At 45.6% G+C, this 576,716-nt stretch overlaps 1 protein-coding gene across 12 annotated transcripts; it reads right to left on the bottom strand.

Moving 5' to 3' along the window:
* Positions 1–161,817: 161,817 nt before the first annotated feature.
* Positions 161,818–500,865, bottom strand: EMSY (EMSY transcriptional repressor, BRCA2 interacting). Of its 12 annotated transcripts, none has more exons than XM_086933873.1 (21): positions 500,424–500,811; positions 499,346–499,449; positions 482,770–482,869; positions 482,125–482,199; positions 454,920–455,095; positions 452,898–453,050; positions 403,612–403,871; positions 396,351–396,624; positions 390,178–390,423; positions 336,350–336,499; positions 326,957–327,130; positions 315,825–315,964; positions 306,239–306,412; positions 291,522–291,717; positions 258,107–258,166; positions 257,233–257,397; positions 252,075–252,221; positions 218,318–218,571; positions 199,550–200,095; positions 183,687–184,262; positions 163,586–166,555 (listed from the first exon to the last, which is right to left on the bottom strand). In XM_086933873.1, exons 2-21 carry the CDS (start codon positions 499,413–499,415, stop codon positions 166,370–166,372), a joined length of 4,122 nt encoding a protein of 1,373 aa, XP_086789999.1. In that variant the 5' UTR covers positions 499,416–499,449; positions 500,424–500,811; the 3' UTR covers positions 163,586–166,369. The 12 variants fall into 12 exon arrangements, with proteins under 12 accessions (XP_086790005.1, XP_086789999.1, XP_086790006.1 ...); XM_086933870.1 differs by having other exon boundaries at positions 163,612–166,555; positions 252,075–252,224; positions 452,886–453,050; positions 500,726–500,865; XM_086933871.1 differs by having other exon boundaries at positions 163,612–166,555; positions 452,886–453,050; positions 500,726–500,865.
* Between the last annotated feature and the right edge of the window lie 75,851 nt (positions 500,866–576,716).

Here is a 576,716-nt window from a genome sequence, read left to right as displayed (position 1 = left end):
AAAGGGTAAAACATTCACTCTGAGTTGCCTTCTCCCAGGTAGCAGCAGAAAACGTAATCTATCTTTAGACGAGCATAGTTCATATCATGTTATATAGGTGCTTTGCCGTGCACAACAATCATGAACATGGCCTTTTGGCAATAGGTGGCGCACGTCCTCTACCGAGCAAATAATATCTACAGTTCTGAGATCAAAATCCCCATCTACAGTAGTTTACAAACATGAACATAGGAGCTGAGTGCAGATAAAACAGAGGCCATTCCACAAGTGCACAGAACGAAATTAAATAAAGCAACCAACCGTTGGTATGCAGTGAAACCAAGCTACCTATATCAAATTGTCAGGTATTAATGAAAGATTGTGGAGTGGTTCTCACAGAACAAATCATATTACGTAGAAAATTGTGACGCAAAAATGGCCAACAGTGCAATGCGTGTGGCCTAACACATAAAGCCTGAATTCAATTTAAAAGGTGATGTAGTGTGTCCCACTAGGGTTTGAAAAATCTGAAGTCCTGAATTATCTGTTTCACCAAAGCTCTGAATCAGAACAAATGCAATCTCCTTTAGTGGTTTCGTTGCAGTTAAAATGGCCATTTCATCTCAGATTGTTCAATATGAAGATTCAAATAATATGATTATAAAAAAATATATTAGATTTCAAAATCACCCGAGATGCTGCTATCAGTAATTCCAGTTGTAAAAGCAGCAGTCGTGAGGCCAATTATTTCCGCGATACAATTGTTGCGCATTTACAGATCTTCTGTTGCATGCATGCTGTCAGGAAAAGGCAAGCCTCCTCCCACGTGACGCCACCCTAAAAGATCGAAAACAAATGGGTGTTCGCTCTGATGCTGTCCGTGTCGTCTTCATTCCCCATCAATAATGGTAACATGCGTGACGTGTTGTTTGTATGCCCCTGGGTGTCACCGTTAGAGGGTCGTTGCACTCAGGCGAGAGACTGGTGGGCTATGCTAGTGAACTCAAAACCATCTGTATTGCATCCATGCCCACCGCTCACGTCCTCTCCACAGACCACAGAACGAGCATGGCGTCAGTGATGAAAGAATCTGCACACGGAAAATGAACCAGGGGCAAACAAAACACAAATGCTTCTCACTACAGTGCAGGCTAACATAACAAGAGAACGGCTTGTTACGAAATAAATAAAACAAATGGTGGTGTGACGTGGCTGGTGTGGCGGGGCGGGGGAGCGGAAGGGATTGCTTTGAAAGCAGGGCAGCGAGCGAGTATGAGGGAACGAGCGCATTCCAATGAAGTCTGGTGCGAGGCATAGGGGGCGGGGAGGGGGAGCAGGCATATGGGGTGCGAGTGAGGCCAAGCGTGCGCCTGGCGAAGCTTTACGCTTCATTAGACAACATGCATTGTGAAAAATCCGCTTGGTCAAAGAGATGTTTTCGACCCAATAGGTTCAGAGCATTAAAAATTGCTCGACCTAAAAAACCGCTTCTGGATACAAATTCAGCAACCCGATTGGTGGATTTTTACCTACTTTACAAATGCTGAAATTCACCATGTTTGGCAAAATAGTAGCATTCATAGGTATAGGGTTTAAGTTTAGGTAGGTGTGCAACTAGAACCAAATTCGAGGGGGGGGGCTAACACTTCCAGCAATGGGGAAGAACATGTATTTCCAGAAGTGAGATCAGATCTATCCTCATTGCCAATATAAGAAAAAGAGGTGACAAACTTTGCAATTCAAACATATTGGAACCACCTGTTATTATAACGAATATGTTTTTTGTAGATTTGATACTGTTCCTAGGCTATTAACAGTGTTCTTTAAAAAAGCGGACTGAATGCATTGACAAGACAAGTTTATGCAAACCTATTTCAAGACAGCATCCTTTACGTCAATTCACTGATCTCTTCTGTGCAGGACAATTTGCTTGTTAAATATTTCTCGTTGCAGGTCCAGAAAAATGTCCCCCTCCCCCAATTAATGAACACATGCTACCAATTATGTACAGCATGTCAGAGCCTGCATTCTGCCATGGGTAACATTTCCCATTTGTATGCTGTATGCCGTTAGTGCCCTCATCAATAAGGCAAGAATAACCTCCAGTATGCCAAACCGACAGCAACACTCACACAAATGTGCAAATACACAAACCCATTCTCACACAGACACTCATTCATTCACACACTCACACTCATTCTCATTATATCTCTTGCATTGTTTCGTACATTTGTACTCTGTCATACTCACACAGACACTCAGACACAGACACATGCTGCCACTCACACTCCCATTAGCCACATTTGCTTGTATTGTGTTAGAAAGACTTGCACTGTTGCTGCCCCTGCTATACCCGTCTTGCCTTCTAGTTAAGCTAAGTAAAAATATTTTCTCCATACACTATTCAGAAATCATAACATATGGCCTTGTAAATGCTTGTTAGAAGTATGATGTGAATGAAAAGTGCACTTCCTTAAAATACCTCTAAGGGGTTTATATTTGGTTGCACATGTGAACTAAGCTGCAACACTTAACAAATCCATTTTAAAAAATGAATATCCCAATATTCAACTGATCTTATGAAATGCTTGACTCCTTCGGCAAACATGTTTTTTTTTAAATTCAATAACACTTTGCATGCTGGGATTTTCAGACCCAACTTACAATGTAAAAAAAAGAGGGACCAGTGTGCCTGTGTGAGTGCAGCGTGAGCAGAGAAAGAAAAGGATGAGCTGCAGGAGTGACTGGTGAGTGCCTTTTGAGAGGAGTTAGTGCACAGTGAGTGGTGTGCCCCAATGAGTTCTGGCAGACTACTGTGCCAGTGTACAAGGAGCGTTGGTGCTGAATTGCTACTGAGGTGGTGCTGCACTGGTGTTGAAATGGTGCACTCATGAGGAGGTAGTGGTGTGCTGATGCTGCAATGGTGCTGTGGTGGTTCTCAGGCAATGCAGAGTAATACTGAGGTGCTGCTGCGCTGGTGGTCAGGTGGTGCTGCGCTGGTGATCAGGTGATGCTGAGCTGGTGCTCAGGTGGTGCTTAGGGATGCTGAGATGGTGCTGCGCTAATGCTGAAGTGATGCTGCATTGGTGCTGAATTGCTGCGCTGGTGGTAGTGCACTGATGCATAGTTGGTGCTGTGCTGATATGTTGATGTGCTAATGTTAAGGTGGTGCTGCGGTGGTGCTGAGGTGGTTCTCCACTGATGCTGAGTTGGTTCTGCACTGGTGGTGATGCACTGATGAGGAGTTGGTGCTGGGCTGATGCTGAGATTGTGCTGTGCTGATGAGGTGATGCTGTGCTGATGAGGTGATGCTGTGCTGATGCTGGGATGGTGCTGTGCTGGTGCTGCTCTGGTGCTGCCCGGGTGGTGAAGTGGTGCTGTGTTGGTGCTGAGTTGCTGCTGAGGTGGGGATGCACTCATGCTTAGGTGGGGTTGTGCTGATGGTGATGTTATGTGCATGCTGAGATGGTGCTGCGATGGTGCTGAGGTGGTGTTGCACTGATGAGGAGGTGGCGCTGTGCTGATGCTGAGATGGTGCTGTTCTGATGCTGAGGTGATGCTCAGGTGGTTCTGCGTTGATGCAGAGGTGGTTCTGCGCTGATGCAGAGGTAGTTCTGTGCTGATGCAGAGGTGGTCCTTTGCTGATGCAGAGGTGGTGCTGAGTGATACTGAGGTGGTGGTGAGGTCGTGGTGTGCTTGTGCAGAGATGGTGCTCACATGGTGATGAGTGATGCAGAGGTGGTGCTGATTGATACTTAGGTGGTGTTGAGTTCGTGCTGTGCTGGTGTTGAGATGATTCTGCACTGGTGCGGAGGTGGGGCTGTGCTAATGCTGAAGTGGTGCTGCACTGGTGCTGAGGAGGTGCTGCAATGATGCTGTGGTGGGGCAGCACTGGTGCTGCATTAGTGCTGAGTTGCTGCTGATGTGGTGCTGCACTGGTGCTGAGGTGATGCTGCACTGAAACTGTACGGGGCAGAGCTGGTGCACTGATGCAGAGGTGGTGCTGTGCTGATGCTGAGGATATGCTGTACTCTTGCCAAGCTGGTGGTAGTGGTATACTGGTAGAGTAGGTGATGCTGTGCTAATGTTGAGGTGGTGCTGTGCTGATGCTGTGGTGGAGCTCAGGTGATGCTCAGTAATACTGAGGTGGTGCTGAGTAATACTGAGGTGGTGTTGAATGATGCTGTGCTGGTGCTGATATGATGGTGCTGGGTGAATCCGATTTGGTGCTGTGCTGAGGTAGGGCTGTGCTGGTGGTGAGGTGATGCTGCGCTGGATCTGAGGTGGTGCTGCACTAATGAGGAGGTTGTGCTGATGCTGAGATATTGCTGTGCTGATGCTGAGGTGGTGCTCAGGTGGTTCTGCGCTGACAAAGAGGTGGTTCTGCACGGATGCAGAGGTGGTTCTGTGCTGATGCAGAGGTGGTGCTGTCCTGATACAGAAGCGGTGTTGCACTGAGGCAGAGGTGGTGCTGAGGTGGTGGTGTGCTTGTTTAAAGGTGGTGCTCAGGTGGTGCTGAGTGATGCAGAGGTGGTACTGATTGATAATTAGGTGGTGCTGAGGGTGTGGTGTGCTTGTGCAGAGGTGGTGCTCAGGTGGTGATGAGTGGTGCTGAGGTGGTGCTGAGTGATACTGAGGTGGTGCTGAATGATGATGAGGTGGTGCTCGAATGGTGTTGTGCTGTGCTCAGGTGGTACTGTGCTGGTGCTGAGTTTGTGCTGTACTGGTGCTGAGATGATTCTGCACTGGTGCGGAGGTGGTGCTGCGCTAATGCTGAAGTGGTGCAGCACTCATGCTGCGGTGGAGCTGCACTGGTCCTGCATTGGTGCTGAGTTGCTGCTGATGTGGTGCTGCACTGGTGCTGAGGTGGTGCTGCACTGATGCTGTACTGGGCTGTGCTGGTGCACTGATGCTGAGGTGGTGCTGTGGTGGTGTTCAGTGATGCTGAGGATATGCTGTGATGGTGCTGAGCTGGTGATAGTGGTTCACTGGTAGAGGAGCTGGTGCTGTGCTGATGCTGTGGTGGTGTTCAGGTGATGCTCAGTGATACTGAGGTGGTGCTGAGTGATACTGAGGTGGTGCTGAATGATGCTGTGCTGGTGCTGAGAGGATGGTGCTGGGTTAGGCTGAGTTGGTGCCGTGCTGAGGTGATGTTGAACTGATGCTTAGGCCGTGCTGCACTTGTGCTGAGGTCGTGGTATGCTTGTGCGGAGGTGGTGCTCAGGTGGTGCTGAGTAATTCTGAGAGTGTGCTGAGTGATGCTGTGCTTGTGCCGAGTGATGCTGTAGTGGTGGTGCTAAGCTGGTGCCCAGGTGGTGCTGAGCTCATGTGCAGGTGGTGCTGAGTGATACTGAATTGGTACTGTGCTGAAGTGATGCTGCTCTGTTGCTGAGGTGGTGCTGTTCTGATGCTGAAATGGGGCTGCGCTGGTGCTGAGGTGGGGCTTCGCTGGTGGTGCACTGATGCGGAGGTGGTATTGTGCTGATGCTGACCTGGTACTGTGCTGGTGCTCAGGTGGTGCTGAGTGATGCTGAGGTGGTGCTTAGTGGTGCTGAGGTGGTGCTGAGTTATGCTGTGGTGGTGTTGAGTCATGCTGAGGTGGTGGTGCTGCGCTGGTGCTCAGGTGGTACTGAGTGATGCTGAGTTGGTGATCAGCTGCGATGATGTTGCACTGATGCTCAGGTTGTGCTGCGCTAATGCTGAAGTGGTGCTGCATTGGTGCTAAGTTGCTGCTGAGGTGGGGCTGCACTGGTGCTTAGGTGGGCCTGAGCTAATGGTGGTGCTGTGTGCATGCTGAGATGTTGCTGTGCTGATGTTGAGGTGGTGCTGCGATGGAGCTGAGGAGGTGCTGCACTGATAATGAGATTGTGCTGCAATGATGCCAAGTTGGCGATGCACTAGTGGTGGTGCACTGATGAGGAGGTGGTGCAGTGCTGATGCCGAGATAGTGCTGTGCTGATGCTCAGGTGGTGCTGCAGTGGTGCTGCTGAAGTGGTGCAGAGTGACCCTGACTGGTGCTGGAGTGGTGTTGTGCTGATATTGCACATTACATGTCACGATTGGAGAGCACAAGGAGGCATCCTTTGATAATGGTTTTATTTCACCCATGATTGAAACCTAAAAAAAGCATCAAAAGTTGAAAGCACGCAACTAAAAGCTCCTTCCGTTTTCATAAAACAGAGCAATGACAGCATGTTTACCTCTTTAATCGTATCCAAATAGTCGTATTGTCAAAAGCACAAAGTAAATAGGTTGATCCTACTGTTGTCAGTCTTTTAAAACCACTCTTTCATTAAGTAAATATATTATTTAAGGTTTGGACATTTCAACTAATGAAACCAAAAATATTATAGGATGAAAATTAACATAGCGTCTGGCTGAAAAAATGCTTGTGAAACCAAAAACAGTGGAAAACAAGATAAGGACATGATTTGCAGCCTCGGCTGAGCGCATTTGAGTATACCCTCTGGAAAGTTTGTGGTCTTTGACTCGCACACTCTGAATGCCAAAACAAGCTCAGGCACAAGAAAAAGTAGTGTGCCGAGAGTAACTTAGTGAAGTGATCCATGTAACAGGGGCAGTCTCCAGGGCGTGACCAAAACAATAAAAGGAGGGACAAGTGTGTGCTATTCAACAACAAACACAAAGGAATTTCGAAAGGCACATGAAGGAACTAAATGGATTGGCGTGCTGAAAGCCCATACAGTAGATACAGTAAATACAGCATTTCTCGAAAGACAGCCCATGCGCTGCCTAGGCCAGACTTAAAAATTCTTAGCAAAGGAAACAGGCGATCAGGGATGAACCTGCAAGAAACTGGCTGTAGTGTGTGCCGGAAGAGACACCATTGCTTTTTGGAAAGTTGTCCATTCACCCAGATTTTGGATGATGATGTCCCTGTCAGTTTTGGGGTAGACTTTTGAAAGAATGTGGCACTCCCAGAGGTTGTACAATGACTGATATCAAGGAATCCCCAACTGACATGTTAATGTTCATGGTGTGTGTGAAAACTGCAGCTAGTGAATCTAGTACAACGAATAAGTCACGTCTAACTCAGGTTGAAGGGACCCTACTATGATAGAAGCACTGAGAGTAATACTGAGAAAATCAGTCCTGGCTCATGGAGAATCCATCATCAAACTCATCTTTCACAAAAGAAACAGAAGAGGTCCTAAAAGCTTTCCTTTAAAGACTCATCAGTAAGTATAGGCGGAAACAGACAACAGAACTCTGGCAGATGTGGAATATTGGTTTAGGAGTGGGGCAGGGGCAGTGCTTGCGATACAAACAGTGCTTAAATGTATGTCTCGATAAATAATATGGCAAGATCTGGAAGAGCATTTAGGCATTCATTTAGAGTCGAGGGAAGACCACCTGGGTTACCATGTCAGCAGACGTTCTGACCTTAAGTTTCCTGGCCCTATTTAGAAATTCCATCTACATGGATCGCTAAGCGAACATTTGAGCCAGTGCAGACTATGTAAAATGCTCTTTTGGCCCCCTTTGGCATATCAGGTGTAATACAAACTCCCCTTGGCCTCTACCCTCAAGGAGGTATCTGCCTTAGAGCCATTGAATGGTTGGTATTATTCCTGCATGGTGGTCCCAGATAGGAAAATGTAGTGCTACCATAAGTAGGACTTGAGAACCATCACTATGAACTGATGGCCAAGGGTTTCCCATCCGATGCTCCACTATTAGAAACTAAAGGGTTTGCAAAGTCCTAACTGGGCATCTGAACTGTAAATCTGATGGGTGGGAAATCACAATTTTATTGGTTATTGCCTGTATCTGCCAAATATGGTTGTATGATAGAGGCACACATGGCCAAAGCACGCATGCCTCTACCACACAGCTCGAACCACGAATGCATCTTAACCACACATTCCTTTACCACACATGCCTTTACCATGCAATTTTGTGGTAAAGGCATGAATGGTAAAGGGGTGTGTGTGGCTAAGGTTGCGTCATCCCTACAAACCCCCTACATGCCCCCTGTGATGACTAGATACCCTGATCCCCTCCGATCCCCACACTGTCCCAAACCCTTTATATACACTACCCTGACCCCTCCCACCCCAGCGCTGTCCCTAAAACTACCCCAACCCCTTCCACTGACCTTAGGCCTAATACCCTAACCACTAATTAAAAATACTACACCGTGCCTCCCCAGCCCTGAAAACTACCAAAGGTGCCCCTCCCCAGCCCTGAAAATGGCCCCTAGCCCTGAAAACAACCCAGCCCTCCTTGGCCCTGAAAACAACTTGACCCTCCCAGGCCCTGAAAACAACCCGACCCTCCCCAGCCCTGAAAACAACCCGACCCTCCCCAGCCCTGAAAAGAACCTGACCACCCAACTCTGAAAACGACCCCATATCCCCCAAGCCCGGGAATCGACCCTCGACCCCGCCCCAGTCCTGAAAATGACCCGACCCCCGCCCCCATTCCTGTTGCACAAATACTTTCTGCATTGCCTCTAAGTTAAGCCTGATTGCTCTGTGCTAAGCTACTAGAGAATAGAGCACAGGTTAATTTAGGACTTGCTTGTTTTTTCATCCTGACAAGGGTTGTGGTTGCTGCTTGAGAAGGTTCCAGCTCCTTATGCAGTAACCCACTTTCTTACACTGGTGATCAGCGTTGAGGATTTAGACTTCTGTTTGTGCAGGTCCATGCTGTAATGTTGTGTTACACTACCATCCCACATAAATAATTTGAGACCATTTCGAGTTTTTAAACTCTCCTTGATTAGTTCATTTTGCTTTTCCAGAACTAATGTCATTACTATTACCTGACTCTCAGTAACCATACCTGCAGCAATAGAATTTGAAATAGCCAGCTTGAAAAATTACATTGTGGTTCAGATTAAACAGTGCTGCAAGGAGGGGGTACTCCCCGCCAAGATGGGTACCAAAAGGTTGGAGCTGCAGAACGCTCTGAGGGCCTGGTGGGAGGTTCACTAACAGCAGCAGAGGAGCAGGATGACGAGGGTAAGATAGATTAGCAGGATCAGGACTAAGATATCAGCCTTGTAACACAGGTTTGAGTGGATGAGGATGACCCATCTCCTGAGTTGGAACTCACTGCCAGAGCAGGAAGCAAAGAATCCTCGCATGGCCTGTCCCCATAGGAGTTGGCGGACAGGAAGTTCAGGCTAAAGATGGCCAAGCTAAAAAATAGAGGCAGAGGAGAAGAGAATGCCTCATGAGAGGAGCCTTAAAGAGCTGGAACTTAAGGCAAATCATTCAAATTCCAGCAGCAATGGTGGCAGCATACACTCAGGGCCTTATTTATGAGAAGTGATGCATCGCTGTGTGAAAACAGCGATGCATCCCTTCTCAGTGCACCCTCCTTGCGACATGATGATGGCTGCATCATATTTACTGTATGACGCATCAAGTTGCAAGGATTGACAGATACGTCAGTATGACTGACGTGTCTGTCGGCGCAAAACTGACACATTGCTGAAGTTGTGTTGGAAGCGTGACGCAACTCAAGCACTGTTCCTTTCACATGGGGCAAGCCCCATGTGAAAGGGCTGCGTCAGACTTACGCCTGCCACGAGGCAGGCGTAAGATATTGACACAGTAGCGTTCTAGAAGTGGTGCACTGAAATCTAAAAGATTTCAATAAGCCACTTCTACAAGGCTTGGATGCGGGGGAACTCCCACCCTGCATACATTATACCTGACGCAGGGTGTAGGGGTTTACAAAGTGACGCATCTGCCTAGATGCGTCACGTTGTAAATAGGGCGTAACATGGCGCATTTTTTACGCCGCCGGTGCGTCACAAAAAGTGACGCTCCAGTGGTGCAAAAGTGTCGCAAGGGCACATAAATGAGCCCCTTAGTGTCTGAAGGAAACAAGAAGGTCTGTATACCCAAACACCTGGTGGCTAGTTATGTAATGGGATAAGACATAGATATATTATTTTCAGTTTATCAGGTGACACAGAGTACACACGATCACAGAAGAGCATGGGGGTAGAGGGGCTTGTGGAAGCATACGCCTCCAGTGGGGAGGGACACACTTTTTACCCTAGAAGTAGAGGACCAAACCTGGTAAACCCTCATGAAGGAGGATATGTATGTATAGCGATCTGCAAAAAACGTAAGAAGGAAGGCATGTCTTGTGTTCTTTAGAACAATATTTACAGCGAGCACGGCGCAGTTAGAACAGCTTAAACTCTAGCATAAAGCAGCGCGTAAGGTTTAACTAATGAAGAAAACACTCTGAACACAGAGGGCTAATAGGGACGGATTGTGTTCACGCTGGATGGGAGGGTAAATAATTGGTATTATTAATATGAGAACGAATGATGTTGGATACTTGGATTTATACCCTGTATATAGCAGATCAGGCGCTTGATGACTGAAGTACTAAAATGGTTGACACATGAACACAGAGCATCAGAGAGTCACGTTAAGATTACTGTGATTTAAACTTAACGATGAAATGACGTTGTGAGGTGGCGCTTTTTAGATATAAAGTGTTAATAATGTGTTTTGTATTGTGATTAATTTGTAGTGACCCCCGAAGAAGGGCACATGGAGGCCCGAAATGCATTGGGTTTTTTAACTGCACAATAAACGACTACTTGTGAAGGACTTCTTGCATCTATCGCATTCTTTCAAAGAAGCCTGGATTGGCTCAGTCTGAATGTCAGAAAACTGAAAATTGGTACCTGAACCCGATTGATGGAATGAGGATTAACAATGAACTAAATGTTTAAAAAGGAATTTAAAGATGGACAAAAATGGTTTACAAGTTTAAGGATTGACAAAGAAGAATGAATCTTAAGTGCACGCTAAACAGCGGCACAGAGCTGTGCATTTGGCTTAAGGGCTGTAAAAAGTCCCTCTTCTCACACAACCCCCATGAAAGCCATGCTTCTATCTAAATTTGGACTGACCCCAGAGAAGTACCACCAGAGGTTCAAGGACAGCCACAAACTCCCAAATCAGCCTTGAGTTGATTTCCTGGACTACTCTAGCAAGGCACTGAATTACTGGGTGAGGGGCAGCAAGGCCAATGATTACAATGGACTGCACAATTTGATTCTCAGGGATCACATGCTCAATATTTGTTTTACAGAGCTGTACTAGCACCTAGTGAACAGCAAGTTGACTGACCTCAGGAACTTTACTGAGTTCCAGAGTAAGGCAGAAGGAAAGGGTTTCCAAGCCCATTCTCGGAAACAGGGGGGATGGTCCTGGTAGGCGATGGCCCGTGGGAGTCCTATTTCCAAATCTTCTGATTTGAGTACTCCCAGTGTGAACATAAGTTTGGGAACTCTGTCTAAGCTAAGAAACCTCCCACTGGTGGGGCCTCTACAGGGGTGACCAATGTGGCCTTAGGAGTAAGTAGTCCCCAGGTTATAGGCCATGCAATGATCTCCCTTAGCTGGAGGATAGATGCAGAGGGTGAACTTGTGATCACTTCCACCAGGTGGAAGCGAGTGGGTGCCCTGTCACTACCCTGAGAGACACCAGGGTTAGTACGACCATGATAGTGCAAGGGCTAGTTTCTCCAGAGCAGGTCAGCAGCCAGGTGTGTAGGATAACTCAGACTGATATACAGGACTTTTCCGCCCTATGGACCTGGTAACCTTGGAGTGGGGTGGGGAGGCGACCCAGAGGAGGGTCATAGTTAGTCCCTAAATGCCCATAGACGGCATTCTAGGGAACGAGTTGCCCCCAGTGTCAAGAGAACTAAGAGGGGTGGCTGCCCAGGGTGCCTGGATAGGTCAGTTTTCCGGGGGTGCCACTCCCAAGCATAGGGTATGGGAATCCAGATGGAGGGGCAGAGGGAGGGAGGATTCACCCCTATCCCCTGCTAAGCCTCAGAGTTGAGGTCCAGATCTGAGTGGCTTGTCTCAGAATACACCTCTGGGCTGGTGGGAGGTAGAGTGCCTGTTGTCCCCTACTCTGAGAAAACTCAAAGGTAAGAAAATCTGCAGAAGCCCATAGGGAAATCCTTGCCAGCCCCAAGGCTGGACGAGAGGTCAACCATTGCCCACACTTGGAGCTTCTACCTGGCAGTGGATAGTCTGAGTGCTAGCTCTTGACATTAACAGCTGTCAATAGCCTTGGCTGGTTGCCGTCCTCATAGGCAAAATTTTCCTTGGTTTGGGTACAAAAGTCTGATCCAGTGGGTGAAATGGGCCAAATCTCTTTGTTGACCTTGTGGGTAAAATGTGCCTACCGGAATGCATCCTTAAACAAGTTAAGGTTAGATGAGGGGCATGGCTAGCAGGCCATCATGGCGGACGGAGTCTATTAAAGCTCCGGTGCCGCCGGGAGAATAAAGATCCTGTAGGCCACGTTGAGGGGCCGTTTTCGCCCGCTGACGAACGCATCCTGTAGATAAGGCTCCCCGCCTGCCTCGCTGAAAACCTTGGAGGTCTGGCAGCAGAGGCTCTGGGGCTGCGCCGTGAACGGTCCTGAGGCCTAGCGCCACGCCACAAGCCGGGGCCTCGAGTACGGACTGCGCCCGGAGAGTTGGAGGGGAAGGACTGCGGTGCGGCGAAGCATCCAGCGCCGGAGACAGGCCCCTACAACAGAGGTCCTGCTTCTACACATGTGGGGGAGTGAAGCCCATGAACTGCGGCTCCCGGTGCCCGGAGAGGAAGAGGTGTCTGAGGACGGTCCCGGGCTGCGGACCGGGGCCTCGGACACAGGCGCAGGGGGCCGCTCAAACGCGCCGCCGACAGCAACTGACAGCTGGTGTCCCCCGCCTGCCCCGTTGAACAATTGTCGAGGTCCAGAGGTAAGGAGCCCAGATGAATGACGTGGGAGCCCCTGAGGCCTAGCGCCGCGGTGTGCGCCGGGGCCTCGTGTGTAGCTGATGCCCAGAACATAGGAGGAGACAGGCTGCGGTGCGCGGTGACTCCTGAGCTCAGAGCCGGTTCCTGCTGCGGGGGCCCGATTGCACGGGCGTGGAGGGAAAAGGCTGGAGAGGTGCAGGACTCGGTGCCTGAGGAGGTGGAGGAGCCCGGGGCCTACTTCCACGTCGCGAGCCGGGGCCTCGGATGCAGACCGGGCCCGAGACGCTGCGGGTGACACCCCCGCAACACAAATAATAGAAAAACTGCCGGACAGCCCTCCTCTACCTGCCCGCCCGCCCAATAGTGACTGAGTGGACAATCAAACCGGAGGTCTGTCAATATTGCTGCCGGCCTCTGACCGCCGGAGTGGAACTGTTGGGGGGCACGACCTATCACCCGATGGGGGGCAATACTAGAGAAAGGCTCTGAAACCTGTGTTGCCCGGAGCGGGTGGGAGACGATCCCCGGAGAAGCACTGGGATCCTGAAAGCGACTACTCCCGGGAATAAGAGATACAGGCGGCCAGCAGAGCGAGTACTAGAGGGACAGGTACGCAGCGGGCGACTGAGACTCGCCCCACGACGCGCCCCTGACACCAAACGGGCCTCCGGCGCTTGCCATGGTACGGAAAGGCGTGAAAGCCGCGGAGGGTAAGGATGGGACACTCACGGGACCCAATCTGGATGCGGACCCAGGGGGCTCTACACCACTGACACTGACCTCCACCCTCTCAGATGCCCAGCAAGGTGACAAACTAGATCTCATACTTAAAGAGATCAGGGACTCCAGGGCTGTGATGGAGACGCAGATGGGCACCCTCACCACTAACCTTTCCTTACTTAAAGGTGATCATGAGAAACTGGCGGATAAAGTCAAAGACCAGGGTCTGACGCTGACTGACCTTGCCCCGGCGGTGGCAGAACACACGGACTCCATCCAACTAATCCAACCCCAGGTAAAATCCCTGATGGAAAGCGTAGAGGATGCAGAAGGGCGCAATCGACGCAATAACATCCACGTTATTGGCCTTCCGGAACGAAGTGAGGGGTCCCACGCAACGGAATTCATGGAACAGTGGTTCCGAGATAACGTCGCCTCCGAAGGACTGTCGCCGTTCTTCTGCGTGGAGAGAGCTCATAGGATCCCTACTGGCCGACCAAGACCGGGACAGTCACCGAGACCACTGATTGTCAAAATCCTAAATTACCGAGACAGGGACATCCTACTAAGTCAGGCCAGAATAAAATTGGTCATACAGTGGGAGAACAAACGAGTATCACTGTATCCAGATTATACCACCCAGGTGCAGAAACAGCGGTCCTCGTACTATGAGGTTAAAAAGAGACTCCAGAGGGCAAAACTCTGCTACGCCTTGTTATTCCCTGCGCGCCTGAAGGTGATCCACGACAACAAAACTCATTTTTTTGAAAGCCCAACCGACGTGGAGGAATGGATGGAAGTGATGGAGATTGATGAATATCTGGACCCGACGCAAGGATCTTCGGACAACGGATCTAAAGAAAGCTCTTTCCATGAAGAGAACGGGACCGGCGCCCGACGCAAAGACCCGAAGCAGCGTAAACCTACTGCCCACCAGCAGAAGCAAGGACAGGACGATGCTGTCGCAGCGGTGGGCTCCTTCAGAGAGGAGCGAGAGACAATTAATATGGACACTGAAGACAGCACTATACACTCGGACTCGGACAATAGTATGGTGTTTTTCCCGACTGTGACACCCAGAGCGGCGGACGAACTTATAGACAATGCCCAAGAATAATACCTTCTATGGACAAGGCCTGAAGCTTAAGACAAACCTGGTATCCTTGTCTGTATAAGCTGGAGGTACAGCGGGGCAGTGGGAGGAGAGGGGATATACTTACAAGGTATATATCTGTGTTTGCTTTATTGCTGATGAGCACTTTGTGGCTTCAAATTGGGGAGGGACGAAACTTTTTCTGTATATGGTTCGTAGGGCGAGAACTGTACACCTCCCGTACTCCTAAGATACACGGCTGTAGACTCTTATATGTATAGGGAAATGGCCACCCTTCTTCCCCCCCTCCTCCTTTTTACCCTTTGTTTCCCCCCTCCACAAGACGTGGCTACCTGTACTAGACAGCTTCAAGAGAACTCTCCCGGCGGCGCCGTTGAGCCGGCGGCTTGACCAAGTACGGTTCTTTGGACAAGGCACATGCTTGGCCGACCCCCCACAAGCGTATGCACCGTAATTTGTTTCATTTTGTTTCAAAGTTTATGGTTCGGCACAGCAGAGTTTAGAGGCTGTGCCTCCAAAGTTGGGGTTTGGGATAAGGAGGGAATCGTCTCCTGGTTGACACTGAAGAATTACCTGTTACAACATATAGGGACACTCATTGCGACACCTACATGGGGATATGGCTGACGAAAGAGGAAAGTATAGGCTGGTTACCTGGAATGTGCGAGGGCTGGGGGCGGTCCAGAAGAGACACAGGGTACACGCTTTTTTGATTAGACAAAAGGCACACATAGTATTCCTACAGGAATCACATTTAACGCAATCCGAGGCTCTCCTACTACGGAAGAAATGGAGGGGAACTATATTCTCCACAACATACTCTGCCTTTTCTAGGGGAGCCACGATATTGGTGCGAAACGGTACTCCGTTTGTGGAACTAGAGAGACGAACAGACGAGCAAGGACGCTATATACTGGTGAGGGGCACCCTGGATGGGGAAGTGGTAGTCCTGGGCAGCATTTATGCCCCGAATTTCGATCAGGGTAGATTCCTTGTCGCAATGGACCAGGCATTGGCGGACTGGGTAGATGTCCCCTGGTTGCTGGGTGGTGACTGGAACATGATACTGGATGTGGCCCAAGACAGATCACACCCCCCTTCAGGCGACAGGGATACACAAACTGTCTTAAATCGCTTGGGACATGGCTCCAAGGGTGGAGATTGACTGATATTTGGAGCACACTACATCCAACACACAAAGAATACTCATGCTACTCTCCTGTGCACAACCTGCATACCCGACTGGACAGATTTGTGTGCTCTAACTCCATAACGACTAAATGTGTCACATTGGACTACCTTGCTAAAACATTTTCAGACCATAGACCATTAACACTTGACCTACACTGGGGAAAGGTACCCTAACCAGTCCCTACCTGGAGACTTAACCCCGCACTACTTGAAGACGGCCCGTTCCGAAAACACTTATCCGACACCTTGACTGATTACTGGGACTCTGCGTCCTCGAATTGGATAGTGTGGGATGCAATGAAGGCTGTAGTGAGAGGGGCTGCTATCGGCAGAATAGTGGGAGTCAGACAGGAAATCCACGGTAAACTATGCGAAGTGGAGAATCGCCTGCGGGACCTTGAAACTGAAGTGGGGCAGGACCCCGACCGTAAAGCTGACCTGCAGATGGGTAACATTGAGCACGCTGAACTACTGGAAACCCTAAGGGTAATGGACTATGGGACCTATCTGAAACGCCAACAGGCGGAGGCGGACAGATCCAGTGCCTTACTTGCTCGGCTGGTCCGAGAGACCCCATTGAGCCCTACGATAACGAGCATCCGAGATACAACAGGCAACCAGGTGCACACACAGCTGGAAATTAACGCTGTGTTTAAAACTCACTTGGAGAAACTCTATGCTCCCCCATCTGTAGATGCCAGGGAAGAAATGATGGAATTCCTGGGAGAACTAACAATCCCAGCCTTGACCCAGGAAGTCCAGGCGGCCCTAGATGGACCCATAACGCAGCAGGAAATAAAAGTAGCAATCCACACACTTAACCGGGGCAAGACTCCGGGTATGGATGGACTGCCAGGGGAGTTTTATCAAACATACTCTGACATACTGGCACCTGTCCTGGAGAAAATGTATAAAACTGCTTACGAAGCTGGCCACCTGCCTGCCACAACCATGCAGGCTTTGGTAATTTCTATCCCGAAACCCGGCAGGGATACCTCAGACGTGAGTAATTACAGGCCCCTCTCTATGCTCTCCACAGAGTATTAGATCCTTAGTAAAGCTATTGCCCTGCGGATCCAACGCCATCTCCCTGGCCTGATCCATTCTGATCAGTGTGGCTTCCTCCCGGAGAGGAGCACCTCCCAAAACTCAAGACGACTCCACGCCCTTATGACAACTACCCCCCTGGACTTACCACATGCCGGCTGTATAGCCCTGGACCTCCAACAAGTGTTCGAATCCCAAACAAGGGACTTTATGTTCGAGGACCTACACAACTTTGGTTTTCCAGAGGCCCTCATAAAATGGATTCGCTTGCTATATGCGGGCCCGAGGGCCAGGGCACGCACGGGAAGGCACACATCGGACAGTTATGGCGTCCACAGGGGCACCCGCCAGGGTTGCCCGCTGTCGCCGCTACTGTTCGCGCTGACGCTGGAGCCCTTGGCAATTGCGCTCCGAACTAGAGCTACGGAGGAGGGCATACCAGTTGGAGGCACCAACAACTTGGTCTGTATATATGCCGACGATATCTTGGTGTTTCTCCGGAATCTACGTGGGGACCACTCCAACCTGGCGACTATTTTCGAACGCTTTGAGATCATATCTGGCTTGGCCATAAACCCGGGAAAATCTCTAGGTTTTTTCTTCCGGGAAGGACAGCAGCCTCCCCACATACAGTTCGGTGCCTGTGAGATCCAGGTGGCATCGACCACGTTTAAGTATCTCGGGATAAATGTATACCGGGACCCGGAGGATCAAATTGACGGTAACATCCGTAAGGCAATCACTGGCCTACGAGGTAGTATAAACTTCTGGACATCCCTACCCCTATCAGTAATGGGACGAGTGGCGGTCTCGAAGATGGTCCTACTCCCCCGAATACTGTATTATTTTGTAAATCTGCTGGTGCTACTCCCACAGCAAATTTTTACTACACTAAATACATTATTGATCAACCTTGTTTGAGGTTCGGGGGGAAGACGAATCAGCCTTAGAAAATTACAATTGAACACCAGACAGGGAGGCCTGGGCGTACCGGACCTACGGAGTTATTACTATGCAAGCCAGCTCCAATGGTTGACACGGTGGGTGGCGGGCAGGGATCTACATGAGATCGCTTATACGATGGACAAGCTGGCACGGGGGGATCTGCACTCCCTCCTTCTACCCAATGCCAGGATCCCCAGAGACTGCCACCCCCTCCTGCACGTGGCTCTGACCTGCTGGAGGAAAGCACTGACATACACAGCAGGGGCCACTCCCTATGCGGATAACATCCCCCTCCTGGGACTCCCGACGCCGCAAGGGATCCTGACACTACGCAGACTGCGTCCCTGGACGGAGGCTGGGGTGGATAGAGTGGGAGACCTGTTCGGTGATGACACAATACTGGATCATGCTTCATTTGTACAACTCACGGGAGCCCCGCCGCGCTTATACCTCTTACATGCCTCGGTGACACACTATATACGGCGCGCTTGGGCTCCGCAACGCACAAAACCGGACCAACATGAATTAGTACACCTCCTGCATTATATGGGAACGGGGGGAGACCTGGTGAGATGGATATATATGCAGGTATTAGGGAACATGTGACGTCGCCAATTACCACACATAGGGAGACCTTGACTGCAGACACAGGAGAACCCATAACAGACGGGGAATGGAAAATCATTCTTGGTCATCATAGGAGAGTATCTAGGAATGTTAAGTTCGAATTCATACAGGCCATGATTTTCCATAGAGCCTACCTCACGCCCCAGAGACTCCACAAGAAGTTCCCCGCCACTACACACTGTTGCCCAAGATCTCAAGAAGATGAGGCACACATCCTTCACATGCTATTGACATGCCCGAAGATACAAAATTACTGGGGGACGATCAAAAACACATTACACTCCGTAACAACACTCCAGATCCCTGAGGGGGCATTACCCTGTCTGATAGGGAACAGGAAACGACCCAAAACATGTCAAGCACAACTGAAATTTATGGACCTGGCACTCTTGTTGGCACTCAGGGTACTCACCATGAGGTGGAAATCGCCCAGGTCCCCGCAGGCAGAAATGTGGCGATCTGAATTGCTGAAATGGGGCAAAGCTGAATCTGCGGCGCTGCGGGGGGAGGAGGAAAAGGGTCTGCGCAAATACCCTATAGAACAAGAATGGGACTTAATGCTGATATAAATGGAAGAGATGGACCTGACCATTTTGCAAGACCCGGCGGAGTGACTACACACACATAACAGGGGATGGCCAAGGCACATGAGCGCGACTAAAAGTCACGAGGGATAAACCAGGCTTACGAACTATAATACTTTCTGGATAGACGGAAGCACACAGACCCGTCATGTAGAGTGTATGAAGGAGAACGACCAGGAGACGAGGGGAGGGAGGGCGGGGTGGGAAGGGCAGTTGGGGTTTAGCAAAATATGTAAGTCATGAATAAGATGTTTAAAGGCTGTAACTGGGAAGCATCCGGAGAATTGTAAGACAGAAGAAACATGATTTGGAAAGATATGCTACAAAAAGTTAATGGTAAAGAAAATGGAAAAGACTGATATAAAGTATAATGATGGAATGTAATGTATAACATCTTGTTACAGTCACGAATAAAGAGTTTATAAAAAAAAAAAGTTAAGGTTAGATAAGGTTTCACAGGGAGCAATGGGCTTTCTGCTGTAACTAGCTGAAAGCTCTGTCTCCCAACTATAAGTTGAGGCTTATCCACTTCCAAAGACATGGCTTGGTAGTTCGGGCTGGACTGTTCCCATGAGGCACAGGGTCAAGGCTGATTTGCATATAGCCATTGTCTGACCTAGGGTGGTGTGGAGTGCAAAGAAAAGATGGATTTAGGCCCAAATCTTTGTACTGGGGTGAATGTAAGACATTGTTCTGCATTATGTCCATCAACTGTGTTTTTTGCAATTATCCACTTCAAATACAGATATTATAGACCCCCGTGTCAGCTGTTTCGCCTGGGAATCAGAGAAGATAGCTAATGCTGGAGGTGTGGTTTCACTCCAGCGTGATTCTTACACATGGCATGGAGCTTGTAGGCGAATAGGGTCTGCTTCCTATGGTCATCCCCTTTTTTTGCTGTGATTTCCTGGTTTTTCAACTTTAGACTGGCTGTGGCCATGCTAATCAGGACTACAGCCTAGCTGTTCTCTCTCTAAATTGATACCATGTATTTTAGGTACATACCAGATTGGTTACTGGGTCACCCTTGTGAGTCCCTGTATAGTGTACCATAGGTACCCAGGGCATAGGTGCATCCAAGGCCTACCAGGGGCTGCAGCATGTATTATGCCACCCCTGGTTGGGCCCCTAAACTGACACCACAGGTCTGTTCACACAGCCTGGGTAAGGTGGTGTAATCACCCCTTACTTAGAGAATATACCTATATCTACTTTATATATAGACACATAGTAGCCTATAAGTCACTCCTACGGCAGGCCTTAACAATCCTGAAGGCAGAGTGCTTGGTTTTATGTGAGAGGGTGACCTAGCATGAGCTGAGCCCCTCTGCAGCTTTCGGAACCATCTCGTTATAGCTGTTCTACCATATCCTCTTAAGTGCATTATAATCCTCGCGGTTAATGCTAACTTTGGTTTGGCTTTATCAAAACATATTGTGTAAGGTGTCAGACACTTTGGAAAACTACCCCCTCCCCTTTCCAGTCCTGGCGGTGGGGGTAGCATTCCACCCTTCTAGACGGAGAAGACATGTAGTTACTGCTTTACCCGGTTAAAGTTAAACAGAGCCTCAACATCACAAAATGGATGCTGCTGCCACAGACACGAGTCTGACCTCTTGCTGCTGGACGAAACTCCGGCAAGGGAGGCCTGGACAATAGGATTCCTGTCCAGGGAGGTGCCAGTACCTCCCCAGACAGGGTTTTGTGTATTGGGGCAGGGAGGGCTGCATCAGCAGATGCTTTTCCAGACACTGCCTGGGGCACACAAGGTGCTCCATGCATAGCCGGTTCAAACCAGTTGCTGGGGCACTCCAGCCCTGCTCCGGTGTGAAACTGGACAAAGGGAAAGGAGTGTAACCACCCCCTTCTCAGGTCCACCCATAGGAGGGACCTAGCAGGTAATCCAACCCCTTAACTTAGTATAAGTATAGGAGCTGAGTGCCTAGGATTTTAGATTTGCCTGGACGAAACTTTGAAACATATATCCCGGACGTTTGACGTTCCATATCGAATAGAAGACGGAAGGCATCTCCCTTGTGGTCAAGGAGTGACCACCCTGTGCAAATAGGCACCACCAGTAACTTGCCGGTATGCATTGTCGAGGCTCCCATCGGAACCCGAAGACTCTGCGACACAGGACATGAACTTCCAGACATCTCTGATGCTGCTCGATGATCCCTGCAAAGCTGAGACTCGTGGCGGACAAGAGAGACGGGAGACCGGAACTCCTGGACACCTTGCATTTTGCTAACTGCATCGACTCATGAGGTAACTCGTAGTTGTGCATTGGGGTACGAGAAGCTCCAGACCCGAGCACCATTTGCACCGAAGCTCAGCCCTCCACATACCACTAGTGCCGCATGAGGCCTGCTCTTGCATTTCAGCTCGACACGTCTTCCTGGTTCCTTACCCATTGGCTAGTGAGCCCCCTGAAGACTTCCTTTTAAAAATGAACTGCTTTCCTGGTTACTCCAGGCATGCTCCAACTTCTCCCCCAAGGAGAAGTTCCTCAGACCTTACTGGTCTGCACCAAAGCCAATCTTCACTTCCTGCGTGGGTTGCATTTGCCAAGGTTTGTTGGGTCCAATTCGGATACCCACACCATAGTCAACTAGATCCTTCATGGGACAGCTCAAATCCAGCTCCTGGTTGTCGTCGACGCCTCCTGGTCCTCGTGGCTGCAGAGACAAGCTTCACCTCTTCACCTGAGCTCATCGCGACATTGCCTGGTTCCTTCCCGGTCACTGGCTAGTGACCCAGACTCTGTCCCTCCTGCTTTCAGGTTCTTCAGATCTTCAATCCACCCGGATTTTTTTCCTCTGGTCGCCTGCCGCACTTCTTTGCAGATCTCCATTGAAAACAGTGACGAAACCCGACACCAAAAGGCACCTATGCACCCGTCTTCCGTGGGTGAGGTAACACGATTACTCTGGTGCTCCGGTGGGTCTTGACTCTCAAAGTGTCCTAGTCTAAAGGGGTTTCATCGTAGTCCATCCGGAAGTGTCCTTAAACAGTAACTTTGTAACTTCTTCGTTTCCCATAGAAAGTCAATGGTAACTTGCGGCTGTGTTTAGACATTGTACGAGTCTCCCGTAGGCCTCCTACTTCCTCACCTTTGGTTGTTAAGTGTAGCCCCAGTGATTCCCTAGGCCCTAGGCCTACTTTCTATTTTTGTCGTGGTTCTTATACCACCATTTTAGTATATGGTTTGTGAGGCCCCTAGGGCAAAACTGTATTTGTGCAACTTATCGTATACCAATTAAGAAACTTTTAATGTACTTTTGCATCTGACCTCATAAAGAGTCCAGAGGGGTTGTGTTTAGAATAAATACATATATATTTGATATATACCTTGTGTGGTGTCCTTTCATTTGGTATTAAAGGGATTATATATGGTAAAACAACTTGCTTCACATGCTCTCTGAAGTCTTAGCCTGACGACTGCTGGTCCATGCTACCACTAGGATAGCTTTCTATAAGGTTGACTTTACAACCACCATCAATAAGGGTTGATTAGACTGGTGCAAGGGGCCCACTAGAACTAGTGGACATCATATGCCAGGCTAACTTCTCACATTGGTGTGCAGCGGATGGGATAAGAACTTGCATTTGTTTTACCAAGTAATCTTGAAATATTATTTGAAAGATCACATTAAGGTACCTGTAGGTACATATAAATCAAGTTCTTATAATACATAAGTTCTACTGAACTTATCAGTTGTAGGTGGTAAGGGCCTAGCACATCCTGACTACAACTCCTAGAGAGGTTCTAGTAGGAAACAAGTAGTGTAGGTAGGTGCACACACCACACCTCACTAAACATGTCCTTGGAAGCAGGGCCTAGTGGGCCTCTGCCAGAAGATACCCAGAGGGTACCTTCTAAGTATGACACATTTACTTTTCAAGAATTGAGAGTTCTATGTTCAGTCAGAAAGCTGAGACAAGGACAAAGCCTAACCTTTAATCACCTGGCAGAAATCCTAGTGGCTTATGATACAGAAAATGCAGCAGACCCAGGGAACCGAGGTAGTCAAGAGAGGAGACATCCTTCTACTGAAGGGGATCACAATGGACACCCATTGGACTCTGAGGAAGAGGATTTGAACCAGGCAGAGGTTAGTGAACTGAACCAGGTTAACCTAGAACTACATGGGACTGGAGGTGGAAGACTCCAATCCAGACCTTCAAGTAGAGCTAATAGTGAGCACAGAAGACACAGGTCCTATTCAGAAGGGTCTGTCCATTCTGACTCATCAGCAGAGTCCAATACCTCAGCTCTGAGGAGGATGACTTCCCCTCAGAGAAGAGAGCAAGAGGCAAGAAGTTGCCCTTGCAAAAGAGACCCTGGCTCTTAAAAGAGAGAGGAGATTGTGTGGGCTAGAGCCCACTGGTGGCAGCATAATTCCTAGAGATAGGGAAAGGTCTTATGACCATAGAAACCTGAACAAAATTGTGCCCCCCTATCAGGTAGGGGATGACATCCACAAGTGGATCACTGCTTTGGAGAGGGCCTGCAAAGTACAGCAGGTACCCCAGAGTCAGTGGGCATCAATTTTATGGCTCTCCTTTGCAGACAAAGGCAGAGATAAGCTCCTGACAGTAAGTGAACAGAGTGCTGACAACTACACTGTCCTGAAGAGTGCTCTGATAGATGGGTTTGGCTTAATCACTGAGCAGTAAAGGTTACTGTTCAGAGACACCTAGAAGACACAGACTCAGGACTGGACTGACTTTGTAGATTGTGCTGCTAAGGCTCTTGAAGGCTGGTTACTGGGCAGTAAAGTAAGTGACTATACAGGACTGTATAACCTTATAATGAGAGAATAGATTCTTAATAATTGTCATAACCAGTTATTGCATCAGCACTTGGTTGACTCTGATCTGACCTCTCCCCAAGAATTGGGTAAGAAGGCAGACACATGGGTCAGAACCAGGGTGAAGCAGGAGGTACAGAACCAAGGTGGTGTTCAGAAGAAGCAAGACCGAAAGGGTGGGGAGAAAGCAAAAGACCAGAAGTCTTCTCAAGGTCCCCAAAAAGCTTCTAATGGTGGGGGTTCCCAACAATCCGAAAGGAAAGAAGGTCCTAAGAAACCATGGTGCAAAACATGTAAAGTTAATACTCACTGGTCCAGTGAATGCACCAGAAATGAGGCAGCTCCAGCCACCATAGCCCCTAAGGCAACTGTTCCCGCTAGTACAGCTCCAAGTGGTGGTTCTCAACAGAAAGGTGTAGTAGGGTTAACCCTGGGAACTGAGATGGACTCTGGCCTAGTCAGAGTACCCACTCAAGCTGTTTTGATCTGTGATGGGGACATAGCAATGTCCTCTACTGTGAGTCCCAATAATTTGGGCAAGTAAAGAGAAACTCCTTTGATTAATAAAAGAGTGGCTCGGGCCTACATGGACACATGTGCCAGTGTCACTATGGTGACACCTGACTTTGTGGCCCCTGGACACATCATGCTAGGTGAAAATTACCTAGTGACCAATACTAGCAATGTCACTACCACACTCAGTGTGGCAGTTGTTAATTTCTCCTGGGGAGGGGTAACTGGCCTCAAGAAGGTTGTTGTTAGCTCAGACCTCCCTGTAGAATGTTTGCTTGGCAATCACCTGGAGACTTCAAATTAGGCTGAAGTGGAGTATAGGACACATGCAGAAATGTTAGGCATCTCAGCACATGTGTTTGCTGTGACTAGGTCACAGGCCAAAGATTGCAACACTGAACAGGTACTGGATTCTGGAATAATGGACCAGTTACCTACCAGGACAAGGAGCAGTAGGGTTAAGGCTTTGCCTTCCTCCTTGCCTCAGGATGAGGATCAGCCTTCTGAGGATGCTGATTGTGAGACCCAAGAAGGAACTGTCGTAGAAGAGCTTGAACCTGATCAGGTTGAGTTTCTTAGTACAGGGGAACCTTCCAGGACAGATCTGAGGCAGGCGCAGTTGGACTGCCGTTCTCTTGAACCCCTCAGACAACAAGCTGTTGCTGAGGCTGCAGGGAATGCTAATGGAACCCATAGAGTGTATTATGATTAAGGGCTCCTGTATTCAGAGGCTAGAGACCCCAAGTCTGGTGCTTCCAGGAGGTTGGTCATACATTTGGCATTCAGGGGCTTCCTTCTTACATTAGCCCATGATATTCCCCTTGCATGGCATCTTGGCCAGAACAAGACTTGGGACAGGCTTGTCCCTCACTTTCACTGGCCTCACATGTCAGAGGATACCAAGGAGTTTTGTTGCTCCTGTGTCACCTGCCAAGCCAGTGGCAAATCAAGTGGCACCAAAAAGGCCCCCCTTATACCACTACCTGTGGTGGGGGTTCCCTTTGAACGTGTAGGGATTGACATTGTTGGACCAGTGGATCCCCAAACAGCATCTGGGCACAGGTTTATTCTGGTGGTAGTGGATCATGCCGCCAGATACCCAGACGTCATCCCACTTAGGACCAGAACAGCACCTGTTGTGTCAAGAACCCTTTTGGGAGTTTTCTCAAGAGTGGGCATCCTTAAGGATGTTGTATCAGACAGAGGTGCAAACTTCATGTCTAGTTACCTGACTGCAATGTGGAAGGAGTGTGGAGTGAACTACAAGTTCACCACACCCTATCATCCACAGTGCAATGGTCTAGTTAAAAGATTCAACAAGACCGTAAAGGGCATGATTAAGGGTATCCCTGAAAAGCTCAGGCGGAGATGGGATATCCTACTGCCCTGCCTTTTGTTTGCTTATAGAGAAGTCCCACAGAAGGGGGTTGGCTACAGCCCTTTTGAACTTTTGTTTGGACATCCTGTAAGAGGACCCCTTTGTCTGGTGAAGGAAGGATGGGAGTTACCTCTCAAAATTCCCAAACAAGACATTGTGGACTATGTACTTGGTCTCCGCTTCAGGATGGCTGAGTACATGAAAAAGGTATCCAAAAACCTTGAGGCTAGCCAGAATTACAAAGAGCCTGGCATGACCAAAAGGCTGTGCTGACTGTTTACCAGCCAGGGCAGAAAGTATGGGTGTTGGAGCCAGTGGCCCCAGCAGCTCTCCAAGACAAATGGTCTGGACCCCACACTATTGTTGAGCAGATGGGAGAAGTCACCTATTTGGTTGATCTTGGAACTCCCAGGAGCCCCCATAGGATGCTTTATGTCAACAGATTGAAACCTTATGTTGACAATGCGGAAACATGGGCTTGCTCATGGCCACTGATGAAGGACAGGAGGAAGAGAGTGACCCTCTCCCAGCCCTGCTTTCTCAGAACCCTGATGATGGGTCAGTTGATGGTGTAGTCTTGGTAGACAGCCTCACTGACCAACAGCAGCATGACTGCAGACAGGTTCTGCAGGCCTACAGACATATGTTTTCACTGACTCCAAGTCAGACTACCTGGTGCACTCATGAAGTGGACACTGGGGACAGTCTGTCTGTTAAAAGTAAGATTTACAGGCAACCTGACCATGTCAAGGACTGTATCATGAGAGAGGTCCAAAAGATGTTGGAGTTAGGAGTCATTGATCCCTCAGAGAGCCCTTGGGCCAGTCCTGTAGTCCTTGTGCCTAAACCTCACACCCAAGATGGTAAGAGAGAAATGGTTTTGCGTGGATTACAGAGGTCTCAATGCTGTCACTAGGACAGATGCCCACCCAAAACCCAGGGCAGACGAACTCATTGACAGATTGGCATCTGCCAAGTTTTTGAGTACATTTGACCTGACAGCTGGCTACTGGCAGATTAGACTAGCTGATTCTGCAAAGCCAAAGACACCATTTTTAACCCCTGGTGGGCACTATCAATTGGTGGTAATGCCCTTTAGTTTGAAGAATGCACCTGCCACTTTCCAAAGGTTGGTGAACCAAGTCCTCACAGGTCGGGATGACTACTGTGCAGCGTATCTAGATGATATTGCTGTCTTTAGCACCACCTGGGAAGATCACCTGCTCCACCTGAAGAAAGTTTTGGAGGCCCTGCAAAAGGTAGGCCTAACTATCAAGGCTACCAAGTGCCAGATAGGGCAGAGCCAGGTTGTATACCTGGGCCACCTTGTAGGTGGAGGCCAGGTTCAACCATTGGAGAGCAAGATTCAGGCCATAAAGGACTGGGCTGCTCCCACCACCCAGACACAGGTCAGAGCTTTCTGGGGCCTATCTGGTTACTACAGGAATTTTGTCAAGGGGTTTGGTTCCATTGTGACACCCCTGAATGACTTAACCTTCAAGAAAATGCCAAAGCAAGTTCAGTGGACAGTCAGCTGTCAAAAGGCATTTGTTGACCTGAAGCAGGACATGTGTTCTGCACCTATTCTGCAAAGTCCAGACTACTCCAAGGAATTCATTGTTCAAACAGATGATTCTGAGTTGGGTGTAGGTGCTGTGCTTTCACAAGTGACTAAAGATGGTCAAGACTAGCCAGTATCTTTTATTAGCAGAAGGCTGACCCCTAGAGATAAACTTTGGTCAGCTATTGAGAGGGAGGCCTTTGCTGTGGTTTGGGCCCTGAAGAAGCTGAGGCCATACTTCTTTGGTACTCACTTCAAAATTCAGACAGACCATAAGCCCCTCTTGTGGCTAAATCAGATGAAGGGTGAAAATCCCAAACTGTTCAGGTGGTCAATTTCCGTACAGGGGATGGTCTTTACAGTGGAACATAGACCTGGGAGTGACCATGCCAATGCAGATGGACTCTCCAGATATTTCCACTTAGAACATGAAGACTCAACTGGTCAAGGTTAGTTTAATGTCCCTGCGTTTGGGGGGTGGGGTGGTTGTGTAGGAGAGTAGGGTCTGCTTCCTATGGTCACCCCCACTTTTTGCTGTCATTTTCTGGTTTTTCACTTTAGACTGGCTGTGGCCCTGCTTATCAGGACCACAGCCTAGCTGTTCTCTCTCTAAATTGATACCATGTACTTTAGGTACATACCAGATTGGTTACTGGGTCACCCTTGTGAGTCCCTGTATAGTGTCAACAAATAATGTTATCCTGAGCACTCTGTGAACTTTTTCAACAATATTTGCTTTAAATTTCCTGGTGGGTGCCCTCGTCGTCGCACGTAGCCTGGACGTGCCTTGAGTATGCGTGGGTGTTATGACTCACTTAACACTGCCATTGACTTGTGACCAGCTCCTGTTTCCCTTAACATGTGTCAATATGCAATGAGCAATTTTGCATGCAGTAACGTTTGACCATTCATATCCGTTATGTTTCATTTTATTTTATTTTATTTTATTTGAGTTCCCATCTGTATTGTACCACATGTCACAACTTATTCTCAGCGCTAACTGTGTGGTTGTAGATTCAGCTTCGATACAATTTCACTATTGCATCTTTATTTTGAAGCCAGTACACTCCACTCACGTGACCACGGTTCCGCAACGCGATTGGTTGCAACCGCGATCACGTGATACACGCTTTATCCTATGTGAATGACGATAGTTGGCTAGTTGCAAACTTGCTGAAGTCCATGGAAGCGCGAACGCGAGTATAAGCTTGTAAGTTTTCAGACCTTTGTTTCATACTCTTGTCTCGTAATGCTGGCGTTTTTGAGTTAGAGGCAGCTGCTAGCGCTATGATTTTCCCACAGCACGAAGGTGGAGCATTCTTCTGCTCATCAATGCATTCTTAAGCCAGGCGCTATGTATCTTTGATCTGGTGCATTTGGGTTCTTGTTAGATCACGACTTTTCCATTTTTTTCGTTTTTCTTTCTCATGCAGTGAGATTAAGAGCGAAGTGACATGGTATATTTTTAGACTGTTGGTTATTGTGTCGGGTGACTAATTTGGTCCTGTTTGACTTCCTTTCTCTAGACCCCTGACGAAGGGTCATGGCTGTTGTTTGACCCGAAATGCATTGGGTATTTTGAAAACATCGATTAAAATAATGATGTATAACACAACATAAGAGTTCTATTATGTTGGCAAGAACAATAAATACCACGTTTAAATGAACAGATTTGAAGTGTTCGAAATGGAATAAACTTGAATAATCTAATGAGAAAACTTCGTTTTCGTTATTATTGGAGAGCCCAGTCCAGAGGCGAGCGTCCCTAACCTCAACATTCGCTTGATTTTCAAAGGCACCTCCAGGCTACGTGCGACGACGAGGGCACCCACCAGGAAATTTAAAGCAAATATTGTTGAAAAAGTTCACAGAGTGCTCAGGATAACATTATTTGTTGTCACAGTATTACAGCCTCACATATCCTTGAGCACCAATTTTGAAAAATGCAATTGGATGATATAGCACTCTCTACTACTAACAGAGCTGAAACGTTAGTCTACACAACTGAAGCCGCCAAGGAAATATATGGACTCATCCAGGAGACCAGACGCATCACCCCTCAAAAAACCACCACTGCGCAAATTCTCAGGCAATTTGAATACATAAGCAAAAAGGAAATAAATCGACGGTTGCATGCAACCACTTTAATACACTACCACAGAAACCAAAGGATCCCTAGGGGACTCAGGATAGCGCTCAAGCCAATGCTTTGCTCCAACAACAAAAAATTCTTGGAAAAGTGGTATCAAATTCTGAACAAGTGTTCCCTTGACCTGATACTGCTGATAGTCGAGGAACTGTCAAAAGTGTTGTTAGAAATAGAAGAAGAGATCAAAACTGTGAAAGAGGAACTGAATAAAATTCCTGACTTAGACAAACTATTGGAGGAGGTCAACTTGAAACTTGATAGATACGCGAAGGAGGTGAACGAAAGGAAAATTCGAAAGTATCGTCGCGATACGTTAGACTATAAATTGGAAGAGGTTTACTCTTGGGCTGAAATATACAACAAAAGGAAATGGCAACCACAACCCCAACAAAAACAATCAGCAACCACATCCTCACAAGAAAGCGTAGTATCCGATACAGATATTGTGCAGAACAGACCACCGTTAACAAAAACCAGCAAACAAACAGAGGTACCATCAACCAGTCAATTAAACGTTCAACAACCGACTTTTTTAGATATAAGTCCAGCAGCAAACGCTCCGCCTATCACATCGCAACAAGAAGGGCAAAAAGGAAAAGAAACAGCAGAGGAAATCGCAAAGCGAACACGGAGTCAAGTACAGAAAACAACTTAGTGATTAACATCTCGGAGAAACCATTAACTCCCATGCAGCTGGCAGTACTAAACAAAGGAACCACGTTTGTACCTACGTATAGGTCTAACATTGGAGAGACGGAAATTTCGCTATTCAAGTTCTTCAGAAACCTGAAATTGAAGTATTTCTTTAAGGACACAAGTCAAACCGACCCCATCCCGACTTGGGATCAAGAGTTCAAACCACCGAGCACTTTCTGTGCTCCAACCACGCACAAAACTATAGAAGCATTTGAAAGATCTGTTATGTCTGAAATCCAAAAAATTGCTTTCAGCAAACCCAGGAGACCCAATTTAAACATCACGGAATGGAACACTCTAAAAAACCTCAGTAAAGACAAAGACCTCACCTTCCAAAAAGCCGACAAGGGTGGCGCCCTGATAGTAATGGACACAGAATTTTACATATCCAGTGTCAACAATCATGTTCAGAATCAGGATATCTATTTACCACTAACTACAGATCCTACAGTAGAGTATCAAAAAATCTTATATCAGATTGTAGATCACGCTTTGACCATGAAATGGATAAGCCAGAAAACACATGCTTTCTTTCACCTCAAATATCCAAGGAGACCGCAACTTTACATGTTGCCCAAGATACATAAGGACCCCATTAGACCACCATTCAGACCCATCGTCTCGGCCTGTGGATCTATCTCAGAACCCATTGGTAAGTTTGTCGACAAATTCCTACAACCGCTTGTCCAGAAAAGTGATACATACATTAAGGATACCACATCCTTTTTGAATATGCTTAACAGTGTGAAACTGTCACACAATGAAACATATTGGTTATGCACGATTGACGTCGTGGCATTGTACACTTCTATCCCACACAAAGAGGGCATTGAGGCTCTTGAATGGAGCTTATTGCACAGTGATCTAGAAGAACATCAGAGAGTTTTTGTTTTGGAACTGATGCAGTATGCACTGTATCACAGTTATTTCGAATGGAATGGAGAATTCTATAATCAATCCAATGGAACATCAATGGGCTTTGGGGGGGCCCCCTCATACGCTAATATTTTTATGCAAAAATTCGAAAGAGATCATATACTTGGCAATCGTACATGGACGGAAGGTCTCACCATGTTTAAGAGATTCATTGATGATATTTTTTTGATTTGGTGCGGTTCTAGAGAAAGATTGGAAGACAATATCAAGACACTCAATGGTCAAAATGACAGGATTAAATTCACACACACCATATCCAAAGACTCGATATCTTTCCTTGATGTACAAATTAACATTGCCAATCAGGAGATCAGCACCAAAGTGTTCCAGAAACCTACTGATAGAAACTCAAGTCTGCTCTTTCAAAGTTTCCATCCGGAGCCATTGAAAAAACACTTGCCTTTTTCGCAATACACACGACTGAAGAGAATAACATCGGATGGAGAACAAGCCAAAAAATCAATCTTGCAACAAACTGTTAAGTATAAACTAAGAGGGTATCCGGATGATATTCTAATACAAGCAATAGCTAAAGTCGACAAAATCAAGAGGATTGATTTATTGACACCTAAAATCAAACCTACTACCCAAAAAACTGTATGTGTACTTAAATACTCATCAGATTCAGAGAAAATCAAAAGAATTATCAATAAACATTGGCACCTGGTACAAAATGAACATGATTTGAAAGACATATATAATGATCATGTGACCTTCGCATATCAAAGAACGAAAAATTTGAAAGAAGTGCTGAACACTCCAAGTAAAGAGAAAAAAACATGGAAAGGAATGTCCAAATGTTTCAATTGCATCCATTGCAATAACGTCATCTGTGGAAACATTATGATGCATCCAACCAAAGGCTTCCCCATTGAATTGGAGTATTCTGGTAATTGCGATACAGCAAATTGTATATATTTGATAAAGTGCCCATGTGGCAAGGTATACGTCGGGCAAACTGAACGTAAAGTGAAAATCCGCATCACGGAACATAAAAGCAATATTAGACTCAGCAATCTCAAGTCAGCAATAGCGCGCCATTGGAAAGAAATGAATCACCAAATATCACAGTTAAAATTCATGGTGATCGAGGTTATCCATCAGCGCCCAGACATGGATCCCATGAAACAAAGACTTAAAGCAGAGTTCCAATGGATCAAAAAACTGAACTCTGCCCAGCCCATGGGTTTGAACGATCGCATTGAGTATGCGTGGGTGTTATGACTCACTTAACACTGCCATTGACTTGTGCCCAGCTCCTGTTTCCCTTAACATGTGTCAATATGCAATGAGCAATTTTGCATGCAGTAACGTTTGACCATTCATATCCGTTATGTTTCATTTTATTTTATTTTATTTTATTTGAGTTCCCATCTGTATTGTACCACATGTCACAACTTATTCTCAGCGCTAACTGTGTGGTTGTAGATTCAGCTTCGATACAATTTCACTATTGCATCTTTATTTTGAAGCCAGTACACTCCACTCACGTGACCACGGTTCCGCAACGCGATTGGTTGCAACCGCGATCACGTGATACACGCTTTATCCTATGTGAATGACGATAGTTGGCTAGTTGCAAACTTGCTGAAGTCCATGGAAGCGCGAACGCGAGTATAAGCTTGTAAGTTTTCAGACCTTTGTTTCATACTCTTGTCTCGTAATGCTGGCGTTTTTGAGTTAGAGGCAGCTGCTAGCGCTATGATTTTCCCACAGCACGAAGGTGGAGCATTCTTCTGCTCATCAATGCATTCTTAAGCCAGGCGCTATGTATCTTTGATCTGGTGCATTTGGGTTCTTGTTAGATCACGACTTTTCCATTTTTTTCGTTTTTCTTTCTCATGCAGTGAGATTAAGAGCGAAGTGACATGGTATATTTTTAGACTGTTGGTTATTGTGTCGGGTGACTAATTTGGTCCTGTTTGACTTCCTTTCTCTAGACCCCTGACGAAGGGTCATGGCTGTTGTTTGACCCGAAATGCATTGGGTATTTTGAAAACATCGATTAAAATAATGATGTATAACACAACATAAGAGTTCTATTATGTTGGCAAGAACAATAAATACCACGTTTAAATGAACAGATTTGAAGTGTGTGAAATGGAATAAACTTGAATAATCTAATGAGAAAACTTTGTTTTCGTTATTATTGGAGAGCCCAGTCCAGAGGCTAGCGTCCCTAACCTCAACATTCCCTGTATAGTGTACCATAGGTGCCCAGGGCATAGGTGCATCCCAGGCCTATCAAGGGCTGCAGCATGTATTATGCCACCCTTGGTAGAGGCCCCTAAATTGACACCACAGGTCTATTCACACAGCCTGGGTAAGGTGGTGTAATCGCCCCTTACTTCGATATAGTATACCTTATATATAGACACATAGTAGCCTATAAGTCACTCCTACGGCAGGCCTTAACAATCCTGAAGGCAGAGTGCTTGGTTTTATGTGAGAGGGGCCCTAGCATGAGCTGAGCCCCTCTGCAGCTTTCGGAACCATCTCCTTATAGCTGTTCTATGATATAGCCATACCATATACTCTTAAGTGCATTATAATCCTCGCAGTTAATGCTAACGTTGGTTTGGCTTTATCAAAACATGTTGTGTAAGGTGTCAAACACTTTGGAATACTACCCCCCCCCCCACCAGTCCTGGCGGCGGGGGTATCATTCCACCCATCTAGAGGGAGAAGACATGTAGTTACTGCTTTACCCAGTTAAAGTTAAACAGAGCCTCAGCATCACAAAATGGATGCTGCTGCCACAGACATGAGTCTGACCTCTGCTGCTGGACGAAAACTCCGGCAGGGGAGGCCTGGACAATAGGTTTCCTGTCCAGGGAGGTGCCAGTACCTCCCCAGACAGGATTTTGTGTATTGAGGCAGGGAGGGCTGCATCAGCAGATGCTTTTCCAGACACTGCCTGGGGTACACAAGGTGCTCCATGCATAGCCCGGTTCAAACCAGTTGCTGGGGCACTCCCGCCCTGCACTGGCATGAAACTGGACAAAGGGAAAGGGGTGTAACCACCCCCTTCTCAGGTCCACCCATAGGAGGGACCTAGTAGCTAATCCAACCCCTTAACTTAGTATAAGTATAGGCGCTAAGTCCCTAGGATTTTAGATTTGCCTGGACGAAACTTTGAAACATATATCCTGGACCTTCGACTTTCCATATCGACTGGAAGACGGAATACATCTCCCTTGTGGTCAAGGAGTGACCACCCTGTGCAAACAGGCACCACCAGTAACTTGCCGGTCTGTATTGTCGAGGCTCCCGCCGGAACCCGAAGACTCTGCGACCCAGGACATGGACTTCCAGACATCTCTGACGCTGCTCAAAGATCCCAGCAAAGCTGAGACCCGTGGCAGACACTAGAGATGTGGGACTGGAACTCCTGGACATCCTGCATTTTGCTAACTGCATCACCTCCTGAGGTAACTCGCAGTTGTGCATTGGGGTACGAGAAGCCCCAGACCCGAGCACCATTTGCACCGAAGCTCAGCCCTCCACACTCCACGAGTGCCGCGTGGGGCCTGCTCTTGCATTATAGCTCGACGCATCTTCCCGGTTCCTTGCCCGTTGGCTAGTGAGCCCACTGAAGACTTCCTTTTGAAACTGAACTGGTTCCTGGTTGCTCCAGGCTTGCTCCAACTTCTCCCCAAAGGAGAAGTTCCTCAAACCTTGCTGGTCTGCACCAAAGCCAATCTTCACTTCCTGCGTGGGTTGCGTTTGCCAAGGCTTGTTGTGTCCAATCCAGATACCGACACCACAGTCAACTATATCCTTTGTGGGACAGCTCGAATCCAGCTCCTGGTTGTCATTGACGCCTCCTGGTCCTTGTGCCAGCAGAGACAAGCTTCACCTCTTCACCTGACCTTATCGCGACATCACCTGGTTCCTTCCTGGTCACTGGCTAGTGACCCAGACTCTGTTCCTTCTGCTTTCAGGTTCTTCAGATCTTCGATCCACCCTTGGATCCACCCGGACACTTTTCCTCTGGTCGCCTGCAGCACTTCTTTTCAGATCTCCATTGAAAACATCGACAAAACCCGACACTAAAAGGCACCTATGCATCCGGCTTCCCTGAGTGAGGTAACATGAGTACTCCGGTGCTCCCGTGGGTCTTGACTCTCGAAGTTTCCTAGTCTAAAGGGGTTTCATCGTAGTCCATCTGGAAGTGTCCTTAAACAGAACGTCTCCCGTGGGCCTCCTACTTCCTAACCTTTGGTTGTTTAGTGTAGCCCCAGCGATTCCCTAGGCCCTAGGCCTACTTTCTATTTCTGTCGTGGTTCTTACACCACTATTTTAGTATATGGTTTGTGAGGCCCCTATGGCAAAATTGTATTTATGCAACTTGTCGTATGCCAATTAAGGAACTTGTAATGTACTTTTGCCTCTAACCTCATAAAGAGTCCAGAGGGGTTGTGTTTAGAATAAATACATATATATTTGATATATACCTTGTGTGGTGCAAGGTGCCCACTAGAACTAGTGGACATCATAAGCCAGGCTAACTTCTCACAGAGCTGCCCTTGTGTGTCCACATATTGGACGGACATTTTTGACGAAATACACGCTATAAAAGATGCTCCCTCTGATCCAGATCCTCTCATAGGTTTGTTGGGATATGTTAAAAATAAAGCGGCAGCTACGCGTAAATTACATGCAATATTGTTATTACTTGCTAAGCGTGGAGTGGCGATGGCCTGGGGTAAGAAGAGGGCTCCCACATGGAGAGCCTGGGTACAGGACGTAACTTTCAATCATACCCAGTTGACAGCATTTTGGGAGCTGATGCCTACTGTGTCGAGACATAGGGACATCTGGGCTCCATTTCTGGAATGGGCCCGGGAACTACAAGAGGGGGAAGAGGTTCCTTCAGGTCCCGGTGAGCATGTAGATGTGTAACTACTTGCGCATGGGTGTCAGAGCGAGATGTGTTAGGAAATTCTTGATACATATCATAGACCGAGGGATCCAACTGAGTTCAGAGAGGTATAGAACTGACAAGTGCTCGGCATAGCAGGTCCTTTGTCAATATCCTACTGCCTAAGCTGGGAAGCTTGTGAAGTTATCGATTAGTCCATCCTGGCTTTTGGCAGCACTGGGATTAGATTGGACGTGGCCTTTTCTGCAGGATCAGCTCCAAACAGTTTGCCTTAACTCCTACTATTTTTGCTCAATTTGTTTTTGTCGGCCTTCGGACTCTGTGCACTTTACCACTGATAACCAGTGCTAGAGTGCCTGTGCTCACTCCTTAAAACATGGTAAGATTGGCCTATCCCCAACTTGCATATTTAATTTACTTATGAGTCCCTAGTAAAATGGTACTAAGTGTATCCACGGCCTGCAAATTAAATGCTACCAGTGGGCCTCCAGCACGGATTGTGCCACCTGGGAAACGGCCTTAACAACGCAGGGTGAGCCACGCGTGCAGTTTCCCCGCAAGCCATACAACACTTGCCTTAACTATGCATGTGCCTTAACTACGCAAATGCATGTTTAAGGCAAAGTGCTGTCTAGTTGCCTTATGAAAGGGGAAGAAAGGTAGAGGAAGACCCGGGCTCTAAAGAATCTTGAGAGGACACAGTGAGATAAGTAGGGCTGTGGCTTGGGCTTAGGGGTGGAAGGGTTAGTTTTTCAGGGTGGGTGTAGGTTTTAGGACTAAGGAGGGGGTTGGGTTGTTTTTAGGGTTGGAAACAGTTTTTAGGGCTAAAGACGGGGGATAAAGGGACAGTTTGCAGGGCAGGGAGCAGGGTCGGGGTAGTGTGGGGATGTAGGGTATAGTTTCTTTTAGCTTAGAGAAAGGGGGCTAGGGTCGGGTCGATTTTGAGGTGTGGGTTTATTTTTTAGGGATCAGGGCAGGTGGAAAAGGGACAGTTTACACAGCAGTGAGCAGGGTTGGGTAGTATAGGAATATAGGGGATAGTTTTTAGGGCTCAGGGCAGGGAGGCTGGATGGACATAGTTTATTGGGCATCGGCTTAATTGTTTGGGACCAGGGTGAAAGGTACAGTTCACAGGGCAGGTTTGGGGTAGTTTAGGAATGTAGTATTTATATATTTAGGGTTCAGGGCAGGGGGGCTAGGGTCGGGTTTCGTTTTTGGAGTGTGGGCTTAAAATGTTTAGGGCTCAGGGCAGGGGGAGAAGGGACAGTTTAAAGGGCAGGGTCGGGGTAAGTTAGGTATGCATTGATAGTTTAGGGCTCAAGGCAGAGGGGCTGTGGTCGGGGAAGTTTTTGGAGTGTGGGTTTATTTTTTAGGGCTCAGGGCAGTTGGAAAAGGGACCGTTTACTGGGCAGGGACCAGGGTCGGGGGTAGTTTAGGGATGTAGGGGTAGTTTTGGGGCTCAAGAGAAGGGGGCTGGGTCAGGGTAGTTTTGGGGACAGGGGCTTAATTTTTAGGGTTCAGGGCAGGGGGAGAAGGGACAGTTTACAGGGCAGGGTCGGGGTAATTTAGGGATGTAGGGGTTTGTTTAGAACACAGGGCAGGTGGAACTGGGGTCGGGGTATTTTTGGGGTGTGGGTTTAATTTTTAGGGGGCAGAGGAGAGAGAAAAGGAGCTGTTTACAAGGCAAGCAGCAGGGGTATGATCTTGTTACAGGATAATGCCTCGAGTGCAACCTCACATCATAGAGGGGCAGCAGAACAACGAAAGGCTAGATATTAGTTCTGCACTACATCTCCCAGGAGGCCTTGCGCCTTGCAGTGACGAGGCGGGGCTGCCCATAAAATCACGTGAGCAACCAGGAAGGGCGTCGGAAATTCATCCCACCAGTTCTTTGCTTTTTCTTAGCTTCCTGCAGTTGGTCTCTTGGACGGGTTTACGGAGGTAAGCCCGAATCCTTGATTCTTGGACTCTATTGCATTGGGAAGACCGGACCGCGCGGCTGCGCTCCAGCGGTCTTTCCTTTATTCTTCGTTCGTCCTCCGTTGGTGAGCCCTCTGTTCAGGCGCTCGTGCGGAGGACGTTTAGAGACATCAGACTGCATTGTCGGCCGCCACGTAAATCGGTGTCCTCTGTTGGCGAATTCTGGGACCAGAGTTCATGCAGAGGACGGTCCATAGTCGTTTGAAGCAGCTCTTTATTTTGTGTCCTCCGTTGGAGGAGCTGCGTTCATGCGGAGGACGTTTTGAGTCATTGGACGGCATTGTTGGCCGCCACTTAGCACAGTGACCTCTGTTGGCGAACTCTGGGACCAGAGTTCATGCAGAGGACGGTCTAGAACAGGGGTCTCCAAACCGGTCCTAGAGACCCGGATCCATACCAGATTTTTAAAATTACTACATGTATCTCAATGGGGATATCCAAAAAAGCTGGAATGGATCCGGCCCTCCAGGGCCGGTTTGGAGACCCCTGTTCTAGACCGTCCTCTCCATGAGCATACTTACTCCGGGAGCTGTAAACTGGCTATACGCCTATCTACAGGTACCATTTAGTCCTGTCAGGCACCTGTTTTCCCTAACAGGAACTTTCCTTTGATGCCTTCCTGATTTTGCTTTCTCCACAAGAGGAAAGATATTACGAGCAGTGAGAGTTGTGGTTAGCTTAACTTGGGTGCTTGGATACCGTGATTGCATTTTCTACTTTACAGTTATTACGGGGTATGTAGCTCAACTTGACATAATAGAAGTCTACCCATGAATTATTCACTGTCTAGTGTAAGGTGCATTTATCGAGTCCTTGTTTCTTTCCACTGCAATACATCCATCCATGCTACGGCACCCAGAGGGCACAACAATCCTCACTGCTAGTATTATACCAGGCCTATGTTATTTTCCTTTACAGGTATTATTACAGGGTTTAGCATAGCTACATTGATATTGCATAGCGGTTGTTACAAAGTAAGTGATCACTGTGTTTTGTCATTTCAAATATCCCCCCTCGCAGTTCCCTTCCTTTCCTTCCCTCACTTGATCCTCCTAGTGACCTGTGCCATAACGGCTATCAGGCTGTGGTAGATCAAGAGGTGGACCCTTTTTGCATCAGACGATCCTGAGGACTTACGAAGTAACAGATCTTTAGACTGCATTCCCCTTTACCCATCATGTCTTTACAAGGAAATTGCGTGGTAAAGGCATTCGTGCTAAAGACGCAGTCAGGGTAGAGACCCCGTGGCACAGGCATGCGTGGTTTAGGCATGCATTGTACCATCATACAACTGTGCCACCCACTTAAGTAGTCCTTTAAACATGTCTCTGGCCTGCCACTGCAGCCTGTGTGTGCAGTTTCAAACTGCCATTCTGTCCTGGCAAAATAAACCTTTTGCCAGGTCCAACCCTTCCTTTTGTAATACATATAAGCCACCCCTAGGGTAGGCCCTGAACAGCCCAGGGGGTATGGTGCAGTGTATTTAAATGGTTGGACACATAGTGAAAAACTCTTTAATGTGTTTTTCACTACTACAAGGCCTGCCTCTCCCATAGGATAACATTGGGGTTACCTTATTACATTTAATAAGCTGTAATTTTTGATTAGGAACAGATGATAAGTTCATGTTTTGTGTCATTGGAATTCTAATGAAAAATCCTATTGCATGATAAAGTCGGATTTTGAATTGCAATTTTGAAAGTGCCACTTTTAGAAAGTTGGCATTTTCTTGCCTTAGCCATTTGGTGCCTGTGGCCTGTCTCTGGGTCACATGATTGAGTGTAACTGACAGTTGGGCTATGGGTATTCCTTTTAGACAGCCACACACAGAGAGCTTAGGTGTGGCTGCATGGGCCATCACTGGCAGGATGGGAGGGTGCAGCTGGGCACAGCCCTACTTAAGATTGAATAGGTTGAGTCCTGCTTCCACACAAAGGCAGCAAACCCCCTATAGTTAGTTTGAAGCCAGGGCAGGGAAGACTGGAAGACTGTGGACTTCAAACCTCTAGAAGTTTCTCCCACTTCAAAGGAAGAACCTGGTATAAATATTGGACATCGGACATCAACTCTTCACTACACTTCTGGACCTGTGGAGACACTGCCAGGAAGAGGTACTGCAGTGATACTGAAAGGACATCTCTCTGCTGGACTGCTTTCCAGTTGGACTACTGCCTTGTGGTACTGCTGCCTTACTGGATTGCTGTCCTGCAGCCCTCCTGCCTGAGTCAAACAGATTTGGACATTAACCCACGACTCCCAGAGTGACACTTCCAAATCTAATCTCATTACTAAAACCAGTGATTTACAACAAGAGGCTGGGGCAAAGCACCCAGCACCTATACCTCAAGCAGGAAATGTATAAAAAAATTATTTCTTAAGTGAACAAGTCAGAAGGGCAAAGTTTCCTAACCCTCCACACAAGAGAAAACTCCTTACAAAATAAATCAAGCTTTTGACTCGGCAGAGTTGATTTTTATCACTATTGGTAATTAATCGAACAGTCCAAAGAAATATCTTGCTATATAAAACACTGCACAGACTCCGTCTTCTTTATGTTTATAAATATTTTGTTTATTGATTTTTTATTTTATTTAATCATCTTCTTGTCTCCAGTCATAGCCAACGTGTTCTGTCCATACGGACTTCTTCAGGGCTTTATGATCTACTCCTAAATGCATAAGTTGAATGCGAAGTCATCCAAGTGTCCTATCACAGATATCACACCCTTGAAAGAATACAGTAAATAGGCTTTGGTGTATGGTAGGGACAAAGACGTGATGGACAGCCTAAAATAAATAAAGCAAGCAAATGTGAGTTACAAAGCCAGTGGTAAGCAATGGGCGAAATGCATTTCCAGGGAAGCCTTCAGATTGTCCCCAAACCGCCTTTTACAGCCAGACAGTTGTGCTGTCTGGTAGGCGTCAACCAAAAAATGGTGGCATTCATTCAAAAGTAAAGTCTAGTATGTTTTGCCAAAAACATGCTGTAACATCTTGGGTAGTGGCTGTGGAGCCACACCCCAAATGAACCTCCAGCCATGGGAGGAGTTCTAAATTTCAAGGTGCAGAATGGGGATAATGTGGTAATGCTGGGTGTTTGACACCTCTCTGAAATGAGAAACCCAGAATATTGCATTTTGTTCCCTACGACAATTCTGAAAAGTTTTACCTGACGAAAATCATGGGAGGAAAAATATACAAAGTCTGCTAATTATTACAGACCTTGTAATTCTGATTAAAGTGATGGCCATAGTGTTTTCACATGTGTACACAGCCAAAGTCGTGGCCAGATATCAACTACAGAAATATCTGTGAAGAAAACACTGCAGGATATCATGTGGTTTCACCTCTCTGTGGGCCAAAAACTAATTGTAGTCCTTATTTTGGTAGATACAATTGTAATTGGATGGTAACACCACTCTGGTTAAGACCAATACAGGCTTTAATGGCATAGCATCTTAAGGTTGACAAGCCAGAATGATAAGAAAAATAAAGATCAGGTACAGATTTACAACGATGTTCCGTAAAGCAGCGCTGAAAACAAAGTTGCTGTGCTACGTTGCTTGAAAGGGAAAGAGCAGGAAGGCAACATATCTACTAAGATCTGGTAGTACTCTACTCTCTCCCTAGTGCTATAGCAGTAGTAGTAGTAGTAGTAGTATTAATCTTTATTCGGTAAAAAATTTCACCATAAAAGAATACATTTTATACAATTATACATTACTATTTGGTTAAAAGAAAAAGGGAAATGAAGAACATTATATAAAACCTAGCACAGAAAATTTCCTTCGTAAAATGAAACCTGCGCATTATACAGTACGTTGGATGGTTTTTATGAGGCCCCCACCAGCATTCTCATCAGTACACTGTTGCATAATGGTTGGAATGACTTCAAGAGCCGTACTAATCTCAGCATATCGTCCAACCAATAGGGGCCAGCTAACTGTTTGGCGGGGGAGAGTGTTGCTTCATCCTCCTAATACGAGTCAACCATGCACTGCTCAGGAATTTGGCCACCCCGCATACCATGGCAGAGGAAGACGGGTCAGTGGTGAGGACACGTAAGGCCATTCTATGGCACCTCAAACCCAACTTCATACATACTGGTTTCAGCCAAACCTTCCTAGCAACTTTGTAAGCGGGGCAGGCAAAAAGTAAATGCACCACAGACTCCTTTGGAGCCGCGCACCCGGGGCAGGGGCGCGAAGAGCCACCAGCGTTGGACCACCCCGCGGTGAACTTGTGCACCGGAAGAGTCCCATACCTGAGTTTTAAATAAAGGGCTCTATCCAGGGGCTTGGCTATGAGATTGAGGAAGGGTTCCAGCTTCCTAGACCATTTAAACTCTAAGAACCGCTCTGTGAGTAAACCCCCAACCCCACTGTGTGTTGCCTCTGCCTGAACCCAGTCCCAGTATAACTTCTTAATCACTGGTTTGGGAGGTGGCTTTTGACTCGCCCACGCATCCCTCAGGCCCAGTTGCACCACCAGCTGCCTCACATTGCTCAACCACCCGATCTTATTACCGATGTCCAGCAGAATTAGTTCATCCAGCACGGCAGCATAGTTGGCGAGCTCCCCAGTCCTTCGCAGCCGAACCCAAAACAGTAGGGGGCGCAGCCGCACTAGATCTTTAAAGGATTGCCTGCCCAGATCTAGCCGCAAAGGAATTAGCGGGGTGGAGACAGGGAGAGCCACCAAGTCCCTCAGAAACTTGTTTTCCGCTGCAACTAGCTCTGCAACATTTTCCAACCCCCACAGCTCCGAGCCATACAGTGCAGCCGGGAGGATCTGACCCTCATAGAGTGCCATGACCGGTGCCACGGGTTTACTCGTTGACTCCCGATGCTCTCTCAGAGTCGCCCCTGACACTCTTTTATGGCTGAGCAACATTTTAGCCAGGTGGTCCTTCCAGTTCATCCGACTATTTACCCGCATCCCCAAATAGTCGAATGAATGAACCAACTCCAGGGGTGCCCCATTGAGCGTGAAGTTCTTTCTAAATCTATAGCACATTCAGGCTGCTTGACGCCAAAAACACACCATTGCACCACAGTGCAAAGGCGTTTATGTCATGTCTAGGACAGAGTTTGTACTGGAAGGGTACTCTTCAAGTACAAAATACTGTACCAAGACATACTTTTAAACTTTTCCAACTTTCGATGTGGGCTGTATAGTGCAGCACACGTGTTATTTCAGACATATTTAGAGAAATAAAAGCATTTCTCCCAGTTAAGGACAGTCTCAAATAGACGTTATTTTTTGGTGCAAAACCCTGTCTGCTGTTGTTAGCAGATAGGGATTTGCATCAAAAACCATAGGTGGGTTCATGAGAATGTCCATGTACCACCCATGGAATGCCCTCCCATGCAAAGAAGTGCATAGCACTGCTTTACATTACTTTCAAACAACTTTCAAACGCAGAACTTTTCCACTGTAAATTAAATTACAAATAAATATTTTGCTCCGGGTTTGTGGTGAAAAACATTTGTTAATCTGCCCCTAGGTCTATTGGTTCCAGTATTGCATTGCCTGTTTCGCTGCTCTACTGGGATACCAAACATTCACCATGAACCTGGCTACACCGCCCAAGGTTTTTTCTATGTAATGTGTATGCTCTCCTAGTACACATCTTTCATTAAATTTGATGTCAGCAAGTCATTGACGTCACTATGGTCCTTGTTTCCTGTGTATGACAACTGGAGACTGATCACTTGATCGGCCAAGTATTTGCCCCTTCATACTTCAATACATAAAATATCTCTTAGTCTTGGGATGCTCCCCTTAAACTCTGATACACTGCCAACAAACCACTACTTAAAATTAACCCCTTCGCCGCGGGGCTAATTCCCCCGCGCGGCACCGCGGTTCTCGTGAAGAGCTCAGCTCGTCACGCTGCGCGGTGGCGCTGTGCTCATGACGAGCTTAGCTCGTCATGACCACCCCCGTTTTCTTAGAACACTCAGCACAGCAGGGTAATTATCCCCGCGTGGGAGCGCCACGGCAGTCATGACGAGCTCAGCTCGTCATGAGCACAGCGCCACTGTGCCTCATGACGAGCTGAGCTCGTCATGAGAACCCAAGGGGTTAAGTAAATGTAGTCCCAGTGATCCTGGTAGACTGCTCACCTATCTCAGGCCTCCCATTTGCCCTTGAATCAAAGGTTAAGGACCAACTCCACTCTTAAATCAAACCACCTGGGTTATTCAGTATTCCCAATCAGCGTTTTGCCAGCACTACACCATAACTCTCTTCACTGCGATCCACCTGCAACTCCAAGAACCCACCTTCCTCTTTTATCACGTGTTGACTATATTGTTGCCTTTGACCATGTACTGCGATCCACTGTCTTTTGACTATGTTTATGCTATATAAATGCTACATAGATACATACAAGTCATCTTCACAGGTAAGCTCCTGTTGAGCCAGGTATCCCTATTGGGGGGAAAGGATGTGGCATCCTGCTGATGCAGTTACACCTGTGAGAGAGCAGAAGAAAAAATAGATGCATTTTGGTTCAAATGTTACCCTTTCTCAGGGCGTCACCATTTTCTTCCATCCCGTTCACTGTGGTGAAATAATTTGATTGCAACCCAAGAGTGCGTTTCTGGAGACTTTGGCTGTGCGGAGCCGAATATATACCTATATATAATCACATAAATTACTAGCGCATCCTGTAATAATACTTGGAGGACTCAATGTGCTCCGATGGCTCCAGATTTACAAAAAATGTCCTTCCTTTCTTATTAATATCAGCGTGCAGACTTGTACTAAGATCCACGCATAGGGCACTGCAATGGCTAGGACCACGATCGGTGTAGTCCCGAGACGGACTTTGGTGCTCCCGACTGGAGCCGGCACTGGTATTGGAATGATTAAGCTCAGTAACAGATGACAAATATTCTTGTAAAAAACATAACAGATAAGGATTGCCATTTCAAAGCTTCATACAAAGATTTAATAAGCAGTTCACAAATAACCTGCGATAAGTAAATTTAGGAGCAAAGCATACAGATCCTAGGTACGGAGAACTGTTACAGTTCTGAATGAAATCCAGCATACATTTGCCTTCTAGAAGTGAGGGATGGTGTCTCTCCCCATATTGAAATCTACATGTAATTTAATAGGACTTTAGACAAAGGCTTTCATACATTCATATATGAGTATGCGGTTCTCAGGTGGCACACCAACAGGGAATTAGCAAGAAGAAACATTTTACCACTAAATACATTTGGAGTTTCTCTCATGGTAGTAATCCATTGGCTTTGAGTTTACTCAATCAATTCCATTAATACATTGTCTGGTAATAGCCTGGGACAGGGGCAATGTCCTAGGTTAGGTACAGTGGGAGAAGGATTATGGGAACATTCTCTGTTTACTGGTACGAGTGTCGAAATTATTTATTTAGAACGGGGCGAACAGCAACAGTTAACACATGACAGGCGAGGACGTTTCTGCAAGGTGAAGGACAGTGTAAAAACAACCTTGATTAGCATATTGTATTGCATTGTAATTGCATTTATATAGTGCTTACTACCCCTGACAAGGCGTTGAATTGCTTTTTTTGCCGGTAGCATGCCACTCCGGAACCCATAAAGGATTGATTAATGGTGAATTAGTATAGTGAAATATGAAAGTAATTTAAGTGGTGGATACGTTGGTTAGTTATTTGGATTGAGAAGGATAGTGGAGGGATGGAAGAGGGGAAACAGGTTGCCATTTATATAGACCCACTATGTGATGTGTTTACTATGCAGGAAAACAACTCCCACATTAATTTCACCCACTGAATCGTATCGGGTCCCTTGTGAGCCAGCACAGGAGTGTGGTGCGGTCTGAGTATCCCCAGATCTCAAATTTGTCTCAGTTTCAGCAGAGTTTGCTTTTCCTTATTCAATTGAGGATGCAGTCTAGGCACTTGTCAATTCTTGCATGGCTTTCCCAGTCACCAATCATAAATGCATTTAGCCGTTTCCAGCATAATTTTGTAAAAATACATTGTATTTGCTTCAACAAAAGTGGCTATTATTCATAAAGAGATCATCATAGCGTTGGTATCAAAGTAAGGCTCTAAAAAAGATGTTACTTTCATTATATGCAGTGGTACTCCTTTTAACGACCTTGGTTGATTGATAAACTGTATCATGCGATTTTAACAAATAGTTACCCACTAACTTTGCAGTAGGCCTACTAACCTTCTGATTTCCCAGTTTAGGGTGAAATTACTTTTTTGAACTATCCAGAGACAAAATGTTGGCATACGCGTTGTTTCTTACAACCTGCTGCGTCAATCCTTCTGAGCAACCGTTGTTTGGTTTCCACTAACGTGAAAACATGGCTGGGCTTCACTTCTCACCACACGCAGAGACATCTCTACGAAGCGGTAATTACAAATCTCCCATCAGACATTTTAGTATACATGGCCTCGTCCAAGTCCTCCCTGGAAAGAGATAGCACATGAGTGGGTGTTAGAATAGTGATATTAAGTAATACATCTCTAGGAATGTTTCGACTTCAAAGGCGGGATAAACTGTACACACCTTGTTCATCCCAAAAATGTGGACCACCTGCTAAACACGTTTACTCCAAGCACACAAGCTCCCACCACATTCCTCCTTCGTGGAAGAAGAGCTGGGCAGACCAATGCAATCGAGCACAGATGCATAGTACCAAGAAAAACGATACACACTCCGCCTCATAGTAGCAGTTTTTGCGTTTCTTTATTACAGGGCGAACTCGACCCGAATGTATCGGAGCGCTTTACACGAGCTCACATTCATGTTTTTGGAGGCACAGGTGGGCTTACCGATTTGCTGACACTCGAACTTGGTTCCCCAGTTTCCAAGTAGCCAGACCTGGCAGCTACGCCACCTCCTCTTACCATCCCATCCCGAGAACCTCATAAGCAGAAAGAGCAAGACCGGCGGGAGATAAAACGGGTTCCCGGTCTAGGCGGGATTTCTGCAGCCGTGCCTCTTGTCTCTGCGCACATAATAAAAGAGATAGCCATCGGTGTGCAGCACCGCAGTCTGCCAGAATCCGGGGTAGCGGTCCAAGCAGCGAGCGCTGCGTAAGCACATCTGGAGGGTCTGAGTGAAAGCAGACCAGGACTTTTATTTAACCCCCGTGTTTACTTTGCAGCTTTCACTTGCGCCCAAAACAAACACAGAAGACGGCATCTCTGTCTCAAACGACCGTTTTCCATTTCCCGAATTTTATCATTTTTGTTTGTTTTAATAAAGGCTCCATTTCTCTTGTTTCTGAAGGGTCAAACGTCATTTACTGCAACAGTGTCTCGGGCCTGGTGTGAGAGACAGTAAGAGTGGCTGGTGGGGGAACCCTCCATACGGAGACCAAAGTTTACTGACGTAAAGCAGATGCGCTCTGTCTGACCCCGAGTGGGACTGTTAAAGCTCATCAGAGTTCTAAGTTGGACACGTGAGTAGACTGATCTGGAGTGTCGAGCTGCCATTCGCCCTCTGCTGGCGACTTTGGGGATAACGTCCATGCTCGTATCATATAGAGCAGTGGTTCCCAAACTTTTGACTCCTGAGGACCCCCATTGAGTCGCCACTGGAAGCCGGGGACCCCCAAGCAGCTTTTTTTCGTTTCATTTTCTAAGAGCAGGCAGAGGTCCCTGGGACCACTGCCTGCCCTTAAAAAATAATTTTGCATGCATTTGCAAAGGGGAAGGGGTCCCCGGAGGACCCCTTCCCATTTGCAAATGCATTACCATCTACTTGAAGTAGGTGCTAATTTCGATTGTTTTGCGACCGCAAAACATTTGTACATGGTTTTGAGACTCGCTATTTGGAAGGAAATGCCCCTTCCAAATACCAAGTTGCAAAACGTATTTAGCGAGTCGCAAACAAATTGAGACTCGCAAAATAGGCAATGTGCATGGCCCAATAGGTTTTTGCATGCGCAAACGGTTCGTGAACCGGTTCGCACATGTAAAAACTGATCATACATCTGGCCCTTAGTATTTTATATTGAAGTAATAGCCCCTCTGTCACATGCATTTCATTTGTTTTATAGCATCTCTCATACCATTGTAGGATGCCAGAGCACTTTACATCACACACATAAGGAGACATTTAATCATACATGTAAATCAGTGTGTATATAAAATGTTTAAAGAGTGCTTGGTCAGGAAAAGCACAAACTCAGGATTCAGAACATAACACGGTGGCTAGCACTGACTTTAACATTAAAAATGTATTTCCACCCAAATAAACTTTTTTAGCAGCATCAGGATAATGAATAACTGGGAAAAAGCTTAAGATACTAACTGGTACCATGCATTTTACAAGCAGCTCTTTGACGACAGTTTACAGGTCCCTCTGCTACATTGCAATTGTCACTTGTGAAGTGCACAGTAACGAAAGAATCTCTGTGACAAAAGCAGTAACCACGAACCTATGAACATAAAATACTGCGTTTCAAAATGCATGTTACACGTTCTCTACAGTAGGCACATTAACCCTCTGTGCTACATTAGTTAAGTCAAAGCTGCCACTGAACAAAACTCTCCTCACGCTCCAGCAGGCACATTAATCACTGACATGATCTTGACACTTTTATTGTTGCTGGAAAGCTGCTAATTATACAAGAAAGGTTTCTGTGCTTTTAAAACTGTTGCCTACGGACCCCCAGAGAATGTGTCACGGACCCCTGGGGGTCCGCGGACCCCAGTTTGGGAAACACTGATATAGAGTATTTGCATGGGAGTCTTTCTAAAGACGGAGACAAAACATTTGGAGAAAAAAATATATATATATTAATGAGAAAGACCTATATCAAGTAGGAAATCAGAACTATTACTATGATGTTCTCAGCTGAACTACGTGCATTCATCAGTGACACCACAGATAGTTCAACCCTAAGAGACGGGTCTGTATAGACACCGGTTCATAGTTTGGAAATGGATTATACAACTTTAAGGCAAACGCTACACAATCCACAAAATAGTACAATATGAAGTAAAAAAACGCAAATGTCTTTTTTTTCTTTCTGTTCGATGGTTTATTTTAGGCCAATTGGCCCCTTCTCTTCAGCCCTTTTTAGGTCTCGCCTGTCGATGCGCATGCGCATCGAGCAAGCGAGACTATGGGGGCTTATCCACTCTTTATCCACTGCAAGGAATCGTGGCGATTCCTTGCAGTGCCCGTGACTTTCAAGCTCAATGCGCATGCGCATTGAGCTTAAAAGCGCGTGCACGTCCGTCTTGTTTTACCCGCTCCGCCCCCTCCCCTTCCCGCTGTGTCGCATTTCTCATCCCCCCTCCCCTCTCCTCCGTCCGTCTTGTTTGTTTAATTTAACCCGCTCCGCCCCCTCCCCTTCCCGCCGTGTCGCATTTCTCCTCCCCCCTCCCCTCTCTTCCCTCCGTCTCGTTTGTTTATTTTACCCGCTCCGCCCCCTCCCCTGCCCGCAGTGTCACATTTTTTTTTAAATCCCCACTTCCCCCCTACCCCCCATCAATGCCAACACTGACGCCGTGCTAAAGCCCGCTCTCCCTCCATTTACTGGCCTTTAGCAGCCTGTGGCAGCAGAGGACATGTAAAAGCAAGGGCAAGTATAATAAAGCTTAACTTAGTATTGTAATGTTGTCCGTGTGATCTCTTACCCTGCATTCCAGTCACTACATCTAGCTTACCTTTTACTGCCACTAGTTCTTCTGCATGGATTGTATAGTCATACGGCGTATTGAGCTGGCAAACAGAGAAACCATGCCATGACATAGTATCATCTGATACAAAGAGCGCGTTAGGAGGTGGAATTTTGATGACAAAATACCATCACAGCTTTACTCTCGGTCTCTCACCTCGGCCAATGTCACCATACTTGGGAAATGTATACTCTGAAATATCATGTACTATAATGTTACGGTCTCACCCATCCCTCAACAAATAATAATTTTACCGTCGTCAGATGTACACAACACATTAAAGAACAGGGCGGGGTCAAGGTGTTATCAGAAATAGAGCGCCCTAGGGCAGAAAAGAACACCCTTTCAACCCAATGTCCGTAACCCTGCTCCAAATAGCATAGAGTATCCCTCCCGCCGATTGGTTCAGTCACCCGCCCGTCAAGTTTAGCTCTCCTCACCCGAAAGCCCCGCGGCCCACTACCCGGATCCGCTCGTACTTCTCCATTTCTAGGAACAAACTTCCATCGTCTCCTTGGTAACGCTTCCGGGCTAGAGATTGCCGTCATAGACACAAAAGACAGACTCACATGAACCATGGAGCGAGGTGCCGTGGTCAGAGAAGAGAGACTTTCTTTAGAGTAGCGATCGAATGGCGTTTTTATTTATTTATTTAATGCGACTTTTATAGCGCGAACATTACCCTCAACCCCTCACTCACCCTCACTCTCACTCATCCTCACTCACCCTCAACCCCTCACCCTCACTCACCCTCACCCTCACTCACCCTCAAACCCTCACCCACTCACCCTCAACCCCTCACCCTCAACCCCTCACTCACCCTCACTCTCACTCACCCTCACTCAGCCTCAACTACTCCCCCTCACCCTCACTCACCCAAAACCCCTCACCCTCACTCACCCTCACCCTCACTCACCCTCAACACCTCACTCACCCTCACTCACCCTCACCCTCACTCACCCTCAACACCTCACCCTCAACACCTCACCCTCAACCCCTCACCCTCACTCACCCTCACTCACCCTCACTCACCCTCACTCACCCTCACTCACCCTCACTCACCCTCAACCCCTCACCCTCACTCACCCTCACCCTCACTCACCCTCACTCACACTCACCCTCACCCTCACACAGTGCAATAGTTCTCAGACCATTTCAGTTAGAGCTTTTAGAAATGTTTATGGCTTTTTTTATTTGTAATACTTTAGCATTGGCTACAGGAAACAAAAATGCTAAACATTTACAAAAAAAACCCATAAACAATTCTAAAAGCACTAACTCTAATGGTTCGAGACCTATTGCATTTCCAATGCTTGTTATGCCTTTCGTCGTCTTAGGGTATACTCAGCTCTAAGTGAGATGAAAAAACTGGAGGGTCTCTCAAAGGGATGTGGCCAATGTAATTAAGGGCGTGTCTTCAAAACACGTAAGCTAAAAATCCTGTGCTTAGCAAAGTGTGTGCCGTCCAACTTCTATTTTGCTGTTTGTCATTGCATCCAGATATATGCTACAACAAGTAACATCATACCTACAACAAGTCAGGAATGTTGGATTTGCCAATGGTTGTTAGTTGCATAAGATAAATAAGCAGCAACTATGGCTTGTATATAATATTGAAAAAGCTTCCACTAAAAGTCCTGGCTACACCACGACAATGTTGCTGCTCCTGAGTTTCAAAAAGAGAAGGGAAATTCAGAGAGAAAATTACCCTCTTTAACCGTTTGGCCTCGGCGGTAATTCCGCCGCGATGCAGGGAGGAGGGGGGCCGCGCGGCGCCGCCATGCTCGTGACGGAACCACTCCGCCACGAGCCACAGGCGTATTGTGCTTGTAACGGAGTGGTTCCATCACGGCCCCCCGCCGGAGAAATCACTGCCGCGCAGGCGGGGCAGCAGGGCCGTGATGGAACCACTCCGTCATTAGCACAGCCCGTCCGTGGCTCGGGACGGAGAGGTTCCGTCATGAGCATGGAAGGGGTTAAAGGATTTCCCTTCCCCTACAACGCTCACCTGGCATGACGTCATGCCGTAACTTCTGCAGTAGTGAGAAGTGAGCAGTGTGAGCAGCGTACATGATGTGCCTGCTGTCACTGCAGTCCGGAAAAAAACAGACCGCCTGTGCCAGGGCACAAAACAGAGACCGATAGAGACCTGTTTCAAGGCCTCCTTTGAAAAAACTGCCGGTGCTCAGCACAGTAAGACCCAGCCCACTTAAAGCCTTGGGTATACCCCTATGACTTCATCGGGCCGTCTTGCTTCAAAAATTTTTTATGGCCATTCCTCAACTTCCGGTTGTAATTCTGACCCGGAGTAACCTGATTCATAATACACTGTTCCAATCGATATCGCATGTGTGTTCAAATAACAAAAATAGAACAAACTCGGTCCGCTTTAAATCTTTCACGGCCCGCATTCAAAATCTTTTAGGAAATTGGGATACTCCTCCGCTGGTAGTGATCAAGCTGCGCCCGAGCGAGTGTGCTCCAACCATGGCTCCATATGGAGTGAAACAGCCCTGTTTGTGCATTCACTCCAGCCACTCACACTAAGGAAGCTGAGGTGTGCTCTACATATTCTGATGAGCCATCCTGGCCTAGAGTGGTGGGAGGTCTTGGCCCTAGCACCTGACTAGGCTGTGGCTGCCCTGCACAATGCTGCCCCACCCCCTGGAGTGTGACTGGACAAGGGAGGACAGAAGCACAAGTTACTACTTGTGTAACAATATATCTGTAAGAGACATTAGTTAGTGATAGATTCCTTACCTTAGAATATCCCCAGGCGTCAGACTGGATCAGGAAACTTTTGCGTAGCAATACCCCTGCGCGTCGGTAGGCGTCGTCCTCGGCGCTGCATCTGTCTTCGGCGTCGTTAGCGCCGGAATGACGTTGTCAGAGTATTTAGACGCCGCCCTAGCGCGCTGACATCAGCTCTGATACACAGCTTTTCCGCGCCAGATACACAGAGCCATGATAGAACCAACACTGGTGCCATGACACTAGGGCCCTGAAAGGGGATGACCTTAACCCTAGATATCGGTTCACAGAATGGGGAGGATGGGTGGGTCGGTAAGGAATCTATCACTAACTAATGTCTCTTACAGATATATCGTTACACAAGTAGTAACTTGTGCATCTGAAAGAGACACGTTAGTGATAGATTCCTTACCTTAGAATAGATACCCCAGCAATACCAACCCCGGCGGTGGGTCTGCGAACCAATAATCAGACCAGAAAGTCCTGGAGGACGAAACGGCCAAAGAAGCCATCCCTCCAGACTTGGCTGTCCAGGCAGTAGTGTCTCGCGAACGTGTGCAGTGAGGCCCACGTATCTGCCTGACAAATGTCCTGCAAGGGGACTACCCGGCCCAGGGCAGTAGTAGTCGCCGTGGCCCGAGTGGAGTTGGCCCTTAGCCCAACAGGAGGTTCCTTCTTAGCCAAGGAGTAACACGCTTGGATGCACAACACGATCCACTGAGAGATGGTCCGCTTGTGCACAGCGCGTCCTTTCTTAGCACCCACGTAACCAACAAAGAGTTGGTCATCCACCCGGAACTGGCGTGTGCGATCCAGATAGTAAGAGCGCGCACGTTTTGGGTCCAGACGGTGGAGCCTCTCTTCCTCTTTCGAGGGATGCAGAGGCGGAAAGAAGGTGGGCAAGGTGATGGACTGCCCGATGTGGAAGGCTGTGACTACCTTGGGCAGGAAAGAGGGTTTTGTACGCAACACAACCTTGTCCGGAGGGACAGAAAGGAAGAGAGGTTTAGATGAAAGAGCCTGGAGCTCACTCACTCTCCTGGCTGAGGTGATGGCAAACAGGAAAGCAGCCTTAAGTGTAAGAAGACAAAGAGGACAGTTATGAAGCGGCTCAAAGGGAGCGCACATCAAGTAAGTTAGAACCAGGTTCAAGTCCCTCTGGGGCATCACAAAAGGAACAGGAGGGAACATATGAGTGATGCCCTTTAAGAATCTGTTTACAATGAGGGACTTGAACAAAGAAGGCTGATCAGGAAGCCTCAAGAAGGCTGAAAGGGCAGAAAGGTAGCCCTTGATAGTGCCCAGAGCAGCGCCCTGCTGGGCAAGAGAAAGAAGGAAGAGAAGAACCTCAGAAAGAGGGGCATTGAGAGGATCCACAGCCTTTGCTGTGCACCATGCCACAAATCTGTTCCACCTGCAGGTGTATACCAACTTTGTGGAGGGACGCCTGGCTGCCAGAATGACATTACAGACTTCAGGAGGCAAGTCAAATGGCCTCAACTGTCGCTGCTCAATCTCCAAGCATGGAGGTGGAGACTGGACAGGTTCGGGTGGAGGACCGTCCCCTGCTGCTGCGACAGAAGGTCCTACTGAAGAGGCAGACAAACCGGGGGATTGACTGACATACTGAGTAGCTCGGGATACCAGTACCTTCGCGCCCTGTCCAGAGCCACAAGGATGACTTGGGCCCGGTCGCGCTTGAGTTTCTTCAGCACTCTGGGCAGAAGTGGTATAGGCGGAAAGGCGTACAACAGACCGCAACTCCACTCGCGACGAAAAGCGTCCCGAGCGAGTGCTGCCTTGGAAATTCCAATGCGCAGAACTGATGACATTGTGCATTCTCTTCGGTGGCGAATAGATCTAACCAAGGCTTTCCCCACTGCAGAAAGAGGCCTTGCGCCACGTCCGAGTTCAGACGCCAATTGTGATCCATCATGCACCATCGGCTGAGCTCGTCTGCCCTGGCGTTCAGAGAACCTGCCAGGTGTTGAACCACCAGGGTCACGGCCTGACGTTCCAGCCACAGCCAGAGACGCAGAGCCTCCTGGCATAGGGTCCACGACCCCACCCGCCCTGTTTGTTGCAGTACCTCATGGCGGTGGTGTTGTCCGTGAACACCTGCACTACACTCCCCCGGACAGAGGGGAGGAATGCCTTCAGTGCTAGACGAATTGCCCGCAGCTCCAGAAGGTTGATATGGAGCTGGGACTCCGCCGGAGACCAGATGCCTCTGATTTCCACCTCTCCCATGTGGCCTCCCCAGCCCTGGAGGGACGCGTCCGTCACAACTACGTGCTCCGGTTGGGGAAGGGAGAGGGATCTGCCGCTGACCCAATCCCGGTCCGTGAGCCACCACTGCAGCTGTCTCGCAGTGCCCTCCGAGATCATGACATAGTCGAACAGGTTGCCCTGATGCTGGGCCCACTGAAACTTCAGGTCCCACTGCAGAGCCCACATCTGCCACCTGGCGTGATGCACCAGAAGGATGCAGGAGGCCATCAGCCCCAGAAGACGCAGCGTCAACCTGACAGAGACCCGGTATAAAGGCTGAAAGATTGGAATCAGAGCCTGAATATCCCGGACTCGCTGTTCGGGAGGATAAACCCGAAACCGCGCCGAGTCGAGGACCGCTCCGATGAAGAGGAGCTTCTGAGAGGGGCACAGGTGTGACTTCGGCACATTGATGGAGAACCCCAGCTGGTGCAGGATGTCTGCCGTTGTCTGGAGGTGGCTGACGACTGTCTGGGGCGAGCCCGCCTTTGACAACCAGTCGTCGAGGTAGGGGAAGACTGAAACCCCTAACCTGCGCAAATGAGCTGCGACCACTGCCATCACCTTCGTGAACACCCGTTGGGCGCTGGTAAGGCCGAAGGGGAGCACGGTAAACTGAAAGTGCTCACGGCCTACCGTGAACCGCAGGTAGCGCCAGTGGGCCGGCAGGACGGGGATGTGGAAATAGGCGTCCTGCAAGTCCAACACTTCCATCCAGTCTCCTGGGTCCAGGGCAGCTAAGACCTGAGCCAATGTCAGCATTTAGAACTTTCCTTCCGGAGGAAGCCGTTGACGTTCCGGAGGTCCAAGATTGGGCGTAGGCCCCCTTTGCCCTTCTTGGGAACCAGAAAGTAGTGGGAGTAACAACCACACCCTACTTCTGGCCCAGAAACGCGCTCGATGGCCCCCTTGGCCAAGAGGCCGTAACTTCCTCTTGCAGAAGTTGCAAATGATCCCCCGACACGCAGTGGCATTGTGATGGCATGGCTGGAGGGGTCGTCTCGAAGGGGAGTAGCCCCTCTGGACAATTTGCAGCAGCCACACGTCCGACGTGACAGTGCGCCAGTGGAAGTGGTGATGGCGAACTCTGCCCCCCACGGGCGTCACATGGGCCTGAAAGCGTGGACTGGGAGGGTTTTGAGGTGGAAGCTGCAGGGGAAGGTGTGGACTGGCCACGCCGTTGTCCCCGACGACCGCCAGAGCGGTTTTCACGGCCGCCACCGCGCTGTGTATTAGTCTGCGGCGCGTGGCTGGCAGCATGTGTGGGAGCGCCCCTTCCTTGGCCACGAAGGGAGCGAAAGGCACCAGTTTGCTGGCGTGGGGCCGAGAGGCCCAAGGACTTGGCCGTAGCCCTGGAGTCCTTAAAACACTCAAGCGCATGGTCTGCCTTGTCGCCAAAGAGGCGACGGCCATGAAACGGCATGTCCAGAAGTGTGGCCTGGACATCAGCCGAAAAGTTGGCGGTCCTCAACCAGGCGTGGCGTCGAACAGTCACCGTCATTGCCATCGCTCTGCCCAGTGAGTCCGTGGTATCCAGCCCACACCGGATGGAGTAGCGTGCCGCATCTCGACCCTCCGCAAGGGCTTGGGCGAGTTTAACCTGGACCTCCTCCGGACATTGTGGCAGCACGTCCGCGACCGTGTCCCACAGAGTGTGGGTGTAGCGGCCCAAGAGGCATGCGGTGTTGACTGACCACAGTCCTAAACACAGAGATGAGAACACCTTCTTACCGAACTGTTCATACCTCTTGGTTTCCTGATCGGGCGGAGCTGTTGGGAATGCGGTCTGGGAAGTAGAGGCCTGGATAACCAGGCTCTCGGGGGTGGGGTGGGTGGACAAGAAGCAAGGGCCGCCTGGAGCCGGGCGGTAGCGTTTGGCCACGTTCCTATCCACAGGTGGACTTGTAGCGGGCCTGGACCAGGTGCCCAAAAGAACGTCATATAAGGCCTCATTAGACGGCAGCAGAGGCTCAGCCGAGCTTGACTGCGGTTTAAGGACCTCAGTGAGGAGATTAGTCCTCACGGCCGCGACGGGGAGCTCCAGGCTCAAGGCCTTGGACGCCCGCGTCACCACTACACTGTAGGCAGCCCCCTCCTCCGTAGCCACGGTTGGAGGGGAGACAAAACCAGTGTCTGGCGAAGTGTCCAGTTCACTGGCATCCCCAAGCTCACATGTCCAGTCCTGTTGAGACTGGCACTCCTGTGCCAGAGGGTCTACAGACCCCTCCCAATCTCCCTCGTCACCCATCACCTGAAATTCAGGTTCAAAGGATGGGGCCGGTTCATGGAAATAAAATTCTCCAAACGATGTCGAGAGCGGCGCCCAGCGGCGCCGCTCCGGTGCCGGAACCGAATCGAGGGTAGGATTGGGGATGGAGTTGCCCATAGGCGGCACCATGGGTGACACCCTAGGGGCCGGCGTCGGTGAGGTCGTGAGGTCGACCGGCGACGACCCGGATCCAGAAGCAGGGCCCCCCCAGCCGGGACCGCTGGGCCCGAAGGCGCCGCAGAACCCGGCGGAAGAGGGAGGGACCTCATGGCCATGAGGTACCGCTCGACTTCCTCAGGCGTTCCATTGTGCCCAGGGACCGGAAGTTGTGGTGCAGGATGTGGCGCCCGTGACTCCGTCGGAGCCGTGTGGGTGGTGTTACCCGAACCCCTGGCCGTGTTGCGCGAGCGTCGGGGTGGGTCAGAAGAGCGATGACGCCTTTCCGACCTCTCATGCCTCTTACCTGAGGATCTTGATCCCGAAGACCGATGCCGACTCTTGGAGCTACGAGGGCTCCGACCCCGAAACCGGTCCCTCAACCTCCTGTGGGACCGGGACCTTGAACGGCGCGGGGCCGACTGCCGGAGCTCAAGTTGCTTGCGGGACCGCTCCCGCCTAGCCTTGAACGTCATGGCCCGGAAGTCGGAGCAGGTTCGGTCGTCATGGTCGAGGCCTAGACACTGAAGACACCGGTGATGGGGGTCGGTAACCAACATCAATCCGCTACACTTGGAGCAGGGTTTGAACCCGGGCATCCCTTCTGGCACCGTAGGAGTCGAATGACTCAAGAAAAAACAGATCAAAAGATCAAAAAAGTTTAGTCAAAAAGTGACTAAGGGGTAGAGCTTCTCCGGATCTGCGCAAATTGGCGCGGAAAGAAGAAGAACTGACGTCAGCTCGAGAGGGCGGCGTCTAAGTACTCCGACAACGTTATTCCGGCGCTAACGACGCTGATGACGGACGCGGAGCCGCGGACGACCCCTACCGACGCGCAGGGCTATTGCTACGCAAAAGTTTCCGGATCCAGTCTGATGCCTGGGGATATTCTAAGGTAAGGAATCTATCACTAACGTGTCTCTTTCAGATCTGGTTTTACAGAGCAAGAGCGACTTTCTGACAAAGACTTCAAAGGGAAAAAGGGGTATCAGTATTAGACCTAGAACCCCAGAAATTTAGACTACTTCTGGATCAAAAGGACCCTCTGCCAAGGAGAAGGGCTGCAGAGCTGTTAGGAGGAGTACTGCCTCTTTGCTGTGTGTTGCTTTTGCTGGGTTGGCCTGCAGGGTATAGATTCAGAATATCGAGTTTCAAATGTCGACTTGCACTTTGAAATCTCGAGGAACAGAAATATCGACAGCAAGAATATTGGGGTCCAGAATATTGAGTTTAAGGTAAGAAATATAGTTTTTTTAAATATCGTAGTCATTAATACAGTTTGTAAAAATATTGTTAAAAACATTGTTATTTTAGTTAGTGTTATGTATTTTACTATGTATTTTAAATATTGGGGTCTGTTTAGTATTGCTTTTGTTTTTTAATATATGTGTTAATTTTTTAGTAGTTATTAATTTTATTTTAATTACGTTTTGCGTTTAAGTTCCATAGCGGGTTGTGGGTTTATAGGGTAATAGGGTGGGAAGTAATTCAATTATAATACATGTATTATTAATTTGTATTTATTAATATTTATGTAATAGTTTATATTGTTAATTGTGGAAATTATTGTATTATTATGTATTAATTGGTTGTTAATTATTATTAATTAATTGATACTTATGTTAATTGTGTCTTTTTTTAGGAGCAAGTTGTGGGTTTTTAGGGGAGGAGGATGGGAAGTAGTTTAATTATAATTAATTTATTAATATATTTCATTCATTAATATTTATTTATTTTATATTTTATATTGTTAATTGTGGGAATTAATTATTTATTTTTTGGCTGTTATTAATTAATTGGTAATTATGTTAATTGTGTTTTATAGGAGCAGGTTGTGGGTTGATAAGGGAGTATGGTGGGAAGTAATTACATTTTAAAGTATTTAATAATATTTAAGATAATATTTAATACATTTTATTGTATAGTGGTAATTGTGTGAAATAATTTTGTAATAATTATTTATATTTTGCTTGTTAATTTGTATTAAGAAAAAATTCATTGTTAAATAATTATGTTAAATGTGTCATGTTTTACTAAATTGGTGGTGGCATTTTTAGGTGAATAGGGTGGGGGTTTATTTATTTATAATCAAATAATTATTTGTTAATTAATGCTGATTCATTAATATTTAAATATGCCATTTGTGTAATAATTTTGATGTGTGAGTTATGGGGTTTATAGTGGTAAATGTTGGTAAGTAATTAAAAAAATCATGATTTGTTGTTAATTGATATTCATTCATTAATGAAAAAATTATTATGGAAATTGTGTAAATATTTTTAGGTGTGTGTTTGTGTGTTTAATGGGGTACAGGGTGGAAAGTTATTTTGTTCAAAATATTTAATCATTATCTTTCCATTAAGAATCATTTATTAATTGATAAATATTTTTGGTAATTGTTTAGTTTTTATTTTGTTTGGAGATTTAGGTTCCATAGCTGTAACTTTTTTTGGTTTGTACATACATTTTTACATTTTTAAATATATTTTAAAGTTATTAATATTTGTTTAATTGATAATTGTGTAAATTATAGAGGTATACTTTGTTGTTTAATTTAGATTTGTTTTGTACATTGTGTGGTGTTATAGGGTAGGAAAATAAATATTACATTTATGTTGTTTTTATTTTCTGGATTAAGAGTAATTTTTATTACAAAATATTTATTAGTTCGTAAATTGTTTGTTAAATTTACTAAATTAATATTTTTATGTTAATGTTAGATTTTTGCTACATTAAAGTAGTTTTATATGTTTATCTGATATTTTGTTTGTTTTTAAATTTGAATTTTGTTCTGTGGGAAAGTCTAATTTATATCCCTATGCTATCCAATACTTTTCCTACTGTTGGACTACCTGGAGTGGGAATAGTAATTTATCCCCTTTGCTATCCAACACTTTCCCTACTGTTGGACTCATTGGAGTGGGAATAGTAAATTATTCCCCTCCACTATCCAACACTTTCCCTACTGTTGCACCAGCTGGAGTGGGAATAGTAAATTATTCCCCTCCGCTATCCATCACTTTCCCTACTGTTGCACTCGCTGGATTGGGAATAGTAATTGTATCCACTACGCTATACAGCACTTCCCCTACTGTTGTACTCAATGTACTGCATAATGTAGGTGTTAGAACTGGGGGTCTCTAGTTGGCAGAGGTAAGTACCTTAGACCAAGTAGGGACCCTTGCTTCTAGTCAGGGTGAAGGAATAACCCTCTGAGATAACCCCTGCTCACCCTCTAGGTAGCATGGCGCGAGCAGTCTAGGCTAAACAGAGGCAATGTGGATAACATTTGCACTTAACACAACAATAATCCCCAATCCACCACAAACTGAGACCACACAGGTAAGTATATTTTATAAAAATATATAACTTTATCTAGTTTCAGCAAGGTTAATCAAGCAGTTGCACGATTATTAACTTCATTATGAAAATGTTGCACTTAATTCTTTAATGGTTGCATGTATGTAGGAAGTCTCTCAATAAAAATGTAGTCTCCAGTCTCTTGTGAACCAGTATTAACCAATATCACTTTGCCCTTATCTCAATTCAGCTCTCATCAACGAGTAAACTAAAATATGCCACTACCGTTGCTTGCAATATTCATCCCACCCGGTAATGGCCCCCAAGCGCGGGATCCGCGCCTCACCAGTTCCACGGGGGACTCCTTGTGCTCAGTCCGCGTGTCCTTGCGCCTCAGCCCCGGCCGGTCCCCTCTTCTCTCACGCCCGCTCTCGACAATCCAATGAGCGGCGGGGGAGAGGGGTGAGCACACCTGGGGGGACGACCGGCCAGAGATGCAGGACTCACTCTTGGACTCCCTCGGCGAGGACGGGTCGCACGGCTGTCGGCTCCTCGCTGGGGTTCTCGTCGGTCACGGTTCTCAGCGGTTCCTGCAAAGGTCCCGAGGACGGGGACCAATCGGGTCGCGGCGTCTGGGGCAAGCCTCTGGCACACCCGGGAGTCAGCCAATGGTAGTGCGGCTCCCGGGACAGGCAAGCGATGACGCTCCGCTCCTTAGGCCAATCACGGCCCAGCACCACTGATGACGCTGCGCCGCATGGGCCTATCCCGTCGCGGCGTTAGTGAGGGGGCTCGGCTCCCTCAACCAACGGCAGCTTCGTTCTTCGTCGCTTCAGCTCCCCAACGATCGGCAATCTTCTGGGGGTATTCCTGGCCCCGGGCCGCGATGGTGATTTGGCGGCAAAGGGTTTTTGAGGGCGCTGGTCACGAATAGACCCCCCTCTCGGCCTCACAACCACTTGGGAGCGGATTTCACGAGGGGAGGCACCACAAGCCTCCGACCCTCGCTGGGAATGTGCCGATGAGCACACCGATCCCTTCCTCACGCTCCCCAGTCGAGTACCACACGTCCCAGGTCACCACAGCACGATCTGGCAGCTGCTTTTGGCAAAGCTTTAGGAACCTTTAACCCTGGGTTCCCAACAGGAGGCCAGCTCTTCTCAGGCCCTTGGAGATTCAAGTTGCAGACACAGCACACAGCAAAGTCTTGGCAGTTTCAAGCAGGCACGGTCCCAGCACACAGCAAAGTCCCTTTCTCCTCCTCAGCTTCCAGTTAGACAGCAGAACAGGTCAGCCCTTAGAGCACACAGCAAGGCAATCTTCCTTCAGTTCTCCAGCAGTCCTTCTTCCAGCCGAGGTTCCTTCTTGCTTGTAGGATCTTAGAATCTAATCTTCCGTAGTCAGGGGTCCTTCCCTTATACCCCAAAAAGCCTTTGAAGCCCTTTGAAGTCTTTGTGCAAGGGGGCCCTGAGCACTGGAATGTTTCTGGTGTTCTTCTTCCTGACAGCCTCAGGGCCAGAGGTGACAGTGGGCCGGCAGGGGAGTTAGCCAGCACGGTGGTCAGGCAGACACAGCCCAGCACTATCAGGCGCTTCTTCCTCCCCCTCCCATGGCAACAGATGTTGCCTTTCACCCCTGGGCTGACTCCGACCCCCTCCGGGGCCCTGCAGCCCCTGTCACACAGGCAATCCACACACAGGCCCAGGCACACAGAAAGGTTTGGACAAGAGAACAGCCACTTTCTAAAAGTACTATTCTCAAACACCGAATTCAAAAATAACCCTTCCTGAAAGATGTGTTATTAAATTCTGAGTTCAGGGATATCTTTCACTGATGTTCCATCTTGTTCCTATAGGAAGATAGGCTGGGATCCAATGGGACCAGCCTCCCCCATGTTACTCTATGGAGCCTACAGCCCTACAGCAGTGAGCACACAAAATGGCTGCCGCTCTCTACCAGAGCATGTTACCTGCACTAGTACATGCTCTACCCTATCCATACACTGCACCCTGCCCAGGGGGGTACCTTGAGCCTTCCATAGGGGTGGCTGATGTGCACAGACAGGGGAGGGTTAAGCCCAGCCAGTGGGGACACTGGCCAGGCGGACATGGCAGTCCACTGACTGCACACAGGCCCTGCGCTGGCAGGCCTGAGACACCATTTTAGAGCTACTCATGTGGGTGGCGCAATCTGCGCTGCAGGCCCACTAGTAGCATCTGTCATCACCAGCCCTGGCACACACAGTGCACTTTACTAGGGACTTCATGGTGATACAAATATGCCAATCAGGTATACCCAATCAATATGACAATTTACAGAGGGAGCACTTACCCTCTGTCACTGATCAGCATTGGCAGAGGGTCCAAAGCATCTAAACCAGCAAAAACGAAATCCAGCACAGCATCAAAAATACATGAGTCAGAGGCAAAAAGATGGGGGAAAAACCACGCCAAGGATGTCAGGTCTAACAGTAGGTTTAAAAAATATTAAATAATTCAATATTTTAATTTACAATAAAAAAATAATTTATTGATTTTATGTTACAAGTGTATGTATATTTATATTGTATAATTTTTTATATATTTATAACATTTTAAAATGAATTAAAATTATTATTTATTAATTGTTTTTAAGTAAATATATATGTATTACTTTTTTTTAGTTTAGAAAAATTTTATTGAAAGAATATGATCAAAGTTTACAAAATAAGACAAAGAAATAACAGGCTAAAATATATATCAAGATAAGGAATGGCAATGATACAAGCTATAAAAAGAAATAACATAAATTGAGAATAATTATAAGCAAAAACTGTCAACTGGTATGATACAAAGCAATGAAAGAGATATACACTGTAGTTATAAGAAAAGTTAAAATAGGAGTATTATGTTTAACAAAGTATAGGAAGTCATGGAGGCTTAGGAATTTCTTGTTGTAAGACAGAGAACTATGAGCACTTAAACAAAAAAACAATGTAACTGGATTCCACAATTCTCTTCCTTTAGTAGCTAAAATCAAGGGGTAAACAAAAGTCGTGTCTAACCTGTGATTGTAGCAAACAGCATACCACCAGGCTTGATAAGATAGTTTGGTAAAATCTTTCCAATTCCTAGTTATTTGCTGAAATGCTACTGCCAACAGTAAATCAATTATTCGAACCCTGAAAGTGCAATTATCCCAAATGGGGGAGATACTCCCTAAAAAAATGTGAGAAAAAGAAAAGGAGTGATTGGAGGAAAAAATCTTGTTAATTAGAGACCACACCTGCAACCAAAAACTATGAACAAGGGGACAACTGAAAAGCAAATGAAATAGATCTGCACATGGTATAGAGCAAGACCAACATTTGTCAGAGGCACCTGGGAAGTGTTTACTGAGAGTTAGTGGTGAAAACAATAAACGATTGTAAATAAAAAATAGTGTCTGAGTAGTATTGGCAGCTCTGGAAGATCTACGAATCTTCAACCACACTTTGTCCCATAACTCAATAGGCCAAGAAGCTTCTAGGTCCTTTTCCCAGGTTTCTTCTATCACGGTTTTGGCGCGAGGTGGGGATAGAGTTTGAAGAAAAGCGTAGATTTTTTAAGCTTTCGAGTGTTTAAGGAGTAAGGAATTCAGTGAAGTCGTGTCAGAGGGCGCGTGGTTTGATGAAGGAGATGTAGCAAGATAAGCATCGTAAGCATGTTGCAATGCATCTGTCAATAACGAATATTTGCCACGGAAAGTAGGAGGTAGATTGAAAGAAATAGCGGCTAATGTAAATGAAATAGTCTGATTATGTCGAAAAAGTTGACGCACCCAAATAAGGCCACGTGACCTCCATGATTTCCAAAAAATCGGCTTATCATTAATTAAAATAGATGTGTTATGCCAAATAGGTTGATCGAAAAAGGATGAAGCAGGTAAGCAAGGAAGGATTTTGGAAGTATACTTAAGAATGGGAGTAGATAAAGACTGAGGTCTACGAGAAAACATAAGGTATTCTTTGAAGGAAAAAGGAAATATAAAAGACTGTTCCAAGGTCAACCAGAGGGAAGAGGATGATGGCGAATTATCAATCCAATGTGAGACTTGATTCAATAGAAAGGATTTATGATATAAGGAAAAATTCGGAAAGTTCACCCCACCCTCTCTTTTAGAACGCATAAGTTTAGATAAGGACATACAAGACTTTTTACGCCCCCACAAAAAGGAAGATAAAATAGAATTAATTTTCTTGAAATATTTCAAGGGAATAGCAAGAGGTATGTTGGATATTATAAATAAAACAATGGGAGAGAGCATCATCTTGATTGTATCCAATCTTCCCCACCACGACAGATATAAAGGATTCCATTTGTTAGTGAGAGTAGTTAGTTTTTGTATACAATCATCCATACACTTATTGATTGTACCCGAAAGAGAAGGTTGAAAATTAAGGCCTAAATATTTATTAGACTTAGGGCTCCAAGTAAAACCTAAAGCAGAGAAATCATCCTTGAGAGTTATTTTAGTAAGTGGTAACATTTCACACTTATCTTTATTTAATTTGTATCCAGACACTTGAGAAAAAGAATGAACTTCGTCTAAAAATGCTGGAAGGGAAGTACCAGGTTGGGAGAGAAATAATAATACATCGTCGGTATATGCTGCCATCTTAATATCAGATTTGTGGAAGATAAACCATGTATATTATCATTTTGACGAATTCTCAAAAGGAAGGGTTCTAAAGCCAGATTAAATAAAAAAAGGAGAAAGTGCGCATCCCTGTCTGACCCCTCTATTTAGGGAGAAATGAGAAGATAAGCCACCATTCGCCGAAATTGCTGCTCTAGGACGAGAATATAGGAATAAAATCAGGGAGGAAATTTTTTGACCAAACCCGAACCACTTCAGAGTATTAAACAAATGCGGCCACTCAACCCGATCAAAAGCTTTCTCCGCATCCAAAGCTATGGCAGCAAGAGAATGAGAATAATGTGAGGACTTAGAGAGAATATCAAAGAACAGCCTAGTATTATCCGACAACAATCTACCTTTAACAAAGCCGGTTTGTTCTTTCCCTAGAAGCTCAGGTAGAATTGATTCTAAACGCAAAGCTAATGCCTTTGAAAAGATTTTATAATCGATATTTACTAAAGAAATAGGGCGGTAATTTTTACAATGCTGCGGATCTTTACCCGGTTTTGGGATAATGCAAATAAGGGCATCAGAAAAAGATACAGAAGCGGAGCCAGTTTGAAGAAAAGTAGAGAGAAGAGTGTGTAATTTGGGAATAAGTAGTTTTGAGAAATAGGAAAAGAATTCAACAGTAAAGCCGTCAGGGCCCGGAGCTTTGCCATGTTTGAGAGAGTTAAGAGCCTGAAGGAGATCTTTTTGTGTAAGGTCAGATTCCAAAGAGGAGAGGTCCGGAGGAGTGTCAAAAGGAGAAGATATTTTGGACAGAAATTGGGAAATGGATTGTTCAGACAAAGATGATTCGGAGGAATATAATGTTTCATAAAAGTGTAAAAATTCCTGCAGGATATCGTCACTCTTGTGTTTCAGTGACCCGTCACGATCGTAAATAGATTCAATGTTGATTTTGTTTTGTTTTACCTTAAGATAATTAGCCAATAGTTTCCCATCCTTATTCTGCCCACCATAAAACTTGGCGCTAGATTTTAAGAGAAAGTTGGAGGCATTATACGTGGAATCTTTATTAAACGGAAGTTTGGTCGCAATGAGGTCATTCAAGCAATCTTTTGATTTGGAAGTGTAATAGAAGTGCTCTAATTGTTTAATTTTGGAAAGGAGGTCATTAGTATCTTGTTGGGCTTTCTTCCGCTTGCAAGAAACATAACTAATGATGAAATCTCTAGCTGATGCCTTGAAAGCGTCCCAAACTACAGGGAATTGAACTTCATCCGAATGATTAAACAAAAAATATTCGTGGAAAAAGGATGTAAATGAAGAAGCAAATTGAGCATCAAGTAGGAGAGTGTTAGAACTGGCTATTTCTGGTAGGCTAAGGCGGACGCCAAAGCCAGGCAGAAACCACCATTCTAGTCTCAGGGCAAGGAAGTCACACGCCAAGATAACCTCTGCTCACCCCCTTGGTAGCTTGGCACAAGCAGTAAGGCTAAACTCGGAGGCAATGTGTAAAGCATTTGCGCCAACGCACAACAGCAACAACATACTAGGCACACCACAAAAGAGACTCCACAAAAGGTTATTATAAAAATTACTTTTGTATTGTAAAAACACATCAGATAAAATCACACATATACATGATGTCAACTGGCACGGGTAATATTCACATGGGATTATGTACACAAGACAGGGCCACATGGGCGCCTGTCAGAATCAGATATAGTACTTCTAGATAAAATGTAGAATATAAAATCACTTCTAGAATAAAGAATAAATGTAACATAAAATAATAATCAAAGATAACAACCAGTAACCACTGGCAACAGGAACCAGGACCTTACTAGGACCACCTGTACTAAAAAAAGAAGAACCACCTAGGTATCACACAGCATTTAGGAGTCTAAGAAAGAATACATTACTCATGATGCAATAAACCTCCATTCAGAGGAGTAGAAAAGACAACCACCTAAGTATCACACAGCGTTTAGGGGTCTAAGAAAGAACACATTACTCATGATGCACCAACCTACATTCAGAGGAGTAATAAGGGAAAGAAAAGACACATGATGCAATAACACATTCAGAGGTGCATGATAAATCAATAGCGCAAAAACTCACATTAGCACTAACTATTAAAAAGCATAGAAATCACATTGCGCCAACACTACATAAGCCACTACCTGTGGCAGTCCCTCGGCCAACTGGCCTTGTGGGGCAAAGATGCCCTGAGTCCAAAGTCAGGGTGCAGCGCCAGTTTCAAAATACAAAAAGCCTAAACGTGGCAGCTGCCCACAAAGTGCTGGGCAGCTGTGTACATCACAGGAAGGCCTAAACGGTGCAGCTGCCCACTAATTGCTGGGCAGCTGGGATGCAGAACTGCGGCAGGGCTCTCACTAGCCCTCAGGCGCAAACTGCGCCACGCTGGAGCCACACAGGCTCTGGACACCACATGTCCCCAAACGGTGGAGCTCTCAGGCTCTAAACAAAATATGGCCCCTCTGAGCCACACAGGCTCTCTCACCAAGCACTGTGGCCAAACGTTGGAGCCACACAGGCTCTGCAGACAATGTCCCCTCGAGCCCTCTCATGGCTCTGGACAACGTTGGGGCGACCCGCTGCCAACCGGGGCTGCCATTAACTGCACCAAAGTAAAATATGCCACTACGAGCCTCTCGGGGCTCGTGAAACAAGATGAGGCCCCTTGAGCCTCTCTGGGCTCACAACGTTGGGGCGACCCACTGCCAACCGGGGCCGCCCTGACTCTGCCTCCATTGGCACCGCCAGCAACATCACGGAGCCCCCCCAGCCCTCTTAACTCACCGGGCTGTTCTCGGCGGGGGCTCCTCTTCGCCCGGTCTCCCTCCCTGGGACCGGGTCACTTCACCGGCAACGGGCGGGGCTCTCTCTGCAGCGCGGGAGCCTCGCGGACACCACCAGCTGGCGGCCTGGATTCGCGGCGGGGGCGGGCACCGACCATGTGCCCCGCGCCCCCACCACACTGCTCCGCTCCTTCTTCTAGCTGCCGGTACGGATTTGCAGTGGGGGCGGGCACCGACAATGTGCCCTGCGCCCCCTCTGCTCCTCCCTCGTCAGGCTCCTCTCCGGTCTCCCTCCAGGCATGGGAGACCGGCAACACCGGCAAAGGCTTCCCCCAGGCAGGGGGAAGCGGCAAACACCTCCTCTCTTCCCGGGCTGCGGGGGCTGGCACTTCCGGCCGGCCGCGCTCGGATTGGCCAGCCGGCCAGTCACTTCCAGGTCGCTACGGGCAGCGCGGCGGCCCTCTCTAGACAGGCAGGCGGGCAGGCAAAGTTTCCCGAGGAGTGGGCTCCCTCTTGGAAAGTAAAATATTGCGGCAAGGTCCCTGGCAGGGTAGGCACCTGCCAGAGGGCAAACTAATCAAAAATAAGCGAGGTGGGCACTCGCAGAATAAATAATCAAATAAGCGGGGTGGCACCCGCCAATCCTCACGCAAAATGCGTGCAACAAAATGCTCGAAATGCAGCCAGGAGCACTCTCAAGCGCTAGGATCACAGCACAGCGCTCCCAGCGCTATAGCAAAGAAGAAGCATTTCAAGGTGCTTGGGGGGCAGAAAGTCCAGTAAAGTCCCCCCCTCAGCCCAGGCAAGGCAGAGGGGTCCCCCCAGAAGTCCTCCAGGCATCCAGGGGCTGGGCAGCGCCCGCCCCTGGTAGATTCAAGTCAGAAACAAGAACATTTTGGAAGGGGACACAGCCCCTTCTTATACACAGAAAAGTCTTTGAAGTCCTTTGAAGTCCTTTGAAGCAGGCAGTGTGAGAACCAGCTAGAACTGGTTATAGGGAAGTCCCTTTAGTATCAGGGACAGAGGTGACAGTCGCCCAGCGGGAGGTGGAGCCAGCTTTGTAGTTAGGCAGGCACAGCCCTTCACTATCAGGTGCCATCTCCTAAAACAATGTTAACAAACTTCCCTGCTCTTGCTAGAGCCTGGGCTGAGTTGTTGCTAAAACACAAATCCAATGCTTCCCTGCAGTGTCTCAATGTCTTTTCCCGAAAAACTGGAGCCAGTAAGCGGCGACGATCTATGGCAAAGTGTGGAAAGCAACATAGCAAGTGAAGCCAGGACTAAAAAACAGTTGAGGAACAATTATGAGAAAGAAAAACATTTAAGGCATGTAAGTATGTTGATAAAAAATACCAAAAGTAAACGAGAATAAGTTCATGAAAAACATCAAAGTAAAATTCAATTATATGATGAATAAAAAGAGTGAGAAGAAACAAGAAAAGGCATAATGAGAAAGTAAGCGAAAAAGAAGGAGAATAAGAAAACTGAATCAATAAGGAGATACAGAGAAGAAGATAAACAGTAAAATAGCCAAAGGAGAGTTGAGAGCCTGAGGAACACGAAGAAGAGAAAGAGCGAAATATGAGAACAATGTAGCAATATGAGAAGAACAAAAAACGTACGTATTGTTCAATACAAACAAAGGGGAGGGAGGATGGAGGCCACATAGAACAATGACAGGTCTTAAGCTCCAAAGGGAAGGCAAGGAAGGAAGACGACCGCAACGGACTCCGAGGACATGAGGATGGGTGATAACGTGGAGGAAGAAATCTGCGCAGAGGGGTAAAAAAGGATAAAGTTGAACGATAAGAATGTAAAAGTCAATGTAAACAAGCAACTGGAAAAAACTGACTGAGCATAGCAATCATGTAGAACAATATAGAACACAACAGAAATGCAGTAATGCGAGATAGGCATGCGAAAAACAATTAATGAGAGCTAAATGAAGCAGCAGTATCCATTTTCTTTTCACTATGGGAGTACAGAAAACTCTTTAGTTTCAACGGATCATCATAAGTAGTAGTTTTGTTGTTGAATGTCACCTTGAAAAGGCATGGATGAAAAAGCCCATATCTCGCTCCCATAGAACGCAGCTGTGGTCTGAGTGAAAGAAATTCCTTACGCCTGTCAGCAGTGGATTTTGCATAATTCTGCGAGAAGAATAACTGGTTTCCAGACCAGGTGATTCGAGGGAGAGCTTTGGCCGCTGATAAAACTGTAAGTAAGTCTGTATATTCGAGGAAGTAGATGATGACCCCTCTCGGCCTTTTAACAATAAAAGTAGGGATCCCAGAAGGGGGGGGGGGCTAAGCGATGAGCTCTCTGTATGTTAAGGTTGGTGCTATCCGGTAGCTGAAGAACTTTCCGTAGGAATGATTTGAAAAAAGTAAGGGCATCAGACCCTTCCAAATTTTCCGTAAGACCATAGATGCGGAGATTGTTTCTCCTATTCCTGTTTTCCAAAGTTTCAATTTGTTTATGGAGTGCAGAAACTTGTACACATAGCGGATCAACTTTGGCAACGGAAGATGCAAGATTATCAACATTTTGTTCCAGAAGGGATACACGCTCATCAATAGTCGACCACTTGTCAGATAAAAACTGAAGAGTAGATTTTGTTTCCTCAAGAGTAGTTTTAGTTTCTTCAATAAAAGGGCGCAAAGCCCTAATTTCCTCCAAAAGAATGTCCATTGTTACTGATGAAGCTTGTTTGGGAGGAGAAGGTGGGTCCTTTTTCAATCTTTTAATTGAACCTTTTGTAGTACCACTCGTTTGTGGAGCCGAAGAAGAGGAGGAACCTTTAGAAGAGGGATCGAGGGAGTGATCCATCTCGAGACACTGGTACCTAGAACTCGTATGAAGGTGAAATTTACGTGGAGTTGGCTTATGAAGTTCCTTAGATAACCTACCCATAGATTAAATGACACATGCAACTAGAATACATTAGAATACATTAGAGCAGGTGTGTGAGTAAGTAAATCTGCCTGCTATGTATGAAAAATCAGGCATGAGTAAAACATGACCACAAACAATTATATTGAGGAATTAAGGCAAACGCGTCATTCAAAACAGCTAGTGAATTAAAAAACAAAAACAAAAAAAAAAAGAGAAATGTGCCAGCTCATAAAAGTCAAAGAGAAGCAAAGAAAATCCTTAAAATGAAGAACAGAATCGCAAATATTCAAGCACAATAAACTTAATACTGTAAACTAGAATTGGTACTGAATGAACCATACATGAAGGGCAGTTAAAGAAAGGCCAGCTGACAAGAAAATGAAAAGCACTTCATCAGATGAGTATGTAATAGAGCAAGTTGTTTCATGAGGCGCACAAAAACATTAGTGTATAGACATGTATATATTCTTCATTAAACCTCAACATGCATTATAGTATATCACAATTCTGACCATCATGAAAAGAGAAAAAGTAACTTATAGGCACAAAAAACCCTGATAGTACTTGAAAAATAAATGTGTAACAATACGAGCGCTATCAATGAGGAGCAGATAGAAAGCAAGAGCTAATTTCGTGAGATGGTGTAATATCAAAGAAGTTCGATGAGAAACTACGTCAGCTTGAAGAAGAAAATGACTGCAGCAACTTTATACAGTGGCATCCATAAGCATGAGGATGGCAATAGAACCAATAAAGTCAACAATAGTGGCGCATTTGAATAAATGCGGCAAGTCAATGCCCAAATTGGAGTAATAGGTGGCATTAAATAGGTGGATAAAACTTCCTTACATTGTAAAACTGCTAGGAGTAAAAGCTCCGTCGGCAGAATTACAAAATGGCGGGTGCAATTGCATAACTCAGTGTCGCAATCTTTTATGAAGGGAAAGTAATCTTCAGTCCGAGACCAGGTGACCATCCAATGCTTATCTGTGAGGAAGGGTGGTTGCAATAGAACTGAACTTTTAGGCTGCGTCAGCGCTGTGGCAGGAACACATCAGCTTGTGAGGAAAAGCAATTCAAAGCGTTCGAAAAACGCATTAAAAGGAGCCTATTTGCTTCAAAGAGGCAAGTGGGCAAAAGAAGATGACTTGCAGAAGGGTGGCCAAAGCAGTGTGCAAACAGAACTGCAAAGTCCAAAATCAGCAGGTAGCCGCCAGGAGCAAAGCTCCGTCAGCGGTGCTGCAAAATGGCGACCGTGGTGCCGGGGATCAGCGCTGCACACACTTGCATGAGGAAAGCTTGAAAACATCACAGCCAGCGACCAGAATCATCCTGCTTGATCTCCTCATCATCCACCGACGAATTCCATGGCTTCCGAGGTCAAAGACAGTGAAGGGAGTCACGTTGGGCTCCTCGTTCTCCGCGCCGCCCAGAGAGCTACAGAGAAGCCGCCATCGTCGTTGGGCGCTAGCCACGCCCCCCATATGTATTACATTTCATATATGTATGTTTAATGTTTTTTTAATTACATTTGTTTATTATAATTGTTAACATTTGCAAATAAATCTAAATAATGTTTTTTAAGTTAAATTAATTATTTACTTTATTTTACATGATTTTTTATATATACAAAAAAACAAGGAACAGTTAAAGGGTCACATTCCATCTAAATCCTTTTCTCCTGCAAGAGCGAGCTGCTAAATTGGCAGTTCCCATCAGTACCCCAGCCATCCCCTTAGCTTTATTGCCTTGTTCCACTCTCCTCCTGTGTTGTGATGCTATTCCCATCACTTCTGCCCTCTTCCTGCTTTACTTGATATGCCTGCCGCTTTGTAAATGCAAATGAAGGGGGTTACCAGAGGTACCCCCCGTGTGCACCCCCCTACTCTCCTTCACTCTGGGGGCCCGCACAGGGCCCCCAGAGTGATGTCCGCCTGCCTTTCTGTGGCGGCATTGCCGCCACAGAAAGGCATTGCCAAAAGCCCATCATAATATGGCTGGCGGTGTCTGATAGACACCGCCACCATATTATTCCTTTTCCGCCCCGGACGCAAGGCGACCGGAGTGGAAAAGTGGCGGGCGGTGTTTTTCTCCGCTGCGGCCCTCCCGCCATTGTAATATGGCGGGGGGGAATTCAGGGAAGGATGGTGGGCGGATTGCCCCCGCCAGGCTGGCTGTGGCTACCGCCAGCCTGGCGGGGGCAATCCGCCCACCATCATAATGGGTCCCTAGATGTTTTTAAGTACCCGGTTTGTCAGGATGTTAGGAGTACCCTTTGACACAGCCAAAGAGCCCAGGACCATAGGAATAGTGATTGGAGTTAAGACTCACTCCAGGGCAAGCCATGATCAGGGTCCAGGGCAGGTCTAGCTGGAACTGGTCAGCTTGACTCTTTAGGAAAAGGCTTCTTGAAGCCTGTGTTGGCCCTGTAGCTCAAAAGGAGGTTACCCAACTGACCCTTGGAGTCTACCTCTTTGTTCTGGGTGCAAGTGGGAGCAGTGCAGCCCTCAGGTTTCCTCACAGGCCCCAAACAGCAGATGCAGTTCTTCTTCTGTTCTTTCACATGTCCAGAGTGTTCTGAAGAGGGTGCTGGAGAGACCAAATTAATGCCTGCCATCAGCTCGTGGGTGCGGGGTGACTCCCGGCTCCTCCCTATCCAGTGTGGTAAACGTTTCCTGGGGTGATACTCCCTACTTTTACTGCATTTCGTGTGTGCCCTACTGAAAACAATCCCACAGTGCCCCTTTGTGCCTAATTCCAAAATGGTGAAACACTTCTCCCCTTGTGCATTTCTAAGCAGAATCCCAATTCTGCCATAGAACGTTTTTAGGTGACTATAAGTTGCTTCTATATATAACAGTCTTATTCCTTTGAATAATAAGACTAACACTGCATGAATAATCAAATTATTGTGAGTGACACATGAGCTGCCTGAACTAGATGTTCTTCCCACACATTAAACTCCAGAAATAAGCCAAGATTGTTCAACCAATATAAGTCATGAAAGTCAAAGCCTAAAACGTAAGTGCTTGGCATTCAGTTCGCTCACAATAGTATCTGGTTTCTATATTTCCCAGGACGGCGGCAACATATTTTACAAGGATTTCCTATCTGCCATTGACTTGTGAAGGCAGCAGGGAACTGGCTTGATAATATGTAATAATAATCTGTCCTATAAATATGGAATACTTTAAAATGTAATTTAATGGGAATTATGTATATTATCAGCGATTGTCTTAAAATCCAGCATGGGCGAATCTCTAACTTTATGGCCGCTCATGGTAGATCAATCCCCATTTTGTGGGAATGTCAATCATCCCTAAACCTGGCTTGAACCCCAGGTCTGTGCCTTATATAGGCCTTTAGTTCTATGCTAAAATCATCCTAGCCTGTAGGCTTGAGAACCTCTTTACAAACTTAACCCACATGGGCCAGATAGGCTTTATTGTTATTAGACAAATACATGATGATATAAGTTGGATACTTTCCCTGGTTGAGAAAGCAGAAAAGAAAGAGGTTCTGGATTATTATGGTGTCCCTAGATGCTGACAAAGCCTTTGACCCAATGGACTGAGCCTTTCTTTCTTTAACCGTGAAGGCAATGGGCTTCAAAGTATGCTACATAGTAAGGAGTATGGAGTATGGTGATTTACTCACAACAATCCGCAAAGAATTCACTCAGCATGCTTCCGCTCCCATTCGTTTCTAATACACAGATGCACCCAAAAGAGATGTCCTCTATCCCCTTTACTTTTTGCCTTAAGAATGGAGTCATTCCAATACCAGGACAGTAAAATAGCGTCCATGCATGAAATATCCTTCAGCTCAGAGAAGTGTAAAAATGCCCTCTCTGCAGAAAATGTACTTCTGACCCCGAGAAATCCCATCTCCATTCTTGCTGTGCCAGTTAGGCAAATCGAGAAATATATTTTAGTAGCAGGATATAAGATTACCATGGACCAACCTGAGGTCATGAACCTTTCTTTCTCCAGGTGGTATAGGAACTGAGGCCTCAATTCCTTTTCTGATGGGCTAATAAACATATCAGGTACCTGGTTGCCAATATTACCTCACATTGAGCAGAGTTATATAGATCCAGTTTACCTCTGCTATTTTAGGAAATAAAAAGAGACCTAAGCAAATGGGCCCCTTTATGGATCTCATGGACTGATCGAATGAACTCGGTTAGGATAGACATCTTGCTGAGGAAATATATATTCCAAAATATAATGATTGGAGTGGGTAATGGTTTCTTTGTACATCTTCAAAATAAGGCCCCAGATTTACAAAGGACTAGTGTCGCTGTTGTGTCACACAGGGCGACGCCAGCCCATAACCCCTTCGCTGCTGCGGCTATTCTGCCGCAGCGCTAAGGGGGTGGGGCGGCCGCGCTGCGGTTTCGTGCTTGTGACGGAACCGCTCCGTCACGGCTCGCGGGTGAGCTGTGCTTGTGACGGAACGGTTCCGTCACGAACCCGCCCGCCCATTATTTCGTCAGCGCAGGCGCGGAATTCACGCCGCGCAGGCGCGGCGAGCGGGCCGTGACGGAACCGTTCCGTCACAAGCACAGCTCACCCGTGGCTTGTGACGGAACAGTTCTGTCACAAGCATGCAACGGGTTGAATCAGATTTACTAAGCCATGCACAGCCACCTTGTGTGGCTCTGTGTGACTTATAACATCTGGAGTAATGCAAGGCAGCGCAAGTCGCTGCCCTGCGTTACTCTGCATCGGGAAGGCGTTCCATCGGTGGAGCGTGGGCGTTCCAATGCATCCACCCATGGTTTTTGAAGACAAGTAACCTGGGAATGCGTCACAATGGTACTCCATTCCAACAGAGGCGTAACAAGGAGAAATATTTGCATTTCTCCTTGTTATTTCTTCTTTCTATCTGTGCTGCATTAAGCAGCACAGATAGAAAGAGGAAAATGTCTCTGAAGATTATTTTTGTGCAGGAAGGTGTGGCTTCCTGCACAAAACCAATCCTACCTGTAACACAGGCCCCCTTGCACCATGTTGTATGGGTGCTTGCCTTTGGCCATAGTGCGCCAGCACAGAGAGGTAGCAGGGATGCACCATATATCAGTAAATTTGGCACATTCCTGGTCTCTCCATTTGACACAGTGCAGCAAGGTGCCTTGCTGCGTTCCATTGCTCCAAATTGTAGTAAATGTGGGCCAGAGTGTCCAGATTTGTTTAAGTAGTGGTTGACAAAGTCCCACTGCACTTTTTACAACAAATTAGGTTGAAAGGCCTTGCCAGACTTCATAAAATACTACACTGCAACACACCTACAGACTATAATGGTTCAAATGATAAAGGATAAGATTTGACCCTTTGTGGACCGCGCAATGATAGGAAAACCATTGAGGAACCTCTGGCTACGTAAGCATGATACAAGCAAATGCTTACCTTAGAACTCCAGTTGCCACACCTTTGCAGTTGTGGGATGCTATGGGACTGATCACCCTCCTCTCGGCGCACACCCCTAACCCAGCACTACTGCCTGGTCCGCACAATTGGTGGAGGAAGGGGAGTTGTCAGCTGGTCTTGGATCTCTTCCAGGGTGAATCTGTTAAATCCCTTCTGCTGTGTAATTCTGGATTTCTTCTGGAGTAGACAGAGACTTCCTTGCAAGTGCAACTATGCCAATAGGCACTCCACCCCTGTCAGCTGCTACCACTAGGAAGAAAATCGGCTTTGAGAAAGCAATCAGAGCACTTACAGGATTTGGGCAGGCAGTATCCCAATGATGTGCAGTGCTGCTGGCTGACCTCCCAGTGGAGACTTAGGTTTGTGTAAATAAGTGGAAGAAATCTCAGACAGAGAAATTAGCCCTGAGAATGGGAACCATTGAGGGCGGTTGCCCTCGGGGGTGCCACATACTTTATTAACTGGAAAACACATCATAAGGTTATTATAATTAGGAGTTCACACCACACCTTAAAATTGGAGAAGTGTGGCTCACTGGTTAGAGCAGGCAGACCCTGAAGCAGAGGTCAGACCCGGGACCAGGGTTCAATTCCCGACGCGGCAGGGTCTTGAGCTCAAATGTCCACGGACTCGATAATTCTCGCTTCGGTGCCTGACCTAATCATGGGTTCACACTCTGCAACTCTGGGCAATAGCTTGCTTAATCTCCACAACGGCCCCCCGCGGCGGGATGCCTGGCTTTCACCTTGGGGATACCCGTTAGGGGCTATCTCACAGGGAAAAGCCAGGACGGGTTCCCAAGGCAAGCGCCGAGATGCCTCCGGGTAGTCGAGCGCTATATAAGAACATACAAAAAAAAAAAAAAAAAAAAAATTCATCTTCCCTGCTGCCTACAGGTTATGGTTTAGACAAAGTGGCGCGCTATATAAAACTTTATAAATAAATAAATAAACATGGAGGCTACCCTACATATTTGGTGGAGTTACTTGGGTTGCTCCAAATATTGAGGGAGGGGCCCGGGACCCTGAGGGAGATACTTGGTTAGCATGTACCTTCTGATCAAAGTGAGTTTGTACAGAGCTTGAGACCGATGACATCACATCTGGAGGTCTCTCAAAATGTGAATGGAATCTGTTGCTTCAATATTTTGGGGCTGAGAAGTGCGACCCTGAATTTCAGTGAAGAAAGGAAGGCCCACCCTCGATGTCCCACTGATTCCAAAGATCGCGATTGACCTTGGCCATGGGAAGATTTTCTTGCAATCTTGAAGTGCACCACATTCATTTTAACAGCTACCAGGAACCACTACTCGATCATCTGTCGAGTTGCGGCTCGATGATGCGCCTTCTCCTACCTGGCCGCCAAGACCTGGAACTCCCTCCCGACCGACCTGCGCCTGACCCAAGACCACCTCTCCTTCAGGAAGAAGCTGAAGACCTGGCTGTTCGAGCAGTAGCGGCACCCCCCCAGCGCCTTGAGACCCTACGGGTATGTAGCGCGCTTTATAAGTGTCACTGATTGATGATGGCGCTTCCCACTTTTGTGAAGACACTTGGGATTTTTTCAAAGAGTCCAGACTTGATGGAGTATGAATACAGAGCACAATGGAAGATAGGGATAGTTATGAGTTCCACTGGCTGTGTAGAGATTCTGATACCTTAATAGTATTTGGGGCTCTGTGGCGGAGGAGGGTGGGAAAGGTAGATAAAGTGCAGGGGGCATGCTGGCAGGAGAGGTGTTTCTGTTCGGTATGACCCTATAGATCTCACATTTCAGGTGCTCTACCTGCTGTTGAGCTGAGATCAATTGGTTATTGTATGTAATAAAACATAATAAATATCAAGGCTTTTGAGAAAATATAATCTGGCATGGACATAGCACGCCTGATCCTAAGTGGGGCATCCCTGGAGCTCTGAAGACTGAAGGGAAGCTTGCAAATGGATACCAAGGGAGCTCTAAAAGACTGAGGCCATTATTCCAAACTGGGCCCCAATGCAGAATTTGAGTACCAGTGTTTTCACGCCCACTTCCCACTTTATATCGACATTGCGCTCACGTCAAAGTTTTGTGCGTGGATTTTCATTCAGGGCAAAACAGGGGGAAGTTGCACCGGCACAACTCTGTAACACACATCTCGAAGACACACAAATGGTTGCGAAGACCAGTTTTGTTCCTTATTCCACAAAAGTTGTGAGTGGGCGTAAAACCTGAGCCAGAATCGTAGCCAGGCTGTATGTGACCAAGTGTTTCATTGTGCCCGCTACTACGGTGGCACTCGGAGGGAAGCCACTAACCAGAGACATTATAAAGGAACAGAACCTGGTAAAAAAAAAAAGCTGGTGTTAAGGAGTGCAAACAAAGTGGATTCATTTAATCATAAACCAAAGCAGTGTCTTAGATGTGTAATACTAAAGTAGAGACCCCAATAAAATGAGTTTATTCATAATTTGACACAGATTATATTCTCTCATTCAACATTCCTCTAATGTGAGCTGTTGGTTTATTCCATTTTACACTGGACCCTGGCTGATTTTGTGAGTAATCTGGACCGCATGAATCGTTCGTCACTGGCCCACAAATAAAGCCATATATTTAGGGATGCAGCTGGTTTTACTTTGAATACATCAGCCGGGCCAATGTGGTTTGAGATGGTCTCCCACCCCACAGGAAGGCGTGGAAGTGTTAGTGTAAATCTTCCATTTACACACTTTTGTCAGACATGGGGGTCTATGGGATAAAATAATACATTCCAGGGATAACATTCCATTTCAGCATCCCCTGGCGACCTGCCCAGGTAGGAGGCATATGTCTCATCAGGAAAGGTTTGCACATATTTCAGGAGTAATCCTGCCATATAATAACTCTCTTCCTGGTCAATTTGCATAGCATTACTCGTTCTAAATAAATACATGTTACCAATATGTCTACAGGGCTTCCTGTAGTTTTAGTCATTTCATTATGATGTATTACTTGAGATTTACTGTACAACCTCTATGAGATGCAGGCACCTGCACGGCAACACATCACAGAGTAGGGAGGACATCATCATTTCTAATGGCACAATTACCTATCTCCAACATATTCGTTACTGGTCTCCAAAAAACCTAAATACAGGTTGTTGCCAGTTCAGATTCTGGAAACCAGATAAAGCTGCAACAGGCAAAGATGTGACCACGTTAATGAAGTTTTAAAATAACTCCACCGGCTCAAGGAGGGTACAATTCAAATCCATATGTACAATGAAAAAACATTTAGGAGCAAGGGGCGTTATCAATTTGACGCCCACATACCAGACCGTCAGAACCCGCACGACGCAAAGTGGTACATGCTTGAAGCAAACCTCTGAACCATTTTTGTAGGCACGCAAAGAGACTTTGCGCGGCTTTGAATGGATACAAAAATATGGAATAATGCCACACAGCACAAATCGCTGCATATTTGCATTACTCTGTGTTAGGGAGGCATTCCATGGGCGTCATGGTGGGTGCTCCCATGCAACTCCCATGGTTTTTGACACATTCCCAGATTTACCAAACCTGGTTAACCTGAGAATGCACCAAAATGATACGCCTCCCCAGGAGAGGCATTCCGGTGCCAAAGATATTGGCCCAAAAACAATTTTTGTTAATAAAGACAAGGTCCTACTCCTAACTATAACTATCTACTGGTGACTGCCAATAGGATATATATACATATATATATATATATATATATATATATATATATATATATATAATCCAACGCGTTGCCGGCGGCAGCCGGCAGCCGGCATACAGGTACACAGACTCCTTGAATAATCACCGCAAGCCAGACTTCAATTCGAAAAGTTATTTATTCCAACAAATGGTGATGGTGGTGCCAGTCATCAGACGCGTTTCGGACTTGCGTCCTTGCTCACTGATGAGCGGGTGAAGTGGAGGTCATGTATATATACAAAGTAGGTACACATTTAAATTTCGCGCCTTAACAAATACTAGACATAGATGGTGGACTAACATAGAAAGTCACATCCCAAACCCAATGTGTGGGCGCCATTTTGTAATGGTAAAAGGTGGAATATAATTGTGTACCATAACCATCTCACATATAAAACAAATACACTGCATCAAATTAAATCAAATTAAATTAAATCACATCCCAAATAAATCGTAGTGCTACGTTTTTAAATAAATGGAAATTTACACCAAATATCCAAACATTGTTATGACGTTTGTAACATTGTGCATTCGTGTACGATTATAGTCAGTACAAATACTTGAAATGTATACACGATAAGCTAATTCAATGCATGACTGCAAAGTACACTAAAGCATTATGGTACTTGGTGATGTGAACAAGAAAGGTGAAAACAAATTCATTTTCCGACATCCTATCACTGATGAGCATGATGCAGTCTGTGTATATAATATAGATTATGATGTGATTAAATAGTGTATTATAGTGAGTGGGCAAATATCCGTACAAATACGTCAACAACATGATGCAAGTTTAGATTTCCCATTAAAAACTTTTGTGTTTATTATAAAGGGAATAAAAAAACTCAATGTTTGAATGATCAGTGATCGGGTTATTTCCATTAATATACTGTACCATATATATATATATATATATATATATGAGGTATGTCCGAGTTCCTAGAGTAGGTAGCGCAGCGCGTACAGCCACACCGACAAACAGGAACCAGCGAGACCCAGGAAGATGCAAATTTTTCTTTTTATTTAATTATTAGCCCAGCACCAGTCCGCCATGACGCCTTTCGGCTAAGGATAGCCTTGATCACATGACAACGTCACGAGGGCTGACCACCCATTTAAAGTGCAAAAGTGCTATCACATGTTATGGAAAGCAAGAAAATACTACACTTTCCAAGATGTTACAAACATCGTATTGCAGCATAAATGCGAGTATTGCACAAACAAAATACAAGTAGTTAGCATGTCTTTCAAAATTGCAGTAAAATACTTTTTGACAATTACAACTTGTAAAACCTCAGTAATCAAATGAAATTGTACAAATTCATGGCAACGGCTAAAAGAACTTCTTAAAAAAGTACAAAAGTTAAAAGCCCATAAATAATTATAAATAATTATATTGCCATTAAAATTCCATCAAGACACTACTCCTTGTGCAAGATGAATCAAACAACTGTTTTGTTGAGAGTGCAAGTGAGTAACATAAAATCCCTGTTGTCATGGATTCAAATATGTTAGAGAGCATAATGCCCGAGTGGGTTGTACAACAGTACTGAGGTAAAGAAGTACTAATTTCATTGTGCAAATACACAAAATTAGTGCAAAACATGTCAAATGGCTATAAAGTGCTACCGTGAAAATGTGAAATAGTGCGAAAATGTTAAATCATTCATCTTATTATAAATTATATACAGATAGGTCATAAAGAGGGTCCAGGATGCATGTTATACTTTCTATTTTCTAGTTCAGATTAATATTTACAGGATAGTCACAGTACCGAGGAAAAAAGTGCAATGTGCATATAGCAAGGTAAACAGATTACTATAAATAGGTGTGGCAATCCTCCCCCATATTAAGCCCTTGCGGTGCCTTAGTATCAAGTGATATGATGTAACGGGTCTCCAATTTTCGAAGTTGGGACTCTCTATCACCTCCTCTCCTCTGGGGGGGAACACAATCTATCACAAAGTATTTCAGAACGGAGGCATCTTTCCCATGTGTTTTCTCAAAATGCCTGGCAACTGGATATGCCGCATCTGCATTGGTAATAGCACGCAGATGCTGCAGAATTCGCTTGCGGACTTGTGGCCTGGTACTTCCCACATATCTAAGCCCACACGGGCATTCCAAAACATAGACTGCAAATTCTGATTTGCAATTCAATTTTTGTTTGATTTTGATTGGGAAAGGTGAAAGTGGTGTATGGACCTCCGACTTGCTAATACCATGCTTACAGGCTTTGCAGGTAGAGCATTTCAAAAATCCCTTGCTATCATCTAACCACGAGCCTGTGATCACCTCTGGGCTACTAGAAACCAGGCTGTCTTGCATAGACCGGGCTTTGCGATAGGTAATGCTAGGGTATTTAGGCATTGAAGGGCCAATAACAATATATATATATATTTTTTTCTTCTTTTTTTTTTCCATGAACCATTCGATAGGGCTCCAAACGGAATGTTAGGGGGCCTTACGAATTAACGGCACCAATAAGATAAGCGATCAGTAATATGTGAAATAATATTACTCATGCTATTACAGAAGCTGCATATAAATTGATTCTCAAATATATAAAAATATTGAGTATAAGAATGCCTAACGAATATAATGAAATGTTTCAATGTTATATTTTGTGATTCATTACACATATTATTTAACCACTATAAGATGGCTGCCATGAATAATGTCTAAATTACATGAATTGTGCAGTTTTTTATGTTTTTGTTTTATGCACGTGACAGGAAGTCACAATGAATTTTATTTAAATCACTCCTAAAAAAACATGCAGGTTTACACTGATGAAGGCGGCAATGCCGAAACGTGTTTGTAACCTTGTCAAAACTGCAAAGAGACTGTAAATAAATCTTGGCGAACCACGCGAGAGAGGCTCAGAGTGCTCTTTTTTGGAAAACTAGTCCAGAGGATCGAGGGACTTGGTGTTGGGAAAATTTTACGCACACCACCGTGCGGCAAGAGGCACCCGTGGACGAAGTGGAGCGGCGGTGGGTGGAACTGGCGTTTGGAAAACTTAATTACCGACTGACACCCCGGAAAAGCGTGCGAGAGAATTACATCGAAACGCGCTACCAAATTGAGCGGAATACACAGCGGAACTCAAACCCTGGACGGATGATCGGTCCCGTGGAAACTCGGAGATTGGGAAAATCCGGAACGGGTGAGTGACCGACGCTTTTATTTTGAACATTCCGGCAGACCACGTTAAGCCTAAAGCGAGGGTTGAAAGCCACTCACAGAGCATTGACTTTGCAGTAAGAAATGTTCACGGACAGTGAAAGGGAGAAAGAGGCAGATACGCTGTTTGTACCCCAAACAGGAACTAAAAAGAAGGATATCCTATCGGAGAAAACAACAGCACCCAGCTCACTAACAAAGCTCTTCTCCACCCTTGAAAAGACATATGAGAGAGAAATTTGCAAATGGTGGGAGGCCACCAGCCTACAGAAATATTTGGAAGTGGGACGTGTCCCTAGAGGACTTAGAATTCTACTAGTCTCTTCATATGAGAATCCAAATAATGAACTGTTGCGCGAATGGTCAGAATTTATGACGGATGTGATGCAGGGCATGCTGAAACTGTTAGTCAAACATGCATGGAATGACAGAGTGAAGTTACAGGAAGAGTTCAAGGACATAGAAGAAAAAATCAGTAGCGACAAAGACATTAAAAAATGTGAAGAATTGCGCGAACTGATGGAAAAGAGACTTATTGACTATGAAAATACAATTAAATTGCGCAAACAGACCAAGTTCATCCGCGATGAAAAAGATTATGCAAATGGTAGAATCTTAACATTTGCCAAAAAGTACGACGCTCCAAGAAAGACCTTACAACAGGGGAAATGGAAAAATAGAACCCCCGTAAGTACCGAAGAATCAGAAGTATCGGAGAACAATTCATCTCGGGCGAAAAACACTGGTGAGGAAAGAGGAGCCGAAGGCGGCGGACGCCGCAGAGAAACAGGGGCAGAACCCTCCATATCTGCTGCAGAATTGGAACCTTTTTTCGAGGAGTATGAAGTAATAAGAGGACTGAGACAATGACCGGCAGCAACAACACATCCTCCAAGGGCAGCAAGAGGAAAACGAGGAGGGGCAGGAGGGGCCGCTCCAGGAAGGTCCACCCCATTAGTGACGAGGAGCACCCGAGGCAAGAATTGGAAATGAACGCAATAATTCCAGCGCAAAACACCATAGTCAACCTATCTGACAGGAAACTGACAGAAAAGGAAGAAAAGATTTTACAACTTGGTCTAACGTTCTGTCCCACTCCTGTCTTTGACTATACGCAGAAACGAATAGATTTGTTCAGATTTATCAGAAAGATCAAACTACAGAAGATACATACAATGCATCCGAAAAATACTGATACATTGGAAATAGAGGCAACTGATCCTCTTGAGACACTAATAGGAAATGATCTAAATGCCATTGCAACAGCACAAACCCTAATCGGAACAAGCAGTACACAGGATTGGTAAACATTACCCACACAGATGTTAGAAGAAAGTGGGATTATCCAACAAAGTTGCAAAAGTATCATGATGATCAGATCAAAAACCAATCCAAGAACTCCACATGATGGTATTGACACCTTTCAGGAAATTGTAATTGAGGAGTTGAAGAAACTACAGGAAGAGAAATTCAACTGGAGAAGAAAGAATTTGAAAAAAGATGAATGGGCAATAATCAAAAGTCTCAAAGAAGATGAGAATATCATAATCAAACCCAGTGACAAAGGCGGAAATATCGTCATCTTGAAACGCAGCCAATATGAGGATGAAGCTTTATCTCAATTGAGGAATAAAGAACACTATACTCAAATAAAAAGAGAAAAATATGTGGAAAGTACTGTGGCCTTCAACAAACTGATTACTAAATGGAAGGATGAGGGTATTTTGGATCTTAAAGACTGGAAAAATCTGAAATGTGAACTTCCCCAAATAGCCACGTTCTACCACCTACCTAAGGTGCACAAGAGTAAAGTGTGGCCACCAGGAAGACCTATCGTGTCAACAAAGGATAGCTTGTTAGAGAATACCTCTACTTATATTGACAGTTTTATTTCTCCATTTGTCAAAGACCTCAGCTCATATTTAAAAGACACAAAAGATTTTTGGAGAATCATCCAGGGTGTGAAATGGGAAGAGGATATGATCCTAATCACACTAGACATTGCAAGTCTATATACCTCAATCAGGCATGAAGACGGACTATTGGCAATGAAAAGTTTCCTAGATAAGAGACCTCTCAAATTTCAAAGTCATAATAAGATGCTGTTAAAATTAACAAATTTCTGCTTGAGAAATAACATCTTTTTATTCTCAGGACAGCTCTATCTACAACTCCAGGGGACCGCTATGGGCACGTGCTTTGCCCCCAGTTACGCGAACCTTTTCGTGGGCTGGTGGGAGAAGCACGTGGCCGGGGCGGGAGAGAATAACCGATGGATGAGTAACATCATGTTGTGGACCCGCTATATCGATGACTTGTTCTTGGTATGGTGGGGAACACAAAGTGAGGCTGAAGAATACATAAAAGATCTTAATAATAACAGTCTAAATCTCAGCTTCACCAGCAGCATGAGTAAGAATGAAGTCTTCTACTTGGACCTTCGAGTCTATGTCGAAGATGACACCATTCAAACTGCAGTCTATCGCAAACCCACTGCGGGCAACACAATTTTACACTCGGGAAGTTATCATCCACGGAGTGTAATTAACAACATCCCACTGGGGGAGTTTTTGCGCATGAAACGCAATTTCTCAACACATGAAGAATTTGAGAAAGCAAGAGGAGAATCTAGGAAAAGATTCAGACAAAGGGCATACTGTAAAGGAATCCTTGATCAAGCTGAGAAAAAGAGTGACACAGTGGGGAGGAATGACCTACTGATAGATAAACCTAAAGTAGGCAAGTCAGAAATCAGAATGATCACAGGATATTCAGAGAAGTCACCAGAGGTCTTCAATATTATGAAAAGAAATTGGAAAATTTTGAAGACTGACTCTGTGATAGGGAAATCACTGTCCAGCTATCCGCTTATCTCCTATAGAAAAGGGAACTCATTCAAGGACCATCTAGTCACTAGCCATTACGAGTGCGGAAATAGGAGGAAATCAACAGTTTGGGGCTTTTTTCCCTGCATGAAATGTAAGGCATGTAAGAACTCACATAAGGTCAAGGAATATCTAGTACCAGGGAAAAAGAACAAAACTAAGATTACGAAATTACTCAATTGTAATTCAGAATACACAGTATATTGCTTAATATGCCCCTGTGGAAAGAAATATATAGGGAGCACGGTCAAACAAACTAAACTCAGGGTTTTAGAGCACATGAGGGCCATCACCTCAAAAGACCAAAGCTACCCTGTAGCCCGACATTTTGAGGTGATGCATAACAGCAAAAGCAATCTACTTACCTATTTCGCACTGGACCAACTGACTAGAACTGAGAGAGGAGGGAACTGGGAGAAAAAATTACGAACCTTAGAATCTAGGTTCATTATTCAGCTCCAGACTAAGACCCCGGGAGGGATGAACAACGAAGAAGAGATGTGGACACACATCTGAATAGTTGCCATCTATGACTCTTTGAACAGAGGTTTAGACATTTTGAGAAGAAGAGTTTATTCCCAAAATTCCTGTATCTGCCCACCCAAAGTATGAACGAAACAATTAGACCTTGTAAATATATAAATGTGATAACAAAACATGCTGAATGTTGTGGATTAAGCCCATTCAGGGCTAGACTGGAAAAACCACAAGCAGTAAAATAAATAATATGTCACTAATCCGTGAACCATTCGATAGGGCTCCAAACGGAATGTTAGGGGGCCTTACGAATTAACGGCACCAATAAGATAAGCGACCAGTAATATGTGAAATAATATTACTCATGCTATTACAGAAGCTGCATATAAATTGATTTTCAAATATATAAAAATATTGAGTATAATGCCTAACGAATATAATGAAATGTTTCAATGTTATATTTTGTGATTCATTACACATATTATTTAACAGCTATAAGATGGTCGCCATGAATAATGTCTAAATTACGTGAATTGTGCCGTTTTTTATGTTTTTGTTTTATGCACGTGACAGGAAGTCACAATGAATTTTATTTAAATCACTCCTAAAAAAACATGCGGGTTTACACTGATGAAGGCGGCAACGCCGAAACGCGTTTGTAACCTTGTCAAAACTGCAAAGAGACTGTAAATAAATCTTGGCGAACCACGCGAGAGAGGCTCAGAGTGCTCTTTTTTGGAAAACTAGTCCTGAGGATCGAGGGACTTGATGTTGGGAAAATATATATATATATATATATATATATATATATATATATGTGTGTGTGTGTGTGTATATATATTTATGTATATATATATATATGTATATTTATACTAAGAAATCAACATTTAAAAAACCTTAGATATTCACTGAAAAAACCACATGTTACTGGATCGTTATAGTTAGGCTGACATTTCAATCGTACAAAACCAGATAAATTCAGCCGCTACAGTTAGCTGAGCTAACTATAGCTTGCACCGCCGCAATGCACTGCTGATGATGTCACATATTACATCACTGATGACATGGTCCGTGACATCACTGATGACATCATCCAGGAACTGAGTGTTTCTAAAATGTTTAAGAATGTAACATATATATACATACATATATATATATATGTATATACACACGCTAAGGTGTATTGAAGAATGAGTGGGTGTTTGAGTGTCTGTATGGATGATTTAGTGGGAGCGTGACTGTATAAGTGAGTGATTAAATGCATCTTCAGTTGCTGTGTAAGTGGCTGCATGAGTTGGTGAGTAGCTATATGAGTGTCTATAAGGGTTATTGATTAGTTGACTAAGTACCTGTATGGGTGCATGAGTGTCTGTGTAGGTGTGTGAAGGGGTGTGTGACTCACTGCATGGATGTGTGAGTGGGTGAATACCTGGATGTATGGGTTCATGAGTGCATCTGCTAGGGACTGAATGGGCAAGTGAGTGTGTGTATGGCTGTGTCGGTGAGTAAATGGATGTCTCAGTGGTATATGGGTGAGTAACTGCATATGTGAAATACATTATATGTGAGTGTTGGAATATATAAGTGACTGCATGTGTGAGTGAGTGAGTATGACAGTGGCTGTGTGAGAGTGATGGTGAGAGTGGCTGTATGGGTGAGCGTGTGCTTGTGCTTGTGTCAGCGGCTGTATAGAAGAGTAAGTATTTGTTAGTATCTATACAAGTAGTGAGAGTGGGTGTTTCTGTATGGGTGAGTAAGTAGCTGTGTGATTGAGAGTTTGGGTGAGTGTTAGATCTGGGGGTCTCTAGTTGGCAATGGTATTCACCTTTGTCCGAATAGGCACCCTTACTTCTAAGTCAGGATAAGGGGATTACACTCCTTAATAACCCCTGCTCACCCCCTTGGTAGCTTGGCACGAGCATTTGTGAATATACACAGTAATACAGTGAAAATACTACAGATGGACACAACACAGGTTTTTATAAAAATAAGTATTCTTTATATAGACTTAAGCACAAGACCACAAACAACAAAAATCCACAATACTACACTTAAGGTTACTTAAAAGATGATTAAAGTCTCTTAGTTCAAGTTGATGGTAGATGCGACAAAGTTCTCAACAAAGTACCTGGATGCGTAAGGCAAAGAATGCAAAAGGGCTCGCAGAAGGGGTGATGCGTCGGTTCCGTGACCCGGGGGAACGGACGCGTCCTTCCTCAATGCTTGCGCAGAGTAGGGGACTCGTCGTGAGCCTTACTGGTGCAGAGGTGATGCGTAGATTCTCGGCCTGCAGGCCGGATGTGGTGCGCAAGATGGCGCCTTGATGTGATGCGATGATCCGGTTGCGATGCAAGAAGATGGCGCCCTTGATGCGGCGATGCGATGATGCAATGACAATGACTCAATGACAATGACGCCCTGGCAGCCTTGTACTTTGAAGTCGCGACAGGCCCTGCGACACGCTTCTTCGGTGATGCAATGGTAACTCTCTCGATGACGTCACGCTTTTCCGGTGATGCGACAGCAGACAGCTTCGATGAACACACGCTTCCAGGGAGATGCGGCGAAGGCTTGTTTCTACCGGGGTTGTGATGATTTCAGCTGCGGCGGCGACACGCTTCTTCTCGATGCGTCGCGCTTCCAGCTCCCAGCGGCACGCAAGTGACTGGAGTCAGAATTCCCAGTAAGGAGATTCAGGAGGGAGCTGGAGGTGAAGTCTTTTGGCCCTGAGACTTCAGCAGGAGGCAAGCACAGTTCAAGCCCTTGGAGAATATTCTGTAGATAAATTAAAGTCCTTAAAAGTTCCTTCTCCTTTCACTTGGCAATGAAGCAACAATTGCAGGCCAACCCAGCAAACAGCCCACTGGCAGAGGGGCAGTCTAACTCATGCAGCTTCCTTGGTTCTTCTCCTTGGCAGAAAGGTTTCTTGTTCCAGAAGTGATCTAAAGTCTGTGGGACTGGGTCCCAATATTTATACCCCACAATTCCTTTGTTGTCTGAAGGCAGAGAGGCCTCTGCCTAGTTCAAACCAGTTCCTGAGCACTTTGTTGACATGACTCTTCTTCCTTTCACTGTGCAGGGCAAAGACATCAGCCGCCCCACAGGAGGTGGAGCCAGCACAAGGGAGGGAAGATACAGCTCTGGAGTACTCTGTTGACATGATTCCTCCTCTCCTTTCACAGTGCAGGGCAGAGACATCAGACAAGTCACAGGGGTTGGAGCCAGCATTGTAGAGGGAAGGCCCAGCCCTATTCAGGTCCCAGGTGCGACTCCTCCCTCCCACCTAGATGCAGATCTCTATTCACCACCGGGCTGCCCCAGCCTGTCTCCTGGAATTCCCCTGCCCTGTCACACACAAACCCAGACAAGGAATACACAACCCAGCAGAGGCAGGCTCAAATTGTTAGGCAAGCAAATACCTGCTTTTCTAAAAGTGGTATTTGCAAACACAGAATATTAAAATAAACTTTACTAAAATATGTACTTTATTATTCTGAGTTCAGGCATACTAAATTCGAATTTCTACCATGTTCCCTGAGTCAGTTAGGATTATAAGAATGTAATAATCTAACTGCCCATTCTGGCCTATGAGAACAAGTAGCCTTCAATAGTGAAAAACGAAAATGGCTGTAATTCACTATTAGAACATGCTACACACATCAGAGCATGTCCTACCTTATACTTACAATGCACCCTGCCCTTGGGGTGTCTAATATGAAGCAAAGGGAAGGTTTAGGGACTGGCAAGTGGGAGCACTTGGCCAAGTCGACATGGCAGTGATAGACTGCACATAGGCCTTGTAATGGCAGGCCTGAGACACATTTTAATAGCTGCTTCTGTGGGTGGCACAACCAGTGCTGCAATCCCACTAGCAGCATTTGATTTACAAGCCATGGGCACACATGGTGCACTGTACTAGGGGCTGACAGTAAATCAAATAATCCAATCATGGAATACCCAATTAGTACATCAATTTAACATAGGGAGCACTTGCACTGTGGCACTGATTAGCAGTGGCACAGTGCCCAAAAAATATAACCAGCAAAAACATATCAAATCAGAGGAGGTAATCCATCAAAAATGGAAGGGAGACTCACGCCAATGATGTCAGGTCTAACAGTGAGATTGTGTGAGTAGCTCTATGGGTGACTGATAGTGTATGAGTGGATATATCAGCAGCTTTATTGGTGAGTGACTGGCTCCATGAGTGCCTGTATGGGTGAGTGAGTGGATGTGTATGTAGACCTATGAATCAGCGAGTGGGTATGTAAGTACTGGTATTGGTGTGTCAATGGTTTCAAGAATGGTAGTCTGAAATTTGGAGTGGGTGTATGATAGGTTATATTGGGGTGTGAGTAGGTGCATCAGAGATTATGTGGATGATGTTATCAGTGATGTCATTTGAGACATCAGTGTTGTCATCAGCGATGTCACTGACCATTTCATGAATGATGTAATATGTGATGTCATCAGCAGTGTATTGCAGGAGCACTATAACGGCTGACTTTCTCTGGTTTTGAACGAGTGAAATGATAGCCTAACTAGAACGGTCCTGTGATCTGGGGTTTTTCAGTGAATATCCAAGGTTTTTTAAATGCTATTTTCTAACTATAACGTCCCTGAAACCTGTGTTTTTTTGGCAAATTTCCATGTTGTTTTTTAAATGATAATTTCTAACTATAACGTTCTTGAAACCTGTGTTTTTTTCTGTGAATTTCAATGTTTTTTTAACTAGCAATTCCGTTTGCAGAGTGGTGGAAAAGGGGGCTGGACCTCCAACCAGCGCTCAGCAATTCAGCTGCGTAGGATTTACAGGAGGTGCCAGGAGGGATTATTGGACCTCAAAGGCCCCCATGAGTAAAGTGGCCTCCATCTCCCAACCAGTAGTGCGCCACAAGACGCGTTTGCAGAGAGGTGGAGAAAGGGGCGTGTGGCCTCTAAAACCCTCTTAGCAACCCCATAGGGTGGGCACCCCGGGACATTGCTGGAGCTGGCCCTGGGAGGGTGGCAGTCCCCAGAGCCATAGAGGGTTCCTGGAGGGGGGTTGTGTAGCCCCCTTCCCTTCATCCGGGGAGATTGTAGTCCCCAGGACCGGGGTCCGCAACGGACACCCGCGTTTAAATAATTGGTGCCCTTGGGAGGTGGTGGTCCCTGGGCTCTTAACATTTTAAAGAAAGCCCCGGGAAAGTAGCGGTCCCTGGGGCTGTAGGGGGCCACGTGGCCCCCACGTATTTAATGCATTTAGCCCCGGGGAGATGGCGGTCCCCAGTCCTGCGTTGGAGGGGCACAAGCCCCCCCGCACATTTTTTCAAAAAAGCCCCGGGGAGGTAGCGGCCCTGAGACTGCTGGGCCCCGTGGGCCCCACATCATAATCTTGAATCGAACCCGGGACCTGGCCCACCCAGGCGCTTAAAAGAAATGAAGCGCCGGTTACTTACCTTTATTATTTATTTTACATTTTCGGCGTGATTACCACATGCAGCGCAAATCCTGTGATAAAAAAAAGTAAATGCTTTTCTTGGCCCCCTGAGCAGGCCTAGGGGGTCAGGGCATTTCCACCCTGACCCCTTTTCTTGTTTTGTCATTGTTTTTCAACCTTTTTTCTTGTGACTCGGTTCAACCAAGTCATAAGACGGCTGCCAACACTTCCTGGTTGGAACTGTTGGCAACCAATCAGATTGCAGGCTCGAAATCAGGAGGGTTCGATGATCCTCAGCTGATATATTTCTATATCTGAAAAATGTTTCAATATTTCAGGAAATACAGAAAGGATTTACACCATTTACATAAAGAGGGCTTTCTGAACCAAGAGCTACCTGTTTGCCAAATTTGGTGCAATTCCGTTCAGCATTTCAGACTGTGACCGTGTCTAAAGTGATCTATTGAAATTTGCATGGAGAAAACGCTTTTTGGCACCCCCCCCTTTTTCTCAGCCCCCAGTTGACGAATCACCCCGAAATGTTTAACACAACAGCTGAAGTGAACGGGCCATTAGTATTGAAAATTACACGAAGATTCTTCAAGCGGCACCAAAGATTTTGGCAAAAGAAAAAAACGCTTTTTGAATAGAAACAATGTCCTAACTATAACTACCTACTGACAAGTGCCAGTAGGTAACATGCATGTATGTATGTATGTATGTATATATATATATATATATATATATATATATATATATATATATATATCTCCTGACACAAGGGAGCACTCACTCTAAGTCAAAGTAGTATAGTTTTTGTCTGGACAAAGCTATACATCTCTGACAAGCTGTAATAAGAGTCAAACACGTGCCAGGGGTTGCTTTTATTCATTCCAAGTTGCCTTTGATGCTATTTCAGCAATCTAAAGCTGTAATACTGTGCCTGGAATTGTAAAAGGCTTTATTCTTTTTCTCAGCTCTGCATGAATTGCACTACCTGATCCTGTGCTTAAAGACTTTGGCAAAATGCTTTGTAACTTTTCTAGCTTAGCGTTGAAAGTACTGTTACTCCTATGCCTACCAAAGAAATGAGATACACCCTTCAAAACAAGGGGTCATGGTACTTCAAACCAAAAGACTGCGCTCTGGTGGCAGAATGAGCTACCAAACGTCACACACTCATCAATCAAAGCATTTTTTTGTATTTTCTCTTTTTTATTAATATTTTTACATTTAAAAATCTCATTTGTAGGGGCGTGGCTAACAGCCGGGCAAGATGGCTGTGTAGTCAAAGAGCTCTGAGGACGGCGTAGTCTTTAACATAAATCCGACCAGAAATCCGCTACAATACAGGGCTCCAGGGGCCTGCACTGAGGTCCGGGACTGGGCGGCACCGATCGGTGCACAGTTGAGACAAATCCGTCCACCGGAACAGACAGGAATCGAGTGGGCCTGGATGCGGCCTAACATCGGGTCAAAAGCCAGGGCCTAAATTAGTTCTCAGGCCGGAGAGCGAGGCGAGGAGGCCGCGGAGCGTGCCAGGAGGAGGTCCGACGGCAGGAGCTGAAGTATGAGTCAGCTCGAGGAATGACACAGTGAGCAGCAACTACGCGGTGAGGCCCACAGAGTGCACAGCAGCCAGGGACTCGAGTGGTGGCAGACAGTGAGTGAGATCGGTTTGGGGGCAGTGAGGGAGTACATCCTCTGAGCAATACAGGACTTTGGGGGCGCGGGACGATACATTGGCAGTCACCCTAAACTATGGTTCAATTACTGCCGATTTCCTCCTCCCTCCCCCCTCCAACCCCCGCAAGAAGTGAGTGCTGACACGGTGCGAGGCAGGGAGCCCACACCGGAACCTAACAGCCCCTGTGCATAATTCCGAAGTGATAGGAGAAGACAACGTAGGCTACAGGGCGAGATCCACAGGCACGAGAGTGACAGTGAGGCCGACCACAAAAGCAGACTCCAGAGAGCCAGGAGCCGGGCGGCAGTGGCGCGCTAGCCCGTTACGACCTCGTTCGGCTCATTGAGGCCTGTGACAGACCCCGGATTCGGCGACTGGCGGGGCACACCACCAGAGAGACAAGGAATGCCTCGTCGTGCAAAAGTATAACCCCCACTGGTGAAGGCAACATGTCGGGCAGGGGCCCACGAAACCAGAGCACACAGGCAAAGCTGGATAAATATGCTTATGATAAAGGATTCCCGCCACTCCCTGAGGGGCACGCCTCATCGGGCAAAGGGTCGGAAGGAGATGGGGTGAAAAAGGTGACACTAGAGGACATTATGGCGGCCCTCTCAAGTGTACAGACCACAGTGGGGACTATCTCTACGGATGTCAGCTTACTCCGCGCAGATTTCCAGAAAATGGCGGACAGGGTTAAGGAGGTGGAGATTGTCACAAAATCCTTGGTGACAGATACAAATGAGTTGCAGACGGCCATGTCCCGACTTGAGGCAGAAAATAAACAACTGGCGGAGAAGGTCGACGACCAGGAAGGACGCTCCCGCTGAAACAATATACGCATTCTTGGTATTCCGGAAAGCGAAGGGACTCAAGCAATGGACCTATATGTGGAGGAACTGGTGAAAACAAGACTGCAACCGAAGGGCCTATCAAGTTTCTTCTTGGTGGAACGCGCCCACAGGGTCCCGGGCGGACGGCCGAACCCGGAGCTCCTCCTAGGCCGGTACTCACCAGACTATTTAACTTTCGAGATAGGGATGTCATCCTACAAACAGCGAGAATCTCTCCAGCAATTCGAATCCACAATTCGACAATTGCCTTCTTCCCAGATTACACAGTGGCAGTCTCCCGGCATCGACAAAGCTTTATGGAGGTGAAAAAAGCTCTACGGGCACAGGAAATTCCCTACTCGATGTTATTCCCAGGACAGCTTAAAGTGGGGGCGGAAGACAAGACGTGGTTCTTCGAAACGCCAGAGGCGGCCTATGATTGGCTCGAAGGATGGCAGAGAGTAGAAAAGCAGCGTCGAGGGCATAGAAGCCAGCAACGCCAGGAGGAAGAGAAAGACACCAGCAGCCAAGGTTCACGACGCCTTGACCCGGAACATTCGCCTCGATCAGAAGAAGAAGAAGTCGTCCAAGAATGACTTTGCTACCCCGACTGTACCAGCGAGAGAAATCTCATGCAATGTGCCATGAGCGTGCCGCTCTTGGATACCGGACTGAGGCAGGCCCTGGAGAGGAAAGAGGACTGATGCTTTCTTTGGACTCTTTACCCCTGTCAAGCAAGTACTATGGTTGGGTTTGGGAATAAGCACTCTGCTAAGTTGGGGTGGCGGGCGGTTTCAAGTCCGTTCAGCAGGGAGGCAGGGAGGTGGGAGGACCGATGGGGGGGGTGAGGGGGGGGAGTTCGGAATTGTTTTTTGGTTTTGTTCTATTTTCCAATGCAGTTGACGGTAAGGCAGAGAATCAAGCCAGAGGCAGACCCTTGAATGTGTATGTCAGGCAGCAATTCCAGTTATATGTACACCACACGCATGGCAGGGGGCTCACAACCTGATAATGTCCAGACGACAGCGCAGGACACCCACAAGACGTCTCTTAAGCTAGTTACTTGGAATGTCCGCAGACTGGGCGATAAGATAAAGAGGGGATTAGTACTGCAAGCACTGAAGTGCCAAGGCCCCACATTGGCACTACTGCATGAGACACACCTCACTGGGACGGCATGCAAAGCATTGGATAGATGGGGATATAAAATGGCAGTACACTCCGAGTTTTCATTGGGATCCAGGGGTACGGGAATACTAGTGAAAAAGAACTCTCCCTTCATAGTGCTCCAAACTAAAACGGATGACCAGGGGCGGTTTGCAGCATTACAGGGTCAATGGGAAGGCAAACTCCTCAATGTGGTGTCAGTATATATCCCACCGGCGCTACACGCGGTGGCACTCCTGGCGCTTAGTGGATTCATCCTGGCCATGACAGAAGGTGACCTTATTGTGGGAGGAGACTTCAACGCTATAATGGACGCCTCCATAGATAAATACCCGCCCAGATCACCATCGACTGGCACGTCTCGCCTCCAGGGCTTCACGAGGCCATAGGCCTAATAGATGCCTGGAGACATGCACATCCCACGACACAGCACTACACGTATCATTCAACGGTACATAATAGTCTGTCTAGGATAGACTAATTCCTGATGTTAAACATGACCCTACACAAGGTTACAGAGGTAGACATCAGACCCAGGGGTATCTCGGATACCTCTCCGGTAATGCGGACGTTCTCCAGCCGACGGAGGTCTCGCCGGAGGATATACCCGGCACGAATAGCACAAGCAAAATTATGCAAAAGCTGGTATGACGGCGGGATAGCTCTCCCTGACCTACAGTTGTATTATTGGGCGGCGCACCTTAAGGTCATCAACCAGTGAATCCACACACCTCAGGACGATCCAGTATTTAGGGCAGATAGAGCCCAACTGGGCACGAATAATATGTTGACGGTCTTGTATAAAAAAGGGCAGGCAATGACACTAGAGGGCCCCACAAAACACACGGCCACATTATGGCACACAGCACAGACCCGGTTGGGATGGAGAGGGGTCATCACTAAGCTTACTCCACTGTGGGACACAAAAAAACTGGGACAGTTGAGAAAAAGCAGTGGTTTTGACCAGTGGGACAATATTGGCATCTCTAAAATAGGTGACCTATGGGAGCAGGGGACCGTCATACTATTTACACAACTACAACTACAATTCGACCTGGCCCCACCGAGAATTATAGATACCTGCAAATAAGACACGCATTACTAGCGGTGATACTGCAAGATACCGAGGTTCCAGATTCAGCCCCGCTGGAGGACCGTCTGCTTACTGACTACTTGCAAAAGAGGGCCACGTCCTTCACATACAGAAAGCTAATAATCTGCTGGACCCGACAACCACACTACGGGTAGATGGGTAACAGAGGTAGGGGACATTGATGACTCAGAATGGCAGGAAGCTCTGGCATCGCCTATAGAGGTGGGGATCTCTGCAAGGCTCCGGTTGGTACAACTTAAAATCCTGCACCGAGTATATTACACTAGGACTACATTACACAAAATACACAGGGCGCAAGATCCATACTGTCTTAGAGGATGCAGGAAAGAGGGTTCTTTTATACACACTATGTGGGAATGTGCAGCAATAACAGACTACTGGCGCAAGGTGCTGCGTACTATCTCACAGGCTAAAGGGGTGTCGCTCCTGCCTGAACCGTGCAGGTGCCTGCTCAACATATGGGAGCCAAATGACCTTACACGGCACGGGCAAACATGGGTCACGTTGGGACTCATGGTCGCAAAACGGAATATTGTGCAGAAATGGGGGGCAGTGGAAGTACCGACATAAGCGTCCTGGTGTCGAGACATGGATCTGAACATGGTCACAGAACGAACAGTGTATACCAATCGGAAGAGCCCCCGCAAATGGTCTAAAATATGGGTGGCCTGGAATGCCTATCGAGGGGACATTTGTGACCAGATACCAGAATCTGAGGGCGATGACACAGACGAGGACGGAATGAGGGGGTTGAGGGGATGGGCACTGTTGAATGGGTCACTACGGAAAGTATGGTTGGCTATTGCTTACATAACGGTATTGTATATGAATGTTCATAACCTGAGCATACTATATGCTTCTCTGTATATTGTCATAACTGCGGATGGATTGTATGAAGATAATAAAAACTGTTTAAAAAAAAAAATTCTTGTTTGTGTAAAAAAACACAAATACACCAGCATGAAAGAACGCACAAAAAAGGAGAAATTCCTAGATGGTCTTATTCGTCTTTTACAATAGATGCACTCCTGCTATTTGTGTCACTAGATATTACTAGGTACATTCAATAACATATGAACATCATCCAAGCACTGTAGGTCATGCTGTTAAGTGTCGTTGACGCGTTTCGATGGCCCCAACATGTATATGCCACCTTCTTCAGGACTAAAGCATATGTTTTTCCTCTCAACGATATCTATGAAAATCATATAATGCAAATCTTTAAATATAAAAACATATGGCAAGTGTAATGTAAAATGTATTTTAGCTATCTTCACTGCTATCATAAAATGTTTATTACATTAAAAAATACCTTGCTAATAAACCTCACTTTTAAAATCAAATTGAGAACCAAATTAAAACCGAACACATCATCCCAATGTGCCGTGGTATTCCATAACATTCAAAGATCATTCAAATTTCCCATCAATGTTGGACGCCACTCCTTTTTACTGAACTCTCCTTCCATCACTTAACCTCTAAAGAGGCTTTCCCTAATACCTAGTCATGTGTGGTAACCATTACCTCATCCACAACTATTCAGGGACCCACATATCACACCTTGTTATCTCTTTGTCCAGTCAATTTTCTCAATGGTTGTAGATGTTTCCTCAATATTAGTGTTATAAATCACTGTGATGAATTAGTTCTCAAACTATACAGTCCTTAAACCCTGTGAAATTATCGGTATAGGGTACCTTGGCTCTGTAAAATTGATAAGGTAAATAAAGGGCACATGGCTCATCACAAGTTGTTTGCAGAGGCCACACATTACCCTTCCTTTCGTTCCCAAAGTCCACCCAACAACTGATGGAGCACCATTTCTCCATTTTGCAGCAGGAAGTGCAAGCCCTTTTGGCTAAAAGGTTGGGTAAGAGGGTGCCGGTGTCAGAAGTAGGTAATGTACCTATTCCTGCTACTTTCTGGTGTTCAAGAAGGATGGAGGCCTTTGTCCTATCCTCAACCTGCACCCTCTCAATTTCTTCCTCAGGACGAAGTTCAAAATGCTCAAGCTCGCTCAAGTCTGGTTTTGCAGGGCACATACTTCCACACGACCTGCTTGCCACAGGCATTACCTGCGGTTCACGATGGGCCACAAGCACTTTCAGTTCGCTGGGTTCCTTTTTGGCCTCACCAGCGCCCCTCTGGTGTTCACCAAGGTAATTGCGGTGGTTGCAGCTCATCTGAGGAGATCAGGGGTGCCAGTCATCTCCTATCTCACCGACTAGTTGTTGAAGGTTGACTCACCCCAGGCTGTTGATTTCCACCCCCAGACTACAACGGATCTCCTGCATTTGCTGGGGGTTCACTATCAAATTGCCGAAATCACACCTGACTCCTTCTCAGACTCTCTTTCATAAGAGCGGTTTGGACCCGGTGCAGTTCTTGATCTATCCTCCAGAATGGTGAGTCCAGGAAATTAAGGCTATCATACCGATGTTTCAGCCTCTATCCTGGATTTCAGTGAGACTGATCCGGCCTCTTGCTGGTGAAACGGGCCCGGTGGCATATGAAGGCTCTGCAGTGGGACCTGAAGTTCCAGTGGGCGCAGCATCAGGGAAATCTCTCGGCATGAAATAGATCTTGGAGGGAACTGCAACAGATCAGCAGTGGTGGTTAACAAACTGTGATTAGCTCAATGGCAGACCCCGCTCCCTTCCCCAACCAGATCCGACAGTGGTGACAGATGTGTCACTCCTGGGAATGGGCGGCATCTGGGAGAGGTGGAGATCAGAGGCCTACGGTCTCTGTCTGAATGAAGACTCCATATCAACCTTCTGGAGCTTCGGGCGATCCGGCTACCACTAAAAGCCTTACTAGGGAAGGCTAGTGCAGGTGTTCATGGACAACATCACTGCCATGAGAGATCGGGCTGGACAACCAACTCTTCGTGGGGAATGTCGGAGCAAAGAAGGGAAAGGCTGTGCAGAATCAGACCATCTCCAGATGAATCGTGTTCTGCATTAAAATCCATGCATTGGCCAAGAAGCAACCCCCTGAGGGCTTGCATGCTTATTCCACCAGAGCCAAGGCTGCCACCACTGTGTTAGCATGTGAAGTCCTGTTCCTGGACATCTTTCAAGCAGCAACATGGGCTTCCTAGAACATGACACATAACTTTGGGGCGACGTTTCACCCCATCCAGTCACACAGCTTACTTGTGCCAATCTAGGCAATTAATTCAAAAACGTACTCCATTTTCATCTTTCTACTCACTAATCGTACTCATTGTTCTTAGTTATATTATGCTTTAATTCCACAGGCAGAGTGATCATGCAATTTTCTGCGTTTCTAGTGCTCCCACTGTGCCCATCCGGACCTCTTGGAAAGAACACGACATAAGCATTTCTTCATTCAGGGCAGTATTTATTCATTCATTCATGGGTTTTGATGAAATAAATAATGCCCTGAATGAAGAAATGCTTATGTTGTGTTCTTTCCATACAGAGGCATTTGCGTCCTCCTCTGAATACAACTACAGACCTCCGGATGCAGCCTGCTAACCCTACAATTTGAAGACCTATGGTATGTTATATATACCCAATAAACAAATGGAGAGAGTAAAGGGATTTTATCCACCGGAGTGGACAGAAAAGTACTCCTGATCCCCTAGGCTAGGTATCTATATAACAGAAAAGAGGAGTACCACCAGAAAAAGGCTCAAAAAGCGATTTTGGTGGGATGGTTTTCTAATGAGAAAAAGAAGAAAGTCCTTCTTTGGTTTTTAATAAACCCCTCACTCACCGACCTAGTCGGTGACATGCTACATCATCGGGGCCACCTTGACAGCCGAGTGCCATCAAGGTGTGCTGCGACACCTGGAATACAGTGGAGCTGGTATATGAGTGATGAGTGCAAGAAAAAAAGTAAGTGTGTTAAAAATTGTCCTGGTATGGCTTATAGGTGAAAATTGTATTCTTAAGACTACTGGACAATATTAAAAACGTATATATAGATACAATAATAGGTTTAATTATGACCAAGTGTATCTGTAATATAAGTGGAAGGTCTACATGTTTCAAACCGTGATGGAAAGTGCCGGTTTGTCTTCAGGACCAAGAAAGGAAATGGGTGGTCAGGGTACACTAACGCCCTGCCATACCTGCATTCCTTTGTTCCCTAGTAACAAAAATGGTTACAGGGCGAAAAAAGCTGTAACCCGGGGGTGGTTACGCTAGGAATAAAAAAGACCTGTAAAGAGAAAGAGTATAAGTCACAAGAAAACTCGTTACGTGCCTGTAACGTAGTGAAGTGACGAAAACAGCTGTCTCTGTGAGTCATCCCACACTGAGTTAATGCGGACTATTTAAGTGCGTTGTGCTGCTCAAATACATGACAATTAGGGTATTGGCGCAATGCAGCCAGTTTGGCTTCTTTCACACCTATCAATGGTTGTGTGCTTGGTGAAAAACGATCCGTGATTCTTTTATCACTCGCATCCATTAATTATAGGTGCGTGGCAATGCAACAATCATATCCTTATAAGTGAAAGGAATACCGACGTGCTATTGCTTCATCATGATCCAAACAAGACAGTACAAAACAAACACGACATGTAACACACAGTCTATTTAAGAAGTGCTTACTCCTAATTAAGGGTCATTAGGCTGCACGGGATTAGAGGGAAGGGAGGCCACTGTTGGTAAACCTATTCTGCAATGGACAGGGAGAAAAGGCTAAGTACCGGGTTGTATACTCAAGGGTACTGGAAAGGTTCGGAAAAAGAAACAGAAGGGTTCGCGTTTCACCCGGGGACAGCAGAGTTCTACTTACAGTTTCCGAGTGGCTAGTCAAGCGGTATACCTAGTTTGCCCCCTCCATGTGATGGAGCAAGGATTCGCACGTAAAGCGACTTGTTCCTACTCAAGAACCTCGCCTAACTTGTAATCATATTAATTCAACCTGTTCGTCATTTATTTTACCTTTTTTCCCAACACACGGGTGTCCCTAGGAGGCTTGCCTATGTGTCTTTTCATCCTAACCATGCTTGCACTAAGGAAATGGCCGCTTCGCAGAAATCCAGTCTGCGCATGCGTCGGTCATACCCACGTGATGTGACGCACTCGCATTTTGGAGGGATATAGTTGCTCATGCGCATTGTCGCTTAAAATGGCCGCTTATCTTTAACCATGCTCTCTGCCAGCTCCTGCTGCTTTTGCATATCTGTCTTTTTGCACTAACCTTTAAAGCTATAAATATTATAAAGTAAGGGGTGCAGTGAAGCTTTTTACGGTATACAGTGTATTCATTTTTTCCGTATGATTCTAATTTGTTCTCGCTTACTTTTCATGTATTACGCATCCATGGGCCTGGGTCGGGAGATTGAATCCATTTTGAAGCCTGTAAACTCCCCGCACACGTGATGAGGGAAAATCCCAACTGCGCAGAAGCAGAACTCAGCCAGCTGGCTCCTGAAGCAAGATGCGCCTGGGAACCTACCTAGGTCATGGGAGAAGATGCTGATATCTACCTACAGCTTGCAACAATGTTTCTATATTCTGTATTCTCTCATTGTTTTCTATATTCCTATGCCTGGGAACTGACACGTAAGGGGTGGGTACTGTCACTTGCATACTAATGATGGGAACACTAAATTTTAGGAGGTGACAATGACATAACCTCCTCGCTTGACCAATCATAAGTTGGGACCTTGTCACTTGCAACATTTGTGGGTGGTCCAGGGGTCCAAGAAAAGTATAACTAGTCTAGCCTAGCATAGAAAATTTGTCCGACTTGTCCGAGTAGCAGACCTGTCACAGACCCTACGAACTCTATAGGTGATTGATACAGAGCACTGCGGAGTACTCTGCCCGTACTTTTCCACAAAACTCCAAGGGGTGGAAATAGTCTTAAGTGCTGGCGAAGCACTTTGCTGGGAGATTCGAAAACCCAATCGGGGTTGTTGGCGGATTCCGTGCAGAGGAGGGGGTAACGCAGGCGTTGCATCCGAAGCTGTAAGGGGTTGGTCGTGCCCTTTGGTGAACCCAGTCCTGACCTGAAACCTGAGGGGTATCCTGTCCTGATTATTCCCGAATGGTACCGGCTCGCTTTCTGGTATTCCAATCCTTGAGGGTCCTTGTCCCCGTCCTTCCAACTGACCCGTGGCCAGGGTTAGTCCTCATTCTTGCCTTAGGTAAATATTAAACCGTGGGTGTACGTCTTTCTATCACTCTTTCCTTCTTTTCTTAATAAAGCACTCTTGCCTGTGATATTTTCGTATTACCTCTGAAGAGAATTTTCATGCAATTGTTTATTAGTAATGTTCCATTTTTCCCCTTACCTATAGGATATGTTTACTGACTGTTTTATTCAGCTTGTTCCCTTATTCTCTTCCCTTTAGTGTGGTTGGCCTTAAGATTAGTAAGAATAGCATAGGGATAGTAATAGGCTTGATTTTGAACACATACTAGGTCCTTCGCACATTCCCTGCCTTAGTTTAAACTTGCACTAAATTGCAGTGTTCCCGAATGTCCATACCCTGTAGAGTTCCCCATTACTCTAATAGTACTTGCCCTAATCCATAGTTATATTGTGGCATTTAATATTAATAATTGATGTACTGATTTGTATATGCCTTATAATCTTGGCATATTCCTTTTGAACTTTTCTTATATAAAACTTTCAAAACCCATCAGGTGTCTGTGGTCATTATACATCACCAAATGTTATTAAAGGTACTATATGTGTAAGGTATTCTGTTCTGTTTAGAAATCTTGTCACCTGTCCACTGTAATGTGCCTGTGGTAAGTCAGGTACATGAATAGCAAGTGGTGAGAAAGTCGCCCTCCGAATTACTCATAGTAGCGTGTAAGAATCACCCGGTTCACGCACAACACAGTCATCATATGCACGCCAGGGCCCAGTGCGTGGAAATTGGTAAATTAGTGACCCGGGTGAACTGCGCGCTCTATCAGTAATTTTCTGGTAGCAGAGTTATGGTTAGGACTAGTTAAGATAGGTAGACAAGATAGTTAAATACATAAACCGTGAAAATAAAATGTGCTGCTAAAAATTTTATATTGATTGCATTGTCTCAAATATTGCGCAAATGTTTATATATGTAAATGATTTTGTATTGCTGCTATAAGTATTATATGTAATATTAACAAAGTTGTCTGTGAGCGTTCAGTGTAGTCCGAATCCCCGGGGAAGTCTATAGCTAACGGTGAGCAGAATCCGGTTAGCTGATGAGGTCGCTTGTCGTGAGTTATTAGTGCATGGTTAGGAAAGACTGGAAGCACTAATTAGGAACTTTTTGTATCTGAATAAATGATAGCCACGGGTCCTTTAGTAAAACTTCCATTGTGATATCACCTAGTAAGGGTCACATGCGGAAGGAATAATAGGGTCTCGGAAGCTTGGATGGTAAGCAAAGTAGTCCGCTGGTGAAAGCCTGACTTAGTATATATCCCGGAAAGAAGTGGATGAGTCAGAAGAGTAGCAGGTTCTATATTGCTAGTGTGGGAGGTTAGACAGAGAAGTCTATCCGGAGTGAATGAAAAGTAGACAGAAGTGGTTTACTTGTAGTGAGAGAAAATTTTTCTTTCTATTTAGAACACTCAGACACAGCGGCGAACGTTGTATATTGTTAACTAAACTTTGTACTCTCACTTTAGGGAAAATTCAAAGTTTCCGTTACCTTGTGAAGAAGGGAGTCAGTCGGAAGACTGCCCTGACGTCACTCCGTGCCGCGCTGGTATTGGTCGAGACAGCGGGTGCATAGTGGAGCTGAAATTGTAAGGGAGGGGTGAGTGCCGGAGCGTGAGACCTTGTCTCACGAAAGGCCGCGCACCCATTGGACAAGGATTTTTGTAGTCAAAGAGTTGATTGGTTGCTGCGAGATAGAAGTTGCGCTAGCATTGGAAGCACTAAAGTAAACAAAATTAATCAAGCCGAGTTAGAAGCCAGTTTGGAAAGGTGTATGTGGTATCCTGAGTTTATACCTAATCCACAGTACTTAGGCTTTCATAAGGAACAGATTCTACGAGGTAGACCGCACATAATGTACGGCGTAAAGAGAAAAATGTCATTTGCCGATAAAATAAAGAATTTTTTTTAAACCGACAAACCCATTAGAACGAGGGAGGGTGTGATCATTCCCCCACCAAATACTCCTGCCTCCTTCATGATGTTTGAAAAAGGGTATCATACCTGTGTCTGGTTAGAAAACTGGGTAAAGTATACCGCAGATGACGGAGTCTTAGCATTTCCTATTGATGGTACTTTTAATGGCAGAATCCTGTTTAACTTAAGAACCCGAATGAATGAATTACATCCCAGACCCAGATTAACCCAGTATGAAGCACTAGAAGAATGGGAGATTGAAGCCCTAGAAAGAGATAGACCCCGGATGGACAAGGGAGTAAGCAAATGGTATCCAAGGGTCCAAAAAGAAACCAAAGAGCAGAAAATGAAACAGTGGAGACAGAATATGATGGTTGAGGGGTTGTTTCCTATGATGGGAGTACTGGAACAAAGGAAAGGAAAATGTACTGAGAAAACCCGCCACTTAATGGCTATGGGAGACTCGGAAGATGAACACCTAGAAGACTTGTTGACGAAAAACCCACCTCCCTATGTAGCAGAGTCAGAGCCTTTGAGTTCACCAAACCCGTTTTCTAAATATCCTAGATGTAGGAGGGATAGTGAGACAGATGGAATGGGTACGGATAGTAAAACCAGTGATGGGGATGGGTTTTGCAGACCTCGTTCCACCGTCCCGAATTACCGTCCTTTTGGAGAAGACCCACCTCGGTTGGTTACTCCGACAGCCCCGAATATTTACCCTACCTTGGTACTCCAAGTATTGCATGACAATTCTGCAGAGCGGGTTCTGCGAGAAAGAGAAAAGGAAGCCCTGATGAAACAGCGCGATAACTTAATACAGACCATAGCCCAGATACATCCCCATCCAGATTCACTGACTATCCCAGTAACTATCGGTCCAGCTATTCCTCTTTACGGGGATAGACTGGCCAGTCCAAGACCTCCTGTTATAACCCCAATTATACCAACCCCAAGTATTCCACCCCCGAGAAGAGAGCCGCTCATAGATGATGATCAAGAAAGTGAATGTGAGTCGGTGGTCTTGATGGATCTGCCCATAGGGGAAACTGGAACCAGTGTACCAAGGACAAGAAATCAGAGTAGGGCAAAAGAGGTTTTGATTGAAAGCACATCTGGGGTCAGAAGTGCCACGGTAGTATCTCCAGAGGAATTGGACAGATGGACCAAAGAGTTAGAGAAAGAGACCACACCCCAACCGAAACCCTTAGAAATTTATAGGCTGAGGATAGAAATAGAAGAACTATTGGCCGGAAATGTAGGATTAGACAGGTTAAACTCCTTTAGTGAAGACGAGTTACTGTTCATCAGCAAGAACCTTACCCGAAACACTAGATTACTGCATGAGAGATTAATGGACACAGCTGCTGACATGGGAATCGATGTTAGTCGATCCAAAATCCTTCAGAAACCCTACAGAGCAGATTTTTCAGACAAAGATTTAGAGAACATGAATGTGACAGGAAAACAAACTCAGATAAAGGACTTACTGAAAATCCTACAGAAATGGGGGAATGTAGAGAAATGGAAAACCCGGTGGGCGAAAAAGAAAGAAGAGAGTAGGGCTAATCCTAAGGATTCAGAATACGTACTGAAAGAGGTAGGACCTGCAGAAAAATTGTGTCCCATGAGGGAGGTACCGGGGGGGAAATATGTCCATGTCCCTTGGTCCCGACAAGATATTGTGTCATTTACAAATGACTTTCCAAAATTGCGGGAGAAACCAGTCGATTGGTACAGACAGGTCGAACGCTTCATAAAAGTTCAGAAATGCCTTCTGAAAGACCTGGATGGGTTTTTCGACATTGTGGTGCCTGTAGATTTATGGACTGAGTGCAAAATTGAAATTGATTGGCCCAATGAGGAATATGCGAGAGACGACAAAACTGGAGCTCCCTCACCTGAAGTAATGAGGAAATATGATCAAGTCATACAATATCTAAGGAAAAAGGTGCCCGCAAAGGAAACTGATTGGACCCGAATAGATAGGACTACACAAGAGCGAGATGAAACCGTCCACTCTTTTTATGAAAGGTTACTACAGGTGTTCAAAATGTACAGTGGCATTGATAATGTGGACATGAAAGACATGACTCATTTCAGCTATCGATTTGTGTTAGGATTAAGGCCTGAAATATCCCAGTGGATTCGAGATAATAAGATCAGTTGGCAGGGCAAGCCCATAGATGATGTCCTCAAGTATGCCAAGTACTGTGAGGATGAAATAGAAAACAAGAAGAAAGCCCTCAAGGAGAAGGTTATGTGGGCACAAGTGAAATTGGCTGAGCAGCAAGAAAAACAGTTAAGTAAATTGAATAATACTAATAATGCCCAAAATCCCAATGCGGGGGGGGGAGGGAAACCCTGGGTAAAAATGAGTCGGGAGGAGGCTATGAAGAAGTTCCCCTGCCACGGGTGCGGTCAGATAGGGCACTGGAGAGACGAGTGTCCACATCTACAGGCTGGTAATGCCCCTGTAAATGGTTTAAATCCACAGGTGCAGAAAGAGGGGACAAGAAAGAACCAGCAACAGGTAAAGCTGCCTCCAGTGCCTCGCGCTCCTAGACCGAATTATAAGAATCAGGGTCAGCAGAATGAAAGGGCCGAGGTATGGGAAGGAGAGAATGAGAGAAATGCAACAATTCTGCAGTATTTGTTAAATGATTCTTTCCTCTGTGATGAACAAGATTGACGGGGCCTGAGGGGGGAGGACAAGGAGTGCGTACTTGGCGCCTCCTTACCGGTAGACCAGACTGGACCATACATCGAAGGAAAGGTTGAAGGAAAAGACGTCACCTTTCTGTTGGACACTGGTGCTACCCGTTCTACTGTGAGAACAGTGGATGTTCCTAACCTACCCCTCTCGGGAGAAGCAATCCAAGTAGTGGGTGTTTCAAATCAAATAATCAGTACTCCAGTAACTGAACCCATGGAGATTTCCATAGGAAATTTCAAGGAAATGCACAGATTTGTGGTCTGTGATTCCAGTCCCGTGAACCTGTTAGGACGAGATTTGTTGTGCAAAATGAACTGTACCATCTTTTGCACACCAAATGGTGTCGAGATTCAGACCCCAGATGAAGATGGCCTGTACAAATTGATGTTAGTAAGGCCTGACACAGAAGTTAGACCCCTGTCCATTGAAGACCTTCCTGAAGAATTGCAGTCAAAAGTGGTACCTGAAGTATGGGATTTCACAGGAAGAGATGTAGGCTTAATGGCAAATGTAGATCCAGTTAAAATAGCCATAAAAACAAATGCTGTGTACCCAAGAACCAGACAGTATAAAATGAATGCAGAAGTGAAGGCTGGAGTCGCAATTGAAATAAACAGATTACTTGAAGCAAACATCATACAGGAAGTAATGAGCAGTCCCTGTAATTCGCCCATAATTGGAATTAAAAAGCCTAGCGGAAAGTACCGGGTAGTGCAGGATCTGCGCAAGGTAAACCAAATTGTTGTACCTTGCTGTCCCATTGTGCCTAACCCCGCAGTGATACTGTATCAGATTCCTTGGAATGCGGAATGGTTCACTGTCATTGACCTGTGCCATGCATTCTTCTCCATTCCATTGCATCCTGAAAGCAAGTTCCTTTTTAGTTTTGAATTTGACAGACATGTCTATGTCTGGAATCGTGTTCCCCAAGGGTACACCGAAAGTCCATCGATTTTCAACCAGATCCTAAAAAGATGCCTTGAATCTTTAGTACTGCCAAGAAAGTCTGTTCTGGTACAGTACATAGACGACCTTCTGGTGGCGTCTAAAAGTCAAACTGACTGTGTCACTGATACCATTGCCTTGCTGAATCACTTAGGAAAGGGAAGACATAAAGTATCACCAGACAAATTACAGTTCTGTAGGAGCTCAGTGAAATATCTGGGGCACCAGATAGAGAAAGGGATCCGAAAAGTTACTACAGAAAGGATCAAGATAATTCAAAATATGGACCTGCCCAGAACCCAGAAAGAAGTAAGAATGTTCCTAGGAGTTGTAGGATACTGCAGGCAATGGATTGTAGGATTCGCAGCACTAGCAAAACCCCTGATAAAAATGACCAAGAAAGGAGTGGAAGACCCAGTCAGTTGGGACGAAGAAAGCATGTCCGCATGGGTAAAATTGCGAAATTGTCTGTGCTCAGCTCCTGCATTAGGAATGCCTGATTATTCCAAGAACTTCGAACTGTTCTGTGACACAAGAGACAATTGCGCGCTCTCAGTCTTAACACAGGAGCATGGGCTGGTCAGGCGTCCAGTGGCATATTTTTCGGCCACTTTAGATCCAGTGGCTGCTGGATTACCCGGATGCCTGAAGGCAGTAGCTGCTACTTGCGCCAGTCTGGAACAGAGTGAAAATATTGTCATGGGACATCCTGTCACTGTGTATGTTCCACATTCTGTTGTTATCTTACTGACCCGAACCAAAACCCAATATCTCACCCCTAGTCGGCTGACTAAGTATGAGAGAATTCTAATAGGTGCTGAAAATGTAATTATTTCCCGGTGCAATGTCTTGAATCCTGCAACTCTGTTGCCCATTCCTCTAGATGTAGAAGCAGAGGACGAAATGGAGCATAACTGCATAGACTTGACAGAATTCAGCACTAAGCCACGTCCGGATATCAGAGAAATAGCCTTACTTGATGAGGATATTAAGATGTTTGTGGAAGGCTCATGTTTGAGACATGAAGATGGAGGTTTAAGTGCTGCCTATGCTGTAGTCACATTGGTGACAACCTTGGAAGCATCTTACCTTTGCGAAGTAAAATCTGCACAAGTGGCAGAACTAATCGCATTGACAAGAGCTTGTAAGGGGGGGAAAAACAAAAGAGTAACGGTTTACACCGACAGCCAGTACTGTTATGGGGTTGTTCATGACTTCGGCCAACTATGGTTACAAAGAGAATTCATGACTTCCTCAGGTACCCCTATCAGAAATGGAAAGGTGGTACAGAACTTGCTGGAAGCAATCCAATTGCCCAAAGAATTGGCTGTGGTCAAGTGTGCGGCTCACAGGTCTGGAAATGATGATGTGACAGCCGGAAATCGATACGCTGACCAAATTGCCCAGTTTTGTGCCCGACACAAAATGTCCCTCCAAATTGGATTATGGGGTGGTGGAAACAGCTGCCAACTTATGTTGTTTGAGAGTATATCTACATGGGAGGAATTGAAAGAGCTACAACAGGCAACAGACAGGGAGGAAAAAGTCAGATGGAGGACGAACGAATGCAGAATCAGGAATGATGGTGTGGTGATTAACCAAACTGGTGTGCCTGTACTGCCAAACAGCCTGGTAGACCCAATGGTCAGAATGATACATGAACCCACACATATGGGGAGGGATGCAATGTGTTGTGTGTTTGAAAAGGTATTCTACAATTCAAAATTCAGGAACCAAGCGGAAAAACTTTGCCAGAGTTGTCTAGTGTGCCAGCAATTCAACGCAGGAAAGAGGACAGTAGTGGAACAAAGTACAATTGGAAAGGCAGAAGGTCCCTTTGTCAGGATGCAGGCGGACTTTATCCAGTTGCCCATGTGCAAAGGATACAGATACGTCCTAGTCATAGTTTGCCTATTTTCTAGATGGGTGGAGGCCTACCCAGCAAAGAAAAATGATGCCCTAACTGTAGCCAAACTATTACTCAGGGAATTGATACCTAGATATGGAATTCCAGAGACTATTGAAACAGACCAAGGTGGGCACTTTGCCAACGATGTCCTAAAGGAACTCTGTAGAGCATTTAAAATGGAGCAAAGGCTGCACTGTGCATATCATCCAGAGGCTTCTGGAATAGTCGAACAAATAAATGGCACTATAAAGGCCAGGCTGGCGAAAATGTGTGACTCAACCAAAATGAGCTGGATAGAAGCTTTGCCCCTTGTGCTGATGAGTTTGAGAAGTATTCCAAACCGAAAAACAGGCCTGAGCCCCCATGAAGTGCTAATGGGGAGAGTGATGCGACAGGCATGGGTACCTGGACACAAACTGCTAAGTATTTCTGATGATTTGGTACTAGAATACTGCAAGCAGCTGGGTGACCAAGTGCGTTCTATCTCTCACCAGATTGGAGAGACAGCTGACGACTGGCCCAAGACTCCAGCACATAAACTGAAACCAGGTGATTGGGTGGTGTTAAAGAAACACACCCGGAAGAGTTGCCTTGGACCAAAGTGGGGAAAGCCAAGACAAGTGATCCTTGTCACCACAACTTCTGTAAAGTGTGCTGGCGTACCGAAGTGGATCCATGCCAGCCACACGAAGCGGGTAACCGGAGAAAACGCGACTGAAGCTGAAGGTAGTCCAGCTGAGGAGACTCCCGAAGAGGGGCCAGATCTCGCTGACATCGAACTACCGAGCACAAGTCAAGACGTTGATTGGTTCCCTGCCGACGACCAGGTTCTTGATCTAATACGAACCAGAAAATATTCCTACCTAGATAGTGAGTGGGATAGTGCAGGTGAGACAGAATTAGAGGACAAAGGTCAGGTCATCGAGTCTCACATCAAACCTGATCAGGAAATAGGCCAAGTAGGGACAGATCAAGTCATTGACACTCCTCCTGAAACTCCAGAATCTGGAAAGGGTCAGATAGTGGTTAAAGTCGAAGTTCATGCGGAAGAAAATCAAGGGATCGAAGTGCATGAACAGGAACAGATAGATATAGACGAACGTGTTCAGGAAGCAGAATCCAGTTCGCCTGAAAGTAAAGAACAAATACAATTCCAACCTGAACAAGGCCAGCCTAGAAACCAGGCAGAAGAAATAGATGAAAGACCTGGAACTAGTCAGACAGGAAGGGAAATAGACACTGCCGAAATAAAAGTGCCACAACGAAGTGAAATCAAGAGAAATCACGAGGAAGAACAAGTTTCCTCAACCACTGAAAGCCACAAGAATAAGGGTGAACCCCGATACATCAAGAGACTGAGACTGAGAATAAAAACAGTTGAAGAAAAACTAAAAGATCGAAAAAGGGCTGAAAGTGAAAGAAAAGAAGCCCGCGGCAAGTCTCTCAGAAAAGGCGACAGAGTAAAGAAACAGAACAGGTTGTATCGGAGCCCTGAATGGACTTACTTGGTGTTGGAAGAAATTAATGAGCCCAACCACAGTGGCAAAAGTGACGAAGAGTCCATTGCTGATCCGAGTTCTGACGAAGACCCTCCTTGAGACAGGCCTAAGTGAGCCTCTGGTATAAAGAAACAAAGAGGGGTCGAAAAAGAACCACCTGTAAGCTATAATGTCTGATTCAAGTGTCAATGGAAGATCCAGATTTAGTTGTTGCAAAACCTGCTGTAAAATATGCTTATGTAGTGTAGCAATGTTGATAGTGATATGGATAGGACTAACAGTCTTTATACCCTTTATGATAAGTAAAGATCCTAACGTGTACCCTACTGAACCAGTGACGTTAGACTCAGAAGTTGTACAGACTGAAGAAACACCACGAAGTTTAGAAAAACGTGACAATACAGTTAGCCTGAGACACACACGACTTAACTTAGAAGCATCAGATGAGGGTGGACCACATTTTCACAGCATGAAAAACAGGACACACTTAAATGTTTTTGCTAATCTTTTAGTGCACTATGTAGAAGCAATGGAAATAGAAGATTGTTATGTCTGCATGAAGCTACCTACTTCTGTAGCGGAAGGTGTGACCTATCACCATTTGCCCCTGACCTATGGAATTTCCTGTAGTATATTAGCAAGCTTGTTTTATAGAAGCACTTTACAGTATTATTATTCAAATGCTGACGTAATCTTTTCTGAACTTCCTATTAGAGGACACCTGAACCTTGTACATGTCAGAAGCGAGGTAACCCGTTATATGGGAGAATATTTCCTGACTATAGGTGACATAGACTTAAATGAAGCAAGACAAGCTAATCTGACCTGTTCCTTGCAAGAGCAGGAAAAGATGTTTATAAAAATGGCAGACATAAGGAGGGAAAAGTTTCAGAAAAAGGCAAATGACGAAAAGGATAGAATCCCTAGATGGGCAGAACACATGGAAAACACCTCACAAGGCGAAGCTACTCCTGCATTGTTGCTGGATTTTGAACGGAAAGGGAAACTTTGTCTCCATAGGGAAAAGACAGATTATTATAACAATGTATTCATCGGTTCCAGCGAGTGTGAACATAATTATAAGGTAATTGGAGGATGGGGTTTCAAAAATGGGTCAGAGCCTGTGTTTCCCGGAATATATTATATATGTGGGAACAAGGCATCTTTCAAATTGCCGGATCACTGGTATGGAAGCTGCTACTTTGGCATTGTTTTTCCAAAAATATACCATGTGAACAACGCTGCTGGAAGCAATGACGAAACTAATGGCTTAGCGCGTAGTAAACGTGAAAGTGTAGGAGAAATTGTAGGTGATATTTTTAGTGCACTGATACCTGGAATGGGGGTAGTTCTAAATACTCACAGAATCTGCAAATTGTCTACAGTAGTGGATCGGTTATCAACTGACACTGCTGCTGGATTCCTGCTGGTCAATACTGAAATGGTTGCGATCAGATCAATGGTTTTACAGAATCGCCTTGCTCTTGACACCTTATTGGCAAAAGAGGGCGGAGTCTGCAGGATGCTGAAGACGCAACATTGTTGCACCTACATACCTGACAAAAGTATCGAACTTAAGAAATATGTAAGGAACATAACTAATTTGGAAAAAGAACTCAAACCATTAGAGGTTGACAGTGCCTGGAAGAGACTGACTGATGGTCTCTCCTCTGTAGGTAGTTGGTTCTCTAACTTAGGGAAGAACCTTTTGTGGAAAATACTGATGCCAATAGCTGGAATAGGTGTGGTTGTATTGATCATATTTATCTGTTGTAAATGCCAAAAATGCAAGAAGGGAAAGTATACTGTGAATAAGAGGAGTGAAACGTAATGTTGATGAGCTGGAATTAGAAGAGTTAAGAAACCAAATTTATAAAAAAGCTAAGAATCACCACTCTCATAGAGAAGCTGAAAGAAAGCTCAACAATAAGTCAGTTGAAATAGAAATGAGCGAAATGGAAGATTGAAGTTGGCATCTGTTTCCTGTATAGTGATGATAGTAAATATCATCAAAGAGGGGATTGATGGAGCAAGGATTCGCACGTAAAGCGACTTGTTCCTACTCAAGAACCTCGCCTAACTTGTAATCATATTAATTCAACCTGTTCGTCATTTATTTTACCTTTTTTCCCAACACACGGGTGTCCCTAGGAGGCTTGCCTATGTGTCTTTTCATCCTAACCATGCTTGCACTAAGGAAATGGCCGCTTCGCAGAAATCCAGTCTGCGCATGCGTCGGTCATACCCACGTGATGTGACGCACTCGCATTTTGGAGGGATATAGTTGCTCATGCGCATTGTCGCTTAAAATGGCCGCTTATCTTTAACCATGCTCTCTGCCAGCTCCTGCTGCTTTTGCATATCTGTCTTTTTGCACTATCCTTTAAAGCTATAAATATTATAAAGTAAGGGGTGCAGTGAAGCTTTTTACGGTATACAGTGTATTCATTTTTTCCGTATGATTCTAATTTGTTCTCGCTTACTTTTCATGTATTACGCATCCATGGGCCTGGGTCGGGAGATTGAATCCATTTTGAAGCCTGTAAACTCCCCGCACACGTGATGAGGGAAAATCCCAACTGCGCAGAAGCAGAACTCAGCCAGCTGGCTCCTGAAGTAAGATGCGCCTGGGAACCTACCTAGGTCATGGGAGAAGATGCTGATATCTACCTACAGCTTGCAACAATGTTTCTATATTCTGTATTCTCTCATTGTTTTCTATATTCCTATGCCTGGGAACTGACACGTAAGGGGTGGGTACTGTCACTTGCATACTAATGATGGGAACACTAAATTTTAGGAGGTGACAATGACATAACCTCCTCGCTTGACCAATCATAAGTTGGGACCTTGTCACTTGCAACATTTGTGGGTGGTCCAGGGGTCCAAGAAAAGTATAACTAGTCTAGCCTAGCATAGAAAATTTGTCCGACTTGTCCGAGTAGCAGACCTGTCACAGACCCTACGAACTCTATAGGTGATTGATACAGAGCACTGCGGAGTACTCTGCCCGTACTTTTCCACAAAACTCCAAGGGGTGGAAATAGTCTTAAGTGCTGGCGAAGCACTTTGCTGGGAGATTCGAAGACCCAATCAGGGTTGTTGGCGGATTCCGTGCAGAGGAGGGGGTAACGCAGGCGTTGCATCCGAAGCTGTAAGGGGTTGGTTGTGCCCTTTGGTGAACCCAGTCCTGACCTGAAACCTGAGGGGTATCCTGTCCTGATTATTCCCGAGCGGTACCGGCTCGCTTTCTGGTATTCCAATCCTTGAGGGTCCTTGTCCCCGTCCTTCCAACTGACCCGTGGCCAGGGTTAGTCCTCATTCTTGCCTTAGGTAAATATTAAACCGTGGGTGTACGTCTTTCTATCACTCTTTCCTTCTTTTCTTAATAAAGCACTCTTGCCTGTGATATTTTCGTATTACCTCTGAAGAGAATTTTCATGCAATTGTTTATTAGTAATGTTCCATTTTTCCCCTTACCTATAGGATATGTTTACTGACTGTTTTATTCAGCTTGTTCCCTTATTCCCTTCCCTTTAGTGTGGTTGGCCTTAAGATTAGTAAGAATAGCATAGGGATAGTAATAAGCTTGATTTTGAACACATACTAGGTCCTTCGCACATTCCCTGCCTTAGTTTAAACTTGCACTAAATTGCAGTGTTCCCGAATGTCCATACCCTGTAGAGTTCCCCATTACTCTAATGGTACTTGCCCTAATCCATAGTTATATTGTGGCATTTAATATTAATAATTGATGTACTGATTTGTATATGCCTTATAATCTTGGCATATTCCTTTTGAACTTTTCTTATATAAAACTTTCAAAACCCATCAGGTGTCTGTGGTCATTATACATCACCAAATGTTATTAAAGGTACTATATGTGTAAGGTATTCTATTCTGTTTAGAAATCTTGTCACCTGTCCACTGCTAGCTCCTGATCCCTCGGGAGTAATGTGCCTGTGGTAAGTCAGGTACATGAATAGCAAGTGGTGAGAAAGTCGGCCTCCGAATTACTCATAGTAGCGTGTAAGAATCACCCGGTTCACGCAAAACACAGTCATCATATGCACGCCAGGGCCCAGTGCGTGGAAATTGGTAAATTAGTGACCCGGGTGAACTGCGCGCTCTAACACATGCGCCCGTGGTGAGAGCGAGTGGGAAGTCGGGTTAGGACTGCCGCCATCACGGTCGGGGTGGGCGTGTTCACCTCAGCGTGATGACGTCACGCGCTTCCCGAAGCCTTGGTACGGAAGCCTATGAGGCACACGCGGGGGTGTTACTATGGAGACGCTGCCGTGTTTGGTAAAACAGTTGAAGGCAGGAAACATTACGATAGGGACTGGTACTACATTATAGGACGCAACGGAGCAGTGAAGCGCTAGTTATTGGTGATATGTGTGACCACCCATTTCCTTTCTTGGTCCTGACGAAAAACCGGCACTTTCCATCACGGTTTGAAACATGTAGACCTTCCACTTATATTACAGATACACTTGGTCATAATTAAACCTATTATTGTATCTATATACACGTTTTTAATATTGTCCAGTAGTCTTAAGAATAACATTTTTCACCTATAAGCCATACCAGGACAATTTTTAACACACTTACTTTTTTTCTTGCACTCATCACTCATATACCAGCTCCACTGTATTCCAGGTGTCGTAGCACACCTTGATGGCACTCGGCTGTCAAGGTGGCCCCGATAATGAAGCATGTCACCGACTAGGTCGGTGAGAGGGGTTTATTAAAAACCAAAGAAGGACTTTCTTCTTTTTCTCATTAGAAAACCATCCCACCAAAATCGCTTTTTGAGCCTTTTTCTGGTGGTACTCCTCTTTTCTGTTATATAGATACCTAGCCTAGGGGATCAGGAGTACTTTTCCGTCCACTCCGGTGGATAAAATCCCTTTACTCTCTCCATTTGTTTATTGTATATCTTGGCAGCGCACAGCTGCGAGAGTTTTGTCCTTCTTTGATCCTTTGACATTCTTAACACTCCACCTAACACACAGTAGACAACATGGGAGAAAATCAAGGCCTTTCATATTCTACAGAAGAGATTGACGCCATCATGGGCGAAATCTCAGGATTTGCAGATGCAAGTATTTCACAAACGATATCGCAGACAGGCGATTGGGAAAAGTTGACAGAGATGAAGAGGGATCGTATAAGAACTATACTACATGGTACCATCCTAAAGGAGTATGTAACAAACAACATGGCCCAGAAGGGCCTCTTGGTGAGGAATGCACCACAGATTTTTCTGAATGATCCCACATTCAGAAAAGATTGGGCCCTAATAGCGTGGCACTGCACGCATGATTGGATTGTGTTAATTCTAAAAACTGCTCTGAGACTGTCAGAGGCTATCCAGATTGAAATCCAAAAAACTGAAACACATATCAAGACCAGCATCACTGGGTACAAAAGGAAACTTGACGAAATAAATAAGGAGATAAACGAATACAGAGAACCTGACTCAACAAAAAGTCACGAAATTCCAGAAGGATCTGAAAAGGTTCTCCTTTATAAAAAACCTTTCCTTATTCAGACCCAGATTTTAAACCACCTGAGAAGCCCGCATCTGATTCTGATGTCTCAAGCAACTCATCGAACAGTAGCAATGGGTCAAATACCAGCAGTAACAAACAGCGAGGCAGAGGTGGTAGAAGAGGACAACATTTTTGGCCTAATTTCAATCCGCCAATGTTTCAAGACCCCTATAACCAATCACCACATTTTCCAATGTATGGATGGCAACCCCCTTTTCAACCACATTTCCAACCACCCCCATTTCAACAAAACCAATTTCGGCCTCCTTTTTTTCACAGGGGCCGACGGGGAAGAGGAAAAAACAGACAACCCAATCAGGTACACTGGGAGGAGGATGATCCAGTGAGCAACCGAACCAAGAGCAAGGCAGGGCCCAGCAATGCGAAACCCTAGTTACCAACCTATCTTCTAGACCACTATCAACTACAGAGAAAAGTGTCTTGAATAAGGGACTTGGTTTTGTCCCCACAGCCCGTTTGGACAAATTCCAATTACATTACGAATTGGCAGGTTTTTTCAGAAAACTAAGACTGAAAGCTTTTTTTGAGAAGCAGGGCCCTCCAAGAGAAAACGAAGTTGAAAATGAAAGTGGATTAAGAGTCAAATCTACCTTCATGCCATCCCCACATACTACACCGGTGGAACTGATCGCTTTCGAACAGGCCGTATATAATGATGTTGAAAAAATGCAGGTCTCCACCCAAATTCAAAATAAGAGTAGAGCCGAGAACACAGCACTAACTGAACTACGCGCCTGTGATACCATCATAATAAAACCTGCCGACAAAGGTGGAGGCTTGGTGGTTATGGATATAACTACATATCGCGAGGAATGCACACGACTCCTCAGTGACACCAGAAATTACCAGATTCTGGATTCAGATCCCACCAATGAACTGAAAACAGAAATTCAACAACTAGTGGAAACCGCAGAAGCTTCTGGCAGGATTTCGAAACAGGAAGCGGATTACCTATGTACCACAGAAGGGAAAATCCCATATTTCTATATCTTGCCTAAAATGCATAAAGGCAGGTTACCTCCTCCAGGACGCCCAATTGTTTCAGGCATTGGCTCTTTATTAGAACTTCTGTCTAGGTTTTGTGATTTCTTCTTAAAGACTATTGTCCAAAATACGGCTACTTACAAGACACTAAGAGTCTATTGAACCTATTGCTAAATTTAGTGGTAGATGAAAACACTGTCCTACTAAGTTTTGACATTGAAAGTCTTTATACAAGCATACCTCAAGATGACACCATTCAAGTACTTGAAAACACCTTGGAAAACACAGATTGGTCTTTCAATACACCTAGAGCATTCATTTGGAAAGGGAAGACCACTCGGTCCCCCCGAACGTATGGATGGGTGCCCCGATCCCCCCGGGAAGCCATTTTGGGCGGGGGCGTGGTTCGGCTGGTATGCCCAAAGCGGCGTAGCCGGAGCACGCCCTTCCCGCCCAGAAGGGGTTGTCCTACACACCCGCCCGGAAGACCGCTCCCAGATGGGCGTACCCGAGGAGGGACCCCGCCCTCCCGCAGACGGATAAATAGAGCGGGAATCCAAGGAAGCGCCCTCTTGTTCCAGTGCTCTGAAGGCTGCACCACTAGTTGCTCGTGAGCCCTCGACGGAACAAGCAGCAATTTTGAGAACTTGTAATCTTTGTTGTTTCTCTTTCAGTATCAGGCATGTGTAGGATCTAGGACCTCGTCGATCAAGTTGAACGGAGTGAATGAAGTCATGTCCGGCAAAAAAGCGGGAAAGAGCTCCGAGTTGGAGAAGATACTACGCACTTTGTCGAACCGAATGGCGGTGATGGATCGAAAACTGGGTAAAGTGGATTCGATCGGTCGGGGCTTAGCAGAGGTTAAAAAGCAGATAGCAGCCCAGAACAACCTCTCGGGGCGGCCTAAGAAGGTGATAGGACTGGCCTTGCCGGGAGTCGCCCCAGAGGGTAGGGGGAAACGTAGTAAGACGAGGGCAGGTTCCGGGGAGGGCCCAGTCCCGGAGGTACCCCCAGCAGGCCCAGTCACACCGGTGGACAGCCCGGTACCAAGTCCGGATGTGGGTTTGCCAATCCCCGTTGTAATAACTCCGGTTGAGGATGATCAGAGGCCCCCAGAACTGGCCCTTCAGTTAGCGGCAGTGTTACCCTGGCTTAAGAAGAAAACAGGGGGGGCAGTGGCTGCGGGGGATCCGGCCGAGGAAGCCAGATTAATAATCGAGCAGTTACGGCAGTCAAGAGAAGCCGGGACGGCGAATGTTCCTTCTATTCCCCCACAGGTGGCACCGGGAGTGACGGCGGTTGGCCGAGAAAAGACAGCAGACACGGTGGTTGAACCCGGTAAGAACCCGTTGCCAATGGTAGGGGAGAGTTCAGTGCCTTCGAGGCGCGAAAGGTTGGCCCAACACATCCCGGCGGCCACGAAGGAAATGATATGGGGGACAAATATGTTAATATGTTTTCACTGTTGACCGACCATCGTGAGATAGAGTACGCAAAGACCCAGAAAGATCTATGGCACCCCAGCGCATGGTGGGCCAAGATGGCGGAATTTAGGGTCGACGAGACCATAGCGAACTGGGTGAAGGCCCTCTCTATATTTACGGCAGTAATGGGGGAACGTAAACCTGAAGTGTTGCCCGATCTATCATGTTACCAGAACAGGATCATGGATTTTTATACAATGTACGGGGGGAATGAATGGAAAGGTTATGATGTTCACTTTCGAAAATCTAAAGAGTTTGATGTAACTTTAACGTGGGATTGTCTCGACACTGTGTCATGGTACAAACAGCTCTTGCCTGGATCGGCGGGTACGTCCTCGCCGGGCGGGAGCGGGTCTGGGACAGTTCAACAAAGGCCGGCGCAGCCCTTTCGAGCAAGTGCCGGTGGGGAATCACAGCCCAAGACCGGCGGGAATGGGGGCAAGCGTGGGGTTTGTTGGGGTTTCAACAGAGGTAACTGTAACAGGCCCCAGGGAACATGTAGGTTCCGGCATGCTTGTGCGGGCTGTGGGAACTCCTCACACCCGGAAAGTAGCTGTAGGTCCAAGAGCGGTAGTTCGGGGGAAAAGGGGGGATCCAAGCAGGATTGATGTGATGCTTGGGAAGCAATCATCTTCACCCATCGACATCATGGCTTTGATTCCCTGGCTGAACAAATACCCTGATCATGTATCCGCCGGGATTTTGAGGAATGGTTTCCTGTATGGCTTCAACATCCCGGCGGGGAATTTTCGGGGGAGCCCCTTTTGTAAGAATCAGCTATCTGTTCAACACAACCCTGCAGTGGCAGCCAAGAAAATTACCAAAGAGGTCAGCTTGGGACGGGTAGCAGGACCTTTTCCTTGCCCGCCAGTGGCGGATTTTGTGTGTTCACCTCTAGGAGTGGTTCCGAAGAAAGACCCGGGGGAGTATAGACTCATTCACAATCTGTCGGCCCTGAGGGGGGCCTCGGTGAATGAAGCCATTGACCCGGAAGTCTGTTCAGTTCGATACGCATCGTTCGACGATGCCGTTGACCTACTGAATCACCTGGGCTCCGGTGCTCTGATGGCGAAATCAGACATCGAATCAGGATTCAGGTTGCACCCGGTACACCCGCGGGACCAGCGCTTGCTAGGATTTACGTTCCAAGGGAAGTATTACATGTATAAATGCATGCCCATGGGCTGCTCAATTTCTTGTGCTTATTTTGAAATGTTCAGCTGTTTTTTAGAATGGGCCACTGGGCATAGACACGTGATGCACTATTTAGACGACTTCCTGTTCTTAGGGCCGGCAGGCACTACGAAATGTGCACAGGCACTGCAGGACTTCTGCATTCTCATGCAGGAGTTTGGGGTCCCATTGGCACCAGGTAAGACAGTGGGGCCATCTACTTCACTGGAGTTTCTGGGAATTGAGCTCGATTCTGTGGAGGGATGCTTCCGTCTGCCAATGGAGAAGGTGGACAAGTTCAGGGCTTCCTTAATACAATGCCTGGGCAAAGAAAAAGTGACCCTGCACCAGTTACAACAAACAGTGGGCTAGCTTAACTTTGCCTTGAGAGTAATACCGATGGCTTTCCCCTTCTCACGTTCCATTGCACAGGCTATGGCCGGCCTCAAGGAGGGACACCACCGCACGAGACTGTCGACAGAGGTTCGCCAGGATATGCGCATTTGGTTGGCATTCCTGGCGGACTTCAACGGTCGGGTGGCGTGGAACAAAACCCCAGCATCGTCGGATGAATTGGGTCTATGGACCGACTCAGCTGGGAGCGTGGGATTTGGCGCTATCTTGGGTAACCAATGGTCGGCGCAATTATGGCCGAGGTGGTGGCACTCCAGTGGCCTAACAGGTAACATTGGGTTCTTGGAGCTATTTCCCATTTGGGTGGCTCTGTTGGCATGGCCAGAAGATTTTAGGGACCGCTCAGTAGTGTTTTGGTCTGACAATATGACAGTGGTCGAGTGCATTAATCAGCAGGCAGCACGCTGCAAGTGGATCTTGAGACTGTTGAAAGAAATTGTATTACGTTGCATGAGATTGAATGTACAGTTCAGGGCAAAACATGTGCCGGGTGTACTGAATGATGCAGCTGATGCACTCTCTCGTTCACACATGCAGGCTTTCAGGGGCTATCTACCTACAGCGGATCTAGTGGTGGCACCGTTCCCCGAAGCACTATTGCTGATCGGTGCCCCGGATTACAGGACCTCGTGGCAGCCAGCTTAGCGCCCAGGACGAGGAAAGCCTATGAGGGAGCGTTTCGTTCTTACTGCGCCTTTTTAGGGCCGGCAGGGAGACATAGCTGGGGGCAGGAGGAATCCTTCCTGGGGTTCTTGGTGGCGCTTCATAGAGAAGGCCGATCAGCCACAACTGCCAACAGACATAGGGCAACCATATCATTCATGGCACAGCTCCACGGCATACGGGACCCGACGGGTTCCTTTTTAGGTCGAGCTATTCGATGCGCATGCGCATCGAGCTTGCGAGCATATAGGGCTTTAAACAGACTTTAACTGACTGGCGATTTGATGCTGTGCCCGTGTGCTTTTAGGCCAATGCGCAAGCGCATTGACCTAAAATGCGCGTGCACAGCATCAAATGGTCAGCCATCTGTTGCCCAGCTTGGTGCCGCTCCACCCCCTGCAACATCAAAGGCTTTCACGGCCGGCCGGCCGTGCTTTCAGTTTCACGGCCGGCCGGCCGTGTGAAGTGCGGCCGTGTCGCATTTCTCCTCCCCCCTACCCACAGAAATGCCCTCCGTCTTCCCGTACTTTTTGCTCACAACTGCCTGAGCACTCGATCCTCTCGAAAGTTTCAGCGCACTCCCCCATGTCATCAGCCATTTCCCTCACACGCCTCACAACAGCGGCCATCTTATGTAAGCTCTCCTTCCAGTGTGCCTTTTCAAGGTATTCTACAGTTACCTCTACAACGCATGTCTACACGATGACACGCACACCCTTCAGCGTGTGATCAACATCAATAACAGCCATCTCATGTGAGATTGCTTCTCCACGCCAGTGTGCTGCCTTTCCGTGGTACAGCGAAAAATTCCTTAGTGAATGTTGCATGGTGATGTGCACACCTTTCAGCTGGTCATCTGTTTCTGTACCACCTTTGTGTCTCCACAGTGATACACACACTTTTACTGCTTTGCAAATCGTTACTTGGAAGTTTTTTTTAATCTCGCAGCAAACCACAGTGATACGGACACTATCACCCTTCACCTCTGCGTGTCAACAGTGATATGCACACTTAATACAGCGCATCTAAGCACAAGTTAATGCACCCTTTATCGGAATTTAACCCTATTCAAGTGTATCTTGCGGTGATAAGCACACCTTTACTATTAGTGCTTATTCTGTGAATCCTTCAGTGGTGACCTACGTATCTGCACCCCTCTGTGCGTGCACACTTAAGTAGTACTCTATACATTGCATTTCTTTGCGCCGTATTTTGTGGTCATCAGCAACGTGTGTGCACAAACATTTTCATTGACACCATCTATTCCTTTTCTCCCTAAACCTGGCGAACCAGCAATGAAATGGTCAGACTGGAAAAGTTTTTTTTTAAATTACTTATCTGATATAGAATAAGGTAGTGATGAATTTACTAGTAACTGGAAGAAAAAGATTCTATTGCACAGTCACGCCCCAGAGGGTTTAACAGTGTACAATGAGATAGTAAAAAAAACCTAGAGATGCTCAGGATGAGTAGGTTTTCAAGCATGCCCTAGAAAACCTAGAAAGTTATTACCAACCTGTAATACGTGCAGCCATTGACAGATTTTTTCAGTGGAAGCAAAATAAGAAACTGTAGAGTATTATGTTTCTGCCCTCAAAAAACTTGCAATCAATTGAAAATTTGGCACCCTACATAACAAATGTATATGTGATCAGTTAATAATGCATTCTGTTAATACTAGTGTACAAGAGAAGTTATGGGTGTGTGGGTATGCATCTCTCAATGAGATTATTGCTATTGTTAAAAAAGCGGAAATATCTAAAAGGTGTGCCATGTCTGCTAAGAAAGATAATGAGATTACAGATTCTGTATGCAAAGTTTTAGATAAGCAAGCAGTTTCTAGTAACAAGAACATACATTCTGGGAACAAAGGAGGCAGTAAAGTGGTTAGAAGTACTTCAGCACATAGCAGGTCACACACTGACAAACGTCCTTGCTATTTTAGATGTGGTAGTCATGGACACATGGCTAAAGACAGGAATTGTCCTGCCATAAGGTCCAAATGCACCTATTGCGACCTTGTTGTACATTTCGTTAAGGTATGCAGGAAAAGGTCTAGCAATGCCACAGTCAAGTGAGTATTGCATGAAGAAAACACTGATGCAGAAGGTGAACATGAGTTTGAGAATGAGGATTGCTTTCTATGCATTGAAGAACCTGTCATTGTCACCCACCCTCACACACCCGCACCCTCTCACCATCACCCCCCTCACCCTCACACACCCTTACCCTCATCCCCTCACCCTCACACCCTCAGTCACCCTCACACCCCCTAACCCTCACCCCCTCACCCTCACCCCCTCACACACCCTCACTCACCCTCACACACCCTCACCCCCTCACACACCCTCACCCTCACCCTCACACCCCCTCACTCACCCTCACCCTCACACACCCACTCACCCTCACCCTCCCTCACCCTCACACCCCTCACACCACTCAGTGCTACAACACATATTGTGTTACAATAGGTGTCACATTTGCGAAAGATAAAACTATTGGCATTGTAAATAACAAAGCTATTAATTTCGCTATTTTCAAAACAAGCACATAAATAAAAAAAGTGTCCTTTACAATACCAATAGCTCAAACTTTCCTAATGCGAGACCTATTGCATTGCTGTGCTTCTCTCCCCTGCTGCACTCTCCTGCTCTCTAGAGATGTGGCCTAACGACCAGAGTTGCCATCTAAGTCACGTAAATACAAAACATGTTGCATTCCAAATGCTATAGGTGTCACATTCGCGAAAGTTATAACTATTGGCATTGTAAATGACAAAGCTATCAATTTAGCTATTTTAAAAAGCAACAAATAAATAAAATATTTGTCATTTACAAGACCAATAGCTCCAACTTTTCTAATGCGAGACCTATTGCATTTCCAATGCTTGTTAGTCAGGGAGGCGCTCCGCGGTTGGCAACGCCTGGAGGGTCGCAGACAAGATACAAGGCACCCGATTGGTTTAGAGAGATTGTCTCTGCTACTAGCAAAACTTGATGAGACATGCTCCTCCCCTTCCGAGGTAGTTCTGTTTCGAGCGGCTTTCGCCTTGGCATTCCATGGGGCCATGCGGGTAAGCGAACTCGTGGCGAGGAACAAGAAGGATATGGAGGTAGGCCTATGCAGGGATCACGTTCAAATACGGGGTGATTCTATGCTAATCTCGATAGCCAGGTCCAAAACAGACCAGGAAGCTTTAGGGAGTAGTGTTGTTGTGCAGCGCGCTCGAGGGAGCCCCAGTTGTCCGATAAGGTATTTAGAGGACTACCTGGCACAGAGGCCGGCGACATGGGGAGGGAGCCTGCTTAGACACAAGGATGGCACCCCGTTGACGAAATTTCAGTTTCAGAGGGTGCTGGCACTTACGATTGCTGCGGCGGGCTTGAACCCGTGTGATTTTGGGACCCACTCATTCAGAATAGGGGCCGCTACTGAGGCTACGGCTCGGGGTCTGGGTGCGGAAGAAGTAAAACAGTTAGGCCGTTGGTCCTCGAACTGTTTCAAGAGGTATGTGCGACTGCACATGTTGTAAAAGACTGATGAAATGCACTCACGCTTGTTGTCTTTTGTTTGAATTACAGTTTCGCAAGCCTGTGACGCGGGGCGGAATTTGGGATCAACCCATCACCAGAGGACCAGCGGTCGAGGATCACCGACTGGAGAGCAAGTGGTATGGGTCGTGGGCCACTCATACGTGAGGCGCGCCGGGGACGTATTCATGGCAGGTGACGCAACTCACGCATCTGGGGAATACGGATTCAGAGTAACCTTCCATGGGAAGGGAGGCCTCTGTTTTGACCAATTTCAATCGTTTGTGGAGGGTCTCTTAGGGCGGCAAAGGTCACCGCCTTCTGTAATCATAGTGCACTTGGGGGGCAATGACTTGGTAAGACTGGGAAGACGAGTGTTAGTGGAACACATATTGTAGGCAGTCAGCTGGTTGGCTAGGAGGCTCCCGGGGTGCACAATTGCCTGGTCCCACATGATCCCCAGGAGAGTTTGGCGGGGGGGTTTCTCTGTGACGGCGTTGAACCACTCGATAAAGAGGGTCAACAATAAAATTGGGAAATTGTTTCGCTCCGCGCATTTGCAAAGCATTCCCCATGGGTGTATTCGGGGTGATCACTTTTACTTGAATGATGGGGTTCACCTGTCCAGGGCGGGGAATGATTTACTCATAGGAGACTTCATAGCATGGCTAGTGGGAATGAGGAGGCATGACCTTTAGGAGGTGTGGGGGGGCCGGATAGTCGGTCAACTATCCGGCCTGTGGCGGTATGGTCATGATCGGTGAGCAGTAATTTCAAGGTCCCTAGGGGGGGCGCCGCCCAGTATCGATGGGAGCGCCCGGGGGGAGGCGGCCATTGGCCCCTACCACGGGGAGGCGGCACCCACTACGGATGGGTCGCCTAGGGGGAGACGGCCATAGGCCCCTCCCAAGGGGGAGATGGCTATATGCCCCTCCTACGAATTTCCCGGGGGCCGGATATCCGCTCCGGCGGAAGAGAGTGTGGGGAAGGGGGGGGGGAGGGGGAGTCCAAGCTGTCCTTCTTACAGATACCTCACACGGGAACTCGGACGACCTTTAAAATGGCGTTGAGTGAAAGGGGGCCCCCACGACAAGGGAAGTTACAGTTGGCAACGAGGGTAAAGTCCTCTGCGCATGCGCCACTCACACCGTGAGGGCGGGAGTTTGGTAGTAGGGATCTGACACCGGTTAAGACCTTGCCTTTGGCCCTTAATGCTAGGATGTACAATTTTATTTTAGAATGTATGCATTTTCAGGATGCTAGACTCGGCTAGGAAACCTTTGTATTAGAGATCTGTTAAGGCTAGCCAAAGAACATGTCTTCATCAAAATGAAATGAAAGTAAAATTGTACATAATTTATGAAACATTTTTAATTTAAAGTTTTAAATTTTGTTTCATATTTTAATAAACACGGCCGGGGGGGTAACTCCCCCCCGCCTTCCAAAAGCTCAAACTTGTTTTTGTCTCCTCCCATGGGGAATTGGTGTTGGAAGGGGGTGGCGGGCATCCCGGCCATACTGGAATGTGCTAAGATGGCATTGAAATGCAACTACTTTGAATTTGAAGGTACCCTCTATTTACAAACGGGGGGTACATCAATGGGAAGCGTTTTAGCCCCCAGCGTGGCCGGGTTGTATGTATACGACTTCGAAAAAAAGTTTATCTTGAATGATGCTAATCCCTTTTGCAAAAATTTGACATTCTGGAAACATTATATCGACGACGTCCTAGCAATTTGGCAAGGACCTGTCGAGCAATTGGACCAATTCATAACCTGGATAAATACCTGCGATGACAACCTCAGATTCACTAACTGCTATGACAAAGAAAAGATTGTGTTCCTGGATGTGGTCATCAGTAAGGAGAACAACCGGCTAGAGACAAGAACTCACTATAAACCAACTGCAAAAAACAATTTGTTGAGGTTTGAGAGTTTCCACCCTCGCCCACTCAGGGAAAACCTGCCGTATGGACAATTTCTTAGATTGCGCAGAAACTGTTGTAAACTTTCTGAATACAAAGAACAAGCCAATGACCTATCCGACAAACTACTAAAGCGTGGATACCCAAATAAAATTGTAAACAAGTGTCAAAAGAGGGCCAGAAATCAGCCCAGAGAGGCGCTCCTTGAAGAGAGAACTACCACCAACAACTCTATACCCTTGATATGCGTGAACACGTTTAACGCAGTATCAAATCAAGTGACTAGGAGTATAAATAAACACTGGGCGATCATAAACACTGGAAATTTACATTGGGAGAAACCCCTTTTTTTCATTCAAAAAGTCTCACAGTTTAAAGGACACTCTGGTCAACACCAGGCCTAAAACAAGGATAGTTCCTGCTAATCAATCCATCACCAAAACTTGGGGCCTCTCTGATGTCACTGGACACTACCGCTGCGGAAACTGCAGCGTATGCCATCTGACGAGAAACACAACAACATTGGACCTTGAAGCAGGAAAAGTATGGAGACAAGTTTCCCATACCAACTGCAATAGCAGTAACGTGATCTACTTAATTGAATGTACATGCAAAAAACAGTACATAGGAATGACTACCCGCAAGGTAAAGCAACAAATTTGTGAACACCGCAGCACCATCCGCTGCAGGAAAAGTGCGACCAGGCTAACAGACCACTTCATAGAGAACAATCATACACCAAACGACATGGTATGGACAATCATTGAACAGGTATCTTCTGGACCCAACTTACAGAAACGTTTGTATGAAAAGGAACAAAGATGGGTCTACAGACTATCTACACATATCAATGGACTAAATGATAGCATACCATGGTCGAATGTTCTATAAAACCTGCACCTCAAAAAATGTTGTGGCACTTAATCTTTACCAATTTATACCCAGCACTCTATCCCATGGGCTTTTGTCCAAAAAACTCTGCAACTCCACATACCCCCTTTTTTTCCCCTGTCTGGCCCATTTTCACATAATAAGCCGCACCCCCGGCTTATTGACTTTGTTGACCTACTGTCTGAGTTAACACCTCTATACTGAATAAGCTAGAGTTACTATACCCAACCCTTCTTGTAGTCATTAAACGAGGGAACGTGATTTTTTTCAAAAACCCTCCACTCGTGTTAAATTATCAATCTTTCCATGAAAGACATATCACCAATAACTAGCGCTTCACTGCTCCGTTGCGTCCTATAATGTAGTACCAGTCCCTATCGTAATGTTTCCTGCCTTCAACTGTTTTACCAAACACGGCAGCATCTCCATAGTAACACCCCCGCGTGTGCCTCATAGGCTTCCGTACCAAGGCTTCGGGAAGCGCCTGACGTCATCACCCTGAGGTGAACACGCCCACCCCGACCGCGATGGCTGCAGTCTTAACCCGACTTACCACTCGCTCTCACCACAGGCGCATGGAGGGGGCAAACTAGGTATACCGCTTGACTAGCCACTAGGAAACTGTAAGTAGAACTCTGCTGTCCCCGGGTAAAACGCGAACCCTTCCGTTTCTTTTTCTGAACCTTTCCAGTACCATTGAGTATACAACCCGGTACTTAGCCTTTTCTCCTTTTTCCATTACAGAATATGTTTACCAACAGTGGCCTCCCTTCCCTCTAATCCCGTGCAGCCTAATGACCCTTAATTAGGAGTAAGCACTTCTTAAATAGACTGTGTGTTACATGTCGTGTTTGTTTTGTACTGTCTTGTTTGGATCATGATGAAGCAATAGCACGTCTGTATTCCTTTCACTTATAAGGATATGACTGTTGCATTGCCACGCACCTATAATTAATGGATGCGAGTGACAAAAGAATCACGGATCGTTTTTCACCAAGCACACAACCATTGATAGGTGTGAAAGAAGCCAAACTGGCTGCATTGCGCCAATACCCTAATTGTCATGTATTTCAGCAGCACAACGCACTTAAATAGTCCGCATTAACTCAGTGTGGGATGACTCACAGAGACAGCTGATTTCGTCACTTCACTACGTTACAGGCACGTAACGAGTTTTCTTGTGACTTATACTCTTTCTCTTTACAGGTCTTTTTTATTCCTAGCGTAACCACCCCCGGGTTCCAGCTTTTTTCGCCCTGTAACCATTTTTGTTACTAGGGAACAAAGGAATGCAGGTATGGCAGGGCGTTAGTGTACCCTGACCACCCATTTCCTTTCTTGGTCCTGAAGAAAAAACCGTCACTTTCCATCACTGTTTGAAACATGTAGACCTTCCACTTATATTACAGATACACTTGGTCATAATTAAACCTATTATTGTATCTATATACACGTTTTTAATATTGTCCAGTAGTCTTAAGAATAACATTTTTCACCTATAAGCCATACCAGGACAACTTTTAACACACTTACTTTTTTTCTTGCACTCATCACTCATATACCAGCTCCACTGTATTCCAGGTGTCGCAGCACACCTTGATGGCACTCGGCTGTCAAGATGGCCCCGATAATGAAGCATGTCACCGACTAGGTCGGTGAGTGAGGGGTTTATTAAAAACCAAAGAAGGACTTTCTTCTTTTTCTCATTAGAAAACCATCCCACCAAAATCGCTTTTTGAGCCTTTTTCTGGTGGTACTCCTCTTTTCTGTTATATAGATGTTATATATACACCACCTACTGCCGATCGCGAGTGGGTAGTTATAGTTAGGGTGTAGTTTCCATAGAACTTTGGGTATCATTTGACGTATCTTTGCAACATTTTCAAAACAAACTCGCCAGTCATATCAGCTGTTGTCTTGAAACGTTTGTGGTGATCCGTCAAGCAGGGGCCAAGAAAAAAGGAGTCTCAAAAGGCTTTTTCTCCATGTTAATTTTCATAGGAATATCTAAGGTTTTTTAAATACTAATTTCTAACTAACGTCCCTGAAACCTGTGGTTTTACAGTCAATATAAATGAAAATTCATCAAACACCACCAAAGATATGGGCAAAATAAGAAACGTTTTTAGAATAAAAAACACGGTCCTAAATATATAGGGCCGGCTCCAGCAATGGTGCCCACCCCAGGACACTGTAGTTTGCTATTTCTTGATGGGAGCACCGATCCTGCCAAGCCATAGCAAACAATTTAAAAAAGGGGGTGGTGATGAACAGAGTGTCTGAATTAGGCAGACCACTCTTACAGGAACAGACTAATTTGCATATAGCCAGGTTCTGAGCTGAGATGGTGCAGTGAGCTAAAAAACGGATTTGGATCTAGCCCTGATCTCTTGACTGGGTGAGAGTATTCTGCTTAATTCAGAAACTCTGTCCATCACCATCCCTTGTTGTTAAATATTTTGTCCAACCTAAGCGTGGAAGGGTATACTCAGATGTGAGTCCCTTGCTCATAGCACCATCAGGATTCAAGCAAACCGGGCCGACGACGGCTGAAATGCCAGAAACCGGTCCCCGGGAGCTTGTTTCCTTCCCAGTGTAAGAATTGGCTTGGTAGTTTGGTTTGCCCTGTTCCCCTCATGCACTGGGACAGGAACAGACTAATTTGCATATAGCCAGGTTCTGAGCTGGGATGGTGCAGTGAGCTAAAAAACGGTGTTGGATCTAGCCCTGATCTCTTGACTGGGTGAGAGTATTCTGCTTAATTCAGAAACTCTGTCCATCACCATCCCTTGTTGTTAAATATTTTGTCCACCCTAAGCGTGGAAGGGTATACTCAGATGTGAGTCCCTTGCTCATTGCACCAACAGGATTCAAGCAACCGGGCGGACGACGGCTGAAATGCCAGAAACCGGTCCCCGGGAGCTTGTTTCCTTCCCAGTGTAAGAATTGGCTTGGTAGTTTAGTTTGCCCTGTTCCCTTCATGCACTGGGACAGGAACAGACTAATTTGCATATAGCCAGGTTCTGAGCTGGGATGGTGCAGTGAGCTAAAAAACGGTGTTGGATCTAGCCCTGATCTCTTGACTGGGTGAGAGTATTCTGCTTAATTCAGAAACTCTGTCCATCACCATCCCTTGTTGTTAAATATTTTGTCCACCCTAAGCGTGGAAGGGTATACTCAGATGTGAGTCCCTTGCTCATTGCACCATCAGGATTCAAGCAAACCGGGCCGACGACGGCTGAAATGCCAGAAACCGGTCCCCAGGAGCTTGTTTCCTTCCCAGTGTAAGAATTGGCTTGGTAGTTTGGTTTGCCCTCTTCCCATTATACACTGGGACAGGAACAGACTACTTTGCATATAGCCAGGTTCTGAGCTGGGATGGTGCAGTGAGCTAAAAAACGGTGTTGGATCTAGCCCTGATCTCTTGACTGGGTGAGAGTATTCTGCTTAATTCAGAAACCCTGTCCATCACCATCCCTTGTTGTTAAATATTTTGTCCAGCCTAAGCGTGGAAGGGTATACTCAGATGTGAGTCCCTTGCTCATTGCACCATCAGGATTCAAGCAAACCGGGCCGACGACGGCTCAAATGCCAGAAACCGGTCCCCGGGAGCTTGTTTCCTTCCCAGTGTAAGAATTGGCTTGGTAGTTTGGTTTGCCCTGTTCCCATCATGCACTGGGACAGGAACAGACTAATTTGCAAATAGCCAGGTTCTGAGCTGGGATGGTGCAGTGAGCTAAAAAACTGTGTTGGATCTAGCCCTGATCTCTTGACTGGGTGAGATTATTCTGCTTAATTCAGAAACTCTGTCCATCACCATCCCTTGTTGTTAAATAAGCCATAGCAAACAAGCGCTCTGGTTTCAGCAAGTGAGACCAGAAAATGCTATCCCTTGCTGAAAGAACAGCACATGTGCTTCCCTACCCACTGTGAAGCCAGCTGGAAAAACAGACCCTTTCCTTTGGGATCCAAGGAGCTGCATGTTAGCAGCTCCCTGGGTGTGAAAGCAATGCCAGCTCCCGCAGGAGGCGAGGAGCCAGCTGGGACAGCAGGGGCATTCAGGCTCCCTCGCAGTCCCCAATGTTTTAAATGTGGGTGCTCTGGATGGGGCAAGTGCACTCACACTACAGGATATATGTGTGTTGATCTATGAATCAGTGAGTGGCTGTGTAAGCCCTAGTATGGGTGTGTGAATGGGTTTAAAAATAGTAGTGAAATACTACCGAAAAAGAGGGCTCTAACAGCAGAATGGACAGGTTGAGGACTGGGTTGAGACTGGTGTTCTGACTTCTTTGAACCATTTTGAGCCACCTACGGATGGAGATTTTTAATCGAATTGCCTTGGGTGTGTCATCTGGCTCCCCTGTAGACCATGTCCCACATACAATCTGGAAGGAACTGGGTTCTGAACTTTTCCCCGCTCTCCTGCAGATTTGTAATAGCTCCTTGACTTCCGGATCTGCACCAGCTTGTTGGAAACAGGCTGTGGATACTCCACTTTTGAAAAAAGGGACACTTGATCCCACCTGTGCAAGTAACTACAGAACTATTTCTCTTTTACCCTATCCGGTTAAGATCATCGAGCGACTGGTCAGCAGGACTTTGTCTCAGTTACTAAAATTCAACACCAGGCTAGATGATGTGCAGTTTGGTTTTCATCCTGGACATGGAAATGAGACTGCACCGGTGACCATGTTGGATGATCTCCGATTGCAAGATGACAGGGGAAATTCTAGCATTCTTATTTTGCTCGACCTGTTTGCCACTTTTGACACGGTTAACCATGGAATCCTGCTGACCAGACTCAGAGAGACTGGAGCTTCGGGCACGGCCCTCGACTGGTTCCGGTCTTACCTATCTGACAGAGGTTAGGCGGTCTTGCTCCCTCTTTTTTAATCAGAGTTCCCCAATATTCACCATGGTATCCCTCAAGGATCGGCAATCAGTCCAATACTGTTTAATATCTATATGAAACCATTAATAGATATTATAAAGACGCATGGTGTAAAATTGGTGAACTATGCTGATGATACGCAGCTTTTCTTCTCCATGGAGGGCAGCCAGTCCATATCCCTGGAGACTTTCCGTGCTTGTATGCAGGATACTGCACGCTGGTTAAAAGCGAACTCCCTATAATTCAATTCAGATAAGTCTGAAGTCTTATATTGTGCTGCTGGGAAAGCCCCCTCCCCATTTCCTGTCAATTTTTGCCCTCTGTCAACAACCCCCGCCCCTGCTCCCGCTAAGTCAGTACGTAATTTGGGAGTTTTAATTGAATTTAGAAGGACAGGTACATAAAATGGTGCAGAGTTGCTTTTCTCTCATTAGAGTACTGAGGAAGATCCACCCGCTGCTGCCGGTCACAGCCAGAGCCCTGGTAGTTGGAAGCATTATCTTAAGTAGGCTAGATTATTGCAATGTCTTACTATTGGAGTCTCCAATGTTCTTGATTGAACGTTTTCAAAGAGTGCAAACCTTCACGGCCAAACAAACAAGTTACTTACCTTCGGTAACGATATATCCGTAAGAAACATTAGTTAGTATTAGATTCCTTACCTTAGAATATCCCCAGGCGTCAGACTGGATCCGGAAATTTTCGCGTAGCAATACCCCTGCGCGTCAGTAGGTGTCGTCTCCGGCTCCGCGTCCGTCGTCGGCGCCAGGATGACGTCGTCGGAGTACTTAGACGCCGCCTAAGCACGCTGACGTCAGTTCTTAGCCACAGCTTCTCCGCGCCAGATACGCAGAGCCATGGTAGAACCAACACTGGTGCCAAGAAACTAGGGCCCTGAAAGGGGAAGAACCTTAACCCTAGGTATCAGTTCGCAGAACGGGGAGGATGGGTGGGGCGGTAAGGAATCTAATACTAACTAATGTTTCTTACAGATATATCGTTACCGAAGGAAAGTAACTTGTTCATCTGAAAGAAACACGTTAGTATTAGATTCCTTACCTTAGAATAGATACCCCAGCAATACCAACCCCGGTGGTGGGTCTGCGAACCAATACTCACACCAGGAAGTCCTGGAGGACGGAACGGCCAAAGAAGCCATCCCTCCGGACTTGACTGTCCAGGCAGTAGTGCCTCGCAAAGGTGTGCAGCGAGGCCCACGTTGCCGCCTGGCAAATGTCCTGCAGGGGGACTCCCCGACCCAGGGCAGTAGTAGCTGCCGTGGCCCGAGTGGAATGGGCCCTCAGCCCAACTGGTGGCTCCTTCCTAGCCAAGGAGTAGCACGCCTTGATGCATAAGACAACCCCCTGAGAGATGGTCCGCTTATGCACCGCCCGTCCCTTCTTCGCACCCACGTAGCCAACAAAGAGTTGGTCGTCCACCCGGAACTGGCGTGTGCGATCCACATAGAATGAAAGCGCACGTTTTGGATCCAGACGATGGAGGCGCTCCTCATCCTTTGAGGGATGCGGAGGCGGGAAGAAGGAGGGTAAGGTGATGGACTGCCCGATGTGGAAAGCAGAGACTACTTTGGGCAGGAAAGATGGTTTTGTACGCAATACCACTTTGTCCGGATGCACAGACAAAAAAGGGAGGTTTGCAAGATAGAGCCTGGAGCTCACTCACCCTTCTGGCAGAGGTGATGGCAACCAGGAAAGCAGTCTTTAAGGTAAGAAGACGGAGAGGACAAGAGTGAAGTGGCTCAAAGGGAGCGCACATCAGGAAGGTAAGAACGAGGTTCAAGTCCCACTGAGGCATCACAAAAGAGACAGAGGGAAACGTGTGTGATGCCTTTCAGAAAGCGGGTTACTATAGGGGACTTGAACAAGGAAGGCTGATCAGGGAGCCTCAGGAAGGCTGAAAGGGCAGAAAGGTAGCCCTTGAGAGTGCCCAGAGCAGAGCCCTGCTGGGCAAGAGAAAGAAGGAAGAGAAGAACCTCAGAAAGAGGGGCAGAAAGGGGATCCACAGCCTTTGCTGTGCACCATGCCACAAATTTGTTCCACCGGCAGGCGTATACCGACTTAGTGGAGGGACGCCTGGCTGCCAGAATAACATCACAAACTTCAGGAGGCAAGTCAAATGGCCTCAACTGCCGCCGCTCAATCTCCAAGCATGGAGGTGGAGACTGGACAGGTTCGGGTGGAGGACCGTCCCCTGCTGCTGCGACAGAAGGTCCTCCTGAAGAGGCAGACGGATCGGGGGACCGACCGACATGTTGAGTAGCTCGGGATACCAGTACCTTCGAGCCCAGTCCGGAGCCACAAGGATTACCTGGGTCCGGTCGCGCCTGATCCTCTTCAGCACTCTGGGTAGAAGTGGTATAGGCGGAAAGGCGTATAACAGACCGCAACTCCACTCGCGACGAAATGCGTCGCCGAGCGAGTGCCGCCTTGGAAATTCCAATGCGCAGAACTGATGACATTGCACGTTCTTTTCGGTGGCGAATAGATCTAACCAAGGCTCTCCCCAGTGCTGAAAGATTCCTTGCGCCACGTCCGAGTTCAGACGCCATTCGTGATCCATCGAGCACCGTCGCTGAGTTCGTCCGCCCTGGCGTTCAGAGAACCTGCCAGGTGTTGAACCACCAGGGTCACGCCCTGATGTTCCAGCCACTGCCAGAGACGCAGAACCTCTTGACAGAGGGTCCAGGACCCCACACCGCCCTGCTTGTTGCAGTACCACATGGCGGTAGTGTTGTCTGTGAACACCTGCACTACACTCCCCCGAACAAAGGGGAGGAATGCTTTCAGTGCCAGATGAATCGCCCTCAGCTCCAGAAGGTTGATATGGAGCTGGGACTCCGCTGGAGACCACAAGCCTCTGATCTCCGCCTCTCCCAAGTGGCCTCCCCAGCCCTGGAGGGACGCGTCCGTCACAACCACGTGCTCCGGTTGGGGAAGGGAAAGGGATCTGCCGTTGACCCAATCGCGGTCCGTGAGCCACCACTGCAACTGTCTCGCAGTGCCCTCCGAGAGCCGGACATGGTCGGACAGGTTGCCCTGATGCTGGGCCCACTGAAACTTCAGGTCCCACTGCAGAGCCCGCATTCGCCACCGGGCGTGATGCACCAGAAGGATGCAGGAAGCCATCAGCCCCAGGAGCCGCAGCGTCAACCTGACCGAAACCCGGGCCAGCGGCTGGAAGATGGGAATTAAAGCCTGAATATCCCGGACTCGCTGCTCGGGAGGATAAACCCGAAACTGTGCCGAGTCCAGAACAGCTCCGATGAAGAGGAGCCTCTGAGAGGGGCACAGGTGTGATTTCGGCACGTTGATGGAAAACCCCAGCAGGTGCAGGAGATCCGCCGTAATCTGGAGGTGGCTGACGACTGTCTGGGGCGAGCCCGCTTTCAACAACCAGTCGTCGAGGTAGGGGAAGACTGAGACCCCCAACCTGCGCAGATGAGCTGCGACCACCGCCATCACTTTCGTGAACACCCGTGGGGCGCTTGTGAGGCCAAAGGGGAGCACGGTGAATTGAAAATGCTCGAGGCCTACCGTGAACCGCAGGTAACGTCGGTGGGCCGGCAGGACGGGGATGTGAAAGTAGGCGTCCTGCAAGTCCAACGCCACCATCCAGTCTTGCGGGTCTAGGGCAGTCAAGACTTGAGCTAAAGTCAACATCTTGAACTTCTCCTTTCGGAGGAAGCCGTTGACGCTGCTTAGGTCCAAGATAGGGCGTAGGCCCCCTTTGCCCTTCTTGGGGACCAGAAAGTAGTGGGAGTAGCAACCACACCCTACTTCTGGCCCAGGAACGCGCTCGATGGCCCCCTTGGCCAAGAGGGCCGAAACTTCCTCTTGTAGAAGTTGCAAGTGGTCCCCCGACACGCGGTGGTACTGCGGTGGCATGGCTGGAGGGGTCGCCTCGAAGGGGAGGGAGTAGCCCCTTCGGACGATTTGCAGCACCCACTTGTCCGATGTGACTGTGCGCCAGTGGAAGAGGTGATGGCGGACCCTGCCTCCCACCGGCGTCACATGGGCCTGAAAACTCTGACTAGGAAGGTTTTGAAGCGGGCGCTGCGGGAGCGGGTGCGGACTGGCCTCGCCTGGGACCCCGACCGCCTCCCCGGCGGTTCCCACGGCCGCCACCGCACTGGACATGCAGCTGCGGCGTGTGGCTGACGGTCCGTGTGGGGCGCCCCTTCCTTGGCCACGAAAGGAGCGAAAGGCACCCATTTGCTGGCGCGGGGCCGACAGGCCCAAGGACTTGGCCGTAGCCCTGGAGTCCTGAAAGCGCTCAAGCGCGTGGTCTGCCTGGTCGACAAACAGGCGACGGCCATCAAACGGCATGTCCAGAAGCGTGGCCTGGACATCGGCCAAAAAATTGGCGCACCGCAGCCAGGCGTGGCGTCTGACCGCCACTGTCGTGGCCATCGCTCTGCCTAGTGTATCGGTGGTATCCAGTCCGCACCGGATAGAGTACCGTGCCGCATCTCGACCCTCCGCCAGGGCTTGGGTGAGTTTAGTCCTGACCTCCTCAGAGCATTGTGGCAGCACGTCCGCAACCGTGTCCCACAGGGTGTGGGTGTAGCGGCCCAAGAGGCATGCGGTGTTGACGGACCGCAGTCCCAGACTAAGGGACGAGAACACCTTCTTGCCAAACTGTTCAAACCTCTTGGATTCCCTGTTGGGAGGTGCCGACGGGAATGCGGTCTGGGAGTTAGAGGCCTGGATAACCAGGCTCTCAGGGGTTGGGTGGGTCGACAGGAAACTTGGGTCACCCGGAGCCGGGCGGTAGCGTCTGGCCATGTTCCTGTCCACAGGCTGTCCTGAGGCGGGCTTAGACCAGGTGCCCAGCAGAACGTCACATAAGGCCTCATTGAACGGCAGAAGAGGCTCGACCGAGCTTGACTGCGGTTTGAGGACCTCGGTAAGGAGATTAGTCCTCACGGCCGTTGAGGGGAGCGTAAGGTTTAAGGCCTTAGCTGCCCGCATCAGAACTACGCTATAGGCTGCCCCTCCTCCGTAGCCACGGTTGGAGGGGAGACAAAACCAGTGTCTGTAGAAAGATCCAGGCCGCTGGCTTCCCCAAGCTCCCCTGTCCAGTCCGTTTGGTCCTGACATTCCTTTGTCAGAGGGTCCTCCGACCCCTCCCAGTCCTCATCATCACCCAATGCCTGGTAGCCAGGATCAACAATTGGGGCCCGTTCATTAAAGTAGAATGTACCCAGGGCCGTCTCGTACGGCGCCCAACGGGGCCGTGTCGACGGCTGAACGGGATTGTTCGAAGAACTGGGGCCGGCGTCGACCGAACTCGCGGCGGTGGTGACACCCTTGGGGACGGCGCCGGCGAGGTCATGAGGTCGACCAGCGTCGACCCGGATCCGGAGCCGGATCCGGCCGGGGCCTGCGGTGCCGGGACCGAAGTCGCTGGCGGCGCCGAGGCCGAAGCCGTCAGCGGCGTCGGTGCCGGAGCACTCGACCCGCTAGGCCCTGGAGCCGGACCCACTGGGCCCGAAGGCGCCGTGGGGTCCGGTGAAAAATAGAGCCACCTCATGGCCATGAGGTACCGCTCGATCTCCTCCAGCGCCGCACCCTGTTCAGGGACCAGAAGGTATGGGGCAGGATGCGGCGCTAGCGACTGCGGAGCCGCGTGGGGGGTGCCACCCAAAACCCCGGCCGCGTCGGGCGAGCGTCGGGGCGGTCGGAGGAGCGATGACGCCGCTCCGACCTCATATGCCTCTTACCTGAGGAACCAGAAGACCGATGCCGACTTCCGGAGCTGCGAGGGCTCCGTCCCCACGACCGATCCCTCGATCTCCTATGGGACCGGGACCTCGAATGGCGCGGGGCCGACTGCCGGAGCTCGAGGCGCTTGCGGGACCGCTCCCGCCTAGCCTTCGACGTCAGAGCTCGACAGTCGGAGCAGGAACGGTCGTCGTGGTCGAGGCCTAGGCACTGCAGACAACGGCGATGGGGGTCGGTACTCGACTACACCTCGAGCAGGGTTTGAACCCGGGCATCCCTACCGGCACCTGAGGAGTCGAGCGACTCGAAGAAGATCAAAAGTGATCAAAAAGTTTTAGTCAAAAAGTGACTAAGGGGTAGAGCTTCTCCGGATCTGCGCTAGCTGGCGCAGAAAAAAGAAGAACTGACGTCAGCGCGCTTAGGCGGCGTCTAAGTACTCCGACGACATCATCCCGGCGCAGACGACGTCGACGATGGACGCGGAGCCGGAGACGACGCCTAACGACGCGCAGGGGTATTGCTACGCAAACATTTCCGGATCCAGTCTGACGCCTGGGGATATTCTAAGGTAAGGAATCTAATACTAATGTGTTTCTTTCAGATTGGCCTTGATGAAGCCACGTTGCTCATCGGGTTCTTTGGCCCTTGCAGAGCTGCACTGGCTGTCAATACTACAAAGAATTCAGTTTAAATCCCTTTGTATAGTGTTCAAAGCCCTTCATGGTTCAGGGCGTAAGCCCCTACAGGAGAAATTCACCTGGTACATTCCAACGAGGTGTCTTCGTTCGTCTTCTGCCCACCTGGTGCGAGTTTCTAGATTTCGAAGAGTGAAGTCAGGCAGCAGAGCATTCAGCACTTCCACCGCAAGTCTCTGGAATAAACTTCCATTAGAAATGAGACAGTCTCAGGACCACCTGCAGTTCAGAAAGAAGGTTAAAACGTGTCTGTTTCCCAGATTTTACTCCTGCGGTTGGGAGAACACTCATCGCAAATCCACCTCTTTCCATCTCGGGGTGTTGATGTCACGTATGCTAGCACCAAGGTACCTGTTGGGTGAAAGTAGCGCTCTATAAATTTGCTATACAATACAATAGAATACAGTTGGGAGTGAGTGTAAGAAAGGTTATTTGGGGGTGTGAGTGATCATGCCAGATTCTGTGGAAGATGTAATTTGTGATGTCACTGATCAGGTCATCACAAACTATAATGGCTGAATTTTTCTGGTGTTTTGTACGAGTACAATCTCAGTCTAACGCACAAGTTACTTACCTTCGGTAACGATATATCTGTAAGAAACAGTAGTTAGTATTAGATTCCTTACCTTAGAATATCCCCAGGCGTCAGACTGGATCCGGAAACTTTTGGGTAGCAGTACCCTTGCACTTCGGTAGGCGTCGTCTGTGGCTCCGCATCCGTCGTCGGCGCCAGATTGACGTCGCTGGAGTACTTAGACGCCGCCCTCGCGCGCTGACGTCAGTTCTTATACACAGCTTTTCCGCGCCAGAAACGCAGAGCCATGATAAAAACCAACACTGGTGCCATGAAACTAGGGCCCTGAAAGGGGATGACCTTAACCTTAGATATCGATTCGCAGAATGGGGAGGATGGGTGGGGCGGTAAGGAATCTAATACTAACTACTGTTTCTTACAGATATATCGTTACCGAAGGGAAGTAACTTGTGCATCTGAAAGAAACAGGTTAGTATTAGATTCCTTACCTTAGAATAGATATCCCAGCAATACCAACCCCGTTGGTGGTGGGTCTGCGAACCAATGAGCACACCAGAAAGTCCTGGAGAACGGAACGGCCAAAAAATCCATCTCTCCGGACTTGGCTGTCCAGGCAGTAGTGTCTTGCGAACGTGTGCAGCGAGGCCCACGTAGCTGCCTGACAGATGTCCTGCAAGGGGACTCCCCAACCCAGGGCAGTGGCAGCCGCCTTGGCTTGAGTGGAATGAGCACGTAGCCCCACAGGAAGCTCCTTTCTAACCAGAGAGTAACAAGCCTTGATGCACAAGACTACCCATCGAGAAATGGTCCGCTTGTGCACCGCCCGACCCTTCTTAGTGGCCACGTAACCAACAAAGAGTTGGTCATCCACCCGGAACTGGCGTGTGCGATCCAGATAGAATGAGAGCGTACGTTTTGGGTCCAGAAGGTGGAGCCTCTCTTCCTCTTTCGAGGAATGCGGAGGCGGGAAGAAAGTGGGCAAGGTGATGGACTGCCCGATGTGGAAGGCTGTGACTACCTTGGGCAGGAAAGAGGGTCGCATCCGCAACCTTGTCCGGATGGACAAAAAGGAAAGGTGGTTTAGAAGAAAGACCCTGGATCTCACTCACTCTCCTGGCAGAGGTGATGGCAACCAGGAATGCAGTCTTGAGAGTAAGAAGACGAAGAGGACAATTATGAAGTGGCTCGAAGAGAACGCACACAGGGGCGTAACAAACACCCCCGCAGCCCCCGCAGTGCGGGGGGGCCCCACTCTCTACAGATAATTAAGGGGGCCCCCCTCAGCTCTTCAGTGAGAGAGGCTTGCGCTGAAGCAAGCTTCTCTCCCTCTAAAACAGGTGCAGGCTCTGAGCCCCTCCCGCTGACTGAAGAGAAAGAATGTATCAAGTTAAATTGTTTCTCTTCAGTCAGAACGCTCGAGGGCGGAAAGAGGATGGGGTAGGGGCCCCGGAGAGCAGGAGGCACTGGGAAAGAGGGCTTCCAGAGACCTGCCTGCATGTATCTTCCCATAACCAGTTTGTGGTTAAACGGTAGCTGCGGTTAAACGCTAGTTGTGTGGCTAATTAAGGGTGCGCACCTTTTATTCTTCCAAACAAACCAGTAGTATAGTATTTGAAAAACATGGGATAGTAAGACGCCTAGCTCTGATTGGTCCTCATGAAATGACAAAGCACACACAGGAAACGGACAAGAGCACTCCCTCTCCCAGATCTATTATGAATCAGTATTCAGTATAGCGGCTAGGAGATTAAAGAAAGATAAGTCAGCTGCTAAAGTGCCTGCTGCAGAGTTCCATGCCTAACCCTTGTAAGTGACAGTTTCGAGTGAAGTCGGTAAAACGACCACCTCTGACTTGCAGAATCATCACATATCAGTGAGGCACCGCAGATAATTCAATATGCGCTCTATTTGGTATGTAGATAGTAGTTGTACCCGTCCAGGAGGGGATGACTTTCTTCTCTAGCCCTCTCTCCCCAGAGGGAGGAGTCAGTCCCTCTCCCTGCGGCGGATGATGTCATGCAAACCGTATTAAAACACCTCCTTTTGGTTTGGAGCTGTCATTTCTGCGTGGAACACACTGGGACATCCCCCCTTCACCCGCCCCTTGGACTGTCACTGGCACATCCCTCACTCCTGAGTGCCTGTTTGTACTTTCACCTAAGGTACTCACTCCAATCAGAGAGTAATGCAGGCTTTATCGCCAGCTCTTCAGTGCAATGGATCCCCCCCACACACACATCCCTCAGGAACTTGATTCAATTCCGCCGCCACTGGCAGGCAACTACTTTGACTGTATTCTCAGTCAGATATAGTCATTAATTTGCGATTTTATACCGTGGACTTAACGCAGCGAGTGTCAGAGCGCTTTTAAAAGAGAGGAAAATGTATGCTGAATATACAAAGGCATTACAATCCGCATTAATTGTATGAATTGTACAAAAAGTATATATATAACTGGCAAGAAAAGCTATTTATATACAGAAATGCAGAGTGTTCCTCCCAACAGATGTAGTACCTATAGAAAAAGTACATTGTGGAAAGAACCCGTAATTTTGAAACGGGTCCCCAGAGGAAGTGACGTTGGAACAGAAAAGATTTCAACTCTCTTTTAAAGGTCAGGACTTGTTTTAGGTCCGTGCGACCAGTGCGGCCGCCCTGGGCGCCAACCTGGAAGGTGGGACGCTGTGTTTGGCAATATCTTAGGATGTAAAAGCATTTGATGCAGAGTTCCTTTTGCGACCAGATTTCAGGCAGCAATAAAAATGTCGGGAAAATGGTGCAAGGTAGAAAAGGGTGCAAGGCAGGGGTGGAGTAGGGTGCAAGGCAGGGGTGGAGTAGGGTGCAAGGCAGGGGTGGAGTAGGGTGCAAGGCAGGGGTGGAGTAGGGTGCAAGGCAGGGGTGGAGTAGGGTGCAAGGCAGGGTGGAGTAGGGTGCAAGGCAGGGTGGAGTAGGGTGCAAGGCAGGGGTGGAGTAGGGTGCAAGGCAGGGGTGGAGTAGGGTGCAAGGCAGGGGTGGAGTAGGGTGCAAGGCAGGGGTGGAGTAGGGTACAAGGCAGGGGTGGAGTAGGGTGCAAGGCAGGGGTGGAGTAGGGTGCAGGGCAGAGGGGAGAAGGGTGCAGGGCAGAGGGGAGAAGGGTGCGAGGCAGAGGGGAGAAGGGTGCAAGGCAGAGAGGAGAAGGGTGCAAGGCAGTGGGGAGAAGGGTGCGAGGCAGAGGAGAAGGGTGCAAGGTAGAGAGGAGAAGGGTGGAAGGCAGTGGGGAGAAGGGCGCAAGGCAGAGGAGAGAAGGGCGCAAGGCAGAGGAGAGAAGGGTGCAAGGCAGAGAGGAGAAGAGTGCAAGGCAGAGAGGAGAAGAGTGCAAGGCAGAGAGGAGAAGAGTGCAAGGCAGAGAGGAGAAGAGTGCAAGGCAGAGGGGAGAAGAGTGCAAGGCAGAGGGGAGAAGGATGCAAGGCAGAGGGGAGAAGGATGCAAGGCAGAGGGGAGAAGGGTGCAAGGCAGAGGGGAGAAGGGTGCAAGGCAGAGGGGAGAAGGGTGCAAGGTAGAGGGGAGAATGGTGCAAGGCAGAGGAGAGAATGGTGCAAGGTAGAAAAGGGTGCAAGGCGGAGGGGGAGAAGGGTGCAAGGCGGAGGGGGAGAAGGGTGCAAGGCGGAGGGGGAGAAGGGTGCAAGGCGGAGGGGGAGAAGGGTGCAAGGGAGAGGGCGAGAAGGGTGCAAGGGAGAGGGCGAGAAGGGTGCAAGGGAGAGGGCGAGAAGGGTGCAAGGGAGAGGGAAGACGGGTTCAAGGGGGATGGTGATGAAGTTAAAAATGTGCTGCCCCTGAAAACATTTCTGCGGACTCCCATGGCAACGCACACTACTTTGTGAGAGTGGGAGAAAGTGGACAGAGTGGAGTGAGAGAGAGAGTGGAGAAAGAGTAGAGAGAGAGCCAGTGGAGAGAGAGAGTAGAGAGAGAGAGTAGAGAGAGAGAGTAGAGAGAAAGAGGGTGGAGAGAGAGAGTGGAGACAGAGACAGTGGAGAGAGAGGGGAGAGAGAGTGGAGAGAGAGAGTGGAGGGAGACAGTGGAGAGAGCGTGGAGAGAGAGAGAGGAGAGAGAGGAGAGAGAGAGAGGAGAGAGAGTAGATAGAGAGTGGAGAGAGAGTGGAGAGAGAGTGGAGAGAGTGAAGAGAGAGTGGAGGGAGAGAGAGAGTGGAGAGAGAGAGTGGAGAGGGACAGTGGAGAGAGTGGAGAGGGACAGTGGAGAGAGTGGAGAGAGTGGAGAGAGAGTGGAGAGAGAGTGGAGAGAGACACTGGAGAGAGAGAGTGGAGAGAGAGTGGAGAGAGAGAGTGGAGAGAGAGAGTGGAGAGAGAGAGTGGAGAGAGAGTGGAGATAGACAGTGGAGATAGTGGAGAGAGAGTGGAGATAGACAGTGGAGAGAGTGGAGTGAGCGTGGAGAGACAGTGGAGAGAGTGAGCGAGAGAGAGTGAGCGAGAGAGAGTGGAGGGAGAGAGAGAGAGGAGAGAGAGAGAGAGTGGCGAGAGTGGAGAGAGAGTAGAGAGAGAGAGAGAGAGTGGAGAGAGAGAGAGAGAGAGAGAAGAGAGTGGAGAGAGAGAGAGTGGAGAGAGAGAGAGTGGAGGGAGAGAGAGTGAGGAGAGAGTGAGAAGCGAGAGTGGAGTGAGAGTGGAGAGAGAAGGGAGAAAGAGAGAAGAGAGAGAGTGGAGGGAGACAGAGGAGAGAGAGAGGAGAGAGTAGAGAGAGAGAAAGTGGAGAGAGAGACAGTGGAGAGAGAGACATTGGAGAGAGAGACAGTGGAGAGAGAGACAGTGGAGAGAGAGACAGTGGAGAGAGAGACAGTGGAGAGAGAGACAGTGGAGAGAGAGACAGCGGAGAGAGAGTGGAGAGAGAGACAGTGGAGAGAGAGTGGGCAGAGTTTAGTGCTAGAATGGAGAGAGAGATAAGAGTGGAGAGAGAGTAGGGACTGACTGACTCAGAGACTGAATACTGACTGACCGAGAGACTGACTGGCTGAGAAACTGACTGAGAGAGAGACTGACTGATTGAGAGAGAGAGACTGACTGAATGACAGTGACAGAGAGAGAGAGAGACTGACTCACTGAGAGAGAGAGAGCGAGAGACTGACTCACTGAGAGAGAGAGAGAGAGAGAGAGAGAGAGAGAGAGAGAGAGAGAGAGAGAGAGAGAGAGAGAGAGAGAGAGAGAGAGAGAGAGAGAGAGAGAGAGAGAGAGAGAGAATGTGATGGAATTGGGGTCACAGTGTGTATGAAGCTATGCAATGCCTCTTAAGATTGCTATTGTCTACTAGCAAAAATGTATTATCAAAATGTGCTCTTTGTAGTTACATCTGCTTTTGAAATACTGCATTGTAGCATTGTCTAATGTTTTAAAACGGAAACAAGAAGGAGCAGTGGATGCACTTTTGTCAAAACTGAACGGTGAGTGGGCCCGATGTTGTATATCATGACAGGAGTCTGCATCAGGAAACCCACCTAAAATTGGGCAAACTTCCCCGACGTACTGATGGCAGGGACCCTGTAATCAATGGACCACCACCTATGATAGCCTGCTGGCAGACTAAACCCAACCTTTAACTCCACCATCCAGTGTTACTTATAACAGCTGGATTAGTTACAGTGGTGTAACAATAGCCCCGCATCCCCCGCAGAATGGCGGGTCGCTGGCCTGAGAGCTCTAGACTGGCACGGAGAATGGGAGGGGGGCCCCTTCCGTGTAGTTTGCAGGGGGCCCCCTCAAGTTTCGTTACGCCACTGAACGCACATATGATAAGTCAGAACAAGGTTCAAGTCCCACTGAGGCATCACGAAAGGAACAGGAGGGAACATATGAGTGATGCCCTTCACAACTGGGGACTTGAACAAAGAGGGCTGATCAGGGAGCCTTAAAAGGGCGGAAATGGCAGAGAGGTAGCCCTTCAGATTGCCCAGAGCAGAGCCCTGCTGGACAAGAGAAAGAAGAAAGAGGAGAACCTCTGAAAGAGGGGCAGAAAGGGGATCCACAGCCTTTGCTGTGCACCATGCCACAAATTTGTTCCACCTGCAGGCGTATACCGATTTTGTGGAGGGACGCCTGGCTGCCAGAATCACATTACAGACTTCAGGAGGCAAGTCAAATGGCCTCAACTGCCGCCGCTCAATCTCCACGCATGTAAGTGGAGACTGGACAGGTTCGGGTGGAGGACCATCCCCTGCTGCTGCAACAGAAGGTCCTCCCGAAGAGGCAGACGAATCGGGGTATCGACAGACATGCTGAGTAGCTCGGGATATCAGTATCTTCGTGCCCAGTACGGAGCCACAAGGATGACTTGGGCCCGGTCGTGCCTGATCTTCTTCAGCACTCTGGGCAGAAGTGGTCTAGGCAGAAAGGCGTATAACAGACCGCAGCTCCACTCGCGACGAAAAGCGTCTCAGAGCGAGTGCCGCCTTGGAAATTCCAATGCGCAGAACTGATGACATTGCGCGTTCTCTTCTGTGGAGAATAGATCTAGCTAAGGCTCTCCCGACTGCTGAAAGAGGCCTTGCGCCAAGTCAGAGTGCAGACGCCATTCGTGATCCATCATGCACCGACGGCTGAGTTAATCCGCCCTGGCGTTCAGAGAACCTGCCAGGTGTTGAACCACGAGGGTCACGCTCTGATGTTCCAGCCTCTGCCAGAGGCGCAGAGCCTCCTGTCATAGGGTCCACGACCCAACCCCGCCCTGTTTGTTGCAGTACCACATGGCGGTGGTGTTGTCCGTGAACACCTGCACTACTCTCCCCCAGACAGAGGGGAGGAATGCCTTCAGTGCAAGCCGGATCGCCCGCAGCTCCTGAAGGTTGATGTGGAGCCGGGACTCTGCCGGAGACCAGAGGCCTCTGATCTCCGCCTCTCCCATGTGACCCCCCCCAGCCCTGGAGGGACGCGTCCATCAAAACTATGTGCTCCAGTTGGGGTAGGGAGAGGGATCTGCGTCTGACCCAATCGCGGTCCGTGAGCCACCACTGCAACTGTCTTGCAGTGCCCTCCAAGATCAAGACATGGTCGGACAAGTTGCCCTGATGCTGGGCCCACTGAAACTTCAGGTCCCATTGCAGAGCCCGCATCCGCCACCTGGCGTGATGCACCAGAAAGATGCAGGAGGCCATCAGCCCCAGAAGACGCAGCGTCAACCTGACCGAGACTCGGGATAACGGCTGAAAGATCGGAATCAGAGCCTGAATATACCAAATCCGCTGTTCGGGAGGATAAACCCGAAATTGCGCCGAGTCTAGAACCGCTCCGATGAAGAGGAGCTTCTGAGAAGGACACAGGTGTGACTTCAGCACATTGATGGAGAACCCCAGCAGGGGCAGGAGGTCGGCCGTAGTCTGTAGGCGGCTGACAACTGTCTGGGGTGAGCCCGCCTTCAACAACCAGTCGTCAAGGTAGGGGAAGACTAAAACCCCTAACCTGCGCAGATGAGCTGCGACCACCGCCATCACTTTCGTGAACACCCGTGGGGCGCTGGTAAGGCCGAAGCGGAGCACAGTAAACTGAAAGTGCTCATGGCTTACTATGAATCGCAGGTAGTGCCAGTGGCCCGGCAGGACGGGAAGTGAAAATAAGCGTCCTGCAAGTCCAAAGCTACCATCCAGTCTCCCGAGTCCAGGGCAGCTAAGACCTGAGCCAGTGTCAGCATCTTGAACTTCTCCTTCCGGAGGAGCAGTTGACATTCCGCAGGTCCAAGATAGGGCGTAGGCCCCCTTTGCCCTTCTTGGGAACAAGAAAGTAGTGGGAGTAGCAACCACACCCTACTTCTGGCCCAGGAACGCGCTCGATGGCCGTAACTTCCTCTCCCAGAAGATTCAAGTGATCCCCCGCACACAGTGGTACTGCGGTGACATGGCTGGAGGGGTCGCCTCGAAGGGGAGGGAGTAGCCCCTTCGGACGATTTGCAGCACCCACCTGTCCGACGTGACAGTGTGCCAGTGGAGGAGGTGATGGCGAACCCTGGCGCCCACTGGCGTCACATGGGCCTGAAAGCTCTGACTAGGAGGGCTTTGAGGCGGATGATGCGGGGGTGGATATGGACTGGCCTCGCCGTTGTCCCCGGGCACCGCAACGGCGGTTACCACGTCCGCTACCGCGCTGGATGTTAGTCTGCGGCCCGTGGCTGGCAGGACGTGTGGGGGCGCCCCTTCCTTGGCCACGAAAGGAGCGAAAGGCAGCAGCCTGCAGGTGCAGGCCAACAGGCCCAAGGACTTGGCCGTAGCCGTGGAGTCCTTAAAGCACTCAAGCGTGCCAAAGAGGCGACGGCCATCAAACATCATGTACATAAGGGTGTTTTGGACATCAGCCGAAAAGTTGGCGGACCACTGTCGTTGCCATCGCCCTACCTAGCGAGTCCGTTGTATCCAGTCCACACCGGATGGAATACCATGCCCCAACTCGACCCTCCGCAAGGGCTTGGGCGAGTTTAGTCCAGGCCTCCTCCGGACATTGTGGCAGCACGTCCACAACAGTGTCCCACAGAGAGTGGGAATAACGGCCCAAGAGGTACGCGGTATTCACTGACCGCAATCCCAAACTCAGTGAGGAGAACATCTTCTTACCATACTGTTCGTACCTCTTGGATTCCCAATCGGGGGGAGCTGTCGAGAATACGGTCTGGGAGTTAGAGGCCTGTATGACCAAGCTCTCGGGAGTGGGGTGGGTGAATAGGAAGCAAGGGTCGCCCGGAGCCGGGCGGTGGCGTCTGGCCACGTTCCTATCTACAGGGGGACCTGTAGCAGGCCAGGACCAAGTGCCCAGAAGAACGTCAGACAAGGCCTCATTAAACGGCAACAGAGGCTCCTAAGAGCTTGCTTGCGGTTTAAGGACCTCAGTGAGGAGGTTAGTCCTCACGGCTGTGATGGGGAGTTCAAGGGATAAGGCTTTGGCCGCCCACGTCAACACTACATTCTAGGCAGCCCCCTCCTCCGTAGCCACGGTAGGAGGGGAGACAAAACCATTGTCTGCGAAGTGTCCAAACCACTGGCATCCCCTAGCTCACCTCTCCAGTCCTGAAAAGACTGGCACTCATGTGCCAGAGGGTCCTCAGACCCCTCCAAATCTGCCTTGCCACCCATCTCCTGGTACTCAGGGTCAAATGATGGGGCCGGATCATAGAAGAAAAATTCTTCTCTCGACGTCGAATGCGGCGTCAAGTGGCGCCGCTCCGGTGTCGGAACCGGGTCGGGGGGGGGGGGGGGGGGGGGGGACCGGGGATGTCGTCGTCCGGGAACGGTATCGGGGGCGACACCCTAGGGGCCGACGCCGGCGGGATCGTAAGGTCGACCGGCGACAACCCGGATCCGGATCCAGCGGGGCCCTGCGGCGCCGGGACCGGAGTCGCCGATGGTGCGGGGGCCGAAGCACCGGACGGCGCCGGGGCCGAAGCAACCGGCCCGCTTGGGCTACCAGTCAGGACCACGGGGCCCGAAGGTGCCGCAGAACTAGACGGAGGAGTGAGCGACCTCATGGCCGTGAGGAAGGCATCGATCTCCTCCGGCGTCGCGTTCTGCCTAGGGATCGGCGGGTATGGAGCAGGCCGCGACGCCTGCAGCTCCGGCGAAGCCGAGTGGGTGGTGTAGCCCGAACCCCCGGCTGCGTCGCGCGAGCGTCGGGGGGTGGGGGGAGTAGAGCGATGTCGCTTTTTTGACTTCTTGTGCCTCTTACCTGAGGACTTGGAGTCCGAGGAGTGGTGTTGACTCTCCGAGCTGTGATGACTTCGCCCCACGACCGATCCCTCGACCTCCTTCCGGACCAGGACCTGGAACGGCACAGGGCCAACTGCCGGAGCTCGAGGCGCTTGCGGGACCGCTCCCGCCTAGCCTTCGACGTCAAGGCCCGGCAGTCGGGGCACGACTTGTCATCGTGGTCGGGCCCCAGGCAATGTAGACACTGGCGATGGGGGTCGGTAACCGACATCAGTCGGCTGCAGTTGACGCATGTCTGGAACCCAGGCATCCCTACCGGCACTGTTGGAGTCGTTCGACTTCGAAGAAAGATCAAAAATGATTGATAAAGTTTAGTCAAAAATTGACTAAGGATACCACTTTCCCAGATCGGCACTTGCTGGTGCGGAAAAAAGAACTGATGTCAGCGCGTGAGGGCGGTGCCAAAAGTACTCTGGCAACGTCATCCCGGCACCAACGACGCCGGAAGCGGAGCCGCAGACGACGCCTACCGACGCGCAAGGGTACTGCTAAGCAAACGTTTCCAGATCCAGTCGGATGCCTGGGGATATTCTAAGGTAAGGAATCTAATGCTAACCAGTTTCTTTCAGAATATAACGCCATTGTAACCATTTGTATTTCAGTGAAAATATGTGTGTGTATATATATATATATACACACACACACGTATACTCACACAGTTACTAGTTATGCATGGAACAGGTGTGGTGCAGCAGCCAGGCCAGGGTGGCTGTCTCCAGAACACAGGGGCTCATGGTTCGATCCCTGGCACCCGCGGCAGGTTAGCCCAGCACCAGGTTAGCTCAGCACCTTGTGACTCTGGGCAATAGCTCGCTTAGTATCCCAAAAGACCCCCAGCACCAGGACACCTCTCCGGAGGTAGCTATGCGCTTTACAATTGCTAGTATTTCATATTATTTATTTCATTATATGAATTGTATGTAAGCCTGCAAGATTGTCCAATGAGTTAAACATTTGATTGTATCTATTTACGTCTGTAATTTAAGAATCTAAATTTAATCTATGAATAAATTACCAATATTTATATAGCGCACAGCTACTCTATCCGAGTGTCCCAGCACTGACAGTTCACATATGCATACCCCGTCAGGGCGTAGTTTTGAAAATACCAGGTTTTGAGATTTTTTTTAAAGTGGGAGGGAACTGTTGATGCTCTCAGTGCTGCCGGCAGTTTATTCCAGGTGTGGGCTCTCAGGAAGCCGAAAGATCTGCTGTCTATGCGTGCCAGATGAGCTTTGGGGATGCAGGCCATGTTGGCAGAGGACGATCTGAATGTCCCGGTAGGAACGTAACAGCTGACTCATTTTCTAAGGTAGGCGGCGCCTGTGCCATGGAAGGCTTTGAAAAATAAAATTACCAGAGCCTTACATTTTATCCTTTCCCTTACTGGGAGCCAGTGTAGGGACTTCAAAGGGGGGGGGGGGTCATATGTGATCTGGGTTTCAATTTGAGAATCACCCTTGCTGCTGAATTTTGCACTACCTGGAGGTGCTGGAGAAGGTAGTCCGGCAGTCTCAGATAGAGGATATTAGCATAGTCCAGTCTGTACGTGATCAATGCCTGAACCACTGTTCTCTTGGAATACACAGCGGAGAAGCGGCAGAAATTTCTTCAGCATCCGCAGTACTCCAAAACAGGTTCCTACTAGGGCTTGAACTTGGGACTACATCGAGAGCTCGTTGTCGATTTAGATACCCAGGGTTTTCTCTGTTGATTGGACAGTGCTGAGGGGAGAGAGATCTGCGGGCCACCACCAACTCCAATTGTCCTCCACTGGTTGGCCAAGGAATATGATCTCGGTTTTGTCAGGATTGCACTTGAGCTGGTTCTGCGTCAGTCATATAAAAACATTGGTGAGGCAGGATCTAATTGCATCCCCATTGAAATACCCCCTTTCTTGCATGTAAAAATCAGCTGTGTATCATCAGCATGCAAGACAATTTTTTGCGCCATGAGCCTCTGCTAATGATGCTAGTTGTGACATGCACAGGTTGAACAGAGTAGGACTTAGAGAGGAGCCCTGCGGGACTCCCACCTTTATGCTTAGCACTGTGGCTGAAAATGGAGGAGTCCAGATGATCTGTTCCCTGTTTTTCAAAAAGGATGTAATCCATGCAAATGCTTTCCCTTCTGTGGCCACGTTGTTTAATCGGTCTAAGAGCATCCTATGGGGCACCGTATCAAATGCCGCCAACAGATCTAGCAAGATAAGCACTGCTCTTCCCCCACCATCCAGCTGATCTCTGAGGTGTTCAGTCACTTCCAGCAGGGCAGACTCGGTGCTGTAGTTAGCCCTAAATCCAGATTGCATGGGGTGCAGCAGGTTGTGTTCCTCTGCGTACTCCATAAGAACTTTGTTGACATGTTTCTCCACTACTTTGGCAAAAGAAGGGAGATTGTTCTATAATTAGTGTTGGGGTCCGCGTTTGGTTTCTTTAGGAGCGGTAGGATTTTCGCATGCTTCCAGATAGATGTTACAGCAATGCCAATGTGCAACATTCCGTTCATCATCTTGTGTGTTTTGCTGTTTGCCCTATGTGGGAAGGGTATGCCCAGACGTGGGTCCCGTGCTCACTACGCCACTGGAGTCAAGCTATCCTGGCTGATGACGGCTGATAGCCAGAAACCGGTCCTAGGATGCTAGATTCCAGTCCAAAGAAGACCTGGTTTGGCAGTTCCTGCTGGACTGTTCCCATGAGGCACAGGGTCAAGACTGATTTACATATGGCCACGTCTGAACTGGGGTGGCATAGTGAGCAAAATAACAATGGATTAAACCCAGATCTGTGACTGGGGGGTGAATGTTTTGCCAATTTGCAACATTCTGTCCATCATCTTATGTGTTTTGCTGTTCGTCCAGATAGGTGGCATGATGCCCGTTACCAGCGAGGAATTGAGTACCTTATTGACATGCGCTTTTAAGGTAACTGCTGGTGCCGGTATCAGTTTAGCAGGGCACGCATCTGTAGGTGATCCAGACTTGAGACCCAAGAGATAAGTAAGTGAGTCTTCAAGTTTGATGGCAGGAATTTGTGACAGTGGCGGCCTTTGTGAGAGTACCACCAAGGAGGAGGGTGGAAAGACGCATCCAACCTGAGAATAAGGGGAGATTATGACTTCGTCCACCTCCATGGAAAATAACTGTTAGATCGCCTTTATGTTATCATGAAAGGAGCAGGCCACCTCCTTCGCCCAATCGGCTGATGGGGTGCTTCTTTGTTCTCTGCTTTCGGGGCCGTGGAAGATTTAACGATTTTAAAGATACCCGTGCCTCTATTGTTAGTATTTGCAATTCTACTTCCCAAATAACTCATTTTGGCCGTCCTTGTCAGTTTGTAGTATGCTTTCAGAGCTGGCTTATAAATATTTCTGTCCTCTACAAGATACTGCCTACGCCATTTCCTTTCTGATCTTTTGCATTTACTTTTGCTGGTTCTCAGAGATTCATCAAACCATGGTGCCTGAATGGTCAGTTCTCTTAGAGGTATGTTTGGTCATTGGAGCAACTGCCTCAATGTTTGTCCTCAGCCAATCTTCTAAACAGTGATCATCCATTTTCGGGATTGCCCACCAGAGAGGGGGCAGAGGTGTCGAGCGCATGCTGAAGGGAAGGTAAATCCATTTTATGGAGAGCTCTATAAGTGAGCTCTGACTTTGCCTCCAATGGTGGGTTGACCTTCCCTATGACTGGTATTCAAAAGTTTACCAGGAAGTGGTCTGACCAAATTAGCTGTATTGGAGAATCCACCACCACCTATAAGTCACAAAAAATGTGGTCTAAGGTGTGCCCAAATTTGTGGGTGGGACCTCCAAGTAGCATTAAGCTTTGAGTAGCATTAAGCTGGGCAGTGGTGACTCTGGTTATTTACATCGCATTCATATTTAAGACGTTCTAAGCAAAAAGTTATTTTATTAATACTTCGCACATTAAAAACTTAAATTGTACGATTTGTTTTGTTACTCCGGTCTTAATGTTATTGCTTTTTAAATTAGCATGACAATTGTATTATAAATATAATCTTATAAACACTTATTATTTCTCTTTTTTAAATGCAATATATAGCTGGGGTTGCATTTTACAGGAGTAGTTTCTATTGTCATAACAGTTCATTCTAAGAGCTAAAATCCAGCCATCAACTACCTACTGTGTGAGTGTATATTAGGTTGGTATGCTAAATACCCATTACACTGGCAAGTCTCACATTATTGCCACCAGTATAAATTTTTAGAATTTCTATTTTTTTTTTTAGTTTGCCCCACCCTTCTGTGGCGGTTTTGTGCCTTCCCCCAGTTTGTCCCAAAGTCAAACTTTGCAAAACAGCTATGAGAATTTTATTCTCAAAACGTAATCTGACCATTAATTTACTCTACTGTTAACTATTATATGTAGTCTTAAAAAACAAATAATCACTGTTCACTAACCACAAAAACTACTGAACTTAGTCACAAATTTTCACAACACGTTTATTTTAGAGCTGGAGAATACTTAATAGTGCGAGGATAACCGCCTTAAAGAAACTTAAATATGGAAGAGGTGTGGCGCAGCGGCCAGGGCGACGGACGCTGGGGATCACGGTTCAATCCCCGGCTCCAGCGGCAAGGGTCTGCCCAGCACCATGTGACTCTGGGCAATAGCTCACTTAATCTTCCCGACAGCCCCCAGCGCCTTGACACCTTTGGGTAATTGTTCGCGCTTTACAAATACTGGACATTACACATGTATGTTTGTTATGAGACTATAACTAAGGCATTGTGAAATGTATACAGACTTTATACTGGCCATCAACACACATGCTGGAGCTCTTGCTTTGCCCTTAAGCATGCAGCATGCATGTAATTGACAAAAGCTAATTACCTTCAGTAACACTCTGGTAGAAACTATCTAGTAGCAGATTCCTTTTGAATATTTCCCAACCATCAGACTGGATCCAGAAACTTTTCAGTGCTACTTTGCTGCGCCGTCAGGTGGTGCCGTGTGGTTCCGAAATAAGACAGTTCACTCCGGAATATTCGTGCTGGGCCCACCCCTGCGCACGGACGTCAGTTGTTTTAGAGGCTGTTCGCACCTCCAGACACAGAACCTCAAGAGGAAATTGGTTGTGATCAGTGAGCAGATTCCTAGACTTGGGATCTTATTAATGGATAGAGTCCAATCACAGAAAAGGGCTTATCGGTTAGGAATCTGTGGTTAGATAGTCTCTACCAGAACAAGTATTACCGAAGGAAGTAATTTTTTCTTCTGATGGAATTAATCTAGCCGCACATTCCACACCTTTTGAATAGATACCAAGGCAGTATCAATTGGAGGCGTATATGCAAATGGTCTCAAACCAGAAAGTTCTGCTGGACCGAGCAGGCATAGTGCCCCTCTCATTGAACTAGACTGTCCAAACAAAAGTGCTATGTAAATGTATGGAGGGACGCCCTCAAATCTGCCTGGCATAGGTCTAGAATGGATACTCTGCGTGCTAGCTTTGGGTCTAGTAGAATGAGCACATAGTTCTTCCGGATGATTCTTTCTGTCCAGTGCATAGCAGATCTTAATGCGGAGCACGATCCAGCAAGAGAGTTCTTTTCTGCATTGCTTTGTCTTTTTTCACTCCAATGAATCCAACAAAGAGCTGATCGTCCAACCGCTGTTCTTTGGTATGATCTGTATAGAAGCTCATACCACTCTTGGGTTCCAAACGATGGGGTCTCCTCTTCCAATGGTGAGCTGGTGCATAGAATGCCAGCCGGGTGATGGTTTGACCAAATCAGAACGGGGTCACAACCTTTGGCAGAAAGAATTCCTGAGTCTGCAGAAGCAGTTTGCCAGGGAAGAAGATGGTATATGGTGTATTAACACAAAGAGCATGAAGCTCACCGACATAGTCTTGATAGTAAGAAGCAGGAAAGGCAACTGAGAAGTGGTTCAGACGGAGTACACATCAAGGATGTAAGTAGCAGATTAAGGTCCCAGTGGGGCGTCCCACAAGGGGGAAACATGTTGCAGCCTTTTCAAAAACTGCATTGCACCTGGTGACTGAAACAAAGAAGGCTGATCTGGCAACCGTATAAAGGCTGACAACTAATCTTTAACCTCGTGCAAAGCAAACCATTGTCAAACAAGAGACAAAACAAATGAGAACGTCAGATAATTAGACACAGAGGGGGATCAACCCGGTGTGTGCTGCACCAGACCACAAATGTGTCCCAACAACAGTCATACGTTTTTGTTGCGAGACGCCTTTGCTGCCAAGATGACATCAACCACCTCTGGAGGAAGGTTGATGGTTTTCAGTTGTTGTCGCTCAATCTCCAAGTACAACAGTGGAGATTGCATAGGCTTTGATGCAAAACCCTGCCCTGCTGCTGCGACAGCAGGTCCTCCCAAAGGGGAAGTCTGATCGGAGGACTGATGCTGAAGCCCAGGACTTCTGGGTACTAAACTCTTCGAGCCCAATCTGGAGCCAGTAGGATGATATGGGCTCGACCATTCCTAATCATCTTGAGAACTCGGGGTAGTAGTGGTATTGGCGGAAATGAAAGCAAGAGTCCAAAGTTCCACTTAAGACGAAACAAGTCTCTGAGCGAGAGTCTCCTTGGCAACTCCAACATGCACAGAAGTTCTTTCATTGCACGTTCTCGATGGTGGCAAACAGATCTAACCAAGTTTCTCTCCATTCGAGAAGAGATCTCTCACCCCCTCGTATAAAACAGTCACTAGTGATCCTCTAGGCGACAACAGCTGAGTTCATCCACTCTGGCATGCTGAGATCCTGCCGGGTAGTTACCCAGCAGAAAAATTTCTGGCACAGGGCCTGTGACCCCACCCGGCCTGCATCTTGCAGCACCTGAACCAATCTCCTCCTGATGGATGGGAGGAAGGCTTTTAGCACCTCAGCTCCAGAAGGCTGATAGGAAACTGGGGCTCTGCCAGAAACCAAAGGACTTTGATCTCTACCTCACACAGATTTCCACCCCCATCCCAGAAGCAATGTATCAGTCACCACAGTCAGCTCCGGGTAGGGAAGGGAGAGGGGTATGTTACTGACCCAACTGTGATTCAGGAACCACGACTTCAGATCTTTGCAGTCTTCTCCAAAATCTGAACATGGTTCAAGAAGTCCCCTTGACATTGTGTCCACTGGGATTTCAGATCCCACTGAAATCCAGGACCGAGGCTGGAAGATCAGATTCATAGTCTGAATGTCCTGAAATAGGAGTGTCTGAAAAGCAGTCAGGTGTGATTTTGTCATGTTTATAGTGTACCCCAAAGAAAAGAGGTAGTTGAAGTCTGCCTGGGACGAGACCCCTTCAACAGCCAGTCATGAAGGCATGGCAAGACTGCAACCCCTGCCCTTCGAACATGTCTGCCACCATCGCCATCACTTTCGTGAACACCAGAGGGATGCTGGTGAGACTAAAGGCAAGCACCACAAACTGAAAATGCTCCTCTCCCACCATGAACCGCAGGCAGGCGCTGATGGGCTGGCATAACAGGAATATGAAAATAAGTGTCCTGCAGGTCCAACACTACCTTCCAGTCTCCAGGGTCAATGGCAGACAAGACGTGGTCCAGGGTGAGTATTTTACATTTCTCTTTGTAGCTGACTCCGGAGCGTGGGGCTCATGGTTCGATCCCTGGCGCCGGTGGCAGCTCAGAATCATGTGAATCAGGGCAATAATTCACTTAATCTTCCCGACGGCCCCCAGGGCTTTGAGACCCTTAGGGGTGATTCGTTTGCGCTTTACAAATGCTGGAGGAAGGCGCTGAAAAGGCGCAAATCTAGAACAGGCCAAAGACCTCCATCCTTCTTGGGAACCAGAAAGTAGCAGTAATAACAACCATAACCTACTTCTGGCACCGGCACTCTCTCAACCAACTCTTTGGCCATAAGGGCTTGCACTTCCTGCCGTAAAATGGGGATATAGTCCTCCATCAATCATTGGGTGGACAGTGGAAAGTGTAGTGGGAATGAAAGAAGGGTAATGTGTGGCCTTTGTGAACAAGTTGTCGGACCCACCTGTCTGACGTGATCACTTGCCAACCTGGATAGAAGTGGTGGATTCTGCCTCCCACCTTGTAGCTGTGATCCCCTAAGGGTAAACAAAAGAGGTTCGGCAGGTGGCATTGTGGGTGTAGGGTACCGAGCGGAACACAGACCTTGGCTGCATGGGCAGTGGGCATCTCTGCCACTCCCGCAAAATGAGTGGGCCCTTTGAGGACGCAGGACAGACTGGCGGTAAGGGACGCCAGCCTTCGAACCAACAAAAGGAGCATTGGGACTGGTGCAGGTAGCGAGGAGGGCGGAAAGGCTCAGAGATTGAACGTCTATTGTCCTTGAAAAGTTTGAGGGCAGAGTCAGCCTTGTCAATGAACAGATGCGCCGGGACACTCTTGAGTACCTGTTGCGCACTATAAAAATAAATAACATAACATAACTAATCCTGTCAAAGGGAATGCATATCAGAAAGGACTGGACATCGCCAGAGAACTCGGGTGAACATAGCCAAATGCCTATTGCACGTTCAGTGGAATTGATGATGTTGAAGCCACAACGAATTGTGAACTTGGCACCATCACGACCATCACCTGAGATAGTACTGCGTGAAGGTCTTCCAACATACAAGGAAAGACTTGTTGTACCGAATCCCAAAGGAAGTGACTATAACGGCCCAACTGTCGGGAGGCACTTACAGAAGGCAGGGCCAAAGTAGTGGACCAAAAGAGGCGCTTTTCAATCACTCCACTCACATCAATTCCCTATTGGGGTAGTAGGAAAAGTATTCGGATTGGCATGGCCGGTAGAAGCCAGCACCAAGAGACTCATAGGGAAGAGGTGTTGGGACAAGAAAGCCAGGTCGCCTGGATCAGGACGATGGTGCCTGGCGATTTGTTCATTAACTAGCGGGCCAGAGCAGGGTTTGGCCCAAGTTTCCAAAAGGGTGTCCATGACAGCCTAAATGAAAGGCAGGAAAGATTTGTAAGAAATCTGGCCTGGCTGAAGGACCTCAGTAAGAACATTAGTTTTGATCTCTAGGACGGGGAGCTGGAGATCAAGTACTTCAGCCGCCCAGCGCATGACAATCACGTAGGATGCAGTTCTTCCGTGGCTGGTCTGGAGGATAAAAAAGTGCTCTAAGGGGAGGTGTCTAGCCCACTAGTCTCCTGAAAGTTCTCATACTAATAGGGCTGAGTGAACTCATCACCCAGGTCACAATTACGGTCCGAGTCCGAAAAGGGAATGCAAAGAATGCTGCCTGCCTTGTGGTAACTCAAGAGCATAAATGAGCACCTCAGTTGTACTTGACAGAAACGTTGGTCAAAAATGGACCGGTGTTGATTCGGCATCGGGGAGAACAATTTGGGTGACCAATTTGGGTCATCTTTTCAGGTGGTGAGGTTGGCGTACCCGGGTCCCACATGGTTTTGGATGCAGGACGTGGCGTTGAACAGGTGCCAGAGGCAAGAGTGACTCAGCTTGTGCTGAGGGCCAGAGGGAATCATTAAGGAATCGAAGAGCCAGATCATAGCTGTGCAGAAGTCTTTGATCTGAGGCAGTGCGGCTTCAGGTCCTAGAAACTCAGGTTGTGCGAGAACCAGTTGCGCAATCGCATCAAAGTTGGATGACTTTGACAGCGTGCACAAGACGGTTGGCGTGGCTCATGCACTCCCTCAGAGGACTGTGAGCGGTGCAAAAGAGTGGAACTCTGCTCCAATTTCTTGCGTTTACCTGAAGACTTGAAGCACGACAAAGATCAACCTCTGGTCCCACTCCATCGACTCCGGAAAAGGGAGCGGGACCAGACCTTCAACACAGAACTTGGAGCTGTCCCTGCTCTGGTTTTTCTTCTGCTTGGCGACAAAGCTACGCCTTGCATTCCCTGATGGCCTTCGGGTTCATCAATGCATAGTGTCCGCAGGTCTTGAGGTCATGGATTAACCTCAGACACCACAAGCACACCTGATGGGAATTCATCACGGTCATCTATTTGCCACATTCCCTAAAGTGTTCAAAACCTGTAGTTTCACGGGAGGACATCCATTGCACACAGTAGTAGAATTTGGAGAAAAATTTAGATAAAGTGTCACTGAGAGACGAGAGGAAGCTCCAGTTCTGCATCTGCAGGCATTTAAAGAAAATAACTGACTCCAGCATGAAGGAGCAGTAGCTATATAGGCCCCACAAGTAATTTCTGGTTCAGAATGGTGTCAGTGCAGAGCCGCAAGGCTCTTCCAGCACACAACGTACTTCTGAAAAGTGTCCCGATCCAGTGTGATGACTGGGGAATATTTATAAGGTGAGGAATCTGCAGCTAGAAGTTTCCATCAGAAATACTAAAATAGGGACACCATAGGACCATCCAAAACAGCTGATAAAATTTGAGTCACCAATGGCATGGGAGTAAAGGCCAAACTGCCAGCTGCCATTTACTGATCTTAGAGCAAGATTCGTGTCAGAGAAAATTCTCTACCTTAAAGTCTCAATTCTTTTGGACTCCTGGATCGGGAGGCATGGTGGAAAAGGCATTGGAAATAATCCTTCAAGGGAATCCTTCGTCACCAGACTTTCCGGGGTAGAATCGCCAGCTGCCGGCTGGTGGTGACGTGCCTAATAATGGGGGAACCTGAAAAGGGCTTAACACAGGTGCCCAAAAGGATGTCAGTAAGTGCCTCATTAAAGAAAAACTAGTTTGAGACTGTACAGGTTGCAACACCTCAGTTAAGACATTAGTCTAAACTCAGCAGCCCTTTGCATCACAAAGCAAAAGAAGAACTTTCCTCTGTGGCAGGATTAAGGGGAGACATAAGGCTACTCTCAGGCAAAGTGTCAAGCCCACTAGCAAGTTCCTCATACTAATTGTCCTCATTACACTGGGGAATGCATTAGCCCTCTTCTTCAAAGTGGTCTTCAGAATCCATACCAAATAAGATGTGGACAGTATGGGCCTACATTATGTTGAAGCCAAGGTATTAGAGTCAGATGGGTTTCCTAGAGATAGTGTGCGGGTGAGAGCTGGGTGCAACTTCAGGCGATGTTAAGGCAGGCCCATTTTGGAGTGCGCACACTGAGCTGTACATCCTCATCAGGCATCAATGCAAGCAGGACCAGTACAGCAATGTCACTGTGGCAATAACTGGAGTTCGTGCTGAACAAAAACAGGTCCAAGGGACGCAGACAGCGCAGAGGGCAGACACACTATCAGTAGATTGACTGAACACCCCTGCAGATCTTTGGGTCCCAAAGGCACGCCTGGAGAGAGACAGTAAAGTGCAGAAAATACACAACATAGCATCAATGAAGGCTTCTTCTTGCTGTAATGTTGTCAACGGTCAAGGAAATTCATGCTAAACTCGGGATCAGCACCAACAGAGACTGGGAGCGAGACAAAGGCACGTTGATGCCCTCACATCCTCTTTGGAGTCAGAGAGCGGCAGAAAGGAGTCATTTCCCGCTTAGACATCTTGTGTTCTTCCTTGACCTTGAAGATGATTGGTTGCGGGAACGGCTTTAAGAGGAGGATCGGGACTATTCCTTCAACTTCAATCACTCATGGCGCAGTCTCCTTAAGTTTGGCTTCTTAAGAGTTTGGCTTCTCATTCCAAAATAGCTTTTGAGTTCATCTAGGATCAGTTGCCGCAAACAAAGTCAAGGCAGGAACCCAGACAGCACCAATATACTTTGTGAGGGTCAGACACACATCTGTTTGTGACAGTCCCTACATGGTTTAAACTATATGGCTCAGGAAAACTGAAAAGTTTCAATACCCAATCTGATGCCTGGAGATTATTCACACCGTGTGGAATCCACATTTAGATGTATCCATCAAAAATCAAGGATTCACCAGAGTAGCATAAGTACAAGAACAGCAAACAATAATGGAATCTGGTGTACCTTATCACCATTTTATAGTTTAAGCGTTGCAAATAAAACACAATAAATGGAGTAAACTTTGACAGCATTTTATTGATCTCAACTTTTTAAAGTTGTTAAAAATGGATCTGAAATACTTTCATAAAGTATCAAAATGAAATATGTAGAGCTCTACTGCAATATTAATCCTCTTGCAATGTTTCGCATTACAATTTCAAAACTTGAATGACTAAATTGCAGTGCTCCTTTGTTATGAAGTTCAAAAACACAACTATACAGACAATTTAAATAACTGACAAAAACAGACTCAGTCTTGGACTGAGTTTGTAAGGACTGTACATTGCCCACCCAGACAAACGGGCACATGGCATTTTGTTTAACTTAAACATATACATATTTATATATACATTAAAAAACGTCATTTCATTTATGCCCCTTAAACCAAAGTTCCTATACAAATTTGGAAAATGTATCAATATCCATCCCATCCTTTCTTGTGACAAACATCTTTGGTAAGTAGGGCCTACTCAAAAACATTCTGGAAGGTGAAAACAGTTATTACACACAATTAATTCAAATTTGGAAAGTTAAAAAAACATTAGCAAAATATGTACACAATGTACATTGTCTGATAAGATTATGGTTCCACATATTGGGCAGCAAAAAAGATAATTTATTGAAGGGTCTCATTGTAGGAAAATAGCCACTTCTTCAGTGAAGTTCTTTTCTATTATGGTAAACAGAAATTCAGGTTATAACACTTATGAAGTTTCTAATCTTAAAATGAAAATGAAGTAACTTGAGAAGTCTAATGGTCGATACAGAACGGAGCCAACTCGTGAGCAGCCCTCCTACATTGCAGACACTTATAACAGTTCACTTTTTATTTTAACCAGGATGCAAACTTCAGAAAACTTTACCCAGGTGCAAATTCATATGCAATAATGTGAACAGTATTGAAAAAGGAAAATAACGTTTACACTGAGGTACCACTGGAGACATCTTACGAGTCCAGGTTAACCCAAAATCAGCACCAAATTCCAAACAGGCAGTGAGTTTTGTTAAACTTACAAACATATTTACACATATGTAGAAGATCGGCACAAAATCCTACTAACATTTACAAAGAGAAAGAATTGTATAATGGGTATCTGAATAGCCTTTAGGAAGTTATTTTCTGGCGCATTCAGTAAACAAGCCTTTAACATTAGACAAGGACAAATATGGTGTAGTCCGTGAACACTAGCATGAGCCCTCATACGTATTTAAATTGTTGGCGAGGACGGCAAAATAAAACCCTGCATGTCTTTCACCAATCAGCCTATAAGTGTAAGAGCAACTGCCCTGGATTTCAGATGGTTTAGACTGCTTGATCTAGATCTCAGAGAAAAACCTGGCCCGTGATATTTTCTACTCTTCATCAGTAGTCAGTAGAAATGCACCTTTCTAGAACCTTCCCTTTAGCTTCTTGGGTCAAGTGAGATCACTCAACTATGCAAGTCTCATTGCAGAAGCTCTCAATGCCACACTTCACTGCAAGAAAAACTTACCAAAGATCTTTTTGTGTGAGCCACCTATTTAATTGCACAATTTGAAAGAAGCAGAGAAGTTCACAGACTTCCTTGATGACTTACAACATTAGATGACTGCTGTACAAGAGGGGCTTAGCTTAGGTAGAAGGATACAGTTTCAGAGAAGCATTTCACTCTGGAAACATGTACTATGACTTATTTGTATCTAGAGGGACAACAATAAGTGGACTGTGGAATGAATGTTGAACTAGAAAAAACTGCAGTCTGATAATCAGCAGGTGTTTTGGTGGACTTGGTCCTGTTTTTCAGTTTCTTTTTTTTTTTTTTTTATAAAGAAAGACCAGTGCTTTGAAAATTGTGCTAGATACTGCACCCATATCAGGAGCCACACTCAATTATTAAGGAGTGGGAGAGGTTACCCTTAAGTACATTAGAATACTAAGGTTCAAAACAAGACTGTTGGACAGATATAAGTATCATAAATGTTATACATTTAATATGGAGATTAAGTCTTAGAACATATGCAAAGAATGCAGGGGCACAAGACATCCAGGAATTTTTAGTTGATTAATATCTTCAAAATTAATACTTTTTTTTTTAAGTAATGCAGAATTCCATTGTCAGTGGAAAATTAATTCAGAGTCCTCTTGTGTGGGGAATAACTCAATAGGAATGTATGAATTGTAACCGTGAAATTCAGAGTAGCTTGAGGATTGACTTTACAGGTGCGTAATTTCCTACACTAACCTAATACGAAAGAACACACATTTTAACGATTTATATCCATGTCTGGTTCATGAATTCTAACTGTAACCTTCAGCCACAACCAAATGTAGATTGCGGATTTAGAAATGGAAACCAATCAGCTTATTTGTAGCCCATCACATTCACAATTTAACAGAAGTCAAATGTTCTACCACGAGGCGGAGTAACTGAATTTAGAAACTAGACAAAGAATCAAAAGGAAAAACGATTAGATGCACAATTAGCCAGTCATGTATGTCACTTAGTAAGGTTGTGAGTTACACTAGAAAACAATAAAAGAACTTGGAACCAGGCTGTGTTGTAATTCAGTATTAGAAAGAAAGTCCTGCCCTATTTGTGGAACAGAAAATCCAAAAGCAAAACCTGTGATGGCAAGACTGCATCTACATACCTCAAGGAGCTGTCTGGACTCAGGAAATCACTGATCAACAATTTGAAGAACGTATACAAGAGTGCGTCCATTCCTTCTTAAAATCAAGCAACCTGTACCAGCAGGTCTGACAAGAAAGCAGCCCATGAATCGTGGCTGTGGGCACTAGAGACTTCCAAATCAATTTGAAGGTGACTGAAATGTACAAGATTAGCTGAAACACTAAGGGAAGAGTCATGTGTCTGACAAGTATGGCCACCACAGTCTTTGGCTCGACAAAACAAACTGCATCAAGCAAAAATCGTTCATGCAGGTTTCTGTTTGCCGTTGTAACCGTTCAAAATGAGCGCCTCCTTATTAGAACCATAGCTTCGAAAGACTGCAGTGCTGGTAAAACAGCCCTTTTTTCTTGACTATCTTAATGATGTTTGTATTGTTTTGTTCTGAAAGATGACACAGTTGGGCAGAAATATAGGCTTTAACACAATTATGGGTTCCAGTGTCCACTAAAATCCTTAAACCCAATGTACTCAGACTAGCTTGGAAATATGCCGCTGCTCTAAAGGATTCCAACTTTCTCAGTAAGGGCACAGCTGCAAGCAGCTCTCCAAACCTGGCCTGGTGCGATGCATAAAGCCTCTGAACAAAGGGTAGAATGTAACAGTCATTTATTAGGTGAATATTTCGAACGAGCTGGATACGCTGACTTGTCACAGTTATGATCAGTCAATCTCCCAAGCAGAGATGAGAACAAGCTGCAGGCCTATGCTCTCTTTGGCTAAGCTATGGTGGCAATTATTAGGTCAATGTTCGAACCTAAAGGGTCGTAGTTTAGAAATACTGGCATGAAAACACATGTTAGTAAGATGCGTGTATCAGTTTACTGGGTATGTTTTTCGCTACTACATACTCTGTTGACTAGTGTTTTAGAGTTTGTTGGCCAGAGATTAACCAAAAGCACTGCCAGCAGACATAGTTAATAAAATGGAGAGTTAAAATGTTTGTGCAACAAACCTTCAGTGTTATTTATCACCAGTCAATCAAAAAATCTGGGAAAATGTTCTACTGCCTAAATTGAGAAAATAAAACGTGTGACAGCATGACATGTATTCAAAAGAAATCAGATATAACTTTTAATCTCTTGCTACTGCGCAGGAAAACTGGCTGTAGTAAACTGGGCATGAACACTTACTAACAAGAAGAAAACCTTCAATATAATGAATAAACCTAAAACTATGAAGGAATCCCTAACTGATGCACTAGGTCAGATACTAAAAATCACTTGTACCAACAGCAGAAGTTACATTGTGTCCATGCTTACAGCTCTGAATTCATTAGGGCGGGCTCTAGCTAGGAGAGTGTAACTTATTTAGCTTCAGTCCAACAAACGGGAGGACCTCTGAAAAACAACTCCGTATAAAAAAGTACCCAAGGAAAAATACCTTCAAACTGTGCAAACAACATACAATCCAACTATGGACATCTCAAAGGCAGATGTGGTGTCACCCATATCATGAACACATTCATGTCAATGGAACTCATGCCAAACTTTAAGAGAATCAATTTCCTCTTATGTTTAACAGGAAATAATCCACTCGTGTGACAAAATTGGAACAGAAAAAAAGCAAAATCCAAGTAGAAACTCCTACTTAACTTTCAACGCTGACCTACTGTGGCTAAGGTTATAAAAAATAAACTTTTTTTTATTACATTTGCAAAATATGTACTACTTGTTCAGCTACTGGGACCCAACTGCAGAGTTGCAGGAGACGACGATGCCAGTTGTGTGAGGTTTCTGAGGAGGTTTTCTTTGTGTAACACTGCCTTGTTGGAACGCTGGCCCATTAGTCTCAGATGAACAGTCTGCAATGAAAATATAGGACTTAAACTTCACTGGGGTGTGCATTCGGGACCCTGAGCCATGTCAAAAAATCCTTCAATGTCTTGGTAGCTTAATGTTATGCTGATGTTTGCGATGGGCTGCTCTCTATGCCCTCCTCAGTGCTGCTGTCCACATCTTGCTCCATTGCAGTCTCTTCATCAGCAATACGCTGGCTGGTAAAGTTATTGAGCTCCAACAGTCCACTTGGCTCCACTACCACGTTGGAGCTGGAGTGGCAAGGGATGGAATACTGAGGGATGGTCTGGAAAAAAAACAGATTTGCACATTTATCTCATATGCACAAGGATTGGGTGTGTACTAAAAAACATTGCATGCTATGAGTACTGTCTAGAGAACAGAGAAAGCTATAGAAAGTGGTATTTGACCTTTGAGTTCAACAACGAAGCCTTACATTTATGTAAAGTAACCGGTGTTTACCTTACATTCCCCTAAGAGGCAAATAAAGCTCATCTGTTCGACTTTTTTTAAATACACATTTTAAACAGAGCAATAAATTGAAAAAGCGCAATCGCAGACAGTGTAATTACCGTAAAGCGTGGGGGGGGAGGTTGGGGGGGGGGGGGGGGAGTTGCAGCAGGGAGTGGAAGGGTTAGACAGCAGCCATGATTCAATGTTAGGATTTTGTTAGAGATTTTTCTTTGACCTTAGCTGCAAAGAAGGCTTTTGGGTGAAATGCAACTGATGATAATGTACTTTGATAAAATTACGTAGGGTGGAGTTAAGCAGTTAAAAGTAATTTGGTTTCAGAAGAGGAGGCTGGTAAACCACTGGCAGCCCGTGTGCCTGGCTCCGCTTCCACTGCCAAGCCTCACACACCTTAGGTTAGGTTGTTACTACTGCAATGGAACTATAAAAAAACTAAACAGCAAATTACAGGGTGGGCCACTAGTCCTTGATTTTCCATCTCCTGCCAGATGTATAAAGAGATGAGTTACAAATTGCATCAACTTTTTGCGATGGTCTCTCATTTTGCAATATAACCTATGTATTACTAGGGTGCACCACAACTTTCCCATCGGGGGTGGGTGGGAGAGGGGGGATTCACGAAACGACCTGCCTAATTAGTATTAATTGGGCACCCCGTTGTGATTCGCTACATACATATGGAAAGTGCGCACTGCTATGAACAGCAGACCACCAACCCTGCACTTGCATGTCAAAACGGGAAACTTTTATTTGTTTTTCTTATAAAGAAGTCAGAGTTCCTTGAAAGAACACATGGTGCTTTTAAGTTAAAAAAAAAAAATCCAGACCGGAAAAACTTCAGGAGGAAGATATCACCCAGCACAAATCCGTTCAATTCAATTAAATTCATTAGCACCTGGCTACCCGACGGGTTTCCCAGCTCTGAGAAGGTTAAGCTCAGATGAGGAGTTCTAAATAAATAGGCATGTTTTCAGTTGTTTTCTAAAGCTGAAAATGTTGTTATTTGAACTGAGGGAGAGAGGCAGACCCTTCCAGAGCTTTGGGGCAATAAAAGCAAAGGAACGCCCTTCACATCGGATCTTTTTCACCCCATGGATACATAGCTGGTGCAGGTTGGTTGATCTGAGTGCTCTATTTGGCTAAGGACTAATCGGTTGGTGGAGGATGCGTGGGCCGCCCTTGTTATTTGTGCAAGGAGTGATACACAATACTTAGTCCTCTTGCTGATGGGTAGCCAGTGCAATGCGATGCGATGAGTTCTCTGAAGGCCGACTGAGACTTGGGAATACCCAAAAGGATACGGGCAACAGTGCTCGAAGTTACCTCTAGGTTCTTAACCCCTTCCACGCTGATGACGAGCTGGGCTCGTCATGGCGTAGCCTCCTCGCACGCTGATGACGAGCCCAGCTCGTCACGTAACATGCGTTTTAGAAAATCTCAGCGTGCGAGCGGAATTCCGCTAGCGCGCATGAGGTTAATGACTGACCGTGGACTCCATAGGTAAAGGGAGTTCCCATAATCAAGGCAAGATCATATCAGGCCTTGAATCACCACCCTCCAAATTGTGACAGGTAGCCATTTAAGTGTCTTCCTGAGAGCTTGCAGTAGGCCAACGCAGCTGAGGATAGCTCCTTGGGCTGGGCACCAATGGTGAGTTTGCTATCAAGTATAACTCTCAGGCTCCTTCCTTCCGCCTTGGGAGGTGGGTGGTCGCCCAAGGAGGGGCCAGCTGAGTTGCTCCCAGAAAGATGAGTATATACCAATCCCCCAACCTCCATTCTGTCACTGTTGAGATTTAAACAGCTCTCAGCCATCCAGTCAACAACTTACTGTAAACATGCACTACGCTGTTTTGCGACTATTGCTGTATTTGGAGTAAATGAAACAATTATCTGCATGTCATCAGCATAAAACACTGTGGCGAAATCCAAGGAGCAGATTATATTTGATAGAGGACGGTACATTTTAAACAGCATCGGGCTCAGTGAGGAGCCTTGAGGAACGCTGCTGATCCCCTTTGAAGCCTATTTATTTTGCACAATGTGCATAACATGTTTTATCTACCTTCCCATCCCGATCCATGCCTTGCCATGCTTTTCCCCTTAATTACAGAATGTTACAGTGTATACCCTTTAAAAGCCACATATGAATACCAAACGACCTCTCTAATCCCGAGTTGGCATGTGCCTACTTGCAATCTATGCTCAGCCAACAACAACCTCCAAGCTACAACCAAACCTCCATGAGCAACAACATTTAGGTTCTGTTCCTTTCAGTAACCGGGGCAACTAAACAGGAACGCTTCTTCCAGAAGAGTACTGCCAAATTAAAACGAGTGCTGCTCAAAAAGGTTTTAAGGAGGAGAAAGATAGAGTACAAAATATTTTTAAAATGGGACATACAAGTCTATTGCAGAGAATATGTTCGTACTGTCTCCAGTCAACTCAAAGAGTGATGTCATCAAAACAGGTAGAGGACTGCAAACTATGTAGTCCATTGTATAACCAATAGACTTAATTGCTCCGTAGGACAATGCATTGCATTTTTTTTAACAATTGTGGATCGTAAAAGACCTATTTTTAAATTAGAATAAAATAGGGCTCAAGAGCTGTATTGATCTGTTTTTATGTCACACCTCCCCAAAAGTATGTAGAACAGAATGCACTACTACTGCTATAAAAAATGATTTGGCAACCTAAACCCAGAGAGCATGATATAACTGCATGACATCTATGCGAAACCCGGGATTTCTTTTGACAAGGATTACATATTAGACAGTGCGCTCCCACCCTTTTGTATGTTATTAGGCTCCTCCTGGTGCTGTGGCTGATGAGTCATGGCATTGCATCTGGAGGAGTGGAAGCTGACCTGAGAAACAGCCAGCAGCATATCAAGCACCCCAAAAACTACAGGGCTACTTCTGCTGACGAACGGCACCTGCCAATTTAGAATATAGTGGGAGGATTCTTTTTGAGATAACATGCAATCTGAGGATGCAACACTGTAGACAGATACAACACAATCTGCATAGGAGTTAGTGCACTGCATTGTAGCATCTTTAAAGCCATTACTAACCATATGTGGATGCTTAAAAACTTCTCTCTAGGACAATATACTACACAATGTGAGTGCACGGTTGAAGTGCGTTGTCTTTGCTTGAGGCCTATGTGGGAAGTGCTTTCCTGTAGTTCGTGATGACCACTGAGGTGGGGGTTATCGTGCTATGGGATGTGGCATTTGGTGGTGTTATGCATAAAGAAGTTTAAGAGATAGGAATGTATTAGTGTTTGTGATATGTTGGCAGCTCGTTATTGAGTTGGTAGATTTTCTTTACGTTTCAAATCCCATTTCTGTGGCTGGTTTTGACAGAAAGTCATCCACTCAGTGATCTTACAGATCTGTGGGGAGTTAGCAGGTGCGGAAAAGGAGAGAGAAGGAATCCGATAGCTGTCCCTAAAGGACTGCATTACAATTCTTTATATGATTGATATTGTGACAAGCCAACTAAAGAGATTTGACAAAATGCGTTGTCTTACAAGGAACAGGATTCTTACCCTATAAGCATCTGTTCGTGGCACATGAATAATCCTGCCGTCTAGTCTTGGGCTTAGATGTGTGCAACTAGTTTTCCTTCAATAGAAGTCTTCCAGGCACATGGTATTGTGACTCCACCTATTGCTGGTAATAGGCAGGGTCATCAGCTCCAATATTAGATTGATTCCCCGCACGGCGGGTGAGGATGTGAATGGAGCGTAGAAATACAGAATGAAATGACCATGCAAGAAATACAAAAAGAAGAGGCTCTGCAACGACCAAAGGCTTCCGCGGAGGCGGCTGTTCACATGTGAATCTACCAGAACTACATGCCACAGAACAGGTGCTTGCAGGGTAACATTTTTCATTTGTGGCATGTGTAGCTGTAGATACACATGCTGTGCATAGTCTGTAAAGCAATCCTCTAAGTGGTGGCCAGCCAGAGAATGATGCAAAGGACTGAAAAAGTGTATGGAGTACACAGCTTGGCCAACACTAGCATGGTTGCCTGCTAAGACATCCACCCAGTAGTGTTTGGTGAAAGTGCGTGGAGTGGATCAGGTAGATGCTTTGCAGAGGTCAATTAGGATTTTACCCAAGAAAGCCACAGAGGCTCCTGTCTTACGAGTGGAGTGGGGCCTGGGAGGTATATGTAACGACCTTTCAGCTTTAGCGTAACATGTCTCGATACATTTGACCAGCCAACGTGCCCTTCCTGCTTTGAAGACAGCATGATATTTATGCGGGCTTCAGAAAGAGAATAAGAGTTGTTGTATCTTGAGGAAAGAGCCTGTGCGCTCCATGTAATACACGAGGGTCCTTTTTACATCTAGTGTGTAGAGAGCCCTCTCCGCCAAGATTTCTGGATGTGGAAAGAGCATGAGGAGCTCTAAGGCCTGATTAGAGGGGAAAGAAGAGACCACCTTGGGGAGAAATTTAAAGTTTGTCCTAAAGACTGACCTAGCTCTACGAACTTGGAAGAAGGTGCCTGAAGTTCAGTGACGCGCCTGAGGGAGATGATGGCACCTAGGAAGGCTACCTTCCAGGACACATATTGTAAAGGGCATGAGTGAAGTTGTTCGAAAGGAGTGTCTATCAGCCTGATAAAGACTAGATTAAGATTCCACAAGAGGGAAGGTGGCACTCTGGGGGAAAATACTCTTTTTAGTCTCAACATGAAGGCCTTAGTGTCTGGAACTTTAAAAAGTGAGCGGTGTTCTCTGTTATGAAGACAGGCAGCAACGGTGGCCAGGTGAAGTCTAATAAATGTATAAGCAGGGCCTACCTTTTGCAGGTGAAGCAAGTAAAACAATATCTTGAACTGCTGCTGCAAGTGGGTTGATGTTCCTGGGAGTGCAGTAGTGGACAAAACGTTTCCATTTAGCCGCATAGCAGGCTCTTGTGGTAGATCTGCGTGCTTCCTTAAGAGTAGTCATACACTCCTGAGGTAAGTTGAGGTAACGACATTTTAAGACCTTAAGAGCTAGATCGCAAGATTTAGCTGCTTGGGGTTTGGGTGCCAGTTGGACAGCTTCTTGTGAGGTACCAAGGAGAGGTCGTGAAGAGTGGTGACCCAGGGCCTTCTTGGGCCAAGTCAGCACCACTAGGATGAGAGTTACAAATGTTTGCCGAAGCCTCCAAACCATGAACAGAAGAAGTGGGAGAGACAAACAAGCGGAGGCAAATATCCCTTCATCCACAATGCACCGCCGATGATCTGTGGGTGTGGATACCTAGAGACTAAGCTGGGGAATTTTTAGTTTTTGGCAATTGCAAAGAGGTCAACTTCAGGAACCCCCCCACCACCGGAAATACAAGCCCACAAGTGGAGTTCCAGCTTGTGGAATTATTGCTGCATACTGCCTAGCAGGTCTGCAAGGTCGTTGTTCACTCCCGACATGTATTCTGCTAGGAGGTGACTCTGTGATGGATCGCCCATCACCAAATGTTCTGAGGTAATGCAGACAAGTGTGATGAATGAGTTGAGCAATGCTTCCGTAAATAGCACATGGCAGGTATGTTTCCTGTTTGAATGAGGATCCCTCTGCGCTGAAAATGAACGAAGAACAACAGGAGTGGGTCAGATGGTTAATTTGGAGATCCTGTTGATCGGGTGTCCGCGTGCTCTACACTGTCAAGTCTTTGAGGTGTGCCACTCCCCCACTTGGTAAGGGAAGCATCTGTTGTGATGGTCACCTGCGTTACTGGGTCGAGAAAGGGCCTGAATTAAGAGGTTAGTCGTGTCCCACCACTGCAGAGAGTGATGAGTGCAGCCCCAGATAAACACTAGATACTCCCAGCGACCCTCAGCTTGTGACCACCGTGCTGCTAGGCACTCTTGCAACAGGAGCATGTGCAATCTGCCGTGAGGTACTATGGCAATGCAGCACACCATCACGCCAACGAGATGCATAATAGTCTGCATCATTAGTTGGTGGTCTGGCTGAAAAAGAAGAGTGAGCAATATGGATTAGTTGCTTACCTGTAATCCTAGTTCTCTTCCAGGGGTATACTCATCAAAGTCATAAGCACTGAATAGTCCCGCCCTCGTGCGGGATCCCGGAGCAATAGCCAATAATATGCATATATCTACATATATATATATATATATATATATATATATGCATACATATAAATACACATATAATAACTATATATATATAGATAATATGCATTATACATATGCAGCCTAAAATAACCATACTAGGCTCAAAAAACTGCCCCCAAAAGCCTGAAACAATTCTTTACATTTGTTAAATAAAGACATATAAAATACATTATATGAAAATGCAAAGAAGAAAGCACTGCCTTTGTTGTCTTTGAAACACACAACCTTTATTTGCAAAGGTAAAACAGGCAGGACCATAGAGGCAGCTTTAGCCTAGATAGGCTGCATTGTAACAATAGGAAAAAAAACTGGCGCCGTGCCTTTAAGACCTCCAGGAACCCCCAGGCTCCCATCATGCACCACAGGTGACAGTTAGGTCAGTTCTTTTTGGACGGCGTATAACAGTGTAAACACAGCATGGGTAATGCGTAAAATAATCAGCTCTGGTATTCGTCCGGGGAGGAGGGTGGGTGTGCTTATGACTTTGATGAGTATACCCCTGGAAGAGAACTAGGATTACAGGTAAGTAACTAATCCTTCTCTTCCAGGGGATACTCATCAACAGTCATAAGCACTGAATAGAGTAGCAAGCCCATCCCATACCCTGCGGACGAACACCAGACCCTCTAGACAGCACACTATTATGTGAATTACCCAAACAAATTTCTCAGTGATGCCTGACCAACTTGGGCATCAGCTTGAGCATCAGAATCAAGGCAGTAATGGCGGGCAAATGTGTGAACCGACCGCCACGTAGCTGCCTTACAAATTTCATGCACAGGAACATTTTTAAGCATCGCTATAGTAGCAGCCTTCCCTCTAGTGGAATGAGCTCTAGGTCTACCCGTGAGCTGCTTTCGTGCCAACTGATAACATAACAGAACGCATGACACAATCCATCTAGAAATGGACCTCTTAGTAGCAGGAAAACCCGTATTTAGAGGACCGTAGTTCACAAACAGGTGATCAGCTTTTCTGACACTCTTAGTTTTATCAAGGTAAAACTTCAGAACTCTTTTCAAATCCAAAGAGTGCAGAGCTCTTTCTGCTGCAGAGCTCGGAGTAGCAAAAAACGTAGGTAGTGTCACTGATTGATTTATGTGAAAATCCGAGATTACTTTAGGGAGAAATCTCGGATGAGTCCGAAGTACCACTCTATTCTCATGGAAAACGAGATAGGGTTCTGTTGCACAAAACGCCTGAATCTCGCTCACCCTGCGCGCAGAAGTGACAGCTACAAGGAAAGACACCTTCCACGACAGATGTTGAAGAGAAGCTTTATGTATAGGTTCGAATGGGGGACCCATCAGTTTAGATAAAACCACATTAAGCTCCCAAGGAGGTGAGGGTGCCCTCACGGGAGGATATACCTTCCTGAGACCCTCCAGGAAATCCTTTACAACTGGCATTTGAAAGAAAGAACCCTGAGAAGGAGACTTTCGATAAGCTGTTATTGCTGCCAGATGTACCTTAATAGATGAATACTGCAAACCTGCTTTGGCCAAAGAAAGTAAGTATGGTAACAGTACCTGTTCCTGACCTCGAATCGGATCATGACCTTCAGCTGCACACCATGTGAAAAATCGCTTCCACTTGAAAGAATATGTTTTTCTTGTAGAAGCTCTTCTTGCTTCCTTTAAGATGTACATACAATCCTGAGAGAGACCTAGGTGACCATACTGGACGAACTCAGGTACCATACTGCTAGCTTCAGGGACGGCAGGTTGGGATGGAACACCCTGCCGTTCTCTCTCGTCAGCAGATCCGGACAGCAAGGAAGCCTCTTGTGCGGCACTTTGGATAGATACAGGAGATCCGGGTACCACCATTGGCGAGGCCAATCCGGAGCCACCAGAATCATGTCTGTCTTGTACTTGTACAGCTTCTTGATCACCAAGGGAATGAGTGGAATCGGTGGAAAGGCGTAGAGTAATGCCTCTGTCCAGTCTATCCACAGAGCATTCCCCTTGGATCCTTGTTGTGGGTACCTGGATGCGAAGACGCGGCATTTTGCGTTTTCTGCGTCTGCAAAGAGATCGATTTCTGGTAACCCCCAGGTTTGAAAGACGTCTTTTATTACTTCGTCTTTTAAGACCCAGTTGTGCGCTTCTGCGAAGTGTCTGCTTAGTTCGTCCGCTTGGACGTTGAGGACACCTGGCAGATGAACAGCTGAAATTTTCATACCCCGAGCCAGAAGCCACCTCCATATTGCTTGCGCTTCCAGCGTCAGAGGTCTGGCTCTCGTTCCGCCCTGCTTGTTCAGATAGTACATTGTCGTTATATTGTCCGTCTGAACAAGCAGAGAGGATGTCTTGAGCACAGGAAAGAAAGCCTTCAGAGCTAGATGGACAGCTCTGAGCTCCAACATGTTGATGTGATACAGCTTTTCTTTCTACGACCACACTCCTTGAACTTGAAGTGACTCTAGATGAGCGCCCCAACCCTGCAGGGACGCATCTGTCACCAGGGATCGTTTGGGCATGTCCTCCTGAAAAGGTACTCCCACAACCAGATGATTCCGCTGCATCCACCATTGAATGGAGATTCGCACCGACAGAGACAGTGACAGTTTGTCTTCCCATCGGTTTGAAAACTGGGACCACTGATCCTCTAGTGACTGGCGTTTGGAACAAGGAAAATGCAAGACGCCATGGATCCCAGCAGAGACGAGATCTGTCTGGCCGTTGGTCGAAGAGTCCTTAACATTGTTTGGCACTTGAGGAGAATGGATGATAGTCTCTCCTCCGAAGGATACGCTTTTGTGTCCTTTGAATCCAGAAGTGCGCCCAGATAGTGGATCCTCTGTGTGGGATTGAGGATAGACTTCTTGAAATTCACGTGCAGACCTAGTCTTCGCAGCTGATGAATACAGAACGTGAGATTTTGTTGAAGTAGAACTGGAGATGCACTCTTTAGCAGCCAATCGTCTAGATAGGGATAGACGAAAATATGCCTCTTTCTTAGGAAAGCCGCTACGACTGCCATGCACTTTGAAAAGGTGCGAGGAGCTGACTTTAGCCCGAAGGGCAAGACTGCGAACTGGTAATGATTGGTTTGTATGCAGAACCTCAGAAACTTCCGATGTTTTGGGGCAATGGGGATGTGAAAATACGCATCTTGAAGGTCTATGGAGCACATCCAGTCTTTTTGATGCAGAAGTGGGGTTATTTGATGTAACGCCAGCATCCTGAATTTTTCTCTTCGGATAAACTGATTGAGGCGCCTGAGATCTAGTATGGGCCTGTACTCCCTGCTTGGACCTTTCTTTTGGACTAGAAAGTAACGGGAGTAAATTCCTTTTCGACATTGTGTCCTTGGGACCTCCTCGATGGCTTTCTTTTGGAGTAACACCGACACTTCCTTTTTCAAAAGGTGAAGACGATGGAATACAGTCTTTTGAGGAAGAATTGAGGGTGGTGGAAACTTGAACCTGATTGCATATCCATTTTGCACAATATTCAGCACCCATGCGTCGTTTGTGATGTTTTTCCACTCCTCCAGGTAAAAACGCACACTTCCCCCCACCGGAGTGGTCAACGGGCTCAGGGGAAGCAAACACTCACTGCTTTTGCTGTTGCTGCTTGTTTCCAGGAGCAGACTGTCTTGAAATACCGCCTCTTCCTCTACCAGGACGATGCTGGGAGAACTGGGATCTTCCTTGATTTTGTTGTGAAGACCATTGAGGGGTTTGAACCCTCTGCTGGCCCTGCCTCCGATCATAAGGACGGTATTTTTTCTTAAAATTGTCCTTTCTCTTTTCGAGGCCTACAGCTCTCACAGTATCCAGCTCTGTCTTCATTTTTGACATTTCGTCGTCAGCATGAGTCCCAAAGAGCGTTTTCCCATTAAAAGGCAGGTTCAAAATGCGGTGCTGGGCTTCAGGTTTAAGTCCCGTGAGTCTTAGCCAAGCTGAACGCCTCGCGCAAAGACCATGAGCATATCCATGCGTGGATAGATCGGAAGCATCCGCAGCTGCGCTAATCACCTGATTAGACACTAGCCCACCTTCATGAAGGATTTCCAAGAAGTCATTCTTGTCTTCTTTGGGAAGTTTTTCGGCGAACCGGGATAAGGAATCCCAAAGAGAGCGGTCATAGCGAGCCAACAATGCGGAGGCGCTGGCAACCTTCATGTAGGAAGCAGAAGTTGCACACATTTTCTTTCCTACAGAATCCATAGTCTTGCTGTCCTTGTCTGGGGGAACAGAAGAGGATGTAGATCCGTTCTGATTTTTACGTGCCGCTGAGACGATGACCGAATCAGGTTGCGGCTCTGCTCTTAAAAATAACGGATCAATGTCCGGAGCCTTGTACTTCTTAGCGATCCGTGAAGGAACCGCTCCCAAAGAAGCCGGTGTCAAGAACTTATGTTCAGCAGGCTCCAAGAGACCTGGAACTAGAGGAAGTAAAGGTCTCGATGATAATCTTTGATGCAATGTTTCGAAGATAACCGTAGTCTTCGTAGTAGAGACAGGCATCTCTATATGAAATTTCGCTGCTCCACGGCAAAGAACCTCATTGAATGTGATCACGTCATCAATCGGCGATATCCTGCTTGGAGGAGTTGATGATAACGTCGGTGAGTAATATCTCTTTGAACTCGTAGATCTCGTTGAGGATCTCGTATCACGTCTCTTGGACGATCGGTGATGTGAAGACCTCGGAGAAGGTGAAGCCCGCCTTCTCACAGGTGGAGACTTCCTCTGCGGAGTACGCTGCCGCTTTCCAGGAGAATTGATCACTCGCAAAAGAGGTGACCTTGATCTTGACGCGGGTCTTTCCGACACCGGTGACCTGGATCTAGACTTTGGAAGGTTGATTCTTCTTATCTTCCAGTCTCTGAGTTCTCCCAGCCACCGTGGAGAGATGTTAGCCCCTGTAGGAGATGGCGCTCTTGAAGGCTCTGGAGAGATTTGTACTATATTCAGCCCAGGGGATGAAGATGTAATCCCAGAAACAGCCACAGAAACCTGAGATCGGTCTTTAGAAACCGTTCTAGGCCGTTTCGCTGCAGGCGACGTGCGACGTGGTCTCCTCGACGTCGATCTTTCCAAAGGTGACCTTCTCGACGGCGACCCCCTCGGCGGCGTCCTCCTCGGCGGCGTCCTCCTCGGCGGCGTCCTCCTCGGCGGCGTCCTCTTCGGCGGCGTCCTCTTCGGCGATGTCCTCTTCGGCGTCGACTTTCTCGGCGTCGACTTTCTCGGCGTCGACTTTCTCGGCATCGAATTTCTCGACGGCGATCTCGAGTGTGACGACGACGCTTTTCTCGGCGTCGTGTGCCTCGACGCTCTCTGACCTGGGCTCTTCGACGTCGAAGCCTCCAATGCCCGGTTCGACGTCGGTGTCACAGCGCCTCTTGACGGCGGTCTTGACTGGTCTTTCGAGCCTCTCGACGGTGAACGTCGACGTTGATGATACGACGTCGAGTCCCGTGCTCTCGAAGTCATGGCGTCTCTCACCTTTCTTCGACGGCGAATCCTTCTTCGACGGCGACCTCGACGTCGACGGAAGCCGTGACGCTGATTTCGATGATTTCGAACATACCGGAACTCTAGAAGAAGATCTGTCCCTCGAACTTGAAGGGGAACGATGTTTTCTCTTCTCCCCTCTTTCCTTATGTTCTTTTCGCTGAGAAGAAGGTTTCCTGGAGTGAAGTTCTTCTCTTCCACTCACGGTTTCACCTCTGTCATGCAGGAACTGAAGCCTGCTCTTCTCCCTCTCTCTTAAAGTTCTGTTTGATAACTTGCTGCAATGGTAGCAAAGTTCTGGCTTGTGAGTAGATGGAAGACAAGCCACACAGACCGAATGAGGGTCTGATTTGGACATTTTTTTTCCACAGGCCGGGCACTTAATAAATAAGGCAGGCATTGTGACTGGAAAAAAGGTCAAAAAAACCACAAAAATTGTTGAGTTAGTCAGATATTGACTAAAGATGTCGAGTAAAGACAAAAAAATGAAGGAACTACCAGAAAAAAAGTGAAATAATATCACCAACTGGCGAGCTCAATGCTCCAGGATCCTCACAGAAGGAGCCGGAAAAAAGAACTGACCTAACTGTCACCTGTGGTGCATGATGGGAGCCTGGGGGTTCCTGGAGGTCTTAAAGGCACGGCGCCAGTTTTTTTTCCTATTGTTACAATGCAGCCTATCTAGGCTAAAGCTGCCTCTATGGTCCTGCCTGTTTTACCTTTGCAAATAAAGGTTGTGTGTTTCAAAGACAACAAAGGCAGTGCTTTCTTCTTTGCATTTTCATATAATGTATTTTATATGTCTTTATTTAACAAATGTAAAGAATTGTTTCAGGCTTTTGGGGTCAGTTTTTTGAGCCTAGTATGGTTATTTTAGGCTGCATATGTATAATGCATATTATCTATATATATATAGTTATTATATGTGTATTTATATGTATGTATGTATATATATATATATATATATATATATATATATATATATATATATATATATGTATATATATATATATATATATATATATATATATGTAGATATATGCATATTATTGGCTATTGCTCCGGGATCCCGCACGAGGGCGGGACTATTCAGTGCTTATGACTTTGATGAGTATCCCCTTGAAGAGAATTAGAAAATATGGATGCGTGCCGGCCTGGGGCAGACTTTCCCAGTGATTGAGTAGAGGATTGCTCCCAAAAAATTCTGGATTTGGAGGGGCTGGAGGTAGGATTTGCCTTCTATTAATGGTGGAACCCAGATCGTGCAGAAGGTTGATGGTGTATGGAGTGTGCGCCAGACACTACTGATGGGTTGCACTCTTGATCAGCAAGTCGTGCAAATAAGTGAAGAAGTGGACGCTGTTCTTCCAAACGTGACTGGCGATCATGGCCAGACATTTTAACGACACCCTGGGAGCGATGGTTACCCTGAAGTGCAACACTCTGAACTGCTAATGCTGACCGCTTACCACAAACCGGAGCTACTGGTGATATGCAGGGTGGATCGGGATGTGGAAATAGGCGTCCTTCAGGTTGAGGGAAGTCATGAAGTTGCCTTGAAGCAGCAAATGGATGACATCCTAGAGTGTCACCATGAGGAAGTGCTCTGACATGTATTCGTTGAAGAGCATGAGAGACCCATACTTCTTCAGGATGAGAAATTCACGGAGTGCATCCCTTTGCTGAGCTAGTGGACTCTGGTTCTATGGCCCCTTTTTGAATGAGTGGAACCGCTACTTCCGCCTGGAGGAGGCGTTGGTGTTCGGGGGCGAGAGAGTACGTCTGCGGGGAGGGATGTTTGGTGGGGTTGAGGTGAGTTCTAGGCATTAACAATGCTTCATGACAGACAGAACCCACTTATCAGAGATGATCCCGCACCAACAGCCGAGAAATCCAGCGGCGGTGTTGGTGAAGTCACTAGTGGTGGCAGCTGACTTAGCCGCAGCATCTCTACCTCTGTCTCTAGAATATTTGTTTTTGTAACATCTCCTAGTGAAACCCAGAGAGGGTGTCTGTTGGTTCTGCTGCCACTGGTAAGAGGTAGATGCCTCGGGGCAGTGGTTTTGGAGCCCCCTCTATAGCTGGGCCTTTGAAAGGTCCCGTGTGGAGAAGGCCTCTCAAGGGCTCCCATTGCCTTCACAGTGCTAATGTAATCAGAAAAACTATAGTTACAGTCCACCATGTTGCGATCAGAGGTAGGGTGGGTTGATACTTTGATCCACGTGCTGCTGGTATTTGAATAGTGAGATAATAACCCTGGGGTAACTCATCTGCCTGTCAAACTGAAGGCGATTTATACCTAGGGAAGCTATCTGCTTAGTTCATCTATTGGGGGGCTGTGTGCAGGGTAGCTAAACTTCTACAGCCCAATAGGGTGTAGCCAAAAAGGGAAATTAGTCGGGGGAGGTAATTAATTAGAACCCAATATCAGTAATTCTCACCCTGCTGTAGTGTCTGGGGGTTTCTAACCAGGTGTGCTAATCCCCTACAGCCCAATATCAGCCCAATATTGGTGGCAGCTGCTTACCCGGTGGTCTGAAGGTAGGCAGAATTTCTAATCTAAGCCCTTTCCAGGCCCTAATTGGCAGCAACCTTTCCCCCTTTACTGGTCACTTTATCTGCCACCTGGCTGGATGGCTAAATTATCTGTTAAGTAGGAGGGAATGCCCTAGCAGTCAGGTGACTGAGATCCAATGGGAGCCCCAGTGTTAAAATCAGGTAACCTGGATCGAAAAGCAGCCCTAGGAGTCAGACTGAGCGTCCTAAAGCTAAACTAAATTTGAACCAAGTACATATTTACCAAGTGGAGCCCCAATGCCAAGCAAGACTATTGGCTTGGAAGAGCAGGGAGAGAATGGGGCAAGGACACATTGAAAAACATTTTAAGGAGAATACCATCAAATATAAGCTATTTTTGGTGGAAATAAACTCAACATTGTTTAACTCCAACACTAGGCAGCACTGTGAAATAAACCTTGTTTATGGCATACCTGCTTTCTCAGGATTGGGCTGGTAAATTATGTAGATTAGTCCTCTGCAGCAAAACACCACTCAAAAATGAAACCTGCAAGGATTAAAGTTTCGAGCTGCCTGTAGTGGTGGGTGGTCCCAAATGATTATGTGATCTGGATCCAATGACTTCCCTGGGAGTCACAGACTCGGTGGCCTAAAGTTGGCACAATTTGACTCCAAAACGTATTTTTACCAAGTTGAACCCTTCCATGTCAATAGTGTTTTAGGAAACACTATTGACATGGAAGTGGCTGGAAGAAAAGTGGCTGAATTAAGTGGATCCACATTTTCACCAAAAGAGCAGAAACACATTTTAAACATAATGCAATAAAAATAATTTTTTTGTTGCAATCAACTTCATATTGTTTAACAAAAAACTCCTAGGTGGCTCTATAAATTAAAGCTAGTTTGTGGGGTACCTGCTTTTCAGGATCTGAAAGGCAAAGCCTGCAGATTAGTCTTCTGCAGCACAACAGCACTCCATCCATGGATGGCGAGTGCATGTTTAATCTCTGTAAATGTGGAAGGTTGAGCGTGGATCATGAGCAATGTGTTTCAGTGACTGAGAACAGCAAGCCATCTTGTAACTCTAGTGTGTCGCCTGCTTTTGTACTTTGGTGGATTGAGGAAAGCCTTGCAACATTACAGTCTAGACTTCAATGGCAAACATTTTTCTTGAGAGTTTCTAAAAATACAAAATACTGCACAGATCGCATGCACCTGGAGAACTGGTGCTGGTATGCAGGCTGTTTGATCCCACCCCTTTGTATAAGGATTATAAGTCTGCGTTGAGGGTCATGAAAACAAATATAGCAGCCGGTAACAACATTGCCAAACTCACTGCCTACAGCTAACTGCATGAAGAGAGACCAGTCTACAATTTAATGTTCCAAATTACATTTTCCTACATTTTTCAAATGTGAAAGAGGAGGCGAACTTGAGAGAAGAAACAATGTAATGTTTTTATTACTTAAGTAGAAAAAATAACGTAAAATCAGTTTGCACATTTTTTTTTAGGGGATTCATGTTAGTGATGCAAAGTGTGTAAAATCAGTTTGTGATTGTTTCTTGTCACTCCCTGCCCATCAACAGAACTACCGTAGGGTTTTATTAGGACTCACCCACTAGGGTTACTAGTGACATGCTTCATCATAGAGACTTCGTTCAGACACCTAGTGCATCTGGACGAAGTCAACTTTGAGACCCAAGGGAGCTCTTTCAAAGTTACAGGGCATCCTAAAATTAAAATTGTCCAAGATGCTCAAAAGTTTGTTTCATTTCAAGATGCGGGGAAAGAAGGAGCAAGGTCGGCGAAGACCTTTGACAAAAGTGTGAGAACAAGGTCCATATGCCTCTTTGAGCTGTGAGGTAGACAGTCCTAGAGGAATCAAAACATAGGTACTAGAATAGGTTGGTATGTATTGCATGCTTGATGTTTGGATAAGCAATCACAATTGATTCTTTCACAAAGAATGAATGAAACACTGGAAGATAAGAACCCGAATGAGATCAGTAGGTCCTGAGGAAAGCCAAAAAATCTGTGGTGGTGTTGGTGTGTTGGCTGAAGTATGTTGACCCTGGGACACAAGAGGTAATAACCCTCAATAAGTGTCTCCACCAGTTGTAAACCCTGTACTAGTGGGAGACAGAGGAGTGTCGCCGCACTGTTCTGCGAGCAGTGTAAAAAGGAAAATGAGAACTAACATTATTATCGTTTTAGTTTTCCTTCCTGCTCGCTTGCGGGGCAGGTAGACTGGGATGGCCAGTGCAGGGGAGGAGTGTAAAGCACACGCTAAAGTGTGCATGACAGTTTGATCGGCCCTCAAACCATCACGCGCATTTTGCGTCTTCCCAACCAGCCTGCATTACACAGCCTTGTGGGGAACATGCAAAGCCTACAAGCTCCTAGCTGAGCGCCGATCCACGTTGCTCAGACCAATCACCCCCTTAAACACTTTACTTCCCTCAGTAGGATAGACGGTATTTGCTTCATGTTTTGCGCTCTGAAAAATGTTGGCTTGGGGTAAATATTGTTTGATCTTTATTAAGTTTACTAACAGTAAAAATTATGACTTTTTTTTATCCACCAGTGCAAACCTCCTATCATGCCTCTGCAGTTTTAGGATACAGACGAGTTGCCTGAACAGACCATCTATCTTATGAAAATCTTATATTACATTTTTCTTCCCCATTCAGTCTTTTCCGTTATTTCTCAAAACCTTTTTAAGGTTTTAACCCTAATCTTGCTCTGATGCCTCGGAATGCTCTTAGTACTATTCAGAGAAAATAAACCCACACTCATTGAAGTTCAGCATCTTTCCTTACCTGAATGATAATTTCAGTTGGCATCTCTTCGGCTTTCTTCTGGGCGAGATTCTGAATATGTATAAACTGGCTAGCTGCAGGAACTGGCTGAACCTCTATTTTCCTTGTGAGCGGGGGCGGGGGTGGAAGAGGAGAAGATGAGGAAACAGATACAACTGAGGGGCTTGCAAAAGTCTTGCATTTGAGTTGTGGCAGGACAGGTGTAGTCTGCATTCCAGCCATGGCTACCCTTGGCAATGGGGTAGGTGGCAAGGGTAATGGGGTTGGCGGTAAGGGCAAGGGGGTTGGCGGTAAGGGCAACTCTACTTCGCTGGGTAGTTTTTTAGCAGGTACTCCCTTGCCCTCTACAGTCATGGTGTCCACATTTGTGTCAATTTCAGCTTCCATCATGGACATCTTGAGGATATCCGAAACAGAAGGTTTATCAGGCGAAGGTGCAGGGAATATTGTTGTAACCGATGGTGCCAGCTTTGGCATGCAGTCCACAACAGCCGCCTTTGATACTGTAGGGGGCTGATGCCCCTCAAATGTTATTTTTGTAACAGATGATCCCTGGGATATAACAGGCTGCTGCACCTGAAAAGCAAACATTATGTATTGTTACAGATGGACTTACGTTTCTCATACTACTTCATGTGGATTGTTAGCATATTGTCTATGCCAAAATACAATACACTTTGAAAAGAAGCCTGGACGTACGCTGTAGTGTTTCTCAACACATTAAGCATTAACTTGTTTTAATAAAGTCGACCATAAAACAGGTTTGGTTTTGTATGGGGAATGAAAGAAATGGAGAAAGAGTGAGGAACTCCCACTATTCTGTCTGTCATATTTACCAGCTACATTATCCCTACCAACAAAAAAAACACGAGATAAGGGACTATTAATACTTCTCCATAGGCCTCATACTAGCTCTCTAAAGTGAAGAGTACTTAACATATCTCCTTACTGAGGGTTAGAAAATGTAAAAAATACCACAAAATCTTTTAGAAAAAACTCTTACAGCAAAATAATAGACGGAACACGTCATATCTAGAAAAATTACATTAAAGGCTGTCATGCCTTTTTTAGGACTTAGACCAAAAGTGACTTAATTTATGTAAACAAAATGAATTTCTTGCTAGAATGGCGGAAACGTAAAGTCAATGCTGTTGAGCAGCTCTAGGATTTAAATGGGAATCAACATTACAAAGCACCAAAGTAAAATGCCATACACAACTTTATAGCAAAGTGACTCAGAAGACATCCCACACATTATTTGTTGGGTGTGGCTTTCTCATATAAAGCTCAACCCGGTAAAAAACTAATTCATGTTCTACTTTGTACTTAACAGCAAAATGCATTACAAGCAGACCAGTCACCACACCTAGTTTCAAGTAAAAATCCAGAGATTCATCTTTGAGAAAGGACTTTCACACTATTATTCAGGTTGTGCTATAGCTGAGTGGATTGCAGTAACACCTTCTACATGGAAACTTGGCTTCAGCAAGATGCGGGACCCAGAATGGTTACATTTCACATTGCGCCAGACTGAATCGGCCTGCACTGAGTGCCTAAAGTACAACGCCATCCACTCCCACAATCAACAATCCCAGTTACACAAAATATTACATAGGGCTTACATCTCGTGCACCACAATGGTAAAGATGGGTAAGTGATGAGTGGGATACATGGAGTGGCGCTGCCGCTATCGGCAAAGTGGTGTCTGCTAAATGTGTGGGTGGCTACGGACTTGAGGAGAGAAGATCAGGACAGGGTAACCCTAGGCGTGATGATTGTAAAACGTAACCTAGCATGCCAATGGGTGGGGGGGAGGGGGTGCAAAGCTATACAATCTCTCCATGAGTGGATGAGGGACAAGGATTGGTGTATGGTAGCTAAAAAAACAGTATGAAAGCAGAGGTTACCCACGAAAATGGGGAAGGGTATGGATTAGATGGAATGAGTACAGGGGTTTCCCATGTACCAACCCTGGGGCCCAAGCGCTACATCCCTTGGCTAATGAAGACAACAAATAAATGGAGATCTGTACTGTAATAGGATGGAAGGATAAGGAGAAAAGTATTCTCTGGTGTTGTTTTGATATATAACTGTATGATACAAAATAGTGGTGTATTGCAATGTTTTAACTGCTTTTCATCAATGAAACGATATTATAAAAAACAATCCCAGTTACACTGCAGGATCCCCCACTCAAGAATCCCATGGTGTGACCAACAAGGGTGAACTATGCCCGAAAACCCTCCTCTTTAAGAGCCTACAATCTTTTAGAAGAAATCTCTGGACTTGCTACAAGCACCGGGTACTATCAGACTAGAGCTCTGCTTTGCCACATCCCTCGTGTCAATTCTTGAGCACACCACTTCATTAAATGCCTCATGATGGTAATCGAAGATTAATCACGAACACCCTGGTCCTGCCAACAGTGCAGCAATAGCGACATGCCAGAGTGCAAGAAATGAACCCTGTTCTAAAAAGAGTTAAGCGCAACTGTTATAAGTATCCTTTCCAATATTATTCTTATGCCGCTTTCCTACAAGATTGCATAAACGCTCTCAGTTTCTGCATTGCTCCCACTCTCTAGCATGAGTAAGCTGAAGCCCAACACGCCACTGGATAGGGTTTGTATCACACACTACACTGCTCCCGTCTTTGTACCATCCAAATACTCAACACATAGCAACCAATGTTTGCCAGCTCAAAGCAGAATCCCCCTGTATAGCATGCAGGTATAAAAAAAACTGGCTAATTACACACTAAAGCTCCCTTTTTCATGGACTCTGGTTTCTCTCACACATACAGGACAGGTACAACACAGGTAGCTAAAACACCAAAGAGAGAGTGAGAGGAATTAAGGGACTGTAGTACACGCTCTGTAAATAGGCATACAAAATACAAAAAGTACAAATCCCCTGAAATAAACATCCAAAGCCTCTTATGTAATAACCAAATATTCATGTACAGATACAGGATGATGAACACTTTTCTAGTGTGGTATGCTTCATCAGTTCCACTATTAGCACTGGGAAGCATCTAAGAGCACTACTGTTAGCTGGAGGTACCGTCACCTACATATGGGCCCCCTAGTATGGGTGGGGTTAATATTTATAATTACCCTTTTGTTAAACTGCTAGACCTGTAATACAATTTAGTGGGTGGGCAAAAATGTTTTTTTAGTGGCATCTCCATTCCAGAAGATTAAAACAGGAGGATCAAGCACATTCAATATATCCTTTCTTTTTATTGACAAGATGTGTCAACGACAATGGGTTTGTCCATTATTTGTAGAACAGGTACCCTTTGGGCAGAAACAGAACAATCTTCACTCGTTCAAAGGACAGGTAAGGCAGCAGCAATGCAAGCTTTTCTTCCTCATAGAATGGGGACAGCATGGCAGTAGGAAAGCACGCTTCCCTATTTCACAGCAGGCAGCAAGTGTCCTGCCGAACAGATCCAGAATCAGCAGGGCAGACGAGTACAAACTTTCATCACACACAGAACATGTATACATAAAGCATGGTTGACATATAGGTTACAGGCAAATAGCTGGAGTGGGTGCTTAGCTCACTAAGAGAAACGTGGGTGAGTGAGTCAATCATAAGCTCTGACACAATTGTCACTTAGGTAATATTCTAAGCCAGTGTCCTGAAAGTTCTGCTATATAACTCAGAGAACTGCTGTTTGCATTGATTATTTGGTTTTCAAAGTTTTAAGAAGTAGCCATTACCAAGGTCGCTGATATTTTGAGCAGCCCTGCCGCAGCCTCAGTAAATAAGCTTGAGACAGGCACACAGGTGCCAACCTCTTTCAAAAGGTAAAACATGCACATGACCACTAGGTCTTGTGCTGTCCCAGCCTTGGTGCTGCACCTGTATTGTGAAAGATCTTTAGAGAAAAGTGTTAGAAATGACCATCTTTTGTATAGTATTCCCCCAAATAGTGCCGTGACTGTTTTTGTTGGCCATAGGACTCTGCGCTGTACCCCTGCTAACCGTAGGTAAAATGCTTGTGCTCCCTCTAGTCGTCCCTAAGGAAAGTTGCATAGTATTTAAAAGTATGAGATGTAGAAGTTTAATATTACACATGTCCTTACAGTGATGAGGGGACACCCAAAAGTAGCGTAATATTCCACCATTACATTTCAAGCAATTGGCGCACTGTGCAATGAGACACTAGCTCGTTGTTGAGAAGTCAAAAGAGTAGTGTAGTGTCCTCCTTTAGAGCATTTGGTACAATATAAACCAAAAGAAGAAGGAAAAGGTTGAAACTCAGATTACGTAAAGATAGGGAGGACCAACTTTGGATACAACTGAGGGAGGCAACCTTTCATGGCCAAGCAAGAACATTTTGGTCCTTAATAGGTAGGGGCTGTGGTGCAAGGATGATGCCCTCTCCCATCTCCATAGAGGAATGTGTCTGGGTTGATTATATAAAAAATCTTTATGCAAGTAATGGCGTTTCTGTTCCCGTTGGAAGTTTCAAGGCGGCTCTTTTGTCCGCAGAGGAATCTCCATCTGAAAAGTCTATAGAACAGGCAATAATGGAAATGCGCGCATCTGGAGCCATGGGTCCAGACGAGCTGCCTATTTCTGCTCTAAAGCAGAGCAGTTTAAAATGGAGTAAAATTCTCTATCCCGTATTTGCATACTGCTTTTTAAGCAGGTCAGTCCTTCCATCGTGGAAAGGGAGTATCTTGGTCCCCCTTTTCAAGAAGGGCGATCGACTTTCTCCCCAAAATTATCGCCAGATTGCTCTCCTGGACGCCATTGGCAAAGTCTTTGCTAAATGCCTGTTAAGATTATTGAACGAATGGGTGGATCGATGCGACATATTACCTCTTGAGCAAACTGGCTTCCGTAAAGGCCACGGTACCCTGGATAATCTAACAGCTTTACAGGTGATTATGGATAAATATATCACGGTCCGGGGGGGAAAAGTATACGCAGCCTTTATAGATTTCTCCACAGCATTCGATAAAGTTGACCGCCCTCTGCTGTGGAGGAAACTATCAGCCTTAGGCATGTCACCTATACTGCTGGATTTAATACAGGATCTCCACACGGATACGTGGTGCTGTATAATGATGGGAGGGGAAAGAGGTTTGTCGCACCCCATCCCTTCCACCAATGGTCTTAAACAAGGATGCCTACTGGCCCCTTTACTATTCTCCCTCTATGTGTATGATCTCCCTCAAGCTTTGTCCCCGAGTAGTGGTATTGCCCCGGTTTTGGGAGAAAAAGCTATTGCATGTCTAATGTATGCCGACGATATTTTGTTATTAGATCTGACACCGAAAGGTTTACAAAATCGTCTGCATGAATTACAGGTGTTTGCAGAGTTGCATTTTTTACAGATTAACATCTCCAAAAGCAAGGTTATGTGTTTAACCGGAAAGAAAAGATATTCTCATGGGAATTTCACATGGTCAATAGGTGGCCAAAAGTTAGAAATTGTGAAATCCTATATGTTTTTGGGGAAATTAATATGTGGTAATATGAGCAATAAGGCTCATATTGAGAATAACATGCGCAAGGCTCTGATGCAGGGTAAGGGCCTAAATACACTCTATAAAGCCACAGGAAAACGGCATTTTCCCTATTTGCTTGAAGCTTTCCGCGCAAAAATCCCGGCTTCCATGCTTTATGGCACTGAACTTATTGACGTGAGTAGCTGGGGATTTCTTCACACTATTGAAGGTAGACTCCTGCGTCAACTAACCTCTGTTAATACCGCCTGCTCTGTAGCCTCTCTTAGGCTTCAGTATGGCATGAGAAGTAGTTGGGTTCAGGGCCTAGCTGGAATAGTTAGATGGATCTTTCACCTAGCTAAATGTGATCCATCTTCATTAAGACATCTTATCCAAAAGGAATTATTAGGTCCTTTAAAGGAGTTTTCACCAATTGTAAAAAATTTCAGAAAGGCGGTCATGCTATTGCAATTGGAGGAATCTACCTTTTTTTCTCTATCCCTTTATCAGTTAAAAGCTTCCTTAAAATTTGCTACGTGGAAGCTAAGTTTCTCGTTGGATAGAGACCAGATAAGGACAAAGAAAGGTGATTTGCCTGTTATTAATTCCTTTAATCTTAAAACTATGCAACCCTACACTACCTGGAATCTCCCTCACGGCATTCGCCGTTTCTGGTTCTTATTAAGGCAAGATATGCTACCACTGAATAACCTTTTAGCCAAGTGGAATGGTTCCTCTAACAAATGTACCTTGTGCAATGTCTCGTTCCAAGATCTCACCCATGTTTTATTCATATGTCCGGCTTTGATAAAACCCCGTCGTAAATGGGTGAGACCAATTTGTTTAGAACTTGGAATTTTATCTGCTAGTGCCTTTTCTGATGCCATTCTTTCGCCCCCTAATGAAATATTCTGTTCTAGAATTTTTAACTTTTTTAAATGCTTCTTAGATTTGTATTAACTATGTGTGTCATTTTCTCTTTTTGTATACCATTGGATCGTTATTGTGTATGTAAATTTTATGTGGACCTCTTACGAGTTCCAAAACATAAATAAAATAAACTTGTACCAAACTTGTACAATATAAACAAAGAGCAAAAACCATTCAAAGATGGATGCTGCTCAAGTGAGAGGTGCAATTTCCATTTGGAATCCTGTACAGTTGATTTATAAGCACTCTTTCAAATGAGAGGAAAAACAGTCTAAAACGGTCTAATCAGGGGGAAAGATGCAAGTCCTATGTTTATTCTCCCTGCCCCAACTTCAACCGCCATCTTGAGAAGGAGAAAAAGCCAATCCAAAATTGTCTGCTCATGGGTAAAGTTGTAAAGGTGTAAAACCTATGTTTATTTTTACCACCCCAACTTTGGCTGCCAAATTGAGTAGAAGATTCCGTAAGGAGGAAAAAATTAGAAAGCACAACATAAAATGGAAGAACAAGAAATTTCCAAAACAAAAGGGGCAAAACAGGCCCAAGCCACGACCCCCCCAAAAGCGAAAGCAATAGTCAATTGTCAAGGGGGGAGGCAAAAGAATTCACATGATGCAGCTGTTACAGGTTGGTGGCAGCTCCTGTTTCCCATTGGGGGCATTGCGATTACAAGGGGCAGAATTTCTGTTACATTTGGTCTGTGCAGCTGATGACACGCCGGCGCTCTGCAGGATTAGATGCAGGCGCTTTACTTTTTAATCTATTTGCATCCAGCACATTGGAGCCTTGTTTTTTAAAATTTCACAACCTCTGTGCAATTATTTACCTGTTGTGTGGCCTCCCCTGCCCCGGTCCATCGCGGCTCTCCTTGCCGATTGTGTGGAGGGCGGCTCTCCCACCGCGGCTATTCGTGCCAGTTGGTTGGAGAGCGGGCGCCATCTTGGGGGTAGCCTGAAGGGCGCTTAGACCGGAGTCAGCGGTCTAGCTGTTCGAGGCTGATCGCCATAAAGCGGCAGAATTCGCTGGGCTCCCTGTGGGTGTTACAGGTTGGTGGCAGCTCCTGTTTCCCATTGGGGGCATTGCGATTACAAGGGGCAGAATTTCTGTTACAGTTGGTCTGTGCAGCTGATGACAAGCCGGCGCTCTGCATGATTAGATGCAGGCGCTTTACTTTTTAATCTATTTGCATCCAGCACATCTGTGCTTTGTTTTTTAAAATTTTACGACCTCTGTGCAATTATTCACCTGTTGTGTGGCCTCTCCTGCCCCGGTCCATCGCGGCTCTCCATGCCGATTGTGTGGAGGGCAGCTCTCCCACCGCGGCTCTTCGTGCCGGTTGGGTGGAGAGCGGGCGCCATCTTGGGGGTAGCCTGAAGGGCGCTCAGACCGGAGTCAGCGGTCTAGCGGCTCGAGGCTGCTCGCCATAAAGCGCACATGTGTCCTCGTGCGTGCAGCGGACCAGCGCAGCGGGCGCGCCTCTTGCGCGCCGAAGGTAAGCCCGTCTGCGCCCGCCCGCGGCCGGTCGGGGCCCGGGGCTCCTCACCATGCCCCTCTTATCACCTATTCCTTTGAACTCCTCTGCTCCTACCAAGGCCCCTGGAAGCTTAACCCCGCAACTCTGGCTCATATCGCAAACAATGGCCTTGTTCGAGCCAACCCCACGCCTTCTTTTCCTTTTAACAGGCCTTCTTTACTCTACCCCCGCACTACTGACACAGGCCCCTCCCCCTCAGCTGTCCTTTCGCCCACCATTTCAGCTTTTCTGTTGAACACTAGACCCGCAGTCAAACATCAACTTGATTTATTTATTTTTTTGGACACATACAAACCGGATCTTCTGTTCCTCACAGAAACTTGGTTCTGCCCTGACTCCCTACATAACTTATTAGCTGCTCTCCCGTTTCCTACTATGCCTTACGCGCCGACCGGCCTGCAGGGAAGGCGGGGTTGCCTTGATTATCCGCTCTGGTCTCCACTTCCAGTTATTACCTTCCCCATCTATCATGTCGGTAGACTGCTTGGTGGTGCGATCTGCCTCCTTTCAAGTCCCTGTCACTTGTGTTTTAATATATCGTCCCCCCCAACAAATGCCTCACTTCCTCCCGGCCATCCAGGAGCTGCTAGCTACTCTAGCAGTAAACAATTCCTCTGTCCTGGTGCTCGGGGACTTCAACTTTTGGCCTTCTGACCCGGCGGAGGATGCTATGTCCAAAGAATTCACTGAACTTCTTCTTAATCTGAACTTTCTATCCCATGTTCATATTCCTACCCATACCCAAGGTCACATTTTGAACCAACATTTGGTCACTCAACATTCCCGTCCCCGCCCCCTATTGTCACTCCCTGCCTCTGGTCTGACCACTATTTGATTTCTTTTTTTCTTGACCTAAGTTTAGCAGAAAAACCCTCTTTTCCCAGGAACACCTGGGCCCGCAAATGGAGCAAAGTAGATATCCCTTCTCTCTGCTCCTCCCTTTTAGCATCCTGCCCTGCACTTGAGGAATTAACTCATCCCAAGCAGACCTTATCAATAAATGGCTGTCCAGTGCCTGCGATCAAGTGGCCCCCTTAGGCGCGTCAGAATTAGACGCGCCCATGATGCTAATAAATGGTTCAGCACTGACCTCAAAGCGAAAAAACTGGCTGTCCGCCGAGCAGAGCGCGCCTGGAGACGCGTCTACTGCCCAATGCTAAAATCACAGTATATTACCACCTTAAATGATCATAAAAAGGCCATCCTCAACGCCAAGACCAGCTATTTCTCTGGCAAAATTCTTTCGGCCGAAAATCAACCCAGGGAAATCTTTGCCACAGTTTATGAGTTGGCCTCTTAAGACAGAGTCACGCTCAAGCCTTCCCCCTCCCAATGCCTATGCGATTCTCTTAATGATTTTTTTATTGACAAAATCACGGCCATTAAGGCCAACATATCCTCCCCCTCCCCTGTATTCTTGAACCCCTACCCGCCTCCCCATAATTCCCAGTTAGATCAGATTGCCCCTCTGACGAGGGAAATCTTTTTGTCTCTGCTCCCTCGAGTGAAGTCAGGATCCCCCGCCGACATTTGCCCGGCTCATATTTTGAGAGAGATCTTCTCGGTGTGCCCCCTCCCTCTCCTGACATTTCTTAACGACTCTCTCAAGCAAGGTGTGGTCCCTCCCTCTCATAAATCTGCCACCATTATCCCCATTCTGATGAAGCCTGGCGCTGACCCCACATCTCTTACCAACTATCGCCCCATCTCCATCCTCCCTTTTCTGGGCAAAGTCCCAAAAAGCAACGCCAATAAAGTCCTCAGTTCTTTTATTGAGGACAGCGGCTGCCTTGCACCGTGCCAGGCGAGTTTCGCCCACTACATTCCACCGAAAAAGTGGTCATCTCGGTCCTAGACACGCTTAGAGAGGGGATGGATGTCAACTCACCCCAGGCCCTCGTTCTCCTTGATTTGTCCGCCGCCTTTGACGCGGTGGACCATACCATCCTTCTCTCACGTGTCGAGGCGGCGGGAATCGGGGGCTCGGCTCTGGCTTGGATCACCTCCTTTCTGAAGGACCGAACACAAGCCGTCCACTTGGTCGACTTTTCTGCCCCCTTACACAAGGTGCAGTGTGGCGTTCCGCAGGGTTCTTCTCTCTCCCCTCTCTTGTTTAATTTATATATTTTTCCTCTAATTTTTGCTTTACAGTCGATGGAGGTCACGGTGTTCAACTACGCCGATGACCTCCAGCTTATCTTTAATCTCTCGGATTCCCCCCACTCCATTCACAATTTTCAATCTGTTATGACTTTTATCAGGTTTTGGATGAACTTTAACCACCTTAAACTCAACCCTGATAAAACCGAGCTGGTTCTCACAGGTGGCAGCTCCAGCCCCTGGTCCCCTGCTTTCTGGGCCCTGTCCCTTGGTCCTCCCCCTTCACCTTCACTCTCCGTTAAAACACTAGGGATTACACTCAATCAACACCTCACCTTACATTCCCAGATCAGCACGGTGGTCTCCCCTTGTTTCTTTGCCCTACGTACTATTCAAAAGATTTCTCGTTTTTTTTCCTTTTCAGCTCTTAAACTTATTCTTATGGCCATGGTCTTTTCACGTTTGGACTATGGCAACATTTTGTATAATGGGGTCCCCGCTTACACCCTACGGCGTCTCCAACTTGTCCAAAATCAAGCCGCCCATTTAGCCTATGGTCTCTCTAAATCACATCATGTCACTCCGCTTCTTAGATCCCTCCACTGGCTCCCCATTAGAGAACGCGCCCTCTTTAAGATGGGATGCATGACCTTCCAGGCTCTTGCTGGGACGGCTCCAGCCTTCATCAACTCCAAAGTCAAGGCTTACATTCCCAGCAGACAATTGCACTCCTCTTCCCTATCTCTCCTGTCGGTCCCCCGGTTTAGGAAGATCAAATCGGGGGGCGCGAATTTCTCAGTCCTTGCCCCCGCCTTCTGGAACTCCCTTCCTCTTACCATTAGGTCAACAGTGACTTATTTGGAGTTCCGAAGAGTGCTCAAAGCTTTCCTGTTTCTAAAGGCTTTCTCACCCTAGCTTCCTTCCTTCTTCCTTCTTCCCTCTTTGTGGCCTACCCCCGAGCGCCAAGAAACTGCCTGGTAATCGTGCGCTCAATAAATACTTTCAAATTCAAATTCAAAACAGGGCTTCTGTGGGCAGAGTTCAGGGGGGAGGTACGAGAGGCACCAGATGCAGCCTGTCGGGAAAATCAGGGCTTCAATGGGTGGAGCAGCGAATTAGAACACCAACTCACCACACCGTTGTGAAGCCGTAGGAGTTCAATATAAGCGAGGGAGACAACGACGTCAAAAGATAATAAACCCTATGACTCTATACATGGAAAGATCTCAAATGTGGGGGGCACATGCAAAGGTAAATTACATCCCTTCCACAATGATAACCAGGGCTCGAAAATCATTTAATTTTTACTAGACCTGCAGGTCCAGTAATCTAAAAAATGTACTCGACCTAACTGAAATGCACTTGACCTCAGTTTCTGGAAGCAGAGCAAATGTGACAAATTAACAAGAATTAAAGGCCTTTTTATTGCTTGAGAGCAATAAAGATGCCTTTAAATCTTGCTATCTTGTCACATTTCCTCTGCTTTCAGAGACAGAGGTTAAAAGTCACTTTGTCTTCCTACTCGCCAAAAAGGGCGAGTAGGACCTAACAATAGCTCGCCCTAATTGAATCTGGTTCGCAAATGCGAGTGGATTTTTTGAGCCCTGATAACTATAACCACATTTGAAATTGGGGTATGATATGCCCAATCAAAAGGTTTGGCATACAGACCAAACGGGATGGAAGTCATGGCACTTTCACTGCTGCTGAAGGGGATCCTCACACGACTGATGAATGAAATTCTCACAGGATTGGCTCTTGCACCAACAACAAATGAGGCAATAACAACCATGGCAAAAAAACACACATACAGAACCATATCTTTCCTGAATTTGGATGGCAAGCTCTTTTCGAAAACCCTAGCAATGTGCGACTGGAGGACATGCACCCTGATCTGAGGCACCAAAATCAGTTGGGGTTTATTAGGGGAAAGGAAACTGGATAGCGCCAAAAAGATTCTACCCAATATAGTAATATAGTAAAAGTTAGAGAAATTGTTCTCCCTTCAAAAGACCCCTAAAAAGGGGTTCAACAGCGGACAAAGCTTTTAAGGTTAAGGTCTTGGGTAGGTAGGTCTTGTGGACCAAATTATAAAGGGGTGTTAGCGAATTATCATCCAGAGAGTACAACCAGTGTTAATTGTTAACCTAGGGGGAAGATCTCCATAGGAAGAGGCACATGAGTAGACTGCCCCTCTATCTCCGCTCATTTCTGCATTGGAGCTGGAGACCTTCCGCAACAAATAGAGAGAATGCAGATATTCGAAGCGGTGACTGGTGGTGTTTAAACTAGAATATGGTAACTTAAATTAACAGCCTTTGAGGTTGATATAATTTTTTCCTCAGAAGTCCTCTAACCTCGAAATCGGTCTAAATGTTGGAACACCAATGCTGCTGGAACGCTCAAGGCTGAACCTCTTAACTTGTTTAAGTCTTACTGATTAAATATCATGGCTAGTGACCCTACAGTTTGAGATTTTATAGAATTGTCTACCCCCAAGAGGTGGACAATGAGGAAGAAAGACAACCACTAACACCCTGGGCAAAAATGTGACTAGAGTGACTTGTGCAGTTAGGTCAGATTTGCTTATTTGGAGCAATCACAAAATATCTTGGGTGGAGCACATAGCAATGGTGATAATGCAGGGATGTTGAATTCCTACAGCCCGACACCGAGGACATATTGTGTGGGGTCAAGGGCAACAAGATTTCATATGTATTTTGTCCTTGGGAAAAGTAGGCCCAACCCGTGTAGAAAAACCCTTTGGCTGTCAGTTTGCAGTACCACATTATGGATCAGGGAAGGACACTGTCTGCAGTTAAGGTAATATTTTTTGCCCATATGTTAATGCTGTTCAAACTTGTATTTATGGTTTATTAATTGAAAGCCTTTATTATTAGGATGAGCGCTCCAAGTAAATGTAAGCTCCGACTTCACCACTGACAGTGGTTCCAGTATATGTGTACAAACGTTTACAAAGTTTAGCAATATGAGGCTATGTATAATGCTCCCAGAATGCTCTGATTTAATGCAAATATTTGCAGATACTTGAAAGCAAGATTGATGGTTTTTGCTTTCAAAATAAAATGTTCCTAAAAAAATGAATGCAGGAAAAACCTTTTTCTAAAACTACTGTAAAATTCCAAGTACCATTTCTGTGCAGCATCATTTAGTAACGTGTTGATGCATGCTAGCATTTCCCAAAAATATTCATAATAGAAAATCAGTGTAACCAGTATCAATAATGTTACGAGAAACAAAAACAAACAAGCATTGGCAAAGCCAGTGGGGCCTGAAATTGGTGGTCAGCTCTTTAGTTTTGTCAAGGTGGGACATGTTTTGGCATGCTTTTGTAAAACCTTATTGGTGTGGGAGCTGCCGGGCCCTCACCATTATAACAAACATTTGCAAAAGCAAAAATAGTTTTTTTGGTCTCAAAAAGCACACACTGACACAGTAGTTACTGGCTCTGAACGAAACTACTTTGTGTGCCAATATGCTTCTTGTGAAAGACCGGAATGCTGTCACTCACAGGGAAGCCAGCTGATACACAGCAAGAGACAGAATTTTAATAAACACAAAAGGTTACGGTCAACGCCAGACCAAATTAGCGGCCCAATTATTAACCCCTTCGCAGCGGGGCAAATTCCATCGCGGAGCAGGGGGGGGGCTGAGCGCGGCGCTCCGGTACTAATGACGGCTCCACGCGTGATGCAGTCATGAGCACGCATGAGGTTAAAGAAAGTCTCAAAAGTGCACCCAAGGTATTATGTCCTTGAATTAAGTGCAGCTAAACGGCTTTCGTGAATTCCCAAGAACTTAGATAAGTAGGACAAGAAATAGAACTCCTAGAAGATATTTGTGCACTACATTTTTGCATGAGCAAATATGCATGTGTAGATTTGCTCATGCGAAAATCTTGAGTGTTTGCAAATTCACTTTCCCTCCAACCACTTTTTTCCCCAACTCTTGAAACACAGTATGAAAACAACATATGTCTGTTGAATGTTCACGGTAGACATCAGAGTAGAATGAAAATAAAGTTTTTAAAAAATTATGAGACCGAACATGTTAAGGTCAAAGAACCCTAACACATATACTCTTATCTTGCCCGAAACTACAAGCATACTGAAATGCGCTATTGCAGGATATCGAGCAGGCTATCTTAAAGGTAGAGCCAGCAAAACGCCCACTGCCAGGAGACGCTTTTGAAGCTGTATACCCACTTCATTGCCCTAAAGTCAAATGCATCTCCTGTTTGCTATTACTGGGAAAACTGCTTGAACTACACTTTGGCTGAAGTCCCATGGTACAACATGTGACTTACAAAAGTGTGGATTTTGTTGGAGTCAGCGAACTTAACATAAGAAATGTTGAGCGAAAATGTATTGAAAAAATGTGGGGATCAGTCCTCCTCTTTCTGGATAGAGAATGCAATGCTTGGACAGGTTCCCAGCACCAGCAGACTTAGCAGAGATAGAGCAAAGACAGGCTGACGGAAATAGAGTTGTTGGGGAAGCATTTAGAGGGCAAGGCATCAAACCACATAAATAAATAGTGAATACACGGATTAAAAACACTATGACATGACTATGACCAACTGTCTGACATATACCACTCCTCACTACTCCGTGATGTGGTGTGCTGTGCTAAAAATTGCAATAAAATTACTTTAAAAAAAACACAGAAATCAACTGAAAGGTAAGACAGAAGATACCTGCAAATGTATACAGGTTATGTGAATTTGTGGATATGGTATTAATTCCAGCCACATGAGGTATGATGAGACACAGACTTGGAAATACAAAAGCAAGATCTTGACCAAAATCCCTTCTTTCATGCAAGTCAAATGATGGCTCTTGCCACTTACGATTTCAAAGCAGTAAAGGATTCAAATCATCAAAATAACAAGAACATACAAATTAACAATTTGCAGATAGCAGCTCATAAAGTTCCATGCACTGTAATGTTCAGCCCTGCCTGAAACGCTACTTGTTTCCATCATTCAGGAATTTACTTTAAACCTTTACTACCTCGGCTCTAATAAAATCACAAGAGGAGTTTTATGCTGTACTATACCTTAGGCTGACTTACTGCTTCAGTGCTCAACCGGAGAATCAATACCCTAGACTATGAGGCTCGAACTGAAAATCTCAAACATAAGCGGTCATTGTAATTTTTTTTGTTACTGCATAAAGAAAACAGCAAGGGATATATTCTTCCTCCTAGCAAATATTTTTTACATGGGTCTACAAAATTCTAGTGATAAATGTGGTAGTGCCATGTAAATAAAAATTGGTTTTGCAAATTATAATAAATATAATGTAGGTCACATAAATTAAGCAGCTAGGGGCACATTTTGTCAGTTCCAAAAGTACACAGACGATTCAATGTTAAGGCGACTCATTCCAAGTCTCCCAAAGCATGAATTAATTACTGCTGGATGTTTCTGTGAATTCCCAATTTGATCACAGTCTGTCAGGCTATATATTATGTTGGACTATTTTAAATGATTTATCTTCTAAATTGCATTTTTCTTTTAATTTATTGGAAGTCCAAAATGCACATTTCACTTTTAATCTGCATCATACTCTTGAAATTAGAAAAACACTTTGTGAACTCATATACTTTATCCTCGACTTTTGCCTTAACTTCCCCCCTTAAACCTATCGGAATTTTGTCAGATGGTAATTTTGCCTATGGAGTAAGCACTGTTCATATAGGTTTACTTTTTAGAACAAATGAAAATATTATGACTTTTTTCGTTCGAGAGTTTTTCAGTGTGAATTGTAAAATAAGAAAAAACATGAAATGCTACCAATATGTGATTACCTGAATTGCAGATTGTTTCTCAGATGAGGCAGACACCTGCACTTGAGTTTGCGAAGGTTGGGACTGTACGTATATTTTCTGAGGAGTTGCCACCTGCTGCAGCTTGGGAAGGTGCTGAGTAGTTTTTACAGCCAAGACCTGCACAACTGTTTGTTGTGGTGGGGTCACCACAGAAGAAACGTGCTGCCGCTCTTTGACCAGCAGGTGGTGTTGCGTGTGCTGCTGCGATTGATCCTGCGCAAGTGGAGTAAACTTCTGTTGTCGAAGGGCGAACTGTGCTGTTTGCTGGATCTTGTGCTGGAACTGGTCCGGATGGAGTTGTATGATCTGCTTTTGTTTAGTTTGCAATGACTGCACAGCTTTTAACTGCAAGTGTGTTCCTTCCTGATGCACCTGTAGGTGCTTCTGCTGTCTTTGCGCCTGCGTTAGTGCAGACTTGTAAAACAAGCCAGTCTGGGGGTCTAAAGTGTCCATCTCCTCCACTTCGCCCTCCTCAGTCACAATCTCTTCACTGTGCTTCGTAAAGGCAGCATGACTACTTAATGCCTGAAATTATATGAACATAAAAACATTCGATTTTTTTTTTAAACCAGACTCAAAGCCCCAGTTTTTCTGAAACAGTAAGGTAAATAAGCAGTAGGCTGATGGAAGTCACAACTGATATAGGATGTGCAGCAAACAATGTGAACAAATGAGTGCAAACATAATGGCAAGCACGCTTAGAACATTAACCTCATCACTGATAATCCAAGGACATCAAATCATTTAATGAAATGGAAGAATAAGCGGGCATGTACTGTTCCAACTCAAGCAAAGATTTGGCATCTAACATCTCCTTTTCTGCCATCTAAATGAATACAACTCGTATTTAGGGAGATATTTGAACAAAGAAATGGTGGGATATTTATTTGAAAGACTGACTTGGAGAGGCAATAGGGTGGGTAGAACAAGTTACTTACCTTTGGTAATGCCTTACCTGGTAGAGAATATCTAGAAGCAGATTCCTTACTTTGAATTTCGCCAGGCGTCAGACTGGATTTGGAAGATTTCTTGAGAGCAGTACCCTTGGGCGCCAGTAGGTGGCGTTGGTCGGCTCCATGGGGTGTCATCATCATGCCAGAGAAGTGATGTCTGCGTCATCTATTTAGGCTACCTCGGCCCGCTGATCTCAATTACTTTTCCAGACTTTTCACATGCGGAGCCATGAAATGCACTGACACTGGTGTGTCCAAACTGGGGTCCTAAAAGGGATCAGTGATGACCCTAGAGATCTGTCCGCAGAGTGGGGAGAATGGGTGGGTTGGTAAGGTTCATCTGATAAAGACTTCTAGCTTCATATCCCTTACGTTTGAGTATATGATACCGGAGCAATATCAGCCCCGGTGGTGGGCCTGTGAACACATTTAAACTAGGAAGTCATGCAGGACCGAACAGGCGAAATGCCCGGCCCTGAGGACCCAACTGTTCAGGCAGTAATGCTTGGTAAACGTGTGCAGGGAAGCCCACGATGCTGCCTGGCAGATGTCAGGGACTGGGAAAGAACGTGCTAATGCAGTGGTCGCAGCTTTATCTTTAACGGAATGAGCCCGTAAGTCTTCAGGAGGCTGCTTCTTTGCCAGTACGTAGCAGATCTTGATAAAGAGAATGACCCATCGAGAGATGGTCAGTTTCTGCACCAACAGACCTTTCTTCTCACCAACACACCCCACTAAGAGTTGGTTGTCTACCTGGGACTCTTGTGTACGATCAATGTAGAACGAAGACGCTCTAATTGGGTCAGTTGGGTGGATTCGCTCCTCTTCCTTAGAGGGATGAGGAGGAGCATAGAAGGTGGCAAGGTGACAGACTGGCCCACAAGAAATGGTGTTACGACTTTTTCCAGGAAAGAGGCCATAGTGCAAAGCACCAGTTTGTCCAGATAAAATGAGAAGAATGGAAGCTTGGAAGATAAAGCCTGGAGCTAACTCAACCTCCGAGCCGATGTAATTGCCACAAGAAAGGCTGTTTTGATGGCGAGCAGCTTGAGGGGACAATTTAATATGGCACGTCAACAATATGAGAACCAAGTTAAGGTCCCAATGAAGCATAATGAAAGGAAAAGGGGAAAACAAATGTACAAGACCCTTCAAATACCTATTTACAATAGGGGACTTCAAAGGGGAGGGTTGGTCTGGCAGCCGCGAAATGGCAGAAGGAGCAGAAATATCGCCCTCGAGATTGCCCAGATCAGAGCCCTTTTCGGCAAGAGAAAGAATGAATAACAGCACCTCAGAAAGAAGGGCAGAAAAGGGATCCATTTATTTGGAAGAACACCATGCCACAAAGTTTTCCAATGGCAGGTGTATGGCTACAAGAATAACGTTACAGACAACAGGAGGAAGGCCGAAAGCTGTCAACTGCCACTGCTCAATCTCTACACAAGACTAGACTGGTTCGGGTGAAGGACCCTCCCGTGCTGCTGCATCAGACCTTCCTCCCCAAGGGGCAGCCTGATCAGAAGATCGATGGTCATGCTCAGTAGCTGGGCATACTAGACTCTCAGTGCCCAGTCTGGAGCCAGAAGGATGACTTGGGCCCAGTTGTTCCTGATCTTCTTAAGAACTCTGGGTAGGGGTGGAATGGGCGGAAAGGTATACAGGGCGCCTGAGCTCCACTTGAGATGAAAAGCATCTCCGAGCAAGAGCCTCCTTGGACACGCCATCATGCAAACCTGCTGACATTGCGCGTTCTCAGCAGAGGCGAATACATCTAACCAAAGGTCTCCCCACAGTTGGAAGAGACCTTGCCCCACCTTCAGGTGGAGACGACATTTGATATCCATTTAGGCATCGACAACTGAATTTGTTGGCCCTGACGGTCAGGGAACCTGGCAGGTGTTGAACCATTAGGGATATTACCCTCTGTTCCAGCCATGTTCAGAGGATCAGGGCTTCTTGACGAATGGACCATGACCCACCCAGCGCTGTTTGTTGCAGTACTGTTGTCCGTGAACACCTGCACTAGCCTTCCCTTGATGGGAGGATAGAAAGGCTTTTAATGCCAGTCGGATCACACAGAGCTCCAGCAAGTTGATGTGGAGTCAGAATTCCGTCAGAGACCAAAGCACTCTGATTTCCACCTCTCCCAGGTGGCCGCCCCATCCCAGGGGTGGCACATCTGTCACAACTGTGAGATCTGGTTGGGGAAGGGAGAGGGGTCTGTCTCTGACCCAATCGTGGTTCATCAGCCACCACTGCAGGTCCTTTGCCGTTCCCTCAGAGATCTTGACTATGTCAGAGAGATTCCCCTGATGCTGCGGCCAAGGGAACTTCAGGTCTTACTGCAGAGCACGCATGTGCCATCTGGCATGTGCCTCCAGCAGGATGCAGGAGGCCATGTGGCCAAGCAGCAACAGAGTCAGTCTCACCAAAACCCAGGATAGAGGGTAAAACATCGATATCATAGCCTGAATATCTCTGGGAGAGTTTTGTTGGGTTGTGTGGAGGTTTTTTTTTCCTTTTTTTTCTTTTTTTTTCTTTCTTATAGAAAAGCAGGTGTGAAATGTTACTTCATAACTGGTCGTATATGGTTGACCACAGGACCCAGGCTCATCGTTAAGTTAAAAATTGCCGCCCGACCCCCGGGTTGTGGGCTGAATGGCCGTGTAACAGTACTACCTCAACTTCGGTGCTACCATCACCGATTGCATTATTGTTGACCGATGTACAACTGTGAATTTTATCTGCAATAAAAATATATTTAAAAAAAATAATAAAATCATAGCCTGAATATCCTGGACTCACCGCTAGGAAGGATAGCCCGAAACTGCACTGTGTTCACAGAACAGTTCCAATGAAAGTTGGCGCTTCAGAGGGAGTCATGTGGGACTTCGGCATGTTGATAGTAAACCCGAGCGATTGCAGGAGGTTTGCCATAGTCTGGAGCTGGGAGAAGACAGCCTGGGGCGAGTCCACCTTCAGCAGCCAGTCGTCGAGATAGCTGTGGTTACTGCCAGTCTTCCCCCATCACCTTGGTGAACACCTAAGGGGTGCAGGTACGGCCAAAAGGGAGCACAGTGAACTAAAATTGCTGGTAGCCTACCCTAAACCGCAGGTAGCACATACAGGCAGGCAGGACAGGGATGTAAAAATAGGCACCCTGGAAGTCCAATGCTACCATCTAGTCTCCTGGGTCCACGGCAGAAAAGACCTGAGCCAATGTGAGCATCTTGAACTTCTCCTTTTTGAGGAAATAGTTGAGGGTTCAGAGATCTAGGATAGGACGAAGACCCTTGTCATTTCTGGGGACCAGTAAGCAGCAGGAATAGCAACCACAGCCTACTTCTGGCACCAGAACTCTCTTTATGGCTTTCTTGGCAAAGAAAGCCATGACTTCCTCATGGAGCAGGGATAAGTGATCCTTTGTATGCCAGTTGTAAGATGGTGGCATGGAGGGAGGGGTAGTCTTGAAGGAGAAAGAATAGCCCCTTCAGACTATCTGCAAAACCCATCTAACCGATGTTATGGACTGCCAGTGGTAGAGGTGATGGCGGATCCTGCCACCAACTGGACGCCCATGATCTAAAAGGGCAGGATTAGGAAGGTTTGGAGGCTACAGCTACCGGGGGTGGTGGGTGGACCAGACTGCTACCTGGCCCACTAGTCTGTTAGGAATAGCACCATTGTCCACGCAGAGCCTGGGAAGCTTGTGTGGCTCAGTGGCTGGGACAGGTATGGCGAGGTTAACAGACCCAGACTGGGGATGACATGGGCCAGCTGAAAGGCCCATGGACTAGGCCGTAGCCCGCGAGTCTTTAAAGCACTCCAGCATTGAGTCTGCCTAGTCTCCGAAGAAACAGGTGCAATCGAAGGGCATGTCCATAAGGGAAGCTTGGACATCCCCTAAAAAGCCAGATGTTCTCAGCCAGGTGTGGTGTCTGAGGGCCACTGTTGAAAAAAACGCTCTGCCCAGTGAGTCAGTCCTGTCCAATCCACAGTGAATAGTGAACTTTGCTGCACCCTTCTCATCTGTGACTGCTTGGGAGAAAATGATCCGGGCCTATTCTGGGACCTGTGGCAGCACTTGCGCAACAGTTTCACACAGCCTGTTGGATTAACAGCCCAATAAGCATGCAGTGTTAACTGACTACAATGAAATGCTGGTGGAAGAACAACTGTTTCTTTCCCTAGCTGTCCGACCTCTTAGATTCCCTGTCCGGGGGAGCGGCAGGCAACGTGCCATGGGAATTAGAGGCTTGGACCTCCAAGCTCTGTGGTGTAGTGTGATAGTTGAGAAGATTTGAGGCCCCTGGATAGGGGCAGTGGCATCGGGCAATCTTATTATTCACAGGAGCCCCTGTGCAGGGTTTGGACCCGGTCCCAGAAGCACCTCAGTGAGGCATCATTGAACACGAGTAGGGGTTCAGAGGAGGAGACTCCAGGTTGCAGCATCTCTGTCAAGATGTTGATCTTGATTGCCACCAAGGGCAACTGAAGGTCGAGGACATCAGCCGCCCTCCGCACCACCATTGCATATGTAGGCCCCTCCTCTGTTGCCATGGTAGAGGGAGAAATAATGCTGGCATCTGCTGGCATCACCCAATTCCTCACACCAGTCCACATTCGGATCATAAGGCAGGTATTCTAAAGGGTCCAGCGACCCCTCCTATTCCTCCCTCAGACCTAGCCCTTCGGAATAGGGCTTGTGCTCGGACCTAGGACATGAGGGTCATTTAGGTGCCGGAATTGGCATTGGTGGATTTGGGGATCACTATGGGGCTGGGAGCATCGGCATCAGCGCTAGGGAAAGTTGAAATGGTACGACCGGTGCCGGTTCGGATCCAGGAGAGGATCCATGGTGGCCCATCGGAGTCAGGGCCAGAGCTTCCGGTGCGGAACCAGATGGGCCCTCTCTGACCCAGAGGGCCCAAAGGTTTGCCGGAGGCTTCGGCTGCTGAATTATGAGAAGCATGACCTCATAATACTCTTTAATTAGAGATGGGGTCGCTCCAGCTCGAGGAAAACTGGGGAGGTGTTGGGTTAGCCCAAGCACGGGTTCCAAGGAACCAGGTCTCGAACACTGATATTCCTTTGTCACGTCGGCCAATGGACGAGGAGAAGCCAAAGTGCGCCTTGACTTCTCGTGTTTTTTGGCTCTTACATAAGAGCCCAGAAGATTTCAAATGGGACGAAGAGGACTTCAGACTCCTGGAACAGTCCTGGGACCTTCCTCTTGACCGGGACCGTGACTTCCGCAGTCGCATGCCAGGTGGCTGGCTGCTTAATGGACAGCTCCCTCAAAGCCTTCGGCACCACGGCACGGAAATTGGAGCACAATTTGAAGTTGTGGTCGCGCTCCAGACACCACAACCAACCAAGGTGGAAGGGTCAGTCACCGACATGGCGCAGTGACTAGCGGCACAGGGTTTGAAACCTGTTTTCCTCCATGACATTCTCGACACACCAGGAGGAAAAAAAAACGTAACCCCCCCATCTCCCCCCAAAGTATCACAAAAAATCTGCAAAAAGCTGACAGTGGGGATAGCTCTTCTATCGAACCAGCTCTGGCCAGCGTGGAATAAAAAAGTGAAGTCAGTGTGCTGAGGTGGCGCCTATGTAGGTGGCGTGGACGTCACTTTTGGTGCAGACATCACCGCCGCGTAGAGTGGACTGACGCCACCTACAGGTATGCAGGGGTACTGCTCACAAAAAATCATCCGGATCCAGTCTGATGCCTGGGGAAATTCAAAGGTAAAGTCTGTCCGGCTAGAAGTCTCTATCAGATACTGGTATTACTAAAAGGCCCCAGCTACTTCAGTGCAATATAAGGAATCACTGCCTGACAGCCTGAATGTCTAGAGGTGATCAGGATAATTTTTCAGCAAAACCTCTGTAAACTGGGCATAAGCTCAAAATGCCCAACACAATGTTTCCAGAAGAAGTCTCTCAAAGTACAGATTGCACCTTTGTAGATAACAAATATGGTGGTACATCTGGAATGCCGAAGAAAAAACTACTAGCTTGAAGCAGCTTGAAGAGTTTCTAGATTCACGTGCTGTGTATAATTCTGTCATCTAGTGGTTTTCTCTGGAAGTGTTTGTGTAAAAGCTTTTTCTACATTTGGTGAAAATCAACATAGTCGGAGCCAGAGTAGGACATCGACTATAAACCCACAATGTCCCAGTATGTGACCACAATTTTTTTTGTGTGTTCTTTATTGCTACCCTTCATTGGGGAAGTAGGAGAGTCACAGGTTAGAACATATTCAAGCCGCAAAACAATAATTACTGATAAGCAGTGGAGTTATTTCACGTGTGAATGTGTGGGGGGTTCTGAAGAGGAGTTAAATTAGAATAAATGTTTAGTTATGGATTGCAATAGCGTCATTTCTTTGTGATTGTTAATAGCAGCACATTAGTGTTTTGGGAAGGGGCGTTCTGACAAACATGTAGCTGCTTTGTAGATCTTGCACAGATACATGGTCATGCATGCGGTAATGACTCCTTTTCTTCCTAACAGAACAAGCTCTTGGTTTTGCCTGTAATTTTTTATTGTCCAAGACATAGTTAATGCTCAATTGTATCTGTTATCCACCTTGCGATACAGTTATTGGTTACCTCTGTGCACAGCACATGTGTAGTAGATGAGCCAAGAATGATTGTGTAGACCTGGTTTCTGTTGTTTCTTGAATACACTTTGTTGTCAACCTCATTACATATACTCATTGTTTGGCTCATTATGCAGCACTAGTAGGATTTTGAAAGAAGGTAGGTTGCATAATAGTTTGGTTGACATGAAACTGTGGCACCACCTTTGATAAGAACTTTGGGTTTGCTCTTATGATGACCTTACCCTTGCAATTAGTTATGCAAGGTTCTGGTACAGTGAGTGTTTTAATTCACTTACTCCCCCGAGTAATGTGTTTACTACAAAGAATACTATTTTTGAAGTATAAAAAAAAAAAAAAAAGAAGAAAGCAAAGTCTTGCATATTGGTTCAAAGAGTGGCTCAGTGAGCCCTTCTAGTACCAGCGTATGGGGGGGAAAGAGCGTTTTTGCTTACGCCATAAATCTTTTCATTTAGGGGAACAGCAAAAATGTATCTTGTTTGAGCGCCTCTAATGCATGATGCAATAGTGGACAGTTTTACTCTTAGTGATGCATATGCTATGCAGTTCCCAAAGTGTGTGAGGTACCAGGTGCTGTTTTCTCCACTAATTGTGGAAGAACTTTTCAACTTTAAGGCATTGCATTTCCCTACTGGAAGGCCAACGTATTTTTAAAATAATCTGAAATGGTTTTTCTTATAGCTCTAGATGTCCAAACTCAGCTATTTCAGGGCCTATGCCTTTCGTTGTGGTTGTGCCTGGTTTGAGTGGACAGTGGTTAGGAAAAACATGGTGTTTCTGCAGTTTAGGTGGTTCTACTTCCTGTCTCAGTCCTTATGCCTAGAGGAACAGGGTCCTTATATTGCTGCACAGATTATTTGAAGGCCCTTTTTTTGGGGACTAGAAACTTTATTTCTGCATCCTGGGCTCTTATCTTCCTCTCCAAGTCCCTGGTGCTGGAGGCTTTCTTGTCCCCCTGGGAGTTGTCTTTGGCGGGGTGTGTTCTTTGTTCCCTATAGTTCGCTCATACTCTTAGGGCAAGTCGTTCCATTGGCAACCCCTTATCAGTGGTTCTCTCTTGAGAGACACTAAGAAGGAAGTCTCTCATGCACCTTTGACTGCAAGCTTTTTCAGAGTCGAGGGCTTGTGTTTTGACAGCTGTTTTGACAACACTTTTTCACTCGAAGGCCTTCACTTCAGCATTTTCACAAACAATTTGGATGACTCGTCTTTCAACAGCTCTGTTTTTTTTGGGTGTTAGGCACTGAAGAAGCTGCATTTCTACTATGGAGAGAATTTTCAACCACTTGCTAGATACCTTTGGCCCAGATCCTCCTGGTGTCTGCCTGAGCCTCTTCGGCCTCAACGTTGTCTTTGGAAAAGCACATTGCCTCCATTGACGTAACATTCTTCCTCTGCTACTCAGGCTCAGTTAGCCCTGCCATGTCTGCAGCTGCCCCATGGGCAAGATGTACCTTGCCTTTATGAATGAGAGTGTTTGGCTTGAAAAGAGAACGCGCGTACCCATTGTCGGACTTCCAGTTCCTTGGCAGACCGACAATGCACACTGGATGTTTTCCATTAAAGGCAAATTTTCTATGGCAGTTAGGGCAGAACTTCAAAATTGAGCTCATGCTCCAAGATGGTGCTGAGGAATATTAGAGATTCCACCTACTACCAATACCATTCTCCAACTACGTCTAAGTTTGCTAAACAAAAAAAACTTAGATCTAGCATTAATATGTGGCAAATCCATAGAAGTCTTTCAGCATTCTCAGGAGCTCCCTCTGTGCACTTCCGATCCAACGTCCGAAAAAAAGAATAAAAAATGGTGGCCACCTACTACTTCATTTTGGGCTTATAGTCAACATCATACTGAGGCTCCATCTATGTCGATACCCACCAAACAGAGAAAGGTTTTATGCAGTAGCACTGCTGACCCAATCACTAGATGGTAGAATTATACACAGAATCTAAAAGATACTTTACGATGAAAAAAGAGAACTGAGCCTAACTGCATAAGCATGGATGCCAGAAAGTGAAAGAAGATCCTGAAGTAATCAAAAAGTGAAGGCAACAATCCAACATGCAAGAGAGACCGTAGCTGGTTCTTTGCTAGGGTTTGATTTAACATGGTTAAGTAAAATTGTACATTATTCAGATAAAAATTAACAGTACAAACAACCTGATTATAGAGTTGATTTGAGCGATAAGCAGGAGAATTGCGAAAAAAACTGGAATATAAATCCTCTAGTTTACATATTAGTAAAGGGAAATCAAATGCTTGTAGTTAGGTTATTTAGCGCAGAAGAATTGAACCTGTGAGGTGATGATCCGGAGATGCATGGGGAGGCTGTTCCAGGTCTTTGTTGTGATGTGGGAGAAGGAGCGTCCTCATTTCTGGAGGGGGTGGGTGCGGGTCCGAGGTCACCAGGAATCATTTCATGTGTTGCTGATGATGCCAAAGATCGGTACTTCTGTCCTGTCTGAGTTCAGCTGCAGGCATCCAGTCGGCGACGTTTGTCATGCATCTGTAGAAGTTGGTGGTGGTGGTGGTGGGGTCGTTGGTGAGTGAAAGGATGAGTTGGGCCTCGTCTATGTAGGAAATTTATGTTGAGACAGTGGGATCTGACGAGGTCAGCCAGTAGGGTCATATAAGCGTTGAAGAGCATGGGGTGGAGCGATGAGCCCTGGGGAACACCGCAGGTGACTTCCCTGGGTTCAGAGGTGAAAGGTAGGAGGTCGATCCTCAAGTTTTTTCCTGTGAGGAAGGAAGTGATCCATCTCAGTGCGTTCCCTTGGATGCCAATGTGGTGGAGTCTTCGAATCAGCATGTGGTGGGATACAGTGTCAAAGGCTGCCGAGACTGGCCCAAAATCACCACACCGGTACCGACTGCTCTGCCCAGTCAGTGATGTCCGGCCCAAAGTGGATAACCTAATGTGTTGCGTAAACAGATCTTGAATCGCCTAAGCCAAATTGGCCCTGAAATCTTCTGGGAATGAAGGCACAATTTCAGCCACAGAGCCCCATAATCCATGGGAAGAGCATGCCGATTAGCAGCTGCATTTGTCAGAACTAGGGGCTAGGGGCTAGGCTGGCCAAATGAAACATCTTCCTCCTGAAAGCGTCCGTTCTTTTCAACTACCTAACTGGAGGGGCCAGAGGGAAGCAACTGTGATTGAAGGTCTATACCACCACACTCTCTGGAGTACAGTGCTGCATTAGAAATGGAGTGGTAACAGAAGATGGTCCATTTCAACGCCACTTGTCTATTCCCTGGTGGGCATCAACAAGGTTTTGCCCAAATGCCCATGAGGGTAATAAGTGCCTTGTTGAACAGCATCAAAGGTTCTGAGGAAAACTGTCCAGGTTGTAGGACATCTGTGATTACTTTAGTCTTTACTTCAATTGATTGTAGTTGCAGATCAAGGACGTCTACTGCCCTTCTATTTATCACGGCGACTCTTCTGCACAAGCATAGGTGGGGGTATGCGGCTCTTGTAAGGCCATATAGGAGTTATCACTGTTTTGCTAAGAAAATTTATCCCCACAATCATCACTTGCAAAACCAAAAGCATAGTCTTCTGGACAATGCGACATAAGACCATGGCTTGTGCTGGGCCTCGACTGTCCTTAAATCGTTCCAGCACCATATCAGTCTTCTACCCAAACAATCTAGAGACATAAAAGTGCATATCCGTAAAGGACACCTGGACGTCCCACGTAAACTTCGTTCCTCGCATCCAAGTGTACTTACTAAGCACTACGCTGACAGTATGTGGTGCTCAAATAAGCATGCTACACATTCGCCTGTCCATGAATATTTTGAGCCATCAATACCCAGAGGACTTCCGGTAAGTGCAGCAAAATTTAAATTGTCTCAAAATATGCGAGTACCTGCCTAGAAGGCACACCATGTTCAACGGGTTTAAGGCCAAACTGGCCAAAGAGACCAATTATGTTTTGACTCAAACTAGAAAATTGGCCAGAAAGGCATTATGAGTGACTTTACTAGTCAACGCTTTTACCAATAGGCTTCAAGGCATAGGGAGCCTTGTCAGAAAATCCAGACCACTGGGGATCCGCTTAGGTTGTCTGATAAAAGGACAACTGATTGAAGGGCTCCAGCACACCAGAAACCAAGTAGCCTAGCCAGTAGTGCCTGTAAGAGCCTTTATTTATTTTTAAATTACATTTTTCAAAAACCTTTATTGAACAGTTGGTATGTTACACACATTGTTTTGATTGAGGACAGCGACACACTCTGCAATGAACATATAGCCCAATAGTTATACATAAAATATCAATAGTGCACGCTATTGCCCAGTCGAGCAGGTGAAGAGGGAAGGGCGTCAGAAGAGGCATTTGTGCTTATGGGGTTTGCGACTGCAATGTGTTCGGGGCTGCAAGTGTTGGGATTAGCGTTATTGTCATGATCGAAAGCCAGGGGTGGTCCTACAGGAGGTGTGTCTGGGTTAGCAAGGCAATGAAGGTAGGGTATGAGGGGGGCCCCATATGTCACAGGGTCTATTTGCAGCTGGCATCAGGTACCAGAATTACCCCAGGAGTGTCTGGCAGTGCGCGGAGTCGTCAAGCCAATGTTTACTCAGAGGTGCAGGTTTACGTCCCCAGTGAATCGCCACCCGCCTCTTGGCGAGCACTAGCAGCATTGCTACAAGCTTACGATTGACAGCAGAGATATCTTTTACATGACTTCGGAGGCACAGCAGGGGATCCGGTGCGATGTGCTCCTGAGTGATGTCGCTGATCGTGGAGCGCACCTCCAGCCAAAAGTTGGAGACCTTATGGCATGTCCAGGAGAGATGCACGGAATCTGCGTCGGGAGCATCTCTTGCATCTATTATTATCTATCAGTCCCATTCTGTGGAGTGCGGCAGGGGTATGGTACGAACAACGCAAATATTTCAAATGGATAAGCCGTATATGGTAGTTGGGGAGAGGCGTTTGGTTTGGTTACAGCAATACTGCCACTGTGCGGGTGTGAGGGCGCAGGCCAGATCTGCAGCACATGCAAGCTCGATCGGTGTTAATTGGTGATGCCGCTAGGGTGAGTGCGTATAACCTGGTGACTAATTTGCACAGAGAGGTGGAGGAGTGAACATATTCTAGCGCTGCGCTGGTGAGGGGGGCAATGGAAAGGTCGGGTTGGGGTCTTTGCAGGTGGCTCTAACCCGATAGTAAAGCAGCTTATCTAGTGATGCAGCATCTTCCGGCAACGCAAAAAGGCGTTATTGGGATATATGTCGGCATTGGTGTGAATACTTAAATCTGCGGCTCGGCGGACCATGCCAGCTGTTTGCAGTGGGGGAATGAGGGGCTGCGTGCAAGCGGCATGGAGGGTGCGAAAAGTGTGCTCGAGCAAATGTACCTACGTAGCCTATCCCAAGATCAGTGCACGCATTCCACAGTGTCCATCTCTCCCCTGGTAATTTTGTGCGGTAGAAATAGCACCGTTTGCAGGGGTCAGGGGGAAGCCTGGTCAGTTTCGACCAAGAAGTGTGGCTGGAAAGGCGTAGGGTGAATCCAGAAATGGAGAAAGCTGGCTTGGGCACACAGTGCGTAAAGCCTGAGATCAGGGGCTCCCATTCTGCCACTCGTTAGGGGGTAATGTTACGATATCTTAGGCGATGCGTGGTTGGCGCCCCGCCCAGATCAAGGCAATAACATTAGATTTCAGTTTTTTTTTTCAATTTTAAGTTCAGTGGGATTGGGATGTTTGTGCATAGGTACAGAAATTTTGGAAGCACAAACATTTTTTTTGTGATGGCTATGCGCCCGCCAGTGAGAGTGGGAGTTTTTGCCATACTTGTATTTTACCCAACAGCCAGTCCATTGCTTTACCAAAATTTGCTCTCCATAGCTCCTCCAAATCTCTGGATAACCAGTTGCCCAGGTACCTCGTAGGGCCGGTCGCCCAAACAAAAGGTTAGTCAATGGGGAATGTTTTAGTGGCGTCTGTAAGGGGGAAAAGAACCGACTTGCCCCAGTTAACCCGAACACCGGATAAGCAGCTAAAACAGACAACTTCCCTGGTCATGGGGGCCAAATTCTCTAGTGGGTCACATATGTAGAGCGTGACATCATCAGCATACATGGATGCGACCAGGGTGCGGGACGAAAAACCGATGCTGTGCAAAGTGTGGTGCTGGCGCAGGCGTGCCGCCAGAGGCTCCATGGCAATGGTAAATAACATGGGCAACAGTGGACAGCCCTGACAAGTGCCCATGTCTGTAAGAGCCTTATGAATGGCAGTAATGACTTAAAAGTCAGACCTGGCTCAAGAATGTCAGTTAGCAAGTTTGCATTGTTTTCATCACTGGGAAACTATAAATGAAGCACTTGAGCGGCACTTTGCACAACCACTGCAAAAGAAATTTCGTCTGTCATAATTATCATGTTTTTTCTCTTCTAGGTATCCCTCTTCTTAAATTCTTGTTTATTATCATTCAATAAAGGGCTTGGTTTCACAGAATGAAATTAAGTAAAATGGAATTAGGGCTTTAAGAAATTGTATAATTGGTAGAAGGGAATGGAAACCCCTCTCAGGAAACAACCACAATCCTCGTCAGGCTGAATCACAAAAAAACCCACTAAATTAATCTGTGCTTAACCTTCTGGTAGCCTGGCACACAAACAGTCAGGTTTAACTTAGAGGCAATGTGTAAAGTATTTATGGATCACACAAACAGTAATTAAGTGAACACACAACACAAGAAAAAAAAAACAATTTAGAAAAATAAAGAGTCAATTTATGAATAAAATGACACAAAATGAATTAAATCTAATCAGTAAAATTAGAGTCATGAATCTTTAAAGTTTTTAGTAAAATCTAGCACCTAAAAAAGCAAATCGCCAAGCTCGGGTATCTGGTCGTGCGAGACCAAGTCAAAGTCAAAAGTTAAGGCGACTATGAAGGAGGGTGTGTCGGATACAAGGGGTGGATTGGGCCAAGTCTCGGCTTAACTTCAGACTTTAAACTTTTTTTAAAAAATCTGCAAAGTCCCTGGAGGACGTAGATCCTGCAGCACAGCAAGGCAGAAGACTGCGTCCAAGGAGGAGGCATGGTCATCTGGGAACCGCTGAACTAAGTCGCAGTGAAGATATTTACCTTTGGAATTAGAATATATTGGAATGCTCTGGTAGGATGAGGCTGCAGGCTGTAGCCAAAGAGGGCTCCACAAGACTGAACAGGATTTGCTGCTGTGGAGAAGAACATAGTGGAAGCTACCACAGAGTCAGAACAACAGGTGAAGTACCTTGGAGAGATCGGTAGGTGGGTAGCTTCCAGTCCAGAAAGTTCAACGGGTAGTTAAAAAAATGTTTTAAGTCCCAGATTTTAGGGTTAGACAGCAGCAGTACTACCTAAACCACATTTAATGGTGAGCAACACTTGGGCGGGGTGGTGGGGGCAGGGGGGTAGGACTTACTCCAGCAGAGGCTAGCAGAGAGGCCAACAGCAGAGAGAAGCCCTCAGGAGCGTATTATGTCCCTGTAGCTCACCCAGGACAGTCAACTATCCCCTGGAGTCAATCTGGCGGTCCTGGATTCACGTGTAGACCTTCTTCAGACAGCAGTGAAGCAAAGCAGTCATTTTAGCAGTAGGGCAGTGCTTCTGGCAACAGCACAGCAGGAGGTCCTTCTGAATCTTCCACAGGTCAGGTGTGTACTGAAGAGTGGTTCTGAGGGTCTGACATTTCTACTTGATGCCAGCCTGTATGTGTGGGAGGACATCTTGTCCTACCACTACATCTGGTTCTGGAAAGTAATTCCCTTCCCGTGACAAGGCTCTGAACTGTCTATGGTGACAAAAGGTTGGTGGCAGGTTCCTTTGTGTGTGCTAGAGGCAAGCCCTTTGAAGTATAAGTGTGGCAAGGCACAGCTCCATTCCAGCCATCGTAGCAGGATGGCCATTCTGCACACATCTAGTCCCCTTTGTGTCGCAGTCTGAGAAAAAATACACAAACCCCAACAGCAGACCCATTCACAGACTTGTGACCCAGGACACTGGCAGAAGGCACACATGGGTTAGGACATGAAAATTCAAACTTTTTGAAAGTGGAATGTTCAGAATTGGAGCTTATAAATGGACATCACCATTGGAGAGTATTTAAATTACAATGTGTTTGAGTCTAAACAGCACATCTTTCTCTGCTCCAAAGTTAGCACGTATTAAATGTAATAAGGTAACCCAGTGTTACAACTTTAGGGGTTTCCCTCCCAGGACATGTAATTCTTACCCCCCACATTTCCTGCTTCTATGACCCTCCAGGGCCTACCTTAGGGGAAACTTAAGTATTAAAATAAAAGAAGGTTTAAACCTGGCAAAAACATTATTTTTCCAGGTCGAAATTGCAGTTTTAAAACTGCACTACAGGCTTCATGGCATGCCTAAGATGTTTTAAAGCGCTACCTCGGTGGGTAGCACAATGAGTGCTGCTGCCCACTAACAACTTAATTTACAGGCCCTGGGTACAAGCATTACCATATTATAGGAACTTACAAGTAAGTTAAAAGTGCCAATCAGGTGTAGGCCAGTTTTACCATGTTTAGGGAGAGAGCACGTTAGCACTACTTAGCAGCGGTAAAATGCACAAAGTCCTAAACCCCCCCACCAAAACAATAAAAAAAAACAAGAGGGGTGCAGGCGAACAGTGTGGAGTGACCCTGGGGCGGGGGGCAGGTCCAACAAGGGCTTTTCTAGGTCGATTGTTCATTCTAGCAGATTGAACATTGGCCACCTAAGGTTTTATAAGGTGAGAACAGAGTGAGATAGGAACTTCATGCCAGAAGATAGACAAGACACGCCCAATCAGAATTGCATCACCTTCTTTTCCTGAAGGCTAACGGGAGGTGCACTTTTCTTGCAGAGGTTATCTACCCGCTTTCAATGCAGACATAAATAGCAGAAAATGCTATCATACTGAACAATAAAGTCATTGTTCAAAACAGGTATGAGGTTGTGACTCATCTTTGAAACCGAATTAAGCTAGTGTTTTGATGTTGAGTTTAGCATAGTAAGCGCAAGATATCATGGTTGGGATTGATATAAAGTTATACAGCCAATATGTTGCAGTATGTTGTGCTGTTCACACTTCTAAAACATTGCAGCTGTTATCCTGTTTGTTTTTTATCATAGTTACTACTCATATTGTGTGCAATAGGATACGTTTTTTGATTGTAAAATAATTCCATTGTTTCTTAGAGTTCTTGAGTGTTTCCATCTATTATGAAAAAGGATTTGGGCGGCACTAATAATCCATGTGATATATTTGATAAAATTGATCATTACCTGAACTGCATCTTACTCAAGCACACCTCAGTGGGTTGCGGTTGGACTGGCTTTCTGTCTTGTGTTTACAAATTGACAAAGTCTTTAGTGCCAAGGGGGTCAAGAAAGACTATTTCAGGCATGTTCTGGAAAATCTAGAAAACGATTCACTTCTATTGGTGGCCAATGTGGTGAATCCATCTCAGCCTCTGGAGATGTATCTAGCCTAATAGCATTTTGTAAATGAAGGCATAGTCTATCAGCAAGGAGGAGCAGGTTCTCAGCCTACTCTCCATCATCAGTGTCATGTGAAACATTTTGCACACCTGAACCATGTAAAAGTCAAATTCAAATACACCCTACAGCCTTTGATAGTACTGGCAGTGAGGCAGATGTTGGGTATTAGAGTCTAGTTGAAAATTGATTAGTTGTGCCTTTGTGATGTTATAGTGCCACGTAGGGCTGGAGTGCACAAACAATAGGTCAGATACCGGCATCTGGATTGTCTTGGGCTGGCAAGGAATATACTGGAGTGAACACTGAGGCTTGAGTGAAAGCATGAACTAGCATTGGAATGGGCACGGGTCCCATGGGGTCAGTTGGTTGCACAGGAGGGCCCGCCAGCAGAAGTCCAACTGGAGCCTCTTGCGGCTCCATAGGGCCCAAAGTAGCATCCGAGGGAGACGGAAGGGTCAGAAAAACCATCAACATGGCCTCCTTCAAGATCGCACTTTGTAGCACTACTGACAACGGCTTGGGGAATTTGAGGACCAGATCAGTTATTGCCCTCACGCTGTTCTGCCTGGTTTCATGTGGCAGAATAGGGTCAGGTCCTTTCTGGCCTCCTTGCGTTTATGTCGTGTCTGACTTACTGGAAGAATTTGAGCAGGAATGCCACTTCCTGTGGGGAGGTTTCTTTAATGGGACACAAAAGTCTTCTGTGACTTGAGCTGGATCTACTTTTCAACCGTTACCTCTTCTTATGTTAGGCGACAAAGTTTTGTCTCTCATACCCAGATCGAGTGCATGAGGAAGCATTAATTCTGCAACCTAAGAGATGAGAATGGAGCTCAAACACTAAAGGCACAAGTCATGCGGGTACCTGATTAACATTTGCTTCCTACAGTAACAGTATTGCTTTAATCCTGCCATTACCAAGCGAGACCTTGCCCCTTGGTGCACTGCCTCGTAGTGTACTTTTTGAGACGTCCTCAGAAAACTCACTCAGTTGGGAGAGGAGCTCTGGATCCACATTGAATCACCAGCAAAAAGAGAAACTATCACCCTCTATTAGGGGTGCCGCCTTTATGCAGCTCTGTTCCATCCCTTTCGGGGCTGTATAGAGTCAGTGCAGTCGCATGGCTCCACCTATCAGTGCTGAGAAATTTCTCCTTATCCAGTCTGACACTTTATTCTAAAAGTCTGGCATCTTCTGTTAAAAGTATCCATCCGATTTTCTCATGCTTGAAAACAAAGGGGTGCCCAACTTTAGTGAGCATGGAAGGTGGTGGAACTGGAGTTAGTTATTTCAAACCTATCTGCACCCTCATGTCTTCATCAAAGACTACAATCAAGGTCCGGGGGAAGGTACAAGCAGAAACAGGCAGAGCCGGTGGCACAGATTACAGGCGCAAGAAATGGATTCAAGACAGAGCAGGTGGATTTGGAGGATTAGAGCTTTAAAAAATGATCATACTAACTGAAGGCTTTGTTTCAGGTTCATCACACAACAACTTAAAAAGGTATACTCATGTGAAGCGAAAAAAAAAACTGGAAAAAAAGTTATATCTGTATGCAATGCAGGTAATAGCTGTCTAAACTAAGTTTCAATCACTGCATGCATTAAAAATAAGACATGTGCATGAAAGAAAGAAAAAAAAAAAGACTCCTACCTGCTGCATGATATGGGTGATTGTGCTGGCTGAAGATGCTGGGATGGACTTCACAACCACAGATGTCTGGGCTGCAGTTTGTGACTGTGACACATGCTGCACAAGGGTCCGCTGGGCCGGAGATGTCTGCAGTGGGACATGGTGGTGATGATGCTGGTTGGGTTGTGATGATTGGCTAACTGAGAGCAAGGAGGTCAATGGCACTTCTCCAGAACTGACTGTAGTTGTTGAAGCGATTTGCCTTGCTGTTTTTCCTAGTGTGATAATATAAGCAAAATAAAGATTTGCACATGAGCATGTTGATTTTTTTATACTAGTATTTTGATACAAAGTTTCATTAAAGAAGTAGACCTCATTCGTACACAAAAAAACACATCTATTGGAGAAATTTCTACATTGAAAGCCTGGTTTTTAAAAAATAAACATGTACAATCATCTCAATGTACAAATTAAAATTCTAGAAAAAAACTTAGAGTTTCACATGAATGAAAGATACACATTTCTGAATCCATTAAATGTTTTATATAGGATAATCTAATAAATGTTCCAGTGTAACTAACAATGCTCAAGCATACATACATAGAATGCCAAGGAATTCTAACACATATAAGCCTATACTCAAGGGACCGTTGGTCATCGCTTTCACTCAGGCATTCAAGTAATCATGCATGATTATAAGTAACTATGTTGCGTTGAAGATCCCATCTATCTTACCTGAATCCTTAAAGATTTCTAGTACCGGGGTTGGGGTCAGCTGAACCACAGAATTCATGCTCCAATACTGCAGCTGCTCAGACGTCATTTAATTGATGAACTGCTTTATTGCCCTTTAAGGGAAGACAACTCTATAGAGGAACTTCCTGCTCCTCAGCAGAGTATAACCTCATAGCTGTACAACCCAGCTCAAAAGTATCTAGCAATGCCAACATTGTTGCATGGTGTATAAGGGAACAATCTTAGCTGCTTTTACCCACAGCGGTCCATACTGAGGAGACATAATGACTTCTTAAGTTTCCTGTATTTGTAGTTTCCTGTATTTGTCCTCTTCCAGACATCACCTACTCTTTTTGTTAGGGAGTTCTTATTATTGGGAGCTCAAACTCACAATTTTTCTTCATCCTCACTGGCCTTAATGATGTTATGGACAAACATAATTATGGGACCTGATCTAATCAAACTAGAGGGACTAAGTGAAGGGGATAGTTTAGATCTGGATTAAGCATGGAAAAAGTACACGGGAGACTGGCCCTGAAGAATTCTAAACTGGGGAAAGAGGACTAGTATTCCCATGCTCTAAGATGGCAGAGCTAACTTTGGTTGCTGCAATTACCATTCCATCAAAAGAAAGATTAAATACTATTCTGAGATTAATAAATAAAATACCTGATACAAGAGAGACACCGGACTACAATCAACTTTTGGGCAAAATGTGCTTCAGTTTTTAATCACAGGGTGTAGCCGGACTACAGTACATCTCTTTTAGCCACTAGTTTTTCAATAAACTTACTCTTCTAATCTGCTTTCACCTTGATCAACAGTGTCTGCTTATCCCACATTAGTTACTTATGGAAATATGGAAAGTAAATTGTGTTGCAGGAGTACAATGGCTGAGCCAAGGTAAATCTTTTTCACTAAGGTATCCATACATGTAGCCTGTCAGTAGAGGCAGTGTAAGCGACAGTGAAAACCTTCATATTGAAGTTGCTGTTAGCACATAGGGAAGGGGGTGGGGATGGGGAGCTAAAACACAGGATGACCGTTGTTTTTTTTTTTTTTACCACAAATACATTTTCCAGTTTCTCTTGTAATGGATGCCATTGTTCCTGGATCTGTATCAAAGTGTTTGTTTCTGCCTATTAGAAAGAACTGGTACAGTGAAACGGTATGTCCTAAACTGTTCAAAACACTTCCCCAGGAGGAATACAAAAAAATCCTGCAGGAAATCAAGTTTTCCCTCAGCAGAAATTCATAATCTCAGAATCTCTTTGACCTAGCTGGGTTATGGATTTCTGTGGCATGGAAATGGAACTGGTGGATCAGAAGTGTGGTCTAGGACAAAAGGCCTTTTAAAAACTGAGCCAACCATGAATAACTAAGAATATCAACCATAAGGACTATGGTTGAGTGGCTAGCATTGTGTGATCCACATTTATGAAAGAGAAACTTATATTGTCACTATTTGCATTGACTGAGCAAATGCAGTAGGGTGATCAGTCATGTGTTATGGTATATGCCCTACCTGTGTCAGGTATGGATGTGGGACCACGGTTTTAAATGAGTCACAGAACCCGAACTATACCCTCAAACATGAGGACTAAGGAGGCTGAACCGGACTTGGTGGCCTATATTCACAGCTGTTGGGTACTTGGCCTGGCATTGGACTCGCCAGTTCCCAGTGATGCTAGATCCAGAATAATTTGAGTTTCACATTGGGGAGAAAACCTATTAAATCATGATTCTTCTCAAAGATCTTCATTCTGAAGTCAAAAACCTTTGTGGAGGTAACATCTTCCTCCCCTATTTCCTGAAATTTTGAGGGGGAAAAAAAGCAGCTAGAGAAAGGCAGTTTCTCTGATAATCGAAACAACAACTCCCCTAATACAGTGTGCAGCATTACTATTGTCTTTAGTCACAGGCGCACTAAGGTACTGACCAAATGCTGAAGCACAAATGTAACATATTCGAGGTAAATGCACACGGTCTAACACTGGAGTTTCTAATTAGCAGAGGCTATAGGTACTGCATTAAAAAAATTTGCAGATTACAGGTTCTGTTAACCATCGGCATGGATTGGTCTAGTGTCCTTGCACATTTCATGCCGCCAAACTTTTGCTCAAAGAAATAAAACAGCTTTCTTCTACAGCCTGTATTCTCTGAATTGTAGACGGGGTTCTATGTTCTGAGCGATTTACTCTGATATTCTCACTCATCACTCGGTAACTGTCTGGTTTAATTAAATCGCTCCTTGGGCTGCAACTAGCTCTCCTCAATAGCCGACCTCTATCTGGGTGCTTTACATGATTACAGAAGTATAAACATCTGAATGCTCAAAACCGGACTAGAATTAAATTGGGGCAGAACTCATGTTTTAAACATCTTCTTGGTTTCTGACTCCTAAAAAAGTTTTCCCTTTCCACAACTTGCAAAAAGTCGAGCTATTCAAGGAGTACTGAGTTCCTTATCAAAATTCTTGCCCGCTAATTGGTAAACGGCTAAGCTTCTGCAGGATGTTTTTCATGGTTGCTCTTTGACTAGCCTCTCTATCTTTCCTGATGAGGTTATGTGTTGTTTTCTCATAGATGGAATTCTCCTTGCATCACTTTTCGTGCTTCCCATTAGTAACATAATAGTAAATTATTTTTATTTTTATATTTTTTCTCTAGGATCTTGAATCTGTGGTCTCTTGGGGAAACTCAGAGTCACAAACATACATACAGGTCCATCCTAGAGCAGATTTGTTATAAATATTCAGACATTCCATATTCCCAAACTATAGCATCACCTTTTTTTTGCTGATTCTTTATTACTGCAGATGAATACATGCAATTCCTTCCTACAGTTTCATTCAAAGAATGTCTTCTTTTCACTTCAAGTATGAAAGGTTCAAAAGGTAGTTTTATGCATTTAGCGATCCAAGGAACACATATCTGACAATTATGGAGGCTATCTCACCAATAAAAGTACATGGTTTGCATTTCCAGTCTACAATTCTATTTGGAAGACCAAAACACTTTCAACAAATCTCAAAATTTGACTGCATTGTCACTTTAATTGTATACACATGTAGTGTTGGGCAGAGATACAATTACACCTATGTCTTTAAAAGCACATTGGGAGTTACGCGTGCAACATTCATGTTGGCAAAATACCTTATTTTTTAAAGATACTTTCCAAAATTATTTTTTGTTTCAATTGATAAAATAAATTTTCATTAATACAATACGGTGGTCAAATAAAAGATTTAGAAAAGAAATGTTACCTGAAATCCCAGTTCTTTTTACAGTTAAATCATTATAAAAGTCAACATATAACGTTTCAGCAGAAATTAAGTGCCTTAAAGATTAGCTTTCAAAGCCTATCTTTAGGCTAAATTGATACATTTTTTATTTATTTTACTTTTAAAAACTGCGCAATTCTAGTAAGGATTAGTTACTTACCTGTAATCCTAGTTCTCATCCAGGGGTATACTCATCAAAGTCATAATCTATGAATAATCCCCGCCCATGTGCGGGATCCCGGAGCATATAGAAAATACATATAAATATATATGTATAAATATGTGAAACATATAATTGCAGCCTAAAAAACATTTTCTAACTGGCAAAAGTGCCGCAAAATTACATAAATTAGCATACATACAGTAGTACTCTTCCAAACCCTAAGGAAGAAAGAGAGCAGAAAACATTTGTATACAATAATGCTTTATTGCCATAGGAAAACCTGTAATTGCAGGCATTTGCCAGTAGGCTGCAGTAGAGTATAAAGCAAACAGAGAAAACTGACACCTTGCCTTTAAGGCATTAGAGTAGGGGTACCGTGCCTTTAAGACCTGAAGGCAACCCCCTGCTCCCATGGTGCACCACAGGTGACAGTTGGGTCAGTTCTTTTTGGAGGTGAATAACACCTGAGGAGATCCATAATAAAACATCTCATAACTTTGTAACTCTGCTCGTCCGGGGAGGTGGGCGGGAGCTTATGACTTTGATGAGTATACCCCTGGATGAGAACTAGGATTACAGGTAAGTAACTAATCCTTCTCATCCAGGGGATACTCATCAATAGTCATAATCTATGAATAGATTAGCAAGCTCATACCCAAAGTCTCGCGGACGAGCAAGAAGTGTAAAAACTTCACAGAAAAGCTAAGACATATATTGACAATACATCTTAAGCAAACAAGTTCCTTAGAGGCCTGCCCTACTCTGGCATCGGCCTGAGTCCAGGCAATAATGGCGGGTAAAGGTATGGACAGACCGCCAAGTTGCCGCTTTACAAATTTCAGAAATAGGAACATTACGAAGGAGAGGTGTAGTGGAAGCTTTCCCTCTGGTAGAATGTGCATGTGGTCTACCCTGCAAGGTTTTGTTAGCTAGTTGATAAGCAAAAGCTATGCAGGAGACAATCCAGCGAGAAATTGACCGTTTGGAAGCTGACAGACCGTTTGGAAGCTGACAGACCAGTATTAGTACTGCCATAGTTAACAAAAAGCCGGTCAGACTTTCTCAGAGGCAGGGTTTTTGACAAGTAAAACTTCAGGACCCTCTGGAGATCAAGGGCGTGTAATGACCTCTCCGGGGGAGTGGAAGGATTAGGAAAAAAGGTAGGTAAGGTAATAGACTGGTTGATATGAAAGTCTGAAACCACCCTAGGCAGGAAACTTGGGTGTGTTCTTAAAACCACCCTATTGGCATGAAAAACTGTGTAAGGTTCCTTGCAACACAAGGCCTGGATTTCGCTGACCCTACGGGCAGAGGTAATCGCCACTAAAAAAGCAGATTTCCAGGTCAAGGGCTGCAAAGAGGCCTTATGGATAGGCTCGAAAGGAGCACTCATCAGCTTAGTCAGTACAATATTTTGCTCCCAGGCATGAGAGGGAGACCTCACCGGTGGGAAGACTTTTTTCAGGCCTTCTAGGAAATCTTTAACTACAGGCATAAGGAAGAAAGATGTCTGACTGGGAGACTTCCTATATGCTGTGATGGCAGCTAAATGAACCCTGATGGAGGGGTATTTCAAGCCTGATTTCGCTAAATGCAGTAAATATGGAAGAATCACCTGCTCTTGGCCATGTACCGGGTCAAGAGAGTGCTCACGAACCTCTTCCACTTGAAAGCGTAGCACTTCCTAGTGGAGGGTCGCTTCGATTCCTTAAGAATATTCATGCTGTCTGCTGGGAGGTCTAGATGTCCATACTGGATGACCTCAGGAGCCATGCCGTCAAGCGAAGGGAAGGAAGATTGGGGTGCAACACCTTCCCCTGGTCTTTGGTCAGCAAGTCTGGACGGCATGGTAGTCGCCGGTGAGGAACCTCCGACATCTTTAGAAGATCGGGGTACCACCACTGGCGTGGCCACTCTAGTGCTATCAGAATCATTCTGGTGTTGGTCCTGTAGAACTTCTGGATCACCGCCGGGATCAGAGGCAGGGGAGGAAAGGCGTAGAGTAACGTCTGAGACCAGCTGATCAAAAGGCCTTTCCCCAGTGATCCCTGTTGGGGGAACCTGGAGGCGAAGACGGGGCATTTTGTGTTGGCCGCGTCTGCAACAGGTCTACGTCCGGTACGCCCCAACACCGAAAAACCTCTTGAGCCACTTCCTCGTTGAGCACCCAATCGTGCGCTTCTACGAAGATTCTGCTGAGGCAGTCTGCTTGGACGTTTTGAATTCCTGGTAGATGAACTGCCACGATGGATAGGCCTCTTGCTAGGAGCCAATGTCAGATCGCTTGTGCTTCCAGAGACAAGACTCTTGACCTCGTGCCTCCCTGCTTGTTCAGATAGAACATAGTTGTTGTGTTGTCCGTCTGAACCTGGAGGTGGTTGGTGCGCAGAGCAGGATAAAGAGACTCGAGAGCAAGATGAACTGCTCGAAGCTCCAGGAAGTTGATATGGTAGCCTTGCTCTACCTCGGACCAAAGGCCTTGAACTTGGAGTTGGTCCATATGAGCACCCCAGCCTTGAAGAGAGGCATCGGTGACAATTGACTGAGATGGAGGAGGACGATGGAATGGCACTCCTCGGAGAAGATTGGATCGTTTCAACCACCATCTGATCGAGTCCCTGGCTCCTTGAGGAAGCAAGACTCGGTCTTCCCACTGGTCCGATCTCTGAGACCACTGATCTTCCAGGGCTTGTTGTAGCGGTCTTATGTGAAGGCGAGCATTGGGCACAATGTAAATGCATGAAGCCATCGATCCCAGCAGAGAAGACACTTGTCTGGCTGTGGGGGCCCGATTGTCCAGAAGAAGGCGACCTTTCAGGAGCATAGATGACAACCTCTCTTCTGAAGGACACACGCTTGCCTGAAGTGAGTCCAGAGAAGCACCCAGGTAGTGGATCCGCTGGGAGGGGTTGAGAACTGATTTCTTCAGATTGACCTGAAGTCCCAACGACTCCATTAGTTTGAGGCAGAACGACAGATTGTTCTGAAGCAGCGACGGGGTGGAGCTCTTCAACAACCAATCGTCTAGATATGGATAGACGGAGAAAAGCAGCCACCACCGCCATGCATTTTGAGAATGTCCGAGGTGCAGATTTCAGGCCAAACGGCAGCACTCGATATTGGTAGTGACGACGTCCGATCTGAAACCTTAGAAACTTCCGGTGTTTGATTGACACTGGTATGTGGAAGTAGGCGTCCTGCAAGTCGATGGCGCACATCCAGTCTCCCTGATGAAGATGTGGGAAGATCTGGTGCAGGGCAAGCATACAGAACTTTTCTTTTCGTATGAACTTGTTTAGCCTTCGAAGGTCTAGAATGGGCCTGTATTCTTTGACAGATCCCCGTTTTTGAACCAGGAAATATCGGGAGTACACTCCTTGATTTCTTTGAGTTGCGGGAACCTCCTCTATGGCCCTTTTTTCTAGAAGGATGGAGACTTCTTCTCGTAGCAATTGAGTCTTGTAACGTGGAAGATGCTGCAATTGGGGGAATACCTGCGGAGGAGGAGACTTGAACCTCAGCAAGTAGCCATGCTGCACAATACTCAGCACCCATTTGTCTTTTGTTATGGATTCCCACTCTGTCAGATGTTGAGAAACACTCCCTCCCACCGGAGTAGTGAACAGACGTGGAGGAAGCAATGGCTCAGGGCTTAGGAGGTTGCTTTGAGGAAGACTGCTGCCTGTTATTGCCACCTCTTCCTCTTCCAGGACGACGCTGCTGGAACTGCGTCTTCTGCTGAGACTGGGATTGCCACTGAGGGGTTTGAACCCTTCGTTGGAAGGCCTTCCTGTCTCCTTGACGAAAACGCTTCTTGAACTCCTTGCGTTTTTCCAATCCCACAGCTTTGACGGTGTCCATTTCTGCTTTCATTTTGGACATTTCTTCGTCTGTGTGTGGACCAAACAGAGATTTCCCATTGAAGGGCAAATTCAAAATCTTCTTCTGGGCGTCTGGTTTGAGTCCCGTCAGGCGGAGCTAGGCCGAACGGCGGGAACAAATACCGCTTGAGTAGCCATGAGCTGCAAGGTCAGAGGCATCCACTGCGGCGCTAATAACTTGATTGGCTACCAAGCCTCCCTCCTGTAAAGTGTCCAGAAAATCTTGGCGATCTTCCTTGGGGAGCTTGTCAGTAAAGCGAGTCAGAGAATCCCAAAGGGACCTGTCGTACCTTCCAAGCAAGGCAGAGTCACTAGCCACCTTCATAAAGGAGGAGGAGGTGTTGCACACCTTCCTACCAAAAGAGTCCATAAGCTTGCTATCTTTTTCAGGTGGTACTGAGGAAGAAGTAGATCCTGCATGGGACTTCATGGCAGCCGCCACAATGATGGAGTCCGCAGGGGGATCCGATCTGAGGAACAAAGGATCCTCTGGAGGGGCCTTGTACTTTTTGGCTATTCGAGACGGAACAGATCCCACCACTCCTGGTGTGAGAAAAGTAGCCATAGCTGGTTCCAGGAGACCGGGAACCAGAGGTAGTAGAGGCCTGGGCGCTGTACGATGACGGAGGGTATCAAAAATCACAGAAGTGGGAACCACTGGAGTGTTCAGCGTGATATTCAGCTTTTTTGCTCCCCTGACCAGTACATCGGAAAAAGTCGCGAGGTCATCAATTGGAGAGACTCGGGAAGGAGGCGTTGAGGAGTAGGTCGGAGAATAACCTCGGTAAGAGGACCTAGTCGAAGACGATCTTGTAGAGGATCTTGTACGCCGCTTCCTATGGGGCCTGTCACGATGCCTGCTGTGACTGCCCCTGGACCTAGAACGATGACTTGATGGAGACCTCGTTCTTGGCCGGATTGGAGATTTTGGTCTGACAGGTGTCCTTGACCGCACTGGGGAACGTGATCTGACTCTAGATCTAGGCCTGGGTGAAATCCTGGGATTCCGAGGAGATCTAGCTGGTCTGGCTGGAGTCTTTGCCTTCGAAGGGGAATATGTACGGGAGTAATCCGAGCCCGGACTACTCTGTCCAGATACAACCCCTTGAGGATGAGTCAAGCTGCCCGCAGATCTGAGCGAAGATTCTGGGGAGACCTGTACAATATTCAAGCCAGGAGAAGATGATTTTCCTGAAGTCTTAGAACCAGGAGACTCCACCTCTGCTGTCACTTTATCCCTCGACTGCGAAATCCTCGACGTCGAAGAAGTCTGGGTGACCAGCGGCGTCGAGCGGTGCCTTGAAGCTCTCGATGGTGATAGACTACGTCGTGGAAAGCTCGGCTGTGAACCTCGACGTCGATCCGGAGACCTCGACGTCGATCTTCCTCGACGTCGATCAGGTGGAGGTATATCATGACGTCGAGTCGACGACGATTCTTGATGTCGTCTTGAAGATGATCTTCCTCGACTTCGCGTCGACGGCGACCTTTCCTGGCGTCGCCTCGGCATCGACCTCCTTGACGTCGAAGGATGGGATCTAGCAGAACCTCTCGACGGCGGCCCGCTAGCCAGCGGCGACCTAGATGCCGTCCTAGCTCTCGACGCCGATCCCTTCCGGGGTGGCGGAGAGTGTCTCGACGTCGACGGAAGCCTCGACGTCAACGGAGACTTAGATGCAGCAGCAGCCATGGACTTCGAGCCCGAAGCATGGTGCCTCGACGCCGACTTACTTGATTGCGGCGGAGATCTTCGACGTCATGAAGATGATCTGGGCCTTTTCGACGGCGACCTCGACGGAGTTCTTCGATCTTCATTCCTCTTTTTGGAGACAGGAGAGGTGGAATGACGCCGTTTTTGGCTGTGCTTGCTTGTAGGAGATGATCTAGGGGCTGTAGAAGCACCCACCTGGTGACTCTTGTCCATCTCCTGCATGGCATGAAGTCGAATCCTCTCCCTGTCACGAAGAGTCCGACTTTTACATTTTTTACAATGATGGCACTGATCAGGAATGTGTGAAGATGGAAGGCACACAATACAAACAGAATGTGGGTCATTCAGAGCCATCTTCTTGTCACAGGAAGGACATTTCCGAAAAAGAGCAGGCATTCTGACAGGAAATTTTTGTGGGTTACCACAGAAAAATAAACCAGAAGCCTTATTTAATCAAAAAATGTCGAAATATTTGAGAAAACTCTCTCAAAAAACCAATTTCAGTTGAAAACTGAAGAGCTCAAGCTCCAGGATCCTCACAGAAGGAGCCGGAAAAAAGAACTGACCCAACTGTCACCTGTGGTACACCATGGGAGCAGGGGGTTGCCTTCAGGTCCTAAAGGCACGGTACCCCTACTCTAATGCCTTAAAGGCAAGGTGTCAGTTTTCTCTGTTTGCTTTATACTCTACTGCAGCCTACTGGCAAATGCCTGCAATTACAGGTTTTCCTATGGCAATAAAGCATTGTTGTATACAAATGTTTTCTGCTCTTTCTTCCTTAGGGTTTGGAAGAGTACTACTGTATGTATGCTAATTTATGTAATTTTGCGGCACTTTTGCCAGTTAGAAAATGTTTTTTAGGCTGCAATTATATGTTTCACATATTTATACATATATATTTATATGTATTTTCTATATGCTCCGGGATCCCGCACATGGGTGGGGATTATTCATAGATTATGACTATTGATGAGTATCCCCTGGATGAGAAATTAAGGTTTTTTTTCATTTATCTGTGTGGCACCCCAATAAAGGTTTATGTTGAATAACTACTGAATAAGAATGGATGTCAATGATTCCGCAAACCCTCCAGATCTTGCGCTGAGATATGATGTGCAGTCATTTTGGGACTCTGCTTCAGCCAAGTCACAGAAAAAGGGGAAAAAAAAAGAAAACAATGGGGGAAGGGTAGGAATACCCTGACCCATTAGCTTTCGTGCTGGGGTTCCTGTGCTTGTTTTGGAAAAAGCCCCCAGGTGGCAGAGGTCCCAGGGGCATTGTTTAAATAAAGGAGAAGTGCATAGGCCCCCACATTCCTGGGGCTTTATTTATAATTTAAAAATAAAATTTAAAGCAGGGGGCGCACTAGTCCGCCTCCTGAGGCTCTATAAGCCCTTAGGACCACCAATTTCCTGGGGGCAAAAACAACAGTGATGGGGTGGGCCACGCAGACCCCTACCAACCACCTAACTAGGGCTAATTAATAGCTAATGAGGGGGCCCAGGGACCACCACCTCCCTTGGGCTAAATATTTTCTAAAATATGGGAAAGAGCAGCGCAGCTCCCTTCCCGGGCCTCACAGGGCCAAAGGGACCACCAATTTTCCATGGCGGCCAGTAAACAAGAAAGGGGCATGGGGGAGTGGACCCCTCCTGGAGCCATACACTGCCCTGGTGACCGCTCCCCTCCAGGGCCGGCTCCTGCTACATCCCAGGGGTCCCACCCCCAGGACATAGCTGTTTGTTATTGTTTGGCAGCAGCTCACAGATCCCGCCAAGCAAAAGCAAACACTCCGCTTCCAACAGTTAAGAGCTGTCAAAGTACTCCCATTCGCTGGATGCAGAGGTTTCATCTCTTTCCCTGCCCGCAGTCATGTAGGCAGTGAAAAAGATTAAACTATTGCTCTTACACATAGGGATCTGCATTTCCAGCAGCTCCCCTACAGCAATAGCAATGCCTGCTCCTGCATGAGGAGGGGAGTCGTGCAGAAATTGGTCCTTTTGATTATAAATATATTAAGGCAAGGCCCTTGGAGATGGGGGCCAAAATCGGCCCACGGAGGGGGGCCGCACAGCCGCCATCACATTTTGCCCAGGGATGGACTCTCTGGGGCTGAAATCGGACAGGGGAAGGGGGGATGTGCGGCCACCTCCACTTTTGATTATAAATAGATTAAGATCGGGCCTCTGGATGGGGTCCCCAGGGCCGAAATCAGTCTGGGGATAAGGGGCGAGCAGCTCCTCTCCCCTATTCAATTAAGACTGGGTCCTAGAGAATGAGGTCCCCACGGTCAAAATCGGACTGGGGAGGTGGGAGTCCCCTGTGCAGAGGAGGAAAGAAAAACGAGCAGAAAAGGCAAAAGGGAGGGCAGAAAAAAAAGAGCAGAAAGGGCAAAACAAGAGGCATAAAAAAGAGCATGAAAACGAAAACAGAGGGTAGATAAACAAGCAGAAAGGCAAAACAGAGGGCAGAAAAATGAACAGGAAAGGCAAAACAGAGCAGAAGAGGGCAAAGCAGAACGCTTAGACACTCAGAAACCCAGTCAGAGAATCATGCACCCACTCACAGGCCCACAAAGACACTCGCACACCCACTCCCAGACCAACACACACACTCACAGATCCACTCAAGACTCACAACCCCACTCACAGAGCAGCTAAGAGAATAACATATCCACTCACAGACCCACTGAGCGAGTCACACACCCACTCACAGATCCAGTCAAACTCATGGACCTATTCAGACCCTCATGCACCCACTCACAGATCCACTCAGTGACACACACTCACAGACCCACTCAAGAGACTCATGCACCCACTCACAGATCCACTGAGACACTCATACACCCACTCAGGAACTTATGCACTCACTCACAGAACCACTGAGGCACTCATGCACTCACTCATTCTTATAGGTTACAGTTAGGAAAAAAAACGTTTAAAAAAACTCAGAAATGTACTTAAAAACCAAAGGTTACAGGGACATTGCAGTTTGAAAATAGAATTGACACTTTTTTTAAATCACTGGAAAAAAAGAAAAAGTTTACAGGGACATTATAGTTAGGCTCAGATTTCACTCATACAAAACCATAGAAATTCAGCAGTTCTAGTTACCTGAGCTAACTAGAACTTACCTTTCCATACGCCCACCCACACAACCACTCACCTACCAATGTAAGTGCTCACACAACAACTCACTTCTCCATAGTCACACACATGTGCACATACTCACTCACCCATACAGTTACTCATAAAACCAGTTACTCACTCAAATAGCCGGTCACATAGCCACTCACCAACCCATACAGCTAGTCACACACCCACTCAATCACCCATACAGCCTCTCAACACTGCCACTCACTCCCCATACAAACACTCACACTCACTCACACACACATCCATACAACTACTCACACACCCACTCACCCATACAGCCACTCTGACATTCACTCTCCAATATAGCCACTCACACATCCAGTCACTCACTTACACAGCCATTCAGACAAACACTCATTTCACCAATAGTCACTTAGACATCCATTTACCCACCCAGAGTCACTCACACCGCAAATCACACCCACACAGCTACTCACAGTCCTACTTACACACTCATACAGTCACCCAAACACCCATACAGCCACTCAAGACACCCACTCACATACGGATACACAAAGACATAGCGACTCACATAATATATGTTAGAAGTATTATCACTCATCAGTAGTGCAGCCAGTATACTAATTTAAATTTTGTAGGTTAGTATATATGTTTAGCAATAAAACTCTTAGAATATGACGGACAATTGCCTGCAGCTCAATGCAGGCAAGACGGAGGTGCTGCTTGTCGGGAGGAATACCAGCTATTGGAACGAGCACTGGTGGCCCTCTTCTTTGGGCGCCATTCCACCGCCTAAGTCCTTAGTCAAAAACCTGGGAGTCTGGATAGACTCCTCGCTTAGTTTCCAGACCCACTCAAAAAGAGTGGCAGCTACCTGTGTGGGCCTGCTGAGGAGTCTTAACCCGATACTCAAATTTTTTGACTCTACAGTCCGGCAACTCATTGTACAATCCACAATCCTCTCTCGTTTGGACTATGCCAGTGTTTTATTTTTGGGCGCCAACAAAGCGGAGATAGCGCGATTGCAACGAGTTCAGAACTTACAGCCATATTCATGAACCTAAATTGCGCTCACAAATGGCCAGATTCTGAGAATCTGGCCAGATTCTGAGAATCTGGCCGTTTGCGAGTGCGATTTTAGCATTTGGGATTCATCATCCCAAATGCAAAAATCGCTATTACCGAAATCGCATATTTGCGAGGAATTGGATTTAAGGAATCTCTAATAGAAATTCCTTAAATCCAATTCATCACCCATTTTGAAATTGCGAATTCGCAATATTTGGTCGCAATTTACCACGAAATCTGACTTCGTGGTAAATTGCGAAAAAAGAGTAAAAGGCACTTTAGTGCATTTTTTTCTTTTGCATGTTACACACACATGTCCTCTGGACATGTGTGTGCGCAACACCTGTTCAAATGTGCGTTTGAGGGGTGCTACAGGGTGTCCTTTGGACACCCCTGGCACCCTTCAAATCGCAATCTTATTTGGGATTAGCAAATTGCTAATCGCAAAAAAGGAATACTCCCCATTCATTCCTTATTTGCGATTAGCAATTTGCTAATCGCAAATAAGGAATCAGTAGGAATCGCAATAAATTTTGCTAATCCTACATGAATCCCGTTTTGCGAGTCCTTAATAGCGAATCGCTATAATTCGCTATTAGGGCCTCGCAAAACGGGAGATTGATGAATATGGCTATTGGTGGCAAGATCCTTGGTGGGCCTTCCCCGCAGATGCTCTGTCAGAGCTACCATTCGAAAGCTGCATTGCCTTCCCATTAAATCTCGTATTCAATTTAAAACCCTCACCCTGGCATTCAAGATCCTCAAATCCAGATGCCCAGAACTCCTGCGCCCGCTTCTAACACCTTATGTGCCACAGCGCAGTCTGCGCTCATTAGGCCAACACCTAGTGATAGTACCTCGCACAAAGCTCTGCCGTATTGGCGGTCGCTTCTTTAGGGTTCTGGGAGCTAAGCTCTGGAACTCCTTGCCATTGAATATTCGTTCCTTGGAAAACCTGTCTACCTTCCGGATAGACGTTCAGACTCATCTGTTCCCCTCTCCTTAGGATTTCCTGTCTCAGCTCTCTCTTTGCTATTGGTATGGTACTTGTGGATCCTCAGCGCCGGGACGCCTCTTTGCTGGGGCAGCTGGTGCGCTTAATCAAAATGTTAACATAACATAACATATACTTACACAAACTAGATATTATCAGTGATATCATTTACGATGTCAACAGTGACATCGTCAGAGATGTCACTGACCATGAAAAAACAAAGTAAGGAGAGGAGAAGGGTGTGACACTGTACATCCCTTCACTATAAACACAAAATAGGCACGGTGGCGGCTTATGAGGAAACTGTGTAGTGTACTCTATGCTTCTATTAGATTAGTCAGATAAATGTCTACAGATTATCCTGAGAAGAAAAACTCAACCACAAGTGGGTCCTACCAGATATTAGTTGAGTAGGAGCTTGATACCCTAGGTTTTAGGGGGAAACTGGCATCGCAGTCACGGAGAGGGTGGAATCCTTTGTAGTGACACATTCATCAAGAGGTACACCGCAGTGACCAAGATGCCGGTTTCCCCTAAAGCCTAGGGTATCAAACTCCAACTCATCTCATATCGGATAGAAACCACTTGAGTGAATTAATAAGATAGTATTCCTCTCAAGTACATTTAGTGTTATCCAGGAACACAATAATTTAAACAGCCAACAGTGATCCACATGCCCTGAAAAATGCCCCAGACCGTCTAGGCGTATATAGATAGGAAGAAACATGTTGGCAGATAGGTAATTGGGTGTGAGTCATTGATCTCCATGTACCCATTTATTTTTGGTTTTAATCATACCTAGGGTCCCGTTGAATAAACTTATTGCCCATGGAACACTAAGGTATTTTGAATTTCATTCAGGATCCCCCTTCTAGTCGGTGTTGTCTAGTAAGATGTATTTAACAACTCCCTCCTTCTGTTTCAATCTTCAAGTAGGTTGAGAAGGCTTTGGTGGCACTGCACTACTGGGGTGGGAAGAGGATTCATATGATGAAGCATGACACAGTTAAGTATGTGAGGTTTCCTCTTCCATTAAGGATGACTTTTCCTAGCTAAAAAACTCAGGTGAAGTAATATGTGAGGTCATAACTGCTGAAATTCTATGGTTTTGTACAAGTGAAATTTGAGCTTTGTTTTTTTGTGAATATATAGATATATAGATATATATTTATAGAAAGAGAGAAAGCGAGAGAGAGAGATATCACCATACATCCATCTATATTAATATATATATATATATATATGTATATATATTTTTTTTTTACCTATACCTATACCTATCTGTATGTATATCTTTCTATCTCTATCAATGTCTCTATCTATATGACCACTGTTGGCCTATGACAACAAACATTAGCATTAGTTATCCAGACATCAATACACTTGAGAACTCAGAGAGGACTTTCCCACTGAGTGTGAGGCCGTGTAGTTGTGTATGTGGAGTTGTGTGGAGGGGTGTGCTTGGCCTTGTGTGCATGTGAATGTGTGGTTTTGTGAGTGTGTGTGAGATTGTATGGGTGTGTGTGTGGTTGTGTGAGAATGTGTAAGGGTGGTGTGTTATGTGTGGTGGTTTTGTGGGTATGCATGAATGTGGTTAATGTGTGGAGTGTGTCTGTGTGAGTATAAGTGTGTGTCTGAGTTTCTGTGGGTGTGTAAATGAGCTTGTGTGTGAGAGAGTGAAGGGGTTGTCTGTATGAGTGTGTGTTAGGACGGGTTATTGTGGGTGTGTGTTAGGTTGTGGGGTTGAGCCTGTGAGTGGGTTTGTGTGTGTGTGCGCATCAGTATGGAGTTGTGGTCCAGATTGAGTGTATGAGTTTGCACGTGTGTATGCAACTGTGTGTAAATGAGTGATTGTGTAGGTATGTGTGCTTGGGGTTGTGTGTTTGTGTGTATGGGTGGTATTGTGTGGGTGTGTATGGGTAATAATGTGTGGGTGTGTGGGGGGTTGTATGCGTATTTGTATTAGTGTGTGGGATTGTGTGTGTTCGTGTGGGTTGAGGTTATTTTCGTGTGGGTTGAGGTTATTTTTGGGTATGGTTGTGTGCAGGGCTGTGAGTGTTATTGTGGGGTTGTGTGTCAGTATGTTACAATGGGGTTTTGGGGGAGTTTGGTAGGGGAGTGAGGGGTTGTATGGGTGGTTGTGGGGGTTGTGTGGGTGTGTGTCAGTATGTGTGCGTGTGAGACTGTATGTTTGTTAGGATTAGGTTTTGTGAGTGTGTGTGGAGTTGTGTGGCTGTATGTGTGCATGGGAGGGGTTATGTAGCTATGAGCGTGTGGGGGGTTGTGTGAGTGTGTGGTCTTGTGTGTGGGGGTGTTGTGAGTGTGTGTATCCGTGTGGAGCTGTGTGTATCTGTGTGGAGCTGTGTGAGTCAGTGTGGAGCTGTGTGAGGATGTAAGAGTACGTTAGTGACTGTATGTAAATGAGTGATGGTTTATCTATACCTGAAGAGGGAAAAGACATATTAGACTATAATAACGTTCAGCCCAAATCTCTAACTCTGTAAGATATATGCAAACGTTTCAGCAACCATACCTACTTTACAAACATAGGTAAGTAAGCAATAATTCAAGACAAGTCATAGTTAAAAAGACCAAGTTGCTGAAATGACCAACAATTACCATGGTGCTAGAAGCAAAAAAAAGGCTTCTTAAAAACTATCTCGGGTCTTTTGGTTGGCTGTTCTCTTTAGATTCAAGGTGAGAAGTTAATTGGTATAGTGGAATATGGCAACCACTTCAATGAAGTGTCTTCTCAAAGCTTCCAACCCTATCAAGGAACAAGAAAGGGTTGTACCGTTTCCCTTTGTTGTTTTTACTTGTCTCCTTATCTCTATCAGGGAGCCTGGAAACATATATGCCATTCCATTTGGATCTGACCCATGATAGTGCCTCAGACCACTATCTAAAGGAAAAAAACTATTACCGTTCAACAATGTTGGCAATTGTCTCTTGTGGAACATAAGGTCTAAGACGGGAGCCTCTAGAATTAAGCAATTTAAATACCTAGTTATCTGGTTCGAAAAAAAGTAAAATTAACTCTGTAGGATATAATGAGAAAGTGATACCAAATAACATACTAGACTCGGGGACTCCCAGGTATATTACTTAGTGGGACAGGATTGAACCCGTAAAAATGATAATCTCCCCATCCCTAACTTCTTGATAAGTACACTCCTTGAATAATTATCTGACAACTTTTTTAGGATACTAGATACCCTTACCCGAGACTTTATATGGAACCCCAAGGGCAGAATCTTTTAACTTAAGAGTGTCCCCAAAAATGTGGGAAGACTCAATCTGCATTCTTAGGTAAACAGGGTAAGCATTGGTTCAACCAAAACATCTAAAAAAAAAAAACCTCTTCCCTTGCTTAAAAGTGAGTGCTTGATTTAAACAATCATCATGAAACAAACCAACTGGTACACTACACAAACATAATCAACTGTAAAGTGATGGCATTACATAAGTGGGAAAACAAATCAATGCAACAAAATGAGGGATTCGTCATAATAGCATCATCAGCAAGAGAAAATAGATGGGGAAACCCTATATGAGAAGACTGAGCCGTAAGTGATCCATCTTTTCAGAAGCTAGGCTCTAAAGGCGACCCTTTACCATTCCATGCATTATAATCTGTATGTCTACTAAACATAATTGGCCTCTATAAATTTCTAAAAGGAAAAGCTATCCTTTTGAAATATAGGCCCACGCATGTCCCTCCATGACTCAGATGAAAAAGTTACTTACCTCTAATCCTAGTTCTCTTACGGGGAATCTTCATCATGGTCATAAGCACGGAATAGTTCTGCCTATGTGCGGGGATCCTGGGGCATTTTAAAACATCTACAGCTCTACATGCCAAGATAAAATGCTTACAGTGTGACATAATCGGTTCAAGGCATGTGTGCTGTAGCTACACATGCTTTGCATAGATTGTTAAGCAGTATCCTCCCAAATGGGTGGCTAACCAGTGGGTGTTACAGTTGTTTAAAAAAGTAATATGCACATTTTGTAGACATGCTATATATTATACATACATATACACACACATCAATAACAGTTTGAAACCCCATAGAAGAATATAAATACAGCATAGCAAATGGGCATAAACAACGTAAGCAGATGGTGGTAACAGTAAAATAGCTCACCTTCATTGATAGAGATGTTGAACGGTTTGTCCCACTGCTGAGTCTCTGAGGACGTCTGAATCCACCAAGTAATGTTGCGTAAAGGTGTGTGCACTTTTACAGGTTGCTGCCCAGCAGATATCTGGCAACAACACCACCACAAACAATGCCATGTATGTGGAAATGGCTCTTGTGGAACAAGCCTATACTTAGAGTTCAAAGGCCGTCCGGCATTTTGATGCCAAAAAAGAATATTTTTTTATATCAATCTAGATATGCACTGCTTGGTTAGCGGAAGACCTTTCCTTGGTGCGCTGAAGGAGACAAAGAGCTGGTTGGTTTTTCTGAAAGATTTAGTTTTTGCCCAAGTAAAACTTCAGGCACATTTTGATGTCTAGCGAGTGAAGCGCTCACTCAGCCACTGTTAGAGGATTTGGAAAGAATGATTTTAGAAATACAGGTTCACTGATGTGAAAGTCTGAAGTGACCGTAGGAATGAATTTTGGGTTAGTACTTAGGATAACTATCTTTTCTGAGCTGAAGAAATACCTCTCGGATGGTAAAAGGTTGAATCTCACTTACTAAATGTGTAGAGGTTAGAGCAAGAAGGAGGGCTACCTTCCAGGAGAGGTATTTAATGTCCGCTTTATGTATTGGCTCAAAAGGAGATTTCATTAATGCCCCAATACTGTGTTGGGATGCCAATCTGAAGGAGGCGGTCAAAATGGTGGATATGCCCTGAACACAGCAAGATGCACCTTAATAGAGGCATGAGCTAGGCCGGATTGTGCAATGTGTTAAGGTACGGTAAAATCTGTTCAGGAGAAGATAAGATGGGATGAAAGTTAGCACTTCGACACCAAATGCAGTAGGTTTTATTTGTACTGTACACCCTTCCTTTAGCAAGTATTCTTCTGCAGTCAGTCGGAGGGAATGTTCACAGGCCAAATTCTCAGAACTCAAGAGTCAAGCTAACAATTTGACTGATCTGGGATCCGGATGGAGCACTTGTTCCTGGCTCATTGTTATCAGTGAGGGAATCGTTTTGAGCCAAATGGGGGGACTCACTGAGAGTAGGAGCAGCTCTGTGTGACGTAGTCACGCAGGGGATTTCAGGATGATCTGACGGGGCTGGGCCTTCATCTTCCTGAGTACCTTTGGAATGAGGGGAATCGGTGGAAAGGTTTAGGCAAATATGCCCTACCATGCAACTAAAAAGGCATTCCCCAAGACCCCTGTTGGAGTTGCCAACTTGTGAAGAACTGGCAATTGGTATTGGGGGGAAAGGGGGGGGGGGGAGGGATCACAAAGAGATCAAGCTTTGGTTTGCCCCACTAGAGAAACGTGAGATCCAGAATGTGTTGGTCCAGTTCCCACTTGTGGCAGGAAGTTTTGAGCCTGCTTAAAGTGTCTGCTATGGTGTTTAGTATTCCTGGTACAGGCTCCGCAGTTAAGTGCACCTTGTATTGGATGCATCATTGCCAGATTAGTTGCATTAACTGGGACAGCAAGCAAGATCTGGTGCCTCCTTGTAGTACATTGCTGAGGTGCTGCCCGTCCGCACGTGCACTGGTGATTACCGAATTCTGGGAAGGAAGGCTTGCAGAGCAAGGAATACTGTTCTTAGTTCGAGCAGATTGATGTACAGGCTGTGATGTAAAGTTGGCCATTTGCTTCTGACCTGAAGGTCTTGGAGGTAAGCTCCTCACCCATCCAAGGAGGTGCCTGCTGTAATTACCACCGGAGATGGCTGGGGAAGAAACAGGACACCTGCAGAGAGATTTGTTGGTTGAGTTCACCAGTCGAGCAACTTAATCATGATCAATGTGAATGATATATTCAAATTATCCTGTCGCTGGGGACCACTGGGTATCCAATGCTTCCTGAAATGGACGTACATATAGACAGCAGTACGGTATGAGGTGAATGCACGAGGACATCATACCAAGGAAAGACTTGTAGAGGTGAACTGTAAATGAACTCTTTTGTCTTGATCGTGGCAGGTTGAGCATTTCCTGTTGCCTCTCAGTGGTTTGGTATGCCATATTGGTGTATGTGCCAAGTATGGCTCCTAGGAATATTATCCGGTGTGAAGGCTGGAGTATTGATTTGTCCGGGTTGAGATGAGTCCAAACTCGTTAAATAAGCGTAAGCAGGCTTTGGTGGATGCCTTCACCGACTGGTGTGTATGTGCTTTGACCAACCAGTCGTCGAGCTATGGGAAGACCTGATGGCGCTGCTGAGATAAAGTGCGACAGTTTGACAGTTTGTAAAAATGTAGGGGGCCGATCTGAGACCAAATGGTAACACCCGGAATTGAAAGTGGCTACCGGCAACTGTGAATCTGAGGAAGTTTCTGAGTTTGGGATGGTTAGGTACATGAAAGTAGGAGTCTTTGAAATCAAGGGAGGACATGTAATCTCTGTTGTTGAGGAGCTGAAATATGTCTTAGAGCATAACCATGCAAAAGGATTGTTTCTTGAAGAATTTGTTGACCTCCCTCAAATCGAGTATTGATGTGATGTAAGCAGTGAGGACACCTTACTTGGGGAGGTAAGTGATAGTGTAATCAGTTTTAAAAACTTTTTTAACCTGAATCATTGACAATGTTATTGACGATGAAAGAGGCAATGTAGACAGTGTGTTGATTGTCGACAGTGGAATCGTCAGCAGGTAAGGCTCTGTAGACGGGAAGGCACCAGTGTTCAGAGGATCCGTCATCAGTTTCTGCGTCGTCGACAGTGACGTCGTCAAGCGCTCCGTCAATGGAGGTCCAACCGTCAACGAAATCAATAAGTTCGCCATTAACATCGCTGGAGCCATTGACAAAATAATCGTTGCCGCCGCCACGGACACTTTGATGGGGTTAACTGTAGACATCATTGAAGACGATGATGAAGGCGTTGTCAATGTCTTAGTTGATGGAGATGCCATCGATGAGCCATCCGTCGGCGCTGCTAATGCTGTTTTTTTTTAAAAAGTGTGCTGCACTACAGGCGGAGGCGTTAGGGGCTCTAAAGTAGACTTCTGAAGTGATTTTGAAGAGAAGTCTGGCCTCTCTTCTTTTTAGATGGAAGTAAAGCACTTTTGTGAGGCGATTTGGAAGGGCTTCTGTGCTTATGGGCACCCTCAGAAGTCTTTTTGACGCCTTTGTGGGCGGTTCTAGAGAGACATGAGCTAATGTATCCTCTCTAGCTCTTTTAACAGGTGTATTAGAAGATGACAGAGGAGGTGTGGCTTCTTGCTTCAGAGAGAGGGGTGTCTATGGATTTAAGTTTTAGCAGCCAGAGAAGAGACGTCATTTTCTATTCTTTAAGGTCTTGTTAGAAAATGTGTGACATACCTTACATTCACAGGTTTTGTGCTCTGGATAGAGGCAGTAGATACAGTCTTTATGAGGGTCCTGAGTGTAGAGCCTCTTCTTCCTAAATGTTACACAGGATCGGAGGAGTCCCTTTTTTGGTGTCTCTGGCATGGTGGAAACCAGTTTGAAGCACCAAAAGACCAAGAGTAGGCAGTTGTGGAGGGAAACCACTGATGTAAAGTAGAAAACGCTGTGAAAATCTTCTTTAGATAGTTGTGACTGAAGACGTAAGAAAACTGAGCTGAGCTCAGTGAAGACTCCCAAGCACAACGTGCGTCAAAAAATCTGATGCACTGCAGCTTCTTTCAGGAAGGTTCCAAAGGGTGGTATCGTATCATCTGATCGGTTATTTTAAGTTTGCTTCTTTTTTGTTAAGGACAGTGACATGTTGTTAAACAAAAGGCCTTAGGCCTCTATGTTCTATGTCTATTGTACTATTGCTTCTATAGACTACTATGGACTCCCATCTCGATGACCGGGAATTATTCAAGCGTGTGAATCTATGAAAGTTTGAATACTGGAGAAAATTCAAATTCCTTCCTGGGATGTTGGGACCTTTTTCACAGCTTGCTTCTCTAGGAGAATCTTGTTATCCCAAAGTAATTCTCCTAGATGGCTTTGAAAAAATTTCTTTGGTGTAATCACTGGTATAGGTGATTAATTTGAGCAAAGAGAAAACAAATCAGCAGACTGAGTACAATGTTTAGCACCCATATGCTTTGAGGTGTGGCCCCTAAGGGAGAAGCTGAAGGATAAAGGGAATCAGAGAAAACCCCGCCCCTACCCCACCCCTCTCCTCCAGCACAAGTGAGTAACCCTCTTCCTCTATTTGATCATCTCTGTTGCAAAGATTCCCTCTGTTGTTGTAGAGTATAATATTGCAGCCTGTGAAGGGATTGAAATGCCACTCTTGTGAGACTGGCTCTCTTTTTTAGTCCTACCACTTCAGTTTTCATAGACAGTTTCCAATTAAAGTAAGGTGGTAAAATAGCAAATTAGAAATACAATTTTGGGCTTCTGAATTCAAACCTGTGAATCAGCTGACCGCCTCAAGGTACGACCATGGTGTCACACTTTACCTTGGCACAACTACATATGCTTGCTCGAAGTGGTACATACTTCCGATTTCTGCTTTTTAGGTCTCGCCTGTCGATGCGCATGCGCATCGAGCAAGCAAGACTATGGGGGCTTATCCACTCTTTTTCCAACTTGCAAGGAATCGTGGCGATTCCTTGCAGTGCCCGTGACTTTTAAGCTCAATGCGCATGCGCATTGAGCTTAAAAGCGCGTGCACATGCCCCCAGCCGCCTGCCTTGCCTACTCTCCCGCCCCCTCACTTCTTGATTGCACGGCAACTAGGCCGTGCCTCCCCTACTCTCCTCCTCCTACTCTCCTCCCCTCGCCGTCTGTTCCCGCACTCCTCCCACACCCCCGCTCCGCCCCCTCCCCTGCCTGCCATGTCGCGTTTCTCCTCCCCCCTCCCCCAGCACGCGACGCCTTCCTCTTCTCCGCGGTGATTGCACAGCCCCTTGTGTTCAGGGGTTGCTTTGCTTGTTTAGTCAAGGTGCAATTACAAAATGATCGGGTATCCGAAGGTGCGGGTGTTTTCATGCCTGCTGGGTGAGCGCCCTCTGCACGAATCAATGCTGAACCTCCCCAACGTGACCACTGCCATACGTCAGCTGAGCGCCATCGGCCAATCCACAATATATGCTTCATTATGGAGAAAGCTTTCAGAATAGGCCAAATAACGACACAGTAATTATGTTATCTGTGCGAGTTGCTGGCTTTGCTATCACCATAAAAATTCAGCCAGCAAGAGAACACCATCTTCTGACCTCGCTGATAAAGGTCAGAATGCAATATTGAATAATAAATGAGACCTCATGACCTAAATCTGAATATCTTTTTGGACTCCTTGTCATTCAGGCAGTATTTATACAACCTTTGCACGTAGCAGGATTTTTTTTGTAAGCAGTCGTGATTCCTACAATACAACAACACTCTTATTTTTTCAGTAATGAAACAGACCAGTACAGCACCCGCATCTTACCAGAGAACAGGCTGCCGCTCATTAAGGCGCGCGATCATCCATGGTTAGCATGCACTTTGACATACATCATTTACAAAGATTTAATGCGGGGGTGAGAAATTGTATTTTTGATTAGTCAGTCAAAGCTAAGCGTCCTGTTTACCTATCATTGTGTAAAGGTCATTATCGTTCTGTCTGATTACAGAAATCGTTAATGAGAACAGCTGATGGCAAATTGTGCTCACAAGCAATCACAATTCAGTGGGTTGTATTCGAATCATGTGGTCGAATACGTGTCAGGGCAGACCGCGAGGCCTGCTCCTGTCACGCGCCCATTCTTCCTACTGCCTCTCGCCCTCCTCCTGGCTGACCGGTTTTAGCTCTCCTGCTGACCCATACCGCCCCGCCTCCCCCCCCCCACCACGCCCCTCTAACCCAGCTGAATGCGGTAAGAGAGGCTGCTGAACCCGAATCCGAGAGGTCAGGCTACATCACTGCCTCAGCGAGGACGAGCAGTGGGAGGACAGAGCGTGCAGATCACAAGAAGCGTCTGCAAGCCACGCTTGAAATACAAGCGGCATAGGTGCATGGATAACCAGAACCCGGTAAGGTGCACCACCTGTAAAAAAAAAAATTAAATAACACATCCTAACCACAAATGGTACCCTCTAATGCTTAATGTTAGGTTCTGGAACACCCGGGAGACAAACATCGAATAAGTATTCCCATTTCCCGCTCAACCTATCAAAATTAATGTGTGGAATATATCCAACATTGTCACTGGCCCAAATGGGTTCCCCCAAATATATATATATATATATATATATATATATATATATATATATATATATATATATATATATATATATATATATATATATATATATATATATATATATATATATATATATATATATATATATATATATATATATATATATATATATATATATATATATATATATATATATATATATATATATATATATATATATATATATATATATATATATATATATATATATATATATATATATATATATATATATATATATATATATATATATATATATATATATATATATATATATATATATATATATATATATATATATACCAAACAATTTCCACCACTTCCGACGTGCGGCGAGGAAGGAACACAGACCACCACAGCGAGTCAGGCAAGATGCAGATTTTATTTGCGTTTCTTTTCCAGCCTGCAACGACGCGTTTCGGGCTTCAAGAGCCCTTGATCACATTGTCACTGGCCCAAATGGGTTCCCCCAATTATATGTGTGTGTGTATATATGTGTATATATGTATGTATATATATATATATATATATATATATATATATATATATATATATATTTATATATATTTATATATATATATATATATATATGTAATTTTTTTACCGCATTATCCAAAAAGGTTTTTTTAAACCTACAAAAATGCCATGCGGAGACCCCAGATCAAGGCGCAATAATGGAAGACTAAACGTGAACAGGCCTAATTTTTGGGCCAAATTGAAAAAAAAAACTTCTTTACGGGCTTCCTGGGAGAGTGTATGTCATGAGAATGCATGTAGCATGGAATGAGTGACGGCGATTCAAGAGGGGTGGTGAGTTTTTATATTGATTTATAGCAATGATTTAATGTTTGTGCTGTACTGTCTGTTTGACCAACGAATTCAATGTTGATCGCATTCTATGAATCATAAGAATACAAGGATGTACAAATAATCAAAGATATGTTGTTGTAAGTCAAACAATGAACAAAAAAATCCTTTAAGAAAAGAAAATGTGGTAAAAACAAAATATATATAATTTACGGGAACGCATTTGGGACAGTTAATGGATATATTCCACGTATTAATGTAGTTAAGTTTAGCAGCAATATTTATTTCTCGTTTGAAATAACACCTGCACCCTGAACCCCTCACCCTCACCCTCACTCACCCTCACTCACCCTCAACCCCTCACCCTCAACCCCTCACCCTCACTCACTCACCCTCACTCACCCTCAACCCCTCACTCACCCTCACCCTCACTCACACTCACCCTCACCATCACTCACCCTCACCCTCACTCACCCTCGCTCACCCTCAACCCCTCACCCTCACTCACCCTCAACCCCTCACCCTCACTCACCCTCAACCCCTCACCCTAACTCACCCTCACCCTCACTCACCCTCAACCCCTCACTCACCCTCACCCTCACTCACCCTCAACCTCAACCCCTCACCCTCACTCACCCTCACTCACCCTCACTCTCACTCACCCTCAACCCCTCACCCTCACTCACCCTCAACCCCTCACCCTCACTCACCCTCACCCTCACCCACCCTCACCCTCACCCTCACACAGTGAAATAGGTCTCAGACCATTTCAGTTAGAGTTTTTAGAAATGTGTATGGCTTTTTTTATTTGTAATTCTTTAGCATTGGCTACAGGAAACAACAATGCTAAAGATTTACAAACAAAAAACCATAAACAATTCTAAAAGCACTAACTCTAATGATGCGAGACCTATTGCATTTCCAATGCTTGTTCCCATTGTCTTCTTCCAAATTTTCTCCATGGGTGTTGTTAACTATACATAAGATGACATGTATTCTTTGCACACCAATAAATGTAATCGGGCATGTATTTTGAAGCCCTGATGATGATCCTGCATTAATCATAGATTGAAACGTCTTTGACTTTAAACACCCTGACCCTTTAAATATGTGTATAAGACTTCTGGGTGCAGTAGTGTTCTCCTTGACGTAAATGAGAGACCCTTATTGTGGATACAACATATGGTCATTTAATGTCTCGTGCCTGTTTGTTTCCATATTTTTAACACCCTTTGAGGATGGCCCCAGTGGAGTTAATCTTCCACACATGGATATGTATTACACCTTTAATCACACATATATTTTTGATTACTCCTGGACATTATTCTCGTCTCCAGAGCATTGATATCTATTCAATAACTGTAGGGATATTTGTTCCTGAAACTATTTATACAACAGATGGCATGATCTCTCTAGTGGGTGAATGGAACCCTGAAAACTCAGAACAGGCATGGTCTTAAACTTCTTCAGCCACTCTGCCAACAGATGCAGAAAAGAAGAGTTTAGTATTTACACCTTTACCTGCTTCTCTTGACTGCTTCTTTGTACAGCGCTCTGGTACCCTGGTAGATCATGTTCGCGCTATATAAAACTTTTCAAATAAATACATTAATATCTTCAAGCGTCCTCTTATTCCAGAATTTATTTGAAGTGCTGCAGTAATACCTTTCAGAGTAATCCTCATTGGACCATGACTGAAATCATTCAGGCATATTGCAAAAGCAATATATAGCCTGCGGATGCCCCAGTCCTGGCCGGTGAGAAAAAACCTACCCTCCTCTTTGCAGACGACACCCTATTGTTGTCTAAAACTCCCTCCTGTCTCCACAGGCTAATAGACAGATTTAGTCTGTTTTGTGATGAGTGGGGGCTCACTGTAAGCACCTCCAAAACCATACTGATGGTGTTATCTACAACTAAAAAAGCTAGGAGAATAAATATCACCCTTAATGGGTCCCCGCTAGAGGTGGTGGAGGAGTTTGACTACTTGGGGGTCAGGATTAACAACAGAATGAAATGGGACTCCCATGTGGCCAAAATGCTACTAAACCTCAAGAGAGTCTCTGGGGTTATTCTGAGAAACCAGCGCTTGTCCATCAGTAGGCCAGTAGCCCCAGCTTTGACAGTTTACGACGGTAAGGCCTTGGCCTCAGCTGTATATGGTTCAGAGCTGTGGGGCGGTGAGAACACCCTGGACCTGGTAAGAGCGGAGAATAAGTTTATGAGGGATCTAGTTGCCCTTCCGATCTCGACCCCCTTAAAACCCCTTTTTGCAGACATGGGCAAACATTCAATTGCAGATATAGTGCGCCTCTGACCATTGCTGTTCTGGGTGCGCCTTAGAAGGACACCAGAACTGGCAAATTACGCCTTGGTATTGGATGAGCTGATCACTATGAATAGTGCAAATAAGATCCAGTGGCTAAACAAACTGAGACAGCTGGTCTTGGATTTGGGTTTGGGAGAATGCTGGACCTCCCAGCCCCCTCCCCATAAGCAAATTATCAAAAAAAATTACTGGGAGTGGGTGCAAGCGGAGGAATTGAAAAGCACAAAGTGGGGGGTTCTAACTAGCCAATTTATGGAACATAAACCCACTAGGATGCTCGAACCCTTCCTAGACTTCATCCAAATCCCAAGAGATAGGTCCCTATTCCTGAAAATGAGATATGGGATACTCCCTCTTAATAAATTTACGGAGGGTTGGAAAGGAATGAGGGCTCATCAGCATTCTTGCCCTGGGTGTCCGTGCACGAGTGAATCCCTACCATACTTCTTGTTCGCTTGCATAGCATACAAAAGACCTAGAACAAGATGGTTAAAACTTGTGTGTAGGGAGCTGGGAGTGAGAGACTTTAGGATTGCCCTGCGTATTTTCTCATCGGATACTACATCTCTGTTCCTTGTATGCGGGGTACCTAAGTATTTAGCAAGTGCATGGCGTATACGCACAAGGTTGGTAATCTCTGATAAAAGTTAGGCTATTACAGCTAATCTGTTATATAAACCCCTTCACTGTATATGCACTTTATGTCTGTTTTTTGTATAAATGGTTGTTTTAAATGTATTTTTATCTTATGAATTAAAATGAATATAATATTTTAAATATCTGTTTTTATGTGTAATTTGTTTGTACTTTTATGATATATGTATATATCGAATAAAGTATTACAACAATATATGGCCATGAGCCAACTAGTTAAGTTTTAAGTCTTCTTCACTTCTCAAGAGATCTTCCAACAGGCGATACAGAAGGACTATTGAATATGACCATAATTGAGCTTAAAACATGATGGCTATGATAATACCTCTATTTGTAACACGAAGTTCTACATGTAACCAAAGTACAGGCATAGATTTAGGGAGGCTGTAGATTTGCCTCAGGAAAACGTTTTGTGAAAAACATATGGGCTTCAAATTAGAGCTACTCGATAACTCCACTCCATAGGGAGCACCCACCACTGTGTTTTCTCTAAAAACATTGAGTGATGTAGACAGGAGTCAATTTCCCTGCTAAGACCCAACTGCTGCTGCCACATTAAACATATTACTCATAAGATGAGCACTTCTCTGAATCAAAGCATCCTATATTCCCTTCTGGCTGAATCTCAGAACAAGATAATCAAAGTCATTCAACAACTGAAAAGATGAAAACCAAAAAAGTGGTGTTCCAGGATTAAAAAGAAATTATAAAAATATGTTCACTGTTCTTCTTTATCAACTTCTTTCTGCAAATTTCAACAACATTTCCAGCACCATTCACTAACAACATTTTTCTGACCAACGTTTTTTAGGTCTCGCGACCTATCAATGCAAGCAAGCGCATTGAGCGGAGCGAGAATTCATGTCCTCAAAACGCTTGTGAAACCAAGGGTTTCGTTCGTGCGGTTTTGTTTAAGTTCACGTGAATCACGTGACCAAACAAGCACGCTCATCAGCCTCCCTCCCTCCTATTGGCCGTACTTTCAGTTTCCCAGCCGCTCATCTTCGCAGCACATCAAAGGGCTTCGCCCAGCGTGCGCTCTGCGGCTTCTCGGCTTCTCCTCCCCTAATTATTCTTGGATGGCCGGCCGTATTTTCAGTTTCCCGGTGCTTCAACTCTGGAATTCTCCTCCCCCTCCTCAGCCAGCTTCACCCAGGCCATCTGTTCCCCAGCTCCAGCACTTCCCCTCTCTCCCCGCACACAGCCTTCCTTGGATTTCTCCTCCCCCTCCCCAGCCAGCTTCCCCCAGGCCGTGTTCCCGAACTTCTACTGTAAGTAGGTTGTTTTACTTTACTTTATTTGGCTCTCAACGTCTGGTTAGTCTTTACACATTTGCTGTTAACCACACTGCTTTAATTAATAGTCAAATCAGCCACTGAGACTTTTCATGCGCAGCACTCTCCTCAATGCGTGACTTCAAAAGAACAGCGCGCAGCTCGCTCCGCTTCCCCTTTCACTTGCGTGCTGTTCGCTCTGTCCCGTTACTCTCCAGCACTTAAGGCATCAAGTCTTTTCTCACACTGCACTCTCCTTACAGCGTGACATAAAATAACTCCTCACTGCTCAATCTGGCTCGTTATCCACTTGCACTTGTTTTCTAGGGAAGTGACACAGGGACGTAAATTGGAGGTAGTGTCCAGGATCCTGTTTGTTCCCATCAAACATCCATACCAACTCATCCCTTTCTCTGATCCGTTGCTGCCCACACTTACTTTGCATGCACAAGCCATCGGTGCAGTTTTTAGACTGCAGGGCTGGGCCGTCGCAGTCTTTCCCGCCGTTTTTAGGTGAGGGGTTGGTGCAATCCCTAGTCAAGGGTTCCATGGTTTGCTATCGGTACTCGCCATTTCTCATAGGACAAGTGCAGTAGGACGCCATTTTCTTATGCGGCGTGCAGTAACATTTCATTAGATCACATCTTGGTGTTTAGATGATGACTCAGGCGCGTTTGTTTCTGGTGAAACGAGGGGTCGGGCTCGTCCACAGCGGTGCATGCTTCTCAAAATGCTCCCAAACTCCTCAGGAAGGCGTAAAATGGAGCTCAAACTTCATGCTCATTCAGTCATTGGCCTCTCTGCTGACACTGCTAAGAGTCGTGCTAATTTTGATCATGGTACTTTGGTAAATACATTATTAAAAGTGGTACATATTAATAGCTAGACCGTACAGCAGGGTATAGAGATCAGAGAAATCGCCCGGGCCCTTCACAGAAGTCTTCGATCAAACCAAGTCAACAGCGCCCGTCACTCTTGTTTTTTCGAGAGACCCACCCCTCTCGGTCCTCATCCCTTTCTCTGATCCGTTGCTGCCCAGACTTACTTTGCATGCACAAGCCACCGGTGCAGTTTTTAGACTGCGGGGCTGGGCCGTCGCAGTCTTTCCCGCCGTTTTTAGGTGAGGGGTTGGTGTAATCCCTCTTGCGCCAGTGCGTGCACTCAGTCCCACAAGTCGACCACTTGTTTAATTGGATATTGTGCCATTATCACAGCAAAGAGCGGCGGTGGGCCCCCTACAGTGGAACTGGTGTGCTCGCTTACAGAGTTGCTGCATACCTCTTCTCAGGAAGCTGGCCCACTTTACAACCATATGCAATAACATGGTCACAATCTTTCTTACAGTAATCGCCGTGGTGCGCAATATCACACTTTTTAACACACGTTTTCAGATTTTTATAACATGATGACTTAGTTTTCCCTGATGCACACTTAGAGGTGTGAACAGATACTTGCTGCCTCCATCTCAGTCTCGTTGACAATTAAAGCTGAAACCTGTTCATCTAGCAGATAATCTGTAGCTAAACATATTTTTACATCTTTGATTACAGTTCTTTCGTAGAATGTTTTGCTCGTCCACATTAGTTTGTTGTAACTTGGGAACTGGTTTATATTCTAGTGCAAATACTGTACTTTCTACCAGCTTAATAGTTACCACCTCGTAGTAGTATAAATGCATCAAACACTGACTCCCAGCACATTCACTCAACCACACTACACCATCAAGCACATACATATCCCACTGACAACCTGTTTATGTAGGCTAGCACACAAAGGCACTAGACTGCACCATCAGCACAGAACACCACACCGCCACCCAGCTGGTGCTAGCAACACACATAGGCACCAAACTGTAGCATCAAGCACAGACACAAAAAACTAACACCCAGTTCGTGCAGCTGGCACACAAAGGCACCATCAAGCACAAACAAACCACACCTCCACCCAGCTTATGCAGAGTCAGACACAGACATCAACAAAAACAGACATAAGAATCAGGCACACACATCAGAATCAGACAGACATCAGAATCAGACTTCAGAAACAGGCACAGACGTCAGATCCAGAAAGCATACAAACATCAGAGTTAAACATCAGACCCAGACATCAAACTTTGACACATAAATTACACACATACACCAGAGACAGACACAGACACATACCATAATCACTCAGGCACCAACGTCAGACATCGCACAGCTTGTCCACACATCCTCCATCTAAGGCACTGTACCCAATGAAGGCATGATGACGTCCCTCCCCTAATCCGGGCTGTGGCCCACCTGGTTGGGCTTGGAAAGTCTGTCACTGTTTGGTATCGGCTCTGTCACTGCCTGGGGTTTGATTTCCAGCAGAAGGCCGGGGCTGTTATACAAAAATAACACTTGAAATAAGTACTTCTTAATGCAGTTCTATATTATGCCTATGTTTTCTTCTGTGGCGTTGCCAATAGGTCTCGCAGTAGGAAAGTTGGAGCTATTGGTTTTGTAAATGACATTTTATATTTATATATTATTATTGACAATGCCAATAACGATATATAAATATAAAATGTCATTTACAAAACCAATAGCTCCAACTTTCCTACTGCGAGACCTATTGGCAACGCCAGTGCTTGTTCTAATAGTGATGGCTCCAAGCCCTAGGTAGACAAAAGAATGGCATTGGTCTATCAGAGGTTAACATTACTCAAAGTGAAACAAGCAAGGAATGGAATATTGGAAGGAATGCAGTCTCATAATCTAGTTTTAAATCGATAGTTATGCCTTTAATAAAGCAGAAAAGGACCTAAGAACCGAAATGGTTCAGAAAGCAACCCATTTAAACTTTTTTTAATTGAAACAGTATATTAGCTAAAGAAAGAAAAACGAAGAAGAAAATGGTGTAGAGAGCTAGCAAGGCCTGTGTGTGGGTGGAAGTATCTACGTGTAAGATTTTCTAAGTTGTATGCGCCTGATCCTGGATTATCCAATGACATCAGTAGTCCCATAAGTAAGGCAGACAGAGCTGGAGGCCTGGCACGTATAGGTGCAACACAACACTATATACAGTGAAAATAGTAGCTTCCTAAATGATACACTCAAAGGTTTCTTTTGAGATAATTGACTAAGGTTAAAGAATTTGTTTGAAAATGAAATGGTTTGATATGAAAACTAAAAAAAAAACAAATAATAAATATTTGTAAAACTGACAATGACTTAAGAGTTTTTTATGTGTTCCCAAGCTACAAATAGAAAGTGAGTGGTAGGGAGATATCAAATTTTCCCCATCAGATGGTGTGTCAAGTGGTTGAGGCAAAATGTAAATTTAAGATTAAATCCAGAGCTTCAACATCAAGATCACACCTTCTCATGAGTTAGCAGTACTAATATTCTAAACACGAAGAGTATTGTGCCTACTATAAACAATGCAAATGAAGCCCCTTACCTGCAGTGACATAATCAGCCACAACCTCTTGTTCGACCACCGCAATAGACATGCTTTCAGAAGACTGGTGCTTTTCTTGTGTCATCTGGATGGGAACTGCCATTTGGCTGAGGTCAATGGTGGATGATCTAGGCTTCGACTCTTTGACTGCTTTGAATATTGAACAAAAGGACCTTCTTGAGTATCAAGTTTGAATGAGTTAAACAATAATAATTAAAGAAAGAAAATGTATGAACTTCCAAGATGTGACATGTTGGCTGGAAACCATTCGATGAAACTGGAACATAAATCTCCATTACAGAAATTAAGAAGGGATTTCATACTCAAAAATGGATTAGATGTTTTGCTTCAGAATGAAGGAGGAAGAACTGATGTTTAATAGATTTTTTAAATAAAAGTTTCAAAATCACTCTCCTGCACTTAAAACGGCAACGGACTGATTCATTTCAGCAAAGGCAACACTAAGATAAGCGATCATGCACATGTGCTTTTGATCAACAATGTGATTCAATACCGGTGGTGCAACATTTTTCACACAGAAACCACTATGAGCATGTTATTGCTGCTAAAGCTGCTGCATGTTACTAGTTCAGTATCCTAGCAAAAGGGCAACCTAATCGTCTGACAGCTTGTTAAAATTATGATTACTTACCAGCTATCTTCATGGCTATAGTTTTACCCTTCCTCTGTACTTGCTAAACAGGTAGTTTGGGACAAAATGTAAAAATGTTATTTCAGACCAGCTCCCTTAATGTCTTTATTATTTATGATCTAAATATACCTCCCCTCCTCCAGGACTGTGCACCTAGATCCCTGTTGTACTGGAGTTAGTGAATAATGTAAAGCTAATTGAACAAATGGCACAAAAGAGGAAAAAGGTCTCCAAGGGATCTTTCAGCAATAAGTGTCCAACTAGAATGAATACCTTTAAGACGACCCTGTTGCTCTTAGAACAGAAGCTCTATACCAGCGGTGCTCAACCTGGGGGCATGACACCTTCTTAGGGGTCTGCGAAGGCTTAAAAAATTAAGTTATATGAGAAGGTTAAAAAGATGTATACACCTAAAAAGAAAAATGTAAAACCCTCAAATACGAAGGAGTTTGAAATTAGAGGCAACAAATTAAATTGATTCAGGGGGGCATTGCAAGTACAGCAATTTGAATCTAATATGGATGGTTAGTAGCCTCAATTAAAGGGCTGGTATGCAGTAACAAAAAGAGAGCATGCATTAGATGCAAAAATGGCAAAGTAATATTCTAGAGTTAGCATATTGGTTTGTCTTTTAAATATAAAACACATCTGTGTTTGCCTAAGAATAGAAAAAAAATATCTGCATTAGGGATCCAGACAACAATACAGCTGGGCGCTCAGAGCAGGGCCACATATCTTTTAAAATGAAGGGGACTTTCCTTTCCCAACAATGTCCCACTTATTTCTCTGCTTAAACAAGCAATTGAAAAGCCAATAGATCTGGCTTCAAAATGAAAGTACTTCTTCGCTAACTGGCGAGCTTGTCAGTGTTTAGAAGAATGCATGGATGAGTGAGTGATTGAGTGCATGAATTGATGGATGTATAGATGGTGCAATGAAAAAGGAATGCATGAGTAGATGGATGGATGGGTGGGAGTGCAAAGATGGAGGAATGAGTATATGAGGTATCAGGAACAAATAATCCTGATATTTACAATCTAGTCACATCAATCCATTGTATTGCTAACATCCGAGGTCCTAATTACAAATTCTTACCATGAAGAAGTGGGGCTGAGGGATAGATAATATTGTGATAGATGGCCATAACTGTAGACTCCTCCAACTCATCTAACTATAGGGGATAGAGCAAGCAAGATCCAAGAACCTAGGCACGGAAGTCAGGGAAAAAGATAACCCAGAAAGAGGAAGCATAGTACAGTCTCTCGGACACTGACCAGTTCATAAACTGCTCGGAACCAAGGATGGTGAGATAACCATGGAAGACAAAATACCAAGACAAGGTGACTGCTATCTTGAAAAGGTGCAACTGTTGCTTGAGCACCAACCGAGCCGGACCTGCAAAAACCAAGCCTTGAATACCAGTCCAGCATTAAAAAGGCAGGGAGCACATAGCCACACTAGTAATTATATGCCATGGTATTTACATTAAAACGTGTTTTAATCTTGAGGCATCTCTTCCTAATCTTAAAGGAAAGTGCATTACCCTCTAAACCTGAAGGCACCGGTTACTTTCTAACACCCATCTTCTCTTCTCCTCATTATGTGAAACCGTATATCATCGTAGGCAGTTTTAATTCAGAATAAACAAAAGTTAACTGACTCCATTGTAAGTCTAGTGGATTCAAGAACGATTCCCTCACTCAAATCTGTCAGCTGAGCAGTGACGACATACTGCAGATTTTTTCAGACAACCATCTCAACAACGAGTTGAGAAAACGGCTTTTCTACTTTGCTGCCAATTGCAGTACTAGTATGAACTTTGAAATAAAGTAAAACCATAGCAAGCTGCATTTGCCCTAATACAGATTCCTGACTGACCATGTGAACAAGACACCATACTCCTAGGATGCGCCCAGGAAAGATCTGGCAGACAAAGGTGAGAGGGTGTTGCAGTTAACGTAACTTTGACATGTTCTGGCTCTTTCTCTTGGGGATGATTTCATCAGCACTGAAAACTGAAAAGGCAACACATGCACTATAAGCCTAGGTGAACAAGTTTTCAAGAACCTCCTGACCAAAATGTGTACAGTACCAGGAGGAAACTTTTAGATCTCTGTATCGGTAGAATCCCTGTATGGAGCACACTTAGCTGACTGGTTTTGATCTCAGACTAGTACATGGCTTACGAATATAAGAAAAACAACCCTAGCTGTGATGAAGTGTATCTGAAGACTGCATGGAGGGTTTGTCATGTGTAGAGTGCACCACTGTAGAACAATTAAGAGATCCATCTGCTAATGGTAGCCTTAACAACAGCTCAATCATCATCATTGCCACCAACATTAAAATGAATGCAGAACCCTGGCTCTGCCCATATAAAAATGTAACATGCATATGAATTTCATGTTGAGCAGGACCTACTCAGATAAGGAGGCATGGGAAAAAACCACCTTGTGTCAATAGCACATAGTGTATATTTACAGAGTCAGTAGAACTGTGTGCGCTTTGATGGATATAAAGCCAACAAGAAGGAAGTGATCCATGATATATGTTTACTATCACTTAAGGCTCTCAAAGGCTTTGCACATTACGCTGGCAAGGACCAGTTCCATATCCCCAAGAGATATGTGGTGTGCCTGATCAGAGAAAAAAGTGGCTTCATTAAGTTAAGTGTCTATCTGGCATCTAAGTAGATTTTGCTGATGTCTTCCTGCACCCTGGATTAGACCAGATATCTAGGACAGGTTAACAGACAACCAGTCAGTGAGTAGGTTGACTATTATCTAAAAGTCTAGTGTGAAAATCTAAGCAATGACTTCCGCATTGTGTTCTGATGGAGTCCATCCTAGTAGCCATTAGGAAATCCAGGTTTTTAAAAGAGGCCAATATGGATGCAGGCTAGCTCCTCATTGATCAGAGATTAATAGAACAGAGGTACAACACCATTCTCCACAGAAATAGAAGATGCTAACTCAGAGGAAACGAGATGTACTACTTCTAGAATAAATAGAGAAAGCCTGGAAACAGGGCTTGGAAGGGCCAAAACTGATTCACCAGCATAGCCATACACTTTGGGCTACACCTGATCTTCCGTAGTTCTCTCTAGAGCCAGATGAAAGTACTTAAGAAAGTTCCTCTCCAATATTAGCATTCAACCTAGGGATTTGGAACTAATGCCTATCCTGGGGGATTGTTTGTTCGCTTGACCACTCTAAGTCCAGGTGCACCCCCTGGTTTTAAAAGATTTAATTGAGGACTTATTGGTGAATCTCCCATTCGCTAGGAGAATGGATATTCCTGCTCAGGTTATCTGCCCTTTAGCTGCTGAAATCTGTAATGACTATAATGGCAGGAAAATATCTACAGCTCCAATGTCAGTGGAAAAGATGCATAAAAAAATCCCTTTTGCATTTGGACACAGTAGAGGGACATGGTACTATCATTGTGTACCAATGCCTCTCTGGATTTCACCACTAGAACGCAAGCTTTCAGGGCCAAGTAAATTCCTTTATGTATAATCTTAGCCTCTAGCGCATGCCAATATAAAATGTGTAAAGTCCATTCAGATATGTTGAAATTGTACAGTAAATATTGTGTCTATTTTTTGTTGAGCGCTGTTTCAAGTCTACTGATCACCCGCAAGAGAGCATACATTTCTTTATGATCCAACATATTTGTTCAGCAGAATTAATTAGGCCTGTACCATAAAACAGTGAAAGAGTAACACACATAGTGAGCTCAAGACCAGATCTCTAAAGAATCAGATATAACGTAAGCTGAAATTGTGGCAGGCACAAGGGACATAGCACTAAAGTTGGGAGTGTACGCTCACAATTTACTGGATTTCCCCCGGGATGAGTGGACAGGTTTGAACAAACTAACATGCAACTGATCCCAGTACTCTGCCAGGTGGAGCAGCAACAGTATATGGTACTTAGTATGGGGGAACAATCCTAATGCAGGATGCTTGCAACCCCATATGACTCTCAAACCGCCAGGGGATGGCCAACTTACTGTCCAAGAAGTTGTCCAGGGTCTGGACATTAGTATGTGTTCTGGCTGATGGACTTTTTGAAACCAAAGTCCAGGAATGAAGTGAAAAATAAGTACGTAAGCTCAAACATTTCAGGTGGAAGGCTTGCTCTAGGGCATCACACCCAGGCTAGCCTTTGCAGTTATGAGCACACTGATCAGGGAATACTTCTTACAGTAAAACAGCCCCAAGTTACAATATTCAATAATGATGGATTGGCAACTGATTCGAAGAGTGAATACAGGGACCAGAGTATAGCCAGACATGAGCAATCCCCATTGGCTTGCTAGAAATGACAGTACACAAAACTGCATAATTCCAAATCTATTTTTACCAGGCTTTTAACATTAGGAGTGCAACATTCTTTGCCTGGGGTTTTCAAACAACTGGTTTACCAAGTAAAAATATTGAGGTATTCATTTGGGACTGGTTATTTCTGCATATAATTCACCCACTTCTTCCCAGACACATACCTGCTGTCTGCTGCAACTCCAGTAGAGCTTTAATGGTTGAAGCAGCAGACTGGGATTCACCAGAGAGGTCCTGGTAAATTATGGTAGGGCTCGAGTCCATGGCAATTTCATGTTCTGACCAATCCTGACTTCTGGAAGCGATCACATGGACTACAGGCTGGGAATCTGCCACGTCAGTAAACACACACATTGAAAAAACTGTTAATCAGCTTTACTAAAACTGTAAACATAAATATGTTATTGAATGACTGGTAAAAAGTAATCAGGAATACAATTCTTTAAAGCGTGGCTCTCTTCAGGTTTGGGGGGAGGAGGATTCTGCTTACTATGAGAAAAGCCAGAGGCAAATTCTAGGTGTCATTTCTCAGCTTTAGAGGTTTTAAATATTTAATTATGTTTTCATTTTAAGCACACACTTACAACCCTCTAAACCCATCATGATTAGCACCCATGTCAAAATCACAGTATCCTGCAACTAGCCCAGTAAGCCTGACCATTTTTTAGTTGGGATCTTGCCATAAGATACCACTGGGTTTTCAAATTAAGTATGAACAACATACTTCGCTCAACCTCTTCACATGTTAGATTTACAGATGATGGAAAAATATATAAATGGCTAATGTCTGACCTAGAACATCAATATGATGAAGAGGAAGGCCAGCGCTGATGAGAACCATGCTTTAAGAGTCAATGCTTCTGTCTCTTGAGTAAATGATCCCCCTCTGTCAAATGAAACATTTGGTGTTAAAGCATCTGAGGCGTGCACTGTACTTCATCTCTTTCACCACCTTGTGATCTTACAGTTGGATGTGTTATGGCCAAATGAAAAAAAAATCTACCGCAATTTTCTGCTTTCACAGATAACCTCACTGACCTTTGGAGGCGTTTACTGTGCGGTACCAAGGATTATCCAGAAAATTTGACTTTGGAGGGACTGGGATCCAGAAAAAAAAGACAAAAAAACTTAACATGTAAACATTTCTTTGTTAAGCGATAAATTTCAATATTTTGAATGATGTGTAATGGGATCATCCTACAATGTAATCATGTGCATATGAATCAAAGTATAAATTTTTCTTAGGACATATTTCATTGAACCTTCCAAAGCATACAAAGGAGGATATTTATGCTGCACACATTACTTCCATCAACATCAGTATCCAGCTGTCTGTTACAAATGACTATCACAACGTTTAGGTGAGTTTGCTAATGTATGAATTAAAATAAAAATTATGCTTACGGGTTACATTCCTGATGTAAAAGAAAAACACACTGTCCAAATGCAGCACAGAAACCTAAACAGTCAAACCCAGAGGTCAACACCACCTATGGTAACCGTGATCTGTAACCATTAACCCTCACTGTAAGAGTCCTCTTAAAATGAATCCATATTGTATAGTGATGGGGTAGAATAAACAACTTTGCAGCATATGAAAGGGAAACATCAAACCTGATACACAATAAGCATGAATAACAGGTGGCTTGTATGTAGATTATGTACTGGAAATGTGTAGCGAAATATAGGTTCTCAATGATTGCTGGTTTATGTCACATACAGTACTATACATTCCAAAAGGTAGAATATAACATGATTTCTATTCTGTCTTGCTCAAGCCCACAAGTCTGTGGCTGAACTACTTGGACATGCTGAATTTTTTATTTAATGGGAACTTTTTTTCCCAACTTTTTCCCATTTAATTAAACTCATGAGTTCCTACACAAAACGAATAGAACCTTTTTGTTCAACACAATGGTGGTTATTGAAATAAAAAGTTTGCATCTAAACTTTCTCAACCCTTCTACAATCAATCACATTTGTTTTAGGAAAACAAAAAAATGTAACGTGATTTACAGGAGTTGCAATATCCTTTTTGTGATTTTAAACAGCAGAGATTCAAAATATTCAACCCTTTCAAGTCCACCCATTAACTATTTTAAAGGGTTATACCTATAAAAATACTGAATGGATTTACCCCAACCAGTGAAAGCACGATTTCAGAGTAAAGCTCAACTTACATGCTAAGTTTGGCATGAATGTTTTTTGCTGTAGGTGTGAACAAAAATTTCTATGGGGCTTAAAATGGGAAAATAAGACTTTCCCCTACACCGCCTTATTTTTTTTTTATCCTTGCACCGATCTTCTCCACAATTGACAAGCCACACCTAAGCTGACAGGGCCAATACCCAGCCAATTTTGATGCATTCAGGCATTCCTGCAGTGCTGAGGTCAAAGTCCAGTTTATTACCATAGTAAAGCAAAACTGAGATGAAAAACATAATTTCCTGTGCAACAGATTACATTTAAGAATTACTTTGTTTACACAGTGAATAAATGCTCTTTATATTCTCAAAGCCCTCTTCAGTGGGTGTTTGCCCTAGTTTATATTATTTAACCTTGTGTACTGGCTTGGTTTAAGTACATTTTGTTAGAACACAGACATGGTACAAATTCAGTGGAATAAACCATATATACAGATGTTCAGAATCAAATATGCTATCTATCACCATTATTGAGGGAGGAGAGGGGCAACATGACCCACTTGAGGCTTCAACTCTCGGGAGTTGTGCCCTCTCCTCACTCTAAACAAAGTACTACATAGTATATTACACTTTATGCATCTGCATAGACAACACACAAACCATTAAAAAATATAATTTAACTACTGTAAAGTTCACAGTGCAAAAGCCCATATATACAAAGCACTAACAGTGGGCAGCTGCACAACCATAACTCATGCCCCCGCCATACGCTTTTCATGACTTAGTGCTTGACATTAATGTCATGGCTTGACTCAAATGGCATTAACTCGCCTTAAATTTTGCTGCAATCCCTAAACTTTTGCAAGGTCCTGGACATGTCCTCAAATCAACATAATCCATTGCACAATGCCATTGATAATGTGCATTTGCGTATTTCTTTTGTTCTTTTTTTTTTACATGCTCAATAACCCCCAAACACCATGAGTGTGCAGTGTGGGTTGGCTGGTCTTAGGATGCAGTCTTTGTCTAGGTCCTCTGCAAACCTTCTTCTCACTAAACCAGTTACTCTGAACCTGCCGCTGTGAGCAGCCCTCTCTGGGAACAGAGACTGGCACCTGTCCAACCTAACAATCTGTACACACCAGGATTATTTTTTCAGGTTTCGCAGATAGATTTGGTCAACGAATCGGACACAACATGCTAATGGGCTAATAGGTAACATTTAAAATGGAATTGACATATTGGAGTTCCGATTCCGTTTTTCAAACCATTTGGCCTCATAATTTATCCCAAGAGAGCAAAAAAAAGAACATATTATACAACTTAACTGTTGCATGTTACATGTTTGCTTTGGGGCAATTAGGAGTAAAACAATGCTTTTTTTGAAAATAGACAAAGGTTTGTTGAAAACAGAACATAAATACTTGGCCAGAACATTTATTTTTTGCAGTAAAAACAGAGAAAGTTATTTAATGGACAAGTTACCTACCTTCGGTAACAATATATCTGTAAGAGGCATACATTAGTTATAGATACCTTACCCTAGAATTAACCCCAGGCGTCAGACTGGATCCGGAGAATTGTTTTCATAGCTGCACCCCTGCACGTCGGTAGGTGGCGTCGGCCGACTCCACGTTCGTCGTCGGCGTTGTGATCGCCAGCATGACATAACAGAATTTACTTAGACGCCACCCTTGCGCGCAGACGTCGGTTCTTTACATGACATTCCACGCCAGAAGCGCAGAGCCATGCAAGATACTGACCACTGATGCACAAAACTAGGGCCCTGAAAGGGAGTCCCTTACCCTAGAAGTCAGTTCGCAGAACGGGGAGGATGGGCGGGCGGTAAGTAATCTGTAACTAATATATGTCTCTTACAGCTATATCGTTACCGAAGGTAAGTAACTTGTTCATCTGAAAGAGACAATTAGTTATAGATTCCTTACCTTAGGATAGATACTCCAGCAAAACCAACCCTGGAGGTGGGTCTGCGAACTAAGTTCACACCAGAAAGTCCTGGAGAACTGAACGGCCAAAGAAGCAGTCTCTCCAGACTTGGCTGTCCAGGAAGTAGTGTTTAGTGAACATGTGCAGGGACGCCCACGTGCCAGCCTGGCAGATGTCACTGAGGGGGACTCCATGTCCCAAAGCAGTAGTGGCTGCCATCGCCATGGTGGAATGGACGCACAGTCCTACCGGAAGTTCCTTCTTTGCCAAGGAATAACAAATGTTGATGCAGAGAACGACCCACCGGGAGACAGTCTGTTTTTGCATGGCCTGACCTTTCTTGGCACCCACATAGCCAACAAAGAGTTAATCTTCCACCTGGAATTGTTTTGTGCGATTTAGATCCAGACGGTGGAGCCTCTCTTCCTTCTGTGAAGAATGCGGAGGTGGGAAAAAGGTGGGCAAAGTGATGGTCTGGCCAATGTGGAAAGAGGTAACCACTTCGGGGAGAAAGGAAGGCAGAGTTCGACAGAACAACCTTGTCCAGGTGAACAGCCTGGAGTTCACTCACCCTGCGAGCAGAGGTGATGGCAATCAGAAAAGCAGTTTTTAAAGTTAAAAGCCTGAAAGGACAATTATATAGTGGCTCGAAAGAAGCGCACGTAAGTTATGTCCAAACCAGATTCAAGACCCACTGGGGCATCACGAAAGGAACAGGAGGAAAGAGATGAGTAATGCCCTTAAAAGGAAAATGCTACTTACCAGTATGCATCTGTTCTTGGCATGTAGAGCTGCAGAGTTACACACTATGCATAGATGGCCACCTAGTGTTGGGCCCGGATGTTTGCAGTTTGTTTTGTTTTAGAAAAGTATTTCGGATTCACGGGATAGGCGACTCCTCCTTAGGATGATACTGCGCATGGGCATCGGCTCCATCCCCAGATTGTTTTTCGCCATTAGGGAAGTGATGGAGCTGTACAAGAAGTTGTGATGTCCATGTGATTTGTATCTAATTAAGATAATACTAGAACAGATAAAAGGTAGCCGGGGAGGCGGGTGGGCGTGTGTAACTCTGCAGCTCTACATGCCAAGAACAGATGCATACTGGTAAGTAGCATTTTCCGTTCGAGGCATATGAGCTGCAGATTACACACTATGCATAGATTGTATAGCAGTACCCACACCTAGCGCGACCACCCGTACCTGTTGCAGTTGTTTGAAACAGTGTTTTTAATACAGCCTGGCCCACAGTGGCTTGTTGTTTAGTTTGCACATCTACACAATAATGCTTTGTGAATGTGTGCGGCGTAAGCCATGTAGCTGCTCTGCATACGTCATCTAAGGGGATATTCCCTAAGAATGCCATTGAAGCCCCTATCTTTCTTGTTGAGTGGGCTTTTGGAGGAATTGTTAACGTGCGTTTTGCTTTTAGGTAACAAATTTGTATGCATTTAACTATCCACCTGGCGATACCTGATTTTGATATAGGGTTGCCTTTATGTGGCGGCGAGAAAGACACAAAAATTTGTTTTGTTTTACGAAACGATTGTGTTCTTTCTATATAGTACAGCAGAGCTCTTTTAACGTCTAAGGTGTGTAGAGCTCTTTCTGCGACTGTTTGAGGCTGCGAGAAGAATACGGGCAGCTCAACGGATTGATTTAGATGGAATGGTGAAATGACTTTAGGCAGGAATTTTGGATTAGTAAGAAGAACCACTTTATTGTGATGCATTTGCAAAAAGGGTTCTTGAATGGTAAATGCTTGTAGTTCACTAACCCTTCTAAGAGAAGTGATTGCTACCAGGAAAGCTACTTTCCAAGTTAGGAATTGCAATTCACATTTATGTAATGGTTCAAATGGAGGACCCATTAACCTTGTGAGAACAATGTTCAGGTTCCACACTGGTGCTGGTGGCGTTCTGGGAAGAATTATTCTTTTGAGTCGGTACTCTAAAAAGAGACAGATGTTGTCTGTTTTGTAAGTATGCTGCAATGGCAGCAAGGTGCAGTCTGATAGACGTATAGGCTAAGTTAAATTTTTGAAGGTGTAATAGATATCCTAGGATGTGTTGGATAGGTTGGATAGGTGAAGTAGTGTGGCTCACTGGTTAGAGGCGGCAGACCCGAGAGCAGAGGACGGCCCGGGACCAGGGTTCGATTCCCGGCGCGGCAGGTTTCTGGACCAGGGTCAGCGGACTCGATAATTCTCTCGCCTCGGTGCCCACTCTGATCAGCGATCACACTCGGCAACTCTGGGCATTAGCTTGCCTCATCTTCACTAACGGCCCCACCAGACCGCTGGGGATGCCTGGTCTCACCCTGGAGATACCCATTAAGGGACCATCTCTCAGGGAAGCCAGGAAGGGTTTCGCAGCGGTCGAAGCGCCTTGGGACCCTACGGGTAAGTAGTGCGCTATATAAATGCCAATACATACAATACATAGACACCTCTAAGGGATCTATTTGGTTGTTTTGGCAGTATATGACAAAGCGTTTCCACTTAGCAGCATAACATGCTCTGGTAGTGGGAAGTCTAGCTTCTTCAATGATGTTCATGCATTCTGGAGGAAGGTTTAGGTTACCAAACTCTATGACCTCAGGAGCCAGATCGCTAGGTTGAGCTGAGCTGGGTCCGGGTGTCTGATCTCTCCATGGTTGTGCGTCAGTAGGCGAGGAGATAGATTTAGTTTTTGATGTGGCACGACAGACATTTGCAGCAGCGTGGTGTATCATGGTTGTCTGGCACAAGTTGGAGCAACTAGAATGAGTGTCAGGGAATGTTGTTGTAGTTATGGCACCACTAACGGAAGTAGTGGGAGAGGAGGAAAAGCGTACGCAAATAGTCTTGACCAGTTCATCCATATCGCATTGCCCTTGGACAATGGGTGTGGGTATCTGGCGGAAAAGTTTGGGCATTTTGCGTTTTCGTGGGTGGCAGAGGTCTATCTGATGTTGTCCCCACTTTTGGAAGAACGGATGAAGAACTTGCGGATGAAGTTCCCACTCGTGGATCTGCTGTGTTTGTCGACTTAGCAGATCTGCGATAGTGTTTTGTACTCCTGGGACGTGTTGGGCTAAGAGGAAGATTTTTAGCGGTATAGCCCATCTCCATATCTGCTGTGCTAACTGAGAGAGCGGCAGAGACTGTGTCCCCCCCTTGTTTGTTTATGTAGTACATAGCTGTCCTATTGTCTGTGCGGACTAAGACAGCTTTGCCTGACACTTGGGTTTGAAATGCTTTCAGAGCTAGAAACACAGCTAGCAACTCCAAATGATTGATATGGAGTAACTTTTGTTGCGGTGTCCACCTGCCCTGCATGGTGTGATACAGTAGATGGGCTCCCCAGCCGGAGAGGGATGCGTCCGCTCTCATGACTACTTGGGGAACTAGAAACGGTTGTCCTTGGATACGTTTTTGGTGTTCCACCATTGCAGAGAACGATGAGTCCGACCATCTACCAACACTAAGTCTGTTAAGTGACCTTGAGCCTGATTCCATTGGCGTGCAAGGCAATCTCTTGAAGTGGACGCATTTGCAATCTTGCGTGAGGTACTACGGATATGCAAGATGCCATCATTCCTATGAGTTGCATAGACACTCGAGCTGGTAGCGAGTGTTGTGGTTTGAATTTTGTTAGGAGATTTTGTACACTTGTTATTCTGGCTGGAGAGGGATAAGCTAGTGTTAATTGGGTGTTTACTGTAGCGCCAAGATATTGTTGTATGTGCGAGGGGTGCAGATGCGATTTAACGTGATTTACTGTGAATCCCAAGTTGTGAAGCAGTTGAATAGTAACTTGAGTGTTTTGCACACACTGTCTGTATGAGCTGGCTTTTATAAGCCAGTCGTCCAGATATGGGAAGACGTGAATGTGCTGTCTTCTTAGATGTGCTGCTACTACTGCTAGGCATTTGGTAAACACCCGTGGCGCTGATGTGACCCCGAATGGGAACACTTTGAACTGGTAGTGTTGTCCCTCTAGCACAAATCTGAGATATTTTCTGTGTGCTGCGTGGATGGGAATATGGAAGTAGGTGTCCTTGAGATCTAGAGTGACAAGGAAGTCGTTTAGTACCAGTAATGGGAGGACCTGTTGTAGTGTGACCATATGAAAATGATCAGACTGTATGTAAAGGTTTAGAGGTCTGAGGACTAGGATGGGTCTTAGAGATCCGTCCTTCTTTGGTATTAGGAAATATAGGGAATATACTGCTCTGTTTTTCTGATGCTCTGGAACTATTTCTATTGCATTTTTCTGCAGGAGAGATATTGCCTCCTGTCTGAGCAATGCTAAGTTTTCCAGTGACATTGGAGATTGCCTGAGTGGCATGTTTGGGGGAGTAGAAGTTAGTTCCAGACAATACCCTGATTGAATTATTTGGAGCACCCACCTGTCTGATGTTTTCCCAGGCTGGCAGGTACTGTTGAAGTCTTCCCCCGACAGGAGTGGAATGAGGCGGGGGAAGGGGAAGGGAGTCATTGGGCAGGGGTAGAGGCAGAGCGTGATTTGTTATTTTTGCTTTTGCCTTTGTTATTGTTACCCCTGTACCCACCCCTTTGGTAGCCTTTACTATAGGTAGACTGTGTAGGGGCTTTGTACGAGGTAGCAGCGGTGTCTGAAGTGTATCCCCTGGTGACACCTTGATAGTTTGAGCGACAAAATGAACGTCTGGGAGCCTGAGACTTCAGGGCTCCCATAGATTTGGCGGTGTCGAACAAGTTACTTACCTTCGGTAACGATATATCTGTAAGAAACATTAGTTAGTGTTAGATTCCTTACCTTAGAATATCCCCAGGCGTCAGTCTGGATCCGGAAACTTTTGCGTAGCAGTACCCCTGCGAGTCGGTAGGCGTCGTCTGCAGGCGTCCCCTGCGGCTCCGCGTCCGTCGTTGGCGTCGTGCGCCGTGATGACGTCGCTGGAGTATATAGACGCCGCCTCCGCGCGCTGACGTCAGTTCTTTGTACACAGCTTTTCCGCGCCAGAAAACGCAGAGCCATGTGAGAACCAACACTGGTGCCATTTGAAACTAGGGCCCTGAAAGGGATGTCCTTAACCCTAGGTATCAGTTCGCAGAACGGGGAGGATGGGTGGGTTCGGTAAGGAATCTAACACTAACTAATGTTTCTTACAGATATATCGTTACCAAAGGTAAGTAACTTGTTCATCTGAAAGAAACACGTTAGTGTTAGATTCCTTACCTTAGAATAGATACCCCAGCAATACCAACCCCGGTGGTGGGTCTGCAAACCAATACATTCCTACACCAGAAAGTCCTGGAGGACAGAACGGCCAAAGAAGCCATCCCTCCGGACTTGACTGTCCAGGCAGTAGTGCCTCGCAAAGGTGTGCAGCGAGGCCCACGTAGCCGCTTGGCAAATGTCCTGCAAAGGGACTCCCCGGCCCAGGGCAGTAGTAGCCGCCGTGGCCCGAGTGGAATGGGCCCTCAGCCCAACAGGGGTCTCCTTCCGAGCCAAAGAGTAGCACGCTTTGATGCACAGAACGACCCACCGAGAGATGGTACGTTTACACACCGCCCGTCCCTTCTTCGCACCCACGTAGCCAACAAACAGTTGGTCATCCACCCGGAACTGGCGTGTGCGATCCATATAAAATGAAAGCGCACGTTTTGGGTCCAGACGGTGGAGCCGCTCTTCATCCTTCGAAGGATGCGGAGGCGGGAAGAAGGAGGGGAGGGTAATGGACTGCCCGATGTGAAAAGCAGAAACTACTTTGGGCAGGAAAGAAGGTCTAGTTCTGAGAACCACCTTGTCTGGATGAATGGACAGGAAAGGAGGTTGGACAGAAAGAGCCTGGAGCTCACTCACTCTCCTGGCAGAGGTGATGGCAACCAGGAAAGCCGTCTTTAAAGTCAGGAGACGGAGAGGACAAGAATGAAGGGGCTCAAAGGGAGCACACATCAAAAAGGTTAGAACCAGGTTCAAGTCCCACTGAGGCATCACAAACGGAACAGGTGGATACATGTGTGTGATGCCCTTCAAGAATCTCGTTACAATTGGGGACTTGAACAAAGAAGGCTGATCAGGAAGCCTTAGAAAGGCCGAAAGGGCCGAAAGGTAGCCCTTGATAGTGCCCAGAGCAGAGCGCTGCTGGGCAAGAGAGAGAAGAAACAGAAGAACCTCGGAAAGAGGGGCAGAAAGAGGATCCACAGCCTTTGCTGTGCACCATGCCACAAATCTGTTCCACCGACAGGCGTATACCAACTTTGTGGAGGGACGCCTGGCTGCCAGAATTACATCACAGACTTCAGGAGGCAAGTCAAATGGCCTCAACTGCCGCCGCTCAATCTCCAAGCATGGAGGTGGAGACTGGACAGGTTCGGGTGGAGGACCGTCCCCTGCTGCTGCAACAGAAGGTCCTCCTGAAGGGGCAGGCGGATCGGGGGACCGACTGACATGCTGAGTAGCTCGGGATACCAGTACCTTCGAGCCCAGTCCGGAGCCACAAGGATAACTTGGGCCCGGTCGCGCCTGATCAGCACTCTGGGCAGAAGTGGTATAGGCGGAAAGGCGTATAACAGACCGCAACTCCACTCGCGCCGAAAGGCGTCGCAGTGCGAGTGCCGTCTTGGAAACTCCAACGCGCAGAACTGATGACATTGCGCGTTCTCTTCTGTGGCGAATAGATCTAACCAAGGCTCTCCCCATCGCAGAAAGAGGCATTGCGCCACGTCCGAGTTCAGACGCCATTCGTGATCCATCGAGCACCGACGGCTGAGTTCGTCCGCCCTGGCGTTCATAGAACCTGCCAGGTGTTGAACCGCCAAGGTCACGCCCTGACGTTCCAGCCACTGCCAGAGGCGCAGAGCCTCCTGGCAAAGGGTCCACGACCCCACTCCGCCCTGTTTGTTGCAGTACCACATGGCGGTGGTGTTGTCGGTGAACACCTGCACCACACTCCCGTTGACAAAGGGGAGGAATGCCTTCAGTGCTAGACGAATCGCCCGCAGCTCCAACAGGTTGATATGGAGCCGGGACTCCGCCGGAGACCAGATGCCTCTGATCTCTGCCTCTCCCAAGTGGCCACCCCAGCCCTGGAGGGACGCGTCCGTCACGACAACGTGCTCCGGTTGGGGAAGGGAGAGGGATCTGCCTCTGACCCAATCGCGGTCCGTAAGCCACCACTGCAGTTGTCTCGCAGTGCCCTCCGAGATCAAGACGTGGTCGGACAAGTTGCCCTGATGCTGGGCCCACTGAAACTTCAGGTCCCACTGCAGAGCCCGCATCCGCCACCGGGCGTGATGCACCAGAAGGATGCAGGAGGCCATCAGCCCCAGCAGCCGCAGCGTCAACCTGACCGAAACCCGGGATAGCGACTGAAAGATGGGAATCAAAGCCTGTATATCCCGGACCCGCCGTTCCGGAGGATAAACCCGAAACTGCGCCGAGTCCAGAACTGCTCCGATGAAAAGGAGCTTTTGAGAGGGACACAGGTGTGATTTCGGCACATTGATGGAGAACCCCAGGTCGTGCAAGAGGTCTGCCGTCATCTGAAGGTGGTGGACGACTGTCTGGGGCGAACCCGCCTTCAACAACCAGTCGTCTAGGTAGGGGAAGACTGAAACCCCTAACCTGCGCAGATGGGCTGCGACCACCGCCATCACCTTTGTGAAAACCCGTGGGGCGCTGGTAAGGCCGAAGGGGAGCACGATAAACTGAAAGTGCTCCTGGCCTACCGTGAACCGCAGGTAACGCCGGTGGGCCGGCAGGACGGGGATGTGAAAATACGCATCCTGCAAGTCCAACGCTACCATCCAGTCTTGTGGGTCTAGAGCAGCCAAGACCTGAGCCAATGTCAACATCTTGAACTTCTCCTTCCGGAGGAAGCCGTTGACGTTCCGTAGATCCAAGATAGGACGTAGGCCCCCCTTGTCCTTCTTGGGTACCAGAAAGTAGTGGGAATAGCAACCACGCCCTACTTCTGGCCCAGGAACGCGCTCGATGGCCCCTTTGGCCAAGAGGGCCGTAACTTCCTCCTGCAGAAGCGTCAAGTGGTCCCCCGACACACGGTGGTTCTGCGGTGGCATGGCTGGAGGAGTGGTCTCGAAGGGGAGGGAGTAGCCCCTTCGGACGATTTGCAGCACCCACCTGTCCGATGTAATTGTGCGCCAGTGAGCGTGGTGATGGCGAACCCTGCCACCCACCGGCGTCACATGGGGCCGAAAGCACGGACTAGGAGGACTTTGAGGCAGATGCTGCGGGGGGAGGTGTGGCCTGACCCCGCCGCTGTCCCCGACCGCCGCCTCGGCGGTTTCCACGGCCGCCACCGCGTTGAAAGGATTGTTGCGGCGCGTGGCTGGCAGCACGTGTGGGGACGCCCCTTCCTTGGCCACGAAAGGAGCGAAACGAACCCGTCTGCTGGCGCTGGGTCGAGAGACCCAAGGACTTGGCCGTGACCCTGGAGTCCTTGAAGCGTTCCAGCGCGTGGTCCGCCTTGTCGCCAAACAGGCGACAGCCATCGAACGGCATGTCCATCAATGCAGACTGGACATCTGCCGAGAAGTTGGCGGATCTCAGCCAGGCGCGGCGACGAATCGCCACCGTCGTTGACATAGCTCTGCCTAGCGAGTCGGTCGTATCAAGACCACACCGTATAGAATATTTAGCTGCGTCTCGGCCCTCAGCCACAGCCTTGCCGAGCTTTGCCCTCACCTCCATGGGGCATTCAGGCAGCAGGTCCGCGACCGTATCCCACACAGAGTGGGTGTAGCGGCCCAAGAGGCAAGCGGTGTTGCAAGACCGCAGTCCCAAACTCAGGGACGAGAAGACCTTCTTGCCATACTGGTCATACCTCTTGGATTCCCGATCGGGCGGGGCCGACGGGAATGCGTTCTGGGAGGTAGAGGCCTGGATCACCAGACTCTCGGGGGTGGGATGGGTGGACAGGAATTTGGGGTCGTCCGGACAAGGGCGGTGGCGTCTGGCCACGTTCCGATCAACAGGCGAACCTGAAGCGGGCCTGGACCACGTGCCCAACAGAACGTCTGACAAGGCTTCGTTAAACGGCAGCAGTGGCTCCTGTGGGCATGACTGCGGTTTGAAGACCTCGGTGAGGATGTTAGGCTTCACGGCCGCGACGGGGAGCTCAAGGTGTAAGGCCTTGGCAGCCCTCATCAGCACCACTGAATATGCAGCTCCCTCCTCCGACGCCACGGAAGGAGGAGAGACAAAGCCAGGGTTAGGAGAGTCGTCCAGACCACTGGCGTCCCCCAAATCACCTGTCCAGTCCGGGTCATACTGGCACTCACGTGACAGAGGGTCCTCAGACCCCTCCCAACCTTCTCCGTACTCTTCATCATCTCCATACTCGGAGTCAACGATGTAGACCGGCTCCTCGGGGTTCACAGGCCCCATCGGCGTCGAGCGACGTCGGTTCGACTCCGCGTCGGGGAAGGAATGGGGACGCGCCGGCCGGAGCCGGCGCAGGAGAATCGGCGCCGCGCGGGGGCGGCGTCGGGGGTAACCCCGATGGGATCGGCGCCGGGGCGGCGGGCAGACCACCCGGCGTCGACCCTGAAGGCCCTAGCGGCGCCGTCGGCGGCACCGGGCCCGGAGCACCCGATGGCGTCGAGCCAGGGACACCCGAGCCGCCAGGGCCCCCAGACGGGTTCACCGGGCCCGAAGGCGCCGGAAGCCCCGTCGGGGAAGTGAGCGACCTCATGGCCATGAGGAACGCCTCAATCTCCTCAGGCGTCGCACCTTGCCCAGGGACCGGAGGGTATGGAGCAGGCCTCGCCGGTGACTCTCGCGGAGCCGCGGGGTTGGGGTCACCCGAACCCCCGGCCGCGTCGCGCGGGAGTCGGGGGTACGATGACGTCGCCCCGACTTCTTGTGTTTCTTACCTGAAGAGCCCGACGAGTGGTGACGACTTCCGGAGCGCTCGGCGCGGCTCCGCGACCGCTCCCCCGAACGCTCCCTGGACCTCCGGCCGGACCGGGACCGCTCCCGACGCGGGGCCGACACCCGGAGCTCAAGCAGCTTGCGGGACCGCTCCCGTCTAGCCTTGCTAGTGAGAGCCCGGCAGTCGACGCAGGCGTCCACGTCGTGGTCGGGGCCCAGGCACCGGAGACAGAGTCGGTGATGGTCCGTGACCGACATCGTGCGGTCACAACAGTCACAATTCTTGAAACCGGGCATCCTACCAGGCACCAAAAAGAGATTAGAAGTTAAACAAAGTTGGTCAAAAGACCGGAGTACTGCTCTTCGGATCTGCGCTTACTGGCGCGGAAAAAAGAAGAACTGACGTCAGCGCGCGGAGGCGGCATCTATATACTCCAGCGACGTCATCACGGCGCACGACGCCAACGACGGACGCGGAGCCGCAGGGGACGCCTGCAGACGACGCCTACCGACACGCAGGGGTACTGCTACGCAAAAGTTTCCGGATCCAGACTGACGCCTGGGGATATTCTAAGGTAAGGAATCTAACACTAACGTGTTTCTTTCAGATTGCATCTTTCTTCATTTTCTCTAATGATACATCTACCTCGGGTCCAAATAGGTGTTGTTCGTCAAAGGGTTGGTTAAGAATGGCACTTTGTACCTCGGGTTTCAACCCTGATATGCGCAGCCAGGCATGTCTGCATAGCAGGACGCTGGTGTTAACTGCCCTAACGGCCGTGTCCGCTGCATCAAGGGCAAACTGAATAGAGGCGTTTGTGATTTTCTTTCCCTCCTGGATGAGCTAGTCTGCTCTATCCTTGTATGAATGAATGAAATGATCTTTATTCGGATTCTGAAAAATCCATAAAAGTACATACAGGATGAATCTTTTTAAAATACATAAAAACATATACAAAAGTTAAAAAATAGAAATTGTTAAAATACATCCCAAACAGACATGAGCAGCATAAATGACATAAAGTGCATATTACATGAAATGGTATCATAAACAGTTTAGAAAAACATTCGTAAATTTCTGTTTAGATAATACTGGTAACAATGTTTCCATGCAGGTAATAAAATCTCTATACAATTTATATTTAGAGTTTAAAGTGCGTTATACATCCGAAGATCGTTATGCATGTTCCATACTTGCCCTCGATTTTACACAGGCTTTTATGAAGCAGCTTATGGTGAATATAACATCATCGGTTGGTAGCATTTGCAAGAATTTCAATGCCAATTTAAAGTCTCTTAGATTGTATTTTCTGAAAATTGGCAATAGGTAGTGACGGATGTACAATTTATAGTGGCCACAAAAGATAAAATAATGCAGTAAACTTTGCTTCCCACCGACAGAACACGGGCATTCAAGCTCTTCTAGATTCTTATTATAGCCGAGTGGAAAGCTCAGTAAGTTTACAATACTTCCATCACGGAACCTAAATAAGAGGCTCCGGTTCCATCTTCCTATCGGTAGAGACAGATATCTACAGGGTTTGTAAAGTTCATTTAAAACAGCATTACTAGTCACAGTTAGTGGAAGATATTTGATAATAGCTGGTTTCATTAATTCAATTCTCATGCGTTCCTCTTTGTATGACTCATACAATGCCCGTTTTACAATATTCTTATGGGCGGGCACAATGGTGTTTGGCGAGCTAAACAGGGAACCATGTCCAACACTAATTAGGCTATTCTTGACCGCGTTTAGCCAAGGTATGAGGTTGGATCGTTCATGGGATAAACAATCTAAAATTATGTTACGGGTCAAGGATGCCGCTGGATTTGCCCATGTTTTTAACCAAAAAAGCGTTGGCCTTGACCTTATAAAATCAGCTATATATGGCAACTTAAGTTCTTGGTGACAGATGAAGATGGGCGTGCAAGGAATGCCACCCAATACCTTCCTGCAAAATCTATTTTCCTCTAGCTGCAGGGGCAGACTATTACAATAACCCCACACTTCGGATCCATACGTCCCAGTTGGCAGACATTGGGTACGATAAATATTTAGCAAGGGGGTGATCACATCAGCCGTTCTCGGTTGGCGAAGAGATAAGATTGAGTTGATTGATTTGCCAATCTTATTTCTTGCGTGAGCGGTGTGATGTTGCCACGAGCCAGTATTGGAGAATAATAACCCTAAATAGGGGAAAGTGCTTGTGCATTTTAATTCATTTTCACCACTTTTAATTGAAAGAATGTTGTATCTTTTTAAACCACAATTCATGATAAATGATTTTTTAAAATTGGTATTTAAACCTAAGTCAGACATAAAAACAACAAACCCTCTGATTAATGAGCGCAACGCATTTGGGGTACGCCCCATCAATACAGCGTCATCCGCATAAAGTAAGGTAGTGATAGGGGAACCATTAATAATTGGAACATCCTTGGTGTTCTTGCTCAGGGCAGGGCTCAGTCCATTAATATATAAAATAAAAAGTAGAGGGGCGAGTACACAGCCCTGCCGAACTCCTCTTTGGATGGAAATGTCACCAGATAATTCACCTTCATTGTTGATGCGTACTTTTGCCTTAAGATCCCTGTGTAAATATGAAAGAAAATATACTAATGAATCGTCTAAACCATATTCCAGCAATTTTGACCATAACCTAGAACGGTTAACGAAATCAAAAGCGGAACTCAGATCCATAAAACCTAAATAAAGTGGGGACTTTTTGACAATAATATATTTGGCCATGATTAGGTTCAGGTTGAGACACTGCTCAACCGTACCCACGTGACTTCTAAACCCCAATTGGCTGCAGTGTAACACATTATTGTCCTCGGCCCAATCCCTTATTCTCTTAAATAGTACCCTACCAAGGACTTTTAATGTATTGTCGATCAGCGAGATCGGACGGTAACAGGCCGGATCGGCCCTGTCACCTTTCTTAAATATTGGTACGATAACGCTGTTCGACCAGGTTTCGGGGATGGAGCTGTCGGTCAAGTGATTAAATAAGTTACATAATAGGGGGGCCCAGAAATTAGTTTCCGATTTGATCTGGTCAATAGATAGACCATCAGGGCCAGGGGCTTTATTGCTGGCGCTGTCAGAAATTGCATCCTCCACCTCAGATATTGCGAAGTTCAATTGATCAGCATTATTTAAGGACAATATAGGATCTATGCTAGGGGCAGCTGTGTTATAAATTTTGGAGAAGTGCTCCTCCCAGTCCTCTCCATTTATGTTACAGTTAATTGGTCGGATGTTAGAACCAAGGGACCTGAGTGATTTGACTTCTCTCCAGAACCCCGCGGTGTCTTTTAATGAGACAGTCCGCGTTAGTGACTCCCAATGATCAACCACTAGAGCCTCAGTTCTTGTCCGTAGGGCGCGTTTATATTTAGCTCTTAAGTCTCTCACTAGGTTGGAATCCCTAGGCTTTAGTTGTAATGCCGCCCTCAGTTCCCTATTGGCTTTAGAACACGCGGAATCAAACCAGCGTGGGCTGTGATCTGTATTGGGCCTAGATGGTTTGGAGGATTCCCTTCTCACTGCCCCACAGATATTGCCAAATGCCCCAATCAATACTTCATCAGTACTCTCAAGAGACAGACAGATGTCTATTAACATTGGATGCTTTCTGATTACCTTGGCTAGAATAGCTTTGTTATCCGCCCCTTTCCATATTAGTCTAAGTCTATCAGTAGACAATACCAAATTTTGTGGCCCACTCTCAGCCTTTGATGCAGCCTTTCTTGTCTGAGGATGGTCTAGATGTATTCTAAGTGGATAGTGGTCACTGTATGTGCTACAAATAACCTCAGCTTTTCGAATTATATTACACAGAGATGGACAGAGAAATATATAATCAATCGTGGAGGCGCAGCCTTGGCCTATATAGGTGGGAGCAAATTTAGTTTCAGCACTAGTTCCAGCGATTTCCATAGCGTTCACTAGGTCACGTGAGGCTAGTATATTCTTCAATTCCTCGCCATTTTGACATGGAGCACTGGTGCGATACATATGAGCATTAAAATCTCCCCCTATGCAGATACCATCGTAATGACCATACTTCAAACCTTCAACGATATCATCAATAAAGCTAAACAAAGACAAAAAGTTTCCGTTGGGATGGTTAACAAAATCATTATTATAAAAGTTAATTATACATAAAATCATCCTATTAATGTATTTTACAGCCATAAAACATTTGCCTGGTGTAGGGATCAATTTGGTTTGTACCCCCGGTTTTATCTTGGACCAAATAGATAGCCCCCCGCTTGGCCGTCCCATGGATGAGGCTAAGGCCTTTGAGTTATAACAGCAGAAGCCCTCCATTGTGGGGTCAGTTAAACACCAAGTTTCCTGGAGCAACAATAAGTCACAATTAGTATTCACCCAGTCAAGCCATTCTTTGATTTTCAATTTGGAATTAAGACCCGCTATATTCCAACTCACAACAGAAAATACAAAATCCGAGGACTTATGATTCATAGATTGGCCTCTTCCAGGAGTCCCTATCAGGGAATTTAAATCTACCTGGTTTCCGTTGGTAACAGATGATAAGGAGACAACTGAGTTGGCTGGCTTAATTAGAGGGGGTCAATCCAACATGTCCAAACCTGACAAGGGTGCAAATCTATTGAATGTATTAAAAGGGAAAGCAACTGGCTGGAAATGCATAGCTGGTGGCTGAGGGTACCTAGGTGGAGGGTAGAAATGCATGAATGGCGGTTGGAATTGCATAGGTGGCTGTCTGTAAAAATAGCTTAAAGGTAGCATGGTTGCGACCGTGGGAATGGTTGAGCAGTTACCACTTATATTAAGCAAATGCCTTACAGTTCCAGGATTTTTGAAATTAAGAACTATGCAATCTCCGTCCTTGTCTTTAGGTAGTGGTCCAATCCAAGGCACCCTACGGGCTGATATTATTTCTCTTGATATGTCATATCCGACCCCTTTGTGTTTAGTTAGCCAGTCTATACATTTGTTTCGTAGTTGAACCCAGGTTTCCCCCTGATCCTCCCTCAGCACTGGTACTCCCGCCAAAATCAGAACAAACGGGCAGGCGTCCGGTGGTAAGTGTAGAGGACGCGCCGGCCCTTCATTTTTGCGGGGCTTATTTGGCCTTACTTGGGTAGAACCTATGTTATCGTTTGCAGCTGATGTTGTTGCATTAATAGGTTGGGTAGGGCGGTCGTCCTTGGTGGTTACGCTTTTATTAGTAGTGGCGGCCAAAGGAGTAGATTTCCTTGGTGCAGGGGTAGGGATGGTTTTGGCAGCTGTACTAGATTTTGCACACTTAACCCCTGAATTAACAGTTCGCGGTTGGATTAGAGGTTGTGTAATGGGCGATGATGATAACGATTCCAGATTTTTCATTCCCTTATTCAATGTAATGCAAGCAGCCTGTGTTTTGGGTGGAAGAGTGTTGCTTAAGGATTCAAGGTCCTTTAAAAGACGGTCGGCTCTAATTTGGTCCAGACTAATAGACCCCTTCCTTTTGGCTTCAACGTTTTTGACCAGGTTGTCTAATCTGTCCAATCTTTTAAAAACATTATTAAATTGATTGATCATAAGTTTCTCCACTCGGTTAAAAATAGTGTCTACTATAGTTTCGATAAGGTTTCCGTTCTGTTTGGAAAAATTATAATTGTCTCCCATCAGTGTTGTTTGGGTCCAAACAGTATTACAGTTCCCACCAGGGTGAGTTATGGGCGAAAAAGAAGTGCTATCTATATCCACTGAGTCTTTTTCCTCCATGGGTACAGTTGCCACCCCCAAAGATTTTTGTTTGTTCCATAGGCTTTGGGGAGTAGGTTGACTCTTGTTTAGTGAGGGTTGTTTTCTTTTATTATCACTTTGCTTAATGATACCTCTTTTCCTTTTTCCCCTTCCTGGTTTGTTACTGCAGGGCTCCGTAACATCCAGGGTGATGACATCCCCATGGGAAACAGGTGTGCAAATGGGGATGGTTTCTTTAGACAGAGGTGCCAGTTGGCTAACAGCCGCAGTTCTTAAGAGGGCAGAATCTGTAGCTATGTATGTGACAGTGTTTTCATCTTCCAACACAGTAGGCACAGCTACAGGTGGAAGTGGTGGCTTGACCACTGTGATCTCGGGGGTAATATGGATGTTTCCAGGGGCACTCGATATGTTGTTGGTAATATAAGAGCCCATTGAGAACCTCCTCTCCGTCTCTACAATTTCATTGAAAGCAGTTTCAATTAGTGTTTCAAAAGATGTGATAAGGGAGACTGAGGCAGAGGTATCAGCATCCTGGGAGGAAATATCGATGTGGGTGTTTACAGTAGTGGGATCACCCATGTTTGTGCTTGAGTATGACACTTACGGTTGAGGTGTTCTTAGGGGGGTGGCCCGCCCGACCACAGTCGTCCACGGACGGCCACAGACGGCCCGCCCTCTGCCCGGGCTCCGCCCGGCGCCGTCCGCGCGCGTCCGCGACGCGGAGGTAGCTCCTCGCTTTTGAGCACCTCCTGGTGCGCGGGACAGGAAGTGGCGGTGGTATCCGGCCGCTAGGGATGCTGGGAACCGTAGTTCCTCCCCTCGGCAGCCAAGATGGTGTGAGGCGCCGTCAACGGGGATCACAAACGGCGTCAGGAGCCCAGCACCCGGCAGCAGCAAACACAAAGAATCAGCAGTGCCCAAGGGTAGGTGTAGACACGCTTCAAGCAAAAGGTCCCCGCTCCCCCGAGGGAGCTCCTCGCTTTTGAGCACCTCCTGGTGCGCGGGACAGGAAGTGGCGGTGGTATCCGGCCGCTAGGGATGCTGGGAACCGTAGTTCCTCCCCTCGGCAGCCAAGATGGTGTGAGGCGCCGTCAACGGGGATCACAAACGGCGTCAGGAGCCCAGCACCCGGCAGCAGCAAACACAAAGAATCAGCAGTGCCCAAGGGTAGGTGTAGACACGCTTCAAGCAAAAGGTCCCCGCTCCCCCGAGGGAGCTCCTCGCTTTTGAGCACCTCCTGGTGCGCGGGACAGGAAGTGGCGGTGGTATCCGGCCGCTAGGGATGCTGGGAACCGTAGTTCCTCCCCTCGGCAGCCAAGATGGTGTGAGGCGCCGTCAACGGGGATCACAAACGGCGTCAGGAGCCCAGCACCCGGCAGCAGCAAACACAAAGAATCAGCAGTGCCCAAGGGTAGGTGTAGACACGCTTCAAGCAAAAGGTCTATCCTTGTACTTGTCAGGGAGGTGTCTCATAAGTGACTCTAGCTCATCGTAATGTGCCCTGTCATATCTGGCTAACAGTGCCTGTGCATTGGCGATACGCCACATGTTTGGTGCTTGGGACGCTGTTCTTTTGCCTGGTGTGTCAAGTAGCTTAGACTCTTTGTCTGATGGTGCAGCCTCACCGGATGTTTGTGAGTTTGCTCTCTTGCATGCGTTGGAAACTACAAGTGAGTCTAGTGGTACTGGGCCTTTAATATATGCTGGGTCTGATAGGGCAGCTTTATATTTTTTCTCGATCCGAGGGTTAATGACCCGAGTTCTGACTGGGTCTTTGAAGACTTCAGGAGCATGCTTGATCACTCCTTTGAGCATGGGCAAGATGGATGAAGACCTTTGTGCATTATCGAATGTATCCATCAGGAAGTCTTCCTCAACAGGGTCTGTATAAATATCCACCCCATGACAATGTGCAGCCCTGTGAATTCATCCATTAAACCCTATTGTGTCTTCTGGTGGGGAAGGCCTGAGGGACATTTGGGACATCTGGGGTGGTATAATTGTCCCACGGGTCTGGGGATCCTGTGGGCGTTGTTGGATCAGGTGTGTTACCCCCCATATCGTCAGAGCTATCATCCCTGTGTGGTGTGATAGGGGATGCTGGAGAATGCTGTGGTGGTGATGGCACAGGCAAGGGAGAAGGGGAAGGCGGTCTTAAGGGAGAGGTAGCCATGTCCTTCTTTGAATGCGGAGCTGGAGCTGGTGTGTCCAGTGGGCGCTTTTTTGGAGCCAAAACTAAGTGTCCAGTGTCTGGGTCCTTCGCCAGAGTCTTATGAGCAGGGTCTGGGCAGGATAAATCCACAGCAGGGGGTTGATCTTTAGGTGCGGAGGGAGTCTTGTGCACCGAGATAGCCAGTTTTGGTTTCTTGGCAATGTCTTTCACTGGGGAGGCAGCCCTCTTTTTCGGCTCCGAAGCTTTTTTCGGTTCCGAGTGTTTTTTCGGTTCTGGCACGGTTTTCGGATCCGATGATTTTTTCGGTTCCGGTGGGGTCTTGGAATCCGAAGCGGGCTTCCTTGGTTCCAGTCTGGGTTTCGGTGCCGAAGGAGTAGTGTTGTGCTTTGGCGCCAATGGCTTGGCTTTCAAGGCTGTTGTTTTTCTCAGTGCCGGTGTGTGCGTGCCGGCACCGTGTGAAGGTCGACTCGAGCTCTAGTCGCCTGAAGGATTGGTTAGCTTCTTAGCCGGGCCCGAAGGTGGGGCAGTAGATTCAGTTTGCCGGTGTGCACCCGAGTTTCAGGGCCAGGGTGTGACCGGGGCCTTCTGTGTCGAGGAGGGGTCGGTGTTGACTGTTTTACTTACGACCCGATGTGCTGGAGTGATGTCTTCGACATCAGAATCTTCTGCCTCGGAGCTGCTGTCGACATCGTGCTGTTCTGGGACATTGACGCCTTCCTCAAAGATGTCATCCGGAATCAGAGCTGAAGATCTTTGAGCCATTGTTCTCCTCGCTCTTTGGTCCCAGATAGTCTTTTTGGAGCGGAAAGAGGCATAAGCTGAACAGTCTTTCGCCTCGTGCTACGGAGAGAGACAGAGGTTACACACCTTATGCAGGTCGGTGTGGGGAAACTTCTACCCACATTGAGGACACTTCTTAAAGGGCGTCCTTTCCATGAGCTGGAGTTGAGGCCTAGGTAGGCCCAAAGGCCGTCGACGACGACTGGAATCGAGATCCTCCATGTTTGAAGATTAGCGTCGACTGGAAAGTGTTCGAAACTACGTTTTGTAGTTTGGTGAGGATTGCGCGCCGAAGGAAATCGGTTCCAACACGGAGCGCTAGAAACACATCCGAGCCTGGTGGCGGAAAAAAATAATCTGGGGATGGAGCCGATGCCCATGCGCAGTATCATCCTAAGGAGGAGTCACCTATCCCGTGACTCCGAAAGACTTTTCTACAACAAAACAAACTGCAAACATCCGGGCCCCACACTAGGTAGCCATCTATGCATAGTGTGGAATTTGCAGTTCATGCCTCGAACATCTATTTCCAATAGGGGACTCGAAAAGAGAAGGCTGATCAGGAAGCCGCAGAAAGGCTGTAATAGCCGATAGATAGATAGCCCTTAAGGGTGCCCAGAGCCGAGCCCTGCTGGGCCAAAGAAAGGAGGAACAAAAGAACCTCAAAGAGGAGCAGAAAGGGGATCCACAGCCTTTGCTGTGCATCATGCCACAAATGTATTCCATCTACAGGTGTATACTGTTTTAGTGGAGGTACGCCTGGCTGCCAAGATAACATTACAGACTGCAGGAGGAAGGTCAAAAGCTGTCAACTGTCGCCGCTCAATCTCCATGCAAGGAGGTGGAGGCTGGATAGGTTCGGGAGCAGGACCGCCCCATGCTGCTGCAACAGAAGATCCTCCTGAAGAGGCAGTCTGATCGGAGGACCGATGGCAATGTGTAAGAGCTGGGGATACCAGGCTCGTTGTGCCCAATCCGGAGCCACAAGAATGACTTGGGCCCAGACACACCTGATCTTCTTCTGCACTTTGAGCAGAAGTGGTATAGGTAGGAAGGCGTATAGAAGACCGCAACTCCACTTGCGATGAAAAGCGTCACTGAGCGAGTGCCGCCTTGCAAATTCTAACACGCAGAACTGCTGATATTGCGCGTTCTCTTCGGTGGCGAATAGATCTAATCAAGGCTCTCCCCACTGCTGAAAGATGCCTTGCACCACATCCGAGTTGAGACGCAATTCGTAATCCCTCATGCACCTGTGTCTGAGTTCGTCCGCCCTGGTGTTCAGAGAACCTGCCAGGTGTTGAACCACCAGAGACATTCCCTGATGTTCCAGCCATGTCCAAAGGCGGAGAGCCTCTTGACATAGGGTCCACGACCCCACCCAGCCGTTTGTTGCAGTACCACATGGCGGTGGTGTTGTTTGTGAACAACTGCATTAATCTTCCCCAGACAGAGGGAAGGAATGCCTTCAGTGCAAGACGAATCGCCCAGAGCTCCAGAAGGTTGATGTGGAGCCCGGACATCGTCGGAGACCAGAGGCCTCTGACCTCCGCCTCTCCCATGTGGCCGCCCCACCACAGAAGTGATGCATCTGTCACCACTGTAAACTCTGGTTGGGGAAGGGACAGAGATCTGCCATTGACCCAATCCCCGTTTGTGAGCCACCACTGTAATTGGTGTGCAGTGCCCAACGAGATCTGGACGCAATCGGAAAGATTCCCTTGATGCTGTGCCCACTGAAACTACAGGTCCTACTGCAGAGCCCACATAGGCCACCAGGCATGATCCACCAGCAGGATGCAGGAGGCCATGAGACCCAGCAGCCTGAGGGTCATTCTGACCGAAACCCGGGATAGGGGCTGAAACGTCGGTATCATAGCCGAAATAACTCCGACTCACTGCTTGGGAGGATAGGCCCGAAACTGTGCTGTGTCCAGAACCGCTTCGATGAAAAGGAGCTTCTGAGAGGGAATCCGGTGCAACTTCCGCACATTGTTAGTGAACCCCAGCGAATGCAGGAGGTCCACCGTAGTCTGGAGGTGGGAAACAACAGCCTGGGGCGAACCCGCCTTCAACAGCCAGTCGAGATAAGGGAAGACTGGAACCCTTGATCTGCGCAGATGTGCTGCGAACCTCGCCATCACTTTTGTGAACACCCGAGGGGTGCTGGTAAGGCCGAAGGGGAGTACGGAAAACTGAGAGTGCTCGTGGCCTACCTTGAACCGTAGGATGTGGAAATAGGCTTTTAGCAAGTCCAACGCTACCATCCAGTCTCCAGGGTTGAGGGCAGACAAGACTTGAGCCAAAGTCAACATTTGAAACTTCTCCATCCGGAGGAAGCAGTTGACGTTCCTGGGATCCAAGATAGGACACAGGCCTTTGTCCTTCTTGGGCTCCAGAAAGTAGTGGGATTAACCGCCAGAACCACCTTCTGGGGCAGGAACTCACTCGATAGCCCCCTTGGCCAAGAGGGCCCTAACTTCCTGATGGAGAACGGCCAAGTAATCCTAGTTCAAGTTCAAGTTCGGGCATTTGTATAGCGCACTGCTCACCCAGAGGGTCTAAAGGCGCTTGGGGAAGGGGATCATTATTTGTCGAATAGCCAGGTTTTAAGTTCTTTTCTGATACCAGGCAGCCAGAGCGAGCGCTGCGAAGTGGGGTCAGGGTGGAATTGTGGTGCCATGGATGGAGGGGGAGTAGCCCCTTCAGACTATCTGCAACACCCACCTGTCCGACGTGATGATTTGCCAGTGGGGGAGGTGAAGCCGGATCCTGCCGCCCACTGGCAACTGGTGGCCCTGAAAGGACAGTCTAGGAGGGTTTGGAGGCTGCTGCAGAGCGGGCGCTGGTGGACTGGCCTGCCTAGTGGCCCACTGACCCACAACGCTGGGTCCCACGTGTCCGAATACATAGAGGCTGAACAGTTTGAGCAGGCCTGTGGCTCTGGGGAGAATGTTGCGGGGCACCCCTTCCGTAACCACGAAAGGGGCAAAAAGCAGGCTGCGCGGGCGAGAGTGGTAGTGAAGCCCAAGGATCTGTCTGTAGCCCTAGAATCCTTAAAACGCTTGAGTGTGTTATCCGCTTTGTCGCTAAACATGCGACGGCCATCAAAGGGCATGTCCAAAAAAGAGTCGATTGGACATCTTCTGAAAAGCCAGTGGACTTCAATCAGGCGTAGCGTTGCAGGGCTACCGACCTTGAAATTGTTCTACCTAGCGAGTTGGCGGTGCCCGGCCCACACCGAATGGCAAACTTCGCTGCATCTCTGCCCTCAGCGACTGCACGGGAGAGAGTGGCCCGGGTCTCCTCTGGACACAGTGGCAGCAACTGCGTAACTGTATCCCCAACAGAGAGAGAATAAAGGCCTTGAAGACATGCTGTGTTTACTGACGCTGTCCCAAGCTGGCATAAGAAAACATCTTCTTCCCAAGATGGTCCAACTTCTTGTATTCCCTATCTGGGGAAGCAGTAGGGAATGCGCCCTTAGCAGTAGAGGTTTGGACTACCAATCTCTCAGGGGTAGGTTGTTGGGAGAGAAAAAGTGGGTATCCCGGGCCCGGGCGGTAGCGTCGGGCAATCATCCTATCCACAGGAGCCCCTGTGCTGGGCTTGGACCTGGTGCCCAGAACGATGTCACTAAGGGCCTCATTGAACAGCAGTAGGGGCTCCGAAGAGGCCGCTGCTGGTTGAAGCACCTCGGTCAGGAGGTTGGTCCTGACCGCCACCGTAGGTTCAAGGTTCAAGGCCTCACCTGTCCGAAGCAACACCACTGCATATCAGGCTCCCTCCTCTGTAGCCGTGGTAGGGGAGAAAGCATACAGGGGTCTGGTGAGGTATCCAGATCACTGGCATCACCCAAATCCTCTCTCCAGTTCAGTTCACACAACTGGTCAGCTAAAGGGTCATCAGACCCCTCCCAGTCCTCCTCATCCTCTTCTGGCTGCCACTGAGGGCGTAAAGGAACTCCAGGACAGAACAATGGCACAAAAGTACCGCTCTGCGCCAGAGCAGGCGTCAGTCGACGTCGGTCCGGCTCCGTGTCCAGGTCAGGATGGAGGCCGGTGTTGAGGTCGGCTGGGGACACAACGGGCGTCGGAAGGGGCGGAGGCGTCGTCAGTGGATTTGACGCCAGAGGTGTCATAAGGTCGACCGGCGCCAATCCGGATCCAGGCCTGGATGCCTGGCGGACCGGGTTCGAAGGCCTAGAACCCCCAGCCGAGTCCCCGGGACCCTAAGGCGCGTGGGCGGAGTCGAGCTGTCGAAAGATCGAGTGAAGGGAGTTGTAAAAACTACAAAGTTGGGCAGGGGTAGCCCCGGCTTGCAGAAAAGGAGGAAAGCACGGAGCCGAGCCAGCAGGCTCTGCAGGACGATCACCATCCGCATCACGTTGGCTGGCGGACGGGGAGAACGTGAAGAGCGACAATGCTTTTCGCCTTCATTTTGTGCTTCGACTTACCCAAAGATGAAGACTTCGACGATGAATGGTGGTGATGATGGCTCCGCTAACGGTCCCAGGAACTCCCTCTCGACCGAGACCTCCAGCGGCGCGGACCTGACTGCCGGGCATCGAGAAGTTTTTGGGAATGCTCCTGCAAAGATTTTGGGTTCAGGGCTCGGCAGTAAGAGCATGACTTTGGGTCGTGGTCGCGCTCCAAACACCAAAGGCACACGAGGTGTGGGTCCGTAACCGACATCAACTTGCGACAGGAGTCGCAAACCTTGAAGACGGTTCGAGGAGGAGACATCCCTACGTGTACCAGTAGTCGAACGACTCGAAAAGAAGTCAACAAAAGTCGAAAAATAGTAGTCAAAAAGAGACAAGAGGTATCGCTCTGGCCGGATTAGAACTGGCTGGCACGGAAGAACAAGTTACTTACCTTCGGTAACGCTTTTTCTGGTAGATACTATATCTGCCTGTGGATTCCTCACCTTGTGAATATCCCCCTTGCGTCAGCAACGTTCGGAAATTTTCTTCGTAGCACGCCGTCGTGGGCGACGTCACAGGAGCACGGCATCGCGCGCGACTCCGTCTGACGTCACCGACCCCATAATAGGCCCACGCCGGCGTGATGACGTCAGTTCCGCCCTTTTTTCCGTGCCTTCGAGGCACACGGACGGACCAACGATAGCAAATATGCAAATATACAGTGTACACAGTACAAATAGAACCAAATCAATACAACAGTATTAAAATCATATATACAGAAAGACCAGGTATAGCAGAGTAGACAAACGGGGAGGCGGGTGGGTCAGTGAGGAATCCACAGGCAGATATAGTATCTACCAGAAAAAGCGTTACCGAAGGTAAGTAACTTGTTCTTCTGATAGATACATCTGCCGTGTGGATTCCTCACCTTGTGAATAGATTCCCACAGCAGTCCCCACTCCCGGAGGAGGGTGTCTACTCTGCTAAACCAGGAAGTCTTGGAGGACAGAACGCGCGAAGTGGCCATCCCTCCTCACCTCGGTATCTAAGCAGTAATGCTTCGCGAAAGTGTGGAGGGAGGCCCAAGTCGCGGCCCTGCAAATATCCTCAACAGGCACACCCCTAGACAAAGCAGATGTTGCAGACTTTGCTCTAGTTGAATGAGCTCTAATACCCTCAGGAGGGTCCTTACCCGCAAGGGAGTAGCAGATCTTGATGCACAGGATTATCCATCTGGAAAGAGTGCGCTTGTGCACCGCTCTGCCCTTCTTGCAGCCAGCAAAGCCAACAAACAGCTGGTCGTCCATCCGGAAGTCCTTAGTCCTGTCCAGATAGAAGGACACCACCCGCTTAGGGTCCAGGCGATGCAGTCTCTCTTCCTCCTTAGACGGGTGAGGGGGAGGATAGAAGGTAGGAAGGGTAATGGACTGCCCAAGATGGAAAGGAGTCACCACCTTAGGCAGAAAAGCAGCCCTGGTCCTAAGAACCATCCTTTCTGCATGAATGGTCAGGAACGGGGGTTTGGAACTTAGAGCTTGAAGCTCACTTACCCTCCTTGCCGAGGTGATTGCAACGAGGAAAATAGTCTTAAAAGAGAGAAGCCTCAATGGACATTTGTGCAAGGGTTCGAAGGGAGAACCCATCAAAAAGGTCAGCACAAGATTCAAATCCCACTGAGGAATAATAAAAGGGGTAGGAGGAAACATATTCACAAGACCCCTCAAGAATCTCACAACCACCGGAGACTTAAAGAGAGAAGGCTGATCCGGCAAACATAGAAACGCCGATAAGGCCGAAAGATAGCCCTTGACCGTGGCCACAGCCAAACCTTGCCGCGCCAGATAAAGGGCAAACTGTAAAATATTAGACAAATGAGCCTTCAAAGGGTCAATATCCCTCTCCCTGCACCAAGAAACAAATTTTGTCCACCTATAGGAGTAAATGGACTTAGTGGTGTCACGCCTGGCAGAGAGAATGACATCCACCACCTCGTGCGGGAGAGAAAAAGAACTCAAGTTGCCCCGTTCAATCTCCAGGCATGAAGGTGTAATGTCTGGAGGTGGGGGTGTAGAACCTGCCCCTCCAACTGAGAGAGGAGGTCTGCCCTGTGAGGGAGACGGAGCGGCTGGTGAGAGGATAGGTGGAGTAGGTCCGAATACCACACCCTTCTCGGCCAATCCGGGACGACCAAAATGACTTGGGCCCGGTCTTGACGAATCTTCCTCAGAACCCGAGGAATCAAAGGTATGGGGGGAAACGCGTAAAGGAGTCGACCTCCCCAACTCAACTGAAACGCGTCCCCCAATGCTCCTTGCATCGGATACTGGAGACTGCAGAATGAAGGGCAGTGGGCATTCTCGCGAGTGGCGAAAAGATCCACCCGAGGAGTCCCCCACATCCGAAAGATGTTGCGAACAACCTCCGGGTGAAGCCTCCACTCGTGGTCGGCAGAAAACTGCCGACTGAGACTGTCCGCACGCACGTTCAGAACCCCGGCCAGATGATTTGCCACCAGACAAATCTGATGGTCCTGAACCCAGGACCAGAGACGCAGAGCCTCTCTGCAGAGACACTGCGACCCTACTCCTCCCTGCTTGTTGATGTACCACATCGCAGTCGTGTTGTCCGTTAGGACCTGGACCGAACGACCGCGAAGGGAAGGGAGGAAGGCCTTGAGCGCCAAACGTATCGCCCTCAATTCCAGAAGGTTGATGTGAAACAACCTTTCTTCCGGAGACCAAAGACCCTTGACCTCCAGGTCTCCCAGATGAGCACCCCACCCGAGAGTGGATGCATCCGATATCACTGTGGCCACTGATGGAGGCAGCTGAAAAGGCTTTCCTTGTGACAGATTGCCTTCCACGCCCCACCAGGACAGGTCCGCTGCAGTTTCTCTGGAGATCCTCACAGACTCCCTGAGATCTCCGTTGTGCTGATACCACTGCCTGCGGAGGCCCCACTGGAGCGCCCTCATGTGCCAGCGTGCATGACTGACCAACAGAATGCAAGAAGCCATCAGACCGAGCAGACGAAGGACCTTCAGGACTGGAACGACCGCTCCAGGGTAAAACAAAGGAATCATTTCCTGTATGTCGCGAATCCTTTGAGGTGGAGGGAATGCACGACATACAGAAGTGTCCAGTACTGCACCTATGAACAGGTTGCGCTGGGAGGGCACCAGGTGAGATTTGGGTACGTTTATCGAAAAACCCAACCTGTGTAACAACTGAGTTGTCTCCTGCAGATGATGGAGCACCATCTCCGGCGACTCTGCTTTGATCAGCCAATCGTCTAGATAAGGGAATACAGGAATCCCTGACCTCCTGAGATGCGCCGCCACCACTGCCATCACCTTGGTGAAAACTCGAGGCGCAGTAGTAAGTCCAAACGGGAGGACCGCAAACTGATAGTGCTGCGACCCCACCGTAAAACGGAGATACTTCCTGTGCGACTTCAGGATTGGGATGTGAAAATACGCATCCTGCAAGTCGATCGACACCATCCAGTCTTCTTCCATCAGCGCCAGAAGAACCTGAGCAAGGGTGAGCATTTTGAACTTCTCCTGTTTGAGATAGAGGTTCAAAACCCTGAGATCCAGGATAGGCCGAAGCCTGCCATCCTTCTTGGGAATCAAGAAATACCGGGAGTAGCACCCTTGACCCCTCTCCTGCTCTGGAACCACCTCTATCGCTCCCTTTCGAAACAGAGCCAGGACTTCCTCCTGCAGGAGAAGCAGGTGGTCCTCCGAGCAAAAACCTTGGCAAGGAGGGTAATTGGGAGGGAACTCCTGAAAAGGAAGTGCATACCCATTCTCTACGAGATTGAGAACCCAAAGATCTGATGTAACCGATTCCCAATCTCGTAGAAAGTGAGTAAGCCGACCCCCTACTGGCCCTACATGATCCAGAATGGTGGATCTAGGGCTGCTTTGCTGATGCGGGTGGGGGTTGGGCATTATTGGAGGAAGTGGAGGAAGAGGAGACTTGACGTCCACGACCACGACCCCTCTGTCTACCTCTATAGGACTTGTATAGAGGGTTCTGCTGCTGCTGCTGTTGTTGGCCCTGCTTGAAGGGACGAAAAGAAGATTTTCCAAAACCCTTGAATTTTCTAGCTGCAGACCCTCTCATCTGCAGACCCAACGATCTTGCAGTGGCACGGCTGTCTTTAAACCTTTCCAAGGCCACATCTGCCTTCTTACCAAAAAGGCCAGATCCTTCAAAGGGTAAGTCCTACAAAGTAGATTGTACATCCGCTGAGAAGCCAGATGACTTTAACCATGCGGCTCTCCTAGTTGCAATGGATGAGCCCATAATTCTGGCAACTGAATCCACAGTGTCCATGCCGCTTTGGATGACCATGCGGGCCGCAGCCTGAGTGTCAGAGATGACTTCATTAAAGTTCTTTCTATCCTCCTCAGGAAGTTTTGGTGACAGCTGCTTCACTGAGTCCATCAGCGCGTGCACATATCTACCCAGAAGGCAAGTGGCATTTGACGACTTTAGAGCCATGCTCCCAGAAGAGAAAGTCTTCTTCGCAGCCTGATCCACTTTTTTAGACTCTTTGTCAGCAGGCACTTGAGGGAAGGAGCCTGCCGCCCTATTAGAACAAGCCGCCTGAACCACAAGACTTTCCGGAGACGGATGCGTAGAAAGAAATGCAGGGTCATCAGGAGCCACCCTATAGCGCCTTGCAATAACCCTTGAAACTGCAGGAGCAGACAACGGCCTCTTCCAAATTTCCTTAATTGGATCTGACAAGGCATCAGTAAACGGCAAAGTTGGCTCCACAATTGAGGATGGAGAATGTAGGACTTCCGTGAGAATGTTGGGCTTGTACTCCACCGTGGGCAGCTTTAAGTTAAGAAGCTCAGCAGCCTTCCTAATAACCACGTGATAAGGAGCCACGTCCCTTGATGGTGCATCAGAAGTCGAAGGCAGACCCCACTCGGGAGAGAGTTCCAGACCACTAGCATCCCGAAGCTCTTCGAAGTCATCACCCTGATCAGGAAGCTCGCCTTCCTCCACATCTGAACTCTCATCATCCTTTTGCTCGAGGAGACGCTGAGCTCTTCGCCTCGACCACTCCATTCGAATCGAAGTCGACGGATCCGGTAACGACTCCGACGGAGCCGGTTCCGACGTCGCTCGAGGAACCGAAGCAGGAGGACGAGAGTCAAGAACAGGTGTGGCACCTCGATCTCGACTGCGAGGTCGATCCGGAGTCGGCGAAGCCGCATGCGGAGTCGTGGACCTCGGTGGAGCCGTACCGAGCCAAGGTGAAACAGGCGCCGGCATGAAAGGCATAAATGGAGCAGGGGCATACGACTGAGGAATACCCAGGTTGTACGATAACGGACCCATGGGGCCACCAGGCGCTCCAGCGGGGTACATCGCCCTAGAATACACTCCAAACATCGCATTGAGAAAATGCGAGGGATCCTGCCCAGGACCAGGGAAGGAAGGGTACGGACCTACCGGATGTTGCAATGGAGGCCGACCCGACACATCCTCACCCTGACCTTCTGGATTCACAGGAGTCTCCGCCGAAGCCGGTTCTTGAGTCACCTCCTCTTCTTCATGCTCCGAGGAAACCGGCTCCGGGTCCGGCTCCGGCTCCGGCGCCGGAGAACCCACTCTTGACAAAGCAGGTGAAGGAGAGACAAAGTCCTTACGGTGCTTGTGAGACTTTCTCTTCGAGTCAGAGGAATCCTTCCCCGAATGATGTCTCGAACTGTGCTTCCTCCTCTTATGTTTTCTCCTCGAAGAGCTCGAAGCATGCCCGGAAGCCGACTTAGACCTAGACCTAGATCTTTCTCTGGACTTCGACTTCGCCTTGGACCTCGAGTCGTCTCCAGACCTCGAACCTGCTCTGGACCTCGACGCCGATCTCGACCTCGACCGAGACCTCTGCTTCGACTTCGATCTCCGTGACGTAGATCTCGAAAGCCGCCCAGAGTCCTTTTTCACCTTCGCCAAGAGCAACTTTGCTTCACGCTCCCGAAGCGCCTTCGGATTCATCTTGAAACAGGACTCGCAGTTCTTGACGTCGTGGCCCGATCCAAGACACCACAAACAATCCTTATGCGGGTCCGTGATAGACATCATGCGGGCACAAGACCTACATGGCTTAAAGCCTGTTTTCCTCGACGACATCTCCAGAGAGGAACAAAGTCGCAAGAGAGAAACAGTGACAAATATTAGTTAGAAAGATACTAGGTATCGCTGAAGATCCCGAAAACCGTTAGCGTCGGAGACGCGGAAAAAAGGGAACTGACGTCATCACGCCGGCGTGGGCCTATTATGGGGTCGGTGACGTCAGACGGAGTCGCGCGCGATGCCGTGCTCCTGTGACGTCGCCCACGACGGCGTGCTACGAAGAAAATTTCCGAACGTTGCTGACGCAAGGGGGATATTCACAAGGTGAGGAATCCACACGGCAGATGTATCTATCAGAAAAAGAAAACTGACATCAGGGCAATGTCTGAGTGGATACCGTGACGTCACCCTGGCGATCACGACGCAGACGACGAACATGGTGTTGACCGATGCCACCTACCGACACACAGGGGTACTGCTACGAAAAAAATTCTCCGGATCCAGTCTGACACCTGGGGGTAATTCTAAGGTAAGGAACCTATTACTAATTGTCTCTTTAAGATTACATAGTTAAGAACAGAGTTTCAAATAATAAAGGCTTTAGTTTCTTGAAGACATGGATTGACGATCAAAATTAGGTTGTTGAAGTTACTTCCAGCAATGAGAATGCTCATCATTCATGAACAGACTTTCCCATCTGTCTGGAAAAAAAGTCACGAAGACGGCTCAGAAGGTTTGGATTGTGCTGAAAGCAATGTAAACAACCATGCTTCGTACACTGTGATGTGCTTTTACAGAATACAGTTCATTCTTAGAAGAGGACTGCATTGGGAAAGTTGTTCCTACGTCGATTTGTAGAGTACTGGACGCAAAATGGGGACAGGGCAATTTCAAGCAAACCCTGGTGCTTACCTTATTCTGCGGAACCATTCAAACAAATCTTTACACACAGACATCTACTTTGCAGTTCGTACATCCTACTGTGCTAGCAGCCCAGGCAACTAAAATTGTTTGAATCAGATAGTGTGTATCAAATAGGTTACTGCAAGTTTCAAATGTTGTCAAATGTAGACGTACATTTCAGGGGCTTTAACTATTTTGAAAGTGTTGCTGGGTGATCACCCTCCATATTATAAATGTGCTCTCATGGTCTCAGGATCACTTCCTGCTTCAAACATATATGTAATTAGTACCTCTGAGTCTCTACACAAGTCCTAACTTACATATATGTTAAACATATTTGACCCTACACCAAGATGAGGCTTATCAAACAATGTACCTTGGGAACTCTGTGAGGATTCAGTGGACGAACTGCTGTCTGCATAGCCCTGTACGTCTTCCTTAACTTCTTGGATGGATGTGGTGTTAGCCTCAACCACCCTGGAGGCTTGCTGCAGGGTTTCGGTCACAAGTTGGCGGGTGTGCTCACTCATCATGGTAGTCTGGAATGTCACAGGTTTTGGCTTTATCAGAACCTAAAAAAAAAGAAGAAAGATGCCTTTAAACAGGAGATTAATGCATGTAAGAAAACAAGTTACTTACCTGTTACTGTAGTTCTCCAGTATTTGAAAGCTTTCATAGATTCACATACCTGAATCATTTCCCAGTCGTCGAGACAGGAGTCTACGGTACATAAAAAAGCAATGGTTAGCAGTATAGCTAACTGAAAAAAGACCTAGGCCCATTTCCCTTTTGCAACCCATAACCTTTGTTATGTAAAAAGGGACCAAACTTTTCCCCTAGCCAATCAGAGCCACTCACCCTCTAGAACCCTCCTTAGAGAACCTTTTGCACCTCAGACTTTCGGGCACTTGTGCTATAATACTTTTTGTGCCAAATCCGAGGTGAGCCTCTCAGGGGAGGAAGGTGGGGGTATGTGAATCTATGAAAGCTTCCAATACTGGAGAACTACAGTTACAGGTAAGTAACTTGTTTTCTTACTCCAGTACTGAAGCTTTCATAGATTCACATACCTGAATCAGAATAGCAAGCAGTAAATTATAGCACATTTGTTTTTTGTCACCTTCCTTTCAGCAATACGCAACCCATGATAGATGCACATAGTAGTAATCGTATCAATATATACATAGACATACAATCAACAATAAAATGTGCTTACCAAACAAAGGAAGGAGGGATGAGAAAGAGGCTCACCGTTATTGGAAAAGGTTCCGCAGTACTCCTTGTCCCACTGCTGCATCGCATCTTGCATGAGCATCTAGGCAGTAATGCCTGGTGAAAGTATGCATACTCCTCCAGGTGGCTGCTCTGCAGATATGCTGAATGGAGACGCCTGAAAATAGAGCAGTTGAGGTTGATACTGCTCTTGTGGAATGCGCACGAACACGTGCTGTCAATGGCTTTCCCGCTGCTTGATGACAGAACTGGATTGCACTTGAGATCCATTGTGCGATTCCCCGTTTTGATAACGGGAAACCCTTCCTTGGGGCACTAAAAACCACAAACAATTGTGTAGACTTCCTAAAAGGTCTTGTCCTTTGCAAATAAAACTTTAGGCAACCCTGAACATCTAGAGTGTGGAGAGTCCTTTTCGCCGCCGTCGATGGTTGAGGAAAGAATCTTTTTAGGATTAAGGGCTCATTTAAATGGAAGTCTGTTGGTACTTTCGGGATGAATCTTGGATTCGTTCTGAGCACTAATCGGTCTTCTCTGAATTGGCGAAAAGACTCTTGCGTCATAAGGGCTTGTAATTCTCCCATCCTTCTGGCTGATGTTAGAGCTATTAATAGAGCCACCTTCCAGGATAGGAATTTCAGATCAGCTTTGTGTATTGGCTCAAATGGTGGTTTTATCAGTTGTGATAAGACAATGTTCAGTTGCCATAAAGGTGGTGGAGGCCGGATGGGTGGGTAAGCTCGAAACAGCCCCTTCATGAATTGTTTCCCAATTCTTTCCGACCATCGAGAAGGACGGGCTGAATTTCTCCTGTATCTTGAAATCGCTGCCAAATGCACTTTAATAGGGGCATAGGCTAATCCAGATTTCGCCAGCTTAAGTAAATATGGGATGATCTGATGCGCCTCTGCCCGCAGAGGATGCAAGTCATTCTCCTGACACCAGAAGCAGAATCTTTTCCATTTCATCCTGTATGTCCTATCAGTGCTTTCTGCTCTTGCCTTCGCCAGGATTTCTCTGCATTCTGCTGGAATTTTCAAGTGATGAAATTCTCCGTAGTCAGGAGCCAGGCCGCTAATTGCAATGATGTCGGGTCTGGATGCCGCACTTGTCCCTTCTCCATAGTCAGTAGTGCTGGTATTGGCCGAAGACGTATTGGCTCAGTCTCTGATAAAAGGAGCAGCTCTGTGAACCAATGCTGTCTGGGCCGCCAAGGGGCTATCAGTATTATCCTGCACGGTTCTTTCTTCATTTTCGTGAGCACTCGTGGCAGGAGGGGAATCGGCGGAAAGGCGTAAGCAAAGACACCTGACCATGCCATCGAAAGCGCATTCCCCCATGATCCCCTTTGGTGACGCAAGCTTGCATAGAATCAGCATTTTTTGTTCTGGGCTGTGGCAAACAGATCCACCGTTGGTTTTCCCCATTTGGCAAAGATGGTCATCAGCTTGCCCTGATCCAGCTCCCACTCGTGACAGGTCGTTTTCCGCCTGCTGAGGGTGTCCGCTGTTGTATTTTGATCCCCTGGAAGATGTATGGCCTTCAGAGTGACACCGTGATCTATCGCCCATTTCCATATTTTCTGAGCTTCTCTTGATAGAGAGAGAGAGAGATCTTGTGCCTCCCTGTTTGTTTATGTAGTGCATTGCAGTTGTGTTGTCCGTCTGCACTAATACTGATCTTCCTTCCACTCTTGGCCGGAAGGCCAACAATACCAATCCTATTGTACTTAATTCCAATAGGTTTATGTGAAGGCGTTCCTTTTTTGTTCCATCGGCTGCTGACCTGTAACTCCTGTAGGAATGCTCCTCATCCTTCGAGAGAGGCATCCATGGTAACTACCAACGGAGCTGGTTCGATCAGGTAGGAAAGACCCACGAGATGTTCTTCCTGTGAGTCCACCATTTTGCTGCCTGAAACATTGGATGCGTGATTTTTATCTTGTCCTCGAAGGATCCCTTTGCTTGGCACCACTGAAGGTCTAGCTCTTCCTGTAATGGTCGCATCCGTAAGCGACATAGGGGAATGAGTGGTATGCATGAGGACATTGTCCCCAGTAGCGATTTGTATCTTCGGACTGACAGACTTTATTTTGCTGAATTCCTTGGCTAGAGAAACGAGTCCCAATTGTCTTTCTATGGATGGGAATGCTTTGTTTTGTGATGTATCCAGGATTGCACCTAGAAACTTGATCGTCCTGGATGGCTGTAGAGATGATTTTTCCACATTTAAGGTCAGGCCCAGGTCCGCAAATAACTCCAAGCAAGCTGCAATTGAAGCTTGAGCTGCCTCCTGCGATGGTGCCTTTACCGACTAGTTGTCCAGGTATTGAAATATTTGGTGTTTTTGTCTTCTTAGATAGGCTGCCACTGGCGCCAGACATTTTGTAAATATTCTCGGTGCAGATTTCAGGCCGAATGGTAGCATGAATTGAATTGGTAATGGCCTTTGGCCACTGTAAAACAAAGGAATTTTCTGTGTGATGGATGGATGGGGATATGAAAATATGCATCCTGGAAATCTAGGGAGGTCATCTGATCTCCTGGGTTTAAGAGCAGCAGAATATCTTGCAGGGTCACCATTCTGAATGACTGTTTATTGAGAGAGGAATTTGGGGACCTTAGGTCCAAGATTGGACGCCACCTGAAAGCATCTTTTCTGATCAAGAAGAAACGGGAATAAAATCCTCATCCTCTTTGGGAGTTCGGCACCGGTTCTATTGTTCCCTTTCGGAGCACTGCCCGAATCGCCCGACGCATTTGAGATAGGTGTTTGCTTCTTGATATGTAGGTAACGTGGGAGGAGAAAGTAGAGGAATTCCAATGTTTGTTCAAATTGTATTATGTGGAGGACCCATTTGTCCGATGTTATCTTCTGCCACTTTGGTAAATAATAAGTCACTCTTCCACCCAGGGGAACATTTGACAAGATAGAAGGGGAAGGAACTGCAATCTGTAGGTTGTCATTGTCTTTTATTATTATCTTTTCCAGAACAAGCTCCTCGTCCTCTGGGAGTGGACTTAGAGTAGCCCCAGAATGCTTCTGTCCATATTGCTGCCGATAGGGCTGCGAAGAGGAAGAGTAGGATGAGTATCGTCCCTGCTGGTAGCCACCTCTATACGAGGGTTGTCCACTTCCATGGGCGCCTCGAAAAGGTGTTTTCCGGAACTGTAACGCACCCAAGGATTTCGCTGTATCCGTGTCTTTTTTAGGTCTCGCCTGTCGATGCGCATGCGCATCGAGCTTGCGAGACTATGGGGGCTTATCCACTCTTGAACCAACTTGCAAGGAATCGTGGCGATTCCTTGCAGTGCCCGTGACTTTTAAGCTCAATTCGCATGCGCATTGAGCTTAAAAGCGCGTGCACATCAGTTCCCTCATCCGCACGTCGCATTTCTCCTCCCCCCTCCCCTTCTCTCTTCCCTCCGTCTTGTTTATTTTTTTTTTACCCGCTCCGCCCCCTCCCCTGCCCGCCGTGTCGCATTTCTCCTCCCCCCTCCCCTTCTCTCTCTTCCCTCCGTCTTGTTTATTTATTTTTTTACCCGCTCCGCCCCCTCCCCTGCCCGCCGTGTCGCATTTCTCCTCAACCCTCGCCTTCTCTCTCTTCCCTCCGTCCATTGGTCACCTCTCTGCTGTCAAGGTAAATTACATCTGTATACCGGTTTATTTTTACGTTGGCGCAATCGTTCTCTTTCTTCCTTAACCCAAGCATAATACGTGTGGCCCAGGGCCCCTTACATCCTTCAAATGTCCGTGCTCAGCAGCCCCGCATGCCTTCCCCAGCAGCACCGCACACACGCCCCTCCCCCGCTGTCCCCGGAGCAGCGCGCAGACACCCGCCCCCTCCCCCGGTGACATGTCTCTCGCTGCCTCTGTTTGTGTTGGTGCAGCGAGAAATGTTCTGTCACAATCCCGGGAAATATCACCACCTCCGGGGATTATTTATTGACAAGCGAGCTCCTGCCCCGCCTCTCTCCTCTCCTCATTCGATCTCTCTCATTCGGCTTCTTCTGCTGCTCTCCCCTCCTCTCCTTTCCCACGCTCTCCTCCTGAAAGTCGTTTTCGTTTTGTCTCACAGCTCTCCGTTTACTTTCCTGCCTCCCCCTCTTTCACCCCTTTCTATTTTATATCTCCAATTTTCTCCTTTTTAGTTTTATTTATTCCAGTTCGTGTGTCGCCTCTTACTTCCTTTGCCCATCCAACCTCCGTTTTTGTTCTTCCTTTTTCGTTACATCTCCTGCTCCCTTTCCAGCTCGTGTTCTTCCTTCCCCTCCCTTGTTCCTCCCCTCCTTCTCGCGTGCACCATGCAGTACTTCCGCGTCTCACCTCTTTCCCCACTTTTCGACCTGCTAATCTTATAACCATCCTCTCCACTTTGCTGTCTCTTTCTCCACGTGGTCTGTCTCATTTCCCTCGTTCTCTGACTGCCTTTGTCCCAGTGCATCCTGATGCACACCACTACACATGGATGTCACTCTCTTGACACCTCTGCGCAGTCTCTCGTGCTCCTTCTTTCCTTCCGCTACGCCACACCCCCTCACTATATCATGCCATTGCACCTACTCCTCTACCCCCATCTCTGCCTACGTCTCACTTCTTCCACGTCATCACTTCCCCAGCCCTCCCTTTGCCCCTTCTCACCACCTTAAAGCATCTTCAGATCAGATGCACACTCTAAAGTGTGCACACACCCTTTTCATGCCCTGTCCTCCCTCTCCTCGTGTACCCTCTAGAGCGGCACTCTCTTTTAATGCTCTTTCTTTCTTCTCATCACTTCTCTTTGCCCCCCCCCATTTCTTACAATATCCCACCCTTGAGCCCCCTCCCTCACTTTCTTTTCTTCCCTTCTTACGCATCCACATTTCATTCTTTTCTCTCTTCCCTCTGCGCCTTACGGCCTTCCTCTTCTCCCCTCCACTATTAATTCTCTCGGAAGCCTTTTCTCTCCTTTTTCCTATGCTCGCTCCCCACCCTTCTCCCGCACTTCACTTCTCCAGCCTCCGTCTCATCCTCTCATCCTTATCTTATTGTTTTCGTCCCCTCCGCCAACGTCTCATCTGTATCTCGTTCTCTTCTCCGCTCTCGCCTCATTTTCTTCATTTTCCCTCCCTCTGCGTACCCGTCCTCATCTCCTTCTATTCTCCCCACCCCTCTTTCTTATCTTTTTTTTACAAACGTTTAAGCTATTGCCATTTATAAATTACAATAAATTTTCTTTAAGTATTAATTATTTACAAAATTAAAAGCCATTGTTATTTGCAATATCAATACATCTAAGTCACGTAAAGACAACACACATTGCATTACAAATGCTATAGGTGTCACATTTGCGAAAGTTAAAACTATTGACATTGTAACTGACAAAGCTATTACTTTTGCTATTTTCAAAACCAACACATAAATAAAAAAAGTGTCATTTACAATACCAATCGCTCAAACTTTCCTAATGCGAGACCTATTGCATTTCCAATGCTTGTTAATAGTTTGAAGGGTCTCATCCACCAGGCGCCCAAAAAGATCCTTCCCATTAAAGGGTAGGTCCAGAATTTTATTTTGGACTTCTGGCCTAAAGGAAGTGGCCCTCAGCCAACCTTGGTGCCTCAAAACTGCTGCTTCTCCGAGGGAACGAAAGGCTGTGGTAGCTATGTTCATAGCGCAATCAATAACTTCAGCCGAAGTTCTCTCTCCTTCCTGCAGAACTTTCTTCACCTCCTGCTTAGAGTGTTCCGGGAGGAGGTTGATATAGGGTGCTATATAGCTCCACATTTGTCTGTCATATCTGCCCAGGATGGCAAGGGCATTTGCAGTTCTGACCAGGAGTGCTGACATGATGGAGAATCGTTTACCTGCGTTATCTAAACGCCGGCCTTTCCTGTCCGGAGGTGCTGCGATTGGTGCTGCTGGATTCTTTGATTTTTGCTGCGCTGCCTGCGAGATTATTGAATCCGTTTTAGGATGGCCCAGTAAACACTCCTGGGCGTCCCCTGGCTCCTTATACTTTTTGTCCAGTCTCGCCAGTACCGGTGTAACGGTTGCTGGAGTGGTCATGACCTGTAATCCTTCTTTCCATATGTGGTCAATAATTGGTATAGACCTGACTGATTTTTGATAGGGCTCCTTAAAGTCATATATGGTAGTTGAAATCTTTTTGCCGCTCTCTCCATTAAGTTGTGGAATCCACCAATCTCCGCTGGTGGAGAATCCGCCGGTACTTGGGTGGGTGATGGTGGAGCTGGGATCATGTAATCATCCCATTCCCTGTGAGGTTCCGTTAGCTCCCCTTCTTCGCGGTCCTCATCAAATGTGGTCCCAGGATCATCTTGCTGTAGGATCTGAGGTGTCAGCGGAGTAGTGTCTAACAGACTTTCCCTACTGCGGACTGAAGTGGCCGGAATTTAACATGGACGTGAAGGTGGAACGTCCTGAGGAACCTCTGATGGAGGAAATCTCTTTTTATAATCCGCCAACATGGATTACAAATCCATCAACATGGATGATGGCATTGCTACCATCTCTTCTTGAGGCTCTTGTTGGTAGCAGCGGTATGAGATGCTGTGATACTCTTCACACCCTTCTTCTTCATCTTCTTCTTGACATTTTACATGGAGCTCAGATGGGCTTGTGGCATACCCAAAAGGCCCATCATCCTCCTCATCATCTGACTTTTCCTCCTCCAAAAGGTGCTACAGGACCAATGGAGTACTGTTACTTGGGGAAGTCACTGCTGGTGTGATCTCCTTCCTATTCTTTTCCGGAGTAGGTCTCGAGATAGTCGTCGATAACACCGTTGGCGAAGCTGTTGTCAGTGTAGTGGGTCTATTCTTCGCCGACGACATAGTAATCGTCGTCGATGTTCCCTTCGACGACCTCATTGTCATTCTCACCGCCGTCGACTACGTCGTCGTCAGACGCCTCCGCCGTCAGACGCCTCCGCCGTCAGACGCCTCCGCCGTCAGACGCCTCAGTCGTCGACGCTCCAGTCGTCGACGCTCCAGTCGTCGACGCTCCTGTCGAGGCTGGCTCCAATACAGTTAATGGTAGCTCTTGTACCTTGGTCGTCTCCGTAGACTATGATTTCTTCGTTGACGCTCCCGTCGACGATGTAGATTTTTTCACCTTCTCCTCAGGAATACTAGAGGATGGCTACTTGAATGATGCAGGAGCCGACGGTGGTGTTGAAGGCTCAGAAGAGGCTCTTTTGGATTCTTTTTCTTTCAAATTGAGTCCTTTGCTCTCCTTTGTCTTTTTCTCAGGAGATTTTGAAGGACTACGCCCAGAAGACCCTTGGCTGGTCTTTTTTAGGGCCTTCTCAGGACAGTCCCCTGAGGAATGAGCCTGAGGAGATCTTGATCTTTTTTGAGATCTCCTGGTTGAAGAGGAGGATTCCTGGTCACTGTCACTAGAAACAACCTCCTTTCTGGCCTTGATCTTCTGAAGCCAAATCAAAAGGCGTCCCTCACGATCTCTAAGGGTCTTACTATAGAAAGTGTGACATACCTTGCAATCCTTTGCTTGGTGATCCGGATAAAGACAGTATATACAGTCTTCATGTGGGTCTTCGGTGTAGAGTCTCTCTTTAGAGCAGGTGGCACAGGCTCTAAAAAGACCATTTTTAGGTCTCGCCTGTCGATGCGCATGCGCATCGAGCTTGCGAGACTATGGGGGCTTAACCACTCTTTAACAGACTTGCAAGGAATCGTGGCGATTCCTTGCAGTGCCCGTGACTTTTAAGCTCAATGCGCATGCGCATTGAGCTTAAAAGCGCGTGCACATCAGTTCCCTCAGCCGCACTCCAGGCCCCCGCTCCGCCCCCTCCCCTGCCCGCCGTGTCGCATTTCTCCTCCCCCCTCCCCTTATCTGCCTTCCCTCCGTCTGTTCCCTCTCCCCGCTCCGCCCCCTCCCCTGCCCGCCGTGTCGCATTTCTCCTCCCCCCTCCCCTTCTCTCTCTTCCCTCCGTCTGTTCCCTCTCCCCGCTCCGCCCCCTCCCCTGCCCGCCGTGTCGCATTTCTCCTCCCCCCTCCCCTTCTCTCTCTTCCCTACGTCTGTTCCCTCTCCCCGCTCCGCCCCCTCCCCTGCCCGCCGTGTCGCATTTCTCCTCCCCCCTCCCCTTCTCTCTCTTCCCTCCGTCTTGTTTTTTTAGTAGTTAAATTGAACCAGAATTCAGACAGTTACAACTCTATGCTGACACCAGTGAAAGCGCTGCGCCAGTTCGCCACGTTCAACTGTACGGCGCTTTCAAACGAAGACACATTTGCATGTTAAAACTAGGTGGGCACTGTACACTTTTGACACACGTAAGATGGCGTCTTTGCCCACCCCGCTGCTGTGCAGCATTTTAATGTTCCGACGTGGTCCCGTCGCCGAGCGCTTCATGATTCCGGAGCTGGCTTTGACGTGGCAGCCTGGATGGAAGAGCTCAGCTGAGCCTCAAGCTATCGTATGGACAGAAGGGGGCAGCAGAGCCGACTGTACCTGTGAGTACCTAGTTTCATGCCAAGTATAAATCACCCCATGCCACTTCTTTTCAACAGGACAAGAGGCGCTATAGCCTAAGGACAAGACGATCCTCTCAGTCCCGGCCCCACCTTGACACCAAGTGTACTCCTTTGCCACTTTTCTAGCTTTCATGATGCTTTACTCCTGGATGGACCCTTGTAGAGCAGAATCTTAACTTTGCACTTTAAAAAGAAAGCGTTTATAGTGTTTAATACTAATTGCTCTGAGAAATCTATCCCCAAATTGGAAAGGTTCTTTTTTCTAACGTTATTTTAATTTGCGTCCCCGTCCAAATTTTAAATGTTTCAATTTTGAGTCCGATAAAAAAAATTGTTGCCACTCCCATTCAAAATGTACCAATTATAGATTTTGACTATGCTCATTATTTTCTCAATATTATGACGGTCGTAAAAGGGGATCGAATTGCTGGGTCGTAATTTCATCTTTTGACGCGTAATTCTGGTATACGCAAACCAGTTAGAGAACTCTCTTCTTTGTCTCCACTATAATTGGCCTGTCATATGTTCTATCCAGTTTCAACATTTTTGCACAAGTCATGATTTTTAACACCACGTTCATGACTATTGCAAAAAAATCACAATGGGATAACTAGATGCTGCTTGATCATTGAACATAATTTAAAAAAAAATAATAATACTTACTTTTTGTAACGCTTCATACTATACTTTTGCTGTTTCCGAGCACTGCAAATAACTGGCTTTACTACAACTCAGTTTAATGGTACTAAAATTACCCACACTTGTAGGCTAAGTTGGCTTTTCATGTATTCTAACTCATGACTACACTAATAGTGCTCGCCTTCAAAACACATGCACGCTCGAAAATTCTGAAAGTCATATTTCACTGACGCATACTTCGAACCGTACATGCTACCTATGGCTTGTAACCAGTCATGGGCAAGAAATACATATCCTCCATGCAGCCAATTAGTACAGGCATGCTCAGCACCGAGAACTAGAGGCACCTATAACCTCATCCGAAATCAAAGATGCGAAATGCTAACTTGCCAAGGCAAAAATCTGACTCCCGCTGGAACTTTACCAAGCATATGCTGACTTCCTAGTCCCAAAACTGGATAAACTGTACAGTCAGCAGCAACTGAAGTCACCCGACTGCCCACCCTTAGGGAGGCACTTTTGGTCTCGATCCCCAAGCTTGGCAAAGACACTACTGATCCCTCGTTTTACAGACCATTAGCAATCTTACTCTCGGATTACAAAATTATGAGCTGAATTCTCGCAGATCTCATGCTACCATTGATTTCTCACTTCTGCAAACTAATTTGGTGCAATGGTTGCCACAGAGCGGCACTAGCTAAACTTGAATGCCCCACTGATGAAGGCAGCCTGGGAATAACAAACTTTGAGCACTATTACTTTGCATAGCAGCTACAATGGGTTTGCCGCTGGTGTCACTCATCTCAACAATAAGGACACAGCACCAGCGGCATAGTAAGTGGAAATAGTATTGCACCACTTCTGTCAGTTTGTACATTCTGTCCCTCCTTGCTACGGCTTAATAGGAGTGCTACACATGTTTTCATAGACGTTTACATATCACTGCACAGACCCGCTTCCTATGCACGACCATCCTACTTCAGAGCAAATTAAACCCTGAAACTGTCTAAACCGCAGCTAACCTGAAGCAGTGGCACTGTGCAGGTTTAGTGACTGTGGTTGGCGTGTTTCACTATGAACATCTTTTGTCCTTTCATTCGATTATGGACCAATCCAACATCCACAGAGGTGAATTCTTAACCTACAACACTTTGACTCGCAATCTTCAATCTAAATGGAATACTGTACTTGATGAACAGCAAACACATGTGGTCATACAAAAGTGTTCATACTATGGGCTCTGGCCGACGTCTCCGCTAGGTGACCAAGGCGCTTGGTGCTCACATAGATCACCTTGGAATGGCTCCAAGACAAATGAAAAACAGAGTTGGGGAGGGCTTTAAATAACACAGAATGAGAGAACACTGGCGTACCCAGCAACAGTTTCCAGAAACACAACATTCAAACGTGTACAGTTCTTTGTAATGCACAGAGCCCATTTTGCTGCTGGGAAAATACATATTTTTTTCCCTCTGAATAAATGCCCACTGCCGATTTCAGACATGTTGGACATGCTATGGTCATGTCCCTCTCAATCAAATTTCTGACTGAAAGTCACCTCTGACCTAGAACAGATAACAGGACATACCACTTAGCATACCTGGGAAGTTTGCGTTCTAGGCATATTAATCAATTGAATTGGGCATTTGCTTAGTATTTTCTTTAGTCTTCAACATGACTGGAGCAAATCTTCCATCCAAGCCCTAACAAATATAGATTTTTGTAATGTATTAAAATGTATGACATTTTGCTTGTTTCTGAACAGTAAGAGATTTTTCATTCTTTGCCTACAAAACAATAACGTTGGCATTTTCCCGGCTTACCTCCCTGCCCGTATTATATCCATTGGTGCATAACCATCCATTTAACCACTTTTCTTAGGTTATAGCTCCTCTGCCTGAAAACTGGAAGCCAGTTTTCTGTGTTTTTAGCAGCAAGGAAGGTATTTAGACAACAGTCCATCAGTAAAGTCAGTCAAAGACTAGGGGGCACCACCACCACATCCACCACATCCACCGCATCCACCACCACATCCACCACCGCATCCACCACTTCCACCGCATCCACCACTTCCACCGCATCCACCACCACCGCATCCACCACTTCCACCGCATCCACCACTTCCACCGCATCCACCACCACCACATCCACCACTTACACCGCATCCACCACCACCACATCCACAACCACCACCACCATATCCACCACCACCATATCCACCACCACTTTCACCACATCCACCACCACCACATCCACCACATCACATTTGTATTTGTTAGATGAATACATCTAAGTCACGTACATACAAAACATGTTGCATTACAAATGGTATAGGTGTCACATTTGAAAAAGTTTAAAGTATTGGCATTGTAAATGACAAAGCTATTAATTTGGTTATTTTCAAGACCAACACATAAAAAAAAAATGTATTTACAAAACCAATAGCTCCAACTTTTCTAATGCGAGACCTATTGCATTTCCAATGCTTGTTCTCCTTTCCAGCCATTCTCAAGGATGTAGATGAGAAATAGATTATAAACGTCTCAAATCTTCATGAAATAGACTGATAATGAAGCTTCTATCCAGTTGGAAATCCAGAGTTTGGGCAGAGCTCAAAGGAGACTCCCTAGCACAACGTGCCGGTAGAAAACCTGAGGGGCAAAATGTTCTCTCAGGAGGGTTCTAGAGGGTGAGTGGCTCTGATTGGCTAGGGGAAAAGTTTGGTCCTTTTTTACACAACAATGGTTATGGGTTGCAAAAAGGAAATGGGCCTAGGCCTTTTTTCAGTTAACTATACTGCTAACCATTGCTTTTTTATGTACTGGAGACTCCCGTCTTGACGACGGGGAAATGATTCAGGTATGTGAATCTATGAAAGCTCCAATACTGGAGTAATGGAAGTACCATGTAAAACCCCACTTCTACTCTTAAGAAACTGTGACGTGATGTTTAGGCACTGTCTCAAATCACAAAATGCTAGACAACAACAGAGTTTCTAAAGTCTATCAGACAGACTGCTACGATTGTTGGCACAGACAAATAAATTCTGGTCTTTCTGAAAAAGAATCACAAATACTCCAGTTATGTACATCTGGCTCCTGCAGTACACGTTATTCATCGAAAGTGTGCATCTGGAGAAGAGAGGGAGGACTGCATTATGGACCATCCCATCGGTAACTCCCTGAGAAGGCCAACATGTTGGATCACCAGTGGCTGCTGTTCAGCAGATGTTCTTTCTTGTAAAAAAAAAAATTGTGGTGCACTAAAAGGACTTCTGGCACTGACCCTGACCAACACCTGCTCAAATTAAGCACCAGTATCAGCAATCCTGAAACAGTATTCCCTGCACTAAAAATAGCTTTGAAAGATAGTGCCTTGAACCTTCATCTTTGGAAAAAATAAACATACTTAGTGACTTTATTTTTATGTGCTGTGCCTGTCATAGTCACTTTAACAAGTTTGACAGTTAAGTACCAGGCTTTTTTGGGGTTCAATTTTAAAAATGCAGTTGACCTGGTGTAGAGGGTGCCAAACCTGAATACAGATGTGAGCAAGCACATTTCGAAAGCAGGAGTATGTTTAAAGACTCCACTAGCTTAATAATAAAGAGTGCAATATTGTTGGAAGATGTAATGTTTCTACCTGGTAACAGAGAATCGTAACGTGTATCCACTTTGTATTTTGAGAGCAAGAATGGTGCTAATGAGCATTTCCTCTGCCTAGAATACTAGGGTCTACTGCGAGTTGAGGATCTGTAGATATAACAGGGACCGGAGTATGTAAAAAACAATTACCATACAACTGACTTGCTGTTTTTGCTGGTCATAAAAAGTGGAGGGTATCTGATGTTTTTCGACATATCAGCTCAACTAAACTAAAGCTGTCCCAACACTTCTTCAGAAGTAAACTATGTTTTTTTTTTCAGAGCCCCGTATAAGAGGAGGTAAGCAGCAGGCACCAAACTGACGACGCAGTAATATTAATAGCGTGTTGACAACCTTACAAACAACAAGTCTTGGCACCTCCAAGATTGTTAAAAACAGAGATGGAGTTGTGCCCATAAAATGGTGGTAGAAAAACAGGTTCCTGACCTGAGGCTACATAAGGGTCTTGATAAACAGAGGCATGAGGAGAAAACTTGAGAATAAGTAGTAAAAAACCACTCAAGGCCCCATTTGTTAAGAAATCTGCACTCTATGAGTAACAACATATCATTAGTGTAGATTTACTATTTCAAGAATTCACAAAAAACATTTCTAGGTGAGACCTGGAAACCTTATCTACTTGTAGGTTAAAGGCATAATGCTTGAAAGGTGTATTGAATTGCATGAAACAAAGAATACAATTGTATGCAAAAACACTGGAAAGTACAAATGCATTTGCTAACATCCACCATCCCATTCAAACCGTGAAGTAGACCACAAACTCTCCAGGATTGGATGGGGTCAGAAAAGGGTTTCGTGAAAACACATAAAAGTGTCTGTTTGTCCAAGAAGACAAACCTGCAGGAATTTCTTAATTTGAGAAGTAGATTTGCATTCACATAGAACTATTTGCGCTTTTAGGACTAACTCGCACATGCACTACCTTCAAGAACGAGGGCATCAATTTCTAAAGAACCCCAACACTCAAGCAGAACATCAGTAAGAAAATGTATTTTTGACTACTAAGAAAAAACACAAAACTACCATTGAAATATGAGGGACTGTTAAAGTGTAGCACTTACCTGAGTTTTTCCTTGCTGCCCATAGACTATTTTAGTAGGGATGATTTTGGTTGCTGGCTGAACCGCTGACCCCATCCCTTTTGGCTGAGTGACAATCATTTTAGTGATTGGCCTTGTAGCAGTGATGATTGCAGGCTTTGTTCCTGTTGACATTCCCTGGAGCGTCTTTTCCCCCTGTAATGTAGGCAAATGGAGAATTCTTAGCCTCCTAAAATTTTGCATGAATATATTGCCAAAGCAAGTTTAAGAAATGAACAGCTGAGTAGGTTAATGAGATGAAAATTACAACATTTCACCCATCATCATCCGGCATGGGTCCCACGATTTGCCATAACAAGGAACAGATAAGCGAATGTTACTTACACAAAGGGCAACGTTTGGGGTTAAGTGACAATGCAGACAGCTACTATTCTGAAAATACCTATACTTTACAAATCACTAATGAAAAAAATACAGCCTTTTTAGCTCCCACATTTCAACCACTAAAAATTCTATATTAACATTAATGATGAATTAACACCTTCATTGCATGTGTGGATGAAGTTTCCCTAGTGCAGGTAACCTACTGTGCTAATACAAACAAGACCCCCTTGCTAAGCCAATAAAATATTAGTTAACTAGGGTTACAAAGTAGCCGTAATGAATTATATTTTGAGGGGCTAAGAGTGGTTATTGTTTATTAACCCCTCCGCTGCGCTGAACGATCCGCGCTGGTGCGGAACGTTCTATTGCGCGGGCGGGGCCACGACGTTCAGCGGACGTGCTCAGCACTACCGAGGTAGAGCACGCGACGTCCACTGAACGTGTGCCGCACTTAACGGGTTAATCTCGGAGGAGAAGATGCTGAGTAAGCTAGCGGGGTCCTTGAATGTTAGACCTTCAAGTTACAAAGAGATTATGGCATTAGCCCTCAAGTAATCACCAAGCCAGTGCCACATTTTCAGAACTTCCTTCACATATAGAAAATGATAAAAATGTAAGTAAATTAAAAACTGGTTTTGGCCTTCAGAAGGGTCATGAATGATCTGCAGCATATAGGCTATGGACCCAAAGATGACAGAATTTCAGTAATCTTAAGCAATCGCTCTGAACTCCTGTTTTCATGAGGATCCTGCTTTTTGCCATTTTGAATTCAAAAGAGTAGTACCAAATAAGCAACACAGTCTGCGTTTGCAGTTTTTAAATGCACCTTTTTTGCACCTTCCGCAAACAAACACTCATCAGTTGAACGGAAATGTTCCTTACCCTGTAACCATTGGTTCGTAGCATATAGTGCTGTAGGTTCACATGCTCTCATTCTCCTGCGATCCAGTGTTGGTCCAAGACCTTTGCAACTTGTTTCTCTTCAAAGAAGTTCGAGACATAGGACCGGATTTAAATCAACTGTCCGCCCACAATGCAACAGCACATTGGCTTCACTTCAGATTGCTTTCTCACCAAACAGAGCAGTAGTGTATGTGAAGTACAAAGTCGAAGACAGTGTGGAGTGCATACTTTGATGAATTTTATATATACATTGGAAAAAACAGAACATCTGTGATCATCTGCACATTTCGCAGTGGAGGATGTGCGAGCATGTGAATCTACAGCACTACACACTACAAACAAATGGTTACTGGGTAAGTAATATTTTCTGTTCATAGCATGCATGACTGCAGTTACAAATGCTCTGCATCGACCATACAGCAGTCTCTCCTCAAAGCAGTAGCCAGGAAGTAGATGATGTAGATGCTTGAAAGAGGGTTCTTAAGACCGTTTTGCCAACTAAAGCTTGCTGACGCAGGAGGAGCAAAACAGACAAATGGTTAGTAAATGCATGTGGCGTTGACAAAGTAGCAGCCTTGCATATATAAATTAAAGAGATGTTACCCAAAAAGGCTAATGTGACCCACTTTTTGTTCGTAGAATAAGCTCTAGGGGAAACTGGAAGTGTACCTTTAGATAGTAAGTCTGGAGACATGTAACTATCCACCTGGCAAAGCCCGCTTCACAAATAGCAAAACCTTGGCAAAGGCCACAAAAAGTTAAGTAGACTTCCTAAATGATTTTGTTCTATCAATGTAAAACATGAGTTTCCTTTTGGCATCCCGAGTCTAAGGGTTCCTTCTGCCACTGACTGATTGAGAAAGAACACAGACAATTCATATGAAAGGGAGAAACCACTTTAAGCAGAAAACTGAAGTTGGTACGTAAACAACCCTGTCTCTATGAACCTGAATAAAGGGCTGCTGTACTGTGAGAGCTTGTAGCTCAGTAACTCCCATAGGTGAAGTGTGATTAGAAGGGCAACTTTCCAAGAGAAACTGCAGTTGACACAAGTGTAGAGGTTTGACAGGAGGATCCATGAGTCTTATAAGAGGAATATTAAGGTTCCATCCTAGTGCTGGAGGTACTACCCTCTTTAATACTCCATAAAGTCTTTAAGCACTGGAATTTTAAACACTGAAGCCTGCTGTCGGTTTTGAAATTAAGCTTCAACGGTTGCTGGGTGCAGCTGTATAAAAGAGCTGGTAAGACCTGCTTTATAGAGGTGCAGGAGATATGAAACAAAGTCCTGCACAAAGATATTAAGAGTTAGTTGATAGCTTGAGTTCCAGACAGATCATGTGGCACTTTTGTATGTGCGGAGTATGCATTCACTGAATCTTTTCTTCACGGAAAGCTTCTCTCCCATGGAAGACGAGTCTGTGGGGATGGTCATTTGCTGAAGGGGTTCAGTGTAAAGTCTGACAAGCAGCATATTGTTGCTGTTCCACCAAAGCAGTGAATGCAGAGCCTTGGTACTTACCAACACTAAATCCTCCCAAAGCCCTTCTACTTGAGCACACTGCACTGTTAGACGTTCCCGATCTGGATGCCTGTGCCATCTGGCATACGCCACAATTGTTATGCCTTAGGCCACCATTCCCAAAAACTTCATGGCAATTGAAACTGTAACAGGACTTTGTGTCTGATAAGAAACAGCAGCTGTTGGAATGTCATCACCCTTGCCTGTTAGCATAATGACTGATTATAGAAAGGGCTAAATTGGCTGCTGCTGTAGATCCAATTTCTTCGCATTCGTGGTGAAAACTGTGGAGTAAAGAGACTACATCTTGATCATTGTCTCTTGATGCGGCTCGTGATCAGCCTGTCATCTAGATATGGAAAGACGTGAAAAGCATTTCTACACAGGTGCGCTGTTAACACCACCAAACAGTTTGTCAATACCCTTGGAGGATGTGTAGTGACTCCAAGGGGTAGCTCCTACTGGTCCATGTACACAAGCTGCAAGTATTCTGTTCTACTCTGAGAAGTTGTAAAGCGCATAGCTACCTGAGATATGCCTCCCCAATTCTGGAACATAGTTCAAGGCCCACCTCAGTCAAATTAGACAAATAGACAGGATTTCAGCTGTTTCCTAAATCTCAGTTTGTCTTTCATAACCCGATAAGTAGAGAATCCCATAACTTAGAGAAAAGATAAGAGAAGGAGTGCCCATCGCTTCTGACTTTCTGCACTATTGGAGTCAAAGTCAGATGAGAGATTGAGGATCTCAAGGTTCTAGTAGGCATATAGGATCGTATCAAGTGATGTAATAGCAAAGGGCCCTTTTTTGACAAATTTGATCAGCAATACAGAGAGCTTTGAACTGGATCCTTGTTATAGATAGCCAGCGCAAAGAGGCCAATGAACTAGAAAAAGGGTGATGCTTCGGTATCCTTAAAAGAAGACAGGCTGGTACATTTTGCACCATCTGCAATCTCATTAATACATAGTGTTTGCATTATAGATCAAAAGAATTACTGTAGTCCAAGCGTAAAAAAACTAAAGCCTGGACCATGATCCTCCATATAGAAGAACGTACAAAATCTATGAACTGTCTGAGCATTCTCAGAATGCCATAACAGGTAACCACTTATTCCATAACTGTGATCCAAAAGGGAACTTGTTGTCTAGCCAAATGCCTAGATTTTTTTGTGTCACTTTCGACACGAGATAGCTACCTAAGGAATCAAGACAGCAAACCGTGGCCCATCAGTTAAATTCACTGTCGATCACACTCAGTATTGGTAGAATGCTGGGTGTATCATGGATCTGAAAGCCCCTTGGGGCATGTATGTGCACAAAATGATCACGCATGCATATTTCAGGGGTGAAACAGGGTGTCCTTCTGGCACCCTTGCAACCCTGAAATTGCATTCTCAATTTGCGATTCTCTAATCGCAAATTGCGACTGTCTTTCCATTCATTCCTATGGGCCTCCTAGCCCATAGGAATGAATGGGAAGGTATTCCTTATTTGGAAAATTCAATTTGCGATTCGCAAATAAGGAATATGTTGGATTCGCAAACTTTTTTCCAAATCCTACATACATTGCATTTTGCGATTCGCTAAAAATCGCAATTTGAGAATCGCAAAACTCTTTTTTGATACATATGGCCCTAAGTGATTTGCCTAGAATCACTGGATGTTGAGCGGACGCTGAGACTGGAACATGGATCCCCAGCTCCAAAGTCGGCAATTCTGGCCTTAGAGATACCCCCTGAACCTTTCAAGCCCTCTAGTGCTAGCTGACTGGTCCATTGCAGCCTGCCACCACAGTCGTGTTTCTGACCCCTGAGGAGGTGAGAGCAATGCTCTCAGAAGTCAGAAAGAATGCTTGCTCTGTCGGGAGGTGTTTACACCTCTTCCTCCAGCTACGCTAGTACATCAGTGTATCAAGGCAGGAGGCTTAAAAGGCCTCTGCCACCTTTGATATGTGACTCAAGGCTTCCCCAGACAGGGGAAATGCCAACCGCCTGCCCTGGGACCATTTGACACCAGGACAGGTGGGAAAATGAGCTAGTCAGGAGATTGTTAACCTTCAGGCTAGTACCACCCCTAAAGTGGGCTACCTAATGTGCTCATGGCTAGAGACATTCCACTATCTTGGTTTTTGTTGGAATTAGGTCCTCTGGGTCCGGTTAATACCCACTTCCCACAGGAAGTGGTCATATAGAGGGCGTAGTCACCCTAAAGGTCAGTAGGCCATTGGCTACCACCCAATACTTCCTGTAACACCCCTAAATACAGCATTTAGGTGGAACCCCTGATACCAGGACCTATGATTTCAAAGGACACAAAGAAGGAGTGGAGAAATCTGACCAGAGAACAAAGGAGCAATGACTGACTTGGCGCAAACCCCGCCAGCCTGCCTGCTGCACCTGACCCTTGTGGAGAAACCGATCTGTCCTGCCACTGTGCAGACTCTAAGACTCTAAGGGCTGCCAGTGCTTCGCCAACTGCCAAAGAAACTCCCTTGGAGTAGAGAAGCTACTCCCCAGCAGCCGCAAGCACCAAAGAAGCAATGTCTGATACACCGACCTGCCGCTGACTAAGACTACCAATGCAGCAGCCACCCAGAAAGAGGTTGTCATGTTCCTACAGGTCAGATCCATCCTCCCTGTAAGTGAGATGACACCAAGACCGACCAATGCCACACAACACCAATACCTGGGGTACTGGACCCCTTGCAACAACAGAGTCTTTTTGTGTCCAGTCCGGACACCAATGCCAAGGAAGACCGACCTGCAGGCTGAGGGACTTCAGAGACAGTGAGACCCACACGGAGAGTGGCCGAGCTGACCGGTTTGTTGCTTTTCTGCAAAACTAAAAGCAAAGAGCGAGTGGCCGACCGCTGCCACCTGACACCTCAAAGCACCTCTACACCCACACCCCAGAACCCTGCTTCTGATCGAGGTGAAGGTGCCCACAGGTTCCTGAGACCGACAAGAGCTGAGCCATCCTTGGGTCTGACCAGACTGGAGTTCCAGTCGCCACCTGCAGCCTCCTTCTGCAGGCCCGCACACTCCCTCTAAGTGTTTCCTGTACAGACACAACAGCAAAAAAAACACAGCACCAGTCCTCCACAGCCTGAGAAGTGGACCACCGGTGTCACTAAGTAACTGATCATCTAAAGGACTAAGCTCTCCTGTGGGTCCTCCCAGACTGGCCCCACAGTAGAGCACGCAGCGTCTTTCCGACTGGACTGTATCCCATTGAAGTGAGCGGAGCACCCAAAACCGAAATACCTCTACACCCAGCCGCCCCAGAGTCGCCCGAGTTAACCTGTTGGTGTTGTCTTAGACCTTGCCTCATAATCACATTAAGTCCAGGAGAACAGTACCATACGTTGCTGACAAGTGCCCAAATGCAGCACGTTTTCCTCCCATATGTTAACATTACCGCTTCAGAAACTGCAGTGTCAACATTCGAAACCTGTGTAAATTCAAATCTCGAAAAGTACATACCTGATTCCGATGGTCTTGGTATCTAAATTCATATACAAATAAGTGTTATTTTTTATAAAATGGTGCTGGATTCCTTTATTCAGGGCGTTTCTCACTTACTGCATATGTGTGTGTAATACATGCTTAGCACTACCCTCTGATATGCCTGATTGCTCGCCCACACCAACACAAAAGAGCATTTGGATTATCATTATGCCTCTAAAAGCCCACTGGTTTTTGGCTGGACTCTGACAGTGTTCCTCTTTTTGGTGTACGATTTAAAGAGCCAGCTTCCTACAGTGACCATATGAAAAGGTTCTAAATGTATGAACCCATTTAGTGGCCGAAGGTCTAGGATCGGTCTGAGTGTGCCATACTTTCTGGGAATCACAAAGTACAGGGACCTGGTCATGTTGATAGTAGCTGTATTGCTCCCTTTTGCAACATCGCTAGAACCTCTTGTAAAACCTGAAGATGGACTGATCAGAGTAAGAGGTGGTATGTTCTGGTTGGAATAAAAAAAGTCGACGCAATAGCCTTCCCATAGAACGCAAAGTAGCCATTGACCGGCAGTAATGTCTTCCCAGTAAGGTCGGAGTGGCTCAACCTTCCCCCAACAGGTGTTGCGTAATTATTGGGAAAAGAAGAGGAGTCACTGCTTTGGAAAAGAGGAGCCCCTAAAAGGTAGCTCCTCTGCCATGCTCATTGCCCAAGTATGCACCACTTTGAGGGGATGTGGGCTGCTCTGGGTCCTGAAACGACTTTGGGTATGTCTAGTCTTCGATGACAGCATCCTGGCTTGGACACCCCTCTTAATTGCTGCTTTCTTTAAAGTTGCCTTGGGACAGAGGTACTGCAGGGCTCTCAGACTTAGCCAGGTCTGTACCCTTCTTAATATTCAAACATCTGCTTCACCTGAGGATGAACAAATACTCAACATTGAAGAGTTCATTTAGGAGGGGCTGTTGCACCTAAAACTTGTTACCCCAGGCCATGCAGACCTCAGGGTGCCCTTAGTGAATGAGCAGACCAGTGTTAATGCCCCTGGCTGCTGTGTCCGTGGCATCAAGTGGAGACCTGATATTAAAACTGCTAATAATCTCATTCCCCTCTTGCAGTAGGGTCTATGGTAGGTATTTTAACAGCTTCTTCGTCTCCTCCCAGTGATAACCATCATACATGTAGAGGAGATCACCTGGTTAACAAAACGTAATTGTGTGGCTGTTCCAAATGCTACCCGCTTGCTAGTCTAATCAATTCTCTTGGATTCCTCATAAGGCAGGGAAGCCTCTCCCATACACTGAGCAGAACCCCTCTCACCCCTTCGAGGGCCTAAAGGAGCAAGTCCAGAAATATCTGCCCCCTAAAATAAGCTGTGACATCTGGAGCTGGCATGTATTTTTTCTGACTCTTGGTGTGACCACCCTGTCCTTTACTAGCTCCTTAAAGTTTTCTGTGGCTAATCACAAAATGCTGTTTTTGACAAAGTTTTCACATAAAAGCAGTACTCATACCCCACAGTACGAAGCATGTCCTGATAGTGATGCACTGCCCTCTGAATTACGCCATGGTATGCAGAACGGTAATCAAGCGGAGATGGTTTGAGTGGGTATGGCTCAAAATCTTGAACTACTGTGCTTTCACATAGATAACACCAATACTGACAGAGTGCTTGGACATCCAATGTTGTGACATATGATGGTCATTTGACATCAATGGGGTTCTCGTTAATGATGGGTCAGTTTCTATCTTGATGTAGTGCTCAGTGCAATATAGGTTTTTGAAGGAAAGCACTTGGGAGTCCATCAACCATCACAGTTTCTTCTGCCACCTAATCGTACTTGTTCTCCTTCTTACCCAACTGATTGGGGGAGTCTTTGGAGGAAGACTGATGCAGTTGAAGGAACCCCTACACTGGTCACTCTTTCTTCTACCTGTACCTCAGTTTGAGGTCAACCTCCAGTCTTCCTCTCAGCAAACACTTTAATGACTTCGGGATCCTTCTGGACTTCTGACAGAGAGTACATTTTACACAGTGGGGGAATTTAGCAAACAAACAGCATCAAGAGCACACCAGGCATTCACAGCATTTTTTCATCAACAAATCATATTACAAACAGTAGGCGTTGCTGCCACTAAATATCGGGAAAATGGTGCAAAAGGCAGCAAAAGAAATGCGTTACTTACCTGTAACTGCAGTTATCCAGCATTGGTGTCTTTCATAGATTCACATGCCTGAATCATTCCCCGTCGTCGGGATGGGAGGGACTCCCATCCCGACGACGGGGAATGATTCAGGCATGTGAATCTATGAAAGACACCCCTAATACTGGATAAGAAATGTGTTACTTACCTGTAACTGCAGTTATCCAGTATTGGTGTCTTTCATAGATTCACATGCCTGAATCATTCCCCGTCGTCGGGATGGGAGAATCTACGAAAGACACCCCTAATACTGCATAATATAACAAATCTCTCAAGTCTGTGAAAGTTGTTGAATGAGATGTGACCAAAAATGAGCATAAGGAGAAAGCAGACATTCAGTAAAAAATAGGTTTAACAACCCCAAGCAGTATTAGAGGATCCTTCTCTCATGAAGTGACAAAAGGACAGGAGCCTTAAACGAACTGCGGGTACAAAGCATGCGGACTAAATCGGGAGCTCTCCAGCCACAATACTGTCCTGAGGAGGGCCCGAGGACCTTGGGCCCCCCTCACCGCAGGGGCCTATGTTACGCCACTGAATGTATGATAAGAAGAGGAAGCAGTTGGCTCAGTAATGTCCTATGTTCAGCTTTCCATTGCTGCTGTCTATCTGGCTGTATTTCTAATGATTTATTACAGTTTTTTCCTAAGGACTTCAGGGCATCAATGTAATGCTGCAAGATGGTCGTGGGTTTCACTTATTGATACCTGAGCATTACTTTTAAAAGGAAAGCACTTGAAAATCAGCTAATGTAGCCTGATACAGGTTGTAGTCTATGTGTAAGCAATTAAAATGTATGCATTCTAACATTTATTTTGATAGGTGTGTAAGTGGCTTAAAGTGGTCTAGGATCCCATGCACGGGTAGGACAACTCTAATGTGTACAACTGACAAAGATTCTTTGATGCAGAATTGGTTTAACCATCATTAAGTGAAATAAGTGTTTAATGGATCCACACTTTGGACACAAAATGTTTCAATTCAATGAGGTAATCAAGTTCTACTCAATGTTGGGATGTTTCTAGAGTCCCAGATGAAGTGCAATGAATAGTTTAAAGACTGACAACCAAAAGAGAATCAATGAGACTACAAAACATTATAACAAATCCTCACTGCACAACTGTACTTACGCTGGCATTTAGCAATGTTGTTACAACATTTTTGCCTTGAATGCCTTGAAAAGTAGTTGTCCCTTTTCCAGTCGTCTTTTGCACAACAATGACATTCGGCTTAGATGTCATGGGGATAGTTGTTATTTTCGTAGTGGTTCCTTTAAATCAACAAAAAAAACAGTAGGGCTCGGGTTAAACTGAATAGTGCAAACATTTGTTGCTTAGATTGAATTCCATTAAGAAAGCCAGTCTCACATTTCCAAAACAACTTCTGTAACAAATTCTCTGGGGTGTCATCCTAGCTGCCCTTTTTACCTTCACAAATTCTTTACAGCACATGCACCCACCAGGGACTCATAATTTTTTAAAGGGGTCATATTTCATCAGATTGCTCATCTTAAGATATGGCACAATAAATGAGACAGCTGAAAGGGGCATGAAAACAAAATGATGTGTTACAGAGTAAGACAACAAGCAGATTTTATACTAATGGTATACTTAAATCAGTTGCATGCAGGTCTATCGTATATCAGTTCTGAAGACATTAATGTGTGATCTTTGCTTGTGCCCATCTTTAGCTGCTCTGCAGTGATGGATGCATATGGGCTAAGCAAGTCTTCACTCTAAATTCCCGACTTTTGCAAGAGGAAAACAGAACTGGCATTCTATCTCTTCAATACAGTACCAAGACATTCCAATAAAATAAAAGGAAATTCAAAAACTGTACGTTGGCGAATGTTGATTCTGATGTAGGCTGTGTGCCATCTCTGCAGATTACGAATATGCTACTTACCAGTATGCATCTGTTGTTGGCTTGTAGGGCTGCTGACATTCATATCTGTGCATAGATCGCCGCCTAGTGTTGGGTCCGGATGATTGCACATTGTTGTCCTGGAAGAGTCTTCGAAGTATCACGAGATAGGTGGCTCCTCCCCTGGACTACAGTGCGCATGGGCATCCTCTCCATCCTCAGATTGTTTTTCGCCATTGTGGCAGAGATGGAGTGTAGTACAGTAAGTGATGACCATGCGAAGAGTAATTCTGAGTGCTGCAGCCGCTACAGGCGCCGGGGAGGAGGGCGGGCGATATGAATGTCAGCAGCCCTACATGCCAAGAACAGATGCATACTGGTAAGTAGCATATTCGGTTCGAGGCATGTGGGCTGCTGAATTCATATCTGTGCATAGAATATATAGCAGTCCCTCTATTAGCGGCGGCTGCTCGTGCCAGCTGCAGCAGTCTGAAAAAGTGTTTTTAGAACAGCCTGTCCTACAGCTGCCTGCTGTTTGGAGTGCACATCTACGCAGTAGTGTTTGGTAAATGTGTGTATGGTAGACCATGTGGCTGCTCTACAGATTTCCTCTAAAGGAATGTTTCCAAGGAAAGCCATGGATGCCCCTAACTTTCGTGTTGAGTGGGCTCTTGGGGGAGCCGTTAATGTGCGCTTAGCCTTTTCATAGCAAATCTGTATGCATTTAACGATCCACCTGGCTATACCTGCCTTTGAAATGGGGTTGCCTTTGTGTTGTGGTGAAAAGGCAACAAACAGTTGTTTTGACTTCCTGAAATATTTTGTCCTATCTATGTAGTACATTAGAGCTCTTTTGACGTCTAGTGTGTGGAGCATTCTCTCTGCCACTGAATCTGGATTCTGGAAGAACACTGGCAGTTCTATAGTTTGATTCATATGGAACTGTGAAACTACTTTAGGCAGAAACTTAGGGTTAGTGCGTAGGACCACCCTGTTGGGAGTGAATCTGTATGAATGGCTCTTGGATAGTTAGTGCTTGAAGTTCACGAACTCGTCGTAGCGATGTGATTGCTATTAGGAAAGCCACTTTCCACGTTAAGAATTGTATCTCGCATGAGTGTAGAGGCTCAAAAGGTGGGCCCATCAGCCTGGTAAGGACCACATTGAGGTTCCATACAGGTGCCGGTGGGTGTCTGGGAGGAATAACTTATTTGAGCCCTTCCAGAAAAGCTTTGATGGCAGGCACTCTGAAAAGTGAGAGATGCTGCCTGTTTTGGAGATAAGCTGCTATTGCGGATAAATGTATACTTATGGAAGCATAGGCCAGATTGCAGTTGTATAGATGTAATAGATAACACATGATGTTGTGAGTAGATGCATCTAGCGGATTAATGTCGTTGGTTGGCACAATAAATGACAAATCGCTTCCATTTTGCCGCATAACATGCTCTAGTTGTGGGCCTTCTTGCCTCTCTTAGGATATCCATACAGTCAGGAGGCAGGTTGAGGTAGCCAAATTCCAAGAACTCAGGAGCCAGATCGCCAGGTTGAGCTGTTGCGTATTTGGATGCTGAATGTCACCATGGCTCTGCGTCAAAAGCCTGGGTGTGAGGTGCAGCCTTTGATGCAGTACCACGGAGAGTTCTAGAAACGTGGTGTACCATGGTTGACGTGCCCACGTTGGAGCAACCAGGATGAGAGTCATCGAGTGTTGCCTCAGTTTGCGTGCCACTAGCGGTATTAGCGGTGCTGGGGGAAAAGCGTACGCAAATATGCCTGACCAGTTCATCCATATCGCATTCCCCTGCGACTGTGGGTGTGGGAACCTGGTGGCAAAGCTTTGGCATTTTGCGTTTTCCCTTGTGGCGAATAGGTCTATCTCTGGATGACCCCACTGCTGGAAGTACGGTTGGAGTACTGATGGATGTATCTCCCACTCGTGCATCTGGTGGCTGTGCCTGCTGGGCAGGTCCGCCATCGGATTGTCCTTGCCTGGGAGGTGTTCTGCCATGAGGAAGATGTTTCTCTGAATGGCCCACTTCCACATGCTCTGAGCCAGATGAGACAACTGTGGAGAGTGTGTACCTCCCTGTTTCTGTATGTAGTACATGGCCGTCATGTTGTCCGTCCAGATCAACACTACCTTGTTGCACAAATGTACTTTGAATGCTTTCATTGCCATGAAGATAGCCATCAGTTCCAGAAGTGCATCTTTTTCTGCTGTGCCGTCTATAGTCCCTGCACTGTGTAGTGGAGTACATGAGCTCCCCATCCCTGGAGAGATGCGTCCGTCGTCAGTATAATCTGTGGCACAGGCTCCTGGAACGGTCGGCCCTGCAAAGGTTTTGTGGGTTCCACCAATGCAGAGCGTTGTATGCGCGACCGGTCACCAACACTAGGTCTTTCAATTGTCCGTGAGCCTGATTCCACTGACTTGCTAAGCACTCCTGAAGCGGACGCATGTGTTGTCTCGCGTGCCAGACTATGAAAATGCAGGAGGCCATCATGCCTATCAACTGCATGAACACTCGTGCTGGAAGAGAGAGTTGTGGTTTGAATTTCCGTATCAGCAATTGCATGCTGTTGATCCTCACTGAATTTGGCTGTGCTTTGGCTGCCAGAGTGTCCATTGTCGCGCCCAAGTACTGCCGTAGGCTGAAGGTGGGACTTTGGATAATTCAGTGAAAACCCCAGATCGTGAAGAAGGTGAATGGTGTGGGACAAGTGGGCGGCCCATTGCTGGGCCGACCTTGCTTGGATAAGCCAGTCGTCCAGATAAGGGTAGACGTGAACGTTCTGTCTCCGTAGGTGTGCAGCCCCTGTCGCTAGGCACTTAGTAAACACCCTGGGTGCTGTTGTTACTCCGAAAGGGAGGACCTTGAACTGATAATGCTGATCCTGAATGGTAAATCGGAGATATTTTCTGTGTGACGGGTGTACCGGTATATGGAAATATGCATCCTTTAGATCTAGTGTTGCGAGTAAATCTCCCTGACTGAGTAACAGTAGAACCTGCTGTAATGTGAGCATGTGAAAATGTTCTGACAGGATGTACTGGTTTAGGGGCCTGAGGTCCAGTATGGGTCTGAGGGACCCGTCCTTTTTTGGGATCAAGAAGTACAGCGAGTACACCCCTGTACCTTTTTGTTCCACAGGCACGAGCTCTATGGCTCCTTTTTGCAGCATGCTGACTACCTCTTGCTGCAATAACTGTATATGCTCTGAGGACATAGGACGGTGTCTTGGGGGTATGTTGGGTGGAGTGGATGTTAACTCCAGACAATAACCGTACTGGATAAGCTGCCTCATCCACCTGTCTGTAGTGATGGATTTCCAGACCGGCAGGAACTGTTGTAGTCTCCCCCGACCGGTGTCATATGGTCGAGGGGTAGTGACAAGACGTCACTGTTTGTTAGTGGGAGGATCGGGAGTTGTTGTTTCCACGACCTCTGCCCTTGGTGCTGTTTCCACGATAGCCACCCCTATTGTTTTTGTTGTAGGTGTCTGCGTGCCTCGTTTACTGTACTGTGTCTGTTGGGACACCTGGCCTCTGGATGCTCCTCTATTGTTGGAGCGACAAAAAGAACCACCCCTAAACTGCTGCGACCATAGAGCCCCCATAGACTTTGCAGTCTCTGTGTCCTTTTTAATTTTTTCTAAGGTGGTGTCCACTTCTGGGCCAAATAAGTAATCAGGGTTAACTGGCTGATTGAGTATGGTGGTTTGTATCTCAGGCTTGAAGCCGGAGATTCTCAGCCAGGCATGTCTTCGTAACATAGCGCTTGTAATAATATCCCTGGCTGCAGTGTCTGCTGCGTCTAGCGCACACTTAATAGACGCGTTGGATATAAGTTTCCCTTCTTGTATTAGCATTTCTGCTGTCTCCTTATACTCATCAGGCAAGTGTTGTAACAGGGTCTCAAGTGTATCATAATGAGCCCCGTCATATCTGGCTAAGAGTGCCTGTGTGTTGGAGATTCGCCAGACATTGGCCGCTTGAGCTGCCACCCTTTTCCCTGAGGCTTCTAGCACTTTAGATTCCTTGTCAGAGGGAGGAGCATCACCCGTGGCCTGTGAGTTCGCTCTTTTACGAGCATTATAAACAACCAGAGAGTCCGATGGCAACTGTACCCTGATATACGTAGGGTCTACAGGTGCCGGTTTGTATTTTTTTCAATCCTGGGGTTTACCACTCTTGCCCTTGTGGTCTCTTTAAAGATGTCTCCAGCGTGTTTCAGGACACCTTTTAGCATGGGTAGAATCTTGACAGTTCTCTCTGAGGTTGAGAAGGTGTCAAATAAAATGTTCTCTTCAATAGGGTCAGCATGGAGCTGGACATCATGATTTTTTGCTGCCCTCTCAATAAGTGCGTTAAACGCAGTCGTGTCATCTTCAGGTGAGGTTTTAACAGCATAGATATGACCGTCCTGGGCATTTTGTGGCTCCCCTGGGTCAACAGTGTCTGTCCAGGGTTCAGTGTGGTCTTCTGGATCAGTGTCTACAGGATAACTGTAATCCTCATTGCCACCATCCCCTGCATCCACATCTGAATGTGTGGGTGAAAAAGGAGCAGGTTCTTGTCCATATTGTTGTAGAGGTTCACAAAGAAGAGGTGATGTCGCAGAATCTCTTTTTCTTTAATGGAATTTTACACGACTCCATAGGCTGTTCTGGGGCGATCTTTCGCTTGAAAATGGAAAGTCTACCAGTCTCAGCGTCGATGAATTGCCTCGACTGATCTTCCTGCAGAGGCTGTCGATGCTTGGTGGCCCCTTCAGTAGTTGTAGGCTTTGGCCCCATGGACACCTTCTTGGCCGCTTCGATGCCCGTCTTAGGGGCGAACGCCTTAGGTGCCACTGGCGGCGGCAGTGTAAACTTAATCGGTGCCGACGACTTCGGAGGTTTACTGACGGTCTTTGGGGGTTGAGTGGCCTTCGGTCCGACAGCAATAGCCTTCTCCTTAATGCGCTGCAGCGAGTCCGACACCTGCTTCGAAAAAGAGGCGGATGGTTGTGTTGACTAGACGGGGGTCCTTAGAGCCACTGCTTGTTTTGGACTCGAGGTCTTTACTGACCTTTACTAAGTCGAGTCGACGTTTAGGATCGAGAACGTTCTGTGTTTCGAGTCCTTTGTTTGTGTCTACGGTCTTCGGCGCCGACGTCCTTGACCTTGTTCTTCGGTGCCCCGGCTTTCGGCTCGACACCCTTTAGCGACCTCTCCGGGTCGATAACACTCTTTTGTTTCGTCGGAGCCGATGGCTCAGAAGCCTTCGATCCGACCAAAGTAATGTGTACTTTCGATTTGGTTTCCGGTGCTTTCGGTTTTGTAGCCACCGATGTTTTTGGTTTCGATTTTGATCGATCAACCGATGGCTCTTTGGAATTGTCCGTAGCCGGGCCTTGAAGCGAGGCTGTAGAACTAAGCGTTTGATCTTGGGTAAGGCCATGTGGCGATCCCTCAGCCTGAGCCTTATAGAGTGTTCTAGTCTCGGCCCCCATACCAACCGTTGGGCCTAGCTTCGCGCTCGAGCTATCTTGTACGGCCCCAAGGGCCTCATCGCCGTCTCCTACCTCGTCGAGGACGTCTTCATTTTCTACCATTTCCTCATCTGCGTCATAACTGGAGTCAATCTCTGATGCAGGATCAGACAGGTTCCCTTGAACTTCCTGCTCGACTCCCTCATCTTCCTCGGCATCGAAGATGTTCACCAGGACAGGTGCCGTCTGCTGGGCTTCCTTCCGCGCCACGCGTCGAAGGCGAATTGTTTTCTTGGATCGGAACCGAGAACAAGCCATACAGCTGGCTTCATCGTGATCCGGAGACAGGCACTTGTTGCACACCGGGTGGACATCGATGTGAGGATACTTGGAGTTGCAAACGGGACATCTCTTGAACGGGCTCCATTCCATAATGGATCGTTGATAAGGCCTCTGGCGTCGACTGGGCCTTTAGTGCTGCATAGCCACGTGGCTCTTCTTGACGTCCGGCTCGAGGATAGAGCTGGAACGAGTACTGGGCACCAATCGCAAAGACAATACCAACGATAACTAGAGGCCTTTTGGCCAAATATAAAGTTTTTTATCGATTCCGAACTTGAGTTAACAAATATACATCCGAACCCAATGGCGGAAAAAAACAATCTGAGGATGGAGAGGATGCCCATGCGCACTGTAGTCCAGGGGAGGACCTATCTCGTGATACTTCGAAGACTCTTCCAGGACAACAATGTGCAATCATCCGGACCCAACACTAGGCGGCGATCTATGCACAGACATGAATTCAGCAGCCCACATGCCTCCAACTTTATTTTTCCTTTTATTTAATTATCTTACAGACTGCGACTCAGGGAGAATAGAACAATCCAGCACAGCACAGACTGGATCTGAGCACCCTCTGACATAGGTAGCACCTTACATATCTTATTCCCTCAGTTCCAAGAATTTGAGCACATCAGGTGATGTAAAGGGACAGGCATGCAATATCAATACATAAAGAGAACACAGTTTCCAAAACTTGACATTACTTAAGATGAGCAACAATTTCTCAAAGATTTTTTTATCTTTGAAAGGTTTGCAATAATGACCCAACACTTTTAGATGAGGGAAATCCTAATATCAAGAACAATCTAAGCTATCCAAATTACAATGAACCAGCAACCTCCCCAAAAAGAAGCTGTCTTTGTAACTCATTCAATTGGTGAACAAACGCACACGAGAAGTGACTACTGAAAATGTACCATGAACAAGAAAGAAGCAGTGGTAAATCAACTCCTGAAAGCATGTGCAATTATTTCCCCAGGTGGAAGTACTGATGACTGGGTCATAGGATGTTTTTATGCCAGAAGCTTGCAATCTTTAAATGTTCTTTGTTTATAAGAAATAAATTAGTTACCTGCCAGTAGAGTTCTTTAGCATTGGTACCTTTGATAGACTGACATTCCTTAATCATTACCCGTTGTCTGGATGGAAGTCCCTGGTATTTTAAATGAGTGACAAACGGTGATAAAATTATGATAAGCCCAAAACATAGTGTTTTAGTAGTACATTCACCTCACTGAAAAACACTATAACCTCCGCAAATGAAGTAAAGTTGCTGAATACGCCCAGTCCCCTTAAACACACCACCTAGCACAGTTTTTCAGGGCATATACGTAGAATGTAACAATCAATGGGCTCTGACGGGGAAGAGGTATAGTTGGCAATCTGGAAATGCTGGGAAAGCTAGCAGATATTCATATATAAAGGAAGTGGGTACATTATACTGCAGTGCTTGATTTGTAAAAAATATAAGTGCATGGCCCTCCTCAAGAGGCCATTGGAGCTGGTGACACCTGTTGCCCCAACAGCACTGCCAAATAGAGCACCAATACAACTACCAACCATAACACCTTGGAAACTGTGACAATTCAAACGATTACAGGCCCCCAAAGCTATAAGAATGGCTTGGGTGGCATGTTTTAATCATTTTTAATACATATTGAATTACTAAACAACTGATATTGTGCTAATCTCTAAATTAGACAAACAGCGCCACTGTGTGCAGGTGTTGACAATTCAGTGCCGGTGTTGTGCACCAGAAACCACAAGCTCAAATTAAGCACTGGCGTACTGAACAGGTTACACAGAAAAGGCTGTCCCACATAGGTTCTGCTGCTGTATTCATATGCAGCTAGTGGGGCTTGATGTATGTGCCCTTATTAGTTCAGGTTGCTGCAAAGAAGAGGTCATGAGGTAGCACTCCAGCATACCAAGCCAACGTTGAGGATACCTCTGGTGGAGTACACCATCACTCTTATACCAAAGGGGTTGGTTTGCGTTGTCCAACAGCAGTAGATGAAGATTAATAGCCAACATACTAGGCATTGCTTAGAGAGGGGGTGTCCAAAGTTGCTCAATTTCTTTTAAAATTCTTTAATAAGTAACATTTCGGTAACCTTCACATATCTAGAGAGTGCTAGGCTACCTCCACAGTTAGTGAAGAGTTTGAAAAGAAGGAGGGAAGGACTACTGGTATGTTGAGATGGAAGTCAGATGATGCTTTGGGTGCACACTTTGGGGTTGTATGAAACACCACTTTATCCTTAAAGAACCAGAAAAATAAATTCTTGACAGTCAAGTCCTATAAATTAATCACTCATCTGAATGAAGTCAAAACAAGCAGCAGTATAGTTTTTCAGGAGAGGAATTTAAAATCAGTTTGGTGGATTATTTGAAAGGGTGTATCATGAGCTGGCAGAGAACTGTGTTCCGTTCTCAAGGAACTGACTGCCACCTTAGTACAAGGAAAGCACTAAACAGTCCTTTCATGTACTCTTTGATCACTTTTTGCAAGAAGAACAAATGCCTTAGAGAAGAGTGTCAGTATTTGGAGCTGGTCACCAGGTGAACGTTTTCAGAGGCATGGTTGAGGCCAGATGTAAAACGTATGACATTATCTGATGGGGGTCTACTGCGGTGGCTGAATAACTTTACTTGCACAACAGAGGCAGAAATGTTTCCACATTGTGTTTTGGAAAGGAATGGAACAGGGGCTAAGGTAAGACATCTCTGCAACCATCTAAGTGTTTGTACTTTAACTCATCAAGCGCAAGACTCTGAGATTCAGCGATTTGTGTTCTTGATAAACACGTTGGCGCTGATGCAAGGTCAGAAGTGTTGGACTGACTCAGTGAACAGTGGAGTGCTTGAGAGCCGTGGTAGACTGACGTAGCAGTACTGTGGCTGACTTGTAATAGAGATAAGCACTAGTTTGGAGAGTTCTTCTTTGCCTGGTGCAGTTAAGCACACATTCACTTTCAAAGTCATGGACTTCTAGACAAGAGATGGGGATAAATGTGCGATCCATAGAAATTCCATAGGTCTGGAGTAAAAATTCTGCTTAAATTAAATCAGTTCCTCAGAAGAGCATAGTCGAAAACAAACTCTAGGGGCGATTGCATCCACACCACATTAACAAGTAAAATTTCCAGCACCCACAGAGGTTCCTCTTGACGGATGTTGGTATATAGTGCTTCTAGAATCAGAGTCATTAGCATTTCCAATGTTGGGGCAAATGTGATCTCTTCAAGAAAGATGAGCATATCCTTTGTGTCTCGTATTTATGAAGGTATGGCTTTAACTATTGGTCTCTGAGCCAGGGACACGATCAGTTGTCCAGAAGTGGGTGGGGATAATTCCCCGTATGAACATTTGGTAATCGCAGAAGCATGGTACCATGGCTTTTTTTCTGATATGAGCTCTGCCTTCAGTCTGGTGATCCTGTTGTTTACCCTTGCTAGTCCCACCATGGGGTGTGACAACTGCTCTTATGTCAGATGCTGTACACAACCATGTTTGTGTTAGAATACCAAGTCCACCAAACTCTAAATATCCCACTTAATGCTAATCAATATGTGAAAAATCTTCTTAATCTAGACTTGATGTTAGCCCAACAAAAATTCCTCATCATTAGTGGGCAACTGTTTCCCTCTAGTGGAGGGCTTAATTGGAGTTATGAATAGGTGTGTTACCTTACAGAGGCCCATCTACGAGGTAGGGAAGCTTGCATGACCATGACAATATTTAGAGCCTATGGTTGTCAAAATATTATCCTATGTAATGTCTTGTAAGTACAGCTGATGAAGGGCTATAGTGCGCCCAGTTTTGTAGTTGGTGAGGCCAGTGGGTGCTAAGATAAGTTCAGGGCCGGACTGGCCGTAGCGGGCACCGGCCATTTACCCGGTGGACTGCCAGGGAGGGGGCTGGATTTGGGCTCCTTGGGGGCGGTCTTTGTTACAGGGCCGTTTATGCAGCATAGACCCCTGTAACAAAATCAGCCGAAACCAGCCCTGGCTAACAGCTCGGCCGCAACCATCCCCGATGTTCACTCTCCAACTCCTTGTAGTTGAAGTTCTTCAGAAAGTAAGCTTCCTTTATATAAAAAAATTCTTTTTTCTTGGTGGGAGCTCTTTTCCCTCGACATCAGCCCTCTATCATTTAAATACCTCCAGGATTCTCAACGTCACGATCCTTTGATGAAAACTCAAAACATTCTCGGATATCCTCTGTGTTCCTGTATGTTTCCTGCTCCAAAGGCGGAAAAAGGGAATCTGAAGTTGTTGACCATGCAAAGGGGCTTCCGGGGGAGGTCCCTGACATCGAAGAGATGGTCAGACACCCAATTGTTATTGCTGCCCAGGTTAAAACATTTTTTTTTTTTTAAAAGACCACAAAGGCAATTACGGGCTCAAACACTACATGTTGTAGATGCGTTGCTCTAACATTACATCCCCTAATCATCCTCGCTCACAAGAAAAAGCCACACTAAGACATGACCTGTACAAAGAAAAAGCACAGTTATCTAAAAGCTGAACAAAACACCATAATGGAGTAGAATATCCACTACAAATTCAAAAACCTACCAGAAACAATATTGCTGCTGATTATCTTGCCTCCCAGAGAAGTCAAGGATTTGGGTACTACAGTAATAATGCTCCCACTGGTTGTTTTGACGTAGGTGGCACCTCCTGGTGTAGATGCCATCCGAGCCCCAAGAGTAGAGGTGACTGCTGGCCGAGTGTAAGTCGTCTGGGTACCTATTTATAATAAAGAAATATTAAACACCGCCGATATTGCAATGAGTATGAAATGAAAATGTACACAAATATGACCGATGCATGTATGATTATAAGAAAGGTTATTTGTATGGGGGAATGTGATGCTCTGGGTATGGAAAAAGTAACTTCCAAAAATGGCTTTTTCAAAATAAGTATAACAAATTGGACTTCGCAGTGAACTTGGCTTGTGATCAATATTTTAAAAAGTCCAAGAATTAATGTTGCAGCTGTTACTTAGCTGGAGATAACAATATTGAATGTAATAATGTATGCCAATGCTCTCCTATGTAACAGCTAACCACAGCTAACCCCACTACAGTGAAACCCTTCTACAGTGTCGGGAAGACCGAGCAATAAATTAAGATGCTTTTAAATTCTTTGTTTATCTTGTCACATTTACAGGTGCGTTAAAGACAGAGTTCAAATGTCAGACTATCTTCTGACAAATTGCATGGGGATTGGTGATGTTCTTTCTCTAAGGAGTTTTTAAATTACGTGACAATCTTGCTTGAGAACTGGGAGTGTGAAAGGAAAGTCTGTAGGATGTTTTTTTGTGTTTGCAACACATCAAAATGTAAACATCTGTTAATGAACTGTACGCATTCAGAAGCTAGGAAAACTAGCACATTTGAAATGTGCTGGAAACATTTTTGTGGGATCAAAACAAATCAAAACACTTCATTTAGAGATGCACACATGATAAATATTCACTGAAACGCGATTTTCACTTATCATTTGTGTGTTATATAGTTTCATCAGTAAAACTGTATGTTAATGCAAATTTAGTGACCATTCAAATGGAAAAGTTGTTGGCAGTAAATGACAATGGGCTACCACACTAAGTTTTAGTTGGCTAAAAAAAAAAACATTGTCCCACCTAATGTCTATCAGGTGGGTCGAGAACGTTTGTCATTCTGAAAATTCAGCGGGTACGTTTTGGAAGCCCTGTTCTCGAAGAGCAACAGTATCTCCCTTGTCACCATCTCCAAATCAGTTCTGATGGCATGATACAGATAGATCTACACACTTAGCTCGTTTCCTCTGCAATGACAGCAACTATATGCTTCTCTTCATGGTAAGAACACTGTTGTTATCCACCAAATAATATTTGTATTATTATACTAAGGACTACATCGACTCTTACATTGCAGATTTTGGCAAATAAGGGAAATGGGTGTACCGGTGACACAAATTAACTAACACAGAGCAACGATCTGTACTTATAAACAGCCTGCAAAATCTAGGAAGGAAAGGATGGTGCCTCTATTAACAATCCACCTTTCATGCAACACTCATATCTCTCACAAGTGTGTCTGACATCAATGTCTTAAATCATTTAAAAATAATAAGTATTAACAGCCAAACACAATAGTGAATTGTTATGATGTGTTTAATCCTTTTAGCTGCACCATTGAATGTGGTAGGAGGCTGTATTCTGGTTTCCATGCAGACATTATTGGTGCTAGACAACATAGAAAACAAGCATTGGCATAGCCAATAGGCCTCGCCTTCGGGACCTTGTAAGTGTTTCACGATGCAGTACATTATTCTGGGTGCTACAACATCTATTGTTGCTACTTATCTTTTGTCTTCAAATCTGTCAAGTCTCCTATGACCCATAGCTCTGTACTGAGAGCATCTTTAAGGGACATGTGGAGATTCCTCGCCCCCATCCCATGCTGTGAATTGAGGATATGAAACTAATTGACACGGAAAGAGGAAAATCTTTGGAGGTGGGCTCGTAATTGGGGGGGGGGGGTTGATGACATGCTGCTCCATCGAGGCTTATTAACAAGTGGTCTAAGGCACACAGGCAGTCACACACAAAAACTTGGCGCCATACAAACACCGCAGACTCTGGGCATAAGCAGACAAACTGACCCAGGTGCAGAAAAACAAAACTGAGTGCACAACAAAAAAGCAGCCAAAACACACAGCAGGTACAGGGTGAAGACAAACAGTGTATGGAGGCTGATCGATAGAGGTGCCGGGCACTTTCTGCTCACAAAGCAGTGTATGAGGAGGGACGGAGGGCAAAAGAGGTGCCAGGAATAGTGTGCATGCTCGGAGACACAAGAGAGGAACTAGGGGTGCCAGCGAACAGTGTGTCCAACAAGAGTGGCAAGGGGAAGGGGAGCTTGGAGAGTTAGCACATACTGAGTGGGTACATGCAAAAGGTCAAAAGGGAGGAGAACCGACAGGTTCCAGGTTCTGTGAGCGTGCAGAGAGATACAGGGGAGGTAGGGAATATGGATGGCAGGCAGTGTGTGCATAGCTGGACAAAGGAGACCACCGGCCTAGAGAAAGACGGGCACTGAATTGTCACATGGAGGGATGAGGAGGGAAGAAGGGGTGGGTGCAGCCCATAAATGCTTCAAGCTGCTATTGCCAGGGTGCCAGGCACTGAGGGCCCTCACAGGAACGCGGGGTGCGTGCTGCCTCGCCTTGAGTGTACGAATGGAGGGAATGTAGTATGTAAAGAGGTGCTGGACAACAAGTTGTGATGCATAGGTCGACCGGTAGAGAGAGGGCCAGAGAAGGGGGAGACTTATTTCTTTGCAGGCACTCACTATTGTACTGGTAAGGTACAGTGGATTCATGGGGAAAGGGACGCGAGAAGTGCAATACGAGGCACTTTGTGTTCACATAGTCTACAGAAAGGTTTCAGCAATAGAGTGTGCGCATGTAGGGAGGGGTGGTACCCATTACCTGAAGTAGGTGCCAGGCAAGTCTGTGTTCTAAGCACAATCCAAGGTAATTATGAGCCGTCTACCCGGGCTGTTTGCATGCTTGTGAGAGAGCAGTGATCCGTTCCTGCCGAGGCTCTTTCTGAGCAGCACAAAGGCTTCCAGGGAAGGGCAAGGGGAGGGGGAAGAGGAAGAAGAGGAAGCGGAGGAGAGCCGGAGCACTCTCGTCTTTCAGGGCTGGTATCCCTTAGGGGATGAGAGCAGAGTGCAGTTTCAATCAAGTGCTGGTGGAACCTGCGGGAGGTAGCAGGAAACCTGAATATGCAATTTAAAAGTTAGGCGTCGAACTGGTGGCAGTGCCAACATAACAATGGTTTCTGGGGACTGGGAGGACATGCATGCAGGGCGGAAGAGATGCCAGGGAGGGGGGTGGTACAAATGAAGCAGGTGGGGTATTAAGGGTAAGCGTGGCCTAGGAACACAAGCCACAAGGGGTACTATAGACATTTTGAAAACAAGAAGGCTAGCGCAGTGTTAAAAAATGAAGCGCTGCGCCAGTTTCACTAAAAGTTAGACGTGTGTCCGCCATAGAGAAACCTGAAGCGTGGCGGCTGTGAAGTGGATGCAATGCTGATAAGCTGCATTAAAATACAGGTGCCAAAGTTGAACACAAGCCGATAGTGTAACACCAACAGGAAAGAAAACAAGAAGGAAAGAAAGAGACGAACGCTTGCATACAGTGCTATTTCAGATTTTGAAAAAAGTTTGTAAACCGGTAACTATAATGGGAAAAGTGGAATACCACATGTAATGGGGGTGATCTATTGTAAGGAACAAACAACGAAAAAGGTAGGGCACAAAGCAAACATTATCCAATTAGAAGCAAAGTATTTTAAGGAACACTGACAAAATCCAATCAAATGCTGGAGGCAGGCTGTAAGCCCACAAAGTGAATACAGCGTGTCTCTAAAGAAGGCGCATGCGCTACCTAGGCTCGACCTAAAAATCAAAGCGCTGAAAACAGGTTTTATTTAAGAGAACATGTTACAAAACAGAAAACACTTTATAAACAATAAGCGACTGTGTAAAAGTTCAGTATCCGTGAAAACTATGTAGAATGCATCAATATTACTTCTGACCCGCCACCATATTACACAATATATAAATAAAACAGGTTGCTCATGTCGTGTAAATAGTACGTTATAAAGTCTTGAAATTGTCATTTTCAAATGTACAGTATTCTTTCCACTTAACCTTATTTTTCTTTTTGAGCATTTGCATTTCACCTTTTACTCCCTGTTATACATGCAGATCATTAAAGAGGTGCAAAAGCAACCCAGTTCGTTTCATGTAATCAATCATCTATCTAATCGTTCACGTGGTTTCAATCACTTTTAGTACGAAAGAAAAAAGAGAGAATGGTCCTATGGCTCCCTCCTGTGGTAACGTATAAGAACTGTGGTTTTGGAAATACAAAGAAATTCTACAGAGAGAGAACCGGGTTTATTCCCAAGGCCACGGTGGGCATTTACGGTGGACATTTACGGTTATTGCAGAGCATTGAGAGCAAGACTGGTTGACCTACCAGCAAAAGTGTGCAGCTAGCCAAAGAGAAAACGCAAGTTACCAGCCTGTACTATAAAGCTAAATTACATGTAACCAAACAAAGGCTATCCAGAATTGGCATCTTTCATAGTCACATATTTTAAACATCCACTATCAGGTAAAAATCTTCAGTACATTTTATAGAGTAGTCTCCTACATTCTGTTGCCCCTCTTCGTCGCCCAGATCTTTTTTGCCTTAATCAGAAAGACAGAAAGCCCTAGGACAAGGGTGCCTACAAGCTGTAGCTTGATGGCCTTGGTACAGAGACATGAGGTTTTCTCGACACTGAGAGAACGGACAGTGCTTTGACTGGGTCCAGATAGACCCCAGGAACCAATGTGCAGCCCACACGCTAGAAGGGAGTCTAATCAGAAGACACTATGCTTGGGAATCAACCGCTTAGCGAAATAATAAAGGTACGGCTCAGTGGTCAATATTCTTAGCTCGAGGGTGATTGCATTGCTCTTTCTGCTATGTGTTTTGCCTTTTTATTTGTGTTTGTCTATGCATAAAATGCACGCCTCTGAAAGAGGTGGCAAAATGAGCCTTTGGATGGCCGTGATGGTGGCCACTGACATCTGGAATGAATCTTAGTGGGCCAGGGCCATTGCGTCAAGAATGGGGATCTTCAGGTAGCCAGTGGATTTTCACATGGGAAGAGTTAGGGCACAGCCAGATCGGGGGATACCTCGCAAGCTGTGGAGCTGAAGTGCAATGGCTGATTGTACTGAGTGCCCTTGGAGTACATTTTACTTATTCTATTTTCTTTTTCTCCCACCAAATAGTTGCGGATCGGGTTAGCAAACACCTTGGCGGTTTCCTTAGAGAATGTGCCCAGAGAGCAGCGCTTGCAAATATCCCACAGCATGGGCGGCACTGCTGTCCTACAAATGGCGCAGTGGAACAGGTCTTTGGAATAGCGCAATATTGCTTTTGCTCTTCATGAAGTTCTTATGGAGTCTTACCTGGTCTAATAGTGTAATATTTAGAAACACACAAAAAAGCCTCCGAACAATGGGTATTTTAGTTATCCGAGGGAGCCTGGAGAAAGGCTGGGTCACTTTACAAAGTCTACAAAATACTTAGGGGGGTTTTCCTTTTGAGATTCAGAGATTTAGAGTCTTCAGTGTCTCTTAGTCGAGGACATATGGATTACAGCCTGAAAAGTAGGAAGGATCATCTTGATTTACACGAGCATCAGAAATGAAGGAAGGAAACATCTGAAGGACAAATTTGTCTTCTGCGATTTTAATTACAGACACACACAAATCAACCAACTGTCCTACTTGATCTCTCAAATCTTATTGTCCCTTTCCCCACCGCTCCCTATTTTGGCCAAAAACCTACCTGACTTACTAAAACCATGAAACGGGACTTCCTGAAGTTGTGGTTCAGACTAGATAGACCCGGATTGGGAGAGGTTTCCCTCTAACAGAAACACCAGTAAAACAATGAGACACATGTTAAATGAAATAAAATGAAATGAAAATGAGTTTTGTAAAGCACACGTAGCTGCCCTGAGGCGTCCAAGTGCTGAGACTAATACAGAGGTGCAGCTAGATGAAAATGATGTCCCAGTGAGAGTTCTACTTATTGAACAAAAACGTTTTTAATTGCTTGCGAAAAGAGGTGAGTTCTGGATTAGACCATAGATATTGGGGGAGAGCATTCCACATCTTGGCCACGTTATAGGAAAAAGAGCTGCCACCCGTTCTAGTTCTCTTTATTTTAGGTACCATGGCCAGAGTGGCATAGGCTGAACGCAACTGTCTGGCAGGATGGTACGGGGTGACGAGGGATAAATTAATTGCTGGACCAGTAGCCCAAAAAGCCTGATGAGCGAGGCAAAGGGACTTAAAACTGATTCTCTCCCTAACGGGGAGCCAGTGTAGGCTTTTTAGCCCAGACTTAACGGATGACCTGCGGGGGATTTGCAATAGTGTCCGGGCAGCACAGTTTTGGATTGTTTGTAGTTTCCGCAGGGTAAAACCAGACGCTCCCAGATACAGGGCATTCCCAAAGTCCAAACGAGATTGGATCAGGCCCTGTATCACGGTTTGCTTTGCATGAAAAGGTAGCAGAGGAAGGATCTTTCTAATAATTCTGAGGAGGCCAAAGCAGGTGGCAGATAATCTGGTTGCCTGATAGCCGAATGACAAAGACCTATCTAACCAGATACCAAGGCTCTTAATGGTGTCCTTTGGTGCCGGTGGTGGGCCCAGACAGGGTGGCCAGATCGAATCGATGGAAGCAGGAGCAAGCCGACCCAGTAACATGAGCTCCGTCTTGTCTCCATTGAGTTTGAGACAAGACTTGGTCATCCAGCTCTTGACCCTCTCTAGACAGCCCGCCAGATCGACCCCGGCTGAGGAGCCACACTCTTGGGCCAGAGAGACCACCAGCTGAGTATCATCCGCATAGGTAATGATCTTAATCCCAAATGGGCGGATGATCTCAGCTAGCGGTCTCATATAGACGTTGAATAACGTCGGGCTCAACGAAGAACCTTGAGGGACTCCACAGCCCAGATGTTTGCTGGAGGAAATGGCATTGTGTTCGTAGACCTGGAATGTTCTATTGTTCAGATAAGATTTGAACCATTCCAGAGCTCTGCCAGATAATCCAATGTCCGCGAGACGCCGCAGAAGGATACCGTGATTAATGGTATCAAATGCAGCGCTCAGATCGAGGAGGATGACTGCCACCGATCCTCCTCGATCTAAGATGTTTCTGGATTCCTCAGTAACCGCCAGCAGAGCAGTCTCCGTCCCATGTTTTGGTCGGAAACCCGTCTGTGAGGGGTCTAGCAACTGATTATCCTCAAGAAAGGATGTCAATAAGCCATTTATATATTTCTCCAAGCTTTTACCAGCCCAGGGAAGCAAGGAGATCGGGCGGAAATTATTGAAATTCTTAGTATCCAAATTGGGTTTTTTGACAAGGGGCCAGACCATGGCCTGTTTCCATGCCAGTGGGACTATGCTTGTGGAAATGGTAGTGTTGAGTACTTTTAGCAGAGTAGGAAGAATGGTATGGGTAATAGTGACCAAGACACGGCGAGGGGCGGGATCACTGGGTGAGCCCGAGTTCACCTGCGACATTAAGGAGGTGAGTATTTCCGCGCTCAACAAGGGGAATTTATCTAGTGAAGATGAACGGTTGCACTTCGCTTCCTGTAGAGGAAGGAGAGGTGAGTCCTCCGAAATGATCAGGTCTGTGGGAGGAAAGGAGGAATATATGAGATCAATTTTATGGAAGAAAAATTCCACCAACTCCTCACACCGAAGCTGGGGATCGTGATCAATTAATGGCGGTGGTGGAAGCTTCGTGAGGCTTTTCACGATCTGATAGATCTCTTTGGAGTTGGAGCCAGCTTCGGCGATTTTATGTGTATAATATCTGGATTGGGCAGTTTTGATATCATTTTTATAGGCCCTAATGGCCTCTATGTAGATAATTTTGTCCGACTCGGCATACCCCAAGCGCCATTTCCTCTTGAGTCTTTTGCATTGGCACTTTTTCTCCCGGAGCTCAGCTGAGTACCAGGAGGCAGAAATACTATATCGCTTTAGAGCAGTTTTCTTGATGGGAAGAATGGCATAAAGGGAACTATTTATCCATTTATTGAATATGTCATTAGCTGATGACGGATCCTGATCAATTGATGGTGTTGATGTTACTAACTCATGTGACCATTGGTCCAACGAGAGTTTTGACCAGTTGCGAGCTTCTCATACTGCAGATGTTAGGGCTGGAGTTTTACAAGTCTCCCATACTAGGGGAATTAACAAATGATCTGTCCAGGGAAGTGCTATTGGGGAAAATGCCTTCAGATTAGAGCAGTTGCTGAACACCGGATCTAACAGGTGACCTTTAGTAGGTGTTTGAGATAAGACAAGCTGGGTCAACTGCAGAGCAGAGAAATCTTCAGTTAACTCTCTGGCGATGTGGTCAGTCATATCATCAAAATGGATATTTAGGTCACCTAATAAGGTGTACTTGGACGGGGAAGAGGCAAGATCTGCAACCTTCGGTGACAATGATTCATGGAACTGTTTGGCTGGGCTGGGGGGACGATAAAAGAGCGGTCCAGTGAAACGTATGTTAGGAAAAAACTCAAGACAGAAGGACATGCTTTCACAATCAGTGAAGGGGTTGGAGAGGCAACGGCAGGCATAATGATCACTAAATATAATTGCCAGGCTGCCTCCTTTCTCATTGGGTCGGTCCTGTCTTACTATTTGATACCCCTGCCCCAGGGTTGTTCATGTCACAACTAAAGCATTACCTACCTCTTACATTCCCCTCTGGCACTTGCTGTCTTCCAAAAGAGAGCTTGAACACTCTGGGCTTTATTTAGCATCATATGAATTATTTTACAACATGCACAATGCTGGAGATTTACGGGCGGAACCATACGATCTGCACAACAAAAAATGCACACGGTCATTTTCAAATAATCTCACAAAATTTCAGAAACCACACACGACAGATGTAAAATTCTGTTGTTTACCCACCTAGCTCAACCTTCATTTATCTCAGTGGAAAATGAACAGCAATATGTTTTTGCGCAACCACTGTGCTAGTTCCCGCTCTCAAAAATTAGGTACATCAACTTAACCTATGTACTTTGTGTCCATATTTATAGCTTGAGGATACCAGTACTTCAGATCTGTATTTAATTTCCTATTACTCGTTCTGAAGTAGAATTGCCTCAAAATATACGATATTGTAGTTTCCAGATTTCCAATGGGAATCACTGCATCCCTTTAACGTATGAGCTTGTTGATTTTTTTGGTAAATCACTTGCTTCAATTTTTGTCTAAAAAAAGCCTTTGTTTGGCATCCAGGAAACATCTACTCACAGAGGATATCATGCCAAGAGACAAAAGTAACTTTGCTTACCACTGGGAGTCGTTACCAGCTTAGTGGTCATTAGCGTTCCGTTGCTGCTCACTACCATGATGGGTGCATTGCTGCTGCTGGGGAGGCTGCCTGCCATCGGCTTGGGAAGAATCTTACTTGGTTGCACCTGCTGAGTGATGATCTTAACACCTGCAAGGAAACAAAAGCATTAACCACAATAATGAAATAGTTGAACGACAAGTGAATTAGTGGTTATACCAGAACTGTAGATTTATTTTCAGAACGAAACCAAATCAATACAATGACCAAATTGGCAATAATGACTGTCTCACAGCAGATTGTGACAATAAAAGGAAAGACAAGCCTTTGGATTTTGGGAGTCTGTCTACACATGCATGGCTTCTCTGATGTACAGTTTTATCCGTGTTTTCCCTTGAGAGAATACGGTGCTCTCATTGGGGCTCAGTGCTAAACTATGAAAACAGCCACCATTTGCAGATACAGATCAGTCATGGTGAGAACCCGTGAACAATCAATCCCGATCATTTTCAGACAGACCGTGTCCCTTTTCAGGGGTCCTCTTTAACCACAAAGATCGCCTTAACTTCAATACCAGCCACTTGCACTGACCGTAGAGTTGTAATTTAACTATTCAAGTAGGAGAAATGGAAACACTAGCTTCATGGTGGTTAAGACAAGCTCCAGCTCTGCCTTCTTCACAACTAGTAGGGGATATCTGAGGCAGCAAGCAGTTTTGGGAAAACTATTCTTAACTTATGCGGTCAAAGTGAAAATCGGAAGTAGATCCCAGATCACCCACAGCGGTGACCACATGCAATTACCACTCCAACTTGTTTCCTGATCTTGTTCCAGTGGCCTTTCTCCGTGCTTATGACATGAACGACTGAAGCAGAAAATGTATTTAGTGAGGATGGTAGGGTAGAGATTGTGATGGAGGTCGAGCTAAGACTAGAATTATTTCCTCAGGAAGGCGATTTAAGGCAAGATGAGAGGCACGCATTCTGCTCATCCCCTCTTTAACAGACAACAGCACGAAACTACACATTAACATGAAACTTTATAAATGAAGTCTCTTACGTGTAATCCTAGTTTTCTTCAAGGGAAATCCTCATCAAAGTCATAAGCACTGAATTGTCCCTCCCACGTACGGGATCCCAGAGCACTCTAAAATAATCCTCTATGTGTTGCCAGCTCTTTTAAAAGAGAGACTTTGCAGTCTAAAAAGCATATAAATGGCAAACTCACATTTAGGTTTCATTTAAAAAAATATCTCCAATTGTAGTCATACAGTCCCTGAATTTAAAGTGACTATAAATATCAGTAACAGACCACATTTTTTTCAAAAAGGTTAAATAAAGGAACGTAGGGCAATGCTAGCATGTAGGCTGCACATCTAGAGCATTAAAACTGGCTATTAGGACAGAAAAGTCCTTTGCCTGGTAACATGTATGCACCCATGCCCTGAGCGCCCAACTGTTCTGATGTCTGGATCCCTAATGCTGATCTTTATTGTGATAGGCAAACATAGATCATGTGTGTGGCCATGACGGAATCCTGTCTCAAGAACTGCAGTCTTGGTTGACCTAGAGGGGCACCCAAAGCACTCTCCTCTTAGTGGTAGTAAGTCACTGCCTTTACGACCAGCACGAGGATGGTTTGGCAGCATAACATGCAGCGAACTATAGGAGTGAACAGGTCCTCTTTAACCTGTGTCACATGGGTGAGGGACGCATGCTCATTAATTCACAGTTCTGCTGCTGTGTGCTCAAGTCACCCCATGGCCTACTTTGGTTTTAAGTGGAGTGCTGCACAGCACTACAGTGGTAGATCGGCTCTGAATGTGCGTATACTGGGGGCATGAGTATCTGTGAATGGTACAATAGATGGCAAACTATGGGTTCCATTTTTAATCAATGAGGATTTGTAAAGCACAGCTGCTTCACTATTGTGGGTCTCGAGTCACTATCGAATCATGCTGCCTGTTCTCTTATTGATCGAAAATCTAAAGGGGAGTGGCAAGCAACAAGGCGCAGGGGGGGTGGGGGGGGGGGGGGGGAAGAGCACACTGAGGAGTGCGCGACGGGTGAAATATTGGAACACACTGCGGAAGCTCCGAAAATTAAATGAGTGACGCTGAACTGGACCAGCAGTCCAACATGGCGGCGTCCCGTGGCAGATCCCACCTGCAGTAGAGAGGTGAGCCAGGGGATGCAACATCTATGCGGCCCAATCAGGAGTGAAAGTGGTGCCACAGAGATGAGCATTGCACCCTACCAAGCTGCCCCCCCTGAGGGCCCAAATTTGCTCCTCGGCCACCACAGAGACTGAAATTGCTATCACTGGTCCGCACAGGCGATAGAGGCAGAGCCGCCAAATGTGGGCCAAGAGAACAGGGTACCTCCAAAGATCCCAACAGTGTACCGCAGGCAGAAGGGGCCATACTCCTGGGATGCTCAGGGAGGAAGACAGCGTACATTTGCAGCAGTGCTGAGCAAGGCATGGCCCCAGTGTACAAATGGAGAGACACCATGCAGACTAAGTGGGAGAGCGACAAAGGAATACAAGGCAGGAGATACAAATATGAACCGAGAGGGACTCGGAATTGGAGACCACGGTCCACCGAGGCAATATTTGAGGCCGATCCCACCAGCAGTGCAGGGGCGAGTAGGAGGATCCAACACACGTGTGACATCCTAAGGTGTGGCAGTGTCGGTTGCAGTAAAGAGATGGGCATCTTGCCCTTCAAAGAGGCCTACTTTCCACCCCCGTGGTTGCTTCTCAGCCACAGCAGAGAGACTGTTGGTGCCGTCACGGGTCCGCGCAAGTGAGCAGAGCTGCGCGGCCACTTGTGGGCTGAGATAGCAGGACCACCGAGGATCCATGGGGGGCTCCGCAGGAGAAAGGGGCAGCACAACTGAGACACCCGAGTAAGACAACTGCGTCCATCTGGACCTGTGCTGGGTAGCGTTAATGCCCCAACACATGGACGAAGACATCCTGCCAGTCAAGTGAGTGAGGCGACCTAGACTCCAACAGAGGTAGCCGGGTAGAGAACGGCTGTGTCTGTGATGATCTGATGGCCCATAAGTGGAAAGCAGCAGGTACACCTGGACCCTGTGGGGTGACTGGCAGAGTGTCTCTGTGGCTGACCCCGGGGGCTCTTTTCTCTGACCCCTTCCTCACACGAAGGTCCTGGGGTGCAATAAAGTTGTAGATACACAGTGAGAGGCCCCTGACACTGGCGTTTTGAGGCCTCTCATTCGGCTTGACAGATACCGGGGGCTGGGCCCTGTAGGGGACCTGGAGGAGTGACCCTAATGCTACGAGCCAGACACCTAAATACAAGGGAATCACCCAGGGCCCTGCTGCCGAACTGAGCCAGGATACCACCGGAGCTTATGAAAAGACACAGGAACCACTAAGAGGTGCAAGGGACTGAGCTCAGGCGAGAACTTGAGACCTGAGTGACGACGCCCCCACCAATAGGTGAGGAGAGATGGGCGGGGGGGGGGGGGCACGCCTGAGAACCACTGCAATACATCCGAAACACAGAGTCCTTAAGTGACAGCGATACCTGTGGGGAAGAAAAGGGTCCTGGGCTGGGTCATGGAGGAAGGAGACATACCGCTGGGAGGCTGATGCTGACAGGGCCCGGGCTGTGATCTGCACTTACCCCAGAAGCCCCACAAAGAAACCCAATCTACAAGTAGCCTCCCTGAGTCCTGCCCCATAAACGTGAGAGACCACAGAACTGTACATAATCTGAACACTCTCACAATTAGACAAGTGGGCTGAAGCCTGAAATAGCATTACCAAACCATACACTACTCACTCGTATAACCACCACGAATTGGCGCCTCGACATAGGCACCATCAATCAAGTCAAGTCAAGTCAAGTCAAGTTAGAATTTGTATAGCGCACTACTCACCCAGAGGGTCTCAAGGCGCTTGAGGGGGGGGGGGGGGGGGGGGGTCTAGGGGGGGTGAAGCGTTACTTATCGAATATCCAAGATTTGAGTTGTTTTCTGAAGGAGAGGTGGTTCTGTGTCAGGCGGAGGTGGGTGGGGAGAGAGTTCCAGGTCTTGGCCGCTAAGTAGGAGAAGGATCTTCCTCCCATGGTGGATCTTTGGATGCGTGGAATCGCGGCGAGGGCTTAATTGGACGATCGCAGTTGGCGGGTGGGGGTGTAGAAGGTCAGGCGCGTGTTGAGGTATTTGGGTCCTAGGTCGTAGAGGGCTTTGTGTGCGTGGGTGAGTAGACGGAACGTTATTCTCTTGTTGACGGGGAGCCAGTGGAGGTCTTTCAGGTGACCGGATATGTGAGCTTGGCGGGGGATGTCTAGGATAAGTCTGGCTGAGGCGTTCTGAATGCGTTGGAGTTTTTTCTGTAATTTGGCTGTTGTTCCGGCGTAAAGGGTGTTTCCGTAGTCCAGTCGGCCTGTGACAAGTACTTGGGTGGTCTTTCTTGTTTCGGTGGGGATCCAGCGGAAGATTTTTTTGAGCGTACTTAGGATGTTAAAGCGTGATGATGCGATGGCGTTGACTTGTCTGGTCATCGAGAGGGAGGAGTCTAGGATGAAGCCCAGGTTACGTGCGTGGTCCGTTGGTTTGGGTGCGATGCCCAGGGCCGGTGGCCACCATGAGTCGTCCCAAGCGGAGGGGGATGATCCTAAGATGAGGACTTCCGTTTTGTCTGAATTCAGTTTTAAACGGCTGTTCTTCATCCACTCTGCTACTTCTTGCATCCCTTCGTGTAGGTTGGTTTTGGCAGTGTTTGGGTCTTTGGTGAGGGAGAGGATCAGCTGGGTCTCGTCTGCATAGGAGATGATGTTGAGGTTGTGTTGGCGCGCGATGGATGCGAGGGAACTCATGTATACGTTGAAGAGGGTGGGACTGAGTGAAGATCCTTGTGGTACGCCGCAGATGACTTCAGTGGTCTCTGATCTGAAAGGGGGGAGGCGGACTTTCTGGGTTCTTCCGGCGAGGAATGAGATGATCCAGTCCAGTGCTTTTCCTTGTATCCCGACGTTGCTGAGGTGTTGTATCAGGGTGCTATGGCAGACTGTGTCGAAGGCTGCGGAGAGGTCCAGTAGGATGAGGGCAGCTGTTTCTCCGTTGTCAAGTAGTGTTCGAATGTCGTCTGTGGCTGCGATGAGGGCAGTGTTTGGCTCGGAAGCCGGACTGTGATGGGTCGAGGGAGCCGTTAGATTCGAGGAAGGCGGCGAGCTGATTGTTGACGGTTTTCTCAATGACTTTGGCAGGGAATGGGAGGAGCGAAATGGGGCGGTAGTTCTTAAGTTCGGTGGGGTCTGCTGTGGGTTTCTTCAGGAGAGCGCTGAGTTCAGCATGTTTCCAGCTTTCCGGGAAGGTAGCAGTGTTGAGGGAGCAGTTGATTAAATCTCGGAGATGGGGTGCGATGATGGAGTCTGCTTTGTTGAAGATGTGGTGGGGACATGGGTCGGTTGGCGATCCGGAGTTGGTGGTGTTCATCAAGCGGATGGTGTCTTTGTCATATGGATACTTCATTACATATATTGCGTTAAGTTAGCATGAGTGTATTACATGTTTAAACAGCCGGTTTGCCTTCGGCTTCAGTTTTGCACACGACACATACTTGTTGTTGTAGCTTTCACCCTAGAAGCGGTGAGGTGGTTTATTTGAGAATAATATGTTATTTCTATGCTATCAGCTTTGCCTGGTACACTTGGTACAACTGTCTGCACACTGAGAGCTGCACACTCTAAGATTAACCTAACACAAGGTTGCTGAGAGGCCTGATCCTCGCACCACATTAGACATAACACAAATAATGTTGATGCCAACATTTTGGGCTCTACGCGGGTTTAAGATAGAGTTACACGGAATGAACGTAGACACTTGATGCTGCGCATGGAGAGAGCTGGTAGCTGTTGATGTGAACTGCTCCTACTGACATTGAGAGGTATGGGGCCGCCCTGCTAAAGCCCGAATGAGACCTTCTTAGATATAAAATAATATGCTAGATAGGGTGCGCGAAATATAGGTGATATCGATTTCTATAGGTTTTGCATTATAACATGCTAGCACCTTTTGCTTACTATGGATTAGTGACTATGCTGCTGACTCTGATTTTTATAATCTGCATTTTGGTATTATACAAGATACTGCGTTTGAGAACTTTGCATTGAATAATAAATATTTCAAACTTGCACTTGTGTTCTTTGACTCCCAGTTTTGGTTTGAAATGATTATATAACGAAAGAGTGTTCATGTGTTCCACGATTCCTGAGGTATTCTAAAGATCATGTTCTGGTTTGTCTAAGACATGGTTCATTCCATAATGATCCATGAGACACTGTAGCTAGCTAGGTAAGGAGATTTCTGACACTGAGATGAGTTTTGGATCATCCTAACTCACTGAGGTTCTAGATCTCTATGCACAGTTCTGTGGGAGAACGGAAACCCTGCTACATGGCGCCCAACGGATTGGTTGGCCGTATTTCATGACACTCGAGTAGTATATCATTCAAACCTTAACACCTTCATTCCCGTTTCCGGTAAACGGTGGTGTCGGAAAAACCTACCTATTTTTGAAATAGGTCTTTTCAAGCTTGAATTCTACTTTAAACGGTTTCTTTGAATTACTACCCAGTTGTGCTACAAAGTGTTCTTTGTCTTTTTTTCACTTCCGGTGCTACCATGGCCGTGGACATAGCGCAGCATAGCCGCGTCGCGGTTCGCGACCACTTGCGGGCATATAATGTCCCGGCGGAAGGTTTGGCTGTGGTTCTAGTGGTGAGTGCGGAACACGCGTACCCGTACGAATTGTTTTATTCCTGGGTGACGTTTCCGGAAGTAAACGCTAATTCGGGCGTCTACCATTCATACACTGCCTCGGCTGTACCGGCGGCTTATGCTCCGTACAGGGCACTGGAAGTACCTATCGATGCTTGGCAGCACGGAGTTTGGTTTGGTGGCGTCCTACCCCACTCTTTAACGGCTCCGAGGTTAGGTCCGTTGTCCATTCCGGGCACAGCCTGGCCCGCCTTGGGCGGATTTACTCCTCATCCTAATCGCGCCACTTGTAATGTGGGTGATTTGCGGCGTCTGCATGATGTCGCGGTTGACGTGATTAGAGCGCTTGTTCATTACATTGGTCGTAATATACATGGCGCAGCCCCCGCAGGTGCGCAGCTTCGAGCGGAGCAGGCTGGTTTGAAAATCAGTCCTGTCTTGGTGAATTCCGTAATGGGCAGAAAGCCAGACAATAAGGATGATTTTCCTTACTGGCTTGCCGAGAAATTCGACCAGCTAGAGGCTGTGTTTCCTAATACGACTCCGGGTGAAAAACACCGGATTCTTACGCTTAGTTTACCGAAGGATTTAGCCCCTGAACTTGCTGACTGTGAAACATGGGGTAAGACTTTTGCAGCGGTTTACTCGAGGTGCTTTGGCACACCGACAGTGTCGAACCTGTCTGCGATCCTCAAACGTGTTCAGGATGATCACGGACCTGAGTCGGCGGTTGAGTTGGGTATGCGCCTGAACGGTTCATTTGAGACAGTTTGCGGTATTATCCTTGCCAATGTAAAAGGGGATGCTGTGAACTTTCAAGTGGCCAATGGTCTGGCGTTAATTCCCGATGCCGAGAAACCCCGTCAGCTGGCAAAAATTATTGTGGCGGCTTATAAAACGGTTGGCCGCAATTCTAAGGGTGCAAAGGTTTTTCTTGAAAAAGAAAAGAAGCAGCCCCAGGGACAGTCTTCGGAAACAGGTGGACAGCCCAGGTCCAAAAAACAAAATTGGCCTAAAAAGCAGAATCAGGGTAAGCAACAACAACAACAGACACAGGTTTCGAGTCCGGCGCCTTCACAACCTGCGCAGTCCGAGCGAGTTTATGAATTGCGCGATTGCGCTACGATTAAATCGCCTGAGAGATATCAGGCATCTGACCAACGCTCTCCTCGTTCCTTTCAGGACTCATCGGCTCCGTCAACCGGTGGTGGAGGGGGCGGCAGGGGCAGGGGTGGCCAGCAAGGACGTGGCCAGCCCCGCACACGAAGTGAAGGGGATCAGCGGGACGACTCTACGCCAAAGAGACCGCAGTTTGCCAAGAAGAAAGTCGCTGCCTTAACGGCGCATCGATATGCCCCAGATAGTGAGAACGCGGCTTCGGAATCTGACGTGGGCTCTGACCTTGCTGGACAGCGCGGCGGAGATTACCATAGTGAGAGAGGCCCTCCGTCCACTGTTGAAGGTGACAGCGACTGAGACTTTTATTGTGATTGAAACAGCAGATACACATGTTGCTCCCCCTGAAAGACTTTTTGAAATTGTCCTGTTAATTGAAGGTGACATGCAGCGAACTGTAAAAGGGGTATTTTGGGAAAATCTTTCGGATACGTATGACATTTTGCTTTCGGAGGCTGACTGGCCCCCACCTTTTGTTCTCGCAGCTCCGCGAGGGGAGGAGGTAATCCTCCCCAGTTTCGCGCACACTGTGCCGAGAGTGGAAGCGCTGCATTTTGCAGAAGAGTGGGCTCTGGCGCTTGCGCCGGCTGTGTACCGGAATCAGTGTGGCTGGGATAAATTGTCCCCTAGCCATGAGATTCCGTTACGGTCACAGCCGCAGCCACAACCCCAATATCCCATACGGCGAGAAGCTAAAGCTTCGGTCGCGGCTATCCTTGAACAATTGGAATATCAAGGTGTAATTGAAACGTGTGTGTCACCGATGAATAATCCCCTTTTTACTGTCAACAAGCCGGACGGATCGTATCGTCTGGTTTTGGATTACCGGCATTTGAACTCGCATTGCCGTAACTGTGCAGTACAGAATACTCACGGCTCTGCCCTGGTGAATAGTCTTGAGCGTAAACGGTTCAAAACCACGCTTGACATTTCCAATGGTTTTTATGCACATAGATTAGATGGTCTAAGTTCCCAATGGACCAGTTTTACGTGCGGTGGCGTACAAAAAAAGTTTAATCGACTCCCAATGGGATATAAAAATAGTCCTGGAGTGTTTTCCGCCCGCATAGTCTCTCTTTTAGAGAGTTTCGATCCAGTTGCATGTTCATATGTGGATGATATTTATCTCACAGACGACGAGCTTTGGGTGCATCTGTGTCGAGTAAACAGCATAATTTGTAACTTTGCAGACATGGGTTACAAGTTTAACTTTGCAAAATCGCACATTGCGGAGTACACAGTGTTGTTTCTAGGTTATGAACTTAACCATGAAGGAAAGGGATTGGCTCCTCAGTTCCTGGAGAAGTGCGCGCAGTTGCGCTCTCCGACAACGCTGAAAAAATTACAGTCTTTGCTGGGTTTTTTAAATTTCGGGAGGACATACATTCCGGAATATGCCCAGCGTATCAAGCCTTTATATGCCTTGGTACAACCATCTTTTTCCAAATCATGCTGGCTGCCTGAGCATTCAGCCATTCTGCAGTCCTTGCAGGCTGATATGCTAGCTTCTGACTACTTACAGACTCGTGATAACCAGACCAACCTGGTGATAAGAATTATCCCTGGGACGGTGGGTTTCACGTACCTGACTTTTAATGAAGGGGATACTGTACCTATTGCTTACAAGTCACACTTGTACACTTCGGCTGAACTGCGTTTTTCCACTGTGGAGAAAGTTTTAACGGCTGTGCAGATGGCAATTCTTAAGGAACGTGCCCTGTCGCAGGGAAAGCGCATGTTGGTTGTCACCCCGTGTCCAGCCTTGGAGGCGGTCACGAAAGCCAGTGTACCGAATTCTAAAGCTTTGCACCCTCGGTGGATTCAGTGGGCTACATCCTTGACATCTCAGGATGTCACGTTTATTTTTGACGCCGCCTTACGGTCGCAGGAGTATTTACAGTATGAATTTGTTCATCCTGCTCCTTTAGCAATGCGGCCGTTGGAGGATTTCCATTGTATCATTTACACGGATGGTTCGGCGCAGGTTGCGCATGGCTCTAAACACGCCTACGTTTCCGCTTGCGCCATTGTGGTCGGTGCCATGGTGAACGATGAGTTCAAGTCCAGTGTTGTGCACACGCAAACGCTAGGGGACTGCACCGCACAGTTGGCAGAGCTTTGTGCTCTTATGCTTGCATTGGAGTACGCTGATCCTTGTGTGACGACTTTAATCGTAAGTGATTCTTACTACTGTGTCCAGTCTTACAATGAGAACTTGTTCTTTTGGATTCAGAATGATTTTCGTGATTCCAAGGGTAGCACAATAAAACATAAAATGATCTGGGTCCGAGTGGCGGAACTTAAAGAGAAACTGCCGCTCGTGTTTGTGATTCATACTCTCGGCCACCAGCGCGTGGGGGTCCACGCTGTTGGCAACTCGCTTGCTGATGAAGCAGCGAAGTCAGCGGTATCAAAATACTTAGTTGCAGCAGTCACGAGGTCCAAAAGCAAAATAGATGATGACATCTTGGCGGCTGTTGCTGCCACAGCGAAGGGAGGTAAATATCCTGCGGGGTTCCCTTCGAAGTACACATACCACTTAAGTCCCGATAAGGTTCCTTATGTGAAAATTCCTGAAGTTGGAGAGCGTTTAGTTCCCAACTCGGATCGCAGAGCTTCTCTGATTACAGCGGCTCATGAAGGTGTGGCGTCTGCGCATGCGGGCGTCTCAGCCACTGTATCTCAGCTACAACAGAGGTTCTGGTGGCGGGGACTGTACAAACAGACGCGCGATTATGTCCTTATGTGTGACATTTGTCAGCAGATCAAGCCTTCTACTGCTGCGCGTCCGCCTCAGACACAGTTGTACATCTCTAATAAACCACTTGGATGTGTTTATTTGGATCACTGCGGTCCTTTTTCTTCTGATACTGCGTATAAATACATCTTAGTAGCAGTTGACTCATGCACACGCTTTGTATGGGTATGGCTGCATCGAAGCGCTGATTCGCGAACTGTCATTAAGGATTTGCGTGTCTTTGTGGGAATCTTTGCTTGTGGTACTTTCCATTCGGACCAGGGTCCGGCTTTCGCCTCTAAGGCGTATAAGGATGCTATGGTTTCGTTGGGAGTACAGGTGAAGTTTTCAAGCCCCTACAGGCCTGAGGGCAATTCTGTAGTAGAAAGAATGAACCGCGACTTAAAGCAATCTTTGACAGCCCGTGTTATAGGCACTGGTAGAAACTGGCTGACCCACCTCTATGGCGTGCAGCGTGCGCTTAATAATCTCCCTAGAAGGTCTCTGGGTGGGCGGACCCCATACGAAATGCTCTTTGGTATCAAGATGTACGTCCCTGACCTTGATGGTGCAGACTGCCAGGCCCAGGCCGCGGCCTTTGACGTAGATGAACATTGCAATGTTTTACAGGATCTACAAAAGACCAGAGACAGTCTTGCAAAGGAACACTTGCCCTCCACATCGGATGATGCGTTGCAGATCCCGGTAGTTGGCTGGCTACCCCAAGTTGGAGAACTGGTTCGAGAGAAGATCGATAACAAGAAAGAGTTTGGTCCCTCATATCGACCGCCGGTTCGAGTCCTTGGAGTGAAGGGCACAAGAACAGTCATTTTACCACCACTTCCAGGTCGTAAAGAAAACAGATTTATTTCTATTGACAATGTCAAGACACACAGGGTGGCCGATTCTTCATAGCATGACACCGGCTGCATCCTGTCCTTCCATGGTGAGGAACTCTGTGCTGGCTATTACATCTGGTACAGATCAGGAGGTGTCCCTCGAGATGCCTGCTTTATCCAGTCCTTTATTAAATACTATTCCTCTTGCTAACATTGATGAGCTGACCTATGCAGATCCGGCTGATTTATCTATGTCCGACCTACATGCCCGTTTGGCTAACCAGTCCAGATTCTCTTTTGACTCTGATTCGGAACTTTCAAAGAAACCATCGACTATTGCAAAATATGCCACGTTGTTTAAAAAACATTTTCTAATTCCACCTTGGACATACGTTTGGCTGATACTATTTTCATTTTATCTTTTTATGTCAATTGGTTTTGTGTTTTATTTTTTCCGCTTGATCGATGGCCATTATGTGATAGAAAGAACAGGAATTAGGTACCTTAATGGAACATTGGCCCCTCTGTCCTCCTCACATTCAGTACACAGACTAAAGAGAGACTTACATTCAGTACAGATTACTGCTTGGCCAGTCCTTGATGGGATTGTGTGGGATGCGGTTAGGTTTCAGATACATGGCCCCACAGAAGTTATTAATGTTCCTAATGTGCTTAGAGTAAACATGGGAGATGTGATTAAGCAAAATGTTCGTTCTGATGACTGGGATCTTCAGGCTGTAGAAGCATTGTTCTCTGATTTAAAATATTATGCGGCCTTTGATGCTGAGGATTTGTACTTAGATTCTGTCAATTATGGTGATTTGTTTTGTTATCAACATTATGGGAATCATTTCTTACACAAGACAAGTTCCAGGAGGGTTCCTGTGAATTACACTCAGTGGGAACATTGCCCTACTCCCTTACAGGGGAGCTCAAGTACATTTCTGGGAAAATACTCTTATTTTACAGATTTTAATCAATCAAATCCTGAATCGTTTTATTTTAAAGTGAACCAGAAATTCATACCCAAAGTTAGACTTACAGATACAAAATTGCTGTATTCAAAGTCCTTTTTAGATAGGTTATCTGTGGATGGCTATGAGTTATGGAAGGATGCTATTGACCTTAAATCGGTTTGGGGTACCAAAGATTGGCAGGTACAAGGCACTGAGGCTTTGCATCGTGCATGTCTCATCCCGAATCACATGTTGTTTTTAAATTCAACTGTTTCTCAAACAACGTGTTTTGGATTGGCTACATCTAAAAAATTAAATACCCCTACTATCCCTGACTTAGAAGAATATTCAGGTTGGAGTAATTTCACTACAATATCCATCAATGGGATACAAGCACTTTTGCAGAATTCCTCCTTTAATATTTCCCATTTTGATCCGGAGGGGTGGCTTTTGTGGCAAAGAAGCACTGATGCTTGCCAACGTAGGTTTTTGGGTTTGTCTGAAGGTTTTACACACATCAGGCCGGATCCCAGGTTTGAAACGGATCACACTGTTACTACTTATTCAGTAGGCAAATTGTGTCAGAACTGGTTACAACATTCCACTTTGGCTGCAGTTAAGCTGCATCTGTCCCAGTTGAATGAAAATATTGACCTAAATGATTTTATAAAAGGCCCAGCTAGGGGTAGATCTAAACGCTTTCTTTATGCTATATACAATGAGATTTGGAAATTTTCACAAGTTGAGGCAGCTAAACGCCTGAGGGCTATTGATCAAGCAAATTTGGAAAAGGTGCTTGCAGTGGTCGATAACAGTATTAACATGCTTTCTTCCAGAATTTACACATTGGATAATATTGTTTCTTCTGTTGTTGATATTGTACATGATGAAGTGTCCACGTTATACCATGGTCAAAATCAATTGCGTTCTGTAATGCAGTTTGCCTGGACTCTACAGACGATTAAGGCTGGTCGAGTTCCCTGGACCTCATTGAACGTTTCATCCCTTTTCGCCCCTTTTAATCTTACTGAAAAACAGCGCATGCTTTCAATGCGTGATGCATCATTTTCTATGTTACATATTGAGAAGCTAGAATCCTTGCCTTTTTCTGTTGCTGAAACCACTACTGCCACGTGGCTTATTCATGGTTTAATTACATTACCATTTCCTTTATATAAATTTACTAACTGTATGCGGTATATTGCTATAGGACGATATGAACCACTAGGCAATGCATTCCTACATGAGGCATGGTCATTACCATACACATACAGATGTCTGAAGGATGGGAAAGAAGTGAATCTTAATGGTGAGGAATGCACACAGTCACCTGACCATTCATTAATATGCAGACACATTCAGTTACACGGTTCTTGTAATCAGGACCGTCCAAATTTAGCATGTGTTTTAAAAGGCACGCCAGTTCCAGCAGTGGTTCCCACATTTACATTATTAGCTAATGGTAGTTATTTGCTTTTAAACAACGAATTATGTTGTGGTTTATTAATTGGTGTGGCATATGTGGTAACTGTATCAGAGCGTGTAGTGTGCTGCAAGAATGTTCTATACCCACCCACGCATGGTTCTTCAGATGTCTCCATCTGGCCACGGATTCCAACCTTGGAAGCAAAATTCAATGGTTTAAGCAGAATAAGGGCCCTTTTGTCTCAAAAACAAGTGACCCTGAGTTCGGCCCGGGAAACTTATGTCCTTCACATAGCCAACACCCGCACAGAGGTGCAGGCGCTTTTAAATACTGATTTGCCGTTTCATTTCTGCGAGCTGGTACACCAGATATTTAATGCTTCTTCAACGACTGGGCTGGCACATTTTTTCAAGTTAGTCAGCAGTGGCCTCGTGACTACGTTTGAAAAGGTTTTTGGTATCATTCCCACGTTTTTCCACACTATTTTTTCGAGTTTGTTTGGTGGACTACCTGTGTTACTGGCTGTAGCCGCAGGCATTCTGTTGGTGTTTTTCTTCATAAAACATGGATGCCCATCCTGCGCAAGACGCCGTTCAACGCCTCCTGACACTGTGCCGTAATCGGATGCTCAATTACTATGGAACATTGCCGCTTGCAGCGTTAAGCACGGCCTATAGATTGTCATTTCGGTTCACCGACTTCACGTGTGTCCAACCTGTGTTTCACTGCCTGAGCTGCGAGTTCGATTGGGCCATTGATTTGTGCCTATGCTTGAGAACTGCTCCTGACGTCGATTTTGATCAGCTAATGCATCCAGTGGTGGCTCACGAGCTGATCTGTTCTGGGGAGAGAGTTATGGCCTTGGCAGCGATAAATGGAGTTCTGGGCCAATGGGAGATTTCTGCAGCGGCGGATGCCTTTCTGACACACAGCGATCTGGTGAACCCACCGAGTTGTCCTCTGACGTTACAGGAGGATCCGATGCTGGAGGAGCACGTATGTTCTTTCCCATTGCTAAATTGGATTGCTGAACTATTTTCGGATGATGGCAGTGATTTCATGCTGGAGGCTGTGGCAACTTTCTTTGCATATACTTTCCAATCGTGAGATGCCTGGGAGGAATGCTTTGTTGTGAAATATGACTTTCCCCTCGCTGGATTGGAGGGATGGACTATGTTCAGCTGATGGAGAGTACAATCATGTGATGTCGCTGGGGATAACGTCAATGTGGCACATGACTTTGGAAATCGGATACGTGCCTTGTTTTTTCTCTTCCAAACATTTGAATTGATGAAACCTGGTCCTACGTTTCATATTTTTGAGACCTGGTGGATTACTTTTGGTTCAAAAGTTTTGTTTTTATTTTTAGACTTGAGGCCACTGTAGGCATTCATACATATTCATTCATACATATTTTTAGCTTATTTTAGCTCAAGATTATTGAACTTTGCTTTCAATTGTTGTGTCTGATTTAGTATTGCCTTTTCCCTTATGTTTGACGGTGCTCGGACCAATGGGGGGGTGTCATATGGATACTTCATTACATATATTGCGTTAAGTTAGCATGAGTGTATTACATGTTTAAACAGCCGGTTTGCCTTCGGCTTCAGTTTTGCACACGACACATACTTGTTGTTGTAGCTTTCACCCTAGAAGCGGTGAGGTGGTTTATTTGAGAATAATATGTTATTTCTATGCTATCAGCTTTGCCTGGTACACTTGGTACAACTGTCTGCACACTGAGAGCTGCACACTCTAAGATTAACCTAACACAAGGTTGCTGAGAGGCCTGATCCTCGCACCACATTAGACATAACACAAATAATGTTGATGCCAACATTTTGGGCTCTACGCGGGTTTAAGATAGAGTTACACGGAATGAACGTAGACACTTGATGCTGCGCATGGAGAGAGCTGGTAGCTGTTGATGTGAACTGCTCCTACTGACATTGAGAGGTATGGGGCCGCCCTGCTAAAGCCCGAATGAGACCTTCTTAGATATAAAATAATATGCTAGATAGGGTGCGCGAAATATAGGTGATATCGATTTCTATAGGTTTTGCATTATAACATGCTAGCACCTTTTGCTTACTATGGATTAGTGACTATGCTGCTGACTCTGATTTTTATAATCTGCATTTTGGTATTATACAAGATACTGCGTTTGAGAACTTTGCATTGAATAATAAATATTTCAAACTTGCACTTGTGTTCTTTGACTCCCAGTTTTGGTTTGAAATGATTATAAAACGAAAGAGTGTTCATGTGTTCCACGATTCCTGAGGTATTCTAAAGATCATGTTCTGGTTTGTCTAAGACATGGTTCATTCCATAATGATCCATGAGACACTGTAGCTAGCTAGGTAAGGAGATTTCTGACACTGAGATGAGTTTTGGATCATCCTAACTCACTGAGGTTCTAGATCTCTATGCACAGTTCTGTGGGAGAACGGAAACCCTGCTACATCTTCAGTGCTGATTGGGTTCCAGGCGCAAAGGATGTTGGAGGGGGGGCTTTGGTTTGGAGCTGAGGGGGGTGGACTGGTCGCCAAAGCTGTTATGCATGTCAGCGATTTTGTTGTGGAAGAATGAGGATAGAGAGTCGCAGAGGTCTTGAGATGGAGTGATGTCGTTGGTGTCGGCGGTGGGGTTGGTAAATTCTTTGACGATGTTGAATAGTTTTTCTTGGTGGATCGGATCAGCTGTTGGTGTTTGCGGGTGGCGTTCTTGAAGGTGGTCATGTTGTCAGTGGTTGGGTTTTTTCGCCAGGCTTTCTCGAGGGTGCGGCAGATCTTTTTGGATTTCTTAAGGTCGTCATTGAACCAGGGGGCTTTTTTGCTACCTTGCTTGGTTAGATGGTTTTTCAAGGGTGCTAATTCGTCTGCGCAGTGAGTGATCCATTGTGTGAGGTTGATGGCTGCTTGATTTGGGTCCAATGATCTGGCGGAAGGGTTTTGGTAAAGCGAAGTGAAGAGCTGGCCGGTGGTAATTTTGTTCCAGTTTCTGCGGGGGATTGGTTGTGGGTGGTGGTGGGTCGTGTTTTTTTTGTAGTTGAAGTGAACGCAGCTGTGGTCCGTCCAATGGAGTCCTGTGGCGTGATTGAAGGAGATGTACTTGCTGGAGGAGAAGATAGGGTCGAGCGTGTGTCCGGCGTAGTGGGTGGGGGTGTTTACCAGTTGTTTGAGTCTGAGATTGGCGAGGTTGTCTAGAAGGGTGGTGGTGTTGCTGTCGTTGTTCTTTTCTAGGTGGAAGTTGAGGTCTCCAAGTAGAATGTAGTCCTCGGAGGGGAGGGCGTGTGGGCTGATGAAGTCTGCGATGTCTTCGCTGAATTGTGTGCGGGGTCCTGGGGGTCTGTAGATGAGGGTGCCTCTGAGTGTGGTCTTAGGGTCGGTGTGAATCTGGAAGTGAAGGTGTTCGGCGGTTGCGAGGTTGTCGTCGGAACTGGTCGTGATGCGGATGGTGTTTTTATGGACGATGGCGATGCCTCCTCCTGTTTGGTTGGTGCGGTCCTTTCGGATGATCTTGTAGCTGTCCGGGATGGCTATGGCGATGTCGGGCGCTGATGAGGCGTTCATCCAGGTTTCTGTGAGAAAGGCGACGTTCGGCGATGCGGTGTCTAGTAAGTTCCATAGTTCAGTGGCGTGTTTGTGGACCGAGCGGGTGTTGAGCAGGATGCACTTCAGGTGGTTAGTGTCGGAGTTCTGTTTGACATTTGTGGATTTGGTGTGGGTCCTGATGCAGTCTAGATTGCAGGAGTGGCAGGTGAAGGGTCCATGGGTGTGTCCTGGGGGGGCTTGGTAGCAGTCTGGGAGACGTCCTGTGTTGAGTGCAGAGAGGGTTGCGGCGTCGTACGTTATGCGGGTGGAGTGGATTGTGCGCGGACCAGGGGGGTCTGGCGCTGGGTGCGGTCCGGGCGCGGACGGGTGTAGACGGGCTTACCTTTGGCGCGCATAGGGCGCGTCCGCTGCGCGCAAATGCATCTGTCATAAGTGGAGAGTGGAGGGGGGATGTAACCCTCCTACGTCAGGATCTACGAAATGTATCCTAAAGGGTGACACAGGCGTAACTGAGGTTGAGGATGTATACCACACCCTACGCAAGGAAGTCACGAGCCTCACAACCTCGTTGAAGGAGATCACCTGGAAGGCAGATGATGCAGAAAACTGAGCGTGCAGGAATAGCCTGCACTTTTTTGGCTTCCTGGAGAAACTTGAGGGATCAGCTGTGGGAGCTTTCCTGGATAAATGGCTCAGAGACTCCCCCCCAACAGGTGGACACTCCTCTTCAATCTCATTGGGGGCCGGAGGAAACGTCCCAAACCTCTGATACAGATGCTGGACTGATGTTGACAAAGAACAGGAGTAAACAATCCAAGAGCAGAGGTAGAGGATGAACCTCCTCAGATCGATCAGAACGGGAACACTCGGCAGAAACAGACAGCAATCACCTCCTCCTGCAAAAGATTACCCGCATGGTGGGACGAAGTTTGGACATTGCAGCCCTAGACTCCTCCAACAGCGAATACAAACAAGCATTGGAAATGCAATAGGTCTCGCATTAGGAAAGTTTGAGCGATTGGTATTGTAAATGACACTTTTTTTTATTTATGTTAGTTTTAAAAATAGCAAAATTAATAGCTTTGTCAGTTACAATGTCAATAGTTTGAACTTTCGCAAATGGGACACCTATAGCATTTGTAATGCAATGTGTGTTGTATTTACGTGACTTAGATGTATTGATATTACAAATAACAATGGCTTTCAATTTTGTAAATAATTAATACTTAAATAAAAGTTATTGTAATTTATAATGGCAATAGCTTAAACGTTTGTAAATAACTTTTGTGAAGATTATGTTCAGTGTATTTTATTGTGACGAAAATCCAAGAACATTGCATTTGCACCTACACACACACAGAGCCACACACACACATATAGATGTGGTGATGGTGGATCTGGGGGATGTGGTGGTGGTGGATGTGTTGGTGGTGGTGGTGATTGTGGATGTGGTGGGGATGGTGGTGGATGTGTTGGTGGTGGTGGTGATTGTGGATGTGGTGGGGATGGTGGTGGATGTGGTGGAGGTGGTGGATGTGGTGGAGGTGGTGGATGTGGAGGTGGTGGATGTGGAGGTGGTGGTGGATGTGGAGGTGGTGGTGGATGTGGAGGTGGTGGTGGATGTGGAGGTGGTGGTGGATGTGGAGGTGGTGGTGGATGTGGTGGTGGATGTGGAGGTGGTGGTGGATGTGGTGGTGGTTGTGGTGGATGTGGAGGTGGTGGTGGATGTGGAGGTGGTGGTGGATGTGGAGGTGGTGGTGGATGTGGAGGTGGTGGTGGATGTGGAGGTGGTGGTGGATGTGGAGGTGGTGGTGGATGTGGATGTGGTGGTGGATGTGGAGGTGGTGGTGGATGTGGTGGAGGTGGTGGATGTGGAGGTGGTGGATGTGGAGGTGGTGGATGTGGAGGTGGTGGTGGATGTGTTGGTGGTGGTGGTGGATGTGGTGGTGGTGGTGGATGTGGTGGTGGTGGAGGTGGTGGTGGATGTGGAGGTGGTGGTGGTTGTGGAGGTAGTGGATGTGGTGGATGTGGAGGTAGTGGATGTGGTGGATGTGGTGGTGGATGTGGTGGTGGATGTGGAGGTGGTGGTGGATGTGGAGGTGGTGGTGGATGTGGAGGTGGTGGTGGATGTGGAGGTGGTGGTGGATGTGGAGGTGGTGGTGGATGTGGAGGTGGTGGTGGATGTGGAGGTGGTGGTGGATGTGGAGGTGGTGGATGTGGAGGTGGTGGATGTGGAGGTGGTGGATGTGGAGGTGGTGGATGTGGAGGTGGTGGATGTGGAGGTGGTGGTGGTGGTGGTGGATGTGGAGGTGGTGGATGTGGAGGTGGTGGATGTGGAAGTGGTGGATGTGGAGGTGGTGGATGTGGAGGTGGTGGATGTGGAGGTGGTGGATGTGGTGATGGTGGATGTGGTGGTGGTGGTGGATGTGGTGGTGGTGGTGGTGGATGTGGTGGTGGTGGTGGATGTGGTGGTGGTGTATGTGGTGGTGGTGGATGTGGAGGTGGTGGTGGATGTGGAGGTGGTGGTGGATGTGGAGGTGGTGGTGGATGTGGAGGTGGTGGTGGATGTGGAGGTGGTGGATGTGGAGGTGGTGGATGTGGAGGTGGTGGATGTGGAGGTAGTGGATGTGGTGGATGTGGTGGTGGATGTGGTGGATGTGGTGGTGGATGTGGTGGATGTGGTGGTGGATGTGGTGGATGTGGTGGTGGATGTGGAGGAAGTGAAGGTGGTGGATGTGGAGGTGGTGGATGTGGAGGTGGTGGATGTGGTGGTGGTGGTGGATGTGGAGGTGGTGGATGTGGAGGTGGTGGATGTGGATGTGGTGGATGTGGATGTGGTGGTGGATGTGGTGGTGGTGGTGAATGCGGTGGTGGTGGATGTGGTGAATGCGGTGGTGGTGGATGTGGTGGATGTTGTGGATGCGGTGGTGGTGGATGTGTTGGATGTGGTGGTGGATGTGTTGGATGTGGTGGTGGATGTGTTGGATGTGGTGGTGGATGTGGTGTTGGTGGGTGTGGATGGATGTGGGTGTGGATGGATGTGATGGTGGATGGATGTGGTGGTGGATGGATGTGATGGTGGATGGATGTGGTGGTGGGTGGATGGATGTGGTGGTGGATGGATGGGGTGGTGGGTGGATGGATGTGGTGGTGGATGGATGGATGTGGTGGTGGATGTAGGTGGTGGATGTGTGTGGTGGTGGTGGTGGATGTGGTGGTGGTGGATGCGGTGGTGGATGCGATGGTGGATGAGGTGGTGGATGAGGTGGTGGATGCGATGGTGGATGAGGTGGTGGATGAGGTGGTGGATGAGGTGGTGGATGCGATGGTGGATGAGGTGGTGGATGCGATGGTGGATGAGGTGGTGGATGAGGTGGTGGATGAGGTGGTGGATGAGGTGGTGGATGAGGTGGTGGATGAGGTGGTGGATGAGGTGGTGGATGAGGTGGTGGTGGAGGTGGTGGTGGATGTGGAGGTGGTGGTGGTTGTGGAGGTAGTGGATGTGGTGGATGTGGAGGTAGTGGATGTGGTGGATGTGGTGGTGGATGTGGTGGTGGATGTGGAGGTGGTGGTGGATGTGGAGGTGGTGGTGGATGTGGAGGTGGTGGTGGATGTGGAGGTGGTGGTGGATGTGGAGGTGGTGGATGTGGAGGTGGTGGATGTGGAGGTGGTGGATGTGGAGGTGGTGGATGTGGAGGTGGTGGATGTGGAGGTGGTGGATGTGGAGGTGGTGGTGGTGGTGGTGGATGTGGAGGTGGTGGATGTGGAGGTGGTGGATGTGGAAGTGGTGGATGTGGAGGTGGTGGATGTGGAGGTGGTGGATGTGGAGGTGGTGGATGTGGTGATGGTGGATGTGGTGGTGGTGGTGGATGTGGTGGTGGTGGTGGTGGATGTGGTGGTGGTGGTGGATGTGGTGGTGGTGTATGTGGTGGTGGTGGATGTGGAGGTGGTGGTGGATGTGGAGGTGGTGGTGGATGTGGAGGTGGTGGTGGATGTGGAGGTGGTGGATGTGGAGGTGGTGGATGTGGAGGTAGTGGATGTGGTGGATGTGGTGGTGGATGTGGTGGATGTGGTGGTGGATGTGGTGGATGTGGTGGTGGATGTGGTGGATGTGGTGGTGGATGTGGTGGATGTGGTGGTGGATGTGGAGGAAGTGAAGGTGGTGGATGTGGAGGTGGTGGATGTGGAGGTGGTGGATGTGGTGGTGGTGGTGGATGTGGAGGTGGTGGATGTGGTGGTGGTGGATGTGGTGGATGTGGATGTGGTGGTGGATGTGGTGGTGGTGGTGAATGCGGTGGTGGTGGATGTGGTGGATGTGGTGGATGCGGTGGTGGATGTTGTGGATGCGGTGTTGGTGGTGGATGCGGTGGTGGTGGATGTGTTGGATGTGGTGGTGGATGTGGTGTTGGTGGGTGTGGATGGATGTGGGTGTGGATGGATGTGGTGGTGGATGGATGTGGTGGTGGATGGATGTGATGGTGGATGGATGTGGTGGTGGATGGATGTGGTGGTGGATGGATGTGGTGGTGGATGGATGTGATGGTGGATGGATGTGGTGGTGGGTGGATGGATGTGGTGGTGGATGGATGGATGTGGTGGTGGATGGATGGATGTGGTGGTGGATGTAGGTGGTGGATGTGTGTGGTGGTGGTGGTGGATGTGGTGGTGGTGGATGCGGTGGTGGATGCGATGGTGGATGAGGTGGTGGATGAGGTGGTGGATGCGATGGTGGATGAGGTGGTGGATGCGATGGTGGATGAGGTGGTGGATGCGATGGTGGATGAGGTGGTGGATGAGGTGGTGGATGAGGTGGTGGATGAGGTGGTGGATGAGGTGGTGGATGAGGTGGTGGATGAGGTGGTGGATGAGGTGGTGGATGAGGTGGTGGATGTGGTGGTGGATGTAGGTGGTGGATGTAGGTGGTGGATGTAGGTGGTGGATGTGTGTGGTGGTGGTGGTGGATGTGGTGGTGGTGGATGCGGTGGTGGATGCGATGGTGGATGAGGTGGTGGATGAGGTGGTGGATGCGATGGTGGATGCGGTGGTGGATGCGGTGGTGGATGAGGTGGTGGATGCGATGGTGGATGAGGTGGTGGATGAGGTGGTGGATGAGGTGGTGGATGTGGTGCATGCGCACAGCAGGCGAGCCCTAAAAATATATATGTGCTCAGAAGTCACTGCGACTAAAAAAAATTGATTGTGTTCCTCTGTGTTACGTGTTTGGAATAGTGTCTAATTAAATGCAGGTAATTACATTCATTTATTTATTAATGCTGACCCCCTCTGATCCCTCTAGTTATGGAATGATTCATGGAAGCTTTCAGCAAAACAGGAAGGTGGGTGGACACATCATCGCTAATTACGCATTAGGAGAGTTTCTAATATTTATTTTGGAGCATTTGTTGGGCTCCAGGTGAGCAGAATATGTAATCGAACTGAGTCTACCGAGCTGTGAAACTAACTTCCAAGCGCGCAGTGGGATTGTTGCACTTGTCATTTAGCTGTACAATTATTAATTGCTCCTCCTGTCATCGTTGCAAATCTTCCACAGGAAGCCGCCGAGAAGCTTCCGCTCGGTTCCGGCCGTTGATTGGCTCCCCAGTCGTTCTCTGTTGCTGGACGGGGTGTCCTTGCGCCAGTTTTAAGCAGGATGTGTGTGATTTCTTCCACAGCTGGACCGGCACATTCCATGTAGGCCCAGAGGGGACGCTGCCCGCTAAGCGGTTTCTAAACTGGCGATTTTAGTAATGGTAACGCCCGGAACCTCCGCCGTCTAGCCCCCAGAGGGTAGGAATTATCCGGTGATAAATATACCCAAAGCTCCACAAAGCCAGTTTCTTTTTGTAGAGCCAGGACACTTTCACTGAGGGAAAGCGAGTGCCAGCGTAAAGTAATTCAAAGTATCCCATTAATGCCGGGTGCCGGCTGTGTCTGCTGCCATCAATCAAAGAACAATGTGTGAGAAGGGTTGCATTACAGCGCTTCTAAATGTACGCTAGGAGTCTGGGAGCTGGCAGCCGGCCACTGCGGCCTATGTGTGCACTATCTGAGCTCCTGATTCTCAGGGCTTCTCGTGCACGTGGAGAGGGTTTGCCTCCTGGCAGGGGCCGCCTGCTTGGATGTTTGTAAATTGTGGTCCTTTGCACACGTGGTCCAGAGGTAAATGGCCCGATGCCTCTAGGGAAGGCAAAATATGTGTATTCAATTGTGGTGGTGGTGGATGTGTTGGTGGTGGTGGTGATTGTGGATGTGGTGGGGATGGTGGTGGATGTGTTGGTGGTGGAGGTGGTGGTGGATGTGGAGGTGGTGGTGGATGTGGAGGTGGTGGTGGATGTGGAGGTGGTGGTGGATGTGGAGGTGGTGGTGGATGTGGTGGTGGATGTGGAGGTGGTGGTGGATGTGGTGGTGGTGGTGGTGGATGTGGAGGTGGTGGTGGATGTGGAGGTGGTGGTGGATGTGGAGGTGGTGGTGGATGTGGAGGTGGTGGTGGATGTGGAGGTGGTGGTGGATGTGGATGTGGTGGTGGATGTGGAGGTGGTGGTGGATGTGGTGGAGGTGGTGGATGTGGAGGTGGTGGATGTGGAGGTGGTGGATGTGGAGGTGGTGGTGGATGTGTTGGTGGTGGTGGTGGATGTGGTGGTGGTGGTGGTGGATGTGGTGGTGGTGGAGGTGGTGGTGGATGTGGAGGTGGTGGTGGTTGTGGAGGTAGTGGATGTGGTGGATGTGGAGGTAGTGGATGTGGTGGATGTGGTGGTGGATGTGGTGGTGGATGTGGAGGTGGTGGTGGATGTGGAGGTGGTGGTGGATGTGGAGGTGGTGGTGGATGTGGAGGTGGTGGTGGATGTGGAGGTGGTGGTGGATGTGGAGGTGGTGGTGGATGTGGAGGTGGTGGATGTGGAGGTGGATGTGGAGGTGGTGGATGTGGAGGTGGTGGATGTGGAGGTGGTGGATGTGGAGGTGGTGGATGTGGAGGTGGTGGATGTGGAGGTGGTGGTGGTGGTGGTGGATGTGGAGGTGGTGGATGTGGAGGTGGTGGATGTGGAAGTGGTGGATGTGGAGGTGGTGGATGTGGAGGTGGTGGATGTGGTGGTGGTGGTGGATGTGGTGGTGGTGGATGTGGAGGTGGTGGTGGATGTGGAGGTGGTGGTGGATGTGGAGGTGGTGGTGGATGTGGAGGTGGTGGTGGATGTGGAGGTGGTGGATGTGGAGGTGGTGGATGTGGAGGTGGTGGATGTGGAGGTAGTGGATGTGGTGGATGTGGTGGTGGATGTGGTGGATGTGGTGGTGGATGTGGTGGATGTGGTGGTGGATGTGGTGGATGTGGTGGTGGATGTGGTGGATGTGGTGGATGTGGTGGTGGATGTGGAGGAAGTGAAGGTGGTGGATGTGGAGGTGGTGGATGTGGAGGTGGTGGATGTGGAGGTGGTGGATGTGGAGGTGGTGGATGTGGAGGTGGTGGATGTGGTGGTGGTGGTGGATGTGGAGGTGGTGGATGTGGTGGTGGTGGATGTGGTGGATGTGGATGTGGTGGTGGATGTGGTGGTGGTGGTGAATGCGGTGGTGGTGGATGTGGTGAATGCGGTGGTGGTGGATGTGGTGGATGTTGTGGATGCGGTGGTGGTGGATGTGTTGGATGTGGTGGTGGATGTGTTGGATGTGGTGGTGGATGTGTTGGATGTGGTGGTGGATGTGGTGTTGGTGGGTGTGGATGGATGTGGGTGTGGATGGATGTGATGGTGGATGGATGTGGTGGTGGATGGATGTGATGGTGGATGGATGTGGTGGTGGGTGGATGGATGTGGTGGTGGATGGATGGGGTGGTGGGTGGATGGATGTGGTGGTGGATGGATGGATGTGGTGGTGGATGTAGGTGGTGGATGTGTGTGGTGGTGGTGGTGGATGTGGTGGTGGTGGATGCGGTGGTGGATGCGATGGTGGATGAGGTGGTGGATGAGGTGGTGGATGCGATGGTGGATGAGGTGGTGGATGCGATGGTGGATGAGGTGGTGGATGCGATGGTGGATGAGGTGGTGGATGAGGTGGTGGATGAGGTGGTGGATGAGGTGGTGGATGAGGTGGTGGATGAGGTGGTGGATGAGGTGGTGGATGAGGTGGTGGTGGAGGTGGTGGTGGTTGTGGAGGTAGTGGATGTGGTGGATGTGGAGGTAGTGGATGTGGTGGATGTGGTGGTGGATGTGGTGGTGGATGTGGAGGTGGTGGTGGATGTGGAGGTGGTGGTGGATGTGGAGGTGGTGGTGGATGTGGAGGTGGTGGTGGATGTGGAGGTGGTGGTGGATGTGGAGGTGGTGGATGTGGAGGTGGTGGATGTGGAGGTGGTGGATGTGGAGGTGGTGGATGTGGAGGTGGTGGATGTGGAGGTGGTGGATGTGGAGGTGGTGGTGGTGGTGGTGGATGTGGAGGTGGTGGATGTGGAGGTGGTGGATGTGGAAGTGGTGGATGTGGAGGTGGTGGATGTGGAGGTGGTGGATGTGGAGGTGGTGGATGTGGTGATGGTGGATGTGGTGGTGGTGGTGGATGTGGTGGTGGTGGTGGTGGATGTGGTGGTGGTGGTGGATGTGGTGGTGGTGTATGTGGTGGTGGTGGATGTGGAGGTGGTGGTGGATGTGGAGGTGGTGGTGGATGTGGAGGTGGTGGATGTGGAGGTGGTGGATGTGGAGGTAGTGGATGTGGTGGATGTGGTGGTGGATGTGGTGGATGTGGTGGTGGATGTGGTGGATGTGGTGGTGGATGTGGTGGATGTGGTGGTGGATGTGGTGGATGTGGTGGTGGATGTGGAGGAAGTGAAGGTGGTGGATGTGGAGGTGGTGGATGTGGAGGTGGTGGATGTGGAGGTGGTGGATGTGGAGGTGGTGGATGTGGTGGTGGTGGTGGATGTGGAGGTGGTGGATGTGGTGGTGGTGGATGTGGTGGATGTGGATGTGGTGGTGGATGTGGTGGTGGTGGTGAATGCGGTGGTGGTGGATGTGGTGGATGCGGTGGTGGATGTTGTGGATGCGGTGTTGGTGGTGGATGCGGTGGTGGTGGATGTGTTGGATGTGGTGGTGGATGTGTTGGATGTGGTGGTGGATGTGGTGTTGGTGGGTGTGGATGGATGTGGGTGTGGATGGATGTGGTGGTGGATGGATGTGGTGGTGGATGGATGTGATGGTGGATGGATGTGGTGGTGGATGGATGTGATGGTGGATGGATGTGGTGGTGGGTGGATGGATGTGGTGGTGGATGGATGGATGTGGTGGTGGATGTAGGTGGTGGATGTGTGTGGTGGTGGTGGTGGATGTGGTGGTGGTGGATGCGGTGGTGGATGCGATGGTGGATGAGGTGGTGGATGAGGTGGTGGATGCGATGGTGGATGAGGTGGTGGATGCGATGGTGGATGAGGTGGTGGATGCGATGGTGGATGAGGTGGTGGATGAGGTGGTGGATGAGGTGGTGGATGAGGTGGTGGATGAGGTGGTGGATGAGGTGGTGGATGAGGTGGTGGATGAGGTGGTGGATGAGGTGGTGGATGAGGTGGTGGATGTGGTGGTGGATGTAGGTGGTGGATGTAGGTGGTGGATGTAGGTGGTGGATGTGTGTGGTGGTGGTGGTGGATGTGGTGGTGGTGGATGCGGTGGTGGATGCGATGGTGGATGAGGTGGTGGATGAGGTGGTGGATGCGATGGTGGATGCGGTGGTGGATGCGGTGGTGGATGAGGTGGTGGATGCGATGGTGGATGAGGTGGTGGATGAGGTGGTGGATGAGGTGGTGGATGTGGTGCATGCGCACAGCAGGCGAGCCCTAAAAATATATATGTGCTCAGAAGTCACTGCGACTAAAAAAAATTGATTGTGTTCCTCTGTGTTACGTGTTTGGAATAGTGTCTAATTAAATGCAGGTAATTACATTCATTTATTTATTAATGCTGACCCCCTCTGATCCCTCTAGTTATGGAATGATTCATGGAAGCTTTCAGCAAAACAGGAAGGTGGGTGGACACATCATCGCTAATTACGCATTAGGAGAGTTTCTAATATTTATTTTGGAGCATTTGTTGGGCTCCAGGTGAGCAGAATATGTAATCGAACTGAGTCTACCGAGCTGTGAAACTAACTTCCAAGCGCGCAGTGGGATTGTTGCTCTTGTCATTTAGCTGTACAATTATTAATTGCTCCTCCTGTCATCGTTGCAAATCTTCCACAGGAAGCCGCCGAGAAGCTTCCGCTCGGTTCCGGCCGTTGATTGGCTCCCCAGTCGTTCTCTGTTGCTGGACGGGGTGTCCTTGCGCCAGTTTTAAGCAGGATGTGTGTGATTTCTTCCACAGCTGGACCGGCACATTCCATGTAGGCCCAGAGGGGACGCTGCCCGCTAAGCGGTTTCTAAACTGGCGATTTTAGTAATGGTAACGCCCGGAACCTCCGCCGTCTAGCCCCCAGAGGGTAGGAATTATCCGGTGATAAATATACCCAAAGCTCCACAAAGCCAGTTTCTTTTTGTAGAGCCAGGACACTTTCACTGAGGGAAAGCGAGTGCCAGCGTAAAGTAATTCAAAGTATCCCATTAATGCCGGGTGCCGGCTGTGTCTGCTGCCATCAATCAAAGAACAATGTGTGAGAAGGGTTGCATTACAGCGCTTCTAAATGTACGCTAGGAGTCTGGGAGCTGGCAGCCGGCCACTGCGGCCTATGTGTGCACTATCTGAGCTCCTGATTCTCAGGGCTTCTCGTGCACGTGGAGAGGGTTTGCCTCCTGGCAGGGGCCGCCTGCTTGGATGTTTGTAAATTGTGGTCCTTTGCACACGTGGTCCAGAGGTAAATGGCCCGATGCCTCTAGGGAAGGCAAAATATGTGTATTCAATTGTACTGCTATTTGCATTTCAGAAGAGCCAACACGTGTATTTCTCACTTTATTTTCGCCTGGTCGTTAAAACAGCTATGGGTTTAAATTAATTATATTAGTTGTGTTTGTCCCGTAAGGTATCAAGGGTATCTACAAGGTTAACCAATTCTGAACGGCCTGCGTCCGTCTAAGTGAATGTACGGCCGGCGGAGGGCATTGCTGTGGGGAGGGGGGAGGAGAAATGCGACACGGCGGGCAGGGGAGGGGGCGGAGCGGGGAGAGCGGCATGAGGGTGTGAAGCAGCAGGGGAGGAGTGCTGCTGGCGATTGACTGGTGATTTGATGATGTGCACGCGCATTTTAGGTCAATGCGCTTGCGCATTGACCTAAAAGCCACGGGCACAGCACCAGCGCTGCGAGGCCCCAGGGCGGTTATGCGCTATACAAATGCAATTTTTCATTTCATTTCATTTCATTTCAAATCGCCCAGTTAGTTTAACTCTGGTTAAAGCCCTATATGCTCGCAAGCTCGATGCGCATGCGCATCGAATAGCGAGACCTAAAAAGGAGCGAGGAAGGGTGAGATGTACGGGCCTGTCAAAGGATGAAAAGACAGGATGACGGCACTAGGTGTCCTTTGAGACTTCCACACCACACCCAGTAGTGGTCAAGTTATGGCGTTCAGTACACACCTGTTTTCTTTGTTGGATTTCTTTTAAGAGGAGGGTTTTGGGGGAGGGGGGGGATACAGACCTCTCAAGCTTAATCTGCAACACAGGTGGCATGTTGACAGTTGAGGGAAAGTGCGTGGGCAGTGGAGGAGAGTGGGGAGGGAAGGGTGGGAGAGGGTTCAAGAGCCTAAAGGCTACACATTGGGAGATTAGTTTATGTCTTGAAACTGAATGAAGACACATTGGAGCTAAATGTAGAGAAGGTAATCCATATTTCTGGCACTATGTAGGCATGAGACATTATAGGAACTTTACACACGCACAGGGTGAGGGAGAATAATCCATAATGACATGGAATGTCAACGGTCTTGGACACAAGATAAAAAGGTGGGTTGGTGGCTAAATATCTTAGGAGATTAAACCAGATATAGTCCTCCTCCAAGAAACACCCCTCTGCAGTATTCACTGTGCCTAGAGGTACATACACAACTCTCGCACATGCCGGATTCTCCCCGGGATCCAGAGGGGTCGCAATTCTCATTAGAAAGACGTCTCCCTTCCATACTCACTAAACCTGGATAGGCCCTCATGGCAGGTTTGTTGCAGTACATGGGATAAGGGGTCGAAGGGAACTCACCTTAGTCAGTGTTTACGCGTCTCTATGATTGTAACTAGGGTGAGGAAGCAAAAGACACACAATTGATGGACCGAATGCAGAACAAATCAAAACATTCACTCCCAGTCAAGAGATCTGGGCCAAATCCATCATTCTTTTGCTCACCATGCCACCCCATTTTAGACCTGGCCATATGCATCGGGGGGGAGTGTCTGAAAAGTTTCAGCGCTCCGTCCATCATCTCCTTGTGTTTCTATGATTGCAACAGCAAACGATTGACAAGGTGAAGGATATATTGTTGGAAGCAGACTCCTCGACACATATATTTGTAGGGGTATTTAATGAAGTAGGAGATCCTTAAATAGACCACAGAAGCACAATGCCCGGACAACGGGAGGTCACGCCTTTGGCTTGGTTCATACATGCACTGGGTTAGACCGACCTCTTATGCCAACACCACCCTACTGACCAAACATACTCCTACTTTAAAATGCCCATAAGGTGTTCTCCAGGCTGGTTTATCTGCTCGCCCCGGTGGGAGAAATATGGACAGTTGACAAAGCAGAATACCAGTTGAGGGGCCTATCAGATGACTCCCCCTTGTGGCTTACAGTAGGAGGACAAACTTGCAGAGCACAGACTGGGTGGAGGCTCAAAGCGTGGGATTTATGAGACACGGAAGTTGACCACAAAATCATAATTATACTTCCACGAAAACAAGGGCTCGGTGTCCTCAGCAGTGGTCTTCTGGGAGGCATATAAAACCGTACTATGGACCAGGGCACAAAACAGAATACGACATAAAAGGAGGAAAGAGGTTCGGGAGATTGAAGCACTGGAGGGCAAGCTGGAGAGGGGTGTGGGCCCGGGTGTTGACCAGCTCGTAGTACGACAGATTGCAGTCACTCACAAGGAATATCAAGCACTACCTCGCCAGGAGGCAAGGGCACAACACCGCCTCTATGAGGCAGAGGATAGCGCAGGAGGCTTTTAGCCTGTTTGGGCAGGAAAGAGAGGGAAACCAGGAGGGTGAGCTCTATCCAAAAAGAGGGTGTCCGGTCTACAACAGCGCAGAGTATAGCAGATACCTTTGCGAGTTATTATGAGGATTTCTACAAGGCTAGGAAGCTACAGATGATTCCCAAATTCACAATTACCTACATACTATTGATATCCCCAACTTATCTTCAGATGACCAAGAAACCCTAAAAAAATTACTTACCCTGGAGGAAGTCATGACAGCAATAGGTAAACAAAAATAGAGGAAAACCCCAGGCCCCAATGGACAGCCAGTAGAATTCTTTAAGGCGAACACTGGCCTTTCGAGTCCATACCTATTGAAGATGTATCTAGAGAGGGAACACTCCCAACTAGATCTCCACAATGCCACTGTTGTAGTTATTCACAAACCAGGGAAGCCGCTATGGATTGTGGGACCTACCGGCTGATTTCATTACTAAATGTTGAAACCAAAATATTGGTCACCATTCTGGGCAAGCGGCTGTTACCGGTAATCACCTCCATCATAACCAGTCTGGATTCATGCCGAAAAGGTTGATGAGATTTAATCTTAATCGGCTACCTAATTGCTTAGATACAATAAAAGACAGAGCTGACCAAGAAGGCATTTGATTAGAAACAGCCCGTAGATCTAACGGGAGATTGTTCCAAGCAGTAGCACACAGGAAAGCCAATGGTCTACCTCCTTTTTTAATCTTCATTATTCTGGGAACCGTTGCAAACAGTTTATTAGCAGATCTCAGATTTCAGGTGGGAGAATAGAAGCTCAACCTGGCACTAAGGTACACAGCTCCCGCCAGGTAAAGAGCCTCAAGTGTCAACACCGGCACCTTGAACACAATTAGTTTCCTAATCGGAAGCCAATGCAGATCTCGAAAATGAGGGACATGTGCACTCTCACAGGCAGTTTCAAAAGGAGGCAGGCTGCCGCATTTTGCACCACCTGACTGAGAGTGTGCGAGTGTCTGTCCTGAGGCGGAAGCCGGGACTGGTGTGCTGTTATTGAATTTACGCCGCATTTTAAAACTGCACCCTTATTTCTTTGTTTTGCACTAAAAACTGTATTTTAAAACGACAATTGCTGGTAATGGATTGCTACGCACTTAGCCCATGCCCTAACCCACTGCAGCCGATTAAACACTGCGTGGATCTGCCTTATCTTCTTGGCGACCGCCATCTTGGTAGGGAATCGGGGCGAGCGGTCTAGTGCTCGGCCCCTCACGCATCAGTTAGTATAAAAACATTGCTAAAATCACTCGTATTCCTGACTGAGAGTGTGCGAGTGTCTGTCCTGAGGCGGAAGCCGGAACTGGTGTGCTGTTATTGAATTTACGCCGCATTTTAAAACTGCACCCTTATTTCTTTGTTTTGCACTAAAAACTGTATTTTAAAATGACAATTGCTGGTAATTGATTGCTATGCACTTAGCCCATGCCCTAACCCACTACAGCCGATTAAACGCTGCGTGGATCTGCCTCGTCTTCTTGGCGACCGCCATCTTGGTAGGGAATCGGGGCGAGCGGTCTAGTGCTCGGCCCCTCACGCATCCGTTAGTATAAAATGGCCCCCCCATTCAGGGAGCGCAGCGGACGGGTGCAGCGGGCACGCCGGCTGCGCGCCGAAGGCGCGCTTAAGGCAAGCCCGTCTGCGCCCGTCCGCGCCAGTACGGGGCAAGGGGCACGGCACTCTGTGCCTCTATTGAAATACACCGCTACAGATGTATGCAACCTGCATGGAGTACACCATCGGTTAGACAAAATCACCAGGAACTGTCTTGATAGTCTAGGACTCCTGCAACAACGTGACACATTCCCGGAAATACGAGGTATCCAAAGGAACCACAAGGTAACCACTGCCCCCAATTATACAACTTTCAGGGTGTTCTATTTAAACACACGCTCCCTAGTCAAACACCAACTGGAAATCTTCACCTTACTCTCCTCTGATTTACCTGATATCCTGTTTCTGACCGAAACATGGATAACCCCTGACTCTGCCCCTGATATACTAGCAGCACTCCCGACCGACTATTACATACTACACACTGACCGGCCTTCAGGAAAAGCCGGAGGAGGAGTGGCTGCCATTATTCATCGTAAACATGACTTTAGATCTATCGACTCCCTCAATCTGGCTAGCGTAGACAACCTAGTGATTAAACTTGACTCGGATCATACATCTCTGATATGTGTAGTTGTTTATAGACCTCCTCAGCCTATGCCGCTCTTTCCCATTACTCTGAGCGAACAGATAGCCAATATAGCAACCAAGTACTCCAATATCTTGCTGATTGGCGATTTCAACTACTGGTTTGGGGACCAAACCGGTGGACCTCACTCCCTGGAATTTACTAACCTTTTGACAAATTTTAATCTCACACAACATATCCTCAGGCCAACACACAATAAGGGCCACATATTGGACCAAGTCTGGACAACAAATCCCATCATCTCTGCTATGAAGGTACACCCATGTATATGGTCTGACCATTTTCTGGTCACGTTTGACCTCACCCTGGCCATGAGAACTAAATCCCCCTTAGTCGAGGGTGGAACTGCTAGATGCTGGAAATCTGTGGACTTGTCTGAATTCACAACCTTCTTGGCCGGATCTACTCCTAGTCCAGCCCAGAATGTGGATCTCTTTGACATACAGATCGCTGACTGGTTAAAAACAGCAAGCGATCACTTTGCCCCCCCTAAAAAGATCAAAATAAACCGGAAAGCAGAAGCCCATAAATGGTTCTCTCCCGAATTAAAGGATATGAAACTATTACTTCGTCAAAAAGAGAGGAAATGGAGAGCTTGCTATGACCCTGAAGATAAGCTCCTTTATAAACAAGAACAAGCAAAATACAACAAAGCCATTAAGGTAGCCAAGATTGAATATTTCTCCTCCAAATTTTAACATCCACTAACAAATCGAGAGAGATCTTCTCAATTGTGGATGAACTTTCCAACCCTGATAGAGTTTCACCTAAACCAACTCCCACTCAGGAACTATGTGATAAACTTAACACGTTCTTCCTAGAAAAAAATCACAGCTATTAAAGCCAGCATTACGTGCTCACCGTCAGCTGTGATTCCTCCTGACTCTGTCAGGAATACCCATACTATGGACAGTTTCCCTACAATCGACACAGATTCACTCACCTCCTTGATGTCCAAGGTCAAATCTGGATCCCCCCGGGATTGCTGCCCCCCACATATTATGAGAGAAGTTTTTTCCATTATTCCTCAACCTGCTCTGTCCCTTTTAAATTCATCACTCACTCAAGGCTGTGTCCCAAAATCATTTAAGGATGCCACTGTGGTCCCCCTGATAAAAAAGGTCGGCGCTGATTTATCAGAGCCATCTAACTATCGCCCCATCTCCTTGCTTACTTACTTAGCTAAGGTTTTGGAGGCACATGTTGCAAAATCTTTGCCTGCCTTTATAGAACAGACCGAAGAACATCTAGACCCTCATCAAGCTGGCTTTCGCCCAGGGCATTCGACTGAGATGGTCATCTTGGCAGTCCTGGACGAGCTCCGCAGGGAGGCTGACATCGGTACCCCCCAGGCTTTGGTTCTCCTGGATCTGTCTGCCGCGTTCGACACGGTGGACCTTAAGATCTTGTTGGACCGTGTCGAGCGCGCAGGCATCCAGGGTAGGGCCCTAAGTTGGATCACCTCCTTCCTGGAGGACCGTACACAGGCTGTTCGCCTGGCAAATTTTACAGCGCCAGGGCTGAATATCACATGTGGGGTTCCCCAGGGCTCCTCCCTATCCCCACATTTGTTTAACATCTATTTACTCCCCCTAATTAAAGCCTTAAAACAGAGGAAAGTAACGACCTTCAACTACGCAGACGACCTGCAGCTTTCCTTTACCATAGACAATTCCACTGAATCCATCTCCAATTTTCAGGACACCATGGTGTTCATCCGTAACTGGATGGATTACAACCACCTAAAATTGAACCCCGGAAAGACTGAGGTACTGCTGATAGGAGATAGTTGCATCTCCTGGGGCCCTCACTATTGGCCAGCAGAACTAGGGACGTTCCCTAAACCCTCCTCTTCCGTAAAAAGCCTAGGGGTGACCATTGACAAAGATCTGTCCCTAAACACTCAAGTGGGCACGGTTGTCTCTAAATGTTTTTTCCAGCTGCGGAAGATCCAAAAGATACACCACTTACTATCCCAGGCAGCACTGATACAAGTTGTGATTGGCCTAGTCTTATCCCACCTAGACTATGCAAACTCAATCTATCTAGGCCTCCCCTCCTATCAGATCAAGAGGCTCCAGCTTGTACAGAACCAGGCAGCTAGATTGATCTATCAGCAGCCTAAGTGGCAATCGGCCAGAGCTCTGATAAAAAACTCCTCCCACTGCTTCAGCGGGCCACCTTCAAAACCGCCTGCCTCACATTTAAATCCCTAAATTGTTATAGCCCAATTTTTATTAACAAACTGATACTGAGGTATGTTCCAACCCGTGATCTCTGTTCCAAACATCAAAATTTGCTGGTGAGCACAAAATTCAAACGCAAACGACATGGTGGGTGTCGATTTGGATTTTTGGCACCACAACTATGGAACTCACTCCCATGGGAGATCCGTTCTTGCCCCGATCTACTTCGGTTCAGAAAGCAGCTTAAGACATGGCTGTTCATACAGGCACATGAGTAAACCGTCCCTTCGGAAGTCATGTCAGAACAGTCAACTCATAACTGCTCAAAACAGCGCCATGAAACCTTGGTCAAAGTGCGCTTTACAAATTGGTTATAACATAACATAAAATAACCTGCAATTTCGCTAGAAGATATTCCGCCAGGCCCAGGTAAAAAGTGTTACCATCATCTGTAATCTAGTCTTGACGTCATGAGAGCATGGATAGATATCTTCGCAGAGGGAGACAATAAGTATAAAAATAAATTCTGTTTTTTCAGTGAGAGCAAAACCCCGAAGCATGTAAACACAACAGATTATATTTGTGACTTAAATGACAGATGGATATCAACTTTCAGCCCCTTGTTCCTCACAATACCGTGCTGAGGACATGGGGGAGGTCTTTTCAAGCCAGAAGGCCTACCAACTGTGTAGTGGGATGTCACAGAAAAAGATACTCGTTCTTCTACATGTTACACTTAAGGGGATGTATTGCCAGCCACTGGAAAACAGCTGTTGGACAGATGCTAATCAAGGGGAGCTCATCACCCATGCCACACGGGAACAACTGCTGGGTATCATCAGCATATGATATAAGTTTGGCACCTAGGGATACCGCTAACTGAGCAAGAGGGGCAAGATAAACATTAAATAATGTAGGTCTCAGAGCAGAACCCTGGGGCACTCCCACTGTCAAGTCACGAGATACTGATGAATAAGGTGGAATCCAGATCTGCTGATTGCGTCCCTTTAAAAAAGGAGAGCCAGTTCAGGGCCTTACCCTTTATTCCAACTAACTGCAAATGCTCTAGGAGGCTGGAGTGTGGAACCGTATCAAAGGCTGCTGATAAGTCAAGCATTATCAGCACTGCTTTTACCCCTCCATCCAATATGCCTTTGATATATTCGCTAACCTCCAAGAGAGCAGTCTCAGAACTATAATGGGCACTAAACCCTGATTGGCTGGGATGAACCAGATTATTGATATTTCAGATTTCAGGAGAGTTGAAGATTAACATGCTTCTCCAAATCTTGGGAAAAAAACAACAGGTGATGGACAGAATGCAGAACAATGTCATACATTCACCCCAGTACAGAGGTCTGGGCCTAAATCCATCATTTTTTTGCTCACCATGCCATTCCAGTTTGAACCCAGCCATATGCAAATCAGTCTTGACCCTGTACCTCATGGGAACAGTCCAGCCCGAACTGCCAAGCCAGGTCCTCCCTGGACTGGAAACAAGCATCCAAAGACCGGAGGGGCTTTCAGAACTCATTAGCCTCAATAGCTTGATTCCAGTGGCATGGAGAGCACGGGACTCACGAATGAGCATACCCGTCTCACTCGGGGTGACAAATGCAAAAAACAACAGGTGATGGACAGAATGCAGAACAATGTATCGCTTTCTCCAAATCTTGGAGCATGCTGGGAACAGAGCTATTGGTCTGAAAGAAATCAAATATCAGGCAAAAAAAGGGGGGTGACCATGTCAAAAAGGGGCACTTTCCACCGGTACCCAACACAAAATCACATCATGTATTCAGAGGTGTGGCAATCCTCCTCAATAGGGAACTCTCAATAGGGATCGCGAGGATCACTATGTGGGGATACGCGCCAAGCTAGGTACTACAGAGACAACCATAATCTCGGTCTATGGGCTCACTGAAGAAAGAGTTCTATTCTGACTTTTTCCAGAGGATATGCCACTTCTCAGTGGGGGGACATTGTTGTGGGCTGCAACCTTAGTACTCATCTGGACCCAGGGTTGGATCGCTTTCACTCTCAGCAAGGTGAACACCGCCCTCCCACTGTCCTGAACCAGGGCATCCAGGATCAGACACTGGTGGATGCCTGGAGTCACCACCACCCTTGTAAATGGAACTATACATTCTACTCCAAAGTTCAGCTATTCACGGCTAGACTACTTCCTGGCCACACAGTCCTTGCTGCCCAGGCTCACAGACTCCAAAGATTGCCTCATCCCTGATTATGCCTCGGTGTGGCTGGTAGTAGGGGCCGCTCACCTGCAGAGACCATTTCCGAGGCCGTGGGTAGTGAATAAGGTGGCGCTCCAAGACCTGACTCTATGAGACTCAAAGACATTATAGAACACTACTTTGGTGAGAAGGACAAATGGGACGTGTCCCCACAACCCTTTGAGATGTGGGTAAGGCAGTCTTCCGAATGAAACTCATCTCCCACACAGCAGCATCTGAGCATGCGGGAGAAGCTCCGATATCTCAGGCGAAGGCCCAGCACAATTGGGGGGGTTGGGGCAGGAGAGAGGAGAGAGGTAGGGGGATGGAGGCTCACTCAGGGCCCTACCGGACCTCTGCAAGCTTCAGGGAGAGCTTGAACAGGTACTAATGAAGGAGGCAGCCAAGAAGCTATTCTACGTCAATCAAACGTATTCCAAATTGGGGGGAAATGGCAGATATACTTTTGGCCCACAAGCTATGCATGCTACCGATGTGTAACCACATCGGCAGGTCAGGGACGAGGAGGGCCAGCTAAATCGAGAGACAGTAGAGATTCTTGCTGTCTTGCAGCAATTCTTCTACTCTACAGCACACCCAGAACTTAGATAGGCAACTTCCAGATGACTATCTTCATGATTATAAGCTCCTAAACAAGGTAGGCTGAGTTGTGCCTGCTAGAGGAAAACTTTTTGAAAACAACAACAGTCCCATGCAGCACAGGATAAATCATACAAATGAATACAGACACAATGGATTCTGCATTTAAGTGACTTGTCTAGCCGGACAGTGGTCAGCAAGTATATTTACTTTATAGCACAAATTACAGAGAGAATATCCTTCAACAATCTCACGGTGTGGGGCACAAGCCTGTACCTCAATTACACATAGACACTTTAGTACACTCAAAGTGAACAGGAAAGGGCTTTTAGGCAAAAAGCTTAAATTGTGTTCTTTAAATCATAGTGTGAACAAATATTCTTAGATGCGCCATTACATCAACATAGTACATGGTATACACACTGTATATGGCACATGAATTGGTCGACGGCGTTTCGATCCCACATTTAAATCACAGGGATCATCATCAGGACATTTCATAAATGCCTAATAGTTACAAGCCACTAAAACCTAAAAAGGAGAAGTGGGAAAAGGAGATGTACAAGAGATTATGAACTGAACAAGGGTGATTTAAATCAGTTTCAACGTGATGGTCGGTGCTTAAAGGGTGTGTATTTAAAAAGCAAGTTGATGCACAAACCATGAAGATTACCGCCGTGATCGTGGGGAACGAGGGACTGTGTTTGAAACAATGATAGGATCGACATTGGCTTTCTGTGACTAACAGTAGTACTCGTGGGTGGGAGTCTACTGCCGTGAAGAGGTTGTGGTGAAAAATTGTCAATTTCACGTGTTCGAGGAACTGGCGTGAGCATGGTTGTAGCAATTTCAATTGGTAGTGCCCGCAGTGAAATGGAGATTTGCCGCGGTCTTAACCGGTGGTCAAGGTAGTCAATTGGTAGGGTAATTGCCAACAATTAAATTCGTGCCGAAGCGCGAGGTGGTGACGTTCTAAAATTACGGCGCGGTGAAGAAAGGTAACGGCGCAGTGGGGGAACTGGGCTTACCATGTCAATTCCATGGCTTGATTCCGTATGGGAATTAAAATACGGAAGTCACCTAGAAAATACCAAAGGTTGCATTAGGATAGGAAAACAGCACACTGGATGAGGTCCAGGCAGCAATTAAAAACCTCCTATATCGAAAACCCCTGGGCCAAGGTGGGTGTCTTGCCTCCTTTTACAAAGCCTAAGCCTTCCTAATGATAGACACCCTCACTAAGATTTTCAACTTTTTATGTTTAATTTTGAGGACATAATGCTAGGATCCCACTGTTATGTTTCATAGGGTACCCCAATCTAGGTTCAAGTATTATCCTAATCTTTCACATACATTTACTGTACAATGACACTACATAACGGGTTTTGGTATTGGCCTTTTAACTAGTTAAGCGCTGCATAAAATGTTGTGTGGTTTCCTCTGAAAACTAGCATCATTAATTATGCATGAAGATTCTCAGACTCACAGCAGGATTATCATCTCCTGCATAACAACTTTGTATAAGGGTCATCCCTTCCGTCATACTCTACCAACATGACACAGCAAGGTAGAATCCCCTGAGGGTACCTTTTGGGTATATATACACCACTGTTTTGCCCAGGAAGGGAGAGAAAAAAGACTTCAATGCTGACACAATGACACAAGACGCTGAGGCTCCTGCACACAGACACTCCAGCCCGCAGTGGTCTGACATCCCTCGCGGGGTGTCCATCTCGAGACAAAGGCGGGTCACACAGTCTCTAATTTCAGGTAATGGGGTTAGCTTCAGCCTAGGGGGATTCTGGGCTCTACACCTACATATATGCTAGGTACACTTAGGTACATCTAATTAGGGTTGCATCGTAGGAGTACGATTTATTACGGTCATGTAATTCTATACCAGCCTGTATCCATTGTTTTAGCACTATGGTAGGAATCTACCATCCTTTTACTCTGTTGGTGAATATAATTATTTATTTCTGGTTTTGTCTAATTGGTTTTTCAGTACACCTATTTACCCTAGAATGAAGCTGGTTCAAAAAATGCTTGTTGAAAAACTACCCACCGTTTATTCTGTGTATCTCTCTTTGAGAAAAAGTGAGCACGAGTGACTGAGCGAAAAGTACTGTACTTTTTCCATGATCCCTGAAGGGACAGGGCTGTCATGTTCGATAGTTGCCAAGAACTATTCTCTTCCTGGTAAGAGGAGATTACAGTGGCACTGTGAGCTGTGAGCTAGCTGGTATACAGGCGGACATACCCAGTGGGAGTGTTTGGAATCAGTCTGGACACCAATCCCACAGTCTATGTTGTCTAAAAGAGCAGATCCTATATAGGTTTATAGGAACTACACAACACCACCTTACCCTCCTTCTGAAACCTGGCAAGCCTCCAATGCTATGCTCCTCTAATAGGCTACCTGCGTAACGAATAGCAATGTAAAACATTTTGCATCGATACTCAGGCCCGATTGGAACCTATTTGGCCCACTCTTATTGCTCCCCAGCAATGAGGCTTCATCCACAATAAGCAGTCGAATGGCATCAGGAGACTAGCTTTGGTACTCATGGAGGAGGGCAGAATGCTGTTGGCAACCTGGACGCAGAGAAGTAGTTCAAAAGAGTAGATTGAGCATGCCTGTTGAGGGCACTCGATAGATTCTACTTGGGCCCAAAGATGAAAACTTTCATCCAGGCAAATTTCAAAAGGCAGTCAGACAAACTCAAAATTAACACTACCTTTGCACCAGACATACCACTGACTAAGGTCATGAGACAAGGGTAACCCTTGCCCCCCCCCCCTAATTTTTACCCTAACCATGGAACCCCTGGGGGCTCAGATACAGAACAATCTTGCAATCTACAGCAGGATGGTGAACGGCAAAGAGCACAAAATGACACTCTTCCCCATGATAACTTATGCTGGGTCACTGATCATGTAAAAACGATTCCAGCACAATTGGGAGAACTAGACCGCTTAACGAAGTATTGGGCTTCAAATGCAACTACTCCAAATCACAGGGACTGGGGTTAACAGGCCCACAGGGCATTCTTTGGGATCCCATCCAGAGGGGGATTCATATTGGCCCCAACATTCATCTTACAACGTGCAAGACTATGTATGACAGCAACATTCCTGCTTTGCCCTTTTCAAAGACCTTTATAGGTGGGGTAAGTTTGAGATCTCCAGGATGGATCAGCCTTAAAATTTCATACCCCAGGCTCCTATATGTCCTACAAACCCTCCCCCCTGATCATCCCCGAAACAACCCAGGTGACGACGCTTAAATAAATTCATAACTTTGTATGCCAGGGTAAAGGTAAACATAGTTTACCACGATTGCGAAACCACGCATGCCATTACAACGCAAGTCGGAACACCGGCTTGCGGTAGGGGGCAAAAAATCCAACACCTTCCCTACAGTTGCACAGACTGGAGTTGGAATAGTAAATTATATTATTCCAAAATCCAGCGCTCCACCTACAGCAAGTTGTTGTTCAGACTTGTAAAAGTATGCGAGGTGACATCGGTCGTTGTAAGGGCTTGTTGTAATGGCATGTGTGGTAAACGCATGCGAACTAACGTGGCATTCTTTAGGGTAAATCATCCCTATTCCAATACACGTCGGTGGGAGGGCCTGGGCTTCCAAAATAGGACTACAGACATGGTGGTCGCTCAACTTCGCCCTTCCCTCGAATGGAACCAAGAGCCCGAAGGTAAGCCTAGGGCACAAGTGGAACAAGCCTTCTCTCAAGTCTCTCTTGGCAGGCTTTTGTGGCTGCCAGCCATGACCTGGGCAGGTACCCCCCCTCGTCCACCACCACCGCTGGAAATGAAATGAAATGAAAAATTACATTTATAGAGCGCACAAACTACTTGTAGGCCTCGCAGCGCTTTTAACTGAAAAAACAAGGCAGCAGCTAGGAGGATTAACAGGTGTTGCTGAACAAGTGAGTCTTTAAAAGCTTCCTGAATGCCATCCAGTTGTTTTTTTCTCTGAGGGCAAGCGGGAGAGAATTCCACACTCTTGCAGCGTTATGCGAGAATGAGCGGCCGCCGCAGCGGGCCCTGTTTATCTTGGTTGTAGTGGCTAATTGCAGTGACCTTGAGCGCAGAGCTAGGGGGTAGCTAAAGGATGTATTATGGCTGGACCCGTTCTGCGTATTGCTTTTTGAACAATGCACATCGTCCTAAATTGTACCCTTGCTGCCACATGGAGCCAATGTAACTTTTTGTTTTTTATTTCAAATCGTTTTTATTGAAGTAACAAACCAAAAGTAAAGACAGTACAATAATTCTTCCGTTACAAAGTGATTCGATACAGGTATTGTTAGACAAGTACAGAAACCACAAATAATAAGAAAGAAGGAGAAAAATCAATTCTTGCTTGTCTCATTGATATAGATTAACATGCCGAACACTCAATGTGTGGATGTAACGGGTAGGACACTAACATATGAACGCAGATGTACACTCATATATCACAGGTTACTATAACAAGAACACTCTGCATCAAGGTGGATCATAATGGAAGGAAGACATGTCTAACGATTTCCACAACTTCTTATTGGATGGACCCCACGTAGAAGACTGTAATGCCTGATTAGTAGCACCTCTTAGAAAAGACAGCCATTCCTGCCAGATCTTGAAGTTTACCTCCTTGGTACATTTCCACTTGCATAAAACTACCTTACACGCCAATGTTAACATTAAATCCAAAAGCTGGCGATCTTGCTCATTTATTATTATTATTATTATTATTATTTATTTTTATAAAGCGCGTAGTCACCCGGAGGTATCCCAGCGCTAAGAACAGAACCTATCTCCTAAGTACAGTGGGAAGGGGAGAAGGAAGAAAAAAGGGCGGGAAAGGGAGGAACAGCAGATCAGGATGGGGGCCTAGAGTGATTCACTGTGGGAAGAGGTGAGTTTTGAGCTGTTTCCTAAAACGGAGGTATTGAGGTTCGAGGCGCAATGCTCGGGGGAGTGTGTTCCAGAGTCGTGCAGTGTGGACTGAGAAACGCCTTCCTCCGGATCGGGCTCTCTTGAATTTGGGGGCCACAATAAGGTTTTCTGTGTCAGAGCGGAGGGGTCTTGAGGATTTGTAAGGTGTGATGAATTTCTTGAGAGCAGGGGGGCCTTGATTTTGTCGAAGTTTGTGGGTCAGGCACAAGGCCTTGAATTTGACCCGCTCTCTTATAGGGAGCCAGTGAAGAAGTTTTAGGGCTGGTTTGGCCGATGCTCTGGCGGGGGTGTTAGTGAGAATCCGAGCCGCAGTATTCTGAATTCTCTGAAGCTTATTCAGAGTCGCCTCTGGGGCGCCCAAGTATATCACGTTGCTATAGTCAAGCCTCGAGATTATTAGGCCCTGAATTAGCAACTTTTGGGAGTCAGTGGGCAAGAGAGGCAGAACTTTCCTCAATGATTTTAACAATCCAAAGCAGTTCCCGGCCACTTTCTTGGCCTGCACAGTGAACGAGAGGTCGGTGTCAAGCCACACACCCAGACTCTTTACTTCCTCTCTGGGTTCAGGAAGGGGGCCCAGACAGGCTGGCCAGATGTTCGGGGGCAGTGTGAGTCCTTTTGGGCCTAGGAGCAGAACCTCCGTTTTTGCCCCATTTAGTTTTAGGGCAGAAGAGTTCATCCAATGATGGACCTGTACAAGGCAATTAAATAGGTCTGCTGGTTGTTGTTTGGGATGGGACAATGACACAACCAATTGTGTGTCGTCGGCGTAGCTGACGACCCTCACTCCGAAAGGGATGATGACCTCCTCCAATGTGGACATATAGATATTAAATAGTGTGGGGCTCAGGGAGGAGCCCTGAGGCACCCCACATTGGAGGGGAATTTCGGAGGAGCGGGCGTTATTCTCCCAAATTTGATAGGTCCGTCGAGCCAGGAAAGATGTCAGCCAGGCTAAAGCGGAGCCTTCTACACCGACTCCCTTGAGTCTTTTAATGAGAAGTCGGTGGTCCACGGTATCGAAGGCCGCGCTTAGGTCGAGGAGGATCACTGCCACTGATCCTCCTCCGTCCAATAGCGTTCTGGCCTCCTCAACCGCTGCTAGGAGGGCGATATCTGTGCCCTGCCCTGGGCGAAAGCCCGTCTGGGAGCTTTTTAGTATGTTGTTAGCTTCCAGGAACTGGGAAAGTTTTCTGTTAACCAATTTTTCAGCAATTTTGCTGATTCCTGGGAGTAAGGAGATGGGCCTATAATTCGCCAGGTTTTCGGGGTCAAGGGAGGGTTTTTTTAGCAGGGCTTTCACGACCGCTGCCTTCCAACTTAGGGGTACAACTCCCTGTTGGAGTGAGGTGTTAATTAGGTGGGTCACAGTGGGGATGATCGTGGGGGCAACCTTTTTAAGAATTCGGAGAGGGGCTGGATCCTTCGGGGAGCCGCTTTTTATGGATGTTAGCGTTTTCTCCACTTCTTCAGTCGTAACTTGATCCCAAGAAGAGAGGCGGCAGAAAGTTGAAGATTCCGGGGGATCGGGTTCCTTGCTCAGAGTTGCAACGGGGATAGACTCAAGGATTTTTTGGATTTTCCCGTGAAAGAAATCCGCTAATTGTTGACATTTGGTCTGGTCAGCTGTGGGGTCAATGGGGTATTTAGGTCCAGGTGCTGGGGTTTTCAGAAGGTCTTTTAGTATGGCATAGGATTCCTTGCTGGAACATACTGCTTTCTCTATTCTCTCCTGGAAGAACGTGATTTTGGTTTTACGGATGGTGGTTTTGTAGTTCAGGAGAGAAGCAGAGTAGGTCTCTTTATTTATTTCAGATTTGACTTTCCTCCAGGAACGTTCCGACCTCTTGCACTCTTGGCGCAGGGCTTTAAGCTCTGATGTGTACCATGGGGCCGAGGCTACTCTTTTGGGGTGTTTAAGGGAGAGGGTTGTAGGAATGAGTGCATCAAGAGAGGAGGTTATCCAATCATTGACTTGCTTGTCGGCGGTAGCAAGGTCACTGGAGAGCTCAGGGGTGGATTCTGCCAATGCGGCTGCCCATTCCCCAGGTGCAAGTTTGTGCCATCGTCTGTCAGTGGTCTGAATTTTAGAGGATTGGGGTTTGGTGGGGGGTGTTTCCCAGGAGATTGGGACAAGGAAGTGGTCCGTCCAGGGGAGGATCAGGGGATGCTCCGTGTTGATGGTTGTCGCATTAGAAAGGACGGGGTCCAATAAGTGTCCCTTCTCGTGGGTGGGTTCATTGTTTATCAGTCGGATGTTAAATGATGATAGGTCTTGAAGAAGGTCAGCGGCTAACCTGTCTGTAGGGTCTTTAAAATGTAGGTTAAGATCGCCTAGAATGAGGCAATTCCCGGTAGAAGATGCTAGCTGAGCGACTGATTCCATGAAGGCGTCAAGGAATTTTCCCGGGGAGCCCGGGGGGCGGTAGATCAATAGCCCCGACAGAGAGTGGGCAGGGGAGGGTTGAATGGAGAATTGGCAGCTTTCGCAGTCTTTGATTTGGGCGTCAAAAATTCTGCAGGTAAGATGCTCCTTAAAGATTATGGCTACCCCCCCTCCCCTCCCTTTGGGTCTGTGTAGTGCTTGACAGAGGTACCCTGAGGGTAAGGCCGTGACTATATCTGAGTCGGTGCTGTCTGTTAGCCACGTTTCCGTAAGGAAAAGCAAATCGAAGTCATGGTCTAGGATGAGCAAATTTGTTTCAATTGCATGTTTAGGGAGGGAGCGACAGTTGAGAAGTCCAATCTTAAGTCCGGGTTTAGTGGATACAGTGGGGGAAGGAGCGCAGCGCGTACAGTAATAGAAGGGTTTACCTTCGATATGCCTGTGGTGGCAGGCCAAGGTTGTTCTTGGTTGCAAGGCGCGGAGCATGTCTCCAGTATATATCACACGCTCACATGAAATGTCCGGCAGCATTTCTGGGCCTGGGTCCGTCTGGGCCCGGACGGGCCCAGACGGGCTTGCCTTTGGCACGCCTTCGGCGCGCTGACGGCGCGCCCGCTGCGCCCGTCCGCTGCGCGTACGTGGGGCGCACATGATTATGTAGGCAAGTGGGCGTGGCCGCTAGCGAGTGGGCGTGGCCAAAGACCGGCTCACAGGCTGCTGGCGCTGGCGCTTGCTAATTAGGGCGTTGGGTGGGTCTCAAGACGATCGTGGTCTCCCTGGGTCCGTCAGGAGAGAGCCTGGGTGTCAGGGCAAGTTGTGCAACACGCACTTTTAAAAGACAACACACAAAATCAAATCAGTTTAAAATTAGCGCTCCCGGCTGTGCCTCAGGAGAAGAAGAAGGTTCTGATCAGAGCAAGAACGCCGCTCTGTTTATGTAGGCAAGTGGGCGTGGCCGCTAGCGAGTGGGCGTGGCCAAAGACCGGCTCACAGGCTGCTGGCGCTGGCGCTTGCTAATTAGGGCGTTGGGTGGGTCTCAAGACGATCGTGGTCTCCCTGGGTCCGTCAGGAGAGAGCCTGGGTGTCAGGGCAAGTTGTGCAACACGCACTTTTAAAAGACAACACACAAAATCAAATCAGTTTAAAATTAGCGCTCCCGGCTGTGCCTCAGGAGAAGAAGAAGGTTCTGATCAGAGCATGAACGCCGCTCTGTTTATGTAGGCAAGTGGGCGTGGCCGCTAGCGAGTGGGCGTGGCCAAAGACCGGCTCACAGGCTGCTGGCGCTGGCGCTTGCTAATTAGGGCGTTGGGTGGGTCTCAAGACGATCGTGGTCTCCCTGGGTCCGTCAGGAGAGAGCCTGGGTGTCAGGGCAAGTTGTGCAACACGCACTTTTAAAAGACAACACACAAAATCAAATCAGTTTGACAATCGTGGTTCCAACCCCCCTAGCACAACATACACAAAGTCCTGTACAGGTTTTATCTTAAATACGTGATGAATGCAGTCAAATATTTCCCCCAGTATTCTTTTAGTAAGGGACAATTGAATAGCATGTGAGCAAGATCACCAGACCCTGATTGGCAATTCCAGCATGTCGGAGAGTCACATAATTTGCATTTAAATAGCTTTTCTGGAGTCCAGAACGACCTATTTATGAGCATATACTTAGTTTGGAACAGGATGGGTGACACTTTGTGGGCAAGTGCAGACTTATGAATCAAGTCCCAGTCAAAATTTATTCCTGTGGAATTCAGTTCAGCTTCCCATCTCGCTTCCACATTTTTGTGAGTTTTCTTGGGCAACGGTAGCAGTAGTTTATACACCTTAGAAACGAAGTGACCTGCGTGCATAAGGCGTGGGAGATGCGTTGTCAGCCATGGAGTGTAGTGTGAGAAGTTGCGGTTAGTTAGTGCCGCTTTGATTTTTAGAAAATTATAGAAATCTATCGGAGTAAGATCAAACTTCTGCTGTAAGCTTGAGAACGGAATTGGGTCTCTATCGTCATACAAATCTCCCGCTAGGTTAATACCCCTTTTGGACCATGACTCCCAGAAGAGTTCCATACCCGCATGTTTAAGGTAGGGATTTCTCCATAGAGACATACATGATGATTTAGAAAACGTCAACTTGGTTTTGTGTGTTTGGTCAAGTCTAAGTAGGGCCCTTCTGGCGTTTAGCATTATATATCTGGAGTGTGGCAGGTGCGACAGGTCCATGGTGAGCAAGGACTCAAGAGGAGCATGGCCCACTATTGACCTTTCAATATCAATCCATACAGGAGCATAGATTGGGAATTTTATTAACCATTGGGCACCTTGTTTACAAAGAAAGGCTGTCTGATAGTTCCTGAACGAAGGTAGACCCAGGCCGCCTTTATCTTTCGCCAATTGTAGCTTCTTCAGAGATATCCTGGCTTTCTTGCCTCGCCACAGGAAGTTACCAAACAGCTGGTCTACTTTAAAATCAAAATTATTCGAGAACGTCATAGGGAGCATGCTGGCCAGGTAGTTAACTAAGGGAGTCGACATAATTTTGAGTGTTTCAGCCCTGCCCCACCAAGACAGGAATTTTGGAGACCAACCTTCTAGTAGTGTAGATATTTTTTTCAGAGTCAATTCTTCATTTATTTTCAGAGTGGAGACTAAATCTTTTTCGAAGTCCAACCCCAGGTATTTAAAGCATTTGGGCTGCCATGTAAGACCAGAGTCCCCTATGATCCCCTTATCACCTATATTGTTCAGTAGTTTGACCTCCGTTTTGTCTTTATTGAGCTTGTAGCCAAAGACCTTTGAGAATTCTTCAATGTCTGACATGAGTGCAGATATTGCCTCCTCAGCTCGCTCAGAAAGAACAAGCACATCGTCTGCATATGCTGTTAATTTGACCGTGCAGTCTCCAAATGGTATGCCTGCGATTTTAGGGTCTTTCCTTATATGGTATAAGAACGGTTCGATAGCCAGTAAAAATAACGAAGGCGATAGGGGGCACCCCTGCCTCGTACCTTGCTTTAAGCAAAATGAGGAGGAAAACGATCCACCCGCCCTAACTCTTGCCGAAGGGGAGCAGTATAGGGACATTTCTAGTCGTGTAAATGTTTCCCCCAAGTTAAATTTATTAAGGACTGCTTCAAGGAAGGACCAGTCAACCTTGTCAAAGGCCTTTTCGGCATCCAACGTTATCGCCACTGTAGGGGTGTCTAGAAATTTAGCTTTTTCTAGCACATGTGCCAAGATCCTTGTATTGTCACTGGACAACCTATTTTTAAGAAAGCCCGCTTGAGATGGGTGGACTAGCTGTGGAAGTACCTTCTGAAGACGGGCGGAAAGTATCATTGCCAGGATCTTACAGTCTATATTAATTAGTGAAATAGGCCTGTAATTTTTTGGGAGCGACGGGTCTTTCCCTTCCTTAGGAAGTACTGCTATTGTTGCCTCTGCTAGAGTACCTCTGACTTCACCAGAGCTATTTATCTCCTGGAATAGATTTAGTAGGGGTCCAGTTAATAGAGTGGGGAACGTTTTGTAGAATTTTGCTGTAAAGCCATCCGGGCCTGGTGCCTTCCCTGTTTTCAGTTTTTTTATTGCGCTTTCCACTTCTAGAGCACTGATCGGGCCATTTAGACCAACCTGATCCTCGGTAGACAGCTGTGGAAGATCACACTCACCCAAGTAATTCTTAATCTTGTCCTCCTCCACCTTTGAATTCTTTGCATAAAGGTCTTCATAGAATACCCTGAACACCTCAGCTATCTTTTCTGACTCTGAATGTGAGGTCCCAAAGGCATCTTTAAGGACGCTAATAGAATTCTTTTGAACCTTAAATTTCAAATACGAAGCTAGGCTTTTACCAGCTTTATTGGATTCACAAAGTTTAAATCTCCGTCCTTTGTCAAGCTCAGCGTGCTAGATGATCCCTCAGAGTGATCTAATGAGACCACCAACTGAGTGTTGTCTGCGTAGGTGATAATACGGACGCCAAATGGGTGGACTATCTCCGCTAGGGGCCTCATGTAGATTTTAAAAAGTGTGGGGCTCAGGGCCGAGCCCTGAGGAACCCCACACTTGAGTGGCTGTTTGGTGGATACAGCCTCGCCCTCAAATATCTGGAAGAAGCGTTCGTCCAGGAAGGAAGGAAGCCTTGCCAGGGCCGCGCCCGACACTCCCATGACCTTCAGACGATGTAATAAGGTAGCATGGTTAACCGTGTCGAACGCGGCACTGAGGTCTAATAGTATGATGGCCGCTTTCCCTCCCTGGTCCAACACCGTTCGTGTTTCTTCAGTTACTGCTAGCAAGGCTGTCTCAGTCCCGTGTTGGGGACGGAATCCTGTCTGAGAGACACTTAGCAGACTATTGGATTCCAGGTAGTCTACTAGGATGTTGTTGATATGCTTTTCTAGCAGTTTACTCGTCCAGGGTAGCAGGGAGATGGGGCGGAAGTTGGCTAGGTTGTTTTGGTCAAGCGTTTTTTTTTTTAAAGGGCCCTGACCATTGCACACTTCCATCCCGTCGGCACTATGCTCGTAGCAATTGAGGTGTTAAGCACGTCGAGAAGAACTGGTCGAATGACATTCAAGGCCAAAGTAAGGAATTGAGGGGGTGCTGGGTCACTGGGGGATCCTGATGTAACTTTAGAGATTATTTTATCTATGGAAGTAGAGTCCAAAGGGGAGAAATTTTCCAACACACAGGGAGTTGGAATGATGGGGCAGGCTGTGGTGGCAGCTTCTGATTCAATTCCCTCAGTGGAAAAGGAAGAGTAGATGGTCTGAATCTTCTGATGAAAGAAGGTAGCCAAATTATTACAGCGAGTTAATGTCCCATCAGGTGACATTCGCTCGGGAGGAAGGGAAATCAGCGATTTGGCTATTTTAAAGATTTCTCTAGGAGCATTGGCTGCTAGATTAATTTTTGAATCATAAAACTGGGCTTGGGTGGATTTAATTTCTTTTTATATAGCCTAATTACAGATCGATAATCTGATTTCCTGATCTGGGAGCGATCTTGTCTCCATGCTCTCTCGAGTTTGCGACAGGATAGTTTCATTTCTCTCAATCTAGGAGTGTACCAGGGGGCTACTTTTTGTCTCTATATGGAGTGCAGAGGTACTTTCGGGAGTACTAAATTAAGAGAATTAGTAATCCAGTTGTTAAAGCTGGTGCTGGCTAGATTAGGATTAGTGGCCTCTGGGGGTTTAGATTCAGCAAGAGCGGATTCCCATTTGGGGAGGGTAAGTGTAGCCCACTTCCTACCCCAGTGTTTTTTTGGGTCTTGTGTAGGGGGAGGGGGGGGGGGGGGGGATTAATAGTAGTCCATGAAAATGGTATTAAAAAATTATCAGTCCAGGGCAATGGACGAGGAGAGTCAGTATGAAGGTCATTAAGGGTACTGTAAATATGATCTAATAGATGACCTTTGTTGTGCGTAGGAAGGAATCCCTTTTGTGCTGAGTCGGACAGGTCATCTAAGTGAAGATTTAGGTTGCTGAGCACCGTGAAATTAGCTGAGGTAATCACTAGGTTGGCGGCTAGATCAGTTATATTTGAGACAAACTGGCCGATCGTTCCAGGAGGTCGATAGACCAGGAGGCCTGAAAAGGTGTTAGTAGGGTATAGTTCCAAGGTGAACATTAACACCTTGGCTGCTTTGAGTTTTCCCCTCCTATGCTGAGCTTTGATGTTTCCCCATTGTTTATGACGAGCTCAGCTCGTCATAAGCACAGCTCAACCGTGCCTCACGACGAGATGAGCTCGTCATGAGCAGCGAAGGGGTTAAGATCTCGCAGGCTGATGTGGTAGAGGGGGTGGTACGGCACCTATATTGTTCTTTGTAAATGATGGCTAACCCTCCTCCTTTACCCGTGTTGCGATCGGATCTCTTCTTAGTATAACCCTGTGGAGTAGCCCAGACTGTAGTGGGGTCGGCCTCCAACTGGAGCCAGGTCTCCGTTAGGAAAAGGGCATCGGATTTAAGATCTTCTATTAACATGGCCAGCTCTGTGTGGTGTTTAGGCACTGATCTGCAATTAAGAAGGAACAGCTTCCAGCAGTGATCGGTAGCATTATTCCCCAAGGTTTTAGGGGATGCTTTCCAGTCGCAGTGCTTACAACAGATCTTGCTCCCTATAAGACGTACTGAGTGCAGACAATTGGGATTAGTAGATGATCTTAGGGCATGTAAACATTGGGAATTATAAGTGAACGGAATGCCCACCATAATTCCAGGGGATGTGGGAGCGGATGGACGCGGACTGGCGCAGACTGGCTTCTCTTAGGCACCTCTTCGGCGCTTCTATGGCGCTCCCGCTGCGCGTAACCGCTGCGCGATAAGGACTATGGGTTAAGTAGATTGGGCTGAGGGAAGACTAGAGCGTCACCCTACTAAGATGTCTGCCCGCAATGGCACCACCAGGAAGTGAAGGCGCTATGTTCTCCCTCCACAACAAACAGCATGAATTGCTGCGGTGGACCGGGGAGTCAGCGCACGATATGCTAGGAACACAACAGTTTTAAAATGCAACAAAGTTAAAAAGGTTACTCGCAGCAATGACAGTATTCACCCAGTGCTAGCGCAGTGATGTTACAATCAATTAAGCCAAATTCCTGCCCCACTTGCAAAATGTGAGGAGAAAACAGGCATTCCTAGTCTATCCCTTTATCCTGACTCTCCTGGCCAACACCTAGACTTAAGTCTGGGTGTATTAGTCCTAGGTTCCTTTTCTTGGGACCAAGGACAGTAACCTTCTCAGAAGGATTTTTACAGCAACAATGACCTAAGAACGAGAGGGGACCTCATGGAGAAATATGCAGTTATTGATGTGACATCTGTAGACTCACTCAGGCATTACAATGGACGGGGAGGGATTCTCCTCGTAGAGTCATGCAGAGGGAGGCATCACCAATCGAATCCCTTTACATCAATAACATCCATCATAAAGGCATATCATCGTTCTACCGCAACATCTTAAATCTAATCCCCCTCGCCCTACCCCCCCAAAAAAAAACATGCACGCGTGTCCCAATGGGAGAGTGAAATGGCTATGTACATCTCTGATGAGACTCAGGCAGAGGGCTTCCAAGACCTCCATCTACCTAAGCTACAAGGAGAATGCCTACAAAATATAGTCACGCTGGTACCTCACACCCGTGCTTTTCCATAAGTCGTTTGGGGGTTCAAAGTAGTGTTGGAAGGCTTGTGGGTATATAATTACCTTCTTGCACACGTGGTGAACTTGCCAGCAGATTCAGAATTTTTAGGACACAGTTGTTATCACGATAAACTCCATCACTTATGTCTCACTGACGCACAACCCACTATTGCTTCTCCTGTGGGACCCTGGGAAGGATAGACTTTACCCCACGATGACTCCTCAGGGGAGGTTGCTCCCTTACTTCCTTCTGGCCACATGGCTGAGTATGGATCAGATGTGGAAGCAGCCAAAGGTAACCTCGCTCAACATGTGGTGGAGGAAGGTATTGTCTGTCTATGCCATGGAAAAACTCACTGCACTTATACGTGATAGGGTTACAAAAAATTACTCTACATGGTACCCTTTTACAACTTACATGAAGAGACGGCAGAGCAAAGGGGGATACACCTGACAATGTCCAAGACATTGCGAGCTACCGATGTAAGTGATATGGCTCCTATTGAAGCAGAAAGTGGGATGTCACATATTGAACATTAGGACTAGACAACATGTCCCTATGTGTCTCACAAGATTGAAAGGTGGGGGTGTTTCTCCAAGGACTTTATCGGAAAGTGTGTAAAGATACTTCCGCCTGGATCTACTGAATTGTGCACTTCTAAAATGTCAACCATTACTTTTGTTTATGACAAAGCTGTAATGTGTGTTTATTACAAAATATAAAATACTATTTTTTTTATTTATTCAAATTTAGCAACAGAAGAGATCATCAAGTTGTTTTGCTGAAATTATTTTCTCCAATTTCAGGGCCCCCTCTATAGTTGATACCCCATGTAGATCCTTTCAGACCTACTGCTGTTGTTCCTTCTGCAGCGACTCTGCACAACATTGTGCAATGCTTTTCAGCTAAATCTAAAATCTGCAAAGTATTTCAATTTGCTTACTTTGTCTTTTGCCTTAGAAACCCATCTGATTTAATCTCTATAAAAGTACTGTCTGATGTTCCATGTAGCTTGGCTGATACTTAGGAACATAAATGTATGCATTTCCATAGAATGCTAACAGTATACATATAACTCGGTGGGTCTGTCGACACCTTCAAGTTCAGTGCACAGACATTAAGGATTACAAGTATCATATGCAATAGTCGTGTGAAAGTGATACGGATACACTAAAGCCTTATGCAGGTAGAAGATGAGCCTCATCACAATCTGAATTACTAACCACTAATCATTGAAACTGGTTATCTGGCTGTTGACTTCGTTACATATTGAAACTGTGCAAAACATTCTACAGTTTAACCCAATTATCTGTTGCTAGACTATTTCCTATACTGTAAGGTCACTGATGTAATCAATGGATTCAAGCATCGGAAGGATGTGTTTTTAATGTAAGTAAGTAAACAAACTGTGGCACACTATTTTACCAATTCCATCAATTAAATTATTGTTTGCCTTCTAATTGCATAGAGATACAAATCACAAAAGTGCACAACTGCAATCCATGTACTTACCAGATTCCTGCTTGATCTGTATGGTGGGTTTGATGGTGGTTGACATCTGTGACTGCTGCTGAAGAGTAACCGGAGAGGTTTGAGTTATCTGTTGTGGCGAGTGTTGCGTAATCTGAGGCAATGTTTGTCTTGGAGACTGTGGGTACTGCTTTGGAAAATGCGCCAGAATCTGTGTAGGGGAGCCCACCAAGGATTTGGGGGATGGTAGTCTGGCAGAAGCCACTTTAATAGTGGATGTAGGAGTACCTAGGTAAGAAAGAGAAATCTTACATGCTATTTACAAACTACTATATGTTCTGAGTGCAAATATTCACGGCTATTTCCATTAAAAGGTCACATTTTGGCAGTTTAAACAGAAGACTATATAGCTGATCCAATACACACTGTCTGCACAGTTTGAAATGTCACAGAATCACAAAATGATATGGTCCGAGACATAAATGGCCACAGCTAGTCCAAACCACGCCCTTTCCCAAGATATACTAAAACACAAGCCCCTACAAAATGACAGAAAACTAAACAGTGGTCTTCTGTGACCACATAATTTATGGTTATAGTCCAAAAGCAACATTAGTTCTTGCATACAATTGGCTAAATAAAAACAAAAAGAAAACTCCCAGTGGTAAAGAAGAGCATTGGAGCCAGCTATCAAGTCATGGGTGACTGAGCGATTAACTAAAGATGCAAAGACAGGCAATTCCTCACCCTTACCATAGATTTCAGGCCTTGAGAAATATATTCACCCTTTGCTGTGGCGATTCAGTGTATCAGTACAAGCTATTTTTAGGGCTTATTGGCCCAATCTGGCAAGAGAGTTTGAGCTTGCAGAAAGTGAATTAACAATAAAGATGACTTTAAATCTTGTTTTCATTTTGTTTAATGTGCTGTGTGTTAAAGGACAGAGGTCAAATGTCAGCTTATGTCTTCTAACAAATTGCTGCTTATAGAAGCCTGTAGATTGCTGTTTACTTTGCTTTCTCTAGCTGTAAAGTTAGAGTATTTTTTAATGTTAACTATCAGACAATCGTGCTGTATACACAACTTTTAAATAACTTGTAAATGAACTGTACACATATTTAAAAATATATTTCAGTAGTTAGGAAAATACTTTAAAAAAAAAATGTAAGCGAGATGAACTAAGATTTTAATAGGATCAAAACAAATTTGAATACTTTACTTGGTGATGTGCAAATGAAATATTTCCTGAAACCAGACTTCCACAGATTACAGTTGTACACTGTATAGTTTTATCAGTAAAACTACAATTGAGTGGGAAAGTTGGGGGCCATTTCAATGAAAAATGTCTGTAAATGACAGTGCGCTACCATATGAGGCTTTAGTAATATAATTTTTAATATTGAGAGTTTTCAAATATGAACTGAGAAACATTCCTGCCCCAGCCCTGATGGCAATTCTATTAGGAACTAAAAGGCACGTGAGGGGTCAAGTGTACCCTATATGTGGGCTAGATTTTTATTATTATAAGTGCAGCAATCATTTAGTCTATTAGAGTACAGCAGACCTGCAGAACACACATACTTAAAGGTTTATTCGCATGCGATAATAAAGAAAAAGAGGACTAGGTGAAATAAAAAAGATTTGCCTAAGATCACACAATTTGAGAAAAGTTTATGGGTCAAGCGCATTACAGTTATGTCGATTAGAGTATTCAATCTAGACCTGCAAATCTGATTCAATTTCAGGCCTGGAATTGAATAAGTGAGCCCGTGAATCATTCAAGCAATGAACACCGGTCTGAGATGCTTTTCCACAACTAGAAACCCACTACACACTTGACTGAGCAAATTGATCACTTGCAGTACAAATCTTACTGCTGATAAGAACATCAAGGGCTATTCACTGTTTTACATGTCCAGCATGGTAACCTTCAGAACTTAACCCCTTCGAAGCTAATGACGAGCTGGGCTCGTCATGGCGCTTACCTGCCGTGCGCGGATGACAAGGCCAGCTCGTCATGAATTATGGTGATTTTGGAGCTTCAGCGCAGGACGGGAAAACCCACAGCAGCTAAGGTGTTAAAAAAACTAAGGGGGGTGGGGGGAGTTATTACAGGAATTAACAACATTAAGTGAGTGTTATGAGACTTCTCTAAGCACATATAAGTGACTTGTTCCTGCCTTTCTACAGATGCCTCTGAAGCACAACTGAGAAACACATTTCAAAATCTATTCTTGCTCCCAGTGGCTTGATAACAATATCTTCATTAATTACATTTCAACTTAACATTTATTAATGTTAACAGTCTGTTGTTAGATGCAATCCCCTGCACAGGTAGTTAAACTATCACCAGTTGCGTAGAATAAGTGAATTTGTGTCAACTGCTTCTGTAGAAGGGCACAAGTTAGCAAGCAACATTTTCAACAGGGAGGTCAAGTCAAGTCAATACAAGCTTTATTCGGTTAAAATTTTAAAACCATCAAAGCACAGTACAACACAAAATTCCATGGCATTAAAATTCACTACATATATAAGATGAATATAATTAACAGTATACAAATATACATATTTTGTAATTAATGCAAAAGACCATTTAAATTAGCCTAGCCCCACAAGAAAAATGCTTAGAGTTCAAATAAATAATTAAAAAAAGAGGTTGTCACCCATTGAGTATACTTCCTAAAATTCCCTGATAATATAATAAAATTTCATATCAATAAAAAGTTTTTCCTTATTCATAGAGTCACTATATGTACAAAGGTGGGAAGATCTCACAATAACTGCATCTTGTTTCTTCGTCTAATTGCCCCCGTGATATAGCTAGCCACTCCAAAACATACCAACGGGGACCTCAGGCATTGCAAGTATATCAAGGCTGGCCTAACCTGTTCAAAATACAGCCCTTTAACAATGGCAATATGAATTTCTTGCGTATATAAACATAAAAATCGCAAAAGAAAATCATATGTATGGTATTCTGTTCTGAAAAATTATCTCAGGGGCAGGGGCCAAGAAGCCCCTCCTTGGAAAAACCTTTTGAAAAAGATAATAGCCATTGGAGCATATTATACTTAAATCTTGTCAATACAAACAAATTGAATGGCTTGTTTATATACGTCAAGTATGGCTGAAATCCTCTTCCTACTCAGCATAACAAAGCTCCTTACTGAAGGTTTAACCAGCTCCCTTTCTTCCCTCATAGACATGAACCTGTATAGAAACTGAGACTTTATGGCTTTAATGGCCACCTTGCTCAGTGCCCTCGGGTTTGTAAACAGGTCGGGACTGCCCAGGATGTCCATTTGTGTTTTAATATATCTGAGCCACGGGATATCGAGGGCTCTATTTAGGGACATACAGTCCTGGATTATTGATTGATTTAGGCGATTGCTGCGCCCAAATTCTTAGCCAACCTAATAATGGGGCCACAGCAATCTGAATTTGAATGTAGCCAACACCCACGTCCTCATGTGTATTAAAATTAGCAGCAGATGCTGGAAGCGAAAGCAATTTTCGAAAAAAAAATATTTTCTGCTACTTCTCTAGCGTCTGTGTAGCCCCATACCTCGCTCCCGTATAACACCATGGGGACACATTTTGCATTATATATTTTCATAAGGGCTGGGAGTGGCTTTGAACCTATCCGCTTAGCAAAACCCAGGACAGCCCCTGTGGACCTAGCTAGGCTGTTCATTTTTAAGGTACGCTGCGTCACCCATGACCTTCTTTCGTCAAATACTATCCTTAAATATGGGAAGGTTAATACTTTAGTCAGTTCCAAGCCTTTGCAGAAAAATCTTGCCTTTTTCGCCCACTTCCCACCTATTGTCATTGAATGGGACTTCTTGAAATGAGTTATTAAATCAAGAGAGTCCATAAAACGAATAAAACTATCTAAAAGCAATTGCAACCCTCTTGCTGTTCTAGCCACCAAAACAGCATAGTCTGTGTAAAACAGTGCTGGAATCTTTTTTAGACCTACCCTTGGGATATCTTTGCAAGATGATTTTAATGCATCTCCCAGATTATTTATATAGAGTGAAAACAGCAGGGGGGGGAAGGATACATCCTTGCCTTACTCCACATTTAACAGCCTACGCTTCAGTTAAACTCCCATTTTCATTATAACGGACCGCAGAAGTATTATTTTCATGTATATCAGCCAGGAAGGATACTAAAGTTGGTTCCAGCCCGATGTCAGAAAGAGAGGCCCATAGCTTTTGCCTATTTACAAGGTCGAAAGCAGTGGAAAAATCCATAAAAGCTAAATGCATATCCCCCTGCTTTGCGACCGTGTACTTTTCTATGACCAAATGTAAGTTCAATGGTCCTAAACATAGAAGGAATGGTCGAAGAGTTATTTATAGACTTCAGTCAGTACTATAAAGTTGATTCAAATGTCCAGCCGGACATGGAATATTTATTGAATTGATATTTAGATATTCAAAAAATGTAAACACAAACAAATACAGAGGGGCACAAGCCTGTACACAACATGAGGGGGAAAAATTATATAGGAAAGGGTAGAAAGTGAAAAGAATATCAGGCAATAACTTTGGAGCCAGTAGTGGCTTGCACTTTATTACATAGTATTGCAAGCTCAATCAAACAGTGACCACAACCAATAAACACAATGGTCAAATTGTCCTAAGGCAGAAATCCGAACACTAGACAATAAACGAAAGGTAGGAGGTGCACTCAAAACGATCAAGGAGGAAATGTTATTATATAACTTCGTCAAGGCATAGATTCAAAACTTCAAAAAAAGGCCCATAGAAACCCAGTGTGTGGAAGATCATACACGTAAGGTTTTCAAATCCCAAATGTCATGTGCAGGATTAGCAGCAAGACATACTTAAGAAAATCCTAGTCCACTGAAGAGTAACAACGATGTAGCATCGGTATCTGTTTTGTGAGTACTGCTTATCTATGTAGTTAATCTCCTATCGCTAGGCCCCAAGTAGCGGATAATTTCAAAGGACTCCAAGGTTTTATATAGCACCTTCTAATTGTAAGAGGCATCCAGAATTTCGTCACGGCATTAGCGTCCCTGCATGATAACGGGGATAACCCTGCACATGACATTTGGGATTTGAAAACCTTACGTGTAAAACCATTTGGCTGCCAATTTGCAGTATCACAGTGTGTATGCCTGAAAGAGGATTGCGCATACCCATCTCCATAAACTGTTGACATTAGCACACATTTTTCATTAATCAAAATATTTACAATTAGAGCAAGCACTCCAAGGAAAAGCAGTGGCCTAAACTTGCACTTCTCTGAGGTAACAGTTTTAAAATATGTACTCTCGCTTGCAAAACAGAACACTTAAGAGGCTAGTTATAGTGCTTCCGGAATACTCCCTAATTATTTGCAAATACATCCTAAGCACAAAAACTAATTTTGTGTTTGTTTGCTTTCAAAATAAAATGTACCCAAAAAACTGTGTCTTGGTAAAATGCTTAGCTAAGCCATTATGCCACTTTAAATACCATTTCTCTGAGGCATCATTTAGTAAAACGTGTTTCATGCATGCCAAAACTTAATAACAAAAATAATAATAATGATAATAAGAAAAATAATATCAGTGTTTAACTATTATGGGCAACATGAAAATAAATGAGCCGATTCTTAAGGTATATGCCCTTGCAGTAGTGCTGATTTAAGACTTTCAGAAATTCTTATGAGGCCTGGAAACCTTGCTTCTAGCAAATTTTTGTGAATTCTATTTATGCAAGAAAAAATATATTTCAAAATCTGCTCAGTGATTATAAATTCATGTTAGGTAACCCCTCATTTTTCCCCACTAGGGAAACGTTTTACTCCTGCCCTTGTCACAAGTAAATTTCCAACCTTTATCAGTTAAGGAAGAGATTAGAAAGGAATTGGTGATATCCACAAAAATATTAGTCTGTGGGTGTGCACCGACTCAAGGCATTCTAATCCTTGAAATACCAATTCTTGACACATTGCTGCCTCTGTATTAGTATGTAAGAGGAAAAAGTAGGAACATTTGTCTTGCTAGAATCCAAAACCTGATATCATAGCCCCCTAACCTAATAATTGAAGCTACTATCATCTCTTATATAAGACATTGCCATAAATTGTCACCTCCCTGAATGCATCAAAAGGGATAGGTACATGTTTAGCCCCTTAGACACGTAGATATTATAAAAAATATCATACCTCTGCATAAGTGTGATTAGTTTTCTTACCTTGTGATATAGTGGACATGACCGCGGATGGACTAGAGGTCACCATTGTGGTGATTGCTACTGAACAGGGGCTGGGCGAAGAGTTGCTGCCAGTGGTAGTTGTGCTGCTGGTGACAAGGCTAGACTGAGAGGCTGTGGCCACTGCAGGTTGCTTCTGCGTGGTTGAGGCTATGACCGACGTGGGGATGAGCTTTGTGACAGCAGCATAGCTATGGGACTTGGATAGAATATTGGGTACAAATGTTGAGCTCGGTGATGTAGTGACAATTATCACCTGAAATGAAATAAAAAAGGTTTCACATCATGTTGATTTGACGTTTGAGCATGTACAGTTTTGATAGAAGATAATGATAAGAATTAATGCCAGAACAGCTTTATCGAAACATTATCCCAAAAAGTGCCTCCTCAAATAAGATCTACACTGGTTACCTTTCTACAATAGCTTGGGTAGGTGCAAGTGTATTCTTTATTATACAGTTAATTACAACCATAGTATACAAACATATCAATGCATAATGAAATATAAAATGTAAAATATAAAAGTCCTAATCAGTTTCTAATGCTAAACATTTTGCAATGCGGTTCAAATAATGTTAACAAACTTCCCTGCTCTTGCTAGAGCCTGGGCTGAGTTGTTGCTAAAACACAAATCAGATGCTTCCCTGCAGTGTCTCAATGTCTTTTCACGAAAAACTGGAGCCAGTAAGCGGCAACGGTCTATGGCAAAGTGTGGAAAGCAACATAGCAGGTGAAGCCAGGACTCATGTAGATAATTACAGAGCCTGCATGAAGACTGCTCATTCCACCGGGCCCACAACGGATTAAAATCAAAAATTGGTAGAGCTAACAGCCTAATGTACAGTATTTTATTACGAGTATGAGAGTGAAGAGAGTAGTTAAATACGGTTGAGGTTTCCCTTTGAAATACGAATCATTCAGAGCTGTGAAGAGTGCGTTTTTAGAAAGCCCGGCAACGTCTGTCTGGAATGATACTAGAGTGATTTGACTTTTTATTGTTTTTTTCCACATTGACAGGGGAATGGTTGGATTAGTGAGGGAGGTGGCTTCGATCTTTAATGTGGAAATAGCGAGATGCAACTGTTTGTGCCAAGGAGAAAGTTCATCCGTGAACACAGCTTGCAATTGTTCTTTCATAGATTGTGCTGGAGCTCATACAGTGTGAATGCAGAATTTAATCAAGTCTCCCAGACAGTGAAGGTCTGCGCTTGCCAGGCCCAGCTCGAGTCTCAGCCTCGACCTCCTTGCGTGCTGCGGAACAGAAAATATTTTCTTGTAGGCTTTTATTTGTAGATTTGCTAAGAATGCATCCATTTTTCCAGGGAAGGCTAAATGGCCATAAGACACTGCTGGTAGTAGTTTGGCCCGTAGCACCCTGAGAATTGGCTCGGCTGTAGGCCTGTGCAAATGATGGTTCAGGCGCCTCAGGCTATGTATAATCCCCATGCCCTTAGGCCTTAGATGTCTAAGGTGAGATGCTTGATTTGCGTTTCGTTGAACCAAACTAAATAGTTATAGCTGGTACAGGTCGCTATATGTAGTCCCCCTGCTCGCCAAGAAAGATTTTTCTTTTTTTTGTATTTCCCAAAGGTCATAACTTTGGTTTTTGATTCGTTCATCAGAAGATGGTTCTTTATGTTGTACATATTAAGGGCAATGAGCGATCTTTGTAATCCAATTTTTGTATGGTCCATAATAGTGATATCATCAGCATATTGCATTATCTGTAGAGGTGTCCCACTCAATTTTGGGGCGACCAAGGCTGCACCTGCCAGTTCTTTAGGTAAATCGGCGGTGTAAAGATTAAATAATAATGGAGCTAATACGCAGCCTTGTTTTAGACCGTTTTTAGTTGCAATTTTTGTGGATAGTGTTTTTGCACTTGTTTTGATCCTCACCCAAGTTTTATGGTGCAAAGATATCAGAGCTGAAAGAAGTGGAGATGGTATCTCCCAAGAATTTAATTTGCACCATAGCGTCCCTCGGTTGACTTTGACGAATGCTACGCTGTAGTCCACAAAGCAGCAAAATAGAGGTAGCTGGTTGGCCAAAGTGTCTCTCCACGACCAATAGGACAGCGCTGTTATGTTGTCCGTCGTGGAGCAGCCAGGTCCAAGTGAAAGAGAAGTCTTCTTTTAAATAAAATCTTTTCCTACTCTGAATTTAAGAAAAGCAGTGAGTGGCTCTAGGTCATGACTGCCAAATAAGAAAAGTGTTCATTCATTACCCATTTCTATGTTAGATAGCATTTATGTTAAAAAAAAAAACAATTTGATCCCAGACCCTCACGGAAGAAAAATAAAAAGCAAAGGACTGTGGACCACAATACAACTCGGTTTGGGGCTGGAAAGGGGGTGAGAGCATTTGGAAACTAAGCTATGGAAAGGTGGTAATAAAACTAGAACTAAAGTAGAGAGACTAAAACAGAGGGAGTGGAGTATAAGTAAAAGAGAGCAACATCATTCGGGGGACCGAAGCACATGAGTAAGAGAACAACACAGAGCCCAATGTTATGATATTTGTAAAGTGCACTTTCTCCCAGGCGGCTATCCTGGTGCGGATCCCATGTGTGCATAGGCCTGACAATGGATGGTTGGTTATTTCAGACGCCAGGTATTCAGCTTCTTGCGGAATTCAAGAAGAGAGGAGGAGGCGCCAATGTATAGTGGGAGATGCAAAAACAACAGTTGATGGACAGAATGCAGAACAATGTCATACATTCACCCCAGTACAGAGATCTGGACCTTAATCCATCGTTTTTTGCTCCCCATGCCATTCCAGTTTGGACCCAGCCATATGCAAATCAGTCTTGACCCTGTGCCCCATGGGAACAGTCCAGTCCGAACTGCCAAGCCAGGTCGGGCTGGACTGTTCCCATGAGGCACAGGGTCAAGACTGATTTGCATATGGTCATCTATGAACTGGGGTGGCGTGGTGAGCAAAGTAACAATGGATTAAACCCAGATATGTGACTGGGGGTGAATGTTTTGCCAATGTGCAACATTCCGTCCATCATCTTGTGTGTTTTGCTGTTCGCCCTATGTAGGAAGGGTATGCCCAGACGTGGGTCCCGTGCTTACCACGCCGCTGGAGTCAAGCTATCCTCGCTGATGACGGCTGATAGCCAGAAACCGGTCCTAGGATGCTTGATTCCGGTCCAGGGAAGATATGGCTTGGCAGTTTGGGCTGGACTGTTCCCATGAGGCGCAGGGTCAAGAGTGATTTGCATATGGCCATGTCTGCACTGGGGTGGCGTGGTGAGCAAAATAACGATGGATTAAACCCAGATCTGTGACTGGGGGTGGATGTTTTGCCAATGTGCAACATTCTGTCCATCATCTTGTGTTTTTTAATGTATAGTTGGAGGACAGTCCATGATTTAGGAGTGATGTAAGAGAACGCCTGTCGTCCTGACTCGATTCTGTTAATGTGTGGGATGTGTGCAAAGGAGTCCTGCAGAGCGGCTGTGGCTAGTGGAAGGAGATGCGACTGTTCAGAGGTAGTTGTGTAGTGCCTTGATTTTATGTGTAGAATCTGAAATGAGCGTGTTTGTGTATCGGGAGCCAGTGGAGCTCACTCGGATGTAGTGTGATGAGAGTTGAATGGGAAGTTGAGAATGAGTCTTGTTGCAGAGTTCTGGATGATCTGTAGTCTTCTGGTGAGTTGCTTGATGATTCTAGCAAACAGGTTGTTCCTGTAGTCCAACCTGTTGGTGAGTTAGTGTGTGAATGACAGCTTATTTTGCTTGGGAGTCATTTGAAGATGTTCCTCAGCATCTTCAAGGTGTGGAAACAGGTTGCAGTGACGGTATTGACTTGTGCAGTTTGCTTTCAAAGATGTTTTCAAGGTTCCTGGCCTGGGTGCAGGTCAGAGTCACCAGTTGGAGGCCCATGGTGAGGTGTTCTTGCCAAAGACTTCCGTCTTGACAGTGTTGAGCTTGAGACAGCTGGTTTTCATCCAGTTAGTGACTTCAGTCATGTAGGTGGTGAACTTGTTTCTTGTGTTGGAAGACTTGTCCAAGAGGGAGGGTATGAGCTGCAAGTCATTAGCATGAGAAAGAATGGTGATGAATTGTGAATGGATTACGTTGGCCAGAAGGTAGAGGAATCCGGTCCGCATTGAAGAGGGTGGGACTGAGCAATGAACCTTGAGGCACTCCACAGAGGAGTTTGGGGGCTTCCGAGGTGTAATGTGCCTGGTTGACAGCTTGTGTTCTATCCTTGGAAGCTAATCTCATGCAGACGTCTGATGAGGATGGGATGTGAGACCGTGTCAAATGCTGCAGTGAGGTTCAGGAGTATGACAGCTGGGGTGTCTCTCTGTAAAGGTCACACGGATATAGTCTGTGGAGGCAAGGAGTACTGTTTATGTATTGTGGTTGGGCCTGAATCCAGACTGGGTGGTGTTGAGGAGTTAGTGGTTGCTGTAGGGGTCAGTGAGGCATCGGTTGATTAATTTCCCCAAGATCTTTGACGTGTATGGTAGGAGGGAGATAGGTCTGCCTGGGTCGGAGGGTGGTTTCTTGAGCAGGGGTGTGATGGTGGCATGTTTCCAGGTGTCCGGAAATGTGGCTAAGTTGATGGAGGTGTTGAGGACTGGTACCAGTGTTTCGCCTATTGAATGAAGCCTTTTGAAGGTGTGGGGGTGGGGTGTTGACGGCGGTGAAGGCAAGGCACAAGGTCAGGATTCATTCTTCAGCAATGATGGAAAGTTGAATTGTGACGGTGACCGGGTCGAGTTGAGGAGCGAAGCAGCCATATATGGAGGTGATTTTGTTACAGAAGGATTCCAAGAGCTTGTTGCAAAGGTCCTGCAAGGTGGCAATGTTGCTGGAGATGGTAGGAGGTTGCGGTGAAATGTTTGGTGATAGTGAAGGAGTGCTAAACCAAAAAGAAAAAGTAGTTCCCTAAAAAGGAGTAGTGGAAAGCTACAAGTCAGCCAATCAAAAGGACTGTAAAGAGAGCATGCTTCAGCGGTGGGACAAATACAAGTTGAGAGTGACAATAAAGCCAACCAATGGTAAGCAGTGCACCAGTGGTAAGCACACTAAGTTGGCAATACATATTTTGGTGCAATGTAAGCCCAAAAATGTGTGTGAGGTAGGCAGAGATGTGAGGGGGGAGCAGCATATAGGGAAGGAAGCAAAAAAAACACATGCACTACCATAAAGCAAAAGAAACAAACAATAGCAATGGGAAAAGGTGCCTGACAGGCCTATTGACTATGCAAATGACTTTTGGTGATGCTGTACACCACTAAGAAGAGAAAAAAAATGTGTGATGCTGTGTAGTGTTGATCAAAAAAAAAAAAAGGCACAACAATGCAGTTGAATCGTTTCATATGCGCATGCATATAGGATGACGAATGCACATGCATGTATAACCACTCAAGTGTGCCTGCAAAAGGACACAGACTCTTAAACTGAGTAGAATAAAACAGTTTTTATGTAAGGTGGAAGAATCTGCAGACCTACTAGACAAAATTGTGCAGCTGAGTGTAGTTCACTGTAAACACCAACATCAGACAAAGTTACATTTTGGTTAAACTATTTTTGAGTTACATCAGTGAGGTGCTGATGGCATCATATTTTTAGAGACAAATCAAGAAGTTGGTAAGGAAGCTTAGCCCCTATCTATCAGGAGCTTTTTGCAAATTCCCTGCATCTTGGGATAGTAGCCCCTGCTTGGAAAATGGCCAACGCCGTTCCCCCCCCTTTTTTTTTTAAACCTAAGGTGGACTGAAAAATACTTTCTAACTTCAGACCTATCTCTCCTGGGTCTCAAAGATTATCGAAAAAAATGATAACACCCACTTAGCCTATGTCTTTTCTGGAAACCTTAAAACTCCTCCATCCATCCATCTCAGTCCGGATTTCGGGCCCTACATATTACGGAGACAGTACTTATGAAGCTTATGGACTCCATTAAGTTCGCACTGGAGGCTGGTCTTCCTAGACCTTTAGCCCGCATTTGACATGATTTTGCATGAATGAGATCCTGCTACACCTTCTTGTACATATTGGGTAGGAGGGAAAGGTGTTGGCTTGGCTAGGTTCCTTCTTAGAACATAGGGAACAAGCTGTCTAGTTTAATCCATTCTTCTCTGACGCTAAACTCATTAGGAATGGAGTGCCGAGTGGCTCAGCCCTGAGCCCCACACTTTTTAACATATATTTGACCCCACTAGCGTATCTCATTGAATCCTTTGACATTCAGGTGGTCTCCTATGCAGATGATACCCAACTGCTAGCGACCTATAAAATCATGAGCCCGAGGCCAAAAATACATTTACAGCCTATATAACAGCAGTTATGGGATGGCTCAAACTAATTCCTTACTATGCAATCCAGGAAAAACTGAGATACTGCTATTCAAAGTCGACCTTCTGCCAGGATGGTTAGAAGCATAGCCAGCCAGCTGTACTCCTTCTCCACCCCCTACTGAGCTGGCCAGAAACTTAAAGGTTCTTATTTACACTAGCCTATCGCGCTAATCCCAGATCGCAGCCATGGTTAAATATACATGCTGGATTTTAAGGATGCTGATGAAGTTTCTCAAATTCCTGCCATGGGAGGCCCAGAAAACGGTGGCACAGGCACTAATCCTGTCAAGACTGGACTATGCCAATGTCTTATACATAGGACTTCCGTATTACCTTATCCACAGATTACAAAAGATTCAGAACATGGCAATCAGCCTTCTATTCAATCTTCATAAGTATGCCTCGATCACTCTGTACCGCAACCAGCTACACTAGTTACCAGTAAAGAAAAGGTTCATGTTTAAAGGCTGACTATATCACACATGATTTTCTATAAAACTGGTACCTCATACTTGCATAAAAGGCTAACCTTGTATTACCCTCAAAGATCCATACAATATCAGTCAGACCATCTTCTGTCCATCCCCTTCACCAAAAGGACGCAATGGGGTGGCTCTGCCTGCTTGGTTCTAGTAGCCAAATACTAAAGTTTCCTTCCTCTTCCCCCAGATGCATTCCAGAGAAAAAAATATTTCTGAAACGATTGAAAACCCATCTGTTTAATCATTAACCGATGCCTTTCCTTTTCAGTACAGCGCCGGGACACTCTAGTAGTAGCTGTGAGCTTTACAAGACACCTCATTCATTCATAATGCTCAGATCTGAACCAAACTCCTGAATATGTGTCTATATACAGAGGTAGGATAAACAAAAAGAAGTGCACAGCGTTAGCACTCTTCTAGAATAAAATGACGATCCATACCTTCTGAGTGCTTGTATTGGTAGTCTGGGTGGAGGGTTTGGTGAATGTGATCTTTACTGGAGACATATGTGGTGGGAGAGAGTTGGCGATGCTCTGCATGATGTTACTCATTTTAGGGCTGCCGGTGACTGGCACCGCTATAGTCTTTGAGACAGGTGTGACTACTTTCGGAACTTCCTTGAGGACAACTGGAGAGGATTCATTGGAGTTGGTCCGTCGCCGTTTACGAGGTTTTTCATCCTCATCTGAACAGCTGACACCTAAAAAACAAGCAATTTGATAGATCTTAAAGGATAATCCCAAGCACTACACATTTGTAAGAGAGTCAAAATAAAAATAAACATTTGTAAATAAAATAGCTGTGACATTTTCACTTAAGTCACCTTTCTTAGAATTTAAAAACTAAGCCTAACAAATGTTTTAGTAATTCTATGTAGCTTGCTATATCAAAAAAAGAATACACAATGGGACTTCTCCCAAATGTTTGTCATTTGTTTTTGGACTAGTCCTTGGGCGTTTTTTCTATTAACCTTCATATTACCTAGGGCAAGTCCATGCCAAGGAGATGTAGGAGTAGCAGTAAGACCAGTACGATCTGCTGACGACCTACGAAGACACTTAAAAAGACACTCTTGAACCATGGCTGCTCCGTCCATATTGAACGTCTAACATAGTTGTATATAACCAAGATATTATCACCGCATGTACGTTTTTACAGCGTTTGAACTACTTATGAAAATACTAAGAAGAACTGTGACAGATATTTTTCATGATCGCCTTTCTGATACTTCCTGCTAGTGCCCTGAAGAAGCCCTGTTTGTAGGGCAAAATGCCTTGGCTGTAGCTACACAATATAGAATAATTTGGAATAAAAGAATTTCTGGTTCAGACTTGGAACTGTGGATTGAAATTATTAGAATTCTGACTCTCTCATATGTGATCGAATTGCCTTTCATTGTTCTGTTATGTTTTATTTGATTAATGACTGTGTGGCAGCTGGTCATTTAAGGTGGGCAGTATCAAAGTTTGTGACTTAGTGATGACTATACTGGGTAGTGCAGTAAGTTGTGCCTTGCTGCAATTCCATGCCTATCATTTACTGCTCTCCATATACCTATTCTTTCGCTAGAGTTAATGTCCAAGCTAAAGTGATATTAAAAAAAAGTTAAACATTCAACTCTCCTGTGCACGTATGTTATCTGACTAGAGATTCCATCATGAGATTATGATTTATAATAGTAACTAGATTCCTGTAAATCCAGTGTGTAGGAAGCAAGCTCCTTACATGGCATATCAGATTTTTGATATATCACATAAAGAGTCCAGGGGTTCCCTTATGAGTGGACAGGGGCTTGCAGTGGCAATCCCAAAGTGCTCTGTTAGAGGGTAGTGTGGTCAAGCGGCCTTGTGCCTAAGGCAGAGGAGTGATAAACATCTGAAAATACACACAATGGTCAATAAATGAGACATACGACTCAAAAAAGGAGAGCCACACCAATTTATAAAAATAGCAAGTATGTTTATATATGTTTAGGTATCAGAAGAAAATTGTTCAGATAAGTACGCTTTTAAATAAGAATATTTTTCAGTTCAAAAAGGTGACACGTTGCAAATTATCCTATGGGAGGAAAATCATATGAGGATTATCGGTTCTGGTCAGCAGCTTAAGGGAACCTTCTACAGGAGTTAAGGTGAGTTGTGGGCAAGGTCCAAGGCAGCATCAGCAGAACACCACTAGCGACATTAGGGCAGCATTGGGTGCCCAATGTTATCAAATGTAAAATAGTTATGGCAGAAAGAAACTGCAGGAGGGGACTGTGTGACCAGTCCAGTGAAATCAAAGGATGGACCGAAGCCTTGATGAGATGTTGGGGGACATGGGGACACCTTTGGTCCTCTTCTCAACAGGACAGGGAGTCCAGGCGCAGAGGGTCTTTGGGGTGTCAGGGAGACTGCAGGTGACGTCGGGGAGGTCACAAGCTGTCACTCCACAGTGGCTAAGTACGTTGAGGGTTTGGAGACCACACTGACACCGTTGCCCACTTCGACATGGGCAGGGGGGGGGGGGGGGGGGAGGCGGCTCGGGTGCAGTGGCGATTGTCGGCTGCATTCTAGTTTTGAGGGGCTGGAGTCCTCCTGGTTTTTCTTTGGCTGTTGCAGGATGCAGGGGACAGTTCCACTGTCCCTCAGGAGGTCTTGGTTGAAGGCAGGCAGGCCTCCAAGATTTTGGAGACTGAGCAGCTGCAGGACAAGTTAACTTTTGGTGCAATAGGCAAAGACAGAAGGCAGGCAGGGTTGGCGACAAGTCAGTTGCTGGGTATTCGGTTCTTTCTGTTCGACTCTTCTCGTCTGTCTTCTTTCTTCAGGTCGTTAGGGTCTGCTCTTCTGGTGCCAGGGCTGCCCTAAATACTCAATTTAGGGGTGTTGGGGATGTGTAGGTCAGTAGCCAATAGGCTACTGACCCTGGGGTCCCTATGCCCCCTATATGACCACTTCCAGGGTGAAGAGGGCATAACCCTGTTCCAAAATTCCTAAGTATGCCATCACAAGGATGGCTACTTCTGAAAAATGCCCCCTATATGACCACTTCCAGGGTGAAGAGGGCATAACCCTGTTCCAAAATTCCTAAGTATGCCATCACAAAGATGGCTACTTCTGAAAAATGGTGTCCACCTCAGTTAAGCCCACCTTAGGTGCGATACTACGCTGGGGTTTGCACGCCTACTAGACTCATTTTTACACCTGTCCAGGTGCCAAAGCGGGCTCCGGACAAGGGACTCTGCTTCCTCTCCTGTGAGAGGAAGCCAGACTCACATTTCAAAGGCGTCAGTTTGCCGGCCTAGGAAGGCTAATCAACAGGTCTTCCTATGGGAGGGGGTGTTACACCCCCTTTCTGGACAGGCTTTTGTTCTGGACATCCTGAGAGCAGAAGCTCTCACCCTAAGAGGTCAGAACAGGGTCTCAGTGGCAGGCTGGCAGAAAGCAGTCAGGGAGCACACCAGAGGCTGGTAGGTTTTCAGGGAACACCTCTAAAATGCACTCTGGGTGCATGTATTGGCAAATCCATTACTGGATTCATTGTGAGTTTAACGATACAATAAGTCCGATACCAAACATCTCTATTTTCAGGGAAGCCATCATGTAGCTTGGGGACTCGTTCTCACCTTTTTCAAGCAAGTTTTAAAATGGCTTTCCTGGCCATCTGCACTGCTGTAATAGAACTGACGAACACTGGGGCATATCTGCTCATGTAGCCATGCCCTCGCATCTAATATTCAGCAACATGCATTTGGGCTGTCAGGCCTGCTGCAGGGGTGGCTTACAAATATTACATGCAGTGTTAGGGGACATGGCACACAGGGACGTGCAACGTGTGTTTTCACATTTGTCTGCACCAAGACACGCAGCCTGCAATGGCAGCCATGCATGTGCTTGGTGAGGGGTCCATTAGGGTGGCACAACATGTGCTGCTGCCCTTAGGGACCATTTGTAGTTTCTCAGGCTCTTTGAATCCATTTTCTAGGGATTTACAGAGAATGCTTAAGGTTTTGCCAATTGGGGAAACAATTGTTAAGTTTTGGGAAAGAGCTCTGACACTGGGAACCTGGTTTGCAGGAACCCAATGTACTTGCAGTCGAAATCACATTATATAACAGACAAAAACAGGGGACGACCATGTCAAAAAAGGCCACTTTCCCACACAGTGTGATACTGGTAATTCACTGAAACAATTGAGTTATGTTTCTGGGTCAAATGTGCAAATCCATTGAAAAGTGCCAGTAACAGTAGGCAACTTACACATTGCCTGGTGTCCGGGCTGAAGGAGCGGAATCCAAACGTTTGTGCAGTTTCTTGCTAAACTCTGGGCTCCTGCAGGATTGGTGCTCTGCTTTCATCTAAAGCAGTTTTTGGGCTTAAGAAGGACCTTGGAGCGCCAACAATGTGAGTGGCATTGACTAGATTTTCTTTCCTTATGTTACCACGTGATGCATCTCTAGCTCAAGGAACTCTACCTCCTCCGTACCAGAGCCCTTTGAGAAGATTGCCTCCAGACTTCCTTCTCCTTGAACCACCCAAATGTCAGAAGGCCTGGCATCTTCCTCAATGCCTGGCTTGCTTTTGGGTGCAAAAATGGAGGGTATCTCCAACGAGGCGTGCCTTTGCATTAGGTCCCGGGCCCTTTTTCTTTTCCGCCCGGCACCTTAGACTTTTTTTGCAAAGGAAAGAAAGACAGGCTTCGCAAGAAGCCTTTACATTTTCTGAGCAGAGGTAGAGATTGCAGACTTTGTGATGGTTGCACCAAGGGTACTTTTGCGCTACACTTAGGGCAGAAGTGGAAGGGATCATGTTCTAAAACTCTGCCCTAGATGCATTCTTGAAGAACTTTTGAGGAATCAAGAATATGGCAGCTTGAGACCGAAATGCCTTGACGTGCCCTGACATTTGACCGCCTGATCTGAAGACCCAATGTCGTGAGTGGAGGCAGTTGTTGGCGCAGTGGTGCTGTTTTCATTGCAGGATTCACGCAAAAACAAGAAAGAAGACCCTGAATGTCCAAGCTCAACTGCAGAAGAAAACTATTTGGAGGTGGAGCCAGTGTGCTGGTGCATTGTGGACCAAGAGGGGAGTCACAACAGATTTGGTGACTCAGACTTCTTCAAAAATAGTGCAAGTGGTTTTTTATCTAATGTATGTAATGTACGTAATGCTCTCCCTATGCAACAGAGTCTGTGTAAGGAAATGCCTCTTTTTGTATGGTCTCGACTGATGCTGCTGGTTGTTAAACTCAGAGTGCACTGGGCATGCTAATCAGACCTCAGTGACAGTGCCCTGATCCTTAAGTGTATGTCGTATTGGCTATACCCAATTGGAAATGGCTAACTTACCTGTAAAAGTCCCAAGTATATGGTCCCCTGGTCATGTACTTTAGAGGTGTACCCCAGGGCTTGCAGCACAGGTTGTGGCACCCTGGAGGTCCTGCATGTAAAATCAATCCTCCAGTTTGCCACTGTAGACGGGCAGACCAGTCATGCTCTCCTTGCCGACTTAGCCACTGAAAGCAATGACAAAGCCACTACCTTCGCATGTACATCTGTGTTGGCCACCACTTTGTCAGGCCTGCAGAGTCCTAAGGCTGGGTGCAACATGGCAGTAAACACACAAAAACGGTTTTACTATGAAAAGACTTGCCACGCCGCCCTTTATCTCCCCCACACTGAAAACTCAGCTGTGCCAACCCTTGAACTATGCAACCAAAGTGGGCACCCTTAGGTATCAAACAATTTGTTACAGTATGCCAGTCTTGTATTTCAAGCCAAAATTAATTTAACTTGTTGCAGTGTGCAGCTTTTACAAAGCTGCCACCTTGTTGCCTTTAAAACTCCTATTCCTTCCTGGGGACACATGGTGCCTGTTCCACAAGACCAATTTCTGTCCTCCTGAAGAGAAGAGCTAGTGACTCTCAGGAAGGAGAACACATTGAGGGACTGGAGACCAGGCTGGTGTTACCTCCCTCCTGTAAGAAGCCACTTGAGTTTTAGACCTGAAAGGCAGTCTTCATAGGATAAATCACCTGTGAAGGCCAGCGTGTCCCACTAGGGAGGAGGGCTGCCCCATAGTTTAGGCAGACAGGCTGGCTTGGGGAGGGTAACTAGCTGTCAAACGGGTTTCTCCAGGGTAATGTAGCCTTGAAGTGGGCTAGGGAGGTCTGAACCCATGAGAGGGGTCTCGCCATCTTGAGAGTGGGTAGGATGGCGCAGCCTGGAATAGCCAGATGCCACCCCGCAGGAAGTGGTCACTAGGTGAGAGAGAACTTGGTAGCCCATTGGCTACCAACCGCATCTTGCCACAAGGGCATTTCCCAAGCATTAAAGGGGGCACCCCTGCCACTCAGACCTCAGATCTCTATCGACTGGTGGAAAGACCGAAGGAAGATTGCCCTGTTGCAACGATGGATCAGAAAAAAGAGGCTGCACCGAAGAAGACTGCACCCGCTTGCTACAAAAGGAAGGGGTTGTGCCCGACGTGTCCTGCTCAAGGAGAAGCTGTCTGCAGAACCCAGCAAACCCAAAAGACTCCAAGAACCAGCTGAGTGGCCTCCTGTTCGCAGCACATGGACACAACAGCTGAAGAGGCCTGCTAGGCAGGTTGTAGCCCAAAGTCTTGAAGCCACTACCCCCGCCGCCGTGCAGCAAGCACCTGGTACCAACATCAGACGTACATAGTTGCACTAGCATTTGCTGAACCCAGGAGTGCTGTCAGAGAGCTGCTGGGACCCTCAGAATGCAAGTTCTCATCCCAAGAAGGACTGGCCTGTGACCGCGACTGGACTTCAGCCAGGAACCTGTGTGACCTTCGGCCCTTCTTTGTGGACCGAGGAGTGCCTGAAGAAAGGTCCCCCGTCAAAATCATCACATCCACAGCATCATCAGCATTCTTCATCCCTTGCATCAGGACCACTCCATAGGAAACCAAATTAACGCAGATACAGTGCCTGGAACTGCAGGAGGACTGTTTTTTCTGCAGAGGTAACTGTTTCTAAGACCTTGCTTTCGCCCCTGACTAGCTCCCTGCCGGAGCTGTTCACCCTAAGTACTTAGACCCAACTGCATTGACACTTTTTCAAGGAAAATTGTACATGTTTAAATAAGCTTTTGTCGCTAAAATCTCTTCAGTCAAGGAACCAGTTTATGCAACCAATTTATTATATCAGCAAACTAAACAACTCCCACTATTCCCAACATCAATAACACTTATTTTCTGCCCACTTCTGAAGAACGCCAAATGAAGATTCTCAAAGATCCAAACCAAAGTTTATATTGCATTATCACCACCAATCCAGTCACATTTTCCAGAACTGATAAAAAGAAGTTATATTACTCCTTTGCTATAAAAATCCTCAGGATGATCCAAACCAAATCAACAATTATAAACCCATTACTAACAACTGTCGTTTTGTAAAATAACTAAAAGAAATGTGTGGCTGCTCAACTTAATACCACTACTGAAAACAGGACAGTTGCATCATATCAACCGGATATCCAAAAAGAAAATAACATAGAAACTGCCATAAGAAAAGGATTTGAGGACTTCCACTGTGTTTAGACAGTGGTAGCACCTGGTTTCTCACACCGTCTGACCTCAGCGACTTTGATACATTAGTCCATGAAATGCTTGTCCACATTTTAGAGACACATATGAGTGAGGCTCAGCTAGCTCCTTCCACACAAACCACACACGGCTATTAGGATGTGGACTTAGTTCTTGGATTCTGACCTGGTCATTCACAGAAACCCCTAAGGGTTCCACTCTAGGACTCACTCTGTTTAATTTTTAGTTGAAGCCCCTGAGCTTTTTTGATGTCGAAGTCTCCAGTGAGCAAACAATACTGAAAACGACTTTAGAAATCCCCTCATTTGAATAGCTGAACAAATTACAAAGCCGTTTATCAGGCCAATTTGAGACTCAACCTAAAAAAGATCAAATGCCTCCTTATTTCTAAGCAACATGATTGGATCCTTAACAAAACTTGACTCTCACAACTAGACAGATGGATTCACTTTGCATCAGTCTTCTGAAGTGAAATATCTGAGAATTTGGATTGGCTATGCATGAGCTCACCTACTAAACACCAAGTTAAAAAATGGGCACAAAATCTTTCTGAACAGCAAAAGACTCCCTCAATAGAACAATCAGTGGTGTTGCACCCCCACCCCTCCACCTCCCTTCAGATTACAGAAATGCCACCCTGGACAGCGTTCCAAAAACCTCCTCATCACTCCCTTCCAACTGTGACTACAATCTGGTAAAAACAAGTTCAATCATATTACAGTTATCTCACTCATGTAGCCGCTGCGTATGTGACTAATTTCTCTCTTGTCCTTGCACCATTCTTACGTCAATTAAGTTTCCTGACATTGTGTACTGCTTTCTAATTGCTACTTTGGCAAATGTCAATTATGATTTGGTCCATCTTTCACCAATATCCACCCCTTTTCATCTTTATGGCGTTATGGTAAGCATTTATCTTACGTGTTTAGTATTTATGATAAGTTCATTGTAAAGAGTAAAACCTTTCCTTGATCATTCTTTTGCAAAGCAAACAGACACACACAGAGCAGTTTAATAAAGTAATATAAATTTGTTTTTCACAATATGTTTCTTCAATTAGGGAGCCTCCTATTACACAAGAACTCAATGCCAAACTTGCTAGGTAGGAACGAGATGCTAATGGGGCAACTCTGGTTCTTCATGGGCCATGGCAGAACAGCGTGACGCAGGGAGAGACAGACACATAAAAAATGTAAGACTTCTCTAAGGGTGATCCATCATGAGCCATTATTGTCTATGCAGAGTGATTACACATATTTCAAGAACTGGTCTGCAGCGCTACGGATTGATATACCTGGGTATCTTGTGGAAAAGGGCAGCCAAATCCCTTATTTGCAAGCAGTACAAGGAAAGTGTGAGAAAGTGGCTCTATATATACTGGACTAGAATGAAGTACAGTGTGTATAGAGTCCACCAACCCCAGAGGTATAACAGAGGTTAAAGTCAGAACTGCCCTCCAAAGTGGTAGCTTGGTCGAGCAGTAAGGCAGTACCAGAGGACAGTGTAAAGCATTTGTTGTACACACTCAGTCAGCAAAAGGTTTCACACACTCAAGGACTGAACTCCAGGCCAATTGTTTTTATATCCACAGATATAGTTGTTTTATTTTTAGAACCAACAGTCATAGAAATATACTTTTCTGGTTATGAGTGCTCTCATGTAAATACTTTGCAAAGGGGCAATAAAGGTTGTGCACACAATGATTACAGTATTGATAGTAAACAACACAGCCCTGAAACCACTTTAGCATTGAGCTCAATGGGTTTTCAACATATAAGTACAGTTGATTACTTTATGGATTACTTTGGGAGTTCCAGGACTAGCTCTTAGATTCAGTCCTGGGGTCTAAGCTGAAACCAGATTAGTAAAAACGTTTTAGTTACTGTAGGAAATGTTCATGAATATAAAGCTGTTTTAAAAGTTCACACAGACTTTTCAATGTAAATCTCACAATGTTATTCAATGGGAGGAAATTCAGGTTGCAGGTAAAGTACGATCGTGTTACTTTTTTAACCCAGCACTGGTCTCCTAGGGCCAGCTCTGGGGTCTTAACTCAAAACAGGTAGGTAATTGGGTTTCAGTATTTCATATGATTTTTAAAGAATATTTGCAGTTTTCAAAAGTAGACACTTGGAAGAAATTTCATAGAAAAGCAGAAAATGGGTTACTATGGAAAAAACACAGATTACTAGTAACCCCGCTAGGGATTACTTTTGCGGTTCAGTACTGGGCTGAAAGGTACAGTACTGGCTTCTCCCCGGAACCCAGGTGAGTACTTCGGAATTCGGACTTTGGCTGATTTTATAGGAATATTTTCAGTTTTCAAAACTTCACACTTCGAAAATTTTCGAGTCAAAATGAGTCAATGTTATCCAATGGCAGGTAAGTGAATTACCGGTTTCCAGGTGAGTACTTGGTTGTTGACGGAATATGCTACTTACCAGTATGCATCTGTTCTTGGCATGTAGGGCTGCTGACATTCATATCTGTGCATAGATCGCCGCCTAGTGTTAGGTCCGGATGATTGCACATTGCTGTCCTGGAAGAGTCTTCGAAGTATCACGAGATAGGTGGCTCCTCCCCTGGACTACAGTGGGCATGGGCATCCCCTCCATCCTCAGATTGTTTTTCACCATTGTGGCAGAAATGGAGTATGATACAGTAAGTGATGTCCATGCTAGAAAGTAGTAGTGAATGCTACAGCTGCAACAGGCACCAGGGAGGAGGGTGGGCGATATGAATGTCAGCAGCCCTACATACCAAGAACAGATGCATACTGGTAAGTAGCATATATCGTTCGAGGCATGTGGGCTGCTGAATTCATATCTGTGCATAGAATGTATAGCAGTCTCTCCCCTAGCGGTGGTTCCCCATGCCAGCTGCAGCAGTCTGAAAAAGAGTTTTGAGAACAGCTTGTCCTACAGCTGCTTGCTGCTTGGAGTGTACATCTACGCAGTACTGTTAGGTAAATGTATGTATGGTAGACCATGTGGCTGCTCTACATATCTCCTCTAGAGGAATGTTTCCTAGGAAAGCCATGGATGCCCCCATTTTGCGTGTGGAATGCGCTCTTGGGGGAACTGTTAAAGTGCGTTTAGCTTTAATGTAACATATTTGGATGCACCCAACTATCATTCTAGCTAAACCATTTTTGGAAATGGGGTTGCCTTTGTGCTGTGGTGAAAAGGCAGCAAACAACTGTTTTGTCTTCCTGAAATCTTTTGTCCTGTCTATGTAATATAGGAGAGCATAACAGGTAAACACACAACAATAGAACTGGAAAGGTATAAACACAATTTATTAAAATGCCTCCCTGTCAGGGTTACAATCTAAATAAAATCCAATAAAATATTCACGAAAGTGAAATAAATCTAAAAAAAGGTCAAAGAACAAAGGTCGACGCTGCGTTTTGGTGTTCGTTTATATTGTTAACACCTTCTTCAGGACACTTTGACAGTTCAACATTAATCTGATATTTATGAAGTTTCTTTTTTGACCATTAAGGAGACTTCTAAACAAACGGATATCTGTGAATCCTCATTTCCATCAATTTGCACTGTGACCCGTTTTCAATTCAAGGTACAGAGTAAAGGAACAACGGAGGGGCCACCGGACTTCTCTCTCAGTTCGAGTCTATTTGATGCAGACTTGGGTCTTTTTCTGAATTTAAGATCCCACAGCTATATATCCTTTTTCAAACGCTGTGTTAGTTTGGTTGATGGTGCTTCATCATCTGGTGGTGCTTGGTCTGCCTCCCTGCTCCTCCGTGTTCTGTGTCATTCAAATTTATTTATTTGAATGACCTTGTTTACCTGTTATACTTTGATTACTAATTACAATGTCTTGTGGAGATATATATTTAGACAGTGCTTGATATTCACATTTTCTACTTTATCATGTTGTGATTATTTAAGGACCTTTCGAAATTAGCTTTGCCCTATTATAGTTTAGTTCCTGTCAGTATTACTCACCCTATTGAGTTCACTACAAACCACAGGTCTTTCCTTTTTTCGCAGTACTCTACCCCTACCTGTGTCTAATTACCAGGGGAACCTTCCATATATTTTGTTGTTTCTGGGAGGTGTTCCGCCATGAGAAAAAAGTTTCTTTGAATGGCCCACTTCCACACGCTCTGAGCTAGATGTGACAGCTGTGGAGAGTGTGTTCCTCCCTGTTTCTGTAGGTAGTACATTGCAGTCATGTTGTCCATCCGGATCAACACGGTCTTGTACTTTGAACGCTTTCATTGCCATAAAAATTGCCATCAGCTCCAGTAGGTTGATGTGCATTTTCATTTGCTGTGTGGTCCATAAGCCCTGCACTGTGGGGTGGAGGACATGGGCTCCCCACCCTATCAGGGATGCGTCCGTCGTCAACACCATTTGTGGTACAGGCTCTTGGAACAGTCGTCCCTTGCAAAGGTTTTGTGGATTCCACCAATGCAGAGAGTTGTATGCACGACTGGTCACCAACACTAGGTCGTTCAATTGTCCTTGAGCCTGGTTCCACTGACGTGCTAGGCACTCCTGCAGCGGACGCATGTGCAGTCTTGCGTGAGGGACTATGTAAATGCATAAGGCCATCATGCCTATCAGTTGCATAAACACTCGGGCTCGGAGCGAGTGTTGGGGCCTGAACCTTTGGATTAGCGTCTGAATGCTGTTTATTCTGGCAGAATTTGGCTGTGCTTTTGCTGCCTGAGTGTCTATTGTTGCTCCCAGGTACTGTTGTACATGGGCAGGCTGAAGATGGGACTTTTGGTAGTTCAGCGAGAAACCTAAAGTGTGCAGGAGGTGAATAGTGCGTGACATGTGGCTGGCACATTGCTGGGCTGACTGTGCTTGTATTAGCCAGTCGTCCAGATATGGATAGACATGAATATACTGTCTTCTCAGATGTGCAGCTACGGTCGCTAGGTACTTGGTGAACACCCTTGGGGCTGTTGTCACCCCAAAAGGAAGTACTTTGAATTGGTAGTGCTGATTTTGTATTGTAAACCTGAGATATTTCCTGTGTGCCGGGTGTATCGGTATATGGAAATATGCGTCTTTGAGGTCTAGTGTTGCGAGGAAGTCTCCTTGACGCAACAGTGGTAATACCTGCTGTAGAGTGAGCATGTGGAAATGCTCTGATAAGATGTATTGGTTTAGGGGCCTGAGGTCCAAAATTGGTCTGAGAGACCCGTCCTTCTTGGGGATTAGGAAGTACAGTGAGTACACCCCTGTACCCTGGTGTTCTAAGAGTACTAGTTCTATGGCCCCTTTTTGTAGCATGCTGATGACTTCTTGCGGCAATAAGTGTAGGTGTTCTGCGGACATAGGACGGTGTCTTGGTAGGTATGTTGGGTGGTGTGGAGGTTAATTCTAGGCAATAGCCATGCTGGATAATTTGCCTCACCCACTTGTCTGTAGTTATGTTTTCCCAGACTGGCAGGAACTGCTGTAATCTTCCCCTGACCGGTGTTACATGGTCTGGGGGTAGTGACAAGAAGTCACTGTTTGGTATTGGTAGAGGATCTGGTGGTGTTATTCCCTCGTCCTCTACCCTTGTTGTTATTGCCACGGTATCCACCTCTACTGTTTTTGTTGTAGGTGTTTTGCGTGTTCCCTTTGTTGTATGAGGTTTGCTGTGTTGAGCCTCCTCTTGCAGCTCCTCTGTTGCCGGAGCGACGAAAGGAGCCACCTCTGTATTGTTGACTGCAAGGCTCCCATAGACTTGGCTGTCTCGATATCCTTCTTCATTTTGTCTAATATTGTGTCCACATCAGGACCAAATAAATAATCAGGGTTTACAGGTTGATTGAGTAATGTGCTTTGAACCTCATTCTTAAACCCAGAGATGCGGAGCCACGCATGTCTTCTGAGCATGACACTGGTATTGATAGCGCTGGCTGCTGTGTCTGCCGCATCTAGTGCACATTTGATGGAGGCGTTAGATATTAGCTTTCCCTCTTGTATTAGGAACTCTGCCTCTTCCTTATAAAGGTCAGGTAGATGCTGGAGAATTTGCTCTAGTGTGCCCTGTCATACCTGGCTAACAGGGCTTGTGTGTTTGAAATTCTCCATATGTTAGCCGCTTGAGCAGCTACCCTTTTGCCTGAAGCCTCCAGAATCTTAGACTCCTTGTCTGGAGGTGGAGCCTCGCCAGTAGTCTGAGAATTAGCACGTTTACGAGCATTGGATACTACCAAAGAGTCTAAAGGCAGCTGTCCCTTAATGTATGTAGGGTCCACTGGTGCTGGCCTATATTTCCTTTCTATTCTGGGGTTAATGACCCATGCCCTGGTTGTTTCCTTAAACATGTCCCCTGCGTGTTTAAGCACCCCTTTTAACATTGGCAATGTTTTGACTGATCTTTCAGAAGTGTTGAAAGTGTCAAAGAGGAAGTCTTCCTGAATGGGGTCTGCATGCATCTCCACGTGGTGATTGTATGCTGCTCTTTCTATCAATGCATTGAAAGCAGCTGTGTCCTCTGTAGGCGGAGTCTTAACAGGGTATGCAGTATTGTCTGGAATGGGCTGAGAGTCTCCAGGATCCACAGGGTCAGACCATGGTTGATTCTGGTTGTCCTGGTCATTGTTCACCGGATAATTGTACTGTTCATTATCCTCATAGTCCACATCCTCATCTGTGCGTGTGGGAGAATATGTATAAGTCTCTTGCACATGTGGTCTGAAAGGCTCAAAGAGAATTGGAGATGTAGAAGTGTCTCTTTTCTTTTTGAGTGGTATCTTATAGGTCTCAGCGTAAGTGTCTGGTCTGATTCTCCTCTTATATAGGGTAACTCTACCAGTATCGGGGTCAACATACAGTTTTGACTGTTGATCTGTTGAGGGTTCTTGCTCTTCCGGTGCTTTAGCTCCTTTCCCGGTTATCGCCTTTTTTGTCTGTGTCGGTTCGATTCCGGTTGTTGGTTCGACCGCTCTTGGATTCACGTGTGTTGGAAGTCCGAATTTTATCGGTCCGAGGGACTTCCGTGTTTCAACAGTCTCTTTTATCTGTATGAACTTTTTCGGAGCCGTAATTGTTATCAATCCGACTGTTCTTGTCTGTACGATAACCACTTTTTGGCCTTGTGTCGTCTTCAGAGCTTGCTGCTTCGGAGCGATGTTTTGCTGCCTCAGCTCGACGGACCCCTACGGTTCAATCCATGCCTTCGGCTCGAGGTCTTTGTGTGCACCGGCCTTGGTTTGTCGACTCTGTTTCAGTTCGACAACCGTCTTCCGTTCGAGTCCCTTGTTTGTGTTGCTTGGTGTCGACATCGATCTCGTCGGTTCGACAGCCTTTAGCTTAGGCGTGGACATGGGTGTACAGGCTCTCGGCTCGACAACCCTTATATGCGACCCAGCCGGGTCGACGACCATTTTCTTTTTGGTCGATTCGGAGGGATCCACACCTTTCGGTCCGAAGACTGTAAAGTCTACCAGTTTCGGTTTCTGTTTTGGTTCCATCACTTTCGGTTATGATTTTACCAAGCTATGGTAATGTTGCACCGATGGCTCTTGTCTTATATTCTTAGCCGGGCTGAATTGCGGGGCTATAGAATCGATGTCATGATCTTGGCTAAGGCCTTCCGGTGATGCCTCGAACTGAGCCTCTGGAAGCGTATCAGTAAATGCACTGGGCTCCGTACTCACGGTTGGCCCAGTGTTCTCGACTGAGTCGTCCTCAACGGCTCCGATGCCTGGATCGTCGTCCCCTACCTCGACGATGTCTTCTCCTTCGTCGACGTAGTAGTTGGAGTAATGTTCTGACCCCTGCTCCGACTGCTGATCTGAGTCTTCAGCTCCGACGACCTCTTCGTCGTCTTCAAAGATATTTTCCGGGTCAGGCGCTGGCTTCTGCATCGTCTGCCTCGCTGCTCGTCGAATCCGAAGTGTCTTCTTTGATCGAAATTGTGCACAAGCTAAGCAGTCGGCTTCATTGTGTTCTGGAGATAAACACTTGTTACACACAGGGTGTTTATCTATGTGTGGATATTTCGAGTTACATTTGGGGCATCTTTTGAATGGACTTCGTTCCATTGACAATCGGTCCCTTGGTGTCGAAAAGGCCACGCGGCCCGATTCGACGTCCTGAGTAGAAAACAACAGGAATAAAGTTGTTGGCACCGATCGAATAACAATACCGACGACCCCGAAGGCCTTTTGGCCTTTTAGAAAGTTTTTAATCGATTCCGAACTCAGAGTTAAGAAATTACATCCGAACCCAATGGCGGAAAAAAACAATCTGAGTATGGAGGGGATGCCCATGCGCACTGTAGTCCAGGGGAGGAGCCACCTATCTCGTGATACTTCGAAGACTTCCAGGACAACAATGTGCAATCATCCGGATCCAACACTAGGCGGCGATCTATGCACAGATATGAATTCAGCAGCCCACATGCCTCGAACGGTAAGGTTCTGGGCATAGACTCAGGGGTCCGCCAGGGTCAGGTAAGTATAGTTAGATCCGTCCCAGCGGCACAGGCGCTGCCGGGTGCAGAGGTAGGTAGGCCCAATGATATCCAATGAGGGAAAGGGGGCCTTCAGTTGGTGGCTGCTGGCTAGCGGGCCACGGGGCTCTGGGAGCTGGGCTCCTGGTCCCTTGCTACGGGCAAGGGGGGGGAAGTAGGATAGGACAAAGAGGTCACAGCCAGTGGTACTCGGGCGGCTGGGTGCAGGGTGCTTTTGAGCCGTTGGGCGCTCAATGTTATCCAATGAGGATCTTGAAAAGGGAACAAATGTAAATATGTAAATGTTTTTGTACTTGTATAGTGCACAGCTACCCAACAAGAGTCTCCCGGTGCTTGTACTCATACCGCTGAGGAACCCTTCCTGGCTTTCCTTGTGAAGTGTCCACTCCTGGACACCCCCATGGTGAAACAAGGCATCCCCAGCACTGTTGGGGACCGTTGTGGAGATTAAGCAAGCTATTGCCCAGAGTTGCAGCGTGGGGCCCATGATTAGAATAGGCACCTAGGCGAGAATATCAGGTCAGAGGAATTTATAAGCCCGAGACCCGCCGAGGCAGGAATCAAACCCTGGTCCCGGGCCCGAGCTCTGCATCAAGGTCTGCCGCTCTAATCATTTGAGCCATTTGAGCCACACTTCTCAGACTACAAAGGCTGCAGGCTCGGGGACGGAGACTCTCCAGGAGCGACCAGCACTTCGAGAGGTAAGTTGGGATCTTGGAGCACAGGTAGGTACCCCAAAGGGAGGCACAGGGGGTTGTAGGGCGCCGGGTGCAGGGGTGTCTTTGGGAGTCGGAAAAGCTTACCTTTAGCTGGTCGCGGTTGGGGGGGCCCCTGGTTCTGAGTCTGCAGGCGTCGGCTGGTTCGTTGAGGAGGGTCTTTGGGCACTGGACTTCGGGTCCCAGTCGCCGTGGGGGCGTCCTCGTGGTCTTGGTTCGGGTTGTCCTGGCCCGGCCCGGGCTCAGCTGGCGCAGAGTGGGCTTGTCCGGAGCTTCCTGGTGGGCACCAGGTGGGTTGTTGCAGCAGAGCCTCTGCTGGGGGAGTCCCAATCTTCGAGAGGGTCAAGGCAGGCAGGTCCTCTGGGTGTCCCAAAGTTGCTGTCCGCGAAGGTCGCCAGGATTCGGCAGGAGCAGGTTCCAGGATCAACAGGCCGGTAGGGCTGGGGCCAAGTCAGTTGTTGCTGTCCTGTTTTTAGCAGCAACGCGGCGGGTCTTCTTCTTCTTGATCTTCTTTCTTCTTTTTGATATCGGGATCTGAGGAAGGAAGGTTCAGGGAGCCCCTAAATACTAAATTTAGGGGTGTTACAGGTAGGTCAAGGGCAGGGACCAATGGGTCCCGGTCCTGGGGTCAGGACACCCCCTAGCCTGCTCCGCTCCTGTGGGAGGGGGGCAGGAGCCTAGCTGGGACTGGGCAGGGCTCCCCATCTACAAGATGGCCGGAGCCCAGGGGCCGTGCTTCACCTCGCCTCCTCCACCTGAGGGGTGGAGTTGGCATAGGTTGGCACACTCTCCTTCCTGACGTAGTTTTTCCCGCCAGTCTTCCCGCCAGAGTGGGGGTAGAACGGGTGGGAGGCCAGTTGCTGGGTACAGCAAATGGTCTGGAGAAGCTCTCAGAGGCGGTATGCCTTTGAAGCTTCCCCCTGTCCATTCTGGGGGAGGAGACATAGCACCTCGCCCAGGATGTGCATTGTTGCAGGCCCAGGAGAGTGGGGGCACTCCACACAGGGGTCCAGCAACATGTCTGCTGTGTGGCAGCCTCTGCAGCCACTCAGCCCAGAAGTGGATTGTAGGTTCGGGTTTTGGAGGGCATCTCTAAGATGCCCTCTCATGCATGGTACATTAAAACCCACACTGGCATCAGTGCGGGTTTAATGCGCTGAGAAGTTTGGTACCAAACTTGTCAGTCTTCAGTGTAGCCATTATGGTGATGTGGAGTTCGTAATGACATCCTCCCAGCACCATATACTCTTAAATGGCATCACTGCACTTACAATGCCCAGGAATGGCCCTGGGTACTGTAGGGGCACAAGGCTCATGCCCCTGTGCCCTCACCTCTGGCATAGTGCACCCAGCTAGAGGGGTGACAAGTATGCCAGGGCAGAGGAGTCTGTGGGAATGGCACACAGGGATGTGTGCCATGTCGACTCTTGTTTTAGTTCTGAACTTAGGCACTCAGGCTGCAAAAGCAGTGTGTGGGTGCCAGGGTACATGGCCCCTGAGGGTGGCACAATAAGTGCTGCAGCCCTCAGGGGTCTTCTCTGATCACCATGCCCTGGGTACCTAGGGTACCATTTACTAGGGGCTGACAGGTGGCCAGAGATGCCAATTGGGTATTTTGTTTCAGCATAGCTTTACTTTTTAGTGAAGGAACACAGGCCCTGGGTATCTGATTGGCAGGGACCCAGGACACACTCAGTCAAAGCACATCAGCAGTTCAGAAAAAAAAGTGGGGGCATACCAAGGCAAGAAAAGATGGCACTTTCTCATGCAGCCCCCCCACCTCCCAAACGAAAGGCGATGAGACTAACCTTGCCCTGTGGAGTCTTCATTGTCTAAGTGGAAGAACCTGGAAAGTCCATCTGCATTGGCATGGGCAGTCCCTCGTCGGTGTTCCACTTCAAAGTCCATACCCTGTACGGAGATGGACCATCTCAGTAGTTTTTGGATTTTCCCCTTTCATCTGCAATAGCCATCTGAGAGGTCTATGGTCAGTTTGAACCAGGAAGTGAGTCTCAAACAGGTAGGGCCTCAACTTCTTCATGGACCAAACCACAGCAAAGGCCTCCCTCTCAATGGCACTCCAACGCTGCTCTCTGGGGAGTAGCCTCCTGCTTATAAAAGCAACAGGTTGGTCTTGGCCTTCCTCATTGGTCTGGGAGAGGACTGCTCCTATCCCCAGCTCTGAGTCATCAGTCTGCTTGGAGTAGTCTGGGGCCTTTAGAATGGGTGCTGAGCACATTGCTTCTTTCAGGGTGTCAAAAGACTTTTAGCAGCTAACAGTCCAGTTCACTTTCTTGGGCATTTTATTGGAGATGAGTTCTGTGACGGGAGTCACAATAGACCCATATCCCTTCACAAACTTTCTGTAATATCCAGTCAAGCCAAGGAATGCCCTGACTTCAGTCTGGATGGTTGGAGCTGCCCAGTCCAGGATACTCTGGATCTTGGGCTGTAAGGGTTGGACCTGGCCTCCACCAACAAGGTGGCCCAAGTACACTACAGTGCCCTGCCCTATCTGGCATTTGGATGCCTTCATAGTCAGTCCTGCAGATTGCAGGGCTTTTAGATCCTTCCCAAGGTGGATCAGGTGATCCTGCCAGGTAGAGCTAAAGACAGCAATATCATCAAGATAGGCTGCACTGAAAGATTCCAACCCAGTCAGGATTTAGTTCACCAACCTCTGGAAGGTGGCAGGGGCATTCTTTAACCCAAAAGGCATCACAGTAAACTGATAGTGCCCATCAGGGGTGGAGAATGCAGTTTTCTCTTTGGCTCCTGGGGCCATGCCAATTTGCCAGTACCCTGCAGTCAAGTCAAAGGTGCTTAGGAATTTGGCTGCCCCAAGTTTGTCTATCAACTCGTCTGCTCTTGGAATGGGGTGAGCATCTGTCTTGGTAACAGAGTGGAGCCCTCTATAGTCCAGACAGAACCTCATCTCTCTTTCCACCCTGTTGATGAGGTTTGGGGACTAGAACCACTGGGCTAGCCCATGGGCTCTCAGAGGGTTCAATCACCCCTAGCTCCAGCATCTTGCGGACTTCAGCTTTGATGCTTTCCTTGACTTGGTCCGATTGTCGATAGATTTTGTTTTTGACAGGGTTACTGTCACCAGTGTCCACATCATGGGTACACCAGCTGGTCAGACCAGGGGTCAAGGAAAAGATGGTAGCAAACTGCTGCAAGACTTGCTTGCAGTCAGCCTGCTGTTGGGGAGTGAGGGTGTCTGAAAAGACTACTCCATCCACTAACCCATCTTTTGGGCTGGCAGAGAGGAGATCAGGGAGAGGTTCACTCTCTGCTTCCTGTTCCTCATCAGTCACCATCAGCATGGTGAGGTCAGCCCTGTCATTGTAGAGTTTGAGGCGGTTCACATGGATAACCCTTTTGGGTGTCCTGCTGGTGCCCAGGTCCACTAAATAAGTGACCTCACTCTTTTTCTCCAGGATAGGGTAAGGGCCACTCCATCTGTCGTGGGGAGCCCTTGGTGCCACTGGCTCCAAAACCCACACCTGTTGCCCAGGTTGAAATTCAACCATGGCAGCTTTTTGGTCATACCAGTGCTTCTGCAGCTCATGGCTGGCCTCAAGATTTTTGGATGCCTTATCCATGTACTCAGCCATTCTGGACCTTAGGCCAAGCACATAGTCCACACTGTCCTGTTTGGCTTCTTGGAGAGGCCTCTCCCAACCCTCCTATACAAGATAAAGTGATCCTCTTAAAGGATGACCAAACAGAAGTTCAAAGTGTGAAAACCCCACTCCCTTCTGTGGCACTTCCCTATAAGCGAAAAGCAGGCATGGCAGCAGGACATCCCATCTCCTTTTGAGTTTTTCAGGGAGCCCTATGATCATACCCTTCAATATCTTGTTGAACCTTTCTACAAGACCATTGGTTTGTGGGTGGTATGGGGTATTGAACTTGTACTGTACCCCACACTCCTTCCACATGTGTTTTAGGTAAGCAGACATGAAGTTGGTACCTCTGTCAGAGACCACCTCCTTAGGAAACCCTACCCTGGTGAAGACACCTAGGAGGGCCTTGGCTACTGCAGGAGCTGTAGTAACCCTAAGGGGAATTGCTTCAGGATACCTAGTAGCATGATCCACTACTTCTAGAATAAATGTGTTTCCTGAGGCTGTGGGAGGTTCAAGTGGACTCACAATCTCCACACCTACCCTTTCAAAGGGCACCCCCAAAACTGGCAGTGGTATCGGGGGGGGGGCCTTTGGCTTGCCACCTGTCTTGCCACTGGCCTGACAGGTAACACAGGAGCTCACAAACTCCTTCACTTTTTGGTTCATCTGGGGCCAGTAAAAGTGGCTAACCAACCTTTCCCAAGTTTTGGTTTGCCCCAGGTGTCCAGCTAGGGGGATGTCATGAGCGAATGTTAGGAGGAACTCCCTGTACTTCTGTGGCACTACCACTCTCCTTGTAGCTCCAGGATTGGGGTTTCTTGCCTCAGCATACAGTAATCACTCTTCCCAATAAGCTCTGTGGGTACCACTGACATCTCCCTTTGCTTCTGCAGCAGCTTGCTGCCTCAGGCTTTCAAGAGTGGGGCAGTCTCGCTGACCTTGGCACAGCTCTTCCCTAGTGGGTCCTCCTGGGCCCAGGAGTCCAGCCTGGTAAGGCTCAAACTCCATAGGCTCAGTTCCCTCTAGGGTTTCAAAGTCCTTTCCCTGAGGAGAGGGGTCCTGAGAGGTTGGCTGTGTAGAAGCTGGTCCCCCAGTCTCCTTGCTTTTTCTCTTGATTGGTTGGGCCATACTTTCAGGCTCCAACCTCATTGTTCACCCTTCTTTTTGCTCGGTGTCTGGTTTGGACACACACCAGTCTAGGTGCATGGGTTACTTGCTCAACTTCAGCCCAGGCTGAGGTCTCCAGGTAATTTCCGAGCAGGCAGTCAGCTGGCAATTGTGGTGAGACCACTACCAGTTTTAGGCCAGTAACCTCCCCCATCCTAATGTCACCATAGCTAGAGGGCATTGGGTGGTAATGCGGTCAGCATTGGTGACTGGGTAAGTGATGCTGGCACCTGTATCCCTCAGGGCTTCTACTCTAGTTCCATTAATGGAGGGGTATTGCAGATATTTGTTACAGTTGGGTAGCTACCCAGCAACACTGGCAACCTCCATATTCCCCAAGGAGACTAGACTAGCTAGAGTGTATTCGCAGATTTTCTCTGGGCACTCCTCTGATCACTTCTGTAGATTTACTGTCCCTGGAGTAGCTGGAATGGGTGCCTTAGGGGCTTTGTTGTAGGGGCAGTTCTTGTCTACAGTTAAATGTCCCAATTCCTTACAGTTGTTACAATAGGCCAAGTTAGGATCAACGTTTATTCCCCTATAGGGCTGAGGCACATAGGGAGTAGATTGGGACCCACCCACCTGAACAGGTTTTTGGGGCTCTTTGAAAGTGTTATGTGGGAACCTAGGACCCTAGTGAAATTTTCCTGATTCATGCCCATATATAGGTATAATTCACCCAATCCTTATATAGGCATAAGGAATCATTACCTTATTTAGTCTTAGCCTGTGCAGCCCAAATACGGCATGGCTACTTCCACTAAACTCCGAGAATCCACAACGATTTCTTGGAAAAACCAGCCTTCGGTAGTCAGGGACTTCCCCCTGCTTGAATACTAATTTATCCAGGAACTCCTGGAGTTTTTAAGGAACTGAAGCACTAGTTACGATATTATGTCCAATCTTACGTCAAAGTCGGCACCTTCACAGATAAATATACCTACATTTGCCCAGTCACACACAGTGGTTTAGGAGCAGACCGACTAACTACTTGCCAGACGCCCTGCAGCAGCAAGTGTTGAAGGAAGCAGACCCTCCAGCTGACGCACTGAGAGACGCTGTCTTTTCTCTAGCCAAGAAATCCAGCTCTGGTGTTTCAAGGCTACCCTTACGGGTATCTGGGAAATCAAGTCCTGAGAGAGAGATACAAGACCTCCTTCATTCTAAAACCAAGGTACGGAGCTGATTAGACCCTTAAGAGAATTCTTGGAGCAGTTTCTCGGCAGAAAATTACTAGACTTGAGCTACACCACACTTACTCTTCCCTCGTACTAGAGTTGGGTTAAGTACACCGGGGTAGGCGTAGTTTAGAAGCACCAGTTGAGTACTTTTAGTCATCATTTGATCACTGTATGTATTTTATGCATTTTATGTATTCTATGTTTATGGCTTAGAAACCATATCATGCTTTTACAGTACTATTTTATAATACTATTCGTATTATATGCCTTGTACTTCTTAACTAGCATTTCAATTGTAGCAGTGCAATTCTTATGCTTAAGAAATAAGACTGTTCAATAAATACTTTTATTGAAAACGCCCGTTTCTCTATTTCTAAAGCAACTCTGGTGAAACGAAGCATGCACGATTGAGTGAAATAGCAGTCTATTGTTTCCGCGACTCTAGAGATACGTTTCATTCTGGGGAAACAAAGTTGTCATGTTATATGGTTGTCAGAAATTAATCCCTTCTTGTTTATTCGAGAAACTTTCTAGTGACCTCTGAGCTAGCTGGCACTCACAATTAAGTCTCATATATACGATAGAGACCTAGTCGACTTCAGTCCTACATCTAAACTATAGTATATGGTATTCCAACGCGCAGAGCCTATTGGGAATATAGGAACTACACTACATGGCGCCCAACGTTTGGTAAGGCGATTATTTAACGCTAGATACTAAAGTAACTCAGTCGTGCTTTTCACACAGACCCCTTTTTCCCGTAAAATACTCCAATAGACGTCTGGAGTGGGTAAAAGGTTAATATCCGCCAAAACTGAGTAGGACGAAAAATCCTATGTATTAGTTTTTGGTTTATTAAACGTTGAAGGATAAGTGTTCCAAAATATTGTGCACCTAATCTTTGTTTCCTTGAAACTTGTTCTGCAAACTCTCAGCCGACTAAAATGCCGGATAGTGATACCGAATTAGAGACAGCTGCAGCAGCAGCTCAAGCGGTTTTAGATGACGCTGCTATCCTAGAAAATGACACGGATGCTATACTGCTCCCGGTAAATATAAGAAAAAGTATAACTTACAGACTCATAAATAATGGAGTATCATCAAAAGGTGGCAGAGTAATCTTTGTAATAGAGGCACATGAATATCGGCATACAGAGGTATTCTATTCTTGGATTCAGTTTCCAGCAGCTAATGCAGGAACACATGTGTTCCACTACTACACAGCAGAGGAACCTCCAACGGAATACGTTCCTTTCGAGGACATTGAAATTCCATTAACTTACCAAGAGCATCAGCTCTGGTTTAAAGGCGCCCTAAACCATGAAAATCACATTACCAGGCTCGGTCCACTAGGTAGACCAGGTGCAACATGGCCGGTATTAGCCAGCTATACACCACATCCAGACATTGAAAGGATGTCAGATGCAGAATTGTTAGCTCAGCTAAAACAGTTAATTAAAATACATAGACAATTGGTTCAATATGTCATGCGGACATTAGCAGTCCAACCAGCTGTAAGTATTCCACAGCACACCCCTCACCAGGGGAACACAAATAAAATTACACCACAGACTATACAGTCAGTCATTGGTAAACTACAAGCAGAACGAGAACAATTTCAGGTCTGGTTAGCACAAAAAATTACTCAGATAGAGGCAGTATTTCCTGACAGTACACCTCATGAGAAACACAGGATTCTGACAATCTGTTTACCTATGGGGATTGCACCACACGTAGAGGATTGACACACTTGGGGCACAGTCTTTGCTTCAATCTACACTAAAACACATGGTGTTCTGTCCATGGCGGTGATACCAGACGTTCTAAGACTGATACAAAATGAATACAGTCCAGAACCGGCCTTAAATCTAGGTATGAAATTACTGAAAGATTTTAAACAGGTCTCGGCTATACTATTAGCCAACATTAGAGGTGAAGCAGCATCAGTGGCAATCCGCCAGAAATTAAAAGAAACAGACATTACTGAGCAACCGTATGAGCTTGCCAGAATCATTGAAAAATCCTATGAAGAACTAGGTAGAAATAGTTTGGGTGGGAAACCACTAAAACCACAACTAACAGAAAATGCTGAAAAAGGTTTTATTAAAAATAATCTCACTACTCTTAAAAGAAAGTGGGAAAACAGTAAACAGACACTTCCTAGAGAGAAGCGTTCTCAGTCCAGAGGAAGGTCTCCCCAAAGGAGAGTTAGTTCTCCTGAACAGGGAGGTAGGTCTCCCCAACGGGAGCCCTCTAAAAAAAGGTATAACCTTAGAAATACGGATACTTTAAGAAAACCTGACAGATATCAAGATAATGACACGTCCATCTCGATCTTTTCAGACTTCCTCGCAGAAATCGGAAAGAAGAGGACGGTCAGAACACAAAGAAGAACGTGTCAAGTCCAAAGACAAAGAAATAGTTCACCAAAGTAAAAAAGCTCAATTTACCAAAAAGAAGGTAGCAAGCATAAAGATCAGACATGCCGAGGATTCTGAGGACACAACTCAAGAACGGGGAATGGGCTCAGACAATGCTAGACAGCGCAGCAGAAGTAACCATAGTTTGCAAGATCCTGAAGGATCATCTGGAGACAGTGGACTTGAATGAATGCATTCAAGTTGAAACTGCCGACACCAGGGTTAGTGTACCCCACAAGTTATATGAAGTGACACTCCGGATGGAGGGGGACATAACTAGAAAAAAATAAAAGCTCTCTTTTGGGACAAGCTTTCCAAGGGTTATGACGTACTTCTAGCTGAAAGAGACTGGCCACCTGCAGTTGTTAGGGAGTGCCCACACGGCAAAGAGATAATTATGCCAGCTTTCTCAAATCACATTCCAATTCATAAAAAATATACATATGCAAGGAAATGGGCAGTAGCCCAAGCTCCAGCATTATATAAAAATCATGTGGGATGGATGAGGATTTTCCTCATCACAAAATCCAGTTAAAAAAAAAATCAACCTACTGCACAGAGGCAGTACCCAGTAAAACAAGAAGCTAAAAAACAAGTTGGGGTGATATTAAATCAACTTGAATATCAAGGGGTGATTGAAACATGCAGCTCGTCAATGAACAATCCTTTGTTTCCTGTCTCCAAACCAGACAATTCATATTGTCTAGTTTTGGATTACAGACATTTAAACTCTTGTTGCAAAACTTTTGCAGTACAAAATGCACACAGTGCTGCACTGATGAATAACATTGTGCGCAAGAAATATAAAACCACATTAGATATTTCAAATGGGTTTTTCTGTCAAAACATTGCACCAGAAAGCAGGCATTTGACCGCTTTCTCAATCTTGGGGACACAGAGACAGTTTTTCCGTCTCACCCAGGGATTCAAGAATAGTCCGGAGTTGTTTTCAGCCAGAGTAACGGAGTTACTACAAATGTATGATGATGAGGCATTATCTTATGTCGATGACATCCATCTTACAGATGACGGCTTGGACAGGCACTTGGAAAGAGTGAACACCATAATACTTGGGTTTGCTTCTGAAGGGTACAAATTCAATTATAAAAAATCACGAATTGCCCACCTCAACGTCCTCTTCTTAGGATACGAGTTGTCAAGTGAAGGCAAAAGCCTGGCAGCAAACTTTCTTGGGAAATGTGCGCTGCTCCAACCTCCAAAGACGCTGAAAAACTTACAGCCAATTCTAGGTTTCCTGAATTTTGGAAGAACTTATGTTCTGAATTACGCAGAAAGGGTTAAACCTCTCTACGAACTAATCAAACCTGATTGTAAACCAACAAATTGGACTCAAAACCATACAGATATTTTGCGTTCAGTACAAACAGACATGTTAGCAAAAACAAAATTACAGACAGGTGAAATCTTGTGATCCGAATCAACTCAGGGAGATGCGGATTCACATACCTGACCTTTAATGAAGGTGAAAAGGTACCAAAAGTATACAAATCATACTTGTACACACAAGCTGAAATGAAATTCACATCAACAGAAAAAATTCAGACAGCGGTTCAAACTGCAGTAGCAAAAGAGAGAGCTCTAGCACAGGGTAAACGCATAATGATCGTTACGCCTGTACCTGCCTTAGAGGCAGTGACAAAAGCAAGCATTCCAAATGCAAAAGCTTTACATCCGAGATGGATACAATGGGTCAACTCTCTTGCTGCAACAGACTTTGAATAAGTCTTTGACCCCTACTTGAAGACACAAGAATTCCTACAATACGAATACGAATGTCCTCTGCCGACCGAAATTCTGCCTCTAGAACATTACGGATGTATAATCTATACAGACGGATCAGCACAGCCCGCAATTGTGGGTAAAATTGCTTATAGTGCTGTCGTGCGCGATTGTTAAAGGTCGCTGGCGCGAAGGTAAATTCAGACCACTCAATCACTCAGGGACTGTACAGCTCAGCGAGCTGAACTACAGGCTTTCAAGATGGTGCTTGAAAATACCGATCGCGAATTCCCCACACTCATAATGTGCAATTCGTATTTCTGCGTTGAATCTTACAACGAAAATTTGCAGAACTGGGTTAAAAACAGGTTAAAAAATGCAAAAGGTGGCACAATCAAGCATAAAACGCTTTGGGAACAAATAGTTCTTTTGCAAAAAGAATTACAGAAGACTCACAGTATTCATACACGGAGTCATCAGCGTGATGGCGTTCACGTTGCAGGGAATTCATTGGCTGATGAAGCCGCGAAGGCAGCTGTGCAAACGGCTTCCGTAGCTACAATCAAACGCTCAAAAAAATTAATAGATGGTGAAACGCTATTAGCAGTAAAAGCCTCAATGGAAGGAAATCATGCAGCGTTACCTCTGAACTATCCACTCGGTAATACATACATAATTTAGCTCGAATCCCTGGAGTGGGGGACAGAGTAATTCCAAACAGGAAACGGAGAGCTTACTTGGTTCAAGAAGCACATATGGGAGAGGGTATGAGACATCATGGGATCTTGGAATCTCTAATAGAATTAAAAGAGATGTACTGGTGGCCAGGAATGAGCGTCCAAGTTTACGAATTTGGAATAAACTGCGATACCGGTTACAGATATCACAGCTTTGATGACCACCAGATACCGGACTACAGTGGAGCCATCCCAGTTCATATACCATTGCTAGACAGCATTAGGCTATCTACATGCAGACGTCCTCATGAACAGACGCGGTCCCACAACTGCTAGGCCAAGATTTATTTTGATGTGGCCCCAGCGCTTGGCTGACGCCAGAACTGTTATAAAGGATTTGCGAGTCTCTATCGGCATATACACAATTGGCACGCTACATTCTGACCAGGGTCCTGCCTTTAGCTCTCGAGCTTACAAGGAGGCCATGGCTAGTTTGGGCGTTGCATTGCGGTATTCTAGTCCCTTCCATCCTGAGGGTAATGCGGTAGTGGGATAAAAAAACGTGACATAAAGCAATCCATAACAGCTAAGGTATTAGGTTCGGGTGATGGGTGGGTCAAGCATCTAATAAGTGTCCAACGTAGTCTTAATAATCAGCCAAGAAATTATCTGGGTGGAGTCACTACGTATGAGCTAATGTTTGGTACTAGAATGCTAATCGAAGACCTCGATTGTCAGACTTCAGTGGTGGAATAAAAACCCTTTGATGTCAAAGATCGTTTGACTGTTTTACAGGACTTAAATGAAACAAGAAGAAGTCTGAGTAATACAATACAGAAGCAAACGACCACTGAAGAAAAACCACCTGTCCCAAGAAGGCCTGTCTGGATTCCTAAGATTGGGGATCTGGTCAGAGAGAAAATAGTGGTAAAGAAGGAATTTGGGCCTTCTTACAGAGAAGCAGTACCTGTCTTGGCAACCCAAGGAACAAGATCAGTAGTACTACCGCCCCTTGCTGGTTAAAGGGAGAACGAGTTGTATCCATCGACCTGGTCAAACCACAAAATGTGGCCAATAATAAGTAGTAGGCCCAGTGGACTCCCAAGATGTAGCAGAAGACCAAATCTCGCTCCTATCCAAGAGGTTCAAACTGAAAGACTTGTCACCTTTGATAAATCTGCAGTAAGAAAAAAAGGACTATGTAACAAAGCCATGGAACTTGTGCCTCTTGAGACCCAAGTAACAGTTTGTCAAGAAACACCTGTCTACAATGATGTAGCGTCTGACTATACCAATATGACAAAGGAAGAAGCAGCTCCAGTGATTTCAAGTAATCCTGATGCAACCCCAACAATAGACAGAACTGCTTCTGGCTACTTTATCAACTTCGATAACTTTTCTGAGGATCCCAGTGAACCTGAGGATAAGCCAGCAAAGACAAACTTCAAAGAAAAATAACAGAACTACTTCATCTACTGGAAAAAACATATCTGGTTTCACCATGGATTGAATTTTGGATTGGATTAGGTGTATTTTTCCTCCTGCTCTGGCTCATACTGGTGTTAAGCTTGGGAAGGATGATTGATGGAAAATATAATACTAGGGACACAGCAAGTAAGAAAATCAACTTGGTCCTGAAACCTTACAAATCATCTCATTGTGAAAGGAGAGGCCTGTCAGCGGTGAACATCACAGCCGTTCCTATACATGGGGTTATAGCATGGGACAGAACTGATTATGACATCTACGGTCCTGTGGAATTATTGAAGATTTCACATCAGTTTAAGGTTTCTTTGAGTGACTTTGTCGCACCCAGTAAATTTTCTGATGATTGGGACTTTGAGACTGTGAACAATATGATGAAAGATTTAGAAATGTCAGCTAAATTTACAGAACATGACTACTTAGAAGGGTAATCAGATTATGAACAAATGTATTGTTTTAATCATTATGGTCACCATTATTTGCATAAATCCGCAAGCCCTAGGAATGTTTTTACATATAATCAGTGGGAACATTGTCCAACGCCACCAAAAGGCAGCTATAAAACATTCCAAGAAAAGTTTTCGTACTTCTCAGGGTTTAATGTTACCAATCCAAATATAAATAAGACAGGTATGAAAACAATGTTGACCAATACTAAACAAATGTATTCTGCACACTTTTATGCTCAGCTGTCCACATTAGGTTTTGACTTTTGGAAAGACAACATCGAGACAAAAAGTGTCTGGGGCACGAAAGACTGGCAGGTGCAAGGTTTAGAAGCCTTGTTCAGAGCCTGCATTATACCAGAACATATACCGTTTTTAAATGACACTATTCAACAAACTTCTTGTCTTGGCCTAGCTAAGATAAAAGATTTAAATAAACCGTCTATACCTAAACCCACATCTGACAGTGATAATGCTACAGAAGAGGGGGTAGACGTACCCTTTATTTTAAAACAGAACAGAACAAATCCTGATAGGAAAAATTGGTTAATCTGTCCCACAGACACAAATAACTGTCAAGAAAGATTCCTGAACAAAACACAGGGTTTCAAAATGAATAGGTCAGATCCAAGATATTCCCAGAGACAACATCCAGGGATAGTAACCACTTACAGTGTAGGGAAACTGTGCATTGAGTGGCTTCAGAAATCTACACTTCCAGAAATAAAACAACACTTATCTTTACTTAAAGAAAGCAACTCTGTCCTCCAGAATTTATTCTTTGGACAGCATTGTGTCATCTGCCATTGACATCATAGAACAAGACTTGTTAATGTTACAACATGGCCAGTCTCAATTACGTTCTATCATGCTGCTAGGCTGGACGTTGCAAAATCTGCGTTCAGGCTATGTGCCATGGCTTCTAATCAATACCACGTCATTGTTTGCTGTATTTAACCTTACAGATAAACAAATCTCTTTGGCACAAAGAGGAGCAGACTATTCGGTGTCGAAAGATTACAATTAACAGTTTCTGAGAAACCTGTCATTGAATGAATAATTCATGGCACCATTACGATACCAGTGACGTCTTTCCTGTTTCAGTATTGTCTGGAGTATATACCAGCGGGCCTGTATGACGGGTTGGGTAAAGAATACATTAAGTCGACCTGGGTTTTACCATACACACACAGATATTGGAATAGGGGGCATGAAGTATTCCTTAGTGGTAATAATTGCAAAAACTCACTAAGTGGTACACTTTTGTGCCAGGGTATTAATTTGCACGGAGCCTGCGACAGTTCTGCAAATAAACTCTCATGTCACCTGCACGGTTCCCCCTCCACAGCAATAGTACCGATTTTCAGGCAGCTACATTATGCTGAATGATCACAGCTGTTGTGGCATGTTGCCAGGAAAAAGTTATCTTGTAACGGTGTCATCCACGGTCACTTGTTGTATGCAAGTATTGTATTCAAAAAGCGAGATGGAAAGGGAGACGGCTTTATGGCCTTCACTGAATATCTCTTCTATACGAATTGATACTTTAAGCAGAATGAAAGCCATTCTTTTACAAAAAAATGTGCCACTGACCTCGTCTAGAGAAACGTATGATCTGCAAGTAGCAAGGTCTTCTGCAGAGATACATGCATTATTATCAACAAACTGCCCAGTACATTTCGTAGAAATGTTAAGTCAAATCTTAAACATGTCTGATACCAGTGGCATCGCACATGTATTTAAGACTACTTTTTCGGGACTGTTAACACCATTTGAAGCAGTCCTCTGCATTTTTCCAAATTTCGTGCACTCTGTGTTCGGCAGCCTACCTCCCATCTTGGGACTAGTAGCAGGAATTCTATTTTTATTCCTTCTGCTCCGATATGGCAAGTCCGGCCACCAGCAAACACCCAGACCACCATGGAACAATGCCTCCTTGCCATGAGGTATTGTCAGAGGATTTCACAGATTCTTGGCTTGGCTCGTTTAAGAGATGTGAACACAACTTGGTTTCTTTCGTTCAGACCAATCTGGCAAGATTGCATCTTACCTGTTCTTCGATGCCTGCTTTGCGGACAGGAATGCGTGTTGGACATTTGTCTTACACTTCCATCAGTACTGCCATCGGATTTTGACGCTTTGCTAGGTCCTGTAACGGCTCATGCATCGTGTTGCCCCCAACGGCTGCCTTTCTGATGACGGCTTTCATTGAGGTCTCACCGGCAAGTCTGACTGAGGGTCACATACCAGAAACTACAGGCACACAGGTACCATCTACTACGGACATTGCTAATGCATCAAACGCTGACGGCGATGATCCACACTTCTGCACTTTTGATCTGCTAACTGAAGTGGTTCCGCTTTCACCTACTACGGTAGACTGTTTCTTTGCCAGCCTAGATGATCTGATGTTTTCTCCTGACACTCCTGAGAATAACTTTTAATTAATTCATATAGCGTTCCCTGAACTCTGCAATTTGGCCTTCATTTTTCAAAACAATCCAATAATTTGAACTTTTGGCACAGAGTAATCTGCTTAAAGTAGAACTATTCTTAGAGAACAAGATTTTGTGTTTGAACTTCCTAAAAAGACAATATTTGGCTTCAACCTCGAAAACACAGTTAATAAACTTATGCTTTGGGACAGATTTCAGGTATCAAATTGATGAATGCACTTTCGTTTTATTTAATAAGAGGATATATGCTCATGATTTATGCTTGACTTCAAATGACGCCTATAACTTTTGCATACAGTATATACTCATTTCATGTGAACAAGCCTATTCAAATGCATGTTTGTATTTTGGGGTGGGATTGTTAACACTTTGCTTTAGATATGTTCAGTGCTTGGGTATTATTGAACTTAATAATCGTGGAGTGGGTGTTATGTGGGAATCTAGGACCCTAGTGAAATTTTCCCGATTCATGCGCATATATAGGTATAATTCACCCAATCCTTATATAGGCATAAGAAATCATTACCTTATTTAGTCTTAGCCTGTGCAGCCCAAATACGGCATGGCTACTTCCACTAAACTGCGAGAATCCACAACGATTTCTTGGAAAAACCAGCCTTCGGCTAATTTATCCAAGAACTCCTGGAGTTTTCAAGGAACTGAGGCACTAGTGACGATATTATGTCCAATCTTACGTCAAAGTCGGCACCTTCACAGTATAAATATGCCTACATTTGCCCAGTCAAACACACAGTGGTTTAGGTGCAGATCGACGAACTACTTGCCCGACGCCCTGCAGCAGCAAGTGTCGAAGGAAGCCGACCATCCAGCTGACGCACTGAGAGACGCTGTCTTTTCTCCAGCCGAGAAATCCAGCTCAGGTGTTTCCAGGCTACCCTTGCGGGTATCTGGGAAATCGAGTCCTGAGAGAGAGATGCAAGACCTTCATTCTAAAACCAAGGTACGGAGCTGATTAGACCCTTAGAGAATTCTTGGAGCAGATTCTTGGCAGAAAATTACTAGACTTAAGCTACACCACACTTACTCCTCCCTCGTACTAGACTTAGGTTAGGCACACCGGGGTATGAGTATTTTAGAAGCACCAGTTGAGTACGTTTAGCCATCATTTTATCACTTTATGTATTTTATGCATTTTATGTATTCTATGTTTATGGCTTAGAAACCATATCATGCTTTTACAGCACTATTTTATAATACTATTCGTATTATATGCCTCGTACTTCTTAACTAGCATTTCAATTGTAGCAGTGCATTTCTTATGCTTAAGAAATAAGACTGGTCAATAAATACTTTTATTGAAAATGCCAGTCTCTCTATTTCTAAAGCAACTCTGGTGAAACAAAGCATGCACGATTGAGTGAAATAGCCGTCTATTGTTTCCGCGACTCTAGAGATACGTTTCATTCTGGGGAAACAAAGTTGTCATGTTATATGGTTGTCAGAAACTAATCCCTTCTTGTTTATTCGAGAAAGTTTCTAGTGACCTCTGAGCTAGCTGGCACTCACAATTAAGTCTAATATATTCGATAGAGACCCAGTCGACTTCAGTCCTACGTCTAAACTATAGTATATGTTATTGCAATACGCAGAGCCTATTGGGAATATAGGAACTGCACTACAGAAGACTCAGACTTTTTATCTTGGGGATTCTCACCACCTTTCCCCTGGGGGGGGTTTGGGACCACCTTCTTTTGGTCACCCCAGTGGCTGTCCTTGTCACCCTAGTCTTAACCCAGTGGTCTGCCTTCTTTCCCAATTCTTGGGGAGAAATTAGACCTAGGTCTACCAAATGCTGATGTAACTTTTCATTTGTGCAATTACTCAAAATGTGTTCCTTCATAAACAAATTATACAGTCCAGTAAAGCCATGCACATTGTGTCCAGATAACCAACCATCCAGTGTCTTTACTGAGTAGTCTACAAAATCTATTCAGGATTGGGTCTGGGTTTTGTGAGCCCCCCTGAACCTAATTCTGTACTCCTCAGTAGTGAGTCCAAATCCCTCAATCAGAGTCTTCTTCATGAGGTCATAGGACCCTGCCTCTGGCCCAGAGAGGGTCAGAAGTCTGTCTCTGCAGTTACCAGAGAACAGTTCCCACAGGAGTGCCCCCAGAGAGGTTTCTTTACTTGTCTGATATCACAAGCCCTCTCAAAGGTTGTAAACCACTTGGTGATGTCATCACCTTCCTCAAATTTAGGGACAATCCCTTTGGGGATTTTAGGATCATAAGATTGCTCTCTATCCTGGTTATTGGTATTGCTGCCACCAGAGATGGGGGCTAGACCGATCTCTTTTCTTTCTTGTTCTAGAGCCTGGAGCCTGGTCTCTAGGTCTAATCTGTTGGCCAACTTTGCTAGAAAGTTGTCCTCTTCATTGGGGCTCTCCCCAATGTGTTCTATGGGGCCCAGTCCACCTGTGTGGTTCCCAGGCTCCCAAAGGCTGACTCTTGGAATTAAGGGTACAAGGACTCCTTCTTCCCTAAGGATGGGGGGGGGACCAATATCCTCCCCCTCTTCCCTCTCTTCTTCCTCTGTGTGGGTGTCACCCTGCTCAGAGGGGTGGTCTTTTGCATACTCAGCCAGGAGCTCCTGGAGCCCTTGTTTGGTTGGATGCAGACCTACAGTTATTTGTTAATGTTGCATAGAGCCCTCAATTCCTTGAAGTCCAAGTGCAAGTAAGGTGTGAGGTCGAGTTCCTCCACCAGGTCTGTATTATCTTCACTAACAGCTGGGTTCTTTTGAGACATTATAACCTGATAGTTCTAACCCTCTACCCTAGCTTGTAGTGACTTATTTTTCAAAAATCCTCCTGGGGACTTAAGCAAGGCCCTATCAGACTTTTAGCATTTTTGGAAGAGACCACTTTCAGAATTCTAAAGGCAATTTATGAGTTCTGTCGTGTGATCAGATGGTAATCAAGTAGTCCAACAAATGCAATCCCACTGCTGATCCACCAATGTGAGAAAGTGCCTCTATATATACTGGACTAGAATGAAGTTGTACAGTGTGTATAGAGTCCACCAACCAAAGAGGTATAACAGAGGTTAAAGTCAGAACTTACCTTACTCTTCAAAGTGGGAGCTTGGTCGAGCAGTAAGGCAGTACCAGAGGACAGTGTAAAGCATTTGTTGTACACACTCAGTCAGCAAAAGGTTTCACACACTCAAGGACTGAACTCAAGGCCAATTGTTTTTATATCCACAGATATAGTTGTTTTATTTTTAGAACCAACAGTTCTAAAATATACATTTCTGGTTATGAGTGCTCTCATGTAAATACTTTGCAAAGGGGCAATAAAGGTTGTGCGCACAATGATTACAGTATTGATAGTAAGCAACACAGCCCTGAAACACACTTTAGCATTGAGCTTTCTACATATAAGTAGAGTTGATTACTTTATGGATTACTTTGGGAGTTCCAGGACTAGCTCTTAGATTCAGTCCTGGGGTCTAAGCTGAAACCAGATTAGTAAAAACGTTTTAGTTACTGTAGGAAATGTTCATGAATATAAAGCGGTTTTAAAAGTTCACACAGACTTTTCAATGTAAATCTCACAATGTTATTCAATGGGAGGAAATTCAGGTTGCAGGTAAAGTACGATCGTGTTACTTTTTTAACCCAGCACTGGTCTCCTAGGGCCAGCTCTGGGGTCTTAACTCAAAACAGGTAGGTAATTGCGTTTCAGTATTTCGTATGATTTTTAAAGAATATTTGCAGTTTTAGAAGAAATGTCATAGAAAAGCAGACACTGGGTTCCTATGGAGAAAATACAGATTACTAGTAACCCCGCTAGGGATTACTTTTGCGGTTCAGTACTGGGCTGAAACGTACAGTACTGGCTTCTCCCCTGAACCCAGGTGAGTACTTCGGAATTTGGACTTTGGCTGATTTTATAGGAATATTTTCACTTTTCAAAACTTCACACTTCGAAAATTTTCGAGTCAAAATGAGTCAATATTATCCAATGACTGGTAAGTGAATTACCGGTTTCCAGGTGAGTACTTGGTTTTCGTAGGTAAGGTTCTGGACATAGACATAGACTCAGGGGTCCCCCAGGGTCAGGTAAGTACAGTTAGATCCTTCCCAGCGGCACAGGGGTGACCGGGTGCAGAGGTAGGTAGACCCAATGATATCCAATGAGGGAAAGGGGGCCTTCAAGTTGGTGGCTGCTGGCTTGCGGGCCACGCAGCTCTGGGAGCTTGGCTCCTGGTCCCTTGCTCATGGCAAGGGGGCAGGGGCGGGGGGGGGGGGGAGGAGTAGGATAGGACAAAGGGGTCTTAGCCAGCGGCACTCGGGCGGCTGGGTGCAAGGTGCATTTGAGTCAATGTTATCCAATGAGGATCTTGAAAAGGGAACAAAGGCTGCAGGCTCGGGGACGGAGACTCTCCAGGGGCGACCAGCACTTCAAGAGGTAAGTTGGGATCTTGGAGCACAGGTAGGTACAGCTAAACAAAAAGGAGAGCAAGGGTTTTTAGGGGCGCGTCCTGTCCCCAAATGTAATGTAAAGAATCAGGTAGGTACCCCAAAGGGAGGCAGAGTGGGCTGGTCCGAGCTTCCTGGTGGGCACCAGGTGGGTTGTTGCAGTAGAGCCTCTGCTGGGGGGAGTCCCAATCTTCAAGAGGGTCAAGGCAGGCAGGTCCTCTGGGTGTCCCAAGGTGGCTGTCCGCGAAGGTCGCCAGGATTAGGCAGGAGCAGGTTCCAGGATCAACAAGCCGGTAGGGCTGGGGCCAAGTCAGTTGTTGCTGTCCTGTTAGCAGCTGCGCAGCGGGTCTTCTTCTTGATCTTATTTCTTCTTTTTGATATCGGGATCTGAGGAAGGAAGGTTCAGGGAGCCCCTAAATTCTAAATTTAGGGGCGTTACAGGTAGGGCAAGGGCAGGGACCAATGGGTCCCTGTTTCGGGGTGAGGACACCCCCTAGCCTGCTCCTCTCCTGTGGGAGGGGGGCAGGAGCCTAGCTCGGATTGGACAGGGCTCCCCATCTACAAGATGGCCGGAGCCCGGGGTCGTGCTTCACCTTGCCTCCTCCACCTGAGGGGTAGAGTTGGCATAGGTTGGCACACCCTCCTTCCTGACGTAGTTTGGGGGGGCCAGTTTCTGGGTACAGCAAATGGTCTGGAGAAGATCTCAGAGGCGGTATGCCTTTGAAACTTCCCCCTGTCCATCTTGGGGGAGGAGACATAGCACCTTGCCTAGGATGTGCATTGTTGCAGGCCCAGGTGAGCGGGGGCTCTCCACCCACGGGCCAGCAACATGTCTGCTGCGTGGCAGCCTCTGCAGCCACTCAACCCAGACGTGGATTGTAGGTTTGGGTTTTGGAGGGCATCTCTAAGATGTCCTCTTGTGCATCTTACATTAAATCCCACACTGGCATCAATGCGGGTTTAATGTGCTGAGAAGTTTGGTACCAAACTTGTCAGTCTTCAGTGTAGCCATTATGGCGTTGTGGAGTTCGTAATGACAACCTCCCAGCACCATATACTCTTAAATGGCATCACTGCACTTACAGTGCCCAGGAATGGCCCTGGGTACTGTAGGGGCACAGGGCTCATGCACCTGTGCCCTCACCTCTGGCATAGGGCACCCAGCTAAAGGGGTGACTGAAGTATGCCAGGGCAGTGGGGTCTGTGGGCATGGCACAAAGGGATGTGTGCTATGGCGACTCTTGTTTTACTTCTGCACTTAGGCACTCAGCCTGCAAAGGCAGTGTGTGGGTGCCAGGGTACAGGGCCGCTGAGGGTGGCACAATAAGTGCTGCAGCCCTCAGGGGTCTTCTCTGGTCACCTTGCCCTGTGTACCTAGGGTACCATTTACTAGGGGCTGACAGGTGGCCAGAGATGACAATTGGGTATTTTGTTTCAGCATAGCTTTTCTTTTTAGGGAAGGAACCCAGGCCCTGGGTACCCGATTGGCAGGGACCCAGGACACACTCAGTCAAAGCACATCAGCAGTTCAGAAAAAAAGTGGGGGCATACCAAGGCAAGAAAAGATGGCACTTTCTCACAGAAAGTGCTTACAAAGTAATGCTAAAATGGTACTCAACACTAGTAAGACCGAGGGAAATGTTTGGCAGCTTGGACACACCCTGGCATTCAACACTGGTAAAACTGAGAGCACGGTTTGGCACATCGGACACACGATGGAGGCAGTGCCAATGATACAGGCTCCTGCACCACATGTGGTGGACGTTTGAATTCATCGAAGGTTTTGGAGGGAGGTCTGGTCTCAAATCAAATACATCACTAATGTGAAGTTGCAATTACATCTGTTAATTGTAGTGCTCAGTGATACACATGAAGTTTATAATCATTCATAGTTTTCCAGTAAATTGATCTCACAGCTTTTATTAACCTCTAGACGGATGACGATGAGGGTGACTCAGAAATGGAAAGCCCCATATCACCCTAATATGAGTTTATAGCAATCCTAGGTTTGCCATCGGAGAGAGACCAACTTTCATGGTTCGAGAAGATATGGACAGCTTTCTCACTAATACTAAAAGGCAGACCTTAATTATGAGATCTCACCCTATCTACAAACAATCCTAGAGACAGACATGGGTCCTTTCCGCATATTTGCTCTGTTACTGAGATGTATGTATGCTCACATCTGATTTACCATTAACATACTCTACTTAACTGAGGAAATCTTGTTATTCTGGAAACACTGCCCTCATGCGTGTAACAAGTTTGACCGTATAACTGCCTCTCACCTCCATGTTATACTTGCTTCTAGGGTTCACTGATTATTTTGATTACCTATGGCATAAGGTATTAAGTACATGCAGTTCTTACTAAAACTTTGTGCATAAATCAGAACTTGCTTACGTTAAGGAAATTAGCAATCAGTTTTCTTTATTGTTTGCAAACAGGTCTGTTATATGGTACTTTCTGGCTATCTCCCTGAATTATGTGCTAATCCTAGCATGGATAACTGTCACGCTCTCTTAATGTGAAGTATTTCTCAAGGGAAGATGCACCAAACTGACTATTTGTGACAAACACAAATAATGCAAATCCAAGTGCTGCTTGTGTGGAAACAGACGTTTGGTAATCAGTTGCACAAAATATGGACAATTCCTTCTGACAAATGCCAAAGACACCATTGGAGGGAAGTGACCAACTGCAGTTTTGTTAGGAAGTGTTCCAATGTTAATGTTATGTTAATAATTTTTAAAGCGTGCGACTACCAATCAGCGTCTTGGCGTTTGTGTCAGTTATGAGAAAAACAATACAAAGGCAACAAAAAGGACAACGCAAACACGGGAGCAGAAGAGCCAGGTTTTTAGTTCCAAGATGGTCAGGCAAAGAGTTCCACCATTTACAAGTAGAATAAGAGAAACTCCTTCCTCTCCAGTGTGTTTTTTTATTTATTCTGGGAATGAACACCTGCCTAGCCGTGCTTGACTGAAGAGTGCGAGTAGGAGAATACCATTTATACATGTTTTGAAGAAAGAAAAGCCTACCTGATGCATGGCTTTATGAGCCAAACACAAGGCCTTATCCTTAATTTCACACTCATCGGCAGCCAATGCAGTTCCTTGATAGTTTGGGAGGCTCAACAGTATTTAGGAAGGTTCCTCAACACTTGGGCTGACACATTTGGAAGGGTCTGCAATTTGTTAAAGAGACGCTCTTGACAGCCTATGTATAGAGCATTGCAGTAATCTAGTTTTGAAATAACTAAGGCTATGACTGCTTTCCTCAACTCAAAAGGGAGGAAGGGTAGGATTTTCCTTAATATTCGGAGGGTGAGAAAACTAGACATTAGCCTTTTAGTATGGTCAATGGAAGCTGGTTTGGTATCAAAGATGACCTCCAAGTTTCTCACTTTCTGGACTGGCAGTGAAAGGGGCCTTAGATTAGCCCTTTCCATGCTCATGACTGCTCCACGCCATCATGAGCCACGGGCGGCGTGTGCTCATGACGGCGTGGGGCCGTCATCTACTGATGTTCCGCCCATGCTCCGCCTGTGCGGCACTAATTCCCTGCCTGTGCGGGCGAATTAGTGAGTGGGCGGGGTCATGACGGCTCCACGCCGTCATGAGCACATGCCGCCTGTGACTCATGACGGCATGGAGCCGTCATGAGTAAGGGAGCGCCACGCCCACCCCCTAGCCCAGCCCACGCCGAATTCACGCCGCGGCGAAGAGGCTAGGCAGCCAACAAGTTGTGTTACAGTAGGAATTATCATTACCAAACAGTAACACCTCATTTTTCTCAGAGTATAGCTCTAGGCAATTGTTCTGCATCCAGGTTCAGAAGAGACATACACCACGATTTGAGTGTCATCAACATATGAGAATACTGCAAACCCGCAAGCTCAAATAAGTTCGATCAAAGGAGTGATGTATGCATTAAGCAGGGTTGGACTTAGCGCAGATCCCTGAGGGACACCAAGTGGACAGGCCAAGGAGGCATAAGTGAAATCCTCAAATGACACCATGTGCTCTCTATTAGACCAGAAAGATCAGATTAATTTCAGGGCCGGGCCTTTAATTTCAGCCTTTTCAGGACTGTTGACCAAAGAGAGAGGACAACCATATCAAATGTTGCCGACATATCCAACAGAATCAGGGCTGCAATGCTACCATTATCTACAACGGCTCTGGTTTTTTCAGTGGCCACCACAAGGGTGGATTCTGTACAATGATTGGGTCTAAACCCATGTTGTGCAGGCTCAAGGTGGCAGGAGGTTTCCAGATAGGTTATAATCTCCTGATGCATGGTCTTCGCGAGGATCTTGGCAGGTAAAAGAAAGGTGAAATTAGCCTGTAGTTCTTCACCTTAAGCGGGTTAAGCATGGCTTCTTTAAAAGGGGCACTAAAAGGGGCACTATGGATGGTTTTTTTCCACACAACTGGAAAACAGCCAGAGATGAGAATCCTATTTAAGAGCAAAGCAAGATGAGCTGAGATAGTCTTTGATACTGGACGAAGTATGTGAGGAGGGCATGGGTAAGTGGTCAATACAGGAAGGCCACGACTCAATTAATCAGAGATGGATTTCTCATCAGTTTCTCTCGTAAGGGATGGCTCTGTTTTATCAGATATTATGGTAAACTCTGAATATATTTTATCTAACTTAGCATAAAGGAAACCTGCTATTTTGTCACATAGCTGTTGCTCCAGGGAGGCTATGATTTTCTTGCAAAATTAGAGAATGATTTTACTGTTTTAAAAAGCTCCTTGGCAGAATTGCTGGCTATCCTAATTTTTGTTTTGGTTGTATAACTTTGGACTTTGTATTCTTTTATCATAGATTTATATTTTGTTTTTTTCCTCTGGGCTGTAATTCAGGTTACTGGTGCTTTCATTTTCTTTTAATTTCTCTCAACTCTAGAGAGTATTACGGGGCTGATGGAGAGGACCGTTGAATAACCCTGATTTTTACGGGAGCGAGTTGGGAGACTGCTGCGTCACACACAGCAAAATTGGCCGCTGCTTGATCAACATAGTAATGGGTTATAGACTGGGATTCACACAACAGGTTGTTTAGTTTAAGGTTATCCATTTTCTTCCACAAGTCGAATTTTTTTTAATCGCTGCCGTTACATTCAGGGGATGAGGAATTTAAAGTGACACTGATTAACGTAAACATAATGGTCCTAAGATCGGTCCAGGACAGAGGTATCACTTTCCCAACCACTAAATCTGGATTATTAGTGAATATGCCGCCTAGCGTATGATTGGCCTAGTGGTTTGGAAGTTTTACATGTTGTACAAGGTCAAAGCTGTCAGATAAATGATCTGTGTCCCTATAAAAACTGCTATGTCACCACCTCTCTTATGCGGATTGTCAACCCTAATTAGATAAAACCTTCTGGAATTGCAGTTTTTAAATCTTAGTCAGACACTGTGTATGACTAGGTCTCTGTTAAAAAAAAAGAGGATATTCTAGCTCTTAGAGGCCTGCAAATTCCGATTTATACTTTTGCATATGCAGCTATAGCGTATTAAGTAGTATACAGATTACCTCGTGGTTTGCCATACTGAGTAAGATTCGAGGGTGGGCTAATAACCGACCAGCGTTCTTATCCTGCAGTAAGCACAAGGCGGTCTGAAAGGAGAAACTAAAATTGTGGCAGAAGAATTGAGTGGTTGAAACATTAAAGTCACAAGCATTGCATGTGGTGGGATTACCCAGTTTGCCAAATTCTAAAAGTTCTTCTCTGGAATACTTTTAGAGAGTGAAAGGGCCAGGGGTCCTGGCGCTTGGTGCTTTCTGGCCGCGGACAGGCTCAGATGTGCTTGCCTTCGGAATGCCGTCGGCACGGACGTGCTTCTGGTCCCTTAAGATGGGTGTAGAAAAAGGTGGTGCCCCTTTTTGCATGGTTGCCCCCACTTTTTGCCTGATGCTGATGCTCTTTGGCTAAGTGTGCCCTGGGTTCCTGCTAACCAGGTACCCAGGGCATATGATCTGTGAGAAGTTGGCCTGATATATGATGTTTCCAATTCTGGAACCACCTTGTATCAGTCCAAACAACCCTTATGGTGTCTGGTTGTAAGTCAACCTTATTAGACAAGCTATCCTAGGGGTAGCATGGACTAAGCAGCCTTAAAGGCTTAACTCAAGAGGTCGTGTTAAGCGAGCTGTTTTACCAATCACAGTCCTGTAATATCAAATGAAAGGACACCACACAAGTATATATTATAAAAATATATGTGTTTATTTCTAAAATAATCCCCAGTACTCTTTATGAGCAAAGGGGCACAAGCGTTAAATCAAAAGCACAGTATAACATACAAAGTTGCACAATTATGGATGAGGGCAGGTGGCCACTCAAACCATATATTAAAAAAGTGGTATAAGAGATACCAATCTAACAGTGGTTAGGCCTAGAGCCTAGGGAATCGCTGGGAGCAGTCGGGACAAGCAATGCTGAAGTCGGGAAAAGCCCGCGGGATTCGGGTGCTGCGCTTAAAGCGCGGCTTGCACCAATGCAATGTCGATGGTGCGTAAAAGTTACACAAATAGAGTTTAAGGACACTTCCGCTGAACCTAGAAGAACCAAACTTTAGACACAGACCCTAGAGGTGTGTACCAGTGTGGGAACACCGGCGTTGCAATGTTACCTCACCCACAGGAAGCGGGTGCATAGGGTCGAAGTGGCGTCGGGTTTTGACACTCAGGCTCTTGGTGCTTGAAGCTAAAGATGCTGCAGGCGATGTGAAGGAGAAGTGTCCGGTGTGATCCAAGGGTGGGTCAGAGTAGAAAAGTACCTGAAAGCAGAGGGGACAGAGTCTCGGTCACTCAGCAGTGACCAGGGTGGAACCAGGACGGAACCAGGCAATGTCGGGCGCAAACAGGTGGTTGTCGAGGAGCTTCTCTCCGCCGTCACGTGGGCTCTGGGGCATCTGCGATGTCCAGGAGCGGGTCACGATCTGTCCCACGCAGGCTCTCACCGTCGGCGCAGTCGGCTTCAAGATTGGAGCAAACAACACTTGGCAAGAGCAATCCACGCAGGACCGGAAGATTGCTTCTCACTCGGACCAGGAGGGTCAGAGCGGGTGCTCCTTTTCAGAGGAGCTGGTGCAAGTCTGGAGCAACCAGAATCGCAAGTCGGTTTTAGGTTTTCGCCGGCACAGGGGCCACAAGCCAGCTGGCAAGTGACCGGGCCAACGCGTCGAGCCAAAGAAAGCAGAAGGGCCCCACGCAGCACTCGTCGAGTGTAGAGGGGTGAGCTTCGGTGCAAGAGTGGCTCAGGGTTGGGGCTTCTCAAACCCCGGTGTACAGCTTAGAGGGTCACTCGTGGGCTGCACGGTCAGCGTCTCGTGGTCTTTTCAAGATGGCGTGCCCCCCGCTTCCGGTCGCCTCCACGGGTCTCAGCTCAGCAGGGACTGTGGATCGGGCTGTAAGAAGGCAGGCAAGCTTGATCTCGTCGATCTCTGTCGCTCGAGTTCCGGCGGGAACTGCAACAAAGCAGACGTCGAGGTGCTGGATGGTACCTGTTTGCACAGGGTGGTCACTCCTTGACCACAAGGGAGATTCTTCAGTCTTCTACGTTGAGTAGGATGTCGAAGGGTTCAGAGTTTCGTTTCAAATGTTTCATCAGGATCATCTGAGTGCGTTGGCACTGCTCCCATTCTTATACCAATCTAGGGGGCTGGATTACCTGCTAGGTCCCCTCCTATGGGTGGGACCCAGGAAGGGAGTGGATACACCCCTTTCCTTTGATCCAGGCCGCGCTGGGACAGGGGCTGGTGTGCCCCAGAACCGGTTTGGCCGGATTATGCAAGGGGCAGCCGTGTGCTCCCCAGGCAGTGTCTGGTTTCTTTCAAACCTCCCTGCTACAATCCACTATCTCCTGTCTGGGGTGGTGTGACACCTCCCTGTGACAGGAAATCATTTTGTCCAGGCCTCCTTGGCCGAGTTTCGGTCAGCTGCAGGAGGTCAGACTCGTGTCTGTGGCAGAAGAATCCATTTTGTGGATCTGAGGCTCTTTTTTAAAATCAACCGCGTTTTAGCAAAGTAACATGTCGTCTCCCTCTAGAGGGGTGGAATGCTACCCCCGTCGCCAGGACTGGCGAGGGGGTAGTATTCCAATTCGTATGACACCTTACACGACATGTTTTGATAAAACCAAAGCAAAGTTAACATATAACCACGAGGATTATAATGCACTTAATAGTATATGGTTTGGCATTATCCCGGAACAGCTAAGGGAATTGGTCCCGACAGCTGCAGACAGGCTCAGCTCATGCTAGAGTCCCATCTCACATTAAACCACGCACTCTGCCTCCAGGATTGTTAAGGCCTGCCATAGGAGTGGCTTATAGGTTTATATGTGTCCAGTTAGGTTTAGATATAGGTATACTATATCTAAGCAAGGGGTGATTACACCACCTTGCCCCAGCTGAGTGATCAGCCAGTTGTGTCAATTTTAGATAGCCAGCCAGGGGTGGCAAAAGATATGCTGCAGCCCCTGGTAGGCCTTGGATGTACCTATGCCCTGGGCACCTATAGTGCTCTGTGCAGGGGCTGATGAGGTGACCCAAGCCAATCTAGTTATGCACCTAGGGTACATGGAATCCATTTTACAGAGAGAGCAGATAGTTGGCCTGGTTCCCTGCTAATCAGGGCCCCAGGCTAAGTCGAAAACCAGCTAAACACAAGGCAAAAAATCTGGAGTAACCATAGTCAGGTAGCCACCTTCCTACAGATCTTTCCCTAAAACTGTACCTTTGCAACCCCAGTTGACACCTCTCTAGCCACCTGTAAGTCCCTTGTAAAAGGTACCATAGGTACTAAGAGCACTGTGACCAGGGAAGACCTCTAAGGACTGCGGCACCTATTGTGCCACCCTTAAAAGCCCTGTACACTAACACACACAAACACACACTTTTGCAGGCTGCGTGTTTTGGTGCAGAGAAAAGTGAAGAATCGACATAGCACACAGGCCTACAACCCATTGCCTATGGTGTAGGTAAGACAACCCTCTAGCTGGGTGCATTATACCACTGGTGATGGTACAGGTGCATGAGCCCTGTACCCCTACAGTATCTAAGTCCATTCTTAGACATTGTAAGTGCAGTAAAGCCATAAAGAGTGTATGGTCTGGGAGTGTGTCAATACAAACTCCACATCACGATAAAGGCCTTAGCGAGTTCAAGGACGTTGGGTATCAAATTTCTCCGAACATTAAACCCACACGGATGCCAGAGTGGGATTTAATGCCAAATACACTCGGAGAGCATCTTGGAGATGCCGCCTGAAAAATGACTTAACCCTAGAGTCCTGGCTGACTGGCTGCTCGCCAGTTGCCACCACCACACGTTTCTGGATGCCAGGGAAAGCCGACCCTTTTCTACTTCTTGTGTCATCTGCCAACAACCCCGAGGTGGCTCTGAATTGTGTACACTTTCCTGTGCCTAAGAATGTTCCTGCTGTTATATAACTAATTTAACTTGCTGCTTTATAACCAATTAAGCCTATTTGCATGGACAAGTATGAGTGTCTTCCTTTTGCCAAGGCTTGTTTCCTTGTTTTTGCCAAGGCGTGCTTCCTTTTGCCCAGGCTTGTGTTTGTACATGTGCCTGGATGTCAACTGCCATTGTTGCACATGCCGGTGCTTGGCTTATTTCCCGATCTCATCTCGACAGTGTTACATTTTCAGAGGTTGTGTGCTGTAACATGTTCCTCCTGTTTAGTCCAGCCAGTGTATCCTATTACCAGAACTATACATTTATGTGCCAAGTAATGCATAGGTGTTTTATGCTATTAAGAAATATTGAATTGAACTTTAGACCAAAACCTAGCACCTTGAATATTGCGCACAATTCGGAGAGAAGAGGTTTATTTAGGTGAATATATTCTGTATGTATGTAGTGAGTGCATGGATGGAGTAACGTGTGGGTGTTTTCAGAGGTGTACCCTGTGCTCATATCCCCTTCTCTTCCTCCATAGAGTTACAAAAGCGGTCACTCCCTCAGAAAATCCAAATTTTGGTCACCTGGCGGGACAAGGCTGTGTGGAATAGCAGTGTTTTCTTTTTTTCTCTCAATCCACTTCCCCTTCCCTTTTGGAACACCTGCCAACGTGCATCATGTGTTACTTGGTGAGCTTGAGACGTGTTCCAGGAGGCTCATTATCGCTCCTGCAGATGCCTGGATTTCAGGTGAGTGGCCGTCCCACAATCTCACACTGGACCCCTGGGTCAAGAACCTCCCACTCTCGGGGGCCTGAAACAAAGCACATCCTGGGTAGAGGTGCAAAGTCTCCTCCCCTAGGATGGGCAGGGTGCCCGAAGGGGAAGCTCCAAAGACTTGCCGTCTTTGTGAGCTGACCCAACCATCTGCTGCACGCAGCAACTGGGCCCCACCAGTTCTAGCCCCCACTTTGGGAGGGAGAATCGGTGGGAAAACCAAGATCGGAGGAGAGGTGTGCCCACCTTTGCCAACCCCACCCCTCAGGTGGGGTAGGCAAGGCGAAGCACACCTCTCAGTCCCCGCCATCTTGAAGATGGGGACTGAGCCAACCAGAGTGGAGCTTATGCCCCCTCACACTGGAGGGTGCCATAAAGAGGGTGCACCCACCCCCAGGGAGGGACCCATTGGTCTCGACCTGAAACGCCCCTAACTTTAGTATTAAGGGACAACCCGAACCTTGCCTCTTCAGACAAGCAAGAAGAAGAAGAAAAAGGACAGAAGAGGGGTGTTGAAAGAAGGAGGACACCAACTGCTTTGGACCCAGCCCTACCAGCCTGACCTCGGCCTGCTCCAACAGAATCCTGGTGTGTCCTGCAGCCAGCAGCCCCCCAGAAACCGGAGGACCTGTGCTGCCTTCCCTACAAAGACTTTGTCTCCCATGAGCACCGGCTTACTCAAGAACCAGACTCTCGCTGCGGCCATATCCGCGAGTCTGAACCACTCTGCATGAGTTCGAGTGGCCCAACACCACAAGAAGATCCCCCAGCGATCAGGATCTGGGCCCTGGTGATTCCTGATCTACCTCGAGCCTTCAGACAACGCCTGAAGCCTCTATCTGGAGGATCCCCCTGACCGCGGCCGGAGCTGGTAAGGAAACCCGACGCCTCAAGATACCCCTGCACCAGAAGCTCCATGGCCTTGGGTGGCCTAACCGACTGTGTCCAGGCAATCCCCTGCATCCCAACTTACCTCTCCAACTGGTGGTCGCCTCTAGGAAGCCTCCTTGCCCGAATCTGCAGTGTTTGTTGCGACCAGAGATCTCCCATTGAAAACTACAGGACACCCAACGCCAATCCAGCACCCTGAACCCAGCTGCCCCCGTGCCTCTGTGGTTCCACCTCGTGTGCTAACTTGGATCCCCCTTTGCCCTGAGCGTAACCCTAAGAGCTTCGCTCCCTCAACCCTGTGGCTTGCCCGAGAGCAGCCAATAACCCACTGTCCCCTAGCCCATAAGCTAACATTGGGCCTCAGAACTCTGCACCAGGCCGCCCTAGTGCCACTGAGGGTGCTTTAGGAGTGCATCCTTGACCCTGGGGGAGCACTTGTTCTAACCCCAGAAACTCTACCCTCAAGACCTTTTACTCTCCTACAAACCAATAACCTCATTTTTCTCCACAGGGTTGCATTGGCTGTTTTCCTCTGAAAAACATCTGTGTTGAGGGAGTTTGTATGCTAGTAACTGTGTTTTATTGCAATAGTGTTTTGCTTACCTTTTATCTAGGAAATGTCCCAGTGTGATATCTAGGCATATCACACAGAGTAGAAAAACAAATCAAAAATGTACTCTAAAAAGTAATCTGAAAAGGAACAAAAAATTACAAATACTCGCGGTTTTTAAATATTTTGCAAACCTGTAACAAAAGTAATTTTCATCCATCTTGCTTGTTTTGATCAATCAGTCTTGAAAAGTACAATTCTATTTAGCTGTACCAAGTCATGCTTGGTCCTAAAAATAAAATAAACCTACAGAAATATTTTAATACAAACAATTGGACTGAGTTCATTCTTTGCTTGAATGACCTCCTTCCTTGCTTGAGTGTGTACAATAGATGCTTAACACTATCCTCTGATAAAGCCTTACTGCTAGCCCAAACTACGATAAATAGAGAGTAAGGTATTACCTACTTTTACTTCTGTAAGCCTTTGACTCCACTCTCTGCAAATTATACCTTACTTTGGTATAGTATATACAGAGCCAGCTTCCTACAGTGCCAAACAGCAAAGACACACTAGAGCGATGTAGGTAATTAGTTTTTACCGATTCTTAAATACCGAATTTTACCGAGTGAGTATTTACAAATCGGTAAATGCTATGTAGGTATTTTTACCGAATTATTTAACGAATCTGTAACATTCGGTAATTACCGAATCGGTATTTACCGATTCGGTAAAATTAATGAATTGACAGGGTGTCACTTTGACACCCTGTTGCACCCCTGATTCAGGCTTGTGTGCCTGAATCAGGCACACAAGGGCATGCCCTAAGGGCATGTATGTGTGTCACATGGCACAGGTGTACATGCACAGATGTGCATGTACACAGGAATTCGTTATTTACCATCAAATAGTATTTGATGGTAAATAACAATTTCTGAAGAGTCTGTGGCACTGTTTTTAGTGCCACCTACATCACAAATTACCGATTCAGTAAATTTACAGATTCGGTAATTTACAGAATCGGTAAATTTACCGAATCTGTAAATGTACCGTATCGGTAATTTTAAGGACCCCTACATCTGAAACTCCAAATACCGGTCGGTAACGGCCGAAATCGTCCGTTACCGACCGGTATTTGGCCACCTACATCTGGCCCTAAGTGCCTAACAGCAACAGCAGAGGTGAAAGTAGTGCAACCAAACTAACAATGAAACATAAACGTCCCACAAAATTACAGTTTCAATCCCCCAAAGGTAAAATAACGTTACAAGAAATTAAAACTGTACAGTGTTTAAACCACGATATTGGTGAAGTGCTTACTTTCACAACGCGCTAGAGTGCTTTCAGTAAAGACTATGTCCATTATGGTGTCAGCTAGAGATCAATGCACATTTTCTCATGACAATCAAACCTGTTCTTATGCCAGAGCAGGCTCACAAATAGGGCTAGGTGCCCTCAAAACTTTGCTGCATAATAGCATACATTTTCAGTCCAATAACTTATAAATAACAGATCCCATTGCGGGAAAAAAAGGATCTTGTCTCTCATTGCAGTCCAAGAGCAGCATGTTAACCATAATTCCAACAGACCCACCAAACATCCCACATAAAAAAGAAAACCAAAAACATGTAAACATTATGTTCATGAAGTCTTTAAAAAAGAAAAAGAACTTCTGTGAAGGTACCTGAAAACTCACTTTTGACGTACACTGTACTTCCACTTGGCAGAACAACAACATTCGAAGCTGGACTAGCAGGTCTAGGGGATTTCACAGTTGCCATGCTGCCACTTGGGATTGGAGTAGATGTGGGGGTTGACGTTGTAGTCGTGTAAGAGTAGCAGACTACCACTACAAGAAAAAAAGTGACAATTAAAGGAAATGCTGAGATTAACAGACTAAAGGGTTCATTCTGCACTAGTTACCATTACCTGCCAGCTGTTCGGCACAATACAGCATGTGATTACATCTTAGTAAAAGAGACCCATTCTAGCCCCGTGTGTCAGCTGGAGTTAAAGTCCTGAACTCCACCCTTGTCAGTTGGACATTCTTTTGCCCTTGCTGCTCCCAGGTCCAGTGTCTTCTCATCCATCTCTCCTGTTTGCAGAGGAATTTAAAGTGTGGTGGAAAGTTCTAGAAGCAAGGAACCCCCGGTCAATCCTAGGATGCCACTTCATCAATTCACTCTTCTCTGAGAAGCTCAGCCCACACCTATGTCATCCCTCCCCACCAAGGCTTCAAAGCAGAGACCCTCCCGTGTTGGCTAAAGACTTCTGGCTCTCCTCTCATTTCCCTGGTTCCGAGCGGTCCCAGCCCACGTGCAGTGACACGAGCGAACTACCAGATAAAAATTGCTCCTCTACACTTTCTTTTCCTGGAAATGGGTCAAGCACTGTTAATTGCTCTACTGTGGAGGGAGGCCTCCGATCCTGCTGCTAGACAGAAGAGTAATGAACTCGGCCCAGTAGTGGGGACAAAGGACTGGAATCGGATTATGAACTGAGCAAGGGAAATATGCCAATTCTTAAAGTGTCCTAATAATGTCAGGGACTGTAAATCTACACTCTGGGTTCATGCTTACCCCCAGATTGATAGCTTGCTGGATGTTACAGGCTTAGTGTAGCACAACTGTACTTTAGTGCAGATTTTACCTACAATGAGTAATACAACGTAAGCACCAGAGACCTTCAGTGAGCACTACAGACGTGCACTGTGAAAACTCACTCGCATTATCAGTCCTAACTTAGGTCAGTACCAATCCTTTAAGAGTCCCTTCTGTGACAGGCTACCTATACGCATGCCAGTCCACAGAAGATGGTAGACTCACATGCACAGCCGGCACACGTGTTCACATGTAACCAGCCCAGAGCCTCTTATCCTGGCGTCACACCAGGTGGACACTGATGGTCAGGACTCTATCCATTTACCATGAATTTAAAGTGGATAAGACTGAGGTTGTGAGACAAGCTCGCAGTAGAAGGCAAAGCACAGGTACTCAAAAGTGAACAATCCAGGGGAAATAAGTGAGCAGAGCCCACTTTACAATGCATATTCTTTGCAGCAAGGGACTAGGGAAACTGTGATAAGAAGTAGACTATTTGTCTCTTATCTAGTATTTATAGATGTCACTGACAGTACAAGCAGCACTGGTGCAATGTGGACAAAATAAAATAAGCTATAAGAAGGCCAAATCTCAAGTGTTGCAGTGCAATTAGATATATATGAGCTTGTACTGGGATAAACAGTTATGTTATCTTTTGCAAACATTCAGAGTAAAGATCAAGTACACCTTCAATGATACTGTATGCTATAACCCATTTCAAATGTTTTCAACCAATTTTCGTGATACTACAAGAATGTAAAATGTGTTGTCGTCAGTGCAAGAGTTTATCTTATTGTTGCTTTGCCATCATAACACTCATGCTTTCATGTTTTAGCCACCATTTGTATAAAAAGTTCTTAATTAAGAAATACTGAGAGTGATCAGAAAAATGTAGTCTAAACACAGTGTAGAGTAGGGATTTTGGCCACATTAGCTTTGGGGTAATTTAACACTACTCCAATATAAGTAGCTGAAGCTAAAATTATAACAAAATAAACAAATACCAAACAAGCGCATACAAAGACAAACAATAGCACATTGTGTATAACCTGAAAGGTAAAAAAAAAAAAAAAAAAAAAAAAAAAAAAAAGAAGAAGATCTCTTTCTTAGACGCTTACCTTCTTTATTTCCGGTTTCTGCTGGTGTAGGAAGAGAGGCATTGTGTTGTAAAGCTGCATTTGCAACAGCATTAGCAGTCGCTGTGAAGGCTGTCTGGGGAACCAACCGGGGCATTAACGGCACCAACCTACGGCCTTCGATGGACCACTCTGCCGAACTGTTCGGCCCACACATGCTGAAAAGAAAAAAATTGCAATATATATATATATATATTTGCTGTTCAAAACGCAAACATAAAGCATCAATATCATTTTGGAATTACAATCCTAACCCTTTTATGGGCTGGCTTGACTGCTTGCCCTTAGCTAGATCTCATGTCAGCAAGGACTAATACATAACATACAGAAGGGTCTTTAGGTCAGAATCTTTCAGGTATTGGAGTGTTTGGACGAACCTCCCACAGGCATTACTTTACTGGGCTGTTCTACATGTTCTTGGATCCGCACACAGCATTTCACGGATGTATACGTTTTGGACGTTTTTATCTTTGTAAGTTATTGATGTGAACAGAAAATGGTCCCTCTCCAGAACTTTGCACCACTATCCTTGATAACAAATGTACTTTAAATAAAAAAGATGTAAAAACAGTAAATGGAGTCTTTAGTATGTTGAGTTGTAGGCATCCGGCCAGCACGAGTGCAGCTGTTAAGTGCTCAGGCTCTCCCTGCACAACCAGCACTGAGCAAATTCTAACCCAACAAAGCTGGAGAGGCCAAGCATGAGCTTCTCCATGTATTCTCTGTGCGCTCTCCTGATACAATACCCTGACACTATAGCAAGGAAGCTCAGACGTTCTAGTTGCGGTTTAGTTCTGGACTGCCTTGGCTACAGCATTTTGTCCTTTCCTCTATGGTCGGCACAGTAGATCCGTTTTTTTTTTTTTTTTTTAATGTCATGTTATCACAGTTTTGGTAGTTAATAGTAATTATACACAGTGTTTTTTCTAGGAAGATATAACCAACTACCCACAATGGCAATAATGCCCAGCAGCCTTGCTCTCACAGCTCAGGCATTAGTCCAGCTTTGCATGGAATCACCGAGAAAGCTTGGTGAACGATCAGCGGCCCATGAACATTTATTTGAAATCCTTTTCGTACATCCCTCTTCGACCTCTCAGTACATGCCCGGTTCACGTGCTGCCGGCTTGGATGTGTCATTTGTTTTCTTCCTCTGGGGTCTGAGCTGGAGTGTAAGCATAACAAAGTGACTATGCAGATGACATATGGAAGCCACGACTCCAGAAACCACTATAAAGAATTCAGGAAAATGAATTACTCAATAACTCACAAAACTAAAAGGAAAGCAGACAGCCTTACGTCACTAGTTTGTTTAGTTTCTTTGCCTTTTCCAAAAAGTGTAACATTATTTAACATGAGGTGTACCAAGAAAACAAATCCTTAAATTCTCTGGGGAGTATGTACACTGACACTTAAACAGCAGATATACGCTAAGTGCTTCAATGCCTCAATCAGGTTAGAAACTGCTACTTCAATGCCTTTAATAAAACATTGAAATACAATAATGCAAGCAGGGGATATCTTAGTCCAGGGATCCTTAAATAATACTTGCACCACAATATCTCAGGGGTACATTACATGTTTTGCACATGTTGCCATGTGTCCAATATCTATTATATCCAGTGAGGATTTATTTCCGTGTACCAAACTGTTGAATTTTTCCTTTTGCGTTTCTTTCTGTGTAAAAACGACAGAGCAAACTCTTCCTCATCTCATGATTTAGCCTGCATTTAATGAGGCCACCAATCCGAGGAAATTACAGTGTATATGGTGAGGATTTTTAAACCAGTTCCTTTAAAAATATCATCAAACAAATCCAAACTTGTGTTTTGTCTATGCAGTCTCGACTTTCAGCAGATCATGTTTTAGCATATCAAAGTGCGATGTGGCTTAATTAAAAATATACTGCACATTTTTGGCACTTTATTTTGTATTTTATATTTTGCATTTTATACATAGAAAAGGCCAACAAGTAAACGGCGATATCAGTAGATCTGGCTCAAAACTGATAGTACTTCTTAATTACTTTTATGTGTAAGAGTATCTATATAGCGCAAACCAGACTGAAGGCAGGAACAGAACTGGAATTTGTAGTAAAGCCAAGTGCCACATCAATACTCGAATCACCTTCATACAGAGGATGGAACTTTTTTTTCTAGTGGCTGAAAAAGAACCATTCCCAGCAGGTAAAAGTGTGAACTGCCACACATCAAAACAAGGCCAAAGACAGTAGCCTGGAAACATGGCCTGTGGCACACACCCCATAGAAAGACTAGGGTTCCTTCTCATCTGTATTCTGTGCTAAGAGCAGGAAAGCTTTACCGACAACACACAAATGGAAAGTAGCCGTATTACCTACAAATGTTTGCCAAGATGAGGTCAACAAAAATATTGTGCACTTCATTTGATGCATTTCTTCCAAAGGTTTTGTGAAATTATGAACTTGACTGGAAATTTGATAAAGCCAAGTAGAATCACAAAGTGATATAACCTGGCTACTCCAGCATATAAAACATTACTTTTTTTCCACTCAGGAGCTACGCATACCAGTGTAGAGGAAGCCAAGGGCCAGAGGCTGAATGTGTTGCCGTCTTCCTTTTAGTGGTAAGGGCCATATCACCGCTGCTGTGAAAACATTCTGCAGCTCAAGGAACAAGGAGGTAGACTGCCTGGCGTGGAGCAAAACACTTGTTCCACCAGAGGCAGCATTCATCAGGTCTCTACTATAATGAGAACCTGCAGAGATCAGGTCATGTGAATCGCTGCTCGGCAGACTGGTGCTCTCCCCTGCGTGCCTGTATACTTCATCTTCTCTTCACAAAGATCATGTGAGCTACATGTGTCAGAACCTATCACTGCTGCACTCTGGTCTGTGCTTGATGATTGCGAGCAGCGCATGTGCTTGAAACCTACATTGCGAGATCCTGTTCTGCAAAAACGATTATGAGCGCACCCGTGCCTGAATCCGGCAACACTTCAAGAGACTGATAACCATGCACTGTCCGTGTGTCCTCAACTTCCTGCAACTCAACTGTTCAAGTGACAACAACTGTGCGCGGCCACTGGAAACCAACTCCGAGTGTAACCAGGCTAGATAGTCAAAAACAGTTTTGATTCCAAACAACTTATTGAGGTTACTGAGCTTATTTGCTTACAGATGCTTGGACAATCCATTTTTAGTGACAGACACAAGTGGAGCGATACCTAGGTATTCCACCCCACACCACTCTCCGAGAATAAGCCTTACCTGTTCGACCCTCCCCTTCCGTGACTGTTAAAGTCCAACACCAAGAGCCTTGACATTTCACTAAGCTTACAGTAGTATCTGGTCGCTGCATTTTCAGAGACAGCAGTAACACTCTGATTGCCTTGCCTATCCTCGAGTTATGCAGGCCCCAGAGAATTGGCCTGAGACTTTGATAGCGGATAATAGACCCTCAAAAACAATCAAGTAAATGTGTGCTGAAACGGAGATTTATACAAAAATTCTTCAATTTATTTATTTTTGATTTTAGTATATTTTGTTTGTTTTTATCCTTTGTGCAAAATTCATTTACTTATTTAATTCATTGTTCACATTTAAAAAGAACCTTGAAGTATAGTACATGATATTCAGACACAGGCAAAGAATTAATTATTTACAATTAAAGGTGTACAAAATTAATAAGTGAGAACAGAAAAAATTACATAGACACAAATACATAGACAAAATAACTCAGTGATATACGAAATATTCAGTTGATGGTATAGTTGATGAAGGCAATGCGGTTGAGTGGAACTACGCGCGTTTCGGCCTGAGGCCTTCGTCAGGTGACCGTCATTCGCATATTTTAAACAAATAAAAAGGGGTGATGTAACCTAAACAGACAAAACAAGAATACAAAAGTATAGATGTATCATCAGATCAGACACACATGTTCATTATATCTATTTACAATACAATTTATGTTTCTGTATTTTCTGGGTCTATAACAGTTGCAATGAAGATATATATACAATATTAACATTTTAGTGCAACCACCTAATTACAATAAATGCCAGACCATCTAGTTTTTTTGCTTTCCAGATGCAGAATTCGATGATTCTCATTCCATATTAGCTAAGCTCAAGATCGTCACTTAAAGTGTATCTATTTCAGTTAAATTTCTAGCTATGATAGTTTTTCTAATAGGTTATGAGACCAACAGTTCCATATTAGGCACTAAAATTTCAGAGAGAAAAGAAACCAGAAACAGATATAGGTATAGACACACATAAAAAGCCTTTGAATATAGGAAACCCAAAAATGGCCAGTATATATGGAATTCCTAAAGTTCATAAAAATGAACAAGATCCCCCCCTACGCCCTATAGTTACAACCATCGGGAGTGTGACAGAACCCATCTCAAAGTACATAGATGCCATCCTACGTCCACACATAGAGAAAATACCAGGTCACATCAAAGATACTAGGAATGTAATCACCCAATTTGAAGGCACCTCGTTTAACGCTCACCGTCAGTGGATGGTAACACTGGACGTAGAGAGCCTTTATTCTAATATTCCTTGCATAGGGGCAATGGAAGCCACTAAGTGGTTTATCGAGTCCTTCAACATTGACTGTAACATGCTATTCATCCTGGACTGCCTCCAAATTATTCTGGATAACAACATTTTTGAATTTGCGGGGCAACTCTATAAGCAGATTAGAGGAGTCAGTATGGGTGCTTCGTGTGCACCGACGATTGCCAATATCTATGTGGCTCTGTTTGAGGAAAAATGTGTCTTTAATGAGGTTGCGCCTTTCTTTGAATCGGTTTTTTATTGGTCACGCTTCATTGACGATATCATTTTCGTTTGGGACGATAATGAGGATGTTCTAGAAGAGTTTGTATCCTGGTTGAATGCCTGTGACCCAAATTTAAAATTTACAGAGAAAAAGAGTAATTCAGAAATAGAATTCCTGGATTTGAGTATCAAACATGATGAAGGAAAGCTAATTATGGACCTCTTTACTAAACCAACAGCACGTAATACTCTCCTTCATTATAGTAGCTTCCACCCCTCGTCACAGAAAGATAGCATTCCCTTCAGTCAATTTCTTAGACTGAGGAGGAATTGTACTAGGTTAATTGACTAGGACCAGAGGGCTACTATAATGAAGGAGAAGTTTCTGGAACGCGGTTATCCCCACAGATTAATACGTGACTCTTTTAAAAGGGCTAGGTATTATGACCGTCAACATCTTCTTACAGGTACTAACAAAAAACAAGATGCCAGTTTAGTATTCGTAACTAGGCACTCTATGTTAAACAAACAAATTCAACAAATCTTGTATGCAAATTGGCATATCCTTAATGTCAACAAAAGCGGAAATGAAAGTATAAATAAACCCCTTTTCGCATATAAGAAAAACAAAAATATCAAGGACATAGTTGTCAGATCAAGGATGTCAACTCAGAAGACCTTGAGTCAAAGAGATATCATCACTGGGGCCCCAGTGACTGGAAATCATAGATGTGGTACTTGTAAAATCTGTCCACTAGCCATTGAAACTGCAGAATTTACTTTTAATAACACAGCTATTCCCCTATCGACCATGACAAATTGTAAAACTACGAACATTGTTTACCTTCTAATTTGTCCATGCAACAAAGGTTATGTGGGTGAATCGTCGCGTTCTGTAAGTACTAGAATCACGGAACACAAATCAGCGATACGTACACAAAAGTTAACTGCCCCTTTAGTATCACACTATCTAGAAAAGGACCACAAGCCTGAAGACATCCGGTGGATAGTTTTAGAAAAAATTGTGGCTAAAGCTGGCATTAACACAGACAAAATCCGTCGTAAACGAGAAGTGTTTTGGATATTCACTTTGGACACTTTCAGACTAGGCCTCAATTCCGAAATTCCATGGCAGCAAGCTATTCTTTAATAATACCATCTAAGCATATGATTAAACAAAAGAGATGTACTCTGTCTTAACCATATACTAAACTGTTAGATAGAATACATATGCCACTATTCAAACATCAATTATCGTTTGAATATAAACTGAGCTAAAATGTGAGGTCTTTCAATGGGAGTATGTGCCTGAATAAAAGAGATGTACTTGATTTCTACTATATATTAAACTTTTAGATAGAGTAAACAGGCCACCATTTAAACATCAAATATCGTCTGAATATAAATGCGGATGACCATATATATATAAACACATCCTTGCCTAATTATCTTGTGAGCTACAATATGAGATCTTTAAATGAGATTTATATATCGATTTGCATAGCGTATTTTGTTCTGTGGGACCATCATCAAAAAGCGGGCTATAGTCTTTCTTTTAGCCGCTCCGGTAACCTTAACTATAATTGCGCTAACTCGGCATTAGTCTGCTTTCGACTTCGATGTAAGCCTCTGTGACCCGTGACCCGTTTGTCTATCGTCATCGAGCCGCGCTTCGAGAAATTGGCAACAGCTGAAAGCTACGTAATGCGAGCAAACAAACGCGCCTCTTTTCAAATAAAAAGCAGTAAATCACTCAGTCCGTTTAGATTGCGGATTTCGGAAGCATCAACTAACCAGAACCCCCGTTTGAACACTCGAGAACCATAAAACAAAGGTACGTGCTTAAAACGCATAGGATATCGCGTTGGTCGGATTAGACGCTCTGTCTAGATAAGTAATTTTCAGTATAGGTATGCCCAGTATAATAGTGTTCTTATTCTCTATTTTTTTAATAGTGGTCAATATTCTCAGCCCGTTCATATGCCAGCGTCACTGCAACAAGGTAATGACCCCAAGAAATACGATCAGAGAGGCAATATATAGCGGCACTTGACTTAGTACAATAGCATCGTTTTTTATATCTCCTTAAATGCAGATTGAATTTAACGAAAGTGACTAAAAGCTTTTGATTTTTCCTGCGGGTTTCCTTGTGAAAACGACACTTTACAAACATTTTCGGATACCTAAGGTAGGCTCTAATTCCCTAATAAAAGTGTCCCTATGAGACATAAAAATTTGCAAAGTGTGATGGCAAATTAGGTTATATATTGTTAGGATCTCTCATAGATATAAAATGTGTAATCACCTGTACACTGATATCAGGACTATGCCTTACTAGATAAATGAGAGTTTTATGGCATGAATAACATATAACCTAACATGGACCTAGTAAAACCCATATCGCATGAACAGAATCGTAAATTACATAAATAGTAATTCATCTTGCTCTCGCTTAATTTAGAATCAGCTCTCCGAAATAAAGATCCTAAGGATTCATTTCTATTTCCAGACTCACTATAACCAACGCGTGATTCAGTGAATAGAAAGTCATTTGGCAGGAGCAAATAAGGTACATCGTTATTGTAAAATAGTTATTACTATAACTAAAAATATATGGTCGAATATTAACATCTAAAAATGGATACATGTCTACTTTTCAGCATAACTGACTCGGTACATATGAAATCAAAACTGTTGCCATAGGAAGCAAAGTGTTGATACGTCAACCTGTCCACTGTTGTGTAAGTAAAAATGGCATTTTCCCTTCCCTCTTTTTCATTAGTAAAGGTATCTTTAGGTTGAGTGCATAAGGCTTTTTATGTGTGTCTATACCTATATCTGTTTCTGGTTTCTTTTCTCTCTGAAATTTTAGTGCCTAATATGGAACTGTTGGTCTCATAACCTATTAGAAAAACTATCATAGCTAGAAATTTAACTGAAATAGATACACTTTAAGTGACGATCTTGAGCTTAGCTAATATGGAATGAGAATCATCGAATTCTGCATCTGGAAAGCAAAAAAACTAGATGGTCTGGCATTTATTGTAATTAGGTGGTTGCACTAAAATGTTAATATTGTATATATATCTTCATTGCAACTGTTATAGACCCAGAAAATACAGAAACATAAATTGTATTGTAAATAGATATAATGAACATGTGTGTCTGATCTGATGATACATCTATACTTTTGTATTCTTGTTTTGTCTGTTTAGGTTACATCACCCCTTTTTATTTGTTTAAAATATGCGAATGACGGTCACCTGACGAAGGCCTCAGGCCGAAACGCGCGTAGTTCCACTCAACCGCATTGCCTTCATCAACTATACCATCAACTGAATATTTCGTATATCACTGAGTTATTTTGTCTATGTATTTGTGTCTATGTAATTTTTTCTGTTCTCACTTATTAATTTTGTACACCTTTAATTGTAAATAATTAATTCTTTGCCTGTGTCTGAATATCATGTACTATACTTCAAGGTTCTTTTTAAATGTGAACAATGAATTAAATAAGTAAATGAATTTTGCACAAAGGATAAAAACAAACAAAATATACTAAAATCAAAAATAAATAAATTGAAGAATTTTTGTATAAATCTCCGTTTCAGCACACATTTACTTGATTGTTTTTGAGGGTCTATTATTCTGTTTGGATCTTGATTCAGGGATTATTTACGCCCTTAGAGTTTTGCTACACTGTCTTTCTCTACATGGTTTGCCTTCCCTACGAGTAGCTAACTGTATACATTGTAGGGGCCCCCTCTTTCTCATAGAATTTATACTCATGGCCGGTCCATGAGGGGTTTTGTCCTGTATATCATTTCCTTAATTTGTTATAATACATAAGTATTTTCTGTTATGTGAAATTTTAGAACACGTTGTCTACTTTACTCCCTTCTTTTGCCAGATCTATGTATAATTGATTTATCCTTATACACTTTGATGGTTTTCTTGGGTAATTCATCTAGCAGTTCCGTTTTTCATATATCTATATTTCTTCACTTTATCTTGCTGTTGTCTCTGTCACCCTTTGTTACTTCATTTCTCTATTGAAACTAAATTCAGTCATCGTATCTATTATGGCCACACTTAAATCTCATGGCTTTAGCGACGAAGAATTTGCCTCCATGGTAGGCTCTTCGGTTAGTTTTGATACCAGACACACATCAAATAATGAAAAATGTGAAGATCTACTAAAATTACTAGCCCTTAAAAAGAAAAGTAAAAGAACTGAGTTACATGGAAAGTTTATTCTAGACTACTTAAAAGCAGGAGTTATCCCGCAGGGTCTCCAGGTAAAGAATATTCCAGGGCTATTTATCCATTTAAAACACTTTCTTGAACGTTGGTCCCTCATCTCTAATAGATGTTCGAGGGACCACATGATGCTTATAGTAGAAACAGTCAGAGAAGTTCTAGATGAATTAGCCAAAGAGATTGCAGAACTCGAGGATAAGATCAAAAATTCTACAATAATCACGGACATTAAAACAAAGTTAGAAAATGTGGAGATGGACCTCAATTCATATAGTGACTATCTGTATAAGCGTAAAATGGATAAATATCAGAAAGATCTACATTTTTTTAGTATGGAAAAAGCATATCCATACCTGGCAGACAATTTTTATGCCCAGGTAAGTGATAATGACCTAGAATATAACACTCCTTCAGATCCAAGATCAAAAAAGTATTCTACTTTTTCCAACTCTTCAGATTCAGGAAGTAATTCTAGTATGCCACCGTATCAACCGAGGGGCAATCGTTTCAGATCCAATCAAGGATATAGACCTTTTTTAGGGAGACGTCAAGCGAGAAGAAATTGGAGACCAAATTATCAACCTCAATATCGGCAACCACAACAATACCAATACAATCAACAATACCCACCACAAGAACAATACCCACCGAATCAAACATATCAACCTCAGGGCCCTTATCAGCCCCAATTCCTGGACAATCAACAGAATACGGAGAGATATCTAGAAACAAGAAATGCAAGGTATTGGAGACAATGAATACAATACCTATCTTCAATCTGAGTAGTCATAACACTGACTCAGCTACCCTTTCAGTACTCTCGAGAGGTCTCTCATTTGTCCCGCACTCTGGCTTGAATAAGTTTGAATTATTCAATGATATGATAAGTTTTTTTCGAAAAATATGATTAAAAAACTTTTTCTCCCAACAAAGAAATGAGTTGCCAGAACCAAATAGATCTGGTTTGTCACCTAAATCGATCTTTACTCCGTCTCTGGATCAAGTTGACCCAGAAATAGGAATCTTTGAAAAAATTGTCACCTCTAAATTGCAAAACATCACCAAATATATACCACATACCCCGTATAATATCTCTATTGATGAACACAATGCTTTGTTACAACTAAAAGAATCAACTCAAATTATTGTGAAAAGTTGTGATAAGGGAGGGGGTATAGCCATTTTTGATACCACAAACTATATTGAAAAAATGGAAAACATGCTTAATGATACAAAATATTATTCAAAAATCACTAAAGATCCAACAGGTATCATTAAAAACAAGATCACTAGATTAACCTCCAAAGCGTTAAGCAAGGGAGACATTTGTCAAAAAGAGCATGATTATATGAATATAGGAAACCCAAAAATGGCCAGTATATATGGAATTCCTAAAGTTCATAAAAATGAACAAGATCCCCCCCTACGCCCTATAGTTACAACCATCGGGAGTGTGACAGAACCCATCTCAAAGTACATAGATGCCATCCTACGTCCACACATAGAGAAAATACCAGGTCACATCAAAGATACTAGGAATGTAATCACCCAATTTGAAGGCACCTCGTTTAACGCTCACCGTCAGTGGATGGTAACACTGGACGTAGAGAGCCTTTATTCTAATATTCCTTGCATAGGGGCAATGGAAGCCACTAAGTGGTTTATCGAGTCCTTCAACATTGACTGTAACATGCTATTCATCCTGGACTGCCTCCAAATTATTCTGGATAACAACATTTTTGAATTTGCGGGGCAACTCTATAAGCAGATTAGAGGAGTCAGTATGGGTGCTTCGTGTGCACCGACGATTGCCAATATCTATGTGGCTCTGTTTGAGGAAAAATTTGTCTTTAATGAGGTTGCGCCTTTCTTTGAATCGGTTTTTTATTGGTCACGCTTCATTGACGATATCATTTTCGTTTGGGACGATAATGAGGATGTTCTAGAAGAGTTTGTATCCTGGTTGAATGCCTGTGACCCAAATTTAAAATTTACAGAGAAAAAGAGTAATTCAGAAATAGAATTCCTGGATTTGAGTATCAAACATGATGAAGGAAAGCTAATTATGGACCTCTTTACTAAACCAACAGCACGTAATACTCTCCTTCATTATAGTAGCTTCCACCCCTCGTCACAGAAAGATAGCATTCCCTTCAGTCAATTTCTTAGACTGAGGAGGAATTGTACTAGGTTAATTGACTAGGACCAGAGGGCTACTATAATGAAGGAGAAGTTTCTGGAACGCGGTTATCCCCACAGATTAATACGTGACTCTTTTAAAAGGGCTAGGTATTATGACCGTCAACATCTTCTTACAGGTACTAACAAAAAACAAGATGCCAGTTTAGTATTCGTAACTAGGCACTCTATGTTAAACAAACAAATTCAACAAATCTTGTATGCAAATTGGCATATCCTTAATGTCAACAAAAGCGGAAATGAAAGTATAAATAAACCCCTTTTCGCATATAAGAAAAACAAAAATATCAAGGACATAGTTGTCAGATCAAGGATGTCAACTCAGAAGACCTTGAGTCAAAGAGATATCATCACTGGGGCCCCAGTGACTGGAAATCATAGATGTGGTACTTGTAAAATCTGTCCACTAGCCATTGAAACTGCAGAATTTACTTTTAATAACACAGCTATTCCCCTATCGACCATGACAAATTGTAAAACTACGAACATTGTTTACCTTCTAATTTGTCCATGCAACAAAGGTTATGTGGGTGAATCGTCGCGTTCTGTAAGTACTAGAATCACGGAACACAAATCAGCGATACGTACACAAAAGTTAACTGCCCCTTTAGTATCACACTATCTAGAAAAGGATCACAAGCCTGAAGACATCCGGTGGATAGTTTTAGAAAAAATTGTGGCTAAAGCTGGCATTAACACAGACAAAATCCGTCGTAAACGAGAAGTGTTTTGGATATTCACTTTGGACACTTTCAGACTAGGCCTCAATTCCGAAATTCCATGGCAGCAAGCTATTCTTTAATAATACCATCTAAGCATATGATTAAACAAAAGAGATGTACTCTGTCTTAACCATATACTAAACTGTTAGATAGAATACATATGCCACTATTCAAACATCAATTATCGTTTGAATATAAACTGAGCTAAAATGTGAGGTCTTTCAATGGGAGTATGTGCCTGAATAAAAGAGATGTACTTGATTTCTACTATATATTAAACTTTTAGATAGAGTAAACAGGCCACCATTTAAACATCAAATATCGTCTGAATATAAATGCGGATGACCATATATATAAACACATCCTTGCCTAATTATCTTGTGAGCTACAATATGAGATCTTTAAATGAGATTTATATATCGATTTGCATAGCGTATTTTGTTCTGTGGGACCATCATCAAAAAGCGGGCTATAGTCTTTCTTTTAGCCGCTCCGGTAACCTTAACTATAATTGCGCTAACTCGGCATTAGTCTGCTTTCGACTTCGATGTAAGCCTCTGTGACCCGTGACCCGTTTGTCTATCGTCATCGAGCCGCGCTTCGAGAAATTGGCAACAGCTGAAAGCTACGTAATGCGAGCAAACAAACGCGCCTCTTTTCAAATAAAAAGCAGTAAATCACTCAGTCCGTTTAGATTGCGGATTTCGGAAGCATCAACTAACCAGAACCCCCGTTTGAACACTCGAGAACCATAAAACAAAGGTACGTGCTTAAAACGCATAGGATATCGCGTTGGTCGGATTAGACGCTCTGTCTAGATAAGTAATTTTCAGTATAGGTATGCCCAGTATAATAGTGTTCTTATTCTCTATTTTTTTAATAGTGGTCAATATTCTCAGCCCGTTCATATGCCAGCGTCACTGCAACAAGGTAATGACCCCAAGAAATACGATCAGAGAGGCAATATATAGCGGCACTTGACTTAGTACAATAGCATCGTTTTTTATATCTCCTTAAATGCAGATTGATTATAACGAAAGTGACTAAAAGCTTTTGATTTTTCCTGCGGGTTTCCTTGTGAAAACGACACTTTACAAACATTTTCGGATACCTAAGGTAGGCTCTAATTCCCTAATAAAAGTGTCCCTATGAGACATAAAAATTTGCAAAGTGTGATGGCAAATTAGGTTATATATTGTTAGGATCTCTCATAGATATAAAATGTGTAATCACCTGTACACTGATATCAGGACTATGCCTTACTAGATAAATGAGAGTTTTATGGCATGAATAACATATAACCTAACATGGACCTAGTAAAACCCATATCGCATGAACAGAATCGTAAATTACATAAATAGTAATTCATCTTGCTCTCGCTTAATTTAGAATCAGCTCTCCGAAATAAAGATCCTAAGGATTCATTTCTATTTCCAGACTCACTATAACCAACGCGTGATTCAGTGAATAGAAAGTCATTTGGCAGGAGCAAATAAGGTACATCGTTATTGTAAAATAGTTATTACTATAACTAAAAATATATGGTCGAATATTAACATCTAAAAATGGATACATGTCTACTTTTCAGCATAACTGACTCGGTACATATGAAATCAAAACTGTTGCCATAGGAAGCAAAGTGTTGATACGTCAACCTGTCCACTGTTGTGTAAGTAAAAATGGCATTTTCCCTTCCCTCTTTTTCATTAGTAAAGGTATCTTTAGGTTGAGTGCATAAGGCTTTTTATGTGTGTCTATACCTATATCTGTTTCTGGTTTCTTTTCTCTCTGAAATTTTAGTGCCTAATATGGAACTGTTGGTCTCATAACCTATTAGAAAAACTATCATAGCTAGAAATTTAACTGAAATAGATACACTTTAAGTGACGATCTTGAGCTTAGCTAATATGGAATGAGAATCATCGAATTCTGCATCTGGAAAGCAAAAAAACTAGATGGTCTGGCATTTATTGTAATTAGGTGGTTGCACTAAAATGTTAATATTGTATATATATCTTCATTGCAACTGTTATAGACCCAGAAAATACAGAAACATAAATTGTATTGTAAATAGATATAATGAACATGTGTGTCTGATCTGATGATACATCTATACTTTTGTATTCTTGTTTTGTCTGTTTAGGTTACATCACCCCTTTTTATTTGTTTAAAATATGCGAATGACGGTCACCTGACGAAGGCCTCAGGCCGAAACGCGCGTAGTTCCACTCAACCGCATTGCCTTCATCAACTATACCATCAACTGAATATTTCGTATATCACTGAGTTATTTTGTCTATGTATTTGTGTCTATGTAATTTTTTCTGTTCTCACTTATTAATTTTGTACACCTTTAATTGTAAATAATTAATTCTTTGCCTGTGTCTGAATATCATGTACTATACTTCAAGGTTCTTTTTAAATGTGAACAATGAATTAAATAAGTAAATGAATTTTGCACAAAGGATAAAAACAAACAAAATATACTAAAATCAAAAATAAATAAATTGAAGAATTTTTGTATAAATCTCCGTTTCAGCACACATTTACTTGATTGTTTTTGAGGGTCTATTATTCTGTTTGGATCTTGATTCAGGGATTATTTACGCCCTTAGAGTTTTGCTACACTGTCTTTCTCTACATGGTTTGCCTTCCCTACGAGTAGCTAACTGTATACATTGTAGGGGCCCCCTCTTTCTCATAGAATTTATACTCATGGCCGGTCCATGAGGGGTTTTGTCCTGTATATCATTTCCTTAATTTGTTATAATACATAAGTATTTTCTGTTATGTGAAATTTTAGAACACGTTGTCTACTTTACTCCCTTCTTTTGCCAGATCTATGTATAATTGATTTATCCTTATACACTTTGATGGTTTTCTTGGGTAATTCATCTAGCAGTTCCGTTTTTCATATATCTATATTTCTTCACTTTATCTTGCTGTTGTCTCTGTCACCCTTTGTTACTTCATTTCTCTATTGAAACTAAATTCAGTCATCGTATCTATTATGGCCACACTTAAATCTCATGGCTTTAGCGACGAAGAATTTGCCTCCATGGTAGGCTCTTCGGTTAGTTTTGATACCAGACACACATCAAATAATGAAAAATTTGAAGATCTACTAAAATTACTAGCCCTTAAAAAGAAAAGTAAAAGAACTGAGTTACATGGAAAGTTTATTCTAGACTACTTAAAAGCAGGAGTTATCCCGCAGGGTCTCCAGGTAAAGAATATTCCAGGGCTATTTATCCATTTAAAACACTTTCTTGAACGTTGGTCCCTCATCTCTAATAGATGTTCGAGGGACCACATGATGCTTATAGTAGAAACAGTCAGAGAAGTTCTAGATGAATTAGCCAAAGAGATTGCAGAACTCGAGGATAAGATCAAAAATTCTACAATAATCACGGACATTAAAACAAAGTTAGAAAATGTGGAGATGGACCTCAATTCATATAGTGACTATCTGTATAAGCGTAAAATGGATAAATATCAGAAAGATCTACATTTTTTTAGTATGGAAAAAGCATATCCATACCTGGCAGACAATTTTTATGCCCAGGTAAGTGATAATGACCTAGAATATAACACTCCTTCAGATCCAAGATCAAAAAAGTATTCTACTTTTTCCAACTCTTCAGATTCAGGAAGTAATTCTAGTATGCCACCGTATCAACCGAGGGGCAATCGTTTCAGATCCAATCAAGGATATAGACCTTTTTTAGGGAGACGTCAAGCGAGAAGAAATTGGAGACCAAATTATCAACCTCAATATCGGCAACCACAACAATACCAATACAATCAACAATACCCACCACAAGAACAATACCCACCGAATCAAACATATCAACCTCAGGGCCCTTATCAGCCCCAATTCCTGGACAATCAACAGAATACGGAGAGATATCTAGAAACAAGAAATGCAAGGTATTGGAGACAATGAATACAATACCTATCTTCAATCTGAGTAGTCATAACACTGACTCAGCTACCCTTTCAGTACTCTCGAGAGGTCTCTCATTTGTCCCGCACTCTGGCTTGAATAAGTTTGAATTATTCAATGATATGATAAGTTTTTTTCGAAAAATATGATTAAAAAACTTTTTCTCCCAACAAAGAAATGAGTTGCCAGAACCAAATAGATCTGGTTTGTCACCTAAATCGATCTTTACTCCGTCTCTGGATCAAGTTGACCCAGAAATAGGAATCTTTGAAAAAATTGTCACCTCTAAATTGCAAAACATCACCAAATATATACCACATACCCCGTATAATATCTCTATTGATGAACACAATGTTTTTTTACAACTAAAAGAATCAACTCAAATTATTGTGAAAAGTTGTGATAAGGGAGGGGGTATAGCCATTTTTGATACCACAAACTATATTGAAAAAATGGAAAACATGCTTAATGATACAAAATATTATTCAAAAATCACTAAAGATCCAACAGGTATCATTAAAAACAAGATCACTAGATTAACCTCCAAAGCGTTAAGCAAGGGAGACATTTGTCAAAAAGAGCATGATTATATGAATATAGGAAACCCAAAAATGGCCAGTATATATGGAATTCCTAAAGTTCATAAAAATGAACAAGATCCCCCCCTACGCCCTATAGTTACAACCATCGGGAGTGTGACAGAACCCATCTCAAAGTACATAGATGCCATCCTACGTCCACACATAGAGAAAATACCAGGTCACATCAAAGATACTAGGAATGTAATCACCCAATTTGAAGGCACCTCGTTTAACGCTCACCGTCAGTGGATGGTAACACTGGACGTAGAGAGCCTTTATTCTAATATTCCTTGCATAGGGGCAATGGAAGCCACTAAGTGGTTTATCGAGTCCTTCAACATTGACTGTAACATGCTATTCATCCTGGACTGCCTCCAAATTATTCTGGATAACAACATTTTTGAATTTGCGGGGCAACTCTATAAGCAGATTAGAGGAGTCAGTATGGGTGCTTCGTGTGCACCGACGATTGCCAATATCTATGTGGCTCTGTTTGAGGAAAAATGTGTCTTTAATGAGGTTGCGCCTTTCTTTGAATCGGTTTTTTATTGGTCACGCTTCATTGACGATATCATTTTCGTTTGGGACGATAATGAGGATGTTCTAGAAGAGTTTGTATCCTGGTTGAATGCCTGTGACCCAAATTTAAAATTTACAGAGAAAAAGAGTAATTCAGAAATAGAATTCCTGGATTTGAGTATCAAACATGATGAAGGAAAGCTAATTATGGACCTCTTTACTAAACCAACAGCACGTAATACTCTCCTTCATTATAGTAGCTTCCACCCCTCGTCACAGAAAGATAGCATTCCCTTCAGTCAATTTCTTAGACTGAGGAGGAATTGTACTAGGTTAATTGACTATGACCAGAGGGCTACTATAATGAAGGAGAAGTTTCTGGAACGCGGTTATCCCCACAGATTAATACGTGACTCTTTTAAAAGGGCTAGGTATTATGACCGTCAACATCTTCTTACAGGTACTAACAAAAAACAAGATGCCAGTTTAGTATTCGTAACTAGGCACTCTATGTTAAACAAACAAATTCAACAAATCTTGTATGCAAATTGGCATATCCTTAATGTCAACAAAAGCGGAAATGAAAGTATAAATAAACCCCTTTTCGCATATAAGAAAAACAAAAATATCAAGGACATAGTTGTCAGATCAAGGATGTCAACTCAGAAGACCTTGAGTCAAAGAGATATCATCACTGGGGCCCCAGTGACTGGAAATCATAGATGTGGTACTTGTAAAATCTGTCCACTAGCCATTGAAACTGCAGAATTTACTTTTAATAACACAGCTATTCCCCTATCGACCATGACAAATTGTAAAACTACGAACATTGTTTACCTTCTAATTTGTCCATGCAACAAAGGTTATGTGGGTGAATCGTCGCGTTCTGTAAGTACTAGAATCACGGAACACAAATCAGTGATACGTACACAAAAGTTAACTGCCCCTTTAGTATCACACTATCTAGAAAAGGATCACAAGCCTGAAGACATCCGGTGGATAGTTTTAGAAAAAATTGTGGCTAAAGCTGGCATTAACACAGACAAAATCCGTCGTAAACGAGAAGTGTTTTGGATATTCACTTTGGACACTTTCAGACTAGGCCTCAATTCCGAAATTCCATGGCAGCAAGCTATTCTTTAATAATACCATCTAAGCATATGATTAAACAAAAGAGATGTACTCTGTCTTAACCATATACTAAACTGTTAGATAGAATACATATGCCACTATTCAAACATCAATTATCGTTTGAATATAAACTGAGCTAAAATGTGAGGTCTTTCAATGGGAGTATGTGCCTGAATAAAAGAGATGTACTTGATTTCTACTATATATTAAACTTTTAGATAGAGTAAACAGGCCACCATTTAAACATCAAATATCGTCTGAATATAAATGCGGATGACCATATATATAAACACATCCTTGCCTAATTATCTTGTGAGCTACAATATGAGATCTTTAAATGAGATTTATATATCGATTTGCATAGCGTATTTTGTTCTGTGGGACCATCATCAAAAAGCGGGCTATAGTCTTTCTTTTAGCCGCTCCGGTAACCTTAACTATAATTGCGCTAACTCGGCATTAGTCTGCTTTCGACTTCGATGTAAGCCTCTGTGACCCGTGACCCGTTTGTCTATCGTCATCGAGCCGCGCTTCGAGAAATTGGCAACAGCTGAAAGCTACGTAATGCGAGCAAACAAACGCGCCTCTTTTCAAATAAAAAGCAGTAAATCACTCAGTCCGTTTAGATTGCGGATTTCGGAAGCATCAACTAACCAGAACCCCCGTTTGAACACTCGAGAACCATAAAACAAAGGTACGTGCTTAAAACGCATAGGATATCGCGTTGGTCGGATTAGACGCTCTGTCTAGATAAGTAATTTTCAGTATAGGTATGCCCAGTATAATAGTGTTCTTATTCTCTATTTTTTTAATAGTGGTCAATATTCTCAGCCCGTTCATATGCCAGCGTCACTGCAACAAGGTAATGACCCCAAGAAATACGATCAGAGAGGCAATATATAGCGGCACTTGACTTAGTACAATAGCATTGTTTTTTATATCTCCTTAAATGCAGATTGATTATAACGAAAGTGACTAAAAGCTTTTGATTTTTCCTGCGGGTTTCCTTGTGAAAACGACACTTTACAAACATTTTCGGATACCTAAGGTAGGCTCTAATTCCCTAATAAAAGTGTCCCTATGAGACATAAAAATTTGCAAAGTGTGATGGCAAATTAGGTTATATATTGTTAGGATCTCTCATAGATATAAAATGTGTAATCACCTGTACACTGATATCAGGACTATGCCTTACTAGATAAATGAGAGTTTTATGGCATGAATAACATATAACCTAACATGGACCTAGTAAAACCCATATCGCATGAACAGAATCGTAAATTACATAAATAGTAATTCATCTTGCTCTCGCTTAATTTAGAATCAGCTCTCCGAAATAAAGATCCTAAGGATTCATTTCTATTTCCAGACTCACTATAACCAACGCGTGATTCAGTGAATAGAAAGTCATTTGGCAGGAGCAAATAAGGTACATCGTTATTGTAAAATAGTTATTACTATAACTAAAAATATATGGTCGAATATTAACATCTAAAAATGGATACATGTCTACTTTTCAGCATAACTGACTCGGTACATATGAAATCAAAACTGTTGCCATAGGAAGCAAAGTGTTGATACGTCAACCTGTCCACTGTTGTGTAAGTAAAAATGGCATTTTCCCTTCCCTCTTTTTCATTAGTAAAGGTATCTTTAGGTTGAGTGCATAAGGCTTTTTATGTGTGTCTATACCTATATCTGTTTCTGGTTTCTTTTCTCTCTGAAATTTTAGTGCCTAATATGGAACTGTTGGTCTCATAACCTATTAGAAAAACTATCATAGCTAGAAATTTAACTGAAATAGATACACTTTAAGTGACGATCTTGAGCTTAGCTAATATGGAATGAGAATCATCGAATTCTGCATCTGGAAAGCAAAAAAACTAGATGGTCTGGCATTTATTGTAATTAGGTGGTTGCACTAAAATGTTAATATTGTATATATATCTTCATTGCAACTGTTATAGACCCAGAAAATACAGAAACATAAATTGTATTGTAAATAGATATAATGAACATGTGTGTCTGATCTGATGATACATCTATACTTTTGTATTCTTGTTTTGTCTGTTTAGGTTACATCACCCCTTTTTATTTGTTTAAAATATGCGAATGACGGTCACCTGACGAAGGCCTCAGGCCGAAACGCGCGTAGTTCCACTCAACCGCATTGCCTTCATCAACTATACCATCAACTGAATATTTCGTATATCACTGAGTTATTTTGTCTATGTATTTGTGTCTATGTAATTTTTTCTGTTCTCACTTATTAATTTTGTACACCTTTAATTGTAAATAATTAATTCTTTGCCTGTGTCTGAATATCATGTACTATACTTCAAGGTTCTTTTTAAATGTGAACAATGAATTAAATAAGTAAATGAATTTTGCACAAAGGATAAAAACAAACAAAATATACTAAAATCAAAAATAAATAAATTGAAGAATTTTTGTATAAATCTCCGTTTCAGCACACATTTACTTGATTGTTTTTGAGGGTCTATTATTCTGTTTGGATCTTGATTCAGGGATTATTTACGCCCTTAGAGTTTTGCTACACTGTCTTTCTCTACATGGTTTGCCTTCCCTACGAGTAGCTAACTGTATACATTGTAGGGGCCCCCTCTTTCTCATAGAATTTATACTCATGGCCGGTCCATGAGGGGTTTTGTCCTGTATATCATTTCCTTAATTTGTTATAATACATAAGTATTTTCTGTTATGTGAAATTTTAGAACACGTTGTCTACTTTACTCCCTTCTTTTGCCAGATCTATGTATAATTGATTTATCCTTATACACTTTGATGGTTTTCTTGGGTAATTCATCTAGCAGTTCCGTTTTTCATATATCTATATTTCTTCACTTTATCTTGCTGTTGTCTCTGTCACCCTTTGTTACTTCATTTCTCTATTGAAACTAAATTCAGTCATCGTATCTATTATGGCCACACTTAAATCTCATGGCTTTAGCGACGAAGAATTTGCCTCCATGGTAGGCTCTTCGGTTAGTTTTGATACCAGACACACATCAAATAATGAAAAATGTGAAGATCTACTAAAATTACTAGCCCTTAAAAAGAAAAGTAAAAGAACTGAGTTACATGGAAAGTTTATTCTAGACTACTTAAAAGCAGGAGTTATCCCGCAGGGTCTCCAGGTAAAGAATATTCCAGGGCTATTTATCCATTTAAAACACTTTCTTGAACGTTGGTCCCTCATCTCTAATAGATGTTCGAGGGACCACATGATGCTTATAGTAGAAACAGTCAGAGAAGTTCTAGATGAATTAGCCAAAGAGATTGCAGAACTCGAGGATAAGATCAAAAATTCTACAATAATCACGGACATTAAAACAAAGTTAGAAAATGTGGAGATGGACCTCAATTCATATAGTGACTATCTGTATAAGCGTAAAATGGATAAATATCAGAAAGATCTACATTTTTTTAGTATGGAAAAAGCATATCCATACCTGGCAGACAATTTTTATGCCCAGGTAAGTGATAATGACCTAGAATATAACACTCCTTCAGATCCAAGATCAAAAAAGTATTCTACTTTTTCCAACTCTTCAGATTCAGGAAGTAATTCTAGTATGCCACCGTATCAACCGAGGGGCAATCGTTTCAGATCCAATCAAGGATATAGACCTTTTTTAGGGAGACGTCAAGCGAGAAGAAATTGGAGACCAAATTATCAACCTCAATATCGGCAACCACAACAATACCAATACAATCAACAATACCCACCACAAGAACAATACCCACCGAATCAAACATATCAACCTCAGGGCCCTTATCAGCCCCAATTCCTGGACAATCAACAGAATACGGAGAGATATCTAGAAACAAGAAATGCAAGGTATTGGAGACAATGAATACAATACCTATCTTCAATCTGAGTAGTCATAACACTGACTCAGCTACCCTTTCAGTACTCTCGAGAGGTCTCTCATTTGTCCCGCACTCTGGCTTGAATAAGTTTGAATTATTCAATGATATGATAAGTTTTTTTCGAAAAATATGATTAAAAAACTTTTTCTCCCAACAAAGAAATGAGTTGCCAGAACCAAATAGATCTGGTTTGTCACCTAAATCGATCTTTACTCCGTCTCTGGATCAAGTTGACCCAGAAATAGGAATCTTTGAAAAAATTGTCACCTCTAAATTGCAAAACATCACCAAATATATACCACATACCCCGTATAATATCTCTATTGATGAACACAATGCTTTGTTACAACTAAAAGAATCAACTCAAATTATTGTGAAAAGTTGTGATAAGGGAGGGGGTATAGCCATTTTTGATACCACAAACTATATTGAAAAAATGGAAAACATGCTTAATGATACAAAATATTATTCAAAAATCACTAAAGATCCAACAGGTATCATTAAAAACAAGATCACTAGATTAACCTCCAAAGCGTTAAGCAAGGGAGACATTTGTCAAAAAGAGCATGATTATATGAATATAGGAAACCCAAAAATGGCCAGTATATATGGAATTCCTAAAGTTCATAAAAATGAACAAGATCCCCCCCTACGCCCTATAGTTACAACCATCGGGAGTGTGACAGAACCCATCTCAAAGTACATAGATGCCATCCTACGTCCACACATAGAGAAAATACCAGGTCACATCAAAGATACTAGGAATGTAATCACCCAATTTGAAGGCACCTCGTTTAACGCTCACCGTCAGTGGATGGTAACACTGGACGTAGAGAGCCTTTATTCTAATATTCCTTGCATAGGGGCAATGGAAGCCACTAAGTGGTTTATCGAGTCCTTCAACATTGACTGTAACATGCTATTCATCCTGGACTGCCTCCAAATTATTCTGGATAACAACATTTTTGAATTTGCGGGGCAACTCTATAAGCAGATTAGAGGAGTCAGTATGGGTGCTTCGTGTGCACCGACGATTGCCAATATCTATGTGGCTCTGTTTGAGGAAAAATTTGTCTTTAATGAGGTTGCGCCTTTCTTTGAATCGGTTTTTTATTGGTCACGCTTCATTGACGATATCATTTTCGTTTGGGACGATAATGAGGATGTTCTAGAAGAGTTTGTATCCTGGTTGAATGCCTGTGACCCAAATTTAAAATTTACAGAGAAAAAGAGTAATTCAGAAATAGAATTCCTGGATTTGAGTATCAAACATGATGAAGGAAAGCTAATTATGGACCTCTTTACTAAACCAACAGCACGTAATACTCTCCTTCATTATAGTAGCTTCCACCCCTCGTCACAGAAAGATAGCATTCCCTTCAGTCAATTTCTTAGACTGAGGAGGAATTGTACTAGGTTAATTGACTATGACCAGAGGGCTACTATAATGAAGGAGAAGTTTCTGGAACGCGGTTATCCCCACAGATTAATACGTGACTCTTTTAAAAGGGCTAGGTATTATGACCGTCAACATCTTCTTACAGGTACTAACAAAAAACAAGATGCCAGTTTAGTATTCGTAACTAGGCACTCTATGTTAAACAAACAAATTCAACAAATCTTGTATGCAAATTGGCATATCCTTAATGTCAACAAAAGCGGAAATGAAAGTATAAATAAACCCCTTTTCGCATATAAGAAAAACAAAAATATCAAGGACATAGTTGTCAGATCAAGGATGTCAACTCAGAAGACCTTGAGTCAAAGAGATATCATCACTGGGGCCCCAGTGACTGGAAATCATAGATGTGGTACTTGTAAAATCTGTCCACTAGCCATTGAAACTGCAGAATTTACTTTTAATAACACAGCTATTCCCCTATCGACCATGACAAATTGTAAAACTACGAACATTGTTTACCTTCTAATTTGTCCATGCAACAAAGGTTATGTGGGTGAATCGTCGCGTTCTGTAAGTACTAGAATCACGGAACACAAATCAGCGATACGTACACAAAAGTTAACTGCCCCTTTAGTATCACACTATCTAGAAAAGGACCACAAGCCTGAAGACATCCGGTGGATAGTTTTAGAAAAAATTGTGGCTAAAGCTGGCATTAACACAGACAAAATCCGTCGTAAACGAGAAGTGTTTTGGATATTCACTTTGGACACTTTCAGACTAGGCCTCAATTCCGAAATTCCATGGCAGCAAGCTATTCTTTAATAATACCATCTAAGCATATGATTAAACAAAAGAGATGTACTCTGTCTTAACCATATACTAAACTGTTAGATAGAATACATATGCCACTATTCAAACATCAATTATCGTTTGAATATAAACTGAGCTAAAATGTGAGGTCTTTCAATGGGAGTATGTGCCTGAATAAAAGAGATGTACTTGATTTCTACTATATATTAAACTTTTAGATAGAGTAAACAGGCCACCATTTAAACATCAAATATCGTCTGAATATAAATGCGGATGACCATAAATATAAACACATCCATGCCTAATTATCTTGTGAGCTACAATATGAGATCTTTAAATGAGATTTATATATCGATTTGCATAGCGTATTTTGTTCTGTGGGACCATCATCAAAAAGCGGGCTATAGTCTTTCTTTTAGCCGCTCCGGTAACCTTAACTATAATTGCGCTAACTCGGCATTAGTCTGCTTTCGACTTCGATGTAAGCCTCTGTGACCCGTGACCCGTTTGTCTATCGTCATCGAGCCGCGCTTCGAGAAATTGGCAACAGCTGAAAGCTACGTAATGCGAGCAAACAAACGCGCCTCTTTTCAAATAAAAAGCAGTAAATCACTCAGTCCGTTTAGATTGCGGATTTCGGAAGCATCAACTAACCAGAACCCCCGTTTGAACACTCGAGAACCATAAAACAAAGGTACGTGCTTAAAACGCATAGGATATCGCGTTGGTCGGATTAGACGCTCTGTCTAGATAAGTAATTTTCAGTATAGGTATGCCCAGTATAATAGTGTTCTTATTCTCTATTTTTTTAATAGTGGTCAATATTCTCAGCCCGTTCATATGCCAGCGTCACTGCAACAAGGTAATGACCCCAAGAAATACGATCAGAGAGGCAATATATAGCGGCACTTGACTTAGTACAATAGCATCGTTTTTTATATCTCCTTAAATGCAGATTGATTATAACGAAAGTGACTAAAAGCTTTTGATTTTTCCTGCGGGTTTCCTTGTGAAAACGACACTTTACAAACATTTTCGGATACCTAAGGTAGGCTCTAATTCCCTAATAAAAGTGTCCCTATGAGACATAAAAATTTGCAAAGTGTGATGGCAAATTAGGTTATATATTGTTAGGATCTCTCATAGATATAAAATGTGTAATCACCTGTACACTGATATCAGGACTATGCCTTACTAGATAAATGAGAGTTTTATGGCATGAATAACATATAACCTAACATGGACCTAGTAAAACCCATATCGCATGAACAGAATCGTAAATTACATAAATAGTAATTCATCTTGCTCTCGCTTAATTTAGAATCAGCTCTCCGAAATAAAGATCCTAAGGATTCATTTCTATTTCCAGACTCACTATAACCAACGCGTGATTCAGTGAATAGAAAGTCATTTGGCAGGAGCAAATAAGGTACATCGTTATTGTAAAATAGTTATTACTATAACTAAAAATATATGGTCGAATATTAACATCTAAAAATGGATACATGTCTACTTTTCAGCATAACTGACTCGGTACATATGAAATCAAAACTGTTGCCATAGGAAGCAAAGTGTTGATACGTCAACCTGTCCACTGTTGTGTAAGTAAAAATGGCATTTTCCCTTCCCTCTTTTTCATTAGTAAAGGTATCTTTAGGTTGAGTGCATAAGGCTTTTTATGTGTGTCTATACCTATATCTGTTTCTGGTTTCTTTTCTCTCTGAAATTTTAGTGCCTAATATGGAACTGTTGGTCTCATAACCTATTAGAAAAACTATCATAGCTAGAAATTTAACTGAAATAGATACACTTTAAGTGACGATCTTGAGCTTAGCTAATATGGAATGAGAATCATCGAATTCTGCATCTGGAAAGCAAAAAAACTAGATGGTCTGGCATTTATTGTAATTAGGTGGTTGCACTAAAATGTTAATATTGTATATATATCTTCATTGCAACTGTTATAGACCCAGAAAATACAGAAACATAAATTGTATTGTAAATAGATATAATGAACATGTGTGTCTGATCTGATGATACATCTATACTTTTGTATTCTTGTTTTGTCTGTTTAGGTTACATCACCCCTTTTTATTTGTTTAAAATATGCGAATGACGGTCACCTGACGAAGGCCTCAGGCCGAAACGCGCGTAGTTCCACTCAACCGCATTGCCTTCATCAACTATACCATCAACTGAATATTTCGTATATCACTGAGTTATTTTGTCTATGTATTTGTGTCTATGTAATTTTTTCTGTTCTCACTTATTAATTTTGTACACCTTTAATTGTAAATAATCAATTCTTTGCCTGTGTCTGAATATCATGTACTATACTTCAAGGTTCTTTTTAAATGTGAACAATGAATTAAATAAGTAAATGAATTTTGCACAAAGGATAAAAACAAACAAAATATACTAAAATCAAAAATAAATAAATTGAAGAATTTTTGTATAAATCTCCGTTTCAGCACACATTTACTTGATTGTTTTTGAGGGTCTATTATTCTGTTTGGATCTTGATTCAGGGATTATTTACGCCCTTAGAGTTTTGCTACACTGTCTTTCTCTACATGGTTTGCCTTCCCTACGAGTAGCTAACTGTATACATTGTAGGGGCCCCCTCTTTCTCATAGACTTTGATAGCGGATACATAAAATAATCTTCTTTAACCACTAAGGAATTCTGTAATGCAACAAGAATGAAACAAAAGTGTGAATAAACATGCAGTCTATGCTGAACAGGCTAGAATGGATTTTCCTATTAAAGACTTTGGGACCCAGTAGAGAGAGACCATCCGTCAAACTATCCCATAAAGAGCAACACATCTATGAGGGGACATGTTACTTAGATATGAAGAGTGCAGCTTTAGAAGGTCCTACCTAGTAATACAGTCAGAGTAAACATTTGCATCATTAATTCAGTACAAACACAAAATGGTAAATGAGCCTACTTGTGTGCAATGGTCGTCAACTGCTCATCGTTGACTGCTCTTCGCACTTCCGCTCGGTGCCTCTCCGTGGATATGCTGCAAAAACATAAAAATGAGAGTCCATGAATAATAAGTTACTCATTACTACCTACTATGAAAGGATGAGTAAAAACAAGGTGGAAAGAGGCCCCGTCAAAAGCAGGGTTCGTGCAATTCATCTAGGTGTAGCTCACACTCCAGGGCTGAGGGAGAGAGAAAGTAAAACCAATAAAGAAAAGGAAAAGAGTGAAAATAAAGGAGGTTGATAAAAGAAAGAAAAAGAGGGGGGCAGAGGGGAATCAAACACAACACCAATGCTTTAGCCATATCCTACTGGTCCACCTATCGCCCCCCCATCAATTGGATATTATGTTGAAAAGAAAAGTCTGCTACAGACAATATCAGACTTCCTCAAATGCCAACACCAGATCTGATTTATACAGCTGCATTGCCCTCATTTAATTACAGTGTCTTAAGTCAAAATACGCCGTATAGTGCTACCATCTGAAGAAGATTTTTAGCAACACCATTTTCTTTAATCGGCCTAAAGGTGCATTGGTGAAACAATACCAAACATAAGACGAGACATACTTCTATTACTACTATGACCTATAAAATGCATCTTACCTAAGAACTTTGGAGAGTTCACCCAGGAGATCTTTTTTGTCCCTGCTGAGGTCCCCCTGAGCGCGCAACGCGCTAATAACACCGGCATATGCCTCCAATTCTGAAAACATGTAATGAGAAAATAAAAGTCATTCAAATTAAATGCAATGTGGTATTTTGTTAAATCTGTCAAAAAACAAATGGTCTACATAAGGACACCAATCCCGTAACCAGAAAGCTATACAAAACTGATAGAAATATGGAGGTGACAGAAAAAGGTAACGCATGCGAGGATAAAATACTGTTAAAAAATCCAAGGAATGCACGAGCAGAAGTATGTGGCATCTGGCCCGGAAGTCTTGGCTAATCTCAGAGTTCAGTGGTGCATTACCCGACACACAATTGTCCCTCTAAACACTCGTTGGGGTACATAATTTAGCCTTGAAAATGGTCTTGAAAAATGTTTACACTGAAATAATTGTTCTTTTAAGAGAAGGCAAATTGTCTCAAAGTAAAAAAAATAAAAACGACTACATGACTAACATACGTTCAAAATTAGGGTGAATAACAGCTCAGAAAAGTTTCGAGCAGTCCTTTAGAGACTATGATTGAAACCTCTTAAACTTTGCTGTCAGTCGTCTGCGAGATAATGTTCGACATCTAACAAGAGTTGGTTCAACACCAACAAAATGCCATGCTTCCCCGATACAATTAACAAGCCTGTGAATATGCCCATACTAAAAATCGACTCTGTCGTCCACAGCCTCAGGAAATACGGACCACTATTATATAAGAAATATTCCAGTGAAGACAAAGCCTATAATTTCACACCTGTTGGTTTAACTTTTGCCCCCCACCTCCTCTTGGGGATGAGAAGGGTTCATCATATAGGACCACTCTGACGAGGACCATCCGAGTGCCGTGGCCTCTCATTGCCTGCTTCCAACACCAAGAATAGGCACAGCAACTTATCACTGCATCCCAAACTCACTGTCAATACCCATTTGAAGGGGATGAGATCCATTTGGTAACGGACTTCTCCAAAGAAACCAACGAGTGACTAAAAGCCTTCCTCTCTCTCTAAGACCCCTCCTCTGCTAACTGGACATAAAATAAAGCCTATTTGAACCAGCACGCCTTCGAATCACCAGGGACAGCATCTCAAAGGAACTCTGACCCAGTGGAGCTTCGTCATTTCCTAAATAGCCTTGCCCCACAGGGCATGGACACTGTAGCCCCTGATCCTGGAGACAGCTCCACCCTGACATCGTCAACTCTACACATACCCTCCTGTGGATCCCGGAGGAACTGGGGTGGCTCCCGACAGAGTAAGTGACCATGACAGAACCGCCCGCTCCATGGGAGACAGGACCCAGGTCCTACAAGCAGTGGCTGCACTTGAGAGGAGCACAACAGCGACAAATCCCCATCCCCACTGAAGACCTTGCATGCAGAATAGAAGGCGCCCTGAGATCTGGTGAACCGGACCCCGTGGAACATCTACAACATACCGATCGACGCAAGGAGAATCGGCAAGAAGACCTGATGGCGGAGTACCAGCGTAATTTTTCATAGACTGTTTTGTTACATGCTTTAATGTTTCTCTTCTTAATGTTTGAATGCCCTGAACATTTATTTCTCACGTTATATGTTATGTGCCTTACACACTGTGACCCACCTGATATCAAGGGTACCCTTTTACTTACACTCCCCTCCCGAGTGATACTCACAAACACAATAGACATGGCTGTGCAATGCTAGGGCCCTAGCGAACAGACCTGCTTTATAATATGCTTCTATTCTTGCTTTCTCCCTCTACATACCACTACTCCCCCCCCCCACCTCTTTCCCTGGAGCATTGATGGCAACCACAATCTTACGCAACACCTTCAAAAAGCTTTCCAGACTCAACCACAGGAGATACGCCTCACCCCTCTGCTTGCCTGCCTTTACATAAGACACAAACACGGGACACAGCATTATCACCTCTCCCCATTTCGGCACCCCAGTCCCGACCCATACTAGACCTCAGCTCCATACAAGCCCCCATACAGCACCACATCAATAGATCTGGCAAGATCCACCTGTAGGCCGATACCACTGCACCCTTGCTACGCATGAGGCCAGACCCTATTTTCCATCTTCTCTTAACTGATCCTTTATACGTTGATCAGATCATGTAAGCACAGATACAGAGTACCCATGTATGAGAAAACAGGGAGCACGACATCAAATTCAAACAATGGATCACTCACAGCGCTGACGAATTAGCACCCTTGAAAAACCATCACACCAAACAAGACAGCAAAAAGGCCCCCTGGTTCAACGATGACCTTAAGAAATCCAAGAAGCTATGCCGTACTCTCGAGAAAACATGGAGAAAAAACACCCAACCACCGACAACATGACCACCTTCAAGGCAGCCACCCACAAACACCACCAGCTGATTCGATCCACCAAGAAATCAGCATTCAAGAATCGACTCGACAACGTCCATAACAGCAAGGAACTATTCAACATCGTCAAAGAATTCACCAACCCCACCGCAGCCTCAAACGACATTACTCCCTCCCAAGACCTCTGCGATTCGTTATCCTCCTTCTTCTTCTACAACAAAATTGCCGACATACATAACAGCTTCGAAAACAGTTCCAACGAACAATCCTCTCCACCCCCCTCAGATCCTAAACCGCCCTCTAACAACCTCAGCGCCTGGAACCCAATCACCACTGAAGACACCATCAGCCTAATGAATTCCATCCACTCTGGCTCGCCAACCGACCCATGTCCCCACCACATCTTCAAACAAAGCAGATTCCATCATCGCACCCCATCTCCGTGATGTCATCAACTGCTCCTTCAACTCTGCTACCTTCCCAGAAAGCTGGAAACATGCCAAAGTCAGCGCCCTCCTGAAGAAACCCACAGCAGACCCCTCTGAACTTAAAAACTACCGCCCCATCCCTCCTCCCATTCCCGGCCAAAGTAATCGAGAAAGCCGTCAATAGCCAATTCGCCGCCTTCCTCGAATCCAACAACTCCCTCGATCCCTCACAGTCCGGCTTTCGAGCCAAACACAGCACCAAAACCGCCCTCATCGCAGCAACAGACGACATCCGAACACTACTGGACAACGGAGAAACAGTGGCCCTCATTCTACTCTACCTCTCCGCCGCCTTCGACACTGTCTGTCACAGCACCCTCATACAACGCCTCAGCAACATCGACATAAAAGGAAAAGCCTTGGACTGGATCACCTCGTTCCTAGCTGGGAGAACTCAGAGAGTCTGACTTCCCCCATTCAAATCTGAGGCCACCAAAGTCATCTGCTGTGTACCACAAGGATCATCACTCAGTCCCACCCTCTTCAACGTTTACATGAGTCCACTCGCTTCCATCGCGCGTCAACACAACCTTAACATCATCTCCTACGCTGACGACACCCAGCTGATCCTTTCCCTCACCAAAGACCCCAACACCGCCAAAACCAATCTTCACGAAGGCATGAAAGAAGTAGCCGTATGGATGAAAAACAGCCGCCTAAAACTTAACTCAGACAAAACAGAAGTGCTCATCCTAGGATCATCCCCCTCTGCCTGGGACGACTCATGGTGGCCTTCGGATCTGGGCTCAGCACCCATACCCACAGACCACGCACGTACCTTGGCTTCATCCTAGACTCCTCACTCTCGATGACCAAACAAATCAACGCCGTCTCATCCTCCTGCTTCAACGTACTTCGTATGCTCAAAAAAATCTTCCACTGGATCCCCGCCGAGACAAGAAAGACTGTCACCCACGCACTGGTTACGAGTCGACTAGACTACGGAAACACCCTATACGCCGGAATTACAGCCAAATTACAGAAAAAACTCCAACGCATCCAAAACGCATCAGCGAGACTCATTTTGGACATCCCTCGCCAAGATCACATTACCAGCCACCTGAAAGACCTCCACTGGCTTCCCGTCAACAAGAGAATAACATTCCGTCTCCTCACCCACGCACACAAGGCCCTCTACAAACTAGGGCCCGAATGCCTCAACACTCGACTACCCTTCTACACACCCACCCGCCAACTAAGATCCTCCAATCAAGGCCTCGCCGCAGTTCCGCGTATCCAAAGATCGACCATGGGAGGTAGATCCTTCTCCTACTTGGCGGCCAAGACCTGGAACTCACTCCCCACTCACCTCCGCCTTACACAGAACCACATTTCCTTCAGAAAAGAACTTAAAACCTGGCTATTCGATAAATAATGGACCCCCTCCACAAGCCCCTTGAGACCCTCTGGGTGAGTAGTGCGCTATATAAATTCCTGAACCTGAACTTGACATCCGGAATGCCACCTTGATTCATTGTATAACCTCATTAACAGAAACTCTTAACGCCCTACCTCTCTACTGTATGACCCGGGGTACATTAGAAACACTCATCTCTCCCATGCAGAACGTCCGAACCCATTCCCCACTCCTATACCGCATGCCCAACCGGATCTCCATCCCCAGATACAAATGCACTGACTTGATGGACTGCTCCACAACAGACCCTGGAACCTGAAGGGCCCTCCCAGCATGTTGCATCCCTTAAGACTAGACCGGCAACAAACAGACCTGTGTCCTCAATGCCGCAACTCTGCACGCTACTCATCCCTTACTTTACCTTACCTTCCCTTCCTTACCCTACCTCGCCCTACTGCCCCACATCCCTGCTCGGATTACCTCGCAGACGTGCTCTTTGGCAACCCCTGCCCACTCCTCCCTAATACTCCCAAGCGCCCACTAGCAATTTCTGTGTGCCTGCTCGTCCACAACCTCTACCTGCCTACCCTCGACCCCCTTCTCTCTCTCTCTCCCCCTCCATCCTTTTGTCACCTTCCCATCTCTACCTTTTATCTCCCTATACTTCCCTCTTGCTATAACTCCTCCTCTCACTTACCAACCCTCTGCCACTGCATACACAGTGAGCCCCCTTTGCCTCATCCTCATGACAACTTCGGGCTCCACCCACCACCGCCAAATGACCAAAAGCCTCATAGACCCCATAAAACATACATGGAGGGACTCAACACCTATGCGTCCCACCCACTATGTATTCTCTAATGGAATGTCAATGGCCTCACACACTACGTTAAACGGAAAAGGGTGATTTCCTATCTTTAAACCAAAAAAGCTGACATTGCTCTCCTACAGGAGACACACCTGGATGCCTTTGAGTCAGGCAAGCTACAATGCGAATGGGTGGGTAGTGATAGAGAGCAGCGTACCAAAACCAATCACTTCTGAGGGATTGCAATACTCCTCTGCAAATCACTGCCCATTACAGTCGTAAAATCAAGGTCCGAGCAGGAGGATAGATATACATTTACCAATCTTAAAGTGGGAGACAGATTCCTATGAGTAGGCTCAGTATATGATCCTTCTTCCTCAAAGTAATCAGACTGCTTGTAGAGATTGGAGCATCCCGCTACATCATAGGGGGCGTTTAGAACTTACCCGTGATGCGGTACTAGACAGAACAGGACACTTGGATGGGAAATGACGGAGACAGAGCCCTACTGGGAGACGTCTCTCTGAACTACTGCCTTGTGGACCATTGGCACCTTTGCCATCCGACAGACAAGGAATACACATTCATGTCTCCAGTCCATGGCGCACAGTCCAGATCATCATATCCCACCTTGTGTTGGCACTTATCGGTGAATACTGTATACTGGAGGCTGTCCTCTCCGACCACTCTCCTGTTCTACAGTCCCTGGACGTGGGCCTTGCCTCCCCGGGCCCCAAACCATGGCGCTTGAATATTCAGAGGTATCGTTCAACCGAGGGCGAGAAACAAATACAAACCCAACTTACTACCTATCTGATGGACAACAAGGCATCTGTGGATTTCCACTAGATCCTTTAGGCCGCCGGAAAGGTAACTATCAGAAGGCAACTAATGAAAGATGCAGCTATAGCTAACAGACAGACATCCCTTCACCTTCCAGAGCTAAAGGGTCATATTGCCTCTCTTACCCGCATTTACTCATCCTGTCCCTCTGTGTCTAATCGTCACCGCTTACAGGGTATGGCCCTAAATTACTTTTTTACTACCAAAGCTGAATACTCCCTCCAACACTTCAAAGGGAGGCACTATGAGCAGGGGGGAAATTCAGGCAGATTGCTAGTGGCACAAGTAAGAAAATTATAAATAGCAATGGCCATGCCCGCAATCCAATCGGTGTCTGGGGAATTCCTTACCAGACCCCAGACATTGTCAATGAATTTGCCTCATTCTTCGAGCACCTTTATACACAAGGTAGCACCGGCCAACGTAGACCGGATACCCGCTTATCTTGAGGGGATTAATCTTCCACGTCTAAGGGATAAAAGCAGGGAAATATTGGAGGGAGATATTAGTAAAAGAAGCCATTGCCAAACTACCATACCACAAGGCACCAGGCGAGGAAGGCTTCCCTAAGGATTATTATACATGGACCAGAAAAAACACAATTGATGCCCATTATGCTGCCCTGCAAGAGGCTGAAAAGACGGCATCCTTAGGCTTCCTTTCTAACAGAGTGGTGTTTGCGGTCATTCCCAATCCGGGAAGAGACCTGCTGTTATGCAGAAGTTACTGCCCCATCGTCTCCTCTGTAAAGGGGACATCTAAATATTGGCCAGCATTTTGACTGCATGTCTGAGAAAGGTTATACCTTCCTTCATCCATTATACACAGGTTGGCTTTGTCCTGTGCCGCTCCTCCAGAAACCACCTCCGCACCCTGGCCCATGCACTATGGACTCCAAAAGACCTACCAGAGGATGGGGTAGCCCTTTACCTAGATGCAGAAAAAGTGTTTGACGGCTAGATTGGGGTTACCTCTTCACAATTATGAAACACATTGATCTGGGGGACCAATTCATCTCCAAATTCCGTCTAGTCTAGGACTGCTCCGTAGCTCAGGTGAATTGGGAAGGATTTCTATCAGACACCTTTAAAATACGGAGGGGGACATGTCAGGGCGGCCCGCTCTCTCCTCGCTTATTCTTGCTGGTCATGGAACCCATGGCCTCTGTCATTCGCAAATCACCACACATGGTGGGTATAAGCATTGCGGGCAGCCTATCAAAAAATTATCTGTACGCAGACTATATGTTACTCACTCTTAGGGATCTCCCTTACTCCCTACCTACACTATTAGAAGTCAGAAGAATTTGCGGTACTCTTAGGCTACAAAGTAAACTGGGATAAAAGTAAAGCCCTCCCACTCTCCTCGGGCACCATGACAGCGGCAATTCATGACTACTCCTTTCATTGGAAACCTTCAGGACTTAAATACCTCGGGTCCTGGTCAACAGAGGCCTGGAAGGAATGGTTGCCCTTAATTGCCTTGACGAAATCAGACTTTGACAAATGGTCCCTCCTGGGATCCTCCATGTGGGGCAGAGTCCAAGCAGTGAGAATGGTCACATTGCCACGCTTTACCTATATCTTGGGAATGCTGCCCGCTGCGATACCCCTAACTACTCTATGACTCATTGATGCACAATTAAGAGCCTTTGTCTGGGGTTTCCCCCGTCCCTGGTTAGCCGTGTCTCAACTTATGGCTCACCGCTCTTGTGGCAGCCTGGATCTACCATCTGTAGAACACTATTCTCTAGCCCTGCACCTCTCCCAGATCGCCTATCTTCTCCCGGATCTACCGGATCCTCCGCAATGGGTTGCAATGGAAATATCACTCCTCGCTTGAGACAGCGGCCTTGGCCCCCTACACGGAGACCATAACCTTAAACTGTCTCCCCCACATCCTGTAATTTAGACCACATACAAGGCATGGCACGCCTTATGGGCATAGGTCACCGCCTACACAATAAGGCACCAATTTGGGGCAATGATACTATCCAAATAAGAGGTTAAGAACTCTATTGGCCCATATGGAAGGAGAGGAGCATATGAACCTGGACCAGGTGATACTGAACCGTGATTTAAAATCTTTTGCACAACTACAAGAGGAATGTGGACTACCCTTGCAACAGGCCTATCAGCACATGCAGCTGCAACACTGCCTGAGTCGATGTCTTGGTCCTCGACCTTGGACTCTGCAACCCTCACCGATCGTGGAATACCTCTTGATACTGGGCCGACATAAAGGGGTGATGTCGGGATTATAGGGAACCCTGACAAACCACCTGTTCTCACAATTCTCCTATGCGGCCACCGAGTAAAATGGCAGATATGCCTACAAATCACAATAGATTAAGAAGACTGGTCTGAAATCATAGAGGCATTGGTAAGGGAACTCGCGAGGCTCAGAATTTTTTTTTGCCTCTTTAAATCCCTTCACTACTGGACTCCTCAGAAATTACAGAGGGCCAGCCTACTGCTGCACTAGATGCTGGAGATGCTCTCAGACATATGCTATGACCTACCCCACATACTTTGTGAATGCCCCCTGTTCAACCTTTCTGGTCCTATATAGGGGATACCCTAGGAGAGAATTCTGCTTCGCCACCCCCTCACTTCTACAGTCATCCTCCTACATGATCTCAGAGACACTCCCGACATTACTCTCCCACAACGCCACCTCCTACACACTGCACTATCCACAGCTAAGCTTCGCATCCTTCGACAATGGAAGATGCCCACTTAACCTTGACAAGAAGATCGGACAGCGGCAATGATCCACACAACAACCCACGAATATGTCATCTACGACAATCAGGACCAGGAGGAGGTGTTTACGCAGACATGGGCCCCCTTCTTCTGGTAGAGCACATAACATTCTACCGCTTTACCTTGGCAGCACCGGACCACTCACTCACAATCCCACAGTCAATGATCAGGATTTTCCCCTCCCCTTCCTCTTCCCCTACTGAACCCCCTGGATACAATATTACATACCCCTCCATTCCTCCACTCTCCACCCTTCTCCCACCTACCTAGCTGATTCCCTAACCCGACCTCGGACGCGCAGGTAGACACTTTATATCTCCTTCCTTCCCCATAAACACGGATGGCAACCATCACCAAACAACCACAATCTGATGTACTAAGCCCCCACTTGGGGAAATAACTCACGCAGATTTTCTAATAGCACATAACGTCTCTGCCCAAACAGACCACAGAACCCTCACTCACCTACACATTTGCCCCACCACCTTAACATCTCCTACTATTGATTGTCTAATCTGAGTAAAAGTAGTAATGTGTGTCTCAAAGGAACGCACGCACCACGCGCCCCCCTTTCTCCATCCTTATCCCCACCCTTCCATACTCTCCTCACTCCGGTGACCCCTGGCTAAAGGAGACCCCTCCCTCTCTCTCGTCCAGAGCACCCACAATCGCAGCTATCACATAGATGCTGCCTGAGAGAGCACCCAGGGTACCACTTCTGACAACCACTACCTCAAAACACGCACCTCCACACACCAAACTATCTGAGGTGATGTACAGTCATAGTTTCTGTTGCTAATGTTACAACTATGCTAGTACCCTTTCACCCCTCCCTATTGCAAGTCCGTCCCTCCACCTCCCCACATCCCGCTCCACTCTAATCCGATACCCCATTCTCTCCTCCCTTTTTGAATGATGCTGATGATATATAATAATAACCTTGAATTTGTAAAGCACACAGCTACCTCCAAAGTGGTTTCCCGGCGCTGGGGCCCTCGGGAAGATTAAGCGAGCTATTGCCCAGAGTCACATGGTGCTAGGCTGACCTGCCACCGGCACCGGGGATTGAACCGTGAACCCTGTGGTCCGGTGTCAGGCAAATTGGCTGCTGCGCCACACCTCTTCCACAAAAATGGATATATCCATCACGTTGCAATCTAGACTTTGTATCACGATATACCCTTGTTTATTTATCGGTTTCTTTCTTACTTAATACCTAATAAAAAAATTACTACATTAAACTACGATATTCCCCTTAAAGTGCATGTTCCAGTTAGAATATATCATGTTTGTAAATGTTTTCATTACAGCCCCATGCATACAATAAATATTGAGATACTGAGTAAACAACCAGTTCTTTATTTTCCAATCTTAGTATCAGAATTCTTCCTTTAGATGGACTACGGAAAAAATGCGGCATTCTGGAATGATCAATGTCTTCCCTAATTTGGCATATGCAGGACAAAACAAGTATTTGCAATGCAATAGGTTTCGCATGTACGCGAGTTTAAGCTATTGGCATTCAAAATAACAATGCCTTTTATTTAAAAAATTAAAAAACCTGCAAGCTATATAACCACGCACTTACTACTAGCAGTCCTTGCTAATGAAAAGATAGGCTGCCACTACAAAGGGGGCAGTCACTGCCAGCTTGCTTCTCTTAAGCAACAACTATAATTCGAAAATGCATATTTATGCACCCCTTACAGGTTTTCAAACACACATAAAATAAAAGCATTGTCATTACAATCACAATAGCTCTCAACATCTTGCAAATGAAATAAGTCTCGCATTTACATGAGTTTGTGCTATTAGCATGGTAAATTAATTATATTTATGTTGTTTTAAAAACAATAACATTAATAAAAGACAATATCATTTACAATGCCAATAGCTCAAACTCGTGTAAATGCAATGCAACAGGTCTGGCATTTACAAGACTTTAAACTATTGCCATTGTAAATAACAATTCCTTTTATTTATGTTTTAAAAAAGAAAAACAATTAAAAAAACATTGTCATTTACAGTGTCAATAACTCAAACTAATGTCAATGCGAGACTTATTGCATTGCATCATGTTAGCGCAATTCCTAGTGCCTGCAGGGGTTGCCGGTGGCGTGAGATGGGGGCCGGATTTCTGGTTTACGCTCACAAGATATGACACCAGAGCACATCTCACATGGCTTCTCCATGCACAGGTCCTTTCGGGTGAGTGCACCACATCCACACCACAGTATACCACCCACATGCATCCCAGCAACATACACAACCCACATGCATAGCACCAACACTCAATAACACACCTCTACATTCCACATCATGCCACTGCCCACACATATGCACACAACATACTCCACATCACTACACTAATACATATAATTACACACAACTGAAGGCACCAGTAACCTACACTGCATCACTGAATACCACACACTATGACTACACACACCACAATACCAACCCAAATTGCTGCATTCCACAGACACACAGGGATGACCGCTTTGATCCATCTCTGCAATATACCAAGTTAGCAGTACGGGGCTTTAATTTTCAAACTACTTTTATCAGGTGTGGTTTCAAATTTAACTAGAAGAACACCAGACTTCAAATACCAGAACGCATTGAGTGCTTAAATGAAAGCAACTGACTCAAAACATAGTATTCCGGGTGACACTGAGCAGCGCTACAGCTTTTTAACATTATCGCAAAACAACGTGGTATAGTATATTTCTGAACCAGAGCTCAACTCCTCACTATACATTGCTATCTACCATCAACCAAGCACGATGCACAGTAGCATAAACAAGTATACCGCAACACGCGCATATGATGCAGCACATCGATGTGTATATTCGTCCACACCAGGGCATACAGCCCACACACACTCGCTAAAATGAAAGCATATCAGTGTATGCTACAGCACACCATTTGCTCACACTTCGACACGTCTCTAGCAGCAGCACACACACACACACACACACACACACACACAACAAAGCTCATAAGGACATGCAAATATATTATACTAACAGCAGACACAGGCTGCACTCTGTGGCACACAACCCATTTAATGACTACCGCACCGCACACCGCAGCTCCACTTCCAGCGGTGTGCTACGCGGCTTGCACTGGCCGGACGCGCAACAACAACCCCACACCTCGTGGCTTCTCCCGTCACTGATCCCGGGGGACGCATTGTGCACACGCATCTGTTGGCATTTTCCCCTCTCTGGGAGCCCGCGTCTCCTATCAGGCGCTCGGAGGGTAGGGCTGCCCCCCACACCAGTGTTTTGTTTGTAAGCTCAGCATGGGCTGCGTGTCACATGCGCACAAAAGCTTTCACACCCAGCCAGGGGGCATCCACACCCCAAACCCACTGAGCGTACAGGACCCACTGTCTCGTTACCCGGAGGACATGCCTCCGGGAGGGGGGACCACACACACCCAAGCGAAGCTCCAACCACCGCCAGGCTCGTGCAGCCAGGCAGAAACTCTTCTTTCCAGGAATCAGTTATCAAAAGATATGTACTCATAATTAGGTTTCCATGATACGATGGTGCGTAGTGACAGGTCAGAGGCCGGCCAGAGCTCCTTCCCGTCCGTCCTTTTGTTGCCTGGTGTTGTTAAAGTGAAAGCGCACATACCGGAGAATGAAGTGCAGCTGCCATTGTCCCGATCAGTATCTGTGTAAAATAGTGCTGAACCACCATATAAATCCCACCATGTCACGCCACAAGTACACAATCAAGTCCGGATGGGCGAGCCGAAAAGGAGACAGGGAGGGAACAAACAAGCCTCACTTCAAATAGAATGCGAGCGTTTACCATAAAGGAAGACGCCCGCCAATAAAAAGGATGTACGGAGCTTCCACTCCACTTCTAAAATCTCCTCAATTACGAGAGGCCTCGCAGACCGTGCAGCGCATGCGCTGCAATATAGGCGAGACCTAAAAACAAAATACCCATTTCTTGCTAATCGTACTAATTAAGAGACAGTGAGGACAACGCTTTCAGAATTCATCTCAAAGAAAGAAATGCTAAATTTACATCTATCCCTCTAATTAAATAACGGTCTTAAGTTTTTCTTCATTCTTGAATAAACTTCGAACATAATAGAATACAACAAATCAACTAAGTAGAGGTTGATTTTTCGGCAATTGCAGGAAGAAACTCTAAAAACTCTTAAATACAGATGACTGGAGTAATTGTCCTAAGCAAAAAAAGTAAATAATCACCACAAATTCGGACTACAAATTTCCCTGATAAGGAGTGGTTAGCTAATAAGATTGCCACAAAATAAAACGTGCCCCTAAACAGTCCACATTTGCTTAGTTTATATATTCAACATGTGAGTTTGCCATTAAGGCAGGACTGGTGCATTTGTACGTAAGTGATGGTAAACCTGTCCTTGGGAAAGAAAGTTACAGCACTACTCGATTTTTTTCCAACTTCTCAAAAACCAACTCCTTGCCCTGAGTGTCATGTCAAAAGAAAGTGCCTACGGTTTTACTCATGTTTAACACTATGGAAGTCACAAAAGTCAGAACCAGGAGTTTTTTTTACACTGCATCCTTTAATTTTTGCAGTGGTTAGTATGAAATTTGAGCATGTGATGTCAAAAATGTGGTCCAACAAAACTGTGCCCAACTGGCCATTAATGGCCTACTTGGAACAAGCATTGGCATAGCCAATAGGTCTCGCATTTGGGATCTTATAAGTGTTTAGCCATGCAACAGTTGGTGTTGTTGCATCAAGGATGTTCGCTGCATAACTGAATATTTATAGAGCCCAAAAAGCGAGACCTATTGGCTTGTTTGTTTTTTGTTGCCGTTTTGTTTAAGTTGCCAGATGTACAATAGCTGGACATGGTTTTTGTTGCCGTTTTGTTTAAGTTGCCAGATGTACAATAGCTGGACATGGTTTTTGTTAACAGTTCTTTGCATCAAATGAACTTGTTTTCATCGCTCTGGATGTTGTTTCCATTCTGGTTGTAGGAAGCAGTCATTCCGGGGGCTGTGGGGGCTGCCTAGCTGTGCGCACGCGCCGAATTTTGCAAATGAGAAAAAGCCTGGAGCAGTCGCAATTTACAAGTGTGGAGTGAGTGAGCCCCAGGCAGCATGACTCACTCATACAGGAGTTCATGCACTGCACCTGCATACTCCGCATGGTTTAAGGAAACTCGACCCACTCCCTCCCAGGCAACGAACACATATTTACCAAGAAGCTCTGAGAAGAGCCTGCCTGCTGCACTGACGGCTGGTGGTGTGTGCCTGGTAAAAGCGTGCACTGACGGCTGGTGGTGTGTGTGCCTGGTGAAAGCGTGCACTGACGGCTGGTGGTGTGTGCCTGGTGAAAGCGTGCACTGACGGCTGGTGGTGTGTGTGCCTGGTGAAAGCGTGCACTGACGGCTGGTGGTGTGTGTGCCCGGTGAAAGCGTGCACTGACGGCTGGTGGTGTGTGTGCCCGGTGGAAGCGTGCACGGACGGCTGGTGGTGTGTGTGCCCGGTGGAAGCGTGCACGGACGGCTGGTGGTGTGTGTGCCCGGTGGAAGCGTGCACGGACGGCTGGTGTTGTGTGTGCCCGGTGGAAGCGTGCACGGACGGCTGGTGTTGTGTGTGCCCGGTGGAAGCGTGCACGGACGGCTGGTGTTGTGTGTGCCCGGTGGAAGCGTGCACGGACGGCTGGTGGTGTGTGTGCCTGGTGGAAGCGTGCACTGACGTCTGGTGGTGTGTGTGCCTGGTGGAAGAGTGCACTGACGTCTGGTGGTGTGTGTGCCTGGTGGAAGAGTGCACTGACAGCTGGTGGTGTGTGTGACCGGTGAAAGCGTGCACCGACGGCTGGTAGTGTGTGTGCCCGGTGAAAACGTGCACCGACGGCTGGTGGTGTGTGTGTGCCTGGTAAAAGCGTGCACTGACGGCTGGGTGTGTGTGCCTGGTAGAAGCATGCACCGACGGCTGGTAGTGTGTGACGGCTGGTAGTGTGTATGCCTGAGAAGTGTGCACTGACGGCTGGTGGTGTGTGTGCCTGGTGGGAGCGTGAACTGACGGCTGGTGGTGTGTGTGCCTGGTGGAAGCGTGCACTGACGGCTGGTGGTGTGTGTGCCTGGTGGAAGCGTGCACTGACGGCTGGTGGTGTGTGTGCCTGGTGGAAGCGTGCACTGACGGCTGGTGGTGTGTGTGCCTGGTGGAAGCGTGCACTGATGGCTGGTGGTGGGTGTGCCTGGTGGAAGCGTGCACTGACGGCTGGTGGTGTGTGTGCCTGGTGAAAGCATGCACTGACGACTGATGTTGTGTGTGCCTGGTGGAAGCGTGCACTGACGGCTGGTGGTGTGTGTGCCTGGTGAAAGCATGCACTGACGACTGATGTTGTGTGTGCCTGGTGGAAGCAGGAGCATTCACAGTGATAGAAGACACAAATTAAACTGACGAAGAGGGATGGGGAGAAGGGAGTGGGAGTGCGAGCAGAGGAGCATGATTCACAGCTAGAAGACACAAATTAAGCTGACCAGGAGGGAGGGGGGGGAAGAGGGAGGGGGTGGGGAAGGATGGGGTAGTGCATGCAGAGGAGCCTGATTACAGCAATAAAAACACAGATGGCAGCTGTGCACGAGCACAAGCTTGTGAACGCAAGCTGTATGCCAGCAAAAGCCTCTGGTGGCACTTTTAAAAGCCACTTACTAAATGTCTCGAAGCGACAGAGCATGCGCTGTCTCAGGCGAGACCTAAAAACACAGATGGCAGCTGTGCACGTGCACGCAAGCTGTAGGCCAGCAAAAGCCTCTGGTGGCACTTTTAATAGCCACTTACTAAATGACTCGAAGAGACAGCACATGTCTCAAGCGAGACCTAAAAAGGACCTAGGTAACACAAAACTTTGAAGGCAAATATCCATTGTCAAAGACAACGCGCCCTACCAATTACCCGAAATGAAGGACACCAATAAGATCTTCCAACACAATGTATCCAGATAAGCAGTACATGAATAGTGCAAGCCACCAATAAGTTTATGGTTAAATAGGTTATACCCACACACACATCTTTCATCATTCTTCTGTCTCCTTTGACTCCGAAAGCAAAAAAATAGATAAAAATAAAAACCAAAACCAAAACACATACACCTTCCAAATCGTTGCACCATCTTGCAGGTTCTATAAAGTTGACATGAAGTGGTCAATTACAGAAGTGCACAAGAACAGGATTATACAACTCTGGAGGCGCATCAGTAACACCAAAGATTCAGGTACTGTACTGTACAGCAGTTTCAATTTGTTATCTCACCGCATCGAGCTTCCACAAAAAGGGCTGCTAGCCCATAACCTGGTGCAAACCCAAGGCAACTGACGAACTTTTCAAAATCTACAGAAACTTTAAGGAAAGGAACAATCCTTAAAATAACCTTACAGTAGGTCTGTGGGACACTGATTTGTAGACAGATATACTTTAATATTATACAAAAACGCCTGCGTGCAAAACATTTTGCACTTCTCTTCCCCAGTTCTATAAACACACACATACCATTTTCAAAACTTGCGTATCGTCTGAGTGTTGTGACCAGGTTTGATACAAAGCATCATGGGAGGTTGGATGCCAAACTACAGACCTGCACCTCAGGAATGTTCTCCTTTAACTGACAGGAACTAGAAAAAAACGAAACTAACCATGGTCGTACTATGACAACAAATTATTTGCATTCCATCCCAAACATCAGGAAAAGGCTTATCAAAACGATTTCACTGTAACGCCTGCGAAAAGGCACACGCAATGTGCAATCATTGCTGCTCCTGTATGACACTGGATTGAAACAGACTTTTCTGGAACAAGGCACTTAAGATCACATACGATCGCTGCCATCGAATTACAACACACAACTGAGACAGGGAACGTACAAGGAGTTACAACCTGTCCAACCGCAGGTAAACAAATGCAAAACACGTTATCTTACCCAACTTGCGCAGAATCCTCTTGCATTCATCCCTGCTCAGATCCAGGAGTGTTGGCCATACCACGGGCATCTTCCTGCATTCAGGTCACAGAACTGCTTCCTCCCTGCAGAAGCAAGTTACAGGGTATGAAGGGACTCCAGTTGAGCTTCAAACGTGATGGTTTCCACGAGTGATTTGTAAGTGGCCGGTATTTTGCTTATTCGGTGTTAACCTTGAATATGCCTGCTCAAACCTAGATACCCCATTTGCATGACTCCCTCGCCGCTGGCATCAAACATATGTAGAAGGCGACGCAGCGGAAGCTGGGGACGAGTACAGAAATAGGAGGCGGGGAATGCAAAAACCAAGAGAAGCCAGAAAGCACCGCAGGGAAGGGGCGGTGCAGGGTCTGTGGAGGAGAGCAGTGAAGAGGCTAAGAAAGAAGGGGGAGGGAGGAGCAGCGAAGAACTAGAGTGAAGGAAGAAGTACTTGGAGCGAGAGCAGTGCAGAGCGGCAGGGATAATGGGGGCAGCGTAGTGAAGTGTAAAGACATGGTCTCACGTGTCAGTCGAGCATGAAATTGTAAATTGCATTTACAAAGCGCTTACTACCCCTGGCGAGGCGTCGAAGCGCTTATATTTATTCCAGTAAAAGCCTTGACACAGGACATAAACGGCGTCCCCTTCAGCTCATACAACCATAGTGACAATCTACTAAAGTACATCATACAGGGAGTAGTGTCTGGGGAGAGAGCAGCGCAAGGAGGAAGGAAAGCAAAACATTGGCGTAGGGTAGCCGAACTGAAAATGCCAAGAAAGCAGGGTGAGGCTGGCTAGAAATAGAGACTGAAGGGCAGAGAAGTGCATGTAAATTGGGGAAAGAGCAGTACTGAAGTGGTGAGGAGCAGCAGGGCGGATGCTGGGCAATGCAGCGTAAGTCTTGAGAGGCATACAATATAAAAACAAGGTTTATGGGCAGTGGAAAGACTTCAGGACATCGGGATGATTGTAAGAAGTAAAGGGGATATTGGGCTGGATACAGCAGTAGATCGGAAGAAGAGTTGTGAGGAAACTGAGGCAATTTATTATGTAGGATTACCAGTATATACGTTGGTAGGACAGTAGGCAGACGTCTGTCACTAGGTTAGCTCTGAGGAAGGTCATTTATTCCGTCGGCAGGACTGTCAGAGAATGTTGAAGGTAACCCGTAATCGAGCAGGTCTGACTGACACTGGACAACGGAGCTCTCTGGTGACTAGGAGAAGGGGGCGCCATGGCTCAGTGACAGGGGTAGCTTTACCATCTATGGCCACATAGACATAAAGCCGCTGCCTGTGAGAAGGAAAGGGCGCTGCCCTGCCAACTTGATCCTCCTCCCATTCCCCGAGGAGCCGTACCCACCTTCCCCTGGAGCATCGGTGAACCAGTGGTTTGCAGACACACACAACAACAGGGGTAGCCTTCCTAACTGCGGTTCTAAAGATGCTAAAGATGGCGCGGGCACCAGTGCGCGTGCGTGTAGCCACAGCATGCCGGGAGTTGAAGTTTTTAACAAAGACAATCGCCTGCTACCGGTGACATAAACAAAGGACTACTGAGAGGAGATGCAAAAATTAATAATGAGATATTTCATTATGGTAAATGTTTGGAGCGGCTTTCAAAAAACAGACAAAAGTGAAATGATGATCACACGTCTGGTAATGTTTCGTGGTTCTCTTTTTAAAAACCCATACCTGTCAAATATGAACATATTAAAAATAAAATCATATTTTATTGATAAGTAAAAATATTACTGGGGTGAAGTGTTGTGTTTATGTTGTAAGTGTTATGGCACTTTAAATGTCACGAGCTGTTAAATCACGCGTTGTCGTCTGAATGCTTATACTGGAACCCAATTTCTATTTAAATTCAGGTATGGAACACTAATGTTCGTTTTGTGTATCGCTCTAGTGTTGTTACTACGCAGCAATATTGACGCATACTCTACAGGCAAGCAGGAAAGCCGGAGTTTTCGTCCAAGGACACATTAAAGGGGAACACTTGCTAAATCTACAAGAGTTTTGCCGCAAATGATATGGGCAATGAAAACCGATACCAAGTGAACCAGAGCAACCCAATCGTCAATAGTAACTTGGCACGAGAGTGACCTTTCGGATGTGCAAATAGAAATATGTCTGAGCGCTCCCTATCATTTCCCCGGGCACCTCGAGCGACGTAGCATCTGTATCAGCTGTTCCAGCACCAGCCACAGACATTCTTTGATAAGAAAACTAGAACACTAACTTGTTTTTTGACGACAATCCAAAGTAAAGCAGCCGTACACGCCATGTTGCAGGAAGATAAGCTGAGTACATAGCATTCCCATAAATACAAGCTGAATAAAACAAGCATTGAAAATGCAATAGGTCTCGCCTTTGATTAAATTAAAGGCATTTGCTTTGCTAATGGTATTTTATAGTAAAGCAAATGGCTTTAACTTAATAAAAGACTAGACCTATTGCATTTTCAATGCTTGTTTTACATGCCTTCTGCATGATCAGTTGGTCCCTTAGTGCAAATTCCACCCTAATCTGGGCTGGCGAGGTGGTATGCAGTCATGTGAATAGAGCTCTGAAGACTATTTTGTGTGAGTTGTTCAATAAGGCCCCCAATTTCTCTGGGAATGCCTCTGACCTGTATGTCAGTGTTGGGACAAGTTTGACAGAGACTATTTATAGCAATGTTTCAAAAGAGAATTTTTTAGAGCTTTTAAAAATTGTTCTGAGGGTTTATTTTAGGGAAGCCAATTTTGGTTTTAATGAGTTCAAATGTAGTAGGTGGCCTCCCTTGTCATCTAGCCAACATCCCCAATATTTACATATGTTTGCAATGGTCAGGTGGTGGTTGTTAAGATGACAGTGGTGTTGTTTTTTCTTTTTCCTACAAAAAATTTGTGGGGTATTGCTTTTGCTGAAGGGACACTCCTCGGAGTAGCTGTGCCCTTTATACATCGCTCATTCATTCATTCATTCATTCATCGTGTTAACTGCAGATCTAAGTTATAACTGTTGCATATGTTTTATATATGTGAGCGTAGTTTACACAAGCGCTATTCTGTCTGTGCTCGTGGAGGTCATGCTCTGTTCACAGTAATCTGTTGAGTGGTCTCGCTCCATTAGGTTTGTTGATTTTCTAATGATACTGTTCTGGGGGAGCAGTTAGAGGTTATCTGTTGGGTATTATGTAATTGCTTACGGACCGAAGAAGACTGAGTAAACTGACTTCCTTCTGAAGATCTTTTCTTTCTCCATTTATTGGATGATATACTTTTCCTACATTGGCGACAATAGGGCACTAACCTTTGCGTACTCAACTGAAATATAATTAATTTGGAAACTTATCTTTGGATATCGGTTAACTATTGGTTTGCGTTTCATCACACCAATAAGCCTCCACGCTACAGAGTTTATTGCATCAATTCTTGGAATTAAAACGCAGTGAGTAGCAAGACTTTGATTTATAGAAGTTTGCGTGATTTTATCAGTGAACTTTTGGTGTGCGGTTTTTCAATGTTTCTCCCTTACACACTCTGGCTGGCTTTACCTAGCGCTTCTTTCTTCCTTAATTTCGCGCTGATGGTTCAAGCGAGTGTGCGGGAAAGTCATTGAGTCTTCTCTGGAGCAAATTTAACATATATATTTAAATATATTGAACTCGGAAGGATTTACCTTATATTTTGTGGCATCGTTACAGTACTGACATTCTGTGCAAGGCATTTTTTAAATATTGGAGCGTGGAGTGTGCTATTTCATTTCAACGAGGCGACATTTCTTGAATCCCTGTGTGCGTACGAAGCTCTAGAAACACGACGTTCCGCGGAGGAAACCACGAGGTGGCATTTCTTTTATCTCTGTGAGCGTGCCAAGCCCGAGAAACACAACGTTCGGCTGAGAAAAGTAATGTCAGATGACAGTCTTCTGTTCCTGTATACGTCCACGTCATCACGATTTTCTAGCGTGCCTCCATTTTGCTTAAACACAACACCTGTTGCTTAGCTACCAGATTATTTATTCTTCGTTTGTTTCACGTAAATTATAATTACTAAAGAAGCATTTTTTTGGGGCACAGTTTTTTTTTAATTTATTTCTTTTTTTGTCACATGATTTCTTCACGTTTATGAAGCATACTCCAAAAGAGGATAATTCAACACAAGACATATTCTGAAGATTGTATGGTACTGCTTATGGTTATTTTTAACGAATCTTAAACAAGTCCAGAACATCCAATTGTTCACAAGCGATTTTATTTAATTATTATACCATTTTGAATACTGAGTTATACTATTGATAATATATTGCAATATTTTGTGTTAATATTTTACTGTTGCTCAACATGTCAGGCACTGTTCAACCTCCTTCTTTCCACACATCTTCTTGTGAACCTCCAATGTCATGGGAGGTTTGGGAACCTGTTTTCCTTGCATATGTTGAAGTCCTGGAGGGAGACGACTGCGATCCTGAAAGGAAATTATCATTATTAAAACATTGTTTAGGAGGTTTTAGTTTAAAAGAATTTAAAGCCTTACCTGCTTTAGTCAATCCTGGGAGGATTAATGTTTACCAATACGCAACTTCACAACTCAACCTGCATTTTGGGAAAAAGAAAAATGTTATCATAGAAAGATTCATATTTTATTCACGGAAATAACAACCCGATGAATCTATTGAAGGCTGTGTGTCAGAATTAAGGTCTCTTGCTGCTTCTTGTGCTTTCAAACATATTTCATATGACCAAGTATTGAGAGATCAAATTTTAATGCGAACCAATAGTAAAAAAGTTCAGTAAAAATTGTGGTCCACCTCTGATTTATCATTAAATGCCACAATTGATATCGCAAAATCCATCAAACATTCAGAAAAATTTGTAAAAGAAAATAGAGGAAATGACAAAACTGATGTATTCTTTGTCATCAAAGAATCCAATTTTTCACATAAGCACAAGAAGAGTTTTAATCCAAAAGGCAACTCCTCTGAAAAGACTGAGAGCAAATACAACAACTCGAGCACTAAAGTTGAAAGACGGAATCCAACACGGCTTTGTTTCAAATGTGGTAGTAATAGCCAAAACAATCGAAGGAGAGGCTGCCCTATATGCTTAAATTCCTGACTCCAATGAGTCCAATGATTTCAGTTGCGCAATTGTGAGCTCACTACATTTCAATGCAGCACCACATCATGAACAAAACAGGAGATAGAAAGATACAAACATGATTTTATTTATTTTCTTTTTTCAGAGAATTCATTTTTTCTTTTAATTAGATTATAAAAAGACATTTAATATGACAAAGAGTTCAATCATACAAACAACCCCACATTACCCTAACCGTCATTCATTCAGATACAGTAAAATCACACATCAAACATATCCTCATGCACACCATTCAACACATCCGATTTATAACAAACAAAACATTATAATCCGAACAAATCCCAAGGTTGTAAAATGCAGATACAGCACAATGCCAGAGACCCAAGGTAGTGGTCTCAGGGTGGAGAGTGGAAGCGCCAACGCGCGTTTCGGTGCCAAGCCCGATCTACGGCCGCACCTTCATCAGGGCAGATGCACGTAGGGAAATGAGGGGGCAGACAGTAAACGAAAAGCAGCCAATCTATGAAAGACAAGAGAGCATAAGGTGAAAGTTGTGAAATCACCAAAGAATTCTTATCAAAATTATTATCTCAAAGCATTTATATGATTCAACATTGCATACTGTTATTTTGCATATTAATATCAAGCTGGTCCACGTTTGGTTATAGAATACAATTTATTTCTTAGCATGAGTAGTGAGCTCAAAAGTTGCAGTCGACCATGTATAACCTAAAATTTCCTCAGCCGAAGCTGGCCGAAGTGGGATACCCTAGAGACAGGACTAAAAGTTCATAAGCACACATATATATACACAGAACAATTTTTTCTTAAGATTGCTCAAAGAACGGAGCTGGCACAGGAGGGCAGTGAGCTAAACACAAGACACATCAAATAACACACTCGCTCGTACACGGTTATTTTAGCGGCATTCATAGAATAAAATTCATGGCAATGAGCCGAAAAAATCGGGGTTCAAGAACCGAACCTATTCCTAACTAAGGGAGAAAAGTTTCAGAGGAACACCTATTGCTGCACGTTTTTAGGTTGTTTTTACTCAGTACAAATAAGGTTTAAACAGGCAATTCTTTAGAAGTTAGTTAGTTGAACATTTACCTACGCCCAAAGTAGGAGATATATGGTGGGGAAACTCCAAGCTGGAAAGCGCGCCGCTCTTCTCGAGAGGAGCGCGCCAAGAAACTACTTCAATCCCGGGATGTCTCTAAGTCCATGCAAGTTCTAAAGCACAGAGTGGGAAGTAGAAAAGAAAAGATTGACCAGAAAATGTTTCAAATCAATCGACGGTCCTTCTATTACGAGTTTCAAGGCAAAGACAGGAAAGTCAAGCGTCAAAGAGACTCAGAGAAGGGCTCCTGTTTTAAAATCGGCGGGTAGTCACAGATAAAACAATTCTTGCATCAAGGTAACTGAGTTCTTTTCCGAGTGGATTTCAATGCAAACAGTCCCGATCTAGCAGTAAGGAGTCGAGACTGGAACAAAAAAGGGGCAAACTGGTTATAAGCTGATTTTAACTGACAGGGTTAAATAAGAGAACAGAGCTCTTTAAGCTAAGGAGTGCAACCTCGAACAGTTTGCTGTAGAAAAAACAGTGTTCTCTGTGCTGCAGCTCCGAGGGGCTGGTACAAGCAATCAAACAAAATAAATACCTGTCAGCTGGTCGATGAACGGGCTCCTAAACTTGTTCAAACGGATGTCTCGAGGGAGGGGTCCGGATCAAGGGCTTAATCCCTGGGACACTTTACGGGCGGGGCCCGAAGCGATTCGTACCGCTCGGTTAAGTGGCATGTAGGCTCTGCAAAGAACCAATAAACACAGGTAAGGATCAAGGGCGGCTCGCAAAAACAGAGAAAGCAAGCAGCACCGAATGGAAAATGCAACAGCCTTCCATAACGTGCATAGCGCCACAGTTTATAGGTGAAAACAATGAAGGCACACCCATATACCAAGTTGTTCAAACGGTCGGGACACGTACCTAGCAGCCACAAGTTCCAGCCGAGAGAGCTCCGTCGTTAATTTGCAAAATAACAGTATGTAATGTTGAATCATATAAATGCTTTGAGATAATAATTTTGATAAGAATTCTTTGGTGATTTCACAACTTTCACCTTATGCTCTCTTGTCTATCATAGATTGGCTGCTTTTCGTTTACTGTCTGCCCCCTTATTTCCCTACGTGCATCTGCCCTGATGAAGGTGCGGCCGTAGATCGGGCCTGGCACTAAAACGCGCGTTGGTGCTTCTACTCTCCACCCTGAGACCACTACCTTGGGTCTCTGGCATTGTGCTGTATCTGCATTTTACAACCTTGGGATTTGTTCGGATTATGATGTTTTGTTTGTTATAAATCGGATGTGTTCAATGGTGTGCACGAGGATATGTTTGATGTGTGATTTTACTGTATCTGAATGAATGACGGTTAGGGTAATGTGGGGTTGTTTGTATGATTGAACTCTTTGTCATATTAAATGTCTTTTTATAATCTAATTAAAAGAAAAAATGAATTCTCTGAAGAAAAAAAAATAAAATCATGTTTGTATCTTTCTATCTCCTGTTTTGTTCATGATGTGGTGCAGCCTTGAAATGTAGTGAGCTCACAATTGCGCAACTGAAATCATTGGACTCAATGGAGCCAGGAATTTAAGCATATAGGGCAGCCTCTCCTTCGATTGTTTTTGCTTCTCTCCCCTGCTGGTTTGCCCTACATCGTTCTCAGGGGGCCCCTTATTGTAGTGGTAGTAATAGCCACCTATCGAATTTTAAAGGGTGTCCTGCTTTATATAAGGTTTGTCCTAAATGTAATAAGAAGGGACATATTAGCAAGTTCTGTTAAACCAATCCTAGGAAGATCAATTACATACAATGCATAAATGATGATGACATTTCCTATGACAATGATGAACATGAGATCAATACTGTAATTAATGTTTGCAGTGATGACGAGGTTCGAAATTTCCTTCGTGTGCCATCAATGTTGATGGAATTGATTTGTGATTCCTAGTTGACTCCTGTGCATGGTATTCCATCACTTCATCAACAGTATTTCATGAGAATTGGCCCAATAGACCTCTTACTCAACCTGATGTCTCTCCTGGGGGTTATACTGGGCACAAGATTGACTTAATAGGCTATTTTTCTGCAAATCTCAAGTTTTCTGGCCGTCACATTTTCAGCAAAATGTATGTTGCAAAATCAGGGAAATCACTTCTTGGTGGCCACACCAACATGAATTAGGTATCAAACTTGATCCTAGAGCCAATCCACCCATTTTTGCTATTGATTCCTCTAATCAGCATGAACCTTTTTCTATTGATGAGTTAATAAAAACATTCCCAGGGGTTTTCATTGGCAAACTCTGGAAATATCAAGGGTTTCAACATGTTATCAAATTGCACGAAAATTCCACACCCATTCGTCACAAAGTAAGGATTGTCCCTTTGTCTTACAGGGAAAAATAAAAGACATACTTAAAAATCTTTGCAATGAGGGCATCATAGAACCTATGGAGTCCTCTCCAAGGGTTTCTCCCATAGTTATTTCTGTAAAACCTTCAGGCGAACTCAGGTTATGTGTGGACTTGCGCAGCTTAAATCTTTCCTTCTGGGTTGATGCACATCCTCTTCCCAACTTACATGAAATGGTTTCCACCTTGGCTGATAGTAAAGTTTTTTCTTGTATCAACTTAGCAAGCGCATACCACCAAGTTGTACTGTCTGACGATTCTAAAAATTTCACAGCCTTCTTCACACCGGAAGGGCTATTTAGATATTGTCGTATGCCTTTTAGTTTGGCAAGTGCTGCTTCAGTCTTCCAGAGATTAATGAAAGAAACTCTGGAAGGATTACCTGGCGCTATTGCTTTTCAGGAAGACATTTTGGTGTATGGTAAGAATGATGATGATCATGACAGCAATTTGTATAATGTTTTAGCAGCTTTAACTGAGAAGGGTCTTACCCTTCGCTTAGACAAGTGCAAAATAAAGGCCAAGGAAGTGGAATATTTGGGTCACATGATTAGTGGGGAAGGCATCAAACCCAAACAAAAACATATCGATAGTATCATTAATGCACCATTGCCTTCTTCAAAAGAACAGTTATTTGCATTTATTGGGTTAGTCGAATTTTATGCAAAGTTTATTCCTAATTGTTCTGCAAAAGTGGATCCTTTCAGGTGCTTGCTTAAAGAAAAGCGCCAAATTTATGTGGTCAAGCGAAATGTTTGAATCATTCGAAAAAAAAATTGAAGCAATTTATTGTTAAGGCTCCATGTTTAAAACCTTTCATCCCAGGAAAAAATGTATAGTTATGGTAGATGCCAGCAATTTAGGACTTGGTGGTGTTTTACTACAAAAAGACAATTGTAATGAATGGATCGTAGCCTATGCTTCTAGGGCTTTAAGGGATGCAGAGAAAAACTACTTTGTTATTGAAAGAGAATTACTTGCTTACGTATGGGGTGCAGAACACTTTAGAAGTTTCTTGTGGGGCACTGAGTTTATCATCAAACCTGACCATAAACCTCTGGTATTTCTAATGTCTCCCGGTGGTGGTAGATCCATGTCTGCACGGTTTTCCAGATTATCCTCAAGATTACAATCATTTCGTTTTAGTATAGAGTATGTTCAAGGAAAGGCAAACATGCATGCTGAGTGTTTGTCTAGACTAGCTATTGATAATAAGACGCTGCGCCCTGCCGACATTGTGCGAAGAGGCCGTTGGGGGCCTTTCCTTTTGGACCACAGGACCCAGGAGGCCAAGGGTCAGACGCACACCACCCGCCCCTCCCACCAGCGAAGTGGGAGTATTTAACTGAGTTCTTGAGCCCGCGTCGCAGGACGTGTCTCGGGACGAGCCGGGCGAAGCCCGGGCCAAGGGCGGGCCCGTCTGAGCTCATCCGAGTACGCACAAGGACCGGACGGGACCCCCCACTTTGATATTCCCTGCAGACCCGCACAACAAGGTTAGTGTGACCCATTGTATTAAAAAGCTCTGTTCTGTACCACACTGTAACCACCTAAAACTGTATGGGTAACAGAGCCTTGAGTTACTTTGTTTCAACCAAACGTGGTCATGGCATCCAATGCTGCAGGGAAGGGGAGAAAGTCTACCACTGGAAGTGTTGTAGGGACAATTGACCAATTTTTAACTAAGGCAACGTCCATGTTAAAACGGGAAATCGAATTAACTGAGAGAAGGCTATCTATGGACCCAATTTTTGATAAATGGTCTTCAATGGGCCAACTTGCTAAGGCACAATCGCCTACACCTGAACGGTTATTGATGCCACTGCCTGCAATACAAATAGTGGGCGATGTTGCACCTGTGGTACTGGCGGGAGAGAAAAAACTATTGACAGAAGTAATAGCTATGGTGCATAGCCCCCAGCTAATGCAGCACTAATAGTATCTGATCCAGTAACACCCCCTCAAAGCCCAGGAACCACTCGATCAGGACAGTCAATCCGGTTGGCCTTGGACATTAACTCAGGGGCAATAAGCAAAGTGCCTGATCAAGCAGCTAAAAGAAAGCGTGGGGGAACTGCTTTGGCGGACAAGAAATCGAAGAAACAAAAACGGGTCAATGTGGAACATGAATCTCTTGTTGTTGTACTCGATGGCGCACAGTCTGGAATGGACAAGTCACTGCCTATATAGGTTAATGAAGACATGTCACCCCCAGAAAGAGGAGTGGACTTCTGGGCTAAAATGGAACGGATATTTATAGAATCCTGCCTCCCGATTCACGAAAGACTGAACTCTATTGAGAAAAGATTGTCTTGTCTTGAATCATTGTGTCTACCAAAACAGGGAGGGAAGGGTAGAGTGCGGGTGGAAATCGTCAGTAATGGCACAGGACCATCTGGCCCCAACCAGGCAGGCACACAGAGTATAATTCCAGTGGCTACTAATAAAGAAATGCCTATAACTGTCCAAACTGCCCAAACTGGCACAGTAGGCATTCACCCAACTATTCAGCCAGTTTTAGTCGCATCCAGTGCCCCAGTTAACACAAAGAATGGGCGGGGGTAGGGGGACACTTGGGATAGCAGCTCTGGACAAAGCCCAACACAGATAACAAATGTGGGCCAAAGAACAAGGCCGCAAGGTGCTAAAAGGTCCCTGTTGCCTTGCCTAGATCTGCCCCCGGAGTCAACACCTTATGTTGTGGTGCTTGCGGGGGTTCCTGCCCTGAGCTCGGGAAAGATAGAGGACTATAGGGACCTTAAAAATAAATGTATTCATTGGTTAAACTACAAAAGACCCCTTCCAAACAGAGGATCCAGTGAAATCCTATCGCTTCACGTGTAGACTGGGTGGGGCCCAGAGGGAACAAGCATTTGCAATGCAATAGGTCTCGCATAAGGAAAGTTTGAGCTATTGGTCTTGTAAATGATCATTTTTTTAATTTATGTGTTGTTTTTGAAATAGCTAAATTAATAGCTTTGTCATTTACAATGCCAATAGTTATAACTTTCGCAAATGTGACACCTATAGCATTTGTAATGCAACATGTTTTGTATTTACGTGACTTGGATGTATTGATATTACAAATAACAATGGCTTTTAATTTTTTTAAATAATTAATACATAAATAAAAGTGATTGTATTTTATAATTGCAATAGCTTAAACTTATGTAAATAACTTTTGTGAAGATTATGTTCAGTGTATTTTATTGTGACGAAAATCCAAGAACAGAAGTGAAATATTAACATCTTTTTGTGACATTTGTAATAAAGCTTGAAACATTGAGAGAACATATTTGAACCAGTGATGCTGTGGTGGTGCTGAGTGATGCTGTGGTTTCGCTGAGTGATGCTGTGGTTGCGCTGAGTGATGCTGTGGTTACGCTGAGTGATGCTGTGGTTGCGCTGAGTGATGCTGTGGTTGCGTTGAGTGATAATGTGGTGGTGCTGAGTGATAATGTGGTGGTGCTAAGTGGTGCTGTGGTGGTGCTGAGTGGTGCTGTGGTGGTGTAGAGTGGTGCTGTGGTGGTGCTGAGTGATAATGTGGTGGTGCTGAGTGCTGCTGTGGTGGTGCTGCTGAGTGATGTTGTGGTGGTGCTGTGGTGATGGTGCTGTGGTGATGCTGAGTGATAATGTGGTGGTGCTGAGTGGTGCTGTGGTGGTGCTGAGTGATAATGTGGTGGTGCTGAGTGATAATGTGGTGGTGCTGAGATATGCTGGGGTAGTTCTGAGTAATGATGTGGTGATGCAGAGGGAAGAAAGGCACAACGAGACCTATTGCATTGCAAATGCTTGTTCTGCTCTAGTCAGAGTGAGTGAGATGTGAGAAAAGCAGCTCGGAGCTAAGAAACACCTGTCAGTCGAGTTTGTGTGTGGGAGGGGAAGTCTTTGAGAGAGAAGCCCAGAGCAAGCCGACTCAGCCTGGCCTGCGCCCTTAAAACAGTGAGCAGCAGTTTACAAAATAGAGGCTGAGACTGAAACCAGATATTATTTACTTGTCAGCCCCTGTGCATCGGTCTAACTTTACTCGTGCACCAGCGCTTAGCACAGGACCTGCGCCTTATATTTTAATTTGGAGAACTCAAGCAATTATCAAATTCTATTTGGAATATGGCACGACAAAAGAATTACTTGCAGAAGCGGGCCACTCCTTTCATACTAAACAAAAAGCATCTCTGTAAATCGAAAGGAGGAGGAAAAACTCAAGAATCAGAGTAGAGGAAGTCAACCGGCAAAGTTGTGCTCTGCTTAAAGCTCTGATTTATGGCCTCACTAGATCCCTCCTCACTGGTGTACAGAGATGGCAACAACTCGTGCCAGGGATCGGCCCACAGTGCTGCAGATGCAAGTCTAGACTAACATCGCACGCAGGGCACCCTTGCAAATTGGCAATGGAAATAAAAATGCTTGTTGTTATTTACAATGCCAATGTAAATATTTAATGTTTGTTTGAATGCGAAACCCATTGCATGTAAAATGCCTGTTAAAAATTAATTAGAAGCCGCCGCCATGTCTTATAGTCCAGCGCGGGCCGGCACTGCCTGCAAGGGGTTTCGCAATAGTGCTTTTCCATGCAAACTACCAAATTCTACCTGTTAAAGCATGATGGATTGAGAAGAAGAACACAGCAGCCGGTACCTGAAAAACCAGCATCCATCTCCATGAGCATGGCATGAGCCTTCTTCCCGGGCCGACTATAGTAGGGACTGTCTGTGAAGCTGTGTGCACTGGATGTATGGGGGTCAGCCGGCTGCGGGGTGGTGACAGGACGCTCGCAGGAGTGAGTGCAAATTTTTCTATCTTGTGCTGTTTACCTATGTCCCTTCCTTAAAATCATCCAACAGTAACTAGAAGTTGATCTGTGATAAGTTGGGCGATCCATGCGCTAAAGAAAAAATGCACACAGCTGACATTGCTCATGATTAGGCATTGCAAGTACAGCTGAAACGCTGCTTTAAAAAATAAAGATGTGTCAAGAAACAGGAGTATGAACCCATCAACCGATTGGGATTGGGGTATGGGGACTGCCCCCGATCCTCGGACACTTTAAATGTCAAAACTGTTCTGTATGTGATCTCACTGCTAACACCAAGACATTCCAATACAAAGGAAAGGTACAGACCCTCAAAAGCCACACCAACTGCAGATCATCCAATGTAATTTATGCAATTGAATGCCCATGTGGTTTCTTGTACATCGGCCAGACCACCCAAATGATCAAAAACAGAATCATACAGCACAAGAGCCGCATTAACTGTAAAGTAACTACATCGCCCATGGTCCCGCATTTCTTGCTTTTCAATCACGAAGACACGGATTTGAAGTGGCAGGTCATTGAACACATTACTTTACCAACCAGAGGGGGGAACATCCACACACTGATGAACAAAAGTGAAAACAAATGGATTACCCTCTGTGACTCAGTGAACCAGGGGTTGAACACTATTGACGAATGGAATAGTACCATTCTGATATGATCCTCCTCCTTTAAGTATGCTTTCCCTGTACTGATTTTGCCATGTGATACTATAGTCTCTTCATCCACTATTGTATGTATTCGACCAACACTAGTACAACTGTTGTCTGAGGGATTAGCCACTCTTTCACGCTGCTCCTTACTGTAATCTTGTATGAAATAATACAAATGTGAGTGTTGAGAATTGTACCCTGTGATCTAGTTACAGAACATGAATGTTCACCTCATGCCACGTCTTGGACCTGTGAACACACACACGTGTCACCAATATGTAGTTGCCCCTCCCCACTTACATCTTCCTAGACACGGCTGCATCAGAACTCATGTCCCATGATTGCTAATAGGGCCGACAATAGAGCCGGAATTTTTCCGACCCTTAGATCACGGCCACTAACTGTACGCTCAGCTGTATTGCATATACCCTCTGAGGACTGTGGAACTTAGACCCCCACGGGTACTCGGTCAACACGCCCACAGACTCATGTGGTTGTGTACGATCGGTATCCTGGTTACCAGGGACGCTGCACGTCACCATCCCCCATGGACCAATCCATGCCTCGCTTACTCCGATAGGCGTTCCCCCGGCCTTGCCCAATCCTGTTATCTGTACCTGTGGAATGGCGCTGGTCACCATAGCGACTGAGCGCTGCCACTCGATCCAGTTTCCCTTCCGGACTGAACTCGGTAAGACGTTACGACGAACCGTCCCTGCCCGGCAATTTCTAAACGTTACCCCATAGGAACCCATTTCTAACTTTGGTTCCTTGTTCCTACAGACTCACCCCTGCCGTGCGATTGACACAACAGCCTGAAGGTAAGACGCTGAGGGCTCTCAGCGCGTTTCACTTTGGGTTCGGTTTATCTGTACCCCGAGTATGTTGCTCCAACGCCCTTAGTCATTTCCCCAGATAATTGATACTCCCGCCATAGAAGTGGACGCTTCCCGCCACCTACCGGCACTTGCGCCGCCTGGACTTCCAGCCATTCAAAGTAATTTGCTGGTGAGTAGGACTCTTGCCTGCCCCACAGACCCCTCCCCGTTTTGCACAAAAAACATCCTCATTTCTGATACATACACATGTTTGTTTCCAGTTCTCCACGTGCTGCCCGGATCTGGACCTTACCTGGCTTGACCCCAAGTTAACCCCTTCTTATTGATCAGATATTCCCTGATCTACGGTAAGCGACCCCCCATTATGCCCCTTTCCATAAGGTCTTCATTTAGTGAACCAGCTCGCCCTTACCCTTGTTTCCTTTCCACACAGCACTGTACCCAGCCCTGTATGTCCTGAAGATGATCCTCATTCAAACGGATCGAAACGTCGTCGACTAAACAGCCAGACTATAGGCGCCCCTTTACAGTGGTTCTCCTTAGAAACATTAAATTAGGACACCATAATTGAACTGGAAACCATTGTATTCTCACTGTAAATATTTGCACCTTGCACCCTGCGCCGCTCACGCTGTATCTCTTGTCACTTGCGCTGCCGTAGTGTCACAATTCACTGCACTCGTGCACCTTGTACAACCCCTTGGGCTGATACCTGTTATCTGTTATTTGTTCAATTGCTCACACAGTGCTGTAATTAATTGTGTTTACTTGTCTTCCCCTTTTCCCCCCCCTCCCATCTTCTCTTGATTATAACATAAAATGATGCTTTTTAGCACTACCTTGAGCGAAATAATTGACTCCTTGATTCTTTTAGGATAATACTGTATAGATATCCTTACCAGTAATTAATTATTAATTTGTGTAATTATACCCTTTGGGATATTGTTTTATATGCACTTAAAAAATAAAGAGACACGGCCTGGCGGCCGTGAATAATTAGGGGGGAGGAGAAATGCGAGACACGGCCTGGCGGTCGTGAAAGTGGGAGGGAGGCTGATTGCTTTGATGTGGACGCGCAGAGGAGAAATGCCTGAGGCCGAGCGAGCGCACGCTGGGGGAAGCTTCAGAAGCCTGTGGGAGGGAGGCTGATTGCTTTGATGTGGACGCGCTTTCCGCTCCAGTGCTCCACACGAACTGTAGGAAATCCGTGCGATGGTTTCAGACCTTGGTTGAGCCTCTATACTCTTGTCCTATTATCCCTTGCGGGATTATTAGGACGAGCCCTGAAAATATAGAAGGGGACTGTATTGTGATTAACTTTAGGAATAGCTGGTCAGTTAAGTACATTTGTAACTCGGAGTTGGGCAGCCCAGATACGCTAATACAATCCCTCCCATTAACCTATTTTTACCCGGGTGTTCACAGTAACGCTCACCTAGTACATAAGTGGGAGGGGACAAACTGGGTGGGAGATGAAACCCTGGGAAGTAACCCTATCCATGGAAATGTCAACTAGAATGGGCCTTCAAATAGCCAAATGTCATTTGACATGTTCCATCACCATAACAGGTATAGCAACTTGGAATCTGTAGATTGACTGCAGAAAACTAAGAAGTCCCCATCTTCTGCAGTAGAAAGTAAGAACTTGCTGGAAGCTAAGGTCAATTTCAGTGAGATGAAGTTTTTCATCATTCTGGAAGGATCTATGGGTGACGAAGGCATTTTAGGGGGAAAAAAAGGTCAAAACAGGGGTGATCTAAGTAGCTGGATAGGAGGCAATATGGATAATGGAGGTGCTGGGGTAGGAGCGACAGGGAGTGGCGGGGACAGTTGTGTTAGCGAGAGGAGGGGAACTACACCGATGGATGACTGTGTGTATAGATTAACTAACTGTGGCCAAAATACAAGCCTGACACACAGAGTGGTAAATGGGAGCATTAACATACTCTCCTGGAATGTGCCAGGATTGAAAAATAAATTAACTTCTGAGGACTGGGGCTTGTTTATGGATAAACACGACATCTGCCTTATGCAGGAGACGTGGGCCCTGGACAATTACCAGCGATGTGGCTTTGCCACATTTAACATCCCTGCAATAAAGGGAGGTATAGGAAGACCATCAGGAGGGTTAAGTGCCTGGGTAGCTACTCACATGGGAGCCACAGCTAAGCAGTTGACAGTTAACTCTCCAGATATTCAATGTGTGTTGTTAACCCTCCCAGGGAATAAGTATATAGCTATAATTAACATCTATTCTAGCCCAACCCAGAGCGGGCAAGAGTCCAAGGTCTTCGAGCAACTGAGGGAATTCGCACAGACCCGAGGTTGGTATAATCATTGGGGGGGACTTCAACTGCCAGTTTGAACCCCTTAGCAATATAGGCCTGGATGACCATGATGAGAAGAACCAGTATTGGAACATCCCAGAAACCTTAATTCCGCTAGTTAAAGCTTGGACCCCCCTGGTCCTACAAATTAATTCCCTTATACTGTCTCTATCCGTAAGGCCTTGTAATGGTCGACTAAAATCAGATAGACCTGGCCATGCGACGTTCAATAGAGCAGAGCAATCATCGATCATTGATTATATTCTGGTCGAATCTAGATCATGGGACAAGGTTCAGGATTTTAGGATCCACCAACGGACGAACAGCGACCACAATGTCCTGGTTATGTCTTTAAAGCCAGGGAGTTGGGGACTGTCCAATAATCTGATCGAGCCCAATCTTGCCCAACAGCCCCTCCTCCTCCAAAATAACAGAAGGAGAATAAAATGGCTGCATATAATGGGCTCTCCGAATAGGCAGTCGCAAATATATCTCCAGGTTTTGCCCCATCTTAGTGACATGGCAGAGGTAGGGTCACTGGGCCCTGTAGAAGGGAGGGACAATAGGCCCGTTGAAATTCATAACAAGCTAGCCTCAATAATGTTAGAGGTCATGAGGAGCCAAGATGGCGGCGGAGACGGACGTGTAGTCGCCCGGCTCCCCGACCCTGGCTCTCCTGCAGCATCATCCTGTTCACTATCCTGGCGTCCCTTGACTGTGGGAGGAAGAGGACAGCGCGCTGATACCGGGGGTGCTTCTCCGGTGTCTCCACCTGCCTGTTTTCTGATGCTACGGGCATTTTGATCCTCCGACCGGCGCCGAGCCCTGGAACCGAAGCTCCTGTCCCTGCATACCGCCGGAGAGGGCTGCAGCCGCGCTTGTTATTGGATCGGCGGCGTGACGGGTATCAGCTGTCGGACTCCCTGCTATCTGTCCGACCTTCCACTAAGGGAACTCTCGTGCTACGGAGCGACTGGCACAGTTGGATTTAAAGCTTGTTCCCCACTTTGGTGCCGTCGGATTTGTTTAAGCTTGCTGCGGCTTCCCAGGCGCAGTCAACATGGCGGCCGCCCTCACAATGGCGATTGCGAGCTCTATCCCTGATCAGGCTTGGGTAGCGCCGACTGGACTCCAGCGTGGTCGAGAATGCGGAGCCGCGCTCGAGACTGTGGATATACCTGATCACCCGCCTGAAGCTTCCCTTGCTTCCATTCTGGCAGTGGTTGCCGATTTAAAGGCTGAATGGCGAGCCTGTACCCGAGCACTGATTACGCAGCTGGACACCGTCTTGCTTGGGGCGGACTACACATCGCCGACATGCTCTCTTCATTGCGCTGACCTGGCCCCTCTCGGCACTGAACGCGCTACATTGTTGCCGCGCGATGGGGAACTGGGACAATCCTTCAGCGCGAGTGACTACGGAGATTTGCCGATTGCTGATCCCGACGAGGCTACATTGTTTCCTTCTCCGCTACTGCCTTCCACCATGGACGCGGATTTGCTATCTTTCAACATGGATCCGCTGATGCAGTTAACTTTTCACATGGCTGATTATTTCTCAGGCGCTAAGCCCCCATTTCCTAGTGCACTGCAATATTTGGTGGCCGTGGGACAGGCTTCCCTTTGGAACGTGGAATCTGCGTGTGCTTGGGTGTATTTGAACCATCTTGGGGGGCTTCTTCTTCACCGTGAGCGGCCATCTTGCCTCTTTGTTCTTTCTGACGCGGATTCTTCTCCGGCGCCATTTTTGGATGGTCACTTGAGATCTGGCCAGGGTTAGACAGACCCCCACGCACATGGACTGTTTCAGGTGGGCAGGTGTGGACTCGGAAAGGGGTACCTCCTCGGCGCGGAACGTTATGCTACACTGTCTCTTTCCCGATTTCCATGGTATTTTGTGATCCTTTGATTTGACTGACATGTTTGGGGGAGAGAGCGTTTTAGGGTCGGGGTAGTCCGGGTGATGTGGGATAGGCCCTCCCCCGGGGGTGGGGGTTTCTTGGGAGTTTTAGATTAGATTGCTCTCTTTTGGATTGCTCTTTTCTGGCTCCCTACGACTTCTGTGATGTGATAACCTTTTTCTTTCTTCTTTCTCTTCTCTTCTTTTTCTTCTACATTTCGGGTTTATGGGGCGACAGACACACTGCTAGGGGGGGGTAGGCCGTAGCCTTTGCATGCGTGTAGGGTGGGGGGTGGGGGGATGGGTTTTATTTTATTTCCGTTTCTATGGTGCCTTGTTTTTCTCTCTTATTTTATTTCCACTTTGCTCTGTCTTGGGTCTGCGTGGGTGATGCTGGTGTACGGGTGGCGGTAGATTTTGTTATGATCCTGACGTTGTTATTTCGGTTGCACGCTTAATGGGCCACCAGGTCGCCTAGGATGCTGGGCGCAGTATGCCTTGGTTGCTATAGATATGTCGTGCCTACGTGAACCCTGCTTCTTATTTTATGCTTTCTTTTCTATATTAATGGAACTGTTTGGACTTTAATGGTTGCTAGGACTCGGAATACAGACTTTAAAATCCAAAATTAACCTTCAATGCTCCTACGGCGTAATGGCATGTGATCTCCAGTGTAACTGACAACTGATTGTTTATTAATATTGCCGCGCTATTGCGCCTCTGTATTGCTCGCTCCTGTGCTTAACCAGTTTTCGTGGCCGGCCTCAGGGTTGTGGGCCCGTATTTGTATTTCTTTGGATGCACCAATAAAGGTTTTCAAAAATTTAAAAAAAAAAAAAAATAATGTTAGAGGTATTTCTCCCACTCCAGACATATAGGGGAAATTCAACCAAGACGCACCCATGGAATAACGCCGATTGCCGTAAATTGAAAAGGGATTTGATTAAAGCAATCAAGGCCAAAGACAATTCCCGGACTAAGTTATTACGGGTACAGTACAGGCAAGCGATAGAGAGGGAAAGAAAGTCTTGTAGGGGTAAAATTACTATTCCCACTCCAGAGAGTGCAACAGTAGGGAAAGTTTTGGATAGCGTAGGGGTAAAAATTACTATTCCCACTCCAGTGAGTGCAACAGTAGAGAAAGCGTTGGACAGCGTAGGGGTAAAAATTACTATTCCCACTCCAGTGAGTGCAACAGTGGGGAAAGCGTTGGATAGTGGGAGGGTAAAAATGACTATTCCCACTCCAGAGAGTGCAACAGTAGGGAAAGCGTTGGATAGCGTAGGTGTAAACATTACTATTCACACTCCAGAGAGTGAAACAGTAGGGAAGTAAATAATTAATATATTAATAAAAATAAATTAAATATCAATACCAATAACAAATTAATTAAAAGTAAATATCAATTTAATGTAATATAATAATTAATCAATTAAAAACACAAATAAATATTAATTATTAAAATTCATTAATTATTAATACAAATTATTACCAATTTACAATTAATTAGTTAACAAATACAATTTAATTAGCAATTAATTCAAAATAAATACAAATAAATAAATAAAAACATTTAATTAATTACAATTAAGTAACTTCCCACCCTATTCCTCTAAAAACGCACAACCCGCTACGGAAAATAAATTAATACAATTCACATAATTATCAATTAATCAATTAATAAAAATTCGTTACCAATTAAAAATTAATTATCAATTACAAATTAATTAACAATTTATTCAAAATAAATACCAATAAATAAATTAAAATATTTAATTAGTTACAATTAAATTACTTCCCACCCTATTCCCCTATAAACCCACAACCCGCTACAGAAAATAAATTAATAAAATTCACATAATTATCAATTAATCAATTAATAAAAGTTAATTACCAATTAAAAATTATTGAATTACCAATTAAAAATTAATTAACAATTTATTCAAAATAAACACCAATAAATAAATAAAAATATTTAATCAATTACAATTAAATTACGTCCCACCCAATTCCCCTATAAATCCACAACCCGCTACATAACTAAAACGCAAAATTAAATTAAAAATAATTAATAATTTCTAAAAATTAATATTTTATTTAATATAATTAAATTACTTCCCACCCTATTCCCCTATAAACCCACAACCCGCTACAGAATTAAATTACGCAAATATTAAATAACATAAAATCCATTACTTAAACTAAATTACAAAAAATATATACTTTTCACACATATACTAACATACAAAACACTTTAAAAATTCTATATTGTTAAAAAATCGATATATTTTAATAACCTATATTATATACTTCGATATTTTGACTTTCTATATTTATAAAAATCGATATTACATTACTTACCTTAAATTCGATATTTTCGCTGACTATATTCTGTCCATTCAATATTTTGCCCATTCTATATTTTGAAGTCGATATTTATGTAATTCGATATTTTTTACTCGATATTTTGTGTAGTTACCATGTGTGTGTATGTATAAAGTATGATGATTTGGAGAAAGGAGACCACTATAACTTTTGGTCCCCTTTCGCCAAATCACCACACTTTACTTTTTCGCAGCAGGCGGGAAGAAGTTGGCGGCAGAGCAAGTACTCCCAAACAGTGAGATCTTAATTATTTTCTCCAAAGTGCAAGTTATGGCCTGTGCGTTTTGGCAACAGCCTTCGACAGGACCATAGAGTCCACATTCTTACAGTGTCCTCCTAAAGAGACAGTTATTCATACTTCTTCCACCAAGTGAACATGATTAAAAACGCTAGACCGCACATATCAAACTCAGTTTTAATTTTCTCCTGCCATCTGACCCTGGAGGTCCATAAGTGCCATGGACTGCATTGTAGTATGCGGTGGGAGGACCTGCGTTGCTGGATCAGGATAACAGAAGACTTACAGGTAGGAATGCCCTCTCGACAGCAGAAGCTCTCAAGAAAAGCTGAACAAGACGCAAATAACAGAACAACTCCAATTGCGACCAGCAAAATGTCTCAATCAGAAATGGAAATGGATCAATCAGAAGCTGAAGAAGGAGGTTCATCAATGGGATCAGCAACTGCAGGGGTGGGAAATGTTCCCAAGAATTATTAATGAATCATGGAGCAAGTTCCCTCAGAAAATAAAGACCTTCGGGGCAAGAGGGAAAAAGACTAGAAGAAGTCACAAAAGGAGCCAAGCAATTTGGACAACAAAGGATAAACAGGAGCAAAAGAGTGACATATCGACAATAATATCAGAAGACCTTACAATAGTGAATTCATCCGATCGGACATTATCACCTACAAAAATTGAAGTACTACGTAAAGAACTCACCTTTTGTCCAACAACTAGATGGGATTATGCACAAACCAGGATTGACGTTTACCAGTTCCTCAGGAAACTGAAATTAAACAAGATGATTCAGGACGTAGCTAAGAAGAGAACTGCTAGTCCTGACAGTGTGCAGGAATCTACAGATATTATAACCGTATATGACTTGGAAGTTCTGAGAACATTACATGAATTACAGAGTCTCCCATCTACAAGTAGGTAGTGAATTACAACTCTTAGAACAAGCTGAAATAACTCAGAAAAGTATAAAAAGTCAGTTCAAGAGCAAGTCAAAATATATCCCTAAATTAGCTATTATTAAGATTGACAGTTTCCATGAAGTGGTCATCAAAGATTTGGACTGGTTGAGAAGCAAAGATATAGGCAAAAAGAAGGAGAAAAAACAATACAATTTGTCCAAAGGGCAGTGGCAAGCAGCACAGTCTCTGAAGGAGAATCAATCTATAGTTATTGAGCCCTGTGATAAAGGGGGAATTATTATAGTACAGAATAAATTACAATACCAGCACGAAGCCCTTCTACAATTGACAAACACAAGATGTTATCAAGTGATCACTAGAAGGCAACACAATGCAAGTATCCAAGCATTCTATACGTAGATCACGGTTTGGAGGGACAGAGGAATACTTGACCATGAGGAATATTTGTTTTTAAAGGTGGACTATCCAGAGGTCCCGACCTTTTACCATATTCCTAAAATTCATAAGGACAATCAAAAGCCACCGGGAAGCCCCATAGTGCCCTCAAAGAGAAGCATGCTAGAGAATACCTCCATCTTTGTAGATCCGATTCTCCACCCATTTCTGAAAAGCCTAAGTTCATTCATTAAGGACACTACAGACTTTATGAGAACTATAAACAATATCACATGGGAGGGGAACTTTATATTTGTAACTCTTGACATCACAAGTCTGTATACAAGTATTGAGCATCAACAAGGTTTAGAAGCAGTGAAAATATTTTTAAAAGAGAGGCCTTTTAAATTTCAAGAACAAGTGAAATGGTGTTACAGCTTATATTGTTCTGCCCTAATAATATTCTTTTATTTGCAGATCAGCTGTATTTTCAAAAGCAGGGAACTGCGATTGGACACATGCTTCGCCCACAGTTATGCAAATCTTTTCGTAGTCTGGTGGGAGAAACACATGGCCTCGGCAGAAGTAAATGATCAGTGGGACAACAAGGTGCCCTATGGGCCAGATACATCGATGATGTTTTCATTTTACTAGTGATATCAGAAGTTTTGATGTGGCATTTTTGGATTTGCAGGTCTACATTGATAATCAACAACTAATGACAAAATTATACCACAAACCCCTCTCAGGAAATGTAATACTGCACTTTACCAGCCAGCACCTGCGCACTTTATTTAACTGCATTCCATAAGGAGAACTACTCCGCCTCAAACGTAACTGCTCCACCCATGAAAGTTGAACAGGCAGAGAAGGAGGCAGTACAAAGATTTAAGACAAGAGGGTATTCGGGCAAGATCTTGAGGGAAGCTTCCAAGAAAGTGTAACAGCAGGATAGGCAACAGATATATGGCACAGCGACCCAGGAAATAGGATGATGACCATGTAACCAGATTAATTCAGACCTTCTCAGCAGATTCTGGGGAAATTAGTAATATATTTCAAAGACACGGGAACATTCTCTAATCAGATGCAACAATTGGCCACTTAATTCCCCCACATCCAATTGTGACTTACAGAAATACATCTCTGAAGGACCTGTTGGTCCATAGTTGCTTTATAAGTAAAGCAATAGAGAAACCAAAAGTAACATGCTTTTTTCCTTGCACAAGATGTGAAGCATGTTGGTGAAGCGATAAAATCAGAGATTACCCAGTACCATGCAGAAAAAACAAAAACCCATCACCAAGTTACTTAACTGTAACACCAATTTTATGATCTATTGCCTGGAATGTCCGTGTAACCTGATATATGTGGGCAGCACGGCTCATCTAGGTAAAAAGAGAGTCCTGGAGCATGCTCAGGCTATAACAAATAAACATAATTATCCAGTTGCCAGACACTGTGCTACTTACCATCAGAGTAACAGGAATCTCCTGAGTTTTTATTGCACTGACCATGTGCGTATATATGGGAGAGTTGGAGATAGGGTGAGAACCCTTCATAAATTAGAATCAAAATACATCACCAAGCTGAGTATCTGCACCTCACATGGTTTGAATAATGAAGAGGAATTGTGGGTCAATGTAGAATGAATGCAGATCCAGTTACAACTAATCAAAATTAAGGAGATATGTTCCCCCAGTACGTGGAAAGAAGTTATATTAAGTTACTTCTCTATCATAGTAATCTTTTTATGAATTCCCATTCCACCCCCCCCCCTTCATACTTGCTTCTTGTAATTCTCTTCTTCTTTCAGGTGTTTAGATGAGTGTTAGTATTGTTTTTGCACGACAGGCTAGGGTTCGCTGGCAGGCATATAGTCACTTAATAGAAACAATGTTGAGTATAGCTAGAGGCATACAGTCACTTTAAACAGCCCTTTTGAGTACATGTGTAAAGCGAAGGGGTCCCAGTAACAGGAAGACATTAACCAAATAATTAGAAATAAATCAAATCAACAAAACTTTAGTCCACATTGTTTTAATTCACAATGGGACGTTATACTGAACATACACAGATTACACAATAATCAAGCATTGGTTAATTACAGTGCCCCAGAGGGTAAAAGCGGGGAGGGAAATGTGATAGTGATGGGAATTGGTGAGGAGAAAAAGAAAAGATTCGTAGGTGACGGTATAATCAACACTAGAAGCTTGTTTCGCACAGTTACAAATTCTGTACCAAAAACAGGACCAACAGGTTCAAATATAATATTTTTGACATATATCATACTCCAAAAGTTCAGTGAATGAAACCAATAGGGTGTGGAGTTGATAATGAAAGGCTATCAGATGTCGACGTTTCGACCCTTGTAGGCGCAGATATTGTTATAATCTTGCTGTAGGGTCTTCATCAGGACTGGAGGGTTGGGGACACGTAACCTATTTGGTACATAAATGAATGTATTTTAATACGGGAAAATTATATCCCTGACTTATATTTAAAAGAACATTACACATCACCCACATCATGGGATTGGCTCGGGTTGGAACATGTATCTCGCTGACTTGGCTGGGAATACAGGCAAAAAAATGCCCCTACTTGGGTGCAGCACAGGGCGCACAATATGCGCGTGGTTAAGTAATATTAAAGAATCCCAAATATTAAGATATAAAATTGAAAACAGTTGGTGAAGAGCAGTTGAGGATAGGCTGAAACCGCAGGGGTGGACAGTCTAAGAAGTCAATGAATACTCCAGGTGGTTATAGGGTAATCACATGAGCAGGGAGAAGACCTGCTGTTTGCTGATGGCATGCATTACTACTAGTTAATACTGATATAAGACTGGCTGACAAAGAGGGCTTACCACACACGTGGTGTACATAGGACCCGATTGTGCGTGGGTTCAAGGTCGATTGGAATAAAGAGATCTGTAATTTTAAAATAAAGGTGTACAAACCAATATATATTTAGAGAAGCAGTAATTGGATTAACTTATATAGACTTATGAGGCGGTGGAGGACTCACCAAAACGTAGCCCAAACGCTATTCACAGTGATTCCACGGGTCTGAGGGGGTCCGTTAGTACCATCGACATAATCTAGCGAGTTCAAGGCACAAAACGCTAATTAGGGGACCAAAGTGACATTAAGATTGGTTCAATTTACAGATAGCCCAAGGGACGGGTTGAAGACTCACCAGGGTGCCGTAGCGCGAACACGTCCGGCAGAGATGGTGTGTATGGCAGTCGGGCGGCAATGCTTCAAAAACTGCATCTAATATACAGGGCAAGAACAATCAACGTTGAGTTGACGATCGGGTGTTAGGACAAGTTGCTTGTGAGCAGATAGCCCAGGGGACGGGTTGAAGACTCACCAGGGTGCCATAGCGTGAACACGTCCGGCAGAGATCGTGTTTAGGGCAGTAGAGCGGCAATGCTTCAAATGCTGCGTCTAAAATACAGGGCAAGAACAATCAACGTTAAGTTGACGATCGGGTATTGGGACAAGTTGCTTGTAAGCGTAGGGACAGGATCCTGACTTGGGAAACGCTTACCGTTCACGGAGCTAATCCGGCTCGGTCTGTTCTCGCCGTCGCAATGGCAACGCGGAGTTCCGGGTTCGGAATATCACCCTGACAACCGGGTCACGTGGTGATGTCTGACTCACATAAACATAGTAAAAAGACTAACTGAAAGAGGTGTGTTACGTAGAACATGCCATATACAGTCCTGACTACTTTTAAAATCCAGATGAGTAATTCTGGTTGAAATATGAATCAAACAGTGATAGTCTACTGTGTTTAGGGCGTCTTTGTAAAAATTACACTGGACCTGGTAGGTTGCGATGGGGCCAATATTTTCGAAGGATAGGATTTCCAAGTAAAATAAATGACTAAACCGCCTTACTGAGTTCATTAGTGACGCATATAGGACACTTGGTGATGAAACAATTTTAGGAAAATGCCAATAGGTGATTTACTGACAACATTTTTACGAAGTCTATTGAATGAATACTCATTACAGACTAACATATTAAACATGACGTGGCGTACCTCTCACATGAGGGTAAAGGCCACATGACGCACTGTACAAGATTTCTGACCGATAGACAATTAAGATTGAATGACGTAAATGGCCAAGCAGTGGCGTACCTCTCCCATGAGGGTAAGGCCACATTACAGATTAACCACACTTATTGTAGACCTATGGCTGATAGGTCGTACATATATTCAGACCAGTATGTCAAATAAGTGCAAAGAGTTATTATGACTTGTAGGTTAATGACAGGGAAATGGCATGACTTATAAAGCAATTGCGTACCCCGCATGTACAGGTAAAGGCCATGGTGCTTTAACTAAGACAGTATTCAAGATAGGGTGGCCAATTGGGAAAAAGAGCTGTCGTGTTCATTAAGGCCTGATTCTATTGAATCAAAGGTAAACATCCATTTGAGTTCACGGATATTAAGGATGTTGGAGATGCTCCCACCCCGGGGTCCGAGTGTGGCTTTCTCTATAATTACCCATTTCAAACTCTCAGGGGTGTGTCCTGCGGTTGAAAAGTGGTCAACGAGAGGTGCGCCTGGCACTCGGCATCGGATTCGGCTCATGTGTTGGAGTATCCTCACTTTTGCTTTCTGCTGGGTCTGGCCGATGTAGATCAGTTGGCATGGACATAGAATGGCATAGATTATGTTAACAGAGTTGCAGTTGGTATGCGTCTTAAGTGAAATTCTGTGATGGCGGTATGCAAACTCTTTGGTCTGGATCGTGCTTTCGCATGCTTTGCAGCTGCCACATCTGGAGTGGCCCACAATTGGAGGTAAATTCCACATAGTGGTGATTGTAGGATCCTTTGATGTTTGGAGGAAAGAGCGCACCACATGATCTTTGACGCTTCTTGCTTTTTTGAAAGCATGTAATGGCGGGTTGCTTTGTAGGATATCATCGGAGATAAGTGGCCAGTAGTGATTGATTATGCGCTTTATTTGATTACTTTTCGTATTGAAGGTGGTCACACACACAATTCTTTGTTCAGAGTGATCTTGTTCAGTCTTGGGAACAAGTAGCTCTTCACGAGGGTAAAACCACGCCCTCTTCCTTGCTCGTTTGATCAAAGATTTTGGATATCCTCTGCTTAGCAGCCTTTGTTTAAGTTCTTCAGACTCAGAGAAATAGTGTTCTTTATTTGAGCAATTCCGACGAATGCGGAGAAATTGCCCATAGGGCAGGTTATCCCGCAGAGCTCGGGGGTGGTGACTGTCGTAGTGCAGGAGTGAGTTCCTTTCAGCTGGTTTTCGGTAAAGGGTTGTTAGTAGTTGACCTGAGTTCTCATATATCGTGAGGTCCAAGAAGTTAATCTGATGATTGTCTGATTGGATCGTGAACTTGATGAATTGGGACTGCTCATTCAACCATCCAAAGAATAGCATTAGTTCTTGAAGACCACCGTCCCATATCAGTAGGATGTCGTCTATGTAGCGCATCCATAAACTGAGGTGGTCTTTGAATGGGTTGATCTGACTAAGCACAGTGTCTTGCTCAAAAGCTGCCATATACAGGATGGCCACATCAGGGGCAAAAGGAGCCCCCATTGCAACTCCTGACGTTTGGATGTAGAATTTTTCTTTAAAAATGAAAAAATTCTTGGTCATAGCTATACGGAGTAAAGCAACAATAAATTCCGTAGGTACTTGGACTGGGGCAGGTCGCTGATTCAAACAACGAGTGATAACCATAAGTGCTTCCTGTTGAGGAATGCACGTATACAGTGATATGACATCGCACGTGGCTAATAGTTGGTGATCTGCGTCGAATGCTAATCCTTCTACAATATTTATGGTATGCATGGTATCCCGCAGATAGGCCGGGGTGGCCTCTGCAATCGGTTTTATGAAAAAATCAATATATTTGCCCTGGGGCCCAAGGATTGAGCCGCACCCAGAAACAATGGGACGGCCAGGGGGATTTGTCATCGATTTGTGAATCTTTGGTATAGTATATATAGTTGCCAGACGTGGATGTGGTTGGTTCAAGAAATTAAATTCTAATTCCGATAGGAACCCTTGATCTCGGCCAGCTTGGGTTATTTCAAGAATTTCACGTGCAATTGCTTGTGTAGGATCTGATCTTAGTAATTGATAACTAGTACCATCATTTAACTGACGAAGAATTTCCGATTCATAGGAGCTGACATCCTGCACCACAATAGCTCCACCCTTGTCTGCCGGTTTGATAACAAGTTGGGCATTTTGTGCCAAAGTTTGAAGAGCCAGTTTTTCATTCTTGCTGGTATTGAATCTGGTGTAGCATTTCGTTTCCAGAAGTTGTAATATGTCCCTTAGCACAACTGATTCAAATGCCAGAATCTTGTGCGACATTGCACTGTTGAATGGAACAAATGTAGACGGTGGTCTCAATCCAGTGACAGTTGATTGAATATTCGGTATTGAGTTACGAAAGAAATACTTTAACCGTATTTTACGAAAGAATCGATACAATTCAGTGCGAATGATAAATGAGTTAGGATGGTTGGTAGGAACATACGATAAGCCTTTGGCCAGGATTTTAATTTCATCGTTGTTCAAAGGGTGTCTGGATATATTTACAACAGGACTATCGACCTGAGGGGGAGCACCTCCTAATAGTCTTAACCGAGGGTGGCTTTCGGAGTTTATGTCGGTCTGTACGTTTTCAAAGCCTGTTACCATCTGTAGGGTTTGTTGCGAGTAACACGTTCCCCGTGTTGTGGTTCTGGTTGAAAGTGTACCTGCTTTGATGGTTGGCCACGACCTCCATTCCATGAGTTTGTGTTTGGTTGAGATCCACGTTGTTGGCCGCGTTGCCAGTTGTTGCCTCTGCCACGGGGTGGGCGCCATGACCCCTGGCGTTGCCCTAAAAAAGGGTTGTATTGAAACTGCTGGTTATAACCAAAGTCCGGATAGTTCTGTTGGTAACTGGGACCTGGTTGGTCTTGTTCGCCCTCTGAGCTATGGGAGGAGTCTGAGAAAGTGTAGTAGTTGCGTCTGCCTCTAAATGTTCCTCGGCCTCGGTTAGTAAATCTGCCTTGATTATCTTGTCGGAAGTAGTCTTCTTGGAGATATGGATAAGTTTTCTTCTTATCATACAGTTTAATGTCACGAGCCAGTTTCTCAAGTTTACAATTTTGGGTTGTAAGGTCGAAGTCCTTGAGTGTGGCTTCTAGGTTGGTGATAGTGTCTTTGGCGTTAGTAAAATTCGCATCAGCCGATATTTCTGCCTTTAGGGTTTTGATTTCAGCAGTGATTACTTGAATTTGTTCAGCAGCTGTTTCCACGCCAAGGACCATCCAATGGCGGCTGCAGTTATTCGCCACGTGGCTGAATCCCTCTCTGAATTTAGGTACCTCCACAAAGATAGCTGGTTCGATCTTAATTTGCAATCCGATGGGAATAATATTTTCTTGGAGGTATTTCTTGAGGAGATGGCCGTGCCACCGAGTGCGGATCAGCTTTTTCTCCAACCGCTCAAGAAGGGAAATCTTGTCCTTGAGTGAAAAGTCAATAGTTGGGATATCGGAGGAAATAAATACGTTATTAGGATCCTCTAATAGTTTGTCAATATAATCCTCGGAATAGGATAGTAATTCAGCCATGATGTGCACAGGTCAAATAAATTGAACATGGAGAAGAACCTCGCAGAACATCGTCTGCTCGAAGTAGAGTATTAATAGGGGGGTTTTACCCAGTTAAGGTTAAGGGGACCTGGGTTAGTAAGCGTGTAAAGCGAAGGGGTCCCAGTAACAGGAAGACATTAACCAAATAATTAGAAATAAATCAAATCAACAAAACTTTAGTCCACATTGTTTTAATTCACAATGGGACGTTATACTGAACAAACACAGATTACACAATAATCAAGCATTGGTTAATTACAGTGCCCCAGAGGGTAAAAGCGGGGAGGGAAATGTGATAGTGATGGGAATTGGTGAGGAGAAAAAGAAAAGATTCGTAGGTGACGGTATAATCAACACTAGAAGCTTGTTTCGCACAGTTACAAATTCTGTACCAAAAACAGGACCAACAGGTTCAAATATAATATTTTTGACATATATCATACTCCAAAAGTTCAGTGAATGAAACCAATAGGGTGTGGAGTTGATAATGAAAGGCTATGAGATGTCGACGATTCGACCCTTGTAGGCGCAGATATTGTTATAATCTTGCTGTAGGGTCTTCATCAGGACTGGAGGGTTGGGGACACGTAACCTATTTGGTACATAAATGAATGTATTTTAATACGGGAAAATTATATCCCTGACTTATATTTAAAAGAACATTACACATCACCCACATCATGGGATTGGGCGATGTGGCGAACAAGACCGAACAAGACCAACCAGGTCCCAGTTACCAACAGAACTATCCGGACTTTGGTTATAACCAGCAGTTTCAATACAACCCTTTTTTAGGGCAACGCCAGGGGTCATGGCGCCCACCCCGTGGCAGAGGCAACAACTGGCAACGCGGCCAACAACGTGGATCTCAACCAAACACAAACTCATGGAATGGAGGTCGTGGCCAACCATCAAAGCAGGTACACTTTCAACCAGAACCACAACACGGGGAACGTGTTACCCGCAACAAAACCTACAGATGGTAACAGGCTTTGAAAACTTACAGACCGACATAAACTCCGAAAGCCACCCTCGGTTAAGACTATTAGGAGGTGCTCCCCCTCAGGTCGATAGTCCTGTTGTAAATATATCCAGACACCCTTTGAACAACGATGAAATTAAAATCCTGGCCAAAGGCTTATCGTATGTTCCTACCAACCATCCTAACTCATTTATCATTCGCACTGAATTGTATCGATTCTTTCGTAAAATACGGTTAAAGTATTTCTTTCGTAACTCAATACCGAATATTCAATCAACTGTCACTGGATTGAGACCACCGTCTACATTTGTTCCATTCAACAGTGCAATGTCGCACAAGATTCTGGCATTTGAATCAGTTGTGCTAAGGGACATATTACAACTTCTGGAAACGAAATGCTACACCAGATTCAATACCAGCAAGAATGAAAAACTGGCTCTTCAAACTTTGGCACAAAATGCCCAACTTGTTATCAAACCGGCAGACAAGGGTGGAGCTATTGTGGTGCAGGATGTCAGCTCCTATGAATCGGAAATTCTTCGCCAGTTAAATGATGGTACTAGTTATCAATTACTAAGATCAGATCCTACACAAGCAATTGCACGTGAAATTCTTGAAATATCCCAAGCTGGCCGAGATCAAGGGTTCCTATCGGAATTAGAATTTAATTTCTTGAACCAACCACATCCACGTCTGGCAACTATATATACTATACCAAAGATTCACAAATCGATGACAAATCCCCCTGGCCGTCCCATTGTTTCTGGGTGCGGCTCAATCCTTGAGCCCCTGGGCAAATATATTGATTTTTTCATTAAACCGATTGCAGAGGCCACCCCGGCCTATCTGCGGGATACCATGCATACCATAAATATTGTAGAAGGATTAGCATTCGACGCAGATCACCAACTATTAGCCACGTGCGATGTCATATCACTGTATACGTGCATTCCTCAACAGGAAGCACTTATGGTTATCACTCGTTGTTTGAATCAGCGACCTGCCCCAGTCCAAGTACCTACGGAATTTATTGTTGCTTTACTCCGTATAGCTATGACCAAGAATTTTTTCATTTTTAAAGAAAAATTCTACATCCAAACGTCAGGAGTTGCAATGGGGGCTCCTTTTGCCCCTGATGTGGCCATCCTGTATATGGCAGCTTTTGAGCAAGACACTGTGCTTAGTCAGATCAACCCATTCAAAGACCACCTCAGTTTATGGATGCGCTACATAGACGACATCCTACTGATATGGGACGGTGGTCTTCAAGAACTAATGCTATTCTTTGGATGGTTGAATGAGCAGTCCCAATTCATCAAGTTCACGATCCAATCAGACAATCATCAGATTAACTTCTTGGACCTCACGATATATGAGAACTCAGGTCAACTACTAACAACCCTTTACCGAAAACCAGCTGAAAGGAACTCACTCCTGCACTACGACAGTCACCACCCCCGAGCTCTGCGGGATAACCTGCCCTTTGGGCAATTTCTCCGCATTCGTCGGAATTGCTCAAATAAAGAACACTATTTCTCTGAGTCTGAAGAACTTAAACAAAGGCTGCTAAGCAGAGGATATCCAAAATCTTTGATCAAACGAGCAAGGAAGAGGGCGTGGTTTTACCCTCGTGAAGAGCTACTTGTTCCCAAGACTGAACAAGATCACTCTGAACAAAGAATTGTGTGTGTGACCACCTTCAATACGAAAAGTAATCAAATAAAGCGCATAATCAATCACTACTGGCCACTTATCTCCGATGATATCCTACAAAGCAACCCGCCATTACATGCTTTCAAAAAAGCAAGAAGCGTCAAAGATCATGTGGTGCGCTCTTTCCTCCAAACATCAAAGGATCCTACAATCACCACTATGTGGAATTTACCTCCAATTGTGGGCCACTCCAGATGTGGCAGCTGCAAAGCATGCGAAAGCACGATCCAGACCAAAGAGTTTGCATACCGCCATCACAGAATTTCACTTAAGACGCATACCAACTGCAACTCTGTTAACATAATCTATGCCATTCTATGTCCATGCCAACTGATCTACATCGGCCAGACCCAGCAGAAAGCAAAAGTGAGGATACTCCAACACATGAGCCGAATCCGATGCCGAGTGCCAGGCGCACCTCTCGTTGACCACTTTTCAACCGCAGGACACACCCCTGAGAGTTTGAAATGGGTAATTATAGAGAAAGCCACACTCGGACCCCGGGGTGGGAGCATCTCCAACATCCTTAATACCCGTGAACTCAAATGGATGTTTACCTTTGATTCAATAGAATCAGGCCTTAATGAACACGACAGCTCTTTTTCCCAATTGGCCACCCTATCTTGAATACTGTCTTAGTTAAAGCACCATGGCCTTTACCTGTACATGCGGGGTACGCAATTGCTTTATAAGTCATGCCATTTCCCTGTCATTAACCTACAAGTCATAATAACTCTTTGCACTTATTTGACATACTGGTCTGAATATATGTACGACCTATCAGCCATAGGTCTACAATAAGTGTGGTTAATCTGTAATGTGGCCTTACCCTCATGGGAGAGGTACGCCACTGCTTGGCCATTTACGTCATTCAATCTTAATTGTCTATCGGTCAGAAATCTTGTACAGTGCGTCATGTGGCCTTTACCCTCATGTGAGAGGTACGCCACGTCATGTTTAATATGTTAGTCTGTAATGAGTATTCATTCAATAGACTTCGTAAAAATGTTGTCAGTAAATCACCTATTGGCATTTTCCTAAAATTGTTTCATCACCAAGTGTCCTATATGCGTCACTAATGAACTCAGTAAGGCGGTTTAGTCATTTATTTTACTTGGAAATCCTATCCTTCGAAAATATTGGCCCCATCGCAACCTACCAGGTCCAGTGTAATTTTTACAAAGACGCCCTAAATACAGTAGACTATCACTGTTTGATTCATATTTCAACCAGAATTACTCATCTGGATTTTAAAAGTAGTCAGGACTGTATATGGCATGTTCTACGTAACACACCTCTTTCAGTTAGTCTTTTTACTATGTTTATGTGAGTCAGACATCACCACGTGACCCGGTTGTCAGGGTGATATTCCGAACCCGGAACTCCGCGTCGCCATTGCGACGGCGAGAACAGACCCGAGCCGGATTAGCTCCGTGAACGGTAAGCGTTTCCCAAGTCAGGATCCTGTCCCTACGCTTACAAGCAACTTGTCCCAATACCCGATCGTCAACTTAACGTTGATTGTTCTTGCCCTGTATTTTAGACGCAGCATTTGAAGCATTGCCGCTCTTCTGCCCTAAACACGATCTCTGCCAGACGTGTTCACGCTACGGCACCCTGGTGAGTCTTCAACCCGTCCCCTGGGCTATCTGCTCACAAGCAACTTGTCCTAACACCCGATCGTCAACTCAACGTTGATTGTTCTTGCCCTGTATATTAGACGCAGTTTTTGAAGCATTGCCGCCCGACTGCCATACACACCATCTCTGCCGGACGTGTTCGCGCTACGGCACCCTGGTGAGTCTTCAACCCGTCCCTTGGGCTATCTGTAAATTGAACCAATCTTAATGTCACTTTGGTCCCCTAATTAGCGTTTTGTGCCTTTAACTCGCTAGATTATGTCGATGGTACTAACGGACCCCCTCAGACCCGTGGAATCACTGTGAAAAGCGTTTGGGCTACGTTTTGGTGAGTCCTCCGCCGCCCCATAAGTCTATATAAGTTAATCCAATTACTGCTTCTCTAAATATATATTGGTTTGTACACCTTTATTTTAAAATTACAGATCTCTTTATTCCAATCGACCTTGAACCCACGCACAATCGGGTCCTATGTACACCACGTGTGTGGTAAGCCCTCTTTGTCAGCCAGTCTTATATCAGTATTAACTAGTAGTAATGCATGCCATCAGCAAACAGCAGGTCTTCTCCCTGCTCATGTGATTACCCTATAACCACCTGGAGTATTCATTGACTTCTTAGACTGTCCACCCCTGCGGTTTCAGCCTATCCTCAACTGCTCTTCACCAACTGTTTTCAATTTTATATCTTAATATTTGGGATTCTTTAATATTACTTAACCACGCGCATATTGTGCGCCCTGTGCTGCACCCAAGTAGGGGCATTTTTTTGCCTGTATTCCCAGCCAAGTCAGCGAGATACATGTTCCAACCCGAGCCAATCCCATGATGTGGGTGATGTGTAATGTTCTTTTAAATATAAGTCAGGGATATAATTTTCCCGTATTAAAATACATTCATTTATGTACCAAATAGGTTACGTGTCCCCAACCCTCCAGTCCTGATGAAGACCCTACAGCAAGATTATAACAATATCTGCGCCTACAAGGGTCGAAACGTCGACATCTGATAGCCTTTCATTATCAACTCCACACCCTATTGGTTTCATTCACTGAACTTTTGGAGTATGATATATGTCAAAAATATTATATTTGAACCTGTTGGTCCTGTTTTTGGTACAGAATTTGTAACTGTGCGAAACAAGCTTCTAGTGTTGATTATACCGTCACCTACGAATCTTTTCTTTTTCTCCTCACCAATTCCCATCACTATCACATTTCCCTCCCCGCTTTTACCCTCTGGGGCACTGTAATTAACCAATGCTTGATTATTGTGTAATCTGTGTATGTTCAGTATAACGTCCCATTGTGAATTAAAACAATGTGGACTAAAGTTTTGTTGATTTGATTTATTTCTAATTATTTGGTTAATGTCTTCCTGTTACTGGGACCCCTTCGCTTTACACGCTTACTAACCCAGGTCCCCTTAACCTTAACTGGGTAAAACCCCCCTATTAATACTCCACTTTTGAGTACATGGGCATGCAGTCACTTTACATGAGTTTTGCACTAACCTAAGAAGCAGCAAAAAGTAGTAATATAATTGAACATGCTTCCATCATAGAACGGGATCTTCAGGTTTAAATGGCATGAGTGCACTTTATAATGATATTGGTCAAATGATATGTATTTTGCACAGATGCTATTGCAATGTGAAAAGGGTAAAGTGTTGTGAAAGGTATGAGTAATTTGTAATCAATCAATCAAATGTCTGCATGCAATTCAATAGCATTGTTTATAGGAATATATAATATGAAGGTATCAATTTGTACTAAGTCAGCATTTCCAAAGGGATAATGTGAGATCCCTTTGGATCAGGGAGGAGCAATATGGGGCACAATTGTGCTAGCTATTTGATCAATTTATTTTAATAGTTTTATATAGCGCGAACATGACCCCTTGCGGGTTTACAGCGAGCAGAGTAGTAAAAACAGTAATATCACATCCTGTAAAAATTCTAAAATCCATAACAACCGAGTATCATAATTCCGTCATTAAAAATAACATTGTCATAGTTCAGACCATGGAAAGTACTAGGCAGTATGGAGGAACAAGGGAGTAAAGACGTTACTGCACGGAAAAGCGCAAAAATGTAGCCAGAGATAAGTAATCATGTGAGCGCCTGAAGAAACTAGTCATGGGACCTAGGGAAGAAGTTTATTCATAAGAAGTTCCTTCAATGTGCTCTTTCCACTATAAAACAAATTGGATAGGGCTGGTCCAAACAGCTCATGCAGGAGGTATTCAACAAACGTCTCCATCTTTGAGATAGCAGTAATCTCCGGAATGCCAGTGATGCGGATGTTTTTTCTGCTCATGCGCGCTTTGAGATCTTCATTCTTAGCTTTAATGATGTTTAATACTTTCTCCATGTTCGACAAGTGCTCTTTTGATTCCACCTGGTAGTTGTGCGCATCTGACCTTCTGTTCTCAAGTTGGTCTAGGCGAGTTTCATTGGTGTCCACGCGCTTCTGTACTTGTTCAAGTTAAGCCGACATCTTGTCTAGTTTATTGTCAATGGTTTTGAGACTGGTCTTAACCTCAAGTAAAATGCTCCATAAATCATCTTCCTGTCTCATTGGTGGGTCATTTGATGTTATCTCTGCGTCTTGTTCTTTTCCACCTTCAGCATTTCGAGTAACTAGATTGTCTTGCATTGTTTTTACCCATGTTTTACCTAAGAGTAAGTGAGTGGGAGCGTCTGCGTAGATGTGGGTCAGCAGGTTTGTATGCCGGCGGCCTATGATCAAGACAAAGGTCAGAGTTCGATTGACAGCACCACTTTTTTGGAAGCCTCAGATATGGCTACTTGATGGGGTATCTGGCGTGACTCTGCAGCAGATATCCACAATTGTATTGCCACAGACACCGTAACTGCACAGAGAGCCCTTCTTCCCATGTCAATCTGTGGTACCCAGTGACAAAAAGTTAGGAATCGGTATAGATTGGAGGGCAAAATGGGAGCATCAATTCTTTTCTCAGCTTGAAATGATAACCACAGAGTGTTAGGCCCAGCTTTCCGTAACCAGGGGCTGCCACTTCCCCACAGAGCTTATATATCCATTTCTATCGCCAAAGACAAGCAGATTTGCCCATAGTTCAGAGCTGTCACCGTTGTGTTTTGTGGTGCGCAGTCGTTCCCTGTTTAGCCTGTGGGCGAGTGTGATTGTGAGTAACTCTCCCTACAAGATTCTATTGTCCCAGTTCAGGTTTCATGCTTCTCCACAGTGCTAGCCGGTGAACTATGGAAGCTGCGTTAGTAATGGGATGATAGGTCACTCAAACTCAGCGGACACGGCCACTCCAGGCTCGGAGTCCCGCGTTTTCACAGGCCTTGGAAGCAGGTACCTCCTGTGGGCCGATGCAGGGCTCGACGGGGCGCACAAGAGTGGGGAGATCGCACCCCTCGCCGATCCCGCACTGCCCCGGGCACTTGGTAAGATGTTTATATTTAATGCGGGATATACCTGTGTTGGGTCATGGCACGAGGAGAACACATCCGTGTCAAGCCGATCTCCGCACTCGGTCAGCGATTAAGCTGCAACACAGGCCTCCGACAGCTCCAAGCTGCAAGCTGATTGTCGAGCGCTCCTCCTCACCACACCCCGCCACAGCCGGGAGCCCAAGCAGTGCGGCCGGATATCCTCCACCCTCTGCATTAGCTAGATTCCAGACAGCCGGTTAGTATACAACGCCGGATTTTCACTGTGATCTGACAATTGAGTCACAGTTGCCAATTCCAACTGGGCCTGTAGTAACTGGTTGACGTTCTGAAGCATGAAACCTGAACTGGGACAATAGAATCTTGTAGGGAGAGTTACTCACAATCACACTCGCCCACAGGCTAAACAGGGAACGACTCCGCACCACAAAACACACCGGTGACAGCTCTGAACTATGGGCAAATCTGCTTGTCTTTGGCAATAGAAACGGATATATAAGCTCTGTGGGGAAGTGGCAGCCCCTGGTTACGGAAGGCTGGGCCTAACACTCTGTGGTTATCATTTCAAGCTGAGAAAATAATTGATGCTCCCATTTTGTTGTAGGTTTTCTTCTTGTGGAATCTTTGAGGTTTCAGAAGTAAGGTGATGGAGCTTCTGGATGTTCTGGAACTGATGGAGCGAGGTGAAGAAACAAAATTTTGTATACCCCTTGTGAAGTCATTTCCTCATAACTGTAACCTTTATTAATTGTGTTGTTTGGTATACTAATCAACGTAGTATAGAATGCACACACAAATACACGTGGGAATATTAATCTGCTTGCATGGAAAACTATAACTGACTAATTTAATAATGTTGTCATGGTGTTTACTAATGCAAAAGTTTTAAATTAATCGAAAGTGGCATAAATGTGCTTTCCGTTTATGTATTTTGTGGCAAAAACATGAAGACAGGTGAGCATACCATACATATGTGTTGCTTATTTGCTAGGTAACAGCTAACAGGGAAAACCTTAGTATGGGGGGAGGTAAACAGAAGGGTTATATTTCAATAATTAACATTTATTTGTGTTTGTTTCTATGATAGTTCCCATTCTGGCTTGTGAGGCCTACTTAAAAAATGGAGGCTTTCGATTATTGTGACAGTGAAAGATACTGCGCATGTGCGGCTAGAGCCGAGACTAAATGTGAGCTGCCTGTACCTGAGCGAGGACAATTCAAGGACAGCATGCCCTGAAAGTCCAGATGACTGCCAACAAAATATGGACATCTGAATTACAAATCGTGGGAAAGGAACTTCATATTGCCAGTTGAGGATGTGACTAGGCTGGACATTATTTAAACAAAGAACTCTTTAATTTCAGCTGATGCTACAGAAAATGAATATTAGAATGATGAGGTGATGCTCATTTTACCCTAAAATTGTCCAATCAGGACTTGAGTTTGTACTGACAGTTACTTTTGTAGATAGATAAAGTTAGTGAAATAGGGTATAAAAAGACGTGACTTTACTGAAGAAAAAACTTTCTTTTCGATTTCCTCCTGAGATGCTGTTGGAATGCTGATTTTCCTGAGATGTAAGATTTAGGAAGGATTTCAATTTTTCTTTGAATGAGAACTGAATCTTTAGATGAGGTTATTAGTTAGGGAAACTAGGGAAATTAACTTTGGGAACTATCTGTCTTTTGCTAATATTCATGTCCTATAATCTAAATAATAATGTCTATTTCTGAATCTTTTTTTTTTAAACAGATTTTATTGATTGCATGGTGGACACATGTCAAGTAATGCTCTGAAAGCCAGAGCCAATCACTAGAAGCAAATTATCAATCACAATTACATGCAATTATTTTCATAGATAATCAAACAATCGAGGAAAACAGGATAAAAACAAAGGTGGCACAACCCCTGCCCCCTCCCCCCACCCTCCCACAACCCCCTCCCCCCCGCGCGCGCCGCTGCCTACTCCGCCCGTGTTTTGCATGAAACATATTACGCTTGCCAAGCGTGCCACAGTGTCCGCATGTATCTCAGGCTGTCTGGCTGTCAAGGGAGCTGAAATACATCTTCCTCAGGAGGTGGTTCCAAATCCAGGCCCCGAAAGTCCGCCCACCTCTTCCATATTTTGTATTGCCTGCGAGGACAGCCCCTGGCTACATATATTGGCTGTTCCAGGCCCATACAAAGTCCATCCCATTCTTCCAAGCTATGAGTGATGGGGCTCGTGGTGCTTTCCAAGATCTTGCAATGTCCCTTTTGGCCAGGGTTAGCCCCAACAGTAGTAAATGACGCGTATGCCGATTGACCCCCACTCCAGCCAGTACGTGCAGGAGGGCCAGCTTGGGATCTTTCTGAAGCACCCAGGCCAGGGCCTCATTCAAACATCTGAACACCCCATCCCAGAACCTACTTATAACCCTGCAGTCCCATACTGTATGCAGCAGTGTACCCACTTCTGATCCGCACCAAAGGCAATCTGGGGATGCTATCAATCCGCCCTCCGCAAGCGCTGCCTAGTGTAATACGTACGATGAAGATACCTGAATTGTATTAGTCGCAAGCGCGTGGAAATGGCCGCTCCCCTGGGTCCCTCCAGCGCCTCCACCCAGTCCTCCTCGTCAAGCTCCCCAACATCCCGCTCCCACGTGGTCCTAAGTTGTGCAAGGTCTGTGGAGCAGTGCCGCACTAAGGTTTGATAGATGCGGGATATCTTCTTGTCTGGTAGTTCTCCCATAAAGACCTTGGCCTTGATGGGACTGAATTCCGGTAGGTCCTCCACCCCCTGAAGATACGGAGTAAGTGCATGCTGGAATTAGAGGTATTTATAGAATTGGGTACGTGGCATCTCAAATTCCTCCCGTAGAGTATCAAATGACTTGAGCACACACCCTGACATGACATCGCCTAGTGAAGAGATGCCTATCGCATCCCAACCCCGGAAGCCCACCAGGGCAGCGAGCTGAGGCAATCTACCATTCTGCCACAATGGGGTTTCTAACGTTAGAACATTCCACCATCCCATCCTACGCAGAGCCTGCCGCCATACCTGAAAGACCACCTGCGTAATGGACGGTAGGGTTCTCCGGAGGGATGCCGAGTATAATAGCGTATGTAAGGAGGCAGTGCCCATCAGGGCTCGTTCCACTGCATATGCGGGGTCTCTCCTGTCCGCATACCACCATTCATTCAGAACCAGGAGGTGGGATGCCTGATAGTATGACAAGACGTCTGATGTGGCCAGTCCTCCCGTGTAAGTGGAGCGAAAGCAAGTCCGCAAAGCAACTCGCACAGCGCCCCCCTCCCACAGAAAGCCACTCAACGCCGTGTTAAGGCGCCGAAACCAATCTTGTGGGACTAACACCGGATGGTTTTGCAATTGATAGATTAGGCGTGGGAGTGCCACCATCTTAAAAATGGCAGATCTACCATGAATGGAGAGCGGCATACTGGCCCATGCCTTGAGGTCCTCCCGTATGCACTCCCACACCGGGGTAATATTACGCTCCCGGGCCACGGACGCATCCTCCGTGAGAAACACCCCCAAGTATTTCACTCCATCTGCGGCCACCTGAATCACTTTGGCCCACTCTCCAACTGGCTGCGGGCCCCCCAGAGTCCAGAGGGTAGACTTCCCTGGGTTCATATAGAGACCCGATGTTTCGCCAAAAATTTGTAGGATTCGCAGAATGCGAGACCCCGAGCGCTCCAGATCAGTGAGGAAGAACAGCACATCATCTGCGTATAGGGCTATCCTATCCGCCACATCAGTCGACCACTGGAATCCCTTTAGTTGAGCGTCGATCCGCACCCACGCCGCAAGGGGTTCCATTGCGAGTGCGAATAGGTACAGGGAGAGGGGCAGCCCTGTCTCGTCCCCCGCTGGATACTAAAAGAGCGGGATATTCCTCCGCCCACTCGCACCGCTGCCGTGAGGTCCGTGCATCGGAGCCGTACATAAGCCAGGAATCGGGGACCAAGATTCAGACGCCCCAATAGGGCAAATAAATACGTCCAGCTCAGGGAGTCGAACGCCCTATCCATGTCTGCCAACAGCAGCGCAGCCCGTTCTCCCAATCCCCGCCAGGCCGAAATCGCAACTTGAGCTTGCCTGATATTATGCCAAGTGGCACTTTGTGGCATAAAGCCGGCTTGGTCCGGGTGAACCAAATATGTGATGTGGGGCTTGAGTCTATTAGCGAGGGCCTTTGCTAGTATCTTGGCCTCGGTGTTGAGCAACGAGATTGGACGGTAGGACTCATGTCTCTCCGGGGGCCGCCCCGGCTTCAAGAAAACAACTACCTCCGCATGTCTCCAATCCGGGGGCAGCGTACCACTCTCACGCGCCTCCTCAATGACCGGCCGGAAGTGGGGAGTCAACTGTGTCGCATATTGTCTAAAGAATTTGCTCAGGAATCCATTCGGACCCGGCGCCTTTCCCGAGTTCAGTTCGCCCAATGCCGTGGCCAGCTCATCATCTGTCAGTGATCGGTCCAATACATCACGAACCTCATCGGTGACGGCCCTCGGAGGGACGCCTCACCTGTCCGCCGTCCTCCCCCCGTCCCCTGCGCTCTAGATCCTCTAACACCGCCTCTCGCCGCACATGGTCCCTACGCTTTTCCCTACGCGCTGCCGCGCACCATGAGATATCAATTCCCCGCAGTGTGGGCTTCATTGCTTCCCACAGAACTGCAGCGGATTCCACTGTGCCCGCGTGTATGGACAGGAAGTGCGCAAGTTCGCAAGTCATGTGAGCGCGATATGAGGCCTGCATCAATTGCCAAGGCGACATGCGCCACCTGAACGGCTGCCGGGTGCGCCCAGTGTCGACCATGACATAAACTGGAGAGTGATCTGACAGTGCCCGTGGTAAAATCTTCGCTGACAGAACCCTGTTGGCCATTGCCCGTGGAACAAAGATGTAGTCTAGTCGCGAGAACGAATCTCGCGCTGAGGAAAAGTATGTGAATTCCCTACGCGCCCCATGTTTGTACCTCCAGGAGTCAACCCAATCCAACCCAGTGGCCATTGCTTTCAACCGGGTTGCCTGCCCTTCCCTCACCGTCACCTCGCCAGCGCCAGCAGTGCCTCGCCATCTGTCCCACGAGACCTCCATGACGTCGTTCCAGTCCCCCCCCACAACAGACAGGACAGTAGGCATGTCCACCCAAAGAGACATCAGCTTCTCCACCAGGGCCCACTGTAAGGGGGGCGGCGCATACACACTACCAATGACCACTACCTCGCCCCCAATCTCACTCTGTATGAACACATACCTGCCCTGTGCGTCTAACCATGTGCGTCTATGAGTAAAGAGAACTCTACGATGTACAAGAATGGCTACGCCTCATGACCCCCTCGTGAAGCCAGAATGGAAGGCCTGAGTGAAGCCATTCCGCTGAAGGCAGAGCGCTTTGGTGCCCAACAGGTGAGTTTCTTGCAGTAACAGTATATCAGTTCCCCTTCTCTTGGCCCAAGCACACACAGCTCCCCTCTTTACCTTGTCCAGCATCCCTCGCACATTCCAACTCAGTATGCGTGTCCCGCCTGGGCCTAGCCGTGATCCCCCACTATCTGATGACATTTGTGTAAAAGCATATGATTTGTACACGTCCCACCGTAGGCAGCAACGGCAGTTCCCACCACAGATCGGATGCAGCATATTGCGCGCAAACCCTCCCCTTGAACTAGAACAATCCCAAACCCCAACAACTCCCCCCCCAACCCGCACCTCCCAAACACAGAAGCACCTGTCGTGGTCCGAGTGTGATCTCGGCCCCAACCGGGAGCCAGGGAGCACCCCCTCCAATGGATCCCCTCATCACAGCCCATGTAGAACTAGGCTGTCGTTCCCTCCCCAACCCTGAGCAAGCGTGGCCTCCAGCCAAAGCCAAAGCGCCCTGGTCATTGTTATCAAGCAAATGTAAGATCAAATGTCAGTTCCCCCTACATTCAGGGCACATCCTCATGGGCCTCCTGCGAGTCCTTATCTTGACGTGTCTTTGATCTTGAGTGGGAGCTGCGGCTCGAGCGAGATCTGCCACGGCGCTTTCACTGGTTCTCAGGACCCTTACCAGAAGGGTCCCGGGTTGAGGAGTCAGACTCCCCGCCTTTTGCTGTGTTGACGCGTATCTTTACTGTCTCGTCCGTCCACTAAAAAACGGCCTCCGGGGTGTCAAAGAAGAAGGTGCGGGACTGAAAGACGACCCGCAACCGCGCTGGGTAGAGCAGAGCATAAGGTAGCTTTAAGCCTCGGAGGCGAGCCTTGGCCGCAGCAAACGATTGTCTCTGCTGCTGGACCAACTTCATGTAGTCTGGGAAAATGAGGATATTAGAGTTCTCAAACATAAGTTGGCCCTTCAATCTTGCCTGTTTCAGGATAGCGTCCCTGTCAGCATAGTTTAATAATTTGGCAATCATGGGGCGAGGGCGCTCTCCCACCGGAGGTTTCTGCGTCAGCGCCCGATGGGCCCTTTTCTACTAGGAAGCCGCGTGAAAGAGTGTCGGCTGGCATCCATCCCTCCAGCCATTGTGTCAGGAAACGCTCCGCATTACCCTTTTCGCAATCTTCTGGAAATCCTAGGAAGCGAAGGTTGCTGCGCCTGGCGCGTCCCTCCGCCTCCTCAGCTCTCGATACCAGGCCCTTCTGAGTTCATTCCAGGGCAACGACCCTCTTTTTTAGGGTAGGCATGTCGTCTTCTACTGCAGATATGCGCGTTTCTGCGCCTGTTATGCGTTCCATGGGGTTTCTCAAGTCCTGCCGAAGGAGCATAACATCTGAGCCCACAGCCCCAATCTTAGCATCCAGGACATCTCTGGACTGCGTGATCGCAGCCAGGAGCGCAGCATTGTCCGGCACCTGAGCTTTTGCCCCCTTTGAGCTGGCGGCTTCAGTAAATTTGTCAATAGGGCCCTGTTTGCCCTGATTTCCACCTCCACCCCGTGTCATGATGTCTTCGGGGAGTGAGGCCTCCCTCCGGCCTTCTTCCAGTTGAAGTCGCAGCCGACACTGCCCAGCAATTGTCACTCACCGCCAGCAGTTCGTCGATGAGATGGCGGTATAATTGATATATCCCGTACCGCCGCCCGCAGGTTGTAGCGTCGCTCTCCAGCCGGCACCTGAAGATGTCTGGTCGGTAATGTCTGCGCCACTAGGCCTCACGCCAGAGGGGAGTCACCACGCGGTCCGCTCCCCCGAGATTGTGCACCGGGGTCCGACCTGACCCCCGATAAGCTGTGGGACCCTGCCGACCCTTCGTGCCTCCCACCGCCGGACTAATCTGGACCCGCTGTGGCCTCTCGCACGTTCCGTCTCGGCCCCTCTCCTCGCGGTGCCAGGGCTTCCAGGACAGTGTGGGATATTGCCGTTCAGGCACACCGGAGAGATATGGGCCCGGGGCCCGGCCTGGCCCCCGATCAGGCGACGCGGCTTAGCGACCACCCCGCCCGTCACTCCACAGGACACCGCTCTGACCTGAACACGGGGCAGCCGCTTGCTGGACCCGGGGCAGCCGCCCACCCAGCAGACGCGGCTCTCCTCGAGTTGGCGCCAGTTCCTCCCTCTCCGAAGATGGCGACCGCTCTCTCCGGCATATTCCGCAGCCGCATCCCCGGCGGCGGCGCCAGGCGGGGATAACCGCCTAGGGACACAGGATCCGCCAATATGCAGCAGGGCCGGCACCCCTCCAACACTCGGCACAGCCCTTCTCGCCAGTCGGCTCGCGCCGAAAATCGAGGTCCCATCTTAGCAGGCCGCTCCGGATAGCTTGTCTCGCGGTCCCCCTCCGGGTCGCCTCCCAGCCTCAGGAGTGAAGTCGGGTGTCCCCAGCCGCAGTCTTCCGACGTCTCTCGGAACCAGGAGTCAAACAGGGTTGCAGGGAACTACAGGAGATGACCTGGGCTAGGATAACTACTAAGGATTATTAACGGCTGGTCGGAGCTCCGGCTCTACACGGCCACCATGTTCGCTGGCCAAGCCACGCCCCTATTTCTGAATCTTTGAAATAATTGTTTGAGCTAAAACTTTCCTTCTTTGAAAATTAATTTTTAATAAAAGAAATAAATAAAGTGAATAAACTGTTAGACATGCTAAACTTTGCTTTGAATAAAAATTAGATAAATGGAGAATTAAGCTGGTCTTGTATATTCCTTAGCCTAATTTTTACTAGCAGATCCATTGACCCTAATGGTGGTGTGTCTGAATAAAATGTCTTATTAATAAAAACCATGGTAAATTCCTTTAAACTGCAGGTGTAAATTGTATAAATATTTAGTCTTGATTTAGACACTCCGTTATGATCCAGCAGCTCTCCTTTTAATCACACCGATCCATGAAGTAGGATGAAAGTGTTTGTGAGTACCTCACAGTGTTATGGGCCCCACTGATGAGTAAATGTATGATGTGGTACTTCAGGGAAAGGTGATATGATTTTTAGAAAACATTTCCGGAGTAGCGCTGCATCAATAATTAACGTGGTAGCAGAGCATAGGTTGCTATAGAATTAGCTAAGATTATGTATAAAATGACGTATAAGGGTTTTGATGTACAGTATTGTGACTAACATCTGTTGAGTTTGTATTATGTTATATGTAGTCTGGAAAAGGCTTCCGAGGATTGCGAGAAGCTAGTTACTCTGTCTGCAGGCAGAGGAAGTGTGGCAAGTGAAGTCGCACATCGCATAGTCTGTTTCAAAAAGTAGTATCGTCGTAGACTGCAGTGGTATTGTCGCATATCACAAGTTTAGGGACCTTTACGTGTGAAAGGATAAATGCATAGCGAGGACAGTCTATAAAATCTTAGCCTTCAAGTACAGGGATCATTGTGTATCCTGATTTAAAACTTACTGCTGAGAGAGTAATAGAGCTTAACCCGAGCTTGAGAGAAGGGTAAGGTAGAGGGATGTGCTACTTTATCAGCAAGTCTAAAATTCTGTGATAGAGAAGAGGTAAGCGCTGTCTACTGGAAATATAGAATACTAGTGTGATTGAGGAAACTATCACTTTTGTTTAGCGAAACAGATGAATGGAGTTGTTTTATGTAAGTTACAAACAGATTCAGTTGAATATCTTGTAAATACGGCTTCTCGATAAATTTTGTAAAGGAGGGGTCAGTCGAAGCTGCAGAAGTCGGAGCAGGGCTGACGTCAAAAGTGTCGCGCAGGGATTGGTCCTCATGACCAAGACACAGTAAGGGCTGATTGGTGCATCAGCGAAAAGCAGCAAAACTATTGGTTAAGCACTAAGACGACGTATCTTGTTCTAATTGGTGCGTTAGTGTGAACCGCGCTGTGAAAGGCTGGTATTACGGAACAACAACAGAGGAGTACGCGATCTTTTGAAAGACAGGGAATTTTCAGAAAAATGTATTATTATATCAGAGAAGAAAGAAAGAAACCTTCATGGTTTAAGAAATTGAAAAATAGGTTCAAGAAGGACAAGGCGATTGTAACAAGAGAGGGAAAAATACTTCCTCAGCCGAAAACTTCCTATATGTTGTCAAAATATGGTTACCATACATGCGTTTGGCTAGAGAATTGGGCTAGGTATACCAGGAATGATGGTGCGTTAGCTTTTCCAGAGGAAGGATCTTTTAACTTGGCAGTTTTGCGAAGTTTGAGAGATAGGATGATGAAGCTTGAACCGAGACGTAGGCCGACTCAATTTGAAGCACTAGTTGAATGGGAGGATGACATGCTTGAAATGGAGCAAGAGAGGTCGGAAGGTCATCTCAGACCAAGAAGTAGATTGCGTGGATTATGGGGAGAGACACATGAGAGTAGAATGCGCAGATGGCGAAATGCTGATATGTGTGATGGAATGTATCCAGTTAGATTAGTGGATGAATACGAAGGTCGGAAACGTACAGAGAAGAGAAATAATGTGGAAACAGGAAAGGCAAGTTATGGTGATGATGAATCAGAGGATACAATGCTGGAAGAAATATTAAATAGAACACCGCCACCATATCAACTGGGTTCTTTATGGACCACACCTAATGCTCCACCAGTAGAAGATAGAATTTCTGAAACCCCAAGACAATTTTCAAATTGTAGGAATGTACCAGAAAGAGTAGAAATGAGATATAATCCAAATGCCCCAATGACAGAAACAAGATTTACCGGCACTCCTAAGCAAAATGATGAAAGAAGAAGTGTAACTAAAGTAGAAAAATTAGTTGAAGAACACCCAAATACTTCTGAATATATACGATCTACAAATGAATGAACAGAAAAGATACAAGAGCTTACCAAAAACATAGAAGCTGTGACAGTCCAAGTAACGATAGGACCCGTAATCCCAGTGTTTGAATGAAAACCACAGAATAAAAGAGCCAAGTTTGACAATTCCTTTACAACAAAGTTTGCAAAAGTTAAAAGAAAATATTTATCCAGATTTTACAGAAATTAGACGAGCGAGTAATGTAAATCCGCCTGACTTAACTTTTAATCAGAGTTTACCCTATAAGTATGCAACCAGAGCAGAATCTGATTCTGCTACACCTGAAAAGAGCATAGAAAAAATAGATTTAACACAGACTCATGTAGGACCATCGGAACAAGAATTAAGTGATTGGCTTAAAAGTGAACATGAACCCAAAGTATTAGATGTGGCAAGATTAAAAATCGATATGGAAGAACTAATTATTGGAACAATTGGAACGGACAGATTAAAAACGTACCAAGACGATGAACTTTTGTTCATGTGTAAAAGTATTACACGGAAGGTGAAGTCTATACAAGTCTATACAAGATCAATTAGAGGGATTAGCGAGCAAATTTGAAGTAGAGTTTGCAATGAATAAAACAGGAAGATTAACCCAGATAAAAGAGCTCATTGTGTTATTAAGAAGATGGGGAGATGTAAATGAATGGAGAGTGAAATGGGCAAAGAAAAAGGAAGAAACCAGTGATAAAACCACATTAGCATACCCAATAAGAGAAAAAGAAACAGTAGTAAAGGAATTCCCTATGAGAGAAATACCAGGAGGAGGTTATGTACATGTTCCTTGGAGCAGACAGGACATATTATCATTCACTAATGATTTCCCTAGATTGAGAGAGAAACCAGTAGAATGGTATCGACAAGTGGATCGATTTGTGAAAGTTTCAAAAGTATTATGGGAAGATTTAGACGGATTATTTGATATAGTGGTACCAGCAGATCTATGGTCTGAATGCAAGATAACAGTGGATTGGCTGAAAACTGAATATCCACGAGATAAAGTGACAGGTGCTCCTGGACCTGAAGTGATGAGGAAATACGAGCAAGTGCCAAAAGAATCTTTACATGCATTTTATCAGAGACTGTTGTTAGTGTTCAAACAGTATAGTGCGTATGAAGAGTTAAATGAAAAAGACATGAGTCATTTTGTATATCGCTTTGTGTTTGGATTAAGACCGGAAATAGGGGACATGATAAAACATAATTTGATGGGATGGCAATCATGCTCAGTCGATGAGGTATTGACACATGCAAAATATTGTAGTGATGAGATTGAAGTTAAACAGAGGAAGCTAAAAGAAAAGGCCATGTGGGCACAAGTGAAGGTAGCAGAACACCAAGTGGCACAATTAGAAAATAAAAATGCAGACGGAAATCAAGGGAAATTGAAAGGGAATTTTGCTAAACCTAAACTAGTTGGGAATATAGAGAAGCTTAAGAAGAAGTTTCCATGTCACAATTGCGGCAGGATAGGGCATTGGAAGAAAGAGTGTAAGTATCCACCAAGAGTTAATCCCGAAAATACATCATTGAATGTCAAGTCAAGTCAATGAATTTATATAGCGCGCTACATACCCAGAGGGTCTCAAGGCGCTTGAAGAAGGGTGGGGAGTTACTTGTCAAATATCCACGTTTTAAGTTGCTTTCTGAATGCTAGGTGGTTCTGAGTAAGGCGAAGGTGAGTGGGAAGTGAGTTCCATGTTTTAGCTGCCAGGTAGGAGAAGGATCTACCTCCCATGGTGGTTTTGTTGATGCGAGGTACAGTGGCAAGGGCCTGGTTGGAGGATCGTAGCTGGCAGGAGGGGGTGTAGAAGGACAGTCGTGTGTTGAGGCATTCGGGTCCGATTTCGTAGAGTGCTTTGTGTGCGTGGGTTAGGAGCCGGAAAGTAATCCTCTTATTGACGGGGAGCCAGTGGAGGCTTTTCAGGTGACCAGAGATGTGTTCTTTACGCGGGATGTCTAATATGAGCCTGGCTGAAGCGTTCTGGATGCGTTGGAGTTTTTTCTGGAGTTTTGCGGTGGTACCGGCGTAGAGGGTGTTTCCGTAGTCCAGTCGGCTCGTGACCAGAGCGTGGGTGACTGTTTTTCTAGTTTCGGTGGGGATCCAGAGAAATGTTTTTTTGAGCATGCGAAGAATGTTGAAGCAAGAAGAGGAAACGGCGTTGACTTGTCTGTTCATCGAGAGTGAGGAATCCAGGATGACGCCCAGGTTCCGTGCGTGGTCCGTCGGGATGGGTGCTTTTCCAAGGGCCTCTGGCCACCAAGAGTCATCCCAGGCGGAGGGGGAGGTGCCTAGGATGAGGACTTCTGTTTTGTCTGAGTTCAGTTTCAGACGGCTGTGCTTCATCCATTCGGCAACTTCTTTCATTCCTTCATGCAGGTTGGTTTTGGCAGTGTTAGGGTCTCTGGTGAGTGATAGGATCAGTTGAGTGTCGTCGGCGTAGGAGATGATGTTGAGGTTGTGTTGGCGTGCGATGACCGCGAGGGGGCTCATGTATACGTTGAAGAGGGTGGGGCTGAGTGAAGATCCTTGTGGTACGCCGCAGATGACTTCAGTGGCCTCTGACTTGAATGGTGGAAGGCGGACTCTCTGGGTTCTTCCGGTGAGGAACGAGGTGATCCATTCCAGTGCTTTTCCTTGGATTCCGACGTTTCTGAGGCGTTGTAAAAGGGTGCTATGACAGACCGTGTCGAAGGCTGCGGAGAGGTCGAGGAGGATGAGGACGACTGTGTCTCCGTTGTCCAGTAGAGTTCGAATGTCGTCTGTTGCTGCGATGAGGGCGGTTTCAGTGCTGTGCTTGGCTCGGAAGCCAGATTGTGAGGAGTCAAGGGATTTGTTGGTTTCGAGGAATGCGGCGAGCTGGTTGTTGACCGCTTTCTCGATGACTTTGGCCGGGAATGGAAGGAGTGAGATAGGGCGGTAGTTTTTGAGTTTGGTGGGGTCAGCTGTGGGTTTCTTCAGGAGGACGCTGAGTTCGGCATGTTTCCAGTTTTCCGGGAAGGTTGCGGAGTTGAGGGAGCAGTTGATGACGTCTCGAAGGTGTGGTGCTATGATGGAGTCTGCCTTGTTGAAGATGTGGTGAGGGCATGGGTCTGTGGGGGATCCTGAGTGGATAGAGTTCATCAGACGGATGGTGTCCTCAGTGGAGATTGGCTTCCAGTCATTGAGGATATTCAGGGGGGTGGGGGTCCTGCAGGGGGTATGGTGCGTTGGTCTTTGGGTCTGTTGTCGAAGCTGTAGTGGATGTCTGCAATTTTGTTGTGGAAGAATGAGGCTAGGGAGTCGCAGAGGGCTTGAGAGGGGGTGATGTCGTTGGAGTTGGCTGAGGGGTTGGTAAATTCCTTGACGATGTTGAATAATTCCTTGCTGTTGTTGGCGTTGTTATCTAGTCGGTCCTTGAGAGCGGCTTTCTTGGCATTCCGGATCAGTTGGTGGTGTATGCGGGTGGCGTTTTTGAAGGCGTCCTTGGTGCTGGTGGTTGGGTCTTTTTTCCAGGCCTTCTCAAGGGAGTGACAGAGTTTCTTGGATTTCTTAAGATCCTCGTTGAACCAGGAGGCCTTCTTGCTGCTTAGTTTGATTTGTCGTTTTTTCAGTGGTGCTAGGATGTCGGCGCTGTTGGATAACCATTGGGTGAGGTTGGTGGCTGCTTGGTCTGGGTTTGAGGAGTGGGCTGGGGGGTTTTGAAGAAGCGATGAGGAGATCTGGTCGATGGTGATTTTGTTCCAGTTTCTTTGCAGAGTGGGTTGGGGGTGGATGTTGGATGTGGGCTTGTTGTAGGTAAAGTGAACGCAGCTGTGGTCAGTCCAAAGGAGAGCTGTGGTGTGGCTGAAGGAGACATGTTTGCTGGAGGTGAGGATAGGGTCGAGTGTGTGACCTGCGATGTGGGTGGGGGTAGTGACAAGTTGTTTAAGTCCGAGGTTGGCGAGGTTGTCCAAAAGGGTGGTGGTGTTGCAGTCGTTGTTCTTTTCAAGGTGAAAGTTGAGGTCTCCCAAAAGGATGTAATCCTCGGAGGGGAGCGCGTGTGGAGTGATGAAGTCCGTGATGTCTTCACTAAATTGTGCGCGGGGTCCTGGTGGCCTGTAAAGGAGGGTGCCTCTGAGTGTGGTCTTGGGGTCGGTGTGGATCTGGAAGTGAAGGTGTTCAGAGTTGCTGAGATTGACGTCTGAGCTGGTTGAGATGCGAATGGATTTCTTATGGACGATAGCGATGCCTCCTCCTGTGTGGCCGGTACGGTCCTTGCGAATGATCTTATAGCCTTCCGGGATGGCAATGGTGATGTCTGGGGCTGATGTGGCGTTCATCCATGTTTCTGTTAGGAAGGCGACGTCCGGAGAGATGGTGACTAGTAGATTCCAGAGGTCAATGGCGTGCCTGTGGACCGAGCGGGTGTTGAGCAGGATGCATTGTAGGTGGTTGGGGTCGGATATCTGTTGTGTGTTCGTAGATGAGGAGTTGTTCTTGGTGCCGTCAAACTTGCAGGAGTTGCAGGAAAAGGGTCCATGGGTGTGTCCAGGGGCGGCTTGGACGCAGTTGGGGGAACGGCCGGGGTTGAGGGCTAGGAGGGTGGTGGCATCGTAAGTAATGCGGGAGGGGTGGACATTACGAGGACCAGGGGCTCTGGCGCTGGGCGCGGTCCAGGCGCGGACGGGCGTAGACGGGCTTACCTTTGGCGCACCTTCGGCGCGACTGGGGCGCGGTCGCTGCGCGTGAACGCTGCGCACAGAAGCATCTGTCATAGGTAGGTGGGTAGGGGGAGGGGCGAGGGAGGAGCAGCAGGGAGGCGGGTGCGTGGTGGAGGGGGCGGGCTCCGGGCACAACAACAACAATCAATAATGGCGGCTGGGGCTGAAATGCCGACCGGGATGGGGAAATGCCTCAATAGAATGAGTTGGTCAGCGAGGCGCCTGGGGAGCGGGGCACACTATGTAAAGGGTCACAGCAGCAGGTAATGAGGAAAAAAGGCGATCGGCAATGCGAGCGAGCACAGGCACTTGAGGTCGAGCAAACAGTGCAGGCAAACAATGTAGGCGCTAAAAGTACACAAATCAGTAGTTAATGCAGGCACGTGAAAGCGCTAGCGTTACCCAGGTAGAGTAGGTCCAGTGGGCAGAGGCAGAGGTGAGCGACCGTTTCTGACGGAGTCAGGACGGTCACAGTGCTTCGGAGGGCAGGGGGGAAGCTTAGCCACTTAGTGGGAGGGAGGAGCAGCAGGGATGCGGGTGCGTGGTGGAGGGGGCGGGCTCCGGGCACAACAACAACAATCAATAATGGCGGCTGGGGCTGAAACGCCGACCGGGATGGGGAAATGCCTCAATAGAATGAGTTGGTCAGCGAGGCGCCTGGGGAGCGGGGCACACTATGTAAAGGGTCACAGCAGCAGGTAATGAGGAAAAAAGGCGATCGGCAATGCGAGCGAGCACAGGCACTTGAGGTCGAGCAAACAGTGCAGGCAAACAATGTAGGCGCTAAAAGTACACAAATCAGTAGTTAATGCAGGCACGTGAAAGCGCTAGCGTTACCCAGGTAGAGTAGGTCCAGTGGGCAGGGGCAGAGGTGAGCGACCGTTTCTGACAGAGTCAGGACGGTCACAGTGCTTCGGAGGGCAGGGGGGAAGCTTAGCCACTTAGTGGGAGGGAGGAGCAGCAGGGAGGCGGGTGCGTGGTGGAGGGGGCGGGCTCCGGGCACAACAACAACAATCAATAATGGCGGCTGGGTCTGAAACGCCGACCGGGATGGGGAAATGCCTCAATAGAATGAGTTGGTCAGCGAGGCGCCTGGGGAGCGGGGCACACTATGTAAAGGGTCACAGCAGCAGGTAATGAGGAAAAAAGGCGATCGGCAATGCGGGCGAGCACAGGCACTTGAGGTCGAGCAAACAGTGCAGGCAAACAATGTAGGCGCTAAAAGTACACAAATCAGTAGTTAATGCAGGCACGTGAAAGCGCTAGCGTTACCCAGGTAGAGTAGGTCCAGTGGGCAGAGGCAGAGGTGAGCGACCGTTTCTGACGGAGTCAGGACGGTCACTGACTTGACTTGACTTGATCTCCTAGTGGCATCGAAGACAAAAGATGCATGTATAACAGATACTGTTGCATTGCTGAATCATTTAGCAGAGGAGGGACATAAAGTGTATCCATCAAAATTACAATGTTGTCAGAAAGAAGTACAATACTTAGGACATAAGATTGCCAAAGGAATCAGACAAGTCACTGCAGAGAGAATCAAAATGATACAAGGAATGCAGCCACCAAAAACTCAAAGACAAGTAAGAATGTTTCTGGGAATGGTAGGTTACTGCAGACAATGGATTAGTTGATTTTCACTGATAGTAAAACCATTACAGAGATTAACCAGAGCAGATATCAGAGACCCTATAGTACTGACCAAGACTGAGATGGAAGCATTTGAACAGCTAAAAACGAGCTTATGTGAAGCACCAGCTTTAGGGATGCCTGACTATGAAAAAGAGTTTGAACTGTATTGACGTGAACGAGAAGGATGTGCATTGTCAGTGCTAATTCAAAGACATGGAAAACTGAGAAAGCCAATTGCATATTTCTCAGCTGATTTGGACCCAGTTGCCAAGGCGTTGCCAGGTTGTCTAAAAGCAGTAGCAGCTACAAGCGTAAGTCTAGAACAAAGTGAAGGAATAGTGATGGGATTTCCTGTGAGGGTGTATGTACCTCATTCTGGGGAGATACTCCTCACTAGGACAAAGACCCAGTATCTCACTAATAACTGGAGAAGTGTGTCTCACTGGTTAGAGGAGGCAGACCCTGATGCAGAGGACAGACCCGGGACCAGGGTTCAATTCCCGACGCGGCAGGGTCTTGAGCTCAAATGTCCACGGACTTGATAATTCTCGCCTCGGTGTCTACTCGAATCATGTGTTCACACTCTGCAACTCTGGGCAATAGCTTCCTTAATCTCCACTACGGCCCTACCGCGATGGGATGCCTGGTCTTCACCTTGGGGATGCCCAGTAGGGGTTATCTCGCAGGGAAAGCCAGGACGGGTTCCCAAAGCAAGCGCTAAGAGACCTGTTGGTGATTTGGCGCTATATAAATCGAAATTAACATAACATAACATAACATAACTGAATGACCAAGTACGAAAAGATAATTTTGGGAGCAGATAATGTAACAATTTCCAGATGGGTGAAGATTAATCGTCTACATTGTTGCCTGATACCATGGAAACTGAAGTAAGAAATGAAGTTGACCATAAATGCCTAGATGTTCTTGAATACTGTACAAAACCAAGACCAGACATCAGAGATGAGCCATTGCCTGAATCATAGTACGTAATGTTTGTTGCTAGTTCGTCTCTGAGAACAGATGAAGGTGTTCTGAGTGTTGCATATGTAGTTTGCACAGTGGCAGATGTCCTGGAAGCATCTTGTTTGAAAAGAATTTGTTCTGCTCAAATAGCGGAATTGATTGCTTTAATTCGAGCATGTGAACTAGGAAAAGAAATCAAGGTTACCATAGTGACTGACAGTCAATATGGGGTTGGAGTTGTCCATGACTACGGACAACTGTGGTCCCAAAGAGGTTATTTAACTTCTGCAGGATCCCCCATACGTAATGTTGAATTTGTAAGAATGTTGATTGACGTAATTCAATTGCCTGATAAGATTGCAGTAGTGAAATGCGCAGCTCATAAAAAAGGAGATGACTACATAACTCGAGGTAACAGTTATGTAGATTCCATTGCAAAATACTGTGCTAGAAATTTGGCATCCATCAATCGGTGCAGAGAAAAAGAGCATGTTTCAAGTCCTTTAATGCTAACCACAGTAGTTGAGACTTGGCAGGAAGTGAGGCAAATGCAGGAAGAAGCTAGTGAGGAAGAAAAAAACATCTGGTTAAAAGCAGGATGTAGACAAAGGAAAGAAGATGAAATTTGGGTTTACAAAGATGAAAGACCAGTAATGCCCGATAGCATTGTCTCAAATATGGCCCGAATGTACCATGGTCAAGCTCATGTTGAAAGGGATGCCATGCTTCGCCTATTTAGATAGAACGAGCTATTGCAGATGATCTGTGAAGCACTGGACATTCGTCAGAAACTGCATTGTGCTTACAGACCTGAGGCTTCAGGGGTAGTTGAACAAGTGAATGGGACAATAAAAAACAGAATTGCAAAAATGTGTTTGGCAACAGGACTGAAGTGGCCAGACGCCTTACCACTTGTTTTGATGACCTTAAGGAGCATACCTGACAGAAAAACTGGATTGAGTCCACATGAGATTTTAATGGGCAGAGTGATGAGACAAGCATTTGTGCCAGTTGATAAACTGTTAACTATTAATGATGATATCATACTGGATTACTGCAAAAACCTGTCTGACGTGGTGACTTCTGTGTTCCATCAGGTGGGAACTGAATCAAACACGAAAGAGAAACATCCAGCTCATGATCTAGTTCCTGGAGATTGGGTTCGGATAAAGGTACACCGAAGAAGAAACTGTTTGGTGCCTCGCTGGCAGAGACCAAGACAAGTTATACTGGTCAACACCACTGTAGTTAAATGTGCAGGAGTAAAGAGATGGGTGCATGCAAGTCATACCATCCGTGTGCCTGAACCTGAGAATCTGAACGAGGAAGGTGACAGCACAACTGATTCTGATTCAGAAGGAGAACTAAAGAAAAGTTCAGATACTGAAGCTCGACAAGAACGTCGACATCTGGAAGTATCAGATGCTAGCTCTGCATCTGAAGGAGAAGGAGAAGTTGTTGAATTACCAAATTCTGAAGACCGACCTGAAAGTCGAGATTTGGTAGAAACAGACACCAGTAAGGACACTGAGCAATGTGAGAGTAAAACTGGTGGTCAAGAAAATACTGAAGAACAGTCTGAAAGCTCTGAAAGCAGGAACTAAAATCCTGACACTGGAAATGAGGAAATACCTCATGACAAGGATAAGATTCCAAGTACCAGCTATGGAGATGTTCCTAACAGAGTGAAAGAACTGTCAAAAGAGAAAAATGACTTTGAAAAAGAAAAAGATATTATAAAGTTTGTCATAAATGAAACTGTCGAAGAGACTGAAAGCAAAACTGACGACAATGTAGATGAAACTCCATTGAGAAAGAGCTCCAGGAAAAGGGCTTGGAGAGTGGAACATAACACCACAGAACCAAGGACAAAAAGAGTTTGAAAGAGATAATTGGCCTAAAGGGAATGATGGACTGAGATTTAAACTGGTTAACAAAGCAAGAAAACCAGAAGATCAAGTAAATGAAATAACCAGTCAAAGGGAGTCGTTGGGAAAAAGAATAGAAGTTGTTCAAAGGCCAAAAAGAGTGAGAAGACCAAACCAAAAATACAAATCACCTGAATGGTCGTACATTATTTTGTTTCCTACTGAAGGAGTAAACAGTAGCCAAGAGAACTTGTACTGCCCAAAGTCAATTGGGAAAAGTGAGTAGAGAACTGAATCACAGAGAAAAGTGATAATTGATTAAAGGTACAAGTTAAAGACGAAACCTGAAATCCTGACATAAAGAGAACATTGTAAGTGAAAGGTGGAAGCCTAAAGATGACAAAAGGACTAAAAGAATTGTAAAAAAAAAAAAAAGGCTAACAATGATCATAAAACGAAATGTTCTATTTTTAGAAAATGGTGTAGGATGTGTCTAATATGTACTGGATTACTAATGTTAATATGGGTAATTTTAGCTATTGTCATTCCTTTTCAGGATAATTTAGTGAAGTTGAAACATAATATGAGTTCAAATGAACAAAATGTTGAATCAAAGTCTAACAAACAACATGTATATAAACCGGAAGTGCATCAGTGACTACACCAAAAACACGTTTTCAAGATTGTTGTCTGAGTATGTTAGGACAATGGACGCTAGAGACTGCTAGGTCTGCGTAAAATTGCCAGCATCAGTTTCAGAAGGGAAGACGTATCACCCCCTTCCACTTACAGATAGTGTCACGTGTAGTGTAATTGCAAGTTTGTTTTATCAAACAAGGAAATTAGAATATTATTATTCAAATACAGATGACTTATTTGCAAAATTGAAAATTATAGATAACATGAACAAGGTCAAGTGTGCAAAGGTAATGGAAGAATTTTTCTTGGAAATTGATGAATTGAAGCATGACTACGCATTTAGAAATAATTTGACTTGTAAGATGAGAAATGAAAAAAGGCATTTTTAGGTATGGTTGAGGAGAGAGAAGTGCTTATAAACATAGTGAAAAAGTGAAACATGCTAAATCCAAATATTAAATAAAGAAAACTACCAAGGATGGCAGAACATGCTGCGCATTGTGCATGTGTAGTCCGTGAGGACTCTCTACTTAAATCAGCAAGATAATACAATACGTACTACATGAACAACAAATATATTAATCAAACAGATCATCCGTTATTTATTTGTGTATTTGATATTTGATATCTCTTCATTTATTCCAACAATTGCTTAATGCATACTGATATATCATTTTACTAAAACAATACATAAATCACTGGTCCATTGAAGTCAGGAAACCCATTGATTGCTGCTAAACAGAGAAATTCATTTTTCCATCAGTGAAATTCATAGCGTCACTTTTTATGCAAATGCCCGATTCATTTCGGGACAATGATGTCCCTTCCTCAGGGGAAATCTGGCTGAACGCTTCTGATCACCCTCTGGTGAAGAGAAACAGCTAAAGTGTATTGAATGTTCACTCTGTGCTGCGTAGCTTCTAAGCACGGTCGGGGGCCTGTGTAACTTGTTGGCAACGCCGCCGAAAACGCCGAGCAGCTGTCTCCACAATCTGCCAACGGTCAATCCCACGTTGAACCTACTCGTTATTAGTGCCGTTCAATCTATGTTGATTGGAGTGATAAATCCCCCTCTATCCTCTACTGCGAGTTACATATGAAAAGGCGTGTGCCATTTAAGGATGAAAATCTTGATGATAGAAATGTGAATGTAGCCATAAATATAGATACTCCATTATTGGGAAAATTCTGAATTAGAAGATAACACTGTGTACGACAACTATTTTGTGAGAGCAAGTCAATGTAAAGACACTTATAGAATATTAGGGGGTTGGGGATTTAAAGGCGGTAAAGATCCAGTTTTTCCTGTAATATACTTTATATGCGGGAACAAAGATTATTATAGATTACCGGACCATTGGTATGGGACGTGCTACGTGGGTATGGTCTTTCCTAAAATCTTTCATGTAGATAGAGGAACAAATGGAATACATGAGATAGGTAAACCTTTAAGTCGTAGAAAAAGAGAGAGTATAATTGAAATAATAGGTGACTTTTTTGGAGCACTGATACCAGCAGTGGGAATATCTTTTAATGCAAACTGAATTCGAAAATTATCAACGATAGTAGATTGTTTGTCAACAGACATGGCAGGTGGATTCTTAATGGTAAATACTGAAATGGTTGCTATGAGAGCTATGGTGATGCAAAATCGTCTTGCTCTTGATATAATTTTGGCAAAAGGAGGAGTTTGTGGAATTTTGAAAGTACAACACTGTTGTACTTACATTCCAGACAAAAGTCAAAACATTGAAAAGTACATTACAAACATTACAGAATTGCATAAGGAAGTTGAACCACTGGAGGTGATGGTGTTCTTGAACAACTTTGTAAAAGTCTTTCAGCAGTTAAACATTGGTTTCTTGAAATAGGTAGTTCAATTATAGGTAAGATACTAATCCCAGTAACAATAATAGTATTAGTGATTTTGATGATAAGATTATGTTGTATATATAGAAAAAGAAGGAATGTTAGTAAAGCAATTCACGAGAAAGAGAAAGAGAAAACTGTGATATAGAAATGGAAGAATTTCCAGAAAAGATTTTTAAAGAAACCAGAGAAGAAGATACTAGAGTATAAACCATACTAATCAGAAGAACTTGAAACATGTTTGGATAAAAATTTGCAAAATTTTGGGAGATATTTGGTGATAAGATTGAGCGAGGTGAAGAAACAAAATTTTGTATACCCCTTGTGAAGTCATTTCCTCATAACTGTAACCTTTATTAATTGTGTGGTTTGGTATACCAATCAACATAATATAGAATGCACACACAAATACACGTGGGAATATTAATCTGCTTGCATGGAAAACTATAACTCACTAATTTAATAATGTTGTATGGTGTTTACTAATGCAAAAGCTTTAAATTCATCGAAAGCGGCATAAATGTGCTTTCTGTTTATGTATTTTGTGGAAAAAACATGAAGACAGGTGAGCATACCATGCATATGTGTTGCTTATTTGCTAGGTAACAGCTAACAGGGAAAACCTTAGTATGGGGGGAGGTAAACAGAAGGGTTATATTTCAATAATTAACATTTATTTGTGTTTGTTTCTATGATAGTTCCCATTCTGGCTCGTGAGGCCTACTTAAAAAATGGAGGTTTTTGATTATTGTGACAGTGAAAGATACTGCGCATGTGCAGCTAGAGCCGAGACTGAATGTGAGCTGCCTGTGCCTGAGCGAGGACAGTTCAAGGACAGCATGCCCTGAAAGTCCAGACGACTGCCAACAAAATATGGACATCTGAATTACAAATCGTCAGAAAGGAACTTCATATTGCCAGTATAGGATGTGACTAGGCTGGACAGTGGACACTATTAAAACAAAGAACTCTTTAATTTCAGCTGATGCTACAGAAAATGAATATTAGAATGATGACGTGATGCTCATTCCACACTCAAATTGTCCAATCAGGACTTGAGTTTGCACTGACAGTAACTTTTGTAGATAGATAAAGTTAGTGAAATAGGGTTTAAAAAGACGTAACTTTACTTAAGAAAAAACTCTCTTTTCGATTTCCTCCTGAGATGCTGATGGAATGCTGATTTTCCTGAGATGCAAGATTTGGGAAAGATTTCTATTTTTCTTTGAATGAGAACTGAATCTTTAGATGAGGTTATTAGTTAGGGAAACTAGGGAAATGAACTTTGGGAACTATGTCTTTTGCTAATATTCATGTCCTATAATCTAAATAATAATGTCTATTTCTGTATCTTTGAAATAAATGTTTGAGCTAAAACTTTCCTTCTTTGAAAATTAATTTTGAATAAAAGAAATAAATAAAGTGAATAAACTGTTAGACATGCTAAACTTCTGCTTTGAATACAAATTAGATAAATGGAGAATTAAGCGGGTCTTGTATTTTCCTTAGCCTCATTTTTACTAGCAGATCCATTGACTCTAATGGTGGTGTGTCTGAATACAATGTCTTATTAATAAAAACCATGGTAAATTCCTTTAAACTGCAGGTGTAAATAGTATAAATATTTAGTCTTGATTTAGACACTCCGCTATGATCCAGCAGCTCTCCTTTGAATCACACCGATCCATGAAGTAGGATGAAAGTGTTGTGAGTAACTCGCAGTGTTATGGGCCCCACTGATGAGTAAATGTATGATGTGGTACTTCAGGGAAAGGTGATATGGTTTTTAGAAAACATTTCCGGAGTAGCGCTGCATCAGAACCGCCAGAGAGTTTCGCTTCTGAGCGAGATAGTTGGGGGTATTGTGATGGAGGGTTTTATGAGTCATGTAGACAATTTTTTGTTGGATTCTTTTTTCGTAAGGGAGCCAGTTACCGGATTTTAGATCCGGGGTGACGTGGTTCATTCTTTTTGAGCCAGAGAAGAGTCTAGCGGCAGAATTGAGCAAGGCCCTTAGAGGAGCAAGTTTGGACCTGGGTAGTCCAAATAGTTTTGTACTACCATAAAACAACCTGGGAATCACTAGGGCGTGTACGGCATGCTTGAAGTCATTGGTGGGGAGGGAAGGTATTAATTTTCTTAAAATACTCACTTGGTGATTTGCTGCTTTGGTGAAGGTACTGATGTGCGTCTGCATGTTGAACTTCTTGTCAAGAGTTATGCCCAGTGATTTTGAAGAGTCAATGATCTGTGGAGTGCAGTTGAGGACTGTAAGCTGTTTCAGCAACTCTGCGATGACCAGTGTCTTGTAGGGTAGGGCAACTAGGAGCTCAGTTTTTGAGTATTAAGTTAGAGGTGATTGGTTGATAGCCAGTTTTGAGTTTCCATTAGTGTTGTGCTGAGGGAACTGATGCTTTCTGGAGAGGAGACTTTTAGGTTCATCTGGGTATCGTCAGCGTATGTGTGGTAGTGGATGTTGGATGAGTTCAGAATTTCTGTTAGGGGTTCCATGAGCAGGTTGAAGAGGGTGGGCAAAAGGGATGATCTCTTTGGGACCCCTAGTGAGATCAGCGTGGTCTGAGATAGAGAGCGATTACGTTTGACTCGTTATGATCTGTTTAGGTAATAGGAGAACCAGCTAAACACTGGTCCTGTCAGGCCCGTACAGTGTGCCAAAAGATCTAGGAGACTTGTGTGCTTAACCATGTCAAATGTCGAAGATAGGTCAAGGAGGATTATTAGACAAGCTTGGTTCTGATTCAGCATTTTTAGTGCATCATCAACAATGTGTGTCATAGCAAATATGGTGATGTGTCCTGCATGGACGCCAGATTGAAATTGGTCTAATAGATGGAAATGATCAGTGTGGTTACTGATTTGAATGTGGGCACATTTTTCAAGGAGTTTTGCCCGAGTAGGGATATTGGAAATAGGTCGAAAGTTGTTATGGTCAGTTTGATCCGCTTTTGTTTTTTTTCAGAATGGGGGTAACTTGACAGGATTTTAAGTATCAGGGATTGACCCTTGAAGGAGGGAGGCATTAACAATGTTGGTCCATATTGGGAGTAATGCAAGAATGATTTCCTTGAAGAATTTGAAGGAAATAGGGGCATTGAAATGGTTTGAGGGCTTCAGCCTAATTAGGATTTTGTGAATGGTGTCTTCATCAAAGATTCTAAAAGAGTTCCATGAGGCATTGTTTTTGGGAAAAAGGCTGGTGAGTGCACCCTGGAACAGGAAGCTTGGGAAAAAGGGAAGGGTTGAGGGAGAATAAGACGTTGTTATAATGCCATCTGCAGGTCATTTCTCATAGTTTCTGCCTTCTGCAGAAAGAAGGAGGTAAACTTGTCACAATTTGGTAGCGAATCGGTCCAACCAGTGATTGATTGGGTGCACAGTTTGAAACTCAAACAGTTTTTTGGGTTGGTTACTGGCTAGATCTAGTTGACTTCTGAAGAAATTAACTTTAAAGGTTCTGATGTTTTTGTAGCATCTGCTCCTAAATGATCCCAGGTGTATGAGGTGATCAATGGACGGGTCAGAGCTCCATTTACGTTCTGCTAGTCTCAAGTTGCGTCTTTCTGTGTTGAGACTACCACTGTGTCAAGGTTTAGAGTTTTTAGTTGAGGTTCTTTTTTGATTGAGTCAAGAACAGACTCCTTGGATCGGGTGTAGTGATTTGTGAGATCAAGGACATCGGTGAGCTCTTCTGGGTGTGTATAGATGTTGTGACTCAGAGATGTCAGAGCATTCCCGTTGATGTTGTGCATCTTCCTTTTCCAGACTTTGGGCTTGTGCTGTGTTGTTTATCAGAACGTCCGTGATGAGGAATGTGATGCGGTGGTGGTTGGTTCAATCACCATGGAGGATAGATTCAATCTGATTGAGTTGGGCTTTGCAATGATAAGACCTAATGTTGCTCCTTTATTGTGAGTGGGCTAGTTGCAGAATTGAGTCAGGTTCAGGTCTGCAAGAAAGGTTTTGGAGCTGTTGACTGCTGGATCATGCAGTTCATTTCCATGCAGATTGAAGTCTCAGATGAAGATGTGATCAGTGTTTGTTCCAATAGGTTTTCATGATTTATTCAATAAAATCTAAGCTGTCACCTGGAGTGTGGTATATCATATGCAGCTTGCATAGAGATCTGTTGTTGCACGCAATATCAAGGCAAAGGTATTCGCAGGTGGGTAAGATGGGAGTTTGTACGTATATGACTTATAGGAGGGGGCTGTGTATGCAAGCGATGCCTCCCCCTGGTCTATAGGGTCTATGCAGTCTGGTAATACCATGGTTATGACTAGAATGTCCATGACAGGTGTTGAGGAGTCATTTAGCCAGGTTTCCATTAGGATTAGGAGGTCAAGATAATGAGCGAGGATCAGGTCGGCAATATCTCCAGCATGTTTTGAGATAGATCGGCAGTTGATTAGCATGCATTTCAGTTGGGTTTTGTGGAGTGCTGGTTTAGGGTGTGTGAGGTTAATTTGTTTGAGATTATGTTTGTTGATAGCTGTATGGTTGCGTCTAGGAGCCCTTAGAGGCTTGGTTGTGAACACCTGGATAGTTTCCCGACTAACAGGTTTCTGAGGGTGAGAGGTATTGTATGATAGGAGTAGGGTTTGCAGATCGTTACCAGATAAGGGAGCATTACATCTAATTAGTCGTGAGGGTGCTTAAAGTTGAATTGAGAACAAAATATAAATGACTGAAGATGCACGAGCAGCAGGAATGGAGCATTATGGTAGTTGTGGTCGTGATGACTCCTAAACAAAGTGACTTAAGGCATGTAATGATGGTAAATTGAAAATACTATATTTATAAAGGATTAACCTATAAACATAATTGAAAAGAATACTTCCCATCAAGGGCATAATGAATTCATCTAAAACTGAAGAAATTTTATTCACTGCTGCTTTAAATTTAATACGTGGGCTATTTGTCCGTTCTCAATGTTGCCAACTTTGAATATTTAAAAGGACCAATTAACTTGCCCAATGAATATGAGCATTTGACAAATACGCACATGAGTTGAAATGTGTTATGCCTTCTGTTTGCCTTGAAATAAAGGATTTTACGAAGCACTGTTGGTGTGGCCTGCATCACGTTACTAAATAGTACGTGTTTCTTTTAGAATATATATATATATATATATATATATATATATATATATATATACTAGCAGCCCACCCCAGCGTTGCCTGGGGCAGAAAGGGGCTGGGGGCAGTACACCCGCTCCCGCCCCGACCCCCTCCCGCACCGACTCCCTCCCGCCTCGACTCACTCACGCCCCCCTCCCGCCCCGACTCACTCCCGCCCCCCTCCCGCCCCGACTCACTCGCCGCCCCCTCCTGCCCCGACAAACTCGCGCCCCCCTCCCACCCTGACTCACTCGCGCCCCCCTCCCGCCCCGACTCACTCGCGCTCCGACATTTTTATTTACTGCTGCCTCCTTCTTGCCTCCCCCTGCATCACACAGTCTCACTTTCCCTTTCCTTACCTGTGCCACCGCTCCTCACTGCACAGCCGCTCCTTACTGCACCGCCCTCCTCCTTCGTCGTCATCACGCACGTCGCGTCACCGCCAGCGCTAGGTCCCGGCCGGCGCTACTTTCAGGGGACTACTTTGTTTACAAACTTACTTTTTTTTTATTTACTTTTTTAATTTTATTTATATAGCTTATGTCCATCTACACACCCTGGATAATAATCAAAGGTGCGAACGTAGCAACACCAACTGCTGCACTGCTAAGAATAGGACAACAGTCCTTCACATTTAGACCTTTTTTAACATTTCACCGAAGTAATCCATTGTATTCCCATTTGGTAAACGTGTAAAGTTATCCATATTTTCCATTCTTGTGCAATCACCCCGGAGACAGATGAGTTGAACTGGAATGCTTTATTCCTCATTTTCAAATGCCATATGCTGTTTATCCAAACTTAGACATAGACACGTGATGCCAACTGCCCTTTTGACCCAGTGCAATAAAAGACCCAATGCATTTCCAACATAAAATGTTCTTCAGCAGGGGTGCTGAAATAAATCATAAAGAGCTGTTTGAACTGTTTCACAAAACAAATGCGCACTAAATGATAATAACACATGATACATTTAGTCACTGACCACCCCACCCTTGCTGCCCTCGTTCAAATCACCCTTCCATTATCATAATAAAATGAATAAAACAAAACAGTGCCCTCCAACCTGCCCATTATTCGTAACAACCAAAAAACAAACAGTGTTCTTTTACCTTAAGGGGTCATGGCTAACAGGATAAGGTGTGCGTGTCTCTCTTCGTTATAAAAACCGAATCAACTTCTCTCTTGCACAATGATTATATTTTAAACTTGCTTGCACACGTTTCTTCAATTAGTCCCCAATTAGTGAAACCCCGTGACCTCTTTACCACACCTACCCAAGAACAGAATTTACTGCCTTTTCAACCCATAATGCACCAACCCTGTTACAAAAAACGTGGTACCCCCAGGCTGCATAATTAGAATCAACCTTGTACATGAAATAAATGCAAACATATATGTGACAAATACACGCCAAGAATGCATAAACTATCAGATCATCTAAAAATATTTATGTCCGTGATGTGCTCTCAATTTAACAATAATCCTTCCTTTCAGTGAAACGTGAAGCAGTCCGAGTTAAATGCTCCAAGTCATCCGATGTAATTCTGTCTCCTTCGTGAATTAAAATTATATTAATGCTTTCATTCATATTCCGTTAACTTTGGTGTGCATCTCGCTTTTGGGCAAGCGCTAGGTCCCGACCGGCGCTACTTTCAGGTGACTACTTTGTTTACAAACATAATTTTTTTTAATTTACTTTTTTTTTTAAATGTATATAGCCTATGTCCATCTACACACTCTGACATTTTCATAGATGTATCGGGTGTGTAGATTGGCGCTGTGGTTCCTGAATTTACCTGGCCAAAAGGTGCAAGTTCTCTCTTTATAATAGTAGTATAGATATACATATGTGTATATATATATATATATATATATATATATATATATATATATATATATATATATATATATATATATATATATATATATATATATATATATATATATATATATATATATATATATGTATTATATCAAAATCGGAAAAGGTTGCCCTTGTAGAAAAAGCCCCCAGCACGTTTTCTTTAGCCTCTTTATTTTGAATGAAAAGCCAGCAGCGTTGCGCAAGCAATCCGCTTTGTAGTTAGAACAGCAGCTTCAGCCAGACGCGTTTCAATTTCTTTTCTTCAGTGGCAAGGCGCTCGAACATTCATGCCCCAGGTGCATGACTTCTACTTAATATGAACCACCCCCAGTGGGCGTTGCCGTAATCCACAGCATGCTGGTTCATGTAGTCCAACATAATTGTTAACTCAAATGAGTAGTTGCATGAAGTTCGTGTTTTTTGAAAATTATTTCTGCCCCAGTGGGTAAAGCTGTGAGAGTCTTTGCAGCGCTGTCGAGTTCGTGCTTTCCACCATGCTCGTGCTTCCTGCACTTGGGTGGTCTCACCTTGAAAACACCGCAGGTCCGCTACAGCAGAGTGGCTTTCTCCGCGACTGGGTCAGCCGCAATTATCAAAATCGGAAAAGGTTGCCCTTGTAGAAAAAGCCCCCAGCACGTTTTCTTTAGCCTCTTTATTTTGAATGAAAAGCCAGCAGCGTTGCGCAAACAATCCGCTTTGTAGTTAGAACAGCAGCTTCAGCCAGACGCGTTTCAATTTCTTTTCTTCAGTGGCAAGGCGCTCGAACATTCATGCCCCAGGTGCATGACTTCTACTTAATATGAACCACCCCCAGTGGGCGTTGCCGTAATCCACAGCATGCTGGTTCATGTAGTCCAACATAATTGTTAACTCAAATGAGTAGTTGCATGAAGTTCGTGTTTTTTGAAAATTATTTCTGCCCCAGTGGGTAAAGCTGTGAGAGTCTTTGCAGCGCTGTCGAGTTCGTGCTTTCCATCATGCTCGTGCTTCCTGCACTTGGGTGGTCTCACCTTGAAAACACCGCAGGTCCGCTTCAGCAGAGTGGCTTTCTCCGCGACTGGGTCAGCCGCAAATATCAAAATCGGAAAAGGTTGCCCTTGTAGAAAAAGCCCCCAGCACGTTTTCTTTAGCCTCTTTATTTTGAATGAAAAGCCAGCAGCGTTGCGCAAACAATCCGCTTTGTAGTTAGAACAGCAGCTTCAGCCAGACGCGTTTCAATTTCTTTTCTTCAGTGGCAAGGCGCTCGAACATTCATGCCCCAGGTGCATGACTTCTACTTAATATGAACCACCCCCAGTGGGCGTTGCCGTAATCCACAGCATGCTGGTTCATGTAGTCCAACATAATTGTTAACTCAAATGAGTAGTTGCATGAAGTTCGTGTTTTTTGAAAATTATTTCTGCCCCAGTGGGTAAAGCTGTGAGAGTCTTTGCAGCGCTGTCGAGTTTGTGCTTTCCATCATGCTCGTGCTTCCTGCACTTGGGTGGTCTCACCTTGAAAACACCGCAGGTCCGCTACAGCAGAGTGGCTTTCTCCGCGACTGGGTCAGCCGCAAATATCAAAATCGGAAAAGGTTGCCCTTGTAGAAAAAGCCCCCAGCACGTTTTCTTTAGCCTCTTTATTTTGAATGAAAAGCCAGCAGCGTTGCGCAAACAATCCGCTTTGTAGTTAGAACAGCAGCTTCAGCCAGACGCGTTTCAATTTCTTTTCTTCAGTGGCAAGGCGCTCGAACATTCATGCCCCAGGTGCATGACCTCTACTTAATATGAACCACCCCCAGTGGGCGTTGCCGTAATCCACAGCATGCTGGTTCATGTAGTCCAACATAATTGTTAACTCAAATGAGTAGTTGCATGAAGTTCGTGTTTTTTGAAAATTATTTCTGCCCCAGTGGGTAAAGCTGTGAGAGTCTTTGCAGCGCTGTCGAGTTCGTGCTTTCCATCATGCTCGTGCTTCCTGCACTTGGGTGGTCTCACCTTGAAAACACCGCAGGTTCATTCAAAATAAGAGGCTAAAGAAAACGTGCTGGGGGCTTTTTCTACAAGGGCAACCTTTTCCGATTTTGATATATATATATATATATATATATACATATATATATATATATATATATATGCAAATCCAACTTGCCGAAAAGTGTGCTTTCTTGCACTGACAGGTACGTAGACTCCAATAAAAAGCCCGAGTCAGTCTTGGATATTTTCTTGAAGTTTTATTCAATTGCGGTGCAAGCCATCAGACGTGTTTCGGACTTCACGTCCTTGCTATATCGAAACGTGCAGATGCTCCTTCCTATAAAATAAAGAAAAATGTGATTAATCAGCATTGGAGTGCTGTGGTTTCTTTAAACTTCATAAGAAACTGGAGAATCGATATATATATCTCACCATACTTTTCTTTTTCGCAGCAGGCGGGAAGAAGTAGGTGGCAGAGCATTCACTCCCAAACAGTGAGATCTTAATTATTTCTTTTAAAATGCTAGTTATGGCTAGTGAGTTTTGAAATGGCCTTCAACAGGACTATAGAGTCCAAATACTTAAATTGTCCTTCTAAACAGTCAGTCATTCATATTCCTTCCACCAAGTGAACATGATTAAAAACACTAGACCGCACATATCAAAATCTTAGTTTCCATTTTCTCCTGCCATCTGTCCCTGGAGGTCCATAAGCACCACAGTCTGCATTGTAGTAAGCGGTGGGAAGACCTGCGTTGCTGGACTAAGATAACAGACAAGTTACAGGTAGGAAAGTTCTCACAACAGCAGAAGAGGGTGTGGTATACCCTGACCCGCTTAATGGCCCACATCTTGACAGTGGGATATCCACAGCTTGATGGGCAGCTGAAGGCCAGAGAACATCAACAACGGAGTAAGTTTGATGTTGGTTGTATGGTTTGTATGACCCTCTAAATAAGTAGGAGGACTTGTACTCATAACACAACTTTGATAATTTATAATCAAGCCTTATGAGTGAGTATTTGATCTGCAATGTGAGGGATGCTGCATGGCCATTATTTCATATTTATAACAGCATGCAAAATTATTTCTGCCCCAGTGGGTAAAGCTGTGAGAGTCTTTGCAGCGCTGTCGAGTTCGTGCTTTCCATCATGCTCGTGCTTCCTGCACTTGGGTGGTCTCACCTTGAAAACACCGCAGGTCCGCTTCAGCAGAGTGGCTTTCTCCGCGACTGGGTCAGCCGCAAATATCAAAATCGGAAAAGGTTGCCCTTGTAGAAAAAGCCCCCAGCACGTTTTCTTTAGCCTCTTTATTTTGAATGAAAAGCCAGCAGCGTTGCGCAAACAATCCGCTTTGTAGTTAGAACAGCAGCTTCAGCCAGACGCGTTTCAATTTCTTTTCTTCAGTGGCAAGGCGCTCGAACATTCATGCCCCAGGTGCATGACTTCTACTTAATATGAACCACCCCCAGTGGGCGTTGCCGTAATCCACAGCATGCTGGTTCATGTAGTCCAACATAATTGTTAACTCAAATGAGTAGTTGCATGAAGTTCGTGTTTTTTGAAAATTATTTCTGCCCCAGTGGGTAAAGCTGTGAGAGTCTTTGCAGCGCTGTCGAGTTCGTGCTTTCCATCATGCTCGTGCTTCCTGCACTTGGGTGGTCTCACCTTGAAAACACCGCAGGTCCGCTTCAGCAGAGTGGCTTTCTCCGCGACTGGGTCAGCCGCAAATATCAAAATCGGAAAAGGTTGCCCTTGTAGAAAAAGCCCCCAGCACGTTTTCTTTAGCCTCTTTATTTTGAATGAAAAGCCAGCAGCGTTGCGCAAACAATCCGCTTTGTAGTTAGAACAGCAGCTTCAGCCAGACGCGTTTCAATTTCTTTTCTTCAGTGGCAAGGCGCTTGAACATTCATGCCCCAGGTGCATGACTTCTACTTAATATGAACCACCCCCAGTGGGCGTTGCCGTAATCCACAGCATGCTGGTTCATGTAGTCCAACATAATTGTTAACTCAAATGAGTAGTTGCATGAAGTTCGTGTTTTTTGAAAATTATTTCTGCCCCAGTGGGTAAAGCTGTGAGAGTCTTTGCAGCGCTGTCGAGTTCGTGCTTTCCATCATGCTCGTGCTTCCTGCACTTGGGGGGTCTCACCTTGAAAACACCGCAGGTCCGCTACAGCAGAGTGGCTTTCTCCGCGACTGGGTCAGCCGCAAATATCAAAATCGGAAAAGGTTGCCCTTGTAGAAAAAGCCCCCAGCACGTTTTCTTTAGCCTCTTTATTTTGAATGAAAAGCCAGCAGCGTTGCGCAAACAATCCGCTTTGTAGTTAGAACAGCAGCTTCAGCCAGACGCGTTTCAATTTCTTTTCTTCAGTGGCAAGGCGCTCGAACATTCATGCCCCAGGTGCATGACTTCTACTTAATATGAACCACCCCCAGTGGGCGTTGCCGTAATCCACAGCATGCTGGTTCATGTAGTCCAACATAATTGTTAACTCAAATGAGTAGTTGCATGAAGTTCGTGTTTTTTGAAAATTATTTCTGCCCCAGTGGGTAAAGCTGTGAGAGTCTTTGCAGCGCTGTCGAGTTCGTGCTTTCCATCATGCTCGTGCTTCCTGCACTTGGGTGGTCTCACCTTGAAAACACTGCAGGTTCATTCAAAATAAGAGGCTAAAGAAAACGTGCTGGGGGCTTTTTCTACAAGGGCAACCTTTTCCGATTTTGATATATATATATATATATATATATATATATATATATATATATATATATATATATATATATATATATATACAAATCCAACTTGCCGAAAAGTGTGCTTTCTTGCACTGACAGGTACGTAGACTCCAATAAAAAGCCCGAGTCAGTCTTGGATATTTTCTTGAAGTTTTATTCAATTGAGGTGCAAGCCATCAGACGCGTTTCGGACTTCACGTCCTTGCTATATCGAAACGTGCAGATGCTCCTTCCTATAAAATAAAGAAAAATGTGATTAATCAGCATTGGAGTGCTGTGGTTTCTTTAAACTTCATAAGAAACTGGAGAATCGATATATATCTCACCATACTTTTCTTTTTCGCAGCAGGCGGGAAGAAGTAGGTGGCAGAGCATTCACTCCCAAACAGTGAGATCTTAATTATTTCTTTTAAAATGCTAGTTATGGCTAGTGAGTTTTGAAATGGCCTTCAACAGGACTATAGAGTCCAAATACTTAAATTGTCCTTCTAAACAGTCAGTCATTCATATTCCTTCCACCAAGTGAACATGATTAAAAACACTAGACCGCACATATCAAAATCTTAGTTTCCATTTTCTCCTGCCATCTGTCCCTGGAGGTCCATAAGCACCACAGTCTGCATTGTAGTAAGCGGTGGGAAGACCTGCGTTGCTGGACTAAGATAACAGACGAGTTACAGGTAGGAAAGTTCTCACAACAGCAGAAGAGGGTGTGGTATACCCTGACCCGCTTAATGGCCCACATCTTGACAGTGGGATATCCACAGCTTGATGGGCAGCTGAAGGCCAGAGAACATCAACAATGGAGTAAGTTTGATGTTGGTTGTATGGTTTGTATGACCCTCTAAATAAGTAGGAGTACTTGTACTCATAACACAACTTTGATAATTTATAATCAAGCCTTATGAGTGAGTATTTGATCTGCAATGTGAGGGATGCTGCATGGCCATTATTTCATATTTATAACAGCATGCAAAATTATTTCTGCCCCAGTGGGTAAAGCTGTGAGAGTCTTTGCAGCGCTGTCGAGTTCGTGCTTTCCATCATGCTCGTGCTTCCTGCACTTGGGTGGTCTCACCTTGAAAACACTGCAGGTCCGCTTCAGCAGAGTGGCTTTCTCCGCGACTGGGTCAGCCGCAAATATCAAAATCGGAAAAGGTTGCCCTTGTAGAAAAAGCCCCCAGCACGTTTTCTTTAGCCTCTTTATTTTGAATGAAAAGCCAGCAGCGTTGCGCAAACAATCCGCTTTGTAGTTAGAACAGCAGCTTCAGCCAGACGCGTTTCAATTTCTTTTCTTCAGTGGCAAGGCGCTCGAACATTCATGCCCCAGGTGCATGACTTCTACTTAATATGAACCACCCCCAGTGGGCGTTGCCGTAATCCACAGCATGCTGGTTCATGTAGTCCAACATAATTGTTAACTCAAATGAGTAGTTGCATGAAGTTCGTGTTTTTTGAAAATTATTTCTGCCCCAGTGGGTAAAGCTGTGAGAGTCTTTGCAGCGCTGTCGAGTTCGTGCTTTCCATCATGCTCGTGCTTCCTGCACTTGGGTGGTCTCACCTTGAAAACACCGCAGGTCCGCTTCAGCAGAGTGGCTTTCTCCGCGACTGGGTCAGCCGCAAATATCAAAATCGGAAAAGGTTGCCCTTGTAGAAAAAGCCCCCAGCACGTTTTCTTTAGCCTCTTTATTTTGAATGAAAAGCCAGCAGCGTTGCGCAAACAATCCGCTTTGTAGTTAGAACAGCAGCTTCAGCCAGACGCGTTTCAATTTCTTTTCTTCAGTGGCAAGGCGCTTGAACATTCATGCCCCAGGTGCATGACTTCTACTTAATATGAACCACCCCCAGTGGGCGTTGCCGTAATCCACAGCATGCTGGTTCATGTAGTCCAACATAATTGTTAACTCAAATGAGTAGTTGCATGAAGTTCGTGTTTTTTGAAAATTATTTCTGCCCCAGTGGGTAAAGCTGTGAGAGTCTTTGCAGCGCTGTCGAGTTTGTGCTTTCCATCATGCTCGTGCTTCCTGCACTTGGGTGGTCTCACCTTGAAAACACCGCAGGTCCGCTACAGCAGAGTGGCTTTCTCCGCGACTGGGTCAGCCGCAAATATCAAAATCGGAAAAGGTTGCCCTTGTAGAAAAAGCCCCCAGCACGTTTTCTTTAGCCTCTTTATTTTGAATGAAAAGCCAGCAGCGTTGCGCAAACAATCCGCTTTGTAGTTAGAACAGCAGCTTCAGCCAGACGCGTTTCAATTTCTTTTCTTCAGTGGCAAGGCGCTCGAACATTCATGCCCCAGGTGCATGACTTCTACTTAATATGAACCACCCCCAGTGGGCGTTGCCGTAATCCACAGCATGCTGGTTCATGTAGTCCAACATAATTGTTAACTCAAATGAGTAGTTGCATGAAGTTCGTGTTTTTTGAAAATTATTTCTGCCCCAGTGGGTAAAGCTGTGAGAGTCTTTGCAGCGCTGTCGAGTTCGTGCTTTCCATCATGCTCGTGCTTCCTGCACTTGGGTGGTCTCACCTTGAAAACACTGCAGGTTCATTCAAAATAAGAGGCTAAAGAAAACGTGCTGGGGGCTTTTTCTACAAGGGCAACCTTTTCCGATTTTGATATATATATATATATATATATATATATATATATATATATGCAAATCCAACTTGCCGAAAAGTGTGCTTTCTTGCACTGACAGGTACGTAGACTCCAATAAAAAGCCCGAGTCAGTCTTGGATATTTTCTTGAAGTTTTATTCAATTGCGGTGCAAGCCATCAGACGTGTTTCGGACTTCACGTCCTTGCTATATCGAAACGTGCAGATGCTCCTTCCTATAAAATAAAGAAAAATGTGATTAATCAGCATTGGAGTGCTGTGGTTTCTTTAAACTTCATAAGAAACTGGAGAATCGATATATATCTCACCATACTTTTCTTTTTCGCAGCAGGCGGGAAGAAGTAGGTGGCAGAGCATTCACTCCCAAACAGTGAGATCTTAATTATTTCTTTTAAAATGCTAGTTATGGCTAGTGAGTTTTGAAATGGCCTTCAACAGGACTATAGAGTCCAAATACTTAAATTGTCCTTCTAAACAGTCAGTCATTCATATTCCTTCCACCAAGTGAACATGATTAAAAACACTAGACCGCACATATCAAAATCTTAGTTTCCATTTTCTCCTGCCATCTGTCCCTGGAGGTCCATAAGCACCACAGTCTGCATTGTAGTAAGCGGTGGGAAGACCTGCGTTGCTGGACTAAGATAACAGACGAGTTACAGGTAGGAAAGTTCTCACAACAGCAGAAGAGGGTGTGGTATACCCTGACCCGCTTAATGGCCCACATCTTGACAGTGGGATATCCACAGCTTGATGGGCAGCTGAAGGCCAGAGAACATCAACAATGGAGTAAGTTTGATGTTGGTTGTATGGTTTGTATGACCCTCTAAATAAGTAGGAGTACTTGTACTCATAACACAACTTTGATAATTTATAATCAAGCCTTATGAGTGAGTATTTGATCTGCAATGTGAGGGATGCTGCATGGCCATTATTTCATATTTATAACAGCATGCAAAATTATTTCTGCCCCAGTGGGTAAAGCTGTGAGAGTCTTTGCAGCGCTGTCGAGTTCGTGCTTTCCATCATGCTCGTGCTTCCTGCACTTGGGTGGTCTCACCTTGAAAACACTGCAGGTCCGCTTCAGCAGAGTGGCTTTCTCCGCGACTGGGTCAGCCGCAAATATCAAAATCGGAAAAGGTTGCCCTTGTAGAAAAAGCCCCCAGCACGTTTTCTTTAGCCTCTTTATTTTGAATGAAAAGCCAGCAGCGTTGCGCAAACAATCGGCTTTGTAGTTAGAACAGCAGCTTCAGCCAGACGCGTTTCAATTTCTTTTCTTCAGTGGCAAGGCGCTCGAACATTCATGCCCCAGGTGCATGACTTCTACTTAATATGAACCACCCCCAGTGGGCGTTGCCGTAATCCACAGCATGCTGGTTCATGTAGTCCAACATAATTGTTAACTCAAATGAGTAGTTGCATGAAGTTCGTGTTTTTTGAAAATTATTTCTGCCCCAGTGGGTAAAGCTGTGAGAGTCTTTGCAGCGCTGTCGAGTTCGTGCTTTCCATCATGCTCGTGCTTCCTGCACTTGGGTGGTCTCACCTTGAAAACACCGCAGGTCCGCTTCAGCAGAGTGGCTTTCTCCGCGACTGGGTCAGCCGCAAATATCAAAATCGGAAAAGGTTGCCCTTGTAGAAAAAGCCCCCAGCACGTTTTCTTTAGCCTCTTTATTTTGAATGAAAAGCCAGCAGCGTTGCGCAAACAATCCGCTTTGTAGTTAGAACAGCAGCTTCAGCCAGACGCGTTTCAATTTCTTTTCTTCAGTGGCAAGGCGCTTGAACATTCATGCCCCAGGTGCATGACTTCTACTTAATATGAACCACCCCCAGTGGGCGTTGCCGTAATCCACAGCATGCTGGTTCATGTAGTCCAACATAATTGTTAACTCAAATGAGTAGTTGCATGAAGTTCGTGTTTTTTGAAAATTATTTCTGCCCCAGTGGGTAAAGCTGTGAGAGTCTTTGCAGCGCTGTCGAGTTTGTGCTTTCCATCATGCTCGTGCTTCCTGCACTTGGGTGGTCTCACCTTGAAAACACCGCAGGTCCGCTACAGCAGAGTGGCTTTCTCCGCGACTGGGTCAGCCGCAAATATCAAAATCGGAAAAGGTTGCCCTTGTAGAAAAAGCCACCAGCACGTTTTCTTTAGCCTCTTTATTTTGAATGAAAAGCCAGCAGCGTTGCGCAAACAATCCGCTTTGTAGTTAGAACAGCAGCTTCAGCCAGACGCGTTTCAATTTCTTTTCTTCAGTGGCAAGGCGCTCGAACATTCATGCCCCAGGTGCATGACTTCTACTTAATATGAACCACCCCCAGTGGGCGTTGCCGTAATCCACAGCATGCTGGTTCATGTAGTCCAACATAATTGTTAACTCAAATGAGTAGTTGCATGAAGTTCGTGTTTTTTGAAAATTATTTCTGCCCCAGTGGGTAAAGCTGTGAGAGTCTTTGCAGCGCTGTCGAGTTCGTGCTTTCCATCATGCTCGTGCTTCCTGCACTTGGGTGGTCTCACCTTGAAAACACCGCAGGTTCATTCAAAATAAGAGGCTAAAGAAAACGTGCTGGGGGCTTTTTCTACAAGGGCAACCTTTTCCGATTTTGATATATATATATATATATATATATATATATATATATGCAAATCCAACTTGCCGAAAAGTGTGCTTTCTTGCACTGACAGGTACGTAGACTCCAATAAAAAGCCCGAGTCAGTCTTGGA

Source organism: Lissotriton vulgaris, chromosome 8 (assembly GCF_964263255.1).
Source record: "Lissotriton vulgaris chromosome 8, aLisVul1.2, whole genome shotgun sequence".
NCBI classification, from domain to species: Eukaryota; Metazoa; Chordata; class Amphibia; order Caudata; family Salamandridae; genus Lissotriton; species Lissotriton vulgaris.
Note: the sequence above shows the minus strand (reverse complement) of the source record. Positions and strands in the feature narration are given on the sequence as shown.

Excerpts from the sequence above, each read along its gene's own strand:
- EMSY (XM_086933870.1), bottom strand. The coding sequence starts at position 499,415 with ATGCCCGTGGTATGGCCAACACTCCTGGATCTGAGCAGGGATGAATGC. Across the intron at positions 403,872-452,885 it reads CGTCAAAAGTGAGTTTTCAG|GTGTCAGCTGTTCAGATGAG; the intron begins GTACCTTCACAG and ends CTTGTTTTTTAG. Across the intron at positions 257,398-258,106 it reads CACAGTAAACGCCTCCAAAG|ATTCCCAGCCTGTAGTCCAT; the intron begins GTCAGTGAGGTT and ends CTGACGTGGCAG.